Source organism: Tachyglossus aculeatus, chromosome X4, assembly GCF_015852505.1.
Source record: "Tachyglossus aculeatus isolate mTacAcu1 chromosome X4, mTacAcu1.pri, whole genome shotgun sequence".
Classification (NCBI taxonomy): domain Eukaryota; kingdom Metazoa; phylum Chordata; class Mammalia; order Monotremata; family Tachyglossidae; genus Tachyglossus; species Tachyglossus aculeatus.
Window position 1 is genome coordinate 32,803,691 of NC_052098.1, and position 576,716 is coordinate 33,380,406.

Below are 576,716 nucleotides of genomic sequence, written 5' to 3' on the forward strand. Positions count from 1 at the left end.
AATAAGCAAAATAATAATAATACACACCCCTAGGGAATACAAAACAAGTGCAGAAAAGTTTTGAATACTGAATAATTTACTCAGGAAGAATAACTATTTTTTTTTAAATAGCTTGTTGCTCATTCTTTACTGAATACCTAAATTGGTGTCATATTACTATTCTTCTACAGATCTTTCGCACTGCCACATTTTTTTAGGTCTTGAGTCTCAGTAGCACAAAATAAGCAGGAAAAATATTCATTATATTCCATTATTTTTATTGAGGTGATTGTAGCTCCATGAAAATCCTCTTCATGCTGATTCTCATTACACATCATTCTATATATGAAATGCACTAGGGTAATTTCTGTACTTCTCTACATAACAAAACATTTAAGTGGAAAATTCTTTTCCATTTAGCCAGGAATTAATATACATTTTGACAATTTGTGGGCTGAATTCATTTAGGCTGTTATATCATGTGCTTATTAACTTCATAAAGGTCAGTTCATTCTGTAATGATGTAGACTTTAACCATGATTTTATTAATGAGACCTAAAATCAATTTTGAAATAGTTTTGATAACTTCTGTGGACACAGCAAAGAAGAGCATGATAGATTCAGATGTAGGTAATAGCTACTTTCTCAGCTTTGCATGGGTGAAATTTGGTTTCAGAAAGTGAACCAACTAGACCATAAAATACATTTTGATATAATTCAAGACCAAATTAAATTTAATAAAGATTTACCCATGCACAGCAAGTCATCTTCATAAAGCTGGGAGGGGAATAGACCAATTTGAATACACAGTACAAAAATTGATTCCTGACTTTAAAGACAGATTTTGTCACTAAGTTCAAGATTAGAGGCAGGAGATGCAGTTGCAACTGTCTATGAATTCAATCAGCTATTGAAAATGATGACTGGCAAAATTCTACATATGAAAAATTGTATGTAAATCAGTTCTCCTAAAACAGAGAGGTTGTACACTCACCTAACCCTTGCATTAGAAAAACGTGTGCAGGAAAATAATTGTCTGACACTGGGCAAGTGCTGACATGTGCACAACCATTCTTCCAACACCATGGTAGCTTGTATTAAAAGAGAGTCATGTGGTTGGACAAAAGTTCCCTGATTCAACTTTCGAGACAAAATGCATAGTGAAATTGTGTGTCAGGCAAAACTGAGGGTGTGTGTCTCTTTTTCATCTAAGTTCTTAACTTCATAACTTTTAACTCTGTCTTGTTCCTTTTGCACAGACAAAAATGGAAAAACCCCTCTCATATCAGGCCTGCCCTAAAAAAATTATCTGGAAGATTCAATAATTCGCTAGACAGTTTATACCTGAATTAACCAAGTGGAGAAAAGATTTCTCTTCCTCACCCTGGGAGTTAGGTTCTTGAAAATACCCCTAGTTGGCTAAACAGTAGTTGAGAAGCAGCCTGGCTTAAGACTGTGAGCTCCATTTGGGACAGGGACTGTGTCCAACTTGATTTAAAATGTGTCTATGCCAGTGCATAGTACAGTGCTTGGCACACCTTGGCAAGGTTTAGGGATAAAAGGGGCTGGATATTCCACAGCTTCCATCACAGTTGGAGAAGTTCCTGAAAGTTTGTGATTATTAAAACTGAAAAATGCTTTCTAAATTAAGGTTGCAGTGCGGTTCAAGTTACAAGGGAAGTCCTGTTAACTGTCATGATTAACTGTTAAAACTTTGTCCGTTACCATAACTAACTTGTTAGTGTTTCATATCCTGCAGCATTTAGGAGGAAGGGAGCTTCAGCTCCATTTTTACTTCACCTTCACTTTTCCAGGAGGCAAAGCTGTAGTAGGTAATCAATCAATCAATCCATCGATCAGTGGTATTTGTCCAGCATTTCCTGTGTGCAGAGCACTGTACTAAGTGCTTGGGAAAATACAACAGAGTTGGTAGATAAATTCCCTGTCCACAACAGATAAAGCCTAGATGGGAGGGATAGTACACTGGGACATGAGGGGTATGCTTCGCAGATAAATTTCCAGTGCCTTCCCAGCCCACTGTTCCATCTCCTCATGTAGACTGTAAGCTTCTGTGGGCAGGGATCACAGTCTTGTTCACCAACTCTGTTGTATTGTACTTCCCTGAGCACTTAATACAGTGTTCTGCACACAGTACACCCTCAACAAATGCCATTGATTGATTAATTGATTGATCTTTAAGGCAGTGACCCAGAGAGCAACAACTTCAAATATAGATAGATAGGTAGATAGGGCATGGCGGTGACAAGTTTAAGTGGCTATCTACCGACCAAACTGCCAGGCAGTTATGTAGATCTGACATACGTGAGGAAGATGATACTTAGGCAGCCATGCATCTTCCCTTTGCAGGATAACCTCATAAATTGTGTTTCTCCTTTTCAGACAGAAGTGTTATAAATGAAGCATCTCTCTTTTTGTGTTGTTTTTGATGATTTAACATTATGGCAAAAATAATTTCTTTTGCAAACAGAAACCTCGAAAAATAGAAAGAAGAGGGAGAGAAAATCCAATTTGGGGAGGAGTCTTCAGTCAATTTTTCTTAGTCTCAGAAGGTTTTTTTTTTCCTGTGGATAAGTGAAGTCTTACACAAATGTATATGCTGTTCTATGGGAATAACACTAATTATCTCAAGTACATTACAGGAAGTGTTTCATTAAAGCAGGCACACAAATATTTGTCAAAAATCATTAGTCTATCCACTAAAATTCACCTCAGCTGGGCAAATATGGAATGGTGCCATTACGTTTATTAATGTCACTGCTCCCCTTCCAAGACACTCACACATATTTAACCATTTCTCATAGCGCTAGGCTAAGAGGATACAAGCATTTGCCTAAAACCTAAACTCTCCACAATTCTTTCACAAATTAAGATCCCTCAAAAGCCAATATCTTCCTTTGGATTCTATCCCATAGCCTTTAACCTAGTATATCAAAAATACTGAATTTCCAATATCCTCTCTTCAACCTTCATCTCCTCCCAAGTTTCTCTTCATTGTCAACAACATCACTGGCTCTTTCATACAACTTGTACCCTTCTCCCACTACATTCCAGATCCTGCCCAACCAGCACCATCCTCACCATCCTTGGGCCCTTGACTCTCTACCAATAAGCCATTCCTCACACTACTTTCCCTCCATGGAATGCCTGCTGCTTCACCAATCTGTACCCCTTCATTCTTTCCAGACAGGCATCCTCTTCCATGCCCCATCTCCTACATTTCCCCTTACTCTGTGCCAAGCATTGTGCTTCATGTTGGGGTAGAAACAAGATAATCAGATTCAACATAATCCCTGTCCCATATGGGGCTCACAGTCTAAGTAGGAGGGAGTAGGATTTAAGCCTCATTTTTTGGATGAGGAAACTGAGGCACAGAGAAGTTAAGTGACTTGCCCCAGGTCACATAGCAGACACTTGGCAGAACTAGAACCCAGGTCCTCTGACTCCCAGGTTTGGGCTGTTTCCACTAGACCATGCTTCTTCCACTTTCTTCCCTTTCCACTCCTTCCTAGCAGCCACACCCTGCCCCCATTTCCCATTTCTCCTGGTCAAGCCACCTACCACAACTACTTTAACACTTTTATATGTTTTTTGTCCAGTTTGTGCTTTTTAACTAATTTCTATCACCCCTGGTCACATCATTCCAACAGCCATCCTTACATACATCAGTTGTATGTTTCAATTTACATGCTTCATTTATTGAGTCAGAGGATCTGGGTTCTAATCCCAGCCTTGCCACCTGCCGTCTGTGTGATCCCAGGTTAGTCATTTAACTTCTCTGTGCCTCAGTTTCCACATCTGTAAATGGGGATTAAACACCTGTTCTCTCTCTTCCTTATAGTGTGCACCCCCATGTGGGAGGGAGTGTCTGACTTCATTATCTGATATCTACCCCGGTACTTAGTACATGGTTTGTCACATTCATTCATTCATTCATTCAATCGTATTTATTGAGCGCTTACTGTGTGCAGAGCACTGTACTAAGCGCTTGGGAAGTACAAGTTGGCAACATATAGAGATGGGCCCTACCCAACAGCGGGCTCACAGTCTAGAATATAGTGCTTATATTTATTCAATTAATCAATCATTCAGTGGTATTGAGAGCTTATTGTGTGCAGAGCACTGTACTAATAACTTAAGAGCATACAATAAAATAGAGTTGCTAGACATGATACCTGCCCACAAGATTATGGCCTAGAGAGGAAGAGAGACATTAACATGAATTACAGATCGGGAAAATGGCAAAAATATAAGGGTATGTACATTAGTGCAACTGAGGATGGAGTGGATGTCAAGTCCTTAAGGAGTGCAGAACCAAATGAATCCATGGGCAATAAAGAAGGGAGGGTGAGTAGGAGAAATCAGCTTAATAGCTTAAGAAGTTCTCTTAGAGGAGATGTGATTATAAGGGGGGTTTTGAAAATGGGGAGAGTGATGGACTGTCAGATATGAAGCAGGAGGGAGTTCCAAGCCCTAGGGAGAACATTGGCAAGGGGTCAATGGCAGGTTAGATGATATGGTGAATAGGCTGATTTTACAGGCATGAAGTATGCCGGCTGGGCTGTAGTAGGAGATCAATGAAGTAAGGTGATTAAATGAGTGCTTTAAAGTCAATGGTAAGGAGTTTCTCTTTGATCTGGGTGTGGATGGGCAACAACTGGAAGATTTTGATGAGTGTGGAGTCATGGACTGACCTTTGATTTAGGAAAATGATTTAAGCAGTAGAATGGAGTAGGGGAAGAGTGGAGAGAGAAAGGAGGCAAAGAGTTTGGTGAGGAGGTTGATCAGTAGTCAAGGTTGGATATGAAAAGTGTGTGGATCAGCATATAAAATAATAATAATAATCCATTGTTATGATTATACTCTCAGTTACATCTGGTATTAGTGTGTGCTCCTGGAGGAGATAGCCAATATATTTTACTTTTATTGCACTCTCCCAAGCACCTTGTGCAGTGATCTGAACACATTAGGTGTTCAATAAATGCTATTTACTGCCTCAATGAATTAGTCTGCATATTTCGTTTGTACTTTTAAGTATTTCATCCTTTGCATGTCCCTTTTCCTTGTCTTTTCTCCTCATGCCCATAAGATTGTATTCTTTCTGTGGGCAAAAACATCTTAAACTTATTTTATTCATATCTCTCATTTCTTAGGACATGACATAAAGCACATTTTGAGCTGAACTGCCAAACTGGGAATGGGGTATTTAGCTATAATGAGTAAAGAGACCAATCAGACCTACTTCTCGGAGAAGCAGCGTGGCTCAGTGGAAAGAGCACGGGCTTTGGAGTCAGAAGTCATGGGTTCTAATCCTGACCGCCAATTGTCAGCTGTGTGACTTTGGGCAAGTCACTTAACTTCTATGTGCCTCAGTTACCTCATCTGTAAAATGGGGATTAAAACTGTGAGCCTCCCCTGATCACCTTGTAACTGCCCCAGCGCTTAGAACAGTGCTTGGCACATAGTAAGTGCTTAACAAATACCACCATTATTATCATTATTATTACTACTACTAATAATAATAATGATGATAATAATGGTGGTATTTGTTAAGCACTTGGTGTCAAACCCTGTTCTAAGCTCTGGGGTAGCTATGAGATAATCAGGTCACAATTCCTGGCCCATATGGGGCTCAGAGTATAAGTAGAGGCATTGAATCCCCATTTTTCAGATAAGGACATGTGTTCTAATCCCAGCCCTACCACCTGCCTAATGTGTGACCTTGGGCAAGTCATTTAACTTGTTAGTGCCTCAGTTTTCTCAACTGTAACATAGGGATTCAATACCAATTCTCCCTCTTACTTAGATTGTGAGCCCTATGTGAGACAGCGACTCTGTCTGACCTGATTATCTCCTATCTACCACAGATCTTAGAGCAGTGCTTTACACATAACAAATGCCTCATGTCACTGTTGAAGACACAGGGCAGTCTTCTGAATGAGCACCTAGAACAGTGTTCGGCACATAGTAAGCGCTTAAATACCATAATTATTATTGTAATTATATATAATAATTATATATATATATAATTATATATATATATATATATATATACATATATATATATATATATATATATATCAGTTCTCCCTCTCCCTTAGATTCTGACCCCCATGTAGATCAGGGACCCATCTACGCCAGCACTTAGTACAGTGCTTGACATATAGTAGACTCTTATCAATCAATCAGTTGTATTTACTAAGCACTTACTGTGTGCAGACCACTGTACCGACTGCTTGGGAGAGTACAGTGTAGCAAAGTTGGTAAACATATTCCCTGCCCACAAGGAGCTTGCAGTCTAGAGGGGGAGGCAGACTTTAATATAAATAAATAAATTAACAAATACTAATGTTATTAATAAAATTACAATTACTTTAGAGCAAATGTTGCATTTTTTGATAGCTTCATTTTCATGAATTTATCTTGAGATTATAGTTTTTAATTTATTACGCAAATTGCAAACAAGTAAAAAGGAAATATAAGTTGTTAAATACCAAATGTATTGAACTCTTTGGATAGAATCTATAAAGCTATTTTCTCTCAATTCTAGAAATTCTTTGGCCTAAAGTAGTCTGAATTGGAATTCCAGAACCCACTTTACTGTTTTGTTTTGTTTTTGTTTTTGTTTTTGTTTTTTCAAAAACTAAATATGTATTTTTTAGCTGAGGACAAGGAGACAAAAATAACAATGCAGGTTTGACTAGAAAGACTCCCTGATAGAATGACAGCATAGCTCAGTGGAAAGAGTCCGGGTTTGGGAGTCAGAGGTCATGGGTTCTAATCCCGGCTCCACCACTTATCAGCTGTGTGACTTTGGGCAAGTCACTTCACTTCTCTGTGCCTCAGTTACCTCATCTGTAAAATGGGGATGAAGACTGTGAGCCTCTCTGATCTCCCATCCTCCTGTCTCTCCCCACTTCAGTCTATACTTCACGCTGCTGCCCGGATCATCTTTGTGCAGAAACGCTCTGGGCATGTCTGGGCATGTCACTCCCGTCCTCAAAAATCTCCAGTGGCTACCAGTCAACCTACGCATCAGGCAAAAACTCTTCACTCTTGGCTTCAAGGCTGTCCATCACCTCGCCCCCTCCTACCTCACCTCCCTTCTTTCCTTCTACAGCCCAGCCTGCACCCTCCGCTCCTCTGCTGCTAACCTCCTCACTGTGCCCCATTCTCGCCTGTCCCGCTGTCGACCCCTGGCCCCTGGCCTGGAATGCCCTCCCTCCCCACATCTGCCAAACTAGCTCTCTTCCTCCCTTCAAAGCCCTACTGAGAGCTCACCTCCTCCAGGAGGCCTTCCCAGACTGAGCCCCGTCTTTCCTCTCCCCCTCCCCATCCCCCCCACCCTCCTCCTTCCCCTCCCCACAGCACCTGTATATATGTTTGTACAGATTTATTACTCTATTTATTTTACTTGTACATATTTACTATTCTATTTATTTTGTTAATGATGTGCATCTAGCTTTACTTCTATTCATTCTGATGACTTGACACCTGTCCACATGTTTTGTTTTGCTGTCTGTCTCCCCCTTTTAGACTCTGAGCCCGCTGTTGGGTAGGGACCGTCTCTATATGTTGCCAACTTGTACTTCCCAAGCGCTTAGTACAGTGCTCTGCACACAGTAAGCACTCAATAAATACGATTGAATGAATGAATGAATGTGGGACAATCTGATTACCATGTATCCCCCCAGCACTTAGAACAGTGCTTGGCACATAGAAAGCACTTAACAAATGCCATTAAAAAAAATGACGTGATGGAACCAAAGAATGATAAATCACTTTGAAGTCAGTGTCTCTCTGAAGATATCAGTCTTTCTGATTTCATCTGGGAGGTGATGAATTTGTTTAGGAATGGATGATGGCTCCATCCAAGAAGTGGAAGAGAAGGAAGAGCAAGAAGATAAATGAGAAGCAGAAACAGAGTGTGGTCAGAATTAGAAGAGAGGCAGACTCGTTGGCTAATGCAACACATTATTTTAGATTGGTGTGTTTTTTTCTTTTATTTTTTCCACTCCATAACTATCTGCAACAGTCACTTCTATATACCTTCATGATTTCCAATACTTTGTAAAGGCAGATGTGAATATCTCGCAGAACAGAAGTACATAAACTGAACCAAGGCCCACAACTTCAAAACTGGTCTAAAGAAAAAACAAAAACAACACACTCTCTCTCTCTCTCTCTCTCTCTCTCTCTCTCTCTCTCTCTCTCTCTCTCTCTCTCTCTCTCTCTCTCTCTCTCTCCCTCCCTCCCTCCCTCCCTCCAGGTATTTTAGTGGCAGCACAAGTACCCACTCCAGTCTCTGCCTGGAAGCAGCAACACTGAGCCATGGTTGCACAGTGGGGATAGAAAATAAATCAGTGGTATTTATTGAGTTCATACTGTGTAGAGAGCCCCGTACTAAGTGCTTGGGAGAGTACTTAGTGACACAGTTGGTAGTCACATTCATCCACTCAATTGTATTTATTGAGTGCTTACTGTGTGCAGAGCACTGTACTAAGTGCTTGGGAAGTACAAGTTGGCAACATACAGAGATGGTCCCTACCCAACAATGGGCTCACAGTCTAGAAGGGGGAGACACACAACAAAACATGTAGACAGATGTCAAGTCGTTCGAACAAATAAAATTAAAGCTAAATGCACATAATTAGCAAAATAGAATAGTAAATATGTACAAGTAAAATAAATAGAGTGATAAATCTGTACAAACATATATACAGGTGCTGTGGGGAGGGGAAGGAGGTAGGGCAGGGGGGATCGGGAGGAGGAGAGGAAAAGGGGGGCTCAGTCTGGGAAGGCATCTTGGAGGAGGTAAGCTCTCAGTAGGGCTTTGAAGGGAGGAAGAGAGCTAGCTTGGCGGATGTGTGGAGGGAGGGCATTCCAGGCCAGGGGGAGGACATGGGCTGGGGGTTGACGGCGGAACAGACGAGAACAAAGTATAGTGAGGAGGTTAGTGGCAGAGGAGCGGAGGGTGCGGGCTGGGCTGTAGAAGGAGAGAAGGGAGGTGAGGTAGGAGGGGGCGAGGTGATGGACAGCCTTGAAGCCGAGAGTGAGGAGTTTTTGCTTGATTCGTAGGTTGACAAGCAGCCACTGGAGATTTTTGAGGAGGGGAGTAACGTGCCCAGAGTGTTTCTGCACAAAGATGATCCGGGCAGCAGCATGAAGTATAGACTGAAGTGGGGAGAGACAGGAAGATGGGAGATCAGAGAGGAGGCTGATGCAGTAATCCAGTCTGGATAAGATGAGAGATTGAACCAGCAAGGTAGTGGTCACCTGCTTATATGGAGATAGCTGTGGCAGCAGCAGCAAGTACACACCAGGCTGTGCTGGGGAATGAGGGATGAGAGGTGAAGATAGGAGCATGTACAGTAATGGCAATTCCCCCAACAGTACTTTAATGAGACTCCTCAAAGCAGTAATGTAACAAAGGTATACGGGGCTTCTGAGTCCCATCAGGCCTTCTTGAGCTTGGGGCCCAAGCCCCATCAAACTAAGCCCCATCAGCCCAGGCATTAATCCAGTAATAATAATAATAATTGTGGTATTTGTTAAGCACTTACTATGTGCCAGTGACTGAACTAAGCACTGGAGTGGATACAAGCAAATAGGATTGGACCCAGTGCTGGGCAAAAGCCACAGTCCCTGCTCTCAAAGAACTTTCTACTATTTTAGGTGGATTGTCCAAAAGACGTTGTTCTAGAGCTCAGTGCCAAAGTACCCTTAGAAGATCTCTTCTCACCTCTGCAGTAGAATTTACTTTGTTGAAAGGCTTTGGTTAAGATGAACAGCAAGGGAATGTGCCTGACTTGATTGAGAATTCCGATCACTGTTTAACTCTCTTCTCAGAACAACCCTTCATAGAGTATGTTAGCTGAGTTGATCGACAGCATACTGTGTTTTACTTATCAAGAGTTGAGTCTGATTGTGTAGAATCTAATTTAGTGATACAGTTTTAATTTGCCAATCTCTACTCGTAAAAGATTTAATGATGAGCTTAAATCATAGGGAGTGAATTGCAGAGACAGGCAAACTCGGGCTACTGCTCATACTTGGTGGGGAATGGCGGGGAAGGGGGAAGTTCTAATTAGGAGGCCCTTTACACAACTTGCCCTGTCCCCTCCATTCCCCAAGTGTGAGCAGCAGCCTGTGTTTGCCTGAACTGCAAACAGAGTTGTGTTTCTCAACTTTTAGCAGTCTCAAGAGCACAGAATTTCTCAAATTAGATTTCAGTTTTCTATTCTACCAACATCTTTTGGCTATCTAATTGTTTCAGGAAATCTGATAGTTTTTTTTAACAAGTTATCCTTTGAGGAATACATTCCTGGGAGTACGTGAGATTGAGACTATTTAAGATATTTGCATTCTTTCAGTACGTTTCTTCAGTGTTTCTCAGACTCCTTTACATATATAAACCATGGTAATTTCAGTGATTTTATTAATTTAGCTCTTTCTACCGGGTGAATTTTGCTGTTATGATTGGACCATTTTGTTTTCCCTAGTGTTTCAGACTTTAGTCCTTGTGAACCCTCTTGTGGCCCTGTTGTTAATTAACATGACACGTACTTACCCAGAAATGAACCTCTCCTCTCTTTTTTCATAAAACAATCATAACAGAAAATTGGACTACATGCCCCGCAAAAACAAATTTTCTGTCAGACCTTATTTTGCCCAGCTCCAAAATATCTCTACTGCATGGCTCTGGGGTGTTTGTGGGGAGACATATCAAAGGCACTTTAGGACTTGGAGTGATACATTTTATTCTTCAGCTCAATAAGTCTAATAAAACTGTTTCAGAATATATCTACTCATTTATTATTGACACCATTCTGCAAAAAAATATATTTTGACTGGCCAATTCCCTTCCTCCCTGTTGCAGTTTTATAGACTTTAGCTACCAAGTCCTGCTGCCCTTCAGGAGCTGCAGAAAAAGCCAGGAAAGGACCTGTCAGCTTCTCAGAACTCCCACCCCTTCCAGACCCAATGGACTTCAGACAGGAGGAGCACATAGTCTGTATTCATAAAGATGAAGATAATGTACATTTAAAGAAGTAGGAATAACAAGGCATCTCCCTCACTACCCATTCTTTCCCTTACTTACATAAAAACTGTAGCCTGCATGAACAGAGAGCAGTCTATGCCCTTCGGTTCTGGAGAGGTCATCACCTGCTTCCTGTTAATGAGTATGTTGGAGGCATCAAGGAGGCACAAAAACCCTTAGGTTTGTAGTATATATTAAGGAATGATTAGCATTGTTCTCAAGGGGCTATTCAAATAACATGCCTTCGATACAAACGTGTAATTATTTCAAAAATAAGATGTGTAACTTGATTTTAAGATATGTGGCTATCATATAACTTAGAAATAATCCCATAATATAGCCTTTCAAATTGATTTTCAAAATCTACTAATCAAAACAGTCTTCCCACTCACTCTTCTACATAGAACTGTAATTTTAACTGAATCTCTGGCATGCGCTCTCTGAAGATGAACACAAATATGCATTAGGATATATATTAATATATATATATGTATTTAGCAGCCTTGAAACACATTTTTTGAAGCTAATAACCTCCCCGATTCTACTGGCAAACACACCGTGCATCAGCTCTGCCTACACCTCTCACTGCTATCCCCTCTTCCTATTAGTTTCATACTGCTTCCCAAATCTGTAATCTAGAGAATGCAAAAATCTGCCCTCAGAAATATGTTCAGCATTCCTCTAAAAATGAGTATCCATAAAAACGAAATAGCAATAGCATAGAAAGGAGAGGCAGTGCATTTTAATTGTAAATATGTTGCCTGAGTCTCACTGATACTTTTAAGCCCTAGACACATGCATAAGAGGTTATTTTCACAGCATCAGTATACGCACATATTATTTATTATAAGTTAGTCACACACATGCATTGATATGCTCACAAATAATAGTAGAAGGAAATCTCAAACTGCCATGAAATGATGAAATAACTGAAACAAATACAGCATTTTTTGCCACCCCTGCCACCTAGGTATTAAAAGCCCGGTCTGATTATTTAGGCATACCCATCAGGGAGATTCTTGTTTACAAAAATGTTTATCTGATTCAGACATCAGAGGGATCATTCAGAAATGTGAGTGAACACTTGTACTAGATTGGTTTTAAACAATGATATTAATTTTAATAATAATTGTGGTATTTGTTAAGCAATTGTGTCAAGCACCATACAAAGTACCTTTCAGGACTTTGGTAGATGGAAGATAATCAGTCCCACATGGGGCTCACAGTCTGAGTAGGAGGGAGAACAGGTATTGAATCCCCATTTTGCAGATGAGGGAACTGAGGCACAAGGAAGTTAAGTGACTGTCCCAAGGGCCAGATCCAGGATTAGAACACAGATCCCTTGACTCCCAAGCCCGTGCTCTTACCACTAGGCCATAAGGTCATATCGAATGTCACGATTTATGAATGGTGTTATTTTATTGAAATGGATAATCATTTTCAAAAAGAAAACATTGATAATTCTGAGTTTCTTATGCAGAAGCAAGCGCAGAGTTATAAATAAAAACCAAATGGCCAATAGAAATATCACCGAAGTGTAAGCTTTTTAATTATATATAGAAAAAGAAGAGTTATGTATATTGGGTTCTATATGGAGCAACCGCAGGGCATTCTGGAAGTAGAATCAATCGAAAAATAAATGTTGCATTTACTTGGCAAGCTGGGTATTATTTAACTTTGGAGCATGTGCTAAAATTGAAAATAATATCAATCGGTTCATTACTTTTACAGAATTGTAGTTGACAATTTTAAAAGGAACTAAGGAAAAAATCACATTCCCTGATTTGGATGACTTTCTATTTTAAGTGTTAGAAACACAATGAGTTCAATAGAATTTTATAGAATGATGTAGTGTTTCTATATGAGCATCAGGGCCTGTATGGAGGCCTAATGGAGTTTAGGTGCAAGATGTTCTTGTTAAAATAAATGAGGTGATTTTGCATATTGATCTTAAGAGCTATGCAAGTCATTCCAATATGCTCTAATCACTTCTTTGTACACACATGCTCACTCTCTTTTATTGGCCAACCAGCCATGCGGAAACATGATTTTAGCAATATTACCCCTAGAAGGCTCTTCTGAAAATAAAAAGTTTAATGCCAACAGATCAAGATTTTCAGTCATGAAGTTTCAATTCCTCCAAATGCAGCATCTGAGGGAGCAGTTCTTAAGTGCATAGTAATTTGCATAATAATGCCATGGCATCCTCCCAACACAAAGCAGGCAACTAAATGGCCTGCTAGTTGAAAGATTTCCCTTTCACTATCCAGCATTAATGGAACTTTTCTGTTTGTGGTTGCATTTTCACTCACATTACTAAATGGACTCTGTTGCTTCCTCTGATTTTTAAATTCACAGAACAGTGGGCCATGGCTGTTCCTCACTGCTTGGTGTCATAAAGTGGCAGGGCATCAAAATGTCATCTGATCCAGGCCCCTGCCTTCAGGTAGAAAAACAGCTAAACCACTCAGGATAGGTGGTTACCTTTTCTTTCTTCAACCTCTGTCAGGTCTACTATTTCATCACCTTGAAAGACCCCCCATAAGCCTTTTTTTAAATGGTATTTGTTAAATGCTCACTGCTAGGACTCCCGGTGAGGTGCAACATAAGAGAACGCAGAGACCACAGCTCGCTCCAAATCAGGCCCCTTTAATCCCACTCCCTCCCAGGAATGCTCAACACAGGACTACCAGTCCAGGCACTGAGCAGTCCGTGTGTTGAGTGCGGGCCACTTACATGGATGGCATGTCAGCACGTCCTTTCATTTGCATTATGAGAAGCAGCATGGCCCCCTGGAAAGAGCATGAGTTTGGGAGTCAGAGGTCATGGGGAGAAGCAGCATCGCTCAATGTATAGAGCACAGGCTTGGGAGTCAGAGGTCATGGGTTCGAATCCCCGCTCAGCCACTTGTCAGCCGTGTGACCTTGGGCAAGCCATTTAACTTCCCTGTGCCTCAGTTACCTCATCTGTAAAATGGGGATTAAGACTGTGTCCCATGTGGGACAACCTGAACACCTTGTATCCTCCCCAGCGCTTAGAACAGTGCTTTGCACATAGTAAGCACTTAACAAATACCAACATTATTATTATTATTATCATTATTATTAATCCCCGCTCCACCACTTGTCAGCCGTGTGACTTTGGGCAAGTCACTTGATGATGATGATGGCATTTATTAAGCACTTACTATGTGCAAAGCACTGTTCTAAGCGCTGGGGAGGCTACAAGGTGATCAGGTTGTCCCACAGAGGGCTCACAGTCTTAATCCCCATTTTACAGATGAGGTAACTGAGGCCCAGAGAAGTTAAGCGACTTGCCCAAAGTCACACAGCTGACAATTGGCAGAGCTGGGATTTGAACCCACGACCTCTGACTCCAAAGCCCATGCTCTTTCCACTGAGCCACACTGCTTCTCTTAACTTCTCTGTGTCTTAGTTACCTAATCTGTAAAATGGGGATTAAGACTGTGTCCCATGTGGGACAACCTGAACACCTTGTATCCTCCCCAGCACTTAGAACAGTGCTTTGCACATAGTAAGCACTTAACAAATTCCAACATTATTATTATTATTATTATCATTATTATTAATCCCAGCTCCACCACTTGTCAGCTGTGTGACTTTGGGCAAGTCACTTGATGATGATGATGATGATGATGGCATTTATTAAGCACTTACTATGTGCAAAGCACTGTTCTAAGCGCTGGGGAGGTTACAAGGTGATCAGGTTGTCCCACAGAGGGCTCACAGTCTTAATCCCCATTTTACAGATGAGGTAACTGAGGCCCAGAGAAGTTAAGCGACTTGCCCAAAGTCACACAGCTGACAATTGGCAGAGCCGGGATTTGAACCCATGACCTCTGACTCCAAAGCCCGTGCTCTTTCCACTGAGCCACGCTGCTTCTCTTAACTTCTCTGTGTTTTAGTTACCTAATCTGTAAAATGGGAAATAAGACCGTGAGCCCTACATGGGACAAACTGATTACCATGCATCCCCCCAGCACTTAGAACAGTGCTTGGCACATAGTGCTTAACAAATACCATTATTATTGTTATTATTATCCCACCCCTGGCTGACACAGTCAGCTGCCCTTGGCCCTCCTGAAGTTACTCCCATGGGAACAAACCCTCATTAGTCCCCATGATATCCATCGGGTTCCGCAGCTTCGCACTGGCAATTGAGCAAGACGTTGGAATCCCTTATTCTCCAATGGTCCCCATTCATCACTCTTAGTTCCTCCTCCAAAAGTCCATTGATCTCTGCCTCATGTCCCAGTCTGACATTTTAGAACCATGTGGCCTGGAGTTTGGAGGCGGTGAACCCCAAAATACTAACACATTAGGGAAACACGGGATGTTAGGATCAATCCCAAACTGTGTTAGGGTGGGGGGGTGGTAGTGTCCAGCAGTGGCTTCAGGAGCCTCTGTGGGCTGCACTCTGGTTCGAGGGACAGGCTGTGATACCTTTGGTGTTGGGGTGTGTAAGTGGTGGGCTCTGCAGGCGAGAGGGGATGATTCAACTCTCTCCTTTAACCCACACATTCAGTCTGTCATCAAATCCTGTCAGTTCAACCTTCGCATCACTAAAATCCACTCTTTCCTCTCCATCGAAACTGTGACATGATTGGGAGGGGAGGGATGGAGTCAGCGGGTCGGAGCCCCCTCTCTGCGCTGCAGAGCCACCTTGGCGTTGTTGTGGCTTGATTATCCCTCCCCACACCACAGAGCTCAACTCAGACAGTGGTTTGGAGCCAGGGAGGGGAGGAAGCAAAGGCTCTTTGGGTGGGGCTCCATGTTGGGAGCAGCCTGGGGATGCTTCGAAGCAGCAAAGGCTGTATGCATGGAGCTCTGTGATAGTGGCCAAATGGGGCTCACTTCTTTACCCCAGAGGTCAAGCCTGAGGAGGGCAAGGGTAACACTCAGTATATACCAGGTACTGTACTAAGTGCTGCGGTAGACATAAGCTAATTAGGTTGGAGACAATCCACAGTAAGCATTTAACAGACACCAAGAACAAATACCATGTCCCATATGGTGTTCACAATCTTAATGCCTATTTTGTTGATCAGGCAACTGAGGTACAGAGAAGTTAAATGACTTGCCCAAGGTCACACAGCAGATAAATGGTATTAGAACCCAGGTCCTTCTGACCCCCAGGCCCATGTTCTGTCCACTGTGTGGAATATAGAACCGGTTTTGTGGGACCATTTTTCTAATGTACTAAGATTACTTTCAATTGTATCCCTCTTCCAAAATGGAAGCAATCCAATACAAGTTAGTTTTACCTACAAACTTATTAGGATCATATGTGTAATTTCTTTTTCCATATCCTTGACAATGATATCAATGAAACCATTAAATATTTATAGATGGCCATGCTTCATGACCATAACCCACTGTTTTGACTATAAATGTGGTACGGAATTGTGACATGTTCTTACTCTGTGTCTCAATGGAACTAAAAGCATGATAATCAGTAGGGCATTAATGCTTCATATGATTAGTGGATGCATTTTTTCATGAATTATAATAGGCTACCAGAAATAGGTTTAGTTTGACTCGTTTGTTATGCTTTTTATTTTATTCCTTTTTTAACATTCAATAAACACCTATAGTCTTCTAAGTATTGAGTAGTCATACTCCCTATCCTAAAGCAGCTGCTTGTACTATAATGGTTTTAGCATCTATATTCAGTCATTTCAAATTTAATTAACCAGTCCCTTGATCTAACTCTTAAGAGTACAGAATTGTTGGCTTTAGAGTCTTGGCTTTAGTTGATATCCGTTATATCAAGGTCACAAAAGCAAGTTGGCAATGGTGCTACATATTGGGCAAAAGAATATTCAATAGAAGGATCTCTTGGTAGACTCAGAAATTCAGGCTTTGAAAGTCAAAATAGCAGCATAGTAACTTGACTAAATTGTGAGAGACTTGTATGCATGAAAACTTCATTTCCAAGAAAGCCCCTTAGGGACAAGGACCCTGTTGAATTCCCACCTATGTATTCTTTCCCAGAGCTTAGTACAATGCTCTGCACACAGTAAATCCTTAATAAATACTATTCCTACTACTATTATTACTGTTACTATTACTACTACTAAATAGTCCTCACTTTAGTTCCATCTGATAATCTGGGGGTTAATTAAGGAAAACATGAAAAAAACAGTTGCTCAGATGTCGATTTATTTTCCTTGCTAAAGAAAAAAAATGTAATTAGACAGTTGTTTATTTGTACATATACTTGACCAGGAACATGCAGCAAACTAAAACAGTTACTTGGAACTTACATGTGTTTCTGTTTTGGGCCACAAGCATTTTACCCTGACAAAATGGACCTTCAGAGAGGATTATTTTTAATATTTATAAATAATTTAAATATATCCATCATAATTTAATATTATTTATATTAATTGCATTTGTTTTAGGCTTATAAATAGAAATGGGGAATAAATAGAAATTCAGCTTAATCCCTCACACATGATGCAATGGCATTTTTTCAAGAGGAGGAAGCACAGCCTTGTTAAAAGATCAAGGGACTGAGAATCAGGAAAGCCAAATTCCAATCACAGCTTTGCCACTAGCTTGCTGTTGTAGTAGCAATAGAAATAGTATTATATCCCAAATGCCCTGTGGGTGCAATGCACTATAGTGAGTGCTTCAGAAGAACGAAATATGCTGGTGACACAATTCCTGGTCACAGAAGCTTACGTTCGAATAAGGAAGACAGACCTAAAAGACTCTGATGGGGAAGAGAGACCTATTGAGGGAGGACTAGAAATGTTATCGAACGAAAAGAGTACTGTTATAGCAGAAGTGTGTGAGCTTATAGTGGCAGAATCATTCAATCAATCATATTAATTGAGTGCTTACTCTGGGCAGAGCACTGTAGATTGAATAAATTCTGGATGTGTACATAAGCGCTCTGGGGCTCATTCACTCATTCAATCGTATTTATTGAGCGCTTGCTGTGTGCAAAGCACTGTACTAAGCACTTGGGAGAGTACAAAATAATAGCAGACTATACTATATTATAGTACTATAGTAATTATGGTACTTGTTAAGAACTTACTATGTGCTAAGCACTAAGCATTTAGGAGAGTACAATATAACAGAGCTGGTAGACATGTTCCCTGCCCACAATGAGCTTACAGCCTAGATTTCCTATTACAACCCCAACCCACACACTTCTGTCCTCTAATGCCAACCTCCTATCTGTACCTTGATCTCATCCATACTACCAGGGGCCTCTTGCTCACATCCTCCCTCTGGCCAGGAACTCCCTCACCCTTAATAGCTGACAGTTCATCACACTCTCCACTTTCTAAACCCTCCTAATATCACATCTCCTCCAAGAGATCTTTCCTCTCTAAGCCCTCATTTCCCCTCTCTGCCCTCCCCTTTGTGTCGACCATGCTCTTGGCTATGTACCCTTAAGCACTTTGATACCTCATCCTCACAGTGCGTATGTACATATCCTTAACACTCTGCCACTTTCCCTTTCTCTAACTTATTTTAATGTCTGTCCCCTTCTAGACTTTAAGCTCATGTTTACCAACTCGGTTGCATTGTACCCTTCCAAGCACTTAGTTCAGTGCTCTGTACACAGTAAGTACTGAAGAAATACCATTGATACATTGGTTAATTCAAAATTTGCTTAGCTTTGGCTTTAAAAGAACAATCCCACCAAACTACATCTTAACCAGTCTGTCCTTTAAAATATTCTTCCCTTTAATTGTGAGATGTATTCTGTCTCTATTCAGAAAGCCCTCTTCCTTTATAATTCTTGAGGACTCTGAATAATTCTCTCTGTCATAAATTGTGCTGGAAGGAGTTCATCTCCAGAACATATGCATACTGTGTGGTGTGCAGATCTTTTGCCTCAGCTGAAAGAAGGAACAAAATTAGTCAAACTGAACTTCTATGGAAGGATAGAAAATGTAAACAAAATAATCGTTGATTTATGCATTGATAGGATTAGGATTTACTCATCGGGGACGATTTACCCAAATATACCAGGAAAGGAAGGGAAAATAATCATTTTTTAAATGGATGGCGACAACAGTGCAGTGCTTTTCCATTTTTTGAGCTCACTATCTTTTAAATGCACCTGGCAGATAAATACGTTCATACTTTTATTAGTCAAAATAGTATTTTCATTGTACATTTCACACCTCAGTTTGTGTGTTTTGGGTTTTTTTAGATTTGCTCTAGAATCATACCAGTTTTGGATAGACCTTAGTCATTTTGGTGTAACATTGCAGATACTTCAAGGGAAAAAAAATTAGATGTCTTAATTAGCTTGCAGTAAAAAAGGTACTACTCTGAATAAATTCAAGGAATGAAATTGGAAAAAGCAACCATCTGGAGGTTTCATTAAGTGTATATTAGCTCCTACATAGCAAATCCATCTGTAGCAATTCACTCTTATACCTGACAAATTATATCAGAATTTTATTCTCTCTTTTGCCTAGTTCATGAGATGCTGCAAGTCTTGTTGATGTAACACCTGTTTGTTGTACTTGACTGCACAGTGTTGTGGAGAAATGCCAATTTGCAATATAGAGTGGAGATTGTGGTCAGTGTTCTTTTCATTCATTCAATTGTATTTATTGAGTGCTTACTGTGTGCAAAGCACTGTACTAAGTGCTTGGGAGAATACAATACAGCATAAGGCATATTCCCTGTCCACAATAATAATAATAATGGTGGTATTTGTTAAGTGCTTACTATGTGCCACGCACTGTTCTAAGCACTGGGGTAGATACAAGGTAATGAGGTTGTCCCACATGGGGCTCACAGTCTTAATCCCCATTTTACAGATGAGGGAACTGAGGCACAGAGAAGTTAAGTGACTTGCCCAAGGTCACACAGCAGACAAGTGGCAGAGCGGGATTAGAACCCACGACCTCTGACTCCCAAGCCCGTGCTCTTTCCACTGAGCCATGCTGCTTCCTCACAGTGAGCTCACACTCTAGAAGAGGAGACATACATTAATATAAATAGATAAATAATTAGATATATACATATATATTATATATATATATATATGTGCTATGTATACATATATGTGCTATGGGGAAGGGAGGAAGGATGAATGAAGGAACAAATATGAGTGGAAAAGAAGGGAGTGGGAGAAGAGGAGAGGAGGGCTCAGCAAGGGAAGGCTTCCTGGATGAGATGTGCCTTCCATAAGGCTTTGAAGTGCGGGAGAGCAATTATGTGTCTGATATGAGAAGAGAGGGCGTTCCAGGCCAGAGGTAGGATGTGGATGAGAGGTCAGCAGTGAAGCAGATGAGATCAAGCTACAGTGAGAAGGTTAGCACCAGAAGAATGAAGTGTATGGGCTGGGTGGTAGTAGGAGAGCAGCGAGGTAAAGTAGGAGGGGGCAAGGTGATTGAGTGCTTTAAAGCCAATCATGAGGCATTTTTACTTGATGTGGAGGTGAATGGACAACCACTGGAGCTTCTTGGAGAGTGGGGAAACATGGATTGAATGTTTCTGAAGGAAAAATGATTTGGACAGCAGAATGGAGTATGGACTGGCTGGTGAAATGTCATCTTTCATATGTCATTTGTCATCTTTCACTAGGAACCTAACATTTGGCTGGATTAGCATTTGTTTTCCACAACTTGAACTCACACTGGATCTTATCATCACTATTTATTTTACTATTTCTAAACTCAGCAACTCTGAAGTCCCATTCTCTGACCACAACCCCTTAACCTGTCTTCTCTCCCACACAATGCTTCCTGAAAAAGTGTCCTCTTTACAGTGAAAATGCCTCAAATAAGTGGACAGACCCTCATCCACTTATCCCAGACCATCATGCCCTCTTTGTACTCCCTACCAAACCTCCCACCTCTTGATACTCAAACACATGGGCTCAGCTCCACCCTCTCTGCCAAACTCAACTCTGCCACTCTCACTCCCCGCCCTCTCTCTCTGTCGATCTTGAAATGGTTGCATCAGCCCTGGATCACCTCAGTAAATCAGCGTACCTACACAGTATGCTGCCTCTGCTCCTGTACTCATGCCAGAGTGCTGTGGGTGGAAATCCAGGCATCAGGCTTACTTACCTCACTTCATATTCATCCTCACCTGCTATAACCCTACTCTTTATTCTGCTCAACAGGACTACTTCTCCTCAGTGATTGAATCTCATGCTTATTACCTCCACAAACTATTCCAGACTTTTAGCTGTCTCTCATCCATGATGACCTTGTGAGCTACGTTGTTGAAAAAATTAGATATCTGATGTGAGCTTCCCAATATACCCCCTGCCCCCTCTCACCTCAACAACCACTGTCATCCTCCTCAGCCATCTCTCAAAATATATCCCCTCCACCTATGCAATTGACTGCATCCCTTTTTACTTTCAACAAGTATTTGCATTCACACATCTTCCCTCCTTGATTGCTCACTCTGATGGCTCCTTCCCCTCTACCGCCATACACTCCCAGATCACACCTACCCTAAAAACACCTTCTCTGTGCCCACTGAACCCTCCTCGCACTATCTCCCTCCTCCAATTCCTGACCAAACTCCTCAAACAGGTTGTATACGACTGAATGAATGAATGAATACAAGATGCCACCACTTGCTCTCCTCCAGTTCCCTTTTTGACCAGCTTCAATCTGGTTTCTGCCCCCTTCACTCCCCTGAGATCACTATCTCCAAGGTCCTCAAAGACCTCCACCTTTCCAAATCCATTGGCCACTACTCCATCCTAATTGTCCCCAACCATTCAGCTGCCTTTGACACAGTGAACCACCTCCTTCTCCTGGAAACACTATACAAAATTAGTTTTTCTGACACAGTTCTCTTCTGGGTCTCCACTTTTATTTCTGGCCAACCATTCCCAGTCTCTCTCACCAGCTCTTCCTCTGCTACCCATTTCCTAACAGTTGGTGCCCCTCAAGGCTCTCTTATGGACCCCCTTCTCTTCTCAATTTACACTCACTCCTCCGGGAAGCTCATCCATTCCCTTGGCTTCAACTATCATCACTATGGGGATGGATCCCCATTCTAACTCATTAGTCCGCATGTCTCTCCTCTGAAATTTCACATCTCCTCCTGGTTGCAGGGCATCTCTTCATTGATATCCTGCCAGCTCCTCAAGTTCATTATGTCAAAAATTGAATTCTCCATCTTTCCTCCCAAATCCTCTCCCCTACCTAACTTTCCTAGCACAGTTAATCATACCAATATTCTCTCCACCTAATCTTGGCATTATCCTTTTCTCTTCCCTCTCTTTCAATCCTCATATTCATTCTTCCACTACAACATTTCCAGAATCCCTCCATTCCTCTTTGTTGACAACACTGACACAGACATTTGGTATATCCTGGCATGACCACTGTATCAGCCTCCTCTCTGATCTCTCCACTTTCTCTCTCTTCCCCTCTCCAGTCCATATTTCCCTAATTTCCTGAATCATTTTTCCAAAACTTCATTTTGCACACATCTCCCCATGCCTTAAAAACCTCCAATGGTTGCTCATTCCTTCCTGCATCAAGGAGAAGCTCCTGAGCATTGGATTTTAGGCATTCTTTTATCTCACTATACCCCAGCTTGCACTCTTCATTCCTCTCAAGCTAACTTACCGTGACTCATTCTTATTTCTCTTGCATGATGATGCCCTCCTTCCCTCCTATCTGAAATTTCCTTACCCTTCACATCAAACAAGCTACAGGTCTCCCTATCTTTAAAGCCCTTTTAGAATAAAATCTCCCCAATTTCAGCACAACCACTCACAATTTTCCTGCAGAATAAAGGCCAACTTTTCACTTTGAGCTCATGAGCAAAAGTGTTTGCAGGGACTTTAGAGAAAATGCTGATTGGGAGGGGATAGGCTTCAAGGAGCTAATGAACCAGAAAGCCATCATTTCAAGTCTTTTTGGCCCTGATTGTAAAATCTCAGGTCTCATCAGAAACCAGGGATGAGCACATCTGGGAGTCTAGCACAAAAGGTTGTGGAAGAGGCAGGGCATAGTGGATAGATCACAGGCTTGGGAGTCAGAAGGTTGTGAGTTCTAATCCTGGCTCTGCCACTTGTCTGCTGTATGAACTTGGGCCAGTTGCTTCACTTCTCTGGGCCTCAGTTCCCTCATCTGTAAAATGGGGATTGAGACATTAGCCCCTCATGGCAACCTCCATTTTTCTTTTCCCCTACTCTCCCTCCATGTAGGAATTGTACACTTGCATTTGTGCAGTCCTCAGATGATGCTATATAAATTGAACCAATTTATGTTTGGAGAAAGAAGGGTTTAGTTCACCATGAAATTATTAATTGTAAACTGAATCCTAGCATTAGGGCATTAGGATTGATATTAGTGATATTTATTTAGTCTTGACTGCGTCTTCCTGTTAAGCAATTAATCAATTGTATTTATTGAGCATTTACAATGTGCAGAGCATTATACTAAGTTCTTGGGAGAATACAATATAACAAAATAGCAGACACATTCCCTGCCCACAGTAAACGCAATACATTCAATAATGGATCTCTCGAAGAAGCATTTCAATGCACTGCCTTGTTTGTGACCACACTTAATTTTTGGATACTGTGTGCATTGGGCTCCTTTCTGTGCTTCGCAAATGAGGATGGCAAAGATTTTTCATCACTGAACATCTACCTTTATTGAATTCATCCCCGTGGTACCAATGAAAAAAAATCCATGGAGGCCTAGAGTAGACCTTAGGTCTGTAGTGGAACATTAAGGGGATAGGGAATTGGAAATAATGATATACCTTTATATGTGAAGATTGAAATGTAAATTCAATATTGCACTGTTTGCCCTGGATCTTTAAAATTGAATGTACTAGACTCCAACTCCCTAAGCCCTTTCATGAGGCTGAATGTATCGTTGAATTGAGTACCTCTGAAAAACAACTAGCTGTGTGCTAACTCCTTCAAGACCTATTACAGAAGCTAAATATTTAGCAGTTGATTCATGTTTACTGAGGTGTAGCCAGCAAGTGATTTTTGCATGAAAAGGAACAACGGGAAGCTTGTGGAATCAAGCCATTACACTTGAGAACTTATCCATAGTCTATGGAAACCAAACTTTGATTTTCTGGATAGTGTTACTGAGTTTCAATGCTGTTTTTGTTTTGTTTTGTTTTGAAATGAGGGATACAGCTTACTATTACTGCCATATGTCAGTGTTTTAGGCCAGGTCTTGAGAATGACAATTGCTACAAATGGCAATATTGTGGCATTTTGATCTTAAATAATAAACAGAATATAAAAGTAGTTTCTGCTCAGATCAGACTCATGCAAAGGCCATCTCCAATCAATCAATCAATCAATCAATCGTATTTATTGAGTGCTTACTGTGTGCAGAGCACTGTACTAAGCGCTTGGGAAGTACAAGTTGGCAACATATAGAGACAGTCCCTACCCAACAGTGGGCTCACAGTCTAGAAGGGGGAGACAGAAAACAAAACAAAACATATTAACAAAATAAAATAAATAGAATAGATATGTACAAGTAAAATAAATAGAGTAATAAATACGTACAAACATATATACATATATACAGGTGCTGTGGGGAAGGGAAGGAGGTAAGACAGGGGGATGGAGAGGGGGACAAGGGGGAGAGGAAGGAGGGGGCTCAGTCTGGGAAGGCCTCCTGGAGGAGGTGAGCTCTCAGTAGGGCCTTGAAGGGAGGAAGAGAGCTAGCTTGGCGGATGTTGGGAGGGAGGGCATTCCAGGCCAGGGGGATGACGTGGGCCGGGGGTTGACGGCGGGACAGGCGAGAACGAGGCACGGTGAGGAGATTAGCGGCAGAGGAGCGGTGGGTGCGGGCTGGACTGTAGAAGGAGAGAAGGGAGGTGAGGTCGGAGGGGGCAAGGTGATGGAGAGCCTTGAAGCCGAGGGTGAAGAGTTTCTGCCTGATGCGCAGATTGATTGGTAGCCACTGGAGATTTTTGAGGAGGGGAGTAACATGCGCAGAGCATTTCTGGACAAAGACAATCCGGGCAGCGGTGTGAAGTATGGATTGAATTGGGGAGAGACACGAGGATGGGAGATCAGAGAGGAGGCTGATGCAGTAGTCCAGACGGGATAGGATGAGAGCTTGAGCGAGCAGGGTAGTGGTTTGGATGGAGAGGAAAGGATGGATCTTGGCAAAGTTGTGGAGCTGAGCCCGGCAGGTTTTGGTGATGGCTTGGATGTGAGGGGTGAATGAGAGAGTGGAGTCGAGGATGACACCAAGGTTGCGGGCTTGTGAGATGGGAAGGATGGTAGTGCCGTCAACAGTGATGGGAAAGTCAGGGAGAGGGCAGGGTTTGGGAGGGAAGACAGGGAGTTCAGTCTTGGACATGTTGAGTTTTAGGTGGCGGGCAGACATCCAGATGGAGATGTCCTGAAGGCAGGAGGAGATGCGAGCCTGGAGGGAGGGGGAGAGAGCAGGGGCAGAGATGTAGATTTGGGTGTCATCAGCGTAGAGATGATAGTTGAAGCCGTGGGAGCGAATGAGGTCACCAAGGGAGTGAGTGTAGATCAAGAACAGAAGGGGACCGAGAACTGAACCTTGGGGAACCCCCACAGTAAGGGGATGGGAGGGGGAGGAGGAGCCTGCAAAACAGACTGAGAATGAACGACCGGAGAGATAAGAGGAGAACCAGGAGAGGACGGAGTCTGTGAAGCCAAGGTTGGATAGCGTGTTGAGGAGAAGGGGGTGGTCCACAGTGTCGAAGGCAGCTGAGAGGTCGAGGAGGATTAGGATAGAGTATGAACCATTAGATTTGGCAAGCAGGAGGTCATTGGTGACCTTTGAGAGGGCAGTTTCCTTGGAATGTAGGGGACGGAAGCCAGACTGGAGAGGGTCGAGGAGACAGTTGGTGTTGAGGAATTCGAGGCAGGGCGTGTAGACAACTCGTTGTTTTGGATAGCTATGGAGGAGGCAACACAATTCAGAATTAATATCCATGTGTGAGGTGAGTGGGACACCTGCCTTAAATCCTGAGTGAATTGAAAAAACAACAGTGGTAGGTATTAATAATATCATGATGATAAAAAATGATAATGGCACTGTTAAGCACCTACTATGTGCCAAATACTGTATTAAGCTCTAGGAGAGATACAAGATAACCTGATCACAGTACCTATCCCTCATGTTTCCCTTCCCTTGCCTATTTCTACTTCATCCCCCATCCCACTTACCCGTTCCTTGTCTTCAGGTCTGCCACTGGTTCTGCCACAATTATTATGATGATAGTGATAATGATAATTTTTGTTGATTGCTTACTATGTGACGGGCACTGTACTAAACACTGGGGTAGCTACAAGATAATCAAGCTGGACACAGTCCCTTGTCTCACAATAAAAGTAGGAGGGAGAACAGGTATTGAATTCCCACTTTAAAAATGAGGATACAGTGGCACAGGAAAGTTAAATGACTTATCCAAGGTCATACAACAGGCAAGTGGCAGAGCTGGAAATAGAACCCAGATCCTTTGATTCCCAGCCCTTTTCACTAGACCATCCTGCAGCTATCGCTCTGGCTGGCTCTGCGTCTCATCACCTGAACGGACTCCACAAGCATATTCATTCATTCATTCAGTCATTCAATCATATTTATTGAGCGCTTACTGTGTGCAGAGCACTGGACTAAACGCTTGGGGAGTACAAGTCGGCAACATATAGAGACGGTCCCTACCCAACAACGGGCTCACAGTCTAGAAGGGGGAGACAGATAACAAAACAAAACATGTAGACAAGTGTCAAAATCGTCAGAACAAATAGAATTAAAGCTATATGCACAGCATTAACAAAATAAATAGTAAATATGTACAAGTAAAATAGAGTAATAGATCTGTACAAATATATATACAGGTGCTGTGGGGCGAGAAAGGAGGTAGGCAGGGGATGGGGAGGAGGAGAGGAAAAAGGGGGCTCAGTCTGGGAAGGCCTTCTGGAGGAGGTGAGCTTTCAGTAGGGCTTTCAATGGAGGAAGAGAGTCAGGAGATCCTTCCAAGACCCTTCTTGGCTCAGAAGCTTAGGGACGCTGGCATCAGAACTGGAAACTTCTGCTAAGGCCCAAGTGGTCTGCAGAGACAAAAGTGGCTCAAGATCAGGGTGGAGTGGTTCACCGGAGGTAGCAGTGGTTAAGGGTCTCCTCCAGCCTTCAGCACAGGTTGCTGCCAGGTTAGTGTCACTCCCTCCAAAAAGCACTTCAGTCCAGACCTTACGTCCTGCTGAGAAGCAGCACGATTCTAGGCCTGGGGAGAAGTCCTTCATCTCAGCTACCCTGCTATCTGTTTCAGCTCCCTGATTCCCCAGAACGTTGCCTCCGTGCAGCAATTCTTCATCTTTGAAGCAGCAGAGAGGCAGCGTGGCTCAGTGGAAAGAGCCCGGGCTTCGGAGTCAGAGGTCATGGGTTCAAATCCTGGCTCCGCCAATTGTCAGCTGTGTGACTTTGGGCAAGCCATGTAACTTCTCTGGGCCTCAGTTACCTCATCTGTAAAATGGGGATTAAGACTGTGAGCCCCCCGTGGGACAACCTGATCACCTTGTATCCTCCCCAGCGCTTAAAACAGTGCTTTGCACATAGTAAGCGCTTAATAAAGGCCATCATTATTATTATTATATCTTGGCTCCAGAGATATCCAGAGATGGGCAGGGGCAGCTCAGAATCCACACTATACTGCCCTGGGGCCCATGTGGCTCTGCCACTTGTTTGCTGTGTGACCTTGGGCAAGTCACTTAACTTCTTCTCTTGCCTCAATTATCTCATCTTTAAAATGGGGATTAAGACTGTGAGCCCCATGTGAGGCAGGGACTGTGTCCAACCTGACTACCTTGTATCTACCCCAGTGGTTAGAACAGTGCTTGGCACATAGTAAGCGCTTAACAAACACCATAATCATTATTATTATCATTATGTGATAATGATGCTTCCCCAAGTCCCACATCACATTCCAACGGGCTCAAACTCCAACAGATTTTCCTGAGGACAAACAAAGAATAAGGAAGAGTAGAGTACAGCCAAAACGTGGTTTTTGCATGACTTGCTAGGGTTCAGCCCTGGCATCCAAGGGCATAGCCTTGGAATTTGTCCCAGGTCCTTGTCACCACCGGACCGAGCCCAAAGCCCTCGCAAGTGTGGGCTATGGCAAATTTTGGCATCCTTAGAATGAACATTGCTCCTGGACCTGAATGACTCTGCAAGCATTGACTGCCTACAGTCCTGCAAGTATACGGAGCTGCTGCTCCATCACATAGCCCACGTTCTTCTCATCCCCTCCCAACACCTTCACTCCTAGAGCCTGCTGGCCAAGAGACTGGTGTGGGGACCTAATCCCCATCTTACAGTTGAGGTAACTAAGGCCCAAAAAAAGGTAAGTGACTTACCCAAGGTCACACAGCATTTCTGCCCAACATTCAGCACCCTGGTGATTCCCTCAGGATAAATTTGTGTTTCCATTATCTGGATTTCCAAATCATTGACTCTAATGCCTCACACTACACACAGTCTTTCTTAACAGGCCTCAGTCTTATCTGAAGAATTTAGCTGCAGCAGAAGATAGTTGGAGCCAGGCATATCGCTAAGGTATATTCTGTTGATGAAGCCAGCAAGCCTTAGAATTGTTTACCAGCTGCTCCCAGTCGCTCCTGAACCTGGACTAATTTTACAGCTAAGAGGTGAATTAGCAATTCACAGTGCCTGCTCACCAGCTGCTGCTGAAGAATGTGAAGGAGACAGAAACATAATCATACAGTAAACAGAATTTGAAGATCACCTTGTCCATTTAGCATTGGGGCCTCAGCTAAACAAGAAGAGTGATTTATTCCTACACCCATGCCATTATTAAATAAACCAAGTTGAGGGTATAGGCATCATATTACACAACAATTTTATTGGTATGAGTCAAGGTACCTGTAATTTAGCAATCACACTGTCTAACTCAAACAGTTGGCTCCATCTGGCATTTGCTATTGAGAATTTCTTAACAGGGATCTCAATTCCTTGAAAATGATTTTCCTTATTATTGTGCTTCTGACGTGCTATTTTAGGTAGGATAGGGAAAAGGAAAGAACAATCTTAGGTTTTGCCCTGAAATACTGAGTTAAAAATGGTCTATTTCCAAAATGCCCATGAACAAAAAAACTCTGGAAAGTAAATGGCTCATCCGCCCAACAGGAAGAGTGCTTTAAAAAAAATAAATAAAATAAAACGGAAAGAAATTTAGTGAACATAAATCATCATCATCAATAGTGGTATTTATTGAGCGCTTACTGTGTACAGAGCACTGTTGTCTGACAACTGAACTATATATGAAAAAATTTCAAAAATAGAGGATGAATAGCACATGATTTTGCTCTCCTCGCAAAAGGCATTTCAGGGTGCTGTAGAAAGAAGCACTGTGGCGAAAGTGGAAAGAATACGGACCTGGGAGTGAGAGGATCTAATCCCGGCTCTGCCATTTGTCTTCTGTGTGACCCTGGGCAAGTCACTTAACTTATTTATGCTTCAGTTACCTCGTCAAATGGGGATTAAGACTATGAGCCCCATGTGTGACAGGGACTGTGTCCAACCTGATTATTTTGTATCCACCCCAATGTTTCATACAGTGCTTGGCACATAGTAAGGTATTAACAAATACCATCACCAAGGAAGGTTGCCTTAACCTGATCTTTCTGGAAAGGCAATACTTTATTATCATTTTGGAAAAAAACATGGGATTAAAAAAATCTTCAACCAAGTCATTCCTTTATTTGGAGTTGAGTGATCTGTTGCTTTATCCTTCCCTAGCATTCCTGCTGCCTGCTTGCACCTATATGATACTCTCCAAATTTGAATTGTCCTAGGAAGGTGGGTTGTGTGAGGTCTTCAGCAAACTCATATGCAATATTTTTGTGAGGTTGATATGTAAGGATGGAGCTAATATATAAAAAAATAAATGAAATAATAAAAATAATATAAATAAAATAATATATTTGACTTATTTTGTCACTGTCACTTATAAAACACCAACTATCTTCAATGCTCACAGAATCCAAGGAGAGGGTGTGACTCTTTTAAGAGGAAATTTTCCTTTTCTCCTTTTTATTCCTGAAATCAGAACATTGTTCAATTTCTTCTGTTGGTTTACAGCACCATTTGCAGACTGGGAAAACAGATTTTAATGGTGAGAATAGCTTTTTACTCCCCTGGAAAAAAAAATGAATTTTCACCTTCAAATAGGCTGGAAAGAGACAAAAAGTTTTCATTTTCTGTTCAGGTGTAAAATTGTTCACTTTCCTGAAAGCAGGGGAGAAGTCTGGAGAGACATCTTTAGAAATTCACATTGAAGTGCGTTGGGATGAAATAAAACATGCTCAGGGTCTTCAGACACCACCTCACTGCAAGAAGTCAGACAAACAGTTCTAGCTGGCTAGTGGTAGAGAATTGGGATCAGGATCTTTTATGTGAATCACTGAGTCCTGTTTCAAAACATATCCAAAATGCATTATTCCTCTCTATCCAAACTCCTACCAGGCTAGTTCAAACACTCGTCTTATCCCATCTTGACTTTTGCAGCAGCTTCCTTGCTGCCCCCTCTGCCACCCAGTCTCCCCCATCTCCAGTCTATTCTTCACTCTGCTTCCCGGATCATTTCTCTATAAAAATCTACAAAAACCACTCCCCACTTCTCCGAAAGATTCAATGGTTGCTCATTTATCACCTCATCAAACAGAAACTCCTCACCAATCAGCTTTAAGACAGCCAATCATCTCTCTCCCTCCTACATAAAGGTACCTTTAGAAAGATAACCTGTGGGAGACAAGGTATATAACTGGACACTCCTTACCAGACAAAATTTGAAAGCAGAATAATCACCATCCCCCATTACAACTTGACCCACACACTTTGCTCCTCTACCATCTACTTCAATCTCCCAAGCACTTAGTACAGTGCTCTGCACACAGAGCAGTGTGACAGTGGAAAGAGCACGGGCTTGGGAGTCATAGGTCATGGGTTCTAATCCTGACTCCACCACTTGTCAGCAGCGTGACTTTGGGCAAGTCACTTCACTTCTCTGTGCCGCAGTTCCCTCATCTGTAAAATGGGGACTAAGACTGTGAGCCCCACGTGGGACAACCTGATCACTTTGTATCCCCCCCAGTGCTTAGAACAGTGCTTTGCACACAGTAAGCGCTTAACAAATACCATCATCATCATCATCATCATCATCACACAGTATGTGCTCAATAAATACAATAGATTAATTGATTGATCTTGTTTCTCTCACTTCCCTCCTGCCTTTTTTATGGTACTTATTAAGTGCTTACTATGTGCCAGGCACTGTATTAAGTGCTTAAATAGATACTGAACAGTCAGGTTGGAAAAGTCAGTCCCTGTCCCCTATGGAGCTCATAGCCTGGAAATCCTTCCTTTTTCACATCTTGCAGAACACCTTTCTCCCTATCTTAAAAACCTTTAGTAAAATCATATCTCCTCCCAAAAGCCTTCCTTGACTAACTTTTCATCTCCCTACCCTGTTATCCCTCCTTTCTGCATCACCAATCCTCTTAAGTCCATAACCCCTAAGCACTTTGATACTCACCCCACCCCCAGACCCATAGCCCCATATGGACATATCCTTATACTCTGTCCTACCTGTAATTTATTTTAACATCTGTTTTCCCCACTAGATAGAATGTAAACTCTCAGAGGGCAGGGATTGTGCCTACCAACTCTTTTGAACTCTCCTGAGTGCTTAGTACACTACTCTGCACTCTGTAAGTGCTCAATGAATACCACTGATTAATTGATTGATGATTCTGTTTTTCAGCTTCTCCATCATGTAAGCAGGTTAAAATGGAGCCAGTTTCATAGTTATGTGAGAAGAATGACAAGGGAAGGCAAATCATTATCTTTACCTCAACACACTGCTGTAGAAAGGTAGTCTGAGGGAGGCAAAGTATGTAACTGGACATTCCTTATTGGACAGAATTTTAAAGCAGAATGATTACCATTATGCAGGAAGTCAGAGTCAGTGACAATGTTTGTGAAAACCTAGATTCAAGATGGTTTGCCCCATAGACATCCAAGAAAAGTGAAGATAAATCAGAATCACAGCAAAGGAAAATTTCCACACATAGTGATGTTCTATAAACTTACCCAGTTGGCTTCTAAGCAATGTATTGTACTTTCATCAAGAAATGAATGGCCTCGGGTTTCACAACAGCCTTTCTTTTCTTACTTCACTGAAGAAAAGCTTGATTTGGTTAGGGACTAGCAGTGCTCATCCTCAAACCCACCTTCATCACTTAGTTTCGTATACAGCCTAGAGCAGTGCCAGGCACAGAAAAATAAATGCTAATGATAAAATAGTGGAATGCCTAAGAACTGGTCGGGCAGAATTAAACAGAAAATAGAAAAATGAACAGATCTGTTTTTCTGTTCCCGTCTTTAAAGTTCCATCTCTGTCCTTCCAGTCCAAGTCATCCTCAATAGTGCTTTTACCTTTTATTAGATGAAAGGGGAAAAAGCTCAAATAACACTTAGTCTACACTGCCGTGCTTCTGTTGACAGAACCGCCACCAAAGACGTGAATTTCACAGCTGCATTACAGAAATTATCATTCAATCAATCAAACAATGGTATTTGAGTGCTTACTCTTTGCAGAGCACCGTACTAAGCATTTGGGAGAGTATAATACAACAAATTTGGTAGACATGTTTCTTGCCCAGAATGAGTTTACAAGTCGTGAAATTCAGGGTTTTCTTTTAGATCATTTATCTTTCCTCATATGGACTTGTGATAGTTTCTTTTTTTCTTTTTTTTAAACATATTTGTTAAGCGCTTACTATGTACCAGGAACTGTACTAAGCGCTACAATAGATACAAGTTAATTAGGTTGGACATAGTCCCTGCCCCACATAGGTTTACAGTCTTAATCCCCATTTTACAGATGAGGCAACTGAGGCACAGAGAAGTGAAGTGACTTGTCCAAGGTCACACAGCAGAGAAGTGGTGGAGCCAGGATTAGAAACCAGGTTCTTTTGACTCCCAAGCCTGTGCTCTATCCACTGGACTACACTCCTTCTCTGAGATCACAATATGCAGAGTAAGTCAATCTCCTTATTTTACAATAAAATGATGTTTTTCCTCACCGAGGATAATATTTTTTGAAACTTTTGGTTGCCCTTAAAGGTTTGACGATGCTTCAGATTTTTCAACCCAGGCACTTTTAACAAGATTCCCTATCACTTCCTTTGAAGTGCAGTCAACAGTGGCTAAAAGATCATTTTTCCAGTGACATTGCAAGTTCAGAATAAGTGTCATTGAGATTACTGATCTTGCACTTAACTGTAGTCTAAAATTATTTCCTGTATGTTCTACCTTTCTGGAAACACCAAGAGCTTCAATGCAGTGATTTCACCTGTTTTCACATTTCTGAGCATTCTGTGCTTAACATCGGGCAACACAAGTTGTGTAATTTTATGGCAGATGGTAGATTACATGTGGTAACTTTATTCAATCCCAGGTTTGTCTGTACTTTTCATTTCATCCAATTTCATTGAAAATATTCAGCAATAAATTTTACCTGAACTGAAGTGACCCATTCAACCACACTCTGGTTCCTTTTACTATTGCTGCTGTTTGCTTACTCACCGTTCTTTAGGGTGAATGATTCCCAACAAGGTAATTTCAATAACTCATGGTCTCATTCATGCACTATTGCTCAGTGGTTCTGTACATAGAGTGACAACTACTGTTTCACTAACACATTTGAAATTTTTAGTTTACCTTTTCATATAGGAGGAAATATTACGAGCTGCTGGACTGAAAAAATGACCTCTTAGAAAGCATTTTCTATTAGGAAATGAGCCATCTTTTGAAGGACAAAAAAGAAATTAATCTGGGGATAAAATAAGGACAAATGAAGTTCTATATTTCATAGAAATAAAATATATTTTTAGATGTTTAGGAATCTTAGAAATGTAATCCAAGCATTCAGTCTTTGGTGGAGACTAACATTTGGAATATGAACAAGAAGAAGTTCTCTCCTTATGTATCAATTGTAGTAATGCAGAGTGATTTATAGTCATATATCTGTACATATATATGCATTTATATTCATATTGATAAAATAGCATTGGAGGACGTAGACCATTACATTTGGCATGTTGGGCTTTCCTGGTCAGAGAATAACCATTACCAAATTTTCAGAGAATCACTGCAGAACAGCTATACAGTAGAAAGCATCTTTACAAATAATTTCCATAAATCAATGTCTGCAAAAGTTCCATTTACCCCAGAAAATTTGTACTTCCCAATTCATTCATTCATTCAATCGTATTTATTGAGCGCTTACTGTGTGCAGAGCACTGTACTAAGCGCTTGGGAAGTACAAGTTGGCAACATATAGAGACGGTCCCTACCCAACAGTGGGCTCACAGTCTAGGAGACTAATAAAAATGTGCCTCTTAACTATTCCATTCCCTTGTATTTCTCTATTCCGTACTAAGCTAGTAGAAACGCCAGTCATTTTCTCCAACAAAGTAACGCAGTTTCCTTACAAACCTCAATTCTAATGAAAGCAAACCAAACAGAAAATATGTAATATATAAAATAACTCTTAGAGACATTGACTACATTTATTAGGTTGAGCTTATTATGATGTTTACTACAGGGCTTCATGACCTGCGGGGTACCGAATGTTCCATCATTCTGTCCAGTATTTCAGGTGTTGACTCATAGTCTTCTAAAATTAAACATTCTTCAGTGGTCTGTTAAGGAAGATTTCAGAAAATGTATCTCTTGATTTTTCTTCTTGCTTCAATAACATGCCATTTCAAAATAAAGATATCCCTCTATTGTGGGACTTGTAAAATAAGTTGCACAGTAAGAGGTGCAAATGATCACTAATCATGCAGTTGTATGCACTATACATGCCAGAATTCACTGCAGAGGGACCAAACCTGGAGCATTATTAGTTCAGCGCTACAGGCCCTGCTTTTACAGGCTTATTTCAGAATAATTAGTATTCAGTCCGGAAAACTGCCAGTTCTTTCAGCTGAAAATACACTTGGACCATGAGTAGCTTAGGTGGGCAGAAAACCAGTTAGGCAGGTGCTGTGCTGTAATTTTAAGTTATAATAGCAGGGAACAATGTATATGTGTGTGGCAGTGGCAGAGTGGTTCTCTGATGGTGTTTGGATTTAAAGCACTAGTATAGTTACCTGTGGATTGCCCAAAGGTTGATAAGCAGCATAGCTTAGTGGAAAAAGCACAGGTTTAGGAATTGGAGGTCATAGATTCTAATCCTGCCTCTGCCACTTGTCAGCTGTGTGACTTTGGGCAAGTCACTTAACTTCTCTGTCCCTCAGTTACCTCATCTGTAAAATGGGGATTAAGACTGTGAGCCCCCACATGGGACAACCTGATTACCTTGTATCTACCCCAGTGCTTAGAACAGTGCTTGGCACATAGTAAGCATTTTAAAAATACCATTATTATTGCATATCCATTCTACTTGTGTGTAAAACTAATACAATCATAATACAGTAAGTTTTTCCAACCAAACACTACCCTGCCCCCCCAACCCACGTCTGGTTTCCTCTTTCCCTCCTTGTGTCTCCTTTCATGTGATTGCCCTCTCTGAATGTCTGTGAGTATGGATGTGAGAGTAAACTTTAAGCTTCTTTAAAAAAATTACATAACCTTCATTAATGGCTTAATGGAAAGGACATGGGGCACCAACACAATCTAAGTACAATACTTAAAATAAAGTAGCAAGGCAGAATATAGACAATGAGGTCCTGGAATACAGTGACAAAAGTAGTATCAAAGCATACCTTTGCTCAGTGGCCCATGGGAAGAGAAGAGATTACAGCGTGGCTCAGTGGAAAGAATACGGGCTTTGGAGTCAGAGGTCATGGGTTCAAACCCCAGTTCTGCCAACTGTCAGCTGTGTGACTTCGGGCAAGTGTGACTTTGGGCAAGTCACTTAACTTCTCTGTGCCTCAGTGACCTCATCTGTAAAATGGGGATTAAGACTGTGAACCCCACGTGGGACAACCTGATCACCTTGTAACCTCCCCAGCACTTAGAACAGTGCTTTGCACATAGTAAGCGCTTAATAAATACCATCATTATCATTATTATTATTAAACCATAGTGCGGAGGATTGCTTGGAGTTCAGAGTTGTCTGCAGTTGGGAGAAGGACCATAAACTCCGGCAGCTGCATCTCATGGTTCTTAGAGAGCGGAGGAAAGTGGGGAGGGTTGCGCACTGGAGAGAGGCTGTCTGGCTGGATAAGATCAGCAGAAGCCCACTCCAGCCTCTTCCCCCACCCTGCTCATCATGCAAAACCCTAGCCAAATATGCTCATAAACAACTCAGAGAAGCGATAGGATAATAAAACAGTGTGGCACAGAATCACGTTATCTTGGAAGAATTTGTCCAGTAGCAGGTTTGCTGTCCATCAAGACAGTATTGCTTCATGGAAACTTGCAATTAAATTCTGTTTCCTGTGTGTCCTATTGTCCAGTGAGGTGAGGATAGGGAAAGAGAATATCTAATCAAGAAGGCAAGATGCTTGGAAGAATCAAAGAGTCTGGTGCCAACATGGCATCAGACCAAACTGAAAGTATATGGCATTTTGAATGAAAGTTATGGTAGACTAGTGTAATATAGTTAACTTACTATGGCTCTTCAGTGTGAATTGATTATAATGCAATGTGGCTCTGAAATTCTGTTTTAAACAATAACAGAATCCATGGGAATCCTTTCTATCAGCCCTTCATTAGCGCTGCAAAAGCAACCAATTGTAACTATTTAAAATATACTGTTTACTATAATTTGGTAGAATGCCTGCACCCAGTAACAAAAAGCGGTTCCCCGAGTGGTGCTAGTGAACACGGATACGTGTTAGAGGAATGTCAGAAAAACAAGTACAATGGTTCATTTGAATTTTAAAGTTCAAAATAATCTTTATAATGCCTTTCTGTCTTCCATGACCTTCTTGTTATGTGAAATAAGCTAGATGCTATTTCAATTGTTTCAGAACAGTCTTCCCCAACTCCATATTTTCCATTGAAATAATGTTCACGTAACACGTTTCTTGTATAGCATGGAGATTTTCAGGATCATAACTAATATGTTGTAGGAGGAGTCACTGTGAAGGGCAGTCGTGGTTTCCAGCCTTCTTCCAGGGAGATCCAGACTGACCAAAATGGCACATTCAACTTCTGGAGAAAGATCCACCAACACAATCGAAGTACAATACTTAAAGTAGCAAGGCAGAATATAGACAATGAAGTCCTAGAATACAGTGACAAAAGTAGTATCAAAGCATACCTTTGCTCAGTGGCCCATGGGAAGAGAACGGATTACAGGAGACTACCCAAACAACTGCACTATGGCAAGCTGACAGGGGGTAAACATAAAAGAGAGAGAATAATTTATTTATAGGCACCATGAAGCTAACCTCAAATGATGTGGCATGGTAGTGAATAATTGGGAGACAATCCTTGAATTTAGATCAGGCCTGACTTCTAGACTCTAAGTCCATAAGTGGGAAGAGAATGTGTCTACCAACACTGTTTTCAGTCAGTCAATCAATCATATTTATTAAGCACATATTTGTGTGCAGAGCACTGTACTAAGTGCTTTGGGGAGTACAATATAACAGACACATTCCCTGCCCACAACAAACTTACAGTCTAGAGGGGGAGATGGACATTAATATAAATAAATAAAATTACAGTTAAATACATAAGTGCTGTGGGGCTGGGAGGGGGAATGAATAACGGGAGCAAATCAAGGAGGTGCAGAAGGGAGCGGGAGAAAAGGAAAGATATATTGTACTCTCCCAAGTGCTTAGTATAGCACTCTGCACACACTAAGCCCTCAGTAAATGCCATTGATTGATTGATTGGCTTACAGCAATGAAAAATGGAGTAATTATTTTGTAACCTAGACTTTGAGAACATCATTGACACCAGATGGAGGAATGAAAACAGTGCCAGGTGTGGGTAGCAAATTCAATTTTTACAAGGCACAATATGAAAGGGATTGTTGGCCATTTATTGGTCTTATCCTACACATACTGATGAGATCTCACTGTCAGTCCATCACCTTTGAATACCCATATGGATACATGCAAATACATACATGCAGAGAGAGAGAGAGAACACGAACACAATGAACTATTTTGCTTATGAGCCTACTCCTGAATCATTTTGAAAGATACATTTTTATTTTCATGATTTCCTTGACTACCAATACATTCAAATTGCTGAATATAGAGTGATATGTTCCCAGTTCCAGAGATAGATTGGTGCATTATTGATCTTATTGTCCTGAATCACTTTTAGAAATTTTGCAAACTATTTAGCATCTGCAGTAGAGCTATTCATATTAAAGTAGGAAGACATTACAAAGAAAAGCCTCTAGGTTTGGCAATGCAAAAGCATCCTATGGTGTTTTTACATTAACTATACAAAGTGCAAGTGGTGTTCAAATAGGGAACTCACCTCAGTAAAAAAGTAAAAGTTCAGATTTGAATGAGTCTATTGATTCTGTGTTTCAGACTCCAGCAGGCAAAGAATTCCAAATTGGCCCATACAATATCAAAACTAGAATGTGTGGATTTTTCATGTTTTGTGGCAGGTGGATGTTATTTTTTGGGGGGGGTTTTTGTTTGTGTTTTGCAGAAGCACATAGACCAACCTCAGTGCAATTCAAGTAGACACTCCCCTGAGAGAGAGAGATCTCATATATACCCAGGTTTCAAAGTTTATACTGCTTTATAGTGAAAGCCATCCTAGCAGTTTTTAAATAACTTCAATATTTGAATGTAATTCTCAACGTAATTGTCTCAGAACTAGAGTAACATAATTCTTTATTGAGGAAACTGAAACTATCAGGTGTGATCTCCCTAAAATCTCCCCTACTCCTCTCCAGTCCCTCCTTCCTCTTGCCCCTTCTTCAATTCTCCCTTCTTTCCCAGCAGTGTTTCAAGAAGAGATCTCCTGCCTTATCTCAAAATCCACCCCCTCGACTTGTGCATCCAACTCCACCCCTTTCCACCTTATCAAAGCACATTCCCCCTCCTTTCTTCCATCCCTGATTGCCATCTTCAACTGTTTGCTCTCCAATGGCTTCTTCCCCACTGTTTTCAAACATGCTGGTGTCTCCCCTATCTAAAAAAGATCTTCCGTAGACCCCTTGTTTCCCTCCAGTTATCACCCCATCCCCCTTCTACCATTGCCCACCAAACTCCTTGAGTGAGTTGTCTACACCCACTGTCTCCAGTTCCTTTCTTGACCCCTTCCAATATGATTTCTGTCCCCTTCACTCCACAGAAACCACCCTCAAAGATCACCTTCTTGCCACATCCAATGGCCTCTACTCCATCCTAACCCTCCTTGACCTCTCAGCTGCCTTCGACACTGTTGACCAACCCCTTTCTTGGAAATATTATCCAGTCTCGGTTTCACTGACACTTCCCTCTTCTTGCTCTCCTCCTTTCTCTCTGGCCGCTTATTCTGTCTCTTTCACAGGCTCCTCCTCTGCCTCCCACCCACAACTGTGAAGCAGCATGATCTAGTGGATAGAGCACAGGTCTGGGAGCCAGAAGGACCTGGATTCTAATCCCAGCTCCCCAACTTGTCTGTTGTGTGACCTTGAGCAAATCACTTAGCTTCTCAGATACCTCATCTGTAAAATGGGGATTAAGACTGTGAGCCCCATGTGGGACATGGACTGTGTCCAACCTGATTACCTTGTATCTACACCAGTGCTTAGAACAGTGCCTGGCACATATTAAGTGCTTAACAAATCCATTAAAAAAAAACTGTGGGTGTACCTCAAGGTTCAGTTCTGGGTCCCCTTCTATTCTCCATCTGCACCTACTTCCTTGGAGAACTCATTCACTCTAATGGATTCACCTACCACCTCTATGTACATAATAATAAGAATAATGGCACTTGGTAAGTGCTTACTATGTGCCAAGCACTGGTCTAAGCACTGGGGTAGATACAAGGTGATCACCTTGGACGCAGTCCCTGTCCCACATGGGGCTCACACTCTTAATCCCCTTTTTTTAATTTTACAGATGAGGTAACTGAGACCCAAGGAAGTGAAGTGACTTGCCCAAGGTCACACAGCAGGCACGTGGCAGAGCTTGGATTAGAAACCAGGTCCTTCTGACACCCAGGCCCATGCTGTATCGACTAAGCCATGCTGATACCCAAATCTACATTTCCAGCTCCCTCTCTGAAGTCTTACATTTCCTCCTGACTTCAAGACAGCTGTACTTGGCTGTCCTCCATCACCTCAAACTTAACATGTCCAAAACAGAACTCTTTATCTTCCCACCCACACCCTGTCCTCCCCATGACTTTCCCCATCCCTTTAGACAGCACCACCATCCTTCCTGTCTCACAAGCCCATAACCTTGGTGTTATCCTCTATTCCTTCCTGTCATTCAACCCACATATTCAGTCTACCACTAAATCCTGTAGGTTCGATCTTCACAACATCGCCAAAATCCACCCTTTCCTCTCCATAGAAATTACTACCACGTTAATCCAAGCACTTCTCCTATCCCCCCTTGATTACTATATCAGCCTCCTTGCTGACCTCCCTGCCTCCTGTCTCTCCCCACTCCAGTTCATAGTTCACTCTGCTGCCTGGATCATTTTTCTAAAAAACATTCAGTCCATGTTTCCCCACTCCTCAAGAACCTTCAGTGATTGCCCATCTACCTCCACATCAAACAGAAACTCCTTACCAGTGGCTTCAAAGCACTCAATCACCTTGCCCCCTCTGACCTTACCTTGCTACTTTCCTCCTACAACCCATCCCATATATTGCACTCCACTAACACCAGCCTACTCACTCTTCCTCAATCTCCTCTATTTTACCACTACCCTCTTGCCCACATCCTGCCTCTGGCCTGGAACACCTTCCCTCTTCATATCCGAAAGACAATTTCTCTCCCCACCTTCAAAGTCTTATTGAAGGCACGTCTCCTCCAAGAATCCTTCCCTAAGTAAACCCCCATTTCCTTTTCTCCCACTCCGTTCTCTGTCACCCTGATTTGCTCCCTTTAGTTACCCTCCCTACCTCAATGCCACAGCACATATGTTCATATCCATAATTTATTCATTTATATTAATGCTGTCTCCCCCTCTAGATAGTAAGCTCGTTGTGGGCAGGGAGTGTCTCTGTTATACTGTACTCTCCCAGGTGCTTAGTACAGTGCCCTGCACACAGTAAACATTCAATAACTACAATTGACTGATTGTCTGCCTCAGATGTGTGAAAATTCCATCAGTAGCATTTTATTCAAGTTTTATCTTAAAGTGGTACCCTCTCGTCCTTCAGTCCCCATGACAACTTTTAAAATAAATGCTGCATAATAATAATGGTATTTGTTAAGTGCTTATTAAGTGCCAGGCACTATACTAAGTGCTGGGGTAGATACAAGCAAATCGGGTTGGACACAGACCCTGTTCCATGTGGAGCTCATAATCTCAATCCCCATTTTACAGATGAGGTAACTGAGGCACAGAGAAGTAAAATGACTTGCCCAAGGTCACACAGCAGATGAGGCAGAGCCAAGATTAGAACAAATTCATTCACTCATTCAATCACATTTATTGAGCGCTTACTGTGTGCAGAACACTGTACTAAGTGCTTGGAAAGTACAATTCAGCAATAAAGAGAGACAATTCCCGGCCACAACGGGTTTACAGTCTAGAAGGGGGGGCGACGGACATCAAAACAAGTAAACAAGTATCAATGTAACTAGAATTATAGATATATACACATCAAAACAAGTAAACAGGCATTAATATAAATAAATAGAACTATAGATATGTATATATATACACAAATGCTGTGGGGTGGGGAGGGGGAGTAGAGCAAAGGGAGCGAGTCAGACCGATGGGAAGGGAAGTGGGAGCTGAGGGAAAGGGAGGCTTAGTCTGCGCAGTTACTGTGTGCAGGACACTGTACTAAGCCCCATGCGAAGGAGTCACCCAGAGACCCAATCAGGTGGTTCTGTGTTCCAGAACCAGTCCCAAAAGGAAAGCATCAGATCAGCCAGGTCAGCATCTTGTAAACCCACCCTCTTAGGGCAAGTAATGGTTGCTGCTGGGCTAGTGCTGAAATGCCAGCCTTGTTTAGTTGCTCCCTGGAGGCCTCAGGAGAGGGAAAGATCTTAGTTCCTGTCAAGAGATCGGTGTAACACCCTCTCTCTCTCTCTCTCTCTCTCTCTCTCTCTCTCACACACACACATAGACACACACACACACACACACACACACACACACACACACACGCGCACCTCAAGGGGTGCAATGCAACAAAGACGTTCTGATTCCCGGGCCCGTTCTCCATCCACTATGCCATGCTGCTTCCTTGTAATATAACATGAGCAAGCATCATGGAACACACACTGATATGAGAAATGTAGCCTAGGGGCAAGAACATGGGTTTGGGAGTCAGAGGTCATGGGTTCTAATCCTGGCTCCACCACTTGTCTACAGTGTGACTTTGGGCAAGTCACTTCTCTAGGCAGTTGTAAAATGGGGATTAAGTGTGGGAGCCTCATGGGGGACTAGGACTATGTGCAACCTGATAACCTTGTATCTGCCCCAGCGCTTAGAACAGTGCTTGGCACAGAGTAAGCGCTTAACAGAAACCACTATTATTATGATTATTATAGAGAAGCTTATTCTAAAACTCATGAGACATTTGGCCACACCTGAACACAAATTATCATGGGACCAAAATATCACAGCTAAAAGGATGAAGCTACACAGTCACAGTCACATTTTGCCACTGAAAATGTAAGCTTAGTTCATGATGAGGAACAAAAAAAAATATGTAGCAATGTTAAATCTCTGTTATTTAGGTTTTATAGACTACAATCTGAAATTCAATGGCAGTGAGATCAGAATGTGAATTAGATTATTTGGAAGGGAAATGTGTTTCTACTTTCACTGAAATGAAGCTTAGGCAATTGTGCTTTGAAACTTCAACTGTAGTTGCCAAAGAGATTTCCAGAAATAGTTTAGGCAAATCTTTGAGCACCAGTGTGTGAGAGAGCAGAATTGTTTATTCCTTTTCTGGGCTGATAGTTTTTTAGATAAATATCAAATTGATTAGAATATCTATTGCTATTTGTTTTGAGCATTAGCAGTTTAGTTAGCATGATAATACAGTATCTAGTTTAGGATTTTTACATTTAAAGATCTGCTCCTAATCACTACAGGAATAAAACTGCACTCTTCATTTGGCTGTCATGTTGAGAATTCCAAGAATTTTGAGCACTAGATGATATTAAGGCATATCAAAGGAGCCTGCCATGAAGAAATATTAATAATTTCAACTGTGAAATAAGAACAGGTCCTTGCATTCAAGCTCAAGAAATTTCAAGCTCTACTAGGCATATATTCTCAAGGGAGAAGGTGAGAGCGGATTTAGCAGGGATTGAGGAGTTGTTGAAGGCCTTGTGACAGAGAGGGAATCCAAAACACTTGTATCAAACGGAGACCAAGTGTCGCAACTACTTTTGTGTGACATGTCTGGAACATTGTGGTTTTCTATTTCTGTGACTTTCTGGGGCACAAGAACTACAGTAGTAATTGAGCAGGGAACATATCCTGAGTGATTCGTACAGTGCTGGCTTAGTGGATAGAGCACAGGCCTGGGAGTCTGAAGGACTTGGGTTCCAATCACAGCTCTGCCAACATGTCTGCAGTGTGACTTTGGTCAAGTCACTTCACTACTCTGAGCCTCAGTTACCTCATCTGTAAAATGGGGATTGAGACTGTGAGCCCCACATGGGAGGGGGATTGTGTCCAGAATGATTAACTTGTATCTACTCCAATGCTTAGAACAGTGCTTGGCACATAGTAAATGCTGAATACCATTAGTAGTGTTATTATTAATTTACTATTGCTTTCTGCACACAGTAACGTGCCTCAGTGGAAAGAGCCTGGGCTTTGGAGTCAGAGGCCATGGGTTCAAATCCTGGCTCCACCAATTGTCAGCTGTGTGACTTTGGGCAAGTCACTTAACTTCTCTGTGCCTCAGTTACCTCATCTGTAAAATGGGGATTAAGACTGTGAGCCAACCTGATCACCTTGTAACCTCCCCAGCGCTTAGAACAGTGCTTTGCACATAGTAAGTGCTTAATAAATGCCATTAAAAAATGGAGATTACAAATTGGGAGGGATCCTGTTTCCCTTATGAGGGTTGTAGGAGCAGAGGACTAATAGACATGTCTATAGGATTATAGACATGGAAGGACATTTTTTTCTTGTTGAATGTTAGTTATAGGAGAAAATTATCAAATGGGTCCAAAAAAGGTGCCATTGTCAGGTTTTACCAGATAAGGTTCCATATTCGTCCTGCTAGATCATCCCTATGGGCCTCTTCTGTAATAGTGAAGCAGTGAAGTGGAGATTCCAACTGGTCTCAAGTAACTGAATGCAGACCTAAGGAGGTCTTTGCTTTGTAATACTGCATTTGCTTCGCAGGTGTTGAATCTGTGAGATCCTGCAAGTCTTTTGGCCACAGGACAGATTTTTTGAAATGGGTAGTTTAATTAGAGCTGCTGGCTCAACTTCTGTAGGAGTTAACTGAAATAGCAACTAAGAATATATGATACCAATAGCATTGTACAATCAGGTAATACTCTTTCTTATGAACCAGATGTTGTCATTTTGCTCTTTAGATTGAATTTAAAGTTTAAGGGGATTAACTCATAGTTGTCGTAGGAGAAACCGTAGTAGTTTGGACAGGAGTAACAACTCATGTACTTAATTCAACCAGGATATCATACCATGGGTAGACGTCACTAAACCCCCTGCCTCCAGCCTCATTCCCTTCCAATCTATATGTCATGCTGCCTGAGGGATCATCTTGAAGCATCGCTCCTTACACACCTGACATCCGCAACACAAGTTACTCTAAGGCTCATTTTTGTCTGGATCACGTATGGCAATTTGTTCTTGTTGCAGTTGTTGTTTTGCTACAAGTTGACTTTTGATCTTCAAATCACATCAATCAAAGCAACGTCAGGGACTTCTCCTGGCCATGCCCATTGTCTGGACAACTATCTTGCAAGTGTAAAAAGAATAGTGTTAAGTGTCAACTCTGTGCCAAGCTCTAAACTAAGCATGAAGAACAAATACATGGGTGAGCCCCTTGGGGGCCAGGTACCATGTCTAAGAATAAGGGAGGGAGACAGATATGTAAGGAAAGATGAAGCAATAAAAATACATTCGCAATATAAAAGACAAGAACAATAATAAATACAATCAGAGCAATAAGTCACCGGGGCTAGAGCAAACTTTTAGGCTCCTTTTGGCTAGGAGTTCAATAGTCACAATACTCTCAGCCACACCCACAGGAAACAGTGAGGTGAATGAGGATCCAGGTAAAGTCCTGGATCCTGATGGATCCATACAAATATGGATTTGTATTTGTGCATATTTATTACTCTATTTATTTATTTATTTTACTTGTACATATCTATTCTATTTATTTTATTTTGTTAATATGTTTGGTTTTGTTCTCTGTCTCCCCCCTTCTAGACTGTGAGCCCACTGTTGGGTAGGGACTGTCTCTATATGTTACCAACTTGTACTTCCCAAGCGCTTAGTACAGTGCTCTGCACACAGTAAGTGCTCAATAAATACGATTGATTGATTGATTGATTGGCGGATTGCGATTTACAGTCCTGGATCCTGGATGGGGGGCTGTGGTTTCCCAATATTTTAAAGTTTAAAGGTATCCCTGTGAGTTATGTTGGAAAGGGGATACTACATGGGCATCAGCAGGCTGTAGCTCTAGTGCTGAGAAAGTGATGGAGGACCTGGCAGCTCCCTGTTTTGGTTTGGTTTTTTAAGGACTTACTACATGTTAGGCACTGTACTAAGCTCTGTGGTAGATACAAGACATTCATGTTGGACATAGTCCATGTCACATGTAGGGCTCACAGTCTTAATTCCCGTTTTACTGATGAGGTAACTGAGGTACACAGTCGTGAACTGACTTGCCCAGGGTCACACAGCAGACATGTGGCAGAGCCCCCGGGATTAGGTTGGGTAGGGACTGTCTCTATATGTTGCCAACTTGTACTTCCCAAGCGCTTAGTACAGTGCTCTGCACACAGTAAGCGCTCAATAAATACGATTGATGATGATGATGATGATTAGGACCCAGGTCCACTGACTCCCATGCCCGTCTTCTTTCCCCTAGGTCACACTGCTTCCCAGTGGTTGTTGGTTGTGGCCAGAACCTTGATACAGTTTTCATAGACCACTCTAGGGACAGCACTGGGGAAGAGGGTACAGGCAAAGGGGTGTCCCCTGGACAAGACCCAGTCCCTCTGATCCCTGAGTTCTCCCACTGCCTGGGGCAAGCCCGGATGGACCGACTGTGCCAGAAAGTGCATCCTGTCAGACTGAGGAGCAGCATGTTCAGAGCCCATGTAGGGGACTGGAGGTTTCACTGTCTCTCTTATCCCTCACTGTAAGCTGAAGATGGTGGGAAGAAGTGGAACCAAGCCAGGAACCAAGTTCCTAGGGCCCACATTGGCTCCTCTCCTCTCTAAATAAACTTTCCCCCTCTGGCATCTCCCGCTCGGCTATGGGGAGGTTGCTGGAGGTGACAGAGGAGTTAGGGCAGCTGGACTACCAATGGAGATAAACATCATAGAATATATCACAGAGAAATGCCCATTCATATTTTATATCGGAGTTTGTGATTTGATTTTCCTGTTCCAACAGGCTTCATTCTCCAGGAGCTTAACGTTTAGTTTGTCTTGGCAGTTTGCAGAGCAGTTTATGATGGGAGGTTATATAGTCATTGTGAACTTGAAGCATATCACTATAGTCTATCCATCTATGTGCTCACACATAGCTCCTGCTACCCATACACTTTGATGTCCCTTTACCACATTATGATACAGGCGATGACCTGCTCCTGTTTCGATCTTGGACGATCCAGGGTGATTTTCTTTTGTTTGGGAGGTGGAAGTTGTTTTTCAGTAGTGGTGATGGATAGCACTGTAAAGGATGGAAGCATATCCTTGAGGCTGGGCAGAGGTCCTATTCCTCACTCTCGGCTTCAAGTCTCTCCATCAACTCACCCCTCCTACCTCACCTCCCTTCTTTCCTTCTACAGCCCAGCCCACACCCTCCGCTCCTCTGCTGCTAACCTCCTCACCGTGCCTCTTTCTCACCTGTCCCGCTGTTAACCCCCGGCCCAAGTCCTCCCCCTGGCCTGGAATGCCCTCCCTCCACAGATCCGCCAAGCTAGCTCTCTTCCTCCTTTCAAAGCCCCACTGAGAGCTCACCTCCTCCAGGAAGCCTTCCCAGACTGAGCCCCCTCCCCATCCCCCCCGTCCTACCTCCTTCCCAGCACCTGTATATATGTTGGTACAGATTTATTACTCTATTTATTTTACTTGTACATATTAACTATTCTATTTATTTTATTTTGTTAATATGTTTTGTTTTGTTGTCTGTCTCCCCCTTCTAGACTGTGAGCCTGTTGTTGGGTAGGGACCGTCTCTATATGTTGCCAACTGCTATTTCCCAAGCGCTTAGTACAGTGCTCTGCACACAGTAAGTGCTCAATAAATATGATTGAATGAATGAATGAATTTCACAGGACTGTTTATTGAGCACTTAGTAGAGTATGCTGCTCAATAAATGCTCAATAAATACCAGTGTTTGAGCTATAAGGCACTGATGACAGAGTTCTACAAAGTTTATTATGTTGGGTGGTAAATTGCAAGGGAAATGTATAGACAGTCAAGAGAATTACAGTGAATTATTAAGGCCACATCTCGTCCAAGAGACCGTCCTCAATTAAGCCCTCTTCTGACTTCCTCTCCCTTCTGCATCATCTATGCACTTGGATCTGTATGCTTTGGGCATTTGCCAACTTGTACTTCCCAAGCGCTTAGTACAGTGCTCTGCACACAGTAAGCGCTCAATAAATACGATTGATTGATTGATTTGATATTTACCTGACCTTCAGCCCTACAGCACTTATGTACATTTTTTTTCTTAAGTGCTTCCTATGTATCAAACACTGTTCTAAGCACTGGGGTAGATACAAGTGAATTGGATGGAACACAGTCCCTGTCTCACATGGAACTCACAGCCTAAGCAGGAGAGAGAGCAGGAGAACTGAGAAGCAGTGTAGTCTGGTGGAAACAGCAAGGGCCCGGGAGTCAGAGGACCTGGGTTCTAATCCTGGCTCTGCCAGTTGCCTGCTGTGTGACCTAGGTCAAGTCACTTAACTTCTTCGTAGGTCAGTTATCTCATCTGTAAAATAGGGATTAAGAAGGTGAGCCCTATGAGGGATAGAATCTGTGTCCAACCTGATTATTTTGTATCTACTGCAGTGCTTAGTACAGTGCCAGGCACATAATATGCAGTTAACAAATACCATAAAAAATAAACAAAACTAAAACCCCCCCAAAAAACCAAAACCATAGAAAAGTTAAGTGATTTGCCCAAGGTCACACATCAAGCATTTGGCAGGAGTCAAATTAGAACCCAGGTTATCTGACTCCCAGCCCTGTGTTCTTTGACTTAAACTTTCTAATATCTAGGAGTGTTTTGCTTTAACACATTCATATCTTCTATAATTTGTAAAATCCCTCCCTCAAGCAGAGAGAACAAAAGTACCTATGGCACTGCATTTCTGTATCTTGAGACTGATTTATTGTATTTATATTTTCACTTTATTTCTATTCAGGACAAGAAGCTTATGGGGGCTCCACACATTTCTCAGTGCAAAATCGTACACTAAGCAGCCTGGAATATATCCAAGAACTTGATTGTAGTTGGAGTATTTACTGAAAAATTCAGTTGCCCTAATACACAGTCTTTGATTTTTAGAATTCTCAATGTAGCTGCATGATTAATTAGTACCAATTCAAATCCAGGTGGCTACTTTTTAAATGCTCTTTAATTTTAGATCACCTTACAGCCAGAATAGCACCTATCAGGAAGGAATGTGTTTGTAATAATCATTCTTGAAAATTTCAGCCAACAAACAGCAGCTTCTTGGTTTATCCCAGGGCTTAATTAGTACCAGAGCTTGCTAAAGCTCATGCCTGGTTCCTTTGGGCTTCTAGGATAAAGTACAACCCTCCCACCCTACTGGAGGTCATATCCTTCTTAACTTTAAATGGGGCTTTGCTGTATCTAATTTACCCTGAAAGCATATTATAATATACTAGAGATCTGAATCCTAGTTATAGCCCATTAAAGTGTGTAGTATATATTTGGGCATCTCATGTTACATATCATGTTTGCAGTTAAGCAGTTGCAAAATGAAAATTGCCAGAGGGCAGAGGTATAATATCCATTTGCTACAGCAGAATGTAGGCCTGTACTGTAGGTGTAAAATTCTTGAGTTGAAAGAGATCTTATTCAGGAGTAGCAAAATCCTTTTTTATTGATTCTAATAATAGTTGTATGATTCAATTTAACTGTATGTAAGGGAACTTTATGCACTAAAGGTTTGGCTTAGAGAGTAATCCTTTGGTATACTGATTTTGAGAACGTATTCAGGGCTATGATAGTCTGTGATAATCTAAACTAACCCACACAGGAGTCAATCGATCAATCATATTTATTGAGTACTTACTGCATGCAGAGCACTGTACTAAGCACTTGGGGGAATCCAAGGACTTGGGAGAGTACAATATAATAGAGTTGGTAGACATGTTCCCTGCCCACAGTGAGTTTGTAGTATAGAGGGGGAGGCAGTTTGGATGGAGAGGAAAGGTAGATTTTAGCAATGTTGTGAAGGTAGAGCCAACAGGATTTGGTGACATTGAATATGTGGATTGGACAAGAGAGATGAGTCAAAGATCATTCAAAGTTGGAGGGCTTGTGAGATAAGAAAGATGGTGGTGATCAGAAAGTCAGAGGGAGACAGGGTATGCATAGGAAGAGAAGGAATTCTATTTTGGGGATGTTTAGTTTGAGGTGTGACATTCAGGTAGAGATGTCCTGAAGGGAGGAGAAAATGCAAGGCTGCAGAGAAGGAGAGCAGTCAGGGCTGGATAGGTAGATTTGGGAATAATTCAGAAGTGGTATTGAAGCCATGGGAGCAAGTGAGTGGGTATTTATGGATAATAGAAGGGGACCAAGAACTGAGCCTTGAGGGACTCCAACTGTTAGAGGATGGGAAAGATACTGAGAAGAAGTGGCTAGAGAAATAGAAACAGGAGGGGACAATGTCAGTGAAACCAAGGCCGGATAATATTTCAAGGAGAAGGGGTAGTCCACAGGTCAAAAGATAGCTGATAGATAAAGGAGAATTAGGATGAAGTAGAGGCTATTGAATTTATCAAGATGAAGGACATTTGGTGATCTTAGGGATGACAGATTCCATGCAATTAAGAGGGCAGAAGTCAGATTGGAGCAGAGCAAGGAGAGAGTTGTAGGAGAGGAAGTGGCGGCAGCAGGAGTAAAGACCTCAGTTAAGGAATTTGGAGAGGAATGGTAGGAGGGAGATGGGATGATTAGTGGAGAGAACTGTGGGGTCAAAGGAGGGTTTTTTTTTTAAGATGGGGATACATGAGCATGTTTGAAAACAGTGGGGAAGAAGCTACTGGAATGTGAATGGTTGAAGATGGCGGTCAGGGAGGGAAGAAGTGAGGGGCAATTGTTTTTTGATGAGGTGTGAAGGGATGGGGTCAATTTTAAGAAGAGGTGGAAGATCTCTTGAGATATTGCTGGGAAAGATGGGAGAGCAGGAGACATGAAGGACTGGAGAGGAGCAGGGGAGATTTTAGGAAGAGCACACCTGATGACTTCAATTATACCATTAGAGTGCGTGGCCAGATCATTAGGGAAAAGAGGTGGTGGGATGGGACAGAGCAGGTGTAAGAAGAGAGTTAAATGTTGGAAACAGCTGGCATGGGTAGAGGGGTGTGGGAACAATAAGGATGGAGGTAAAGGATGGAGGTATTGCCAGGTAGAGGATAAACTTCAGATGGACAAGGTTAGTCTGCTGTTTGGATTTCTACCAGTAACACAGTCACCCGGGGATAATAAAAATAATAATAATGGTATTTGTTAAGCGTTTTCTATGTGCAAAGCACTGTTCTAAGCACTGGCGAGGTTACAAGGTGATCAGGTTGGCCCACAGTTTTAATCCCCATTTTAAAGATGAGGTAACAGGCACAGAGAAGTTAAGTGACTTGCCCAAAGTCACACAGCTGACAGTTGGCAGAGCCAGAATTTGAACCCATGACCTCTGACTACAAAGCCCGTGCTCTCCACTGAGCCACACTGCTTCTCCGGGAGGGGGGGAGGGGAAGAGAGAGAGAGAGAGAGAGAGACCCCCCCCACACACACACCCCACCCCCGGGACTGAAAGAGTTTTATACAAAATTTATTTTGTGAGGCAAATTGAATCATTTATTTAGATGTGGAGAATTGAACTTCCCTTTTGGGAGGAATATGATTATTTAATGGTATTAGAGCTTCCCTATCAGGAGGAATATACTTATGTGTTACTCATGCATGGCAAAACACCCAGGTCCCACCCAGGCAGAATTCACTTATGGTTTGTTCACACTTTGTTGTCTGTCTCCCCCTTCTAGACTGTGAGCCTGTTGTTGGGTAGGGACCATCTCTATGTGTTGCCAACGTGTACTTCCCAAGTGCTTAGTACAGTGCGCTGCATACAGTAAGTGCTCAATAAATACGATTGAATGAATGAATGGTGAGGCAGCTAGCTCCCACCCAGGTGCATTCCCACATGGGAGGAATCCACTTATGCGTTACATACCCATGGCAAAGCACCTGGCTTCCAGCCTCAAAAGCATTCAGTGGAGCGGGATAGGCTCCTCACTTGGTGCAGGCAGAGCGGGCTGTCCAGAGCAACCCGCAGCCGGCTGCTGCAAGTCTCGATCTGCTGTACAGAAGGTCAGAGGCTGCAGGTATTTGTCACCTGTGTTTCTAGGACATTCCAGCTTCCGGCCTCAGTTTATCCAATCTCTGCCCTCCCCCCTCTTCCATACCTAATTTGATTAGCACCAGGGCAAGGGACACCTTCTGTATTCCCGGCTCAGACTGTCAATCTAGCGGTTTTGGTTGTGGAGGTGGTATCCCACCCACACTTCCGAGTTCTGCCTGCTTGCTCAGGGGTCACAAGATAACATTTGACCTTGTGATGGTGGGTACCCCAGGGTCACCTTGGGACAAACAGCAGCTTGAGCACAGAAGCTGAGAAAGCATGCTGCGGAGGTGATCCAAAATTGTGGTATGAGATCAGCTGAGGGACAGGGGAGCAAGGCAGTTGAGTTCAGTGGAAAGGGTGGTGGAGAGGCAATTTGTGTGATGAGAGGGTAACTTGCATATGGAGAGCAAATGGGGCATAATGACTTTAGAGAATTGGAGGGAGACAAGAAATTTGAGGTCTAAGTTGGAAAACTGAGTGGGTGGGAAAACAGGGATTTGTGGGGAGTGTGTGTGTGGGAGAGAAAGCAGGCAAGGATGTTGAAGTCAGAGGGATTTCAGAGTTGGTGAGGGTAGAGGTTGTACAGTGACTTGAGTTGATGAAATCAAGTGTACAGCCAAGTTGGTGAGTAGGTGAGATGGGGTGGAGTAGGAGGTCACTGGAGTTGAAGAGTGATAGGAAGCAGGCAGCAGAAAGGTCTTCAGGAAAATTTTCATGGATATTCAAGTCCCCAAGGAGCAATGTAGGGATGGAGAATGAGAGAAGGAATGTGAAAAAGGCATCAAAATGGTTCAGAAAGTTTAGGAGGGGCCTGGAGGGCAATAGATGACCACAATTAGTAACTGGAGTGGGTGACAGAGGCAGATGATATGGACTTCAAAGGAAGGGAAAGAGGAATGGAAGAGGTAGGATGTTGTGAAAGTGGCAATGAAGGAAGCCAAATCCTCCCTTTTTCCTCAGTGAGTCTTGGGGTGAGGGAGAGGATGAGGCTCCCTTGGTAAAGAGTGGGGTGGGGGTTAGGGAAGGGGATGGCATGAAGGGTGGGGAGGGACTGTGTTTGATCTGCTTATATTGTATGTACCCCAGAGGTTATTGCTTAATTAATACCACAATTATTAATATAGTCCCTGATCTACATGGGGCTTACAGAGGAGAACAGGTTTTCTTTCCTCACTTTATAGATGAGGAAACTGAGACCCAGAGAAGTGCCTCCTACTTAGTCTGTGAACCCTTAATCTGAGTGTCCTACCTGATTATGTGGTATTCACTCAATCTTATTTGAGCATTTACTGTGTGCAGAGCACTGTATCTACCCCAGCATTTAGTATACTGCTATTATTATAATTGTTATTATTATTAGCAGTTAAGCGAAGTGCCTAAAGTCACCAGCAGGCAAATGGCAGAACTGAGAGTAGAAGCCAGGTCTCCTAAATCCTAATCCCAGGCTCTTTCCACTATGCCAATCTGGCTTCCCTCCAATCCACTTTCCTACCTCCACCTTCCACTAGCTGTATGACCTTGAACAAGTCACTTAACTTCTCTGTGCCTCAATTTCCTCATCTGTAAAATGGGAATCAATATCTGTTCTCCTTCCTAGACTGTGAGCCCCATAAGGGATAGGGACTCTGTCCATCCTGATGACCTTGTATCTCCACCTCTCCAGGACTTGTTGGAGGACCAGAATTTTAAGATGACTACATAGCTCATGGCTATATCTTTCTTCTGTTCCCCAATCTCCACCTTTGGATTTGGATTGAACTTTATGTCTTCTCCCTTCTAGGCCAAATCAGTAGCTGTTTCTTCTCTTTGACATAAGATTACCACACTTAGAATTAGCAGTTCCCAAGTACAGTATATACATCTTAAAATATTTATCAAAAAGGAAAGAACAATAAGGTATAGAAAAAGGTAAAGGACTGCTGTACAATCTAACCCACTAAACAAAATTCTCTACACCACTTTGTTTATCACCCAGAGGGCCATTTATGGGAGCAATCTGTACCTCGAGTTTTTTCTATTAACTTTCTACAAATGCAGTCATTTTTCAAATAATCTCATACCATTCTCATAAATCCCTGAAACTCAGCTGGTTGAAAAAAAAAAGTTTAAAATGTCAGTTAGACCTTGGGGCAAAGGAGCCTGGCCACATTTGAAAAGCACTGGTATAAACTTTATTCACTTATTCACTTAACATTTACTTACTTTTCTTTTCCCAATTGAGAAGCCTCCTGTATGAATTATTAAGTCTTATGCAGAGCTCAAATTGGATCACTGTGGCATTACATCCTATTTATACTTATGATGTTTTCCCCCCCTAAACCACGATGCTCCTTTCTGCGGATCTGTTTATTTCTCATAAGAATATTGAGGCATAAAGGACAAATGCAGTTTCACCTACTTACTTCCTACTACTGTCAAATGTAAAAGTCAAGCTAAGAAGCTTCCAGGAGAGGAAATATGGGAACAATTATACTCTACAACCCTTTTTACCATATATAAAGAATACTAAGCAAAAAGCAGGCTCCCAATAAATGTTGTCCCTAATGATGTGGCTCCACTTCATCTTTTTCTGAATGCTCTTCTATCATTCTTATGGTGGTCCTAGTGTCTTCATTAGGACCATGGTTATTTTCCTCCCTCTTTCCCTACATTTGTTGCTTTTGCTTCCTTTGAAGTGCTTAGTACAGTGCTCTGCACACAGTAAGCACTCAGTAAATACAATTGAATGAATGAAAGGTACAGGTGCTGTTTAGTTTTGTTTTTCTGATTGCTGTTTTTCAAGCCAAAAAACTACTGAATTAGTACAGTGACATCCAATATGTTTTGCCCGTTTTTCAACAGTATTTTCTGAGGGTCTATCATGTGCAGACAATTGAACTTGTCTCTATTGCTCAATTGTACTTCCCAAGCCCTTAGTACAGTGCTCTGCACACAGTAAGTGCTCAATAAATACAATTAAATGAATGAAATAGAATACCTGTCATTACGTGGCATCAGATGAAGATGGCATCATCTGGGGAGAACCAGATTTCAGTAATAGTGAGGAGCAGTGATTGGATCAGGAACAGGTCAAGGATCATGGGAAGCTTTCCCATGATGGAGCAGGGGCTCCACAGCAGGGACAATACAATCTTACAAACTTAAAAAAAATAAAATATATATATATATATGGGGTTTTTTTTCTAAATTTCTCTCATTTATTTTAAAATTGTAGTTCCTACTTTGTATTAGAAAATTCAGAGAATACTAGTGACTTTCTTTCCTAGGATCATAATCTTCTATCCCAATTGATGCTTGCCATAAAATAATGGTATCAAATCAAGCAACATGGCCCAGAGGAAGAGCATGGGTCTGAGTGTCAGAAGGCCTGGGTTCTAATCCCCACTCCACCACTTGTCAGCTGTGTGACCTTTGACAAAGCACTTAACTTCTCTGTGCTTCAATTTCCTCATCTGTAAAATGGGAGTCAATATCTGTTCTCCTTCCTACATAGACTGTGTCCAACCGGATGACCTTGTATCTACCCTAGCACTTGGCACATAGTAAGTACTTAACAAGTATCAGAAAAACAATTATATTTGAGTGCTTACTGTGTGCCAAGCACTATATTAAGTGCTTGGTAGAGCACAATAGAGTTAGTAGCCATAATCCCTCCGTTTTAGAATCTTCAAATCTAGTTGGGAGAGATATACTTAAATAATTTACAGGAAGGGGGATGTAAGAGAGCTTTAAAATACATTTGAATGTGTTGTGGGGAGAAAGGGCTCAGGTGATACGCAAGGGCTGGAGCAGAGGTGTAGGGAGGTAGGAGTGAAGTAGGGCTGGAAAATGAGATTAAGCACGGAAGGCCTCCAAGAGTAGATGTGATTTTAGAAGCACTTCAATATTAATCTCATCTTAAAATATAAAAGAGTTTTTTTAGGCAGCAGTATCACTGATGGTATGTATTTTAATCCATAAATTTTCCAATCTGTTGATATTAGAAATAGTCTCAGAAACAGTCTTTGTTAATAGCGTGTTTTATGTGACTCTTAATTCCTTTATGTACAGTTAATGTGATGCTCGAGCACGTTTATGTGCTTACATATTGATTGTTGGGTCATTTCCATGACTTCCTAAATTTGTATTATTCTAATAACTGCATAGAAGTGATTTTTAATGAACCCAGAGTAGGTGTTTCTTTCCATATTGGTTAACAGCAACCTTTCATTTGTAGAAGTTAGTATAATTTACACCCTAATATTCAAAAACATTTTTTCATTACTGATGCAGAGCAGAAGAACCACCAGTATAACAAACACTAACATTTTGACTCTAAGTGCTCAAAGACATAAAATAAATGAGGCATGGCTATTGATTGTTTTTGGCCTACATTATCTGAACAGGAACTATTAAAAAGGCTTTTCTATCTTCCTTTCATGGCTCATTTTCTCACACTATCTAATGAAGAGCTTCACTTAAACTATAATGTGCTGCTGTCCTGAAAGTACATTTTTATGGCACTAAAAAGCTATGCTCGTGTATTAAGGGCTGTTTTTACTGCTGTGTTTATTGCCTTGTTGCACTGTATAGAATAACAACATTTTCTAGAGCTGACTAGTTATTTGTTCTTTTAATTAATTTCTTATTATAAAATTTTCTTTGTCCACTATGAATTTAATCAGGTTTATTTTTTGTCCAGCATGACATGAATTTCAGTAATATCACTGAAATTGGAACTTTTCCAATGCTTTAGGTGAAAAGATGTCTGCAGTACTGAAATAGTTAAATTTTACACCATTGGAAAGATTGAAACTTTTGTCAGTAACTAGTCCTTAACAAGGACTGTCTACTCTATATTAGACAATAGTTTGGAATTAACTTGGACGTTTAAAATAGTTTACTGAATCTATGCAACAGAAAATTTACTTCAGAGGTATTTGCAGTGAAACCGATTTCATACACTTGTGTAGGTTAAAGGCTGTATGTTTATAAATTCCCTAAACTCCTTGTGGGCAAGGAATGTATCTACTATCTCCGTTACTGTACTCGCCAAGTGCTTAGTACAGTGCTCTTTACACAGTGAGCCCTCAAATACCACTGATTTATTGATAATTGTTCCACCCAATTTTTGTACCACATAATTGTCAACAATGACAGCTGTACAAATTGGAAGAGGAGGAGGAGTGAGTTGGAGGGACTGTAACAACACATCAGGGGGTAAAAAAAATAATTTATGGAGACTGCCCTAATCAAAAACACAAGAACCGAAAGGGGTCAAAGAGATCATTATTGAGTGCATATTTGATGCAGCAATGGGAGAGTGTGATAGATGCAGTCTCAAGTTCTCTTTCATTCAATCATATTTATTAATTCATTCAATCATTTATTGAGTGCTTTCCGTTTGCAGAGCACTAAGCACTTGGGAGAGTACAACAATAAACATATTTCCTGCCCACAACAAGCATACAATCTAGAAGGGGAAAAAGAAGCAATAGGTTGCGGGGAGGCAGCCAGTAGGCAGAGAGGAGGTAAGCATTAGCCATGATGGTGGGTGTGAAGCAAATTGGGCTGATTAAAGGACCTGCAGTCTGAGATTTGTGTAATGTCAAAACCGCTCTGTCCAGAGCCCACCCCCTCATCTTCCTCCTCTCCCTTTCTCCTCCTCTTCTTTCTCTGACCTTTTTTCTCCCCCTCTCTTAATTGCTAAACTTAATTGACCTGCAGAACAGCCTCCTGCCTTATTTAATCTTATGGAAGAAGTAGGGCAATTATGCAAGTAACTATGATATCTGAAGCCCTCCTTCAGGTTTCCTAGGATGAATGTATTAAGGATGCAAAAATCAGTGAGGTACCTCAAAGCTTGTTACCTTTTTTAATCAAGAAAAAGTCCCAATAACACCCCCAAATGAGAAAGATTTCTGATATTTTGATTAGATATAGCAATGTGGCTTTAGTGGATAGAGTACGGGCCCAGAAGTCAGAAGGACCTGGGTTCTAATCCCAGCTCTGCCACTCGTCTGCTGTGTGACCTTGGACTAGTCACTTAACTTCTCTGGGCCTCAGTTACCTCATCTGTAAAATGGGGATTAAGACTGTGAGCCCCAGGTGGGACAGGGACTGTGTCCAACCTGTTTAACGTGTTTCTACCTCAGTGCTTAGAGCAGTGCTTGGCACATAGTAAGAACTTAACAAGTACCATTGTTATTACTTGGTCTGATTGAATGTCTATATAACAATGTGGCAAAGTGATGTCTCATTTTGAAATAACTCCATGAAAGGAGTTAATGATGAAAGTGCCCTTTGGGGGTAACAGTACAGAGGGTGGCTTAGTGGAAAGACCATGGGCTTCGGGGTCAGAGGTCATGGGTTCTAATCCCCGCTTTGCCACTTAGCTGTGTGACTTTGGGCAAGTCACTTAACTTCTCTGTGCCTCAGTAACCACATCTGTAAAATGGGGATTACGACTGTGAGCCCCACGTGGGACAACCTGATAACCTTGTATTCATTCAGTCATATTTATTGAGCGCTTACTGTGTGCAGAGCACTGTACTAAGCGCTTGGAAAGTACAAGTTGGCAACATATAGAGATAGTCCCTACCCAACAGCAGGCTCACAGTCTAGAAGGGGGAGACAGACAACAAAACAAAACAAGCAGACGGGTGTCAATGCCATTATTATTATTATAGAGGGTGTGAGTAAATGGAATGGCCAGCATTGCTATGGCTCTTTGATCCCCACCAATCCTGATTGTTTCTTAAGCCCTGAAGTCTCTAAAATTTTTCTCCCCAGTCTCCAGCACTATTGAAAATTTCATTATTACTGATATCATTGGGTGTCCTCATCAATGCCCTCAAAGATCAACATTCAGTTTTAAAATAAGCTTACTTCAATTGGGGAAGACTTCAAAAATCAATCAATCAATCGCATTTATTGAGCGCTTACTGTGTGCAGAGCACTGTACTAAGCGCTTGGGAAGTACAAGTTGGCAACATACAGAGATGGTACCTACCTAACAGTGGGCTCACAGTCTAGAAGGGGGAGACAGAGAACAAAACAAAACATATTAACAAAATAAAATAGAATAGATATGTACAAGTAAAATAAATAAATAGAGTAATAAATATGTACAAACATATATACATATATACAGGTGCTGTGGGGAAGGGAAGGAGGTAAGGTGGGGGAGATGGAGAGGGGGAGGAGGGGGAGAGGAAGGAGGGGGCTCAGTCTGGGAAGGCATCCTGGAGGAGGTGAGCTCTCAGTAGGACCTTGGAGGGAGGAAGAGAGCTAGCTTGGCGGATGTGGGGAGGGAGGGCATTCCAGGCCAGGGCAGGATGGCAGGACAGGCGAGAATGAGGCACGGTGAGGAGATTAGTGGCAGAGGAGCAGAGGGTGCGGGCTGGGCTGTAGAAGGAGAGAAGGGAGCAGAAAGAAGACGTTCGGTTGTCTGCTTCTTAGAGATGGGCTTTGCATAGGCTCAGTGTCCACAGAAGATCCCAAATTCTCATGAAACTAATTTTGCCCTTATATCAAGTTCACAAGAAATAGTTCTTCATAAAGCTATGGGTATAGAAGTTGTTTCAAAAGATGGACAATAGCCATATCCACGGGGAGAATAGAGATTTTAAATAATACAGTGCCCCAATTTTTTTAGATCAACGATGAATATATATAGGAGCCCATTTGAAACTGATTGATTTTAATCCAATGCAGCTTTGAAGGTGCTCACTTCAAATGGATGACAATATAGAATGCGCCCATATTTTTAAGTTATGTTTCAGTGTACAATACAGTGAAATAATGTTCACAGTCAGGTAATATATAAAATAGAAATGCTCTTTCACCTCTTACCTTGATTAAAACAAAAAGCACATATTTAACAAGGTTATTTGAAGTCTAAATAGAACTCAAACAATAATTTCAGTTATGATTTGCTTTCATTTTTTTCCCTAGAGCAGCAGTCTAAGCTCATATTTAAGGTTTAATATAGATTTCATTGAGCCCACAAGTTCCATGATGGAGCTCATTTTATTAGACTCTGCACTCAATACAAAACATCAATTGTAGGGGGTCACGCTGCATCTGTCTAGCTGTCACACCAATATCTTGCTGAGTGCCGGCTGCAATTTCTCGGGTTCTTTATTTATACTGGAACTCATTTAGTTTGATCCAAAAGCTATTTCCAAAATGCCTGTAGTAACCAAAAAAACACTTTATCAACAGACTGTTCATTGCTTTGAAGACACAAATTTCAGGGAGATTCTCTGTGGTAGAGTAGAACATGGGCTACTGATGATAATCATTTTTAGGATAAACAATCTTAATTCCTCTCAAAAAAGGTATTCTGTATTAAACCTGTCATTCTGAAGAACTTGGCAACCTGTTTTTCTCAAATAATATTTCTAAAAGTCATGCAGAATTTTCTGGTTTGTTTTTTCTTTTTCCTTTATGAGTGCAGAGATGTCTTAATATTTTGAACTGATGCTTTTGTTGCTTTAATCAGTTTTGGTAGAGTTAGTGGTTTTATCATTTCATTAAAAATAACTAATAATCAGTGCTATCCCAAACACCATAGCTTCTAAGTGCTTAACAAATACCATTGTTATTATTATTATTATTTCCTCTAGATTGTAACCTCGTTGTGGGAAGGGAATGTGCCTACCAACTCTGTTATATTGTACTCCTCCAAGTACTTAGTATAGTGCTCTGCCTAAAGTAAGTGCTCAATAAATAAGATTGATTTCTCTTTCTTCTCTGCACTCCTGCATGAAGATAAGGTGACAGACTAGCATTAGGTGGTATCACAATGGAATTTGGACACGTCATACCATCTGGAAGATAGTAGTATCCCTACAGGTTCTGTCTTTTGCAGGGGTGAGAGTATCCATAGTGGTGGTGCTGAGCTCAGTGCACACAGCCAGCAATGACAAAATAAATTTATGTAAAGAGAAAAGCAGCCCGGGTGCTGGTAGAGAAAAGGCCAGTAGAAAAGGTGTCCAATCCACCATTATTGTCAGGGTCACTGCTTCTGCCAATGCTTCTGCTTCCACAAGTTTCTGGATGGTTGCTGCCATGACCAGAGATGGGTTCAGGGTGGCCACAGTGGAAACCTCCAGAAAGATAGTTATCAATCCATCAATCGTATTTCCTGAGTGCTTACTGTGTGCAGAGAACTATAGTAAGCATTTGGGTGAGTACAATATGAAAACTAACAGAGCTATGACAGTAGTAGAAGCAGCAGCCATGAACAAGCATTAAGTAGAAGCAGAGAAGCAGCATGGCTCAATGGAAAGAGCACAGGCTTTGGAGTCAGAGGTCATGGGTTCAAATTCCGCCTTCGCCAATTTTAAGCTATGTGACTTTGGGCAAGTCACATAGCTTCTCTGGGCCTCAGTTACCTCATCTGTCAAGTGGGGATGAAGACTGTGAGCCCCCTGTGGGACAACCTGATCACCTTGTAACCTCCCCTGTGTTTAGATCAGTGCTTTGTACATAGTAAGCACTTAATAAATGCCATCATTATTATTATTAGTAGTAGTAGTAGTACAGTGCTCTGCACACAGTAAGCGCTCAAATACAACTGAATGAGTGCACATGATGGGAAGGGTAGGCAATGATGGCATTTCCTCTGTACTCTTTTTTTCTGCTACAACTGCTGCGTGAAACATGTCAAGGACATTTTCTCAGAGTTACTATTTTTGTGTTTATTTCTCTGCTTCAGGACGGCAAGAGGGTGCGGGAGTGAAGGGGAGGGAGGGTGCTGGTACCTGTTGCATCACCCGCTGTATCTTTTCCTCTCTGTCTTTATAGCTGTTTTTCTCTCTTTGGGTTTCTCTTCTTCTTCTTCATCTTCTTGTTCTTGTTCTTCTTCTTCTTCTTCCTCCCAGCCCTTCTCTGTCTCACTCTATCTCTTCTTCCTTCTATCTCTGTGTCTGTTTTTCCTCTTCAACTATCTTTGTTTCTTGCTACTCACCAATTCTTGGACCAAATGATCCTGCCCCTGGAAGTCCCATCTCCAAATCAACCATGGGGGCTCCCAACCCTTCCAATTCTGAACTTTTGAAAATATAGTCATTTTAAATTCAATCAAGTGAGATTTGAGGAGACAGTTATGGGTCCATACTATACAAAGTTCTCGGTGATGCCTTGTCCTCTGCTCCTAGATTTTAGTCCAATTCAGTCATAGCCCATCAGTTTGGGATTCACATTCAGTCTGTTGCTAAATCCTCTCAGTTTTTCTTCCACAATATTTTCCAGATCCACCACTTCTGCCACATCCACCCACCCCCATTGTTTAGGAGCTACTGTATCAGTCTTCTCACTGGTCTTTGTCTCCATTTCTCCCCTTTCCAGTCTATACTATGCTCAGCTGCCCAGATTAGTTTTTCCAAATCATTATTCTGCACATGTTTCTCCACTCCTCAAAAGCTTCAGTGACTACTAATTCTTGTCCACATCAAACATGAACTCCTGACCATTGGCTTTTAAGGACTTCAAAAGCTGCCTTGTTCTTACTTATCCCCTCTCGTCTTCCACTCTATCACAGCTCACAGTCTTCATTCCTCTCAACCTCTCCTCCTCACTGGGTCTCGTTCCCTATTCTCTTGCCTTCCACGCTTTGCTTATATCTACTTCCTGCCTAGAACACCCACCCATGTCACCCCCTTTTCCATCTTCCAAGTCCTTCTGAAATGCCACTTCCTCCAGGAGAATTTTCCTGCTTAATTTTTCTTCTACCACCTCACACTTTCACCACCCATAGCACTTTTATCCTTTTTCATTTACACACTGAACTTTTTAACACTTTTTTCCACATGACCATCTTTCCAGTCTCCTATTGTATATCATTTTGTGTCTGTCCCCCCATAAAAATATAAGGTCCTCAAGAAGAGGAACATCTTCTGTCTTTACTGTACTGTTCCAAATGCATAGTTCAGTTCCCTGCACACAAACGCTCAATGAATAGGATTGATTGATTGATTTGGAAGTGAATGAGCATGGGACTAGAGAGACTGCTGCTGCCCAGTGTAGATTTCTGGATCCACACTGGCTCATCCCAGAGCTAAAGGACTCCAGAGGTTTAGATCCCCTCCAGGGTGGCTGTAATGTCCGAACCTGATTGATTCTAGAATGAACCTTACCTCCAGGCAGTCTTCTAGACTGAAAGCATTCCTTTGCCTAACCAGATGTAGCAATTCAAACCTGAACCCTTTCAACTATGCTGGTATTAGAACATCTTCATATTGCAGAGAGACTTAACTTGACTGAAGTATTTTTCATGGCATTCCACTGTGTTTCTGTAGCTGCATCTGACAGTTTTGAAGAGTTGAAGCCTTCTTCACTTTTGATCTGAAACCTCTTGTTATTTCTTGAATGGCATAGTTCCCAAGAGTCACTTGGGCTGTGTGTAGGAATAAACTATCCCCACCATGAGTTTGTACTACTTTGTGCTTTGAAATGATTAATGACCAATATTCTTTATCTTCATCATATCTTATTTATGATATTTGTTAAGCACTGTTCTTAACACTAGCATAGATACAAGGTTATTGGGTTGGACACAGGTCCCTGTACCACATGGGGCTTACAGTCTAGATAGGAGTGAGTAAGATTTAATCCCCATTTTACAGATGAGGAAATTGAGGCACAGAGAAGTGGCAGAGTCTGGATTAGAACCCAGGTCCTCTGACTTCCAGGCCTGTGATCTTTCCATTAGGCCATGCTGCTTCTCTTACTCTGATTACTACAATCTTCATCTTTCGAGTGCCTGTGTTTTTCCCTTGTTCTTATTTCTATTCAGTGACTTGTTTCTTTCTTGGCTTTCTAATATCATCTACAGTTGACTAACATTTTAGATCTCATATTCAGATTGCATCTCTACTTTTGCCAACGTATATAATTATTTTTTCTGAAATCTTAGTTTAACACAATGTTATCCAACTATCCACCTAATGGTTTCTTTTTCCACTCCTGTATTTGCTTGCTTCCCTTTCCTCTGAACTTCCACATTTCCAGTCACTTCCATTCCCAGTGTGGCCTGGAAGGACGAACACAGGCCTGGGAGTTTCTTAATCCTGGCTTCCCATTTGCCTTTTGTGTCACCTGGATTCTAATCCAGACTGCCGCATCTGCTTGGGCAAATCACTTAAGTTTTTTTGAGCTTCGGCTTTGTCATCTGTAAAATGGCGATTAAACATTTGCTCTCCACCCCCCGCCTCCCACCCAGACGGTGAATCCCAAGTGGGACAAGAACTGGCTGATCTTATATTTTATCGACTTCAGGATTTAGTACAGTACTTGGCACATAGGGCTTAACAAACACCACTATTAGTACCAAATACCTCCAGGTGGAGATATCTATATTTAATTTCATTGGAATCACTGAATTAAGTATAATTCTGCTTCATGTCATAAAGGTTCTGTCATAACACCCCACCCATTTACAGCTCCTTCCCACACCTTCCCACCTATATTCTTTACCACATTCACTGGTAAGGAAAGAAACAATGTGCAAACTAAGAATGTTTTCCAGTTTTCAACCCATTTATAGGGCCAATTACAGTCCATGCCTCTCACCTGGAATGATTCAGGCAGAAAATTAAAATACCACTAGGGAAAGTGGATGAGATTTTTACAGGTTGTTTTTTATGTAATTCAACCCAAAGCTTATGCCTTGGAAGTAATGAGGCTGATCCTTGGTACTGCTGGCTTTTCTCACTGTCTCTAGCCCCTGGTACTGATGATCCTATATCTTGGCTTCCCTCCCAGCTATGTCATGGCTGTTCTCCAGAAATGCCAAATTGAAGCCCAGTGAGAGAGGGGGTGATTTAAAACCCTCTAAATGTTTGATCCTAGCTTGTATACACTGATCAGTGGTCACACTCAACTGGTTTCAGTATGCCAAATAGCATAACTAAATGGCACATCATCATCAATCGTATTTATTGAGCGCTTACTGTGTGCACATGAATCCTATCAGGTGATATTTAGTATCTAATGCTACGGAGGAACAATTTAGGGAAAACAAGTAAATGCTACTACATGTGAAAAAAAGAAATTTTTCATTTTGTAACTCCAATACTTCTTCATTTTAAAAAGACTATTGAAAAATCTAAGCCTTTTCTTTAGTGTTGTTACTTATTTTAGCTATACGTTTGGATAGGCAACCGTTAAAAGAATGTTCTCATATTAAGACAAGTGAGGGCAGAAAAAGAGTATTATCATTATTATTCTAAGTAAGGCTGTGACTGTTATCCCCTAATTAATACAAGAAGACTTTAAATCCAATAGTGTCGCAGTTTCCTTTTAGAGGCAAATAAATGATGGAGGGAAAAAAATAAAGACTATGGGTAAACTTTAGGTAATGGTCCTGCACACTTCAATTATGATGTGATCAAGGCAAAGATGAACCGGGCAAGGTTGGAAAACCGTAGTGGGAGGTATCACTGAACAGCAGATTACCTTAAAGATAAACATAATGAGCTATTTACTCTGTTTATTTAGCCTTCTACACAGAGTCAGCACTAGGATTTTGGCAACTTGGAGCTAAGTGCTTAGTACAGTGCTGTGCACACAGTATGCGCTCAGTAAATACAATTGAATGAATGAAGAATAAGGTGGCCTCGGTCCAGGAGAGGGAGGGTTGGAACAGCAAAATAACTTACTGTGCAATGACTTGCACATCCTGAACTGCTCTTCTTTCGATTGATCAAAGGAGGCATTAGTTTGGGGGCCCACCCTCAAAGTTTCTATGCCCCCTCCACATCCTGGAGCCACCAAATTTGGTTGTTTTGGAGGTTATTAGGTCTATCCCCAAAGCCAACTCCGAGTCAATGAGCATTAGCAAAAATTCATAAAATAGTATTTATTAAGCACTTACTGTATGCAGAGCACTGTACTAAGTGCTTCCCCAGCAACACCACCCTTCATCCATCCCTAAAGCCCTAGGAGCACAAATTACTATAAGACTGCTTAAAAATATATCTCTAAGGGTATCTATGAGTCATTAAAAACAGATTGGCAACACGATGAGTTGCAAATTGACTGCAATGCTGATCAATAGTTGTAGTAGCACTTATGGAGCACTCACTTCCTGTGCCAGGCACTTGGGAAGTATAGAATAAGCAAATTGACATGCTCACTTGGAACTAACAGTTCTGTGGCAAATATTGTATTAACAGATACTGTCAACCCAAGCTACATCCAGCTCTGAAGTGGGGCAGGGTGCAGTGGGATTCCTTGGATGGGGACCAGGGCAGATGTTGCCAATTTGAGGTGGAAAAGAGTGAAGAACGGTGTGTGGGGTGGTGGCCACATCAGAAGTGTTGGCAGTGGGAAGACCTAACCCTTGGCCTGGCCAAACACATTCATCACTGATGCTGCCACCGTCAAATCCCATACTGCAGGATGACCAGTTGTGTTAGCCAAAGCTGACCTGGCCCAAAACAAGGGGTCTTATTTTGTGTTGAGTCTGAGAGTCTAAACATGAGGACACTCATTCTCATCAACCTAGAGTGACTCAGTTATTAGCATCTAGCATTCCACTTTAATTGCTGTACCTGTTTGTAGTGTGTGCAATGTGAAGTATATTGTTTTGTTTGGCTGATAATGCATAGCCTCAGGAACACAAATGAAAATAAAAGGGCTTTAAATATAATGACTTGTGTCATCTTTTTTGACTCTTTTAGAAAACAGCTTTCTAGGATGATGCACATTGAGAAACACTGAAATTGAGGATTATCTCCAGCAGAGAGATGCAAAACTTCAAGCTGGTAGGTGTGTTGTAATAAGACTTTGTGTTGTAATTTGACTTTATGTTAGTGGCAGTGCTCTTTACTGGAGAAAAACTTCTTTCATTCATTCATTCATTCAATCATATTTATTGAGCACTTACTGTGTGCAGAGCACTGTACTAAGCTCTTATATATCAGTGTTCCTTTTTTCCCTATTCGTGGCTTAGTGGAAAAAGCATGGGCTTGGGATCAGAGGACATGAGTTCTAATTCTGGCTCTGCCACTTGTCTGCTGTGTGTGTGACCTTGGGCAAGCTGTTTAACTTCTTTGTGCCTCAGTTACCTCATCTGTAAAATGGGGATTAAAACTGTGAACACCCTGTGGGATAACCTGATTACCTTGTACCTACTCCAGCCTGTAGAACAGTTCCCAGCACATAGTAAGTGCTTAATAAATACCATAATTATTATTCTTATTATTATTTCTCATCAGATATTTGCTTATTCTCTTGGGAAAAATGAATATTCTGATTGGCCAGCGTTCCTAGTAGTAATGGAGGAACAGTTCAGACTCCTGTATTTTCCATTATAAGGGGAAAACAGAGCTAGTTTGGAAAGCTGAAATTCTTGTATAGCATAAAACACATTATTTTACTTATTAGTTCCAACTCCCAACCCTCCCTCCCTCCAAAAAATTTACTTGACATGCTGACAAGTAGCCATATTGACTGATTTGTATTTAATGTCCTTCTCTTTGGGTCTGTTCAACAATGAAATATCTAAAAGGCAGTCAGCATGTGGAAGGAAAAAAAGAGGAAAAAAAGATTTGGATAATTTTAAAACTGGATTCCCAGAATAACTAAAGATGGTTTCATTTGATGTATACATTTTTTCCATCTGAGCCAAAGGGCAAGGTTACATTGTAGAAGAGTGTGAGTGTTGGGGGGGAGGGGGAGGGATGAGAGAGAGAAGTGTTTGTGTAAGCAACTTGGTCTCTCTGTTGTTTGTCTTTGTCTTTCTGATATATCTGTTCTTCATATTGAAATATGAGTCTACTAATGGTGTGATCCCAACCTTGTATGTAGGTGTGACTAGAGCTCTCACCCTAAAATCAGGTTTTGTATTACAGTGTTTTTAAAAAAAACTCTGCCCTCTCTGTGTGTGTTCCATTTACGGTAAAGCAGCTGCATGAGAATCCTGCTATTGCATTCTTCTCACATGTCCATCTCAACAAAGTGTACTGAAATGAGGTTTGTCTCAACACTGTAAACTGACTGTGTCTCATGGCTTCATTATGAGATACTCAATGTGCCTTCTGTAGCAGAACTGAGTCTAACAACTATACAGCAGAGTGGAAAACACCACAGTTTTGTAGATCTTCAATTTTATATGAAGCTTGTGCCGTTATTAGCAAACTGTCATTCTCTCAAATGACATGCTGGCCTTCTCGAGTTTTCTGCTTCATCCATTCCTCATTGTATAGTGCGCTGCCTTGATATCAAAATTTAATCACAGCCTTCAACTCTGTTTTCCTAATGAAACTCATAGCTTCAAATTTTGGTCAGTTTTCTACGCTTTGAAGATTCTCATCCTCAATAGTAGAAAGCATATTCTTTTCTATCTGCAAGATTCCAGCTTTATGATGAGATTAGTTTTGTATGTTCTCTTCAGCATTCGTAGGGAGGCCTGGAGAATATAGTCTTAGTGGTAAGTATAGTTTGGAGATTGTCAGCTTGTCACTGGATTTCTTCAGAATCCCACCTTTGCTCTCTCAAATTCTCAGCTTGATCTGCACATTATAGGCTTCCCTTTTGTTATGCTCATAAGGCGCTGCAAAGCTTTTATCCATTTGTTGCTTTGCTGCATGTTGCTTTTCAACATAATTATTTTCATCCAAGAAGAACTGCTGTATCCAGTGGTGAGAGTAGCCTGGTAGACAGTATCTCAAAGAAATACCCATTTATGTCGTATTTGTAGTTGGGATTCGGTAGCCAAATAGGGCTGTTGGGATGTCTTCATTCACCCAGAGCTTGGCAAGAATAGACTCATATATTTGGAAATCACCATTTGGTGCAATGTTTTTATGATAGCTGGACTTCCGAGTGCATCAGAAAATGGTCATTCTAGCACCTGGCACTTCGCAAAGCTGCTGAGATTTGTGTATCTTTTATTCCCTTCTCCCATACAATGATACAATCAATGAGGCACTATTGCTAGGATCTTGGATGCGTATCCATGTTTTTTTCTCTTATTTGGGAGGCAGAAGATGGCACTGGTAATTCAAACCGAAAGGTAAAAATAGTGGGTAGACTAATGGCATCTGCTTGAAACAAAATAAACATGATTGTGTCCCTATTATGATTTAAGGATATGAAGCACAAGGACCAGGTTAGTAAAATGGCATTAGAGATGCTTTTAGAATCTTATTCCTTTTGGTCTAAAACACTATCAAATCCTTAAGGATGCCAGCAACCTGCTATTTGTTGTATTGAGGAATCCAGTTCATAAAGTTAAAGAATGGGGTCTTGCCAGCTTGACAGTTTGAGGGAAGAGTGATAATGGAAATCGGGTGGGATAAAAGGGGGAGCTGGTCAAATATGGAATGCAAACAACTTACCGTCTCACTAAATTTTAGGATTCTAAAATGCTAAATGTTTCACTTCAGAAACTACCAAATAAAATTCCTTGGATAGTAAGGGAAATATACTCCATAGATTATTTCAAGGATTTCTCTAAGTTCTGCTGAATATGTTCCAAATATTTACATATGCCATTTTATTAATAAAGATTGTACCATCTGTGTCAAAATATAATTGCACAGATGTTCAGGAATAAGTTTTGATTGGGAAGAAATATTGGCAAGCAGTCATTTTTTTTGTTTTGTTTTCTCCACACACTGGTCTAGGTCATTAGAATGCATTATTATCCTTTTTTAAGAAGGTTAGAAAAGAATTCCTTTTACTTTGCCTATTTGATCCAGAGCTGAGATTCATTTTTAATGTGTAAATCAGTTCTTTCCTAAGCAATATTTTGTAAAAGTCTTTGTATCAAACCATTTGCATCTGTTTCATGAAAGGAAGGGATGGCAAGACTGATTTCTAGATAACATGTTTCATGATGGAAGTTCATGAATACTCAGAAAGTCCACCAACAAAAGCCCTGGATTGGTTGGGTCTCATCCTGCCTTAACTTTTATCACAGTCTCTAGGAAAAGCATACATGAGGTAATGTTGAGAGGGTATATTTTGGACCAAAGAGTTTAATGCATTTTGGAAATAATTTGAATCCTGCCAATCAAGCCTATAACCTAAGTAGATTTTGGTTCCTTTATTAAATGTTGAACTTCAAATTAAAAACAAGAACCTGGAAGCACTTTCAGGAGCATTTCTACTGATGGGAAAGTTTTTGAAAATTAGACCCTAAGTGTATGTCACAGCTTTTGTTCTAAATTTGATAAAGACCCATTTAAGTCTTCACATGATACTGATCTCTGTGATATACACCTAAGTTCAGTGTGTACGAAAAACAACCTGAATGTTCTAAAGGAAAATTATTTTGCCAGAAACCTAGGCATTTAAGTCTAATAACTGCACATTTTATCAGACAGATTGAACAGTACCTGTATGGTATTTTTGTATTAATCTTGTTTTGAATAAAATGGAAATATACTCCTGTAGTGCTTGGAAGGACAATTCTTTTTCAAAATTATGTGATTTGATTGAATTTTTAAAATCCAATTTAATCAAAACTATTGTACTTAGACTAGTTTTGTTTTTTAAATTTAATATTGTTTTTTCTTCTTCTCAGGCTGCTAGAGTAGGAAAATGTCCATAGATACCTTGCTGAAAAAAGTAGCTGAAAAATAAGAGTACGAAAATGTCCATGAATACCTTGCTGAAAAAAGTAGCTGAAAAATAATCCTAAGAAAACAGCATTGTACATGTTTTTATAGTCATTCTGGTTTGCCTAAGCAAAATTATGGGAAAATGTAGATTTCTTGTAAGGGCATCAGAATGAAAAGCTGGACCTTTAATAGGAGAAGGACAATAAAGGAATTCAGGACCAAGCTTTTACAGAGAGACCTTAGAGATGTGCCTTTAAAGCATCTAGGACAGGTCTGCATAGCTTTAATGAACTGGAGGATTGAACAATTATCAGGTTGATTGGCTCTGTATAGACAAACCAGATGGATAATTCAGTGGATTTGAGGGCCTGAATGATCTGATTGGACTACCTACTTAGGGTAAATCAACTGGATAATTGCTCAGTTCTTCTCTTTTCTTGAGTTGTGGAGAACCATAGTTGAATCTCCTACCTTATTATAAATCGGGCCCTTTGAAAGTAGTATTAACTCTTTCAGGTTATATAGGTAATATTAAATGGCAGGAGTGTGGCCTAGTGGAAAGAACTCAGGCCTGGGAGTTAGTTCTAATTCTGGCTCCTCCGCTTGCCTGCTGTGTGACCTTGGGCAAGTTCCTTAACTTCTCTATGCCTCAGTTTCCCCACTGTAAAATGGGGATTAAATCCTGCTCCCTCTTACTTAGACTATAAACCCCTTGTGGGACGAGGACTGTGACCAACCTGATTATCTTGTATCTACCCCAGTGCTTAGTATAGTGAGAAGCAGCGTGGTTTAGTGGAAAGAGCATGGGCTTGGGAGTGAGAGGTCGTGGGTTGTAATCCTGGCTCCACCACTTATCAGCTGTGTGACTTTGGGCAAGCCACTTAATTCCTCTGTGCCTCAGTTACCTCATCTGTAAAATGGGGATGAAGCCTGTGGGACAACCTGATTACCTTGTATCTACACCAGCGCTTAGAACAGTGCTTGTCACATAGTAAGTGCTTAACAAATGCCATCATTATTATTATTATAGTGCTTGGCACAAAGTAAGTACCATTAAAAAATATTGTGAACTAACTTAGATAGTGCAGCTTCCAAGTAAGTGAGTAATTTAGGCACTGAGATAATCCATATCCCAACTTCAGGAACGACCCAACTGTGTAATCCTGAGTACTGCCTACTCAGTTCTCTTCCCTTTTAAACCCTCTTTGGCTGTATATACTAGGTGGCATAGCAGTAAATTTTGGAGTTTTGCTGTTTATCATGCCTCTGGCTGTTGTGGTGATTTCAAGTGTTGGAGTGAAAGCCATGTTTTCACTTGTTGGCAAGAAAACTACGCTTTGTAGAGTGTTATCTTCAATGAATGAAGGAGTGTTGTTGCCCTGTCTATAATATTCCCTTTTAGTGTGTGATGAGTGTGGAATCCTTGTTCTGGTTTGAAAGATCCAACACGTCATCTGGATACAGGTGCCAGAATATAATTCTGACCCTCTAATCAATTAATCAATCAATCATTTATTGAGCACTTACTGTGTGCAGAGCACTGTACTAAGTGCTTGGGAAGTACAAGTTGGCAACTTGTACTCTAAGACTCTAAGAAAGTCTTTCACGCCAACAGATTGCAGGCATCATCAAATCGTTGAATCACTCATACAGAAGTACCCTAAGCTGATGAATGTGTTCTGGAAGCGTGCGTGCGTGCACACACACACACACACACACACACACACACACACACACACACACGCATATAGACTATGATGAGCCATTTCTCAGAATCAGCAAATTGATATGAGCTGAAGATCAATATTACGTTCCAACCCACATCAGTCAGTCATAGGACCTGACTTCTAATTCCAGCTCCGCCTCCTGCCTGCTGTGTGACCTTGGGCAAGTCACTTAATGTCTCTGTGTCTCAGTTTCCTCATCTGTAAAATGAGGATTCAATGCCTGTTCTCCTTCCTAGTTAGACTGCAAGCCCCAGGTGGGAGAGGGGCTGCGTCAGACCTGATTAACTTGTATCTAACCCAATGCTTAGAACATTGTTTGATGCATAATAAGAATTCATTACATAAATTAGTAATAATAATAATCTGAGTGCTTACTGCATGTAAAGCACTGTACTGAACACATGGGAGAGTACAATACTGTAGTTGGTATACCTGATCCCTGACCTCAAGGATCTTAGCCTGACAACCCTTATACACGGTCTTCATCAGTGACACAGAGTTGAATATTGTCGCTGAATAATGTTCCTGGGTAGGAAGCATACTGTTGAATGATGCAAAGATAGACCAAGTGGTAGAAAAGCAAGTGTGCTTCCAGCCAACAGTGCTGGCATGCTGCAGTCAGAAACAGGGCGACTGAATTGGAGCAGACAAAAACTTTGGGAATATCTGAACACCAATCAATCAAGTAATCATTGGTATTTATTGAGCACTTACTGAGTGCAGAGCAGCACTGACCTAAGTGCTTGGGAAATTACAGTAAAGCAGAGCTGGTAGACAAGTTCCCTGCCGACAAGGAGCTTACAGTCGAGACAGTCTATAGTCTACAGACATCGATGCAAATAAATATAGATATGTTCATAAGTGCTGGGGGGCTGAGGTTGGGAAGGGAAAAGAGCATTAAGCACTGTGGCTAACAAATGTCACAGTGCAGACAAAGACAGTCTTCACATGCTCATGATGTAGACAGGAGTTTTAGTCATGCCTTACTATTATCAACCACCCCCACTACACCCTGGTAAAATCACCCTGTCAGTAGCATCACCTTTCAATCTGAAGGACTGGCATATTTACCACATGATATTTTTAGTATTTTTTCAATTCTGCCTGGAGATAGACTTTATCACAAATTCCCAAAGGCCAAATTTGCCCAGGGAATTGATAACTAGGTGATCTGTGAAGATTTCAATGAATATGGTGAGTGTTTACAGCATTATCTCAATAAGGTTGCACTGTATCTGCTATCAAAGAATCTTGTGTTTCCTGTTCAAATGCATAGAAATTTTAGAAAATTTCCAGAAATAATCATACCATAGAGTTAGTAGACTATAGTTTAACATGCAATTGTTGGTCCTTTCCAAAAGGGAGGCATGTAAGTTTTCATTCACTATTTACATATATACATGCACACATAGATTTCCCTTGCCAACAAGGTTTTTTTCCAATTCTGGTTTTGGATATCTGTTCTCAATTTTCTGTATAACGTTTTAGCTACTTTCATTTATTGTTTAGAGTTACCATAATTTTTCACGATTGAAGATATTGCTCCCTGTCATTTAAGGTGGCTGTACTCTCATTCACTAGCTCCAGCATTGGGCTTCCCCATCACTGTTTTAGTAAGTCATTAGCATTACATAGAAGACTTTATTTTAACTCCTCATCCTCATGAGTTTACAATGATGGCAAACCACGATGCAATCTTAGTGCAAGAGGTGCTTCTACTATGGGTGAGTCCAGCCAGATTGAAACAGAATTTTCTTTGTTGCCCGTTTTCCACAAACCTCCTTGAGTTTTGCTGGTGTGAAAGAAAGCAGTCCTTAAATCACTTTACCCCATAAGCCTTTGGTTTTTCTAACTGCAGTTTCCCATGTGGAAACTTTCAGAAACTTAACCCCCGCAGTTTGCAAAGGAAATTTTTATGTGGTTGTCCTTCACATTGGCACATGTTGCTACTGAGAGTGAGATTTTATCAGTGTGTGGGTGTGACTGATAAAACCAGTGTATGACTGACAGTCCCTTCCTGAGCATTTGCATGTAAACAGTGCCCTTTGCTGCACTACTACATTTGTTAGGCAAATACATTTTTGTATTTGTTATCTACAATGATTTTACTGTTTTGGTTTCTCCCTCTTGGTGTCTCAGTCTTCCCAAAGCTACTGCCCTGAGTCATTTCTCAGTGAGGTGTGTTACACTTACCTGGATTCCACAGTTGCCTCAATCTATTGTATTTATTGAGCATTTACTGTGTGCGGAACACTTTACAAAGCACTTGGGAGAGTACAGTATAACAACACAATGGACACACACCCTGCTCACAATGAGCTTACAGTCTAGAGGGGAAGACAGACATTAATACAAATAAATCAATTATGGATATGTACTTAAGTGCTGTGGGGCTGGGGGGACGGTGAATAAAGGGAAGAAATCCAGGCAGAAGGGACTGAGAGAATAGGAAGTGAGGGTTTAGTCTGGGAAGGCCTACTAGAGGAGATGAGCCTTCAGTAAGAGGGGGAGAGTAATTGTCTGTCAGATATGAGGAGGGAGAGAGTTCTAGGCCAGAGGCAGGATGTGGGCGAGAGGTCGGCAGAGAGATAGATGAAATTGAGGTACAGTGACTAGGTTGGCATTAGAGGAGTGACATGTGAGGGCTGGGTTGTAGCAGGAGAGTAATAAGGTGAGGTAAGTGGGGCCAAGGTGATTGAGTGCTTTAAAGCCAATGGTAAGGAGTTTCTGTTTGATGCGAAGATTCTTGAGGAGTAGGGAAACATGGACATTTCTGTAGAAAAATGATCTGGGCAGCAGATTGATGTATCGAGTAGGGAGAGACAGGAGACAGAGAGGTCAGCAAAGAGGCTGATGCAGTAATCAAGGTGGGATAGGATAAGTGCTTGGATTAACGTGGCAGCAGTTTAGGTGGGCAGAAAAGGGAAGGATTTTAGCAATGTTGTGATGACTGAACTGTCAGTATTTGGTGGCAGATTGAATAAGTGGGTTGAAGCAGCGTGGCCTAGTGGAAAAAACATGGATTCAGAAGGATTTAGGTTCTAATCTCAGCTCTATCACTTGTCTGCTGTGTGACCTTGGGCAAGTCACTTAACTGCTCTATCCCTCAGTTTCCTCAACTGTCAAATGGTGATACCGGGTCTCCCTCCTACTTAGCTGTGAGCCCCATGTGGGACAGGGCCTACATCTGACCTAATGAACTTGTACCTTTCCCAGCACTTAATACAGTGTTTGACACATAGTAAGCGCTTAACAAACACCAAGAAAAAAAAATGAAAGGGATGAATTGAGGATAATGCCATGGTTACGGGCTTGTGAGACACAGAGGATTGTAGTCCTGCCTACTGTGATGGGAAAGTTAGGGGGAGGATGGGGTTTGGTAGGGAAGATAAGGTGTTCTGTTTAGACATGTTAAGTTTGAGGTGTCAGTGGGACAGCCAAGTTCAGATGTCCTAAAGGCAGGAGGAAATATGAGACTGCAGAGAAGGAGAGAGATATCAGGGCTGGAGATGTAGATCTGGGAATCATCCACATTCATTCATTCATTCAATCGTATTTATTGAGCGCTTACTGTGTGCAGAGCACTCTATTAAGTACTTGGGAAGTACAAGTTGGCAACATATAGAGACAGTCCCTACCCAACAGCGGGCTCACAGTCTAGAAGGGGGAGACAGACAACAAAACAAAACATATTAACAAAATAAAATAAATAGAATAAATATGTACAAGTAAAATAAATAGAGTAATAAATATGTACAGACATATATACATATATACAGGTGCTGTGGGGAGAGGGAGGAGGAGGCTCAGTCTGGGAAGGCCTCCTGGAGGAGGTGAGCTCTCAGTAGGGCTTTGAAGGGAGGAAGAGAGCTAGCTTGGTGGATGTGCAGAGGGAGGGCATTCCAAGCCAGGGGGAGGACATGGGCCAGGGGTCGGCAGCGGGACAGGTGAGATCGAGGCACCATGAGGAGGTTAGTGGCAGAGGAGCGGAGGGTGCAGGCTGGGCTGTAGAAGGAAAGAAGGGAGGTGAGGTAGGAGGGGGCAAGGTGATGGAGAGCCTTGAAGCCGAGAGTGAGGAGTTTTTGCCTGATGGTAGAGATGGTAGTTGAGGTCATGGGAGTAAATGAGTTCTCCAAGGGGAGTGGGTGTAAATGGAGAATAGAGCGGCACCCAGAACAGCCTGCAGAGTCATAGAATAAACGACTAGAGGGATTGGAGGAGAACCAGGGTAGGGACTGTCAGTGAAGCCAAGGTTGGATAATGTTTCTAGGAAAAGGGGGTGGTCCATAGCCTTGAAGGCAGCTGAGAGATTGAGGAGGATTAGCTCAGTGTGGACAGGGAATATGTCTGTTTATTGTTGTACTCTCCTAAGCACTTAGTATAGTGCTCTGCACACCGTAAGTGCTCAATAAATACAATTGAATGAATGAGGATAGGATGAAGTAGAAGATCAACTGTGACCTCTGAGAGGGCAGATTTGGTGCAGTGAAGGGGGAAGGAATAATAATTGCATTAATAATAATAATAGTAATAAGCACTTACTATGTGTCAAGCACTGTTCTAACTGCTGAAGTAGATACAAGTCAATCAGGTCAATTCGGAGGGGGTCAAGGAAAGAATTGGAGGAGAGGAAGTGAGGTAGCAGGTGGAGAGTCATCTGATATTCTCAGGAATTGCTTTGAAGAACAGTTTGAATAGGATGGAATTTGATATAAAACTGCTTTACTCCACTGGTAATGGGAAAAGAATCAGACATTGCTCCTCCAATTTTGATGCACCCAGCCATATGGTCATGGAGTGATTTTGATAAACTCCCTAAAAAAAACTACATAGGTTTATATATAAGCCAGTAGTCTTATATGTAAGCCAGGTTCTACTTTTAGAACATTTATGAACACTGCATGGAAGTTTTGACAGTGTTTCTTGCCTTTTTGTTGTATTCTTTTTGTGTATAGCAGCAATTCTGTCTGCTGTGCTGCAGGGTAGTCTGATGTGGCATTGTGATTCTGGAAGCACACCTTTTCTTATATGCCTGCAGGACTAAAATTGTGTTTTAGTGTTGCACTCATGTTAATTATTTCAGTTGAACTGTGCCTCCTTGTTGTACTGCTTAATGCTAACCCAGTCTTTCTGTAGCTGTTATTTCCCATCACATTCTGTGTGCATTCCGTATTCTCCATTTTTACTGTATGGAAAGCATATACAGTGCTTCCTTAGCAGTTCATGATGTAACTGGTCTCCTTATGATTTCTGTGCTTTAAAATCATATTGTAAACCATGACATTTGAAATCTGAGAACCCATAAATGAAAATTAAAATGATCTAGAATCAGAACATATTATCTGATAGTCCTCTCACCCACACATCAGGTGGACTAGTACTATCACTTGTCAGACTAATAATGATGATGGTATTTATTAATCTACCCAAGTCACTTGCTATGTATCAAGAACTGTGCTAAGAGTGAGATGGATTCAAGAAAATCAAATTTGACACAGTTCCTATCCCACTAATCTAAGAGGGAGAGAGAACAGGGGTTTTATCCCCATTTTACAACTGAGGAAACTAAGACATAGAGAATTTTAGTGACTTGTTCAAGGCCACACAGCAGGCAGGAGGCAGAGCTGGAACAAGATCCCAGGTTTTCTGACTCACAGTCCTGTCTCTTTCCACTAGGATACACTGCCTCCGGTGTAAATAGGCTAAGCATCCCAGAGGATAGAATTGATCAGACTTAAAGAACTTTACTTCCAGAGTGGTGAAACACTGGAACACATTACAGGGCAATTCCCATTGTGAAGATTCTTGAACAAGCCATCCTCATTGTTTTGGTTGTTCACCTGCCTGGAGGCAGGGGACTGCACCAGATGGTTTTAATGACATCTTGGGATCTCTTCCAGTTTTCCAAGGTTTCACGATTATATGATTGATTTGAGATCGAGCATGTCGACTCATTTACTAACAGTCTGATTGGTAGTCTACAAACACTGTAATGGATTTGTGGACACCGTTATCAAGGCCCTAAACAAACACATCATTTGACAGTATGCTGTCAAGTAACGGAACTGCAGGATGGAAACATATTATTGAATTAAAGTGTTTTATATAGTCACAGATAAAGTCATTCAGCTGTTTCCTGGGTAGAAGTTGTTCACTTGTAGTATTAGCTCCTGTTTAGATTCTGAAAAATCTAAATATCTGCTTCATACAGTTAATTTTCTACAGTTTAGGGGTTAATCATGTTTCAGATTATGTAGAACCTTTGTTCTCTGTCCTGTGGTATGGTCTCTGTCAGTGCCTGGTAATTTCACTGTTTACCAACAACTCCACCAGCTCTCAGGAAGTAGGGAGAATGAGGCGAAATTCAAATCCATCTATTTTTTGAACTGTTGGAAGCCCTGGGAAAATAATAATGGGGAAGGAGATGTAATTGACAAAAATAAGTAGCTTGCCATTGGTGGGGGTTATTGAGGTTGCTGAAATGTTCCCATTATCTCTGGGACTCTGAGGCCCTGCTGGTCCCCAAATGGCACTGGGGTCCCATGTTGACATTCCCCCCAGCCCCTGACACTCTCCCTGCCCCTCCTACCTCCCTACAGGTCCATGGAGCTCCTGCAATGGTACTTCAAGTTTACTTTCCACCACTGTCATGATAACCTTGGAGAAGCAGTCGGGCATGGGCCTTGGTGTCAAGGGACCTGAGTGCTAATTCTGGCTCTGCCTGCTGTGTGACCTTGAACAAGTCACTTAATTTCTCTGGGTCTCAGTTTCCTCATCTGCAAAATGGGGATAAAATACTTACTTTTCCAGTCTCTTAGACTGAGCCTCATGTGAGACTTTGGCTTTCCTGGTCATCTGGTTTCTACCCCAACACTTAGTATAGTGCTTGGCACACAGAAAGTGCTTAGGAAATACTACAATTATTATTAGAAGGGCCATTCTTTCTTTTTGCTCTGCTAGATGGCCCTTCTGCCCACATAGGTGGTACCAGCATGAGAGAATGTGGTCTCCAGAACTAAATAGTTAACCTGAGCATCTTCCACTCTTCCAGGGAAGAGATTTGTCTCTGCACTAACATTGCATACCCAAACACCTGATGAAAGCAGAGTTTCTTTTGTATGTAGATATCAATTATCCATGCAGTCTCAACCTCATGCTAATATGTCTGATTGTTAGTTTATATGCACAGTAAATTTGCGGCAATTTCAAGAGTTGAGAGCATGAGATTTCAAGAGCTGAGAATGGGACTAGCAAGAAGTTAAGAATGGAAAAACAAAGCCATTACCCAAGATAAAATAAGAAGACTTTCTACAAGATTAAACTCGAGAGGCATACAATGATATTGACAATTTAAGAAAACACATTTTGTGTTGCTTGAGTGACCTTTGAAAAGGCTTGACATGGAGTCAATTGATCTAGAAGCAAAATTCCTCTTCTTAGAACAATAAAAAGGGCAGTGTCCTTGAGCAAATTGGTAGGAAAAAGTTGATTCAAATTAAGAAGTAAAAGATTCATGAAATAAATGTCAAGGTCAATATCTATTTCCATTCAATATGTTTATTTTTCCAGGTTAAGACCCGTGGTAGAATTCATAGATTTCTCCTACAGGCAAAGTTTTCAGAACAGAAGCTGTTTTAATTAGTTTTTCCAAAAGGCAAATATAATCCCAACCCATTTAGCATGTGCCTTAGAAACCAAAATGACAGGATAAAAAGGGAATGGCAGAGAAGCCAGTATCTTGCTATGATGATTTAGGGACAAGGTTGGGTACATCCATTCCAATTGAATGGATTAAAGCAAAGCCAAAGTGCATTTAAATGCCAGTAAATTTAAGTTACTATGCATGCTATCTCCCCATTGAGATCCCTTGTGATCACAGTGCTTTGATTTATTCACTCAATCAGATTTATTGAGCACTTACTGTGTGCAGAGCACTGTACTAAGTGCTTGCGAAGTACAAGTCGACAACATATAGAGATGGTCCCTACCCAACAATGGACTCACAGTCTAGAAGAAAAAAATGATGGCATTTGTTAAGTGCTTACTAAGTGCTAAGCACTGTTCTAAGCACTGGAGGAGATACAAGGTAATCGGGTTGTCCCACATGGGGCTAACAGACTTAATCCCCATTTTACAGACGAGGTAACTGAGGCACAGAGAAGTTAAGTGACTTGCCCAAAGTTACACAGCTGACAAGTGGCGGAGCCGGGATTAGAACCCATGATCTATGACTCCCAAGCCCATGCTCTTTCCACTAAGCCACGCTGCTTCTCTAGCCATGGCGCTTCTCTGATTTATTTGGAGGCAGTCATCTGGTATAAGCCCTGTTGTTGGTGCAGAAGACAGCTCTGGGAATCAGGAGGCCTGAGTTCTAGTCCTGGCTCTGCAAATAGGTGAATGCCTGCTGGAGTGAGGTTTCTGATTTAAAAACCACCTAGAGCATTTTGTAAGGTTCACAGGATCAGCAGGAATCCTGAAAAAAAAATAGCTGGCTGACGTAGGCATCATCCCTCCCAAACTCTCTACTCCCCACGACTTTCCCATTTCTCTCGACAAAGTTACCACCCTCCTTTTATCAACAAGCCCACAACTGCATCTCTCTCCTTCAACCTGTATATTCAGTCAGTTACTACATCTTATCAATTCTACCTCCACAACATCTCCAGAACCTGCCCCTTCCTCTCCATGCAAACTGTTACCACAGTGATTCAAGCACTTGTCGTATCCTGTCTCAACTACTGCATCAGATCTGACGCAGATTAGATTCTAAAAAATATCCTGTGCGTGTCTCCCAATTCTGCCAGTTCTTCCAATTGTTGCCCATTCATCTCCACCTTAAGCATAAACCCCTAACCATCGGATTCAAGCTACTCATTGAGCTCTCAGCCCCTTGCTTATCCTTTCATCTCTCCCACTACAACCCATCCCAAACACTCAACCAACTCACTGTTCCTCACTCTCGTATCACCCACCATTGACCCCTTGCTTATGTCTTCCCTTCTGCCTGGAATTCCCTCCCCCTAATATACCCAACAGATCAACATTCTCCCCATCTTCAAGTCTTAGTGAAATCATATCTCTTCCAGGAAGCCTTCTGTGACTAAGATCTCACCCCACCACCCTATTTTCCCTTCCTACTGCCTCTCCCATGCTCTTAATCCCACCCCCAAGCATTTAGGTATTCTCCCTCCATCCCCATCCCCACAGTACTAATGTGCAGATACTTGGTAGCTTCCCTTACTGTAATTTATTTTAATATCAGTCTCCCCCATTAGACTATAAACTCCTTGAAGGCAAGGACCATATTTGCCAACTGTATTGTACTTTCCCAAGTACTTAATACATTGCTTTGCACAAAGTAAGCATTCAATAAATCCCATTGATTGATTGTGGGTAGCGATGATTGGAGTGACTCTCCCAAGTGCTCAGTACAGTGCTCTGCACACAGTGCTCAATAAGTAAGATTGACTGGCTATGAAAACTCCTGCCTGCTGGATCGTGGAACCGCACTACTACATTGGCATTATGCTGCAGTCACTTCAGCTGTGAATGTGTCCTAAAAGTAAAAAATCTTCATGTGCACTGGAATGTAATGCACCACTATCCACCTACCCAGCCATTGCACTAAATGACCCAGTGGGAAAATGACTGGCATGGATGAGGGAGTGAGAGTGGCACTATACAAATCAAGAGCACTAAAATCAGTCCCCTCATATAGAGTCTTACTGCTGAAGTTTTAGGGTTCAGCCTTGACCATCATTCTCAATGGGATACTCCAGTTATCCAGGAATAGATTTCTGGGAGGGCAATATCTGGTTTAAGACCTATAGGCTATAGACCATATAGAAATGTCCTATTTTCTAGACTGTGAGCCCACTGTTGGGTAGGGACTGTCTATATATGTTGCCAACTAGTACTTCCCAAGTGCTTAGTACAGTGCTCTGCACACAGTAAGCACTCAATAAATACGATTGATTGATTGATTATTCATAATTTCTATCAAGTACATTTTCATAGATTTAATAAAGATTCACATCCTCCAGGGATAATAGTAATGTGATAAATTTACCTTTCACTGAATGATACTACTGTATTGATCCTGGGAGTGAGCGTACTTCCAGTTCTCATCTTTTGTTCCTTGCATTACAGTTAACAATAATAATAACAATAATATTTATAATAATAATAATAATAATGATGATGGTATTTGTGGTACTTGTAAGTGCTTACTATGTACCAGGCACTGTACTAAGTGCTGGAATGGATACAAGCAAATCCCTATCCTGCATAGGGCTTACAGTCTTAATCATTATGTATTTGGGAGAGGTAGTGCTCTTTCAAATGTCTATAAAGGATGATATAATCTTTGAGATTACATTATTTAGAATTTGATATTTATGATTTTTTTCTTATTTGGGAGATGCAGAGGTAGACCATAGCTATTTAGCTTTCCAATTTCAAATGACTTTTTTTACATATCATAGTATCACTACTCACCCACACTTTGAATTTTCCCATAAAGACTTCCAGTTTGTCAGATTTTTAAATTTGATATGATGATCCTATCAGAGCCTTGGAGTTTTTTTCATTTTCTTCTTTGCTATTTTTGAGGCTTACACACTAATGATAGCAAAGTGTTTTTTTCTTTAGAGTCAAAATATAAATTCATCAATTGATCATTTATGCCTCTGGGAAGATTAGGGATGTCACACAATTAGGACTGTCTGATCGCATATCCAACACCTGAGTGATTTTGCTTACTATGAACAAGGGAGACCTCTCTTTCTTTCTAGAAGATGTTTCAATGGGCTGTACTTTAGCAGGTAGTCTAGTTGAGTTCAGTACCACAATGTTGATTCCACAGCTGACCAGTTCATGAGCAACAAGTGCTAGCCTGCTTTGGGTGATGTCAATGCTTTTTGTCATCAATTAGTATTCTGAAGTTCTGTGATAAGAGATGTGAGAAGAGAGGGGAAGAGGAGAAGGCACGGAATATGATAATGCAGCAGAAACAGGCTCACAGAGGGAGATGGGAATTTTTAAAAAAATTGAAATAGGAGCTCTCCCTAATAGGAAGAACAGAGGAAGAAGGATGGGGTAATTAATTAAGTTCTTGTTGCATGCAGCCCTTGAGAGAGTGCAATAGATGTAGCAATATAGTCTCAAATGCCCTCTTACCTTTCTCTTCCTTCTCCCCTCCTTTCTTCCTCATCTCTTTTCTTTTCCTCTTCTTTCTCCTGCTCCCCTTAATGCTGGCCTGAGTGAACAAAGGAGATCTCTCTAGACCTCTAGAAGAGGGTATATTGAGCATCTGTTTCAATGGATTGTTCTTTAGCAAGTAGTCTAGTTTAGCTCAATGCCACAATTTCTGCCCCTGCTTTGATGTTACAAAAATTATCCAAAAAGTGTGTTCCAAACTGTCACTCTGACTTTTGGATATGTCACATATTTTCACTGATATTAGACCAGCTAAAATCTCACTTGTCCTCATGATGACTTTAGGTTACATAACTACTAGTGGAAATTGAATGTCATCGTTCAGAAGTTGACAATACCGAGTCACCTGATGCTGCTGCATAGCGACAAATCTGCAGCAGTGAGGAAGTCTAATTTCCAGTCCTTTTGAGTCAAGATAAAAAGAATAAACTCGTTCAACTGAAGTTTTGAATCCTTTTTTTGCAAAAGCGTTATGTATCTTTGCCACATTAAGTGAGAAATGAAACTAAGACCAGAACATCTCATTTTAGGGAACGCATCAAATAATTTAATAGGGGAGAGAAAGAGCTTGAGAGAGCATGAACATACAACCACATTTGGCAAGCTATTTTACTAACCTCTTGGTAAGACAGATAAAAGAATTGTATTGTTTTGCAAGATATTTTGCAGCCTGTTTCCAAATGACTGTCCAGGCTATTATTTTGATTTGCATTTAGTTTAGAGTTCACTTCAATTTCAAGCACCATCTTCTATCATTTTATGTTGTTATAAAAGCAAATCTAAAATTTTGTCATGACCTTGGGTATTTGTTCGTATACTGAAAAAAACAGATTGTAAACAGGATTTCATTTGTGATTATAACAATGCTGTACAGGCATCAAATGGAAGGCTTAAAAGCCTGCAATGGCTACCCACTTCCTCCATATCATATGAAAACACCTTACGATTTGGCTTTAACCACCAATTCTTCATCTTATTGATGGTCTTCACCCACTACTTCCTCGCTCCTCCCAAATTCACATTCTCTGTGCCTCAGTTCCCTCATCTGTGACTTGGGGATTAAGACTGTGAACTCTATATGGGACAGGGACTGTACCCAACCTGATTCACTTACATCTACCTCAGAACTTAGTACAGGCACATAATAAGCACTTAAATACCAAAACAAACAAAAAAACAGAGCATGGTACTACATACATTGAAGAGTACAACAGAAGACACAGTTTTTTGGCCTTCAAAGAGCATATAAGCTAATGGGGTAGATACACAGATGAAAATGGTTTGCAAATAGTGCGAACAGGAGGACAAATGAGGATAAAATAGGTAGTTCTCTTCTTACATGTTGAATCAATCTATCAATCAATGGTATTTATTGAGCACTTATTGTGTGTAGAGGACTGTACCAAATACTTGGGAGGAGAGGTAGTTACAATCCTTGCCTTCAAGGAATTTAAAATCTATCTGCTAAGTCTCTTTACTTTTCTGATCTCTATTTGTCACCCTCGATGCCTCTCACTTATTTTTCGTGCTACCTGACCTCTCTATTTTCTCTCTCTCTCTCTCTCTCTCTCACACACACACACACACACACACACACACACACACACACACACACACACACACACACACACACACACACACACACACACACACACACACACACACACACCCCTTTCTTTCTGTCCATTGTTTTACTTCCCCACCTGATATCAGAAAAGGTCTGTGTGGGCCAAGGATATTCTGCTTCATTAGTTTGACCAAAAAGAAAGCCAGACCTACCCCACTTGCCCTTTGTAGACTCTAAGCCATCAGATACTGCCACTTAAAACTGCTTGCTCATATGGATCTTAGAAGTGGGGGGTGGGTAAAAACCTATATATGTAAACCATTCCCCAGCGCAGAAGTGATGCAGTGGGTGCTCTGCACACAGTAAGCACTCAGTAAATACGATTGAATGAATGAATCTTGAGGACCTAGAGGAATCTCAATTTTGCTAATCTCCATCAAGAAATCTGGTGATGATGTGAGGGGACACCAGCCTGTCTACGTCTTCAAACTTCAGAAGCTTCAGCAGAATGAGGAACTAGATGGCATGCCATACCCAACACCTGTAGCATGGGGTGGATGAGGAGTAGAAAAGGAGAGAAGTAAGGGGGGAAAGAGGACCCATGCAGAAAGGGGGCTCAAAGTTCATCCTCTCACGCACCTATATTGCTAAGCATACCTATGGTAGCATGGGCCTTCTGTCCCTTAAGGATTCTGATGCCTTTATTTTGCATTTGCGTACTGTACAAGGACAGTCTCAGAGAGAAGGGAATGTGGGTAGGGAATGATTAAGAGCACAGGTGCCTGCCCCCATCCCCCAGGAAGCCAAGCTTAAAAAGTGACAGCAGGAAGTGTGTCAGCCCACATACGTGTGGACCAGAATTCAAAGAGTTCTTGTACTCTCCCAGTGGGCTCTGACGTCCTGACTCTCTAAACCAAGTGCCTTTCCCTCTGTCTGCCTCATCCAGCAGACAGAGCTTCCGTAGCAGGGAACAGGGAAACGGCACTTGGAAACATGGAAGGGCCGGGCCCATGTAAAGAGTGACTTAGCAGAAGGAAGGTACAGGGTACCAAAAGAGAAAAATACCATAAAAAGGGAGGAAGAAGAAACGAAAAGAACAGAAAAACCTCTAGGAGGGAGAGAAAAGTGCATGGAAAGACAAGAGAGGAAAACAACAAAATAAGTTGACAAGGAAGAAAAGTGGAACGAGGTAGAGAAAAGCAGGAAAAACTTGAGGAATAATGCACACGAGAAAGGAGAAGATAAAAAGTAGAAAGAGAAAAGGAAAGTATGGAAAAAATAAGACAAGTTAAAAATAGGCAGCAGAAGAACAAAAATATAAAGAGAGAACAGAGATTTATTAGGAAATGCAAGGTTTGGTGAGTGAATGAGTGGGAGAAAGTGAGAGGCTGGTGCTGTGGAGACAGTAGATAGGAGCTGACAGAAAATGAGTGGGTAGACATGTGGGAGTCTGTTTGGAGTCAATGGTGGTAAAGAGTGGAGTCTGGGCTTTCTAAATTTTAGTCATAACTATTTTTAGTATATTTGATTTATGACATTCCTATTTAAAACCCCTACTTAGTGGAAGCTCTGCCCAGTTGTCTGATTTAGTTAAAATTTGCCTGGCTGCCTCTAAAGAGGTAATTCAAGCTTGTTATTTTCTGTGTCTGCTTCTGTGCCTTCCTGTTTCTCTTTCTGTCTCTGCATCCTTCTCACTTTTTGTCTCAAACTATCTCCTCATCCTCATTGGCTCTCTATTATGATTTTTTCATATTCTTTCTCTGTCACTCTCTTCCTCTCTCTTTCCCTCTCTGCCCCTCTCTGGCTATCTTTTTTTAATGCTATTTATTAAGCACTAACTATATGTAAGGCACTGTACTAAGCACTGGGATAGCTACCAGCTAATCAGGTCGGACACAATCCTTATCCCATGTACGACTCACAGTCTTAATTCCCATTTTACAGGTGAAGAAACTGAGGTGCAGAGGAGTTAAGTGATTTTCCCCAGGTCACACAGCAGACATGTGGTGGAGACGCAATTAGAACCAGGTCCTCTGACTCCCAGGCACACACTCTTTTCACTAGGCCATACTGCCCCTCAACTTCCTCATCTCTTTCTCTCCCTGTCCCCCTTTTCTCTCTCTCTTTCTCTCTCCTCTCCCTTTCCCTCCCCCAAAGCCCCCTCTCTTCATGCCTGGAAATAAGGGTACATGAAAAATGTGTAGCTTGTTAACCTACAGCTTGCTAATCTATGACTCGCACAACAAACAACTTTTGTGGTTTGGATTCTTCCAAGTAAAACATTTGTTTCCTATCTGCCCCTTCTCCCCACTCATCAGACTGGTTCCCCCAGGGAGAATCTGGTTGGTGGGCAAAACTGCCTGTTCAGTCTGCTGCACCAGTGATGCAATCCCCCATTTTTGAATGCAGGATGGTGAGTACAGTGAGCATTCAGTGCAGCTTACCTCTTGTTTGGTCTTTTGCTTTTTCCATAGCAAAAGCAGAAAAAATGGGAGCTGGAGATATGGGCTGGGGAGGTGGGCAGTCTCCTAAGCACTTAGGAGAGTACAATACAAAGGAGTTGATAGATATAATTCCTGCTCTTAAATAGTTTCCAGTTTAGTGGGCTCTGGCCACTGTAAAGAAATATACATCACAAAATATGCATGCATTGCCAATTCGTTAAAAAATGGAGAAAGATAAATAGAAGAATCATCAACAGGATGATTTACAGGGCTAGAAATACACCTGAATGTATGGGGAATGTGTGAATAGGAGATAGTCATAGTGAACCCATCAGATTTTATGGGTTCATCTTAAAACTAAGGTTAACTTGATTTCAGGAAATATGATAGTCCATTAAAAAAACAACAAAGAACTAGGTGCTATTCTATAATAAATGACATGTTTTTACACTCCAATGATATGACATATTCTCCATGCTTTGTGAACTAAGATTGATAGGATGATTCATTGTTCATCTCTTAGAAGTGGGTTTACCAGTTCATAAATTTGCATTACGCCAATTTTCCCAACAGAGCCTCTCCTCACCTAGCGAAACTCCAGACAACATTGAGAGAAATTGATAATTATAGTATTCTTTGTAATTTGCCTTGCAAAGTATTCTCATTGAAATGCACTCTGGTACCCTGCCTAGATGGCTAATTCTTTCAAAAAGAATGTTTTAGCTGAGTTACATTATTAATCAAAATTTCTATAACCCAGCTACCCTTTCTATAACGGGGAAGAACCTAGTCCTGGTTTAAAGGAGAAATAAGAGACAAATGAACTCGAGTAAAATCATGATTTTTTTTAACCACTCTACCAGCTGACTAGCTCAACTAAACAGGATTTCTCAGAATCACTAATTGAGACAATAGAAATCTTGACCAATTGCTCCTTTGTTTGGTATCCTTCCATTCCACAGTGGCTTACAATGATTTCAGTGTGCCTGTCTTCCTCTCTCCTAGGAGGGAGAGGTCTTTGGAAATCAAACTGAAGTAAGTTTCCCTAAGAGCCTTCTGAATAAGCTTTCTTGGAACTGTAGGGCTGTGTTGGTCCGTGTAGGGTAAATGGCAATCATTTTCATTGGCTCTTTGGAGGACCTATGCCAAATTCCCTGGATTCTTCAACCCTGATTCTTAGAAACTGGCACCTTTCACTCTGCCAAATAACACAGCTTTTACTGCTTTAAAGGGAAATTTCTTAACAGTGGTGTCCCCATCCAGGTGTTGTGTACTTGGGTGCCCTCCTTAGTACTAATGGCCTCCAAACTAAAGTTTTATCCAACTATTAATTGGAGAAAGTTTGTTGGAGGAGATGGGATTTTAAGGGGGGTTGAAGGTGGGAAGAACCAAAGTCTGTCTGATGTAGGGAGGGAGGGGGCTCTAGGCCAGAGGAACAGTTTGAGCCTGGGGAAGGAGGAGGGAAAGTCAAGAGTGAGGTATATGTAGAAGTGCTGAAATAGCTTGAGGTGAGTTGTGCAGACAGGCTGTTTTTCCATGCGATTACATCCTCGAATGTTACCTACTTGATTTTTGCACTCCTTGCCCCAGAAAAAAATTGATTGGCAGGGACAAGAGAGTGCAAGTGAGGCTGTGCGAGCCATTAACACTGGTCCTGAAGTCTCAGGACTAGGGTTCATCTGTTGTTTTCAACTGGATACTCCATTGGTATCATCCTGGAGTGAGCATCTTAATTATCCTGGAATTTTGTCCCAGTGGAAGCTGTTGCCTATAGCTCGCATTGTTCACCTTATTCTGGTGTTAGAATGCTACTAGGATGTCTGGATGCTGGGAGACTGCACTTTAGAGAAAACTGGTGGACACACCTGGCTATTCTTTGAAAGCAGGAATGAGGAAAATGGAAGTTCTCAGCAAATACTATTGTAGCTGATAATAATGGTTATACTGTGAAATTAAATAAATCAGACAACTTTTTCTGCCTAGCAGGCAGGTATTTCGGATTTTTTGGCAGCTCAGTACTATTTTCCAATCAATTCATTCATTACCTTGTATCTACCCCAAGTACCATGATTATTATTATTATTATAAGAAACTCATTCATCTTCCAGTTTCTTATAAGGAAGAATGTGTTTTGGAGTGATAGCGATCAATTATTCACTTAAGAAACTTTTCTAGTCAAGAGCAAAGAGGCCCTTATTGGAATAAATAGGGTGATTCTGTTGTTTTAACCATCACGTATTCTGTATACGTCATTTGAGACAATTTTATATTAATTTTTAGGGTTTTTTTTCCAGTATCCTCCGCTTGTGTTCAAATAGCCCTGCATAAAAGGTATGAGTATCTATAATGTGTGTCAGTACCTGCTTTAAAACAAAAGAGTTAATTAGGAAACATTTTCTCCAAAGCAATATGTTTATCATATCCTCAGGAAATTGTCCTGATATATTGTCATATTAGATTTTCATTAGATGGTAAGCTCCTTAAGGGCAGCAAATGTGTGTCTTGCTACTGTGGTACTTTCCCAATCAATTGGTATGGTGCTTAATATTCAGTAAATGCTCTATAAATGCCATTGGTTGACTCCATTATTAATTAATTAATGGTATTGAGTGTCTAGTAAGTGCAAAGTAATGCATTGAGCGTTACCATCTAATCAGGGGACACAAGTAAGAGACATACTTATAGTTAGGAAGGGAAAAAAGATACCAATGCTTATAAGAGAGAACAGATAGGTGAATGAGTGTATATAGAGAGTAAATAAATTAATATGTACATAAGTGCTACAGATAAGTGCTACATAAGTGCTACATAAGTGCTACAGTGCTGTGAGTACATAAGCACTGAGATGGTAGTTGGAATGATTAAACCTGAGCAGAAGAAAATGAATTGGGAACTGCCTCCTGGAGGAGATGGGATTTCAGGAGCATTTTGAAGCTAGGAAGTATCAGGTGGAAGTGATGGAACAGGTTGGGGTGTGAAGTAGTATATTACTTTAAAATATGATTACTTTTATAAAGGTATTCATGCTTTACCCCAAATTTAATACTTTCAAATCCACATGGCATGTCTTGCAAAGATTCAAATTCCCCAAGACTTTGGCAAGGCCAGAAGATGGGGTTAGAGGAGGGAATAAATAGGGTGCTCGCATTAGGTCAGGAACAAAGTAGAATTCAAGGCTGCCAGCAGGACAGCTACCACCACCCTTCCCGTGGCCTGGCAACTGACGGCATCGTGTTATGACTGAGAATCATAATCCAAAGGTGGCCTTGGCCATGCCCAGTCAGGGAGTTTATAGGATGGATGACCTTGGGTCCTGCTCAATCTAATCCACATACCTTGCTCCTCTAATTCCAACCTACTCTCTCTCTACCTCAGTCTTGTCTCTCTCAACACCGGCCCCTTGCCCACAATCTCCCTCTGGCCTGGAACTCCCTCCCCCTTCATGTCCAACAAATGGTCATTCTCCCCACCTTCAAAGACTTCCTAAAATCACATCTCCTCCAAGAGGCCTTCCCTGACTAAGCCCTCATTTCACCTGCCTGCCCTCCTCTTTGTGTCTCCTATGCTCTTGGCTCTGTGCCCCTTAAGCTCTTTTTTTCTCACCCCAGCCCCACAACATTTATGTACATACCCTTATACTCTATTTTCCCTATCTGTAATCTATTCCAATGTCTCTCTTGCCCATTAGATTGTACTTTTCTTGAAGAAAGAGATCATGCCTACCAACTCTATTGTATTTTCCCAAGCTTAGTACGTTGCTCTACACACAGTAAGTGTTAAATAAATACCACTGAGTAATTGTTTGATTGATTCCCAAAGTGGGATCTCTCAACACTGCTGTTAATCCCCCTGTCATCAAGTTTCCAAAAACCATAGTTCTAGAATGCAGTCCATTTTCTGGAAAGAATTACTTGGGACTCCATACCTCAGAAACACTCAGACATAAAAGCTCCTCTCACCTGAACTGGTAGCCCAGTATTAGATCTGGAATCAACTTTCCACTTAGTATGCATTTATTTGTTAAACCCCACAAAACCTAGTGATTCCCCTTACTAAACTGTGTTAATTAAACTAAACCCAGCAAGAGGTTAACTTTGGGAAAATACATGGAAAAGGGAAATTTAATACCTAGCTACCTTTTTCACTTGAAATTTTACCATTTTAAAGTGAGAGAGCTCCTTTAATTGTCAAGCTGACTACTATTGGCTGTAAAATTTCAAGTGATAAGAAAATGAAAAAAAGCTGGAAAAAGAATTGACAATTAAGAAAAGCTGGTAATGTCAAAGGGCAGACTGAAAGCCAACACCTTCTCTTGGCTAGAGTGTGTCCAAGCATCAGAGTTGAACTTTCTCCTGGAATTGGAGATTTGCCCAGTGGATGCAGGATTGGAGATAGGAGTAAAGGAGTTAAGGTAAAATGACCTTTGACTTGATGACTCATAAGTGATTCCTTAAAACATAGTGGTTTATAATAATAATGGTATTTGTTAAGTGCTTACTCTATGCCAAGCATTGGGGTAGATACAAGGTAATCAGTTATCCCACATGGGGCTCACAGTCTTAATCCCCATTTTACAGATGAGGTGAGACACAGAAAAGTTAAGTGACTTGTCCAGGGTCACACAGCAGACAAGTGGCAGAGCAGGGATTAGAACCCACGTCCTTTGACTCCTAAATCCGGGCTCCTTCCGCTAAGCCACACTGAAACTAAGATGCCATTTGTGGATTTTCTCTGCAACTATTTAAATACAAACACTCATTGCTTAACACACTTAATTGGTTCCATGAAAATTTAAGTGAAAGGGGGATAAATGAAGTCTTGGTTCCAGAAGAAAAAATAGCAAGTGCATTAATGTAATTCTAGTATCCAAAACAATTGAGCAAATAATGAAAATCTATTCATATTATAAAATTATAATTAATATACTTACATGATCAAACTCCAAAATAAATATGTACAAAAAGTAAAATATTTTGAATTTTGTTTTATATGTTAATATGTAAGTATTTGATTGTCAGTTATTTTTTAGCTCCTATTAATCAGTGGCATCTTGTGCTTGAAACCTAAAGATATGTCATCATCTATGCAAAAACTGTTAAAACTAAAATAAACTTTGGCATATTATCTTGAAGTGGGAGAGTGCTGTAAGAAATATTAGCTTTAAAATTCAATAATGCTGTTTTACAAAATGTTAAGAATATTCTAATGAGAAGCAGTGAGGCTCAGTGGAAAGAACAAGGCCTGAGATTCAGGGGAGCTTGGTTCTAATTAATTAATTCATTCAGTTGCATTTATTGAGCACTTACTGTGTGCAGAGCACTGTAATAAGCTCTTGGGAGAGTACAATATAAAAATGAACCTACACATTCCCTGCCCACAATGAGCTCACAGTCTAGAGGGGGAGACAGATGTTAATATAAAGAAATTACAGATATGTACATAAGTGCTGTGGGGCTGGGAGGGGAGTTGAACAAAGGGAGTAAGTCAGTGTAATGCAGAAGAGAGTGGGAGAAGAGGAAAGGAGGGTTTAGTCAGGGAAGGCCTCTTGGAGGAGATGTGTGTGGGAAAGTACAATACAATAGAGTTGGTAAACATGATCCTTTCCCATGAGGAGCTTGCCATCTAGAGAGGAGTGAGCAATCACCGCCCCTGCCCCTAGACTGTGAGCCCTGAATGGAACAGGGACTGTGTCTGATATAATCCTCCTGAAATTACCCCTGTGCTTGGCATATAGGAACTTAACAATTACCTTAATTATTATTATTTGGATGTAGCTCAGTGCTGTGCCAGTCTGAGAGAGGAACAAATGTAAGGGAGAGGGTTTGGGAGAGTTCACATTTTCTTTGGATATACATATGGCCTCAATTTCAATCTCATGTCATTGCTGTCTATCCTCTCTGTTAATTAGCTCCTTTAACTATTTCCTCAATCTCAAATTTTTTAGTTTATCACATTCTGGTGTGGTAGTTGGGCATGCTTTTCAAAATGAATATCCCATTTTGGCTAGATATTCAGTAAGGCAAAACCAGTGGTTTTAAAGTTACTGGTTTAGAATTAACTAAACATTATAAGATATTACAGGGTTCAGAACCAGTCCAATCTGGTCTGGGGTCCTTTGGCAGGGATAAACTCTGCCGGTGTATATACGATTCCCAGAAAAGCCAGGGTAGAACTATTAGGTACAACCCACAAGATCAAGAGGATCTTGCTCTTTCTTCAACAGCTTGGAGGAGAACACTATAGAATCACCCTAATTCCTACAGGCTCCCTAATTCCTGCTTATTTTGAAAAAGCTGCATGAACTAGTTGAAAGAGCATGAACATGGGAATCAGAGAACCTGGGTTCTGTTTCTAGTTCTACTACTTGTGTCTGTGGGACCTTGGACAAGAACTTAACTTCTCTGTGCCTGTTACCTCATCTGAAAAATGGGGAAAAAGTATCTGTTCTCCTTCCCTATGAGCTCCATGTGGGACAGGAACTGTGTCTGATCTGGTTATACTCTATTAATCCTAGCACTGAGTATGGTTCTTGGCACAAAGTAAGCACTTAACAAATATCACAATCATTAACTTGCCAAGGCTAAATTTCATGGAACTGGAATAACAAAAATAATAATTGTTGTATACAATAGTGCTTGCTATTTGCCAGGCACTGTACTAAGCACTGGGGTAGCTACAAGATAATCGGTTTGGACACAGTTCTGTCCCACACAGGGCTCACAGTCTTAATCCCTATTTTACAGATGAGGTAACTGAGGCACGGAGAAGTTAAGTGATTGCAGAGCAGAAGTCTGTAGTACTTATTTTCAATGATGTTTCAAGGAATGCTATAGCTGATTCACCTGAGAAGGAAATGCATGCACAATTGGAGAGAAAAGAAAACAAAAACATTTAGATCCCAAACACTGCTTAAACCAAATGCAAATGAGAAAAATACTATATAAAATAGCACTAGTTTTCTATGTCCAAATGAAATTCAGCAGAAACAGGAGTCATGGGCTATTAGGGCTATGGGCTATGAAAGTGGTTCCCTCAGACACATTGTCTATTTTGCTTTTTCCTGAGCTTTAAGGGAGAGTTGCAGGCACAAAACGCCTGATACCTCGGTTTTAGGGATGTTCATTTCTAGCTTGGCTCAGCATTTGACCCATATTCTAAGCTTTCATTAAAACCTTTATCTCTTTTCATTGTGAGGACACATAATTCCTCCTTATCCTGCTGCATTGATGCCCTGTTAACCCAGGAAAATTCCAGAAAATTACATCTATCTAAGCCATTACAAAAACAGGAGTGAGGATTTCCTCCTCCATTCACCTCAATTAAGTGATAACATCACTTAAATGCAAATATGAAACCTTCTCATTTTGTTTAGTTTTACTTCTTATTCAATAATATAAAGATTAACTGAAGACTGCTACCATACCTCTATCTTAAAACCACTAACTGAAATTGTAAAAGTACCTGGAAAAACAAAAATTAAGTTATTCAGCGCATTTTATATTATGTATGTTAGGATGTCATCTGTAGAATCTTAACTTATCATCAGGAATACTATATTTATATCATGAGCATTCTGATAACATTAAGATGATTATAACTACAGCACATAAGAGTTCTTGGGAGTTGAGATTCATATTCATGATATTCAGGGCCACTACAGTCAGTCAAGGAATGTATGATATAACTGCTGTCACTTCACTGTGACCCTGAGTGGTCTTAGTTCAAACATATTTTCCATTCATTCATCCTGGAACCTAATGATCAGTTTTAACATTAATAATGAATGACCTTCCATCACTTCACTTTGACCCTAAGTGGTCCTAATGTAAATATATTACCCATTTATTCACCCTGGAGCCTAATGATTAGTTTTAATTTTAATACTGATAGACCTTCACAGAATTTTCCAAAAAGTGAATGTTAAATCTTTCATTTCTATAATCCTTGGTCAATACTAAAGTAGTACCTCACTTGAGTCTTATGCTGCCACTGTTTTTGCACTACTATATATGTATACAGCTAAAGTGTGATATTCATTTTGAAAAATGCCCAGCTACCATGCTAGAATGTGTTAAACCAACCTGGAAAAACCACTATCCCTGCCAACTGTATCTAATTTGTGATGTTGGCCACCTGGTGATCAGACCAAAGAGTGTAGATGGTTCAGTGTAATAACCTGTAATCTCAACTGCAAAAACACGTCTGATGCAGTAGGGTATTTCTTTGACCTCTCCTCTCACTCCCCATAAACTGAAGTTTTATGAGAGTAGGCAGTTCACCATTATTCTCTTTCCTTTCAATTGAACCCCTGGTGTCTACGTAACTCCTTAGGGATCAGCGGTGATTTCTCTGGGCTTGCAGGTGATGTACCACTAAACCAAGAAAGTGCCATAAATATGCTTTTTGGTCTGCATGTAAATAGTGTAACTATCCCAAGAGTGTTAATATTTGCCAGTTAGTGGTAGGGAGGAAGAGAATGATCTGTGGCTGCATACAGCTTTTGCAGCTGAAATTTGCAAGATGTGGCTGCCAGTTGTGTATACATGAAACATCATCACCATCATCATCAGTATTTATTGAATGCCTACAGCTTTAAGAACACTTTATTAGGTTTTTGGAAGTATGTAGTGAAAGCAAAAGTTGCAACCCCTACCCTCAACAGTGTTAAAAGCAGCTGGGAGATTAAGGGGGACTAGGATAGAATAGAAAATCATTAGGCATCAGTCACTGGAGACCTAGGTGATTTTGGTAGAGAAAAGGTGGCAAAAGTTAGATTGATGGTGGATCATGAAGAGAGTGGAAAAGAAGTGAAAGCAGCAGAGTCTGAGCAGGAATGAGGAAAGGAAGATGGGGTAAATAGCTGAAGGTGCAGTGGGGTAAAAAGAGGTGTTTTTTCTTAAGTATGAGCTGGAATTCAATATTTGAAAGCAGAGAGGCAAAAGCCAGAAGAGAACAAGAGGTTGAAGAACTCAGTATTGGAAGAGAGAAAGGTAGGAGCAGATAATTTTGAGAGGTGAGAGAAGATGGAGTCTATAGTGCAGATACTGCATTTATTTATAATAATGTCTGTCTCCCCCTTGAGACTGTAAACTCATTCTGAGCAGGGAATGTGTCTGTTGTTATATTGTACTCTCCCAAGCACTTAATACAGTACTCTGCACACAGTAAGTGCTCAATAAATGATTGAATGAAGTGACTGAATGAATGAGGTAGACTCTGAGCTCATTATGGCCAGGGAATGTGTCTGCTAATTCTGCTGAATTGTACTCTCCCAAGCACTTAGTACAGTACTCTGCACATAGTGATAATCAGTAAATTCCATTGATTGTTACAGGGAATTTAAGACAGGATACTGCCACTTCAGAGTTTGGTTGGGAAAAGGAAACTGTAGAAATGAGAACTGGAGACACCAGTCAATAGCTCACTTGAGCTGGAGTTGATTATTGATTACAGTCCTAGGTTCACCAGATATGGTACTGATGCTAATCAAAGCTACTTAGAAAATAGTTGGGCTAGGTAGGACTGGTGAGGGCAAATGTCTAATGAGGGTTATCTCTTTTGCCTTGTTGCTGTCACCTGGAAACTTTGGTCTAGGGAGTCATGTGTTTCCAAACAGGTTCAACTAATAACTCATTGGAAGCATTATTTACTCTTCCCCCAACAATAACAAATCAATAGAATGGGTATTTCTGTATGTTGTATTCTATTTTGGAAACTTTGGTTAAGCTTCATATAGTGTACTAATAATGATAATTATGGTATTTGTTAAGTGCTTACTATGTGCCAGGCACTGTACTAAGTGCTGGGGTGGATAAGAGCAAATTGGGTTGGACACAGTCCCTATCTCACGTGGGGCTCACAGTGTCAATCCTCATTTTACAGATGAGGAAACTGAGGCACAGAGAAGTGAAGTGATGTGCCCAAGGTCACACAGCAGACTAGTGGCAGAGCTGGGATTAGAACCCATGACCCTCTGGCGCTCACATGGAGCTCACAGTCTTAATCCCCATTTTACACATGAGGTAACTGAGGCACAGACAGAGAAAATTGACTTGCTCAATGTCACACAGCAGACAATTCAGCAGACAAATGGTCGAGCCAGGATTAGAACCCTGGTCCTCTGACTCCCTGGGCTAGGCTCTTTCCAGTAGGCCATGCTGCTTCTTGTGGGGATCTTCAAATCCTAAGGGCCCTATCTAACAATGCATCCAAGAAACTCTGTTAACAGGGACTTTAGATACAGTACAGTGCTCTGCACACAGTGAGCACTCAAATACAACCGAATGACTATCTGAATGGGCAATCTCAGCCTTTTGGTGTACTGTGGAGATTGGAATTTATAATATGAAGGCCTCCCAAGGTATTCACTTGTACAAACTCTTCCAATCTGATTAGCAAACTGCTTCACTTCATTATCAGAGGTCCCCCACAAGATATATTTCATTCTGATGATCTTTACTCATTCTCTATGTGACTATGTAGAAACACCAAGTCGGTCAGCTGGATCACTCTAGTTAAACAATGTTTGATTAACCAACTCCCCCAACTGTCAGAAGAGCCTAAGAACAAAGTTTTCCCATACACTATCTGACAAAGGGAATGTGGTGGGATGTGCCAGTAACATGAGTCAATACATTTGGACTACTTATTTATCTTCTTACATGTTGTTATAGACAAGGGTAGCATAGAAGCAGGATTTCTTTGCCTATTTGGTCGTCTTCCCAGTTAAAATACAATCCTTTTGCCAGCCTGAGAGGAGAGCGTTTATATACATCAAGAAGTGCTGCATACTTATCCTTTCCTAAGGAGCCTTGGCTCTCTATTAATTAAGGTCTTGATTAGTAGGTTCCCTGTGGTCAAAAGCCTTACCCCAAGTAGTGTTTCCTAATGGAAAGAACCTGGATCTGGAGGTCAGTGGACCTAGGTTTTAATCCCAGCTGTGCCACTTGTCTGCTGTGTGACATGGAGCAAGTCACTTAACTTCTCTGTGCCTCAATAAAATGGAGCCAAATGAGCTCTATGTGGAACTGTGTCCATCTTGATTATCTGTGCCTGACACATAATAAATAATAGTGATGGTATTTAAGTGCTTACTATGTGCAAAGCACTGTTCTAAGCACTGGGGAGGTTACTAGGTGATCAGGTTGTCCCACAGGGGGCTCACAGTTTTAATCCCCATTTTACAGATGAGGTAACTGAGGCACAGAGAAGTTAAGTGACTTGCCCAAAGTCACACAGCTGACAGTTGGCGGAGCTGGGATTTGAACCCATGACCTCTGACTCCAAAGCCCGTGCTCTTTCAACTGAGCCATGCTGCTTCTCCATAGTAAGCACTTAACAAATACTGTTTAAAAAAAAAAACAACAAAAATCAGGTGAAGTAGTTTTAGTGGACCAAGGCTCCAGTTATAAAGACTTAAATGGTGTCATTCTGACCAAATAGGTGTACTAGGAAAATCTTTACATTTCTTGTCCTAAATGTGTAAAACCTGATAGAAATAATACTGGTCTGATAATTATTGAAGTATTTGAAAGTGCTTTAGGTGATACATTTTAAAATTGAACCCAGATTTCTTCCACTGTTTGTTCATAGCAGAAGTACAACTAAGGTGAGACCGCTTTGTATTTTTGATCCCTTTGGGTATTCTAAAAGATGAGTGTTTGATGGATTTCTGTTGTTGACTGTCGGAAGCCTTTTTTTTTTTTTTTTACTTCAATATGATCCCATGAATATGCATGCATTCCTGCTAGATTCTGGGCAAGTACTCCTTTTGAGATATGTGTTGTAGAAACCTGACCAAATGCTTTATTAAAAAATGGTTGAAACACAATCAAGGCTATTTTCAACCCAAATATTTTCTTAGTTCTTAGCCCTTGTTATGGAGATTTGGGAAGTCACATTTTACTTCAAAATCTTAGAATTGCATATCTCCCTTGCAAATTAGGACAGTAAATAGGACATTATTAGGAAGCTAAGGCATAAGACCGGTGGGAGATCATTAGACCATGGTTGTCTGCTTAGACTGTTAAAGCCTGAAGGGTAGGGATTTCCTCCACTCAAATCCTCGTAGAGACTGAGAGAAACGAAAGTACAGAGCCATGCTGAGCTGAGAAGGTAGTTAGGAAACCTTGGCTCAGCTGTTGTACAGCAAGGACCTGAACATGTCAATTGCAGTGCAGGAGTAAAATGAGGAGTTACCACTTCTAAAGGGGTTTCGAGATCCTCAGAGACCCCCAGCAGTGTTGGGAAGGCTCTATCTTGCTATACCTTGCCCTCCGCACTACTGGGTAGGTGGAGACACCTTCAGTGCATATTCCCTAGCAATCCTGCTGCAGTTTGAGGCTCCAGGGAGGGGAAGTGTGGAACTGGTATGTCTTTCTCTCTCTAGTCCTCTTCCATCAGCCAAGGGGTGGATTTGCTGGACTGCCCAGTATGTGGAAATTTGCCATGCATCCTTGATTGCTTTACATTCTTATCTCTATCTCTCTACAGTAAGATTAATTTGAACGAAACCGAATATTTGTGAAGTAACATAGGTATGAACTATTCTGTATAGTACTAGTACTGACATCAAGTGAATTGAATGCCTGAATAATAGATTAAATAAATGAGTGCCAGGAGAATGCTAAAAAGGTGAAAAATTCACTGTAAAATTTGTCTATAGATTGTAACAAAATGGTAGAATTAGTCTCATGAGCTCCTCCTGAATTTAGAGTATAGTCACTAATCTACTTTTTATGATCTCATAAATGGTAGGAAGGATGCTTGTTCCTTCTTGTTGACTTTGATTCAGCAGAAAAGAGAATAAAAAGGAGCTCAGTTTGTCTCTTTATGGAGCCTTGCTGTTAATCATTACCCAGAGGGCCCCCAGTGGCTGAAATTAACCGGGTCCAGACCCAGTTCTGAACTTCTCTGAAGAACAAAGATCACTACTGTTGCAGAGATGTCCCAGTGGGCTGCACATTTGGCACTTTTATGAAATACCCCCTCCTTACCCCAAATTAATGATACATTCCTATGGAAGTAGATTTACTAGTTGAAGTTATCTGAAAGGTAGAACCCTGTGCTCATAGCAAGTTCATCATCAATCAGGCGTATTTATTGAGCGCTTACTGTGTGCAGAGCACTGTACTAAGCGCTCTCTCTCCTTTTGTCTCATGATTTATCTCTAAGGTGACAAGAAGCTAAACTGATGACTTCTCCAGGAAGATGTGTTGTCTAGGTAGGGTAGGGTGTTTTGCTTTGTTTTGTTTATTTTCGTTTTTGGGGTTTTTTTAAGGATTATACAGTTTGTGTTGAAAGCCTAGGCTGCTGACCAGCTGTTGGAAAAATTATGAATGAAAGGAGATTGACATTGCCTGGTAGGATTGAACTGTACTGCACTGGTTATAATAGGAGAGCTGTTGTCTGAAGATAACCTGATGCAAGTATGTGTTTAAATGCAAATGATCAGGACAGTGAACCTTCACAGGGTCCTGTCAGGAAACACACTTGTGAATTTGCAAATAGTGAAAGTCAGACGGTGTTTGCTATTATGTTTGTTCTGCAGGCAAGAATTCATGTTCAGTTTTTATCAAGCCATGAAAGTAAATTGGTTAAAGTTCTTGTTGTTTTATGCCCCTACTTCACAGTTCACCTTTTCCAAGATCACTATGAAATTACAGAGTAGATATTCATTATGCTACCAAGGAATTCATAGTTCATTCTACATGGGAAAAGGAGGGTGAGGGAGATAATAAGAATAAGAGGAAGGTTTTGTATTAATACATTTTGATTCCAGGTAACTGAATAACTATTCACTAATCTTTGCCAAGTTATTTTTATAGCTGATTTCACCAAAAAATTTTCCATGGTTTTCAAACAAATCATTAGACTCAGAGACTTTTGCCTCAGGAAAAGCTACTTAACCATCCTGTATTTAGGGAAGTCCAAGGAAATTTGGGATTAAAAACTCAGCCAGGATTGAATTGAGAGTTCTGTGAAAGCCCCAGCCACCAGAGGCAAAAAAGATTCCCAAACAAGGCAATGAAAAAATTTGGGATGTAATCAGTACCACAACCTGGAAAGGATAACAGAAAATGTCACTATTGAAGTGCAAAAGGTAATCAATATGTAAAGCCACTGAAGTTCATAACTGTAAGGGCCAGGTTTTGTGATCAGATTAATATCAATCATTAGCATTTATTGGAGAAGCAGCATGGCTCAGTGGAAAGAGCACAGGCTTTGGAGTCAGAGGTCATGGGTTCAAATTCTGGCTCTGCCAATTGTCAGCTGTGTGACTTTGGGCAAGTCACAACTTCTCTGTGCCTGTTCCCTCATCTGCAAAATGGGCTTTAATCAATCAATCAATCAATCAATCGTATTTATTGAGCGCTTACGATGTGCAGAGCACTGTACTAAGCGCTTGGGAAGTACAAATTGGCATCACATAGAGACAGTCCCTACCCAACAGTGGGCTCACAGTCTAAAAGGGGGAGACAGAGAACAGAACCAAACATACCAACAAAATAAAATAAGTAGGATAGAAATGTACAAGTAAAATAAATAGAGTAATAAATATGTACAACCATATATACATATATACAGGTGCTGTGGGGAAGGGAAGGAGGTAAGACGGGGGGATGGAGAGGGGGACGAGGGGGAGAGGAAAGAAGGGGCTCAGTCTGGGAAGGCCTCCTGGAGGAGGTGAGCTCTCAGCAGGGCCTTGAAGGGAGGAAGAGAGCTAGCTTGGCGGATGGGCAGAGGGAGGGCATTCCAGGCCCGGGGGATGACGTGGGCCGGGGGTCGATGGCGGGACAGGCGAGAGCGAGGTACAGTGAGGAGATTGGTGGTGGAGGAGCGGAGGGTGCGGGCTGGGCAGTAGAAGGAGAGAAGGGAGGTGAGGTAGGAGGGGGCGAGGTGATGGACAGCCTTGAAGCCCAGGGTGAGGAGTTTCTGCCTGATGCGCAGATTGATCGGTAGCCATTGGAGGTTTTTGAGGAGGGGAGTAATATGTCCAGAGCGTTTCTGGACAAAGATAATCCGGGCAGCAGCATGAAGTATGGATTGAAGTGGAGAGAGACACGAGGATGGGAGATCAGAGAGAAGGCTTGTGCAGTAGTCCAGACGGGATAGGATGAGACTGTGAGCCTCCCGTGGCACAACCTGCTCACCTTGTAACCTCCCCAGCACTTAGAACAGTGCTTTGCACATAGTAAGTGCTTAATAAACGCCATTATTATTATTGTTATTATTACTGAGCACTTAATGTGTGCAGAGTACTATATTAAGTCCTTGAAAAAGTTCAAAATAATAGAGTTGGTAGGCATGATCCCTGCCCACAAAGATCTTCCAGTGTACAAGTGGGAGACTGACATTAACATAAATTATGCAAAAGCGAAAGAGTACAGGATAAGTGCTGTGGGGCTGGGGTGACTTAAAAGGTACACCGCCAAGTGCATAGTTGATGGAGAGGGAAGGATGGAAAGGGGAAATTATGGCTTAGGGAAGGCCTCTTGGAGGATATGTGATATTAGGAAGGCTTTGAAGTCGCAAAGAGTGGTAGGCTGTTAGAGGAAGGATAAAGCTAATTGAGCCCATTTAAATCAATGGTAAGGAATTTCTGTTGGATGTCGAGGTGTATGAGCAACTACTGGAAGTTACTAAGGAGTAGGTTGATAGGGGCTGAACTTTTTCAGAAAAATAATCCAGGCAGCGGAGTGAAGTATGAACTGCACAGGGGAGAGACAGGAGGCGGGGAAGTCAGCCAGGAGACTGATACTGTGGTCAAGATGGAAATAAGTGCTTGGGTCAACATGGTAGCAGTTTGAGTAGAGAGGAAAGGGTGGTTTTTACAAATGTTGTGAAGGTAGAACCCACAAGATATCATAACAGATTGAATGTTCAGGTTAAATGAGAGAGACATATTAATAATGCCAAGATTATGGGCTTGCAAGACAGGGAGGATGGTGGTGTTGTCTATGCTGGTAGGAAAGTCAGGGGAAGGAGACAGTTTTGGCAGGAAGATGTTCTATTTTGGACATATTAAATTTAAGGTGTCAGTAGTATACCAACTAGAGATGTCCTGAAAGCAGGAGGAAATGTGGGACTGCAGAGAAAGAGAAAGTTCAGGGCTAGAAACGTAGATTTGGGAATTATCCATGTGGAGAAAATAGTGAAAGCCAGGGGTGCAGGAATGAGTTCTCCAAAGTAGTAAGTGTAGATAGAGAATAGAAAGATACCCAAAACTGAGCCTTGAGGCACCCCCACAGTTAAAGGATAGGAGGCAGAAGAGGAGACAGCAAAGGAAACTGAGAAGGAACAGCTAGAGAGATAGAAAGAAGACTAGAAGAAGACAGTGTCTGTGAAGCCAAGGTTAGATAGTTGCCAGGATAAAGCAGTTGTCCACAGTGCCAAGGGCAGCAGAAAGGCTGAGGAGAATTAGGATAGAGTAGAGGACATTAGATGTTTCAAGAAACAGGTCATTGGGAGGGCCATTTCCTAGGAGAGGGCCATTTCCATCAAGTGAAGCAGGCAGAAGCCAGATTGTACTGGGTCAAAGAGAGTGTAGAGGAAGTGGAGGTAGTGACTGCCTCATGGAATTTGGAGAGGAATGGTAGGAGGGAAATGGGGTGATAACTGGAAGGTGCACTGGGGGTCAAGAGGGTTTTTTTAGGGCAGGGGATACATAGGAATGTTTGAAAGCAGTAGGGAAGGAGCCATTGGAAGGTGAATGGCCATCACAGAGGGAAGCAAAAACGGGACCATTATTTTGATAGAGTGAGAAGGGATGGGTCGAGAGGCAAAGGTGGAGGGTGTAGAATTCAAGAAGAGGTGGATGGTCTCTGAGATACTGTGGGAGAGTCCAAGAGGGGGCAGGTGGAGGGTAGACCACACCTGATGGTTTCAATTTTTTTGACAAAGAGCATGGCCAGGTCATTAGAGATGAGACACGGAGGAGGCAAGGGGACAGGGGGTTTGAGGAGGGAATTAAAGGTCTGAAACATCTCTGGTAGGAAATAGGCATGGGAGTCAATAAAGATGGAGCAGTCAAATACTCTGTGTTTCAGTAAAGAATGTACCTGAAGGCTTTGCTTGAAAAATGGCTTCCAGTTCTCCCCGAGTAGTCCTTGTCCTTGTCCCTGGGGGCATGGGACTTTCTCTACTACTAGCAGAGGAGCCAACTTCCATCAGTCAGTGATATTTACTGAATGCTTACTGTGTGCAGAGCACTGAACCAAGTCCTTGGGAGAGTACAATACAGTAATGTAGGTAGACACAATCCCTGCCCTCAAGGAGCTCACAACCTACTAGGGAACGCATACATTAAAATAAATTACTACTACTAATAATAATGATGGCATTTATTAAGCACTTACTGTGTGCAAAGCACTGTTCTAACTTCTGGGGAGGTTACAACGTGATCAGGTTGTCCCATGTGGGGCTCACAGTCTTAATCCCCATCTTACAGATGAGGTAACTGAGGTACAGAGAAGTTAAGGGACTTGCCCAAAGTCACACAGCTGACAATTGGCAGAGCGGGGATTTGAACCCATGACCTGTGACTCCAAAGCCCATGCTATTTCCACTGAGCCACGCTGCTTCTCTAAATGAGGGAAGTGGCAGAGTATAAGGATATGTATAAGTGCTGTGGGGTTGGGGGTGGGTTGAGAATCAAAATCCTTAAGAGTGACATGCTTCAGTGCATAAGTGACACAGAATGGAAGAATAGGGTAGAGATATGAAATGCTAGCTAGGAAATGTTCCAGAGTGTTCCAATAGCTTCTGGAGGTAGGGAGAGGCTTTTCTACTTCTTGTCCTTTCCCTGTAACACTCTTGCCAGGCCTATAGTCTTGCTGCCTAATAACCTTGACAACTTTTTTTAATAGATTTTTATTACTTACAGTACCAAAGCTGCTTTATGCTCCAGTACTGCCCTTCCTTAATAAGATAATAATAATTATGGTGATGATAATTGTGGCATTTAAATACTATGGGCCATGCACTGTAAATCCTCATTTTCTCGACTCTCTCTCCCTTCTTTGTCACCCTTGCACTTGGATTTGCACCCTTTATTAACTGCATCCTCATCCCCACAGTACTTATCTGTAATTTATTGATACTAATGCCTGTCTCCCCTTCTAGACTGCAAGCTCATTGTGGACAGGGAAATTGTCTACCAACTCTTATATTGTACACTTCCAAGCACTTAGTACAGTGCTCTGCACACAGGAAGCACTTAAATAGGATAATAAATGAGTGCTCTGGGGCTGAAGGAGTGATGAATAAAGGATGCAAATCCAAGTGCAAGGGTGACACAGAAGAGTATGGAAGAAGAGGAAATGAGAGTCTAGTTGAGAAAGGCCTCTTGGAGGTGATGTGCCTTCAGTAAGGCTTTGAAGATGGGTAGAATGTTTAGATATGAAGAGGGAGGGTGTTGCAGTCCAGAGGATGGGTGGGAATGAGAGGTCGGTGGCAAGATAGATGAGACTGAGGTACATTGAGTAGGTTGGCATTGAGGAGTGAAGTGTGCTGGCTAGATTGTTGTAGGAAATCAGAGGTAAGGTAGGAGAGGGCAAGATGATTAAGTGCTTTAAAGCTGATGGTGAGAGTTTCTTTTTAATGTGGAGGTGAATGGGCAACCACTGGAGGTTCTTGAGGAGTGGGGAAACACGGACTGAATGTCCTTGTAGAAAATGATCTGTGAAGCAAAGTGAAGTTTGACTGGAGTTGGGAGAGACAGGAGGCAGGGAAGTCAGCAAGGAGGCTTCTGTTTTATTCTATTCCTCATCTCCTCTAGATACTGAATTTTTAAGGATCAAGGAACAAGTCTTTTCCCCTTCTTTGCAGTTCATCAGTTTCTAGTCTTGTATAATGGTTTGACTGGAGCCAGCACTCTGTAAATTTTAGTGACTGATGCTGATAATGATGAAGCTAAAGGTGGGGAGGGAAGCAGCTATTTTGCACAATTAATGTTATTCAACCAATCAAAATAATCTAAAATGTTGTCTGTTTTTTCCCTTACAGTAAGATCTGATGTACATTTTTTTCCTCCCAGAAAGATATAAAAGGGTTATAACAGTGGTTTTCTTTCAGAGGGACAATGATTAATCTTCAGTACATTTGGCTTATAACAAATTGAAAATGTAGTCAAACTGAAGTAAATGTCTCTTTTATCTGAAATAGTCTATTATGGAAATGAATCTGAATTACATAGGAGCATCAGAAATCCCTGCATCTTAGAAATGCAATTAATGTGGTTAAAATGTATCTTTGAACAACATTTTTCTATTCTGAACCTATGACTGAGGGTCCTATAAATGCGAGGAAAATAGAAAACCACAGATCTGAAAGCATTCATACTGTCCTCTATAAGTTCTGAAATAGTAATCATGTTGGTGTGTGTGAATAAATGTATTGTTCATTATAATTGCCACAAAATCAGTAATGGCTAATCTTAACTAGAAATGATTATTATAGTTGTCACTAGAGCTGTGGCAGTGAAAGTTGCATTTCATGGGTTTCTAAATTGACAATTCTTTCTTTGTTTTTCCTTCCTGGAAAGGAGAAGTGAGATACAATTCATAGATTTCAGGCACTAGGGAAAGATTCTGTAATTTTCTGATTTTTTTTTTTACTGCTGATTTAGGGAAAATAAGTGAATTGAAATTCAAAGAATGGCTACCTTCACAATACCTTTTAAAGGCAAACATGTCTCCCTTCCCCACATCTCATATCTCTAAATTATTCTTCTGTAGAACGAAGAAAAGTGCCTTGATTTTTGTCTACCTTCAAAACAATTCCACATTTCCTGTGAGAGACTGGTTGAATGAAGTGAGGTCAGCCAGAGCATTGAGAGAACAGATTAAGTCTTTTTTGGAATCAATAATGAAGTTTTCTTCCTGTGCAATTAAAAAAAAATGCTAGTAACTTCTTCCTCTACAGGATGGTGATAATGAAAAGACTTTATTTTGATAGCTTAATTTCCATAATATCTTCATATTGCATTCATGTACTATTCAAGAAAAAAGTGTATTTTTGATTCTTTATCTTTGTTAAGAGTACAGTACAGGTAGATGTGTACAGTTTTGAACAAAAACTTCACCTAAATCACAATTCAGAATATAGTTTCCGTGTATAACAATTAATCAGTGGTATTTAAGTGCTTACTGTGTACAGAGCACTGCACTAAGTATAGTACACCAGAGGTAGTAAACAAACAGATTTCCTCCCCACAAGGAATTTAGTCTAGAGACAGTAATTATCATATGTAGCAATAACATATACGGGAGAGAAAAAAATCATGTACATTTAGCATGCATGTGCATTTTTTTCCTGGCAAATGCTGTCATTTCTTTTTCTGAGTGCTCTGCACAATTTTCATTTCTCTCCATGTTGCAACCATCTCAAAGTCTTGCTGTAAGATAGTCACCCTATTTATAATCACTATTACACCAGGCTGATCTGTCACCTGCTACTCTCTCCGAGCAGTTCAGTTTTCCACATTACCTGAGCCATGACTTAAACCAATGCATCTTAAGTCATTTTAAAGAAACAAAATCACAACTACTTTATCTGATAGTAATTCTTTTTTGAAGAAAATAGAATGTGCAAGTTTGTCAGAACACATAAAAGGCTCAATGCCAGCTTTTAAGGATCGTACATTTGAAAAAACAAAACAAGCTTGTGGTACTCCAAATGGTGGCATTTAATTCAGTAATCTCTCCCACTAAAAGTGAATAATCAGAAAAAGGAAATTATATTTATCAATTGTGAATGAACAGTAAGGTTGATAAGTGAAAATATTGTCGATTAAAAGTTTAGCTCTGTTTTAAATCCTTAAAACATACTTATGGTATTTATTGAGTGCTTACTCCATGCAGGGCACTGTATTACGTGCTTGGAAAAGTTCAATACAGCAGTTGTCAGATGCAGTCCCTGCCCACAAGGCATTTGTAGTCTACAGGGATAGTTCCACTGAAGCATGTAAATTTGCCTTAAATGTCTTGAATTATGGGTTTGGCTAATATAGTTTTGTGTGAAAATTCCTCTCGAAGTCCCAGAATTGTAGGCTGAAGTGGGCCAGAAGGAATCTCTCATACAATTATCTGGGGTGCAAATTGAGGCATCCCCCAACAATTGAATATGGCTGCAACTCAGTCCTTCATTTCTTACAGTGCTATTTAAGAAACATATATATATATATATGTATATATATATATATATATATACATATATATATATATAATCATTTTTTGGAGACACAACAGTCATTTGAGGGAAACTACATCTGTCTTTATCCCCATCTTCAATGATACTGCAGAGCTGTGGACACTATTGATTGGTTGGAGGTGGGGAAGATCAATTAATCAATGGTATTTTTTGAGCTCTAACTGTGTGCAGGGTACTGCACTAAGCACTCCGGAGATTTCCCATTGAACCCCCTTGCCAAAAAGATGACCTACGACTATTCTTTGGTTTCATCTCCTGGATGACTTTTTATCACTGAATCTTATGGTCATACCCATAATTTATTTGAATAAATGAATTCAGTAGGGGGACCTGTAGACTGTGAGCTCCTTGTGGTCAGAGAATATGTCTGCCAACTCGGTGATATTGTACTCACGCAAGAGTTATGTACAGTGCTCTGCACACAAGCACTCAGTAAATACCATTGATTGATTGTAGTTGTAGATTTAGGAGACAAGTGATGTTTTTGAAGGAGGATTTTATGTGAGTTGTGTAGACAACACATTGCAAAATATTTTTAGAAATGTAGAGTATCGTTTCCACTCGATATAATCTGAGCTTCGATTTATCATGTTAGCAAAATTACTTTTTGGATATTTTTGGAAGTTGGTGGGCCAGTTTCAAAAGATGTAAATTTATAGGGTAAAAGAAAAAAGTGCATGTATATGTACACAACTATATACGTGAAATGAATTACCACTACTGCCTCCATCAGTGAACATTGATTTGTTCAACTACTCACTTTGGAAGATGTAATTTCAAATGTGGTCATCATCATTTCTCTCAGATGAGCATATTTGAGTGGCAGAGGAGTCCATTTATTTTCTATCACGCCCAACTCAGCTTTTCTTTTTTAAAGAAACAGACCACAGTTTCTAACAGAGTAAACACCAGCACAAATAATTGGGTTTTGAGGTTTTGGAACCCGTTGATCCAGGTGTGCAAAAATGATATATTGCCTGGATTCTTTGGGGGTGTCTTGAAAACGTTTTAAGCATGAAAACACTTTCTGAATGCTCACTGATGTGTGTGATTTGATAAGAAGTGGCTCTTCAGATTATTAATGACACTGTCACTTAACTTCTCTGTGCTTCAGTTACTTCAACTGTAAAATGGGGATTAAGACTATGAGCCCTATATGGGACATGGACTGTATCCAATCTGATTAGTTTGTTTTCCAGGAGTCAGCATCTTCCTCAACTGTAAACCTCTCCATCCCCAACTTCTTCCCATTCTGACACAGTGGTTCCTTCCCCATTGCTGTGGTGGTTCCAGAGCTGCAAGTGATATATTTATGCCTCTGACAAGATGGATTTTATATACTCCTTAAGCCTCCTTCCATTGTAGGTACTCCCTTCATTCTGTCTTTTTCTCCAGAGTTTCTCCTTACCCCTTCCCAAGTGCTTTCCTTCCCTCAAATCCTTCTCTGATTTCCACTTCCATTGTTTCCCTCTACCCCTCTTGAAAAGAAGATAGCAAGGCACAAAGTGGGCTGTGTTCTGATTCTAGAAGAGAATTCCAGAACAAAAAAAAAAATTGTACAGATAAAATTGAACACTACAGAAAAACTGTATGTGTTCTGGTGGATTTGGTAGGAAATTAATATCATATTAATCCAAACAGTTTGGAAATTAACAACTCTTCCTCTCAACAGATGGGTTTTTTTTCTTAATTGAGTGTTTCCTGTGCGCAGAACACGGTTCTAAGTGATAGAAATAGTACAGTGAAAGAGAGTTGCTAGATACCTTACCTCTCCATTCTGCCAATTTTATTAACCCCCCCCCCCCAGCCCCACACAAAAATTAAGATTTTTAGATTTTAGCAGCTTTAGTTCTTCAGTTTTTTCTCACTGAAAACAATCACATTCCTTTCTGGTGTTCTGCTATAATAAACCACCAGATTACTTCTTGGAAAAGGAGTCTACCATAACATTCTCATCAACATTTAATTCAACAGTACAATGGGAAAATTTGGTGCTTGCAGCCGAGTTAAAGTAAAAAAATAAATAAATAAATGAGACAGGGACCATTTGTTCTAATTTGGGTGGGATAGTCAGAATTTAAACGTTCTGGGTCCTGCCAGAATGTCCATGACAGTATCAGATTTTTTAAACATGATTTCTGTGATATATTTATTAACCTGAGTTAAAGTTAAGATGGTTTCACCTAGGGCATTGTGCTAGGCTATTTAACCTACAGAAGTAGTAAAATACAATCCAATGTGGGGTGCAGTATACATAAAATGATGAATATGTGATAGGTAAGAGTGAGAGACTGTATGTAATAGACAGTGATAAATATCAAATAAGCAGATAAATTCATGAATGCTGAAGAAGAGATTTCATAAACATAAATGGTGTTAGTGTATCTGCTCTAGAAGTGGGATGGGTTTGTAGTTGATCCAGGTTTCACTAATAATAATAATAATAGAGAAGCAGCCTGGCTCACTGGAAAGAGTCCAGGCTTTGGAGTCAGAGGTCATGGGTTCGAATCCCAGCTCCACCACATGTCTGCTGTGTGACCTTGGGCAAGTCACTTAACTTCTCTAAGCCTCAGTTACCTCATCTGTAAAATGGGGATTAAGACCGTGAGCCCCTGGTGGGACAACTTGACCACCTTGTATCCCCCCCTAGCGCTTAGAACAGTGCTCTGCACATAGTAAGCGCTTAACAATTGCTATTATTATTATTATTATTATTATTATTATTATTTCTGCCCATTTTACATTTGGAGACTCTGACTTGACACCTGGAAATTTTTCAACAACTATTAGCTGTTTTTGTCTTGTTAGATTTATCTGCCTCTGTATGATTACTGTTTTAAAAATCCGTGAACTATTAATGATTTTGATTCTTAATGAGAGTATTCCTTCCAGTTTTAGTTTTAGATTTTAAGCAACTAGTAATAGCATCAATATTTGACACTATTTCTTTTGTTTTATTTTTCCCCAATGGTAGTGCAGATAAAAAATAAAACTTATTTTCTTATTTTACATTTGTTCTACCTTTTATTTGTTTCATCACTTTAGTTTTACTTAATAGATTTAAAATTCAGCTTGTTCAAGCGGTATTCCTTTTTGGAGACCAATAATTCATTTTATAGAAAGCTATGAAATTTCAAAAATACAGAAAACTTGGTATTGCACGTCAAATGAATTCTGATGAGCAGATGCACCCAGTTCTCTTAATCCCGTGCCTTTTCCCCCTCCCAAAAGGCACACCCAAAAGAACTCTTAAATCAGGATTTTTTTTTATATAAAATAAGTCATCTGGATATCCGTTCCTTTGAAGCAACTGATCCTGTATGGCAAATTCACCTTAAAGAAGGGAAATTTTGGTCCATTTATTTTCCCCCAGAAAAGCTGCTAATGCCCTTTTGATTAAAGGGTAACTTTATGTGACTAATTTTTTGTTCTGGGTGTCAGCATGAAGTACCATGTATTTTGAAAATAAAGCATGCACATCTTCATTCCAACCTGAACAATCTTTAAGATAAAACGTTTATATGAAAAACACTTTAATATGTAATTAACATCCATATCCATTCACTTAAATGATTCTGCAGGGATATATACAGTAAATGCACTGTTCAAAAAATATCAAGAATATGAGTAGGTCAGAGTTCTAACTTGAGCAAGTTCTAACTTCAGCAGGATTGATGCTGAATTCAAAATATTTCAAATGGCAAAAAGAAAAGTCGGACAACAATGAGCTCAATGCATAAAATCATGAGGCAGTTTTTAAAGTCAGGTGAAATAGTTAAGGAGATTTAACAAAGGAAATATGTAGTTTTTAGAGATATGGGAAAGCAAAATATTTAAGCAATCAAATAGTTACAACTAAAGAGGGGGAGTGTGTCCTATGTTCACTCAAGAAAGAAATAGGGGAAAGGGAAAATGTTTTATACAGTGGAAGAGAAGGCATTTAGATATTATGCTAGGAGGCTTCTCAGTGAAAAAAAATTTGTGTGTACACTGAGTTATTTCTGAAAACCTATGATTAGGCTCTTAGTAGAGTAAAAGGAAACCAGACCATTGTAACCTGTGCCAGGTCTGAGAGCACTTCCATGCTTCTAAAACAGTGTTCAGCATGGAGAGGGTGCTTAATTAATACTGCTGACTTTCTGACTAGCTACTTTGTCCAAAGATTAGAAACATAACAAAGATAAGGGATCCGAGAAGAAAATGAACCAAATGTAAGATTTTAGCTGTCATCAAAGAGTATATACAGGGGCAAATTCAGCACTGAAAAGAGCCAGGCAGGGCAAGACAAGCAAGTCTTAACATGATCATCATTTCTTTCTGTTCTTTGCATTGCTATTGACAAGATTTATAGCTAAACGCGTTAGTCCCCACATAAAATTTAGACCATTGTTCCTCTTTCAAATATGTCCCCTGATGTTTGGATGCCAGTTAACCACTATCTGTTAACTCAATATCAGTGAGTTTGGCATTGTACAAGACAATAAAGGAAATATATCATGGCTTCTACCCTTGGACTTTACCATCTAAGACATACAGCTTAGACATAAAATCCACCAACCTAGAAGGTAGCTAAATCTTACAAATGAAAACTTTGTTCATATTTATTTACTTATGTATTTTAATGATTCCTTTTTTTTCCCCTGTGAGGAAATGGGGTGATTGATACTGGGAATAGATAAGTCACTAAAGCACTTTAGGGAACAAGTGTATTTCAAAAGCAATTGGAAGAGAAGGAAGAATAGAAGAAAGAATGTTGTAGTGATTTTGGAATAGGTGAGAGTAAAGAGCAGCTCACAAAAAGACCAAAAAGAGTACAGAGAATGAGATGAAAAGTACAGAAAATCAGACGATCACTTGAAGAAGTGGTTTGGAGCACCGAAGGGAAGGACATGGAATTTGGAGCATAAGAAGAGTAGGGAGTAATAAAGATTTAAGGTCACGGTGGTGGAAAGAGAAGGTGGCTTTGGCAGAAGAGGAGAAGAGCCTGGTGAGAAGCATGGGGCACAGAAAACTAGACAATAGCCCAAATTAAGGTAATTACTCAATTTTTATGGTGCTTAAGGGCTTACTATTTGCCACGCACTTTAGTAAGCACTTGAGGTAGATATGTGCTGATATATCCCTGTCCCACATGGGGCTCACAGTCTTAATCTCCATTTTACAGATGAGGTAGTTGAGGCAAGGAGAAGTTAAGTGATTTGGCCAAGGTCATGCAGCAGACAAGTGGCTGAGCCAGGATTAGAAACCAGCTTTTAAATATGCAAATGGAGAGGTTATAGGATAAAACAGCACACAGGATTTGACAACATAAAAGAAAGAAGAAAGAGGAGGTAGTTGGGGATTACTAGTATTACAAAGAAATAGTGTATAAAGTATCACTTTCTCACTGCTCTTTTTTCAGTGTAGTACTGGATACTGTGGATTTTTCACAGGGAAAACTGGTTTTACAAAGTTTTGTATGCCATTACAGATTTGGGAAATGGAACCTTCAGTAGATCACAACATAAAGTGTAAATTTGCAATGCATATGCAAAATAAAATGTTGGAAGGAGATACAAATGCACATGGGGGGGAAAAATCCCAGACACTAATAATTTCATTCCTCAGTGAACTATCACTTTTGATGTATGATACTATATTAACAATGAAAGTCCAGATCTTAATTATAAACAAATAGTAGCATTAGCCATTGACCTTAGTTTTTGAACACATTTTTCAACTCGATGTTGAATTGTATGGAACAACATTTTTAGCTCTTACAGAGACGTTGTTTGTAAACTGAATCAAGTATTAATGAAGTCAAAATGTTTTCAAAATAGTCCTTTTGTGGAAAGATCACATTTATATTTTCTTTGGTGTTGGAATATTATTTGGAATGCAGAGTGAGTTAAAGTCGAGCAGGAGAGATTTAATTGTAGAAATATATTACAAATAAAGTAAAATATGTAGGATTAAAGTAGTGCATAATTTATTTGTGGAAGATGGCATATCGTGTGTATTACCTATAACTGAATCTTATTGAGAGAAAAGGTCAAAATGCAAAGAAAATACAAACGATCCTGCAGAATCTATACTAACTACTGAAGTACAGAGTATAAATAGAACAAATAGTGGAGTTGTCCTTCTATTCTAAGGCAATACTGCTCACACTGAGACTGTATCCAGGAGTGTATGTGTGTCACTGAGACTATATCCAGGAGTGTATGTGTGTCCTTGAGGGAGTTTCTCTCACACACTTTCAGATAGTGCCTTTGAAAATATAATAGACAGTGAGCTCACCCATTTGGGTGAGCATTGCTCAGGCAACAATTGTTCCCCCCCTTACAATGGGTACACTCCGAAGAGGGCTTCTCAACCTGACCAAGAACAGATGAGAAGACTTAATAGATGTTGGATAATTTTGTATTTATACACTCCTAACGCTTGCTCAGCCCCTTCTTTGACAGAGTGGCATGTCATGGATTTTTCAGATGTTTTCCATTCTTCCCAAAGAAGTAGGATGTGGGGAAGCAGGCAGCTTCAGGAGTGGTCAGGTACCCTCTCTTCCCCCTCCAGACTGTAAGCTCATTGTGGACAGGGAATGTGTCTTACATTTTTGTTTTGTACTCTCCCAAGTACTTAGTACAGTGCTCTGCACACAGTAAGCACTAAAGTATGATTGACTGACCCACTCTTTGGTGATACTCATTTTCTGTCTGTATCGGTTGTACTTTCACCTGTATTCATTCATTCATTCATTCAATAGTATTTATTGAGTGCTTACTGTGTACAGAGCACTCTACTAAGCGCTTGGGAAGTACAAGTTGGTAACATATAGAGACAGTCCCTACCCAACAGTGGGCTCACAGTCGAGAAGGGGGAGACAGAGAACCAAACAAAACATATTAACAGAATAAAATAAATAGAATAAATATGTACAAGTAAAATAAATAAATAGAGTAATAAATACGTACAAACATATATACATATATACAGGTGCTGTGGGGAAGGGAAGGAGGTAAGGCGGGGGTGATGGAGAGGGGGAGGAGGGGGAGAGGAAGGAGGGGGCTCAGTCTGGGAAGGCCTCCTGGAGGAGGGGAGCTCTCAGTAGGGCCTTGAAGGGAGGAAGAGAGCTAGCTTGGCGGATGTGGGGAGGGAGGGCATTCCAGGTCAGGGGGAGGACGTGGGCCGGGGGTCAATGGTGGGACAGGTGAGAACGAGGCATGGTGAGGAGATTAGCGTCAGAGGAGCGGAGGTTGCGGGCTGGGCTGTAGAAGGAGAGAATGGAGGTGAGGTAGGAGGGGGTGAGGTGATGGAGAGCCTTGAAGCCGAGGGTGAGGAGTTTCTGCCTGATGCGTAGGTTGATTGGTAGCCACTGGAGATTTTTGAGGAGGGGAGTAACATGCCCAGAGCGTTTCTGGACAAAGACAATCCGGGCAGCAGCGTGAAGTATGGATTGAAGTGGGGAGAGACAGGAGGATGGGAGATCAGAGAGGAGGCTGATATAATAATCCAGATGGGATAGAATGAGAGCTTGAACAAGCAGGGTAGCAGTTTGGATGGAGAGGAAAGGGCGGATCCTGGCAATGTTGTGGAGCTGAGACTGGCAGGTTTTGGTGACGGCTTGGAGTGAGGGGTGAACGAGAGAGCGGAGTCGAGGATGACACCAAGGTTGTGGGGCTTGTGAGATGGGAAGGATGGTAGTGCCGTCAACAGTGATGGGAAAGTCAGGCAGATGGCAGGGTTTGGGAGGGAAGACAAGGAGTTCAGTCTTGGACATGTAGTGCAAGCCTGATCTTTCCTCTTTCACACAGCCATTATATCTTGTTTGCACCCTTGGCTGTACATCTAACCTCCCACCATACATCTTATCATTGTTCCCTGCCGTACATCTTACGTCCTTCTTTATGACCTGTCCTTTCATCTTACATTCTCTAGCTCTTATTGGGGTCATATAGGACCCGGTGCCTATAGCCCTCCCCCATCCCCTCATTTCACCTGAGGTCATGTTACCTCCAGTAACCCTTTTCTCATGTAGATAACAAGTTTTCAAATTTAAACCTACATCACTTGATTGAGATAACTAGAGTCAAAGCGATTGAATAAAAGGTTCAGTGTCTCAAAACAGGTCAATCAAGTGCCCTGAGAAACCTCCATTCTTCCAGCTACTTGATCTCACTAGCAGATCACTAGCAGGCTTAATTTCTCAAGATGACTGATCAGAATCATCCATATCAATAGCATTTATTGAACAGCCACTGAGTGTAGAGGAATTGGTGCTTTGAAACAGATAACAAGAATAAAAGGCACAGTTTGTTCCCCTCGCAGAGTTTACAGTCTCAAAAGTTTACAAGCTAATAAGGATGGACTGTTCCACTTCTGTGCTACCCCTTGTGTTATTAATGAAATGCAAAGTTCTAGAAGCAAATTATCTGATTTAGGAAACAAGCCATAACATAGGGTATAGAAGCAAGACAATACCAAACATACTACCTAACCTAGGGACAACCATTCCCAAATGCTCCATTGCCATGAATTTTATATCTGCATTGGTGATCTGCCTGGAAAAAAAAGGGATTATGGTGACAGGTTTGTCCCAGTGCTCCCTGCCTAAGGTGGATGCAGGGAAATGGAGCAGTCAGTGAGGAGGTAGTTGATGTGAACTACTTTTTCTCAAGGAAGTGTGTGTGTGTGTGTGTGTGTGTGTGTGTGTGTTTGTGTGTGTGTCTCCTATTTCCCTGGATTAGATTTGAATGGATAGCCTTGTGATGGACATATTGCTCAAGGGGCCCATATTCAGCTTTGCCCATCTGTAGCTATATGCAATTCCAGGTGGTGTCACTGAGCATGCAGGTAAGCAGTGCCAAGACTAGTCATCTTCCTGATTTTATTGCTTCTTATCCCTAGGAGGAGGGATACATGGGTTAGAATGTGCACGCTCCAAAACTATTTTATTTCAAAATAGAACCTGAGTAATATTCCAAGTCATTTGCAAACAACTGTAACAGAGCCAATTTCCAATTGGGCTATCGAGATATTTTCACACTTCATCATTATCAGTAATCAGTGACGGTATTTTTTGAGCACTAACTGTGTGCAGACCAGTGCACTAAGCTATTGGGAAAGTCCACTACTGTTGGTAGATGCAATCCCCTCCCACAAGAACCTTACCATCCAGCAGGGGAGCTTACAGTCTAGTGGCAATTAAGTCTTGTACTGCTATATCGCTTTTTTTCAAAAGAACACCAGTCTTTTATACCTCAAATTTAGATGCCATTTCACTGTGCATAATTTATCTAAATATATGTTTGTGTATAGATGTGGAACATAGAGGCACAGATTGTTTGAAAATGGTGCAGGACCTGAGACAGGTTTTCTTGCTGCTGCTTCCACCTCCTTCTATTCTTTGACCCTTTGAGGGTCCTTCCTGGTCTTCTCAGGCCCAGTGGTCAACCCTCATTCTCTCTTACCCCAAAGATGCAGATAAAAACAAAACTAGTGCAGAGCAGTGTTCAACTGCTGCAGAACATGCCCCAGGTTTGATCCAGGCATGCATGATAGGGCTCCACAGATCCCAAACCTATCATTAAGGGACTGTGTGGAAATAGAGGTGACATCTGTAGTTCCTTTTCCAGGAGTATCTATATTGACTCTGTGCTAGGCTAAGAAGCCCCTCTGACCCATGGGAAGCTCTCTCACTGACCTAATTTAAGGCCTTGCTTAACCCCTAGTCATGTACCTATGGTTGCCTGGAGTGGCCAGCTCCTGTGAGGGGCAAACTTGGGGTTTGTGTATGAGGGGGTGGCTGAGCTCGGGCTTTCAGCAAGAAGGGAAACCATAAGCACATGAGAGGTTTAACAACTCGCATTTGTTTGCTAATGCAGATTACACTAAGTATGCTTCTATTCCCACAACAATTCCTGCAAGTAATCACCCATACAGGGAAAGGAAAGAAAGAAAAATGAAAGGAAAGAAAAAACAATCTAACAATTCTGACCGGGAACTAAGTGGGCTCCCCACAGTCTATCCTTGCTATAGCATTTACCAATAAACAAAAGAAAACCGATCTAACACTCCTGATCAGGAGCCAAGTAGACTCCCCATCAATCAATCAATAAATCAATGGTATTTACTGATACTATGTGCAGAGCACTGTACTAAGTGCTTGGGAGAGTACAATACAATAGAATTATCAGACACATTCCCTGCCCATAATGAGCTTACAGTCTAGAGGGGAAGACAGATCAATTTATGGCCAATCGTGCTTCTTTAGCAGTTGCAGATACTAAACCTCATCATGCATGGCTTACCAAGATGACCTGTACCTTGCGGTGTGCATTCCGTTCCAGGAGGTCATGGTGCGAGCATTCCCAAACTCTCCGGGTGAACGGGCAATACCTTCTGGTTTCCGTGGCCAGTCCTCTGCACCTTAGTCAGGATTCTGAACCCTTTCCATGAGCATTCCTTCAGCATCTCTGTGTTATCCTGAGCCACAGTCTATTATGGCAAGTTGGCCCGATGCAGTTATCAGGGACTGCAGAAACCAGGAGTAGCCGACTCAAAGCAACTGCAGGACTTATTTATGAGCACTGGTTCTGGTTGTGCCCTCCAGACCGGCAATGGCTGGTCAGACCTTAGCCTGACTACTATCAGGGATAATGGGACGGATGACTCTTATGGCCTTCTATAGAGCCACCTTCTTTCTGCCCTCAGAACTTGGATTCAGTTCCAATCCTCTGGAAAACTATTTCAACTCAACAGGCTGAGAGTGTCTTTTAAAATCCCTGAATCATCCACACAAGCACTCCTAGACACTGATACTGATCCCTGAAAGCACACTCCCGAGAAGACATGCGGATCACTGTGACATAATTAGGATCAGCAAAAAGCTGTCACACACACATACATACAAACACACACACAAATAATGTGAGGGGAAACGGGTTAGGCAGAAGTCAGCACCAGGTGACCTACACATGACCAAGGATTAACATCCATGACATAGAGTCAATCATTGTCACTGAATGGTGTTACCTGGGTAGAATATTTTCCAATTATGCAAGGATAGGTTAGGAGGTTAAAAAAAATGTGATCAATTAGTCTAGTGTGGCCTTGGGAAGTCTTCAAGAAAAGCACTGCACTAACAGATTCAAGATTCAGGACAAACTGGAGGAATACAGGGCAATTGTCTTATGAAGCCTTTTTTTTATGACTTTGAGACCAAGGATTTACCCCTGTGCCACACCTCACACGTAGACAGTTCAACCAGGATAGGATCACAAACATTGAAGTCGTGGAATACAGCATGTCAACCGGGATCGAAGCAATGCTTGTCACATCATACCTTTCATACACAGTATTCAAACCTGTTCTTCCTAATATTCAGATTGTGTGCCCCATGTGGGACAGGGTTTGTGTCTCTAACCTGATTATTATATCATCTACCTCAGCATTTAGGACAGTGCTTGGCACGTAATAAATGCTTAACCAGTATTATTATCATCATTAACATTATTACAGACTTCACCCAAGCTCTAACCATTGTGCTGTGGTGCTTGCTTTTGGCTACAGGGGAGTGGGAAAGGAGGCAAGTTGAAAGATCTGATCAGAGCGTGGGATGTCAGAGTTGGTGAGTAAGTTCCTTTTGGTCAGGGATCAGGTCTACCAACTCTATTGTATTGTACTCTTCTCAGCCTTTAGTACAGTGCTGTGCACACAGTAAGCAAGTAAATAAGTAAATAACATTGATAGAGATTGTACAGTGACAAGTCATGATGAGAAACAGTGCATGTCTAAGTTTTTGAGTTGGTGAGGTGGAGTGGAGCAGGAGGTTACAGGAATTGAAGAGTGCGAGGAAACGTGTGTCTGGAAGATCATTAGGAATGGCCACGTGGATGTTGAAATCCCCAAGGATCTATGGAGGAGAGGAGAAGAAGAAAAGAAAGATGGAAAAGCTTCCCAGAAGAGTGGAGAGCTTACAATTACACTTGCATCCAGGTCCTTTGTTGCATTTTCCTGCACAGCTGCAGAGAATAAATTGAACAAGATCAGGTCCATTATTCATCCTTGGTTTACCCCATTGACAGTGGGGAATGGAGCAAACAGGATGCCCCTAGCTCTGACACTGCCAGCCATGCCATCGTGAAGAAGCCTCAGAATCTTGAACTTGACAGGGCAGTCAAATTTGCCAAGTAATTTCCAGAGCCGGATCTATCAAAGATGTCAAATACTTTCAAGTCAGTGAAAACTGTGGGGACTTCCTCAAGAATCAGGACAAGTGTCATATCTGAGTGTATGAAGATTTTCAATGTTTTGAAGGGCCTCATTTTTAATATTTGAAGCTGTATTAAAGCACTGGCATGTTTTTGCCATCTTTTCAGGATTCAGTTCTCATCTGAGATGAGGCTAGAGTCATCTTTACTCTTCAGAGATTCCATGGTGAGATGTACAGGTCCAAAGAGGTCTTAATGATATGCAGAAATTCTTCATGTCATAATGGTCTACAGAGTAGTAGTATTACATTTGTTGATGCCAGGGGCAAAGCACAAAACTAAGTGCTTGTAAAATACAAAACATTATTTCACTGACCAAGTGAACCATATCTTTGTTTTTGCATAGGACTTTTTCAAGTGCAGGTATGAGGTATTCCACTATCAGTAAGATGTAGAGTCCAGTTATTTTTCATCAAGTTTGTATTCTCTACACTACACTTTCTTGCACAGTCCCCCTGTAACCAAAAGAAGGCACAACTATAGGGCGGTTAATTAGGTTCTGCAGTCTGTCCATAGAACAGCATACCTCTGTGTGCTCACACAGCAGTAGACTCTGCTGTGCCCTCCTTCAGTTTGTAAAATATTACTGAATGAGATGCTTATATCACTTGGAAGCACAGAGTGGCCTAGTGGAATGAGCCAAGGCCTGGAAACCAGAGGATGTTGGTTCTAATCCCGGCTCTGCCATTTTCCTGCTGTTTGATCTTGGGCAAGTCACTTTGATTTTCTGTGCCTCAGCTTCCTCATCTATAAAATGGGGATAAAATACCTACTCTTCCATTCAGACTGTGAGCCCCATGTGGGACAGGCTTGTATCTACTATGTTAGTGCTTAATGTGGTGCTTGGTACATAATAAGCACTTAACAAATATTGCAATTATCATTATTAATCATTGGGTTATTCCCTGAGAATCCGTGTGTCAAACATAATGTGGAAAAGGATATCTCTATGTATTTTCAGAAGCCTCCAAATGGTTTCTGTAAATATTGGAGACCAAAGAGGCTAGGGTGTGCGGGTACGTCCTACTCCCTCCTACTTAAACTATGAGCCCCAAGTGGGACAGGGACTGTATCCAACCTGATTAACTTGTATCTACCCCAGTGCTTAAAACAGTGTCTACCCTAGTGCTTAAAACAGTGCTTGACACCTAGAAAGCACTTAAGTACAACAATTATTCCTAACTGTAAAAAAGGAAGACACAAGACATTTTCTAAAGGCACAATTAGAAATCTTGAAACAGAAGCTTTCACAGGATTGTGGCATTAAGGAGGAGAAACAAAAACAACATCAATCATTGTTGCTAACAAATGCAACTGCAATAAGGGACAATATTTACATAGGTGTCCTGTAGAAGGAATTTTCGGTCTGAAATTGGTTTAATCAGCCATACCCACATGCTGATAAAATTTCACCATCAGTAGTATCTTGTTCAAATTATGAGAACAGATCTATATATGAAGATACAAATATTTTATAAATATAAAAGCCCTGTCATAATACATGCTTCCACTGTGCATTTGGGGTACAATGCTGTTATGTCAGAAGCTCATGTATCCATAAGAGAGAACTCCCAGGGTTTGTCTATGACTCACTGAGTGAAGGTGAACAAATGAATTATATAAAAGCCATGAGTTTATATCCATAAAGAGTGATGATATATTACTCCAGAGCAGAGTCAGAATAAAATAGTTAGTGAATCACAATCTACTGATACCAAACCTATCCTTTTGAAAGCCCCTTTGACTATCATACAAATAAATACCTACAAGTCATAACCATGCATTCCTTTTAATCTTAAAAAGGTAATTGGAGCCAGTCAAAAATATGAAAGATTTTTCCATACTAAAATGAGCCTCCTAATAATGTAATTTCACAGAACATCAAATAACACACCTCTTGGGTAACAATCTTCTATAAGAGGTTCTGGAAATGTGTTTCCTAAGATTTGAATGATTCCTTGTGCAATCACCGAGAAGGAAGAATACAATACAATGTGAAAAATAACTATATGAAACAATGGGACTTTCACCTAACACCCCAGTTCACCAATCAATCAATCATATTGAGCACTTACTGTGTGCAGAGCACTGTACTAAGTGCTTGGGAAGTACAAGTTGGCAACATATAGAGATAGTCCCTACCCAACAGTGGGCTCACAGTCTAGAAGGGGGAGACAGAGAACAAAACCAAACATATTAACAAAATAAAATAAATAGAATAGATATGTACAAGTAAACTAAATAAATAGAGCAATAAACATGTACAAACATATATACATATACATATAGGTGCTGTGGGGAAGGGAAGGAGGTAAGATGGGGGGGTGGAGAGGGGGGCGAGGGGGAAAGGAAGGAGGGGGCTCAGTTTGGGAAGGCCTCCTGGAGGAGGTGAGCTCTCAGTAGGGCCTTAAAGGGAGGACTCTATTATTGGACTCTACCATATACTATGTTGTATTTGTTGTATATGTGTTTCAGCAAATAGCAGTGAATGACAGAGGCATAAGCATCCCGATGGAAATAACAATATTGTATACACATATTGAAAGCTGTCAGTCATGGTAGTACCACTGAATCTCCCCAACCCATTAAGTCCTATTGGATCATTGGTTACTCTAATTTAATTTTTCCATAGCACAAGGCCCTAAGAGAACTCCTGTACACACACACACACAAACACATGCATTTAGGTTGTCATATATTAAAAAGCTAAATTAAATTTACTCCAATGTCGAAAGGATGAAAGTCTATCATTTCTCCACTACCAAACATGTGGAAGTGAAATCCTCAATATGAAGTCCTTAAACACTTACAGCACTCCACACTCAACTACCTTTCTGTTTGGGGGTGCATTGATGAGGCTCTCAGAATGATCACAAATTACTGTATGAAGATGCTGTCAAGTGATTATTGTTGTATATTCATTTAGGTAATCGGACACTACCAAGAAATCTGTGGGACTCCAGTCTTCAAACAAAAAAACAAGTCAGTTAAAGCATTTTTAATAATAAGAATGGCCAATATTAAATGGGACATTCTAGCAGCTAAACTAAAAGATAAATAGCATGTAATACAAGAGTCTTCTAAAAGATGCATTTTGACACTTTTCCATTTACATTATAGATAAAAGGCCTAAATTAGAATACTTTCCAAATAGAACAGTCCATTTAAGATAATTGAACTTCTGTTTATTGCATAAGGCAGTATCCATAAATGTCAGTGTTTCACCCACAGGGCCTTTGAGAAGTCACAGAGAATATACTGCAAGGAACAGCCGCGGACTGAGAGAACAAATTTAATTGGTCTTTTTCATTTCTAACTTCAGTGATTCCATTCCACTCATACATAAAAGTTGTTAAACTACAGCTTCCTTTTAGTTCAAAGCCAAATTGAATGTTTCTGAATGGAAGTAAGGGTGCATCATAATTTCCAAATTAATTTATACTGTGATTCAAAGTTTTTAATGCTTTTGCTTGTAATGCCTTTATATCAAAGACCTTGAATAATGCATACACATCAGATGTTCTACACTCTTAACATTCTCCCAGCTATATTTCCTTTTTCCATATTTTTAGAAAAAAAGTCGTGTGATCATTTTCTCTGAATTCATGTCTTTGACTCTCTTAGCACCCTAAAGAATATTACAATTAATATTATTTTGATTATGACTTCACCTTCCTACAGCAATTTAGAAAGAATTTAGCTAAGTCATGGGTCTTGTGAAATACTCCCACATTACCTGGTTAAAGGGTCAAATGCTATTAGAAGCAGCGTGGCTCATTGGAAAGAGCAGGGGCTTTGGAGTCAGAGGTCATGGGTTCAAATCTCGGCTCTGCCAACTGTCAGCTGTGTGACTTTGGGCAAATCACTTCTCTCTGCCTCAGTTACCTCATCTGTAAAATGGGGATTAAGACTGAGCCCCCCCGTGGGACAACCTGAACACCTTGTAACCTCCCAAGCACTTAGAACAGTGCATTGCACATAGTAAGCGCTTAATAAATGCCATTATTAATAAATGCCATTATTAACTCAAGTTGCAATAATAATCAATGGTATTTATTGAGCATTTCCTGCATGCAGAGCACTGTACCAAGTGCTTGGGAGAGGACAGTACAGTAAGTAGATGTGATCCCTTTCCTCAAGGAGCTTACAATCTAGCAGATGAGACAGACATTAAAATAAGTTACAGGTAGGGGAAGCCCCTGAATATAAATAGATGTGCTTAGTCTTGTGGGCATGGGGTAAGTACCTAAGTGCTAAGGGGATATAGATGGAAATGCATGGGTTTTGCAGTAGGGAGGAAAAATTGGGTGGGGGTGATAGATTAGTCAAGAAAATCTTCCTGGAGGAGATGTAATTTTAGTGTTTTTAAGGTAGGGAGAATAGTAGTCTGTAGGATGTGAAGAGGGAGGGAGTTCTAGTAAGGAATTTATAGCACTTATCTTATTCCACCATGATTACTATATCAGCCTCCTTGCTGACCTCCCTGCTTCCTATCTTGCTCCACTCCAGTTCATATGTCACTCTGCTGCCCAGATTATTTTTCTACAAAAAACGTTCAGTCTATGTTTCCTCCTCACGAACTTCCAGTGGTTGCCCGTACACATATCTATCAAACAGAAAGTCCTTACCTTCGGCTTTAAAGCACTCAATCACCGTGCCCCCTCCTTCCTCACCTTACTGCTCTCCTACTACAATCCAGCCTGCACACTTGGCTCCTCTAATGCCAAACTGCTAACTTTACCTTAGATTTGTCTATCTCACTGCTGAGCTGTCGCCCACTTCCTGCTTCTGGCCTGGAATGCCCTCCCTCTTCATATCCCACATTGAAAGCTTTAATGAAGGCACATCTCCTCCAAGAGGCCTTGCTTGATTGAGCTCTCATTTCCTCTTCTCCCACTCCTTTTATGCATCAGCCTGATTGGCCCCCCTTATCCATCCCTCCCTCAGCCCCAGAACACTTATGTACATATCCGTAATTTATTTGTATTAATGGCTCTGTTAACCAACTCTGTTATATCGTTATATTGTACTCTCCCAAGTATTTAGTACAGTTCTCTGCACACAGCAAGTGCTCAACAAATGGGAGGGAGGGTGTAAGCAAGGTGGTCATTGGTGAGAATGATGAGAGTAAGGCACAATGTGAGTACGTTCGTATTAGAAGAGTAAATTTCTTGGGCTGAATTGTACTGGGAGAGGAATGGTGTTAAGTAGTAGTATTTAGAGGAGACAGTGTAATCCAGTGGAAAGAGTCTGGGAAATCAGAAGATCTGGGTTTTAGTCCTGCTGGGCCACTGACCTGTAACGTCATCTCAGGCCAGTCACTTAACTTTTCTGTGCCTCTATTCTCATATGTAAGATGGGTGTATTAATATCTGCTTCTCCCTCCCTAGTAGTAATAGTAGTAGGAATATTGTTACATGCTTACTGTGTGCAGTGCACTGTGCACTAGGAAAAAGTACATAGGTAGCAGTTGGCTTAGTGAAAAGAGCACGGGCTTGGGAGTCAGAGGTCACGGGCTCTAATCCCGGCTCTGCCATTTACCAGCTGTGTGACTTTGGGCAAGTCACTTAACTTCTCTGTGCCTCAGTTACCTCATCTGTAAACTGGAGATTAAGACTGTGAGCCTCCCCGTGGGACAACCTGATTAGCTTGTATCTATTCCAGCGCTTAGAACAGTGCTTGGCACACAGTAAGCACTTAACAAATACCATCATCATGGGTGGAAATTATACATGGACCTGTTCCTCGAGGGGCTCACAGTCAATGAATATACATGGATGAGAGGGTACTGGAGACAGACACATGAAGAAGATCTCAAGAGAGGAGATATCCCACCTCTTCTCAAATAATAATAATAATAATAATAATGGTATTTGTTAAGCACTTACTATGTGCAAAGCACTGTTCTAAGCAGTGGGGGGATACAAGGTGATCAGTTGTCCCATGGGGGGCTCACAGTCTTAATCCCCATTTTACAGATGAGGGAACTGAGGCACAGAGAAGTTGTGACTTGCCCAAAGTCACACAGCTGACAATTGGCAGAGCTGGGATTTGAACCCATGACCTCTGATTCCGAAGCCCCTACCCCTTCCACTGAGCCATGCTGCTTCTCAAAGCCTTCCCCTCCTACCTGTGCCCCGGACCCCATCCTGTAGCACCTTATTAAAACACTTTTCCCCTCCTTCTTCCTTCCATGCACCCCATCTTCTAACATGATGATAGCTGAACGAACATTGCTGAAATTTCCCTTGCCTCTTCTTCCAAAGTACAACTAAACTTATCCAAGCACTTACCCCCCTTGACTACTATATAAATCTCCTCACTGACCTCCCTGTCTCCTGGCTTTCCCCTCTCCAATCTACTTCATTTTGCTGCCCAGATCATTTTTCTAAAAAGAGTTCAGTCCATGTGTCTCCACTCCTCAAGAACCTCCAGTAGTTGCCCATCCACCTTTGCGTCAAGCTGAAACTCCTTACCGTTGGCTTTGACACTCAATCAGCAGTCTCTCAATCTCATCTATCTCTCCTCTGACCTCTTACCACATCCTGCCTCTGGCATGGAACTCCCTCCCTCCTTCTTTATAGCTAACAGTCCAACATTCTTTCCATCCTAAAATTACATCTCCTTCAAAAAGCCTTCCCTAACTAGGCCCTCATTTATCTTATTCACCCTCCCTTCTGTGTTGCCTATATCCTTGGATCTGTAACCCTTAAGTTCTTGATAATCACCCCATCCCCTGCCCCACAGCATATATGTATATATCCTTATCTTTATATATGGATCATATTCATGTAAAATTGTATTTGTGTAGTTTATTGTTAACTTTGGAAAATATCACCAGTCAGATGGAGAATATGATGGCTATTATTTCTATGACTGAGCAGGTTGCTTTAGTAGCTGGGGATTATATCCATTTCTGTGCCTTAATGTCATTTCATGCAGTATTAGCTATCTTCTGGGCAATGAAAAGATCATCCTGTCAGGGCTTGCAAAGAAATGGTCATTGTTTGAGGTGCACAGGGGGCATTGGGAAGGCCGGTGCTAGTGAAATCAAAGTAGTGAAATAGAGTATTTATATTGAATTTTCCTAAAAAACAAGCCTGAAAATAAATGAATGAAGCCCTTATTTAATGTTTGACTTCATTTTTTCCACTGTTTACAATAACATCATAATTCGGTTAGCTAAGAACTGCCTCATGGCTTAATGTATGTAATGATAAAGTACCGCTAACGAGTTTCTAAGTGTGTCAACAGGTAGTGCCTATGTAATGATTAATGTTGATCTCATAAACATGATATTGTCAGTGCAGAATGGCTGTGTGTGTTTTTAATAAAATAGTAAAGATTAGGTTTTTGCCCATGTCAAAATACAAGGAGTTTGTGTGCACTGTACTAATTTGATGAATAAGATAAATGACATTTTACTAATAATGCCCAAAAAAGGTGAGAAACAGGAAAAAAGGGGAAGATGATTGTTATTAATTTTGCACTTGAGCGTAGCCTTCAAAGAAAATGATATAAAGTAATATGGAGTTCATTCCTGCATCAAATAGTATTTATTAAGCACTTACTGCATGTAGAGCACTGTACTAAGAGCTTGGGAAAGTATAATACAACAGTGAACATTGACATTCCCTGCCCACAACGAGCTCACAGTCTTCTGGTTGGAAATGTCATTGCTAACTCTGTGCTTGCTTATTAGAGATACTCATTTGGAATGAAGAAGGATTTTTCCTTCACACTGGAATTTATATGTCTACATACTGAGATATATAAATGTATTTTACCATGTAGCTACATAGGTATAGTGAAAAATTTGCCTTCCTGTCATGGCACCCTTCAGATAACTCAGCCATATCATTATTAACCAAATGATTAGTGCATAGATACAGTCCAGCCAGGAAAAACTTCTCACCTAAATGCCTTGGCTGATAAGTCACCAGTTTGAGAACAGTTTAGCTCTTAAGCAAATATGCTAGATGGGATCACAAACTGGTAGCTTTCTCTCCACTCCATTGATTGATTAGTGGTGATGAAAGGAGAAAAGGACAGCTTGAGGGGCAGAAGTTTCGCTAATTCTAGCCATTCTCACTCCTATATAACTTCAGGACTTCATAATGGCTTCAAGGCTTTCTATCTCAGCACATCCCAATCAGTACCTCAGGTCAGCCTCTGGACCTATCCCAGAGCTCTGTCAATTGTTCCTGGAGCTGAGTCTTGAATAGCCCAGCATAAATTATGTACCACACTAAGTGAACTTCCTCATTTAAAAGACAGGGCTCAGCATCTTTGCTTTGAATGGGATCCAAAGCACTGTGCCTGTTCTACAGAAAATACATAGGGATCTTTTGTCCATTCTTCAGATGGACACATGATATGGGTGCGAACTGCCTAAGTTATTTCTGACTGGATTATGGCCATTCTGGGCACCCCTATCTGATCTCCCTTCACTCAGTTGAACGAGTTAATTTATGGCATGGTTATGAAGCGCATGTTCTGATTCGTTCCTGCCGTCATGAGCTGCTCCCTCCAATTCCTTCCTGCCAACATGAGCCAACGTGTTTGGTTCCTGTCGCCCAGCTCCCCTGTACAGAACCCCACTCATAGCACTGTCTCTCCTGGCCAGTTGCATCCACGCATCGGGGAGCCCCAGTCCTGGGGGGGATATATTTTTAAATTTATTTTTAAATTAAGTAATGATATGGCTGATTTATCTGAAAGGTTCCTTGACAGGGAGGCCCTTTGACTTCCTTCCCTCCCCTCCAACAGCCCCAAGAGTGGCAGTGACAGAGAGGCAGGAGCAGCAGCTCTCCATGACTGGGAGACCCACAGCTGTGGTGGCCTAGACTGGGATCCCTCCCTTAGAATGGGATCCCTCCCTGCTGCAGGGGTCAGCTCCAGGTTCACCCCCACATATACTTAAGTTTCAGAAGAAACTGTGCATTCCCACAATCATCCAGATTTATGGAAAGTCCCCCCACCCCGGCCTTCCTCTTCCCTGGCTTCTCCCCCTACTCACCAGATTGGGTGATTTAGTAATACAACCTATGAGACAAATTGCTCCACCAACATTTAAGAACACTGTTTTGCCAAAATAATGTGCCACAGTGCTCTGAACATACTAAGCGTTTAATAAATTGATTGACAGCAAAAAATGTGCCTCCCTGTCATGGAACCCTTGAGATAACTCAGCCATATCATTACTAACCAAATGGTTTAATATGTTAAAGCAGCTCTATGTGTATGCATTAACCCACATGTAGGGGTAGATCCATAATCTGTTCACCTATGACGTAGGGGTCATGCCCTTGAAAAATCTTCATTAATGGAAACTCCAGTCATCGCATAGATGCCTCAAATAATGGCGTGTGCATGCGCACAGCCTTTTAGTTTCACATCCCATCACATTCCATCCGGATATATGTATGTTATTGAAAGAATATTACCTAATTCCCCAAAAAACGTCTATTCAAAATGTTTAGTGAAAGACACATTATGGGAGAACTGACTGTGTGTTTGTATGTGTATACACATGCATTCACTATATTTGTATGTATATAGATAGATGTACATAACCCTGAATATGCTCAAGGAAAAGAGAGAGAAATACCCAGGAAATTCATCAGGAAACGTACTCAGAATTATCAAGGGTCATAAATCCTGGACAAATATGTGTATCCTGAATCCACATGATAGAGGGGCAGCTTGAACTAGTGTGGAAAGGGCATGGGCTGTGAGTCAGGAGACTGACTTGGTTTCTAATCCCAGGTCTGCCATTGGCCTGCTGTTTGACTTTGGGCAAGTCACTTATCTTTCTGGGTCTCAGTTTCCTCATTTGTATAATGCAGATAACACACCTGCTTTTATTCCCTTTCAGACTGTGAGCCCCATGTGGAACAAGGGCTCTGTCTGATCTGATAATCTGGTAGTTACTCCAGGGTTTAGAACGGTGCCTGACACATGGTAGTAATGGAATTTATTGAGCACCTACAGAATGCAATGCACTGTTCTAAGTGATTAGGAAGTAAAATGGCACATAATAATCTTTATAAATAAAAAAAATAATAATAGAAGGAATAGTCACCAATATGTCCCCACTTTATGCTTTCCTAATTGTCATGAATTCCTTTGTTTTGTAACCATTCCATTTTCATCCAGATGCAGATCCATTTGAAGAATAGCTACATTCCATCTGGATCAAAGTTATTTATCACAGGCCAAAATGTCCTCATGAGGGTTGCTCTGCATAGATGAATTTAGCCAGGACACTTTATCCCCCATCTGATTCCACTTGATGATGTAAATACAGCTTGAGTCTGCAAAATTGTATTGTGACCTCCCTAGAATGGAATGAAAAGACAAAAACAAAACCAGGACTAGGTGTAAGGAGTTTCTGTGAAATATTATATTGTGCCTTCATATAAAGGGATGTAAGGACGGACTTTTAAAAATGTAATTAATTTTCAAGTGTCCCAGTGTGAGTAGTGAACCTTGATCACACAGCAAGAGGAAATGGAGACAGAAAATGAGAAACAGGATAACTAGTATAGAGAGGAAAGCTGTCATAATTTCAGAGAGGAATGCAATATTACAGTAATTTCAAAGGTTCAAACAACTGAATTATGGCTTCAGTAAAAATAGGTAGTGGATCATTACTATAAAAGTGAGTATTGGTCAACTAAATATGTCTATTCAAGAAATTCAGTAATGTTGAATCTATGAAAATCCAAAACTCACTCTTTTGGCACGTAGAAATAGCGGTGGGTTTGTATCCCAAAGGATAGGCTTTGGTAACATTTTTAAACCCAAGGAATTTCTTCTCCTACACTTTTTTTCTTTTGTTCTTCTTTCTCTTTTCCCTCTCCAAGATGCCCAACTAAATGCTGTGCAGTACAAGGGAACTTAAAGAGTAACTTAAATAAATAAATAAATAAATACTTGTAAATACGATTGAATGAATAGTTGAGTAGTGAGATGAGGTAGGAGGGGGCAAAGTGATGGAGTGCTTTAAAGAGGGAAGACATAGCCCCTGTCCCTCATTGTTGCCACAGTCTAAGTAGGAGATAGAACAAGTATTTCATCTTTGTTTTACGGATGAGGAAAGAGGCAGAGAGAAGTTGTGATTTGCTCAGTGTTACACAGCAGACAAGTGACAGAGCCTGGATTCTACCCTCAGGCCTGTGCTCTTTCCACGAGGCCACATTGCTTCTCCATGTCCCCACGACTTCCCTGCTTCCCCACATCATTAGCCCACTTGCCCTGGCTGCTTTGCTCCATGTCCCAAAATCCAGAACCTGACTTGAGCTCATGTACTGCCCTCCCTGTTCCCATCTCTAATGAATGGATCCCTTGCATTCCACACTACTCACTGTTACCAGACCAATGACGTGGTAGGAATGGGGCCCGAATGGGGTGGAGTCAGAGTTGGAGGAGAGTGGTGGCATTTCTTGAATGGACGGGACTGCCCCAGAACCCTGAATAAATGGGAGCGCCACCATTCTCCCTCACCTACGACTCCCAACTAATCCGGGCCCTGTCCCATCCACTTCATGGCTTTGGCAATATTGGGTGATAATGGGATACAAGGGATCGATGCAGTAGAGGGAGGAGCAGGGGCAACAGGTGGGGAGGGCAACACCACTTTTAAAATAAAAAGCTCAGGGCGTGTTCAGGTCTTAAGGGTCTGAGGATGGAGAAGCCAGTGGCTTTCTGTTTTCAAGACTCTGAGATAGTTCTATGAATGAAAAGCAATTCCATCTGTTTAGTTATAGATTTTAGTTTTAATGAAATAAAACCTTATGTCAATAACTTCAACTGACGACAGAACAGTGATTTTCTGCAACGTATGATCAGGTAGGTGAAAATATTTTCAGAAGGAAGAAAATTGCCACAGCAAGTAATATGCCCAGTATAGGTTTAACTTAATATGGATTTATTTAGGTTCTGTAATAAAAGCTCCTTCTGGCCTGACAAGTACATCAGACATTTTTATAGATATTTCAGAGGCAGGGGAGGCAAGGAAGATAAAAGCCTTTTCATTAATATGTTGGTTTGGGGAAATAAAAATTGAGCATTTTTGCTGCTTAGAGTAGGTACAGTGTTATAAGGATTACTGAAGAACAACCACAGTCACAATAATACTTTGTATTTTATATAGATCTTGTAGATCTGAAAATCTTGAAGTACTTGGCAGCTATAGATTCACTTTTTATTTACTGCCTGAAAATCAATGGGGGTGTGGAGGTAAGAATTTAACATACCCATTTCCTGGCTGAGAAACATGAAACACAGACATGTTCAAGGTATCTGAAGGCCATTCAGGAAATCGGTAATGTAACAAGAACAAACCAGTCGGGTACTTTTGTCATCTAGGGAAGCAGCGTGGCTTAGTGGAAAAAGTGCGGGCTTTGGAGTCAGAGGTCATGGGTTTTAATCCCGGCTCTGCCACTTGTCAGCTGTGGGACATTGGGCAAGTCACTTCACTTCTCTGGGCCTCAGTGACCTCATCTGTAAAATGGGGATTAAGACTGTGAGCCCCCCGTGGACAACCTGATCAACTTGTAACCTCCCCAGCCCTTAGAACAGTGTTTTGCACATAATAAGTACTTAATAAATACTATTATTATTATTATTATTATCTAGACTTCCAGCATAATGGAAGATAGCCAGATCACTTTCTTTGATGTTTGCCAGAACTACTGATATAAGACTTAATTGATGCATCTTTTTTTCCAAAAAGGAGTGCATATTTTAAAATATAATAGATTCTTGATTTACTCAGAGTGAATGCTTTTCAAATCCCACATTTTCTTCTTAAATGTATTCTACCAAGTCATTTCAACCAGTAACTAAGTTTAATGGGAACATAAAGGAATAGTAGATCAGTGCTGAGAAAAAAAATCCAAGGAATTCTTTTTCAATCATAGAGGTGGAAGAAGGTTAAAGATATTAAGGTTAGTATGTCATGTGCTGTAGGAGATAAAATATAGGGAGATTAAGAAGGGTGGGGGGAAATTGTTAGGAAATGCAGGGAGAAGGAACTGTGCAGGAGGTAATATTACTAAACCAAATATGTCTATTCAAGAAATTCAGTAGCATTGAATCTATGAAAATCCAACACTTAGCCTTTTTGGCATGTAGAAAATGTCATCAGTATCCTATCCTAAAGGTTAGGTTTTGGTTAATGGGTTGAATCTTCTTTGCATTACAGATTAGCATATTCTTGATTTGATAGTTTCCTTTGTGAATCATTGGTAAAGAAAGGATATCCATCAATCAGTGGGTATCCATTGAGCACTTGGTATATTCATTCATTCATTCAATCGTATTTATTGAGCACTTACTGTGTGCAGAGCACTGTACTAAGCGCTTGGGAAGTACCAGTCGGCAACTGGTAGTCCCTACCCAACAACGGGCTCACAGTCTATGCAGAAAACTGTACTGAGGACAGTGTAATAGAGTTGGTAGACACCATCGCTGCCCAGAAGAGGCTTATGGTCTATAGGGAAAGACAGACATTAAATTACAGAATGGGGAAATAGAGTATAAGGATATGTATTTAAGTGCTGAAATTCTCACAATTTTCATTCTCGTATTTATTGGGTGCTTACTGTGTGCAGAGCATTGTACTAAACACTTAATTTTCTTACACCACATTTTATTGCTGCATGCCAAACTGACCTATTCTTTCAACCTACCTGCCCCAGGTAGCATGGATGTATTTATATCCATCCTCAATGCTTATGGATATATGCATACCATTTAAAGAGCTATAGTTACATTGGCCTAGTGAAAAGAGCATGGGTCAACGTTCTGAATTCTAATCCCAGCTCATCACTTGCCTGCTCCATGACCCTAGGCAAAGTCATTTAACATCTCCAAGCCTCAGTTTCCTCATCTGTAAAATGGGGATGAAATACTTGTTTTCCCTCCCCCTTAGACCATGAGCCCCTTTCAGGACAGGGACTGTGACTGAGCTGATTATCTTGTGTCTATCCCAGTGCTTACTACAGTAGTTGGCACATAGTATGTACTTAACAAATACTATTATCATCATTAATATATAAATATATATATATACATACCTATATATATATATGTATGGTTCATTCTATATCAATTATGTATTCATGTACTTCAACCTGGCATATTCATTCAAATATCTATCTGATCCATGTTCTTCCCTCTGCTCCCATCATTTGTAAATAATGTGTATATGTGTCCACCCCCATTAGATAGTAAGCACTTAACAAATGCCACTTTTATTGTTCTTGGGGCCAAAATGAAGTTTGAGAAAGATAATCCAGATAGCAGAGTGAAGTATGGAGTGGAGGGAAGAGAAAAAGGACTTCCTATATGTGCACTCAATGGGGAGTGATTCATCAGTTGCACATCAGTCTTTTTAACCATATTGTTTTGCATTGATTGGATTCCACTGTTAATAGCAAACTCTCCCACTATCTTTCCCCATAGATATATGAATAAACAGAGTTGTAGGGTGCTAGGTCTCATCAGACTAAGGGGGGGGGGGTATCAGTTTGTTTCTGTGATCAAATATCTAGCCTAGACATCCAAAATTAAAGGCCATTAATGGAAAGGGTTTTGAACACCTTCAGACTCAAAACTAGCAATCTTGAAACTAAGCTTAGTTTAAAGACACTGCCTTTTTTTCATTTGATTTTTAAAGTAGGCCATTTTGAGGGAAACATATTTTTTAAAAAAATACATATATGAACATATATAGCTCTCACTAAAATCTCTGTATCGTATGAAGTGAATCCCCACATAATGTGCATAATCAAAATATAAGCACTGGAAAATAAAGGTTTAGAACAGGAATGTCTAAATATTCCACAACATACTGCTCTGCCAATCATGGATGATTGTCTACAATTGAATTGTTTCTAAAATCTTTTAAAAATTGTCCACATATGTTGTTGTGAGAAATGAAGATAATTTGGGGAGCTTTTCAGAAAAATAATCTGCTGTAAAGAACTTTCTTAAGATTTATAAGTATTAATTGTGTTTTGTACTTATACTTATTATTTCCATGGTGCTCTACCACTCTATAAACATTATTTTTTTTCTATTGAAAATTCTAAGGTGTTAGTGTATATGTGCTGCCTGTGTCTTAAGCACACTGGCTTACTGACAACCCAGCATACAGCCAGGATATGAGTCAGATGTCTATGATGGCTATTGGAGCATTGTGTTTCGCTTGCTTTTAAAGGGATAAGTGAGAAATACAATGTACATGATACAATCTTTGCTAACAGGTGACCCTTAGGCAGGCAGAAGGGATTGGTAAACAATTCCTGACAGAACAAGCTTTTCTCTATTAAAGACTAACTAAAGCTGGGTAGAAGAAATGGCAGTTCGTGTTTCTCTCAAAGGCAATTATCTGCTGCTATCAGGTTTGGGCTCCCAGTAGAGGGATATTTTATTAATGATGCTCTGCAGTAAAATGTGTATCAAATTGTGCTGTTCCATTAAAAAGAAAACCCAGTTTATTGCCAAGGATTTGGGTTTATGCAGCAACTTTTCACTGCGTGCCAGTCTTCCTGTCCTACCATGCCCAAATGCACTAGTTCTCACTGGATCCTTGGGAATGTGGGTCTGCAGTAAGACCATATTCCCAGTATGTATGCTAATGCAAACTGCTTTATGATTAACTGTTCATTTAATTTAAAGAAACACCTTTGTTTACTGCAGGTTTAGCATATATTTGTATATGATTTTCAGCACATGATTAATTTTGAATAGTTTACCTTTTGTTTGATACACTTCCCTTTACTACATAATTTTTTCCCCAATAGAAATCACACATACTTTTTTTCTTCCCTTTCTACAACTCCCACAACCTGATTTTGTTCAGTAGAGAGAAAAAAAATGTTCATATCTTTGACATTTTTAAATCTAGGTTTTGAGTACTTATCCTACTTATCCTTCCAAGGGCAGGTGTGATGTGCTGAATATTGCTTTGCACCTGATGGTATGATGGCATTTTAAGATCTCATTATTTGGTAGTCTCATCTGACCACTTAATATTAGACACTGCATGTAGGGGACATTGGTAGACTATCTCTGGAAGCCTAATATAGTGATTGTGGAACGCCTAGTCCTCATAAACACAAAGTAGGTTGAAAACTAAAAATCCTCAGTTTGGTCAGAATTTTGTTGACATGCTGGTACTATAACTTTGTGAGTTTACACCAGGACACAGTAGCTTTCTTGATACTGTGTGATTAGACACCATTCTGACATAATAATAATAATAATGGTATTTGGTAAGCATTTACTATGTGCAAAGCACTGTTCTAATCACTGGGGAGGTTACAAGGTGATCAGGTTGTCCCACAGGGGGCTCACAGTTTTAATCCCCATTTTCCAAATGAGGTAACTGAGGCACAGAGAAGTTAAGTGACTTGCCCAAAGTCACACAGCTGACAGTTGGCGGAGCTGGGATTTGAACCCATGACCTCTAACTCCAAAGCCCATGCTCTTTCCACTGAGCCATGCTGCTCCTCTATGGCATGACAAAAGACCCATCTTTAATAGTCTTTAAAAAGCGTTACCCATATACTTTGCATACTACCTGCAACTATTCTCAAATTTGTTGTATGCAATTTTGTCCCAGTGAAATTTGTCAGGAATGTAACTCTTGCTTTTTAGAAACCCGTACTGGATGTGGTAATGCCACAATTTGCAGCGACCAGCTTAGGTTGCAGCATTAAACATTATATCTCACTAATGCTTTTCTCTTTATATAAAGGGATAGAGAAGCAGCATGGTATAATGGCACTTTAACTTCTCTGTACCTCCGTTTCTTTATCTGTAAAATGGGGATTAAATTTGTGTTTTCCCATCCAGTAGCCCCAGGTGGGACAGGGGTTGTGTCCAACCAGATTATCTTGTATCTACCCCAGTATCTAGTGCTTGGCACATAATAACTACTTTACAAACACCACAGTTGTTATTATTATAAAGCTTGTTCCAACCTGGTGTCAAGGATATTCATTCATTCATTCATATTTATTGAGCGCTTACTGTGTGCAGAAACCTGTACTAAGCGCTTGGAAGTACAAATCCTGTCTCCTCCAATTGTCTGCTGTGAGACCTTGGGCAAGTCACTTAACTTCTCTGTCCCTCAGTTACCTCATCTGTAAAATGGGGATTAAGACTGTCCCACATGGGACAACCTGATCACCTTGTATCCTCCCCAGTGCTTAGAACAGTGCTTTGCACATAGTAAGCACTTAACAAATGCCATTATTATCATTATTGTTATTATTACAAGTCAGCAACATATAGAGCTGGTCCTTACCCAACAGCGGGCTCACAGTCTAGAAGGGGGATATTAGAAACCTGAGTGATTTTTCTATTATAGGGATGGAGTGGTTACATGGCAAAATTAGTTGGAAAGCAACATGTTTTATTTGAATTCATGGTTAAGCAATTTAACTATAATGAGCTTTCAGTCTGACTCTCTTTATCTCTTCTATATGGTCTGGAATCATTGTGCTAGAAGAGGTTTTAAGAGGTCATATGGCCTTGCTTCCTGCCTCCAGGCAGGATTCAATCTAAATCGCCCAAAGCAGCACTTTGCATCTATTTAAGTGACCCAGCCTTTAAACTAAATATTCTTCCTCCAACTGCTTCAGTCTTTATGCCTATCCCTTTATCTTTTAGGTTTGCTTTCAAGGGCTTTATTTTAATACTGGTTAATGGCCTTGAAAATAGCCAGTTGCACAGGGCAAAAGAGAGCATATGCTTGGCAGGCAGTAAAGTATTTCCATTATTTTACTACCTGTTCACCTCCTAAGTGGATAGAAGAGTTAGTAAAATTACTTTTAAGGGGTTGTGAGTAATTTTCTTTGTTTTTCTTTTTTATGTTTTTTGTAAGCTTGCATATTCTCTGAGACATCTTTGTCCATTGCTTTTGATACATTGGGGGAAAGGAGAGTGATGTTAGAATATGAAAACCATTCCTGAGAGTCTTAGGATTGGCCTCAATCCTCAAGAAAACTGATAAAGATTCACATGGTGTGCTTCGGCCAGTAATCCTAATATTGGTTTCAGTGAGATCAACGATTGTCCTGGAAGACAAGACAAATGAAAGGGCAATTTAAATCTTACCTGGAAACCCTTGGCATATTACCGTCACTTCATCCAAATCTCATCTTTAAAATCGTGTTTGGGGATAAATTAGGTGATGTCACTGTGAGGGAGTTGTGCAAGTGTTTCGGTTGTCAGAAAAAATGCCTGATAGTGGTGATGATTTTCTAAAGACACATGAAAAACTTTTGAGAACTGGGAAGTTTGCAGATAAAGAAATTCACCAGGACTACTTACAGGAAAGTAAGAGGGTCCTAGGGGAAAAGAAAAAGTTCTAGTGTAGGCTTTGGCATTTGGACCAGGTGTTTGTTTAGGCAGCTGTTGTACTAATCAATACTGCCATTTGGAGTAATTTTTAAGATGAATCCAGAGGGCTATTTAGGTCCTTTGTATTTATCTTTAGCTGAAGCTTAACAGCCTCTCTTGGAAATCTGTTGGAAACTTGAAACTAATGAAAATCCCTTTAAGATAACTAACCTCAGAGTCTGGGTTGATCAGGATATGTGAAGCTCATGTTGGCTGGAAAATATATCTCTTTAAGGCAGAATGAAGAGGAAAGGAAGAAAACCATTCCAAATTCCCAGCAACCAGCATTCAGGAAGTGGGATAGTCTAGCTGGACCTGTGATGATTCCCTTGCCATCTGAAATCCTAATCTAGAGAGTCAAAAGATGGTAATGGCAAATAGAGGGGAGTATCTTTTGGGGTTACATTTTACTGTACCTAAAAACTTTCAGAATGAATACAATTATGGCTTTAGGATCCGGGAAACACAGTGAGTGTCTGAGCCCCCTTTCAGGTGACTTTGGGGATACTTTCAGGAAGGAAAAGGGCTAACAACCCCTTAACGGGAAGGGGTAAATATTTCTGTCCTGTGTGTGCATATATAAATATAAATTTTCTCCACTTGTCCCCAGATAATGTGAACAATATCCAGGAATACCTAAGAATTTTCCCATTCCTGGATGCAAAAGTCATGTCCTCAACCCTGCCCTCTCTCCTAAGCTGAAATTTCTTGCTCCCTTGTCCCTCTTTCATGCTCATATTACCAAGCATTGGTCCCATATCCCCTCAGTAGTCTTCTTCCTGTTGGCAAATGCCAAATGTTGGCATTTGTTAAGCACTTACCATGTGCCAAGCACTGTTCTAAGCTCTGGCGTAGATACAAGGTAATCAGGTTGTCCCATGTGAGGCTCACAGTCTTCATCCCCATTTTACAGATGAGTTAACTGAGGCAAAGAGAAGCTAAGTGATTTGCCTAAGATCACACAGCTAAGTGGCAGAGGCAGGATTAGAACCCATGACCTCTGACTCCCAAGCCGGGGCTCTTTCCACTAATCCACACTGCTTCTCAAGGGGTACAGACCCAAGTGCATAAGTGGTACAGTAAAGCCCTCTGCCCTCATGCAGCTGAACATTGTTGATGGAAATCTGGGGATGAAGATGATTCTGCCTCCTAATTGAAGTAATCATGGTATTTGTTGAGCTGTAACTTTATTTTAAGCATGGTGCTAAGTGCTGGGGTAGATACAGTCAATCCGATCAATCATATTTATTGTGCACCCATTGTATGCAGAGCACTGTTAAGTTCTTGGAGAGTTCAAAAGAGAAGATATGATCTCTGTCTTCAAGGATTTTACAATCTAGTGGGGGAGATTGGATGTTTAAATAAATTGCTGGTAGGAGCAATCAAGCAAATAAAATACTTACCTGGGGGTCCACAATTTGCGGTAACTTAGGCGGGCAAAGGGACTGAGGTGGCAGTTGGGGGATATAAAATGGGGAGATGAGACAGTACTCAGGGAAGGCTTCCAGGAGGAAATACAATTTCAGGCTTTGAAGATGGGGAGAGCAGTGGTCTGTCAAATTGGAAGAGGGGGGACTTGATTGCTTTCTTCTACTCACAACCCTACTACACCTCCCTCACTCATATCCTCTACTGACATTTCTAGACTTTCACTTCCCTCCCAAAACCCTAGATTTTTAGTAGTAATGGTATTTAATAAGTGCTTACTATGTGTGAAGCACTATCCTGAGCATTGTTTTCCCACCTACTCCTCTCTAACTCCTGATGACCGCATTAACTACTTTGTTTGCAACACAAAAGTCATCAAAAGTGAACGTCCCCAAAAGCCATCCTTGCCTCCTTGATCCTCTCCTATTCCCACTTTCACACTTGCCACCTTCTCAGGTGTCTCTCAAAAGGAAGTCTCTCCCCTTTCTTGAAACCTAATCCCTCCTTTTTGCTATGCATCTCAGTTCCCTCTTAGTACTTGAAAAAAATGTTATCTTCAACCTCCCACTACACTTTGGCTTTTTCCCCCTCTACCACCAAACATGCTCAAGTGTCCTTTTATACTAAAAGAGTTTTCTCTTGAATCCTCTGCACCCTCTGGCTATCATTCCATTTCCCTCCTCCCTTTGTTGTCCAAACATCTTGAGCAGGCTGTATGCATCTTCTACATTCACTTCCATTCAGTCAAATTTCTTCTCTGAAATCTGGTTTGCTGTACCTTTTATGCTACTGATACTGTGCTCACCAGGGTTTCTAATAACCTCCTTTTGGCCAAGTCCAATGGGTTCTATTCTGATCTTCTTTTCAGCAGCATGACCTAATGGATAGAGCACAGGCTTGGGAGTCTGCAGAACTGGGTTCTATTCCCAGCTCTTCCACTTGTCTGGTGTGTGATCTTGGGCATCACTTAATTTCCCTGTGCTTCAGTTTCCTCATCTGTAAAATGGAGATTAAATCCTACTCCCTCTACTTAGATTGGGAAATACAGTGTGTACCTAGTTATAATTATCAGCCTGCAGTGAAACTCAGGTGAAAGCTATGAAACAATTGGTAAGAATGAATATATGGCCCAAAGCAGGGCAGAAAAGTAAATATGAGGATAACAGTGGATGGAGAGAGCCATAGACGGAACTATTGACAGGAAAAAAATTAAAGAAAAATTAAAGCTCGGTCATTTTGTAATCTAACCAATCGACTGTATTTATTGAGCTCTTATTGGAAGAATACAATATAAGAATACAAGAATACAATATAACAGAGTTGTTAGACACATTCCCTGCTCACAGTGGGCTTACAGTCTAGAGGGAGATACAGACATTAATATAAATAAAGTATGCATATACATGCTGTGCGGCTGAGGGAGGATGAAAAACCAAGTGGAAAGGCAACACAGAAGGGGACGGGAGAAGAGAAAATGACAGTTTATTTGGGGAAGGCCTCCTGGAGGAGATGTGCTTGTAAAGTAGGCTTTTAAAGTAGGGAGAGTGACGGTCTGTTGGATATAAAGAGGTAGGGCATTCTGGGCCAGAGGCAGGACATGGACGAAAGGTTGGCAGTTAGTCCAGTGCTGGGCACATAGTAAGTGCTTAACAAGTACTACAGTGATTATTATTATTATTATTATTATTATTAGATAGACAAGATTGAGATACAGTGAGTAGATTGGCATTAGACTAGTGACGTGTTCAGGCTAGGTTTTAATGGGAAATTGAGGAGGTAAGGGAGGAGAGGGCAAGGTGATTGAGTACTTTCAAATCTATGGTCAGGAGTTTCTGTTTGTGGAGGTGGATGGGCAACCACTGAAGGTTCTTGAGGAGTGGGGAAACATGGACTGAATGGTTTTGTAGAAAAATGATCTGGGCAGCAGAGTGAAGTGTGAACTGCAGTGGAAAGAGACAAGAGGCAGGGAAATCAGCAAGGAGGCTGATGCAGAAATCAAGTTGGGATATGATAAATGCTTGGATTAACATTGCAGCAGTTGGGATGGAGAGGAAAGGGCGGATTTTAGTGATGTCATGACAGGATTGGTGACCAATTGAATATGTGGGTGAATGAGAGAGATGAGTCTTGGATAACACCAAGGTTATGGGCTTGTTAGACATGGAAAATGGGGGTGCTGTCTGTAGTGATGGGAAAGTCAGGGGGAGGAAAGTGTTTGGGTAGGAAGATAAGGAGTTGTGCTTTGGACATGTTAAGTTTGAGGTGCTGGTGGGACATCCAAGTAGAGATGTCTTGAAGGCAGGAGGAAATGTGAAATTGCAGAGAAGTCTCCTTCAGATCAGACTTCCTTCAGAAGTCATCTCCAGATCAGAGCTGGAGATGTAGATTTGGGAATCACCTGCATAGAGATGATAGTTGTATTGATGGGAGTTGTAGAGGACAGGGACCTGAACAAGTGAAAATTGTGTTTGCAGAAATACCATTCCCTGAATTTGAAGCAAAATGCTAACTGCCTGTCCCCCACGTTCTATCAGAGCTTATGTTACTTCTGATCATTAGCCTGCTTTTTCGTTGTAATATCTGCCTCAAGCAGTACTTTGCCATTCATTCAATTGTTTAGACTATGAGTCCTTAATCTTAAAATCCTTATATAAATATAGAGAAATTAGTCTCTCACTTCACAACCATTTTTGGCACCTTTCTGAGACTGGGAATTGTCCTCCTCTCCTTTATCAAGAAAATGTCCCCATAAAGGGATCACAGTGAAAATTGAAAACAAGCTAGCATTGTAATTGGTTTTGGTCAAGATAACCTTGGAATTTGTCATCAGATATACAGTGTATAGTGAGGGTATTCAGAATGATTTTTACAGACTAGCAACTAAATAAAATGATGTAGTCTTTTTAACATTTTTATCACTGTTGTGTTATTCAAAAGAGATCACATGGATAGGCTTATTGGTCCAATAACATAATTCTAGTTATTACACAACAATGGAAAAATACTTTCTGAACTACAGGGCTAATCTCTAAGTCAGTTCATTTGAATAACTAAGCTCTGACCTGAGTCCATAAAAAATGAAGCATATTTAGTCTGAGCATGTAATATGGGTTACCAGATATAATATATCTTTGCAATATTGCTCCACGAGGCAGGAGTGAGAGGGTTAGGTTTATTTTAACTTGTTTAATCCTTAAGGACAAAGACGACTGGCAAATGGTGACCAGGTAAATACAGAATCACGATAGTTACAATTTTACAATTTCCATATGAAAAGTGGCCTACTCTTTGCATATTCAGCATTATAATGACTATACAGAATATAAAGTACAGTGTTTCTTCTAAACAAAACAGTAATTGTTATTTCCTAAGGGCGAAGACAATAAGTGAAAAAGAATGATGCCCTGTGTTCTGATAACCAATCTGGAATTGAGGCTGTTCCAGAACTTTGAGAAGAGGCTTAAATGCCTGTTTAAAACATAAACCTATGCTCTTGGTGCAGGGATTGTCACTTCAAGGTGGAAAATTTCTACTGGTTAATCGTGTACCGCATACAAAAGAGTTCCCTTTTATAAATTTTAGTTGTGCTGCCTTTAATACAGAGAAGTCACCATTCTGTTCATGTGTGCCACCTGTCACTGTCATTCATAATTGTACTTACATTGACCTTTCTGTAAAGATGTTTAAAATGTGCAACATCACAACCACAAAAACTGCAAACATTGCAACAAACAAAAATAAAAGCAATCCATTCTGACCCTTCTCTGATAACAAAATTCTTCACACTAATCTAATGAAAAAGCAAGATGAAAAGGTATCCTTTTACTATCCTTATCTACTTTTTTTCTGAGCAACAGTGAGCAAAACTAAATGCAGTATTCAAGGTTTCCTTGTCATGGTGTTTTCATGAAACACAATGTAGCCTAGTGGAAACAGCATGGGCCTGGACGTTAGATGGTCTGGGTTCTAATCCTGACTCTGCCACTTGTTTGCTGTGTAACCTTGGGCAATCACTTAACTTCTGTGTGCCTCAATTTCCTCGTCTAAAAAATGGGGATAAATCCTACTTCCTCTTACCTAGACTGTGAGCCCCATGTGGGACAGGGACTGTGTCCAAACTGATAACCTTGTAATAATAATAATAATAATATTAATGGTGGTGGTATTTGTTAAGCGCTTACTATGTGCAAAGCACTGTTCTAAGTGCTGGGGGGATACAAGGTGATCAGGTTGTCCCACGTGGGGCTCAAAGTCTTAATCCCCATTTTACAGATGAGGTAACTGAGGCACAGAGAAGTTAAGTGGCTTGCCCAAGGTCACACAACTGACAAGTGGTGGAGCCGGGATTCGAACCCATGACCTCTGACTTCCAAGCCCACACTCTTTCCACTGAGCCATGCTTGTATCTACCCCAGACCTTAGAACAGTCCTTGGCACGTAGTAAACACTTAACATGTAATAATTATAATACTAATAATCATGTTATTTTTTAAGCACTTAACAGGTAACATGATTGCTAGTATAATAATTACTACATTTGTTAAGTGCTTACTATGTGTCAAGCACTGCTCTAAGCGCTGGGGTAGATAGAAGCTAAGCAGGTTGGACACAGCCCCTGTCCCACATGGGGCTTACAGTCTTAATCCCCATTTTACAGATGAGGTAACTGAAGCACGGAGAAGTTTAGTGACTTGCCCAAGGACACAGAGCAGACAAGCGGTGGAGCAGGGATTAAAACTCAGGTCCTATGCTCTATCCATTAAGTCATGCTGCCTATAATAATAAAATAAGAAGAAGAAGAAGAAAATCTCATTATGGGCAGCTAGCGTGTCAAATTCTTTTGTACTCTCCCAAGCATTTAGCACAGTGCTCTGCACTTAGTAAGCTCTCAATAAATAGGATTGATTGATTATTACTACTAATAATAATAAAATGTGGAGAAAACATAGGTGAAACTGAATTGTAAGAGGAATAATAAAATAAAATTGAAATTTACCCGTAGTATATTAATGTATTCTAAGTATTGAATAAATTGATATGTATTTAATGATATTTATGATAAAGGACTATTTAAATGAATGATGAATAGCATTAATAATCTACACATATAAATACTACTATGTCTTCACTTTCTTATACGATGCTACCAATGATCAGGCCCTAACCATATGTTCAAGTGTGGCAGTTCATGCATGGCAGACAGTATCTTCCATCTAGTGCTCATGAAGATAGTTCCTTGCTGCTCTAACGCCTACAGGACCTTGTCTTGGTTTTTGTGTCTGCCTCTTCTTGACCTCTCTGCTCAGAGAGCAACTCTTCTCCCAATTACTGCCCACCAGGTTGGTTTGACTGTTGCAGTTAACTCCCAACGGTTCATTGCCATGTTGCATTATTCAAGACTGTGCTTCACTATGTCTTCAAATAGGAATTGCTTATAGTAATGCTGGTTTGTGCGGTGTTACTAGCATTCTCTCATCCCAGCTAATAGTGATCCTGTTCTGGCACGAAGTATGGCAAATGAGTAGGTGGAAGGGTTGCAGCACATTTTAAAGTGCAAGCCAATATTTTTTTTTTTCATTTGCAGGATCCATTTACAGCCAGAGTAACTGCAGCATAGAGCTGATGCTGTGGTGGTGTGTTGGTGGCCACTGTGGTCTTTGCTGCCCATATTAGTCAGCTATTTTTCAGGATTCCCATTGTGCTTGTCTGTCCACCTCATGGTCTGACCAGAAGCCCCGAATAGGCAGTTCCACACTTGTAGGACTAGAACCCAGGTCTCCGGATTTCCCTAGCTCTTCTCTTTTTCCATTAATAGTGATGATAATGATGGGTATTTGTTAAGCACTTACTATATGCCAAGCACTGCGATAGATACAAGGTAAGCAGGTTGTCCCACATGGGGCTCACAGCCTAAATCCCCTTTTACAGATGAGAAAACTGAGGCACAGAGAAGTTAAGTGGCTTGCCCAAGGTAACACAGCAGATAAGTGGCAGAAGCAGCATTAGAACCCACATCCTCCAACTCCCAAGCCCGTGCTCTTTCCACTAAGCCACACTGCTTCTCGGTAGGTGAGATATGGGGAATCAATCTGTTTTTGGCGGGTGTCTGTGTGCATGCTCATCAGGGAGGAGAGGTAAAAAAAACATAATTAAATAGGGCAAGTATTTTTTTTAAAGATAGTTTTTCCCAGATTAAAGTCAGAGTGGACCCAGTCATGCTGGAGCCTAATGCAAAGCATAAGTAAAGATTGCACCATGCACACAGGAACCATATTTTTGGAGTCATGTACCATCTAAACATCATCTCTATACACCCCTGCCCCCAAACCCCTGAGACCAGCATTTCCACCTAATTGGCAGAGAGCAATTGTGACATCTCTACTCTCAGTCCTGCTCCTTAATAACCCTGCTGTTCTCAAGTGAGAATCTTGAATCCAGGCAGGAGGGTAGCAAGGTATGTTGCTAAAATCCAGCAGCTGTCACAGCATCCCAATTTCTCATTTGTTCAACCCAACTGTACTGATTTGCCACCAAAACGTTTACAAGGAGTAGCAAACCCACTCAGTAAATCCGGTTCCATTAGCGCCTTTGTGTTTAAAACATGCAGACATGCACAGAATGTTTTTTGTTGTTTTTTTAAGTGGAGTGGCCTCAGGTGTCATGGGGCTAATGGAGAGCAAGAAGGGGTTGTGGACTAAGTAAATTTTAAAGATGTAAAAAGGTTGATGGGGGCAAGGAGTAATTAAGGGGATAGAATTTAGGACATGTTGACTGGTAACCTGTATATATGTATATATGATTGTTTGTATTTATTACTCTATTTTACTTGTACATATCTATTCTATTTTATTTTGTATATATGTTTTGTTTTGTTCTCTTTCTCCCCCTTCTAGACTGTGAGCCCACTGTTGGGTAAGGACCGTCTCTATATGTTGCCTACTTGTACTTCCCAAGCGCTTAGTACAGTGCTCTGCACACAGTAAGCGCTCAATAAATACGATTGATTGATTGATTGGTAATAAAGAGTTGAATGAGTTATGAAGAGAGGTAAAAGGAAAATGATATATTCTTTTTGTTTACACATCTTATATTTGATTCCATTTCATTTTTCTCCTGAGTCTTTGGAAAGCAGGACATGTCTTATATGACCATATCCCAAACGCAAAAATTTTCAGCATTTAAGACATCATTTTTCTCACTACTGAAATGTAGCCACTGCCTGAGTAAATGCTTAGCAGCTGTCAGTTGTTGCATTATTCACAGGCTCTGAGCTAGCAATGAAGAGCAATCCTATATCCACTTCAGACAGCAAGGGAAATGTAATTGGGCAAGTTAGAATTAATTGTCCTGTAATGTGAATTGAAAACAACTAAGAACCTTGTAAATGCTAGGGACTTCAGTATAACATCTGAGTCAAAGCAGAGAAGCAATTCTTCCCACCTCCACTTACCATTTCCAGCACTGATAGAAGAATTCCTGATGTATCACCATCACTATTACTTTTTTAAAAAGCTGGACATTTGTGATACATAATATTTACCACTTCCTATTGTATTATTAGGTCATTTAAAGAATTTTTTGTCAAAGAAAATTACATTAATGAAAGAGACTACAGTAGAAATAGTTAAGTGTATATTTTCAGGGATACTTTCTATACAAACTAATATTGTATTTTCCCAACACCACCAAAACGCTTGATGCCACTATTGGTGAAATGATTGTGATCCACCTAGAACAGTGCTTAGCACATAGTAAGCACTTAACATATACTACAATTATTAATCAATGGTCCTTATCGAGCACCTACTGTAAGAACAACATTATACCAAGTCCTTGGAAGAGAACACCAGATGCAAAATGCATGGTCCCTACCTTCAGAGGGCTTGCAATCTAATAAGAAAAATGGGCCAACTGAAATAATTTACAGGTAGAGGGAGGAGGAAGAAGAAAAAGATACAACAGGTAGTATGCATATGTCAGGATGAAAGAGATGACTAGAGAATTGGATGTACAGTTGATTAACCATATATACACAATCGAATGTATAATCGATTATACATTTGCACACAGGAACTGAAGGTGAATGTAAGGGCAGCAGAGCTTAGGGAAGGTGTTAGGGTGACAGGATTTGGGATGCTGGGAATTAATCAAGAGGTTTCTTGGAGGAGGTTTTTTTTGGAGGGCTCTGAAGACGGGGTAAGCTATAGTCTGGTGGATATGAAGTGGGAAGAAGTTGCAGGGAGGAGAAAAGTATAAGCAAGGGTGCATAGGTGGAAAAGTTGAGCACAAGGTATAGTTGAAAGGTATGCTTGGAAGGAGAGAAGAGTAGGAGCTGCTGAGAGAATAAGTGAACAGAGTTGATATGTAGGATGGAGAGACTTGTAGCCAATGGTAAGGACTTTTGTTCGATGCAGAAGTAGATAGGCAACCATTAGAGTATTTGAGGAGTGGGGCGACATTTCAGCAAAATGATCTGTGCTGCATCATGAAGTTTGGAGAGGCTGTTAGATTTGTAGGGCAGGTTAGAAGCCTTCACTTAACAGATGTTGTTTAAGGAGAAGAAGCAAAGGAGATAGTAGAGCAGTAAGGAGGTGACAAAGTGACTTTGGAAACTTCAAGTCTGATGGTTTCTATTTTATCAATAGAGTAGTTGGTGTTGTCATCAGGGAATAATTAGTGAGGGAGGTGGTGGGAATAGCGGGGCCTTCAGGAGAAAGTTCAAGATTTTGAATTCTTGGTGAGGATTGTGGTGTTTCTTAGCAGAAGAGAAGAGGAAGGTGGGCCAGAAAAGTCACTGGCTACAGGGGACCATGAGGAGAAGGGGAAGGGTGTGAGTAGGAAGGAGTGGGGAGAAATTACAGTGTTTTTGTTCTGAACTGTAGTGCTCTATAGTGCTTGCTCATCACATTGAGGCTGGTTCTGGAAGGGAAGAGTCAGAGTGGACCCAGTTATGCTTTTCCACCTGATTGGAAAAGCATGTCAGTCTTTGGGCCAACACATTCCATGGTATAACTATCATCCACCTCCATGAGCCATTCCTCATCAGGTCACACAATCTTACCCAGTGCTTGGTTATTGACTCCACATCCAGTAAATCCATGTGTGGCAAGTGTTATCCTCTTGTTAAAACAATGAATGTCCTCATTATCACCCAGATCCCTCATCAGAAGGCCTACCCTATGGCAGTGGCAGTTGTAGAAAGTGAAGGACTAGGTTATACAAAGTTAAAAACAAACATAATGAGATGTGAGAAAATCAAGTCACAGGGTGGCCCCAAGCCATCTTGTAGAATTAGTCAGTCATTACATTTCCCCAAAATATGGTAGGAAATCAAGTCACCACGCTCTAGGAAATCTGGCACAGTAGTCACACTTCGGATGGAATTGCCTGAGAGCATGGTTTGATGGGAATGTATGGCCAATTTGGGATATGTGGCCACTAGAAAACATATTCATACCACATGGACACTGCTTACTGGAGACACTCCCTCTTACTGTCTCATCAAACCAACAAGGAAACAAAAAGCAATAAACCATAACCGCTGTTGAAATCTTAAGATTAATCTGCATAGGCTTGACTCAGTAATGTCAATGTTTATGGTCTCTTCTCCAACCTCTTGTTTGAAAGACAAGCGACAAGGCCAGGGAATTGAAGAGATAAATGGAGGTAGTATGGAAAGGAATATCCATGGTCAGAGTTAAAATTAGAGAGGAAACATTGAGGCCACAAAAGGGGAGAGTAGTGTTGAGACTGGAAAATTCCATTTTCAAAGACTTATAAAATATTAACTTAAGGACTGTTGTATCTTCTATTTGGAATTTGAAAACCATATTCTCACTTATCAATACTTAGTGTCAATGTCAGCATTATTTATTATCATTGTCATTCTTGTCAAATGTATGTTACTTCTGCATATATTATGAAAGAACTTTGCATATATGAGCTAAGGCATGCTGTGTGTACATAATAATAATGATAATGATGGCATTTGTTAAGTGCTTACTATTTGCCAAGCACTGTTCTAAGCTCTGGAACAGATACAAGGTAATCACATTGTCTCGCGTGGGGCTCACAGTCTTAATCCCTATTTTACATATGAGGTAACTGAGGCACAGAGAAGCTAAGTGACTTGCCCAAAATCACACAGCTGATAAGTGGCGGAGTTGGAATTATAACCCACTACCTCTGACTCCCAAGCCCATGCTCTTGCCACTAAGCCATGTTGCTTTTCTACTCTACATGTTAAGCAATCCAGTATTTTTCAGTGTGACCTTATTGAACCCATTTCATGGGATAAAAGACAAACCAGAAGAAAGATGCCCATTAAAGGAAGGAAAGGATAAGAATCACAGCATTCTGTACTGTAAGTTCATTGTGGCAGGGAACATGTCTGCCAACTCTGTTGTTTTGTACTCTCCAAAGCATTTAGCAGAGTGCTTTGTACCTTGTAAGTGCTCAGTTAATACCACTGATGATGATGATGATTATTATTATTCCCATGAAAAACTCCAGTAACACTAAAACCAAATCAGGTGTCAAAACTAAATTGCAAAAGCCATTATGCCTCTGGGAAGACAGCCAGAGTGTGGTGTCAATATGGCCTCAAGTTGCAAATCAACCTGAAAATTCACAGTGGGGCTCAGCATCCATATGGTTGTAAATCCTGGACATCTCACAAGCCACCACCAACCTCCTGAGCAGTTCCTTCTGTATCACTTCCTCTAGGAGTAATTTGTCATTTGATGTGGAAAAAGTACACAAGATAGCAAATAAAGATCAGAAGTAATCATTAGAGAAGCACTGTGGCTCAGTGGAGAGAGCCTGGGCTTGGGAGTCAGAGGTCATGCGTTCTAATCCCAGCTCCGCCACTCATCAGCTGTGTGACCTTGGGCAAGTCACTTCACTTCCGAGCCTCAGTTCCCTTATCTGTAAAATGGGGATGAAGATTGTGAGCCCCATGTGGGACAACCTGATTACCTTGGATCCCCCCCAGCATTTAGAACAGTGCTTGGCACACAGTAAGCGCTTATCAAATGCCATTATCATTATTATTATTATATCCACAGCATTGTTTTCGGAGCACTTCCTGTATATCAAAAGCCCTGTTGTTGGTCCAGTGAAAATCAGGACCTCCCTGGATCTTCTAAAAGAGAAGTGCCTGCTGGGGGCCAGGCCATCAGCAGCAAAAGTTTCTGACTGAAGAACCACCCAGGGTGTTTCATGAGATGTTCAGGCCAAGAAGGAATCACCAGTTTGGTTGTAAATGGGTCCCCCATATAATAAATATTGACAGGACCTTTGCAGTATGCTGTGCTCCTGCCTGCCTACTTGTCAAGGAGTACCCCATCAGGAACCAGGGATGAAAGAGTGGACGTGGGGCTCCACAAACCACATCACACTAAGCATTTCCTCCCCGCAGGCCCTCCAACTGATGCTACTCCATTGTTCTCAGTGGGACACTGTGTGTAAAGGACTGAGCTAGGTACTTAGTAAAATATGATAGAAGTTAAACAATATGGCCCCTGTCTTTGAGGGACTGCTAATCTAATAGGAGAGGAGTCAAAAGTTCACCATTTTCCAGATTTAAAAATACGTAAAAGAACGAGCGAACTCATACAAATTATCTTTCAACAATGACAAATGTAAATAGATAACCAAAGTGTCTCATATAGCTCTCCTTCATTTTCAGAGATGATACTACTGAAGGTGAGATCCTATCCATTCCTGCAAGTGTGGCTGTAAAAACTGATATGTGAATAACAGTCCCTTACATATTTTAGGCATATAAAGATAGTTCCTTGCTGCAACAATAATCCTGATAAGGGCTATCGAGTAACATAAGAGCATTTGTTTCAAATAGAATACCACTCTGTAGCCTGAAAAGCCTGCAAACTCTAGTGTCTGAAACACTGCAAGATTAAAGGCGTGCTCCTCTGGTGAGCTAGTTTCAAGGTTGATGAGACAACTAGTATTTAGGGCACTTTTCCTAGGCCCTTTTGCATTCAGGATTAGTAGGGTTGCCCTAAATGGGATGTCAGTGAATGCTACTGCTGCCTCAGTGATTGAATAACCTGCATTCCAGGCCATCTACTTGCATAGGAATTTGTTTAGGATAGGGTAGGGGACATCCTATTATGTCTTGAGTCATTTTTCTAGGATTTGTGATGGTTTGCACTGATTTGTTCAGCTTCTCTTACCCAGTCCTCCTGTGACTTGCAACACACATGTAAGGGCGATGTTTTGGGTGCAGTGTGTGGCTTTGAACCAGATATAACTGTGTGGCCTCTTAAGTAACAGACATTTTTGTGACTGTGCCATTGATGAACTAGGCATTCAGTTCTGCCAGGAAAATCATTGGAGTCTTTTTCTATTTACCAAAGGGTTGTAGGTCTGTAGTCAATTAGATGGCCTTGTGTATCCCCAGACAATTGTCACTATTCAAGTTTAGATGGAGAAGAAGGGGTGGTTTTTAGATATGGTGCTACTGAATCACTTTCAGAAGTTTTCAAGATCTGCAAGCAGGGAGGGGATGTTTTGCTGGGATGCTTATCTAGGCTTTTCCTCAAATATATAGAACACTAAGGAAAGCCAAGGATCTTGAGATGCTACCATTTTATCATCTTCAAAAAGAAAGGTGGGCAAGCTAACTGTGGAAACTATAGTAGGAGCTCACCGCTCTATAGTGCTTTCATCCCCCAAAGATATTTTTCACGTGCACTGCTACCACACTGATCTAAGTACTTACCACCTTTACTACAATGGTCTCTTTGTTAATTTCTCTGCCTCCTGTCTCTCCCCTCTCCAGTCTATACTGGAGACTGTATAGCAGCTGCCCAGATCATTTTTCTAAAAAGAGTTCAGTCCACTTTTTTCCCCTCCTCAAAAACTTCCAATGGTTTCCCATCCACCTTTGCATCAAACAGATAGCCCTTACCTTTTGCTTTAAGGCACTCAATCAGCTCTACCCCTGCTGTCTAATTTCCCTGGTCTTCTACTACGACCAAGCACAACTCAGTCCATACCCTTTGCTCCTCTAATACCAGCTTGCTCTCTCTACCTTGATCTCGTTTCTGTTGCCGCTGACCCATTATCCATGTCCTCCCTCTGGCCTGGAACTCCTTCCCACTTCATATCTGACAAACCACATTCTCTCCATCTTCAAAGTCCTACTAAAACCATGTCTCTTTAAGGAGGCCTTTCCTGACTAAACACTCATTTTCCCTATTCCCCCTTCCCTTCTGCGTCACTTGGCTCTGTACCTCTTAAGAATTTGATAATCACCCCATCCTGAACCCAGAGGACTTAAGCACATAACCTTATACTCTGCCATTTACCCTATCTGTAATTTATTTAAATGTCTGCCTCCTCTGGACTGTAAGCTTCTGGAGGAGAGGGGTCATGTCTGTTCATTCATTCATTCATTCAATTGTATTTTTTAAGCACTTACTGTATGCAGAGCACTGTACTGAGTGCTTGGAAAGTACAGTTCAGCAACAAATACAGACAATCCCTACCCACAATGGGCTCAAAGTCTTGAAGGGGGGAGACAGATATCAAAACACATAAACATGCATCAATAGCATCAATATAAATAAACAGAATTATAGATATATACACATCATTAATATAAATCAATAGAATAATATGTACACATATACCCTAGTGCTGTGGGGTAGGGAGGGGGTAGAGCAAAGGGAGCGAGTTGGGGTGGTGGGGAGGGGGAGCAGAGGAAAAGGGGGGCTTAGTCTGGGAAGGCCTCCTGGAGGAGGTGAGCCTTCATATTGAACTCTCCACAGCACTGTATTACAGTGCTCTCAACACAGTAAGCTCTCAATAAATACCATTGGCTGATTGATTGATGCACAAAATGCATTAGGGCCATCAGTCACACATTGTCACACCTTTGTACGATGATAAAATTTTACTGTTGGTAATGGCAACATCAAAAACGAAGCATAGTGATACCATCACAGGCAGGGTCCAGTACTGGGTCAGACTTGGCCCCAGATTTCCATCCCATGCCAGCCTCCACCAGACACCCATATGTGGTGATTGAGAGCAGTGGTGTTTGTGGTGTTGTGATTGGAAAGGTGGGAAACAGAATGTGTGTGGGTGGTAAGCTAGAAGCTAAGCCCACCCTTCGAATTCCCACACCCCATTGCCTGATATTTTGAAAATGTAATTACCCTGCTCCAAGGAGGTAGACCAAACTAGTGTGAATCCAATCAAAAAGGTCTCACTTTCATATAAAACCTGACTGCCATCCCTCCATTTCTCAGTATTGTTCCCCTCAAGGGAGAGATCAACTGCAGAAATATACTGATATATAACTGGAGTTTTCAACCAATCCCACAGTATTTTTTTCTATCGAATAGCAATACCTAAGACCCATCTCAGGGATTGCTTATTAATACTCGAAAATTGCTTTAAAGTCCTCGGGCAAAAGGGTACTTGGAAGGTAAATTTATAATAATGTCTGTGGTGTGCAAAAGGAGATGATTTTAAAATGCTTTCCAAGACCATGGTCAACTTGAATTTATTTATTTTCCTTCCATTCAATTTATTTTTAAAAATTATTTCTGACTTCAAAGGACAACTGCTTGAACATAAATTCCTTCAAGATACTGAAGCACCTCTTTGGGAGAACACTGTTTTCTTACCATGTCTTTATTAAGCTTGATACTGCTTTATAAAAGTACCAAATAGGGAATGAGGAATAAATTCAAAGACAAACTTTCTTCAACAATTATAATTGCAATTATAATCATCTCAACTGCATAGGTCATGTGTACGGAAAGATCACATACAATATACATTAGGTGAGGAAAAAAAATCAGTCCTTTATGAACTTTTACTTTCATGAAGCTATTTAAAGATTCACTCAATAGCTCAGATTATCGTAAAGACTCCCTTTCCATCACCTGAGGAATTAATGATGTTTATGATATTGTTTGATATGTCAAGCAGAGAGACTATCAGAGTGGCTTGCCCATCAGGTCCGTTCTAAAGGGAAGCTATTTCATTCTGCTCATTCTTATTAGCAAATGTCAAATCCTGATAATTCTGAAGTGTTCTAAGTCACTAAAGGGCCTCAACTATTACCCCAGAATGCAAATTTTCCTATCCTGGATACAGTTCAAGCAAGCTGCATTTCACACTTTATGAGCTTCTGCCTGCATATTCTTTTCCCTAACAAAATACTTGCATGGAACATTGCATATGTTTAAATGGTAAAACTTTCCCCTGGTAAAATCAAAAATTAGCTTGGTAAAATTAGCTAAGGAGGTTATGGATCCCATGTGTGTGAGTTTAAAGATGAGGTAGAATGTGGAGAGAGCAATGAAAGGAATAGAAAAGATAACTGAAAAGAGAGAGGTCCATACAGGGTTAGAAATGGAAAGGGACATTTGAGGGAAGTCACCAGCAAGTGAATTTTGTCATTTCTTTTCTACTGTTACCTTATTCTAGCTCACCATATCCTCTTTGGTTACCCTGCTGTTGTCTATTCTTCTCACCTCTCCTGCCTAGTTAAGCGGGGATCAATCAGTCATATTTATTGAGCACTTACTATGTGTAGAGCACTGTACTAAGCACTTGGGAGAGTACAACACAGTTGGTAGACACGTTCCTTGCTTACAATGAGCTTACAGTCCCTAGAGGGGGAGACAGAAATTATGGATATGTACATAAGGGCTGTGGGGCTGAAGGTGAATAAAAGGTTGCAAAGTCAAGCATTAGGATTGTGCAGAAGGGGATGGGAGAAGAGGAAATGAGGGTTTAGTCAGGGAAGGCTTCTTGGAGGAGATGTGCCTTCAATAAAGCTTTGAAGGTGGGGAAAGTGATCATGCAGTGCTTAGAACAGTGCTTGGCACATAGTAAGTGCTTAACAAATACCATCATTATTATCTGTCAGATATGAAGAAGGAGGGCATTCCAGGCCAGGGGCAGGACATGGACGAGAGGTCAGTGGTGAGATAAACAGGATTGAGGTACAGTGAGTAGGTTGGCATTAGAGGGTTAGAGTGAAGTGTTTGGGTTGGAGTAGGAAAGCAGCCAGGAAAGATAGGAGGCAGCAAGGTGATTGAGTGTTTTCAAGTTGATGGGATGTGACAACCATTGCTTTGTCACCGATGACCTCCTCATTCCCAAGTCTAAAGGAATCGGCAACCTATGGCTCTAAGCAATATCTGGCTCTACTTGATACCAAACGTTGCTCTCAGGTATAAGCAACACCATTAGCTTCTACCCAGCAGCTTTTAGTGCAAGAGGCAGCTGGCCCACCCCATCCCTTTAACCAGAGAACAGCTGTTGAGGCACCTAATCAATGACTATAGTGCTAGAGGCAGACAGGAGTTTCAAATTGTCAGGTGTCTCTGAGGAATTTGAGCTGGAGTAGTTGTGCAGTAAATGATATCTATTTTTCATCAGGTTTGCCTCCCGGCAGCACAAAGATGGTTATTTCTCCAACTGTCCACTGACAATTACTGATTTATAAGGGCAGAAGATAGTGTTATGAAAGCAAATACTAGTGCAGAATTAGAAGAATGGGGTAACCCAGTTATGCTCAGTGGAAAGATTATGGGACCGAGAGTCAGAAGAAGATATGGCCTAGTGGAAAGACCACAGTCCTGGGAGCCAGAGGACCTGGGCTCTAATCCTGGCTCCTTCAATTCCCTGCTGTGTGACCTTGAGCAAGTCACTTAACTTCTGTGCCTCAGTGTCCTCAACTACAAAATGGAGATCTAATACCTGTCCTCCCTCCTACTTAGCCTTTGTGCCCCCCATGGCCATTAAAAAAAAAAAGGCCTGGTTTCAAATCCCAGCTCTTCTACTTGTTTGTCATGTGACCTTGGTTAAGTCACTTAGCTTGTTGTTAATAATAATGATAATAATACTTATTATTATGGTATTTGTTAAGCACTTACTATGTGAGAAGCACCATGGCTTAGTGAAAAGAGCACATATTTGGGAGTCAGAGGTCATGGGTTCTAATCCCGCCTCTGCCACTTGTCAGATGTTTGACTTGGGGCAAGTCACTTAACATCTCTGTGCCTAAGTTACCTCCTCTGTAAAAAGGGGATGAAGCCTGTGAGCCCCATGTGGGACAACCTGATTACCTTGTATCTACATAATAATAATTCATTCATTCATTCAATCATATTTACTGAGCGCCTACTGTGTGTACAGCACTGTACTAAGAGCTTGGAAAGTACAATTTGGCAACAGATAGAGACAGTCTCTACCCAATAACAGGCCCACAGTCTAGAAGGGGGAGACAGACAACAAAACAAAACAAGTAGACAGGTGTCAATACCATCAAAATAGATAAATAGAATTATAGATATACATACATCATTAATAAAATAGAGTAATAAATATGTACAAATATGCATAAGTGCTATGGGGAGGGGAAGGGGGAAGGGAGAGGGAAGGAGTGGGAGTGGTGGGGAGGGGAAGGGGGAAGGGAGAGGGAAGGAGTGGGAGTGGTGGGGAGGGGAGGATGAGCAGAGGAAAAAGGGGGACTCAGTCTGGGAAGGCCTCCTGGAGGAGGTGAGCTCTCAGTAGGGCCTTGAAGGGAGGAAGAGACCTAGTTTGGTGGATGTGTGGATGGAGGGCATTCCAGGCCAGGGGGAGGACGTGGGCAAGGGGTCGACGGTGGGACAGGAAAGAATGAGGCACAGTGAGGAGGTTAGCGGCAGAGGAGCAGAGCGTACAGGCTGGGCTGTAGAAAGAGAAGAGGGGTGAGGTAGGAAGGGGCAAGGTGACGGAGAGCTTTGAAGCCAATAGTGAGAAGTTTTTGCTTGATGCGAAGGTTGATAGGCAACCACTGGAGACTTTGAGGAGGGAAGTGACATGCCCAGAGCGTTTCTGTAGAAAGATAATCCAGGCAGCAGAGTGAAGTATAGACTGAAGTGGGGGGAGACAGGAGGATGGAAGATCAGAAAGGCGGCTGATGCAGTAATCCAGTCAGGATAGGATGAGAGATTAAACCAACAAGGTGGCAGTGATGATGGTAGTTGTTAAGCACTTACTATGTGCCAAGCACTGTTCTAAGCGCTGGGGTAGATACAAGGTAATCAGGATGTCCCACAGGGGGCTCACAGTTTTAATCCCCATTTTACAGATGAGGTAACTGAAGCACAGAGAAGTTAAGTGGCTTGCTCAAGGTCACACAGCAGACAACTGGCAGAGCCGGGATCAGAACGCATGTCCTCTGACTCCCAAGCCCACTCTTTCCGCTAAGCCGCACTGGATTTAAATATTGTTGTTTAAATTGTTTAGGAGAATTATTCTAACTTTACCTTCTAAAATATTAAGAAGCAGAAACTTTTAGTTCTTATTTGAAATTTTAGTAAAAGAGGAAGGTAGCTCCCCATTTTCACTAAGATGCTATTCTGTTAAGAGGCAATATCTGGTGTTTGTCAAAATACAATGTGAGGGATCTGTGAATCAGTTTCTTCAAGTGCAAAATGGAGACTGAATACTAGTTCTCCCTCCCCCTTAGACTGAGTCCCATGTGCAACGGGGACTACATATGACCTGATTATCATGATTTTATCCCAGAGTTTAGTGCAGTATTTTGCACAAAGTGCTTAACAAATTTTTTGATTATTGTTGGAGTATTTTTAGTAGTAGTATCATTATTGTTATTATCCCTAGGGATTCATTCATTCAAATGTATTTATTAAGCGCTTACTGTGTGCAGAATACTGTACTCAAGGAGGGTGACTACAACTTTTCCTTTGTTTTTTAATTTAAAGTTAATTCTTCAGGATTTTGCCTATTGTACCACTGCTCCACTATAAAAAAATCCTGAGAAAAATCTCACCACATTTGGTAAATACCCAATAATTCAATTTAAACTAGAAAACAATTGCAAGCTAGAGAGTCACTAAACCCCTATTCTCTAAATCTGGTGGCCAATGGCTTTTTTATGGTATCTGTTAAGTGCTTACTATGTGCCGGGCACTCTAAGTAATAATAATAATAATAACGATGGTATTTGTTAAGTGCTTACTATGTGCAAAGCACTGTTCTAAGCGCTGGGGAGGTTACAAGGTGATCAGGTTGTCCCACGGGGGCTCACAGTTTTAATCCCCATTTTACAGATGAGGTAACTAAGGCACAGAGAAGTTAAGTGACTTGCCCAAAGTCACACAGCTGACAGTTGGCAGAGCTGGGATTTGAACCCCTGACCTCTGACTCCAAAGCCCGTGCTCTTTCCACTGAGCCACGGTATTGGGATAGATACAATATGATCAGGCTGGACACAGTCCATGTCCCACATGGGGCTCACAGTCTTAATTTTACAGATGAGGTAACAGACACAGAGAAGTGAAGGGTCTTGCCCAAGGTCACACAGCAGACAGGTAGGGGGTCTGGGATTAGAACCTGGGTCCTTCTGATTCCCAGGCCCATGCTCTATACACTATGCTGCACAGCTACTCTGCCTTGACTCTGGAAAAAAATTATTTCAAGTTTGCCTCAGGATAAATCTGTATCAATCAATTTTATTTATTGAGCGCTTACTATATGCGGAGCACTGTACTAAGTGCTTGGGAGAGTACAATACAACAGAATTAGCAGACAAGTTCCCTGCCTATATTGAGCAAGGATGTAGGGGAAGTGACTTTGATTCAGTACAGGCTTGGGAAAATTATAGATGTCTCAGTTGGATTCTAATCCCTTTAATTCACTACCTGACATCTTGACTACGTATTAATGATAGTAATCATAATAGTGGCATTTGTTAAGCACTTACTATGTGCCAGGCACTGTTCTAAACTCTAGGGTGGTACAAGCAAATCAGGTCAGGTACAGTTCCTGCCCCACATGGAGCTCACAATCTTATTCTCCATTTTACAGCTGAGGTAACTGAGGCACAGAGAAGTTCACAAAGCAGACATGTGGCAGAGCAACGATTATAACCCAGGGCCTTCTGATTCCCAGGCCTGTGCACTAAACACTAGACCATGCTGCTTCTCTATGTACCCAAAAACATGTTTAGATACAAACATTTTCCAAAATACCCATCTGCAAAATTTGATCATACAATGTTTGAAGAATATAGGATTCAACACTATTTCAAACTGATATACTTTGACACTTTTTTCACCTTCGAACAAGTTTTAACACACTTATAAATTGTATAGCCCTCCATCCCACCTCCCCTCCAACTGGACTGGTCATGCTCAGTGGATTAAACAATGATTAGGGCCTGGGGTTCAGTTGTAATGAAAGAAGTGTCAAGGCTCACAAAAGCAGCAGCACAATGTTTTAGACATATAGTATGAAACAGCAAGTGGAGAGGGCTGGGGTTATGAACTGCCATGCCCAGAGGTGCCAGGATTCAGCCTCAACAAGCCCCAGCACAAATTCGGCGCCACAATCTCACCTTGATTTATTTTCATTTTCAAAGTCGCTTTTGCTATCCAAGACTCAGTTTCCTTCCCTAAAAAATGATTGCCATTTACCTTACAGGGAGCTCTGAAAATGGAGAGAACATGTTTAAGAAGTCTTGGATTCAAGTCAGATTTGTGGGATAATTACTAAAGCCCTTGAGTGTCAGCTTTCACATCAGTCCTCTTTGTCTTCTTGTAGCAGCCTGAAAACTTTATAGAAACTATCTTTTGACTCTAGCCTTTTATAGAAATAAATTATTTGAAAACTGTGGCTATTTGGACTGCATTTGATCAATCAATCAATCAATCAATCGTATTTATTGAGCGCTTACTATGTGCAGAGCACTGTACTAAGCGCTTGGGAAGTACAAATTGGCATCACATAGAGACAGTCCCTACCCAACAGTGGGCTCACAGTCTAAAAGGGGGAGACAGAGAACAGAACCAAACATACCAACAAAATAAAATAAGTAGGATAGAAGTGTACAAGTAAAATAAATAAATAAATAAATAAATAGAGTAATAAATATGTACAACCATATATACATATATACAGGTGCTGTGGGGAAGGGAAGGAGGTAAGACGGGGGGATGGAGAGGGGGCCGCGGGGGAGAGGAAAGAAGGGGCTCAGTCTGGGAAGGCCTCCTGGAGGAGGTGAGCTCTCAGCAGGGCCTTGAAGGGAGGAAGAGAGCTAGCGCGGCGGATGGGCAGAGGGAGGGCATTCCAGGCCCGGGGGATGACGTGGGCCGGGGGTCGATGGCGGGACAGGCGAGAGCGAGGTACAGTGAGGAGATTAGTGGTGGAGGAGCGGAGGGTGCGGGCTGGGCAGTAGAAGGAGAGAAGGGAGGTGAGGTAGGAGGGGGCGAGGTGATGGAGAGCCTTGAAGCCCAGGGTGAGGAGTTTCTGCTTGATGCGCAGATTGATCGGTAGCCATTGGAGGTTTTTGAGGAGGGGAGTAATATGTCCAGAGCGTTTCTGGACAAAGATAATCCGGGCAGCAGCATGAAGTATGGATTGAAGTGGAGAGAGACACGAGGATGGGAGATCAGAGAGAAGGCTAGTGCAGTAGTCCAGACGGGATAGGATGAGAGCTTGAATTAGCAGGGTAGCGGTTTGGATGGAGAGGAAAGGGCGGATCTTGGCAATGTTGCGGAGCTGAGACCGGCAGGTTTTGGTGACGGCTTGGATGTGAGGGGTGAATGAGAGAGCGGAGTCGAGGATGACACCAAGGTTGCGGGCTTGTGGGACGGGAAGGATGGTAGTGCCGTCAACAGAGATGGGAAAGTCAGGGAGAGGACAAGGTTTGGGAGGGAAGACAAGGAGCTCAGTCTTCGACATGTTGAGCTTTAGGTGGCCGGCGGACATCCAGATGGAGATGTCCTGAAGGCAGGAGGAGATGCGAGCCTGGAGGGAGGGGGAGAGAGCAGGGGCAGAGATGTAGATCTGGGTGTCATCAGCGTAGAGATGATAGTTGAAGCCGTGGGAGCGAATGAGGTCACCAAGGGAGTGAGTGTATATTGAGAACAGAAGGGGACCAAGCACTGAACCTTGGGGAACCCCCACAGTAAGAGGATGGGAGGGGGAGGAGGAGCCTGCAAAAGAGACTGAGAAAGAACGACCGGAGAGATAAGAGGAGAACCAGGAGAGGACGGAGTCTGTGAAGCCAAGGTCAGATAACGTGTTGAGGAGAAGGGGGTGGTCCACAGTGTCGAAGGCAGCTGAGAGGTCGAGGAGGATTAGGACAGAGTATGAGCCGTTGGATTTGGCAAGCAGGAGGTCATTGGTGACCTTTGAGAGCGCAGTTTCCGTGGAATGAAGGGGACGGAAGCCAGACTGGAGGGGGTCGAGGAGAGAGTTGTTGACAAATTAGCCCTGCATTTTACCCCCGATTCTTATAATAATAACGGTGTTTGTTAACTGTTTACTATGTATCAAGCACTGTTCTACGCACTGGGATGGATACAATTAATAGCGTTGGAGGCAGTCACTGTCCCACATGGGGCTCACAGTCTATGAGAGAGAGAACAGATACTGAGTCCCCATGTTACAGGTGAGGAAACTGAGGCTCAGAGAAGTTGCCCAAGGTCACAGAGCAGGCAACTTGCATAGCTGAGATTAGAACCCAGGTCCTCTGACTCCCTAGCACAAGTTCTTTCCAGCAGGTCAAGCTCATTTATATATTTGAGAAAGGGTTGGTGGGAAAGGGTTGGTGGAATCCACAAAACCCCAGTTTTGGTTGTGGTGGTCATGGTATTGCAGTTTTAGCTGGGACTCTGGTCCTTCCAGTGTTTATGCTCCACGATTGTTTCTCTTAACATTTTGTGTTACTGCTGCTCTCTTTTGTGTGGAGTATATGTGAGCATGTGTGTTTCTATAAGAGGGTATGTGTAAAGCCCTGCCTGTATCTGTCTCTCTGTCTCCCTCTCTCTTTTTTATTATTTGCCTCTCCCAATGGGAAAACCTGCCAGCATAAAGTGTCAGTCACTTGGCCTAGCACTACTTATAACAAGTAAATTGCAATAGGGGCTAGGATAAATGAGGATGGGGCTTGCAAGTTGGAGAAGCAGCACAGCTATCTTAGAGTTAGTTCGGATCAAGAGGATCAACTTACAGAGCTGACCTATCATCTGGAAATCCTGAGGGAAAGGGCCAGAAGGGAGTTAAGTTTCCTGAGAAGGACTGTGATCAAAGGGGAACAGACAAGTAAACCACTGGAGTCATTACAAGAGTAAGGTTCTTGGGAAGAGAAAATCACCCCATTTTGTAAAGGTAGCAATCAGTAGTATTTATTGAGTATTTACTGTGTATGGAGCTCTGTACGATGTGCTTGGGAGAGCACAAAAGAATTAGTAGTCTTCGTACCAGTTTACAACCTAGTTGGGGAAACAAACACTGGAATAAATTACATGGACCAGTAGATAGATCACAGGCCTGGGCGTCAGAAGGACATGAGTTCTCAGCTCTGCCATTTGTCTGCTGTGTGACCTTGGGCAAGACACTTAACTTCTCTGTGCCTCAGTTGCCTCTTCTGTAAAATGGGGATTGAGACTGTGAGCCCCATGTGGTATATGGACTGTGTCTAACCTGATTACTTTGTATCTGCCCAGGTGTTTGGAACATTGCCTGGAACATAGTTAGTGCTTAACAAATACCATTAAAAAATTACAGGTAGGAAGAAGGGATATAATCTAAAAATATGTATGCAAATGCAAAGAAGTGCTTCAGGTATCAGCTTTAAGGTGCGGTGCTTGAAATTGGATTTCTTTTATAGGGCTGTTGTGCAGCTATCCTGCTGTTTTTGGTCATTTCCAACTACAGTTCTAAACGCTATCCAAGTCTTATATTTGTATTTCTGCAGACATTAAACCACCTCAGTTGGTGACATATTGTAAGCTTTAACTAATTAAAAATGGGTTATAATCTATAACACCTTGAGTCTGATTTTGAGTTTAATTGTAATATTTTTTGTGGGTTCAAAGGTAATGTTGGTATTTAGGGAGAACTTGCTATAGCCATACTAAAGGAGAACTTTTTGTGGAAAACTTTATAGTGAATGTTGTAATTGGCCTCACAGTTCAATTGGCACACAATCAAGGTTAGAAAATATCTGGCAAGAAAAGATGAGAATACTCCAAAAGGACACATAAAACCTTCTATTCTTGATTGCAGATACGTTTCTGTGGTTTTTGTTGGGTTTTGGGTTTTTTTTTTCTGTTTTTAGCAGTCACAGGAAGAAGGGACTGGGGAATATAACCTTGGATGTCCTGACCCTTTTTTTCTTAATATTAAAACCTGGTATTTTTTAGCCAGTATTTTGGACACATCCAAAATATGCCCCTGCAAAAGCTCAGTGCATTTCATGTAAAAGAGTAACTAGGAAACTTCAAGAACAGTACAGTTGAAGGATTTCTGATCGTTCCCTTGCTTTCATAGGTAATTCCATGGTCTATCACCAGATCAATATCTCTTCACAAACACTAGAAGTGATTAAGTGACAAACCAAATGCTACAAATGCTTCTATAATTTCCTGGGATCCTGCTCTCTATTTGTCAGATAATCACCCTGTTCAGGTTTATCATCCTCTGCCAGTCCTAATGTACTCTGACTATGACTGCACTATTGCATATAGAACTACTTACACTTGTTTTCATATATGAAAATTTAGATGCTGAATTCCTTTTTCCATGCATGCATGTGGACGGACTCTCTCTCCCTCTCTCTCTCTCTCCATCCTCTCTCTCTCTCCCTCTCCCTCTCTCACTAGAAATCAAGTCTTTCTTGTAGTGTACAGAGGGTATTATTTGCAGTTTGGTTTCGCACTGTTCTGCAGTCTTCAATCTTCTCAATTCTAGTATACAGCCCCTCTCTGAGAAGTGCACTGAAAATAAATACATGAACAGATCTAGAGTCTTTGTAGATCTCTGTTGGCGAGATTCACTTTTTATTTTACAAGCCCTGTTCTTGCATCTTTTTCCCAAGAAAATATTGTTCAAGGATTTGCAGGTGAAAATAGATATGCACTTCCCTTAGAGTCCAGCCATCTTAGAATCGAGATTTCAGAATGCCTTATTATTATTTAGTAGTTACCTCTGCTTCTGGATGACTATAGATTTTTTTTTTTTTGCTTTCTTGGAAGAAACCACTTTGTAATGCGTTGTGAAGACCTGAGAAGAAAATATATTAAAAATAGAGATACACAAGTGAGACAGCCTTTCTTATTTATCTTTTTGACTGTGCTTACAGAGTAATGTTCTGTGGGGAGAAATGTGAGTTGTTGTTACAAGCGGATTTCTGTGTTTAATGAAGAAGCTTGTGCTTCAGTTGAAGTTCATATTTCCTTAGAACTTTTAAAGGATGCAGGTAAGCCTACTGGCTCCACTAAAGTGACCACATTTAATTGTGGGATTGGGTTCAATCTGGGCATGATCTACATTTGGCCTAATTTAATTCAGTGTCAGGTGATGAAAATAGGAAGGCCTGAAGTTGTCCTGCTGACATTTGATATTTGTGCTTGGTAACACAAAGTTATCACTAGTTATCTAGAGCCTCTGTGGATGCTTTTATCCACTGACTACTGTTTGTGATTCGTTTTAACTGGGACATTCTATGCTATTTTTAAAAGATGTTAAAAAAAATTCAGTGGATTTATTCAGGCTCAAGCCCATTTGATAAAATCAGCAAGCATAACTCGGCCAAAAGCACTTATTTTTTAAAGAATACATCTTTCGAGGTTCAGAAGAGGACATTTTTAGGGGTTTTTCAATAGAATAGTTAGATAATTGAGCAAAACATTCAAGAATCGTTGCCTTACAAATCATCTTCAGACTCTCACAAAATTTTAATTGATTTGCAGAATTTTCATTGGGCCCCCTTACAGAAGTGAGACAGAAAAAAATCAGAGGGGAAAAATACATAGAGAGAAAGGAAATTGATAAAGGGGATAACCAAGGAAATGATGAAGAGAAAGATACCGAGAGGGATAACCACATGGGAACAAGGGGAAGAAGGCATAAAGAGGAAAAGAGGAGGTTCAAAGAGAAAGGTGACATTCACACACAAACAGGTAGAGTACATGAACACTAACAAGTATTCACCCCTGCTTCTGTTGCTGCCACCTCCCAAACAACTCAGGCAGATAATTTGTAGACTACAAAATTTGATTTCTAGAGTAATGCTTTTGTTCATTTGATCTATAATTCTCATCAGCATGTACCATATCAAGCATTCTATGAATGAACACTAGAAGCATGCATAGCTGTTACTTAGTCTTCACCTTATTGGGAATACTGTCTTCCCTGCTCTCCTCTTGCCTGACATCAGGGCCTGGAACTCTTTTCCCTCCCCACCTTCAAAGCCCTCCGAAAATCCCATCTGTTCCAAATAGTCTTCCAGGACTAATGTTCAATATCCTAATTCAGTCAGTGGTATTTGAACACTTATTTTGTGCAAAGCATTGTACTAAACGCTTGGGAGAATATGATAGAATAGAATGGGTAAACATGAGTCCAGCTCTCTGGGAACTTAAAGGCTAATGTAAAAGACAGACATTAAAATAAATTACAGGTAGGGGAAGGCACAGTTTAAAGGTATGTAAATACATGCTGTGGGACTTCTCATCAACCCTTCAGGCCAATATTGCAGGTATTCATCTCCATCCTAGGCATTTCTGTATAGTGTATGTGTTTAATACTTCTATGTGTGTCTCTCCAGCTGGAGTGTAAGTGCCTTACAGGCAGGCAGGCACCACATCTTGGGTTTGTGTTGAAGATCCCATGCACTTAATACAGTGCACTGCAGTCAGTAAATATCATTATTTATTATTACAATTCACTATTATTATTTATTACAATTACCTCCAGTATCTTAAAGCTACAGTATATGCTGGTTTATCTCCAAAGCCCCTCTTCCTAATACTCCAATGAATGATTAACCTCAGTTCACCAGGTTATATGTTTCAAATCATTGGTTGGATTTGCCATGTCATTAAATCACTGAATCCAGCATGGCGGAGTGGATAGACCCCGGGCCTGAGAGTCAGAAGGCTGTGAGTTCTAATCCTGGATCTACCACTGGTCTGCTGCATGACATTGGGCAAGTCACTTCACTTCTCTGTGCCTCAGTCCCCTCATCTGTAAAATGGGGTTTGAGACTGAATGTCCCAGGTGGGGCAGGGAACGTGTCCAACCCGATGTGCTTGTAACCATTCCAGTGCTTAGTACAGTGCCTGGCACACAGTAAGCACCACTGTTATTATGGGAAGTAGCATGGCACAGAGGATAGAGCACAGGCCTGGGAGTCAGAAGGTCATGGGTTCTAATCCTGACTCCACCACTTGTCTGCTTGTGTGACCTTGGGCAAGTAACTTAACTTCTCTGTGCCTCAGTTACCTCATCTGCAAAATGGGGATTGAGACTGTGAGCCCACATGGGACAGGGACATGTCCAACCCTATTTGCTTGTATCCACCCCAGCGCTTAGTACAGTGCCTGGCACATAGTAAGTGCTTAACAAATACCAGAATTATTATCAAAATTACTAACTCACTGCCTACCTTCTAAAATGTCTGTCTGTCACAGGGATCACATCTTTTACAGTATTTCTTCTGTATGCCCCACAGGCACCAAAGGCAAGGTTCTTTATGCGGTAGGTGGTCTGCATCACTCGCCACCCTTCTAAACTGTGAGCCCATTGTGGACAGGGATTGTCTCTATTTGTTGCTGAATTGTACTTCCCAAGCGCTTAGTAGAGTGCTCTGCACACAGTGAGCCCTCAATAAATATGATTGAATGAATGAATCAAAGTAAGGCGAGACAAGAAGGCATAAAAGAAAAACAGTGACAGGTGCAACAAGCATTGTGTACAACACAACAATGTTGTGCTTAATAATGCCAGGACTGTGGATCCCTCATTGGCCTATTCAGCCACACATGGCACTCATAGGTTAATTTCATCGTCAGCTGTATCTTCAGATATGAAGGACAACTCTCTCTTTGTGTGTGTGTGTGTGTGTGTGTGTGTGTGTGTGTGTGTGTGTTTAAAAAATACTGTTGAGGATAATGATGTAATTCCTTTTCAATTCTAAGCGAGATCATCTCTAAAATGACTGAAGGATATTGTTAATAATGAGGATCATCATCAATCGTATTTATTGAGCGCTTACTGTACTAAGCGCTTGGGAAGTTCAAATTGGCAACATATAGAGACAGTCCCTACCCAACAGTGGGCTCACAGTCTAAAAGATAGCTCCTTGTGGGCAGGGATTGTGTTTACCTAGTCTATTGTACTGTATTATTCCAAGCGCTTAGTACAGTGCTCAACTCAAAGTAAGCACTCAAATATCACTGATTTATTGAAATACTTTTTATGCTTTCCAAATTAATGTTTGTCATCGAATGACTGAATGGCTTTTATCCTGGAGTGCCTTTGGGTGAGAGGTATTATTTTGTTTTTAGAATTGAATTTTATTATCAAGTTATGGATTAGGCACCATTGACAAGCCTGACTTTAACTCACATTGTTACTGCTGAGAATTTGCTTCACTTTTTGGAGTTGCAAAGCTGAAAAAGAACTAAAAAAGCGAAAGGGAACTGAAAAAAAGAAGTTAAGGAAAAAAGAAAAGAGATACTGCTAGTCTTGCTGCTAATTTACCATGTAGCAAGACCTTTATGTTTGAGAAGTTGAGTATGACTACTATTCAAGGGTAAGAGCATATTTACCCCCTATTTCAAGGGTAGTGAGTAGATACAAATTGGAATGTTCTGGAGCTAGAATGAACATCAAAAGATAACTGGTCCACCCACCCATTATGTCCCAATAGATTTAAACATAATCCATCCAAGAGATATAGCTATTCACCCTATTTATGAAGCTCTAATAATAATGATAATAATGATGGCATTTATTAAGTGCTTACTATGTGCAAAGCACTGTTCTAAGCACTGGGGAGGTGATCAGGTTGTCCACGGGGGGCTCACGGTCTTAATCCCCATTCTACAGATGAGGTAACTGAGGCACAGAGAAGTTAAGTGACTTGCCCAAAATCACACAGCTGACAATTGGCGGAGTTGGGATTTGAACCCATGACCTCTGACTCCTAAGCCCATGCTCTTTTCACTGAGCCACGCTGCTTCTCACACTTCTTCTACTGAGCACACCAAAAGAAAGTAAGAACTAAAAAGCCCCAACCCCTCTTTCATTGCTCCAACCATTATCCTTCTTATACTGTCTTGACTGTCCATAGGTCAGTCAAATCAGATCAGAGAGGTTAATGGCAAGCAGAGTCCAGGGGCTCTTGGCAAAATTGGCTCTGAGGTGGAGGAGGATGGAGTCCTATGGATTGCAGTTCTGTTCCCCCATTAGAATGTATGCTTCCTGTGGGCAGGGAACACGTCACTTCATTCTTCTGTTCTTCCCAAGCACCTAGTACATGCACAGGATGCTCAATAAATGCTGCTACTACTACTCTTATGACTACTACCACTGCTATCATGGAACCGGGGGGAAGCCAAAGAAGCCCGTTTGGGACCCTTCAGGAGTTCCAACTCCTCGATCCATATGGAACCCCCATCCCTGCTTCCCCTTTCCTAGCTTCATCTGCCCTTGCCCTTTGGGCTATCTGGAGGGCAAAAGAAAGAAATCTGCTTCTACAAGTTTATGAAATTTTATAGCTTCCTCCGGGCTTCTGACTAGACAGTGCTTTTATTTTTTTATTTTATATGTTATGAGTAGACAGGCTCTGCCATTGTTGGGTAGGGACCGTCTTCTCTGTATGTTGTCAATTTGTACTTCCCAAGCACTTAGTACAGTGCTCTGCACACAGTAAGCGCTCAATAAATACAATTGAATGAATGAATGTGGCAGATGCTAGGATTTTCAGGTCAAGGCAGGTGTGCATTTTATAATAGTTTTACTCATCCCGACTGTCACCCTTGTTATTTTTAGTCATGAAATATCCATCTTAGCTAGGTCTCATATATTGTCACTACTGATGTCTTGTCACTCTGTCAAAGTTAAATTACAGATCAGGGAAATGGGAGAGTGTAAGGGTATGTAGGGCTTAACTGTGATTTAATCTCTTTCTCTTGCTGGATTGTAAACTACTTGAGGGCGGGGATCATACGTACTAATTCTAGTGTACTGTCTCAAGCACTTAGTACAGTGCTCTGCACGGAGCAGGCATAGACATGTAATAAAAGTATTATTTGAATAAGCAGGAGAGACAGGAGAAACCTACACAGATAAAAATCATTTAGTGTATGTTAGGTGCAAGCTTTTACCAAATGAAATGTGTTACTTTTAAAGAATATTTAAATATCTTTTCAATTCCTGTGCTGATTTCCAGTTTGGAAAGCTTCCTGCTAGCTATTAACTTGCTTTCAGTGGTGTTAGTAAATATATTCCTTTGTCTCAGGAGAGTTAGGTAGAGGAGACAATCTGGGTCTGGTCTCATCAATTCTGTTCGCCTCACATATATCAAGAGAGTTTTCACCTCCTGCCTTATTGTCAGGTTGACTTTAAAAATCTATTTCACTACTTAATGGGCCTTGAGAACAGGAATGATATAGTCCAAGCAATAGGAATAACATGTACTTTCACTCTTCCACTTAAATGGAGTCACTTTTATTGACAACTTTTTAGTCAGTGGCAGTTGCTTTAGCTAATATGTGAAGGGTGTTTACCTGTCATTGCCCCATTTTAAAAGTTAAGATCTCAGTCTGTTGCATTAGCCCTAATGGATACTATTTCCATTTTTCCATCACATAAGATTTGAGTCTCATATTTTCCACTTTTCTCAAACCTTTTAAAGACATACTAGGAAGCTTGTTAAAATACTCTGTGACCTAACACAAGGAGCATTAAATCCACCTTTAAGTTGGTGGATTTAAAGGTTTTAGTGTCTCCATGTTCTTGACAGGGGTGCAATTTGTATTAGAAGCATGTGGTTGGCTTATGAATTTCATTCATTCAATCGTATTGATTGAGGGCTTACTGTGTGCAGAGCACTGTACTAAGTGCTTGGAAAGTACAATTCGGCAACAAATAGTGACAATCCCTACGCAAAGACGGGTTCAGTTATGAATTTGTCTCTAGACTGTAAGCTTGTTGGAGGCAGGGAACGTGTCTACCACCTCTGTGGTACTATACTCTCACAAGCTCTAAGTACAGTGATCTGCACATAATAAGCACTCAATAATAACATTGATTGATTGGGCATCCTATCAATTCTACCAATCCTACGAAAAAGGGGTTGAACTGACACCCCCTGCCAGTCACATGGTGCAATCTGAACCTCTTCTGGGCCTGCTTCTCCCACCTGGGGTTGCCCCTGCCTCGGTCCATTGCTGGCCCCAGATAATTTATTTTTTGTTGCTATTAAAATTCATTCATTCAATTGTATTTATTGAGCACTTACTGCATGCAGAGCACTGTACTAAGTGCTTGCACTGTACTAAACACTTATAATAATGATGGCATTTATTAAGCACTTACTAGGTGCAAAGCACTGTTCTAAGCGCTGGGGAGGTTACAAGGTGATCAGGGTGTCACACGGGGGGCTCACAGTCTTCATCCCCATTTTACAGCTGAGGTAACTGCAGCCCAGAGAAGTGAAATGACTTGCCCAAAGTCACACAGCTGACAAGTGGTAGAGCTGGGATTTGAACCCATGACCTCTGACTCCAAAGCCCAGGCTTTTTCCACTGAGCCATGCTGCTTCTCAAATGAAAACAAGGCAAACGTGAGGCTTCTTGTTTTGTCTCCATCACCTGCCCTGAATGGAGACAGGTATTGAGCTGCACTGGAGCCACTTTGGTTTGTGACACTTTCCTGCTCTGAGCAGAGGGAAAAGAGCTAATCAGTGGGAAGAGAGATCCCCATCTATCCCTGTTGGCCCCTGGTCCAGTGGTAGAAGCCATGGGCATGTGTGCATCTCCCGTCACCCATATGGTCTGGTGGCAGCAGTAACAGCAGCAGCTCTCTACAATAAGCCAGGAGAGCCCCAGCTGCAGTGGTAGAAGCTGGGGTCCCCCCTGCCCCTACCATCCTGATCAGCTTGGGAAAATGAACTAGGACAGCAGAGGAAAATGTGATTTCCTACTTCCCCTGCTTAAACCTCAGCTCTGGAGCCTGGAAAAATAATAATAATAATAACAATAATAATACTTGTTAAGCGCTTACTATGTGCAGAGCACTGTTCTAAATGTTGGGGTAGACAAGCTGATCAGGTTGGACACAGTCCCTGTCCCACATGGGCCTCCCAGTCTTTATAGATGAGGTAACTGAGGCACAGAGAAGTGAAGTGACTTGCCAAAGGTCACATAGCAGGCAAGTGGCAGAGCTGGGATTAGAACCCCGGTCCTTCTGAATCCAAGACCTGTGCTCTATCCACTACGTTATGGAAAAACTGCCAGGACAGTGGAGAAGAATGATTTTTCCGGCTTCCCCTGCTCCAGCCACTGTTCTGGAGCCTGGGGAAATGAGCCGGGACCGTGGAAAATGTGTGCGTGGTTGGCCTGGGTTTCTTCTTCACATGCTTCACAGAAAGTCCCGCCTCCCTCATGAATCTGAGTAGCCTGTTTGCATTATAATCATGAAAGAGCCTGAATAATGCTTTGTGGAGCAAAATGCACCAACCAGTTATAGAATTGTGTCTCTTGATAATTTACAATTTGGCATATAAAGATGCTCAGTCCAGCAGAAAGATTGCTATATGCCACAAATTGTTTGAAACTCCAATGATTTATTTAACGCAAATGAAAACAGTAGAATACCAGATGTGAGATAAGCAACAATAAAGCTAATTTCCTAATTTATATTGTGAGGGAAATTATGCACTGAGGATTTAAAGTCTTTGAGGGCTGGCCCTATATTTAGAAAATAAATTGACACATAAATAGACGTGCCACATTGATAGAATATAAAATACTCTGGGCTGTAGTATTGTGTTATGAGAAACTTCATATCAAAATTTGGATACATTTTACAGTGAACATTTTTAGTATTTTTTATGCCATTCCAAGATAGAAACTGATATTTCTGCCTCTCATTTGGAGCTGACTTTAAGAAGGCTCACCAAGAGAGAAACCACAGCTTTTGTGCAAGAAGCATTGATTATTCAACTAGTATTTTCTCTATAATGGGGATTCAATGCTTTGTCTGTACTTTCTTTAGGCCTTCAGTAAACAATGTTTTCCCACTATCACCCAGACCGAACACTTTGTTCTTCTAACACCAACTTTGACCCTTCGCTCACACCTGCCCTCTTCCTGGAACTCCTCCCCATACATATCCAACAGACCACTATTCTCGCCATCTTCAAAGTCCAACGGAAATCATATTCATTCATTCATTCAATCGTATTTATTGAGCGCTTACTGTGTGCAGAGCACTGTACTAATCGCTTGGGAAGTACAAGTTGGCAACATATAGAGACGGTCCGTACCCAACAGCCGGCTCACAGTCTAGAAGGGGGAAGACAGACAACAAAACAAAACATATTAACAAAATAAAATAAATAGAATACATATGTACAAGTAAAATAGAGTAATAAATATGTACAAACATATATACATATATATATATATATATATACAGGTGCTGTGGGGAGGGGAAGGAGGTAAGGTGGGGGGGATGGGGAGGGGGAGGAGAGGGAGAGGAAGGTGGGGGCTCAGTCTGGGAAGGCCTCCTGGAGGAGGTGAGCTCTCAGTAGGGCTTTGAAGGGAGGAAGAGGGGTAGGTTGGCAGATGTGCGGAGGGAGGGCATTCCAGGCCAGGGGAAGGACGTGGGCCGGGGGTCGATGGCGGGACAGGCGAGAACGAGGCACAGTGAGGAGGTTAGTGGCAGAGGAGCGGAGGGTGCCGGCTGGGCTGTAGAAGGGAGGTGAGGTAGGATAGGGCAAGGTGATGGAGAGCCTTGAAGCCAAGTGTGAGGAGATTTTGCCTGATGCGTAGGTTGATTGGTAGCCACTGGAGATTTTTGAGGAAAAAATGTCCTTTAAGAAATGCTTTAAGTGCTTACTACAGTGCTCTGCACACAATAAGCACTCAATAAATGCAATTGAATGAAACGTTCCCAGTTCAATATCTCATCTCCCCAAACCCTGTTTGTCCACCCTACTGCCTCCCCATGTATTTAATCCCATCCCATAAACACTTAGGTACTCTTCCAATCTCCACCCCACCACATTTACTTACATATCCCTAAACTTTGTTGCTTCCTTTACCTGTAATTTATTTGTCTGTTTTCACTGCTAGACTATAAATTAGCTAGAAGGGCAGGTACTGTGTCTACCAACTGTACTGTGCTCTCCAAAGGACTCAATTAATTCTACTGACTGAGTGATGGTCAGTGGCCACTAAAGGAAGGGACAAACCCAGAAAGTCACCAAATGTTCTGGGTTTTCCCCAATAGGGTGGTGTTTGTAATTTCAGTGGAACAGTGAGATTTGTTAAACAAGTAGCTGGACTTCAAAGATTAGATGTAGTTTGGTTATAATCCTACCCTTGCTCCAGCCTCTAGTCCATTGGATTATCGGTCATGCAGATAGCATTTGTCCTGTCATGGGCCATTCAAGCCTCACCAGTTATTACATAGATTTTCTTTATGCCTCACCCCTTGACAATTTTTCCCAAGTAATAACCATAAACACTGTTGCATTCTACTTAGGAAGGAACAACCTTTTTTTGGAGTCCAGGTCATCTTGTCACCCTACCAGTGCCTTGGAAAAGACATTTAATTTTACATTCAATTATTTTGATATGCCTTCTTGGATTATTTGCTCACCTATCTATTTTATTCCTCTTCTTCTTCCTGCCTCACTACTTGTAAGCAACTTTGTATGCCTGCCTCCCTTGTTAGAGTATAAGATCCTTGAAAGAAGGGAGCATGTATTTTTGCTTCTGTTGATTGAGAGGAAAGCAGCCACAGTATGCCTCAACAAAACCTCGTTTAGGCAGTGGTGTCTGTTCATTCAGTCGTATTTACTGAGTGCTTACTATGTGCAGAGCGCTGTACTAAGCACTTGGGAAGTACAAATCGGCAACATATAGAGATGGTCCCTACCCAGCAACGGGCTCACAGCTCTACTGTAGTAACAGGTATGCTTTGGACCCCGAAATCCTTCTCTTGTAGCCACAGCAGCCTACTGAGTTTTGTCTTTATTCTATTTGTCCTCGAATTTTATGTTGTATTAGTTACAGTTCCATCTCTATATGTCTGTCACCAATCTCCTCTCCCACCCTACATTTTTAGATGATGAGCCCCACTGAGAGCCAGGGACCATATCTAATTCTCACCTGGATATTTTATCCCAGTCCTTAGTACAGTGTTCTGTACTCAGTAAGCCCTTAATAAATGCTATCATTACTATTACTACTAAAAGTGTAAGCGTAGCTGGTGGTCTGGCATGACTTACAGTGCTAGGAACTAATTATGGAAAAGCTTCTTGGAGGAAATGGGATTTCATGAAAACGTATGAGATGGGGAGAGCTGTGGTGTGTCAGGTGGTTATGAACAGCAAGAGAATTCCAAGGGGAGATGCTGTAAGCAAGGAGTCAGAAAGAAGTTATAGTTAGAAGCTGAACTTGAAGGAACCTATGAGTGTAAGCAGGGAATTAGTGAGTGAAGAGGGCCAATATTCAAGAGGAGAAATGTTTTAACACTTCTCTTGTTTAGTTGGCTCTTAGGCAGTGGGGAGTGGGGGGAGATGCAAACATTTATCATTGGCCCAATGTGAAAATGTGTTCCTGATCAGAAAATAATTTGCAAATGTAAAATGCTGTCAATGTGTAACTCGAGTTGAATCTGTAGTCAAAACTGTCTTCATTTGTACATCAGATTTCTCTCCAGGAGGACATTGTGCAACAGTTTGCTTTTCTGTCCTTGGGATTAAATGTAATGGGTATACACTTTGGATCAGACTCTTTGTTTTTGCTGTCTGATGTGCTGTTTCTTAGGTGTTTCAGGAGTGACAACTACGAGACTCTATTTCTAGCCAACTGACATTGAGTTATTACCAATCCTGAAAAGAGCTTATTTTAGTGAAGGCCCTTTTCAAGTAAGAAAATACAATGATAATACATTTTAAGCTTTCTGGCACTTGTAGTGGAATAAATTGATGAACTTCTCTCCAGAAGGTGCACATCTGGAATAGAAAGGAATTCAGCTTTGTTGTACTTCCCCTTGAATTTCAACACAAATCTATTTCATCAACCAACTCTCCAACCCGGCAGCGTAGCAGGAGGTCCACAGAGCTGCTACAGGGCATGGTGGACTTCTGGGCCTAGGACCCTGGGGCAGTGCCTAGTTTGGAGCAACCTGTCATAGGTCTGCCCTATCCTGTTGTGCCCTGAGGATCTGGCCTGCAGGGCTGTCCAGGTTTCTCATCAGAAACACATTTTCACGTTGTGCCAGTGGTAAATGTTATCAACTCCCCCCTTCTCCCCCAACCCTGGTCCCCGTTGTTATAGTTAGATGCATCACTCACACTTCGATAGTGAGCCCCATGTGGGATGAGAATCAATAACCTTGTATCTACCCTAGTGCTTAGCACAAAGTGCATGATAAATGCCAAAATTATAATTGTGTTGTAAAGAAAAAGTGAAATAATTAATATGAAAGTATTTGGTCAATGTGTGGTCTATAAAATCACAGATTTATAGCCACAGTATCAATAATCTCAGGACTCACCTATTGGTATGATTACAGCCAGTGAGAAAGAGTTGCTCCCAAATGGGGAGGGGCTAATTGTCCTTAATTAACCAGTTGATCAATCAATGGTATTGATTGAGCACTTACTGTGTGCAGAGCACTGTTCCAAGTGCTTGGGAGAGTACAATACAATATGTTCCCTGCTCACAAGGAGCTTACAGAATAGAGGAAGAGATAGACATTTCAATAAATTATGGATATGTACACAAATTCTGTGGGGCTGAAGTGTGTGGAATAACAAGTGTTTAAAGGGTACAAATCCAAGTCCAAGGGCAACACAGAAGGAGGAGGGAGTAGGGGAAATGAGGGCTTAGTCGAGGAAGCTTTATTGGAGGAGATGTGATTTTAAGGTGGGGAGAATTGTGGGTTTTTTATGGTATCTGTTCAGCATTAACTATGGGTCAAACACTGTTCTAAGCGCTGGGGTAGGTATAAGCTAATTAGGTTGGACGCTCTGTGGTGGTATGTCACTTATAAAGGAGGAGGCTGTTCCAGCTTGTCCCCTCCTTTCTCTGCCGCCTTTTTCTTCTCTCCTATCTTCCCCCCACCTTCCCTCTTTCACTTTCATTTCTTCATCTCTACCATTCACTTTTTTTTGTTTTCTATCTTTCCTGTCTTTTCCGGCTTGATCCCGGAATGTTCCATCCTCTGTCTTCCTCTAGACTTATAAAAATCTGGTAACCTTATGCTAGCAGTAAACTTGGATTACTGATTCTAGCAAGGCCTTTTTAAACTATTTTGCCTGTCTACACATTCTTTAACTAGGTAACTATTTCCAATGAGAAGTTTTCTTTCAAATTCTCCCTAATGTTTCTTTTTACACTATATTTTTCTTCATGGGACTTGAGGGCTGTTTGTTTTAGTGCTGCAAATTAAATATGCCCTGTAAAAGGGATTTTTTTAAAAAAAGCATCTCTTTGAGCATATTTCTGGATATTTCCTGAGAAACTTCAAACTAAAAATGAATAATTTAGTCAAATATTTGTATGATTACTTGATCTGCTGCTGTGAGGAATGGCTATTGCATTCTATTAAGTTTACTACTTCATATTTTTACCTAAAATAGACCTCTGTAAGAAATTACTTGTTTTATGCACCATTTTTCTTGATGAATCATTTTTGTGTTGTCCAGTGCCCAGAAATTAATACAAGATATATCTTCCTCTTATGAGGCATTAACTAATGAAAATAATCTTACCTAAGTCCCTTTAGTAGGTTAATTTTGCACTTAATGTCTGCCAAGAAAAATATGACAAAGATTAAAAATGTCCCTTGCTGATAGGCTTGTCTTGTTCTCCCAGTGAGCGGCTTAAGATCACCTTTGTTCTAATTCCTGCACTGTGATCTACGTGCTAAAATAACCATTTCGCTTTCTAGCCAATAGTTGCCTTTTTACTCCTACATATATGGTATCTTCAGATAAGTACTCATACATGTAAAATATATACAGTCTTCTAGACTGTGAGCCCACTGTTGGGTAGGGACTGTCTCTATATGTTGCCAACTTGTACTTCCCAAGTGCTTAGTACAGTGCTCTGCACACAGTAAGCGCTCAATAAATACAATTGATTGATATGTATATTTTAATTAGATGTCAGCCTAGGTGAGAAAGCTAGAAGCACTGACAATTTGGACAATTTCCAGTATTAATGGGCATGGTATTGTTTTCTCTAGTACTGTCGTTTGCGTCTAAGGAAATTACAGGTTTTTTCCCCTCTTTGGAATTTTGGTATTTTTTTTTAACCATTGTGCCTGTACTTTACCATTTAAAAGTGCATTGTTACTATTTACCTAGGTGTAAAAAAAGTACAAATGATTGAGAGAACTGGTCTGGTGGATTTGAAGCTCTGTTGAAAGCTGAATCTCCACAATCCGGGGGTAGAATCAGGCTTGCCCTCTCAGTCAGTTAATGGAAAGTGTTTACTGTGAGCAGAGCACTGTACGTGCTTGGGAGAGTACAATAGAATAAATAGACATGATCCCTACCCAAAAGGAGCATACACTCAAAAGAAGGAGGTCGACACCAAATGTTCTGTATAGGTCTAACCTAAACCTGAAAGTCCGAATTTAAGACCTTCACCCAAATGAGCCATGTGCTCCAAACTGATAATAATAATACTAGTCTTTTTTATGCACTTACAATATGACAAGCACAGTACCAAGCACAGGTTAATCAAGTTGGAAATGAACTGCAACTTCCCTTTCAATACTAAGCCCTCATTTCCTTTTCTCCCACTCCCTTCTGCTGCCCCCTGATTTGCTCCCTTTATTCACCTCCCACTCTCAGCCCCACAGCATGTTTGTACATATATCCATAATTCATTTATTTCTATTAATGCCTGTCTCCTCCCCTAGACTGTAAGCTCATTATGGGCAGGAATGTGTCTTATATTGTACTCTCCCAAGCTCTTAGTACAGTGCTCTGTACACAGTAAGCACTCAACTACTATTGATTGATTGAAGAGGGTCAGCAAATGCTCTTAGAGATTGTGGCATGCAGAAGGGAAGATGTTAAAGAACATATAGATGGGGCCCTGATGTGATGTCTCCACGTCTTTCAGTCAACGTACTAATCAATCAGTAGCATTTATAGAATAGGAATCTGCTGTTAGTAATGGTAGTCTAAGAACAACTGCAGATGGAGATGGGGCATCCTGGGAGAGATGTGCCCTTGGCATTGCTATGGGTCGGAAATGACTCTACAGCAGAAGACAAGACAAAGCAGTGTTTCTTAAACTTGCTACCCTAGCTCTACATGACCACCAGATGATTTCCAGTAGACCACAGGCAGAGGCACCTATAGATTGTGCTAAAGAAATATAAAGCATTTAAAAAGAGAAAGAAGGTGACAAGGGCTGAGAGACAATTAGAGAGTGAGACAAGTGCATTTTATAATGCCATGAATGTCTCATTAATTGGATTGATTATGATAGGTTTTCAATATTAGCTTACTTTAGAAGAGGAACAATTTTTTATGGTATTTGTTAAGGGCTTGCAGTGTGCCAGGCACTGTACTAAATCCTGGGGCAGATACAAGCTAATCAGGTTGGACAAAACCCATGTCCCACAGAGCCATAATCCCCAATTTACAGATGAAGTAACTGAGGCCCAGTGAAGGAACTTCCCCAAGGTCACACAGCGGACAAGTGGCAGACCAGGGAGTAGAACCCAGGTACTTCTGACTTCCAGGCTTTTGCCCTATCAACTAGGCCATGCTGCTTCTGCAGTTATGAAAATGCTACTAATAATTATTATGGTATTTGTAAAGTGTTTACTATGTGCCAAGCACTGTTCTATATGTTGGGATATGGTCACCTTCCTGAACCGGGGGAGACTCAGTGACCCATGGTAGAAGTCAAACCACACCTCTGATCACCAAGTTAATGTGTAAAGATTTTTTACTTGGTTTTACCAACTTGCAAGGGAGTGATACATACATACACTCACTCACTCCACCCAAGTGCCCAATACCAGTGTGTGATCAAAGGAACCCTTTCAGCTTCCGAGTATTGCTCTCAGCATTCCTTCTTGTTCCTGTGCATGCTTCTGCATGCTGCCTCCAGATGCCCTCTTTGCTATTTAAAGCGACCACCTTTTATCTCCCTTTGATGTCACAGCTGGGGCTTGAAATGGCAATCATTGATTGGTCCAGGCCCGTTACCAGGTAGAACAGGAAGAGAAAGCCACGCCTCCCTCCATGCTCCATTCCCACAGATCATCATCATCAATCGTATTTATTGAGCGCTTACTGTGTGCACAGCACTGTACTAAGCACTTGGGAAGTACAAATTGGCAACATATAGAGACAGTCCCTACCCAACAGTGGGCTCACAGTCTAAAAGGGAATAATGTTGGTATTTGTTAGGCACTTACTATGTGCCAAGCACTGTTCTAAGTGCTGGAAAGGTTACAAGGTGATCAGGTTGTCCCACGGGGGGGCTCACAGTCTTAATCCCCATTTTACGGATGAGGTAACTGAGGCACAGAGAAGTTAAGTGACTTGCCCAAAGTCACACAGCTGACAAGTGGCAGAGCAGAGATTTGAACCCATGACCTCTGACTCCAAAGCCCGGGCTCTTTCCACTGAGCCACGCTGATTCTCTCAGTCACCTGCCTTCAAGTAAAGTCCATCAGTGCCTTCGCAAAGTCTCCCTTGTTTTTGTTCACGGGATCACAGTCACTAGAAAGGCAGCTTGTTGTGGGCTCACCACAGAATAGATACAAGGTAATCAAATTGGATATGGCCCCTGTGCCACATGAGGCTCACAGTCTTAATCCCCATTTTACAGATTAGGTAGCTGAGGCCCATTGAAGTTAAGTGACTTGCCCAAGGTCATGCAGCAGACAAGTGGCAAAGCGGGGATTAGAACCCATATCCTCTGAATCCCAAGCCCGTGCTCTTGGCACTGGGCAGTGCTGCTTCTGGGCCATGTTAAGGTCAATAGCCACATGATTTCAACTAAATCATCTATTATTAGCCCTAACAGGCAGTTCAGCTGGGATGTGTGCTTTCACTTCTCATTTAGGCTAGGACATTGTTAGGGATTTAAGGAATTTGCATTTCACAACCCGTGTCTATTGGACTCCCCGGTATCAAAAGAAACATCTAGGCACATGCCTGTGCTCATAGTCTCAGTGTCAGTTGGACACCATAAGTACTACATGATGAGATTTCCTTAAGCATGCAATCCCTATGTCTTAGTAGAACAGGATGTATACTCATTTCCCTCTTATTCCCCCAAATTTCCTTCTGCATCTTTACATAGCCTTCCAAATCCTTCAAGATTTAATTTGGTTTCTGTAAGATAATCTAAAATCATAATGCTCCCATTTTCCTCATAATATACATATATATATATATATATTCTATATAAATTTATTTTAAAGGAATATCGGTCTTTGTACCTCCTATTTTTGTCTGCAGTGATTATTTCAGAAATAAGAAATAATGCTGTTGCTTAATTGAAAATTCAATGCATAGAAACAATTTCCATATCATTATGGATAGTAATTAAGCCTTATTAGGGACAAGTATCGCACTGATGAACCTCTTTTTACTGTTGAAAAGAAGATGAATGCTACAAAACTAGCTAATGAGGACCTCCAAATATTTAAGAGCTATTATTCATAGAGGCTGTTGAACCTGGAAATTAGCCAGGAAATTAAACTTGAATGTTTATATAACCTTATGAGAAATGTACTAAAATATTGATTCATGAAAATTACATACCTGTTATATCTGCAGAGAAATGTATTTTAGGCTGGTAGGTGTAAATGCAATTATGCATTTCTGTGTCTAGATTTAATGGGGAGACCTGCAGAGATCGCTGAGGTTAATATGCATGGAAAAAGTGATGGAAAGTTGCCTGGGGTTGGTATTCCAGCCTAAATTTTGTATGAAAGAGCAGAGTGAGATAATTCCCCCCATAAGGGAACCCTAAAGCCAATTTAATGATGTCTGTTGATCATCTGGAGATATAGTTGTCCTTTGCCTTTGAAGATGGCACTAGCAATGGTGAGATTATTATTGGTGTGAGCAAGCATAGCTAGTAATAGTGGACAATCCCTTTCACATTATGTGCATGTAAGGATTGCTAGTACTGCACTGTTGCATTTGCTGCTCCCAAAGTGGCCCAATATGTTTTAGTTTCTCCTCCTTGGTGACTCAGTCTTCAAGCTTCAGTTTTGAAATGGTCATCCTGGTTGGGTTTTTTTTCATGGTATTTGTTTAGCACTGTTCTAAGCGCTGGGGTAGATACAAGATAATTAGGTTGGACACAGTCCCTGTCCTGCATGGGGTTCACAGTCGAAGTAGGAGGGATAACAGGAGAACTGAGGCAAAGAGAAGTTAAGTGACTTCCCCAAGGTCACACAGCAAGCAATTGGCAGAACAGGGATTAGAACCCATGTCCTCTTGACTCTCAGAAGCCCATGCTCTTTCCACTAGACCATGCTGCTTCTAATAGATACAAACCTGACTGATGTGTCTACTGTCACTGTTTCTCAACTAACCACTCCTATGCCAATGAGGTGTTGCTTCATTGCATCTGTGAGGGTGATTACAAGAAGAGTTGTGCACAACAACATTATGGGCATTAAGAACCATGTGGTAGTAATGAATGCCTTCATCCTCCTTATTATGACAAACAGATAAATCTTCAAATCACAATGACATTCATTTGAAGTTTTACTTGGTTAAAAAGTCATAGAAGTAGGTCATGCTATACTTGAAGTTATGCAAGTATTTTAATTATGGGGGTTTGGAAAATATTATGTAGCTGTTTACTGAGCTGATCTTTGATTCATTAGGTTGTAAGTTCCCAGATGGCTGGAATTTTGCCTACTATTTGTACTCTCCCAATTCTTTTAGCAAACGGTAGGTGCTCACTATTGATTGATTTGAAGATGCCAAGATTTTCAAGGGGATAGCCATGAGTATGGCTGAAAAGACCTAGTTGTGACTGACCATTGATTCCACATTATTTCCATGAAAAAGTGTCCTTTGGTTCAGTTATTCATTTGTCACATTGCATACTTTGTGCTTTCCTTCTTGCTATCCTGGTCTTTCCCAAATCTTGGCCCAAGGAAAGTAGCCAGGTTACTATGTTGGCCAGTCTCCTATGGTAGTCTCCCACCCAATGGTGCCAACCTTTTTTTATGCTGTGGGATGAACTTGGGTCATGGTGCCAGATGGCAGAGTATCTAAGGGATGGGACTTTGCTGGGAAGAAAAGTGGGAGGAAGGGGAGAAAACATATGAACACTTCAGACAGCCACATTCAGGAACAACATTCTGTTCTGTGTTCCTGGTGGAAAATCTTTGGTTGTGTGTAGGAATCCCCTGGTGCTGGATAATACTTTGACCTCAATCTTCATCATGCTTATTCAATTAACCAGTATGGCCTAGTGGACAGAGCACTTACCTATTGTATATATACCCTATTGTATATGTACTCTCCCAAGCACTTATTACAGTGCTCTGTAGACAGTAAGAGCTCAATAAATTCCATTGATTGATTGACATGCCTAGAAGAACAGCTATCAGTAACCTGGGTTCTAATCCTGGCTCTGCCATTTGTCTGCTGTGTGACTTTGGGCAAGCCACTTCGATTCTCTGGGCCTCAGTTACCTCCTCTGTAAAATGAGGATTAAGACTGTAAGCCCCACGTGGGATATGGACTGTGTCCAATCTGATTAGCTTATATCTACTCCAGTGCTTAGTACAGTGCCTGCCTGGCTCATAGTAAGCACTTAATAAATACCATTAGATACCACTAAATAAACCATCTTGTTGCCACTCTTAGAGACTTAGAGACAAACTACTGGGATAGATGGACCATTGACTTTAAACAGCAATGGTATTCCTTATGTTCCTACATCATCTGTGCACATTCTTCTGTGCGTTCCTCAAGAGCAGCCATCAATATGTGACAGTTCCTAGATAAATGTCTTAGAGAATCTGGATGATGCTCTTAACCTGTCGAGTTGGAAGAGTTTTCTGCTCCTTTAGCCACAATATCTACATTCCTTTGTTTCTAAATTGTGTATATGTCACTGTCTTCATGTTGTCTTAAAGTCTTGTTTGATCTCTCCTCGTGTCCGTTGCCAGTCCTCTCCCCTCATTTATATTTTTAGGTTGTGAACCCCCGAGGACCAGGGACTGTGTAATTCCCCTCTGCATATTCTTTTCCAGTGCTTAGTGCAGTGTTTTGCACTCAATAAGTGCTTAAAAATACCATTACTACAAGTGGTGGCTCAGAGGTGTATCCCCTCTCCTCCTTCCAGGTCCCTTGTTGCCTCCTCAAACATGAAATCCCAGAAGAGATTGCATAGGGTTAACTGGGCCTGCCATACAGTGCTCTTATACCCTGGTGGTGATGGGAGTACTTTCAAATCTGTCTCAACCTTATGCCCTCTTTTTATGGTGTGTGTGTGTATATAAATATATATATATGCACATATGCATGTATATATAATGATATTTCTTAAGCACTTACTGTGTGACAGGCATTGTACTTACTAAGCACTGGGGTAGATATAAAACAATCAAGTTGGACATAATCCCTTTCCCATATGGGGCTCACAGTCTTAGTCCCGATTTTACAGATATGGTAACTGAGTCACGGTGAAGTTAAGTGATTTGCCCAAGGTCACACAGCTTATAAATGGCAGAGTGGGATTAGAACCCAGGTCCTTCTGATTCTCAGGCCCATGCTCTTTCCACTAAGCCAATCTACTTCTCTGTGCTGCTAACTGCTACCCACTTGGCAAAAGACACACACTCAGGCATGTATTCTTATGTTGTATGGTTTACAAATACAGCCTAGAGGTCTTAGATCTGTTCATGGCACTTTTCCTTTATCTTTTGTGAGCAAACATTATGTTTGCTTTCTTGAGCTTTGATTTGAAGCCTCATTGTGATTCAGTGAGAGCGTGGGTAATGGTATTCTTCAGTAGCCTGTCCAGAAGGACTCTGGCTAGTATCTTGCCACAAATGGAGAGCAGTGAGATACCCTGTTATTTCACACTCTGATATCTTGCCATATAAATGAGAGATAAGGAAAAATGGACAATGTATCTATTATAAATTTAGTATTATGCATTTTCCTAGCTGACTGGATAACAAGTAACTTCCTTCTCAGCAATTCTTGTCATTTTTACATGATAGAGATAAATCTATTCATAATGTTAATTTTATCACACATCATCATACCAAAAATTAGGTTTCTGATTGTCTACTCTCCCCTTCCTATTCTGACGTCTGTGAAGGTGCTTATTTGCCACTTACTTTTTAATGCAGATAATGGCTATGAACTGGATTTGATTATTGTGTTCAGCCCAATTCTATGCATATTGTTCTCTTACAGTTCATTTACTTTGAAATTTAGTTCTTGAGCAGTTTCCAGTGTGCTAGTTTCCCTTTCAAGCAGGCCTTTTGTTTGCTCTGTTTATCTCTACTTTTAGTGTTCTCATATTGTAGTCAGTTTTGTTGCTTCATTTGCAGTTTTATAAAATGACAGGTTTCTCTTCCCCTTCTCCTAGGTTTGGTTTTCTTTCGTGATAATTTCTGCATCTTGTAGGTTTGACTTGTGCATAGGGAACACATCTACCAGTACATCTATTTTATTCTCCCAAGCACTTTGTTAAGCGCTTACTATGTGCCAGGCACTGTACTAAGCCCTGGGGTGGATACAAGCAAATTGAGCTGAACACAGTGGGGCTCACAGTTTCAATTCCCACTTTACAGATGAGGTAACTGAGGCACAGAGAAGTGAAGTGACTGACTCAAGGTCACACAGCAGACAAGTGGTGGAACTAGGATTAGAACCCATAACCTTCTGACTCCGAGGCTCATGCTCTTTCCACTAGGCCACACTGCTTCTCTATAGTGTTCTGAACACAGTAAGTTCTCAAAAAATATGATTGACTGATTGACTGATAGGCTTTTGAGACAGCGTACTCACCTACTCTCGGAGATACCCTCACATATCTTTTAAAAAAAATGGTATTTGTTAAACACCACTTACTATGTGTCTCACACTGTTTTAAGTGCTGGAGTAGATACAGGTTTATCAACTTAGACACAATCTTTGTCCCACCTGGAGCTCACAGTCTAAATTGGAGGGTGGAGGATTTAATCCCCATTTTACAGATGAGGAAACTGAGGCACAGAGAAGTTAAGTGATTTGACCAAAGTCACTCAGCAAGCAATTGGCAGAACCAAGATTGGAACACAACGTCCTCTGACTCCCAGGCTTGGGATCTTTCCGCTAGCCCATGCTGCTTCATATCTCGTGCTTCTTGGTTTTTACAGTGTTGAAGTGTATCGTTGAAGAAGACTTTAGTTGTGTATTTTCTCAGTACACCATGCAGAAACCTGACATGTGTTATATGAAGGTTTCTGTTTATCAAGCCTCTAATAAAAGCAAATATTTTGTAAAGTGGGTGTACATGTCATGAATGGATGGGTGTGCAGGAAATGATAGTGACTATTTCCAAAATACTGTTCTCTCTAAACTCTGTGATTAATTGTTCTGTCAAGTCGTCGACTGCCATAGACTGAGGGTAGCTAGATAACTTCCATTCAATTATTTATGCTGTCAATCAGGCAATAAGATGACACTATAAAAATGTGCAGAATATTTTGAGCTGGTTTTGAGCACTCCATGAATATTGGGCTTTCTGCATTAATAAACTGGGGCTAGGAAAAACTTGAACAAGAAAGAAATAAAAGAGCAAATAGTATTGGGTGTGGGAAAAAGAACTACTGGTAAAGGAGTTTGCTTGGAGTTTTAATTATTTTCAAGCAGAGTTTAGCTCTGAAAGTATTTTACTTCTGTTAATACTTGAAAGGGAATGGAATTCCTTTAAAACAATGAATGCTTGTCTACATATTTGAAGACATTTTCAAGTGTGTGGGTAGCTTGGATTTTTGTTGATACCATTGTGATGATGACTAATATTGTGGCTTTGCACACAATAAGCACTCATTCATTCATTCATTCAATCGTATTTATTGAGCGCTTACTGTGTGCAGAGCACTGTACTAAGCGCTTGGGAAGTACAAGTTGGCAACATATACAGAGGGTCCCTACCCAACAGCAGGCTCACGGTCTAGAAGGGGGAGACAGACAACAAAACAAAACGTATTAACAAAATAAAATAAATAGAATAGTACATATGTACAAGTAAAATAAATAGAGTAATAAATATGTACAAACACATATACATATATACAGGTGCTGTGGGGAGGGGAAGGAGGTAAGGTGGGGGGATGGGGAGGGGGAAGAGGGGGAGAGGAAGGAGGGGGCTAAGTCTGGGAAGGCCTCCTGGAGAAGGTGAGCTCTCAGTAGGGCTTTGAAGGGAGGAAGAGAGCTGGCTTGGCGGATGTGCGGAGGGAGGGCATTCCAGGCCAGGGGGAGGACATGGGCCCGGGGGTCGACGGCGGGACAGGCAAGAACGAGGCACAGTGAGGAGGTTAGCAGCAGAGGAGCGGAGGGTTCGGGCCGGGCTGTAGAAGGAAAGAAGGGAGGTGAGGTAGGAGGGGGCAAGGTGATGGAGAGCCTTGAAGCCGAGAGTGAGGAGTTTTTGCCTGATGCGTAGGTTGGTAGCCACTGGAGACTTTTGAGGAGGGGGTAACATGCCCAGAGTGTTTCTGCACAAAGATGATTCGGGCAGCAGAGTGAAGTATAGATTGAAGTGGGGAGAGACAGGAGGATGGGAGATCAGAGAGGAAGCTGATGCAGTAATCCAGTCGGGATAGGATGAGAGATTGAACCAGCAGGGTAGCAGTTTGGATGGAGAGGAAAGGGTGGATCTTGGCGATGTTGCGGAGCTGAGACTGGCAGGTTTTGGTGACGGATTGGATGTGAGGGGTGAACGAGAGAGCAGAGTCGAGGATGACACCAAGGTTGCGGGCCTGTGAGACGGGAAGGATGATAGTGCTGTCAACAGTGATGGGAAAGTCAGGGAAAGGGCAGGGTTTTGGGAGGGAAGACAAGGAGTTCAGTCTTGGACATGTTGAGTTTTAGGTGGCGGTCAGACATCCAGATGGAGATGTCTTGAAGGCAGGAGGAGACACGAGCCTGAAGGGAGGGAGAGAGAGCAGGGGCAGAGATGTAGATTTGGGTTTCATCAGCGTAGAGATGATAGTTGAAGCTGTGGGAGCGAATGAGTTCACATACGCAAGGTAGAAAAGACTCAGAGGTAAAGCAGATAGGGAAAGAAAGAAAGACCGGTGGATGTTCCCAATAAAGTCTAGACCAAGACCTAACTAGCATTTGTCAATCTGAAAAGCAACCTGGGTCTAGGGAAGGAAACTATTGGTTGAATTTAAGTTGTTCACTGTCTGTGGATTTTTGTAAATTCCTGAATATTAGAGCAATTAACAATATTAGAATCCCTCTGGCATGACTCACAATATGCTCATGAATTCTCTATAATAAAAAACCCTCCTTAGACTTTACAGCTTCCTCCAGTTATCACCCCATCTCCCTCCTACCATTTCTCTTCAAACTCCTAGAGTGAGTTGTCTACACCTACTGCCTCCACTTCCTCTCTTCCAATTCCCTGTTTGACACCCTCCAATCTGGCTGCCACCCACTTCACTCCACCAAAACTGTCCTCTCTAAGGTCACCAGTGATATCTTTCTTGTCAAATCCAAGGGCCTCTACTCCATCCAATCCTCCTTCACCTCTCAAATGTGTGAAACACCCCTTTCTCCTGGAATCATTATCCAACCCCTTGGCATCATTGACACTCTCCTCTCCTGGTTCTCCTCCTATCTCTGACCACTCATTCTCAGTCTCTATCGCAGGCTTCACCTCTGCCTTCCACCCTCTGTGGGAGTCCCTTGAGGCTCAGTTCTGGGTCACCTTCTATTCTCCATCTACATCCACTCCCAGGAAGAACTCATTCACTCCCATGACTTCAACTTCAACTTCCTGGACCCTAAAAAGACTGTGAAACTGGTGGGGTCAAAGTTTGGGTTTCAAATTTGGGATCTCAAATAGCCTATTTGTTTCACTGCTACTGAGATTGTCTACTGCTTTCTGACAACTTTTTGACATTGATCACTGCAGAGTGCAAAGTATGAAAGAATGGCCCAAAAAATGCCATCTGATTTCACTTTTTGATATCCATACCTCAAAGAGAGACTCTGACTTCTGCCCAAATGCATGGTTAGGGCTGTACTGCATAGATTATCTGTTGGCATGAAACAGGTAAAAGGATTACTTACAGTAGTGGGGAGGTAATCCTTCTAAAAGAAATACCTGCCATTCATTTAGCGGCTGTTGCTATCCATGCAAATCATTCCATTTCATTAACCGTTACACATTTATGGGGATATTATCAGTAAAGATTAATGACCAACTAGGGAAACCAAGTTTAAGGCTTCTATAGAATTCAGCTGCCTAAATAAAAGAACCATGAAAAGTTATGGTTCTGGGAATATTGAAACTTAATTTACATCAATTTTTATCCACTGGAATTTACACTACATAATTCCAGTGAAAATATAGGACTTATTTTCAAAACTCGTCAGTCCATAGTTGTTTACTATGGCACAGACTATTGGGATTACCACAGCATGAATTGTCGATCAATCAATCAATCATATTTATTGAATGCTTACCATGTGCAGAGTAATAAGCTCATTGTGGACAGGGAATGTGTCTGTTTATTGTTATATTGTACTCTCCCAAGCACTTAGAATGCTCTGCATACAGTAAGCACTCAATAAATATAACTGAATTGTCGTATTTGCTAAGCACTTAGTATATGCAAAACACTGTACTAAGTGCTGGGTTAGATAGAAGATAATCAGGTCCCACATGGGGATCGCTAAGTAGGAGGGAGAAAAGGTATTCAATCCCTATTTTACCAATGAGGGAACTGAGGCACAGAAAAGTGAAGTGACTTGCCTAAGGTTACACAGCAGATGCATAGCAAAGCTGTGATTAGAACCCAGGTCCTCTAACTCCCAGGCCTGTCCTCTTTAATAATAATAATAATAGCGTTTATTAAGCGCTTACTATGTGCAAAGCACTGTTCTAAGCACTGGGGAGTTTCCACTAGGCCATGCTGCATAGACTTTACTAAGTGCCTGGGAGAGTACAATATAAAAGAATTGATTGATAAACATGACCCCCGCTCACATGGAGTATACAGTCTACTGGAAGAGCTTCCAGTGGTATTTATAGAGCATTTGTTCCATGCATAACACTGTACTAAGCTCTTGGGAGAGTACAGTAGAGTGTTAGACATGATACCTACCCTCAAAGAGCCTACAATCTGATGGGGGAAGCAGACATGAAAATACATTTTATATATAGGATAAATAACTGAGTACAAAGATATGCACTTAAGTGCTGTAGGGGTACGGTGAGTAACTAAGTGCTTAGAAGTACAGACTCAAGAGCATTAATCAAGCTGTAGGGAGGAAAAATAGGGTGGGGTTATGAAGGATTAGTTAGGAAAGTCTTCCTGGAGGAACTGTGGTTTTAATAGGGCTTTGAAGATGGGGAGAATAGTGATTTGTCAGATTTGAAGGTGGAGCTATGCTTACTGTGGGGTTTTGCAGAACCACAACCTCCATGTTCTAGGAAAACTGGGCATGGAAGGATTTGTTTGAGCAGCCATGAAGCAATTAGGATTAAGCAGATTGACAAAGGAAGAAAAAAATGGCTCAATACTCATGAAGTATTTAAATAAAGACAGTGTTTCAGACTTTACATAGCATCTATGTGCCTAAATGCTGCAGACTTCAACAATGGCAATGTATTCTGTTAATTCTGGCCCAAAATCCACTTTAGCCTCAGTGATCTGGGTATTTCAGGTGAAAAGGGGTTTTGGCCTTTAGTCAGCTAATTGAAGTATTTGTAGGTGTTATAACTGGAAGGTATGCTCGTACAAATCCACCCCTACTCATAGAGCTCAATCCCTAGGAGAGAATCAAGCTACAGCCCAGTTTGGAGCCTCCAGGTCACTGGAGGTCTAAGTACCAAAGAGGGTCTCCTAATAACTGTGGAATTAAGTCCTGTCCCTTGAAAGAAAGAAGGTTTCTCAAGGTCATTAGTTAGGTGTTTATTAATTCAAGCACTATGCAGAGCCGATGGGGCGGATAAAAGAGATCAGATGCATCTGATTTGCATCCTGGGTCCTCTTCTCACTTGCCTGCTCCAAATCAGTACTCAGAGGATTTGGTACAATGAGTTTGGTTTAAAATCAGACTTAAGATGGCAATATTTTTTTTGAATATAATTTCTTACAATTATTCCAGTTTTCATTCAGGCAACTGCAAATCTCTCTGGTCTGACTAAACAAAAATGTATTGCTTAAAAATCACTGATGCTGGTTTTGAGAAATTTATAATTTCTTCTAATCTTGTCATAGAACATAATCTCTTTATGGGCAGGGAGTGTGTCGGCTAATTATGGTGTACTCTCCCAAGCACTTAGTACAGTGCTCTGAACATAGTTTGTGCTCAATAAATACCAGTGATTAATTGTTATGTACTTTAAGGACCTAAACTATTCTAGACAGATGGATGTGCAATCTAATAGTTCTTGAGGAAATTATGCAACCTCCCTTGCTAACGGCTTCATTTAATAATTACCACTGTGGAGAAGTTCACCCTTTTAGCCAACCTTTCTCCTTCCTCTTATATTTTAAGACCATTTGTTTTTCTTGATGTAGTTGTATGATAAAAAAAAACTAAGAAATTGAACCTATTTGGAAACTCGTAGAAAGGTGTTTTTGCTCAGAATCACATAATCTCAACTGTTCTCATTTGTTGCTTGCCTAATTAGAAAAAAGGCCCATAAAAACCTCTCTTTCTCTGTGACCCTTTTTAGATCTTTCCTATATAGGACCTAATAATGTGCATGAGTAAATATAAGTATTGAATTTCTCTTTTTAAAAATAACTCCTATTGTTTTCATGAACTGCATGGCATCAATGAGGTTTCGATTTCCTATTTTGGTAGTATTTTACCAGATATAATTACATATTAGCTAAGGATATAAATCCTTTTGCTTGCAATTATTTGGTCTCACTATGCAACTGGCTTTGTGATAGGAAATCAGTGATTAAATTTCAATTCAAAATCTTTTCTTCATCAGTCATGAAACAAGCCTGGTGATTTTCTCAGTAATGATTTTTAGTTGGCTAGCATTATGCTGTTATTTTTTTTGGTTGAAACAAAGCAGTTTATTCCCTTTTTTTTTAATAACCCAATTGATTATTTTGTATTTTAAGGTGTCCCATGTGAAAAATAACTACTTCAAATTTTTATACATACATACATAGACACATACCTACACTGAAGGTCAGATTTTCTGTTGTGTTTTTGTTTTTTTTTTTAACACAGCACAGCCCTGGTATTCTGTAACAGCAGAAGGGAATTTCACACCATTGTGAAATCTTGTATAGGATGATTCTATACTCCAATTACTCCATTTGAAATAGCAGCTACGGTAACACACACTGAATACATTTGACATTTTCACATGCTAACAAAACTATTAAAGTTTTGCAGAATTATGTTGTATTCATCTTTGTGAAAGAAGTTATTCATTTTTCTCTGTATTACGAAGCCCCTACTGAGAATGATTCTGAAAATAATGCTTGCAATTCCCAAGAAGTCCATTACTAAGATACTATTATCCAAATCAGCATTGTACTTATGCTAATTCTACCTGTTGGCCACTATACCTCCATAACTTTCATTTCAAAATCAAATTCAAAATTGCCCTTTTTTCATTTGAAAATTTCCAGTTTTTTACTTTAGTCAATTTACCACTTCCTTCCATCCCCCTCTCCCCATCCCCAAGCCCTTTTAATCCTTTTCCTATTGTTTTATCATTTATTCTGTTCTTTGGAAGCTTCATTACTACTGGCAGAAGTTATTTATGCTCCCAAGTTGCTGTTATCTGAAATATCCTGCAAATATACATAATGTATTTAATGAGGATGCTACGGGTGGTGAGAAGCTATCCACCTTCATTCAAATGCTAAATACTGCCGGTTGTTTTTCACAACATTTCCTGGATCTTCGCTTTCTTCTCCTCCCAAATAGCTACCATCCTAATCTAAGATTTTTATCATACAACCATCCTACTACTTTATCATTTTAATCATTGTTCTCCCTGACTTCAACCTCTCTCCCTATCAGGTCTATGCTATATGCTGCTGCATTGATCATCTTCTTGAAGTATTATTATTAATATTGATGATAATACAGTATTAATTAGCATAATTCTGGTATTTGGTAACCACTTACTAGGTGACAAACACTAGGGTAGATACAAGATAATCAGGTGAGACAAGTTCCCTGTTTTACAATCTAAATGGGAGGGAAAACTGGTATTTAACCCTCATTTCACAGTTGAGGAAACTGAGGCAAAGAGAAAAATTAAGCCACTTGTCCAAGGTCACACAACAGGCAAGTGGTAGTACTGGGATTAGAATTGACTCCCTAGCCCAAGCTCTTTCCACTACCACACAGCTTCCCTAAGCATAGGAAAACCAAATCCTTTTGTTGTTGTCAGAGCCCAGGCTGTTTGATGATGTCAAATGCTTTGGTAAGGTCTGTGAACACCCTATAGGGTTACAGATCATGCATGCCATGCCCCCATTGTAGTCTGAGGCTTCATTGCCATTCTAGGAGTTCATTGTTAACATTATTCTTCACGAGATATTACAAGAAAAATCTGGATAGAATCTTGTAAGCGATGGAGAACAGTGAGATTCCACAGTAATGTCCACGGCTGGTTTTCTCCTCTTTATCCTTTGAGACCGAGATAATGGTGATAGCCTTGAAATTAACAGTTTTAAAGGCTGCCTGGTAGGGAATATTCCTGAGAGATAGCCGGCCTTTAGTCACACTGGTAGAGTCAGATTGGGATTCCTGTTTTAACAAAGCCATTTGGGTACAGTCACCCGCTTCCGCTAGTGTTGCTACATTTTCCAGTTATTTGATGTTAAACACTAATTTGTGATACTTTGGCTTAATCATTAGTTAATGTTTGAAATATATCAAGCCACGATCAGAGCCCTGTACTAAGTACTTGGGAGAGTACAGTAGAATAAGTTCTGGGGAAGCAGCATGGCTTAGTGGAAAGCTCACGGGCTTGGGAGTCAAAGGACATGAGTTCTAATCCCCGCTCTGCCATCTTTCTGCTGTGTGAGCATGGGCAAGCTGCTTAACTTCTCTGTGCCTCAGTTACCTCAACTGTAAAGTGGGATTAAAACTGTGAGCCCCCCCGTGGGACAACCTGATTACCTTGTATCTACCCCAGCATTTAGAACAGTGCCCGGTACATAGTAAGAGCTTAATAAATACCATAGATATTACTATCATTATCATTAGACACAAGAAGTTTGCAGTCTAGTGGAGGAGTTTACATGCAAACTGATGTTTTGTTTTTGTTTTTGCTAAGCATAACATTGCTGTTAATTGTAAGCTGATATTTGGCACATTCACTGAATGCCAAATTCAGAACAGTAGGCCTTTACTGTTTACAAATCCCTTGTTCCTCATTGATTTTATTTGGTGTTTCAGCATTAATTTCATGAATTTGTCCAGATCCCTATAGAATATATCTGTCTTTCTCATTGCTTTCAGTCATGGCATGGGAATAGCACTGGTGATTGTGGCATAGGCCTTCTGTTTTATAGGTATGCATAGGTTATAGTCTTGTCTCTGACCCATAGCAACTCCATGGACCCATCTCTCCCAGAACACCCCACTCTCCATCTGTAATCTTTCTGGTAATATATTCATAGAGTTTGCCTGGTAAAAATACGGAAGTGGTTTACCAAGGCCTTCTTCCACATAATAAACCTGAGTCTCCACCCTTGACTCTCTCCCATGCTGCTGCTACCCAGCATAGGCAAGTTTTGATTTGTAGCAGGTTGCCTTCCACTTGCTAGCCACCGCCCAAGCTACAAATAGAATGGGTTTGTCTCTGCTTGACTCTCCCTCCCGTAGCTGAGACTGATAGAGTACTGGAAACTCTCCAAGTGCAATCCTGAGAGGTGTACACAGGTCAGTATGCTTTTAGGAAGATTAGAAAAGTTAAAACAAATTACTGACTAATTGCAAAAATTACACATAAGAGCCTGTGATCCAAGTTGGGGAGCCCTCTCTAGAAAGAGAAGTATCTAGCACTTGCTTGGGTTATCCGTTCTAATCTTCATCAGTTAATCATTTCACTCAAGTGCTGTGATATTTACTCCATCTCTGGATAGCTCAAGTTCAATTAATACAGTTTTCCTATCAGAAAACTGATGTTCCATGGTACAATTGTTAATTTATTTGCCTTTGGTGGAGCTCTTGTTTGTTTTAGCAACTTCAGGGGAAGGATAGCCAGTCATAGTGCTCTAGTGAATCTGGGTGAAGCAGACAATTTTAGGTGAGCATTACATGGCTAAACAGGGCTGTTCAGCCAGGGACTTACTGAATGGTACTGTAGACTCCTCAATAGCCCAGTGAACAATGGCCAAGGCTGCCTCTTCAAATGGGACTTTTGATTAAGTTTTCCCACAGTCAGCAGTGCTTACCCTTGAATTGTTTTCTGGTAATGATTTGAGTCTTCACAGAGTGTCTTTATGTTCCATGATCCAATTTTTATTTCCTTTGCATTTGGTAAGTTTTCATTTTCACTTGTTATTGCATTGCTACATTAGGCTCACCAATCGCAGGCCTCTGGTGAACTTAGTAGGGTTCAATGAGGCAGACAATTTTTAGAGATACCGTTTCCAGTTCCTCTCCTCATTTGGTAAACTGCGTGTTCCTACATAGGACCACTCAGACACCCAGAGTTAACAAAGAATACTGCATCTTCTTCAGCATCTCAGCAAATAATGATCTTGGCTGCTTACTGATGTACTATTGATTAAGGTTTTCACTATCCAGTAATAAAACAGTAAAGCATGGTAAATGAAAATCAGTAAAACATCAATCAATGGTATTTACTGAGTGCTTACTGTGTGCAGACTATTGCACTAAACAGTTGGGAGTATACAATATAATAGAATTAGGTAGACATGATCTATGAATTTACAGGCTAGAGTTGGAGCTTATCTTTATACTGTTCAAACTGGAATCTAATCACAGGCTTTGTCAAGAACTGTCATTATCGTCCTCAGGCAGTGGCCATATGTTAGAGGGGAAAGGAAGGGATCAAGAGGAATATGCAGTTGGCTGCTTTCAAAAATTGAGCTAGTCAGATTGAGAATAGGAGACTTCTTTTGCTATGAGGTTGCTTGCTCTTTCAGGAAAACTGGTCCAGATATTGCCCTTTGAAACCAAGTTCTTTGAAAACCACTAGATTTGATTCTGACTATATACCATATTGGATATTGAACCCTGGCACCTGCTAAATAGAACATGTCAACTCTGTCCAAGTGTATGTGAAAAGTTGTGTCCTATGCCTTCTGGAGATCTGAAAAGGGGATGGAAGCAAATAACTGCTGTTGACATCAAATGCAGTTTTTCTTTATCTCAGATGGAAAAAGAAAGGCTGATGATTTTTGAAGCACAAAAGCTTGGATTTTGAGACATGGTAGGTTAACCGATGGCTTTTTAGGGGGTGAGGCAATGGATTGTCTCAGCCAGCAAGCTGAAATATGTGATGCACTTCTGAACATTCTGGCCCTTTCTAAGTCTTTTTATGGCAGAAAAAAAACACTGGAAGGTAATAATAGTGCATATGAGGGAAGCCAAGGTCAAACTCCAGTTTCAAAATATTGAAGCTGTTTAAGAGAACAATAATTCCATTATTTCTTTTGGTGCCGTGTTCCACTTCATGTAGCCTTTGTTCTATTTTTTTTAGAGCCAGGAATTTTAGTAGCTTATTCATTAGATTAAATTCCATGACTTGTTTAGGACTTGGACTATATGGTGAAAAGTGTATTAAGAAGGGATAAGGTTGTTGGAACATACAGGTTCTGGAAACATTAAAAGGATCTTTGAAAACCAAGTAATCAAAAGTATTTATTGAGTGCTTACTCTGTGCAGGGCACTGTACTAAGCACCTGAGAGAGTACAAGAGTGAGTAGACATGACCTTGCCCTCAAGACTCTTGCATTTTAGTGGAAGAGTTTGAGATACGCTCATAAAAAATTTACCTTTGTCAGCACAGAGCATGAAAACATGAAGAACCCAGATATAACATACCACTCTTAACCCCTGATGACTTTTACAGCTTTTAGAAGATTGCTTATCTTCTGTATGTTGAGAAGATGGGTATGAATATGTTTAATTATTAAAGTTTTCTAAGCTAATTATTTGGTATTAGTTATAGTTGCAAAATTATGGCAAGGATAAAAGAGAAAACTATCAGCCATTTGACTATGTAATTCAGAAAAATATCATCTCTTAGTAACAACAAATGGATCTTATTCTGGAAGTAAATCTGTACAATTGTGTTACTCATTCTTGTTGTTTTAGAATTTACTCCTTAACTAAAAACCAAAATAAGATTGAGTCTGTTTAGGAGTAAGGTTTTCCAACATCTCTTTCCCAACATATAATGCAACTTTTTTTTTTACAAAGGTGTCAATTTCTATGCTCTCTTCACCAATTGTTCACTCACCTTTGCTTCAAGGCAATTAAACCAGGTTAAATATGTGAGTTTTGACCTTATACCTTACCGGAATGAAACACAGAGTAGTGGGTGTTGTAGAGTGGTTAATGAGAAGCAAGGACGCCATGAAATAGCAGGCAGCAGGCTGAAAAACAGGGTTACTAAAAAATGTTTACCATGTTAGTCTCTTGACCTCCTACCTTCTCTTGATGCGCAAATCAACACTCTCAACACCACCCTCACCACTGAACTCAATTCCCTCGCTCCCTGTCCCTCTGCTGATCTCACACCACATCTCGTCTGCCAGGCCACCAATCTCTCACCTATATCATACCTCTGGCCTGGAACTCCCTCCCTCCTCATATCAGACAGATAATTGCTCTCCCCCACTTCAAAGCCTTATTGAAGGTACGACTCCTCCAGGAAGACTTCCCTGACTGAGCCCTCCTCTCCTCTTCTCCTACTCCCTTCTGCGCCTCTCTTACTTGCATACATTCATCCTCCCTCCCTTCTCCACAGCACATATGTATATATCTGCAATTTATTTATCCATTTATTATATTAAGGACTGCCTCTCCCTCTAGACTGTCAGCTTGTTGTGGGCAGGGAATATGTCTAATGTTATATTGTACTCTCCCAAGTTCTTAGTACAGTAAGCACTCAATAAATATGATCATTATTATTATCATAATAATACTGGGTCACCTCTATAAGTACGCACCCTCCACTCTTGTGCTCAAGCTCTTCAGCGCTGCTGGCAGAAATCCAGGCATCTGCCTGACATCATCCATCATAATTTGGGTAGGGACCATCTCTATATGTTGCCAACTTGTACTTCCCAAGCACTTAGTACAGTGCTTACCTGCTTTAATTCTGCTCTCTCCTCCACCCAACAACAATACATCTCCTTTTTAATAGACTCGGATACCCACTGCCTCCACCAGCTGTTCCAGGCGTTAACTCCCACATCAGATCTCCTGACCCCTTGCCCTGCCATCTCTTCCCCCAATGACCTAGCCACGTACTTCACAGATGAAATTGAAACTATCAGGAATGATCTCTCAAAAATCTACCCTGCTTCTCTCCAGTCTCTCCCTCCTCCTGTGTCCCCTTCAACTGTCCAATATTCCCACAGAAAAGATCTATCATTCCTCTCAAAATCTTTGCCCTCCACCTGTGCTTCTGAACCTGTTTCTTCAAACCTTATGAAAACACTTGACCCCTTCCTTCTTCTCTCCCTCACCACCATCTTCAACCATTCACTTTCCAATGGCTTCTTCCCCACTGCTTTCAAATTTGCTCATGTATCCACTATCCTATATAAAAAATACTACCATAACCCAATGGTCCCCTCCAGTTGTCACCCCATCTCCCTCCTACCATTCTTCTCCAAACTCCTTGAAAGAGTTCTCTACACACCCATCTCCACTTCCTCTTATCCAATTCTCTCTTTGAACCCCTCCAATCTGGTTCCATGACTTTCATTCCAGGAAACTGCTTTCTCTAACATCACCAATGACCTTCTTCTTGCCATATTTAATGGCCTTTACTCCATCCTAATCTTCCTAGGCCTTTCATTTGACTTTGACACTGTGGACCACCCCTTTCTCCTTGAAACATTATCCAACCCTGGTTTAACTGCCACTGCCCTCTCCTTATCTCCCTGACTATTTCTTTCAGTCTCTTGCAGGCTCCTCTTCTGACTCCCACCCTCTGACAACGGGGGACCTTCAAGACTCAGTTCTGGGTCCCCTTTCATTCTCCATCTACACCCATTTCCTTGGAGAACTCACTCACTCCCATAACTTCAACTACCACCTTTACACAGATGATTCCCAAATTTACCTCTCTAGTCCTGACCTCTCTTATTCTCTGCAGTCTCACATTTCCTCCTGTCTTCAGAACATCTCTACCTGGATGTTACAGCTCCAAGTAAATATTTCCAAAACAAAACTCCTCATCCAAATGTCCAAATCCAAACCCCATCATCCCCCTGTCTTTCCTATTACTGTAGACAATATCATTATCTTCCCTATCTCACAAGCCCATAACCTTGGCATTATCCTCGATTTATCCCTCTCATACAACCCATATATTCAATCTGTCGCCAATTCCTGTTGGTTCTACCTTCACAACATTACTAAAATCCACCTTTTCCTCTCCATCCAAACTGCTACTATAGAGATTCCATTACTTATCCTATCCCACCTTGACTACTGCATCTGCCTCCTCAATGACCTCCTGTCTCTCCCCACTCCAATCCAGACTTCACTCTGCTTCTTGGATCATTTTTCTAAAAAAGAAGTTCAGTCTACATCTCCCCAGGGCTTGCCCATCCACCTCCACATCATACGGAAACTCCTTTAAAACACTCAACCAGCTCGCCCCCTCCTACCTTACCTCACCTCACTGGCCTCCTACTACTACAGCTCAGCCCACACCCTTTAATCTTCTAATGCCTCAGTCTCATCTATCTCGCCATGAACCCCTTTCCCACATCCTCCATCTGATCTGGAACTCCCTCCCCCTTTATATACACCAGACCACACTCTCCCCACTTTCAAAGCCTTATTAAGGTCACATATTTTCCAAGAGGCACTCCCCAATTTAAACCCTGTTTTCCCACATTTCCTCTCCCTTCTGCATCATCACCTCAACCTCAGCTGCACATCACATATATCAGTAATCTATTTATATTGATGTATGTCTCCCTCACTAGACTGTTAGCTTGTTGTGGGCAAGGAACATGTCTACCAACTCTGTTGTGTTGTACTCTCTCACATGAAGTGCTCCATAAATACCACTGATTGATAGTCAAAATCTTATCCGGAATATTAAGAGTGGATACTCAAAATCATGCTCAACAAGGAAAACCTGTACTCCCTATAGGGTAAATATAGTAGCAGATATAAAAAGGAGAAGTCACTTAAATCACAACTATCATTATAGTTTAGTCTAAACATTGGAATTGGTAGCAAATTAAAAATCTGTCAGACAACTGGCATTTTTTTAATAGGTTTGGAGCTGATCTCTTCCACTTTTTCATTCTATTAACTCTCCTAGGCTAAATAAATAAAATGCTAATATAGAACTTCTGTGATATGACTAACTAGAGTACCAGACATAATTTACTCAGAAACATCTGGTTCCCTGTACATAATACAATTACTATGCAGAAGTGCATTATGGGTTTGGGTTTTCAAAAATATAACCTTCAAGAATAAATAGAACATTTCTTAATGCTGTGTGGGCTCTACTTTGGACCCATAAATAGGTAATATGTAATCAGAAAATAATTGTACCCTGTGTTCTTTGATCTGTTCTGATTCAGACATTTGTCTAAATGGGATTTAAGAGATGATTTGCTGGCCACACAAATTGCACAGCAACCAATCACAAAATGCATTTAAGCTTAATCATGTGGAACTATGTTACCTACCCATATAATATTCAGTCCTTGCGAAGGAACTAGGTGAAAGGAATTATGGAATTGCAATTTGCTGTTCTCTACTTAGTGTCTGCTGCCAAGATGCAGGAAGTTCCATGACTTTGGCGAAAAACAATCTTTTAAAATATCTCCATTCAACCTTGATCATGTTTAGTATTTCCAGAACAAAGGACAAAGTAGTAAAACAATGAAAGGAATCAATATTATAATATTAAATCTGCATTCAGACCTTCATCACTATTATTTTAATCAGAACAGGGAGCTTCTGATTGTCATCATACCCTTTTGCATGTTTTAGTATTTGGGTTTTCTGATATAACACATTTGAGAAGCAGCATGGCTCAGTGGAAAGAGCCCGGGCTTTGGAGTCAGAGGTCATGGGTTCTAATCCCGGCTCTGCCAATTGTCAGCTGTGTGACTTTGGGCAAGTCACTTAACTTCTCTGTGCCTCAGTTACCTCATCTGGAAAATGGGGATTAAGACTGTGAGCCCCCAGTGGGACAACCTGATCACCTTGTAGCCTCCCCAGCACTTAGAACAGTGCTTGGCACATAGTAAGCGCTTAATAAATGCCATAAAAAGACCATATAATGTTATTGTTAATCTTTATTCAAATCAATCTGAGTTTATCATTAGACTGCATTTTCCACATCACTAATAACATTTATTCACTATGAGTATCTAATGGTAAGAGTTACTGGTGCATGCTCCTTTCATTCTTTTCTGAGAATTAGACCATGTGATTAATCAATCAGTGATGTTTATTGAGTGTTTACTAGGTGCAGAGCACTGTACTAAGTGATTGGGAGAGTAAACTCTCCCCATTTTTAAAGTCCTGCTAAAATCATCTCTCCTCCAAGAAGCCTCCCTGATTGAACTGTCATTTACCCTACTGTTCTTTCCTTCTGCATTGCCTATTCACTTGGACCTGTGCCTTTCAAGCAGCTGGATATTCACCCTGCCACCCGAACCACAGCACTTGTGCTCATATCCATGAATCCATCAATGATATGTAAAGAACTTCTACTCTTTGCAGAGCACTGTACTAAATGCTACGGAAAGCACAATATAATAAAGTTGGTAGACATGATCCATGCCCACAAGGAGATTGCAGTCTACAGACAAGGAAAATAGTGGAATAGAAGGATACTGTGGGGTTGGGGTGAGTATTAAAGTGCTTAAGTGATACACAGCCATGTGCATAGGTGATGCAGAGGGGAGAGTGGGAAGAGGAAATGAGGGTTTATTTAGGGAGGGCCCCTTGGAAGAGATGTGAGTTTAGGTGGGTGTTGAAGGTGGGAGAGTAGTATGAAGGCAGAGGAAGTTCCAGGCCAAAGGGAAAAGGTGGCAAGGGGTCATTGGCGGGAGAGATGAAATCAATGTACAGAAAATAGGTTGGTGTTAGAGGAGCGAAGTGTGTGGAATGGCTTGTAGTAAGAGATCAGTGAGGTAAGGTAGATGAGAGAGCTGACTGAGTGCCTTAAAACCAATGGTTTTTCAAAAGAAAATGTTTTGGGCAGCAGAGTGAAGTAAAGAATGGAATGGGGGTGAGAAAGAAGGCAGGGAGGTCAATGAGGAGACTGATGCAGTAGTCAAGAAGGATTGTGACGATAGAACTGACAGGAATTCATGACAGATTTAAGTCCTTACTATGTGCCATGCACTGTTCTATGTGCAGAGGAAGATACCAGCAAATAAATTCTATTGATTGCTTACAATGCTACATGATTGGTAGACACAGTCCCAGCAATACAGTGGATCTAACATGTGTCCTCTGCTAAAGGAAGGGTATTGGCTACCCAAATGAGCACTGGCCAATCATATCATCTCATAGCATCTCGCATTAATAATAATCATAATGTTGGTATTTGTTAAGTGCTTACTATGTGCCAAACACTGTTCTAAGTGCTGGGGTAGATACAAGGTAATCAGGTTGTCCCACGTAGGGCTCACAATCTTCATTCCCATTTTACAGATGAGGTACCTGAGGCACCGGGAAGTGAAGTGACTTGCCCAATGTCACACAGCTGACAAGCGGCAAAGCCGGGATTAGAACCCATGACCTCTGACTCCCAAGCCCGGGCTCTTTTCACTATCAGTAGAATCAAACACCTATTCTGTGTGCTCTGTCCTGAAAACAAGAATGCAATTGGGTGCCAATCTCAGTGATACACTGGAAAATTGAAGCAGTGTTGGAAATATGTACCAATACCAATACAACTGTCAGTAATAGTCTGCTTAGCCCACTTGAAGAACATTTTCAACATTCCTCCTTTGTATATCGCTGTCCTACTTTCCCTACATGCTGCCCTCTCTAGTCACCAGAAATCCATCTGTTAGTATTATAGCATTTCTCCCTAAATGCTTTACTCATTTTTGCTATTCAGCAGGAATGCCTGCATGAATGATATGGCAATTCTGCATCTGACCATCTCACCACCTACAGTAAAGTTCACCTATGGAGGAGTTTGGCCAATGAAGATCACAGGCCTGACTATACCATTCATGCTGGTGTGTTGTTATCTGAACCTGTTTTTCCTTTTGACCCTTTCTCCCACCAACCTCTCAGGACTTCCATTCGAAGGGAATGGTTCCTGTAAGCTTGTTATGGGTGGGAACGTGTCTACTAACTCTTGTACTGTTATATTGTACTTGCCCAAGTGCTTAGTACAGTGCTCTGCACACAGAAAGCGCTCAATAAATGAAATTGATTGGATTACCATTACCATTGCCTGTTACTGTTTTCATCAGATTTCCAATTCTGGGTAACAGATTATTTGAGGCTTTACTTTGATTTTATCCACTGAATGTTTCCTCTATCCCCCTTGTTTTTGGTGGCCCCATAGCAACTGTTTGGTTATTTCACTGTCATCCAATCTCCTTATATGACCTAGTTAATGAAGTTATGTTAAGATGAGAACAGCGCGATCTTGTGAAAACAGCAGAAAACTGGGAGTCGGGAGACCTGAGTTCTAATTCTGGCTCCGATATTTGCCTGTTGAGTGACCCAGGGCAAGTCACTAAACTTCTCTGTTCCTCACTTTTCACATCTGTAAAATGGAGATAATGACTGTGAGCCCTTTGTAGGACAGGGGAATGTGTTCCTCCTGATTTTCTTGTATCTACCCCAGTGCTTAGTACAGTGCCTGGCACATAGTAAATGCTTAATACCATAATTATTACTGTATCTAACCTAGTACTTAGCATAGTGCTTGGCAAGTAGTAAGCACTTAACAAATACTACAATTAATCAATCAGTGGAATTTATTGAGCATTTACTTTGCACAGAGCACTATACTGTGCCCTTGGGAGAGTACAGTATAATCCTGGGTCTGCCCTTCCTCTCCAAACAGCCACTACCCTGATTCAGAGACTACTGTGTCAGCTTTCTCATTTTTCTCTCAGTCTCTATCATCTCCCAACTACAGAGAACCAGCATGCAACTGGGAGTGAAGAGATCCAGGTTCTAGTCCCAGCCTTGTCACTGGCTTGAGGCGTGACCACAAGCTCTCTGGGACTCAGTTTCCTCATCTGTAAAATAGCAATAAGAACACTGTGAGCCCCATGTGGGACTAAAACTGTTCAATCTGATTACCTCGTGTCCACCCCAGTGCTTAGCACACAGTAAGAATCTACTAAATGCCATTATTATTCATTCAGTCGTATTTATTGAGCACTTACTGTGTGCAGAGCACTGTACTAGGCGCTTATTATTATTACTATTACTATCCTGATTATTCTATCTGGATCATCGCCCTACAATGTAGTCTCTTGCCACTCCTCACAGACGTCCAATTTCCCTCCACGTCAAGACGTTTCTTACCACTGACTTCAAGACTGCCCATCAGCATCCTCCAACCTAGATATTAGCCCCACCACACAGTCTCTGATTCTCCCAAACTCACTTTTAACTTGCCTGCTTCAGAGCCTTTACTCACACCATTCCTCCTGCCACCAAGCTCCTCCCAAGTCAAATCTTTCATCCACATCTCCCCTTCTGCAAAACCCTCCTGAAATTCAATCTCGTCCACAAAACGTTCCCCAATTAATTCTCACCAGTTTAGCTCTTATCAAATCCAATAGCTCCCCTGGCATTATGTTTATACAAATTATCAACAAGTATATATAGACCTATACATTGATCAGTGCTATTTATGATGTATGATAATAAAATAACAATACAATAATAATATAATTGCAGCATTTGTTAAGAGCTCAGTAGGTGCCCGGAATTGGTCTATGCATGGGATGGATACAAGCAAATAGGGTTGGACACAGTCCCTGTCCCACATGGGGTTCGCAATCTTAATCCCCAATTTACAGCTGAGATAACTGAGGCACAGAGAAGTTAAGTGACTTGCCCAAAGTCACACAAGCAGACAAGTGGCAGAGCCAGGATTAGAACCTAGGTCCATATGACACCCAGACCCGTGCTCTATCCACTAGACCACACTGCTTCTCCTGACCTATGTATGCTTCTTAGTTGTTGACTTATTTACTTATCTATTTCATCTTTTAAAACTAATGCTGCTAACAGTGTATCCTTATTCTCCCACCTGCTCTCACAATTTGTAAATAATTTGTGTCAGCCTGTCTTTCCAGTTAGCGTGTAAATTCCCTGAGGATGGAGACCATTCCTCTTGTTTCTTGTGTACTCTCATCAGTGCTTCATGGCCTAGTGGAAAGAGGATGGGCCTAGGAATCAGAGTACCTAATCCTGTCTGCTGTGTGAACCTGGACAAGTCACTTAACTTCTCTGTGCCTCATTTTCTCCATCTGTAAAATGGGGATTAAATAACCTGTTCTCCCTCTTTCTGAGACTGTGAACCCCATGTGGGACAAGGACTGGGTGTGACCTGATTATGTTGTATCTTCCCCCCTGCTTAGTACCGTGCAAGGCACAGATAAAGTGCTTAACTGATTGAACAAATATAATAATAATAATGATGATGAAAATGCAAGTAGGCAATATGTAAATACAAAATTGGTTGAATGATTGGTTAATTAACTTTAGCTTCCAGTTCCTATCTTGTATCAACCAGCCTGGTGGCATAATATAGACTGAATAGGTCTGGATCGACTATGCAGTCCTGATTGTACACCATTTGGTGACTCAATATACTGTGCTAATAGAAGTAACAGCATTTATTGAACATTCATTAAGTACATTGAACTGACTAAGTGGTTGGGAAGTACAAAACAAAGAAGCAATATATTCACTCCCCACAGGGAGCTTGTACTCTAAGCAGGGAAGCAGACACTAAAGTAAATTACAGTTAGGAGGAAATAATAGAGTATATAAGATATATACAAAAGTGCTCAGGTGGTGTGAAAGTAGTGATATAGGAATTGGGGGAAAGAAGATAGGGAGACTAGAAATAAATTAATCTCCTGGAGGAGATGTGATTTCAGAATGACTTTGAAAATGGGAAGAGCTGTGGTCTGTTAAATCTGAAGGGAAGGGAGTTTCAGGCAGTAAGGAGGACATGAGCAAGAAGTCTGCAGTGAGAGGGACAAGATGAGGCACAGTGAGTAAGTTAGCTTTAATAAACATATTGGATAAACATAAGTGCAGGATGGTACTTAGGTACTAGAAATGGCTGATAGTTCATATGACTTGGGGTGCTAAAAATGTGGCTTGACAAACTACAAGTGCTGATTTCAGCTCTCTTTATTTCCTCAATCTTCATGATTATCATTATGAACACTTAGCACAGCAGTTCATTACCAAATTCTTAGTTCACTGCTCTGGACACAGGTGCTCAATACATACTACGGATTGATTGATTACTTTGCTGAGCCATTATTTAATATTAACATCCCATTTATGTGGACTACAGCATTTCCTACTGCCATCTTGCCTTGCTTGCAGAAATGTCACTGCAGGGTGCCTAGCCAATATACTCTTTAATAAGGACTCCACATACATTTACTGTGGGGAATGATAGGGGCTCTAATCGCAAGTACAGGAGGATATATCATTCTGTACCTTGTTAAAAATCAGTTTTTACTCCTGTACTCAAGGATCCTCAGTTGCAAGCATTCCAGCAACTCTTCATTTCCCACGTCCATAGAAACCTAGGACTTTTGTAGATATTTGCATACAGTTGTAAATTTGCTTAGGTATATGTCCAGAGGCTTTCTTTCGCTTGTAATTATATTAAATTTCACCCTTTAGAATATAACGTCCTTATAGACGGGGAACATCTCCTCTAGTTCTTTCGTAACCTTGTATGTGTGTGAGTGTGAACGTGTATGTATACACTGGTGAATTGCTTCATATATTTGATATGTGGGGCATGCTCCTTGCATTGTCATGTGTGGTAAGGTTATATTCCAGAAATTCAGGAGCTGGTATTATTCTTACTATTGTGCAACTGCTATTATGTAACAACTACGGTAGTTAACTGAAGCCTGTAAACTACTCTGTCGACCGTAAGCTCCTCTGTAGACTATAAATTTCTTGTGGGCAGGGATCGCAAATACCAACTCTATTGTACTGAATCTCCCAGCCACTTAGTAGAGTGCTCTGAATACAGTAAGTGATCAATAAATATTGATTGATTGATACTACTAATGCTAATCACTATTTATGTAATATTTCATAACTAAAAGACATACAGGCAATAATACTATAAAATAATGAATAAAATATTCACAGGTGTTACAGTGGCAGAAAGAAGTGTGTAAATATGACTAATTGTAACCCGCAGAAGAAAATAAATATCACACAAATCCCTAAGCTGAAATATTATATGAATATTCTGATTCATTTTATACCTATATACTCTGGAAAATTATCCCAAAGATAGGCCAGCAGTGGCCCTCTTCAAATATCCTAAGGGACACTTAGATGATCACAATGATAATAATAAATATTTTAAAGTATTAATTGTAATAATAATAATAATAATAACATTTCTCAAGCGCTTACTATGTGCAAAGCACTGTTCTAAGCGCTGGGGAGGTTACAACTTGATCAGGTTGTCCCACGGAGGGCTCACAGTCTTAATCCCCATTTTACAGATGAGGTAACTGAGGCACGGAGAAGTTAAGTGACTTGCCCAAAGTCACACAGCTGACAGGTGGTGGAGCCGGGATTTGAACCCATGACCTCTGACTCCAAAGCCTGTGCTCTTTCCACTGAGCCACGCTGCTTCTCCAGCAACTGTATGCAAAAGCACTGTACTAAGGCACTGGGACACATACAAAAGAATCATTTCAGGCACAGTTTGATACAAGATGCATGAGGTAATTATCTTTTAACCTAAATTGAGGTTGTGGGTGCTATTTGGCTCAATATTTTTGATAGCTATTATACATAATAATAATAATAATGGCATTTATTAAGCGCTTACTGTGTGCAAAGCACTGTTCTAAGCGCTGGGGAGGTTACAAGGTGATCAGGTTGTCCCACGGGGGGCTCACAGTCTTAATCCCCATTTTACAGTTGAGGTAACTGAGGCACAGGGAAGTTAAGTGACTTGCCCAAAGTCACACAGCTGACAACTGGTGGAGCCGGGATTTGAACCCCTGACCTCTGACTCCAAAGCCCGTGCTCTTTCCACTGAGCCACGCTGCTTCTTATTGATAATTAATGAAAATTGTTAATTCCTATAAAGAGGCCCTGTTCATAAAAGATAGCACTGCATTTCTATAACTTGACTCTACATATTACGTCTGTCCAGAAAGTCTTCAAACGTCTCCATACATAACAAAACGTATCCACAGACCTTCATGTTTTATGACCTTTTTTGATTCTTCCACTCTTTCTCATATTCTTTTGATTTTAGGGAAATGTACTATGCTATTTGGGTCAGGGACCTACTCTTATGTCAGCCTCTATGATTCTTTCTGGTTTTCTCAGGCCTTTGGCTCTTATTATTATTATTATTATTATTATTAAGTGCCGTCGAGTCATTTCCGATTCATAGCGACTCCATGGATATACTTTCTCCAGAAAGTCCTGTCCTTTGCCATAATCCAGAACCTTTCTAATGGTTCTTCCGTTATCATTGTTATGGTCTCTATCAATTTAGCCACTGGTCTGCCTCTTCCACATTTTCCCTGGACTTTTCCTAGGATTAGTGTCTTCTCTCGAGAATTAGTCCCCCGATTATGTGTCCAAAATAGCTCATCTAAGTCGAGTCATTTAGCCCTCCAAGGACCACTTTAGTTTAATTTGCTCCAAAATCTATTTGTTTGTTTTTTGGGCAGTCCGTGGTATTTGCAAAAGACTTCTCCAACACCACATTTCAAAAGAATCAATGTTCCTTCTATCCTGTTTTTTCACCGTCCAGCTTTCGGATCCATACATTTGCCACTGGAAACACCATAGAGTTGACAGTTTGAATTTTTGTGGCGATTCATGACTTTTTCTAGGCTCTTCATAGCAAATCTTCCTATATTTAATCTTCAGTGTATTTATTGGCTACTAGTTTCCTTATTATTGATTATTGATCCCAGGAGAGAAAAATTGTCAACTATTTCAATCTTCTCTCTGTGCACTACAAATGTGTTTAAAACTTCCAGTTGTCATGATCTTTGTTTTCTTGACATTCAAATATAGGCCCATCTTTTTGCTCTGTTCCTTAACTTTTAAAAATAAGCCCTTCAAATTTTATTCACTTTCTAATACCATCATCATTATTATTATTAATATTATGAAAATTGTTAATTCCTATAAAGAGGCCCTGTTCATAAAAGATAGCACTGCATTTCTATAACTTGACTCTACATATTACGTCTGTATAATAATAATAATAATATTATTATTATTAATAATGGAATACTTCAGTTACCCTTACAGATTAGCTAGGATAAATTACCTTTCTGGCAACAGCAAGGAAATATAATGTAATAGATTTAACTGTGAATACTAATGCCTTGTTTTAACAATATCCTTTTCTGTATAATGCCTTTATTTTTGCAGAGTGCTTTCACGTCATCTCATTTTATCATCACAAAATTCCCCTGAGGTAGGGAAGGGGAGGTATTGTTATCCCTATTTAACAGCTGATGAAGCTGACTAGAACCCATGGCTCCTGTCTCAAAACCATGCACTTTCTACTAGACCAGTGAAGGAAGTATATTTGATTACTAATGCAGGGTAGCCCTGCCTCATGTACCAAAAAATTGACAGAATATCAACTTTAGGAAGAAACTGGAAGAAGTAACTAGAAAAATAAGGACTTACTACCATTCTGGACATCAATTAAAAACAGCATCTTATAGGCCTAGGTAAAATGTATGCCACAGAACAAAACAAAAACAGTTTTTCCAAACAAAAAACCTGCATGGCTAACTAGCAGAGTAAAGTAGGTCATTATCAGGGGAAAAAACCCAACACTTCAAAACTGGAAAGCTCAAGGGAGAGGAACTGGAAAGTCCACAAAGAGTGACAGGTTAGGTGCAAAAAGGAAATGAGGTGACCAAAAAGGAATTTGAAGTGCACCTTGTAAAAGATGCCAAACTAGGTAACAAAAGATTTTTCAAGTATATCAAAAGCAAGGTGCCAAATAAATAATCAGTGGAAGGACTACATTGTTGCAGACTTAAATGTTCACTTGGGTGAAAATGAGATAACACATTATAGATGCCCCCTTCTTTCTGCCTGCTTTTGACCTTTGCACTATTGTGTTTCTTTGGTCTTAAAAGTATCCCAGAATATGCAATAAACCTTTAAATACAAAAGCACAACTAAGATGGACTTGTAGCATCTGTGGGTGCTTATAATATGATTAATTCTATGAATCCTGACGATTATAAATAGATCAATAAACTTCAAGGAGGTGCAGCATGCACTCAGCAAAAACACCTTCTGAGGAGCATAAACTGTAGTCTTCCAGCCTTGATGTTAATCAGCACCTTGAGAGACATTTATAGCCTCGTACCCGGTCCTTTATGGTGCACTTATTAAGCTGAAATGCCCTAGGACATGATTGACTATTTTTCAATTAAAATGAAAGAATATCTTGTTTGTTGCAGGTTCATTTCAAGCAGTTCAAGTATGGTGCTATGAGAGATACTGCTGTCCATGACTCACTGGAATTATCATGATCAACTACTCTGTTTTGATTTCACCCAGTGGCAAACAACTTCGTATCCTATACAGCAAAGTGGGAACTTTTAAAAAGGGTACAGCAGGTAAGCCTCCCATGAACAATTCTATTTTTTAAATCAAATTCCACCTAGCTGTTTGCTGAGGAACAGACATTCCCGGGTTTCAGCAAAGTGCCTGTAGTTATGAATGAATCTTTTCATTCCCAAGATGAGAAAAAGTATTGATTTTAAAATACATAATCAATGCAGTCTTATATAGTATTATTAAATGAAAATGCTGCTATTTAAACACTTGGCTTAAACTGTAACAGTATCAACAATTGCTTTTCTTTAGTGAGGAGGGCAATAGATTATAATTGCCCCTCTTAAATATTTGCCAATACGTGTCATTATATGTATAAATTTGAGTTCTGAAATATGGCTTCGTAACTGCTCTGAAGAGTGATATACTGGCTAAATTGCTATTTTGGCTTTAAAATTTGTATCTGTAATATATTTTGATAACTAGAGTACTTTGATTTAGTATGGTGATGCCACGGTATTGTATGAACAATAATTTATAATGATTATATACCTAAAGCCATGTAATACAACACTTAGTTGTTTCATTTCATTTTTCCTTCTGGAAACTATCTCAGTTCTGGAAAACACCCTCTATTTTGTACACATCAGATGATCTTTCTCCAAATTATTCCTTTATACAATTCGAATGGGTGACTGGCAAGTGTGTTACTCAAAAAAGAAAAAAGAAGTAGGAACTATTTTGTCTCCTTCAATCTTGATATAGCTTCACGCCTCCCTAAGAAAAACTGTAGTTAGGTCATGATGACGAATTAATATAAATTCAACACTGCAAAAACAATTCTTAAAGTCTTAGTGGCACGAGGGACTGTCATCCACAGATCAGAGGATCCCATGCATGTTGACCTGAGCCAAAGTAAATGCACTGTGCCTAGTGGTAAGAGTACGGGCCTACGAGTCAGGTGACCTGAGTTCTAATCCTGACTCCACCAGATGTCTGTTGTGAGACCTTGGGCAAGTTGCTTAACTTGTCTCGGCCCCAGTTACCTCATCTGTAAAATGGGGTTTAAGACTGTGAGCCCCATGTGGGCCATGATCTGTGTCCATCCTGATTAGCTGGTGTCTACCCAGCACTTTTTACAGTGCCTGGCAAATACTAGTTTAAAAAAGTATGTTTGTTCAGTGGTTTAATATTTTTTACTTTTTATGAAACATGTTCAAATCAATTAAACTTTCTCCTAACAACATGGGGAGGAGCAGGTAATATTATTCCCATTTCACTAATGAGTAAACTGAGGTACAGAGAGGTCAAGTCACTTGCCAAAGGTCACACTGAAGGCCAGTAACAGAGCAAAAACTAGTAATCATATCTTTAGGTTCTTATATGTGTTCTGTCCATTGAAACAGCCTGGCAGAGAAAATACTATTGATTTTATAAAACTAAATTCAGTCCATTTTGAATACTTCTTTAAAGAGTATTAATAGATTACTATACTTTTTTTGCTGAATACGAGACTACCAATAGTACTGAACAACAATTACAGCTAAAGGCATTATAGTAAACCTATCCTATACTCATGTAGCATGGCTTAGTGGAAAGAGCACCGACTTGGGAGTCAAAGGTCGTGAGTTCTAATCTCAGCTCTGCCACTTGTCAGCTGTGTGACTTTGGGCAAGTCTCTTGACCTCTCTGTGCCTCAGTTCACTCATCTGTAAAATGGGGATTAAGACTGTGAGCCCCACGTGGGACAACCTGATAACCTTGTATCTATCCCAGTGCTTAGAACAGTGCTTGGCACCTAGTAAGCGCTTAACAAATACTATTATTATTATTATTGTCCATTCAAGGTGAATTGTTTATGACTACTTTTGTTTTAAAAGTTTCACAAAAGTAAAATCATATAAAGGCTGAAAAAGGAAGAAAAAAGTGGATTATAATACTAAACTAAATACACTTATCAGATGACTTTTCATAAAGCAACATGAGCATGTTGAGGATTTCAATTCAATTCAATTGTATTTATTGAGTGCTTACTGTGTGCAGAGCACTGTACTAAGTGCTTGGGAAGTACAAGTCAGCAACATATAGAGACGGTCCCTACCCAACAATGGGCTCACAGTCTAGAAGGGGGAGACAGACAACAAATTATGTAGGCAGGTGTCAAAATCGTCAGAACAAATAGAATTAAAGCTATATGCACATCATTAACAAATATAGTAAATATGTACAAGTAAAATAAATAGAGTAATAAAGCTGTGTGTGTGTATATATATATATATATATATATATATACAGGTGCTGTGGGGAGGGGAAGGAGGTAGGGTGGGGGGAATGGGGAGGAGGAGAGAAAAAAGGGGGATTAGTCTGGGAAGGCCTCCTGGAGGAGGTGAGCTCTCAGTAGGGCTTTGAAGGGAGGAAGAGAGCTAGTTTGGCGGATGTGTGGAGGGAGGGCATTCCAGGCCAGGGGAAAGACGTGGGCAGGGGGTTGATGATGGGACAGGCGAGAACGAGGTACATTGAGGAGGTTAGTGGCAAAGGAGCAGAGGGTGCAGGCTGGGCTGTAGAAGGAGAGAAGGGAGGTGAGGTAGGAGGGGGCGAGGTGATGGACAGCCTTGAAGCTGAGAGTGAGGAGTTTTTGCTGGATTCGTAGGTTGACAGGCAGCCACTGGATGCATAAGAGGCATTTGTTTGGATCATGAATGTGGTCTGGGCCATCTGTCAGCTGCAATACCTAGTATAAGGGGTTGAACTTTGACCCAGCATAGTGCTGCCTGTCCTGAGATTGACCTCTACCAGTCATATGACCCGATTTGACACCAGGCTAGCACTCATCCCACCATGGTTGACTCTAAAGGAAAGGCTTGGGGCTCACGCATCCTGGTTCTCTCCACTCTACCCAGTAGGAGAGAGTATATCTCCCGGTGATGTTCATTTGAATTAGAGGAGGAAAGAGGGCTAATAAAACCATGCAAAGACAACCGACTCATTACCAAAGGCTTGATTCAAGACCAGATATTCTAATCGTTATTAAACTTAGTTTTATTAGCATAATTGCTTGCATGCCTACAGGTAAGTTTGACTCCAGTGGACACACATTCATTGCCCCTGAGAGTCACGGTGTGAGCATCCCCATCATGCTGGGCAGATGTGCGGGTTCAGACCAGCTGGGCACTGGGCACAAACTACACCAAGCTGTCCAGCGCTTAGAACAGTGCTTGGCACATAAGTGCTTAACAAATACCATTATTATTATTATTGTTATTATTATTTTTTCTAACCTGGCCTTTTTATGCACGTCACCAATTGTGAGAGGGCTGAGCTCTGTCATTACAGCCTTAGGGCGCTTAGTTGTCTGATTGGTCGGCCTTTCTGTCCATGAGAAGATCAAAAAGGGGGGAGAACACATATTTTCACATGTCAGTCATTTGTATTTATTGAGCACTTTCTGTGTGCACAGCACTGTACTAAGCACTTGGGAGAGTACAATATAACAATAAACAGATACATTCCCTGCCGCAATGAGCTTACAGTCTAGAGGGGGCACATTTACCCTTCCAACCCATACATCCTGCCCAGATTCCTGCCTTACCAAGGCACCTGGCCTGTTTATCTCAGGATGGGGCAAAGTGGTTATTACAAAGTGGTTCCTCTTTATCATGGGTCAAGACCCCTGTTTATCTCAGGAGAGGATGAAGTCGTTCCTCCCTTATTGAGGGTCAAGACCCTGGGCTTGCTCTCCCAAGGAACTTTCAATCAGCTCGGGAGAGGGGGTGAACATGGGAGGCCACACTCTATGGTGGGGGTCAGCTCTAGAGGAGGGCCCCAGCGAACAGGTCTCATAGTCGTGTGTGAGTTGGACACCTGCCCCAATCTGCTCCCTGCCCCACAATCGAAACCCATCCCCAGCAGAGGAAACCACATGCACATCCCCTGTGGAGGAAACCGTGAGCTCTGTCCCCTCTCCCCTTGCAATGCGGGTCAGATCTGGAGGAAGGAACCGGGGAGAGATATGAGAGACATAAGCAAAAGGAGGGTGGTTTCCTATTAATCGATTCCTAAATAATTGAAAATGGCAGCAGAGCATAATTTAAGTATTCTGAAATTCTCTTCCCTGCCCACCCTTCCTCCACCCACCTCACCTGGAATTCACTGTCTGGAGAGGCCAGCCAGTTTCACAGAAAGTCCCGCCTCCCTCTTCCCCAGATCGGGTGACTTTGTGATTTAAACTATGAAGAAAATCCATCAGGAGCCAATATAAACTGCTGTTTATCAGATCATCTTGAAGAATTTCGCCTAATTAACGTGTCATAGCGCAATGCCTCAGTCCGTCACAGAACCCATGTGGTGCTAGGAATTTTTACATTAATGCGACTCATAGACACTGTATTTCTGAAAGGGATAAGGCCTCCCCAGGAAGTGTTCATCAGGTGTTCTTTAGAAAAAGATTAAAGGAATCATTAGAGCCCTGTTGGTTTTTCAGAGAGATGTTGTTGTTTACGATATACCAAGAAAACATGCTGATTTTTCTAACATGCTTATAAAAATATCTGATTTTCCTCTACTATTTTAACAAATGATTATACTGATACTTTCATATACTTTATTACACTATCACCGTCTAAAGTGAACAATGTAAGGATAGCATGCACCTTAATATTTTGCGGTGTTTATGGATTTTATAGTTATTGTTTTCTTTCTTTTAAATAGCTAGCAGTGATTAATGTTTCTAGGATCTACTTCTAGGTCTCGGTAAAGTTAAGGTTGTATCAGGACCCACCTGTGCTGCTTTTCAGGAAGTTTATAACATTCTTATTAATAATTTGCCCTATTATTAACTTAGAAACAATTTTTCTTCTTTAGAGCACTGTTAAAAGTAAAAATCTGCTTATTTTAAAGAGCAGATGTACTGCACTGTAAAATATTGTTGCACAGAAATCTCTGTTAACATGGGAGACCTGAATAGTTCAGGTCAAATTTTCCAAGTGTTTCTAATCATCGGTCATAATATTCACAGTACAATCTTCGGTCCATGACATGCCATTTCTAAGTGGCGAGGTTTGTCCCAAAAGATCAACTTTTTTGTCGTATGTTCCCTGCTTTATGGGATTCCCCTTTTGCCATCTGTAGATTTTTTGAAGACTTCTAAAAGGGTCCTTAGCATTGAATAGAAGCACCACATACGACAGTTAACTAAATAATTTTAATTGTGAGAATTCTAATATTCATTTCCATTTACATCTGTTTTTGTATTTGCATGATAGCTAATGAAGATGCCTAAACTGTAACTTTTCAGAAATTGCCTAAATACATCTTTGCACAATGAACCATAAAAACTCAAGCTACTTTCCTTGCATCTTTAAAAAACTCCCCAAATACGTATTTGCTTGAATGATATCTCATATACATCCTGTGAAATTTATGCTTCAATTAAAAAGGGGGCAGCTGCTCCACCACTTCATTTCCCCTTAGAGACTTTTATCTCTTTGGCGTTATCCTTCTCTTCATCATTTTATCAGCTCATCAATCACTACATTTCATAGCAGGTGATGTTTTATGAGTGGAAAGAGAACATTTCTTAAATGACACATACTGTTTCCCTAAAACTAATTAAGCAACTATGCTGAAAATAGGAAACGTGTATACAGCATCAAGTGCAATAAATGAATTTTCAGGAGACCAAGGAAATGTTTAAGATGGTTGAAAATAATGGGAAAAGGGAAACTGAGGATGATAAGAATTAGAATTATAATCCATTGCTTGACAGGACCCATATCATAATTATCCAGGGCAAGTAAATACTTTTTGGCACTGTGATTCCATTTACTTCTCCGGAAGATGTCATTATTAAAAATTACCTGGAGTCACAAGATGGTAATATTTATCCTCAGAAAGGTCATTTGGGCCTAATCAGAACTGACAAAAGACTGAGTACTACATTGTTCTGACTTCAAGAGGCTGGGTCATACAACAGGCAACATGGAAGATGAAATAAACAGTTTCAGCTCCCTCAGAATTAGGAGCTTGAATTAGGGGTTTATTTTCTAGAGAACTGAAGTAGCGTCTCATGCAATCAGCATCATCAAATAACATTTATTAAATTTAAAATGCAAGCCAAGTACAAAAATTAGTCGGAAGATAAGGCCCCATTGGTCTTCCTCACGCTCCCTAGCGCCTTTATTGTACTGGACTGGTTAAATTCTCCTGAATTGCTCTGAAACCCCACCCATCTTACCTCACTGATTTCCAACTACACCCCAGCAGGCTCACTTTGCTCATCTAAGGCCAACCTACTCACTGTACCTTGATCTCATATATCTCTCACCTGCATCCTGCCTCTGGCCTGACACTAGCTCTCCCTTTATATGCGAAAGATATAAAGCCTTATTAAAGTCACATCTTCTCCTTTTCCTGACTAAGCCCCATTACTCCTACTCCTTCCCTCTTCTGCATCATACTTGCATATATCCATAATTTATTTTAATGTCTGTTTTCTCCCCAAGACTGTAAGCTTCTTATAGGCAGGGAACATGTCTACAAACTGTTTTATTGTGCTCTCCCAAGCGCTTACTAGAGTGCTGTGCACACAGCAAGTGCTCAATAAATATGATTTAGTGATTGACTGATTAAACCATACCCCATTTTTATTAATAATGCCTCTGCCCTGTAGTATTGCCTCATCAACCCCAGGGTATCCTTTTCTTCTTTCTCAAGTTATTGTCACCCTGGAGGAGAGTCATGAGTTTTGTGATATATCTTCAGTCTAAAAATATGCCCTCAAACAATTTGCTTCTGAGTCAGGAAGAACTAGGGATGTGGCGTGATTACAGTGATGCAGCCTGGTGATACTGACCTAGTTGAGATGGTATTCTTTTTTGCAGTGCAAGCTAAATTAAACTGTCTGCTTGGGTATCACACTCTTTCAAAAGAAAAATTGGCTACTTCCATAAAGATCCCCAAACACAGGTCTGCACAATCAGAAACATGGTTTTAAAATGACTACTGATGTCTTTTAAGTGATGGATCTGAACATCATCAAACAAAATCAAGGTCTACTGAACAAAATCTGTGATTTTTAAAAAGTAATCTAATAGATTACTCACCATATAGATAACTCACCATATAAATGTTCTTAGGAACTTAGTCATCCCTTTACTAATCAGATGAGTTTCTTAGCATGACTTATATGTTCCATTGCATGGTTTTGTAGATCTCCATTTCATTGTAAATCAATCAATGGTATCTACTGAGTGCTATGTACAGAGCACTGTACTAAGCACTTAGGAGGGTGCAATATAACAGAATTAGCAGACATATTCCCTGCCCATAATGAGAGCTGCAAGGTGTTGATGAATTTCCTACTTTGCTACAGTTTTTAAATCTGAGTCATTAAATCAAATCAATCAGTGGCATTTACTGAGCACTTACTGAGTGCAGAATTAAACTAAGTGCCTGGGACAGTACAATGCAATAGAGCTGTATAGTGTATTGTAAAATATAATCAAGCCAGTCTCAGTGGTGTCTCTTTGCCATGCCCTCAGGTTTGAATGGCTGTTAGAAAACAAGAACACAGCCATAAAAGACAAGGTAGGATAAGTGCAAGAAAGGAAGCAGACATCCAACCCACACTTCTCAGAAGCTATCTCGATATTCTGGGAGGAGGTTGGCTCCTCTGCAAATAGAGGGAAAGCCCCATTCCCTTAACCCCCTAGGGAAAGGGCTGAGTTCTCATGAAGAATTTGGAGAGGAAAGTCAGTTTTTGGCTTCCTGTGTTACCTGTGTATATATCTCATATCAGCTCCTGGCTGGGAACACAACAAAAGAATTTTATGTGGCAATTTATTTCTTTCGGCTCAAGCTATATATGTGGTTAAAAGGAAAATAGGCTGAGCTAATTCGGAGTTATTTTAATCTGAATTCTTTTTCAGTAACTCTACCAAGGAAAGCCTTCAAGCAGCCATGCAGTCAAGCAAATGCTGATGGGTTTCTGGTAATCTGACAGTCAAGTTTAGCACTTGCAGCTTTAAAGCACAGTGGCTTTAAAAATCATCTTGCAAACATCTGCTTTTGCATTTTTCTGTTATTATTTCCAATTTATAATATTGATTACAGTCCAACTTTGTCCATTAACCTGTCTGGAAACTGTGCTTCAGCAATGATTCCTGGGGCTAGTGCCGTGAGGCTAACCCCACTTTAAGAACAGGGATCTTCATTGAGCATTTTAGAAGAAGCTTTACAAAGTGATTACTTCTTTTCTCAAGTCAACTAAACCTCAATTTTGGCAGTCCTAGCGAAGAGAGGGCGGGGTGGGGGAAGGAAACAGGAAGAGTCCTGCCTTTTTCACAAGGATTTGTATACTAGCAAGAGAAAATCTGCCAGGAAAGTTCTTCTTGGTTGAAGAATATTTTCTGCTTTTCCTCCCAGTTGTTTGCAGTAGATTATTAGGCTTCAAAAGTTACTGAAACTACACCAGGCTCATAAGGAAAGGGAGAACGCCCCTCCCACTTCCACCCCAAACTCCAGCAATCAATCAATTAATCAATGGTCTATATTGAGCATATATCCCAGTGAGACTGCCTCCCAACCTCCCACAGTTTCTGATATCCTTTTTTTCCAGAGTTTATGCTTTTGCTATGGAAATAGCATGAATATGGTAGGAGACCTGGGAAACAGTATCTCTGGTGCCATAAGAGGCAAGACCACCCTAATGAAGTCAAAATCTGGTTCAGATGTGACCTAGTCCTGGTGAACAGAGAGATTTGCCCACCAGTCAGGTCCTACCTAGGGGAAACAATCAGAGAAGGGGGTAGCAGGGGATTATCATAAACCAATGTTTTAATTGGAGGAATCAGAACAACCAAGGTTTCATGGAAGCCTTTCAATTGTGAGGGAGTCATAGATTAGCAAGCCACAAACATGTAGTATACCTCTGAAGCTGCCACAGAGCTACCAAACAGATCTAGGCTATGGTTTCTAATCCCAATCTACTTTTTAATGGTATTAGTTAAGCGCTTACTACGGGCCAGGCACTGTTCTAAGTGCTAGGGGACCATACAAAGTAATCAGGTTGGACACAATCCCTGTCCCTCATGGGGCTAACGGTCTTAATCCCCATTTTCCAGATGAGATAACAGACACAGAGAAGTTAAATGATTTGCCCAAGGTCACACAGCAGACAAGTGGTGGAGCTGGGATTAGAACCCAGGTCCTTCTAGCTCCTAAACCTGTGCTGTAGGCACACTGCTTCTTTGTTCTAAAGTGTTTTATTGTTCTAAATACAAGATAATTAACTTTAGTTCTGGCTTGATGTTATACAGCTAACCTCATCAATCAATCAACAATCAACTGTATTTGAGTGCTTCAATACACATTCCCTGCCGACAAGGAGCTAGGCAGCCTTGCCAGAAAATGCACTTAGAGACCTGAATGCCTGAGTGTTAGAATAAAGCCTCCACAGATCTGGTAAATTCTTCTAACTGAACAGATTTGAGCCTCATCCAAAGTTCTAGAGACAGTCATTCAAGAATTGCTATCTTGGATAACTACCTTCTAGGACACACACCCAGGATGACATGCAAGGATTGTAAAACAATATATAGAAGCAGCTAGGTTTTACCAGCTGACAATCAACCTAAGGAAAACCGAAGTGATATGTGTTCTCAAGAAATGCTGTAGCTGAGGATGATGATGCTATGTCTGTAGCTGAGGTTTCTCTGTGTCCAGTGATTAACAGAGAAAAGGCTTTACAAACTTCCCCACCCCTCAGGAAATAACATATGGACTATGGTGAGTTCATCGGTGACCCCACCCCAATCTATGGCCATTTTGGTGGAGGCAGGGCTGCAGCAAGTGGAAGTGACGTGGGAAGTGCTTATGTTGGCCATGAAAGGATGTTTGTGTAACATCTCTCCACCTCTCCCGTGCCCTAGCTCTCCCAGTCAATTACTGCCTGCCTAAGACCATTTCTGAACCCCATTGGTTAGAAAAGTTATTTCTAAATTCCAGACATTGATATTTAAAATTCCATGCCGGTATGTTTTTGTCTGTGTGTGCGTACCCACGTTTAGCAAGAGATAGGTAATCTTCACTAACTTTAAGCCAGAGTAAAATGGCCTATGTCAGGCTGTCTCTGAATATTGCTATCTTATTTTTGTGTATATTTCAACTAACCTACTGAGATCTTTGGACACTAGTTAAATTTGATTGTTATATTTGAGAGTGTCTATTTTAGCCTAACTACTTACTGCCACTAGATGAGGAAAACAATTTTCTATTAAATCTGACGCTTCCCACAAGATATTGTTTCCTGATAACTGTGACTTACCACAGTTTCCCACATGAAATAGATTATATATTTAACCTGAACTTGAAGGACAGACTTTGGCACAGCCCTCAAACATGTCCTTTGATGTCATTCTTGGTGCCCCGTAGCTGTCAACAAACACAGTGTTAACTGTGGGGATTGGAGAGGGAAATAAATTGTAAATGTAGACGTCAAGAAGATTTTTTTACTGGGTAACAGGATTTCATTTACTTTTCCACTTTTCCACCTGCTTAAAACTAGTGCTTCATAGAAAAACTGGTCAGTAATATTACTTTGCAAATTAGCACAGGCCTGTACACACACTATCTGAAAGAAATCAATTTGTGGGCACATTTGAATTTCAATTAAAACTCTAACTGCAAATAATGGTAATTTTACCAAACTTTTTCATCTTGATGCTATGGAAATCCATCAGCAGCATCCTCAATATGAGACTAAGAAATGATGGAAAAAATCAGCTATTGATTTTTCATAAATCTATCTGTAGAACTAATGACAGATAGAATTTGTAGGTGACCAAAACTGTGATTTTTGCCAAAATGACTTCAAATGTTGTATCTTTAATAGTTGAATTTCAGGAAAAACAATAGTAACCTTTATTAGTCATACACTAAAAATAATGTGAGTCTATAAAGAGCTGTTCTAAGCATTTTCAAAACACACTGAGCTCAAGTTTACTTTGAAGAGTGTATAAATTCAACCTTGCAAAACTACAAAAAGTGATGATTCAGTAATCACTTTCAAATTCTACTTTGACCTTCTATCCAACAACTACATGTACTTAAGTGTACATGTCTATCATATGGGAGAATAACAGAAGTGAACCCAATCAGATTTTGACCAAGAACTTTCATAAAATTAATAGCAGAACAATAAAGGACTTCAATGATCTTGGCCCCAATTCCATAATTTTAAACTCTAAACTGGAATATAGTCTATTTAGGGAAAATACAGAACATGCAAATGAAAAGATACAAGTTGGAGGCATGGTGGCAAGGCACTTCTCTTTCCCTCAGTTTCCTCAACTGTACAATGGGATCAGACACATTACTCTTCCAAACTCTTAGACTGTGAGTCCTTTGGGGGACAGGGATTGTGTCAGATCTAATTATCGCATATCTAGCTCAGCACTTAACACAGTATGTGGCACCTATTAAGCATGTAATATAATAATAATAATAACAATAATAATAATAATAATAATAAAAACATACAATCACGGCATGAAAAGCATCGTGGCTCAGTGGAAAGAGCCCGAGCTTTGGAGTCAGAGGTTATGGGTTCAAATCCAGGCTCTGACGATTGTCAGCTGTGTGACTTTGGGCAAGTCACTTCACTTCTCTGGGCCTCAGTTCCCTCATCTGTAAAATGGGAATTAAGACTGTGAGCCCCCTGTGGGACAACCTGATCACCTTGTAACCTCCCCAGCGCTTAGAACAGTGCTTTGCACATAGTAAGCGCTTAATAAATGCCATCATTATTATTATTATTACCAGCTTACTATGGTGCCAAGCACTTTACTATATGCTGCAAGTGCTAAGTGCTTTACTAAGTAGATACAATATAACCAGACTGGGCACAGTTCCTGTCCCATAAGGACTCACAGTCTAAGAGGGTGGAAGAAAAGGTTTTGAATCCCTATTTTTAACATATGAGAAAACTGAGGCACAAAGAAGGTCACTCAACAGACAAGTGGTAGAGTCAGGATTAGAACCCAGGTCCTCTGATTTCCCATACTCATGCTCTTTCCACTAGGTCATGTTGTTTCTCTAAGCCATGCTGCTGCTCTATAATTGTTGTTCTTTTGAGATGAGCTACCCAGGACAAATAAAGAGTTTTTTATCTTTTCCCACAACCAAAACCAAATGAACTTTCAACTAAACTGAAGTGAAATGAAAATATTTATAGATCAATGAAGTGGTAACTTAGTACAGTGGTCTGCACAAACAGTATCTGCTCAATAAATATGATTGATTAAGAAGCATTATTATGCCTTCACACTTCCTGGGGTTTTGCTTCAACAATGGACCAATAAGAAAAATTGTTTTCCTCTATAGTTTATAGGTGTCAGTATTTAAGTTGACAGCTATAAATCGAGAAGTAGTGTGGCCTACTGGAAAGAGCACGGGCCTGGGAGCCAGAGGACTTGAGTCCGATTCCCAGCTCCGCCATGTACCTGCTGTGTGATTTTGGGCAACTCAATTCATTTCTCTCTGCCTCAGTTTGCTCATCTGCAAAATGGGGATTCAAAACCTGATCTACCTCTTAGTGATACTGTAAGCCCCATGTGGGACCTGATTGTCTCGTATCTACCCCAGTGCATAGTACAGTGCTCGGCACACAGTAAGTGCTTAACAAATACTACAGTTGTTATTATTATTATGAAGCTTAGTGTGAGACAAAACCTGGGGTGGGGCCTTGAGGAGAGTGGATTTATCTGGTCAATCAATCAATCAATCGTATTGAGCGCTTACTATGTGCAGAGCACTGTACTAAGCGCTTGGGAAGTACAAATTGGCAACATATAGAGACAGTCCCTACCCAACAGTGGGCTCACAGTCTAAAAGGGGGAGACAGAGAACAAAACCAAACATACTAACAAAATAAAATAAATAGAATAGATATGTACAAGTAAAATAAATAAATAAATAGAGTAATAAATATGTACAAAAATATATACATATATACAGGTGCTGTGGGGAAGGGAAGGAGGTAAGATGGGGGGGGATGGAGAGGGGGACGAGGGGGAGAGGAAGGAAGGGGCTCAGTCTGGGGCTCAGTCAGTCATGTGTCCCTAATGAGGGGTCTTTGGAAGGTCAATGACTCGACTTAGATTAGCATATTTTGGACACATCATCAAGAGGACTAATTCTCTGGAGAAGACACTAATACTAGGAAAAGTTAAGGGAAAACAGGGGAAATGCAGACCAGCAGCTAGATGAATAGAAACCATAACAACAATAACGGAAGAACAATTATCAAGGTTATGGATTATGGCAGAAGATAGGATGTTCTGGAGAAAATATGTCCATAAAGTTATGAATCAGAAATGACTGGACAATATTTGATAATAATAATGGGCATGCAAAAAGTCCTAAGCAAGCCTTGGAGCCACTGGTAATATGTAAACTCCCTGACTGGCTCTGGCTCCTGGTGAGGGTGAGAAGAGACCTCCCCCCACCAAACCCAGCCTTGGATCCTATTGAGGATAATAAGAGCCTTTGGGCCATTTCCAATGGCAAGGCATATATCTATCAACTATGTAATACTGTATTAGGAAATCCTCCTTTGGTTAGTGAGCATAATGACTGATTTTGTTTGGGTCACTGGGAAACATATTATTATCATCAAGTGCTGTTGAGTCATTTCCGATTCAGAGCGACCCCATGGGTATATTTTCTCCAGAACGTCCTGTCTTCTGCCATAATCTGTAACCTTTCTAACGATTCTTCTGTGATGGTTGTTATGATGTAGATTATGATAATTACTTTCAAACTCAGGCTAGATTTACTCTATATAGACTTGGCTTATGTGTGTAAGCAATAATGACACCATTATAATGTTTAAAACAAAGCCCTTTAGAAGAAAGCAAATAAAAAGGCGTCTTTCATGCCTTCTGCCTTGATCTTACAGCAGATTGGGAAGGTATTACTATAGCATTCTAGTTGGGTGGATAGATATGTGTCTACAAAGTGAAAGGTTTTCAACTCTGATCTTTAATCAAATAGAATGTTTAATCAAATTCAAACCTCCTGAAATGCACAATTTGAAGAGCCGTAAAAAACTATCCAGAAAGGAATGGTGAATTATACTTTTAGATCAAGTATATTAAAGCCTGCACATAATTCACTGTGCCTTCTCTGCAATTGAGTTATGGTGCCCTCACCATCATGAGTATTATCCCATAACTTATCCCAATCAATGTAATGTATTTACTAATAGATTTGTAGCTTGGAAGGAACTTGACTGTTTGAAGCCATGTTCTCTAATTAATCAGCAGGTAATCGTATTAAGTACCTTCTAAGTAACAGAGTCTAATTACACTCAGACATCCAACCCATGAGTGTATCTGCCTATCTCCTATTTGTCTGGTGCTCTCATTGACTTTTAATCACTTCCTTGATATGGAGCTCTATGCCTAGATTAGAGAGAAGGTCTAAGGATAAGACTGATAACAATTCCAGATCTTTCACTGTATTCTGGATGTTGATTTTGCAGTAGTGCTTCAGGGCATATTGGGGTTCAACAATTGCAATTCCAAAAAAAGAATTAGACTGTTGAAAACATAAAAAAATGTTCTGGTTTCCATATGAATATACAATCAAAAACTCAATTATCTAGAATGCATGAGCCAAAGCCTGCCTCAAAATATGGGTATTCTGGATAACTGATTTTTTTTTTAATTGAAATATAGTTCATATTTATTGTATCAGCTGCAAATAAGAAGCTGGCCAGAAAATTAATGGTATGGCATTGAATGTAGGCTATTCAAGATTGAGCAGACAGTACTTGGTAATCATAATAAATCATAATGCTTCAATGAATTTAATTTTTCACCAAGACAAGGGAGTAATCAGTGTCCCTGCTATCAGGTACCTTAAGTGACTCTCCTCAAAAGAAGAGATTGCTTTTGCCTTCTACACCTTTCATTCTAAATCTTTGCATGAAACTCACCAGTATATGAAATTAGCTAAATCGGTCTGTAACATGATGATGATGGTATTTGTTAAGCACTCACTATGTGTCAAGCACTGTTCCAAATGCTGGAATAGATAGAACCAAATCAGTTTGGACACAATCCCTGCCCCACATGGGGCTCACAGTCTTAATCCCCATTTTGCAGATGATGTAACTGAGACACAGAGAAATTAAGCAACTTGGCCAAGGTCACACAGCAGACAAGTGACGGAGCTGGAATTAGAACCCAGGCCTGTGGTCTATCCACTAGAGCATGCTGCCTCCCTACTGAAACCACACCTCGTTCTGCACCACAGAACTACTTAAACTATCAGTATGGCTGACTTTAACTGAGAAGTTTCAAGTAACTGGCAGATTAATTGGATAACAAGAGGAAAACAAATATTCACTTTACAAAGTTCAGATGCCATTGTGTAGAGCTTTAAGAGTCCCATAGTCCCATAATTCCTTTAGGATTTTAGTAGTAATGAGTAGTAATAATAATAATAATGATGGTATTTGTTACGCGCTTACTATGTGCAAAGCACTGTTCTAAGCGCTGGGGAGGTTGCAAGGTGATCAGGTTGTCCCACGGGGGGCTCACAGTTTTAATCCCCATTTTACAGATGAGGTAACTGAGGCCCAGAGAAGTTAAGTGACTTGCCCAAAGTCACACAGCTGACAGTTGGCAGAGCTGGGATTTGAACCCATGAACTCTGACTCCAAAGCCTGTGCTCTTTCCACTGAGCCACGCTGCTTCTAGTAATGATAGCAGTAACAGCAGTGGTGATAAGGGTAGTAGTAGTAGCAGGAGCAGCAGCAGCAATAGATTTTATTAAGTGCTTACTTTGTGCAGGGCTCTGGACTAAGCATCTGGATAAAATTAGGTAAAAATTAGACACGGTCTCTGGCCCTCAAGGGAAAGGAGAGGAAAGATGAAGCCATGAAACCCAAAGACACTATAAAAGACAGTGCGGATATGTACAAGAGGGATGGCAAAATTGGAACCTATTTTGAGAAAAGTTCAAATATTTTTCCTATGAACTTAATGCTAGCTTTGAAATGGATTTCCTCTCTCAACCCTCCCTGTGATTCCTCGCTGAGTAGGAGGTCAAGGAGGTCAACGCAGACAGTGGAACAGCAGCTCTGTGAGTTGAACTCACCCAACCCCTTGTCCTGTGTAAACCTTCTCCTCATTTTGCAGATGAGGAAACTGAGGCATGGAGCATTTATGTGACTTGTCCAAGATCATAGAGTAGTCTGGTGTTGGAGTCAGGTCTAGAACCTGGATTTCCTGACTTTCAGGACCATTCTGTTTCTACCTTTCCCAGGGCAGATAACCCTCCCCTCTACTCCAGTCCCTCTCTTCACCATTCCTAGCCTGCCTGGACTCAAAATGCTTTCCGCCACTGGATCCATGAAGATACCGCGGTTCCACCCTAGATTCTTGAAAAAGGGGATGAGGAGAGCTAAAATTGACCAGCATTTCACCTGGACCAGTGCTACAGCCAACTACCTTAGACCGTATCCTGGCGTATTTATTTAGTGTCAAATAGAAAATGACAAATGGCAGATACTCTATCTGGTCCCCAAAACACCATTTACCAAGTGTTAGTGAACATTTTCATAAATTGAAATCTATGCTTATCTGAAATGAATTATCTGGCTTGTCCACATATTAGCAATCTAAAATCTACATTGGGATCTCACCAAAATGATTATAGGGCTTGGACAACTCAATGACTGTTTTCTTTTCTGCCTTCTCAAATGACATGCAAGGCAAAATATTGTATGATAGGCTCTTGTGGTATTTCTTTCTCAATCAGAAGCTTGCTTTTGTATGTGTTGAAAACCATCATAATTGGGAATCTTTGAATCATTTGAATAAAATACATTTTGAATTATTCCATTAAGTAACATTTTTATGTAATAAGATGAAGGATAATAACATGGACATTCATTTTCATAAAAATAAACTGATATTTTTGAGGGCAGAAATCCTATTTCTTCTCCCAAGATTTTAGTACGCTGCTGTGCACATAGCGTGGCTCAGTGGAAAGAGCACAGGCTTTGGAGTCAGAGGTTATGGGTTCAAATCCCGTCTCCGGCAATTGTCAGCTGTGTGACTTTGGGCAAGTCACTTAACTTCTCTGTGCCTCAGTTACCTCATCTGTAAAATGGGGATTAAGACTGTGAACCCCACGTGGGACAACCTGATCACCTTGTAACCTCCCCAGCGCTTAGAACAGTGCTTTGCACATAGTAAGTGCTTAATAAATGCCATCATTATTATTATTACTCAATAGATACTAGTGATTGATTCATTCATTCATTCAATCACATTTATTGAACACTTACTGTGTGCAGAGCACTGTACTAAGCACTTAATAATAATGATGGTATTTTGCAAGCATTGTTCTAAGTGTTGGGGTAGATACAAGGTGATCAGGTTGTTCCAGGTGGGGCTCACAGTCTCAATCCCCATTTTACAGATGAGGTAACTGAGGCACAGAGAAGTTAAGTGACTTGCCCAAAGTCACACAGCTGACAAATAGCAGAGCCGGGGTTAAAACCCACTACCTCTGATTCCCAAGCCCGAGTTCTTTCCACTAAACCACGCTGCTGAGAATCTATTCATCTATCTTTAGCAATTATTTGCAAACCTATTCTGATATTTGGGCTTGATTCTCCCATTTGCATCAGGCAATGCACATTTCCAGGGCACTGAATGAAGGAAGATAACTCTCTTCTGACCTAGCTTCTAATATTCTCCTATACCTAGATCTATATCTGGATGAAGAGAAGAATCTTCTGGTTGCCCCTGGGGTTGGGTTGTTGAGTGTTCAGGAGCAAGCAGCTATCTTTCCACAACTGCATACAAAGTTTTGGTTCATTGTGTTAAAATCATTTTATTTCTATTTTACTCAATTCAGTTCATTCATTCATTCATTTGCATTTAATGAGTGCTTACTGTGTGCAGAACACTGTACTAGAGGCTTGGAAAGTAAAATGCAGCCATAGAAAGACAGTCCCTGCCCACGATGGGCTTACAGTCTACAGGGAGAGGAGACAGATATCAAAACAAGTAAACAGGCATCAATATAAATAAATAGAATTATACCTAAGTGCTATGGAGTGGGGGGCGGAGGAGAGCAAAGGGAGTGAGTCGAGGTGATGCGGAAGGGAGGAAAAGGTGGCTTAGTCTGAGAAAGCCTCTTGGAGGCTTTGAAGGGTGGAGGGATTGTGATTGTTTGGCAGATTTGAGGAGGGAGGGCATTCCAGGCCAAAGGTAGGACGTGGGCTAGGGGGTTGGCGATGAGACAGGCGAGATCGAGGCACAGTGAGAAGTATAGCACCAGAGGAGCAGAGCATGTGTTGCGGGATGTAGAAAGAGAGAAGGGAGGTGAGGTAAGAAGAGGCAAGGTGATGGAGAGCTTTGAAGCCAATAGTGAGGAGTTTTTGTTTGATACGGAGGTTGGGAGGCAACCACTGGAGATTTTTGAGGACGGGGGTGGTGACATGCCCTGAGCGTTTCGGTAGAAAGATAATCCGGGCAGCGGAGTGAAGTGTGGACTAAAGTGGGGAGAGGCAGGAGGTTGGGAGGTCAGAAAAGAGGCTGACGCAGTAATCCAGTCGGGATAGGGTGAGTAATTGTACTAGCATGGTAGTGGTTTGGATGGAGAGAAAAGGACAGATCTTGGCAATGTTGTGAAGGTGAGACCGTCAATAGCTGTAGGGATGTCCAGTTGTCATAAACTATAGATAAGGTTATGAACTATTATTTATCTAAAGCCAGAAGACTTTTTGTCACAATTTGACCTTCTTGATTTGAACCCGTGACTGTATCCGACCTGATTATCTTGTATCTACCCTAGGTCTCAGTACAGTGCTTGGCACACAGTAATCACTTAACAACAGCCAATCAAAATCAATCAGTGGAAATTATTGAGTACATTATTATTATTATTATTATTATTATTATTATTATTATATTATCCTACAATGAATCTTTTTTAGAAAAAATTTATAGTGTTCAACTCTGGACTGCCAGTAGAGATTATTTAGTATGTGCAATACTTGCTAGATGCAGGCCTGTATACAACTTCAGCCTTCTTCAGGCTAATTATTAGACACAGCGCTTGACTGATTCTGAAAAGTGGTTCATAATCATTTGTATGTCTTCTTGTGTGTATGCTTTTAGAGAACAGTCATCAGCTTGTAAGAGCTCCATCTATTACTGATTCAAGGACATTCAATGATGTTCTTCACCTATTAAGTTGGACGATCTTCCCAAGGTATTAGAATTGTACTCAGCCTCTCATAAAATGAGAAAAACTACACTGGCTCATACCTATAGCTCATCCAGCCCAATATGCTGCCTTTGACATAGCAACAAAAGTAATCATGGGGAAACTGTGTCAATTGTCTTTTTATAACATACATTTTTGATGTGATATTGAGATTCATTATTATGTCATTAAGTATGGCTTTCTAAAGTAGGTTGAATAAGACAACTGCATGCACAACTCTACTTGGTTCACTTGTATTTTAAATTGATGTGTCAACAATTGATAGCTTATAGGCAATAGATATATTTCTCCAGGGTAGAAGAGAATGTTGCAAAGTAACATAAGACAATTAAGATCAGTCTTTAACCAAATTATTCTCTTTCCCAGAGATGCCAAGTGAGGTTAATGTAAGGAGTAGGCATTGATTTATACTCATTTAAAACAACTCAAGTAGCACAAGTTGATATGAAGCAACAGAAAATTAAAATGCCCTGGTCTGCCCATCCAAGTATTCCTTTTCAGTTAGTAGGTTTGAAGATAGTTGGGAGTTGTATAAATGTTTTCTGAAAACTAAAGAGAGTTTATTAGGTGTTTATCCTTGTGATTTTATAATTATTTGATTATTATAAAGGACTAAACAATTATTATCGTCATTGTTTTCTTTCCTGATAGAGTAGTTTGACAGTTTCTTATTGAGTGGGAAAGCAACAAGGCTTTGCTTTTTACCAGAACTGCGAAGAAGGTGGCATAAAGGGATCCAACTTCTAGTCACCTCTGTGAATAAAGCATGCTCTACCATGTCCAGTTATTGGTAGCCCAAACAGAAAGAAAAGTTTTTACCTAGACCTCAGATCAAAATGCAGTCAAACTGGGTTTCTGCCTGTTTCTAATAGATGGTTTCCACTGCGGTTTTGTGATGTGAAACTCTAAAACTGGATCCATGGATATTGCTTTAGTTTTATCATCAAAAATCAAACCAGATTAAAGAACTGCTTGGCATTATATAAGAGCTTGTGAGACATTTGTGAGCTGAAGCTCACATATTGGCTACTAATTTGCTTGTTTATTTCATATAATTTTACTTAGCTGCACATAAGGGAAGTGGGTAGCAGAAGCTCTATTTCTTTTTTTAAAGTGTGGTTTTTAGCTCTGAAACTAATCAGAGGCATCATCATGGTTGCAATAGAGGTAAGTGTGCTTTGCATGTGAGGGAACATTGTGAACCTTTCCCCAAGGACTAATTCCTTTTTTTAAATAAGTGATTATCATAGCTTGCATGGTATACGATAGGTTTCTCTACCATTGAAACCGACAGGGCCAAGAGACAAGAGTGGACCTCCATAAATTGAGTTCCATACTATGCTCTCTGAAGCCCCGGGAAACACCCTCTCTCTACTCTTCTCATATTCTCCTCAAGGCTTACACCTGGATTAAGCAGAAATCACTTTCCCGAAATGGCAGCCTTCCCACTCACTGCCAATGCGGCTCTGAAATGCATCTCAAAGAGATCCATGGAGGCAGCAAAAGAGCTATTTCTGGATCCCAAATAGCACTTTTCTATCTCAAACCACACCACTTTGTCCTGGATCCTAGAATATGTTAATGCAATAAAGATATGCTCCATTCTGATAGACGATCTGTTTTCACTATATGTCTCATCGTGAATGTCGTTAGGTAATTTAGGGATAGTCCCCTGATAACATGAGTCTGCATGGATGCAGAGTACTGGTGTGTCATGAGGCATGGGAACCGTGAGTAGCACAGTTCGAGTTTTCCTTAATGTGGGGTGTGGCAAGACATCAACTTACATGTTTTACTATTATTGGTGAGGTGTCATTACAAATTGTCTTTCTACTGTGTAACTTGTGCACTTTGACTTTTAACATTAGCTTCCACATTTTTATGAAGCAAACTCTACTATTTGAGCATTCAATCTTAATAGGCCAAGTCACAATCCAAACAATCACTGCTTAAAATGAACATGAAAGACTATGCTGCCACAGAGAAAATCAGAGATATGTCCTCAAAAGCTGAGTTAAAGTTTTCACTGGAAAAAGGAAAGAGATGCACGTGTTAGCTATCTAATACTTTCAAAATTCTTTGTAAAATGTTCATGATGAAGACTTATGAATGATATAGTACTCTAGCATAAGGAGACCTTATCAAAAAGTGTGTTACATATGCAGGTAGCAGAATGAGATAATATTCTATTTTTTAGTTGCTGTCAGGGAGGTAATATCTGCCTCACATAAGTTGAGCTGTTCCCTGTAACAAGCAAGAAGTCTGAAGCAATAACCCCATATCCTTTGATTTATTTTCATGTGTAGGTGTGGAGGAAGGGAGAGGGAGAGCAAGAGTGACACATCATCATCAACCATCAATCGTATTTATTGAGCGCTTACTATGTGCAGAGCACTGTACTAAGCACTTGGGAAGTACAAATTGGCAACATATAGAGACAGTCCCTACCCAACAGTGGGCTCACAGTCTAAAAGGGGAAGACAGAAAACAAAACCAAACATACTAACAAAATAAAATAAATAGAATAGATATGTACAAAATAGAATAGATATGTACAATGTATGTGGAAGTCATGCATAACAGTGCTAAAATTGTTTCCTCTGGTTTTTGGTGACAAGTCTAATGCTAAGCCTCTCTCTAGATAAATGCAAACCAAAGAAAATAGGCAATTCTTGTTTTTGAGACTAGTTTTAGCAATAACATTGCTGTGAATTTGCAATGAAGATATGTGGAATAATTTGAAGTGGACATTTAATAAGTCCATAGATTACTCAGAAGAAGTGAAACTGAATGGTTGGGCTTGGGGGAATTTAGATTATAAAATTCACCTTGCCTAAGCCTCTGGAGCTTTGGAAAATAATCATGAATGTGAAGTCGAGACATAACTGGAGTATCAATTGACAGTCATATTTTTTTGCTTTAGCTTAATCTCTTCTAGCTCAAGAGTAGAGGAGGGCTCACATTCCCCAGAAAAGAGAATGCAGTATCTATCAAATGTGGCCTTATTTTTTTTTTTAAAGACCCACTATAAATGTTAATTGGGCTGTTAATTTTAAGGCATTTAGACAACTATACAGTTTCTAGAATGCTTATGTTTAAGAGAGGATTGGGAGTACAGATCTCTTCTTAGATAACATTGCACTCAAAGGACTAACTTTAGAAGCTCTGAGCAGGGATTTGATAAATCATTCCTATAGGGCCTAAATTTGCTAACTTCTTCCTATCCCAGTGTTTAGAACAGTGCTTGACATGTGGGAAATGCTTAACTCCATAATAATAATACTGATTATTATTATCATCACTTTATTTAGTTGCAACAAAAATAGATGTAGACAATGTAAAGGATTTCTTAAACTTGGAAAATAAAGCCAGGGTAGAAATGCCTTGTGGCCCTTGGCAACAAAAATGACCAATTATGATTTGGGGGAAAATACTAGAATCTCTAGAATTTGGGGAGAATAATAAAATAATAAGAACTATGTCAAGATGCCAAATTTATGTGTGTAGCTATATTTGGTCCCTGAAAACCCAGTAGATAGAGAATTCATTTATACACTTTAAAGCAGTGAAAACACCCTGTGTTGCAGGGGCCCTGTCAAAATAGTTGATAACAAAGAAATAAATGAAAGTATTGCCCTTATTTTTTTTTCCTTACTTGAACAGCTGGGGACCAGCTTGCAAGGCCAGAATTGGTCCTCTGAGTACATGCCTCAAACCTCATGTTGGGGATAGTAGCAGAAGAAGGGACTTCCCTTTATATGTAAGGACAGAAGTACATGGCACTGCTGCTGGGTAAAGTCATTTCCTGACACTGATGCTTTCAACCCCAGAAGAGCAAAGCTGCATTATTGGTTGGTTTAATTGAGGGCAAAAGGTGCAGCACTTTGAATTTTGCTGCCAGCTCACCCACCAGCTTAAGGGAACACTGGATGTGACTAAAATGATTTTCATAGAAATGGTAACATCTGGACTATGAAGACATTGCTAGGCTGAAGAAAAACAACAACTAGGTATTGCTTAAAAGCCATCCATTTCCTAATGTCTGCAATCTTGAAGGGTATTTTAAATGAGTAAGAAGTTGGGTCAATAACTGCATGCATTGATTTCTTCTTTGAGAGGATAAATATTTTATGTTTAAATGGCTAAGGCAACTTTTAAAAGTTGTAGGTAGATTAGATTAGCAAATCAAATAGATGCATTTAATAAAAGAGTAACTGCATGTGATGGAACAGAACTTCATAACATCAACTGTGGAATTTTCACAGTCTCTGACAAAAATGGTTCCTGTTCTGACTACTACTAATTAGACCTCAATAATGGTTTGGTTTTTCTTTTAGCAATTCTTAGCATTTTATAAGCTAAAGTGAATAACTTAAAATTTTGGACAGGTTGTATGTCACTGTTAAGGCAGGATTTGTTCACAAAAGTGTTCTGCCATTTGGGACTGTAATTTGTAGCTGGAAAATGAGTTTGGATGATTATCAACTATGCAATTAAATCATGAGGCAAAACTGAACAGTTAAAAGAGACCTCACATTTACATCCAAAAAATCCTATAAAAATTGGCAGCATGGTCTAGTCAGCCTCTCTTTCTCAGTTCCCTTTGTTGGGTCACTTTCCTCGATGAGTAATCCTAGGGTCCTCTACTCATTCCAAATCCACTCTCTTAGGAGCTTACCCATCTGCGTGATTTCAGTGACTATATCTATAGGTATTATTCCCAAATTTACATCTCTAGCCCCAACCTGTCATCTGCTCGACAGTGTCTCATTTCCTTTTGCCTTCAAAACAGTCCCTTGTGGATGACCCTTTGGCATCTCGCCCCCCAATGTCGCTTTCACACTATCCCTCCTCCCCTTTCCCTTTCCTTCCCTTCCTTTGAAGCCCACATTATTCGCCTCTACCACCCCCTCCAGATTCTTGTAGCCATCATCTACTGCCCCCCCGGCCCCACCTCCAACTTCTTTAACGATTTTGACCCCTTCCTCACCTTCCTTCTCTCCTCTTCCATGCCCACTCTGATCCTCGGAGACTTCAACATCCACATGGATATCCCTGATGACTCCTCTGCCGCCCGCCTTCTATCTCTCCTCGCCGCCGCCAACCTCTTGCTCCACCCCACCTCACCCACTCACCAACTTGGTCATGCCCTCGGCCTCATCATCTCCTATCGCTGCACTGTGTCCACCCTCACCAACTCTGAAATCCCTCTCTCTGATCATAATCTTCTCACCTGCCTCCTCACTCACACTCCTTTCCCCTGTAAATCCATATTACTCCCTCACAGAGATCTCCACTCTCTTGACCCCATCCACCTTTCTGAGCACCTCACACCCTACCTCACCTCCCTCTCCTCTCTACCCAGTCTTGATAATCAGATTACTGCCCTCAACTCTACCCTTTCTACTCGGCTAGACTCACTCGCTCCCCTTTCCCTTCGCCGCTCTCATACCACTAACCCACAGCCCTGGATCACTGCCACTGTCCGCCTCCTTCGCTCTTGTGCTCGAGCTGCTGAACGCTGCTGGCGAAAGTCTCAACACCATGCCAACCTCGTTAACTTCAGGTTTATCCTTTCCTGCCTTAACTCAGCCCTCTCCTCTGCCAGACAAAACTATTTCTCCTCCTTTATTGACACCCATGCCCATCATCCCCACCAGCTCTTCCGTACATTCAACTCCCTTCTCAGGCCCCCGGTTCCTCCCCCTCCTCCTTCCCTCACCCCCAACGATCTGGCCTCCTACTTCATTAACAAAATTAAATCCATCAGGTCTGACCTCCCCAAAGTCACTCCCCCCACTTCTCCAACCCACTGGCTCTCAACACTCTCTGCCACTCTCCTATCCTTCCCAGCAGTATCCTCAGAGGAGCTCTCCTCCCTCCTCTCAAGTGCTACTCTGGCCACCTGTGCTTCTGACCTCATTCCCTCTCATCTCATGAAATCTCTCGCTCCGTCCCTTCTCCCCTCCTTAACTTCCATCTTCAACTGCTCACTCTCCACTGGTTCCTTCCCCTCTACCTTCAAACACGCCCATGTCTCTCCCATCCTAAAAAACCCTCTCGACCCCACCTCACCTTCTAGTTATTGCCCCATATCCCTCCTACCATTCCTTTCCAAACTCCTTGAACGAGTTGTCTACACGCGCTGCCTCGAATTCCTCAACACCAACTTTCTCCTCGATCCCCTCCAGTCTGGCTTCCGTCCCCTATGTCCCACGGAAACTGCCCTCTCAAAGGTCACCAATGACCTCCTGCTTGCCAAATCCAACAGCTCCTACTCTATCCTAATCCTCCTCGACCTCTCAGCTGCCTTCGACACTGTGGACCACCCCCTTCTCCTCAACACGCTATCCGACCTTGGCTTCACAGAGTCCGTCCTCTCCTGGTTCTCCTCTTATCTCTCTGGTTGTTCATTCTCAGTCTCTTTTGGAGGCTCCTCTTCCCCCTCCCATCCACTTACTGTGGGGGTTCCCCAAGGTTCAGTGCTTGGTCCCCTTCTGTTCTCGATCTACACTCACTCCCTTGGTGACCTCATTCGCTCCCACGGCTTCAACTATCATCTCTACGCTGATGACACCCAGATCTACATCTCTGCCCCTGCTCTCTCCCCCTCCCTCCAGGCTCGCATCTCCTCCTGCCTTCAGGACATCTCCATCTGGATGTCTGCCCACCACCTAAAACTCAACATGTCCAAGACTGAACTCCCTGTCTTCCCTCCCAAACCCTGCCCTCTCCCTGACTTTCCCATCTCTGTTGACGGCACTACCATCCTTCCCGTCTCACAAGCCCGCAACCTTGGTGTCATCCTCAACTCCACTCTCTCATTCACCCCTCACATCCAAGCCGTCACCAAAACCTGCCGGTCTCAGCCCCGCAACATTGCCAAGATCCGCCCTTTCCTCTCCATCCAAACTGCTACCCTGCTCGTTCAAGCTCTCATCCTATCCTGTCTGGACTACTGCATCAGCCTTCTCTCTGATCTCCCATCCTCGTGTCTCTCCCCACTTCAATCCATACTTCATGCTGCTGCCCAGATTGTCTTTGTCCAGAAACGCTCTGGGCATGTTACTCCCCTCCTCAAAAATCTCCAGTGGCTACCAATCAATCTGCGCATCAGGCAGAAACTCCTCACCCTCGGCTTCAAGGCTCTCCATCACCTTGCCCCCTCCTACCTCACCTCCCTTCTCTCCTTCTACAGCCCACACTGCACCCTCCGCTCCTCTGCCACTAATCTCCTCACCGTGCCTCGTTCTCGCCTGTCCCGCCATCGACCCCCGGCCCATGTCATCCACCGGGCCTGGAATGCCCTCCCTCTGCCCATGCGCCAAGCTAGCTCTCTTCCTCCCTTCAAGGCCCTACTGAGAGCTCACCTCCTCCAGGAGGCCTTCCCAGACTGAGCCCCTTCCTTCCTCTGCCCCTCGTCCCCCTCTCCATCCCCCCATCTTACCTCCTTCCCTTCCCTACAGCACCTGTATATATGTATATGTGTTTGTACATATTTATCACTCTATTTATTTATTTATTTTATTTGTACATATCTATTCTAATTGTTTTATTTTGTTAGTATGTTTGGTTTTGTTCTCTGTTTCCCCCTTTTAGACTGTGAGCCCACTGTTGAGTAGGGACTGTCTCTATATGTTGCCAACTTGTACTTCCCAAGCTCTTAGTACAGTGCTCTGAACACAGTAAGCGCTCAATAAATACGATTGATTGATTGATTGATTGATTAATCTGTTCAAAACTGAACTCATCTTCTTAAATCTCTTCTTCCTAATTTTACTAACACAACCCCCTCAACTTGCAAACATGGTATCATCTTTGACACCTCTTGTTTTCTTCCTTTATTCTCTCTATTGCCAATTCCTGCCAGTTGTCTATCATATTTCATATTTGTGTCCCTCCCTCTTCTTCTTCACAATCATCACCGTCATTCAAGCCTTCATCACTTCCAAATGGACTACTACAATGTCCTAACTGGTCTCCCTATTTCTGGCTTCTCTCCTCTTTTATATAATTTTCATCTGCATGTATCATTTTCTGAAGAGACCAGAAGGAACATATGCCTCTCCTCAGAAATCTCCTTTGGCTGACCACTGTTTCTAACCTTTAATGTAAACTGACCATTGGCTTCAAGGCTGCCCCTCTGCTCCTCCTCTTACCCAACAAATCCCAGCTCCTCTGCTTCCCTGCTGTGTGACTTTAAGTAAGTCACTTAACTTCTTGTTGCCTCAGTTTTCTCATCTGTACAATGGAGTTGAAATACTTGTATCCCTCCACCTTAGACTGTGAGCCACATTTGGGACAGGGACTGTGTCTGACCTGATTATCTTATATCTGCCCCAGTGCTTAGTACAGTGCTTAGCACCTAGGAAGTGCTTACCTGTTATTATTGTTACAAGTATTATAATCACTATTACTATTTCCTTCCTATGCTTAAACCTGTTGTCTTCCCATTGTTAAAGCTAAACTCTTAACTCAGTTTAACCTTGATCTCAACTCTCCCGCACCTCTTCTCCTGATTCACTCTATCCCCAAAATGCATCAGTTCATATTTTTCTGTTTCATTAAAGCCTTGCCAAAAGGCTATCTCATCTAGGAAATATCACTGGCTAATTTGTGCATCTCATGAGGATGCTATTCCTTCAATCACCTTGGCACTTCTAGGTATTTACCTGTTCACCTGTTTATTTCTTTGTACACTTTCATTTGTTATTTACATCTACTTACTCTTTCAACTATTTTACTTTATTACCCTCCAGTTATGAATGACCACAATACATAAAATCTGGAGGTACATCATAAACCAATTGCTGTTTTAGCTGAGGATCTGTAATTCCCCCCCAGTGTTACATACAATCACTGTAGGCGAAACAGTTCCCGCCCCATTCCTTCCTCCCTAGCCCTGCTCCTGCCACACTGCTTTCAAATCAGTGATTTGTAGGTAGGCTTGTTTTGGCAGAGGTTTGTGAGAGAAGTAGCACAAATGGGGTGGGAATTGAAGCGACAGAGATTTCTTCTTTACTTCCTTGATCCCTTGCTCACTTGGGCCAGACTGCAGCCCAGCAATGCTTTCTCTCTTACCCCAATTTGGTGGGGCAAGGGAGCAGCAGTTTCTTTGTGGGGAATTGCTCTCAGAATTGCTGCCTCTTATAACAGCTTCATTCAGTTCTTAAGCAATTGGAAATGCCCCTGGGCTAAATCATTGCCTGGTCTCCATGACAACAAAAGCTGAAAGGCAGCTTCTTCGCTGTTCAGAGCCTACTGAGTACAGCAAGAGGAAATGTGGACCGGTCAAACTGAACCGGCTCATCTTTGTGTGGCCCTGGCCCCACATTTGGGGGAAGAAAGCAGGGTTAGGACTCCATTATCAGGAGCCTACCTGGAACCCCTAATGTTTTTCTGCCCCCTTTATGCTTTATAAAGCCTACTGAACATCTCTCTGCAAACTTGAAAATACAAAGTCACAGGAACTTCAGAGCAGGGAGCGGCACAGAGGAAGGGGGAGGTGGGACTTTCTGTAAATCTCGGGAGGAAGGAACCCAGGCTAACTCTTGGGCACACCTGGTTTCCTCTGAAAAAGAAGGATATGTGGGTAAACTGGAGCTGACCCCACAGCAGGGAGACTCCAGTCTGGGCTGCGAAGGCTCTCCTAGTTTCTTGCAAAGGATTATGCTGCCCAAAGTCCCTCTTCCCACTCGTCAGTCAGTCAGGAGTGTGGAAAGTACTGCTGGAAGGGAGGGAGCCAGAGCTCACATAGAGCTACTGATGCTATCACCGCTGTTGCCATACTGTGTGGGTGAAAGGAGACGTGTGCACACGCGAAGCAAGGAGATTCTTTTGCCTCCCCTCAGAGGAGGAAAACAATGCAAACCGAAGCAGCTCTTTACTAGCTCCTTGGGAGGGTTCATGTTCCTTGGGCAGCACAAACAGCAGTAACATCAGCAGTTACCAATAGGGCCATGCACAAGGGATAGGCTGGCATCAGATTGGGAGGGGGAAGCAGTGCCACCTTAAACCATAGTTTGACCCCTTTGCCTTGGGGTTGGTAGACTTGGTAGGCCGCCCAGACAACTTTGGGTGAGACACATGTCTCTTATGCAAATAAGTCCCTGTTGCGGACTCACCTGTAGTTGTGGCAGTCTGTGTTTACCCCATTATTTTGTAAACTCTGCAAGGATGAAATAGCTGAATAAAAAGAGATATAAAAGTACAATTCCCCATATCGAATGAGGAGAGGAATAAAATGCATATGTACTAGGAGGGTACATATCAGGTCAAAATGACTGGAGTGCTGTGAATCAATCAGGGAAGGCTTCCCAAAGAAAGTGAGATTTCAGGAGGGCTTTGAAGTCGGGTTGAGCTGTGGTCTTATAAGTTTCCAAGGAAGGGGAAGAGTTCCAGTCTGGGGAAATGCTCACATATAAGAGATGAAAAGGAGAGAGTAAAGGAAACCAAGAAGACTTTACATATCTTATATACTCCATCACTTCCTCCTATCTGGAATTCAAATGTGTCTCCCCCCCAGATTGTAAATGCTTGAGAGCAGGGATCCTGTTTACTGATTCTATTGTGTACTCTTTTAAAGGATGATTACAGGTGCTCAATAACTGCTATTGATTAATTGATTGACGGACCGTCAATAAAAGAGAAGAGCCAGAATAATACTCCAGCCTTGAACCAAGGCCTGAAAATATACTGAGGAGTAAAGAGTGGTTGGCCATTTCAAGTACAACAAAAGGTTGCTCCTTTCATTGAGCAATACCCAAAACTAAATTATGGCTTTTGAAGCCTTTGTAAACTAACCATGCTCAATTTTCTAGATACAGGCTCTGGAATTCCTTGTCTTGGCTGTAGTCATGCTAAAAATAACCTGTTATATCTTACCAAATTATGTTAAATTGAACACGTTGCCATTCCAGACTGGCAATGCTGGGCTTTTAAGTGGAGAAGCAGTGTAGCTTAGTGGAAAGAGCACGGGCGTGGGAGTCAGGGGATGTGAGTTCTAATCCCTGCTCCGCCACTTTTCTGCTGTGTGACCTTGGGCAAGTCACTTAACTTCTCTGTGCCTCAGTTACCTCATCTGTAAAATGGGGATTAAAATTCTGAGCCTCATGTGGGACAACCTGATTACCCTGTATCTACCCCAGCACTTAGTGCTTGGCACATAATAAGCACTTAACAAATACCATAATAATTATTATTGTTATTATTATTATTAAGGAAGTTATGCAATGAGAATAGTGTAAAATACTTTTTAAAAAGCATGTCCTGGGCTTTTCTATGGCTTCTATAGGGAATGCATATGGGACACCAGTAGCAACAATCATCATTTTGTTGGCTATTACCTCTCCATGCTGCACTGAGACCCTACTATCCCTCCCAGAGCTGCTGATCAGCAGTATTTATTGAGTACTTACTGTGGACAGAGCACTCTACTAATAGCCTGGGAAAGCATAATAATCCGGTAGACACAGTTCCTGCCTGGAGGAATTTACAATCTAGTGGGAGAGACAGACATTAAAATAAATTACAGGTAGAGGAAGTAAAAGAGTAGAAGGATATGTATATAAGTTCACTAGAGGTACGGATGGGTTGAGTACCAAAATGCTTAGGGTTAAAGATTCAAGTGTAGAGATGACCCAAGCTTGAGAGATCAGGAGAGTGGTGGTCTGCCAGATAATAGTAATAATAATTGTGGTATTTGTTAAGCGCTTACTGTGTGCCAGCCACTGTACTAAGTGCTGGGGTGAATACAAGCAAATTGGGTTGGACACAGTCTCTTTCCCACGTGGGGCTCACAGTCTCAATCCCCATTTTACAGATGAGGCAACTGAGGCCCAGAGAAGTGAAGTGATTTGCCCAAGATGACACAGCAAACAAGTGACAGAGCCAGGATTAGAACCCATGACCTCCTGACTCATAGACCCATGCTCTACCCACTACGCTGGGATATGAAAAGGGTGAGAGATCCAAGCAGGTGGGAGGAAGGAGCAAGGGGTCAGTGGCAAAAGAGATGAGATCAAGCCTGGTGAATAAGTTGGTGTTAGAGGGGCAAAGTGTGTGGCTTGGGTTGTAGTGAGAAAGGAGCAGGAATAAGTAGGTGGATGAAAGCTGATTGAGTGCCTTAAAGTCAGTGGTAAGGAGTTTCTGTTTGATGAGGACATGGATGGTTAACCATTGGAGGTTATGAGGAGTAGGGAGATGTTTGCAGAGGGTTTTTCATTCATTCATTCAATCATATTTATTGAGAACTTACTGTACTAAATGCTTGGAAAGTACAGTAAGCAATAAAGAGAGACAATCCCTGCCCACACCGGGCTTACAATCTAGAAGGGGGGAGACAGACATCAAAACAAGTAAACAGGCACCAATATAAATAAATACAATTATAGATATATGCGCATCTTGAAAAACGACATGGGCAACAGAGTAAAGTATGGACTTGTCATTGACATCGTGGCTCCTGTCCCACAAGGGGCTCAGAATCTAGGTTGGTTAGGGCATAGACTAATGATAAGTGAGCCCTCTAGTATTCCTCTTGCCTCGGACTTCTGGGGCCTACCATGTGGGAAAGAAGCTACCCCATCCCTGTGCCTTCAGGCAGCCTTCTGCTGCCTCCAAAGTGCCTGATGGCAAGGAGACTTAAGCCACTTAGTAACACGTTTCCTCCAAAGAAAAATTCCCTGATTCATCCCCATACCCCTAGCATGTCATCTGTTAGCTTGTAAATTCTTAGAGGGCAGGGATCGTATCTTTTACTTCTGTAGTATATTCTCAATGCCTTGTGGCAGAGTAGGTCCTCAATTTGGACTGATGACGAAGATGGTAAACCACAGTTAAAATGGGAAACTACATTTATTCAAAGAGTAAGGTAATGCGATAGTAGCCTCCAGAGGGAACACCTAAAGATCATAAGAGTTCTGCACACAGTAGGTGTTCAATTAATACTATTGATTGATATTGGCAATGTAATTGCTTAGTCCTGCTTGTATAGACATGGGCTGAGAGGTTATCAGTAAAACAACTGACAGCTATTGGAAAGGTCCCAAAGAGAGAAGTACACTTTCAACATTCAGTAAATTCAGTTTACTTCCTATTTAAAGCTTTGATGAGCAGAACCAAGGTTTTGGATGGAATGAGATAATGGTATAGTCAAGACTATATTAGTGTGGATTTCATTATTTCCTTCTCATTTGACTTCTATGCTTAGAAAATAGCAGCTGAATTTCCTGCAATTAGTAAACTTCCAGTTTACTGTTTAGTCTAATCTCTATTGAGAGAGCATGTTAATATCTGAGGGAATCATAGGTGGCAGAATCCCATATCAGCAGAGGAAATTAAATGCTTAAAGATAAATCAATGACAAATCTAAATCTGTTGTTTAGTTGCTAATGATCATTTGAGAAACCAATTTTCAATTAAACAAGATACCAGATTGGTGCAGACCCTCTTTGCTGGATCAGATCAGCTTATTTTGATCAGTAGCTGAGCTTAGATGAAGTAAAGTCAAGGCACTCAGAGCAAGATTTTGGAATCCATGACCCAGTTAAAACCAGGATCACTTTAATGGTGAATGCTTTTATTTCTGCCCCTAGGTGATGGAGTTCCTTTGGTAACTCCAGGCTCTAGAACATGGAAGCTATTCTGATTCAGAACTCTCCCATCAAGAGAAAGAAGGTTCAATGTTAACCTATAATTTTGATAATGTAGGTTGTTTTGGGGTTAATTTTTGTCTTTTGAAAATGTGAAGTGTTTACCGTTTGGTAATTTGTCTCTTTCTCTCAGAGACAGTGGTTGTTACCCAGCTCAGTTGTTTCATTACCAATTCCTTCAGAGAAGCATTGTGGCCAAGAGGAAAGAGCACAGGCCTGCGAGTCAGAGAACCTGGGTTCTAATCCCGTTCCACCACTTACTTGCTGTGTCACATTGGGCAAGTCACTTACCTTCTCTGTGCCTCAGTTCTCTCATTTGAAAAATAGGGATTTAATATCTGTTATCCCTCCTACTTAGATTGGGAGCCCCAGGTGGGACCGGATTATCTTGCATTTGCTCCAATGCTTAGTACAGGGTATGGCATATAGTAAGCACTTAAATACCACAATTATTATTATCATGACATCTCTCCAATTTATTCCCCAAGTGGACCTTAGATATTGGGGGAAGGGAACATCAGGAGTATTGGAAGAGACCTAAATTTAGGGATAGGAATTCCTAGAGAGTAAAGAGAAAACAAGAATATGTAGAAGCAGCATGGCTTAGTGGAAAGAACACGGGCTTGGGAGTCAGAGGTCATGGATTCTAATCCCGGCTCTGCCACTTGTCAGCTGTGTGACTCTAGGCAAGCCACTTCACTTCTCTGTGCCCCAGTTACCTCATCTGTAAAATGGGGATTAAGACTGTGAGCCCCATGTGAGACAACCTGATTACCTTGTACCTTCTTCAGTGCTTAGAACAGTGCTTGGCACATAATAAGCACTTAACAAATACCATCATCATCATTATTATTATTTTAAAAAAGAAAACAAACCAAAATTGGGGCATGCTAAAATTTCCCTAAATTATGAGCCTAAAAGATACTTAGACTGAGCTCCATGTGGGACAGGGACTGTGTCCAACCTAATTAAATTATATCCACTCCAGTGCTTAGATCAGCATTGGACACATTATAAGCACTTAACAAATACCATTAAAAAAAACCTTTTAACTTTCTTTTTTTTTACATCATGGAAATTATTCCACATGGGTGGTAGTGTGGGGAGGAGAGACATCCAGAATAGCATATGTCTGCTGATTAAGCAAGTCTGGTAGTAAAAATTGTGGCATAGACCCATCTTCATTAAAATGCTCCACTTTCTGTGGTCATCCTTAGCATATTATTTGTGTAAAAGCAATAGTTGTTCAATTTTAAATGATTTGGCACATCGGTATATGTTTGAATTAAGTACAAAAATGCCAAACTACAACCTTCACCTTCATAACTAAAGTGAAGCAACAGCATACTGGAGGATTTGGTTCTCAAATTTGTTGGATTCAGCATTCTGATTAAAGAAATATTAGACTTCTTATTTATTGCAAACTGTTATAGTCTGTCACGTAATAAAGATCTTTATCTCATTACGGGCTTAGTTGCTAGCGCTTACTCAATATCTGAAATCTTGAAATCCAGGGAAAAAATTGTAGTTTTCTGTTTAATGTAAATGAGAGTACAGATATTTCCTGGAAGTTTGAAATGGCCACTGGAATGTATAAAGAAACAACACACACAAAAAATCAGATTAAAGAGCAAGTCTGATATTACACACACAAACATATGACCATATTTCTAAGATAGTGTAAGGATCAAAGCCCCTAGATACATGAGTTTTTCATCATAAAGTGATTTACTTTTGGAGACTCACCTGAATGGAAGGGTGGAGGCCGTCGACCCCCGGCCCACATCCTTCCCCTGGCCTGGAATGCCCTCCCTCCGCACGTTCGCCAAACGAGCTGTCTTCCTCCCTTCAAAGCCCTACTGAGAGCTCACCTCCTCCAGGAGGCCTTCCCAGACTGAGCCCCCTTTTTCCTCTCCTCCACTCCATTCTCCCCTCCACCCTACCTCCTTCCCTTCCCCACAGCACTTGTATATATTTGTACAGATTTATTACCCTATTTATTTTACTTGTACATGTGTACTGTTCTATTGATTTTGTTAATGATATGCATATAGCTATAATTCCATTTATTCTGACGATTTTGACACCTGTCTATATGTTTTGTTTTGTTGTCTGTCTCCCCCTTCTAGACTGTGAGCCTGTTGTTGGGTAGGGACCATCTCTATACGTGGCCGACTTGTACTTCCCAAGCGCTTAGTACAGTGATCTGCACACAGTAAGCGCTCAATAAATACGACAATGAATGAATTAATGGAGGTACACACCCTTACTGGGATGGAGTACTGGCAGATGGAGAGCATCTGCCCCTCGCTTGACCTCTCAGACAAGCCCGAGCAATTCACATCCAGTTCCTGATAAGCAAACTCTGAGGTTGATAATATGTGACATGGAGCCAATAGGATGGGTAATCTGAGCTCATCATTTGAGAAGCAGCATGGCCTAGTGGATAAAGCACAGGGCTGGGAATCAGAAGGACCTAGGTTCTAATCCCAGTTCTGCCACTTTTCTGCTGCACGACCTTGGGTAAGTCACTTAACTTCTCTGTGACTCAGTTACTTCATCTGTAAAATGGGGATTTGGACCGTTTCCAACCTGATTGTCTTGTATCTACCCCAGTGCTTAGTATAGTGCCTGGCACATTAGTAAGCACTTAACCAATACCATTAAAACAAAAAAACTGATTCCCAGAAAAAGTATAAAGAAAACTAGTATTTACTTGAAACAACAAAACTACTTTGAATATTCCCCACTTATCCATTCAGTTTCCCTCAGTGGTTCTCTGAGACAGTTTGGACATTGTTTTCAGTATAGCTCAACCTCGAGCCTGGTCTGCTCTATTTGGGCAGCCAGAGGGTGGGATTGCTTCTTTTTCTGAGCCTCCTGATTAGCCCAAGAGTGCCTGAACTGACAGGTGATTTGCAGTGGGAATGATCATCCTGGTCTGGGGGCAACCGCGAGCTAGTGGGGCTAGAGGGTCAGGGATGAGTGAGGCATTCCTGTCATCTGTCTTACTGTGTGCAGAGCACTGTACTAAGCACTTGGGAAGTACAAGTTGGCAACATATAGAGATGGTCCCTACCCAACAGCGGGCTCACAGTCTAGAAGAGGGAGACAGACAACAAAACAAAACATATTAACAAAATAAAATAAATAGAATAAATATGTACAAGTAAAATAGAGTAATAGTAATTTATTTATTTATTTATTTTACTTGTACATTTCTATCCTATTTATTTTATTTTGTTGGTATGTTTGGTTCTGTTCTCTGTCTCCCCCTTTTAGACTGTGAGCCCACTGTTGGGTAGGGACTGTCTCTATGTGTTGCCAATTTGTACTTCCCAAGCGCTTAGTACAGTGCTCTGCACATAGTAAGTGCTCAATAAATACGATTGATTGATTGATTGATCAGTCAGGTGAACACTGAGATCGGGTGACCTCTCGTGAGCTTGTCCACTGAAGAATGTGACACAGAGATTGTCTTGTCTAGGAGACTTTGCTCCTTTAGGGTGGGCTCTGTGACTCCAGGTTTAATAATAATGGCATTTATTAAGCACTTACTATGTGCAAAGCACTGTTCTAAGCACTGGGGAGATTACAAGGTGATCAAGTTGTCCCATGGGGGGCTCTCAGTCTTCATCCCCATTTTACAGATGAGGTAACTGAGGCACAGAGAAGTTAAGTGACTTGCCCAAAGTCACACAGCTGACAATTGGCAGAGCCGGGATTGAACCCATGACCTCTGACTCCAAAGCCCGGGCTCTTTCCACCGAGGTTTGTTTCTTAATCCCTCAACCTGTTAGATTATAGGCCTCCTGAAGGCAGGGATCAAGTCTAATGCTATCGTGGTCTTCCAAAGTGTTTAGTACAGTGCTCTGCCCGGGCACGCAACCAAGTGATTGATTTGAGTAACCTCTGTGGGCCTCATTTAATCCTGGGGGAGAGCGATAGTGGTGATAGTGTTTATTAAGCAGAGTGGCTCAGTGGAAAGAGCGTGGGCTTGGGAGTCAGAGGTCATGGGTTTGAATTCAGGCTCCGCCACTTGTCAGCTGTGTGACCTTGGGCAAGCCACTTAACTTCTCTGTGCCTCAGTTACCTCATCTGTAAAATGGGGATGAAGACTGTGAGCCCCATGTGGGACAACCTCATCACCTTGTATCTCCCAGCGCTTAGAACAGTGCTTCGCACATAGTAAGCACTTAACAAATACCATTATTATTATTATTATTATTAAATGCCTACTAAATTAAATTAAATGCCTACATGAGAAGCAGCACGGCTTAGTGGAAAGAGCACGGGCTTGGGAGTCAGAGGTCATGGGTTCTAATGCCGGCTCTGCCACTTGTCTGCTGTGTGACTTTGGGCAAGTCACTTAACTTCTCTGTGCCTCCGTTACCTCATCTGTAAAATGGAGATTAAGACTGTGACCCCCACGTGGGACAACCTGATTACCTGGTATCTACCCCAGCACCTAGAACAGTGCTTGGCACATAGTAAGCGCTTAACAAATACCATTATTATTATTATTATTATTAAGAATGTGGGAGAGTACAGTATAGCAGAGTTGGTAGACAAGTTCCCTGTCCACAACAATGTTATGGTATCATTGAGATTTTCATTTCCTAATAAGAATGCTTCTGAGATATTAGGAAAACCACTGATGTAATTCATAATGTTTTTTCTACTACATGACATGCTGTTCCCCATTACTTCAAAATTTAGAATCTTTAAGCTCATAACCTTGGCATTATCCTTAACATATCTCTGTCATTCAACCCACATATTCAATCTGCTACCAAATCCCGTCGATTCTACCTTCACAACCTCACTAAAATTCATCCTGTATTTTCCGTCCAAACTGCTACCATGCTGATCCAAGCACTTATCCTATCCTTCCTTGACTACTGCGTCAGCCTCCTTGCTGACTTCTCTTCCTCCTGTCTCTCCCACTAGAGCTTATAAAAGAGAGAAAGAGTATAGCCTAGTGGCAAGAGCATGGGTTTGGGAGTCAGAGGTTCTTGGTTCTAATCCCGGCTCAACCACTTATCTGCTGTGTGACCTTGGGCAAGCCACTTAATTTCTCTGTGTCTCAGTTCCCTCATCTGTAAAATGGGAATTAAGACTGTGAGTCCCACGTGCGGCAACCTGATTACCTTGTATCTACCCCAGCGCTTAGTAATAATAATAATGATGGCATTTGTTAAGTGCTTACTGTGTGCAAAACACTGTTCTAAGCGCTGGGGGGTACAAGGTGATCACGTTGTCCCACATGGGGCTCTGAGTCTTAATCCCCATTTTATAGATGAGGTAACTGAGGCTCAGAGAAGTTAAGTGACTTGCCCAAGGTCACACAGCAGACACGTGGGGGAGCCGGGATTAGAACCCGTGACCTCTGACTCCAAAGCCCATGCTCTTTCCACTGAGCTACGACAGTGCTTGGCACATAGCGCTTAACGAATACCATAATTATTATTATTTTATTATTATTAATTCCCTCTGCTGCCCAGATCATTTTTCTAAAAATCTGTAGTGTCCGTATTGCCCCCCTCAAGAACCTCCAGTGGTTGCCCAGTGGTTACAACAAACAGAAACTCCTTACCATTGCTTTAAATCTTACCTCTCTGATTTCCTACTACAACCCAGCCTGCTCACTTTGCTGTTCTAGCGCCAACTACTCAGTGTACCTCTGTCTCCCTGCTGACTCCTTGCTCACCTCCTGCTGTCTCCTGGCCTGGAACTCCCTCCTCTCTTATATCAAACAGAACACCACTCTCCCCCCCCTTCAAAGCCCTTGCTAAAATCACATCTCCTCCAAGAGGCCCTCCCCAACTATGCCTGAGGCCTTCCCTCTCCCTTTTGCACATCACTCTTGCACTTGATATTCACCCCACCCACAGCTGACCTATTCCCTTCCCAGACTCTGAACCCCCACCAAATTTTCCCTAATATTACTCCTTCCTCAATTCAGCATGACCAAACACAGTCTCTCACCCAACCAGGCTTTTATCAGGGAACAAACTGGGTCTGGGAGTTAGGGATCTGGCACTCCCTGAAGCTGTCAGGCCCTTCCTTCCCTAGCAGCAGTTCGAGGCAGGAGAGGGAGGTTGAAAGATGGAATTCAGCACATTTCCAGAGTATCTTTGGTTGTAGACTGATGGGACCAATTGTGCAGGGTCTAGTCCTTCTCTCCCCAGCTCCAGTGCCATCATACCTAAACACCTCAAAGTAATCAGTGGTATGTTTTGAGCACTTACTATGTGCAGAACACTGTAATAAGTGCTTGGGAGATTACAATATAACAGAGCTGGTAGACATGGTCCCTGACCCCAAGAAGGTTATAATCTACAGGAGAAGACAAACATTAAAATAAATTATGGAACTGTACATAAGTGCTGTGGGTGGAGTGAATATCCAGTGCTGTACATAAGTGCGGTGTACTTTTCTAAGCACTGAGAACAGTACCCTGAACACTGTAAGCATTCAATAAATACCACTGATTGATAATTTCATGGGTATAATGTGTGTATATGAATATTATATAAAATGGAATTTTCTGTTGGGAACAACTGCTGAGCCACTGTCCTGCAATCTCAGGATCAAGAACCTGAGTGAAGGAATTGTTTCTAGTGCAAGCCACAAGCACAGCATCAGTCACACTCATCTTTGGTAAGGGGAGGGAGCAGTCGATCAATTAACTATTCAGGAGTAATTACTGAGCACTTACTGTGGACAGAGTACTGTACTAAGCACTTGGGAAAGTCTGGTACAACAGCTGGTAGATGCAATTCTTGCTCACAGGGAACCGTCATGCAGCTAGCTCCCAGAATCTGTAACTCTCCCAAGCTTGTACTGTACTCTCTCTCGTGTTTAGTCTGGTGCTCTGCACACAGTTAGCTCTCAATAAATACCATTGATTGATTGATTGATTAAGAAATTTTGGGTGAGAGCAGCATTCACAGGTAGTGGAGCTTGTGTTCCTCATATCATCCCCTGCCCTTCTGAAACCTTCAAACCATGAAACAAGGATTTCCATGAAAGTTTTTCCAAGCCAGCGTGGCTTTGTTATTTAGAATAGTCACTAATTCCCCACCAGTCCAGTTATTTGTTTCCCTAGATTAATGAGGTGGAACATTGAATCCTGAGATTTGCCTTATGGACCAGGAAAGAACATAGGTAACTCCATGAGACCAACAAAGTAAAATACGTAGAGGAGAGATTATGGATCCAGAAAAGCAAGTGCTTCTGCCTTGTCTTATGGGAACATGCCTCCATTTGTTCGAATTCCATCTGAATCTAATTAGCACTTAAAAAACAGTGATAATATGCTATAACACTGTGGAGGCTTGTAGGATAATAATCCAAGAAAATAATATCTGATTCATTTCTGAACTTTCTGACTCAAGCTATATTTTCTAAGCATTGGCCATTTTTAGTGGACCAGGTTTCACAATTCAGATATGCAAATGTTATCTTTGGAAGAGAAGTGAAAAAAAATAAATCAAAGTAAGAGATTACAGGACCAATCCTACTGTGATTTCCCTCTTTTGAAATGCATTAATCTTATTAACTTGTGCAATATTCGCTACAGTATTTTTACAAATGAAAATTGTTCGTAGCTATGTCCCGAGCCTTCAGAAGAGTTAACAGTTCTTCCAGAAGATGACTTATACAAAATAACATCCTAGTGTCTTAAAAGATGTTCTGTGTTGTAGTTTGCAGCTTTCATCATGCTCTAGGAACCTGATTTATTTTTGTACCTCTCTGACAAGTCTCTCTGGTGAAAGAGCTGTTAATCTCAACAGACTGGTCTTCCCCTGGAAAAAAAAAAAATCCCTATAAGATATCTTTAATGAAGTATGATTAGCTGGTACACCTATTAAACGAATAGCAATACAGCTATAATATGACCTTGATATATTTAAAAAACAGAGCTTTAGACATCTAAGGAGGAGAATTTTCCAGAAATTGTCTTCCATAATCTTGATCTATTTCCAATTCCAACATTTAGTTATGGACCTATTAATAATTGCTTTGTCTTGTATCCTGCTCCTCCTTCAATCCCGCTAATTAAATATTAGATTAAAGCTGATCACAGCACTGAATAAGGATGGGCTTGTATTTTACCACAACTTCACTTTTTCATTTAATTTTGACAAAATCTAAAATAGAAATCCTGTCTTTGATAATACTCTTCTGCTTTTTATGGAGACAAGGAATTTTTCTGCCCTCATGGCTTCCTTGCTTTGAAATTATGGGTCCCTTACTCTACAGGAATATAACTTCCTCTACTACTGAAACAAGCTAATCACATGGCTTACCACCAATATCCAACAAAAGCCTCTACCTTCACACTACATAGGAATTTAAAACCAATTATCCTAAGTTTATGTGCTGTGTGTAAAATTAGAAGAGTGTCGTGCAAATGAGCTTTCTTTTTTCTTGTTGGTTTTTTTTTTCATTTATTTCCTCAAGACATCCATATAATGAATCACTCTTCCAAATGCCTGAATCATTCCCCAGTAGTAAATTGGGCACCAGGAAGCCTCAGAGGCTTAGGCCACAGAGACAATTTAGTGTCCTGATACACTGAGAGATGCTGGGGAGAATAGAGCCTTCCATAGCAATGCTATTGTTTTCTATTCCAAACATTAAGGATGTGGAGATCTTTTTTTACACCATTAGAGAACTGAGACTACCCAAACTTCTTAGATATCACACCCATTAACCAATATCCTGAATATATGTAGACATAATCTGTCTATAGTATTCAGTAAGGCACTTTAGTAAGGCTGTTCATTGAGCTGTACTTTTAATAACTGCTGATTCTGCCACTTAAAGGAGGAAGGTGCCATTATCCTAGCTGAGAGATGAACTAAAAAAAAAAGTATGCTTATGGATATAGGCCCAGCAAAAGTAGGATATGTTCTAGTATTTCACTGAAATTTAGGCTGTTAATCCTTTGATGGCAAAGACTACAGTGTTGCTACTGGTTACTTATCTGTTAGCAATTTGAGTGACACTTTATTGTAACTTTATCTTTTCTAGGCAAAGTGAAGTGGACTATTTTTTCTAAATCCTTTCTTTCCAAAGTAAAAGATAGGTATCATAGAACAGAAACTTTCTCATGGGGTTTAAGTGCATCTAAAAAGTATCAATTGTAGCAAAACATGGGAAAAACTATCCTTGAGTGTCAAAAGAATAGTTGTTGATTTTTTTTATTCACTAGATGAGAAGTAAATGCATCTCATGCCTTTCATTTAGGCAGGCAGATCAAATGCAGAGGAAGTTGATTCTATTATTCTGAAAAACTGAACACAGCTCAGAAGATTGTTTCCCTTATATTCAACAGCTCTTTTCTCCGCAGTGGAAAAAGAACTCTAAAAGATGTTAGATCTAAAACTTGTTTGGAAAACATATTCAGTTCAATCTAAAGTATTTATTGAGTGCCTCTTCTGGACAGAGCACTGAATTAAGTGCTTAGGAGAAGGCAATAAAATTAAAAGACACAGTCTTAATCTGATCAAACATTACACCATTAACAATCTGGGCTCTGGCAATTGTGGTATGCTGAAAAATTTATCCAGATTCTTAGATTAGCCCACAACAATATCGACCGTAAAATGACCCCTTCCTATCACCATTGTAGCAAAGGAAGAGTGTCTTGCAGTTCAGACACTGTTCACTTTGTTCTATGCTGTTTCTGCTTGAGGTTGCAACAACAGACCTAGAAACTGATAGGTGAATGTACTTTCAATCCACTGGGAAACTCCTCCAATTTGATAGATTAAAAGCATCATTGAAAGTCAATAGTGACTATGCTTATCAAACCTTAGTTTATGTATAGCGCTTTTCTTCCCAAAGCACTTTCAAATTACTCATCTGTTTTGCTTTCACAACGACCCCATGAGATAGGAAGAAAGGTATTATTAACCCCATTTTGCAAATTAGGAAACTGAGGTACACAGAGGTTAAGTGACTTGCCCAATGTCACATAGCAGGCTGATGGCAGAGCTAGGCCTTGAACCCACATCCACCAGCTTCCAGACAGGTGCTCTTCCACTTCACCACACTGCGTCCTCCACACCCAAGAAAATGTGTAAATTATTATGAAGTACAGATCTATGGATTGAAAATGCATCTGAAGAAAACTGTGATTATGTACCATCCTGTATCTGGGGACCCCCACTATCTCCCAAAAGATATGCATTGGCAGCCCAGAATTTAATGCTGTCACCAGATTCTGTTACCTAGGCAGGATAGTATCCAATGATGCCTGAATAGATAAGTAAAAAACACACATCAAGAAGGCTAGTTAGTCATTTGGCAGCCTGGTAGTGTATGACTTAAGCAAAGCACAGAGCTTCATTCCAAACTTGCTGTAAACAGTGCCTAACTTTTCCATGGCTGTGAAACCTGAGCCTACCAAGGACACAGAGTAAGCTTCCTAAACAGTTTCAACCATGTCACATATAAGCCATATTGAACATAATAATAATATTAAGGATGGCATTTGTTAAGTGTTTACTATGTGCCAGGCACTGTACTAAGTACTGGGGTGGATACAATCAAATCGAGTTGGACTCAGTCCCTGTCCCATGTGGCGCTCAGAGTCTCAATCCCCATTTTACAGATAAGATAACTGAGACTCAGGGAAGCGAAGTGACTTGCCCAAAGTCACAAAGCAGATATGTGGTGAAGCCAGGATTAGACCCCATGACCTTTTGACTCCCAGGCCTGTGCTCTATCCACTATGCCATGCTGCGAGGTAAGATTATGAGCAAAGATGTAAAGTAGCACAGTCAGCTCACTTGCATTGAGAGCACACTCAGGAATTACGCTTGTGTGGTTGAGACATATGAGAGGAATAAATGCCAGCGGGGATATCTGAGAAGATCATGTTTGGTGAACTGAACTGGGGCACAAGCAAGCAGAAAGGGCAAAGCAAAAGTGCTAATATAAATCAATCAATCATATTTATTGAGCGCTTACTGTGTGCAGAGCACTGTACTAAGCACTTGGGAAGTACAAGTTGGCAACATATGGAGAAGGTCCCTACCCAACAGTGGGCTCACAGTCTAGAAGGGGGAGACAGAGAACAAAACCAAACATATTAACAAAATAAAATAAATAGAATAGATATGTACAAGTAAAATAAATAGAGTAATAAATATGTACAAACATACATACATAAGTACAGGTGCTGTGGGGAAGGGAAGGAGGTAAGACGGGGGGATGGAGAGGGGGACGAGGGGGAGAGGAAGAAGGGGGCTCAGTCTGGGAAGGCCTCCTGAAGGAGGTCAGCTCTCAGTAGGGCCTTGAAGGGAGGAAGAGAGCTAGCTTGGTGGATGTTGGGGGGGGAGGGCATTCCAGGCCAGGGGGATGACGTGGGCCGGGGTTCGACGGTGGGACAGGCGAGAACGAGGCACGGTGAGGAGATTAGCGGCAGAGGAGCGGAGGGTGCAGGCTGGGCTGTAGAAGGAGAGAAGGGAGGTGAGGTAGGAGGGGGCGAGGTGATGGAGAGCCTTGAAGCCGAGGGTGAGGAGTTTCTGCCTGATGCGCAGATTGATTGGTAGCCACTGGAGATTTTTGAGGAGGGCAGTAACACGCCCAGAGCATTTCTGGACAAAGACAATCCAGGCAGCGGCGTGAAGTATGGATTGAAGTGGGGAGAGACACAAGGATGGGAGATCGGAGAGGAGGCTGATACAGTAGTCCAGACGGGATAGGATGAGAGCTTGAATGAGCAGGGTAGCGGTTTGGATGGAGAGGAAAGGGCAGATCTTGGCAATGTTGCAGAGCTGAGACCGGCAGGTTTTGGTGACGGCTTGGATGTGAGGGGTGAACGAGAGAGCGGGAGTTGAGGATGACACCAAGGTTGCAGGCTTGTGAGATGGGAAGGATGGTAGTGCCGTCAACAGTGATGGGAAAGTCAGGGAGAGGGCAGGGTTTGGGAGGGAAGACAAGGAGTTCAGTCTTGGACATGTTGAGTTTTAGGCGGCGGGCAGACATCCAGATGGAGATGTCCTGAAGGCAGGAGGAGATGCGAGCCTGGAGGGAGGGGGAGAGAGCAGGAGCAGAGATGTAGATCTGGGTGTCATCAGCATAGAGATGATAGTTGAAGCCGTGGGAGCGAATGAGGTCACCAAGGGAGTGAGTGTAGATCGAGAACAGAAGGGGACCAAGAACGGAACCTTGAGGAACTCCCACAGTAAGGGGATGGGAGGGGGAGGAGGAGCCTGCAAAAGAGACTGAGAATGAACAACCAGAGAGATAAGAGGAGAACCAGGAGAGGACGGAGTCTGTGAAGCCAAAGTTGGATAGCGTGTTGAGGAGAAGGGGGTGGTCGACAGTGTCAAAGGCAGCTGAGAGGTCGAGGAGGATTAGGATAGAGTATGAGCCATTGGATTTGGCAAGCAGGAGGTCATTGGTGACCTTTGAGAGGGCAGTATCCATGGAATGTAGGGGACGGAAGCCAGACTGGAGGGGGTCGAGGAGAGAGTTGGTGTTGAGGAATTCGAGGCAGCGCGTGTAGACGACTCATTCAAGGAGTTTGGAAAGGAATGGTAGGGGGGAGATGGGGCGATAACTAGAAGGTGAGGTGAGGTCAAGAGAGGGTTTTTTTAGGATGGGAGAGACATGGGCACGTTTGAAGGCAGAGGGGAAGGAACCAGTGGAGAGTGAGCGGTTGAAGATGGAAGTTAAGGAGGGGAGAAGGGACAGAGCGAGAGATTTCATGAGATGAGAGGGAATGGGGTCAGAACGTAATACTATGATGGTAGTAGAGAAGCAGCATGGCGTAGTGGAAAGAACACGGGTCTGGGAGTCAGAGGACCTGAATTCTAACCCCGGCTCCATCACTTGTTTGTTGTGTGACCTTGGGCAAGTCACTTAACTTCTCTGTGTCTGTTACCTCATCTGTAAAATGTGGATTAAGACTGTGAGCCCTATGTGGGACAGGGATTGTCTCCAACCTAATCATGTTATATCTACCCCAGTGCTTAGTTCAGTGCCTGTCACATGGCCACTGCTTAACAAAGACCATAAAAAAATTACAGTATGAAGTAAAGTGCTATAACAGCAGACCGTTGGGGGACACCAGCAGCAAACAGGCCCAGCATGATAATCATCAATAGAATTGGTCTCCTTCATGAATACTGAGACACAAAGAGGCTTCAGGATGCCTTACAAATTGGCAGACTGAAAGAGACTGATAAACAGCAACAGACCTTTACAAGTAGCAAATACATCAGCATGAAAAAGAACAGTCTTTGCATTCACTTAATGTCAAATGGATTGCTGGTGGTGAGTAAGAGTTTCAGGTACATCCACTTTCACTGATAGACTCTCCTTATAAGCAGGCCCATATGAAGTTTGGACAATCTGCACGATCTGTGCAGATTGTCCAAAGGTCAGTATGACTTAAAATTACAATTTTAATTCATTTCCATTGACAAAGTTGCCCTACGCTTACCATATTATGCTAGACCGACCCTATTCTCCTCTTGTATCAAACCACCACCCATAAGTTTAAGCAGGATATTGGAAGGTGAAAGGATAGTCCTATTCCCCCAATTATTTGTTGCTAGACCACCCATATACACCCTGAAGAAATGTCTTGCAACATTTAGGGAAGAAGCAACTGTGGCTATTCTTCTCCTGCCTGGGCAGTCCTTTAGTGGACATGCTTTTAAGCTTCAGACTTAACTATGTTCCTCAGTCCCTGGCTGTGAAGCTGGCCTGACTGATTGACAAAACATCTTGTTGTTGGAACAATTTTTTTGGATTGGTATTTGTTAAATGATTACTATGTGCCAGGCACTATTACTATGTAGTAAGCACTAGGGTAGATACAAGCTAATCAGTTTGGACACACTGCATGTCCCACATGAGGCTCAGAATCTTAATCTCCATTTTACAGATGAGGTAACAGGCACAAAGTGAAGTGACTTGCCCAAAGTTGCACAGTAGACAAGTGGTGGAGCTGGGATTAGAATCCAGGTCATTCTGACTCTCAGGCCCATGTTCTATTCATTAGGCCATAGAAAGGAAAGAGCACAGGCTTGGGAGTCAGAGGTCATGGGTTCTAATCCTAGCTCTGCCACTTGTCAGCTGTGTGACTTGGGACAAGTCACTTAACTTCTCTGTGCCTCCGTTACCTCATCTGTAAAATGGGGATGAAGACTGTGAGCCCCACGTGGGACAACTCCCCCTCGTCCCCCTCTCCATCCCCCCCATCTTACCTCCTTCCCTTCCCCACAGCACCTGTATATATGTATATATGTTTGTACATATTTTTTACTCTATTTATTTATTTATTTTATTTGTACATATCTATTCTATTTATTTTATTTTGTTAGTATGTTTGGTTTTGTTCTCTGTCTCCCCCTTTTAGACTGTGAGCCCACTGTTGGGTAGGGACTGTCTCTATATGTTGCCAATTTGTACTTCCCAAGCGCTTAGTACAGTGCTCTGCACATAGTAAGCGCTCAATAAATACGATTGATGATGATGATGATGATGATGATGACAACCTGATGACCTTGTATCCTCCCCAGCACTTAGAACAGTGCTTGGTACATAGTAAGCGCTTAACAAATACCATTATTTTTTTTTCTGTCTCTGTGTATCCGTAGTGAGGCTTTTCAGTTCTGGTAATGAGAAGTAAAGTAGGCTCTTTACAAGTTTATTGTTTTTTTTTCTCCTCTGCAAATACTTTTAAGCTCTGAAATATGGATTTTAAAATATGGGATGGAAAAAAGAAAATGCAGTTATTCTTTTCCCAGTCCATTTTATTAAAAACTCTCAGTTGCTCTCTCTCAAGTCAAATTTGAATGTACCGTTGTCTTGAAACACAAAATCAAAAGTCAATTTAATGTTAATGATCAGGGAAGAGTTTTTACTTCTGACAAGGAATTATAACATATTTTCTTTAATGAGAACAGTAAGTAAAAATAATTATTCATGCATGCTTGCCATCTCATTAAGCATTTGATGTCAAATTCTCTCCAATAAAAACACTTAAGTGGATTCTTTTTGCAAGGTTGAGCTTTAGAATGTTTATTATTTCCATTAAGCCATGGAATTTGATTATTCAATCAACCCACTTCAGTCCAGAAAAATATCTTCTGGTCCATTAATTTAAGGATGCTTCTTTGTGCAGATCACAATAGTAAAAAAAAAAAAAAAATTAAAAAAAATCAGTAGTATAAAGATTGTCCTCTTTACATACTTTATTTTCAGTACAATTTTTCTCTCTCTTTTGATGTATTTAATTTATTTCTGATAGCATGTTACCACATTTCCCAACTATTCCTGATGCATTTTTCACTACTATGAAAGCAAAAACTTCAAACCAGATACGTATGCTCACCCTTCTAAAGTAATCTTTGTTGAAATGAACGTCTAACATCAGTAAACCAATCAAGCTTTGTACAGAGAGGTCTATAAAAAAACCTCACAATTAAAATAGTTCTATTTAATTGAGAAAGTCACAAGATAAATTATATTGATGTTTAATTTTTAAAGGAGTGTACTTAGTGGGCCAACAGTTTGTCTCCCAACATTCCAAACCTCTAGGAAGTAATAGATGCAGTGAATACTAGGCAATTGTTTCCTATTTTTTGTGATGATGAAGATATTGGCAGATATCTGTCTGATCTGCTTAACTATAGCGTCCCCAAATTTTAGCACAGTGTTTGGCATATTAATAAGCACTAAATAGATTCCATAATTTAATCAAAATATCACAATGAAATACAAAATTTAATTTTCCTATCCAGTGTTGTAAATATAACACTCATCTCCTAAATAAAAGCTAGAATTACAATCATGCTTCTATGGGAAAGTCCTATGGAAAATCACAATATAGAATATTTTGCTTCTTGTGATGTTCTAATCCATCCAGATTCAAGGCTTAGTTTACTTTCCTCATTCCCAAACCCAGTCCTGAAATCTTGCTGACACTTTAGCAATTCATTTGAAAACCTGAATTTAGATTGCATTATGATGCATTCAAACAATCAATCAATCGATGATATTGACTAAGCACTTACTGTGTGCAGAGAATTCTAAATGCTTGGGGACATACAGTAAAGTAGATTGGTAGACATGAACCCTACCCACAAAGAGTCTTTGCTTGTCTTTCAGTTGTCTTTGAAGTATGGTTAATAAGCATGACCAAGATTCTTGGCCAGTTCCAAGAAGGTTAACTTTAAATATATAATCCTTTTTTTTGCATGGCATTTGTTAAGCACTTACTATGTGCCATTCATTCATTTAATCATATTTACTGAGCACTTACTGTGTGCAGAGCACTGTACTAAGCACTTGGGACTAAGCAGTAGAACAATATAACAGAGGCATTCCCTACAAAGTGCTGGGATAAATACAAGCTAATCATAGTCCATGTCACACATGGGGCTAACAGTATTAATCCTCATTTTACAGTCTTAATCCTCATTTAACTGAAGAACAAGGAAGTTAAGTGACTTGTCCAAAGGCACACAGCAGACAAGTGGCAGAGCTGGGATTAGACCTGAGGTCCTCCGATTTCTAGGCCCATGCTCCATCTGCTTGCCCATGATGCTTCCCTTTATCCTCAGTCCTTTATTTTATCCTTTATTTTTATGTGAGACTAAAGTACAGAATTAAAAGTATTAATAAAATACTCCATGATTAATGCTACTTACATATCCATCCCAAACTCATATTATTTACCTCTTCTATATTTTCTCTCTGCATTTGTCTTCCTTAAACACACATAAAAATGTAACAGGACGAAGTTTTAGATGACTTTTGTGTGATTTTTTTATATTTTCCCCCAGACTAATGCACTGTGACACATAGCTGCTTCTATTTTCAAACCTGCTAAAAACTAACCCCTTCAAACTAGAAGCTTTATTTTCTCCATTTTAGTTTGGAGATGTGAGCCCTATGGCATCCTGAGTTGGGCAAAATATGTCAAAATAATTTTTCAAGTCACTAGAATCCAAAATGCAACTTTTTCCTATATGCTTCTTTTAAAATCTTTTTATATCTCTAGGGTGTTCCAGTCCTACTTTTCCTAATTCATTTGCCCTTGATACAAAATAAAATTTTAAGAGCTATTGGATGTGCCTCAAGCTGTAGAAAAGGTGGTTAAACCCATTGATTCTCTGGGTGTTTGTGTGTCTGTCTGAGTGTATGTAGCTAATTGAAGATGACACTGCTGACAGTGAGGCCCAGGATACCCAAGCAGCTGCTCTATGGTGAACTGAAATTGGAAACATAAAAGTAAAAGAGGCTAGAAGAAATTATTTAGGGATACAGTAAAATGAAACCTTAGCCAGTGCTGCAACTCAACTGAAAATTTGGAGTAAATTGTTGTAAACAGACCCTGTGGGACCCAATGTAGTCCAGAAAGGAGTGACTCTGTTGTAGCAGGTCACATGAAGGTCATTAAACAAGGAAGCAAAGGTGAAAACAGCACCAAGAACTGCACGCCACAAACATGTCCATATAAGAAGAGCCAACGTTTGTGTGTGTATAATGAAGATGGGCTGGTGGGTCCCAGATTGGCCTTTATAGTTACACACTATCAGTGGTGCCCTGTTGGAATATGAAGGCCAACTGTAAATAGCGATTCTTGTGAGTGGGACCAAAAAAATTCATTCATTGAGCCAAAGTTGTCTAAGGATTAGGTCCTTGTCTTGCCTGTACATTTTTGCAGGCACTACTTGGATGTCTTGCCAGCACATCAAATGCGACATGTCCCGAACAGAACTCCTCATCTTCTCACTCAAACCCTTTCCAATAACTGTAGACAACACTACCATCCTCCGTGTCTCACAAGCCTGTAACCTTGGCATTATCCTCAACTCACTCCCAGACTGAGCCCCACCTTATCCTCTCCTCCTTCTCCCCTCCCCATCACCCCCCAACCCTACCCCCTTCCCCTCCCCACAGCACTTGAGTATATTTGTACATATTTATTACTCTATTTTATTAATGATGTGTATATAGCTATAATTCTTTTTATTCTGATGGTATAGACACCTGTCTACTTGTTTTGTTTCGTTGTCTGTCTCCCCCTTCTAGACTGTGAGCCCGTTGTTGGTTAGGGACCGTCTCTATATGTTGCCAATTTGTACTTCCCAAGCGCTTAGTACAGTGCTCTGCCCACCATAAGAGCTCAATAAATACGATTGAATGAATCTTTCAACCCACATATTCTGTTTGTCATTGAATTCTGTCAGTAGTGCCATCACAGCATCTGTTGAATCTCCTTCCTTTCCATCTAAATAACTACCACATGGATCCAAACACTTACTGTATATCGCCTTGACTACTGCATCAGCCTCCTTGCCCACCTTACTGCCTCCCGTCTTTCCCTTCTCCAGTCCATACTTCACTCTGCTGCCTGGATCATTTTTCTGGGGAAACAAAAAAGCACTCAAACTACATTGCCCCACTTCTCAAAACGTCCAATGGTTGTCCATCCATCTCCGCATCGAACAGAAACTCCTCACCATTGGCTTTAAGGCACTCAATCAAATTCATTCTCTCCCTCCTACCTTACCTCACTGATCTCCCAATAAAACAATCCTCACATTTGGTCCCTCTAGTGCCAACATAGTCACTGTACCCCGATTTCATCTATTTCACCACTCACCTTTTGCCCATTCATTCATTCAATCGTATTTATTGAGCACTTACTGTGTGCAGAGCACTGTACTAAGTGCTTGGGAAGTACAAGTTGGCAACATACAGAGATGGTCCCTACCCAACAGCGGGCTCACCCATGTCCACCCTCTGGTCTGCAAATCCTTCCCCCTTAATAATCTGACAGACCACCACTCTCCCTATCTTCAAAGCCTTATAGAAATCATAACAGAGTTGGTAAACACATATTTTTAATAAGGCTTTGAAGGTGGGGAGAGTGACTGCCTGTTGGATATGAAGGGGGAGGGAATTCCAGGCCAGAGGCGCGATGTGGAGTAGGGATCAGCAATATGATTTTAGAAGGACTTTAAATATGGGAAGAGCAGTGGTCTGCCAGAGGTGATGGAGAGGGAGTTCTTGGGGAGAGGCTAGGGCAAGAGACAAGTGTTCATGGCCTAGTGGAAAGAGTTCAGGCCAGAGAGTCAGAGGACCTGGGTTCCTATCACTATTCTATAATTTGCCTGTTGTGTGACCTTGGGCAAGTCACATAACCTCTCCCCCCCTAGACTGTAACTTGTGGACAGCAAAAGTGTCTACCAACTCTGTTGTACTGAATTCTCCCAAGCACTTAGTAAAGTGCTCTGCACTCAGTAAGTGCTCAATAAATACCATTTATTGATTGATTGATCAAAGCTGATTGATTAGGTGGTTTTGAGAGGAAAGAAGTGTGAGAGCTGGGGTGTATCTAGAGAAGGTCAGCGATAAGTAATACGGAGAGAGCTGATTGAGTATCTTAAAGCTAATGGTTTGGAGATTTTGCTTTAAGTGGAGAGGAATGGAAACCAATGGAGATTTTTGAGGAGTAGAGTGATAGGTGCAGAACAATATTTTAGAAAAAATGATCAGGGCAAAGAATGAAGTATGGACTGGAGTGAGGAGGGACAGGAGACAGGAAAGTCACAGAGGAGGTTGATGCAGCCATTGAATCTGGATATAACAAGTGCCCGATGCAGCATAGTGGCAGTTTGGATGGAGATGAAAGGTGGATCCTGTAGATGTTGTGAGGGAAAAACCAACAAGATTTGGTGACTGCCTGGTTTGGGGGGCTTGAAGAAAAAGAATAAAGAATAATACCAAGAATACAGGCTTGAGAGTCGAGGATGGTGGTGATTGTGCCAACTGTGATGGGAAAATTAGGTGGAGGAGAGGATTTGGAGGGAAGATGGGCAGTTCTGTTTTGGACATATTGAAACCAAAGTGCCAGTGGGACATCCATGTGAAGATGTCCTGGAGGCAAGAGAGAATGTGAGATTGCAGAGAAGGTGAGAGGTTGGGGACTTGTGAGGAAGGTAAAAATATAAACTATTGTATATGATAACATATACAATAAGCAGGAAAATTGGGGGCAAAGGGGCAAATTTTCATTTTTCTTACTACTCAAACACAGCCATCCTTAGAAAAAGTTACAATAGCCACAGCTTTCCCATCATTCTAAATGCTAGTACCACTTGCTGCCACTGAGTCCTTTCCCTTCCCCACTGCATTGGGGGAGGAGTCTACTGAATGACTGAATTAACATGGTCACTGTCAATAGGAAGATTTATCTTTCAAAACAATATGGTGTGGAAGTGGATACTTGCAACAAAGGTTGGGTCTCTGTTGTGCAAGCATTTTTGAAAAACACTGTATTACTTGGACCCAAATAATAGCTCCTTTACTCCCTCCATACTCAATATGGTCATTTACATGGAGCTAGTGAGGGTAGAAACCTACCCTGCTGTTGCTGCTAACTCTCCTCAGTAAAACACTCCAGTTCGACACAAAGATTTTAATGACATTTTGTTCCCACATTAATAAGTTACAGTCTAAAGCAAAGCATTTTTTTCCCACTAACTCTGCTTATGTTTCTGTAGGTAGTTTCTTGGTCTTCAGTGATAATTCTCAACAAGTATGAGGCGCAAGATATACTAGTTTCCTTAGACAGGCAGGGTTTTTGCCTCTTGTAAGGCTTGACTATCCACTCAGTTGTGTGAACTGGAGTCTACTTTGTTCATAAGGCATATAGTTTGAATACACAATTTTCCTTGGCCAAGGGGTAACAAAACTACTTATAATTTTAATCCAGCTACTGCTGCCACTATTCCTGGGGCTGGAAGCTGCTTCTCCATCAATGTATAATAATGATGGCATTTGTTAAGTGCTTACTATGTGCCAAGCACTGTTCTAAGCACTGGGGTAGATACAAGGTAAACAAGTTGTCCCTCATGAGGCTCACAGTTAATCCCCATTTTACAGATGAGGTAACTGAGGCACAAAGAAGTTAAGTGACTTGCCCAAAGTCAAACAGCTGACAAATGGCAGAAACAGAATTAGAACCCATGACCACTGACTCCCAAGCCCATGCTTTTTCCTCATATCAGTACCACTTTAGAATTAAACAGGGAACGAGGAACCTTAAGCTGTTAAAATTGATTTCCCCATATAATGCTGGGAGTACCATGTGATACCAGCTTTGTTCAAGAAGGTTTAGACTGTATTTTTCTTTGTTTTTCACAAATCTTAAATTTATCCTGGTGTGACCAAAACCAGATAGACTTTTATTCCATAAGTCTTTTTGTCTTACCAACTACAGGTCAGTTGAGGAACCAACCCCTGCAGTTGGCAAGAGAAGTCCATAGTCTTTCTTCAAGCCCTTTCTTATCTTGTCTCAAATTTGTATGTGTTCCAAACTCAGAATTTTCAAATAATTTCTAGTCCTCTTACACTGGACTGCACCGCCCCCTACAAACACACATAACATTGGGACTCCTGTCACCCCTTCCTCCTCCAGCCAGGAGGGTGAGGAGACAGACAGTGAAACCCAAAGTCAGCAATGAATAACTATCATTAATACTAGTAAACACAGTATAATGTAGGTGTCCATCCACATTTCCTAATGAAAGTCAACATTCTGATGTTCCCAAACGTTGATTTCTTTCTCCATAGGTCCTTTAACACACATAAATTGTTTTTAAGATAAGCTAATTTGGAACTTATTACATTATATCTTATGGATATTTTACAGTTGCTTGGAGGATTTGCTGAATATATAACACATATCATCCATGATATGGATAGACATCAAATAATCTGAGGATTTTTTTCTTGAACCTTAGTATCTTGCATGTGGAATAAAATTAAAGTCACTTTAATACCATTGCCTTTAACGTACATTTTCCTCTTTGTTTCACTGAAAAGTATGCTGGTGGATTTTTCCTCAGGGAGCTTAGTTGAAAGTCTGTGTTGAAGGTCCAGAACAGAAAGGAGAGTCCATGGTTCAAGCAAGCAGGACTTTATTGCCAAATGGAGACTACCGGCAGTCTACCTGTCCTGGGATGCAACCTGGCCTTATATCCCATTTCTCCTCTCCATTTCAGGATTATTCTACCCACTCTGCCTGCATTTGCACAGTGGCCTGATTTTGTGGAAGTACTGTATGTTCATGCTAATGATGTCCAAGCCCCATCAAATTCAATATCTGATTGCATTCTAGAATGTGAACCCATTGTTGGGTAGTGACTGTCTCTATATGTTGCTGACTTGTACTTCCCAAGCACTTAGTACAGTGCTCTGCACAGTAAGCACTCCATAAATAAGATTGACTGAATGAATATGCTCAATCTATGCGACAAAAGCTTGAGATCTTGGGGCCCCTTCTCTCTCAAAACTTATCTGGTCTTATCAGGATAGGGTAGAGTCCATTACACAATGACTTGTTCCACATGCAGGCAGAAGAAGTTCTCTATAATATATGCAGTGACCCTTTCTCACTCCCAAGAGGTTACAGAGATTTTTTTCTTCCCTTTTTTCATTAGGAATATGTCTAAATAAAGAAAGATGTGTGCAAATATAAAGTATTTTTGTTTCGGGTTTCTGACGGGTGTGTGGTTTGTGTAAGAGGCATTTGGTTGGCTCACAAAGTGGTCTGGGCATGCTATCACTTCTACCAATCCAAGGTGAAGGGGTTTCACTTTGATCCAACATTGCACTGCCTCTTCCTGCCATATGACGTTGGCTTGATGCCTGCCCCAGTGCAGACATAAGGGTGGGTGGCGAGTCGCGGGCTGTTTGGGAAAGGGAAAAGTCAAACCTGTATTGATTTTTCATTGTTTTTGGGGTTTTTTTAAATAAAAAGGAAACAAACACAAGGGGTGAGAGACCCAAATTTCCTGATTTTCCCACTCTGGACGCCACCCTAGAGCCTCAGCTAATGAGCCAGACAGTGGAGAAAAACAGTTTCCAGATTTCCCCACTCCAGAGGAAAGGATTTTGCCTCATTAATGTTTTGCAACTCAAAATGCACCAACCCATCATAGTACCTTTATTTCTTCCTAGTTTCTTATAAAGCTCATAAATGATAGCTTTATAAATAATTTAAGAAAATTTGTCGTAAAGGACAGGCACACATTTTATATGTACACATACACACACACACACACCTCTTTACATAGACATATGACCAGTTCATTTATGATGTGTGCTTTCATTGTGTGTTTTTGGAGAGAGAAGAGTTTTTTCCCATGACACATGTCCACCTGTATATATGTATATATGTTTGTACATATTTATTACTCTATTTTACTTGTACATATGTATTCTATTTTATTTTGTTATGATGTTTTGTTTTGTTGTCTGTCTCCCCCTTCTAGACTGTGAACCTGCTTTTGGGTAGGGCCCATCTCTATAGGTTGCCAACTTGTACTTCTCAAGCGCTTAGTACAGTGCTCTGCATACAGTAAGTGCTCAATAAATACGATTGAATGAATGAATTTCTGTATGTAACACAATACCCTGTCAGAAAACATTATTTTACATGTGTGTGTTGTTCATTCATTCAATCGTATTTATTGAGTGCTTACTGTGTGCAGAGCACTGTTGTGTCAAGCAAAGAATTAATACTATAGAGTGAGATGTCTGTAAGGTGAGATTCTCCAGCAGTGCAATCCCCATATTTTAGAAGGTGAGAGACAGAGGGCAGGGAGGTCAGTAAGGAGGTTTGAATGAGAGCAATGATTTAATAAGTAGTTAGGATGTAACGACAATGGGAAATCAGGGTTCATATGAAACTAAAATTCTACGAAGCTTTAAGTAGCATCCAACGTCCTATATAACTGTGAGATGGCAATTCAGATTCTTAAACAACTTCATCCGCATTATCTATAAGCCTTAAGCACCATCAATGGCAAAGATCACCAATGACAGAATCCTTGTTCTTTATGTTTTTATTTATTTAATTTTAAGTGCTTACAGGCAGGGCACCTGCCCTAGATTTTTGTTCTTTTATTATGGTATTTCTTAAGTGCTTACTATGTGCCGGGGACTGTTCTAAGCACTAGGGTAGATACAGGGTAACCAGGTAGGAAACAGTCCGTGTCCCAGAAAGTGCTCCCAGTCATAATCCCCATTTTACAGATGAGGTAATTGAGGCACAGAGAAGTCAAGTGACTTTCCCAAAGTCATACAGCAGACAAGTGGCAGAGTCAGGATTAGAACCCAGGTCCTTCTGCCTCCCAGACCCATGCTCTATCCACTAGGCTATGCTGCTTCTCTAATCACATGCTGCTTATTGTTCAAATCCTTAGCTTGACTTCACAGTATCGAACCCCAGTAGCTTTCAATATTACTTTGAAAACCCTGATTTTAGTATTTTCTGTTGCTATCATTTCTCATTAATTTTGTCTTGTTTGGGAACCTGGGTTAATCATGGTCTCTGGGGTCCCTGAGGAAAAAGACTATTATTACTAGTTTTATTATCATGGTATTTGTTAAGCGCTTACTATGTGCCAAGTACTGCTCTAAGCCCTGGAGTAGATACAGTTAATCAGGTTGGACACAGTCCCTGACCCACATGTGGCTCACAGTATAGGTAGGAGGGAGAACAGATATTTAATTCCCAATTTGCAGTTGAAGAAACTGAGGCAGAGATTAGTTAAGTGACTTACCCAGGATCATACAGTGAGCAATTGGCAGAACCAGAATTAGAATCCAGGTCCTCTGACTCCCAAGACCATGTTCTTTCCACGGGGCCATGCTGCTTCTCTAAACTGCAACTTAGTTGGATTCTCTCTTCTCAAGGATGAGTATATGATGGAGAACTGCGGAGCAGAGAGCTCAAAACTCCAGCCCACAACTCCAACAAAGTGATTCTCAATATATTCATCAGTCAAAAAAGAATATGTCACTCCATATAGATCTAATTGAACTGAAGATCTTCCAAAGACCCAGTATTCTTTAAGGCCAACTTCAGACCCATCATATCTAACCACTGGAATGAGGAAAGGCTCACAAATAGACCAAAGGAACAACATTTCCCAGTCCACTTATAAAAGAGCACTTACTAGCCCTAGGGAACTCACAAGTAATATAGTTACTCTCCAGAGGCAAGTGGTTATTTCCTAGAACTATAAAAATAAAGCTAGACATCTCAATTATTGAGGAAGTATGAAGGAATCTGGGTTAGATTTTCTCAAAGTCTTTGTCAAAATTAGACACCTCTGGAACACTGTACATTAATTCTTTAGGTCTTGAGGGTTCAGTCAAAACAGGAAAGCGGTTACTTACTAAATAACACTTTAGAGCCCTGAGAGAATTAATTCCATTCCCAAAGATTGTAAACGTTCAACCAACATGTTTAGTCATTTGGAGAATGTAGTTGAAAATTGAATAAGAGCTCTCCATTTTGTGCTAAGCAGCATAGAGGCTACTACTACTATTTAGAATGGGTAGGCACAATCAGAGGTAGAAAAAAAATTAAGGAAACTACAGTTGCCTCTATCAAGTGTTAAAGGTTATTTGAGGGGCCTTTTCATTACTGAAAATGGATGCAGTAGTTGAGTCTAATATAGTCTTAAAAGCATGTTGAACAAAATCACATATAATAGATAACAGATTCTTTAATAAGCAGTATTGGTCCCCCAAATGAGTATGACCTTGTATGAGACACTTGGAAAAACAAACAAAAAACTTTCTAGGCTATGTTTCACCATATTTTAATAGAGAATGGATCACTTAAAGAGCTTAAATGAGCTGACCTGTCAAAATATAACCTTCAGAGTCAGCACTGAAGGCCTGTGAATTGATAGGTATGCCAGAGGAAACTATAATTGAAGGGATAAGTATTGGCTCAACAGAGCCTCTAACAAGTAAAAGCAGTTCTATAAAAATCATTATAGTAATACTTTTATCTTTTTTCATTGAATTGTCCTAAAAAGTATGAGGCATTTTTACCACTCTAAAATCATAAATACACAAGCATGCCTTCAATCCCCCAAATCCAAATTTGTAGCAAAGATACTAGAGGGTGACCAAAAGCAGAATCCTAAGTTAACTCCACCTTTCCCAGAAGAACAGTAAAAGAAAAGTCCAAAGCTGATGTACCTAATGAGCTAATAATAATTATTATGGTACTTGTTAAGTGATTACTATGTGCCAAGCACTGTTTTAACTGCCGGGGTAGATACAAAGTTAATCAGGTTGGACATAGTCTCGGTCTCACGTGGGGATCACACCCTTATTCCCATTTTACAGATGAGGTAACTGAGGCACAGAGAAGCCCAAGGTCACACAGCAGTGCTTAGAACAGTGCTTTGCACATAGTAAGCGCTTAATAAATGCCATCATTATTATTATTATGTGGTGGAGCTGGGATTAGAATCCACAACCTTATGACTGCCAGGCCCATGCTCTATCCACTAGGCCACGCTGCTAGGCAGTTTCTACATCAGAGTATCATTATATTGAAGAGAATGTTTATGAAAATGCTTAATGATGGAAAAATAGTTGCATTTCTTTCATTGAATAAAGGCTTTCAAGTTCATTGATTCATTCGGTTTTATTTATTGAGCACTTACTGCGTGCAGTGCACTGTATCAAGCACTTGGGGATTACAATATAACGATAACCAGACCCATTCCCTGCCCACCATGAACATACAGTCTATAAGGGGAGACAAACATTAATATGAATGAATAAATTAGAGATATGTAAAGGGAGTGTGAGAAGAGGAAAGAAGGGCTTAGTCAGGGAAGGCTTCTTGGAGATGTGCCTTCAAGAAGCCTTTGAAGCAGGGGAGAGTAATTGTCTGTCAGATTTGAGGAGGGAGGGCATTTCAGGCCAGAGGCAGGACATGGGCAAGGGGTTGGCAGTGAGATAGATGAGATCAAGGCACAGTGAGAAGGTTAGCATTAGAGGAGCTAAGTGTGCGGGTTGGGTTGTAGTAGGAGCAACATTCATATGTTGCCAATTTGTACTTCCCAAGCGCTTAGTACAGTGCTCTGCACATAGTAAGCGCTCAATAAATACGATTGATGATGAGGAGGAGGAGAGTAATGAGGTAAGGTAGGAGAGGGCAAGGTGATTGAGTGCTTTAAAACCAATGGTGAGAAGTTTTTGTTTGATGTGGAGGTGGATGGGCAACCACTGAAGTTTCTTGAAGAGTGGGGAAACATGTCCTGAACGTTTTTGTAGAAAAATGATCCAAGCAGTAGAGTGAAGTATGAACTAGAGTGGGGAGAGAGGGGAGAGATGGGAGGCTGGGAGGTCAGCAAGGAGGCTGATACAGTAATCAAGGTGAGCTAGAATAAGTTAGTGGATTAACGTGGCAGCAGTTTGGATGGAGAGGAAAGGGCAGATTTTAGCTTGTTGCGAAGGTGGAACCGACAGGATTTAGTGAAGGGGTCAAGGATAATGCCAAGGTTATGGGCTCCTGAGACAGGAGCCATCTACAGTGATGGCAAAGTCAGGGGGAGGACAGATTTGCATAATTAAGATGAGAGTACGAGTTCAAATGCAATAGATGGGTTGCTAAAGCTAAGTTTCAAACTTTGTTCTACCATTCACATGTTACTTTGGTAGGCTGTGAACCTTTGTACAAGGCATTGTGATGGGAAGCCCAAATTTTGGATACAGCTAAACATTCTTCCTTCATTATGAGTATTAACTAATTCTCTTTCTTTTTCATAAAAGGAATGCATTGTCTATACACGTGCACCTGTAACAATGATAATGATGGTATTTGTTAAGCGCTTACTATGTTCTAAGCACTGGGGGGGATACAAGGTGATCAGGTTGTCCCACGTGGGGCTCACAGTCTTAATCCCCAATTTACAGATGAGGTAACTGAGGAACAGAGAAGTGAAGGGACTTGCCCAAGGTCACACAGCTAAGTGGAAGAGTCAGGATTCGAACCCATGACCTCTGACTCCCAAGCCCGTGCTCTTTTCACTGAGCCACACCGCTTCCCATAATACCCTTTGGGCGTTTGTTATTAACCCCAAGCTCATCCCCACAGCACTTACGTACCTATCCGTAAATTGTTGATTCATATTAATGTCTGTCTCCCCCCTAGTTGTAAGCTCATTATGGACAAGGAACATGCCTACCAGTTACCTCATCTGTAAAATGGGGATTACAACTGTGAGCCCCATGTGGGAAAACCTGATCACCTTGTATCCTCCCCAGCGCTTAGAACAGTGCTTTGCACATAGTAAGCGGTTAACAAATGCCATCATTATTTACCAACTCTGTTTTACTATAGTCTCCCAAGTGTTTAGTTCAGTGCTCTGAACCCAGTAAGGCTCAAAAAACCCCACTCACTGATTGATAAAAATATATTAAAGTTGTTCTTCTTGTTTCTCATTCTCCCCCTAAACACACTACTTTCTACTTCTCTTGTTGGTGCTCCCTCTGATACCATTTTTCGACCTAGATGTTTCCAATCTTTTAGTGAGCCCATGTCCTCTTTCTCAGGATAGCTCTTAATTGTTTCAAACAAAAGTATATTACCATTTGCTATAGGAAGAGTTGAAATACGATCTGAGACAAATACAGTGAGGTCTAAGATGCTGTTTCAAGGCCATACAAAATAATGAGTTCAATTTGTAGCTCATACAAGGAAGGTCAGACCTAAGAGGATTCCAGAATATAAATGCCTTGAGGGCAGGGATGGTGTCTACTAACAAGGGAATACACAGCTGAATGAAATACTGACTACATCTTTCAAACACATTTTTCAATGAAAGTGACCATGACCTAAGTAAATATATTGATGGTGTATTAATTTGTCCAATCATTCTTATGAATTTGTTGACCGGGGACCGGGTCATGAATATGTACAAAATTTACCAGTCAAACCTTGCGGGACCTTTGTAAACTATTTCTAATTCAGTTAATGAGTTTTGAGTTTTATGATTTAATGAGTTCTGATGACTTTTCTAAATGAAAATAGTCTGTGGACATAAATAGGATTCATAATCTCTTGAGGACAGGGATCATGTCTATGAACACTTTTGTATGCTCCTAAGTGCTTGGTGGAGTGCCCTGCACAGAGTAAGCACCCGATAAAAATTAGTGATTAACTGATGGATGCATCAATCGCTCTCCAATGTACTGATTTGTTTATTAGAATTGAGAGAATTGTGTTATTTTCATGGTGAGAAACTCTGAAATTCCTTGACATAAGTAAAGATCATGTATGAAAATTTTTTGATTTTTGTAAAGAAATACCATTAAAATTTTTAAACAGTGTTCTGTCCATCACCAATCCTGTTGGTTCTACCTTCAAAATTGCTTGAGAATCAGCCCCTTCCTCTCTATCCAAACTGCTTCCATGCACTTGTTATTTACCACCTAGACTACTCCTCATCCTCCTCACTAACCACCCTGCCTCTTCCCTCTCCAATCCATACTTCACTCACCTACTAGGACCATTATTCTAAAAAAATGTTCTGCACAGTCCTCAAGTGCCTCCAATGGTTGCCCATCATTCTTTGCATTAGTCTCCTTACCATTGGCTTTACAGCCTCAATTGGCTCTCCTCCTCCTACCTAAACTTGATCTTCTCTCCCACACACATCCCTCCTCCAATACTATATACCTGTACTTCGATCTCATCTGTCTTGCCTGCGATCCCTTGCCAAGATGCTCCCTCCTGCCTGCAACTCACTCCCTGTCCATATCCAGCAGATCACACCCCTCCCCATCTCCCAATTCCTACTAAAACCACATCTGCTCCAACAGGGCTAATCTATAGTATCTCATTTCCCCACTCTGTACTCTCTCCATTCTGTGTCATCTATGCACTTGGGTCTATACCCTTAAGCACTTCAATACTCACCCCACCCCCAACCTCATATCATTTATGTACATATCCCTACACTCTGCCATTTCCCCTATCTGTAAAATTATTTCAATGTCTGTCTCCCACTCTAGATTGTGAACTCTTTGTGGGCAGGGATTGTGTCTACGGGTTCTAGTGAATTGGCACTCTGGATCGTGTCTACAAACTTTATGGCATTGTACTCATCCTAGTGCTTAGTACAGTGTTCTGCACAAGTAAGCACACACTAAACTCCACTGATTGATTGATTATTGGATGGGCACATTACTGCCTGAGAAAATACAACCACAAATACCACTGCAGCAAAGTTTCATCTGAAGGCATGTTTACATTGAAAGCATAACTATCTGAGTGAGGAAATACTACCAGAGTGAGGAAATACACCTTACAAACAAGTGTCAGGACCTTTACTGGCTACTATGCCTTTGTCCCATAATGTTTTGCAGTAATGCATAAAATAGAACAGACATATGCTGGCTACTATGCCTTTGTCCCATAATGTTTTGCAGTAATGCATAAAATAGAACAGACATATGCTTCTTAATTTTTTACCCTCTCCCCCGACCATTATCTTCTTCAATTGTTCGGTGATACTTCACTATGACGAGCCAAAGATCTCTTAATCTTCCTGGCTAAGAACACAGCAAGTTATTACAGACAACCAAAATTAAAGAGAAAAGGCTGAAATGTAAATCCTGAGAGTGTAAAATATAAAAACTTGAATTAGAAAAATAATTTATATGGTTCTGCAAGCCTGTAGTTATTTATTTTGACTGCGAGGGATATAATAAATCATTCTAAATAATGTTGACATTTATGCATTCAGCCAACATGGCAGTTTTACAGCCTGCTATATATACTGCTGCTTGAGTTAAGGATTTGCTATCACATGTGCAAGGTTAGTTATCCCAATCTTGACACAGCAGCCAGTGGTAGTGTCAAGAGGAAAGCAAGTTAATATATTCATTTCTGTGGGAGATTCTAAATTCTATTCCACCTCTCAAATCCCCTTTGGACTCTATTCTCTCAACACAGATATGATTTACTTACTTTTTTGTTTCATTTTTCCTTTGGGCAAATGAGTATGGAGGTTTGGAGGGATTTCCTTTTTGGTTTCACTTTCTCTGTATACCTTCAGAAACACCAACCACAGTGACCCATTTGTTAGCATAAATGGAATTAAGGAGTCTATTATATGGAGGGATCTGTTACCTGTGCTTTATTCATTGTTGAAACAAATAAGGTTAATAGTCACAGTCTCATTACACAAGCTCTATCATCACACAAATAGGAATTTTGCCATCATATAGTCTTGAAATTAAACCATTGAGCTCAGAGTCAGAGAACTTGGATACTGTTTCTACCCGTACCACTTTTAACTGTATTTTTGTGGCATGTACTGCTCACATTTGCTACTGATTGTGGCTTTTACCATTACCTTAGAGATTATCTGGAAGGTATCGCCAGGATCTTATTTCCATTGGCTATTTAAAGCCCAGGTAGAAAGATATTTGTGGTAATTATCAAGCACTTACTGGGTGGAAAGTAGTGGATTAAGTGCTGGGATAGATGCAAAATTAACAAATCAGACAGTGAAGTAGGTGGGCTGGATTGTAGTAGGAGAGTAGGAAGGTGAGGTAGGAGGGGGCAAGGTGATTGAGTGCTTTGATGCCAGTGGTGAGACTTTTTTCATGTGGAGGAGGCTGGGCAACCACTGGAGTTTTTTGAGGAGTGGGGAGACATGTCCTGAGTGTTTTTGTAGAGAGATGATCCGGGCAGCAGAATGAAGTATGGACTAGAGTGGGGAGAGGCAGGAGGCTGGAAGGTCAGCAAAGTGGCTGACAGAGGAATTCAGGGGGGATAGGATGAGTGATTTTCTTAACATGGTAACAGTTTTTGGATGAAGAAAAGGGAGGATTTTAATACTCTATTTTCATGGTACTAATTAATAGCATTAACCAGGATGTATCAATCAATAGTGTTTACTGAGTGCTTACTGTGTGCAGAGCATTGTATGAAGCATTTGAGAAAGTACATTTCAAGAGAATTTAGTAGACACGGTCCCTGCTCTCAAGCAGTTTACAGGTTAGATGGGGAGACAGATATTAAAATAAATTACAGAAGGATATGTACATAAGTGTTGTGGGGCTGGGGGAGGGTTGAATATCAAAGTGTTTAAGCACATAGGTGAGACAGAAGGTAGGGTGTCTCCACGGAAAAGAGGGCTTAGGGAAGGTCTCTTGGAGGAGACTTGATTTTAGTAGGGTTTTGAAGAGAGGGAGAGTGGTGGGCTGTCACATGTGAAGGGGAAGGGAGTTCAGGCAAGGAGCCCGTGGTGAGACAGACAAGACTGAGGTACAATGAGAAGTTTGGCATTAGAGGAGGATGGTCTGGTGGATAGACCACAGGCCTGGGAGTCAGAAGGACCCGGGTTCTAATCCTGCTCTGCCACTAGTTCAACTGGTGCAGTAAATGCCCCTCCTCTGCCATTTCTGCCAGAGGTTCAGATCATGTGAACTCAGTGTTGGGGAGTGGCAATGATGTATGCTAAAGGATGGAGGGGCAGAGGACTATGTAGCTGTTATGGTAGTGGGAGTAGGTTTGGTTAGCCACCCCTTCCCCTCTCCCTAGCTTCCTCTCCTTCTTTCCCATCTTCCTCTCTCCCTCTGTTTTCTTCCCTTTCCTTTTCTAGGTACCGCCCCCCCCCCCCCCCCGCCACACACACATACACACAAATAGTTCCCTTTCTCTCTTTCTCTCCAACCTATTTTCAGTCCTGTCCTCACCTCACCTTGTGTGACCAAAAATACAGTCACTTTATTTCTAATAGATAGTAACCTTGCCAATGATTATCAATTGAGATATTCCAAAATTGACAGACATACACTGTTATATTTCTTTTCTTTTCTACATGCCTTATTTTCCTAGAATCATCTGCCCGTAATTATTTTACATTTAGAATTATTTAAAGCAGAAACAATTATTCCATATTGAATTAATATAACTGAATACATTCCCATATGTCTTGTTTTTGCCAGTTAATTTTCTGTAGAAAACCACAAGCAGCATTTAAATTGCTTTCCTTTCTTTCTACCTGCACTATGGTTTCTCTTGGGGACAGAACTCTTTCAGGAATTTTAAATAATGAAGATGACTGATATATGTGCAACCTCAAGAGGATTAAACATAGTTTCCTGTGTGTCCATGATTAAAATATGATGAACGGTGAGCATGACATCACTAGGCTGTTTCTGCAGTATGATTGCTTGCATGCTTTAGACCAAAACATTTTCAGACAGCTCAAGGTGACTGTAAAGAGACTTCAGTGCAGAGGTACTGTTAGCTCCCTGTAGGTCTCTTGGTTGATGATTTATGTGGGGATACATACAGCAGGGTAGCTTGATTATGGATGTCTTGGATCCCAAATTGGCAATTTTAAAAGTACAGTAAAAGTCTGACCTGTTATCCAATAGCCCCATTAGTTGAATCTTTAATTATCATTGCTTCACTTATCCTAGAAAGTATATTCTGTAATTGTTGGTTGAATCAATAATTTAGGTGAATGAGCCCAAGATCATATTCAAATGTGCAACAACTAAACTTTAAATATAATCTAAGACTTTTTTCATTATTATTTATATGGTATTTGTTAAGCACTTAATATGTGTCAAACACTGTTCTAAGCACTAGGTACAAATTAATTAGGTTGAAAACAGTCCCTGTTCCATATGGACCTCACAGTCTAAGTAGCAGGGAGAACAGGTATCCCCATTTTACAATTGAAGAAAATGAGGCACAGAAAAGTTAAGTGCTTGCCCAAGGTCACAGAGCAAGCAATTGGCAGAGCTGCGATTAAAAAACAGGCCCTTCTGATTCCCAGGCCTGTGTTCTAGGAGATTTCCATCAAATATTCCGAACTAAAAATTAGTACTAAATTATCTTACCCGGATGCTGGACTGACATGGCAAGTCGAAGAATGGCAAGTCTAACTAGTAAGTACAAAATGTCCTTTGGAAGATGGGATCTGTGTCAATAAAGTAGCATATCAGGCCAAATTAAAGATGTACAGAGGTGGTCACTTTCAACCTGTAATAAGGTTGGAGGCTTGAACAGACCTCAGATTTCACCACCAGTTCCTTCCAATACTGTGGCCCCATTGTATCCCAACAGGCTCCTATTCTCAGATAATTCCCTGAACAACATTGTAGTCAAAATGCATAGTGAAAATATGCATTAATGCAGAACTGAGTAAAAACAATAAAAAATCCCTGACTCTGCCATAGATTGCATGCAAGCTTTGAGCAATTCCCTTATGTTCCAGAGTCTCATAGTCACTTCTTTTACTTCTGACCCACAAAAATCTACTAAAATTATTTAATATAAAAAAACTACCTGTTAAAGTAATGAATAATGTAGAAATGGATTTGATTGCTATTTTCAGTAGCTGAGGGCCCAGTTTTCTTAGGTCAAAGATAATTCAGTTTAATACATTATTTACAGTGCAAACTCAAATATCTGGCCTTTGATTACACAGATCCCTGGGTAATTCTTGGTTCATCCTTCCTGTACAAGAAAGTAGGCAACTTTAGGCAGCAGTAAGTTTCCCTGGAACATTCATCCCCTTAGCTTTCGAAGCTTTCAGTCATCATCATCAATCGTATTTATTGAGTGCTTACTGTGTGCAGAGCACTGTACTAAGCGCTTTCAGTGGGATAGGGTACTTGTAAAAAGTGGAATCGACTTTTCCAGCGGCCTGGGAGAACCGTTCCTTAGCCATTTCTTGAATTTGGTTCAGTGCTGCAGAAATCCATGCTGCATTTTGCAAGCACTTTTTCCCCTATAGCACTTCTGTAACTCACTGATTCCAGACTCATGGGGATTATATGAAATGTAAAGTATTAGAACCCATGTATTTCTGGATTTATGAGTATCAATTATCTGATTATCTGGATGTCTGCCCGCCATCTAAAACTCAACATGTCCAAGACTGAGCTCCTTATCTTCCCTCCCAAACCCTGTCCTCTCCCTGACTTTCCCATCACTGTGGACAGCACTACCATCCTTCCCATCTCACAAGCCCACAACCTTGGTGTCATCCTTGACTCCGCTCTTTCATTCACCCCACACATCCAATCCATCACCAAAACCTGCTGGTCTCACCTCCACGACATCGCCAAGATCTGCCCTTTCCTCTCCATCCAAACCGCTACCTTGCTGGTTCAATCTCTCATCCTATCCTGACTGGGTTACTGCATCAGCCTCCTTTCTGATCTCCCATTCTCCTGTCTCTCCCCGCTTCAGTCTATACTTCACGCTGCTGCCCGGATTGTCTTTCTATAGAAACACTCTGGGCATGTTACTGCCCTCCTCAAAAATCTCCAGTGGTTGCCTATCAACCTTCGAATGAAGCAAAAACCACTCACCCTCAGCTTCAAAGCTCTCCATCACCTCACCCCCTCCTATCTCACCTCCCTTCTCTCCTTCTACAGCCCAGCCCACATACGCCACTACTCTGCCGTGAACCTCCTCATCATGCCTCGTTCTCACCTGTCCCGCCGTCGACCCCTGGCCCACATCCTACCCCTGGCCGGGAATGCCCTCCCTCCACACATCCGCCAAACTAGCTCTCTTCCTCCCTTCAAAACCCTACTGAGAGCTCAACTTCTCCAGGAGGCCTTCCCAGTCTGAGCACCCCCTTTTCCTCTCCTCCTCCCCTCCCCATCACCCCCCTGCCCTACCCCCTTCCCCTCCCGACAGCACTTGTGTGTATTTGTACATATTTATTACTCTATTTTATTAATGATGTGTATAGAGCTATAATTCTGTGTATTCTGATGGTACTGACACCTGTCTACTTGTTTTGTTGTCTGTCTCCCCTTTCTAGATTGTAAGCCCATTGTTGGGTAGGGACAATCTCTATATGTTGCCGATTTGTACTTCCCAAGCGCTTAGTACAGTGCTCTGCACACAGTAAGTGCTCAATAAATACTATTGAATGAATGAATGGTTAGACAGTCCCAAGTAGTTCCAATAATAATAATGATAATAGTTGTAGTATTTGTTAAGCACTTACTAATGTGCTAGGCAGTGTGTACTAAACACTGGGGTGGTTACAATCAAATAGGGTTGGACATAGTCCCCCATCCCACATGGGGCTCACAGTCTTAATCCCCATTTTACAGATGAGATAACTGAAGCACAAAGAGGTGAAGTGTCTTGCCCAAGGTCACATAACAGTTCTACTGACTAATAATAAAGTATCTCAATGTTAGCCATAATGTAAAGGCATTTTATGGCAGATAATATTTTAAAATCACCTATCTATAATGTGTTCTGTATGTGGTATTATTCAAAAATAACTTTCATATTTTCCCTCATGGTTTGCACACCAATTCTCTTTCGCTGAATGAGATATCAAAGAGATCAGAATGAATTACTGCACAATTTCTTCCATTTTTTGAGGTTTGTATTTAGGGTACTAAATATTTTCCTAACCTCAACCTGATAAGATTTAAGTGAACTATTAGAGAAGATTAGCAAATGGCAAAGATCTGTTGGATATTTTTCTTTTGTTTTCCCTAGTCACCAGGCTAATCTAGCAGCCTCTGAAGTGCAGGAAAAGCTTTTGATATTTTATGGTTTTAGCCTTGAGTCCTTACTGAAAGCCTAGCTTGTCAAAGCTAACTACCAGGTCTTAAAGTGATTGGGGAACACATGTGCAATGATAACAGTCACTAGAGAACCCAAAGCCATTAGAAGTTACAGTAACATTGAATAACCTGCCCGGGCCAAAAGACTGGCCTGGCAGTGACTAAATGGATTGCTGTGGGAAAAAAGGCACTTATGGTTTATGGATGTAAAGAACAAGATAAATGAATGTGTAGATTTCTTTATTACCCATTAAGAAGCATTACAGTGAGCTAACCTAAGGTGATTTTGGGATTGCCTAGGCAAGGGTTCCCAAAGAATAAAACTACCCTTCACTGAGGATAGTGCCTTCAGGGAAAGGATAAACTATATATTATGCAGAAAAAACTGTTTAAAATATTTCCCCCCCAACAGCCTTAACCAATAATTCTTAAACCCTTCTAAAGAGAAAACTTCTGCTGATAATCTCCAAATATTCATATACCAAATCACTGCTCAGTAACAGCAACTTGAAGAACACAGATTTGATTTGTCTTCTTTCTTGGATCAAGGCTTAAACTAGATCAAGGTATCCATGGGAAATTCATTCAGTCAGCGTTTACTCTGTGCAGAGCATTGTGCAAAACAATAGAGCTGATAAATGAGATTTCTGCTCACAAGAGCTTACAGTCCAGAGGGGAGGAGCTTAGCCCTAATCAGTCAGGCAGTCAATCATATTTATTGAGCGCTTACCATGTGCAGAGCACTGTACTAAGCACTTGCTCGTTGCTAGACTTTAAGCTCACTGTAGGCACGGAACGTATCTACCAACTCTGTTATATTGTACAGCACGTAGTATAGTGCTTAAAAAATTCAAATGATTAATTGATTGACTGTGGTTGTGTCCACAAAGTTCATAAAAATATTTCAATATTTTTGAAATATTTGTAAATACTGGTGGCCATGACAACCACAGGGGATAATGGCAGGAGGAATCCCATTTACTGTTTACTGTGCCCCAGTGGTTGTGTCTCTTGGGGAGCATGTTGGCTTCCCTGGAAGAGCCCTGCTCCTTGGGGTGAATGGGGTGTGGACACAATTACAGGGGCAATGGCAGAAAAGTAACACCTCCTATTTCTGGGAAAGTTAAGGGAAGGAACTCCCATTCCATTCAACCCTGCCATCCCTGGGCAATGGACAGTAGTGTCAGCAGTTCATCTTTAGCTGCAGCCATGTATGTCCAGGACAGGTGAGTCACCTGCTGCTGCCTCCTCCTCCCTGCACCCATGGACCTAGCTGTGAGTTCCCGTGGCCCCGCAGATTCTTCTACTTGGATCAAGGGCCCCCTTCCCATTTTGTAAGGCCTTGGCTACTCCCCTCCCCCCGACACTTTTTTTTAAATGTTACTTGTTAATGTTTCCTTTGTGCCAGACACTATACTAAGCCCTGGGGTAGACACAATCCCTGTCCCACATGGGGTTCACAGTCTAAGTCGGAGGGAGGAGGCTTTTATCCCCATTTTATAGATGAGGTAACTGAAGTACAGAGAAGTTACATGACTTGCCCAAGGTCACACAGCATACAAGTGGTTGAGCTGGGATTCATTCATTCATTCATCCAATCATATTTGAGTGCTTACTGTGTGCAGAGCACTGTACTAAGCGTTTGGTAAGTACAAGAATTAGAGTCCTCTGACTCCTAGGCTTCTGCTCTTTGCACCATGCCATGCTGTTTCCCAAATCAGTTTTTAAAATGATAGCCTTGGGATTGAGCACTGGACTGGCCCCAGGGAGAGGAAAAGGAAGGGGGGGAGATAGAAAACGGCTATGTAAATTATGGCTATGTACATAAGTGATGTCCCTCTCCTTTCCCTCCCTCTCTACCCCCCCCCCACCCTCCCAAACCAACTCCTCTATTCCTTCCATCCCATCCTTAGAACTTTTTGCCCCTTCCTGAGTCAATTTGCCATGGGGGAGATGCCAGAAGAAAGCAAGCAGGCAGAGATTCAAGGATGGGGAAGCAATGATTCCTAGGCAATTTCTATTTGCTCCGAACACACCTTTATCCCCCCATGCCTGGGTCTGCATCACCTGTAGAGCTCTGAACCAAATAGATACCACAACTGATATCCAATTACCACCTTAGAGCATGTAATATTATGGTAGTAAAAAATTTTAAAGTCATCGATTTTTATTCATAATTTCATTCTCAGCAGTTGGCAGTGCTGGTTGGAGGGTATTTTAGGGGCTATTATCCTGGCCTCCTATACCTGAGCCATTCCAGGCAGAGAGCTGATTACACATCTTTAAAATCTTAAACTGAAGAAATTCCATAACTGACCTTTAGCACCCTTCCAAAGTTTAATGTCTTCTGTTTAACCTAAATCTCTGGCTGCAATTTGAGATTCTTTCTTCTCATGTTCATTCATTCATTCAATCATATTTATTGAGCGCTTACTGTGTGCAGAGCACTATACTAAGCGTCTGCTGAGGACCGTCATGTCCTCAGCAGAGCTATAGAGAACTAGTCAGTAGCAATAAAAATGCTTTTCTTAACCTTGAAGAAAATTATTAAGTTCCCTCCTTAACCTCAACCTAGATAAATGTTCCATCTTCACAGTCAACCACTGAACAAATCTAAAAGCTGCATACAGCATACAACCGAATCATTTTGAAGCTATACATCTTTTTTAATGCCCCTAGCAAAATCAGCTTTGTTAGCCAACTGATGATAGGTCTATTTGTATTACTATTTTTTAGGACAACTCCGCTGGGTCAGACTGAAAAGCATTAGGATTAAGTTGTTCAAGTGGGGTTTTTTGAGGGTAAGAGTGCATACTGGTCAGTGCCTCTTGACTGGCTTGAATCTTTCTGATTGACAGGGGTTGCCCGATAGTGCTGAGGACTTCTGCTAGTGAGGGCTTTTATATAAAGTAAATACTTGACTATTTTGCTCAACTTCCAGCTCAGACAAACTAGAAAATCAAAACGCTTGGTTAATCCAAAAATACATCTCTTGGTTCAGGTTGTAGGTTTTCTGGCTTGAGCATACAATGATTCACCTGAGCTGTGTGGCCAAGGCCAGAGGATTTGGGGCTCAGGTGTGCCAGCCTAAACCAAAAGAGCTATATGACAAACACTGCAACCTCTTATACCATGGCCAGATAAAGGATAAGGGTGTGAATTGCCTATGGTACTTTGGATTGGGTTACGGATGTGCCTGGGCACCTGTACCGACTGCCCTCCAACCAGTTGAAGGGGTGATTTACAACCTGCTAATGAACCACGTCTTTTGGTTACTGCAGACATGATCTGGTAGATTGGAACATCTGCCACTCACACAGAACTTTTCTCTCCCATTGCTACTTATCATGTCAGTGGCAGGAAGAAATGGTGTCCTGGCTCCTCGGGATGGGGATTGGGAGGTCACAAGGTGGCATTCTGTCTCCTCTGCGGGGGGGGATTGTGTCTGCCACCACCACCTGCGGCATTCCACGCCATAACCCCCCTCCAGAAGACAGAGGAGGCTAGGAGTGATGAGGAACACCAAGCCACTGTGGGAGGGGTAAGAAGTGAGACTCTCTGGAATGTCCCACCTCACTTTTCCCCAGATCTAGAAATGCCTGTTCTCTCTCCCAATAATGGCATTTGTTAAGCATTTTACTATGTGCCAAGCACTGTCCTAAGTACTGAGATAGATACGACACAATCAAATACAATGCAATACAAACATACAAGCAATACAGTACAAGCAGCATAGCCTGGGAGTCAGAGAACCTGGGTTCGAATCCTAATTCTGCCACTTGTCTGCTTTGTGACCTTGGGCAAGTCACTTAACTTCTGTGGTCCTCAGTTACCTCATCTGTAAAATAGGGATTGAGATGGTGAGCCTCATCGGTCAGGGACTGTCCAACATGATTTTCTCTTATCTACCCCAGCACTTAGTACAGCATTGGCACACAGTAAGTGCTTAACAAATACCATTAAAAAGAATCAGGTGGGACACAGTCCCTTTCCCATGTTGATCTCAATCTAAGTTAGGGGGAGAACAAGCATTTTATCTCCATTTTACAGATGAGGTAACTGGGGCACAGAAAAGTTAAATGACTTGAACCAAGATTACATAGCAGACAAGTAACAGAGCCAGGATTAGAACATGAATCCTCTGATTCCCAGGCTTGCCCTCTTTCCACTAGGCCACACTGCTTCCCACGTGAGACTGGGACTGTGTTTGATCTTATTGTGTTGTAGCTACCCCAGTGCTCAGCAGAGTGCCTGGCACATAGTAAATGCTTAACAGATATCACAGTTATCATTGCGTTGTGACATACTTGGAGCCAAAGATTTCTCCATCTTTTGCCATGAGGTTTTCAGAAGCCCTTCCAACTGACTAGCTGGGCATCAGTTGCCAATAACACAGTGATTGGCATGCAGCTAACCAATGAGGAACAGGGATCCCTCTCTTCCCATTGCAACTGTGTGTGTGGGTATGGGAGCTGAAAAGCCTCTAACCTTCTTTGCCAGAGCTATGGCATTTAGCAGGGCAGAACAACCCCAGTCCTGTTCACCGTACAATATAATATAATAAAGGGTACAAATCCAAGTACAAGGGTGACACATAAGAGAGTGGGAGAAGAGGAAATGAGGGCCTAGTCAGGGAAGCCCTCTTGGAGGAGATGTGCCTTAGTAGGGCTTTGAAGGTGGGAGGTAGGACATGAGCAAGAGGTTGCAGTGAGATAGATGAGATTGAGGTATTGTGAGTTGGTTGACCTTAGAGGAGAGAAGTGTTAGGTAGAGATGTCCTGAAGGCAGGAGGAAATGTAAGACTGCACAGAAGGAAAGAGATATTGCTTGTCCTGCTTGCCCCAAGTTCCCTAACAGCAAAAACTGTCAATACCACTTCTTGGCATGCTTCTCAACCCTAACAGCTTTAATTCAAACATTACAACTAGTCATTATTAACTAGATCTATGTTTTGGCAAAGCAAAAATCTCTAAAACAGGTGTGATGTCCATTTTAAAAATGCAAAGTACATGTGACCTAAACTTGTCTCTGTTTCTAGCTTTCAATTTGATAACTGGGGAATTAGAGATCTTTTTTCTTATGGCAAAAATATTTTCAAATACCAGGAGATAAGCATTCCTAATATGTACCTGCAAATGGGCACCAATTTCATATTATATGAAAATATGCCACCAAATTTAAAAACAACAATAACAATAATGATAATTGTGGTATTAGTTAAACTCTGACTATATACCATGCATTGTACTAAGCTCTGGGGTGCGATACAAGATAATTAGGTCAGACACAATGACTGTCTCAGATGGGGTTCACAGTAAGAGACGTAGAACAGGTATCTTATCCTCATTTTAACCAAGAGGAAATTTAGGCAAAGAGAACTGCCTAAGGTCATATAGTAGTCAAGTGGCAGAAGCCAGGTCCTCTGCCAACTGATCTGTGCTCTTCCACTAAGCCACATTACTTCTCTAAATCTGCAGCAATTAGAGTTTTAAACCTCAGCAGTTTATTACTCTGCTTACTGTTTGGATGAAGCAGCATGGCTCAGTGGAAAGTGCATGGGCTTGGGAGTGAGAGGTCTTGGGTTCTAATCCCAGCTCCGTCACTTGTCAGCTGTGTGACTTTGGGCAAGTCACTTCACTTCTCTGTGCCTCAGTTACCTCATCTGTAAAATGAGGATGAAGACTGTGAGCCCCATGTGAGCAACCTGATTACTTTGTATCCCTCCTGAGTGCTTAGAACAGTGCTTGGCACATAGTAAGCGCTTAACAAATGCGATCATAATTATTATTATGATTATTAAATTAGCCCTTCCAAATTGGTTGTTTGAACAATAGTTAGGATGGTGATTTTTATTATTACTACATTTGTTAGTGTTTACTTTATCTCAAGCACAGGACTAAGGGTTGGGGTGAATACAAAGTAATCAGGTTAGGTACCCACACTGTCCTACATGGGGCTTACTGTCTAAGAAGGTGGGAGAAAAGGAATTTACTCCCCATTTTACAGATGAGGAAAACGAGACCCAGAGTAACTAAGTGACTTGCCCAAGGTCACAAAGTAGGCAAGTGAAGTGGGCAAGTCAGAAGGATCTGGGTGCTAATCCCAGCTCCACCACTTGTCTGTTGTGTGAACTTGGGCTTGTCACTTAATTTCTTTGTGCCTCAGTTACCTCATCTGCAAAATGGTGATTAAGACTGTGAGCCCCATGTGGGACAGGGACTGCGTCCAACCTGATAAACTTGTATTTATTCATTTACTCATTCAATAGTATTTATTGAGTGCTTACTGTGTGCAGAGCACTGTACTAAGCACTTGGGACTACCCCAGCATTTAGTACAGTTCCTGGAACATAGTAAGTGCATAAAAAAGGGTGGCAGAGCAAAGATTAGAACCCAGGTTCTCTGACTCACACTCAGGTCCTCTTTCCATTAGGTCACACTGCTTCTCCAATTGTCTCCGAATATTCAACAATGAATGATACCGAATTTAAAAAGAAAAGCACTAGGAGAGAACTCTTTCTGACAGAGCAATGGAGTTTCTGTTAATGAAAGCCCATACCCTACAGACCAACAATTGAGTTTTTCAGGAAAAAAATGGTGGATGAGACTTTAGATGGATTAGTAAAGATATTCAGAAAGTTACCAAAGAGAGACTTCAGAATTGCAGTGTTTCATGGAAATAGATGTATTGCTCTACATCTTAAATATTGCAATTAGTATGATCTGGCAGTGTTTCACAAGAGTGATAAAGATTTTGCTCCATTACTTTTGATGAGAGAGTCCTAGCGGTAATTTGTACACAATGAGAATCTGGTGCAGTATGCTTATCAAAGTTAAATTTACCAGTCCACCTCCAACAAATTGATCTTCCGCTATCGTAATGAGATTGATATTTTAAACATTATGCTCTACTGGTTTAGCAGTTGAAAGGTACAGCATCAAATATTTTGCCACCTGAAGTACTGTTTTGGCTATGTTCTGAAAAAATACACATTTCCAACACTATGCATAGTTACAGATATAAACAGATGAAATACTACAGTATACATTCAAGCAACTCAACCACATCTTATAACAGGACTCTTAGGTTGATGATTCCTATATCTAGAACATGTTTCATTCTCAGAAGATCATCATAATGGAAATATAAATTTGTCTATTTCCTTTGAATAAAGCTAACAAAATAAACCTGGGTATCCTGAGGAAAACAGTAAATAGGTACAAATAAAAATGCCACCCTACCCAAAAGAAATATTTTTAATTATAGACTCATTTTGTTGCTATTGTTTATAGAACACTTTCCAAATTTTAATCAGTGCAAATAATTGATAGTTAAAATAATGAAAGGAATGATGAACACCAGAAAATAAGATAAATCCAAGATAAACTGAATGCACCAGTTTATCCGGCTATCCTAATCATCAATTCAAAGTTGGGGGGTCGGGGGGAAATAAACTATAGGAGACAGCCAAGTGGAATTGATGAATGCCATTACCCCATCTTGTATTGGAATTGCAAGATGGGTTGCTCTTTTTGAGCAAAGACTTCACAAATATTGGGACACCAAGAGGCAGGTACAAAAACAGAGATAGGCGCTATATGGGACCAAAGCAGAAACACCACAAGCAAGTATCTTTTTGTGTACACCGTTAGTAATTGAGTGACTGAAAGGAGAGGCTTTGGAGAGTCCCAACATACTCAGCAACAGCAGTTATAACATAATATTCTAATCCTTGTATGAGGAAATAACAGGCTATATGAGATATAGAATCAAATCTTCCACTTAGTCCAAAACCACATATGTGAATTGTTGTCCCCTGTAGCCTGTCTCTGGTAGCCTGGGGATCCTAGCCACAGACATCAATCCTACTTAACCCCTTAATACCTTTTCCACTTGCTTTTCTCAGAATCACAACAAGAAGCAACTGTCTCAAGGACCTAGAGCTAATCTTCAATTTTTAGAGTAATCTTCCTGGGTTCCCTAATGTGGACCTTGGTTTACAGGGTGGAACTTCAGAGCTTTCTTCCCGAATCTCTACCCATGCAGCTTGACAGATCCTAAAATGCTCCTGATGTTGTTGCCATGGCTTGGGACTTAGAGCAGAGCTGAATGGGATTCATATCTTGATCTAATTTCACCTTGGAGTAGTCCTGTCCTCCTTGCAGATGTATTCCCTAATCAAAGGCAGATATCCCTGCCCTCCAGTTCTGCTGAGGAAGTGTTTACTTCTTCTTAATTTAAGCCTCCAATCAATCAATCAATCATATTTATTGAGCGCTTACTGTGTGCAGAGCACTGTACTAAGCGCTTGGGAAGTACAAGTTGGCAACATATAGAGACAGGCCCTACCCAACAGTGGGCTCACAGTCTAGAAGGGGGAGACAGAGAACAAAACCAAACATATTAACAAAATAAAATAAATAGAATAGATATGTACAAGTAAAATAAATAGAGTAATAAATATGGACAAACATATACAAATATATATACAGGTGCTGTGGGGAAGGGAAGGAGGTAAGGAGGGGGGATGCAGAGGGGGAGGAGGGGGAGAGGAAGGAGGGGGCTCAGTCTGGGAAGGCCTCCTGGAGGAGGTGAGCTCTCAGTAGGGCCTTGAAGGGAGGAAGAGAGCTAGCTTGGCGGATGTGGGGAGGGAGGGCATTCCAGGCCACGGGGATGATGTGGGCCGGGGGTCGACAGCGGGACAGGCGAGAACGAGGCACGGTGAGGAGATTAGCGGCAGAGGAGCGGAGGGTGCGGGCTGAGCTGTAGAAGGAGAGAAGGGAGGTGAGGTGGGGGGGGGCGAGGTGATGGAGAGCCTTGAAGCCGAGGGTGAGGAGTTTCTGCCTGATGCGTAGGTTGATTGGTAGCCACTGGAGATTTTTGAGGAGGGGAGTAACATGCCCAGAGCTTTTCTGGACAAAGACAATCCGGGCAGCGGCGTGAAGTATGGATTGAAGTGGGGAGAGACAAGGGGATGGGAGATCAGAGAGGAGGCTGATATAGTAGTCCAGACGGGATAGGATCAGAGCTTGAACAAGCAGGGTAGCGGTTTGGATGGATAGGAAAGGGCGGATCTTGGCAATGTTGCAGAGCTGAGACCGGCAGGTTTTGGTGACGGCTTGGATGTGAGGGGTGAACGAGAGAGCGGGAGTCGAGGATGACACCAAGTTTGCAGGCTTGTGAGACAGGAAGGATGGTAGTGCCGTCAACACTGATGGGAAAGTCAGGGAGAGGGCAGGGTTTGGGAGGGAAGACAAGGAGTTCAGTCTTGGACATGTTGAGTTTTAGGTGGCGGGCAGACATCCAGATGGAGATGTCCTGAAGGCAGGATGAGATGCAAGCCTGGAGGGAGAGGGAGAGAGCAGGGGCAGAGATGTAGATTTGGGTGTCATCAGCGTAGAGATGATAGTTGAAGCCATGGGAGCGAATGAGGTCACCAAGGGAGTGAGTGTAGATAGAGAACAGAAGGGGACCAAGAACTGAACCTTGGGGGACCCCCACAGTAAGGGGAGGGGAGGGGGAGGAGAAGCCTGCAAAAGTGACTGAGCATGAACAACCAGAGAGATAAGAGGAGAACCAGGAGAGGACAGAGTCTGTGAAGCCAAGGTTGGATAGCATGTTGAGGAGAAGGGGGTGGTCCACAGTGTTGAAGGCAGCTGAGAGGTCGAGGAGGATTAGGATAGAGTAGGAGCCGTTGGATTTGGCAAGCAGGAGGTCATTGGTGACCTTTGAGAGGGCAGTTTCCGTGGAACATAGGGGACGGAAGCCAGACTGGAGGGGGTCGAGGACATAGTTGGTGTTGAGGAATTCGAGGCAGTGCATGTAGACTACTCGTTCAAGGAGTTTGGAAAGGAAAGGTAGGAGGGAGATGGGGCGATAACTAGAAGGTGAGGTGGGGTCAAGAGAGGGTTTTTTTAGGATGGGAGAGACATGGGCATGTTTGAAGGCAGAGGGGAAGGAACCAGTGGAGAGTGAGCGGTTGAAGATGGAAGTTAAGGAGGGGAGAAGGGACGGAGCGAGGGATTTCATGAGATGAGAGGGAATGGGGTCAGAAGCACAGGTGGCCGGAGTAGCACTTGAGAGGAGGGAGGAGAGCTCCTCTGAGGATACTGCTGGGAAGGATGGGAGAGTAGCAGAGAGTGTTGAGAGCCGGGGGGGTTGGAGAAGTGGGGGGAGTGACTTTGGGGAGGTCAGACCAGATGGATTTAATTTTATTAATGAAGTAGGAGGCCAGATCGTCGGGGGTGAGGGAAGGAGGAGGGGGAGGAACCGGGGGCCTCCAGTAGCATGGCTTCCAGTTCTCCATGGAAAAAGGAACTTGGTTGGCTGACAGTTCCACTCCAGCAATTCCCTCCCCCATCTCTTCACATACCCTTGGCCAAAATGCTTAATTTATCCATAGGAAGGGTTGGCTTAAGAGGTTCTGACTCGTATGAAATCACTACTTCGGTTGTTATTTTCCTATGCACTGGTTCCTCAAGCATTTGGCCTTATTGGTTTTCAGCTCCTTCCTTCTTCCCACATTCTGTTGGTCCAGTTAGGGTACATTCATCCTATGAGAAGTTAGATCAAAGACTTTGTAAAAATAATAATAATAATAATAATGATAATGGCATTTGTTAAGCACTTACTATGTGCAAATCACTGTTCTAAGCGCTGGGGAGGATACAAGGTGATCACGTTTTTCCACATGGGGCTCACAGTCTTAATCCCCATTTTACAGATGAGGTAACTGAGTCTCAGAGAAGTTAAGTGACTTGCCCAAGGTCACACAGCAGACATGTGGCAGAGCCGGGGTTAGAACCCATGACCTCTGACTCCCATGCCCGTGCTCTTTCCACTGAGCCACGCTGCTTCTCTTTTAATCATATTGCTATGCATATTTGGCAAAGAGGTCAGAGCTGTCCCTTAATATATAAGGCTCCATATGTGTTTGGCAAGAAAATGCTATTGAACTGTCCCTGCTTTTTTTAGTGCCAAACAACGTGGCTACGCGGAGGCTGCTTTTGAAACAAGTTGGGGATATATTCTTCCTCTGTTCAGTGAAGCCTCTTCTTGCTACTAGTGTGCCACTTTCCAATTCTAGATTCTTATTCCCAAGAGATTCAATGTGGAAGGGAGTGTCATTCACACATCAGTCTTTTCGGCCACATTTCAAACATGTATAGGATCTCACTGACAGTAGCAATATCTTCTTCCAAAATAACCCATATGTGTGTTAGTTCCTACTGGACTAAGGAAAAATGTGGGGATTAAATTAATACAGAGCTGAGTAGAGTGAAGGCCAAGATGCTCATAGCACTATTCCTGTGAAATTTTTCTCCAGTGGTTCCAACTTGTGTTCACTGCAATTGTGTTCAGGTTTTTAATTTGCAAGGTAAGAATGTTATTTTTACTAAGGAATTTTTGTTCTCTGGCTGTTTCCACATGCAGTTTAGAGAAGGGCACCAAATACTAAGTATCAATCTATTGGGAGATATGTGTTAAAATTATATACTTCATTACTAATGATGCCCTGGCAGTGTCAGATTTGCTAAGGCATGTCCCACTGAGGAACAGATTTCTTTTTATTTTGCTACCACAGATTCCAAATGACCACAACTGATGTCAAAAAGGTGAATACTTGTCAACATAATTGAGAATTACTTCAATCATAAATGTCTTATGGTGTATAAATCATGAATGATAGAGTCATTTAACATGTATGAATTTCAACACGTCTGGTCACAAGTCTTTGAATTTCAAGTGACAAAAATAACAACATTGAAAAATCCAACAACTAATGCTGGTCACTGTCTCGGGCAAGCTAATTCAATGTAACAAAAAGCACTGACTCATCAAAAGACCAGCCTGAAAGAGCAGACAGATGCTGCCTGAGACAGCCTGTTGACCTAGGAAATGGAGGATAGTCCAGCCATTTGTTCAAGTTTGAACTGTATGGCCTCTGTTTTGATTCACCCTGGAATTTGGATTTGCACCCTTTAGTCACCTCTCCCTCAGCCCCACAGCACTTATGTCTCTTTGTCTTATGCTGTCGAGTCATCTCCGACCCATAGTGACTCCATGGCCACATCTCTCCCAGAATGCCCCATCTCCATCTGCAGTCACTCTGGTAGGGTATCCATTTAGCGCTTAGAACAGTGCTTGACACATAGTAAATACTTAACAAATACCATCATTATTATTATTATAGAGTTTTGTTGGTAAAAATATGGAAGTGGTTTGCCATTGTCTTCTTCCACACAGTAAAGTTGAGTATCTGCCCTCGACTCATTCCCATGCCCCTACTGCCTAGCGCAGGTGAGTTTTGACTTGTAGCTAGTTGTCTTCCACTCACTAGCCACTGCCCAAGCTAGGAAGTGAATGGGTATGCCTCTTCTTCCCTCCTGTAGCCGAGACTGGTAGAGTACTGGAAACTCTCCAGGTGCGATCCTGGGACGGGGATCACTTATGTACATATTCCCAATTTATATTGTCTGTCTTTCCCTATAGACTATAAGCTTATTTGGGCAGGGAACATGTCTACCAACTCTGTTACATTGTACTCTCCCAAGTGTTTAGTACAGGGCTTTGCACATATATACATATTATATATACATACGTATGATACATATTATTGTATCAATAAATACAATTGATTGGTTAGTTTGAACCACAATCGAGCTTAATATTCCAAATTCTATTTTCTGGTGATGTAAAATTGGATGTTCCATTTTTGGTGACTGCATTGGATAAGTGATTTGGTTGTGATGCTTGTTTCTCATTTTGAAAGTTGTAGTCCTATGGTAAATGGCAGTAATTTTCCAAGAAGATTGTGCACGTGTAGAATCAAGTAAGCTTGTTTCTACATGTAAACTTTTCACTCGTGTTGAGAATTCCATATTATCTTAATTCCATGCTTTTGAGCATGATATAAGGTCACTGAGTATGTGTTCTTTTAGGACTTGCATTGAACACATGGTTGCTTGCTAGAGCACATATTTCAGTCTGCCTTAGGAAGCAAGCCAAATTTTAGGTCTAGCAAGCTGGGTGACTATCTTAGAGTCAGTTTAAAGATACACTACCTTAAATCATGTCTAAGATACATGATTAATGGGTGCAATGTACTGTAGTAATTGCTAGGGAAAATAGAAGCAGAAAAGATTCCCTATGCACAAAGAGCTTATATTCTAATGGAGACATACATAAAAATATTCATAAATAGATATATCAGACTATTTGAATGAACAAATTCTAGTAAGTCTAGTAGTTGTTGAAACCATACTAGGCGATATTCCATACACTCCGCATAGTAGATGGGATGATTCACTCTTACCCAAGAGGCTAAGCCTTGCATTCCTAAGTAAACTCTCTTCCCTTTTTGTTATTTGTAGTTCTTCACACTCCCTGACTTTAGACAGTAAGCTCTTAGTGTGTACGGAATATGTCTTCCAACTCTTGTATTATACTTTCCCAAGCACTTAGTGCAGTGCTCTGCATACTGTAAATGCTCAAATTCCATTGATTGATTGTGAATATCCGAGAACTCCTCTCCCGGTTTTCCTTTCTTGAGTCTCCAGAGGATCAGGCCCTTTTATTGCTACTTATCATATTACAATAGTAGTACTGCAGTGCACCCATTGGCTGTAACACATTTTACTAAACACTTAGGAAACACAGAAACATGTCACATTCCCAGTTCGCAAGTATGGGAGAGTACTTTCCCAAGTGCTTAGTATAGTGCTCTGCACATAGTGAGCTCTCAATAAATACCACTGATTGATGAAGATATTACATGGAAAGATCGGGGGGCACAGGAAATATTTAATCAATCAATCAGCATTATTTATTGAGCACTTACTGTATGCAGAGCACTGTATTACTAAGTGCTTGGGAGAGTAGAATATAAAGAGTTGGTAGACATGTTTTCTGCCCTGTTTCCTGCCCACAAGGAATTTACAGATTAGAAGGTGAGATAGACATAAATTATGTAATTAAATAAATTACGGGTATGTACATAAGTGCTTTGGGGCTGAGGGTGGGCCTTAATAGAGTGATCCATTCCTGTCACTCGTGTCATTTTATCCCACAAGGTCCAGGTCCTTGATGGTGAACTATTAAGTGGACTAAAGGTGAGTTAAATCAAACCATTTCTAATAGACAGGATAGCTAAGGAATTAAGTATTCTGCTGACTTGTGACTACACTGAGTTTAGAGTAAAATGTTGAATTATGAAAAAGTTTCCACAGACACTATCTTTTAGACTATCCAGAATACTGGTCTGACCTTATTTCTTGGTTTTCTGTCAAACCCATCAAGCTGTAATAAAAGCATGTGTTTTATAACCTGCCATCCCGCTGCTAAAGACAGTTGAAAAGTAGAGTTCTCTTAAATATAGTCATTTTCTAAAGAACATCCCTTCTGACAGCAGTCAAGAATTAATGATACAGCTGAATGTGTTTCAAATGCATTTTGAGTAGCTACCTTTCAAGTAATTATTTCTTTTATCTCCATGTATATACATTTTTAATATTTTAAAAATTATGGGAGGCATGCATTTCAAAATCCATATCTCTCAAAAAAAACTTATTTCTGGAGTAGACTACCGTGACTGCATAGCAGCATTTGTGTTTATCAGCAACTCATGATGAATCTGAGTTTTTTGGCTTGGTATTTCAGCTAAAATAATATTGAACAGTGTCTGAAGAAGTTCACTGTAAACTTGAATCCAACTACTGTGTTTAAGCAGTAAAGAAACAACTCTAGACAAATACAGTGGAGTTGCAAGGTCACACCAATGTATGGTGCTTTACAGTAATAAGGTTATTACAATAAACTATAACTATCTGTGATCCCTAATCACAAATGTTGATAGCATATATTCAATCAGCAAATATCAGATACAAATCATGCAGAAACATTTATTCCATATAATGATTACAAACACAAGTTCCAGCCTACTTTTCTTTTGGGTATTTATGACTTAAGACTATAATTTAAAGTCAGTAAGAATAATTATAGTATTTGTTAAGAATTTACTATATGCCAGGCACCGTACTAAGCCCTGAGGTGGATACGAGAAAATCAGGTTGGATACAGTCCCTGTCCCAAGTGGGGCTCACAGTCTCAATCCCCATTTTATAGATGAGGTAACTGAGGCCCAGAGAAGTGAAGTGACTTACCCGAGGTCACAAAGCAGACAAGGGGTGGAGCCAGGATTAGAACCCATGACCTTCTGACTCCCAGCCCCGTGCTCTATCCACTACACCGTGCTTCTTATATCACATAGACCTCTTGAAGTCCCTAAGAAAAGTTTCATTCAATTAATTCTGGCTTATATTTTTTGAGTATCATAAATTGTATTATATTTAGCTGTCCTTACAGTGAGGCCCTATCAATCGATGCAAATGTGGCACACAATACCCATGCCTGATCTATACTCGCTATGCTATGGTGATTGTCCCATACAAAACCCGTTTATGTTGTCAACTTTGCTTTTTGATCTCCTGATCTTAAAACCTTTCTCTAAGGGCACCCACACGTACCTTCCAAAGTTATTTTATGTCTCAAAGCTATGTAAAGGGCCTCACAGAAGGGAGAGGAAGTAGACGAAATGAGAGTTTAGCCATGGAAGGCCTCTTGGAGGAGATGGGATTTTTAATGAGAATTTGAATGTGAGAAGAGTGATGGTCTGTCATGTATGAAGGGGGAGGGAGTTCCAGGCCAGAGACAGGATGTGGAAAAGGTATTTGCAGTGAAATAGATGAGTTTGAAGTACAGTGAGTAGGTCGATGTTAGAGGAACGAAGTGATAGTGCTGGACTGTAGTAGGAAATCAGCAAGGTAAGATAAGAGGGGGAAAGGTGATTGAATTCTTTAAAGTGAATGGTACGGAGTTTCAGTTTATTGCGGAGCTAGATGGGCAATCACTGGAGGTTCCTGAGGAGTGAGGAGACAGGGACTGAATGGTTTTGTAGAAAAATGATCCGGACAGCAGAGTGATGTATGGACTGGAGTGGGGAGAGACAGGATGCAGGGTAGTCAGCAAGGAGGCTGATGCAGTAATTAAGGCGGCATAGGATAAGTGCTTGGATTCATGTGGTAGCATTTTGGATGGAGAGGAACAGGTAGATGAGTGATGTTGTGATGTTGTGAAGGCTGAACTAACAGAATTTGGTGATATTGGTTGAAACCTGATCGGAGGGGGTTAAGGAGAGAACTGGATGAGAGGAAGTAGAGGCAGAGGGTATAGACAACACTCTCAAGGAGTTTGGAGAGAAATGGTAGGAAGGAGATGGGGTGATAACTGGAGGGAGCTGGGGGGTCAAGGGAGAGTTTTTTTTAAGATAGGGGATACAGGAACATGTTTGAAAGCAGTTGGGGAAGAAACCATTGGAGAGTGAGCTGTTGGCCTTCAGGAAGGGAAGAAGGGAGGGGGCAAGTCCTTTGATAAGGTGTGAAGGGATGGGGTCAGAGGCACTTTCATTTACTTCTCTCTTTCCTCCTTTGCTTTCCAGAAATAAAGAAATACATTTATATTCCCCCAATTTAGAAATATATTATGACATATCAAGTATGCTATATTGAGCCCTGGGGACTGCACTTGACAAGTAATGAGATTGGGTATATACTATAAAATTCATGTTAGGCACCTGTTGCTAACCCAATTTACATTAAAAATTGCTAATTAAAACTTAGTAGGGAAGAGAAGCTGTCCGATTTAGAAACTCCCTCTATCCAGCTGGGCTATTAAATGAAATTTGAAAATCCATAATGAAAAATGGAATGATACTTCCCCTCCCAATTACTCTCTCTGTCACCTGGAGGGTGTCTGCAGCCTGAATGCTCATCTGAAATCAAAGGGTTTGAGCATAATCTGATCCAGGGACATGACACTTTTGTAAAAATCACCCAATAACTCTTCTTCTATTTCAGTTATGATGGACTAGAGGTAGGTCTGGCTTAAAAAAAAAGCAGAGATGAAGAGGTAAATATTCTGGTGTTCTACTCCCAGCTGGGCCTTTGATTTCCTGTGTGCTCCAGGGTAAATGTATGCACCTCACTGGACTAATATTGCAGAAAGTAAAGAAATTTCAAGGCAACAAAACTACAGGCAAGAGTAATGCATCCAGATGTACTGCTGGTTTTTGATCCTGCTACCCAAAAGACAGGCCCGTTATAGTCAATTTCCTCATTGTCTTATCTACTTTTCTTAACAATAATAATTGTGGCATTTGTTAAGGACTTACTGTGGGCCAAGGACTTACTATGTTCTAAGCGCTGGGGTGGATACAATCAAATCGGGTTGGAAACAGCCCCTGTCCCACATAAGGATCACAATTTTAATCCCCAGTGTACAGTTGAAGTAACTGAGGCACAGAGAAGTGAGTGAATTCCCCAAGGTCACACAGCTGGGTTTAGAACCCAGACCCGTGCTCTGTCCACTATGCCATGCTGCTTCAGTGTCCCCTGCTTTGTCCCCTTCACTCTCTGCTCTAATTCTCCCCATCTATTTTACACTTCTTTTCAAGCGTAGCCTCTGGGCACTGCCAACCCTCCCCCACCCCCCTTTATAGGTTTACATATATCTAACATAAACTACAGGAAAAAAAAAATATTTAGCAAGGGCTGAACGACTGAGTCTGCTGGAAAGAGGGTAGTTAGATTCTACTGCGGTAGGATTAGTTATATCTTTTAAATGAATATACAGCTATGTCTTTTCTAACATATGTATTTACTGAAAATGCATTCTGGAAAGGAAAGATTAAGACTATCTTACATTTTTCTCTTTCTCCTGTCTCCTTCACCCTTGGTTACCAGCCCCAACCTCATTTTCCTGACTCCTTACTTTGGAGTTGCATCTTTTGCAGTGGCCCAACTGCTGAGCTGTGAAGCCCAGTTGCTGAGCTGCCTGATTCCACTTTTCAAGGTTCCAGTCAGGGCTAGGAGAAAGTCTTCCAACTCTGCTGACCTGGCATCTGGTTCCAAAGGAATTAGCAGGTATCCATGCCAGCTTCCCTTGGCCCAGGTTGTCCATGTGAAAAGTTTTGCTACTGCACATACACTCCAATTCCTAGTCACACTCTGCCCAAAGAATCTATTATCTTGAAGACTACCCTTTGAAATTACCCTCTTAAAAGGAAATAATTTTTTTACAGGTTTTTTTTTTGAGATTTCATTCTTCTCTCTTCACTTAAGGGTCACTGCAGAAATTCTCTTACATGTAAGGGATAAACCATTTTCTCAGAAGTTGGCTGGCTTTTATTTGCTTTTCCTGTGCTTTTTCTCAAATTACTCACCCCTGGAGTTTAGCTGAAATTTTTGCTGGTCAAATTGCATTTTGGCAGCAGAATCACTGCATCTTCTATAATTTTTTAGGTACATGTTCCAGAGTCTTGGTAAATTTAGGCCTTCTGAAAGGGTGCTAACAGAAGCAGTCATGTATTTTTTAAACATAAGCTTGGTTTTGGGAATTTGTGGTGTTTGTTAAACATTTTACTATACGCCAGGCACTGTGCTAAGTGCTGGGGTAAATATAATCAGATCAGACAGAGTCCCTGTCCCATAAAGGGTCCAGAGTTTAAGGGGTAGGGAAAATTGGTATTTAATCCCCATTTTACAGTTGAGCTGAGGCACAGAAAAGTCAAGTGACTTGCCCAGGGTCACATAGAAACCAAAGGCGGAGCTGAGATTAGGACCCAGATCTCCTGATTCCCGGTCATATGTTTAAGTAGGACATATACGATGGTTCTCATTTCAACCGATACAAAACTCAAGATTATTGTCAACCTCATACCTTTCTTTTGATGATAACATTTATTTGGTCCTTACAATATGCAAAGTTCCTGTCCTGCAGGGGGACTGAGAATTTCAAAGCATGAGGAGGACAGACTCCCAAGGAAAGAAAGAGCAGAGCAAATTCAAGGAAGAAAGCATTTGAACAAAGAACAACAAAAGCAGTACAGAAACAGCATGGATTAATGGAAAAAGCGTGGGCCTGGGAATCAGAAGACCTGGGTTTGAGTTTCAGCTCTGCCACTTCTCTGCTGTGTGACCTTGGGCGAGGCTTCTCAGTTAACATCTCTATGCCTCGGTTTTCTCATCTGTACAATGGGGATTAAATCCTATTCTCTCCTACTTAAACTGTGAGCTCCATGTGGGACAAGGACTGTGTCCAACCTGCTTATCTTGTATCCACCCCAGTGCTTGACACATAGTAAGTGCTTAACATATATATATATATTATAATTATGATAATATTTACATTATACTATTATAATTATTACACTCCTCCAGGGAGATAATTGTTTTCAGAGTCTTTACTGCTCCAGGAAGGACCATCCTTGAACTGAACCACCAATCCCCTTGATGTTGTAAATAATGGGGTGACAAGCTTCTGTTCTTGCTATGCACCAAAGGTGGATGTGTCTTTTCTATAGCTTTAGTGGGCAAGGAAGACTAGGGGCCATCCTGGTGATCAGGCATCACTTTTCCTTCCCTCTCCCCACCCCCATGCACTGTACTTGGGAGAGTACGACAGAATTAGCAGACATTTCCTGCCCATAATGAGCTTACAGTCTAGAGGGGGAGACAGACGTTAATATGAATACATAATTTATAATATATTAAAGACATGTACATAAGTGCTGTGGGGTTGGGGGTGGGGTGAATATCAAATGTCCACAGGTCACAAATCCAAAGGCAAAAATGCAGAAGGGAGAGCAAGCCCGTGAAAAGAGGAGAAGGCCTTTTGGAGAGGATGTGTTGCCCATGCACTTGGAGCTATACCCTTTTACCACTTGATATTCACCCCAGCCCCACAGCACTTATGTAGATTTCCGTGATTTATTTTAATTTCTGTTTCCCCTTCCAGACTGCGAGCTCCTTATGGTCAGGGTACACGACTACCAACTCTGTTGCATCGTACTTTCCCGGTGCTCTGCACACAGTAAACAGTCAATAGATACCATAGATTGATTGAATGAATGATTGATTTTAATGAGTGCATGGAAATTGTACAGTGGGAATTGAATTAATGCATATCTAACTCTCGGGTTCTACCAGGGGTTTATTATTGCAATAGTAATACAGATCTGTATGGGTGAGGACAGAAAGAGTCTGTTCAGCCTCACCTCCGTAAAAGTGAAAAGAGCAATCTATTATAGTTCAGGGTAGGCAGGGTGTTTGATGTTGTTCCAATAGTTCTGCTTCCCCGCTTCTGACGAGGACCAATGGATGAGTCTCCCCTCTTGTTATTCTGCTTATCTAGTTGATAGTGATGATTTGTATCTTCCTGCTTTGTCTCATCTTCACTTATGGAAGGGTTGGGTAGAGGGGATTATGGAAGGTTAAGCTACAGCACATAAATCAAGGTTAAGTTACAATACACAAAATGGATCCCAAAAGTTAAAATGGAGTCACCTGGTTTGGATCCGTTTTCTCGTAATGATAGGCAAAATTACAAAATATGGAGTTCATTTTTTCCTAGGTATTTTCCACATTTGAGAGTTCACATAATTCTAATTTTGAAAGAGAGGTGATTCACAAGAACTCCACAGTACCCAATTTTACTCTGCACATGCACCAATGCTCGCAGTGATGAAATAAATGCTGTCTACCTTTCATCAGGATAGCTGCCCTGCAGCACAAAGAAAATGGTTATTTCTCTAGTTGTCCACTGAAAGTTACTAATGTGTAAGGGCAGAAGATAGTGTTAAGAGAGAGAATACTAGATGGAATTAGAAAAACGTAGTAACCCAGAGAGGCATATAATCCTGCATCCAGAAAAGAGGGCACTGTGTGTAATCATTTATTTTCAAAGATTTTGTTTGGGGGACCCTTAAATTTTTCGCAACTTAAAATGCCACATGCCACCTGCCTACATAGCATTTTTCAAAAACTGAGCTCTTTTGTAATTCAGGAAAACAGGAAACAAATAGGTAACCTAAATTGTACCAGAATACTGTGATACAGTAAACAATTATTTTTGTTGGCACCTATGACAGGTTTTTTAGGAGTAAAAGACAGTAATTTGCGGTGAAAATGAAATAAAATAAAATTGTGAGCTAAATATATAAACATATATATGTGCATTGCAACTTCCAGCGTTGAGCAAATGCTACAGGTTTAGACCTTAAAATCATAGTTTCTAATGGGAATACTGACACACCTTTATATGTAAGGGGTTCTAGTAGACACTGCTACAGTATAATATAGGATTTTTTTAACATTTGCTCTGAGCTCATAGGCAACACATTTTATTGGCCTTTACTACAGCTGCAAAAACTACATTATCCTTTGAATCTCAATTTATTTCTTTTCAATTCCTATTTGGCTGATGGTAAAGGTGAAAACTGATCTAGACCAATGGAGTATAGATTCAGGAACACTGAAAATAGAGAATGTATGTTTTCCAACTTAGAAAGAAACTAATAGAAGTATTTTGCCATCAAGCCTTTTTACTTGACAGCCATATCCCTTTGGAAGTTTTCTGAGTTTGGAAGCTCTCTCCAGCTATCAGTAATACTGGACAGGACAAGCATTTTGTAATTTTTAGGATAAAAATACTGTAACACGGCTGCCAACAAAAGAATAAAGGCACAAAACCACATCTACAGAAAACACATAACTTTCAGTGACAGGTTTCAATTGTGCTGATGGAAAGTAAAACTGTTCTAAACACTCAGAGAGTAATTTTCTGTTAGCACCAAAGCTTTATACATGTTCCTACTCAAGTCAACAAATATTTTCTTATAATAAATATTAATATATGTGGCACTCTAAAGCAAAGGCATCTTTGATGTCTAAATTCACTCTGATACTTTAACCATATATACCTCTTGGAAAGTTTATGAAAATGACATTTAATGCAGTTGCATTGTGTAGATTTAATGTGTACTTCACACAATGTATTTCAGGGATCATTGAGGCTAGAAGTAGGGCCTTCATGTTGAATTTTACAATTTCTGCAAACGCATTCTTTTTAATTTGATTTATGCATTGTCTAAGACAAATTGTGATTCAGTCTCTATCAACATGATGGTATTGGTACAGGATCTGCAGTTTTATTTCACAAACATGTCACTGGTAGAGAGAATATAAGGTACATAAGGCATTTATTAAACACTTAGTTCAGTGCTCTGCACACAGTAAGTGCTCAATAAATACGATTGGATTTATTAGGAGATGGGTTACGATGCCCATAGGACTGAGGTACTGGCCCAAAGAAGATTAAAAGGAAATCATTTTTTCACCATAGATTTCACATCAGGCTACAAAATTTGGGATTATCTCCACCCCAGAACCTGCAAAGTACTCGCCAAATGACAGGAGATCTAGATTCTTCTTTCTGCCCAAATATCTGAAGACTGACTTGGTTCTGTCTCTCAGCCCTAGAGGTGATGCGTAAGTAACTTTGAGCTGGGGAGTTCTGGTGCACTGAACCCCAGGTCATCCCCTTTTCAGGGTAACTTTAGGAGAAGGGGGGCAGTCCAGGATTATTGGGGAGTTGGAACATGTTGATTATAGCTTTAGCTACCATCTCTCTGTGGACGATTCTCAAATTCACTTCTCTAGCTCTGCCCTCTATCCACCCATTCAGACTCGTATTTCCTCTTGCCACAAGGACATCTCCACTTGAATGTCCACCAGTATCTCAAATTTAACATGTTCAAAACTGAACATCTCGCCCTCCTAAACTCTCCCTTCCTCCTAACGTCCCCATCTCTGCCTCTGCCGCCATCATCTTCCTGAACCCCAGTCCGCACATTTCTCCTGTTCCTAAAAACTCTCCAGTGGTTGTCCACCTCCCTCTGCAGCAAAGAAAAAATCTTTACCATTGGCTTCAAGACTCTCCACCAGCTTTCTCTATGTTCAGATCAGTAACCTTCATCCACTAGTCCCTCATTTGCATGCTTCATTCCTCCAATGCTCACCTTCTGTTTCCCATTCATTACTCACTCCCCATCCACACTGTTCACCTGGCCTGGAACTTCCTTCCCCCACTAGAGCATTCACTTGGTGCAATGTACTGAACTAAAAACTTGATAAATGGATCATATTTATTGAGTACTTACTGTTTGCAGAGCACTGTACTAGACACTTGGGAGAGCACAATGGGATGCAGTATGGCATAGTGGATAGAGCACCAGCCTGGGAGTCAGGGACCCATCATTTCTTTGGTCCTTCGGACCTCAGCAGAGAGGTACTGTGTACCCTGCAGCCAGCTCTACCCTTTATTTTGGAAAAGAACCTTCAAGCTTTGATAGGTCCTTTAAGATCTGTTGTTTTCTACATCCTTCTTGATTTTGTAAACCCTCTTATCCTTCATCTGTCCAAATTGAAGAACACTCATCTTTTTGGTCACCCTGATTGTTTAAATTACCCTTGTTTAAGATACCCTTCCCTGTATCTTCAGTGAAACCAATGATTCAAAATTGTGGATCTTAGCAATTGCTTGCAAATGTCTGTTAGTTGGGTTTTGATTGGTGATGAAGGAGTCAGTCTGATTTTTTGGGTGCATATGTAGGGAAAAGCACCTTTCTCTTTACCACACTATTCCTGAAATGTGATCAGTGAGGTTTCCTCAGATTTCCCATGGTAAGCCAGAATGTTGGCACTAAATCTTTGAGGCTGCAATAAAAGAATAAGGCATTTCTTTGATAGTTTAATTTTTTTCTTAATTTTATCTTCCTTTCCAATTTTCCACTCCCTTGGGTTAGGCTAACTGCCTTGTAGTGTCAAATCCTGCACTGTAGGGAATAAAATAAAAAATATAATGTTTTCAATGGGGTGTGACACCCCAAATAATTTTTTAATTGAAGTCAAGAGTTGTGAAGAAAATGAAGTAGAGATCGGGTCATGGTATTACTAGGTGCTTAATAACTGGTTTTTGCTTCTAATTTATAGACAAGTGTTAGTAATTCCAAAGATATTCTATTTTTAAAAAGAAAAAAGAGCAAACCTCAAAGGTTTCTGACCAGGCTTTTAAAACTACAAAGATAATGTTGGAAGGGGGGAAATTCCTCTGCTGAATTGGAATCTTCAGACAACGCAATTTTAAACAGTTGAGCACCTGTGGGCTGAATCTAATATCCCCATTCAAAGGGAATAGTTTCAAAAAGTTTGCAATTACATACAATGGAATTTTGAAGGTTGAAATTCTGTTTCTCAAGTGACAGTGAACACTGGAGAGATAATAGTGCATATATATATATATATATATATATATATATATATATATATATATCCGATAAAATGCAGTTTTCACCTATTTTTGAGGATTTCTCCCTATTCAGTTGACAATGGTCGGAGGATATTCTATTTCAGAGGAGAAGGATATGGAAAAGGGGTGGAGCAGCAGAATTAAAAAAAAAGGAAAAGTGAGATCAAAAGAAATAGAAGAGAAATCTTTCGACCATGTGAAATCAGGCCCCCTGAAAACTATAGACTTGAGTCATCCATTTTTACCAGGGTTAACTTCCCACCATGTCCCTGTGACTACTTCTGCAGTCTAATTTGAATTATGCAACCAGTGGATAGGACCATGCCAAGTCACATATTTTCTTTAGGGTCTAGCACTTGTGGTCATTCAAATCTTGGTATTATTGCCACCATTCCTAAGAAACATGGTAATAAAACATAAAGGCAGAGATATTTAGAAAAGTAGAAGAGGAAATTTAAATAATAGTGGCTTAGGAGGAAGCAGCTTGGCTTAGTGGAAAGAGCATGGGCTTGAGAGTCAGAGGTTGTGGGTTCTAATCCCAGCTCTGCCACTTGTCAGCTGTGTGACTTTGGGCAAGTCACTTAACTTCTCTGGGCCTCAGTTACCTCATCTGTAAAATGGGAAATAAGACTGTGAGCCCCACATGGGACAACCTGATCACCTTGTATCTACCCCAGCGCTTAGAACAGTGCTTGGCACATAGTAAGCGCTTAACAAATACCAACATTATTATTATTATTATCATTATTATTAATTATAGTATTTAAGAGCTTACCATGTGTAAGCCCATTGTGGGCAGGGATTGACTCTGTTGCTGAATTGTACATTCCAAGTGCTTAGTACAATGCTCTGCACACAGTAAGCACTCAATAAATATGATTGAATGAATGAATGAATGCCAGGCACTGTATTAAGCACTGGGGCACTGAAAGGAGAAGCAGTAGTGGATAGGCATGATTGCTACCTCCTCCCCCACTCCTCCCACTACTCAATTTTGTAGTCCCACCTTCCGTAGTTGTGTGGTAATAACATCATTATTAATGATGATGAAAATAATTACAGTATTACCTGTGGTAGTTATCATGTACCAAGCATCATACTAAGTGATGTGGTGGATACAAAATAAGGTTGGAAATAGTCCTATCTCATGAGGGGCTCACAGTCTAATAGGGAGGGGAACTGGTATTTAATCTCCATTTTTACAGATGAGGACACTAAATCAGAGAGAAGTGACTTGCCCAGCTACACAGCAGGCAAGTGCCAGAGCTGGGGTCCTTTGACTCCCAGTACTGAGCACTTTCCACTACATCACATTGCTTCCCAAGTGTGTTACCCTATGACTAAATATACCCCTACCACAGAGACCCTCTCAGACTTCTTGAGCTGTTTCGCCAGTGTCACCAATGGGCCAAACTACAGAGCAAAACACAGGACCAGATTACTAACAATGAAATCCTGAAACGCAGTCATGTGTTTTTTCTTCTCTGGAACCTTTGTAAGAGTGGGATCCATTGTGTTTGATAACTTTTTGAATTAACCATCAGGGCTTGTGGACTTTCTGAAAGCAAAACCTTCTTGGAAAACTTCCTCCTTCTGCTAGGCGGGGGACACAAGAAGTACTAATGTTATTCTTACAAGATTTGTGAGTCCTCGATTCAAAAGCCACAAAGTAAGTTGTGGTGAGGCATATGATGTGGCTATCTGAACCCTGATGCCTAAATATTGTGGCATTTTTAAAATAGCTCTATTAAGCATCTTTCCCTTATTCTGGGATGATGATTTTGGTTTCTCATCAGCCAGTTGAAATAAAAAAAGGAAAGGGTGGGAGGAAGTGATCCACTCTTGTCAAAATACCAGATGCTACTCTCACCCTCACCTATTTCTTTTCAAAAGAGTTCTTTCACACATACAGGAAAAATATGGGTAATATCCTGGGTGAATCTTTAGATATGCAAGTGATGTCTTTGGTTTGAAGAGCAACCTCTAACTCACTTATCCCAGACAAGACACCCAAGGACTATGCATCCTCAGGAACCACAGAGTCTAAAGCAACTTCCCTATAAATCTCAATCAGTCAATGGTATTTACTGAATGCTTACCTTGTGCAGAGCATTGTACTAAACATTAGGGAGAGTACAGCAACAGGGTAAGTAAGAGACTTGATCCCCACTCTTAAAGATTTTACAAACTCCCCTGTTTTTTATTGAAGCAGGCTTGAATCTGGCCCAAGTGGAAAAACACTATCTAGGTGGCTCCTGACCACCCTGCTTCCTGCTCCACTCCTTTGTAATCAGATTCTTTAAACCACATTAGGATGTTTTCTAGGGAACATACTGGACATAATCACTTCCTCAGCCATAAGTATTCCCCAAAATGGTGTAAGGATAGGATGAAGCATCTGCTCTATGCCCTTCCCCGCCCCACAGCACTTATGTATATTTGTACATATTAATATTCTATTCATTTTAATAATGATGTGTATATATCTATAATTCCATTTATCTATTTTGATGCTATAGGTTCCTGTCTCCCCTTGTTGTCTGTCTCCCCTTTCTAGACTATGAGCCTGTTGTTGGGTAGGGATTGTCTTTATCTGTTGCCGAACTGTACTTTCCAGGCAGTTAGTACAGTGCTCTGCACACAGTAAGCGCTCAATAAATATGATTGAATGAATGCAGCATTGTAAGGCACTTCCTAACCACACTGCCCATATCAGAATGCATCATATGATTGGTAGATGTCTATCAGAGGATGCAGCTCAATAGTGGTCCTTAAAACAACACCTTCAACTAGGTGGAAGTTGATCAGGTATGACACTCAGTAAATACAACTGAATGAATGAATGAATCAGGTACATCCACAATCCAAATGCCTCCTAGGTAAACAGTATGCCCCTGCAATTTACTCAGTAAAGTCTATTCATGAACTTTATATATCAATCAATCAGTGGTATTTATTGAGTGTTTACAGTGTGCAGGGCACTGTACCAAGTGATTGGGAGAGTACAACAGAGTTGGTAGGCATGCTCCCTGTCCGCAAAGAGCTACAGCTAAGAGGGGGAGATATACACTAAAATAAAGTTACAGATATCACTGTATTACTATCATTATCATGTTAAGAACTTACTATGTGTCAAGCACTGTTCTAAGCACTGGGGTAGGTACAAGTTAAAGTCTGCTGTGTGACCTTGGGCAAGTCACTTAACTTCCCTGTGTCTCAGTTACCTCATCTGTAAAATGGGGATTAAGACTGTGAGCCCCTTGTGAAACATGGACTGTGTCTAACTCGATCATCCTGTATTTATCCCAGCGCTTAGTTACTGTGTCTGGACATAGCACTTAATATCACTGAAAAACAAAAACAACAACAAAATACTACATACACAGTCCCTGCTCCATATGGCACTCATAATCTGAGTAGGAGGGAGAACAGGTATTATATACATGAGTGCTGTGAAGCTGAGGGTAGGGTGAATATCAAGTGCTTAAAGGGTACAGATCAATCAAAGTGCATAGGTGACGCATAAGGAAGATTGAGTAGGAAAAAAGAAGCTATAGTTTGGAAGGCCTCTTGGAAAAGATGTAATTTTAGTTGGGTTTGGAGGTGAGGAGAATGGTGGTCTGTTGGATATGAAGGGGCAGGTAGTTTTAGGCCAGAGGGAGGATGTGGGCAAGTTTTCAGTGGTGAGATAGATGGGACCCAGGCACAGTGAGTTGTTTGGCATTAAAGGAGTAAAGTACGTGGGTTGGGTTGTTGTAGGAAATCAGCATGGTTAAGTAGGAGACCTGATTGAGTGCCTTAAAGCTAATGGTAAGGAGTTTCTCTTTGCTGTGGAGATGGTGAGCAATCAATCAATCAATCAATCCTATTTATTGAGCACTCACTGTGTACAGAGCACTGTACTAAGTGCTTGTGAGAGTACAACACAACAATATAATGGACACATTCCTTGCCCACAATGAGCTTACAGTCTAGAGGGGGGGGAGACAGACTGATATTCATTCATTCAATCATGTTTATTGAGCATTACTGTGTGCAGAGCATTGTACTACGCGCTTGGGAAATACAATTCAGCAACAAATAGAGACAATCCCTGCCACAATGGGCTCACATAAATAAATGAATTGTGGATATATACATATGGGCTTGGGGTGGGGGGTTTGATGAGTAAAGGGAGCAAGTCAGGCTGATATAGAAAGGAGTGGGGAAAAAAGGGAAATGAGAGCTTGTGCGTAGAAGTGAGGAAAGTGAACTGTGGAGGTGATCCAGGGCTGTGGGTTAGTGGCATGAGATCAATGAAGTGATAGGGGAGCGAGAGAATTGAGTTCAATAGAGAGGGTGGAGTTGAGGTGGTCAATTTGGTCATCAAGGGAAAGTAGCCTGGGTATGGAGGCTAAATGGAGCATGATGACTTTAAATACTTAGATGGGGTCAAAAAGTTGGAGGTCTCTGTGGGGGAGCAGGACAGGGCAACCACTACAGGTTCTTAAACAATGGGCAGATATGGACTGAACTTTTTTTAGAAAAATAATTCAGGCAGTAGAGTGAAGTATGGACAGGAATGGGTAGAGGGAGGAAACAAGGTCAGCAAAGAGGCTGATGCAGTAGTCAAGGTGAGATATGAGTGATGCTTGTCCTAGCAGTTTGGAAGGGAAAGAAAGAGATGATTTTAGAGATGTTGTGAAGGTATATCTCATCTTCTCTCTAAGCAGTCAGGCCTACTGTGAAGGGCTTTCAGGGCAATTCACAGTAGATAACTAGAAAAACCTATCCATACTCTTTTGGGAAAGTTTACTACAAAATCATTGGGTGTGAGAATAAAGATACCTATAGCAGAGGAATTATTACCTATGTATGAAAGGCACAGAAATGTTGGACTCATGATTCCAGATATTGATCTTTCTTTCATTCGTATGTCTATATTGGGTCTATTCAGTCTCTTTGTTACCTTAGCTCTAAGTTTTCTCAAACCAGTGTCATTTCGATATTCCATAAGCCATTAGACAATTTTATGTAATATAGAAGGGCTAGGTATATCCGGATTTTAAGATACTTTATTCTTCTGACAACTTTATGTGTGCCGTATTTGTTGGGATGGAAAGGGGTGGAATTTATTGAATGCGGTTTTGCTTTTGTTCTTGGAATTTGGTCTTGTGTCTACCATAAATAGGTGTCAAAGAAAAAGATCTTTTTTGAATTAGAAGTCAGATTGTGCAATGGAACCTGTAATTCAGTAATCATTGATCTTGTCATAAAGTATGAAGTTCCTTAGATCACAGTAAGGTAACCAACTGAAATTATTCTATGGTTTGAAATGTGATGGAGCTTCTTAGCTTTAATAAAAGAAAATACTATCCTTGGAAGGAAAAAAAATAATTGAGTGTTAAGAAATAGGAAAACAGAGGCAAAAACTACATATTCTGTGGGCTCAGGGAATATCAGAACCAATTCTCTCGTGATTTTGTTTTCAATAAAACTGGCAAATTGGTGTAGAACTGGGCTGCATGAGCAGGGCTCAATAGAATTATGAATGTGAGAAAGCTAGAAAAAGTGCTGTTTATTCAATTGGATTAAATGGTTAAAAAAGACATTTTCACATAGAAACATGAATGGTGGAGCATAGCAGACACCTTTCTATGGAACTGAATTCACTCGAGTCACACCATTTAAGCCCCTATGATCTGTTCTACTTATCACTGACCCCTCAGTATCAAAGGGACTCATCTCTGTATGGGTTAAGTGGTACAGGGTACATCAGCCCATCATTAAAAGGTTACAAATGAAGGAATACCATACTGCCACATCTTCCCACAAATTAAGGTCCATAACTCCAACAAACACAGTGCCAAAGGCCTGGACATGAGGGAACCCTCCTCCTCAGGCATCCTGAGGGATTGGAATGGCTCATGGTTTAAGGATTCCTTCAGGACTGGAGGAATTCTCAGCCTTGCCCCCTGCTTTTCTCCAAGGCTCTGAACTACTCTGTATTCTGAATCCTTCTGTGGCTCAACCGAGGCTATCAGAACCCGGATAGAAGCCCCAATTCACCCCATTCCCGTACAGTTGTCAGGGAACACAAAGCCTGGCCAGGACCGAATTCTAAATCCAGTTCCAAGGTATCCAGGTTCCTCTAAAGTGCCACAGGGTCCTAGGGTGATAGAGATCAGCTGGTGACTGGCTGAGCCCTTTCTGACCAGAAGCTCAGTGCAAAATGCCAGTATGCTGTCTTACTCACGTCAGATTGAAAATGCTTTTTTCAGTTCATTTGCTCCTGAACCAAAAATGAATACCATCATGCACTGTTAAGATGGTTGAATCAAAATACGGTGCTTTAATCAATGCATGATAGAATTATAGGTGGAGGGGAGAGACCTAAGAGCTCGTTTAATCTATTCCTCTGCTTTTAGACAGAGTTCAATTTAGTCATACCAGACAGACAGAATCAAAGAAAATGTAACAATTCCATGACATGTGAAAAAATGGGTTTTTGAGTTTTAGCTGATTGTATCATATTTCTTTAGAGGATATCAAACGATCAATATATGGTATTTATTCATCACTGTGCACAGAGCACTGTACTAAGCGCTTGGGAAGATTCAGTACAGTAGAGTAGGTAGAGATGATCCCTATCCACAAGGAGCTTACTGACTAGGATTTTAAGAGTTTTACCCAATTTAAGTAGATTTATACCCCCTCAAATATATATTTTAAAATTATAGTTAATCCCTAGATATTTTTAAAAAATTTTCTTTAGTTTTTCTTAACAAAAGTACTGTGAAAATGGAATTGTTGGTTTATAAATGCATTGTAATTTTGCTCCAGGTGACTTGGAAATTTAGCACATTTGTGTGGTGAATTATCAATATCAATTGTCCTGAATAAAATTGGTATCCGCTATTGAATGTGATAGCTCAAAGACTTGGTCTTTGTAAAATATGTCATGAATATTTTTTTCCAGTGACTTTTTGGCAGTTTCGCCTAGTGGAAAGAACATAGGACTGGGAGTATGGAGAACCAGGTTCTAATCCCTGGCCTTCCACTCAACAGCTGGGTAACATTGGATAAATTGTGTAATCTCCCCATGCCTTAGTTTACTCATCTGTAAATTGGTGATAGGAAACATGCTCTCTCTACCTCTTAAATTGCAAGCCCCATAGGAGACACTACTCCCCCGAGTTATCATCCCAACTACCTTCTACTATTCCTCTCTAAAAACTTTTGAGCGAGTTGTCTACATCCACTGCCTCCAAGCAGCATGGTGAAGTGGATGGGACATGGGAGTCAGAAGGTTGTGGGTTCTAATCCCGGCCTGGCCACTGGTCAAGTCACTTCACTTTTCTGTGCCTCTGTTACCTCATCTGTAAAATGGGAATTAAGATTGTGAGCCCTATGTGGGACAGGGACTGTGTCCACCCCGATTTGTCTGTATCCACCCCAGAGCTTAGTACCGTGCCTGGCACACAGTAAGCGCTTAACAAATACCACAATTATTATTCTCCTTGACCCCATTGGTTTGTGAACCCCTAGTGGGACAGAGATTGGGTCTAACCTCATTAACTTGTATCTACCTCAGTGCTGAATAGTATTATTACTATAATTAATATTATCATTATTATTGACCCTCCCCCCACCCAGGTCTGGCTTCCAGCCCCCCCTTCACTCCACAGAAACTGCACTCTCTAAGGTCATCATTCATTCATTCAATCGTATTTATTGAGCACTTATTGTGTGCAGAGCACTGTACTAAGCACTTGGGAGGTACAAGTCGGCAACATATAGAGAAGGTCCCTACCCAACAATGGGCTCACAGTCTAGAAGGGGGAGACAGACAACAAAACAAAACATGTAGACAGGTGTCAAAATCATCAGAACAAATAGAATTATAGCTATATGCACATCATTAACAAAATAAGTAGAATAGTAAATATGTACAAGCAAAATAAATAAAGTAATAAATCTGTACAAATATATCCAAGCGCTGTGGGGAGGGGAAGGAGGTAGGGTGGGGCGGGGGGGAATCAATGACCTCCTTCTTGCAAATCCAACTGCATCCTAATCCTCTTTGACCTCTCAGTTGCCTAGGACACTGTGGACCACACCCTTCTCCTGGAAACATTATCAAATGACATTGTCCTTTCCTGGTTCTCTTTGTATCTCTCTGACTGCTCCTTAGTCTGTTTCATGGGCATTTTCTCTGCCTCCTTCCCTTTAACTCTGGCAGTTCCTCAAGGCTCAGGTCTGGGTCTCCATCTATACTCTCCCCCTTGGAGAACTCATTTAGTCCCATGGCTTCAACTACCATCTCTAGGTACATGATTCCCAAATCTACCTCTCAAGTCCTGCCTTGCTCCTTTTCTGCAGTCTCACATTTCCTCCTGTCCTTCAGTAAATCTCTACTTGGATGTCCCACTTACTTCGTACTTCAAATGTCCAAAACAGAACTCCTCATTTTTCCATCCAAATCCTCTCCTCCCTATGTCTTTCTATCACTGTAGACAACAGTCCTCCCTATCTCCTAAGCCCATAACTTTGACAGTATCCTCAACTCATTTCTCTCATTCAACCCATATTCAATCTGTTACTAAAAAAACTAGCAGTTCTGTCTCCATAACATTGCTGAAATCCTACCTTTCCCCTCTACCCATACTGCTACTGTGCTCATCCAAGCAATGATCTTATTGCACCTTGACTACTGCATCAGCCTCCTCAATGAAAGTCCTTACTTCACTCTGCTGCTGTGATCATTTTTCTAAAAAACAAACATTCAGTCCATGTCTCCTGACTTCTCAAGAACCTCCAGTAGTTGCCCATCCACCTCTCATCCAGCAGGACCTCTTTACCTTTAAGCACTCAATCAGCTCAACCCAGCCTGCACACTTCACTCCTCTAACACCAACCTGCTTATTATACTTGTCGATCTTGTCTGTCTTGCCATCAATGTGGCTCACTGAAAAGAGCCCGGGCGTGGGAGTCAGAGGTCATGGGTTCAAATCCCAGCTCTGCCACTTGTCAGCTGTGTGACTTTGGGCAAGTCACTTAACTTCTCTGTGCCTGTTACCTCATCTGTAAAATGGGAATTAAGACTGTGAGCCCCACGTGGGACAACCTGATTACCTTGTATCCCCCCCCCCAAAAGCTTAGAACAGTGCTTGGCACATAGTAAGCACTTAAAAAATAATAATTGTTATTATCAACCCCTTGTCCATGTCCTTCCTCTGGCCTGGGACTCCCTCCCACTTCATGTACGACAGACCACACCTTCAAAGCCCTTTTAAAATCATATTTCCTCCAAGAGGCCTTCTCCAAAGCCTCATTACTCCTACTTCCTCTCTCTCCCTTCTGCACCACCTGTGCCCTTGCATCTGTACCCTTTCAGCACTTGAAATTTACCCCACCACCGACCCCCAGCACTTATGTCCATATCCTTAATGTATTTCAATAACTGCTTCCCCCTCGAGACTGTAGCCTCATTATGGGCAGGGAATGTGTTTCCCAACTGTGTTATAGTGCACCCTCCCACGAGCTTAGTACAGCACTCTGCCTACAGTAAGCACTCATTGAATACCATTGATTGATTGACTGAGAAAGTTACTGTCAAAATTGATTATCCTGAATCTACCCCCCAATGCTTAGCAAAGTGCGTTGCTCAAAGTAAGAGCTTAATAGATACCTTAATCATTATTCCCCCCTTCCTGCTTTATAAAATATTCAACATAGGCTTTGGACAACTGCTGAAGGAGAGCATCCCTTTTTCACTTGCTGCCTGCCGAGTTGCTCTGCTGGTTTCTGTGTCATGGAGTAAGTAGGCTCAAGGATTTTGATGAACTTCTCAAGGCACATAACTTCACATAGTATTCGCCAAATTCAGGTCTGTGGATGGTATCAAAAGTTTCTCTAAAATTTACAAAAAGACTACAGAGGTCTTGTTTATGCTTGGGAACAAACATTACATGTAAAAGACACAACATTGCCATTGAGGATCTTATGATCTAAATGCAAGAGCCAGTGGGGGCATAAACTGCAGATTTTCCAATAGGTAAAAGAGTCAAATTCTAGCTATAATTAGTAAAAATCAAAACTAAGCAAATACATAAAAATAAACAGATATGCACGAGTGCTAAGGTGCTGAAGGGAGTGGTATAATTAGGGAGGTGGAGATTAATCAGGGAATGCCTCTTGGAGGTGATTCTGAAGCAGCCTGGCCTAGTGGATAGAGCACTATCCAATTCCAGGCCTGGGAGTCAAAAGGTCATGGTTTCTAATCCAGGCTCTGCTACTTGTCTGCTGTGTGACCTTGGACAAATCATTTCATTTCTCTGTGCTTCTGTTCCCTCATCTGTAAAATGGGAATTAAGGCAGTGAGCCCTCTGGGACAGGGACCGTTTCCAACCCAATTTGCTTATATCTATCCAGCAATTAGTACAGTGCCTGGTATATACTAAGTGCTTAACAAATACCAGATTATTTTATGTTTGGCAAATTTGAGGAGTAGGGAATTCCATGTGGGATGAAAGGCATAAGCAATGGGGCTGGAAATGAGAAAGTCATAAGCAAGGTACAGTGAGGTTTATTTGGGATGAGCAAAGAATGAGAACTGTGTTGTAGCAGAAAACACACACCTCTGACTTTGACATTCTTTGGTAGCCATTTTATTTTGGTATCATCTATTCTTATATTTCCCTGTTCATTGATGAAAAAGCTAGGCAATTTGCTTAAAGATTTGAGATAGGATGAAATCCCTAAAACAGGCTGACTTTCAAGTTCTCCATTAACCCTGCTGACCTGACACAAACCTCTCTTTTTCATTACTAGCAAGAGACTCCTAATAATTAAGTTTGTCTGTACTATATTTTAAAATTCTCTGCTTTCTGATCTTTTGTCTGTTCATCAATTTAGGGGGAAATTGATTTAACAAAGTAATGATAGTAAGTCTTTGAACAAATATAGCATCATTTACCTAGGTAGCTCAAAGTTCTGTTCAATTAAAGTTGTCTTTTAATCAGGCTCAGACTGATGGAAAGGTTTTCCCAAGTTACATCAGTCACTGGAATTAGTGAGTTTAAGGCCACAAAACTACATTCACTCTATCACATTTACCCTGTCACATTCATGCCCACAAAAGATGCTATTTTAATAGTGATTTCTACTGAAGATTAAGAAAGCTATCATTTAGCTTAATTCTCTCTTTTTCATTGAGGAACACACTTTGTGGACTAAAGAAGTACCTTCTGCAACCCCCAGATGCCAGGCATCAATCAGTACATTTTCCAAAGAACAGAGATATGCTGAGGTGTCATTTTATTCTGAATTTTAGGTTCTGCATAGTACAAAAGTGAATGATGTGCTGTCCACAATTAATTCAATGAATATGTATTTCCTATTTGGAAGGCAGCCTGATGTTCAAGAGTAGAGTAGCAAAGAAAAAGAGTGTTTACTTTGTAATGAGAGGTGATAGGGCTCAAGCTAGTATGTAATTCTATATTTTAAATTGGCAGTGACTTTGTGCAGTAGTTTCATTGTCATTCTATTCCAAATTCATTCATTCATTCATTTGTTCATTCATATTTATTGAGTGCTTACTGTGTGCAGAGCACTGTACTAAGCACTTGGAAGAGTACAACAATAAACAGTCACATTCCCGGCCCACAATGAGCTTACAGTCTATGAGGCGGGGGGAGACAGACATCAATATAAATAAATAAAATTACAGATATGTACATAAGTGCCATGGGACTGGGAGTGGGGAAGAGGAAAGGGAGCATGTCAAGGCGATGCAGAAGGTAGTGGGAGATGAGGAAAGGTGGGGCTTAGTCTTGAAAGGCCTCTTGGAGAAGATGTGCCTTCAATAAGGCTTTGAAGAGGGGGAGTGTAATTGTCAGATTTGAGCATGAGGGCATTCCAGGCCAGAGGCAGGACGTGGGCTAGAGGTCAGCGGCAAGACAGGCGAGATTGAGGCACAGTGAGAAGGGTAGCACTAGAGGAGCGAAGTGTGTGTGCTGGCTTGTAGAAGAGAAGCGAGTTGAGGTAGGAGGGGGCAAGGTGGTGGAGTGCTTTAAAGCCAATGGTGAGGAGTTTTTGTTTGATGTGGGGGTGGATGAGCAACCACTGGAATTTTTTGAGGAGCGGGGTGACATGCCCTGAATGTTTCTATAGAAAAATGATCCAGGCAGCAGAATGAAGTATGGACTGGAGTGGTGAGAGACAGGAAGCTGGGAGGTCAGCAAGAAGGCTGATGCAGTAATCCAGGCAGGATAGGATGAGTAATTGTATTAACATGGTAGCAGTTTGGATGGAGAGGAAAGGGCAGATTTTAGCAATGTTGTGAAGGTGAGACCAACAGGATTTACTGATGGTTTGAATATGTGGGTTGAATGACAGAGAAGAGTCAAGGATAATGCCAAGGTAACAGGCTTGTGAGACAGGAAGAATGGTGGTGCCATCTACACTCACGGGGAGGACAGGGTTTGGGTGGGAAGATAAGGTGCTCTGTTTTGGACTTGTTAAATTTGAGGTGATGGGAGGACATCCAAGTAGAGATGTCCATTCATTGATTCATTCATTCATTCAATCGTATTTATTGAGCACTTACTGTGTGCAGAGCACTGTACTAAGCGCTTGGGAAGTACAAGTCGGCAACATATAAAGCTGTGAATGGGTCAGTCCTTGAGGTGCCAGTCTGAGCCCCAACTAGCCACACTGAGTCCTTGGTACCTTGGACAAATCAGTTTGTGTAGGGATATGGGAAAGATTTGTTCACTCATTCTTTTATTCACTGGATCATTTCATGCATTATAAACACTTATTGCATGCCTATGAGGCACATAGTGGTGTACTAGGTGCTTGGGAATATACAAAGTATACACATCCTAATCAAAAGTGTTGTATTGAAAGTACTTGCTGGCTAAATTATGACCAGAACAGGTACAGAGATTTTAGCTATTGGTGATATTCTTGCAAATGCAAATGAATAAACCATTCTACACCCCTTGCAACTATATCGGATTTTGGAAACAGTTGTACTCCTCCCTGAATGTACCATGAAATCAATGGTAAAGAGACGTGGCTACCTCCTTTAAAGGCAACGATCAACGTGTTTATTTAAAATAGACTTACTTCATAGAAGGACCTATTTTGTCCCACAAATTATGATGATTATTTAGTAAATATTTGCTTATGTATTAACATAATTACAGCAGTAATAAGGCTATCTAAAAATTGGAAAACAAAATAAGCAGCTTTGTTTATTTCCAGTGTTCCATGACGAAGCAAATTCCTTCTGTGGCCCATGAGTATGCAAGTCTACAAAATAGATTATTCCCATCTGAATGGCTGAATAAAGGCTCTCTAAATTACAATAGTAAAGATTGTATTCCTCCATTATTACCTTTCAAACACACTTATGAAAATTTGTAATTTGAAATGCATTTTACCAACATGGGAATATGTTGCTTCATAGTGATTGTCTTTTGTCTCATAATATCTCATAATAATTCAAGCACACTTTAAAAAAAATCACTTGATTCTCATGGAAAACTGTGGGAGATTTAGGAGACTAGGATTATTTTGGATTGCCATTTTGAGGCATAGGGAAATCAAAGGTATAAAAAGTATTACTAACCTTTGTGTATCAATCCAAGTGTTTTAAAAGTTAAAATAGTTCAGATCTTCAAAGTATTTTACTTTGTTTTTTGAAGCATACTATTTAATTTCAAAGGAAGCAGCATGACCTAGTGGAATGAGCACTGAACTGGGAGTCAGAGGACCTGGGTTCTAACCCCAAATCCATCACTTGCCTGCTGTGTGATTTTAGACAAGTCACTTAACTTCTCTGGGCCTCAGTTTCTTCATCTATAAAATATCTGTTTTCCATCTACATTAACTGCAAGCCTGATGAGGGACAGGGATTGTGTTCAACCTGATTATTTTGTATGTACCCCAATGCTGAGTACAGTGCTTGACACAAAGTGAGAGTTTAGCAAATACCATAAAAAAACAAAAACAAATACCACTATTATAATTACTATTACTTTGTTTTCTTAATGGATCCTAATTTAACGTTCTCTGAATTGAACCCTGCATAGCTCACTCCTCTAATGTCAAACTACTCACTGTACCTCGAACTTGTCTTTCTTGGCACTGACCACTTGCCCATGTCCTCCCTCTGACCTGGAACTCCCTTCCTCTTCATTTATATTATTTATAAAATTATTATTTATTAATTATTTGTTAATTATTTATGTATGTATTAATTTATTTCCCCTTCATCTGTCTTACCATCTTCAACACCATATTAAAATCACGGCTCCCCCAAGAGGCTTTTTCTGCCTTGTCTTTGTACTTTGGTCTATACCCCTTAAGCACTCTGATTTTCATCCCATCCCATAGCACTTATGTACATATCTGACTGTAATTTATTTTAATGTCCGTCTCCCTCACTTGTCTGTAAGCTCCTTGTGAGTGGGAATCATGCATACCTACTCTTTTGTATCCACCCAAGTGCTCAGTATAGTGCTCTGCACTCAGTACAGTGCTCAATAAATACCAAAACTATATTTTTGGCTTTAAGTTTACAACACATGAAAAATATTTATATCCACTGCTTTCAAAGGGATCAGTGTAGAAAACGTGAGATCAATTTCATGAACATTTTGGCTTCTAAGAAGGTGCAGCTGGACTAAAAATATTTTTATTTGCTCAAATTACATTTGCTCAGATTTGTTCTGGAGCAAACATTTTCACAATGATGATTTGCTCTGCTGTCAACAGTTAAGGCAAGAATATAACCCAACATTACAAATCCAAATCCTTTGCTCTTTAAGAGATACTCAAGTGATTACTCTGAATGCTTAAAATAATTATTGTATTGAGAACAAGAGAAGTTTTTACTAAAGATATTAATTTCTTGATCCTTTACTGATTCACCCTTCACTGCTTAGCTGCTTAGTTCCTTAGCTGCTTAGCCAATTTGAATTAGAGTGGATATTTCTAAGTTTGAAACCCACTTCCACAGTTTTATTACATTTTTTTCATCTGAGGAAACCTAACGGTAGCTATGAAAAAAATGGGGCTTCAACTGGACAGGGCTAATCAATCAGTGGTACTTGTTGAGCACTTACAGTATGAAGAGGGCTGTACTAAGTGCTTGAGGGAGTACAGAAGAGTTGGTAGACACTTCATTCAGTTAGTTATATTTATTGAGCACTTACTGTGTGCAGAGCACTGTACTAAGTGCTTGGGAGAGTACATTGGAACATATGTATTGGAACATATGCAGCTAGGGGGCTAGCTGCATGGGGATTTGGGATTTAATGCCTTTCATTTGGGCACAGAGAGAATGGTCTCTGAAATGCTCTCTCCACGTGCATAGGGGAGAAAGGAATGTCCAGTTCTATTAATGTTTTTCATTGATTTCCTGAAAAGTTGTGCTTTCTCCTTATAATAATTGCTGGACTGAGCAACTAACTCTACTTGATCCTAGAATTTGCATTTATATAGGAACTTTCTTACATGAGTAATATAATATTTTCAACTAGAAGAACTACCATTAAGTCATCTTATTCGGTATTTCCTTCAAGTATTGAGTCCTGGGGGCATGGGGGCATTCATGATGACATTCTTTTGTATATTAAACAGAGGCTTATGCTGAAGGCTGTGAGTTCTCCTCATAGACCTGACTACAATGTTCCCCACAGAAGAAAAGAGTTACTATCTAACATCATTTTTACCAGCCTGCCCTCTGGGCAGAAAGTAACCAGGCAGTAAAATCCATTAAATTACTTTTCTACCACTTATCTGGCAGAAACTGTTACTCACTTGGATGAGCTTCTACTTCCAATACAGGTTTAGAACATATATGAAAATGGTCATGCTTAATTAATGATGCACTAGGAATTATCCTAAAATATTAGGGGAATTTTACTTTTAAAATGTTGCTCAGAGGACTATCTCATGATTTTGTAACAGTACAATACACACAATTAAAATGAAGCATCCCACTGCTTTTTTTTTTTACACCACAGATTTTCCCAAAGGATAAGCATAAATTCCTTATTTCAACAAGGATAATCAATCAATCGTATTTATTGAGCACCTACTGTGTGCACAGCACTGTACTAAGCGCTTGGGAAGTACAAGTTGACAACATATAGAGACAGTCCCTACCCAACAGTGGGCTCACAGTCTAGAAGGGGAAGACAGAGAACAAAACCAAACATATTAACAAAATAAAATAAATAGAATAGATATGTACAAGTAAAATAAATAAATAAATTGAGTAATAAATATGTACAAACATATATACATATATGCAAGTGCTGTGGGGAAGGGAAGGAGGTAAGACGGGGGGGATGGAGAGGGGGACGAGGGGCAGAGGAAGGAGGGGGCTCAGTCTGGAAAGGCCTCCTGGATGAGGTGAGCTCTCAGTAGGGCCTGGAAGGGAGGAAGAGAGCTAGCTTGGCGGATGGGCAGAGGGAGGGCATTCCAGGCCAGGGGGATGACATGGGCGGGGGTCGACGGCGGGACAGGCGAGAACGAGGCACGGTGAGGGGATTAGCGGCAGAGGAGCGGAGGGTGCGGGCTGGGCTGTAGAAGGAGAGAAGGGAGGTGAGGTAGGAGGGGGCGAGGTGATGGAGAGCCTTGAAGCCCAGGGTGAGGAGTTTTTGCCTGATGCATGGGTTGATTGGTAGCCACCGGAGATTTTTGAGGAGGGGAGTAACATGCCCAGAGCGTTTCTGGACAAAGACAATCCGGGCAGCAGCATGAACTATGGATTGAAGTGGGGAGAGACACAAGGATGGAAGATCAGAGAGAAGGCTGATGCAGTAGTCCAGACAGGATAGGATGAGAGCTTGAACGAGCAGGGTAGCGGTTTGGATGGAGAGGAAAGGGCGGATCTTGGCAATGTTGCGGAGCTGAGACCAGCAGGTTTTGGTGATGGCTTGGATGTGAGGGGTGAGTGAGAGAGCGGAGTCTAGGATGACACCAAGGTTGCGGGCTTGTGAGACGGGAAGGATGGTAGTGCCGGCAACAGAGATGGGAAAGTCAGGGAGAGGGCAGGGTTTGGGAGGGAAGACAAGGAGTTCAGTCTTGGACATGTTGAGTTTTAGGTGGTGGGCAGACATCCAGATGGAGATGTCCTGAAGGCAGGAGGAGATGCGAGCCTGGAGGGAGGGGGAGAGAGCAGGGGCAGAGATGTAGATCTGGGTGTCATCAGCGTAGAGATGATAGTTGAAGCCGTGGGAGCGAATGAGGTCACCAAGGGAGTGAGTGTAGATCGAGAACAGAAGGGGACCAAGAACTGAACCTTGGGGAACCCCCACAGTAAGGGGATGGGAGGGGGAGGAGGAGCAGCCTACAAAAGAGACTGAGAATGAATGACCGGAGAGATAAGAGGAGAACCAGGAGAGGACGGAGTCTGTGAAGCCAAGGTTGGATAGCGTTTTGAGGAGAAGGGGGTGGTCCACAGTGTCGAAGGCAGCTGAGAGGTCGAGGAGGATTAGGATAGAGTATGAGCCGTTGGATTTGGCAAGCAGGAGGTCATTGGTGACCTTTGAGAGGGCAGTTTCCGTGGAATGTAGGGGACGGAAGCCAGACTGGAGGGAGTCAAGGAGAGAGTTGGTGTTGAGGAATTCGAGGCAGCGCATGTAGACAACTCGTTCAAGGAGTTTGGAAAGGAATGGTAGGAGGGAGATGGGGCGATAACTAAGCAAATAATGTTGCTTAGTGCAATAAAAGATTACATCATGTGTATGTGTTACCATCTCTCTGACATTATGGAGACATGTCACTCATGGGCCATCCATCAAACATAACGAATACACAGAAGAGCATTTGAGTTTCAGTGCACAAGGCCCTGGACTAAGCACTGGGGTAATTACAAGAAAATCTAATTAAAATGTACCCCCTATCCATAAGGGTCTCACAGCCCAAGTGAAGACAGACAGATCAAACTCATATATGGAAAGACTATAAAAACACATACAATTAACAAGAAAGGCCCTGTTCAAGGCAAAGCCTTCATATACCTTGTGCACAAGTCATGGGACAGCTAACCTTGTGGCACAGATTGGGATGGTTTTTCTTAGTGAAGCCTTTTAGATAAGAGAAGACATTTGGGTGATGCATACTATGGTTGCTATAAAGTTCTTTCATAGAAACTAAATGGCATTAAAATAGTGCTTAATCTCTAATGAAAGAGGTATCTGGCTTCACATTAGCAGTAGTGAAGCACTCCAGAGAGAACTGTGAAACATACATTCAAAGGTGCTGAGGCCAGGAGCTCTTACCAAGGTTAGAGGTGCTGGTGCTATGCTCTGGCAAAAATAAAACTATGCCTCATGGGCACACAGTATCTGGTTATTACCTATAATTTCCTGCAACACAAACCTGACAAGGCCAGTATGCTTGTCCAGAATCAGCCTAGCCCTCAGAGCGGGCTACGCAAATGGTCCTTCTAGGCTCCCAGGTTGCAGGCTGGGCTTCAAAATCAGGATGTATTCAAAAGAATACAGATATTCTTTGACAAATAATGAGTCATTGTACAGTTTTAGGAACGCAAATGCTATATGCATAAAAACGGAAGCTTTCCACTTATGGAAGCTATGAGACATTATCATCTCCAGCAAAACCATGCTGAGTCAGATGCTCTTAGCCTAGTCTCTCCTTCCTCTCTCCTCTAGTAACTACTCTGCTTCCAGTTTGCAAATACCTCCCATGGCTGTCATTCTAGTGTTTGAAATTTGATGATTTAAAACTCCTTGCTGGGAAATCGCTTCCTAATGGACATACTTGGAATGAATACTTCCTCAAAGCTCTCTCCTTTTTTGATATATGGACAGTGAATTGAGTCAGAAAAGACTAATTAGGGAAAATATCTTGTTCTTTTTCACTCAAGTCAACATGGCTTAAAATTGAGATTTCTGGTTTGTCCCATGAAGCAGTTTATTTGCAGTGAACCTGTTGTCCTGAAAGCAACTGGATTTGAGTTCAGTTGTCAACATACATCTAAGTTAAGTCAATTTTTCATTTCTGTGTGTACTAAAATATCCAAATGATTGAGATCCTGTTGGTGGTTGAATTTCCATGGTAATTGAAATAAATTGAATGATCCTGATGCTATCTTAATATAGTATTGTATTATTTTATTAACTCTTGTGAAATGGTTGTAAATGAATTGTCTCTGAGTAAATGTTTAAACAACATTATTTTCTTTAGGGTAGTTGTGTTCTAAAAATGAATATATGAAAGTCCAGGCAAAGTAAGATATAGTAGATTTTGCACTGTAGGAATTTAGTCCTCCTGGAAGGTTAATGATTCATTTTCAATGCTAGTCATTGCTTTTTCCGATATGTGATTTGTTTCCTCTCTTGATTGGTACATCTTTTCAATCAATCAATAGTATTGATTGAGCACTCGCTCTGTGCAAAGTGCTGTTCTAAAAACTTGGGAGAGTGTGATAGAGTACACAGAGTGTCAAGGAGTTTATAATCTACTGAGGGAAAACAGAAAGTAAAATCAATTACAGCTAGGGAGAAGTAACCACCTTTAAAGATATGTACTTAGGTGCCATGAGGGAAGGGGTGTGAGAGCCTATGTACTACGTACAAGTGCGGTAAGAAGCAGTAAACCTACAGTGAGTATAGCTTGTGAAATCACTGTCAGAGAATCCAAGATATCAGTCAATCAATCGTTTTTATTGAGTGCTTACTGTGTGCAAAGCACTGAACTCAGTGCTTGGGAGAGTACATTGTAACAGCTGGAATTAGATATTTGGGCAACAGTATTAAAAGCAAATCAATTGATTAATCAATTAGTCATATTTACGGAGCACTTATGGTACGCAGAGCACGGTACTAAGCATTTGGGAGTAAATGACACCCTTGTATGATACACTGAAAATATTCACCATGGGAAAGTGTATGTATCAAGAGGAACTAACTGCAGCTTCTCATTTGCTAATAGCTTAATGAATTGAGAAAATTTTAACATTCTCTGTAACTCCCCAACATGGTCTAGGGGAAAGGGTGTGGGCCTGTGAGTCAGAGGATGTGGCTCTACTCCTGGCTCTGCCACATATCTGCTGTGTGACTTTAGGCAAGTCACCTAATTTCTGTGTGCCTGTTACCTCACATGTAAAATGGGGATTAAGACTGTGGCCCCATGTGGGACAGAGACTGTGTCCAATGTGGTTACTTTGTATGTACCCCAGTACCTAGAACTGTGCTTGGCACATAGGAAGCGCTTAACAAATACCATCATTAGTAGTAGTAGAATCACGATTTAAAATGAAGCATTGCTGATGGCACAACAAAGGTAAATCTGTTACTCGAAGACATTATATGACCTCAACTTCCTTCTTTTTCCTTCATGAATCTTGATGCCTTCAGGTGTCTGTCTAAAAATAAACACCCCTTGAGAATTTCTTAAAGATACTCACAGAGGAAAATGAAAATCTAACAATAGCTTGCAAAATGTCCGCATTGTTCAGATGCAGATGCACTGATAAAAAACAAACAGCACATTAATCCTAAAACTTCTGCTAAAATATTTGGAAAAGAATCATACTTTGGACAGTTCCATTTTATTCGAAGGAGAAAAATCTCTCGTTTTAGCTTAATAATATGGCCTAGATTGTAATTAAATGTTGCCTATCTACAAATGTATTTAGACCATATATTGAAAGTTGCTCAGTGTTTCAATAGGGAATGCTGCAAATTGCAATCTCATAACCCTTGATTATAAATTATACTGCAGCATTCATTAGAGCACAAAGCATTCTTTTCATTACGGAAACACAGGAATTTAATACAGGTAGAAAGTCATTATAAAACCCAGGGGTACAATACACTGTGAACAAAGCATCATTTCCTCTGTAACAGTGCACCAATACACATTCTGTCCTTAGCCCTTCTCTAATAAATAGATCCAAATCCTGGGCAACATTCCAAGCAACCCAAACAGTGAAGAAATTGTAATACAGTATTTACAGCCTGTAGTTCATCTCTATTGTTGCTCAGCATGTGATCTTTGATTTAAACCTTTTCAATTGAAATTCCACCCCACAGGAATTGGACAATATTATTGCCAGTTTTATTTTGAGTAATCTTAACAAAGTATTAATAGGGTGCCCAATACCACCAGTCTCTTTCTCCAGGTTAGTGTGTGTGTGTGTGTGTGTGTTGTGTGTGTGTGTGTGTGTGTGTGTGTGCGCACACATATTCATACCCACATTGTAACAAATCACAAAATGCCAAACAAATAGAATAGAGATTACGCCGTCTGGGTCTGACCTTTATAATCAGGGGATTGTTTGTTTCATAGTAGGTTCCTATATCTTGACTTATTTCATCTTTTGCTGAACAAATATAATTGAAGCATGCTTTAGCAAAAACATGCCTTTACTCTTTAGTTAATGTCCCTGTGCAATGTCTTTTTAGCCCTTACCCCTGAGATCACTTGGCTATTCTGACTACATTGCACTGACCTGCTGACCAATTAGGAGTTTAATATAAATGAATTATAATAAAGGCAACCTTGTGATGCTGGGAATTGCAATTATAAATGGGAAATTGAATGCTCTCTTTTGAAGCTCAAGGTTTGACATTGTACTAATCAGGGTAAAAAATTCCAATATAGATGATAGCCAATTCCAATTAAAAATAAGAGCACTGTACTTTCAGGAAAGACACAGAGTAAGGTGACAAGTGGAGAAATGTACCTGAACATGAACAGATGCAGTATTTCTTGAAAAGAACAGAAATAGAAAAGAACTGCTTTTGGTTTAGCATCAGAGATCATAGATGATTAATGCCATCTGCCTTCTAGACCCAAGAGAAGATGTTGTGAGGCAGCACAGGAGATGTATGGGTAAAAATGTCTTGGTGGGGGGAGTCTATTTTAAAATTAAAGCTGAAGCATTAAAGAATAAAATCATTGTTGTGTACATCCAAACAGACCTAATATTGTCACAGGAACAAATGTGGGCAAGTGCCAGAAGCCCCGTATTTGGCATAATGGGCAAGAAAGAGAAGGGCAGATAAAGGACAGTGGGAATCAGAAACTTTCAGAAAGGAGAAGAGTTGGGGTTATCTCTGTAAAACCCCACTACGCCACAGCAGTCCCAAAGTAGTCAAATAGCTACCATCAAGCAGGGATGAAGAAAGGAGAGGGAGAAGGGGACCCAGAACTGAGTCTTGAGGGACACCCCCAGTTAAAGAGTGGAAGGAAAAGCAAGACCTGAGGAAGCAGAGTGGCTTAGTGGAAAGAGCCCGGGCTTGGGAATCAGAGGTCATGGGTTCTAATCCCACTCCGCCACTTGTCAGCTGTCTGATTTTGGGCAAGTCACTTTACTTCTCTGGGCCTCAGTTCCCTCATCTGTAAAATGGGGATGAAGTCTGTGAGCCCTACGTGGGACACCCTGATTACCTTGTACTCCCAGTGCTTAGAACAGTGCTTTGCACATAGTTAGCGCTTAACAAATGCCATTATTATTATTATTATTACTTGATGAAAGAGATCAAGAAGGATCAGATTTGGACGTAAGAGAAGAAGCAGGAGAAAACTGTGTCATAAAAACCGAGGTTAGAGCGTGTTTCCAGAAGGAGGGTGTGATTCACAGTGTCAAAGGCAGCTGAGAGGTCAAGGAGGTTTAAGATCGAGTAGAGTCCACTAGATTTGACCAAAAGGATCTCACTAGACAGTTTGAGAGAGTGGTCTCAGTGGAGTGATGGGGTCAGGAACCGGATTGGAGAGGGAGTTAAAGGAGAGGAAGTGGAGGCAGCTAGTGTATACAATGTATTAGAGGAGTTTGGCCAGGAATGGGGAAAAAGGAGAAGAGAAGATAGCTGGATAGTGCAGTAGGATCCAGAGTAGGTATTATTAGGGTGGTGCAGACAACTACTGCTGAGCAGAAGAGAAGGTGAATTTGAAGTGCACGTAGTTAGCCTGGTCCCTGAGTGTGAAACCTATCATAAATGCCATGTTTAACCTTTAAAGCAGTTCCACCAATACCACCCATGTTAAGTTCTTAAAGTTGTGACAAGGCAAGATCTACAATGAGATACTAGAAAGTAGCCAGAACACTGCTACCATAGCATTGTGCCTTTACTTATTGAATGGGGCATGAGAGGGAAAATCCACATAAGCAAAATGCCTAAATAGTTGCCACATGATGAAATGAAATAGAGTAAATGTAAACAGGGTGTGCAGGTGCAGTGTTTTAAAATCACAGTAAAGCAAAATCTCAAACATGACATAGCACTGGACAGATGAAAGACAGCAGTAGAAGACAGGTCAGCCTGATACGCAGCAATCGGAAATGAGGTGTCTGTATTAGAGTAGAACTTTTTGGACGTTCATGAAACCAAGGAGGAAAAAATATCAATTTCTAAGTCTGTGAGTAGTAAATGCATTAGTTGAGCAGAAAGCCAATCTTTATGCGCTCACAGGGAATGCCAGATGGGCTTTCTTGTCCTAGTAACCACACTTGTGCATGCAAATAAGAATGTCAGCATTGGAGGCATCATCTTCAGATCTGAAGGACAGTTGCATGGATCTTCCTGATCAAAAATGACTCATCTGATCCAAGGATTTCTTCTCTATCTGTGAGAAATGAAGTATGCTGCCAAAATGTGCTGCTACCTCATCATTCAGGAACTGAGACCAATATGTTACTGCACACATGCATAGATTTAGGAGTCTGGAAGAGAAAGAACTATCCCTCTATCAGCAGGGCAGCCATTTGATTTGGTTTTCTAGAAGTGGTGATGGGTTGCACTGAGACATCTACACACTCTCCCTGTCACCGATGTCCAAGCAATCGATGGTATGTTTTGAGCACTTACTGAGTGTTTAGACCCTGTGCTTGGTGACCTGAGAGAGAACAGTATAGTAAAGTTGCTAGACACGTTCCCTGTCCCCAAGGAGTTCATTGTCTACTCTGTTTTCCCTCCTACTTGGACTATGAGCCCTTTGTAGGACAGGTATTTTGTCCATCCTGATTATCTTGTATCTACCACAATGCTTAGAACGGTGCTTGACACATAGTAAATGATTTACAGGTACAATGATAATAAATAATAATTATGATAATAATAATAATAATCAAGGCCCCAACACCACACTTTACAAGGCAGTTGGTAAGGAAAGGTGTGCGTGCAACTTTTGGTCATTGCAGAGAAAACCTCCGTGTGGCTTCATTAGTGGTAAACACTGATATGGTCACACCTGTTGCCATTGTTGAGTATGGCAGTCATCCTAGCTAAATGAAGAGTTGATGCTTTTGCTTTCTGCCAGGATTAGATACTTAACCTAGACAATATATCATGAAACTGCAACTGATATATTCTTTAAATATATTTGAACATTACCTGGAGAGTTTTAAAAATCTGCCAATGAAGGAAAAGAAAAAGGAAAGAACAAAGTGATAACTTGGATGATGAATTTATCCTTTCTGAACACACATTTGTGGCTGGGTGTATAGCTACTGAGACGTAAATGTCACACCCCACTGAAGTGTATGGGTACGTAGAGACTCAGCATCCCACGTTCCTACTCTGGTAATGCTCCCCTTTCCAAAGCATTTCAAAACCTGTTAATTATATATCTATGGTACGGTGCTGTATGTATTGCTAAATACTATAGCATTGGTAATTACAACAATCATTATCAACATTATTATATACATTTGAATAGCTTCCTTCCAAAATGCTCAAATATATGAGTACAGTTGCAATTGACAATGGAAAAATATCAGTCTTATTCAAATGAGGCATTGAAAATGGTTCTTTGGTCTTACTTTTTCAAAGCAAATATATAATTCATTAATCAGAGTCCCTGGAGAGAGGAGGCTTATAACAATATCACACTTGTATCACTTAGTTTCCTATAGGTCAATGGTTTTTAATCAAAAGTGAATGAGGTCTTTACAGAAATATGCATCCATTTTACATGTGTAGAGCTTTGCAGGATAGGAAATATGTAATCCCACTGCCTCCTCCTAAGACCTGGTTATGAGCTGGGAGGCAAGAAAGGAAGGTATAGATAGAACACTAAGACCCCAGACTAAGCCCCCCCTTTTTCTCTGCTCCTCCTCCCCTCCCCATCGCCCCAACTCCCTCCCTCTACTCTACCCCCCTCCCTGCCCCACAGCACTTGTGAATATATGTACATATTTATTATTCTATTTATTTTATTAATGATGTGTATATATCTAATTCTATTTATTTATACTGATGCTATTGATGCCTGTTTACTTGTTTTGTTTTGTTGTCTGTCTCCCCCCTTCTAGGCTGTGAGCCCGTTGTTGGGTAAGGATTGTCTCTGTTGCTGAATTGTACTTTCCAAGTGCTTAGTACAGTGCTCTGCACATGGTAAGTGCTCAATAAATACGACTGAATTGAATTGAAGGTGAGGGAGGATTTCCCACAAATTGAAAAACATAATATTTGGTGATTTATTTTATTTTTTTTTTTGGTCTGGGAGATCAATCAGTCAATCGGTGGTACTTTTTGAGCACTTACTATATGGGGAGCACTGTACTAAGCACTTGGGAAAAGACAATACAACAGAATTAGCGGACACATTCCCTGCTCACAAGCAGTCTAGAGAGATCTATTGTGCTTTGACAGACAGAAACTAACGATAAAGATTGTGGCATTTGTTAGATGCTTATTGTGTCAATCCCTGTCCTAAGGTACAAGGTAATCGGGTTGGAGACAGTCTCTGTAGCATATGGGGATCACAGTCTAAGTGGGAGAAAGCACAGGTATTGACTCCCCATTTTACAGATGAGGAAACTAGAGCACAGGTAAGTTAAGTGACTTGCCCAAGGGCACACAACAAGTGGCAGAGCCAGGATTAGAACCCAGGGCACTGACTCCCAAGTCCTTGCTAGGCCTCACTCACTGCTCTCCACTGCCAGCATGATTCTATCCAGAATCCTTTTGAATGAACTACTGCTGAACAGTCAACCACGCACTACCTGACTTACAGTGTGGCTTCAAACCAGAATGGTGGCAAAGCAGATGTTATTTTGGCAGTATGACAGATACAGGAATAGTGCAGAGCAACCCCAAGTCTTTTACACTGTATTCCTAGACCTTACAAAAACATCTGATATGATCAACAAACCAGGGCTTGGGAAATTGTTAAGGATGTTTAGCTGCCCTGAGAAATTCACCAAAATTCTTGGGCTACTCCACAGTGGTATGGTTGACCAAGTCAGAGCCAGCCATTCCTCATCACTGATGGAGTGAAGCAGGGCTATGCTGTAGGTCCAGTGATGTTCACCCTATTTTATGTCATCCTGCTTGATATAAAGAGGAAAGCTAGACTCTAGAAGCCAGATTCAGAATATGCTACCGGGTCAGCGGGAACCTCTTCTAGCTCAAGAGATTAATAGGCTCAGAAAACATTTTTGATTAAGAACTGTTATATGCAAAATGCCTATGACCTTAAGGCACATGCACCCAAGGAGAATGAATAAACTGCTTTGTGTGATTGAGCACGACCCAATGAAATGACATCAAGTCTTAAGGAAAACAGAAATTTAGTCAACACAAGGGAAACTAGTCTCTGAGGTCTCATATATTTGGCCAGTTCACGTGTAATAAGTCTTTTTTTTCCTTGTCGGATGACAACTATTTTCAGTGTCACAATGGGTATCTGAGGCAGGGAAATGGAAGCAGCGTGGCCTAATGGATAGAACCCAGGCCTAGGAGTCAGAAGGGCCTGAGTTCTAATGCTGCCTCCACCACTTGCTTGCTGTGTGACCTTGGGAAAGTCACATAGCTTCTCTGGGTCTCAGTTACCTCATCTGTAAAATGGGGATTAAGATTGTGAGCCCCGTGTGGGGACAGGGACTGTATCCAAGCTGATTAGGTTGCATCTACCCCAGCACATAGAGCAGTGCTTGACACATAGTAAGCACTTAAATAGCATCATCCTCGTCATCAAGACTGAAGCAAAAAAGGGCTTAGACTAGGTTCGGTTACAGACACGGACCCAGCCATGAGGGGCGAGTTCAAAGTTGTGGGGTGCAGGGGAGCTGGTGGAACTGAAGTATCAAAGAACCGTGAAGAGAATGGGTAAAGTAGGAATGGGAGGGAAGGAGGAGACCAAAGTACGGTGGACTAAGGAAAGAAAAAAACCTGAATAAAATGCCTTACCTGGACAAAAAGGAGGGGCCGACAAGCAAGGGCGGAATATGAACACTACTGTGCATCATCAGAAAGTTTCGACACCCCTCTGATATGTTCCTAAAGATGATTGGTTGCATTGTGTTTTAAGAATATTTAGTATTCAGTGCTGTATTTCTAACCTAAGTTATTTGTTAGCGATGCTTTTTCTTTTGCCCAACATTCAAGTTTCATTGCCTTATTCCAGTTTCTCTTTTCACAGTTGAATACACAGGAAACAGCTTTGGAACTGACTTTCCTTTTTTCATAAAATGTAGGACTAGACTCCAAAAATGTCAGATGCTTTGTAGGTTGATATGAGTCAGACTTCAGTAGTGAAGGAGCATTTTTGTTAGGCTCCGCAATATTTTCCTGACATCCGTACGTTGCTTATTTGGGGTTAATTATATTCGAAATGGAACTAGTTCATCATACTGAGCTCATTAAACTTCATGAATCTTGAGATTTTCCCCTTGACCAACAGCACACATTAATGAGAGACTCAATCTAGGACAAAATGACTGCTGTTCTCATACAAGTTAGCATCCTAGAATACCAAATAGAGTCTTGCTCTCTGCTTTTCTTCTGAATTTAATGTGCAAGGAAAAGCCATGTCAGCTGATCCCTACTCTATTCGGAAGCTACACTGCAGTCAGGCAATGGTATTTATTAAGTGCTACTGTGAACAGAGCACTATACTAAGTGTGGGGGAAAGTGCAATATAATAGAGTTTATATATGTGATGCCTGCCCACAAGGAGCTCACAATCTAAAGGGGAATTTTAAAAAAGCCATTAATTAGAATCCTACAATCAGCAGAAAGCAATGAGATCTCACAATAATTTCCAGTTTTTTCTTTCCTCAATCTTCCCTGAGGCCTTCCCTAAGGCCTCATTTCCCCTATTCTCTCTCCCTTCAATGTCACCCATACACTTGGATTTGTACCTTTTATTTACCCCACCCTCAGCCACACACCACCTATGTACATACCCAGAATTTATTTTAATGTCCATCTCCCCCTCTAGATTGTAAGATCCTGGTGGGCAGGGAATGTGACTACCAACTGTGTAATATTTTTCTCTACCAAGTGTTTAGTGCAGTGCTTTACACACAGTAAGCACTCAATAAATGTGATTGATTGCTCACTCTTCTGGAACAATCAGTAGTATACATTAAGCACCTACAGTGTACATACCACTACAATAAACTCTTGGAAGAATACAGCAGAAATAAAAGACACACTCCCTGCCACCAAGTCTAATCTAAGATCATTATGGGCAGGGAACAGGTCTGCTAATTCTGTTGTAGTGTATCCTCCCAAGTACTGAGTACAGTCCTCTGCACATAGTAAGCACTCAGTAAATACCATTGATTGATTGACTGAGCAGAAAATGCAAACAGATTTTTTTTACAATATTTTCATATCACTGATTATTTCTATGGGTAATTTGAGTCCAAGGAGCTTATCCACTTCTATGCAAAATGTCCAAATCACCTATCAACTGTCTTCTCCTTCCTGAAATTTACCCAGGATTGAGACCTCCTAAAGCCATTTTACATCATACCATTTGTCCCCCAACTCTTGAGGAAAACAATAGGCAATGATCTCCCCATGATGAATTTCTAGGGGAAATTAATATTACTTACAATCTAGATAAAATATAATAAAAAAATGGTATTTGCTAAGTGCTTACTATGTGCCAGGCACTGTACTAAGCGCTGGGGTGGATACAAGCAAATCAAGCTGGACACATTCCTGTTCCATGTGGGGCTCAGTCTCAACCCTCATTTTACAGATGAGGTAACTGAGGCACAGAGAAGTGAAGTGACTTACCCAAGGTCACAGAGCAGACAAGCTGTGGAGCCGGGATTAGAACCCATGACCTTCTGATTCTCAGGCCCCTGCTCTATCCACTACACCACACTGCTTCCCATTGATTCTATTTCATCTGCGATTGAAATACTTTTCTACTAACTAGTGTTACAATTCATAAAGAAACTATTTATTTCTAAGGTTTGTTTCTTCTTCATGGGTTGCCTTCTAATTCCTGTGTTAATCAAGTTTGTAAGCATCTAGCCATTTCTAATCAGAGAGGCCACAGAGATAGGAGGAGAATCAGGAGAGGACAATGTCAGCATAGCCAAGGTTAGGTAATATTTCCAAGAGAAGGGGGTGGTTCACAGCATTCAAGGCAGCTGAGGGGTCGAGGACAATTAGGATGGATTAGGGGGCCATTGGATTTAGCAAGAAGGAGAGCATTGGTGACCTTTGAGAAAACAGTTGGAGGGACAAAATGTGAATTGGAGGACAGAAAGTGAAGAAACCACTGGAGAGCGAACAGGTGCCGATAGTGGTCAGGGAGGGGGCGTTTTAGATAAAGTGTGAAGGGATGGGATTGGAGGCACTGGTGGACAGGGTGGATTTTGAGAGGAGTTGGAAAATCGCCTACTGAGATACTGCTGGGAAAGATGGGTCTGGAGGAGAGAGGGACTGGAGAGGATCAGGGAAGATGATAACTCAAGACTGATGGCTTCAGTTTTATCAATAAAATCCATGTTGGCCTAGTGAATAGAGCACAGGCCTGGGAGTTAAGAGGACCAGGGTTCTAATTCTGCCTCCACCATATGTCTGCTGTGGACCTTGGGCAAATCACTTAATCTCTCTGTGCCTGTTACCTCATCTGTAAAATGGGATTACGACTGAGTCCCAAGTGAGACAGTGACTATGTCCAACCTGATTTGCTTGTATCTGCCCCAGTGCTTAGTACAGTGCCTGGCACATAAGCACTTAAGTGTCATTAGAATATGGCTAGTTCATTAGGGGCAACAGATTGGTGGAAGGGGAGGTTGGAGGAACAGGGGGATTGAGGAGGGAGTTCTGAAACACCTGGTCTGGGCAATGAGCATGGGAGTCAATGAGGATAGAGAAATAATGTTATCAGATGGAGGAAAGAGCAGGTATGGATGAAATTGAGATGGATGAGGTAGGCCTGGTATCTGTATTTCTGCCAACAGAGCTCCACATCTTGTGCACAAGACTAAATGAAGTGCACTGTGGAGGTGATCCAGAGCTTTGGATTAGGTGTATGAGATTGACGAAGGGATAGGAAATGAGTGAGTTGAGTTCAGTAGAGAGGGTGGTGTTAAGGGTGTCCATTTGTGCATCCAGGGAACAGAGTTTGTGTATGGAGAGTAAATGGGGCATGATGACTTTAGAAAATTGGTGCAGATCAAAATAAGAATAATAATAATAATAATAATAATGGTATTTGTTGTTAAGTGCTTACTATGTGCCAACCACTGTTCTAAGTGCTGGGGTAGATACCAGGTAATCAGGTTGTCCCACGTTGGGCACACAGTCTTAATCCCCATTTTACAGATGAGATAACTGAGGCACAGAAACGTTAAGTGGCTTGCCCAAGGTCACACAGCAGACAAGTGGCGGAGCTGGGATTAGAACCCACATCCCCTGACTCCCGAGCCCATGCTCTTTCCACTAAGCCATGCTGCTTCTTTTGCTTCTCTGTGGAGAAACAGGACAGATTTGCAGGGAGGGGGTGTGTAGGAGAGGAGGCAGGTCAGGAGGTTGTGGTCGGATAGAGGGAATTCAGAACTGGTGAGGATAGAGATTGTACAGTGACTAGAGATGATGAGATCGAGTGTGTGTGCGAGTCCGTGAGGTGGGGTGGAGTAGGAGGTCATTGGAGTTGAGGAGTGAAAGGATGCAGACAGCAGAAGGGTCCCCACAGGATCAATGTAGGGATGGAGAAAGAGATAAGGAATGTGACAAAGGGATCAAAATGGTTCCGAAATTTGGAGGAGGAGCCCGGGGAGGGTGGTAGGGAAGTGGGAGGGGGCGGGGATGGTGGTAGATGATGGTGACTAGTAACTTAGTAACTGGAATGGGTGGTAGACATAAATTCTAACAGCCAAAATGGAAAAGGTACAGATATCAAAATGGAACCTATTATAAAAAAAGAATACTCCCTAGGGTCTGCCCAAAAGATTCTGCTCTGTACTATTACAGAGGACTCATCATGTTCCACATTGTCATCTATGCTGAGGTGAAGTAGAACTGCTTTTAGATCTTGTTGGTATGGACCAGAAACAGGTACAGTTTAGTGTGTAGAAGATTTTTCACTAGAGAATGTTTACTGCAAATGAAGGGATAAGTATACTGGCAATTAGAGTCATTTGGGAAATGTAAAAGCTGAAACCTTGGAATTGGATTTTGAAGTAACAGCTCTGTTCTCAGTGATTGATCAGCCCTGTGCACTGGTTCAGTCTTTCATTAATGTCACTATTTAGGTTCATGGGCTCTACCAGCTTTGTCTTTGTACCTACAAAGAAGAAGGTCACTCAATTTCCTTCTCAGCCCTCCCTTTCTTATTTCCCTGGAGTTCTGGGATCTGCAGTCCGAGTTCACATTAACAAACAAGAACAGAAACCTCTTCAGTGTCTGGGATAAGGTTCTGAGAAATCCCTGCAGTCATCACTTTGTACATATTTATACAGGTCAGTCCAATTTGGCTGCAGAAAAGTGTTAGGAGGAACATGACAATCTCGTGAATATATTAATTCTGGTCTGACATTTCCACACCACTCAGTTGTTTAAATAAATACTGAAAATGTGCATTTTTGCATAGGTACATTTAGCAGTTTTATCCATGCTTGCCTTAAATATACTTCCACTCCCATACGGGGAGTCAGGCAGAACTGAGAAGATAACTTACACCAACAGTGAACTTTAGTGATGGAAAAGAGCACATGTTGTTCACTATTCTTTAAATCAATGGATTATCATGCTTATTGGACCATTGAAAGATCTTATGAAATTCATTGTCACAGGTTCCCTTGAGTCTTCAAGAAAGTTAAATAACATGCTTTCCATGTCTGTAACCCAAAATATGTATTTTACCTTCTTTACTCCAACTCTAAATGTTGAGGAATTTCTAGAGGAAGCACAATTCCTTCTGACACCAAGTGACTTGAGATGGTATGATCTTTGGCAGTTGGTAAGGCAACCACTTAAAAGAATTAAAGAAAATGGCATTTGGGATTCTGTTGACACACCAACCCACTTTTGTATATATTTATCTCACCTATGGCTCTTGGACTGTGAATAATATGTAGCACTGCTTCCTGACACAACATGAATTTTTTTAATGATCTTTCCCCCATAGCAGTGCTATTATATAGAATACACTTATTTATACCCTGCAAGATGCTTGGCCAAGCAATATTAAGTGTAAGGAAAGGGCCTAAGGTGGGTGCCAGATAAGGGGTTAGGGAGGGGAAAGTTTAGAATGACATGATCTCTCCTTTGTTTCCTCCATTTTTTTTTATTCTTTCAATCCACCTACCTCCAGCAGCTGGGCCCTTTCCCAGCACACATTTTCTGTAGCTGCTAATGAATGCAAGCAGCTGCCTCTGTCATCCTATTCCTTGCCTAGCCAACGGGGTCCTATCAGTGGAACCAGTTTCTTGTCTCCCACAGGGGGAGGTTTTCTCTTCCCTAGCATGCTTGATCTCTGCTGGCCCAGGGCTATAAAAAAATCAAATCCATACATGAAATCATATCTCCCTCTCACCATGACATCAAGTTGCCTGGTTAAAAAAAAAGAAGAAAAAAGATAAATATAGTTTGTCCTGAAGGTTTTGCATTGCAGTCTTCTAGCAGGATGTGCAGATGGGTATAATATGTACCATTATAAACTTAATCTGTCTATGTCCAAGAAAACTTTCCCGCTTTTACTGCTGTTTGATTTTCAAATTACAGGAAACAACTGTTGCTTCTCTAGTCTATAAGCTCGTTGTAGGCAGGGAATGTATCTGTTCATTGTTATATTGTACTCTCCCAAGAACTTAATATAGTGCTCTGAACACAGTAAGAGCTCAATAAGTGCAACTGAATGAAAGAATGAATGAACTGAACTGCTTATTCACCTTTTCCCTGTAGCAAGTGGTGTTTGGGATGTTTCCGTAGGAAGGACCCACATTCTCTTTACTCAGAATTGCTAGGGTGTTCTCCATTCATAGTGCCCAGTATGGTTTCCACATTCATTTGGGGTCGCAAATGCCATGTAGTGTTAGTGAGTAATCTGGGCATTCAGAGAAAAGAGTGCATCTTTTTTGTGCTCTGACCATGGAATAAAATAAGGTGAAACAGTGTTCTCAAACATCATTGGTTGGAGGTCAAAATGTCATTGCCATCCAAGTTAAATTGCAGCCGTGCCACATTTTCATTTGTTTTCACAAAGGCCACATGCCCAGCAAGTTCATTAAGGAACAGAATATCTGTTATTAAGGTCATGCTCTGATGCAATGTGTACTAATGTGCTAGCAACAAATGTCACCTTTGGCACAGAGTGGTTTAGACTAAATGTTCTGAAGACAGTTAGTCTATAATCCTCCATAATTCCTTGTCTTTTATGCAGCAGAACAAAGCAGGAATAATAATAATAATAATAATAATAATGGCATTTATTAAGCACTTACTATGTGCAAAGCACTGTTCTAAGCGCTGAGGAGGTTACAAGGTGATCAGGTTGTCCCACTGGGGGCTCACAGTTTTAATCCCCATTTTCCAGATGAGGGAACTGAGGCCCAGAGAAGTGAAGTGACTTGCCCAAGGTCACACAGCTGACAATTGGCGGAGCCGGGATTTGAACCCATGACCTCTGACTCCAAACCCCGGGCTCTTTCCACTGAGCCACACTGCTTCTCTTTAAACCTGTCCTTTTGTAATGTAAGGGAGACCTTTTTTTCCCCTCATTTTGAGAAGAAATTTTGATGTGCTTGGCTAATAATGATAACCTAATCTTGGAAAGAGACACCAACTGCAAAATGTCCTATTGGTGTTTTTCTGAGTTTCAGAAAGTCGTGGACCCGGCCGAAAAAGATGGGAAGGGGAGGGGAAAAGGTCAGGGACTACTTATACGTACTTTGACAGAAGTGATGTGCTGTGTGCTTCCCCTGGTGGTCCAGCAAAAGTACCCACAGTCAGTCAATCATATTTACTGAGCAACTGTGTTCAGAGCACTGTACTAAGTGCTTGGAAGAGTACAGTATAACAGATTCGATGAACATGTACCCTATGCACAAGGAAGTGTCAGGCAAATCCTCCAGGTAGCCAGATAGGTTAAGAGCTTCCTGCCTCCTCTGCTTATCCGGGGTTCAAACTACCTCCTCACCAAGTATTATTCACTATAATTCAAATATTATTAACAGTCTCCAGTTACAGGAGGGAAAACTGTCAGAGTAACAGTGAGAAAGTGATTCTGTTCCCACTGAGGATGAGTCAAGGGAATTGGTTAATATTGCTGGAAAAGGGATTAAAGATGGACATTGGACAGGCTCTAAGGGTTTTCAGACCCTGGGTACAAAGGTGTCCACTCTTCAGGGTTGATGACTGTGATAGCCCCCAAAACTTTCTGAGCTGGAATCCCAGGCTTGCTCATATCAGGTCCCTGCAAAAGCTTAGAGTTTCCACTCAGGGTTGAAAAAATCCAAAACAATGGCTTTCTGGCCTATTAGCTCTTTGAAGCCTGTCCCCTCCCAGACTTCATCCTCTAAAATCCCTGCCATTTTTTCCTCCCCAAACCTCAAAACTTGGTACCTTTGCTTGGGCTGTGTTGTTGGTCTACTCTTTTGTAGAATGGTGGGTAAATAACTATTTTTCTGGGTTGGTCTTAGTGAAATCCAACCTCAAGGTAAAAGAATCAGCTAGTTGGGTTCTCAAGGTCCTCCTACCCCTGGAATTTCATATACATCACCTAGCACTGTAACAAGGTATTTGATAAAATGGGTCTTCATATTCAGTCTTATCTGCATGCCATTTTTCAAAGACTATTTCAGGACCGTGAACAACAGATTTTTTTAGAGAGCTAAAGAGAGGAAATGATTAAGCATTCATATTGAACCGTGTCCTCAGATACTATCCCAGGAAAACTCTAGAGTTTTAGTGGGTTTTTGTTGAGATAATTTGAGGATTAGGTGAAATACGATTGAATGAATGAAATTGGAAGCCAGAAATGTTAGTGAAGCAGAGATCCTTCTTCTGAGTATGTTTACTCACTAGGAGGCTGCACTGCTAAACTGCAGGATTTCAATATGTTAACATGACCCTACAGTAGACAAACTAGGAGACAGTATCATTGTGGGCAGGGAATGTGCCCGCTAACTCTACTGTATTGTACTCTCCCCAAGCACTTAGTACAGTGCTCTGCACATAGTAAGTGCTTAGTAAATACTATTGACCACTCGATTTGATCATTTGATGAAAGCTTGAAATTTGGTGTACTCCTATGAACTCTTGGACCATAGTGGAAAAAGAATAAGACTGGGAGTCAGAAGATTTGGGTTCTAATCTCAGTCTAATCTCTGCCACCTGCCTGCTGTGTGACCTTGAGCAAGTCAGCCAACCCCTTTATTCCTCAGTTTCCTCACCTGTAAAATGGGAATTAAATGCCTCTTCTTCCCTCAAATTGTGTGTTACATGAGGGATGGGGACTGTGTCCAATCTTGTTTCTACCCCAGTGTTTAGCACAATTCTTGGTACTTAGTAAGCTTGATAAAAATCAAAGATATAATCACTATTATTATCCCTGCAGATGATTCCAGATATGCCAGTTCATCATTCTACTTCATTTTTCATGTGATGGGAGAGGGAATTAGGTCCTGTGTGACTAGTAGGCCAGGAGCACTTGAAATACCTCCAGGATGTGATTGTGCTTTGGAGAAATGCTAACAAAGGGTGTGTGATTCTGAGAGGTGCCACTCTCAGGGCTCCAAAATCAGTGATCTCATCACTTTTTTTTTCCCCTGAGACCAGAGCCTGTCATAGGGCAGATTAGGAGGGGGATTGTGGGTCTACGTGCACCTGACTTTTTATCTGGATAACCCAGATTAATAGATTTCTAGTCTAATGAAGGTGTGCATTTCAGTTTTGGGTGTTTTTGGTTGCATTCACTTCTTGTCAGTCTAAGCATCTTCACTGGGTTATAGAAATATCTTATTTTCCCTTAGGGAAATGCATCTTGAGCAGCAAATGTTGCCAACAACTTTAGATGTTTCCCAAAGAAATGTTCCTGTGAGGAGCATTTTGGGAACTATGTTGCTCTGTAACCTTTCTTACCTCTGTGCATGGATAATAAGTTAACAAAATTCAAGGTTTTTTTGTTGAATGCAGTAGCTCTAAGTACAAAGAGAGCCGGGCCCTTTGTTTTCCTGAATATTCCAGAGACTGCAATCATAGCTCAGAGAAAAATACAATTAATAGAGAGCTCAGAGTTAGAAAGAAAAAGAATGTGGAAGCAAAGGCAAAGTAAATGAACTCAAAATAAAAAAGCTTCTTTGTGAAGGTTGGAAAAGCAATTGCTTGTAAAAGGAACATGGATGACAACAGTGAGGTGAGAATAAGATTTATATTCTGTCCATAAGTCTAAAAATCTGCTATTTTCTCAAAAAGGTTTCAGAAGTGAGGACTGTACCTACACACCTGCTTGTACTCTATTTTCTTCTCCTCTCTTTACTTTTCTCAGTCCCTTCCTCTTATGAAATCATTTTTCTTGCTATAACCCACTGCCACCCTCAGCTTGAGAGCACATAACTCAATTAACAATCCCCCTGGAATCCAATTTAAAAAGGGGACAAATGAAACCATTTCTCAGTTGTAGAAAAGGAGGAACTTGAGAAATTATGCCCAGTGGATGTGGATGATTATGATGAGGGGGCCATAGGAGCTTTTTAAAAATAGCAGATTTATCCTTTTCTATTGTTTCATTACATGAAACCAGAGTTAGTTGAATGGCAGGACTACACAAAATAGTAAACTAGAAAACTTCGGCCTTCAAAACTGAAACACAAGGTCATCTGCCAATTGCTTTGATTTACCAAAGGGATAAATGTTCATTCGTTCTGTTGTATTTGAACAAATGGATGTCCTCATTATTATCACTCTTTTTGATGCTTAAAAATAGCAGGTACACTAGTTACTAATACCTGTACTTACAGGAATCTGAAACCTTACTACTGTTTAGCAGACAATTTTGTGGGAGGCTGAAGGAGGAGAATGGAGCAGGGCAGCCCATAGAATGGGGGAGGATAAACATAATGCCACTTAAATTGTGAACTGATGAGCCTCTTTCAAATTGGCAGCATTTCAGAATATGGAAAAATTTTAGCCAATTCAGTGTTACCAATTTCTTTGAGTTTCTTTCTAGCCTGTTTTCTTTGGCACTTGGCCACTGAAAATTAAGAATCAGTTGCCTTGGCAACAGTAACTTTGTGAAAGCCCTCTCTCATTCAAATCCTTAGCAATTCAAATAAAGTACAAAAGAGATTGGATCTAAATAAAGGAATGAAAGAAAAGCCATCTCCATCTGTTGTGATAGGTGTTAAAGTATTCACAGTACTCCCAAATGGACAATATGTTTTAGGGATGAACTGAATTCACTTTGGTGTGGTGTATCTTTCTCTGTTCAGGACTCTGGCCTCAGCTTTTATCCCCTTCATTTTTCTCCCTGTTTCATTAATGCCAGTCCAGGATGGGCATGGCATTTTAAAGGGAGATTTATCCACTTAAAATTCCTTGGCAGCTCTTCGAGGAAATGCCCCAAGCTAAAAGTGCCAGATTTTTTTTTTCCTGACTTCCTTCCCCTCTCCACAGTAGTTTGAGTTTGGGAGAGTGGCAATAAATGCAGTTTTTTCATTTATCTCTGAAATTAATCTATGACCCTAAAAAAGACTTAATTGGGGTAGGATTCATTTTAAATTTGATACGAGATTCTTGGGGTTCTTCATTTACTAACCAGTACTTCTTCATCTCTTAAGTGCAGGCTGCAATTTCTAAATTGTGGGGAAATAGAATTAGTTGTAATTTAGACAGCAGTAAGAGGTTGATTATTAAATGGTTGCCAGAATTTGACCACTACTTCATGTAATATTTAGAGGAAAACATGTTCAAAGTAGAAAAGATTTGAAGTTCAATTTAATAGAGTCCTTTAAGAGTCCTCTGCTCCTGTGCCCGAGCTGCAGAGCACTGCTGGAAGAAATCCAGACTTCTTTGACCTTGTACACCTTAAATTTATTCTTATCTGCTTCAATTTGGCCCTTTCCAGTGCCAGGCAACAATACTTCTCCTTTATAATTCACTCCCCTACCCACTACCCCCACCAACTGTTCTAGACATTCAATTCCCTTCTAAAACCTCCTGTCCCCCTGCCCCCACCATCTATCTCTTCTCCCTAAAGACCTGGCCACATACTTCCTAAAAAAATTAAAGTCGTCGGGTGTGATCTCCCTAAAATTTCCCCTGCTCCTCTCGAATCCCTCCACCCTCTTTGACTCTCCCTATGCTCCCCTGTAGTAATTCAAGAAGAAATCTCTTGCTTCCTCTCTAAATCTGCCTCCTCCACCTGTGCTTCTGACCCCATCCCTTCATATCTTTTTAAAACTCTTGCCGCCTCACTTCTTCCCTCCTTCACTGCATCTTCAGCAGTTTGCTATCCAAGGGTTTCTTCCCCACTGCTTTCAAACATCCTTACTTAACCCCTATCCTAAAAAAAAACCTCTCGACCCCACAGCTCTCACCAGTTATTGCCCCACCTTCCTCCTAGGATTCCTCTCCAATCTTCTTGATAGAGTTGTTTGTATCTGCGTTCTCCACATCCTCTACTCCAATTCTAATAATAATAATTATGGTACTTGTTAAGCACTTACTATGTGCCAAGCACTGATCTAACCGCTGGGGAAGATACAAGGTAAGCAGGTTGACCCATATAGGGCTCACAGTCTTAATCCCCATTTTCCAGATGAGGTAACTGAGGCCCAGAGAAGTTACATGGCTTGCCCAAGGTCACACAGTAGACAAGTGGCGGAGCAAGGATTAGAACCCACGACCTCTGATTCCCAAGCCCGTGCTCTTTCCACTAAGCCACACTGCTTTTCCATTCTACTAATTCTCTCCTTGATCCCCTCCAATCTAGTTTACGTTCCCTTCACTCTGTAGCCTCCTCTACGGCAACCAATGGACTTCTCACCAAATCTGACAGTTTCTATTCTATCTCCTTCTTGCTAAATTCAACAGCCTCTACTCCATCCTAATCCTCAACCTCTCAGATGCCTTCGACACTATGGATAACCCCCTTCTCCTCGAAACATTATCCAACCTTGGGTTTCACACTGACACTGTCCTCTCTTGGTTCTCCTATCTCTCTGGCAGCTCCTTCTCAGTCTCAGATTCTTTTGCAGGCCCCTCCTCTGTCTCCCACACTTATGGGTCACCTTCTATTCTTCATCTACACCCACTCCCTTGGAGAACTCATTTACTCCCATGGCTTCAACTACCATCTCTATGCAGATGATTCCCAAATCTACAACTCCAGCTGTGATCCAGCTGTGATATTTCCTTCTCTGTAGTCTCTCATTTCCTCCTGCCTTCAGGACATCTCTTCGTGGATATTCCACCAACCCGTCAAACTTAAAATGTCCAAAACAGAACTCCTCATTTTCCCACCTAAACCTTGTCCTTCCCTCTCACTTTCCCCATCACTAGACAGCACCACTATCCTCCTTATCTCATAAGCCTATAACCTTGATGTTTTCCTCAACACATCTCTCTCATTTAACCCACCTATTCTGTCACCAAAATCCTGACAGTTCTTTCTTCACAACATTGCCAAAATCCACCCTTTTCTTTCCATCAAAACTGCTGTCATGCTGATCCAAGCATTCATCGTATCTCTCCTTGACTACTGCATCTGCCTCTTCGCTGACCTCCCTGCCTCCTGACTTTTCCCACTCCAGTCCATACTTTATTCTGCTGCACAGATCATTTTTCTAAAAAAAAAAAACAAACATTCAGTCCATATCTCCCCACTTCTCAAGAAACTCCAATGGTTGCCCATACACCTCCACATCAAAAAAAGCTCCTTACCATTGGTTTCAAAGCACTCAACCAGTTCACCTCTCCTATCAATCAATCATATTTATTGAGTGCTTACTGTGTGCAGAGCACTGTACTAAGCGCTTGGGAAGTACAAGTTGGCAACATATAGTCCCCTCTCCTACTACAACTCATCTCACTGAGCTCCTACTACAGCCCAGCCCTCACACTTCGATCCTCTACTGCCAGCTTACTCACTGAGCCCCGATCTCACCTACCTCGCCCTGACCCCTTTCCCACATTCTCCCTATAATCTGGAACTCTCTCCTCCACCATATATGCCAGACCGCCACTCTTGCTCACCTTCAAAACATTATTCAGGTCACATCTTCAAGAGGCCTTCCACAATTAAGCCCTCTTTTACCCGGCTCCTTCTCCCTTCTGTGTGGCCTATGCACTTGGATCTGTAACCTGCTGGCATTTGCTATTCACCCCACCCTCATCCCCGCAGCATTTATGCAAATATCTTCAAATCATAGATCACAAATTATTTATGTATATTAATATCTGTCTCCCCCTCTAGACTATAAGCTCGTTGTGGGCAGGGGATGTGTCTGCCAACTCTGCTGTACTGCACTCTCCCAAGCACTTAGTATGGTGCTCTGGACACAGTAATCACTCAAATACATTGTTTCATTGATTGATTGACTGATTGGGAAGTGGTAATCTTCCCAGAGAATAGAATGGAAGGTTCTGTGAACTAGGAAGGAGTGGATTTCTCCTCTTATTTGTTTCTCATTTAAGTTGAGTTCATTATTATTAAATCTCTTTCTCTCAATCAAGTTATTCAGAAAAGCCCTGCTGTACAACAAAAGATATATGTCTTTGAAATAATGATGGTATTGTTAAGTGCTTATAGTAGAACACAGTCCCTGATCCACATCATAATAATAATAATAATAATAATGGCATTTGTTAAGCACTTACTATGTGCAGAGCACTGTTCTAACTGCTGGGGGGGGGGGGTTACAAGGTGATCAAGTTGTCCCACGTGGGGCTCACAGTCTTAATCCCCATTTTACAGATGAGGTAACTGAGGCACAGAGAAGTTAAGTGACTTGCCCAAGGTCACACAGCAGACATGTGGGGGAGTCGGGATTCGAACCCATGACCTCTGACCCCAAAGCCCGGGCTCTTTCCACTGAGCCATGCTGCTCCTCATGAGGTTCAAGATCTATGATCATAGGAAGAAAATTAAGATCCTCCTTTTTCTCTTCTCTCCATGGAGTTGATGTTGTTTAGAGTCTTTCCCATTGGAAATGAAGAAAATATGGAGTGAGTCTGTGAGTTGAAAAGCCAGGGTAGGACAAGGGAAATTTTTCACTACACTTTTTTTCTTAATAAGGATAGAAAGTGAAACAGAACATTAAATAATGTCAGATCTAGTATACTTTTTAATAGCTCTAGCCTACTAGGAAACCTGAAGTCTCTTAAAAATTTACTTTTTGCTTAAAGGATCATAATTTGGCTCATGCCCTATCTCTCTCTACTCCCCCAATTCTTTTATAAGGGAAAAATCTAATTACAACCTCAAAGGGACTAGGGCATTGTTTTCTCACTCACGAAGTGTGTATTGAGTCAGCATGCACTGTAGTATTGGGAATGCTTTCATGATTTAGAGCAGCATGTTCTTTTAGGGTACATTCTGAAATGACTTCTAGGATTCACTGAAATAGAATCTGGCAATGCCACTGATTCTTCCCCTGCACTGATTTTTTTATTTGTGCATGCACATCAATGTACACTCCCTTCTGTTAATCATAATCCTGTGCTGCCTTTACTGTAAACCTGGGGACTGAACTTCTGACTCCACTTTCTATTTGATATTGGTCATCTGAAATATGAAGTGGATCTAAAAATCACTGGCTTCTTAGATAGTAGGTGGCATTTTCTGAAACTCAGGTTTCGATGATTCAACTTTGCTTTAATCAATTGATCAATCAGTGGTATCTATTGAGCACTTACTGTGTGCAGAGTTCTGCACTAAGTGCTTTGGAAAGTACAATACAGTAGAGTTGGTAGACATGATCCCTGCCCACAAGGAGCTTCCAGTGTAGAGGGGGAGGCAGACATTAATATAAATTAGGGAAAGTGGCAGAGTCTAAGGATGTGTATATAATTGCTGTGGGACTGAGGGGTGGGGTGATTATCCAGTGCTTAAGGGGTAAAGATCTGAGTGCATAGGTGATGCAAAAGGGAAGGAGGGGAGAGGAAATGAGAGCTTAGTTAGGAAATGCCTCTTGGAGTGATGTGATTTTAGGGCTTTGAAAATGGGGAGAATAGCAGTCGGCCATATATGAAGGGAAAGGGAGTTTCAGGCCTTAAGGAAGACTTGGGCAGAGAAGTAGCATGGCCTACTGGAGAAAGCATGAAAGTCAGAAAGACCTGGGTTCTAAACCCTGCTCTGCCAATTGCTTGCTGTATGACCTTGTGCAAGTCACTTAACTTCTCTGTGCCTCAGTTCCTCAACTGTAAGATGGGAATATCCATTCTCCCTCTTACTTAGACTGTGAGCCTCACTGTGGGACAGGGACTTTGTCCCTGATTAACTCATACCTACCCCAGTGCTTAGAATCGTGTTTGATACACAGTAAGTGCTTAACAAATACCATAAAAAAGGTGGTCGCTGGCAGGATAAATAATAGTAATAATGGCATTTGTTAAGCGCTTACTATGTGCAGAGCACTGTTCTAAGTGCTGGGGGGGATACAAGGTGATCAAGTTGTCCCACGTGGGGCTCAGTCTTAATCCCCATTTTACAGATGAGGTAACAGGCTCAGAGAAGTTAAGTGACTTGCCTCAAGGTCACACAGCAGACATGTGGCAGAGTTGGGATTCAAACCCATGACCTCTGACTCCAAAGCCCGTGCTTTTTCCACTGAGCCACGCTGCTTCTCTAACAAGATCAAAGTACAGAATGTAGATTGGTGTTAGAAGAGCAGAGTGTCCAGGTTGGGTTATAGTAGGAGTTCAGTGAAGTGAGGGAGGAGAGAGAGAGTTGACTGAGCACTTTAAAACTGATAGGAGTTTTTGTTTGATGTCGAGGTGGATGGGCAATAACTGGAGGTTTCTGAGGAGTTGGGGGATATGGACTGAACTTTTGTTCGGGAAAATGATTTGGGCAGCAGAGTGAATTATGAATTTGAGGGGGCAGAGAGGACACAGGGTGGTCAGTGAGGGGGCTGATACAGTAAAGATGGGAAAAATGTTTGGATCAAAGATGGTAGTAGTTTGGATGTAGAGGAAAGGGGAGATTTTAGACATGTTGTGAAGGTAAGACTGACAAGACTTCATGATAGTATGAATGTTGCATTAGAGAGATGAGTCGAGGATGATATAGAGATACAGCGTGGCTTAGTGAAAAGAGCACAGGCTTGGGAGTCAGAGGACATGGGTTCTAATCCCAGCTCCGCCACTTGTCTACTGTGTGATCTTGGGCAAACCACTTAACTTCTCTGTGCCTCAGTTACCTCATCTGTAAAATGGGGATTAAGACTGTGAGCCCAACATGGGACAACCTGCTTACCTTGTGTCTACCCCAGCGCTTAGAACAGTGCTTGGCACATAGTAAGTGCTAACAAATACCATAATTATTATTGTCATTATCAAGGTTCCAGGCTTGTGAAACAGGGAGGACAAAGGTGCTGTCTATAGTGATAGGACTGTCAGGGAGAGGACAGTGTTTTAGGTGGGAAGATGAGGAGCTCTGTTTTGGACATTTTAGGTTTTAGCTGTTTGTATGATATCCAAGTAGAGATGTCCTGATGGCAGGAGGAAATGCAAGATTGCAGAGAAGGAGAGAGGTTAGGGCTAGAGAGATAGATTTGGGAACCATTGGCACAGAGATAGTAGTTGAAGTCTCCGGAGTCATTCAATCGTATTTATTGAGCACTTACTGTGTGCACAGTACTGTACTAAATGCTTGGGAAGTGCAAGTCGGCAACATATAAAGATGGTCCCTACACAACAACAGGCTCAGGCAGTGGGTGTAGATGAAGATTAGAAGGGGACTCAGAACTGAACCTTGTAGGATTTCCATAGTTATAAGGTGGGAGGCAGAGGAGGAGTCAGTGAAAGAGATTGAGAAGGAGTGGCAAGAGAGTTAGGAGGGTGATAAGGCACAGCTTTTTCCCCACTTCAAGCCCATTCCCACTCTGCATTTTTGAATGGTCCCTGACCCTACTTTCCGTGCTTGTTCTTGGCAGAGAGAGCTAAGACTCCCCAGGATTCTTCCTCAGGGAAATAGAAACACAGTGGGCTCCAGAACTAAGGATCCACAAACCCAGGATTCTACTTTTCCTTTCAGGAAAAACTTGAGAAAACCCAGATAGCCACTCTAGGGCCTGGAAGTGGAGGCCAGGAGGGATATGCAAATCATGCAGCCTCCTGGAAGTCATACTGAGCAACATTTATAGCAAACATCAAACACTGTAGCTAACAATGTCTTAGCACATCTCATTATGTAGGATTTTTTTGGGGGGGGGTGATTGCACTATCAATTATTTTAAAGAAATGACAACAGTGGAAATTAAGTAATGCCAAGCTATTTTGAAAAAGTTGATATTTCCTGAATACTAATAATATGCGATAGAGTTGTCCTTCAATTTGAAGATAATGGTATTACTGGAGAGACTGTATGTGTGAATTCTCAGTGGGAACATGACTGATAGAGAAAAGAGAAATGTGAGCTGATAGACAAACCACTAGCACTAAAGTCAATTAGAAAAGCAGTGTGGTGTAGTGGAAAGAACACAAGCCTGGGAGTCAAGTGACCAGACTCTTAATACTGGCTCTGCCACTTACCTGCTATGTGACCTTGGGCAAGACACTTACTGTCTCTCTACCTCAGTTTCCTCATCTGTAAAATAGGGATGAAATACTTGCTCCCATATTTAGAATGTAAACCTCACAAGGGAGAGGAGCTGTGTTATTTTGTATCTACCATAGTGCTTAGTACAGTGCTCGGCTCATTCATTCATTGTCATATTTATTGAGCGCTTACTGTGTGCAGAGCACTGTACTAAGCACTTGGAAAGTGCAGTTCGGCACATGGTAAGGCCTTAAACAAGAGCATTACTGTTACTAATTCACAAAGATTTTCAGTTCTGAAGACTTGAAACTGAGGCTCTCCCATCCCTCTTGATGACAGAGTCTGTCTATCTATGGATCTATGTGAGAAAGTCTCTGACAGATTTATTTGCGCATTTTGTCCATGAAAATAGAATAACGCACCTCATCATGCCCATAGCCATTTGGGGTGCTAACTGCCCCAGATTAAACTGTTACCAACCATAATCCATGCCAATAAATGGCTTTACCATGTCACCAATTTACCTTCCTCTCAACATTCAACCAACTGCAGAAATCTGTCCTAGAAGATTAACAATTCAGCCAATGAGAGGCTTTTCCATAAAGTGTAATTATGTTTTATCTTAGTTTTGTAGCATTTCAGTTTTGTAACAAGCTGTAAGCAAAACCAAAACAAACTTGTGAAGTTTATACTGCAAATTTGAAAAAAATCCCAAGAAACACACCACGGTTAAAATATCTGTTTTACCATTCAACTTGGGTTTTTTTGCAGCAAAATTTCATGCTGTAGCCAATGAAAATTGTTAAAAGTGGAACTGTGCCATTTTCCTAAGAAAAACAGTTTTCGGCACTGAAAAATCACCTTGGCATCTGAATGAGGGATGAAAATACCCAAATTTCTTAAATGGTTCTCTCTCCATGAAAATATTCAAAATGTAAGACTGCTGGTATGCAAATGCCTTGAAAAGTTTTCTCCAAATGTGATTCCTCAGTGTGAGGGCAGAGAATCTTCTGCCTAGTGTTTCCAGCCAGCTCTTAAGTTTAAAAAAAAATGCAACATAATTGTCTTCAGCATTCTCGTTGTCTCCCGATACCCTCACAGTCTACCAATCATATTTATTGAGCCCTTACTGTGTGCAGAGCACTGTACTAAGCACTTGGGAGAGTACAATATAGTAGAGCTGGTAGACACCTTCCCTGCTCACAGCAAGCTTACAGTCAAAGATATACAGCAGGTGCAAAAGACAGTTACCGAGATTCAGCAATCAATCATATTTATTAAACTCTTACTATGTGCAGAGCACTGTGTTAAGCTCTTAGGAGAATACAACACAACAGTACAACAGACACATCCCCTGCCCACAACGAGTTTACAATCTAGAGGGGAAGGAAAGCAAAGAGTAGATGGGGCAGGGTGGATCAGGTCTTGCCCAGGTTTCTTGTGAAGATTTGCAGGGAATTAGGATAAAAGAATATTTTTTGCTTTCCCTCCTGCTTGTTTTGGATTTATCATCTGCTTTCTGGCCCCCAGTACCCACTTCATGACGGAGTCCCATCGAGGAAAAAAAAAAAAAAAACATGGGTTTTTCATGGACATGCATGGAGCAAATAATATTTTCTGCTTTCTCTTTCACTTGTTTGCAGTTTATCAGACTTTAAAAGGTACTGACATTCCACCAGGTTTGTAAGGGGAGAAAAACACCTCTCTCCCATCCATCCTAAACTCCAGCAATTGCTTTCCGGTAGTCAGGAGGCCTGGGAAACAGAGCGAGTGTGTCTCGACTCAAACACCCTCCTGGTAGCACCAGACTGGAACCCTCCCCTCCGACCTGCCAATGCTTCTGCTGTCATAATAATAATAATAATGATAATGGCATTTGTTAAGCGCTTACTATGTGCAAAGTACTATTCTAAGCGCTGGGAAGGATACAGGTGATCAGGTTGTCCCATGTGGGGCTCACAGTCTAAATCCCATTTTACAGATGGGGTAACAGGCACAGAGAAGTTAAGTGACTTGCCCAAAGTCACACAGCTGACAATTGGCCAGGATTTGAACCCAGAACCTCTGACTCCCAAGCCTGTTCTCTTTCCATTGAGCCACGCTGCTTCTGAAGCATGGCTTGAGAGGTGGCATGAGGATGGGATTTATGCCCATCCTCATCACTCCTGTATATGTGGGCATTTGAGTGGACATTCCATTTTATTCAAGCTGATTTCACTGCTTGTGAATAATCAAAAATCAGTAATATTTATTTGGCCACCCACTGCCTGAAGAGCATTGTAGTAAGCGCTCGGGAGTGTTCGAGTTAGAATGTGAAATTCCTACGCTTGGAGACTTTAAAGACTTAGAAGGCAGAAATACATAAGATAAATTACAGATTGAAGATGCAGTGTTGTCTAGTAGAAAGAGCACCGGTCTGGGAGCCAGAGGACCTGGGTTCTAATACCGGCTCTGCCACTTCCCTGCTGTGTGACCTTGGGCAAGTCACTTAACTTCTCTGTGGCCCAGTTTCCTCAACTGTAAAATGGGGATTCAATACCTGTTCTCCCTCCTATTTAGACAATGAGCCCCATGTGGGACAGTCACTGCGCCCAACCTGATTATCTTGTATCTACCCCAGGGCTTAGAACACTGTTTGACACATAGTAAGCACTTGACAAATATCATAATAATAATAGAAGAGAAATGAAAAATGGATATGCACATGAGTAAGTAAATATGTCAGCATCTGTGTGGCCCCATTAGACTGTAAACTCCTTGTGGGAAGGGAATACATCTTGTGCTTCTATTGTAATTCCCAAGTATAGTATACCATATAGTCAATATAGTCCTATAGTCAATACCATTACTATTCATTCAATATTTATTGAGCGCTTACTGTGTGCAGAGCACTGTACTAAGCGCTTGGGAAGTACAAATTGGCAACATATAGAGACGGTCCCTACCCAACAGCGGGCTCACAGTCTAGAAGGGGGAGACAGACAACAAAACAAAACATGTGGAGAGATGTCATCAGAATGAACAGAAGTAAAGCTAGATGCACATCATTGACAAAATAAATAGAATAGTAAATATGTACAAGTAGAATAAATAGAGTAATAAATCTGTACAAACATATATACAGGTGCTGTGGGGAGGGGAAGGAGGTAGGATGGGGGGGATGGGGAGGGGGAGAGGGAAAAGGGGGCTCAGTCTGGGAAGGCCTCCTGGAGGAGGTGAGCTCTCACCTCACTCAGCTTCAAGGCTGTCCATCACCTCACCCCCTCCTACCTCACCTCCCTTCTCTCCTTCTACAGCCCAGCCCGCACCCTCTGCCGCCGCTAACCTCCTCACTGTGCCTCGTTCTCGCCTGTCCCGCTGTCGACCCCCAGCCCACGTCCTCCCCCTGGCCTGGAATGCCCTCCCTCCGCACATCTGCCAAGCTAGCTCTCTTCCTCCCTTCAAATCCCTACTACTACTCCTCACCTACTTTCTCTCCCACACACACACCCCCACATATCTGTCCTGTTGATTCACAGAGACCTCCAATCTTTTGATCCACACCAATTTTCTGAAGACATCATGCCCCACAGTCTCCATACCCAAACTACTTTGATGCACAAAATCATGCCCTCAACACTTCCCTCTCTCGAACTGAATTAATTCATTCCTCTATCCCTTTGCTGATCTTGTACCAATATCCCACAGCCCTAAATCACCTCCACAGTATGCTTCTTTACTCCTGGTCACAAATTATGGAGCCCTGACCAACCTTGTCCATCTTACCATAATAAAACCACAAATCCTCCAAGAAGCCTTCCCTGACTAATCCTTCATTTTCCCTTCTCCCTCCTGCATCGGCCTTGCACTTGGATTTGCACCCTTCATTCACCCCACCCTTAGCTCCATAGCACTTAGGTACATATCTGTAATTTATTTTGATGTCTGTCTCCCCCTCTAGACTGTAACCTCCTTGTGGGAAGGGATCATGTCTACCAATTCTGTTATATTGTACTCTCCCAAGTGCTTAGTACAGTGCTCTACACATAGTAAGTGCTCAATAAATGAGAAGCATATTGAAAAGCGGTGTGGCTTAGTGGATAGAGCACAGGCCGAGGTATCAGAAGGACCTGAGTTCTAATCCTGACTCCACCACATGTCTGCCATGTGACCTTGGGCAAGTCACTTCACTGCTCTGTGCCTCAGTTATCTCATCTTAAAATGGGGATAGGACTGTGTGCCTCATGTGGGATAGGGACTGTGTCCAACCTGATTAACTTGTATCTACCCCAGGGCTCAGAACAGTGTCTGGCACTTAGTGAGAGCTTAACAAACACCACAGTTATTATTATTAGTAAAGTCCTTTTCAGCAACAATCACTTACATGATCTTTGAATGTGAAGGACAGTGAAATATATCACTATGTGTGTGTGTATATGTGTATGTATACAAATGTATACACACATATGTATGTGTGTACACTTGTATATATGCTTGTGTGTATATATAAATATATATATATATATATATTTATTTAAATATGCACAACTACAGTATATGTACTTCCTCTATTTTGCATTCTTAACTTTTAGGTGATTCCCCTCCGAGTTACACTCTGACATTTAAATTTGTCAACAGTAAACAACAGTAAACAAATTGCAAATTGAACCAGATTATCAGATCTATCCATATTCCTGAATTTATCTACTCCGTGCAGGTGCCTCCCTGATTTCATCAATATTTTTGGCATGCAAAAGTGTACAAGGAAATAGTAATTTGGGTGAATCACTCCTGACTAATCCTGCGACTGCCCATGTAGTGGTAATAGTATTACTAGTATTAAGTGTTTATTGTATGCAGAGCACTGTACTAAGCCCTGGGAGAAAATACACTGGTGGGAATTAGACATGGTCTCTGTCCCTCAGGGGGCTCACAATCTAAAAGTTTAAGTGGGGAGAAGGAATTGGAAGCAGGCATATCAAGCAGCATGGCATAGTAGATAGAGCACAGGCCTGAGAGTCAGAAGGACCTGGGTTCTAATTCCGGCTCCACTACTTTGCTGTGTGACCTTGGACAAGTCCCTTTACTTCTCTGTGCCTCCATTATCTCATCTGTATCTCATCTCTCCCCCTCCTCCCCCTCATCTTACTTCCTTCCCTTCCCCACAGCACCTGTATATATGTATATATGTTTGTACATATTTATTACTCTATTTATTTTACTTGTACATATCTATTCTATTTATTTTATTTTGCTAGTATCTTTGGTTTTGTTCTCTGTCTCCCCCTTTTAGACTGTGAGCCCACTGTTGGGTAGGGACTGTCTCTATATGTTGCCAACTTGTACTTCCCCAGCGCTTAGTACAGTGCTCTGCACACAGTAAGCGCTCAATACAATTGATTGATTGATCTGTAAAATGGGGATTGAGACTGTGAGCCCCATGTGAGATGGGAACTGTGTCTGACCCGATTTCCTTGTATCTACCCCAGCACTTAGTACAGTGCCCGGCACATAGTAAGCACTTCAAAAAATGCCACAAAAAATACTATTCCAGGATAGGGTTAGGGTCATTGTTTACTGTAACTACCCAAAACATAGATTGAAATCTCCTTGAGGGAAAGGACCAAGTATGGTGCTTTATTGATGATGCTGATGTAGTGCTCCAACTTAGCCAGTTGTTATCATTTGAAGGAAGGCCTCAGTGTTGAGGAGAAAGACATTCAGGCACTTGATATTTCCAAAATAAATGTTGTTAAATAGACAAAATAGGTGTTCCCCTTAAATCAATGAAAGCTTAGGAAAAGTTGCTGAACAAACCACTCTACCCTCCTGAGAGTAGAGATTAAAAATGTATATTGTACACCCAATTTGTCTTCATCCTCTTTTTGAAGTCCTAGTATCAAATGTGAAATGAGCTTATTTTATAATAGTTCAGGAGAAAAATTATGGTTATCTCTTTGCCTTTCCTGGCAGTCTCTCACTCTAATCCTTGTTTTGAAGCCTAATAAGCACATATGGCTACAGCATATTTAAAGTAAATGTACTGATCTGTTTGCCCTCTCCTCCCATCAGCAGATTCTTGTTGAAGCTAAAATGTAGTAGATATCTCTAATACAAATTAATATTTGCCTCCTTCTTGACATCTACAGATCACCCACATCTAATTTGCATTTTCAACCATTATTAATCCTGAAATTTGCAAATATCTAATTTCCATCGCCACTTTCTTCACTACAGATTTCCCATTCAATTTTGTTTTGATCTGTGATTGAAGCATACAGCCTGTTTAAAATGTAAAATAATCTCTTTCCTCTTTCTCTCTCTACCACCAGAAATATTTCACAGGAAACTCCAACCTCTTAGTCCAAGCTAATTTCAATCGACTGCTTCAGAGAAAGGACCCAACCCAGAGAAGTGGCATGAGCGGTATCTCTGGGGAAACAAGCTAAAGCAATCAGTAGCCTTGGAGAAGAAGATCAAGGTGAGCTGGAACATAGCTGTCGGGAAGTTGTCATGTGTAAACTCATTTTGATGCCAGTTTATATGGATGTGTTTACTATTGCGTGTGTTTCTGGTGAATGCCACACAATTTCATTATCAGTTACTCAGTGGAGAATATAAGTGCTTTATCAAGGTTGACTGTCTCATGTTCCTGGCATTTAGGAAACTCATTCTCTTCCTAAATTGTCTTTGTTTAAAGTTCATTTTTGGTGGAAATGTGTACATATATATTTATATATTATAAATGAATATATAAATTGTAGGCAATTTATGCCTACAAGGTACAGTAGATGAGATTTTTACATTATATAAAGGTAACAAGTCAAGCAACTTTTGAATTTGACATATACTTCCCAAACCATTCCTATGGGCATTTATAGTATCATAAATCCAGTATACAAGGACTGTCAGAAAGACTAGAAGCAGTGGGAAAATATCCCCGGGAATTTTGTGATGATGAAAAAGTGTAATCCATGTCAATGAAAAGTGAACAACTATACCTTATTCTTCGCATAGTGAGTACTAAGCAGTGCAGCATTTTCAACCTAATACTATTTAATTTCTCCCCACCACCACCACTGCAGGATTAGTTTGACGAGACCTAGTTAAAATTAAGTTTATCATTCATTTTTAAAAGCAGTCATTTTCTCATTTAATTTTCCTCCATTTTCCTGTTGTGTTCATAGAAATACTGCCTTCTGGCTAATCATTGGGACTTTTTGATGGCTTTATACTAACTATTTTGAATCTGGAACAATTTCTCATTATGGACTCATGTGGACAAAATTGTAGAAGGTGACATACCTGGTAAACTCAATAAAAATGCCTCCAGAACCCCCATAAAACCAGTTGCAATTTTTGGCCTACCATGCATAAACAAATATAAGGAACATCAGTTACTGTTGATGTGGTCATGGTCTTCTAGACTGTAAGCCCAGTGTGGGTAGAGATTGTCTCTATTGTTGAATTGTACTTTCCAAGTGCTTAGAACAGTGCTTTGCATACAGTAAGCGCTCAATACATACAACTGAATGAATAAATCAGTCCAAGAGAGTGGGAAAAGGTGTGGTGTGTTGGTAGCCCCCATTCCTCGCCCCACTTCCCCCCCCCGACCCAGACACATATACACACATTGTGTAAAATCTGATGAGAGGTCTATATCCACATATGAGCTCCTGAAAGTGTTTTTGTTGGTGTGATAAATTTAAGAAAGATCTTCAAAGCCACTGCCATCATTTTGCAAAGCACAATTCTCCAAACAAAGTCATTTGTGGGCTATTTCATTCTACAGCCTCCATTCATTTTGGTCCCCAGTGGTGTGGCCACCAAATTAAAATCTCAATTACAAACCTTGAAAGAATGTAAAATAAACCAAAAGACATAAAGAAAATTGAGTTGTACACTCTGTAGTCTGTAAATAGAACCAGGTCAAGACCTGGACCAACCTATGGACCAGCTTCACAAGATTTAACCTCCCTTTAATTCAGTGAGTAATAACTGAATGCCTAAATCCTTGGCATGGTAACAGAGCCTCCCTAGAGCATAGAAAAGATGTCTTATCTCTTCTCAAGGAAAATTAAGTATGATGGATGCCTCTTGCCTAAGAAAGACATTTCCACCAAACCTCTGGCAGGAAACCCCTGGTTCCAGATATTGCTTATTAGCTTTAGTTAAAATAACTCATTTGTCATTCATTTTTAAAATCTCTTGATTTACATTTGGGTCTGTCCAGTTCTAGCCTCTCTTTTCTAATTACTTGCAGATGTGGATTTTGGCAATTAATTTCCACCTTCATTCTCCCATCAGCCCCCTTCTGAGAAACCACTGAGGGCACATTATCCTCAAAACACACTCCTTAATTTGAACGAGACAACCTTTGCTATCGTTATCCTTTAAGATCTTTAACATTCAGGGACAGATGGAACCGGAGACCCTAAGCCTCTACTGGAATGCAATATTATTGTGTCTGCAGTAAAAGTTGTGAAGAATGTGAAAGTGAATCCAAGTTTGAATTTCTTTCATAGTGAAAAGGAAATTCTGAAATGACCCTTAGAACCTACTAACAGAAAATCTCCAGCAGGATATCAAGTGTCAAGCGGGAGAACCAATGTATGCTGTCAGGGCACACTCTCCTTAGATAATCACAGAGAGAGCATGAGACACAGTAGCAACTTGAATATGGCTTCTGTCTTTTCAAGGTGAATCTTTATATAGGATATTCTTGTGCCTCCAGCATTCATCATACTAGTCCCTAGGCACATATGGTCCTTGAGCAAATAGCACAGTCATACCCAATTCTGCCAAAATGTTATTGTTTTGGTCATCACACTGAATAGAAAAAATTACATGTGACCTAACAATTTTCTAGCAATTTCCTCAAGCAGTTTTTAAACCTGCTATTAAATGCTCTTACCTGAGCTCTTGATGGGTCTTAAAAATTTAGTGCAGGAGAGCTCAGTACAATTTTAGGTTTGAAGAGTGCAAAGTACAATCCAGAAGGTGGTAATGGAGAATAGCTTTTCCTTCTGGTAGGGATTCAGTCAACCCCAATACAATCAATGGTGTCCTGAGAGTGCAGTTACCATATAAATTGCAAAATCAAGGTGCAGATCCCATAGAGTCATTAAAGATACCATTGTGTACTTAGTAAATTCCTATGTGGGGGTAGGGATGATCTTTTTAACTACCTTCCTGGGACATAAATCTTCTTTGGTATTCTATTAAAACATTATGTGTTAGGATGTACATTGGTGGGGACCTTAAATTTCTATTTGGGAAAATACTGGAGTCAAGATGGGACTGAACAAAGAGCACTGAAGGGTCATGGTTAGTGACGGCCTGAACCAGACTTATGTATGACTTCAGTTTTCTTCAGACTTATTGTCGATCCATAGTTCTCGACTAACTTTCCAAAGTGGTTCAAACATCATCTGCTTGTTCTTGGGGTGTCGTCCCCTGGGACACAGTCACCCATATATAATGAATGACTTTTGGACATTCACTGATGCTAGTACCCTTTTAATTCACTTTGCCTCCTATAACTCTACTCCCTCATCTTCTCTGTAGCATTCATTCATTGTCAGTCATATTTATTGAGCGCTTACTGTGTGTAGAGCACTGTATTAAGCGCTTGGGAAGTATACGTTGGCTACGTATAGAGACGGTCCCTACCCAACAGTGGGCTCACAGTCTAGAAGGGGGAGAAAGACAACAAAACAAAACATGTGGACAGGTATCAAGTCACCAGGATAAAAAATAAATAAAGCTAGATGCACATCATTAACAAAATAAATAGAATAGTAAATATGTACAAGTAAAATAGAGTAATAAATCTGTACAAACATATATATGGGTGCTGTGGGGAGGGGAAAGAGGTAGGGCGGGTGGGACGGGGAGGAGGAGAGGAAAAAGGGGGCTTAGTCTGGGAAGTCCTCCTGGAGGAGGTGAGCTCACAGTAGGGCTTTGAAGGGAGGAAGAGAGCTAGCTTGGCAGATGTGCGGAGGGAGGGCATTCCAGGCCAGGGGGAGGAAGTGGGCCGGGGGTCGATGGCGGGACAGGAGAGAACGAGGCACAGTGAGGAGGTTAGCAGTAGAGGAGCGGAGGGTGTGGGCCGGGCTGTAGAAGGAGAGAAGGGAGGTGAGGTAGGAGGGGGCGAGGTGATGGAGAGCTTTGAAGCCGAGGGTGAGGAGTTTTTGCTTGATGCGTAGGTTGACTGGCAGCCACTGGAGATTTTTGAGGAGGGGAGTAACATGCCCAGAGCATTTCTGCACAAAGATGATCCAGGCAGCAGCATGAAGTATAGACTGAAGTGGGGATAGACAGGAGGATGGGAGATCAGACAGGAGGCTGATGCAGTGATCCAGTCGGGATAGGATGAGAGATTGAACCAGCAAGGTAGCGGTTTGGATGGAGAGGAAACGGCGGATCTTGGTGATGTTGCAGAGGTGAGACCGGCAGGTTTTGGTGATGGGTTGGATGTGAGGGGTGAATGAGAGAGCGGAGTCGAGGATGACACCAAGGTTGCGAGCTTGTGAGACGGGAAGGATGGCAGTGCCGTCTACAGTGACGGGAAAGTCAGGGAGATGGCAGGGTTTGGGAAGGAAGATAAGGAGTTCAGTCTTGGACATACTGAGTTTCAGATGGTGGACAGACATCCAGATGGAGATGTCCTGAAGGCCGGAGGAGACCCGAGCCTGAAGGGAGGGAGAGCGAGCAGGGGCAGAGATGTAGATTGGGTGTCATCAGCGTAGAGATGATAGTTGAAGCCGTGGGAGCGAATGAGTTCACCAAGGGAGTGAGTGTAGAGTGTAGCATTACTTTTCCGCCTTAATTAACTCCCATGCCCATTGCCCCACCAATTATTCCAGACAATTAACTTCCTCTTGACACCTCCAGGCACTCTCATTGCCCTTCTTTCCCCTGATGACTTGCCCCCGCAAATATTTTGCTAATAAAATTGAAACCCCTGGGTGTGAAGTCCCCCAAATGTTCCCTACTCATTTCCTCAGCTCTCTTTTACCCCTACACCTACTCCTCTTTCCTTCTTCCCTGCTCTCTCTCAAAATGAAATCCACCCCACTACACAACCCTTTGCTTTCAAAATCTACCCATTCTACCTGTGCCTTGGCCAAATCCCCTAACCACCATTTTCATCCTTTCTTTCTAGAGACTTTTCTTCTGCCTTCAAATATACTCAAGCCTCCTCTATAGTAAAATATCTCATTTGCATCCCACTATACCTTCCAGCTATCGCTTCACCTCTTTGTTCCCATTTCCATCTAAACTCCTCAAACACCCGCTGCCTTCACTTCCCCTCCTCCAATCCCCTTCTTAGCCCACTAGAGTATGGCTTCTGCCCCCTTTATTCCTCTTAGAGTAAACTCTCCAAGGACATCAACAACCTCCTCTTGGCCAAATCTAATGGACTATATCCTAAATCCTCATTGATCTCTTGGCCACCTTTACATTGTTAACCATTCCATCTTGGAAATGCTATCCAATCTTGGTTATACTGACAATTCACTCCTGGCTTTCTTCTCATCGCTGTCCACTCCTTTTAAGTCTCTTTCACTGTCTCTTGTTCAGTTTCTCATCTCTAACTGTGGCTCTCCCTTGAGACTCTGGTTTGTGTTCCCCACTCATCTCACTCTATACACACTAAATTGGGGAGTTCATCCACTCCCCCAACTCAGTTATCACCTCTATGAGGATAATTCCCAAATTTATCTTGCTAGCACTGACCACTCATCTCTGAAACCTACAATTTCCTATAGCCTCCAGAACATCTCTGCCTGCATGTCCTGCCAGCACTTTCATTTCAACATCTAAAACTCTACTCATTTTCCCTCTAAATCCACTGCAGCTAATTTTCCCATTGTAGTTAAGAATGCCACCAATCCCTGCTGTTCTAGAAGCTTGCCACCTTGGTACGGAGTGTACCTAGCACTGTACTAAGCCCTTGGGAGAGTAAGCTCGTTGTGGGCAGGGAATGTGTCTGTTTATTGTTGTATTGTACTCTCCCAAGCACTTAGTACAGAGCTCTGCACACAGTAAGTGCTCAATAAATGACTGAATGAATGAATGACTACACCAGAGTTGGTAGCCATGCTCCTTGCCCACAAGGAGATTAGTCTGGAGTGGGGGGATCCTGGGTCATTTTAAAGTGTTCTCTATATTGAGGAAAAGTTTGGGTGAAAGCTTAAGCAGTATATTGACTTCCTGCTCGTACATTTCAGCAGGTTTCAGATTTCATTAAGCTCAGGGGCTTTGCCATTTTTCATGGCATTGACTACTATTGTGACTTCCTTAATAGTTGTCTGAGTGCCAGGTTTTTACATAGTCACAGGTTTTCTAGGTTTTATGGATATAGTAGAACTAGTAGTTACATTTATTGACTACCCACTGGGTGCAAGGCACTGAACTAAGTAATTATGAAATATAAAATAAAGACAAAGACATGACACATTCCATGGCCAGAAGGAGCTTATATTCTAATGGGGGAGACAGACATAAAAATGTTTGCAAATATAGTAATTGAAATAAGCAGTGTGTGATCAATTAAACATAAGTGCCAGGGATAGGTATAAATAATAACATAAATAGTATAGATGGCAGATGGATTTATAAGATTTAGGATGAAGAGAATCAGTTGGGGAAAGTGTTCTGGAGGAGGTGGGACTTCAGAAAGGCCTGGAATATGACAGCACCATGTTCAGTCCGATTTGCGGAGGGAGAGAGTTCCAGATTTAGGCCAGAAGTGAGATAGGGGGGAGCTAGGTAGAGTTAGAAAGATGTATATAGCATCTCCTGGCAAAGGAGAGTCTTACAAATAGTAGCCTCAGCTATTAGCAGGCGTGTTGAAGTGATGTTAATAATAATAATGATTATTATTATGGTATTTGTTAAGCACTTACTATGTGCCAGGCATTGTACTAAGCACTGAGGTGGATACGAGCAAATCGGGTTGGACACAGTCCCTGTCCCACTTGGGGCTCACCGGTCTCAGTCCCCAATTTACAGATGAGGTAACTGAGCCACAGAGAAGTGAAGTGGCTTGGCCAAGGTCACACAGCAGACAAGTGGCAGTACCGGGATTAGAACTCATGCCCTTCTGACTCCTAGGCCTGTACTCTATCCACTTATGCCACACTGCTTCTCTACCATATCCTCCGAGTTTTCTTCCTGTCTGTGATGAGGCTGATGCCATCTTCACTTCAGAGATGCTGTGATAGTGTGTAAAAGGCCTTAAAGACCCATCAGTGCTGTGCAGAAGACTTTGGTTGAGAACAATTGTCCTGGCTTTGGATCTTTCCAGCTTTGGCCTCCCACTACTTGACACCTGTTTCTTACTTCATTAGCATGGCACAGTGTAGGCTTCTATAATCCTCTCTTTTGTCAGGGGAAACTAGATGTGCAATTTTCATTAGAATACATTTATTGAGGACACGATTCATTTTTATGCTACTATCTCACTCTTCTTTAGACCCATAATTGGATTGCCAAGAGTAGGATTTTTTTTAACCACCCCTTTGTAATCTTAGTCACGGTTTGGCACTAGTTCTTGCACCAACATGATTCTAATGAAGGTTCAATGATAGGCTGGGGACTTCGACTTTTAAGATCAGCACATGAAGGCAACAGTCTTTAACAAGTTTTCTGCATCTTGATGATACTTCAGATTGTAATTTCCTACTTTGTCATTGGTTTCTCTCTAATATCAAGATGACTTATGGCTAATCTTCCCTATCCCACCACTCCTTTGACACATAAGCGCATCTCGATAAATGAAATAATTAAACCAGAATTGAATATGAATACTGCCTAAAGACATACTCTAATTAAGTACACTTCTCTCTTCAATAAGTTCAACATGTAATTAGAAAATGGTACCTTAATTGGTACTTGATTTTCGTAAAATTCTACGTGCAGTAAAAATGGTATACCTACACATTTTCCTTACTGTTCACTGATGCTGTGTCATTATGTGGTAATGTTCTATAGTTTAGTTACCATATCCACCATTTTTAGAAATTTACTATAAAGCAGGTATGGGCAGGGGCTCAGATACTGAAGCAAAGTAACTTCTTATTTTAAAACTATTACGTAAAATAAATGAAATCTCATATTGACATGTTCAAATGAAAACTTTAGGGCTGGATAGTGAGTAGTAAAATTATATGTTAATGAAGTAGGATGAAGTTGAAATGAGAAATTGAAAATGGCATAAAAGAAAACTGTGCTGTAAATTTGATTTGGTCAAGTCATTGGAATAGATGGTTTGTGGAAAATGAGATTAAAGAATCTCAGTATTTGACAAAAATTGATATAGGATTAATCACCTACAAAAGTCCAAATGTATCAATCTTCACACAGATCTATTAAGGTGATTGAAAGTGGATCCTTCTATAATTATGGCACTTATCAAGTGCTTATTATGTGCTAAGTGCTGGGGTAGACATAATGTCATCAGAAAAGATGTAGCCTTGACCCATATGGAACTCAAAATCTTCTTTTGCTTGTATCCACCCCAGCACTTAGTACGGTGCCCGACCTTGGGCAAGTCACCTCACTTCTCTGTGCCTCAGTTACCTCATCTGTAAAATGGGAGTTGAGACTGTGAACCCACTTCTCTGTGCCTCAGTTACCTCATCTGTAAAATGGGAGTTGAGACTGTGAACCCCATGTGGGACAGAAACTGGGTCCAGCCTGTTTTACTTGTATCCACCCCAGCGCTTAGTACGGTGCCCGGAACCAAGTAAGCGCTTAACAAATATCACAATTATTATGTGAGCCCACTGTTGGGTAGGGACTGTCTCTATATGTTGTACTTCCCAAGTGCTTAGTACAGTGCTCTGTACACAGTAAGCGCTCAATAAATACAATTGATGATGATGATGATGATGATTACAAAGGGGGATTCATTCATTCACTCAGTCATATTTATTGAGCGCCTACTGTGTGCAGAGCACTGGACTAAGCGCTTGGAAAGTACAGTTCGGCAGCAGAGACCATTCCTACCCAAAAACGGGCTCACAGTCTAGAAGAAGGAGGCAGACAGCAAAACAAAACAAGAGAAGCAGCGTGGCTCAGTGGAAAGAGCCCGGGCTTTGGAGTCAGGCTGTGGGTTCTAATTCCGACTCCGCCGCTTGCCTGCTGTGTGACTTTGGGCAAGTCACTTAACTTCTCTGTGCCTCAGTTACCTCATCTGTAAAATGGGGATTAAGACTGTGAGCCCCCCTGTGGGGCAACCTGATCACCTTGTAACCTCCCCAGCGCTTAGAACAGTGCTTTGCACATAGTAAGCACTTAATAAATGCCATTCTTATTATTATTATTGTTATTATTATTGTATCCCCATTCTACAGATGTGGTAACTAAGACCTAGAGAAGTAAAAAAGTAAACAGCTGCTAGAAGTAAAGTGCTAGAGAAGTGACCTTGATTAAGGTCACACGGCAAGTGAGTTACATAACTGGGACTGGAACCTAGATCTCCTGACTCCCAGTCTTATGTTGTCTCCACTTGGCCATGTTTTCTCACCTTGAGATGGCCAAAACCGAAACACTTGCTAAGTCTGTTAGTAATTGAACCATTTGTTTGCTTTAATGGCTGGATAGACAGATTTCATTTGAGACTCAACATTTATTTTGGGAAAGTGAGTCAGGAAACTAAAGACATAAACATCAAAACGATTAAGGAGTAGCTCAGGACACTTTGGCCTAAAATGAGTCTAAGATATAATGGAGGTGAGATTTTCAGTGCTGCAACTGGACCTTTTTTCAAGTTGACTCCTGTTAAAGCTTGAAAATCCAAAGGAGAAAAATATGTTCGCAGCTATACTCAGGGATCTTATTCCATATTCCTGGTTTGGGCCAATAAAAGCAGAACAAAAAAGTGAAAATTAATAGATTTTATGGAGTAAGCAATCCTAGATGTTTCCAAAATGTAAAGAGCATCCCTGTTTAATACAGCACTAACAAAAAAGCTTGGAGAATGTCAAGCTTCAAGGCAACTGAACTAAGGCATCAGGATTTGGGGTTATGGGTGCAAAACCCCCAAATGTGTTGGCTAATAAAAGAACTGAAATCTTGCAGAACATCAAATTTGGTTTTGAGTCTTCCTACAAATAATACAAGGGCACGATGGATGCCTGGAGGTACATGCACATATAAGTTTCTGAAATTGAGACTGATGAGGATAAGGATACATTCAAAAGAACACTTCAAATGGTCAAGTGGTTCAGAAGTCACTTGGTTGGAAACTATTCAGAGTGCTAACAAAAAATGTATCAATTCCCCTCCCCCCCCCCAATCCATAATTATTTCTGATATTCTGGCTTTTTAAAAAAATCAGTGCTTGATCTGCTCATAATACTACTATGATATTGATTCTGGTTAAAAAATAAATGCAGGCAAGGAATGACACAGTTTGCCAAGTACTTTTGAGATGCCTATGCATATGGAAGATGAAGTCATAATCACTTATATGCAGACAATTATATTGTGAATGAGGTTAGGAAAATAAGGATGAAGAAGTGGAAGAAAGAAAAAAATGAATTACATCAGCAAAGAATTAGATTGCAACACAAGTGATGTCATGCAATATACAAGACTTGTTGCCAGGTGCAACAAAGAGTAGCAGACCCCAAAATTGTGTCACCAGCTATATATATATATGCATATATATATATTTTAGAGAAATTGTTCAAGTCAGAGCACCAAAAACAGAAAATGATCACCCATTTCTTTAAATGACCAGTTTGGGTAAAATGCTTTTTTTTTCCCTTTGTCATATGTAAATGTCTTCATTTACAGCACAAAACTACTATGTGTGCAGTAATTTCCATATTGTAATAGTATATTGTATTGTCTTGCTTTGGTTATTGCATGCCTAAAATTTTCCTTGTGTGTATGACACTGGTGTATCATGACATAAAACTCTCGGGCCCTTGAGTAATTTTATAACTGAATTGAACTACATACAAGAAAGGAACAAATATTTCCCAAAAGGATTTGTTACACTGTGGTTTGAAGGGAGACACCTCAGACCTTGGGAATATATTCAGTATTCTCCTAGCCCAGGTTTCCGTCTGAAAGACCCAAGAGAGACTGATGACATGATATAATTTCAGTGCTTGGTAAAGCCCAATTGAGAAGTCTTCCTTGTTTCCCCCAAGGCATGATTTCATGGCATCATATCATTATTACCATGGTATACGTCCTAAACATACCTAGTTAATAAATAGGGCTTGCAGTGTGTATAAAGTAATCAAACAAAACCAAAGTGCTTAACTGCTCTTTTACATAGCTATTAAGCATCATAACGTGGTCAGTGACTTTTTTTTCCTCAGCAGAAGCTGTTACCAAACAAGGTGTAGGGATGGTGAAAATGGCTGAAACAGTTCTTGCTCTCCAAGTGTAGAAAGTAGTATCTATGGCTGATTTCCTTAGCACTTAAAGATAAGGCAAATGGATTTGATGCAGTGTTGATACCAAACTGAGTGTCCATAAATCACTGGACAAGCCAGTCTAATCCTGCTTCTCCTCCTAACTCCAGATTTAGAGAATACCACAGCCTCATTGTGTGTGTCATCAGTTCATTAATTTGCACAACATGAGTATACATGGCACTGGTTGTACCATTTTTGGACCATGTTGGTCTTATTTGAGGAGAATTAAGTCAGAGCATAGCCATAGGAAATCAACTTTTTAAAGCTCAGTTAGCTAAGCCATTCAAGGTCATTTTTTATTAAGTTACTCAGTTGCCTGTAAACTAGAATGGCTGACTTTTGCCTTTATTTGCGAGACTGCTCAGCATTTTCCCATCCAAGATATTGCAAATGGTATGTCAACTCAGCTGAAGATAAGGAGAACATAATAATTTGCATAGTGATGTTTAGCTTTTAATTTTTTTTCCCACTGGGATGGGGTAGCATACCACTGCGTGCTAAAAAAAAAAAAAAAAAGCCATTCAAAATCATGACTGGTCAGTTGCTATTTTTCAAATGTAAAGCTTTGCTCTTTTTCCATTTTCTTCTAGTAACGTGTGCAATCAGAAAGTCATGGGTTCTAATCCCAGCTCCACCACTTGTCTACTGTGTGAACTTGGGCAAGTTACTTCACTTCTCTGTGCCTCAATTACCTCATCTGTAAAATGGGGATGGAGGCTGAGCGCCCCATGTGGGCCAGGGACTGTGTCCAACTCGATATGCTTTTATCCACCCCAGTACTTAGTACAGTGCCTGGCACATAGGAAGCACTCAACAAATACCATCATTATTAATCAATCACTTGTGTTTATTGAGCGCTTACTGTATGCCCAATGTATTAAGCACTTGGAAGAATATGACACAACAGTAACACATTCCCTGCCCACAATGAGCATGTAAGAGACTACCCCCTCCTACCAACCCACCACAACCCATCCAGTACAAATGTATTGTTCTTATACTACTATTTTCATTTGCAGATCTCAAAAATGATTGTTGGTGCAACTGTGTCAAAAAAAACCAACAACTGTGGAATAGCTATTGTTTTATTTAGGCTAGAGAAATCAGCAATTCACCAATGCCTCCAAAATAGTACTTGCTGGAATAGTTTCCGTTTAAATGGAGGTTTCTGGAATTATTCCCTCGTGCTCTGTGATTTTTTTGTACATGATTGGTGTAATCAAGAGTCATTTGAGATGTGCATTGATAGCCAAGTGTGTTTTCCAGGCATTCCAGGTTGGCATCATTAGTAGCCAACCTGCTTTTACCTAGTGCTAGCTTTAATGTAGGGGCAAATGTAGATAGGCAAAGTAACCTAGTTTAGTAAAGTGAGCAGATCAGTCCTCTCAGGGTTAATTAGGAAGGGGGCCCCCTTCAGAGCCAGGAATTGTTTACTTCAATCTTTTTTTTCCCCCCCTGCAAACTGCCTTCTTTTACTTGGGTGCTAATTGTGCCTGATGGACCCACTACATTGTAATCAGAGCAGCTCCCTGGCTGGCTCTCCAGAGGTTAATTAAATGGATGAGGTAGTGCCCGGATATTGCCAGCAAACAGGTCCACTTGAGTTTTTCACTAACTGTATTGGAGAAACTATTGTTACTATGAACAATCAAGTTTCTCAGTGTCAGTGTCCTTTACCTCTGGAGTTTGGGTTACTATTCCAAAACTGTCCAGGGTGATCCTTCAGTGTATAGTCCCTTCATGGGGTGACCCTGTTACTGCCCACAGAAGACATCCATCAGAGTCTGGAAACTCAAACTGCACTTAGGCAGGCATGCTTTCTGCAGAAGATGAGTCCTGCATCAGGTTAAACGTGCAGCCCTTTGTGAAAATGTCGGTGCCTTCAGGCCGAAGGCACTTAAGGCAGGCTAACTTCTGTCGACCTTACAGCGAGCTGTACTTAACACAGCAAGAAACTAGAATGAATGGTAAGGTGATTCGACTTTCTTATAAGGCTGATATTGCTGCTGATATATGAAACATGCCACCATTTTCCTTTGGTGCAATGAGAGTTCCAGCCAACGGAACCACTGTATGAAATTGTATGATTGTGGTGGAGGTGGTGATGAAGAAGGGACATGTATTGGGCTGTTGATTTGAATTGCATCAAATCCATTTGGGTCCATGACCCAAAACTGTACACTGTGAATTGAGCATGACTGCAGTGGTGAGGGAGGCTCAGAGGCTAAAGCAGCAATGTTGTGAGCAGGGAATGTGCCTGTTCTATTGTACTCTCCCCCAAGCACTTAGTACAGTTCCCTGCACACAGTAAGCGCTCAATAAATACAATTAAGTTGTCTAGTGCTTGGGAATATTTGGAGAGGCAGGTAAAAGAGGTGTGTGTTAGGGGGCGGGGGGGGGGGGGGATAGGCTTATTACACGTGTTTTTAACCCTTGTTTCTACAATATAGGTTCCAACAAGAATTGTTACATCTGAAGGTGTCTGGAGAATAATTAGAGGGTTGGAGGAGGAGGGCTCTCTCACAGGGAGATAGATTTTTCTAAAAATAAAAGGAATCTTTGCATTTTAAGTAAGGGGGGGCATTGTGATTTAGAGAGCAAAAATAGTTTTTGGAGGTTGAATTGTATATAAAAAAGGGATTAAGTGACAATTTTTTTTGAAGGCTCCTCATTACCCGAAAGTTATGGACTACAGTCTCTGGGTTCTTGAATCATTCCAGGGGCTCAAACTCTGGCAGAGACTCCTTAGGCTTGCTCTGTCCAGTGCCTCTTCCAGCAAATGTGAAAGGGGCATTTAAAAAGTTGCCATATCCTTTGTTCTCAAACTCTAAAGAAGAATGCAGGATTCAGGGCTATGGGGAGAGGACGTTGTAGTAAACTGAATAAAATAAGAGAAGGGACTCAACTCCAAGGGATAACTTGTGAACTGTCAGGGCTCAAGAGATGTAATTTTACCTTTTAGTTTTGTGATCACTTTAAATGTGTGGTGATAGCATTGTCATTATTGCAATAATGACAATAATATTGCTAGGGCAATGAAATACCAAGGGGCAAAGAATTGCCGATTCCATCACTTGGCACAAATTAACCACTGCTCGGAAGACCCTAGGAGATGACAATTTATTGACCTGGGAGAGGGAACAAATTAATTTCAGCTCAGTGTCTCCGAACTGAGGGAATCTAAATTTGTTCAGAGTGCAGAAGCTGACCGCAACAGTAGACCCAGAGGTAGCTCCAACTTGAAAGACATCAATTCTTTCACTACAAAAAGTAATGACAGTTGAGGACAGCAGTTCACAAGACTTATTGCAAAGTTTTATAATCTCACTTGGAAGCTATGTCTTATCCTGTGGACCAAAATAGGGGTCATTACAGAATCAATGTGCAGTTATACTTCACACTGCTTCCTTTTCTCAACTAATGTTCTTTGTCTCTTTTTTGGGCTACTGAAGTACTTAGCATTTCGGCTTCGAGTGTGACATCATTTTACTTCCTGAAGGTGGAGGTTGGAAATGCAAGTTGGCTTCAGCATTAGTGGAGTGTCATTTTGTTGGACGATAACTGCATAGAGCCTCAGTTGCATATGCGTTCTTCCTATTGCATTTATCTTACTGTGTTCAACATCTCCAAGCAGCAAAGAGAGGAGAGCAATTAGCCAGAGTGGCTACTCTGCTCCCCCTCACTGTATTTTCTTTTATCTGAGCTGAAATGATGGGATACCACTAGCATGTCCTTTCAATTAAAATTGGGTGAATTACATTTGATCAAGAATATTTGCTTTTTTAAAAAAAATTCAGCATCATGTATTTATAAGCAGTGCCCACTGCAGTAGTGTCTTAGGAGTAATGTAAGAATAAAAAATGATGGGACTGGCCTTGTTTCATCACAGTTCGAATCTTCATTTTGCCTGAAATGACGAAGGTGATAAGACTGTCTGCAATGCAGTCTCTCTCAATCTGACTGATGAAATGGCTGGTTGAAACGATAGCTTGATTCAGATCCTGTTATATTCTACAGTCTCACATTCATTTGAAAGTTCTTCTGAAACACCTGATTTTAAGACTTTGACTAGATGTGCTCCTACACTTTCATTATGTACTTTTCATTAAAAGACATGAATACAATATTTGCTTAATTTTCCCTCATTGTGACCTGCTGCCTAGGAGAGTGAAAATTTGATCTAATTGTATTGCTTAAAGAGAGAGGCACTTCTATTCATAGCCACCATATAAAGGCTGGGCACCACAAAAACAGCCTTTCTGCTGGATTCACACAAATTTCCACTAGTCCACCACATAAAGTCCTATCAGTGCAAATATTAATGTCCACCTCAGCCCTCTTCTCAGTTCTTTCAACATTTCACTGTCCCTTTGACCAGCAGAACTTGATAGAAGTTCCTAAACATCATGAAAAAATTATCTTCCCTGAGTAATTCATGACATCTTAGGCAGGTTAACCCAGCACCCCCCATAGCACATATTTAATTCCTATCCTCAGAAATTATATTTTGTCTAATTATTTTGCTTTTCATCCCGATCCATTGTTGTAGTCCTATATTCTCTTGCTCCTGCTATTTGTTAGTGTCTTTCTCCCCACCCCATTAGATTGCAAGCTCCTAGAGGGCAGTGGTTTTGTATCTTGGTTATGTTGTACTCTCCCAAGAACTTAGTACAATGCTTCACACTGAGTTGGTTCTCAGTACATACTACCAATTATGACAATCATGATGGTTTTAATCAAGGGCAGCTAAAATATCTGAGGTACTTTTTCCAGACATCTCAATTCTCCTGTAGATTTTCACTCATTCCAGGAAAGTAGGATAGTGGCTGATGTTAGCCATGATTCCAGAGACTTTGTTCTGATTTTATATGGGTTGAATTTAGGGTTTTTGGTGTTAGATGTAACCTATCTTGTGATTTCCCACCTTGCACCCCACAGTACTTATGTACACATTCATAATTTATTTTAATGTCTGTCTAATCCCGGCTCTGCCACGTGTCTGCTTTGTGACCTTGCACAAGTCACTTAACTTCTCTGTGCCCCAGTTACCTCATCTATAAAATGGGGATTAAGACTGTGAGCCCCATGTGGGACAGGGACTGTGTCCAACTGATTTGATTGTATCCACCCCAGTGCTTAGTACAATGCCTGGCACATAGGAAGTGCTTAATACCATAATTATTATTATTACACTGTATGCTCTGGATGGGCAGGGAATGTGTCTACTAACTCTGCAGACGCTCTCCCGAGCACTTAGTACAGTGTTCTGCACCCAGTACATGCTCAATAAATACCACTGATTAACCAATTGATTCTATGGCCTAGTGGATAGAGCATGAGCCTGGGAATGAGAAGGACCTGGGTTCTAATCCCAGCTCTACCACTTGTCTGCTGTATGACCTTGGGCAAGTCACTTAATTTATCTGTGCCTCAATTCCCTCATGTGTAAAATGGGGATTAGGACTGTGAGCCCTATGTGGGACAGGGACTGGGTCCAACCTGATTAGCTTGTATCAACCCCAGTGCTTAGAACAGTGCTTGACACGTACGTGTTTATTAATAATAATAATAATAATAATAATAGTCTTGGTATTTGTTAAGTGCTCACTATGTGCCAAGCACTGTTCTAAGTGCTGGGGCAGATACAAGGTAATCAGGTTGTCCCACGTGGGGCTCACAGTCTTCATCTCCATTTTACAGATGAGGGAACTGAGGCACAGAGAAATTAAGTGACTTGCCCAAGGTCACACAGCTGATGAGTGGCAGAGTCGGGATTAGAACCCACATCCCCTGACTCCCAAGCCCGTGCTCTTTCCACTAAGCCACTCTGCTTCTCCTAACAAATGGTTTAATAAATGGTTTAACAAATACCATTATTATTATGCCATCATTTTCAGAGGGAGAGAAAGAATAGAAAGGTCAACCAGGGTAATTGTCCTAACCCCTGCATGAAGCAGAATCCCAGATTTGGGGGGTTATAATTTGGTCAACTTTGATCTTTGAAATTCCAGACAAGTCCTGTGACAATGTCCATTCCAATATTTTAGCAGCAATCCACTTTACACATGCCTTTAAATCTTTGCAGGTTTTCTACAATTCCTAAAACTCTCTCTGCATTGGTACACGACATCTGTGTAGCACTCCCTCTTTACCTGTTATGAGGGTAGCTCTAGCACTATTCTTCAATGATGCCACAGTAGCATGAATGGAGCATTAAAGATTCTGTATTCATTGAGTTCTTGTAATAATAATAATAATAATAACAATAATAATAATAATAGCATTTGTTAAGCACTATGTGCAAAGCACTGTTCTAAGCACTGGGGAAGTTACAAAGTGATCAGGTTGTCCCATGGACGGGCTCACAGTATTAATCCCCATTTCACAGATGAGGTAACTGAGGCCCAGAGAAGTTAAGTGACTTGCCCAAAGTCACACAGCTGACAATTGGCTGAGTGGGGACTTGAACCCATGACCTCTGACTCCAAAGCCCGGGCTCTTTTCCACCAAGCCATGCCACTTCTCATGGTATGCAGAACATTGTACCAAGTGTGTGATTTATACTGGTGCTGGTGAACATATTGCCAGATGTCTTTAGCTTTGGAATCCCACCTCTGGATCTGCATGAGGCCTTGAGAAAAGATAAGGGGCCTGGGTTCTAATAGTGGCTCTGCCACTTGCCTCCTGTGTAATGTTGGGCAAGGAATTTAACTTCTCTGTGCCTCAGTTTCCTCAATATCTACTCTCCCTCATACTTAGATAGTGAGCCCCATATGAAACAGGGACGGTATATGGCTCCGTTATCTTACATCTACCCCAGTGCTTGACACCTAGTAAGTGGCTAACAAATACCATTAAAAAAGGAGATTACAGTCTAGTGGAGCTTTCATTCTAGGGACTTGTGCTTGACCTGATGATCTTGTATCTTCCCCAGCATGGAGTACTGTAAATTGGCACATAGTAAGTGCTTAATACCAAAATTATCATGATTATTACATTTGATCACAGATGAAAATATGAGGAACTTCAGAGTGTTGCTGATGGATTTCTTACTTAGTTGAAAATATTTTTTTTTTCAATCTCTAAGTCTCGAGGATGGCTTCAAGATGACAACCTGATAGACAGTGTTTTGGAGAAGTACCCATCTGCTGTTCACACTGACAAGTATAGGTGGGGTTCCTTCTCCAGTAAGGCTGCATTGGCATTATGGAAGGATGGGATTTGCTTTGAATTACAATGACAAGAAATCTGATTAATTTAACACCTGCTTTCCCTCCCTCTTATATTGTGAGGGAGAGGAGAGACAGGGACAGATGAAGAACAGTACCTGATCTAATTAACTTGTATCTGCCCCAGTGCTTAGCCCAAGGCATGACACAAAGAAGGTGCTTAATATAATGATGATAATGATAATAATATTAATAGTAACGTGGTACCTTATTTCACATAATAATAATAATAGCATTTTTTAAGCACTTACTATATGCACTGTTCTAAGCGCTGGGGAGGTTACAAGGTGAACAGGTTGCCCCACGTGGGGCTCAGTCTTAATCCTCATTTTACAGATGAGGTAACTGAGGCACAGAGAATTTAAGAGACTTGCCCAAAGTCACACAGCTAAGTGGAGGAGTCAGGATTTGAACCCATGACCTCTGACTCCAAAGCCCGTGCTCTTTCCACTGAGCCACATTGCTTCTCTGTCATATCATCATGACAGTGTGAACACAAGTGGAGCAAGCTTCACTGCTCCCACAGTCACTCAGGCATCTTTATCCATTTGGAGAGAACAAAGGGTTCAGACCAACTAGAGGAAAGAAGAGCGTGATTCCTCCCTAGAAAGTAAACCTGAAGGTTCCTGTTACTTTCAAGAAAACAAGCAGAATAAAAAAACTCAAAACTCTCAAAGAACAGGGAACACTTGACTTGCAGATGGACTACAAGGAAAGGGTTACATAATTTAATATGAAATGCATCACATAAGTAAAATTCAACCAGGTTTCTAGAAATCCTAGGGAGAGTGTTTCTTAATTAAAGTCTATTTTCCCTTAGGGAGGCTATGCGTTCAATATGCCTTTTAATAAGTCAGAAATCAAATCAAATGTTGGTATAGCCTCTGCAAGACATTAAGTGTACACTGGGAGGGAGGGAAAAACATTTTAAAATAAAAAATAGTGTATGCCCTTACAAAGTAAAGAATATTATGTGGCTGAATATTAAAGGAATCCTTTTTCAAACCATTTCTCCCTAAAGACACAAATTAAAAAGCATTGCAAGTGAAAGATATCTTAAAAAATGCATTCCAGAATATTATAGCCTTTGCTTATAAGTTGGAATCTTTAAATTAATCTGTTTTTATTTGTTTCTTAGAAATTACTGTAAACATCAACTGAATTGGCATCATTAATGCTCATTTTGTGGCACTTCAGTGCATGTCACTATATTAAATGTTATCACTGTGCCAGTTACTATAACAACCTAAGTATCAGAGAGCTTTCAGTTACATATGGTTTTTTAGCCTTAAATACCAGAAGTTACTGACTTACACTAATAGCCAATCCTTTGGAACTTTAAAACTGATAAAGCATTTCTCCCACAAATGTTAAAATGCTGGGAATGGAAAGCAATAGACTCATAGCAAGAATTACTGATTGTAATCATTCTATTAATATGCATTGTCATTAATATTTAAAAACTTTAGTGTACCATTTGCTCTTCTCTAGATTCTAGAGTGGGGCAACAAGAGGCTATTTTTCTTCCAAAATGATAGCTTGAAAATAAATACAACAGAAACTGAGGATGAGAGAGAGTGAGTGAATTAACTTGGCCTAGTGGAAAGAGCACATGGAGTCCGGGAATCTGGGTTCTAATACTTGCCTGCTATATGTAACTTCTCTGTGCCTGTTTCCTAATCTGTAAAATGGGCATGAAATACCTGTTCTCCCTGCCCCTTAGACTGAGAGTCCCATGTGGTACAGGGACTGTAGCTAATCAGATTATCTTCTATCTACCCAAGTGTTTAGTAACGTGTTAAACATACAAGTTTTTTTTAACAAATACCACAATCATTATTATTATTATAGTATTGTTATTAGGGCACACAGAATGTGCGTCTCAGAAGAATATGTGCTTCTTCAGGTCTGAAGATGAGTTTACTGACAGTGAAATTTTAGCACTATGTGGAAGTCTGGCTGATAAACCAATAATTATCTGACAATTGCTTCCACATTCTTTGCATCTAAAGATTATCCATTTCAAAGCTAGTGCATTGGCTGAAGAGTACCTCTCTTAATAACAATTATGGTACTTGTTAATCACTTACTATGTGTCAAGGACTGTCCTAAAAACTGAGGTAGATGCAAATTACAGATTACAAATTAATCAGATCAGATATAGTCCCAGTCTCACGTGGCACTCACAGTCTAAGTATGAGGGAGAACAGGTATTGAATGCCCATTTTACAGTTGAAGAAATTGAGGCACAGAGACATGAAGTGCCTTGCTCAAGAGCAGATTGCAGAGCCAGGATTGGAATCCAGGTTCTCTGGCTCCCAGGCCCCTGATCTTTTCATAGGTCATGCTGCTTTCCAGCAGTTGTTTTAGGCAACTCAGATGTCAAAGCATTTTCAATCAATCAATCAATTGTATTTATTGAGCGCTTACTGTGTGCACAGCACTGTACTAAGCGCTTGGGAAGTACAAGTTGGCAACATATAGAGACGGTCCCTACCCAACAGTGGGCTCACAGTCTAGAAGGGGGAGACAGAACAAAACAAAACATATTAACAAAATAAAATAAATAGAATAGATATGTACAAGTAAAATAAATAGAGTAATAAATATGTACAAACATATATACAGGTGCTGTGGGGAAGGGAAGGAGGTAAGATGGGGGGATGGAAAGGGGATGAGGGGGAGAGGAAGGAGGGGGCTTAGTCTGGGAAGGCCTCCTGGAGGAGGTGAGCTCTCACTAGGGCCTTGAAGGGAGGAAGAGAGCTAGCTTGGCAGATGTGCGGAGGGAGGGCATTCCAGGCCAGGGGGATGACGTGGGCCGGGGGTCGACGGCAGGACAGGAGAGAACAAGGCACAGTGAGGAGATTAGCGGCAGAGGAGCGGAGGGTGCAGGCTGGGCTGTAGAAGGAGAGAAGGGAGGTGAGGTAGGAGGGGGCGAGGTGATGGAGAGCCTTGAAGCCGAGGGTGAGGAGTTTCTGCCTGATACGCAGATTGATTGGTAGCCACTGGAGATTTTTGAGGAGGGGACTAACATGCCCAGAGCGTTTCTTGTGTATGCTCATGCCCTAAGCATTTTCCTCAGGAGATTAGAATTGGGGCCACATAGCAATATAATCCATCTCTATATGTTGCCAACTTGTACTTCCCAAGCGCTTAGTACAGTGCTCTGCACACAGTAAGCGCTCAATAAATACGATTGAATGAATGAATGAATGAATGACTATAATCCCAAATCAGCCATTTGGTACTTACGGCAACCGAAGGAAAGTACGGGATCAAAAACTGTAGCCAGGACTTTGTAGAGGCCCAAGAGGCCATGGCAGACCACATTCACTCAATCATATTTATTGAGCGCTTACTGTGTGCAGAGCACTGTACTAAGCGCTTGGGAAGTACAAGTTGGCAGCGCATAGAGACGGTCCCTAACAAGATAATAATGAAAATTGGGATTTAATCACAGTATTACAAATTGGAACAGATAAGAGCAGGAAATCCTAAATTTTAGGTTTACAAGGTAGAATTTAAAGCCTCTGAGGTTTCAAACTGCCAGGGTCAAGCTGATGAGCAGACACCTGAGACCACCTGTTTCAGCTGTGCAACTGCCTGGCTGGAAAAAAAGGCTTAGTCTAAGGTAACATTCAAATTAAGTTGTGCTAGTTTCCCTTTTCCCCCCTCTCAGAGTCACACCCGGAGAGTTCCCAGTACCCTACCAGTCTTGACTACAGACGGGCGGGAGAGTCAGGCAGAGGCATATCCACTCTATTCCTAGGTTGGCCGGTGGCTAGTGAGTGGAAAGCAATCTGCTATAAGTCAAAACTCACCTGTGTTGGGCAGTAGTGGCATGGGAGAATACCAAGGGTGAAGACTCAAGTTTACTGCATGGAAGGAGGTAATAGTAAACCACTTCCACATTTTTACCAAGAACTCTATGGCTACACTACCAGAACAATTGCAGGTGGAGGTGGGGCGTTCTGGGAGTGATGTGTCCAAGGTGTCGCTATTGGTCGAAGACAACTTCGAAAAAGAAGTTTCCCTTTTACCCCAGGTATAGCATAAATAGATAGGGATACTCTACCATTTGGAGATATCTTCTGTCTGGATTTCGGGGCATCAAATAGGCAGTCAGAGCACCACAATATCTGAATCTGCTGACCAAATTCACCACAAAGAGAATTCAGCTCCAGTAGGGGGTAATACTTCTCTACTATTGGCAGAGGAGGCAGTCACTTCCTACAGAATGTCCCAGAGGATCCTAGGAAGTGTAGACAAAACCAGGCCCTTTGCACTATGGGATTTGTAGTCCATGCTCACTTTGCTACAATCGTCCTTCCTGGCATTTTATAGCACCCTCTTCCAGCAACGACCTTGCTTTCTAACACACATCGGATCACATGATATGGGAGGACAATAAAAACGAATAGCACTAAATCATAAACCCAAACACACTGGTGGCCATTGGAACTGAGCACATCAGAGGCTGTGATAGTCTTCCACCCTACCTCACAAACCTAATGCCAGGCTGGATCACAATTCCACACAAAGAGTACACTTAGACACTTTTTGATCCGCTCTAGACATGCCCATTAGTTCTCAGCCTACCAATGACACTGGGAAAAAGTGTCTTTAGAAGTGCTTTTTGAGCTGTATGGTTATGATTTCCTGGCCCTTGTCACTATACTTGATTTTGGACCCTGTGTTTGTAAAAAGAAGCAGTGTGGCTTAGTGGAAAGGGCACAGGTTTGGGAGTCAGAGGATGTGGGTTCCAATCCCTGCTTTGCCACTTATCTGCTGTATGACCTTGGGCAAGCCACTTAACTTCTCTGTGCCTCATTTACTTCATCTGTAAAATGGGGATTAAGACTGTGAGCCCCATGTGAGACAATGTGATTACCTTGTATCTACCCCAATGCTTAGAACAGTGCTGGGCACATAGCACTTAATACCATTATTATTATTATTAAAAGTACTAAGCAAACATTTTGAATCACAAATCCTTGAGACTGGGGAGTGACAATTCATATAACTGTACAATGTATGTGCAGAGCTGGAAATGGAAACTTTTACTCTAAAAATGTTGTATTACTAAATAATTAGCATATTGGTGGAATCAGGGGTCCTAAGACTGTGTTATCCTGTATCCCTTCACCCACCATTTCTGCTATTTTTCTGTGGGATGATAAATGAGGTATGTACTGAGTGGAACTAACATAGTTCAAGAGTCTGACAGCTAGTCTCTACTTCTAGTTGCTCCTATCAGCACAATTAGCAATGCCATTTTCTATTATCTTTTTCCTTATTAAGCATGTCCACTACTTTTCTTTTTCGGGAAAGATCAGAATGCTAGAGGAACATTTTTTTTTCCTGTTTCCCTTTTACATTCATGGTTTTAGTGTTTGGGTTGGGGTTCTACTGGGCCAGAGAATGCATTCATTTTTTTTGATCTGCTAGAATGGCTCAGAGTATGTGAATCGAGTCAATGGTTCATCCACTACTTCTCCAGGAGGCCTTCCCAGACTGAGCCCCCCCCAATCATCTGCTCCTCCTCCCTTCCCCATCACCACAATTCCTTCCCTCTGCCCTGCCCCTTTCCCCTCCCCACAGCACTTGTGTATATTTGTACATATTTATTACTCTACTTTATTAATGGTGTATATATCTATAATTCTGTTTATTTTGATGATATTGACACCTGTCTGCTTGGTTTGTTCTGCTGTCTGTCTCCCCCTTCTAGACTGTGAGCTCATTGTTGGGTAGGGACTGTCTCTATATGTTGCTGAATTGTACTTTCCAGGCACTTAGTACACACCGTAAGCGCTCAAATACAATCAATGAATGAATAAGATGTACAGCTACATCTCCATCTACCAAACCACAGTATGACAGAGACAAATGATACTTAACTTTTGCATCAAATTGGCATATTGCAAATAGAATCTCCAGTCCCAATGAATAACTTGGGGGTCTGTTGCAGAACCCCATACCGCTAGTTTGGCTAGAATTTGTGGGGCTCAAAGCAGGATGGGGCTGGGTCCTAGTTATGGGGAATTGGCGTGGGTAAGGCAGATAAAGTAGAGTGGGAGTAGAGAGAGAAGAAGATAGAGAGAGGGGGAGAAAGGGATGATGGAGGGAAGGGAAAGGGGCAAGAGATAGCAGAGAAAATGTGGAGCAGGGGAGATGGAGGGATGGTAGGGAAGGTAATTTACCCCCTCCTACCATGGCCACTCTAAAATGATCAATCTTGGGAATTTTCCAAATACAGGGATCTCTGTCCATAAATTCCAATTAGCTTTCTGGTATCATTGAGGGTAGCTGGGTTCTAATCCAGGCTTGGCATGTAGCTGGCTAATGCAAGCAAAGGTCATCCATGCACTTGGCAAAGTGTTGCACGCCTGCCCACCTACTCGTTGTTGAATTCTGTTCCCCAGCAGAAACATGACTGACAGGGATGAGACAATGCAAGTAGTGTCACGCAGGTTCTCCCTCCTCCAGTCTCAGGGTGAAGGTTCATCCATAATTTTTGATGGCGGACTATCATCATCAGCTTATCTGTATGAACTGTCATGGAACTGGCTTTCAAACTACTTGATTGGTTGTGTTGACTGTCTGGGAACCCAATTTATGTTAAGAAGCACAGAGTTTGGAGTTTCAGATGGTTATTTGTCTGGTTCCATGAAGAGTTGGCTGCTACAGGGCTAGACTATCTCCTCCCACCAGGCTACTGGGAGGATTGAAAAAGGATTCAAGGGAGGATTGCATAAGCACTCAAATTGCAACTTCTCTTTCAGTACTAATTTAGTACCAGTTATAAGAGAAGACCACAGGCCTGGGAGTCAGAGGACCTGAGTTTTAATCCTAGCTCTCCCACTTGCCTCAAGTCACTTAAATTATCTGTGCCTCAGTTTCATCAACTGTAAAGTGGGGATTTAGGACCTGTTCTGTTCTCCCTCCTCTTAGGACTATGAGCTCAGTGTGGGACAGAGACTGTGTCCAACCTGATTACTGCATCTCTAACCTAGCATTTAGTACAGTGGTTGGCATATAGTAAGCACTTAACATTACTATCATTATTAACCTTATTATTATGAGAAGCTCTGAAGTTAGTAGTAATAGATATATTAAGTGCTTTACTATGTGCACCAGTTAAAAGCGGCAAGCATGGGCCTAGGCATCAAAGGACCTGTCTTCGATACCTGGCTGCCACTTGCTTGTTGTGTGACCTTGGGCAAGTCACTTCACTTCTCTGGGACTTAATGCTTGCTCTCCCTCCTATTTATACAGTGAGCCCCATGTGGGAGAGGGATTGTGTCCAACCTGATAAACTTGTTTCTACCCCAGTGCTTAGTACAGTGCTTATCACATGGCAAAGGCTTAACAAAAACCATAATAGTATCCCTGCTCCTAGCTTATGCCCTGCCCCACCTACCCACTTTCTGCACATACACTAATCTACTGTAAAGCATAACAATTTTATTTCTAAGGTATATCTTTGTGACAAATGCGAAGACAAGACAGGGTTGTAAACATTGGGAAGGCAAACTGAAAAGTAGTATGATCTAGTGGGGGAAAAAAGCAGGTTTGAAAATCAGGAGACCTGAGTTCTAGTTCCAGTCTGTCATATGACTGCCAACACATCACAACTTCTCTGAGCTTTAGTTTCTTCTTTTATAAAATGGATATTGTAATACGTGGCTCTCCCGACCGAACAGAAATGTTGAGATGAGGAAATAAGACATTAAGATGTTTTGGAAAATATAAAAGTTGTGTGCAAGGTCAAGGTAGTATCATTTTATTTATGACATGAGATTAGATGGCATAATAATTCTGCTTTGGTCCCAAAAAAGTAAAATTAAGACCCATAATAACCTAGAGAGACTTTTTTTAAAAAATAATGTGATTGCCACTTTTTCCACTCTTGGGTTAGTCTAGCAATGCCTGTTGGCCTGCCCCAACTGCATGCCTCTGGAGGAGAATCACTTCCTCCTCCCCTCTGCCTCACTCAGGCTGAAAGTAAACTTGACTGGTACCAGAAGGGAGGAATTTAAAGGTGCTGGGTTGTTCTCTCAGGGCCACTTACTGCATGTCTGGGGGAGAATGACTGAAGTGAACATATTTACTCATTCAAATGTGGGGCACATGCAGAGTGTTCCTCCTTCATGCACAGAGCAAGTGTGTGGAAAAATGGGATTTTTCTGGTCACTTTGTGTTACCCAGAGAGAAAGGGAGATCTAGAAGAAAGGGCAGAAGGAAGAGGGAGATGGCTTAGAGGTTCTTTCTTCTCTCTGGGTCCTGGGAAAGCACATTCTCTGACACTCAGAAAATAATAATGATATTTATAATAATAGCAATAATAATAATTCTATTTGTTAAGCACTTATGTGCCAAGCACTGTGCTAAGCAGTGGGATATCTACAGTGTAAGTGGATAGGACAGAGTCCCCATTCCACATGGAGCTCACAGTCTTAGGGGGATTGAAAACAAGTATTTAATCTCCATTTTACATACAAGAAAACTGAGGCAAAGAAAAGTTAAGTGACTTGTCCAAGGTCACAACACAGGCAAACAGCATAGCTAGGATTAGAACCCAAGCCTCCTTAGTCCCAAATCTATGCTTTTTCCACCACTCCATGCTACTTCTTAGCATAATCAAGGATTTTTGCTTTCTGCAAGTGACTCATCCAAATTTGTTTCAATAGAAAAAGATTCTGTTTCTTTTGATTCAGCTAATCTTGTTCAAGTAGTTTTTTTGAATAGTTTTCAGTTCGGGTTTTTTTTTGAATGTTTAAATTCATTCATTCATCCATTCAATCGTATTTGAGCGCTTACTGCGTGCACTGTACTAAGCACTTGGGAAGTACAAGTTGGCAACATATAGAAATGGTCCTTACCCAACAACGGGCTCCCAGTCTTGTACACTTTAGCCCACAATACTACATATTAGAATAAACTACCATCAGTATACTCGATACTTAACCAGGTATCTTTGGGTACTGATTAAGTCCTGGAATTCACACATATGTAGATTGATGCCAGTGAAAAAGAGACATAGCAATAGAAAATTGGGGACAAGAAATGAATTATTAATAACACTCATCCTTGCTTTTTTTCTCTCCAGCATAGAATTAATCTGCAAGAAATAAATTCTAGGAATTTAATCCCCCCAAAATACTTCTCTTTGGAAGTGAAAAGTGTTTATTTTGATAAATGAGATTTTTTGAAGCCAGGAGTTACTGGTAGCTAAGTCTCTGAAATTTCACATGAGAGGATCACTCCAAAAGGAAATGAAGCAATAACCAGCACAAATTCCCACATGTATTTTACTAGCAAGTTCTTTTTTTCTTCTTACTGGAGCTATTAAGCAAGTAAAAATGCAGCAGTTCTGGCAGGACTGGGGAGAAAGGTGGTGGGGGCAGTTCCCTTCAGGCTGTTCTTTGATTTGAGATGCATTTTGGCAAACTCATTTTAGATAAAAATACCTCCATGTAGTACATCCATTCCCTCTACATCACTAGACATACATGAGCAATAACCATGGCTACACCATGGCTGGGAACACCCAGTATTCAGTAAGTAGAGTTAGAAAGCCAAACCAGAGCCATCTTCTAATATGGATAATACCACACTTGTTATCCCTCTTACAGTGCCATAGTTGTTTCATATGTCTGAGAACATTTCCACTGCCAATCATGATAGAATTCAGAAATAAACACTACTTTCAAATGCCTTGATGTCCTATATGTGCTGCAATAGTATGGCAAAAAGAGCAATGGGGACTGCAACATTCTGAAGACTATCTCATTAGCACAAAGGTCAGAGAACAAGATGCTCAAGCTTGAACATGTCCTCTCTGTACAATGTTTTCATTACTGTCCCGGAATGTGCTAAAATCTCATTTTACTAGGTCACAAAAATGTGCTTGTTTCCGTAGAAACTTCTATCCTTGTTTCCCTTTCTTTTTGTCTGGACTACTGAACCATATCATTAGCTAACCCAACTGCACTGAAATGGCAGGTAGCAATATTTCTTTAATTAGTGCAATCTTCTCAAATTTGTTAAGGTTTTTCCACGTAATTGCTGATTCTTGCTAAACGTGAGAAGGGGAATAGGGGGAAGAGAAAACTGGGAAGCTAGAGAGAGAGAGATAAAGAGGAAGCAAGAAACTGAGGAAGAGAAAGGGAAGCACAAGGCATTGTTTATTGAAGGATGTGAATGCAGAGAACACATTATCATTTTGAGATTCTAGTGAGAGCCTGAAATGAGGATGCTGAAATATAGATTAAAGAGGCCCTATCAGGAACAAGACAATTTGCAGAAAACAAGATTTGACTTTACTCTTATCTTTCACAAAGACTACAGTGTCAGAAACCATGGTCAATCCTTGTCTTGACTAAGGCTGATGTGTTCATGATTACTGAAAGGCAAAGAATGGAGTCACTCCATCTTTAAAAGGATTCCAAAGATGATTACCCTGTAACATGTTAAAAAAATTCCATTGTAGGCCTTTGATTTTTTTCTACAGCATATGAAAAGTTGATTTGGTAAATTGCCAGTTTTTGTTAAGAAATTTAACAACTGTGCAGACTGCTTCCTGCTGTCACCCTTCCCCAGCTGTCCTTCATGAGACCTCCTCCCTCCTTTCAAAAATCTACTCCTTCCACCTACACCTCCGACCCCATTCCTTCACAGTTTATTAGAACACTTGCTTCCATCCTTCTTCCTTTACCAGTTCTGGGTCTCATCTACACCCATTTCCATTTTCATTCACTCCCATGGGTGCAACTACCATCTCTACATGGACTATTACCAAATCTGTCTCTCCAGCCTTACCTCTTTCCTTCTCTGCAATCTCACATTTCCTCTTGGGTACAGGACATCTCTAAATGTCAGTCAGTCATATTTATTGAGTGCTTATGTTTGCCGAGCACTATAGTAAGCAGTTGGGAGAATACAATACAACAATAAACAAACACATTCCCTGCCCACAAGCTAACTTAACATGCCCAACATAGAACTCCTCCTCTAACACAAACCCTTTTCTTCCCCTGACTTCCTTATCACTGCAGACAGCATCACCATCCTTCCTGCCTCAGAAGCCCATAATCTTGCATCATCCTTGACTCATCTCTCTCATTCAACCCACACATTCAGTCTGTCACCAGATTCTGTTGTTTCTACCTTCACAAAATCTCTAGAATCTACTCCTTCCTCTCCAAACTGCTACCACACTGATCCAAGGAATTATCTTCTCCCACCTTGATTTACTGCATCAGTCTTCTAGCTGACCTCCCTGGCTCCAGCCTCTCCTCTCTCCAGTCCGTACTTCACCGTGTTGCCCTGATGATTTTTATAAAAATAATTCTGCACACATATTCCCACTCCTTAAGTGCCTCCAATGGGTGTCTATCCTCTGCAAACAAACTGCTTGCCTTGCTCTGCTAATGCTAACCTATTTAGTGTATCTCATTCTCATCTCTCACTCTACAGACCCCTTGCTCACATCCTTCCTCTGGCCAGGACCCCAGTCCCCTTTCATATCTTACAGACTACCACTTTCCCCATTTTCAAACCCCAACTAAATCACATCTCCTTCAAGAAGCCTTGCCTAACATTTTCCCACCTTATTTGTCCTCCTCTGTGCATCATTTATGCAGTTGGGTCTATACCCCTTAAGCACTTTCTTACTTATTCCACCCCCAGCTCACAGTATTTATGTAAACAGCCTTATACTCTGCCATTCCCCTACCCATAACTTATTTTCATATCTGTCTCCCCCTCTACACTGTAATCTCCTTGTGCCCTGGGATTGTGTCTACCACCTCTATTTTATTGTATTCTCCCAAGCTCTTAGTACATTGCTGAGCATACGGTAAGGATCATTGATTGATGCATGATATATTAAATGAAATTATCATTGATAGCAATCACTATAGTGTTAATCTATCACCATTCAAAACTATTATAAATAAGAAAATAACAATTAGAATTGATGATGTTTATACAAGTTAATGGTTAATCTTAATTGATCCCATACACAAATTCCTTATATTTGTTAGACACATTAGGCATCCCCTGCTCAAATATAACTGAAGACCTAGAGAGACTTCAACAATGAATCAATATACCTTTCTTATGTAAGAAAATGATACCTAAAGTTAGCTTCCAAGAAACTTAATAGTAATCATTCAATATTTGAGAAACACTCTCAATGAAGTACCATACAATAAAATTGAAAAAATCCTTCCTAGGCAAAAATAAAATAGCTAACCTCATCTCATGCTGATTAACATATAAACTCTGCATGCTTTTTAATCAAATATCCACTTTAAGAGAGTAGCAAGACAGATACTAATTTCAACATAGCTTTTTTATCCATCTATAAGCAAAATCCATCCCAGTGGAATCCAAAGCTCAATGGAAATTGACTAGTAAAAGCAATGAACTGTCTCCTTGAAGGAAGGTTTCATATGTACCTTTCAACTGGGGGGGGGGGGGGGGGGGGGGGGGGGGGGGGGGGGGGGGGGGGGGGAGAGAGAGAGAGGGAGAGAGAATCCTTTTTCAAAAATGGCACTACTGATTATTAAATCAGTGAAAAGTACTTCAATACCATTTATTGAATGTTTACTCTGTGCAGAGCTTTGTATTAAGTGCTTAGGGAAAGTCCAGTAGATTTAGAAGAAACAATCTTCCTGTCTTCAAGGAATTTATAAGCTATGCATGTAAGTGTGACTAAAGATCAGTATATAACCGACACCCACTTCTGAATTATGTGCCTGAAAGGAGAATTCCTTGCTGTTCTAATGTGTTTGTGTCATTCAGGACCCATCTCTGTTCTGGAACCTGTCCTTTAGAATATCAATTTTTGCATAGGCTTTGTTCAAAAAACCACCACCCCTTTCCCAGTGGCTGACCAGCAGGCTGGTCTGTCTGCTATAGTGGTCTATATTTGCCTATAAATCATACAGCTATCTCATCCTCATGTGTTTGTACTGCTTCCTGTGCCATTCACTATCTGTAAATAATTGTCTTTGTCTACCCTATTAAATTGTGAGAGCCTTAAGGGCAGAAAATCCATGTCTTGCTATTTTCACATTCTCTCAAACACTTAGTACACTCTAGCATTCAGTAGGTGCACCATAAATACCATTTATGATTATTATGGTTTCCTAACAGTCTACAACTACATTGTTTGAGGCTATGATTTACTATGTTTTTAAAATCATTTATTCTGCCCTCTTGGCTTTCCTCTGCTCCTTTCACATATAGCATATGCTGGGGAATCGTGTTATCGTCCGTTCTCTTTACATGCCTTGCCCAGTGGAACTGTGTTTAAAATATTCCTTTGCTATTGGTGAGTTGACTGTATTCCTAAACATTGTTGTTGGCAAATCTTTTCCAACCTGGTGAAAGGGTATACAGTACAGGTGAGAATTGCTTAAGGTGTGTTTGACTGGATTATGTCCATCCCTGGGTACCTGAATCTGTCCTCCATCTAGTTGAAGGAATTGATTTACAACATGCTCTTTATCCTCTGATTGGTTGCTGCAGACAGGGTTTGATTGATCAGAAAGACCTGTCAGTCCTGAGGCAGTGAAATCACAGTGGATGAGACAAAGAGACCAAGAGACAAACAGAGAAAATGTTTCTGAAACATCAAGTCAGTATCCTTCCTGCCACTCCCACCCCAGCAAACCTCACAAGGCCACATATTGGCTCCTCAGGGTGGGGGAGAAAAGACGTAAAGTGGCTTTGCTCCAGTTCTTCAGGAGGAGGCAGGACCATCCAGGGCTTTCCCCTACATAACTTCCAGTCTCTGCAGCATTAGTCCCTCCTGAGGACAGAGAGAAGGTTCAGAGAGAAGGCGTGGTGGAGGGGAACAAAGCCTGCTCTGGGAGGGGTAGAAGCGAGGCTCACTGAAATGTCCCACCTCCCTCTTCCCTGGCTCCACCTCCTTGTCCCTAGACCAGTGACAAAGGTAATTTAAGCCACTTAGACAAGGAATGAGGCTGTGAGAAACTGCAACAGCTTACCTGCTCATCTTGGTAGATTTCAACAGATAAATGGGTTATAGTTCAAAAGGACAATAATCCTTGGAACTGGTGAAACCGCTCAAGAAGCTGAAGGAGTCTTTCGTAGTAGGCCTCACAGAAGGTTCATCATAGGAGTGAAAGTAAAAATTGACTATTGGGATGGTGGGTGCGACCAAGACATTTAAAAGGGACTTGGCTGTTACAACAGGACCAGGATTTGCTGTCAACTACAGTCCATACTTCACTCTGTTGCCCAGATCATTTTTTTTTTTTTAACAAAAATGTTCCCTTCAAAGCCTTACTGAAGGCACATCTCCTCCAAGAGGCCTTCCCAGACTAACCCCCCCCCATTCCTCTTCTCTCACTCCCTCCGGCATCTCCCTAACTTGCTCTCTTTGTTCTTCCCCTCTTCCAGCCCCACAGCACTTATGTACATATCTGCAATTTATTTATTTGTATTGATCTCGGTCTCCCTCTCTCTAGACTGTAAGCTCATTGTGGGCAGGGAATGTGTCTGTTACTGTTATAGTGTACTCTCCCAAGTGCTTAGCAGAGTGCTCTGCACACAGTAAGCACTCAATTGCAATTGAATGAATTGCGTGAATGAAGGTGGTCAGAGGGGAGAATGGACAGCTGGATGAAGAAAGAAATTCCAAACCCCAGCAGCGACTCTCCTCGTGCTGGGCCAGAGCCCGTATTCTGTTGGCCAAAAGAGTAGAGTGGCTTCTAGAGGGCCCCTGGGTCTTACTCATCCTGCCCGGAGCCATGCTGGCCCAGCATTCTGGGGCCACAGTGTGAAGCTGAACTGCAGGTGTGCCAGGCAACCAATCAGGCCCAGAATGAGTGCTGGAGCTGCCTCAGGGCCATGTTTCCACCTTGGCACACAAACTAGTGAGGAGCAGCCAAATCTCTTTACTAGGATGAAGCCCCAAGTCCAGGTGGCTTGCTCCCCCCACTTCCCCCCGCCACCAAAAGAAGCAAGAAAGCATGTTTTTAAATAATTCCAACCTGAAGAGGTGATCCAGAACTTAGTCTATTTCTCATAACCCATTCCAGGCAGTTGTGCCTTACTTTCACCCCTTTCAGATCTTCAACTTGATTCATTCATTCAGTCACATTTATTGAGTGCTACTGTGTGCAGAGCACTGTACTAAGCGCTTGGGAAGTACAAGTTGGCAACATATAGAGATGGTCCCTACCCAACAATGGGCTCACAGTCTAGAAGGGGGAGACAGACAACAAAACAAAACATGTAAACAGGTGTCAAAGTCATCAGAACAAATAGAATTAAAGCTATATGCACAGCATTAACAAAATAAATAGAATAGTAAATATGTACAAGTAAAATAGAGTAATAAATCTGTAAAAAAAAAGTATATATATATATATATAAACACACACAAGTGCTGTGGGGAGGGGAAGGAGGTAGGGTGGGGGATGGGAAGGAGGAGAAGAAAAGGGGGCTCAGTCTGGGAAGGCCTCTTGAAGGAGGTGAGCTCTCAGTAGGGCTTTGAAGGGAGGAAGAGAGCTAGCTTGGCAGATGTGTGGAGGGAGGGCATTCCAGGCCAGGGGTCGACAGCGGGACAGGCGAGAACGAGGTACAGTGGGGAGGTTAGCAGCAGAGGAGCGGAGGGTGTGGGCTGGGCTGTAGAAGGAGAGAAGGAAGGTGAGGTAGGAGGGGGTGAGGTGATGGGAGAGCCTTGAAGCCTAGAGTGAGGAGTTTTTGCTTGATGTGATGATTAATATCCATTTTCCCCAATCTCTACCTGTCCATCTACAGAGAACCACTCTGACCTTTTTCCATTTTGTTTTCCACTTCTTTATCTGTGCATTGGATGACGTTCCACTAATTAAACTTGTGCTCCAGTGTGAGAGGTGTTACACAAACCACTATCACTTCTATCAATTATTTCACTCACGTTTTACTCTATCATTCTGGATGAGGACTCCATTTTAGAATTTAAAAAAAAAAAGTCATTTGAAACTTGAGATAAAGCGTATTTGAATGGTCTTCCCTCCCTGACCATCATCATCAACTGTTCACTCTTCAGTAGTTTCTTCTCCTTTGCTTTCAAACCTGCTTATATATCCCCTATCCTAAAAAAAAAAAAAATGAAAAAAATCATTTGATCCCACAGCTCCCTCCAGTTATTGCTCCATGTCCCTCCTCATTTCTCTCTTTGAGCTAGTTATCTACACCCACTGCCTCCACTTCCTCTACTCAAACTGTCTCCTTCACCTCCTCTAATCTCACTTCCACTTCCCATTCCCTCCACCAAAACTGCCCTCTCTTAGGTCACAATGACCTCCTTCGTGCCAAATCCAATGCCCTGTACTCCATCCTAATCCTCCTTGAATTTTCAGCCACCTTTGAAACTGTGGACCACCCCCTTTTCCTGGAAACATTATCTAACCTTAACTTAACTGACACTGTCTTCTTCTAGTTCTCCTCCTATATCTCTGGCCACTCATTCTCAGCCTTTTTCTCTCCCTTCCACCCCTAACTGTGGGAGTCCCTCAAGACTCAGTTCTGGGTCTCCCTCTATTATCCATCTACACCCACTCACTTGGAGAACTCATTCACTCCCATGTCTTCGACTACCATCTCTATGCAGATGATACCCAAGTATATATTTCCAGCCCTGATCTTTCTCCCTCTTTGTAGATTCATATTTACTCCTGCCTTCAGGGCATCTCTACTTGGATGTCTGTCCCACCAACACCTCAAACTTAACACGTACTCTCCCAAACACTTGTTACAGTGCTCTGCACACAGTAAGCTCTCAATAAATATGAATGATTTGTAAGAGACTTAAATTTGAATTGACTGGTCTCTTCCCAGAGAAGCAGCGTGGCTCAGTGGAAAGAGCATGGGCTTTGGAATCAGAGGTCATGGGTTCAAATCCGTGCTCCACCAACTGTCAGCTGTGTGACTTTGGGCAAGTCACAACTTCTCTGTGCCTCAGTTACCTCATCTGTAAAATGGGGATTAAGATTGTGAGCCGTGAGACAACCTGATCACCTTGTAACCACCCCAGTGCTTACAGCAGTGCTTTGCACATAGTAAGTGCTTATTAAGTGCCATCATTATTCCCCAGGCTCATTTTGTTCCCATAGGGCTTAAGCCTTTAGCTATGTTGTATCTCATTTTTCCTAACTATAAAACAGAGACATTCAAATTTTACACCTGAGCATTCCTAGTCCTACAGATGTTCATTCTGATTAAAACTAAGCATGCTTTACCCCTCACATAAATTATTTTTCAATATTGACACAAGGGGCTACACTAGGGATGAGAACTCCCTTGCTGTCTTTGCAGCAAATTGCTAGATTGGCCCTAAACTCTCTTGATTCACTGATGCGGCTGTTCTCTTGACAGCTGATATACGAATACAGGCACTGCTATTGAAAGAGATCTAATAGATCAACCTCACTCCATTCAAATTGAGACCTCTGGAAGCAATATGGCCAAATTTAAAGAGCACAGGCCTAGGATTCAGGAGACCTGGATTCTAATCCCAACTACCACTTACCTTGGGCATGTCACTTAACATCTTGAGCAAGTCACCTCATTTTTCTCATCTGTAAAATGGGGATTAAATGCCTATGCTCCCTCCTCTTTATCCTGTGAGCTGCTTTGTGTGGGACAGTGAATGTGTTCTGATTATTCTGTATCTACCCAAGCATTTAACACAATGCCTGGCACACAGTAAGAGTGTAACAAACAAAGTCAAAGCCAAGGCCAGAGGGAGAATGTGGGCAAGGCAGGAGTGGTAAGATAGATGAGACCGAGGTACAGTGAGTAGGTTGGCATTACAGGAGCAAATTCTATGGGTTGGGTTGTAATAGGAGTGAAGTAAGGTAAGAGTGGTTTCCAAATCGAATGGAGGGGGTGTGACTAGCTGGTGCCCCTGTCTATTTCAGGGACAGGACTGGTCCAGACAGAGTTCCTCCCATTGAGGTAGAGGAAGCTGTACTGATCAGCTAGAGGAAGATTTTGTTGACAATGCCTGTTCATTTTAGATATTATTGATTTTTGACCATTAGTGGTTTGATTTTTGACAGCTTGCTGGCCACACTGTGCTTGAATTTAGACAAAGAGAACCTTATGATCTCTGCTCAGGTCCAAGTTGTAGTGTCCAGGCATGCTTGTGGTTGCTGTATAAGTATTCTGAGAATATGAGACCATGGCTAGAAGTGGGGATTGTGTCACTAAAATGTGACCCCTTTTGTCTGAGCTTTCTGGGAAAATGGTTCAATGCAACACAATAAAGGACAATCTTATTTATATAGGTCCTAGCCCAAACCAACTTCCAAAGTCATGGGGCTAAAATTACCCATGAGGTTCCAAAAGAGAAACACAGCACAGCTCTCCCTAGGACTTGAGGAAAAACATCCAACCTGTTCCCCATGATGTGTGGCTAATGACAGATCAAGGCAGTGTTCTTTTCAGGCCTTTGTACCTACCAGGTATTTTTAGCTCTATGGGCTTCTTGTCCAGTAGAGGGGAAATCCACTGATCTATGGTAGCAGGTACTTCTTCAAGAATTCCTTGGCAGCACCTATTATCCAATTTGACATTGTGCAAATGATTTTTAAAAAGCTGAAAACTTTTACTTATTTTTTGTATGAACTCTGGGGGCCAGGAGATAAAGCATTCTTCAGCTAAATCAGCCTTATTCTGTTTCCCTTTTTGGTAGGTAGTTATTTTTAAAATGCAACTTGAGTCACAGAATCAAGTGCTTTAGGAGTCATCTGTGCTAAGTTGTTATGATGGGTTTTGCCCTGTGTTAGAGAAGCAGTGTGTCTCAGTGGAAAGAGCCCGGGCTTGGGAGTCAGAGATCATGGGTTCAACTCCCAGCTCTGCCAATTGTCAGCTGCGTGACCTTGGGCAAGTCACAACTTCTCTGTGCCTGTTACCTCATCTGTAAAATGGGGATTAAGACTGAGCCCCATGTGGGACAGCCTGATCACCTTGTATGCTCCCCAGCGCTTAGAACAGTGCTTTGCACATAGTAAGCACCTAAATAAAATTAAAACTCACTTAAAATATCCTTATTCCCAGTTTCTCCCATCTGCGAAATTGAGGAAAATACTAATGCTGTTCATGGGGCAACTGTGAGAAATTCAAAAATTGAAAAGTACTTCAAAATTGTAGAGTATTATTAGAATGCATAACAGTAATAATAATAATATACTTGAGCCTGGTTTCCTCACCCTGGGGGAATAGTGCTGGTTTCTCAAGCATTTTCTTGAGAAGAATTAGATATTCTAATAATGGCCTGGTGTGAGTAATTGGGAATTGCCTATTAGGTAGTACAATGTGTACTTGGCTTTTAATCATGTTTTAATTATGCAAATACACTCACCAAAAGGAACAATTTTTAACATTTCTCTAAAGTGTGCTATTACAACTGTTACAGAGTCTTAAAAGGTATCATCGGTTTCCCTCATTTTTTAACTGTTCTTGTTAAAGCATCGCTGAGAAGCAGCATGGCTTAGTGGAAAGAGCACGGGCTTGGGAGTCAAGAGGTCATGGGTCCTAATCCCAGTTCTGTTGCTTGTCAGCTGTGTGACTTTGGGCAAGTCACATCACTTCTCTGTGCCTTAGTTACCTCATCTATCAAATGGGGAATAAGACTGTGAGCCCCACATGGGACAACCTGATTACCTTGTATCTACCCCAGTGCTTAGAACAGTGTGTGGCACATAGTAACCACTTAATAGCATTATTATTATTATTATTATCTTCTCTTCCCCACCCCTCCCAAAGTGGTTCTATTCATCTTAACTACCCTGACCTCCAGGTGAACGCTTCCTCCAAAATGAACCAGGGATAAGTCACTTCATCAGCATATTTCCAAATGAAGTCTATCAGGCATGTTGAGGTGCCAGGGCTAAAAGGTTTTACAAACATCCCAGGAAATGAAATTTTCTTAAATCTCTAAAAAGATTCAGTCAGTTGTCAAAATATTAATTATAATACAGCTTGTTACAGATTTTGATCTATCAGTCTAGCAAAAATACAGACTGTTGTTAATATTCAAATTAGTAGGTCTGTTACCATTATTCACCTGTCACAAGAAGTATCAGAGAGTACTTGCTAAACCAAGCTCTACACTAGCATTAGTTTAATGGCAAATATCACAGCCGCCCTCCCGACCCCATGTAGTACTGAGGAAACCCAACTCAATTTGAGTGGCATGTCCAAAGTCTATAAGTGAGTCACTGTCATTGTGTTTTGTCTCTCAAGTGTGATAAGGATGTTAACATGTAAGGAAGAGAAAGGGGCTGGGAGAGCAGAAACCTGGATTCTTATCCTGGCTTCACCATTTACCTGCTATGTGACCTTGGACAAGTCACTTAATTAGTGGTATTTAGTGGCCACTTACCATGTGTAGAGTACTTCTCCATACCTCAGTTTCCTCATATGTAAAATGGGGATTAAATACCTGTTCTCTCTCCCTTTAAACTGAGTCTCATATGGGTTAGGGATTGTACCTGATTTGATTTTATTGTATCAGCCCCAGTGCTTAACACAGTACTTTGCACCTAGTAAGTGCTTAATAAATACCATCATCATCCAAGATCTTGAACATGTGCAGATTTACCAAAGAATAGCAATGAAGCAGAAACTAAAAATAATTGGATATTAAGGCACACAATGTGTGGGATTTTTTTTTGGCCTGTTCAGTGAGGATTTAACATCAATGCTGAAAGAACATTGGTAAATTAAAGCATAAAGGAGATGCTCCCGAAAAGTGATTACATTTTTTTAAAAAAGGATACAGCTTGGAAAATAAGGTAATATTCTATAGAAGGTCACATATAGAATGATAAAGATCAGAATCAGATGATCAAGAATGTTGCCTACAATACTTTTCTATAGTTGAAGATTTGGTGAAACAGGAATGTCCATTAATATTAATATTTATTAATGAGAATAATAATATAACAGTGATGGCATTTATTAAACCCTTGCTATGTGCCAGGCACTGTACTAAGAGGTGGGTGGATACAAGCAAATCAGGTTGGACAAAGTCCCTGTCCCATATGGGCCTCTCAGTCTTAACTCCCATTTTACAAATGAAGTAACTGAGGCACAGATAAGTTAAGTGACTTGCCCAAGGTCACAGCAGGCAAGTGGCAGGGTCAGGATTAGAACCCAGGTCCTTCTGGCATCCAGGCCTGTGCTGTACCCACTAGGCCATGCTGCTTCTCTACATTTGAGTAACATATTACTGACTGAAGAAACCTAATATTTGTGTCTGAAGAGCAGGAATAGAATTCCAGTTATTCCCCTATTGCAACTATTCTCCAATTAATACTATCTCCTACACACTAACCCCAGCTGTGAAGGAGCCTAACAGTTATGAAAGCATTAATTTTAAATACAATTAAAAAAGAGATTTTATATGTCCCCACAGGGTTTAGTCAGGAAGTAAAATTCCCCTAATGGAAAATGAGTTAGGCCAATTTCCAAAATGTCTTGTATCATGTTTTCAGAATCCAAATATTGTGAATCTTCACTCTGCACAGTGCTTGGCACATTGTAAGCACTTAAGTGCTGTGATTATTATTCCCGTACATTCATTTTCTGCTCTTTTCAATTATGCTATGCAAATCCCCCTTAAAGAAATAAAGTATGAGAAGAGTTGCAGTGTACAAATTATAATAATAATTGTGATATTTGTTAACAGCTTACTATGCACCAAGTACTGTACTATAAGTGCTGGGGTAGATATAATACAGCCAGGTCATCCACAGTCCCTAACCTACACGAGGCTTAAAGTCTAAGGGGGATTGACAACAGGTATTTAATTCCCATTTTACAGATGTGAAAACTGAAGCATGGAGAAATAGAGCGTCTTGCCCAAGAACCTGCAGCCAGAAAAGTGGCAGAGTCAGGATCTGGCCTCCTACTTCATTAATAAAATTAAATCCATCAGGTCTGAGCTCCCCAAAGTCACTCCCCCCCCCACCCCCACTTCTCGAACCCCCCCCCCCCCCCGGCTCTCAACCCTCTCCGCTACTCTCCTATCCTTCCCAGCGGTATCCTCAGATGAGATCTCCTACCTCCTCTCAAGTGCTACTCTGGCCACCTGTGCTTCTGACCCCATTCCCTCTCATCTTATGAAATCTCTCACTCTGTCCCTTCTCCACTCCTTAACTTCCATCTTCAACCGCTCACTCTCCACTGGTTCCTTCCCCTCTGCCTTCAAACATGCCCACATCTCTCCCATCCTAAAAAAACCCTCTCGACCCCACCTCACCCTCTAGTTATCGCCCTATCTCCCCCCCACCATTCCTTTCCAAACTCCTTGAACGAGTCATCTACACCCGCTGCCTCGAATTCCTCAATGCCAACTCTCTCCTCAACCCCCTCCAATCTGGCATCTGCCTCCTACATTCCATGGAAACTGCCCTCTCAAACGTCAATGACCTCCTGCTTGCCAAATCCAACGGCTCTTACTCTATCCTAATCCTCCTCGACCTCTCAGCTGCCTTCGACACTGTGGACCACCCCCTTCTCCTCAATACGCTATCCAACCTTGGCTTCACAGACTCTGTCCTCACCTGGTTCTCCTCTTATCTCTCTGGCCATTCATTCTCAGTCTCTTTAGTGGGCTCCTCAAGGGTCAGTTCTTGGTCCCCTTCTGTTCTCTATCTACACTCACTCCCTTGGTGAACTCATTCGCTCCCACAACTTCAACTATCATCTCTACGCTGATGACACCCACATCTACATCTCTGCCCCTGCTCCTTCCCGGCTCGTATCTCCTCCTGCCTTCAGGACATCTCCATCTGGATGTCTGCCCACCATCTAAAACTCAACATGTCCAAGACTGAATTCCTTATCTTTCCTCCCAAACCCTGCCCTCTCCCTGACTTTCCCATCGCTGTAGACGGCACTACCATCCTTCCCGTCTCACAACCCCACAAACTTGGTGTCATCCTCGACTCTGCTCTCTCGTTCACCCCTCACATCGAATCCGTCACCAAAACCTACCGGTCTCACCTCCACAACATCACCAAGATCCGCCCTTTCCTCTCCATCCAAACCACTAACCTGCTGGTTCAATCTCTCATCCTATCCCGACTGGATTACTGCATCAGCTCCTCTCTGATCTCCCGTCCTCCTGTCTCTCTCCACTTCAATCTATACTTAACACTGCTGCCCGGATAGTCTTTGTGCAGAAACGCTCTGGGGATGTTACTCCCCTCCTCAAAAATCTCCAGTGGCTACCAATCAACCTACGCATCAGGCAAAAACTCCTCACTCTCGGCTTCAAGGCTGTCCATCACCTCGCCCCCTCCTACCTCACCTCCCTTCTCTCCTTCTACAGCCCAGCCCACACCCTCTGCTCCTCTGCCACTAACCTCCTCACTGTGCCTCGTTCTCGCCTGTCCCACCATCGACCCCCAGCCCACTTCTTCACCCTGGCCTGGAATGCCCTCCCTCCGCACATCCGCCAAGCTAGCTCTCTTCTTCCCTTCAAAGCCCTACTGAGAACTCACCTCCTCCAGGAAGCCTTCCCAGACTGAGCCCCCTCCTTCCTCTCCCCCTCCTCATCCCCCCCACCTTACCTCCTTTCCCTCCCCACAGCACCTATATATGTTTGTACATATTTATTACTCTATTTTACTTGTACATTTATTCTACTTATTTTATTTTGTTAATATGTTTTGTTTTATTGCCTGTCTCCCCCTTCTAGACTGTGAGCCCGCTGTTGGGTAGGGACCATCTCTATATGTTGCCAACTTGTACTTCCCAAGCACTTAGTACAGTGCTCTGCACACAGTAAGCGCTCAATAAATACAATTGAATGAATGATTAGAACCCAGGTCCTCTGACATTCATTCAGTCATATTTATTGAGCACTTACTGTGTGCAAAGCACTGTACTTGGTGCTTGGAAAGTACAATTCAGCAACAGAGAGACAACAATGGGCTCACAGTCTAGAAGGGGGATATAGACAACAAAACAAATAGACAGACGTCAATACCATCAAGATAGATAAATATTATAAATATATACATCATTAATAACATAGAGTAATAAATATGTACAAATATACACAAGTGCTGCGGGGAGGGGAATGGAGTAGGGCAGAGAGGGAGTAGAGGTGATGGGGAGGGGAGGAGGAGCAGAGGAAAAAAAGGGGGGGCTCAATCAATCATATTTGAGCGCTTACTGTGTGCAGAGCACTGTACTAAGCGCTTGGGAAGTACAAGTTGGCAACATAGAGACAGTCCCTACCCAACAGTGGGCTCACAGTCTAGAAAGGCCTCCTGAAGGAGGTGAGCTCTCAGTAGAGATTTGAAGGAGGAAAAGAGCTAGTTTGGCAGATGCGTGGAAGGAGGGCATTCCAGGCCAGAGGTTGCTCGGGGCTCACTGAGGACAGTCCGCCCCGGTTCGGGACCAAAAAATAAAAAAAAATACATCGCGACTTTGCAAAGCATCCTAGAAAAAAATATATTCTTTAGAACAACCAAGCTCCATTCATCAGTAATTGATGTACCTACCAACGAAATTCTGAAATCCACCCACCATTTCTATATAAAGTATTAAGCTGCAGCTAAAGTGTGTTAGCACACCCAAGGAGAGATTCCAATGGAATAGCAATTTTGAATTGCTTCTAAAAATTGAAGAGATAAAGAAAATAGGGGCCTCTGACCAAAAAGATATTTGATTTCTACTCATTGAAAATGTTTTGGAAAACTACAGAAAGAATGCCAAAGTAATATTTCTCTTCTGATAATGTATTTGAAGTAATCCATTTTTGAATTTGTGTTAAGATTGGAAGAGATTTCCCAGATAGTGGCCATGTCATCAAGGACAATGTTTATTTCTAGCAAAGAGCAGGGTGGCACAGTGAAGAGAGGATGGGCCTGGGAGTTGAAATGTCTGTTTCACCTAAATCATGTCTTCCTCTTTCCTTTGCTTATTTTTTAAATGGTATTTATTAAGTGCTTACTATGTGCCGAGCACTGTACTAAGTGCTGAGATAGATACAAGATAAGATTGGACTCAGTCCATGTCAATCAATCAATCGTATTTATTGAGCGCTTACTGTGTGCAGAGCACTGTACTAAGTGCTTGGGAAGTACAAATTGGCAACATATAGAGACAGTCCCTACCCAACAGTGGGCTCACAGTCTAGAAGGGGGAGACAGAGAACAAAACCAAACATATTAACAAAATAAAATAGAATAGATATGTACAAGTAAAATAGAGTAATAAATATGTACAAACATATATACATATATACAGGTGCTGTGGGGAAGGGAAGGAGGTAAGATGGCAGGGGGGATGGAGAGGGGGACGAAGGGGAGAGGAAGGAGGGGGCTCAGTCTGGGAAGGCCTCCTGGAGGAAACTGACCTCTGACTCCAAAGCCCGTGCTCTTTCCACTGAGCCATGCTGCTTCTCTAACTGATGAACTTGTATCTACTCCAGTGCATGCCACATGGTATGTGCTTAAAAAACATTAGAAAAAAATGATTTTTCTAGTGGACAATTCCTTTTTTTGACCTAAATCTGAGGACAAATTGAATTTTTAGCCACAAGCTAACATTAACAGAGATTGTCCCATACAGACAAGAGAAATGTTTCTGTACCTGTACACTACTGGGACCACCTCAGCACCTATCCTGATTCCAGCATCAGCACCCCCCCCCCCCCCCACACACACACACACACCCATTGCAGGTAGCAATTCAGGCTTCCTTCTCTATCCTGCTACTCTGACTAATGGCAGGATAGTGTACCAAAATCTTTGCCAGTTGGCAACAGAGTGCAAAGAGCAGAACAGAGCCCCAATATTCTCAAGCAGCAGCTGTCATTTGGTTCAATGTCCCAGCCAAACAAGAGTCTCTGAGCCAAAAATCCCTATCTGCACAGATCCTAGGAAATGCATTTTTAAACAAATCTCAAAACTATTATGATGAAATGAACCGGCTGCCAATTCCCCTTTGGTTTGACTGAGAATGAAATTGGGATCATTTGAATGGTTAAAAAGCATATGGGTTTTGGTATTTGGGGGCATGGATTGGTTTTGCTTCATGCAGACTCAGCCATTGTATCACAGCCATGAGACATCATCATTGCTTTAGGACCAGAGTTGACAATCCCCTGTGCTATATTTTAGAGTTGCAAATGTGGGCCCCAGAATTTGCTTCAAGCTTTTTATATCTCCACACACTGGGCATGTGGATACAAACTATAGCCAGAATGATTTGGAGAAAATTAGGACATGGGCAAACCCTTGTCAACCTGCTGCTTGAAATTCTCTTTTTAAAACAAGAATATTTTCACTCGGCATACTTTGTTGAACATTTTGCTGAACCCTATCTGAGAACAGAGTCCCAGAAAGAAATTTAAGGAAATAAATCCTTCGTTTCATAATGACTTGATAGGAGCCTGCTGGCCTTTGAAAAGTACTGAGACTATCAAGGTAGAAGATATTCCTCTAACTCAAAATTTATCTTACCAGGGAACATAAAGCTGATAAACAATTAACTAGATCCCCTAGTTAACTGTTAAAGCATTAGTTTAATCCTAATAAATTTAGCAGATTCCCCAGAACACAGTCATTTCCCAAGCAATCACTTTTTAGTAGCAAATCTGCCTCAGACCAGGGTGATGAGTTAGCTGCCAACAATGATATTTGACAAACTTAAAAAGATTTGACATCCCTCTTCCTAAGCACTTACCCTGGTCTTCATATCCTGGCTTCCCCCCCACCACTGCCAAACAGATCTCCCTCTTGAAGTGAAAGGAACAACAAAAGAGGAGTTTCCAAAATGGTTACACATTCTGCAGCTACCAACTCAGCCCCTGTAAGCTTGCCTGGAATGTGGAAACAGAATGCTTAGAGAGCTCGTACAGCCTTCTGGGAGTGGTATACCATCTTTGCTCTTTCACAAATGTCAGAGAAGCCATGCTTCACTTCCACCTCTGTGAACAAAACTTCATTCTTTTTACTGTGGGAGTAAGGCTGAGGTTTTCTGACCTAGCCTGGAGCTGTGGGAATCATATTATAAGCTCTCCTACAATGTCCACTGCAAGTCCAGGACAAATAGGTCCAGCACCCCCCATATCCTTCCTCTGAAAGGAATTCTAGAAGCTTCCACCAGTAGGGTAAACTCTAAGAAATGTCCTAATATAGACTTGATAACTTGGAGATGAGGGAAATGGGCTTGTGGGTCATGTCTCCACATGCGGCTTGGTGGCCAAAGTCCTAGATGGAATTATGATAGTTCTGGTGGTGCAGTGACCTGTTAAAAAAGAAAAGGGGGGGGGGGGGGCTAGAAATTGAATCTGTGTTATAGCTATGTAAAATGGGGATGCTAACATTATAAAGGACGTTTTAGAGCTTTACTTATAAAACTAAAAGTGATCCTGTTGGGGCCACAGCATAGGTAATGCTCCCTTTTTCCAGGAGCGATTATTCATTGTTGTGCTATTTCACTGCTTATTAGTACCCCACTTTAGGATCAGCGCTTAGAGCAGTGCTTTGCACATAGTAAGCGCTTAATAAATGCCATCATCATCATCATGAGCAAGAAGAGGGAGAAGAGGTGAAATTAAATCTTTCTGTTAGTTGTAGTGAAACATTTGGAGAAGAGTTGGATTAGTTATCCAACTCTTATTGATAATTATTACTACTTAGAGTTGAGTTGTCATTCATTCAATTGTATTTGAGTACTTACTGTGTGCAGAGCACTGTACTAAGCACTTGGGAAGTACAAGTTGGCAACATATAGAGATGGTCCCTACCCGACAGCGGGCTCACAGTCTAGAAGGGGGAGACAGACAACAAAACATATTAACAAAATAGAATAGCAAATATGTACAAGTAAAATAGAGTAATAAATCTGTACAAACATATACAGGTGCCGTGGGGAGGGGAAGGAGGTAGAGTGGGGGGGATGGGGAGGGGAAGGAGGGGGGAGGAGGGGGGAGGAGGGGGGAGGAGGGGGGAGGAGGGGCTCAGTCTGGGAAGGCCTCCTGGAGGAGGTGAGCTCTCAGTAGGGCTGAGAGCCCTACTCTATTGTCAATTGTCTCAATTGTCCATAATTGGTAAACGCTATATGAAGGTCAGGCCACTTGTGGAAATCAAGGAAAAGTATATTAATGAAGTATAATGATAACAATAATTGTGGCATTTGGTAAGCACTTACTATGTGCCCAGCACTGTACTAAGCACTGGGGTAGAAACAGAATATCTAAGTCCCACATGGAGCTCACAGTCTAAGAAGGGGGGAGAACTGTTATTGAATCCCCATTTTGCAGATGAGGGAACTGAGGCCCTGGTCCTTCTGACTCCCAGACCTGTGCTCTATCCACTAGAGCTGCTTCTCTGGTAGTATGGGGTTAACATGTTTTGTTGTCTGTCTCCCCCTTCTAGACTGTGAGCCTGTTGTTGGGTAGAGACCATCTCTATATGTTGCCGACTTGTACTTCCCAAGTGCTTAGTACAGTGCTCTGCACACAGTAAACACTCAAATATGATTGAATGAATGAACAGTATTCCTCAGTAGTGATTCCAGGAGGACTTTGGCTAGAATTATGCCAGCAATTGTGAGCACTGAGATTTCACATCTTCTGCTAGTTTAGGTAGTTTCTAGATTGAAAAGTCCTTGAGGACAAGTTCGGTGTTTTCTATCTCTTTTATTCTCCCAAGTGGTTAGTACTTTGCTCATAACAGGAAACTTGTCTACCAACTCTGACATGTTGTACTCTGCTCACAGCAAGCACTCAATAAATATGATTGATGGACTTTCATGTACTACTGACTGCTTGTGCCCATCTTTCTTTGAAGATGTTGATAAGATACCTTCCAATATTCTTTTCTGCTAAGCATACGGGCTTACATGGTTCATGCTCTGATTTTTTTTTTTAAACCAAGAAAACTAGATTATTTTGATGACAAATTGATTTTTTTTGGCAGGAACTGATGAAGAAATTCAGATCACAAGGGAGGGAAATCCAGAGTTTGCCCTAACAGGGAAGAGAAGGGAAAGTCCAGGGCTTAAAAAATACCACATGAGGATGTCACTTGATTCATTTGTTCTGTGTAAAAAGGAAATTCCAACATGTCAACCACCTGACTAGCACCACTCTCCTAGACTTTTTTTAATCCTCTTTTACCATGTGATATATGTGCTTCATCCTGTGATCCAAATTCTGACATTGTTGTTTTGATTTCACATGAGTAAAGGGAGATTTTTCTTACCAATGCTGGTGCCTATAAAACTGTATCTGTATGCTGATTTATATTTGCTATTAAAACCAGATTCTAGAGTGACAAAAACAAATGATTCCTAATTTAGAGATGTGATGTGCATGTATGATGCACATAAAAGTTTGGTGCATTATGTTATACACAAACACTTAAATTAGCAGCACTTTTTCCTCTATACTCATCAGTAAAGCCACCTTCCTTGTTAGAACTGCACAGCCCTAGGGACAGTTTAATGAACATCCAGGACACAGTTTAATGATGTATATAGAGTAGCTGACACCATCTTCCATGAAACCCAGGAAAAGGATAGCATGGAGTGAGAGCTAGGCCATTTTGCCAGATCTTTTTGTACTTTAAAAAAAAGTGGATGAAATGTGAATTGAAGTGGGAATGTCAATACACCTATTTTCTGACACCCCAGCAAAGCAATCTGCTTTCAAAGTTCATTGCTAATTCCCCCTAAGCTCTTCGCTTTATTCCTCTCCCCTCTTCCTCCCAAAGATGCTTTTTATTTTTTCCATTCATTCGAGTCAGCAGCCTTCCTATAACAAAAGGTGCCCAGCTGTTTTCTGAGCCTTAATCTCAATTTGTAATAGGTACTATCTTCCTGCTGTACATTAGGCTGCCAAAATAGCACTGCAGATATTTTAAGGAGGGTTCGGTAGATTGTAGTGAAGCACGACTGGCAAAGTTTAAGAATAGAACATCTCATATTTCCTTTATGATTTTTTTTCCCTGAGATGCATGATTGCCTTATCTGGGCTGTTTGCAATTGCAGTGAACTGCACCAGAGCAGATCTATTTCTCTCAAGTAAACCTAATCAGCCATTGCCAAAGTAAACAGAGGGAGAGCAGCTCTAGAGATGTAAGATAAAAGTGACAGTGCAATCTGAAGTCTGAGGATCCAGTTAGTAGGATTCATTCATCCAGTGTCACTGGGACACTTCAGTATCCTCAAGTGGTATCTGAAGGACTGAAAAAAGTTAATGTCTTTGAACTATAGATGCCTAACAAAGCTTTAATATATCTTAAACAGTAATGAAAGGTTATCAGCTTAAGGATAGGCAAGTACAAGTGACAGCCAACCAAGAAGCAGCAACTAAAGGAGCAAAAACAGTTACACTGGAGTAGGCATGTCTACATGAGAGTTAAAGAAAACATAAATAAATGCATAAGTTCTAGAGTTGGCTGAAGGGAGGATATGATACAGGGTTCTGGGAAGTTAATTGGAGAAAAAGTTAAAAGCAGAATCCAAAACTGGAATCCTCCAAAATTTAGGAGGAAAGGAGTGTGATAGCTTAGCTTGGAGCCAGGTCCAGAATGTTGAGCCTTGTATCAAAGGATGTGACCACGGTCTAACTGCCCCTTAATATGGGGCATTACACAGACCCTGGGGTTATTTGGGCTAAGTTACTGACCCTATAAAGTAACCCTATGCAGCTCTTTTAGTCTCTTAATGTGATAGAATAACCAGGCTTCCAGTTATGGATAAGAAATTGTGACACTGAATTCAAAGGTAATTGATCATTAATATACTTTGAAAGGTTAGTTTGTAGAATGCTTGGTTAGGTGAATCCACCATACTCATACTACCCTAAGCCCATTGGATCTGTACACTGACTCCTCTTATTTGCCAAGAGGGCTCATTTGTCCTGAGCCAAGGTCAGTCCCTTGCAATCACCACCCCTCTCAACTTTCACTCACACAGCAAGGGATTATTTGGAGTCTAGTCAGCCAACCTTACTTAATGGCCAGCTGCTGATAATTGAAAGCTTCCTTGCCTTCCCTTCTTGCTTTAGTTCAAGGTGATGTGTCTCTCTAGTAAGCCAGGGTTTCACTAACTCCTTACATAAGTCAGTAAAGCACATTAGTTATCAACTTTTAAAAGTACACTTTATAAACATATTTCTCAAGTCACAGTAACAAGTGAACAAAAGCCTGATTTAAAGTCATGTCATCCCGCAGTCATACAGATACTAAAATATTCTCCCCCAGTTCCTACCTGTCTAGCCAAGAGCTCCAGTACTGCCCTTCGGCTAGCTCGGAGTCTTTCTGGTCAGCGCTTGCAGCTTCCCTCCATCTTCATAAGAGAATGAATCTGCTCCCAAACCCTTCCCTTCTCCTCTCTTTTAAATCATGGCTACCCTTCTCTTCCTGCTTCCTCTTTTTGACTTTTTTTCCCCATCATCCAGGAGAGGCCAGCTGGTAAATGATTAGCGTTTTAAGCTGATTAGCTTTCCCTGGTAGGAGAGCTTGATGTGGGTATATGGCCTCTCCTCCTGAGTGGCTTTCCTAGTAAATAAATTTGCCTTGGGAGCAGTAGCCAAGGGAAACAAGTATCTTCTGGCCTATTGTGTGGGAATGAGGTCTAGCTCTAGAGTCATCACTCCATTAACTAAATGGGGTCCTGTCCCCTCTGTATGTAAATCAGCCTGCCTCAGGGATAGTAGTGAAAAATGCTGAGATGGGGGATTTTCCAACCTCAAGAAGCAAACATGTGGAGGGAGTTAGAAGGTTCCTTCTCTATCAGTATGTTAAATGACACAAGCCGATGCTACAGCATATGTAACCTGGAATAATGATGGTATTTGTTAAGCACCTACTTTGTGCAAAGCACTGTTTTAAGCGCTGGGTTTGATACAAGGTAATCAGGTTGTCCCACATGGGGCTCACAGTCTTAATCCCCATTTTACAGATGAGGTAACTGAAGCACAGAGAAGTTAAGTGACTTGCCCAAAATCACACAGCTGGTAAGTGGCAGAGCAGGGATTAGAACCCACGACCACCTGGGTAGAACCATGATTCTCCGTGGTATCAGTTTATAACAATAAGGATGAGGAAAAGTCCATACTATTGGAGACTTTAAAGAAATCAGTATATGTAAAAACTGATTTATATATAAGCTAGCCTAGAATTGACCCTCTAATCAAAAAGGGCATCCTTTGTCTGGCCCATCTCCAAGTGTAATGTCATGTAAGATGATTAATCATGGTATGAAAGGGGCAAAATGGCTGCAAAATATTATATTAATTCAGTGCAGGTATTGATTATCCAGAGCTCTTACTCTGTCAGTTAATCATGTTTATTGAGTGCTTACTGTTTTCTAGAGCACAATAGTTAGCATTTGGGACAATATAACTGAGAAGCAGCATGGCTTAGTCAAAAGAGCCTGGGCTTAGGAGTCAGAGGTTGTGGGTTCTAATCCTGCTCCTCTACTTGTTTGCTGTGTGACATTGGGCAAGTCACTTAACTTCTCTGTGCCTCAGTTACCTCATCTGTAAAATGAGCATTAAGACTGTGAGCCCCACGTGGGACAACCTGAAAACCTTGTATCTACCCCAGCGCTTAGAACAGTGCTTGACAAATGCCATTATTATAAGCAGTTAGTACAGTGCTCTGTACACAGTAAGTGCTCAATAAATACAATTAAATGAATGAACAGATTCCATAAACATGTTTCCTGCCCACATGGAGCTACAGTCTAGAGGAAAGATTATATTCCTAGAAAGTTTAGGAGATAAGTGGCAAAGCCTCTGGATAAACAGAATTATCCACAGGGTTCCCCACCCGTTCGCAGGCATCTCTCTCAGTTTCCTTATGCAGTTCTCTCTGGCTATCTTTCTCATAAACCCCCAGCTCCCACCATTGTCTCTGATGCTCACTGCTTTCCTCATTCCACCATCTCTGCCAACAGTCCTCTCCAGTGGCATCATCAAGGCTCTTGCTATGGCTCACTATAACCCCATTAAATCTTCCTAGCCACATTGTCCTCCTTCAACTACTCCACTGTGACTGTCTCACCACTTACCCTGACTAACAGTGCCTGGCCTAAAATCCCTGAAGGAACCTCTGGCAAAGTTCTAACTGAAAGTGGGATGGGGTTAGGATTCCCATGGATGAAGCAAATTATCTAAAAATGGGGTTGGAGGTGGTGGTGGGGAGCTGGGAGGAGCAAATAGAGTGTGGTGAGAAAAAGTGCAGGAAAGAGAAGCAGAATAGAAGCTAAGCAAACAAATAAAGGATCAACTACACACACACATACACACACAGAGAAAAGCATTTACTCACTAAGATGGAGTCTTTGGTGTGGGGGCAGCGAAAAATAGGAGCATCAGGTTAGTGCAGAGAAATGCCAACCAATGTTGTCCCTTCGGCACTGCCACCATAGCTCTTGCCTTCACTTTCACCTTGGCCACAGGCCAAGGTCCTTGCAGGTTTTTGCTGTAGCCTCCCTACAGAAAGCTCTTATGTACTCCCTTAGGTTTCATACTGGGTGGTCAAGACAGAAATCTTTGAGGAGAAACCATAGCAATAGCACTAGTGGGCATTACCCTAGACTGTAAGCTCATTGTGGAAAGGCACTTTGGGAGAGGCAGAGCCGACCTGTGATTACACTTAATACTTTGAAATCTTTGGTATCTACCAAAGTTGGTATCTACCAACTTTGTTATATTGTATTCTCCCAAGCATGTTCTGCATACAGGGAGTGCTCAATAAATATGATTCATTGATTGATTCATTGATTATATCAACCACAGCATAGGGGTCAGGATCCATTTCTCTGAATCCACCGACTGCTGCCCTTGTGGCTGGGGGCCAGATCGCATTAAATTCCCCAGTAGTTTGGGCCTTTCCTCATCCTCATTGTTTTGAACAGACACCACTACATATGCTGCAGCAGCCACATGTATAATTTAGCATACTGACAGAGAAAGGCCCCTCAAAATCCCACCACATCTTTGCTTCTTGAGGTTGGAAAATCCCCCTATCCCATCATTTTTCACTGCTACCCCTGAGGTGGCCATTGTTAGCACTAACTGTAATCATTAACAGTTCTGAATACTTATACATGAGCTGATTGGTGTAAATACCCATCCTCGGAAGTGGCAAATCTGCACATGCTTCATAGCTTTGGGCAAGTCACGTAACTTCTCTGTGCTTCAGTTACCTCATCTGTAAAATGGGATTAAGGCTGTGAGCCCCCAGTGGGACTACCTGATCACCTTGTATCCCCCCAGCGCTTAGAACAGTGCTTTGCACATAGTAAGCACTTAACAAATATCATTATTATTATTATTGTAACCTCCCCAGCACTTAGAACAGTGCTTTGCACATAGTAAGCACTTACTTACCTGGCAGGGGAGACACCATGATCCCTTAGGTGGTTTTCCCAGGGTGAGGCTCAGCCATTGCACTGCGGCTGTGCTGACCCCTGCGATTTCCCCAAATGCGGGAAACTCGACTGCATAATTTGTGGTAGTGGGGGACTGCGTTCGCACTCTCCAGTGCTTAGAACAGTGCTTTGCACATAGTAAGCGCTTAATAAATGCCACTATTATTATTATTAATAAATGCCATTATTATTATTATTATTATAGCTGCTTCTCTGACATCTTTCCAGTGGCACTAACTGATCCACATAAGAGACCATCCCCAGGACCTGCTAGGTTGTTCCTGCATGTCTTTACCAGAAACATATTTATGAATAGGAATCCCCCCTAGTTTGTTTTTTCTAGGGGGGGTGGGGGGGAGTTTGGCCCTAAGTTCTGTAAGGCATCAGGCCAGCTCTGAACCTTCTCTTTAGAATTGAGGGCATTTCATATCTTTGCAATTTTCCTAGCTGATTTAAAAGTAGCTATTAGATTTCAGGTTTTGAGCCTAGACCTCTTAGCACTAAACCAGTAACAGAATCAATTTAATTTTCCTTTCAGCCCATTCATATTCTGTCTCCTCCTTTAATAAGGAAAATCTTCTATCGATACCAAAAACTAGCTCATTTTGTGCTTTGGCAAGAGCCACTCCTGAATTCATCATCAGGTTCACTCCTGTCATGATGAAGTCTGCATTTAAGTTGGGCTCCTATTAGCTGAGAAAAAGGTGTCCACTGAGGTATGAAATGTTTATGTACCTAGTTCCTGTAAGCCCTGCCAAGAAGAGATAGTATTTTCAATAGCTGATAACCACCATGCACAGCACATAAATTATGCATGCCTCACTCTTTAGAACAAGACAGCAGTGATTGTCCAACAGCCGCTAGGAATTGGGTGGACATTGGCGGAAGCATTTTAGTTTGGTAGTTTGCATTCAAAACTTTGGCAGTGAATACCCTGTGTGGGAGAGAAATGAATGAGATCCCAAATCTTGAATCTTCAATTTGGGGATTTAAAAAAAAAAACAGTCAGTATTCTACACCATACGTACACACCTGCCCCAAAAGATACAAAAAACCACAACATAGCTGTGACCTATATTACTGAGCATCATTCATAGAGGTGCAAATAATTGTTGCATGATTATTATTCTCATCAGCCCAGAGCATAAAAGTAATTGAGTGAAAAAAATCTTCACATTATGTAAAATGATTACTGCCTTTGAGCTATAATAAACAATGATCTCACACTGGTGTTGTTAAGCAGTAGAACAAATGAGTGCTGCCTGCTGATTGTGCACAGCCTGGATCATTACCAATCCGGGTAACCCCCCCAGTAAGTAAATGATTTAATTATTGGGGCTTCCTGCATGACATGGTACCAGAGGGGTTAGAGAGCTTTTCCATCCTACTTCTTGATGAAAGGTGGGAGTTGAAGGCTGACTAGAATTTTCTCCCTCTTTTTGACTTCACCTCCTTCTTAAACCTCACTGGCAACTCACCACTGCCATATTCCCATGATAATCAGAATGCTCTTTAAAATACAATGAGCATTCATGAAATGCAGTAGCAAACCTGTTGCTTTTCTACAGCCTAGAGTCAAACCTTCCCTGGAGCCAGCTACACAGTGGAGCCTGAACTGAGATGAGCCAGAAATAGAAAACCTTTAAGAGTCCTATGGGGCTTTCTGAAATGAGACTGATGATTGAAAAAAATGACTTTCCTGATTCCTGCACTGGAACTCAGTCAATCAATCAGTCAATCAAACTGTGGTATTTATGGAATGCTTACTGTGTGCAGAATACCCTACTGAATGTTAGGGAAGTAAAACACAATGGAGTGGGTAGATGCAATTGCTGCCCACAAGAAACTTAAAGTCTACAGGAGAGCTAGACATTAAAATGGATTAGGGATAGGGGAATAGTAAATTGATACCTAATCAAAGCCCAAAGGTATTTTGTTGGCCAGGGCAAACAACAGAGGAAGGCAAATGAGGAAACCTCCCAGAACTGCCACTGAACACATACTTGTGAAACATCACCACCTAGAGTGTGGGGATGTTTCTTTGATTATCAAGAAAACATGCTATCCTTCCAATGTGGAAGAAACGTTCTTAAAGTAAGCGTGATGCACAAATTGAAACGTTCAACACTACCCTCTCTACTTAACTCAACTCACTTGCTTCCCTATCCCTTCATCGATCCTGAACCACTAACCCACAACCCTGGATCACCTCCACAGTGGGCTTCCTTGGCTCCTGTGCATGAACTACTGAGGGCTGCTGGCAAAAATCCAGATATCAGGCTGCTGTTCTCTGTCTAAAACTCATCCTCATCTGCTTTAACTCAGCTCTCTTCTCATCTAGCAATACTATTTCTCCACCCTTTTTTACTCCTATGTTCACTGCCCTAGTCAGTTTTTTCAGAAGTTTATCTTCCTCCTCAATCCCCCTATCCCCCCACCCCACTCCCATCTCTTGCCCCTAATGAGCTGGCCACATACTTTTTTGAGAAAATTGAAACCAGCAAGCGTGATCTCAGTGGTTCAGGAAGAATAGAAAGAACCCTAAATTAGAGTTCCTAAAATGAATGGAATTGCAATAGTCCCTTTAAGTCCCTTGTATCTCACTACTTTTTAAAGCAATGGTCTTGGGAAGGGAAAGAAGAATCTTTGATAGCAGGTCCCTGTGAGTGGTCCTCACCAAGAGTTATTTATTTTTTAATAGTAGCTTTAAAATAATGCTTCCCTTTGGTGACTCCTAAAAAAAATTCTAGAATTCCTGAGATGTAAAGTGATGCTCCTTGCTTCTAATTATTTACATACTGATCTAATACTCTGGGCCTATAATTTTTATATTTGGTTTGTTGTAAGCAAAAATTATGCATGTGCATTTTTAAGCAATGTACCTTACGAGGGGAAATTTAGTTGAATTCAAAATTGGGCAAAAAACTACACTTTTGTCCCGGTGGCTCAAATCCTGTTTGTAGAAATGGAAAATCAAATTAGGGCTATTCATTTTTATTTGGGGCCTGACAATTGGTACTACCTCTGAAGGCAGTGCAAGTTGCTCATTGGAAATATTCTGACTGGGAAGAATAAACACAATCTTCCAATTCCCTATTTTGTACCGACAGAGTTTCTTCTTTACTGAGGGCTTGAAATTGCTTTAAACAGGCACACAATACATGTGCCAACTAAGGTACATTTGAGATGATTACAGACATCCCTGGGAGCCAGTATCCTCCACCTAGTTGAAAGGATTGATTTATGACATGCTCATAAGCTGCATCCTCTGATTGGTTCCTGCAGATGGGATCTGACTGATGGGAAGATCTGCCAATCTTCTGACACAGTGAAACCTTACTGGGACAGAGAGACACAGAGAGAGAAAATGAATGAATATGTTCCTGAAAAAACAAAATCAGTATCCTTCCCAAAGAGACTCAAAGCACTGTGTCCAAACCTCTCCTGGGGACAGAGAGGAGACAGAGTGGAGTCTGGGAGGGTTGGTGTCAGTGGAGGGGGACAGAGATGCTGCTCCAAAAGGATAAGGAGCAGGCTCACTGGAATGTCCCACCTCCCTCTTCTCCAGATCCATTCCCTTGTCTTTAGGCCAGCAACTAACATAATTTAAACCACTTAGTGGAGGAGATGGTGAGACACTGTGGCAATTTATCCACTCATCTTTGAAAACTTTGCCAGATAAATGGGTTATAGATCTAAGTGATAGGTCTTCCTGGAATCATTTAAACATGTGAAGTAAATATTCTGGAATGTAGGTTATCAAGAGCACTCTGTTAAGGATAGAAAATGGGGTCCCCAATACGTTATATAAATTGCATTGGCAAAATCACACAATAGCAGAATTCCTTAATCACCTGTTTTGAACTCTTAATTCTTTTCATTGGGAAGGCTAAATTCAGAAAAGAAGAATAATCAATCAGTCAATCAATCAAGGGTATTTATTGAGTGCTTACTGTGGGCATAGCACTGTTCTAAGGGTTTGGTAGATTACAATTGAATAGAGTAGTAATCAGTCAAGGTACACACAATTCTTGGCCATAAGGAGATTACAGATTAGACTTGGAGACAGACATTAGCAGGATATGTACATAATTATTTTGGAAATGGGGTTGGGTTGAATATCAAAGTTCTTAAGGGGTACAGACCCAAATGCATAGGTGGAGAGAACAAATATGGCAAGTGAGGGTTTAGTCAGGGAAGATGGGAAGAATGATGGTCTGTTAGATATGAAGGGAAGATGGGAAGAATGATGGTCTTTTAGATATGAAGGGGAGAGGGAGTTTCAGGAAGGAGGAAGGACAAGGGCTTAGCAGTGAAAAAAATGAGATTGGGGTACAGTAAGTAGGTTAGCATAACAGGAGTGAAGTGTGCAGGTCGTATTGTGGTGGAAATCAGCAAAGAAAGGTAGGAGTGGGAGAGCTGATTTAGTTCCTTAAAGCTGATATTGAGGAGTTTCTGTTTGATGCAGAGATGGATGGGCAACCATTGGAGGTTTTTGAGGAGTGGGGAGATGTGAACTGAGACATTTTAGAAAAGTGATCCAGGCAGCAGAGTGAAGTATGGACTGGAGAGGGGAGAGAAAGGAGGCAGGGAGGTCAGTAAGGAGTTTGATGCAATAGTCAAGGCAGAATTATAATAAGTACTTGGATCAGCATAGTAGCAGTTGAGTTGGAGAGGAAGGGGCAGATTCTAGAGTTGTTGTAAAGGTAGAAATGATAGGATTTGGTGACAGACTGAGTATTCGGGTTGAATGAGAGACATGTCAAGGATAATGCCAAGTGTGTGGGTTTGTGTGACAGAGAGGAGAGTGGAGTTGTCTACAGTTATGGAAAAGTCTGAGGGAGAACAAGGTTTGGGTATGAAGATAAAGAGTACTACTTTGGACACATTACATTTGATGTGTCTGTGGGACATCCAAGTAGAGACATCCTGAAGATAGGAGGAAATACAAGACTAAAGAAAAACAGAGAAGTCAGTGATGGAGAGATAGACTAAGGAATCATCCTCATAAAGGTTGTACATGAAAGCATAGGAAAAAATGAAGCTGGAGGAGAAGGTGGAGCAGGGGGGCAAATTAAAGCACATTAGGATGAGTTGGAGATAGGCAAGATCTGCCTGATGTCTGGATTTCCACCAGCAGTGCTCAGCAGCTCATGCACAAGAGTGGAGGAAGCAGATTGTGGAGGTGATCCAGGGCTGTGTGTTGATGGTACAAGATTGATGAAGGGACAGGGAAGCAGGGGGAGTTAAGTCCAGTGGAGACCGCAGAGTTGAGGGCATGGATTTGTGCGCTGGGAGTCCATTTTGGGTACGAAGGTCAAATGGGGCATGATGCAGCTTAATCTGGTGTTTCATGGGACTATTTCCCAGACTGCAGGTCCTTCCACGTTTGAGAGAAGAAACGGATCCAGGCAGGGGATCCTTGAGAGTAAATAGGTGAGCGTTGAGATATAAATAGGCAACTTTTGATACATAAATAGGCTGAGTTTTCACACCACTGTGCCAGGCAGCCTCTTCTCTGCTGCCTATTCAGCAAAGCTACATGTAGAGTGGAGGCAGAATGAGTCCAAGATGATGAAGAAATGGCTGCTTCCGCAGTGGCCAGTGGGCCTCGGATAAGAGGTCAGCGATGTCCTCTAGACTGCGAGCTCATTGTTGGGTAAGGATTGTCTCTATCTGTTGTCGAATCGTGCTTTCCAAGTGCTTAGTACAGTGTTCTGCACACAGTAAGCGCTCAATAAATACAATTGAATGAATGAATGAATGAATGTCAGCTTCCAGCTGTAAGTCCAGGCTCTTGCTGCGGCAGACAGGCCCTCCTTCCCTGGCTTATCAACTGGGTATTCAGGCAGGGCGAGGTCAGATGGGGGAAAAAAAATGCATCTCCCTATCAGAGTATATGGCAGCAGAAAGCTTGTTGCCTTAGTTTAAAACTCATATTTCAGAGATCCCCAAGATTTTGAACTTGACATGTCATGATAATAATTACTTTTTAGCAGAAAATAATTTAGCACTACATCTTCCCACCATTTGCAGTACTAAGTGGGTACATGTGGGAAAATCTTGTACTCATTGATTTCTAGCTGCAAATGAAAATCAGGAAAACTTTTCCAGTAGGACTTCTCTCATCTTGTAAGCGGTTCCAGTCCTTGCCACAAATCCCAATTCCCAAAGTGGGAAACCAATTCTTATTGAAAAAAACCTAAGGTTAGTGTTTATGTCAGGCAGGATTATCAGGTTCTCCAGGAGGCATATGAAGGGATCAAGGCAACAGATCTTTATTGAACAGCCCTAGTTGCATGGGGATAGTTACATCTTGACCTCAAACATATTGTTTTTCTATTAAAAAAAAAACAACCAAAAGGGAATTTGTCTTCATACCATTGGTGATAGGTAAAGGGAATTGGTTAGCACACCAAGTTGTGCAGTCAGAAAATAACAATAAAGAGAGAGTTAGGGATGAAGAAGGGAAAATGTTAAGGGTATTGAACGGTTCATCGCTAAACAATAGAATTGATGTCATCTGTGGTTCTAAACTGGTTACCTTAGGCCAGTTTATTCAGGTGTCTTTCCTCTTCTTTTGCCTCTTCCAGCCAGGGTAGAAAATTATTAATCAGTACATCAGTGGTATTTATTGAGTGCTTACTGTGTGCAGAGTGTTGTATTAAGTGCCAGAGAGAATAGAGTACAACAGAGTTGGTACAAGATAGTTGGTAGACATGTTTCCTGCCCATAAGGAGTTTACAGTCTAGAGAGGAAGACAGACATTAAAATAAATTACAGATATGTAAGTGCTGTGGGGCTAATATCAAATGATTGAAAGGTAGAGACGCAAGTGCAAAGATGATGTGTGGGCAGGATACATGTCTATCACTTCTGTTATATTGTACTCTCCTAGGTGCTTAGTACAATGCTTTGCACCCAGTAAGCGCTCAATAAATACAACTGATTGATTTATTGACTATTTGATTGAGAGACAGTAAAGGAAATGAGGACTTGGTTGGGGAAGGCTTCTTGGAGGATATGTGATTTCAACAAGCAGCATGGCCTAGTGGATAGAGCATGAGCCTAGGAGTCAGAAGGTCATGGGTTCAAATCCCAGATCCTCCACTTGTCTGCTGTGTGACCTTGGGCAAGTCACTTCACTTCTCTGGGCCTCAGTTACCTCATCTGTAAAATGGGCATTAAGACCGTGAGTCCCACGTGGGACAGGGACTGTGTCCAACCTGATTTGCTTGTATCCACCCCAGTGCTTAGCACAGTGCCTGCCACATAGTAAGTGCTTAACAAATGCCACAATTACCCTCTAGACTGTAAGCCCATTGTGGGCAGGGATCGTCTCTATTGCTGTATTGTGCTTTCCAAGCACTTAGTACAGTGTCCTGCACACAGTAAGAGCTCAATAAATATGATTGAATGCATGAATAAACAAGGTTTTGAATGTGGTGAGAGTGTGGTCTGTTGTATGTGAAGGGGGGTGGAATTCTAGGCCAGAAGAATGATGAGATCAAGGTACAGTGAGTAGGTTGGCTTTAAAGGAACAAAATATGTGGGTTGAGTTGTAATAGGAAATCAGCAAAGTAGGAGGGGCAAGCTGATTGAGTTCTTAAAAGTCAATATTAGGAGTTTCTGTTTGATGCAGAGATGGATAAGCAACCGCTGGAAGTTCTTGAGAAGTGGGGAAACATGGACTGAGCCTTTTTTTACAAAAAATAATCCAGGCAGGAAAATGAAGAGTGGACTGGAGTGGGGAGAGAGAGGAGGCAGGGAGGTCAGAGAGGAGACAGGGAGGACAGAGAGGAGGCTGATGCAGAAGTCAGAATGGGATATGATACCAATCCATAGTATCTTTGAGCACTTACGTGTGCAGAGCACTGTACCAAGCACTTGGGAGAGTACAACACAATGATATAACAGACACAATCCCTGCCCGCAAGTAGCTTACTGTCTAGAGGGGAGATAAATAAATAAATAAATAAATAAATTTCAAATACGTACATACACACTCTATGGCTGGCGATGTGTGGGTGGTGATAAAAAGGATCAAGTCAGGGCAACACAGAAAGGAGTGGAAAAAGAGGAAATGAGGGCTTAGTCAGGGAAGGCCTCTTGGAGGAGATGTGCCTTCAATAAGGCTTTGAAGATGGAACAGTATTTGTTTATCAAAAATGAAAAGGGAGGTTGTTCCAGGCAGGATGTGGGCAAGAGGTTGCCAGTGAGATAGACAAGATTGAGGTACAGTAAATAGGTTGGCATAAGGGCTTGGATCCACAAAGTAGCAGTTTGGATGGAGAGGAAAGGGCAGATTTTAGCAGTGTTTGAAGGTTGAACTAACAGGATTTGGTGACAGATTGAATGAGAGAGATAAATCGAGGTTAATCCAAGTTTACGGGCTTGTGAGTCAGGAAGGATGGTGGTACTGTCTACAGTGACGGCAAAGTCATAGGGAGGACATTTTGGGTGGGAGGATGAGGATTTCTGCTTTGGACATCCTAGGTTTGAGGTGTCAGCGGGACGTCCAAGTAGAGATGTCCCAAAGTTAGAGGAAATGTGAGACTGCAGAGATGGAAAGAGTTCAGGGATGGAGATGTAGATTTGGGAAATATCCATGTAGAGATGGCAGTTGAAGCCGTGGGAACAAATGAGTTCTCTAAGGGAGTAGGTGAAGATGGAGGATGTGAGGGGGGGATCCAGAACTGAGCCTTGAGGGACTCCACAGTTAGAGGGTGGGAGGCAGAGGAGGAAACTGTGAAAGAGATGCATGGTGCAAATTGATCACCATTTTTCTCAATAGATTCAGGGGTTACAGGATTGCTGTCCTTGTGGGAAATTACCTCCCATTCTGATGGAATCATCGAGGCCAGTGAACTGGCACGGGAATGATCATCAGGTCACTGGTCATGCTCTTAGCCAAACCTAGCAGTCTATGCTGGGTGGAGGGGAGTGCTTAATAGTGTGTAGAGCATCCCTGAACATCAATCATCTAATCATCAGATTTTTTGAGTGCTACTGTGTGCAGAGCACTGTACTAGGCACTAAGTAGAGTTTACCAGAAGCAAAATATCTAGTCCCAGGCCTCAAGGTGATTAATATCCTCCTTCTAGACTGTGAGCCCGTTGTTGGGTAGGGACAGTACAGTGCTCTGCACACAGTAAGCTCTCAATAAATACGATTGATGATGATGATGACCATCTCTATATGTTGCCGACTTGTACTTCCCAAGCGCTTAGTACAGTGCTCTGCACACAGTAAGCACTCAATAAATACGATTGAATGAATTAATATCTAATGGGTGAGACAAGCAGATATAAATTAATTACAGAAAGAGGGAGAAGGAGGATGAACACTGATGCAACAAAAAATAGCAGGAGTATTTTGGAATAAAGTAGCTGAACAAACAATTGACTATCCAAAAATACACATAAATTCCAGGCAGAGTAGGTTCTTTGAAGGGAGAAACAAAATTGGTACCAGGTACTGGATAGCAAGGTATGCCTTGCTATGACAACCTGTGATATTTTCAAGCACATGATATAGAAGGAATTGCAGGTCACACATCAGTCCCAAAAGCCACAGTCTCACACACAAATGTAATCTCACCCAAAGTAGCAGTCTCTTCAATCCCAAAGGATAGAGCTTTATACATACATACACCAAACCCCTCCATATACCATTTTGCAGCCCTCTATCAATCTCAAATAGAAGGTGTACTTTTATTTGATGAGCAGGGAGAAATGTACCAGGGAAAGTGCTCTCAGCTAGCACTGGGAGAAGTTGTTAAGATCTGATAGGGTCATTGTGACAGGGAGAAGTCTGATGCGGACAAGCGTGGGTAGTGAGGCATGTAACAGCCCTCTGCTTGGCAAATGGTAGTCTAAGCAAGAAATGTATTTCATTATCTGCCAAGCATGTGTGAGAAGTGCACAGTGTGAATATCAGTTAGAGTTTAGAGAATGCCAGATGAGACCTAAGCTCCCACTGGATATATATGGAGCAGTTGTTGATGTGAATGCCAGCCGCCTAGGACTTGCTGATACATTTGAGCTCATGCCTGGCTTGTGCTTAGTTGACTGTCTTCCCTTTTGACAAGTCATTTTCGTGACGCAACAAATACCTTAAGAATCCTGGGTTCTGAAGTTGGTTTGTTATTGACCTGCTGTGTGTGACCCAAGAGTGTTCCCTCAAATTCTTTTTGAATGACAAAAAAGAAGCCTGGAAAACTTGCATCTAAAACACAGTTATTTGGTCATTTGTTAATAAGAAGATAAAATATAATACTTGCTTCCTCAGGTATTAGGAAAGTAGTGCAACCTTGTTTCTCTCTCTGTACCAAATAGAAAAAGGTAATGTCACTGCTGGATGCTTCGAGGGAGTTTAGCAGAAAGGGGAACCTTATTATTAGATTTATTGATTCTCATACCCACTGTCCACCTATTTCTGACTTTCAATTCTCTCCTTAAAGTCCCAGTACTTCTGCCTCCCCCATATCTCACCCCCGATGATCTGGCCATCAACTTCTCTGACAAAATTGAGGTGTGAACTACCCAAAATCTATCCCTGACTTCCTCAGTCCGTGACACCTCCAACCTTTGCATCCACTTTCTCATCCTTTACTGCCCTCTCTGAAGAGATCTCCCATCTCCTTTTGAACTATACTCCCTCAGCCTGTGCCACTGACCCCATCGATTTGCACCCTAATACAGCACTTGCACCCACCCTTCTTCCCTCCCTCTCAGGTCTCTTTAAACACTCATAGTCCGATGGCTCCTTCCCCTGTGCTTTTAAACACACCTAAGTATCTTCTATCTTAAATCAACCCTCCCTTGATCCCAGTGCCTTTTCTTGCAATTGCCCTATCTCACTCGTCCCACTCCTGTCCAAACTCCTTGAGTGAGCAGTTTACTCCTGCTACCTCCAAAGCCTCTACTCCATCAACCTTCTAGATCCCCTGCAATCAGGCTTCCTCCACCCCTCCAGGACAGAATTTGCTCCTTCCTCTCCATCCAAACCGCTACCACACTGGTTCAAGCAGTTATCATTTCCCATTTTGAATACTGCATCAACATCCTTGCTGACCTTCCTGCCTCCAGCCTCTACTCTCTCTAATCCATACTTCACTCTACTGCCCTGATCATTTTTCTAAAAAATAGTTCTGCAGACATTTTCCAACTCCTCAAGTATCTTCAATGGTTGTCTATCTACCTCTATACCAAGATGAAACTCCTCCTCAGTGGCGTCAAGGCACTCAGTGAGCTCTCTCCCCCTTGCTCCTTGTTCCTTTGTTCCTCTCCCACTACAACCCAGCCAGCACACTTCTCTCCTCTAGTACCAACCTACTCACTGTCCCTCACTTTCTCTTCATGCATCTAATCCTTGCTCATGCCCTTCCTCCTGCCTGACACTTCCTCTCCTTATATATTTGACAGACCAGCACTCTTCCGATCTTCAAAGCCCTACTAAAATATCTCCTCCAAGAAGTCTTCTCATAGTAAACTCTCATCCCCCAACCCCATTTTCCTTCCCTCTATACTGCCTCTCCCATGCACTTAGTCCCACTCCCTAAGCATTTAAGTTCTCCACCCCCACCCTACTTATGTGTATTTCCTTATACTTGGTTGCATATTGTCTGTCTCCCCTTTTAGACTGTGGGGGTAGGGGTCATGTCTACTAACTGTATGGTACTCTCCCAAGCACTTAGTTAGACTTAACACTTTAGAGAAGCAGCATGGTGTAGTGGATAGAACACGGACCTGGGAAACAGAAGGTCATGGGTTCTAATCCCGGCCCCACAACTTATTTGCTGTGTGATCTTGGGCAAGTCACTTCACGTTTCTGGGCCTCAGTTACCTCATCTGTAAAATGGGGACTGAGACCGTGAGCCCTTCGTTGGACAGGGATTGTGTCCAACCCACTTTGCTTGTATCCACCCCAATGCTTAGTGCTTGGCACATAGTAAGTGTTTTACAAACACCATAATTATTATCATTATTAGTTCAGTGCTTTGCACTCAGTAAGCACTCAATAAATGCCACTGATTGATTGGAAGCTCCTCTAACCACAAAGAGCCAGTAACAGACAGCAAATCTGGTGGGGAAGGTTCTGCTAAGGTAGTAGACTCTGAAAAATAAGAATAGTGGATACAAAAAGTGCTGAGAGGTTCAGGACTTCCAGAAAGTACTCTGGAATGAAAGGATCAGGGCAGGCCATTCGAAGGACAATTCAATTAATTGATTTCCCTGGTGGGAAAACTCACATCCATGTCAGGAGAAAAGTTGGGCCCCATATTATCATTCAGCATAATTCTGGGACATACCATACTTCTTGTCCCAGAAAAAGCCTCTTTCCCTATCGCTCTTACCTCATACAATGGGTCCTGCATTTCCCTGGCTTCAGCCTTGTATTAGAAGTAGCAAGAACTCCTTCAGGCTGGGCATCTGGCTGTATCTCTTTTACCTTGTAGTTTGGTTGACAAGAGGTGGCACTAGAGCATTTCTGTTCAGGTTTTTTTCTTTTTGTTTTCAGTTTGCCAGAGCGAAGTGGAAAAATGAGGCTGGTGCAGCAGTCTCATCTGGAAGCCAGGGCAGAATATTCAGGAAGCACCAGTGACCTGGTGACTCACATTTTCAGGCCATGGCAGTGATGATTGATAGATAGCCCCCTTCCTGGGAGAAGAGGAAGAGTCAAGAGTGGTGACATAAGGTCTTTGGAATCATGATGCCAGGTGGAAGATGGAGGGGACACCACTGGGGGCAGAGATGATGTAGAGATACTGCCAACCAGATAGTCATGCTGATCTCATCATCTAGGCTGGACACAGAAGTGAAACTAGTATGTTAGTGAGTCAACTATTTGGACTATAAAGATAAGACCGGTGGGTCTTGTTTAGATCCATTATGTGCTCCTTTGTAGTTATGGGGTGGAGATAAGAGGACTAGAGGCAGACAATGCATCCTCACAGAACCTATGTACATATCTGTAATTTTATTTATTTCTATTAATGTCTGTCTCCCTCTCTAGACTGCAGGCTCACTGTGGGCAGGGAATGCATCTGCTAGTTTGTTACAATATACTCTCCCCAGCAATTAGTACAGTTGTCTGCACACAGGAAGCACTCAATAAATGCCACTGACTAACTGACTGGGAAGATGTAATCAGAACTGGTGGGAATGGGTCCCTCAGTGGCAGGTGGCAGCAACCTCCAGAGTGCCTCTGCCTCCTGCTTCTAGATCTAGCAAGTCCAAAGACAAGAGTGTTGGAATTTATGCTTCTGCCGTCTCACGTGTAAGCTCGTTATGGGCAGGGAACGTGTCTGCTAATTCTGTTGTATTGTACTCTCCCAAGCGCTTAGTATAGTGCTCTGCTCTGATTGATTGAAAAAAATAGGGAAAGTAATTAAGGCATGAGGGCAATTAAGATCATTGTAAGCTCCTCAGTGAAGCCTGCTAAGTCACAGATCTAACCCTAGCTCTACCATTAACCATATGGGAATGAGTTCAGTGGAATCCTCCCTTTCTTCCTCTGCTTATCACGGACACACACCAAAGCTTCTTCACCTTGTGGGGAGGAGGAGGAAAAATAAAGTTTCCAGATTCTTGAGGGTTCAGTGTGACTTAAAGAAAGTATGACTGAAAAACTGGGGGAGTAGAGAATGAAGGAAGAATAGGAAATAGTGGTAAAGTGGGGAAAACAGGAGAAAGTAGAAAAAGGGAGACAAGGTGAGGAAGGAAGGACACTGAGAAACCTTGGCACCTGAAGGACTTGGAGAGTCCTGTAGACTGTAAGTTCCTAGTAGGCAGGGGTTGTGCCTACCAACTCTATTGCTGTACTTTTCCAAATAGTACAGTGCCCTGCACACAGTAATTATGCGATATAAATACCATTGATTGATTGATTGGTTGCTGGGGATGCCCTATGAGGGGAAAGAACCCTAGGAACTCTATCAATCAATCAATCGTAGTTATTGAGTGCTTACTGTGTGCAGAGCACTGTACTAAGCGCTTGGGAAGTACAATCAATCAATCAATCAATCGTATTTATTGAGCACTTACTGTGTGCAGAGCACTGTACTAAGCTCTTGGGAAGTACAAGTTGGCAAAATATAGAGATGGTCCCTACCCAACAGTGGGCTCACAGTCTAGAAGGGGGAGACAGAGAACAAAACATATTAACAAAATAAAATAAATAGAATAGATATGTACAAGTAAAATAAATAGAGTAATAAATACGTACAAACATATATACATATATACAGGTGCTGTGGGGAAGGGAAGGAGGTAAGATGGGGGGATGGAGAGGGGGATGAGGGGGAGAGGAAGGAGGGGGCTCAGTCTGAGAAGGCCTCCTGGAGGAGGTGAGCTCTCAGTAGGGCCTTGAAGGGAGGAAGAGAGCTAGCATGGTGGATGTGGGGAGGGAGGGCATTCCAGGCCAGGGGGATGATGTGGGCAGGGGGTCGATGGCAGGACAGGCGCGAACAAGGCACGGTGAGGCGATTAGCGGCAGAGGAGCGGAGGGTGCGGGCTGGGCTGTAGAAGGAGAGAGGGGAGGTGAGGTAGGAGGGGGCGAGGTGATGGAGAGCCTTGAAGCCGAGGGTGAGGAGTTTCTGCCTGATGTGTAGGTTGATTGGTAGCCATTGGAGATTTTTGAACTCTAAGCTCCCTCTTGACTGTAAGCTTATTGTGGGCAGGGAATGTCACTTTATTGTTGTAGTGTACTTTCCCAAGTGCTTAGTACAGTGCTCTGCACACAGTAAGTGCTCAATAAATATTATGGAATGAATGAATGAAAGGAATGTGAACCTCAGGACATCTACAGGGAGGGCAGTACAGAGGGTCCTGGGGGCAAAAGTGTCAGATGCAGGGAAAGGTAGTTGGACCCAGAGTTCTGTTTTATAATTACCAAATTACAAATACTATTAAACATTATTGCTATCTCTGATCTTGGTCTCGGCCTGTGGCAGGACTGTAGGAGATGCTCTGGGTCCCAGGAACTGGGGGGTTGTGGGATGTGGGAGAGAGGACTTTCTCCATGAGTTTTTAGACTGTGAGCCCCATGAGGGACAGGAACTGTGTTTAATTCCCAACTGTATTTTCTCAGAGTACAGTGCTCTGCATACAGCGTGGCTCAGTGGAAAGAGCCCAGGCTTGGGAGTCAGAGGTCGTGGGTTCTAATCCCGGATCCGCCACTTGTCTGTTATGTGACCTTGGGCAAGTCACTTCACTTCTCTGTGCCTCAGTTACTTCATCTGTAAAATGGGGATTAAGACTGTGAGCCCCACGTGGGACAACCTCATGACCTTGTATCTACCCCAGTGCTTAGAACAGTGCTTGGCACATAGTAAGCACTGAACAAATACCATCATTATTATTTAATAAGTACTATCATTGCTTCCCGCAGCCAGTCCCAGGAGGGGGGTGATGGGTTAGTCCCCGATGACTCTCTTCTCTTTGGGGAGATGCCTGGGCTTCAGAAGAGAGATGGTGGCAGTGTTAGGGTACAGGGATTTGATGTGTACTAGCCAGATGGCCCCAAACTGCAGTTTGGACAGGGAAAACCTGAAGGACTTTAGGACCCAGCAGAGGCCAACCAGAGTCCATGTGTTCCTGAAGTGACTCTGGGGGCTCTTTTGGGGGGGATTTAAGGCTGAAAATCCCTAGTAATGTTATACAAACAGAAACTCCTTACCACTGGCTTTATTAATAATTAAAGCATAATAATTGTGGTACTTGTAAGTGCTTATTATGTGCCAAGCACTGTACTAAGCACTGGGGTAGGTACAAAATAATCAGGTCCCACATGGGGCTCCCAGTCAAAGTAGGAGGAAGAACAAGTATTGAATCCATATTTTGCAGGCAAAGAACTGTGGCACAGCAAAGTGAAGGTACTTGCCCAAGGTCAGACAGCAGGTAAGTGGCAGAGCTAGCCTCAGACCCCAAGTCCTCTGATTCCCAGGCCCATGCTCTTCCCACTAGACCACACACTTAATCGGCTCTCCCCCTCCTACCTTACCTCATGATTTCCTACTACAACCCAGCCCGCACACTTCACCATCCTGCGAATGCCAATCTACTTACTGTACTCTGATCTCATCTCTCTTTCACAGTCAACACTTGCTCATATTTTCCCTCCATTCTGGAACTCCCTCCCACTTCATACCCGACAGACCACCACTCTCCCCACGTTCAATCAATCAGTCATATTTATTGAGTGCTTACTGTGTGCAGAGCACTGTTTAAGCACTTGGAAGAGTTTATAACAATATAAGAGAGGAAGCCCAACTAAAATCACATCTCCTCCAAGAAGCCTTCCCTAACTAATCTGTCTTCCTGTAACCCTATTCGCCCTCCATTCTGCATTGCCATGCATTTGGGTCTGTACCCCTTAAGCACTTGGATAATCACTCCACCCCCAGCCCCACGGCACTTATATACATATCTTTATACTCTTGCTGCTTTTTCTAGCTGTAATTTCCTTTAATGTCTGTCTCCCCCACTAGATTGTAAGCTCCTTGTGGCATGGATCACATCTATCATCTATATTGTATTCTCCCAGGCACTTAGTACAGTGCTCTGCACATAGAAAGTATACAGTAAATGCTATTGATTGACTGATTGATTAGCTAACAATGAAGCAATTACTTAAGTAATTTCTAAAGAACTTATCTTCCCATCCAAATCCTGTTCTCTCCCTGACTTTCCTAGACTGAAGACAGCATCACCATCTTCCCTGCCATACAGGCCCATAACCTTGGCATTATCCTCAACTCATTTCTCTCATTCAACCCACACATTTTATCTGTCATAAAATCCTGTCAGTTTTACCTTCACCACATCTCTAGAATCTGCCCTTTCCTCTCCATTTCCTCCCCAAACTGCTACCAGACTTATCCAAGCAGTCATCATTTCCTGCCTTGACTACTTCATCAACCTCCTTGCTGGCCTCCCTGTCTCCTGTCTCTCCCCTCTTCAGCCCATATTTCACTCTGTTGCTCAGATCATTTTTCTGAAAAAACATTCAGTCCATTTATTTCCACTCCTCAAAACCTTCCAATTCTTGCCCATCCACCTCTACATCAAAGAGAAACTCATTACCATCGGTTTAAAGGCACTTCATCAGCTCTCTCCATCCTGCCTTACCTTGCCAATTTCCTACTACAACCCAACCCACAACTCCTCCAGTGCCAACCTGCTCTCTGTACCTCTATCTTGTCTATCCTGTCAGTGAACCCTTGCATATCTCCTCCCTTCAGGCCTCGAACTCCCTCACCCTTCATATTTAACAGTTCACCACTCTCCCCACCTTCAAAACCCTTGAAAATCACATCTCTTCCAAGAGGCCTTCCCAGACTAAGCCCTTTATTTCCCTTATTGTTATTACCAAGCACATACTCTGTGTCAATCACTGTTCTAAGCACTGGGTTAGATACAAGTTACTCAGGTCCGACACAGTTCCTGTCCTTCATGGAGCTCGCAGTCTAAGTGGGAAAGAACAGATGAGGAAACTGAGCACAAAGAAGTTAAATGACTTGCCCAAGATCACACAGCAAAGTGGAAGAGCCAGGATTACAAGGCAAGTCCTCTGACTGCCAGCCCATCCTCTTTCCACTAGGCTATGCTGCTCTCCACCCCCTCCTCTGCATTGACTGTGAACTTGACTGTGTTTCCCCTAAGCACTTTGATACTCAGCATACCTATGTAAATATTCTTATTCTCTACTATTTCCCCTCACCATTATCCATTTTAATGCCTGTCTCCCTCTGTAGACTGTAAGTTCCTTGTGGGCAGCGATCACATCTGGTGACTCTGTTGTAATAATAATAATAATGATGGTATTTGTTAAGTGCTTATTATGTGCAAAGCACTGTTCTAAGCGCTGGGGAAGTTACAAGGTGATCAGGTTGTCCCACGGGGGGCTCACAGTTTTAATCCCCATTTTACAGATGAGGTAACTGAGGCCCAGAGAAGTGAAGTGACTTGCCCAAAGTCACACAGCTGACAATTGGCGGAGCCGGGATTTGAGCCCATGACCTCTGACTCCAAAGCCCGTGCTCTTTCCACTGAGCCACGTTGTACTTTCCCAAGCACTTAGTACAGTGCTCTGTGCACAGTAGCCCCCTCCATGCTCTCCCCCTTCTCCCCCTCCCTATCCCCCCCACCTTACCTCCTTCCCCTCCCCATAGCACCTGTATATATGTGTGTACATATTTATTACTCAATTTATTTTACTTGTACATATTTACTATTCTATTCATTTTATTTTGTTAATGTGTTTTGTTTTGTTGTCTGTCTCTCCCTTCTAGACTGTGAGCCCGCTGTTGGGTAGGGACCGTCTCTATATGATGCCAACTTGTACTTCCCAAGCGCTTAGTACAGTGCACTGCACACAGTAAGCGCTCAATAAATACGATTGAATGAATGAATGAATGAATTTCTAGAAGCAGTGTGGCCTAGTGGAAAGAGCCAGGGCATAGGAGTCAGAGGGGCAGGGTTCTAATCCTGGCTCTGCCACTTGCCTGCTGTGTGACCTTGGACAAATCCCCTAACTTGTCTATGCTGTATTGTAGTGAGAGGAGCGAGAATAGGTAGGAAGGAGCTAGCTGATTAAAGCCAATAGTGAGGAGTTTCTATGTGATGCAGAGATGGATGAGCAACTATTTTTTTGAGGAGTATAGCGATATATGCCCAGCAGTTGTTAGAAGGATGATCTGGGCCCGGCGTAGTGAAATATGGACTGGAGAGGGGAGATGGTAGACGTTAGATGCAGGAAGGTCAACGAGTTGGCTGATGCGGTAGTCGAGCCGGAATACGACAGACAAGTGCTTTGGACCAGTGTGGTAGCAGTTTGGATGCAGAGGAAGGGGCGGATTTTGGAGAAGTTGTGAGTGTACAACTGAAGTAGATAGAAGCACACAGACCCTTATGCTTGTAAAATTTGTAGGAGCTTCTTCCTCCCCATTTTAATTTCAGGTAGGGTGCAGGTGAAGGGAATGCACTGTACAGTAAATTCGAATATGCCTACTTCTCATCTAATGACGTTATTGTGAGATAAATCAGAACAAAAGATGTCATGAATAAAGAATTGTAACAATTAATATACATTCTATCAGTATTAAAATTGCATCTCATACTCAATTTAGATTTCCAAAAAATACTTGCTGTGTCATAAGAACATACTATGGACCAGCTAATTTCCCTAATTTTCCCTCTAGCAATCCATAAATGTATCCAGATTTTTCCTGAACCTACTAATATTGTTTGACCTACTCCACGACCTGACTTTTAATGTTACAGCATGTGTCCTCCTTTTCATGGGCTGATATAATCCAATCTGTTTGATATGGTTTATAAATCTCCCAGTCGGCCCTTGTTAGCTAAATTCAGATACTGCAATTGCAAACCAATCTTTCCACCACTCTTCTCTATCTCCCCTCTCCTCTTTCTCTCGACCTTAAAAGGTCATGTGCTCTGCAACTTCGTTCCTTTTAAAAATCTGCTTTGTGATTGTGTTTCAGTTCCGCATTCAATTCCCCTCATTTTGATTGGTAAATATTTTCAAAAAATATAATCTAAAACATGGATTTCTTTTCTCCCTTTTGGAAATGGCTGTATAAAAGCAGCATTGCTGGGCTGATAACACTGGAAGTAAATCTTAATGTCTTGCCCTCTGATAGATCCAAGCCTTATCACTTCTTCCCTTTACCCCAGTGATAATTGCTTATCAGAACATGCAGCTTTTTTTATATGATTCCAATGCCGCTGAAGTTTACACCTCCAGCTAAGGCAGGCAGGCAGTTCAGTTCACTTAGAGCTTTAATAGAAATTGGACAAAGATGGAGTGCTGAGCTAGGCTGACTTTCATATCTGATGATAAAGCCATCTATGAATTTTGTTTTTCTCATGAGCCTTTTCTTCTCTGCCTTGGCTGTTCTCTTAATGGGTGAAATAACATGACTATTTCTTTCCAAAACTGCAATGAAAATAGGAAATTATATTTTAAAAAATACATTCATCCAGATTGCAGTTTGTAGTTTTTCAGCAGCTGGAAGCAACAGAGATAGAAAACATTCAAACACACTAAAGCCACTTCAACACAACACTTAAAATAGTGCTTGGCACCTATTAAGCACTTAACAAATGCCATCATTATTATTAAATAAAGAGGAATGGAGTGCCCACACTACCAAAAGGAAACATGGAGCGGTGAAATTTTCTGAGAATTTAGAGGGATGTTAGGGCCTAAAACCATACTTTAAATGGTGCTAACCCTGGGACCAGAGACAGCGGAAGAATTAGGGCCAGGGAGTATGACTCCCAGCAACTTCCATTTCCTTTTTGAGAAGCAGCGTGTCCTACTGGAAAGAGCATGGGCCCAAGAGTCAGAGGTTCTAATCCCGCTCTGCCACTTGACTGTTGGGTGACTTTAGGTGAGTCACAACTTCTTTGTGCCTCAGTTCCCTCATTTGCAAAATGGGGATTCAATAGTCGTCCTCCTGCCTACTTAGACTGTGGGACCTGATTGTCTACCCAGTGCTTCATTCAGTGCTTGGCAAGTGCTTAACAAGTACTATTATCCTGGCTTTCAAACTCTTTACTTCCCACTGGACATTTAGAGCTTTGGCCCCTCCCCTGGGACAAATTACACACTGCTTAAAATTCAGAAGTGGGGCAGTTTGGGACTGTGGCATAGACTCTGACCAAACTGTAAGGAACTCGGAAGGTATAGTAAATAGAGGGAGATACATCATGTTCGTTTCTGCTCATTTTCAGTAAAGGCTGTGGAACCTCTGAAGAAAAATAGAAGGATGTAGCTCCAAAATATTCCATGAGAAAGAACGAACAGTAGTCACTAGTGTTGAAAGTTTTAGAACTCAAAGGGTGTGTGATATAAAAGCAGGGGACAATAATCATAAAATAATGTGAAAAGTATCGTAAGTTTTATAGTGAGTGGAAAAAAACAATATAAAATCTTTCAACTGACAGTAAGGCAGATCATTTGGCTGTAATATCCCAGATGTTATACCCCACAATAACGCAGCAGATATCACAAATTCTGTAGTTAAATGCTCACATATGCCTGAATACTACCACTGACCCCTCGACCGTGCTGTTACCCCCCAATCTGGAACTCCCTTCTCTACCCAAATCTGTGGGACCATTCATTCATTCAATCATATTTATTGAGCACTTACTGTTTGCAGAGCACTGTACTAAAGACTCCTCCACATCTTTCGAGCCTTTGTACAATCCCATTTCCTCCATGAAACCTTCTCTGATTAATTGACAACACCCACCCTTTGCACTTGTGTATTTTACTCCTATCCTCAGAGATGAAACTACCACGACAAGAGAAGGGAAGCGGCGTAGCCTAGTGGAAAGAGCATGGGCATGGGAATCAGAGGACCTGGGTTCTAATACTGCTTCTGGCACTTGTCTGCTGGGTGACATCGGGCAAGTCACTTAACTTCTCTGTGCCTCAGTTACCTCATCTGTAAAATGAAGATTAAACATCTCTTGTCCCTCTCCTATAGACGAACAATGTACAGATTCACAACTTTCACTCAGAACACTTGTGAACTTTAGTCCTATGCTTAGCATTCATGTATAAATCTATATTTTTATATTATACCATTCCATGGGCATTCAATTATTTTGTTCAGCTCTTCATCTGTGTTTCTACCACTTCCTGCTTTGTACTTGTTCTTCCTCTAGCTATTACCTATTTGATTGCAAGATACTTACAAGATACTTGAAGGCAGTGCTGTCCTCTCCCAATTAACTAGAACTGTACCTGGCATTCAGTAAGTGCTCGATAAATACCACTGATTGATTACAGCCATGAGTGGAGCAGAATGAACACCTATTGTGTGCAGAATAATAATAATAATAATAATGGTATTTGTTAAGTGCTTACTGTGTGCCAAGCACTGTTCTGAGCACTGCGAGAGATACAAGGTTACCAGGTTGTCCCAGGTGGGGCTCAATCTTAATCCCCATTTTACAGATGAAATAACTGAGGCACAGAGAAGTTAAGTGACTTGCCCAAAGTCACACATCTGACAAGTGGTGAAGCCAGGATTAGAACCCACGACCTCTGACCCCCAAGCCCATGCTCTTTCCACTAAGCCACACTGCTTCTAAGGGCTTAAGAAAGTATGTTAGAGGTGGTAGACATAATTACTGCCCACAAGGTGCTTACCATCTAGAGGGGCAGAGAGTCACTACAGTCAATTACAGACAGAAGGAAAATGGAAAAGGGGACACGTATCTGAATTAGTGCATAAGTAACAGGGTATATAAGATATGTACGTAAACATTAAGGGCCATGTGAATACAAGAGTGGTAGTGCGGAAGTGCTGAAGTAGCAGGTAGGAAGATAGAAGCTGGAAAAGTTAGAGATTAATCAGGGAAGGCCTCTTGGAGTAGATATGATTTCTGAAAGGCTTTGAAGATGGGGAAAGCAGTAGTCTGTTGGATTTAGAAGGGGATGGAGTTTCAGACAGGGGCATAGTCATGAGTGATAGGTTGGTGATGGGAAAGATGAGACCAAGGCCTCAAAACATAGGACTGGAGGAGGGGAAGGAAGGGTACCTCAGACCTCACCCCAGGTTCAGAAAACAGAAGCATGCCTCTAGGAGTTAAGAGGAGGAGCTCCTTTAACATTCAGTCTGAAAATGGGACCCAAGCATTCTTTCCTCTCCGCCTACCTCAGATTCTGTGTAAAAGCAGCCTTCCTTGACTCAAAAAAGGAGGCTAAATGGATAGATGACCCATAGGGTCTATTTCTGACCCCTGCGATGGGGGTCTAACATCCCCTCGGTCATCAATCCCTTTCTAGCCCAACTAGGCCATAATGTTGTAGCTAGACTTTTGTGTACTTCCATCTGCATTTGAATCTAGTAATGCTGAATTTAGAGCTTCCCTGACCAAATTTCAGGTCCAGCATTGCTTTATGATAAGCATGGGGAGAAAGGTTTGTGAAATATGTACTCTGGTAGGATGGCTAGTAGAATGATGGGCAAGGATACTCTTTTTAGCCATTCATTCCCAGGAACTAAATATGTTTCAGGATTTCCTCTAGGAAGATCTTCCTCTGTATCATTATGAACAAGTATTTATTGAGCCTCCACAGGGCACAAAAAACATTCTAAGTACGAGGGGTATGTATCACTCTCCTTTATGGGTTTAAGATGATACCACCAATGGTGAGACTCAAATGAGAATGGAGTAGAGTATTCTCTCCAGGCAACACCATATTGCATAGTGGGGACATACTTAATGTAGCCCCAGGATCTCAAAGAATGAGACCAAAGTTTTAGGCTGCAAGGTTGCTCTGAACTATTGGAATGGAAACTTCTGCTTCTTATGGGAGTAAATGTGGAAAGATGGGTTAGAGTGAAAGAGTAGTTTTTCAGGAGGTATCCTAAGTCCTTGGCTACTCAACTCCAAACAATTTATACGAGTCATGAAAAAAACATTCTTGACCAAGTTTACAGCCTATCCAAACAAAGCGGATTTTCACTTCAATCTTGTGCTTTCCTAGACTCTAGTTACATTTAGGGCCTGTAAAATGCAACTTCCTGATTGAAAGAAAAAGCACTTCTAAAATTGCCTTTAAGGCTTTTAGGACATAGACCACTATATTTTTCTCTGGAAATTCACCTATTGGGAAACATGTGTTTGAGTTTTGCTATAGGGTGACAGGTTTATGCCCCAAATTCCATGATTTTCAAACAGTCTAAAAAGAACTCCTTAATCTTAATGAGGTAGATTGTCCCCAGTTTCTGACTGTAAAATCAATACCTCTGGAAATGTAACAGTTCAGGTCACAGTTTAATACACTTAAGCAGAAATGGGGTAGAGCTGAAGTGTGAATTTTAAAGGAAGCCCTTGGTTTTCCAGGTCAGTATCCCCTTCCCCAATCCTTTTGCCCCCTAAACTGTCATAGTTTGGTAGAAAACCATTTTCCCAACAATCTAACGGTCTACATAAGCTCCAAATAATAATAATAATAATAGCATTTATTAAGTGCTTACTATGTGCAAATCGCTGTTCTAAGCACTGGGGAGGTTACAAGGTGATCAGGTTGTCCCACGTGGGGCTCACAGTCTTAATCCCTATTTTACAGATGAGGTAACTGAGGCCCAGAGAAGTGAAGTGACTTGCCCAAAGTCACACAGCTGACAACTGGCGGAGCTGGGATTTGAACCCATGACCTCTGACTCCAAAGCCCATTCTCTTTTCCACTGAGCCATGCTGCAAATAGTGCATAAAGCTACATCTCTTGGGTAAAGTTCAAAAACAGGTCCTCAGCATTTTACAGAATGGATGTGTGTGCCTTTCTCAGAGAGTGCACAGGGATATTCTGTCCCATGGCCACGGCAGCACCACTAACCCAATCGGCAATCTTGCAGTGCCTGCAGTCTCAAGGAGACCGGGTGAAAGAGTGCGGCTAGCTCTGTGCCAACTACCACCATGACTGGAAAAACAACCCAGGCACATATCCTGCTGATGGTAAAATGCCTTCTTCCCTTGCCCATAAGAAAAGTCCTAAGCAAGCCTATGGCCTCATATATTTGCGCTTGTTTCCATTGTCTGAGCAGCCCAAGTTTGGAATGCAGTGCTCTTCCCAAATGGGGAAAGGGATAGAAAAGGTGCCTGTCACCGTAAACTCAAACCGAGCTCCCTAGATGGTCATACCTGGTGAAATTCAATCTATAATAACAATAGAAAATTAGAATAGTACTGTGCCTCCGCTGCTTCAGCAGTTTGCTGAATGTTCTCCTGCCCCTTTTCAAGACTGTGAGGATCATTGGCAAACAGCCAATTTTTCAGGAAAGCTCACAGGAAACAAGATTGTTGCAAAGGTCCAGTGATCAAGGTGGCCCATAAACCAGCTGAAATGAAGTGTCCAGGAAATTGTGATTCCAAGTATGACATGGTTTCCAGGGCTATATGGGCTGTGGTATTATGCTGTGATCTCGTATTCTATTTCTACAAATGTCTCAGCTATTGTCAGGTAATGTTCCGAGGTGATGGTTTCTGAAAGAACATGATGAAGTCTAGTTCCTTTACACTGCACACCATACTCTGATGTTTTTTGTTTGTTTGTTTTTCCAGTGTGTAAGTCTGCTGAATTCAATTCCTGGGGATTTATAATTGACCACAAATGACTATTGTGGTCATTTAATTAAGAGCTCATCAAAAACCACACCTTGTAACTCCAATTCCAGGCATCCTGTTCTTCAGTACCTCTGGTGACATGTTCCACAAACAATTCCCAGTAAATTCACTTTCTCCTCAGATAAATGCTACTTCGTATCAGTACATCTTCAACTTCTTCCTCACTGCCTTATGTGCGCTGCCTGCAGATAAACTACTCTGTGATAAGAGCCAACATATGGATTGCTTTTAATTAGTTAGTATGCAGTATCGATGTCAGCTTTAACTTGAGTAAGAACTCTGCTGGAGTGGCCAACTCTCTGATTGTGTTTTACACCCCCTATTTTCAGAAAACTTGTCATACAGTAACTTGTGGCTATACTTCTGGAACTGGCTTTCTATCCATTGTTTTCGTAAAGAAGCAATGGTGGTCTAGTGGATAGAGCATGGGCCTGGGGGGGCAGAAGGACTTGGGTTCTAATCCCAATTTTGCCACTTGTCTGCTGTGTGACCTTGGGAAAGTCACTTAACTTCTTTGTGCCTCAGTTACCTCATCTGTAAAATGGGGATTAAAACTGTGAACACTTTGTGGGACAGGGACTTTTTCCAGTCCAATTACATTGTATCTTCCGCAGAGCTTAGTACAATGCCTGGCACATAGCAAGCATTTAACGAATACCACAATTATTATTATTATTACAATAATAATACATTCAACCTTGGTTTTGGGACAAGAAAGCAAATATTAGTCATGTGACTGTAATTTCAGGTCAATTTCAAGCCTGTAAATTTGGACTGTAACAATTTCTTTTTCAAGTCTGAACAGTTAGAGGAGGCACCCCACCCTCATCACCCATGTTAATTTGAAGGAGCATCTGATAATTTTGGTGGGGATCTAGAGTAAAAGCCAAAGCTAAAGAAAAAAAATAGAGGTGGCACCTAAGATCAGATCTAGGAAAAAGGATCTGGCTGAATATTGTGGCAGGCTGAGGAGGATGATAGCTGGTTGACTGAGAGGGTAGAAACACAGGGGAGTAGGAGGAAGAAAAGGAGTAAGAGTAGGTGGAATAGTAGTATTAGAATCAATAATAATGGCATTTATTGAGCTTCCACTGGATGCAGTGCACTACACTAATTGCTTGGGAAAGTAAAACAGAAGCAGGAGAAACATTTCCTGCACACAAAGAGCTTTTATTCTAATGGGGTGATTAGGGTAGCAGAGTAAAGTGTGGACTGAAGAGGGGTGAGGCTGGAAGCAATAGCCGAGATGGGATATGATTAGATGCTTGAACCAGTGTGGTGGCCGTTTGGATGGAGAGGAAGGGGTGGATTCTACAGAAATTACGAAGATAGAACTGACAGGATTTGTTGATTGTCTCCTCCACAACCCAATCTTCTCCTATGTGACCCCTCCCATTGACTGAGATGTGTGAATTTCAGCCAACCATTTTTGTTTGTTTGTGTGTTTTTCTGGATCATTGACACCTGAGTGAGAGATATTATGATGGAGTCACGTAGAACAGAAGCTTAATTAAAGCAATTCAAGGAATTTATTTTCCAAACAACCCTCTGGGAAACAGAGGAGCTGAATGGAACAGTTGTTGAAAATTCCAAGCCTGGGTGGGAGTTAGGCAACACTCTCATCAAGGACCAGAAGGGCTTGCCAAATCCATCCTTATGCCCCAGCCCTGTTCTGGCAAGGAGTTTGAAGACCTTCGCCTACATGAGAAATCGTGGGTCCACAAGAATGTTCTCTGACTAAAGGGAAGTTTAAGGTTCAACTTGCTGATTATACATCGCCCTCTTGTGGCCACGATATGTGACTGCATCCTTTTTTTTTTAAAAAAAAAAGCAGGGGCTAAACGAAGGAGAGAGAGAAGGCCTCATTGCATTTACTTCTTTGTCTATATTAGGCAAATCAGGAGACTCACCCAGTTACAACTGAAAACCTGATCATTGCAATTATCAAAATACATATGGGTACACTTGACACCAGTTTCGACCTGGAAGGTTAAACCCTCCCCTACCCTTCAAAAAAAACCCCAGTGATTCCCCCTAATACTGAAAGAACAAAGAAATCAGCCCATCATTTACTGTTACAAAAATGCAAATACTTTTAAATATTAAAAAAACTCCTCCTCACCTTCCATGTCCCTTCCAGGATTTATGCACCGTGTCAGACTCGTTTAAACCTCCAAAGAAATTAGAAGTCATTATTTAGCAATGGAGGCAGATTGATAAGTACATGGAAACATGAATAAAAATTCAAATATGTGAGTTGGGGAATTAAAAACAAAGCTCTGTGCTGATGTTCATTCCAAGCTCTCTTTGCATAAAAATTGCACAAAGGCCTTACTCCACTCTGCATTTTTTTTCAATAAAGAACAGCAGGAAATGTCCAATGGACTGTTTCCATTATCTCATCTTCTATTTTATCAAGAACCACTCTCTTTCTTTTTTCTTTATGTTCATTGTCTTTTCTCTCTCTCTGTCTCTCTCTGCTTTTTCACACAAATGCTGCCACCCCCAGTCCTCTGCTCTTTGTTCTCCACAACAAATCACACACATCTGACACAGCATTTTCATTGCTCTTTTTGGAGTCTGTGTCAAACCAGTTAAATGAATAAGGTACTAAGCCTGGACTGCATTGACTGAATTCAGAGACTTTGACTATTTTGATTTGCTTATTCACAAATGGAGGGCAGCCAAGGAGAATTCCAGGTATAAGTGCCACCTGCTAATGGATGCCAGCCTATGTCACAACCACACAGTCTACAGATTCTTCATGGTGGCAACTGAATTGCTTCCTTTCTTCCACAGCTCTGAAAACTGTAGGGGTTCAAACTCATCCCAACCTTCTTCTACTTTGAACTTGCCACCTTCCAGTTTGGTTGGTGTATGTCTTCCTCTATCTAATGCACCCGAAACAAACCAATTCTGCTCCCACTCAAAAGATTTTCATAACCCACAGTGAGGCGACCTGGTCCAGTAGATAGAAAGATTCACTGGATTCCCCCAGATGCTATGTAACCTAGGGCAAGTCATTTTGTCTCTCTCAGATTCAATTTCCTTATTCATAAAATGGGAATTATACTGTGGGTCTCATATGCACTTTCTGGACAAGTTGTGAGGATATACTTAAAAGTTCAAGCTGTTAAAAAAATTGGTTTTAAATACGTGACAAACTCAAAAAGCAGATTTTAGCAGGCCTTACTTTGCTCATGCCAATAACTCAATCAATCACATTTACTGAGCGCTTACTGTGTACAGAGCACTGTACTAAGCACTTGGGAGAATACGGTATAACAAAATAACCGACACATTCCCTGCCCACAGTGAGTTTATAGTCTAAAGGGGGATACAGACATTAATATAAATAAATTACGGATACCTACATAAGTACTGCAGGGGATGGGGGGGATAAAGGGAGCAAGGCAGGGTGATGCAGAAGGGGGAGGGAGAATAGGAAATGAAGCTTAGTCAAGGAAGGCCTCTTTGAGGAGATGTGGCTTCAATAAGGCTTTGAAGGTGGGGAGAGAAATTGTCTGTTGGATATGAAGAGAGAGGGTGTTCCAGGCCAAAGGCAGGATGTGGGTGAGAGGTTGGCAGCAAGAAAGATGAGATCGAGGTACAGTGAATAGGGTGGCATTAGAGGAGTGAAGTATGTGGGCTGTGCTGTAGTAGGAGAGCAGCAAGGTGAGGTAGGATGGGGCAAGGTGATTGAGTGCTTTAAAGTTGATGGTAAGGAGTTTCTGTTTGATACAGAAGTGGATGGTCAACCATCGAAGGTCCTTGAGGAGTGGGGAAACATTGCCTGACCTTTTTTTTTTTAGAAAAATTATCTGGGCAGCAGAGTGAAATAATAATAATATTATTTGTTAACCACTTACTATGTGCCAAGCACTGTTCTAAGTACTAAGGAAGATACAAGGTAATCAGGTTGTCCCAAGTGGGGCTCACAGTCTTAATCCCCATTTTACAGATGAAGTAACTGAGGCAAAGAGAAGTTAAGTGACTTGCCCAAATAATAATAATAATGGCATTTGTTAAGGGCTTACTATGTACTAAGCACTGTTCTAAGCACTGGGGGAATACAAGGTAATCAGGTTGTCCCACATGGGGCACACAGTCTTAATCCCCATTTTACAGATGATGGACCTGACTTGCCCAAAGTCACACAGCTGATAAGTGGCAGAACCGGGACTAGAACCCATGACCTCTGACTCCCAAGCCTGTGCTCTTTCCACTAAACCACGCTACTGGAGGGTTGGGAAGATAAGGAATTCTGTTTTGTACAAATTAAGTTTGAGGTGTTGGCAGGCCATCCAAATAGAGATGTCTTGAAGGCAGGAGGAAATGTGGCAGTGCAGAGAAGGAGAAAGATCAGGGCTGGAGATGTAAATTTGGGAATCATCCACATAAAGGTGGTAGTTGAAGCCATGGGAACAAATTTGTTCTCCAAGGGAGTTGATGTAGATGGAGAATTGAAGGGGTCTCAGATCTGAACCTTGAGGGCCACCCTCAGTTAGGAGGTGGGAGGCAGAGGAGGAGCTCACGAAAGAGACTGAGCGGCCAGAGAGATAAGAAAAGAACCAGGAGAGAAGCCGAAGTTGGATAATGTTTTCAAGAGAAGGGGGGTTTGACAGTGTTGAAGGCATCCGAGAGATCGAGGAGGATGAAGATAGAGTGGAGGCTGTTGAATTTAGCAAGAAGGAGAACATTTATGACCTTTGAGATGGAGGTTTCTGTGGAGTAAAGGGGACAAAAGCCAGATTGGAGGCGGTCAAGGAGAGAATTGGAGGAGCGGAGCTTGAGGCGGCAGGTTCAGACAACTTGCTTAAAGATTTTGGAAAGCCCCCTTTTCCTCAGCTCCCCCTCCCTTTCGCGTCAACTCAGCTCACTCCCTTTGCTCTTCCTCCCCTCCTCCCTGTCCCCGCCCCACAGCACTTATGTATGTAATCTTTAATTCTATTTACTTATATTGATGCCTGTTTACTTGTTTTGATGTCTGTCTCCCTGCCGCCCCCCCAACACCCAGACTGTAAGCCCATCCTCACTGAGGGACTAGAACTTGGGGGAGGGCACAAGAGACCTTGGAGAGATTATATCCTATTCTATAATGCTGGACTGCACATACTTCCTGTGTCAGCCATCTTGCTACAGTGCCTATTGCTCCCATGTGGGTCAGATGACAAAGTATGGGCAACTTTGGGCAGAGTTCCCCTTCTAAATTTACTGCCTTAAACTCCAACCTAAAGTCCTACAGAACTCCAGGTGGGTGTCTGGGATAACAAGATACCCCTGCCATTCTGCAGCAGTTTTGGTGTCCAAGCAACCCTGCCAAGAGAAGCAAAATACCTGCTGACGGGGAAGGAACTAGAAAATCTGCACTAATCCAGCTTTTTTAGTACAATGTGCCCACAATATTGTGTAACTGAGACTTGGTCTAGGGATTGTATTTTGCTTATGGGGCACATGCAGAAAATTGCGGGGAGGACCTGAGAAACAGCATGGCCTAGTGGAAAGAGCAAAGGCCTGAGGGTTTTTTTAATTTATTGAGTGCTTACTGTGTGCAAAACACTGTACTAAGCACTTGAGAGAGTACAATACAACAACAGGCACATTCCCTGGCCACAACAAGTTCACAGTCTAGAGGGAGAGGCAGACATTAATATAAATAGATAGATAAATTCAATCATATTTATTGGGCACTTGTGTGCAGAGCACTGTACTAAGTGCTTGGGAAGTACAAATTGGTAACACATAGAGATGGTCCCTATCCAACAACGGACTCACATAAATTATAGATATATACATATGTGCTGTGGAGCTGGGAGGGAGGATGAATAAAAGGAGCAAGTCAGGATGATGCAGAAGGGAGTGAGAGGAGGGTTTAGTCAGGGAAGGCTTCTTGGAGTAGATGTGCCTTCAATAAGGCTCTGAAGTGGGGGAGAGCAATTATCTCATATGAGGAGGGAGGGTGTTCCAGGCCAGAGGAAGGAGGTGGGTGAGAGGTCCACGGCAAGATAGATGAAATTGAGGTACAGTGAGAAGGTTAGCAGATTCTAATAGAAGGTTCTAGTCCCAGCTCTGCCAGTTGCTTTCTGTGTGATCTCAGGTAAGTCATTTAACTTCTCTGTGCCTAAGTTTCTTCAACTGTAAAATGGGGATTAAATCCTCCTCCCTCCTACTTACACTGTGAGCCCCTTGTGGAACAGGGACTGTGTCCAATCAGCTAAATTTGTATGTACCCCCTAGCTTAACACTTAGCAAATACCCTAAAACAAACAAAACAGACCAATTGGCAATGGGAAGGGTGTATGGAAGAAGGAACCTAGGGGGCTTGAACTTTATCTAATATTAGTAGAAACATCCAGATTTTCCCCTTCCTGTGAAAATACTTTTATGGTAAGTGTGGGAGAAGGATGGTGTGCTTGTATATGTGCAGATCCCCACATAAACCAACCTCCATTCATTCCTCTTTACCCTGCCCAGACCACTTGCAATTATTCTCAATTTTTTCTCCCTCTCCATTCTTGCTTTTCCCTGTTGGTTGGTCTCAGTCCCTGTATGTGGAGTTGGTGGAAGCAGTTTCAGTAGAGGTCTGGCTCTCACTTGTTCTCAGCTTCAATGTCTCTCTGCAGACTAAACTTTGTGCCCCTCCCTCTCCACGGCCTGCCTGGCTCTCTCTCCAGTTCAGATCGACTCGGCCTTGGTCATTCCCATCTGTTTCCCAACAGGAACCCTGTCCTAGATTGGGGTGGTCCCTGGAGCAATGACAAGAACTACCCAGGGGCCACCAGAGATCAGTTAGTCAGTCAGTCGTATTTATTGAGCATTAACTGTGTGCAGAGCACTGTACTAAGTGCTTGGGAGAGTACAATATAACAGACACATTCCCTGCCCACAATGAGCTGCCATCCCCAATGACCATTTCAACCTGGATAGGTGTTTCTGCTGGGAATTCAATGCAATTCAATCGTATGTATTGAGATTTACTGTATGCAAAGCAATGTACTAAGCGTTTGGGAGAGTACAGTATAACAGTAAACAGACACATTCCCTGCCCACAGGGAAGCAGTGATGCGCTTGGGCCCATAAAGACCTTGCATCATTTTCAAAGGGTTTCTGCCTCGGCTGTAGAGCTCACTCAGCCCTAAAGCAGAGCTAGCTGCCTTTTGGCAGGAATCCCAACCTGGGTAAGAGCAGTGTATTTTTGGTGCTCACTGATGGCACTCAAGCATTTTGGGAACCCTATTGTTGACCGCCCCCCCCCCCCAACACGTACTTTTTACATAACTATTAAAAATAAAAAGCAGTGGGTATTTACCTTGTGAGAATAAGTATTTGTGCCTCTCTCCATTCTTGGCAACACGAATGAGACAACTGCTCTCGCATGCTTCGTGCCACAAGCAACAGATCTAATGTAACTTTAGGTTCTGAAAATAAGGGTGTCAGAAGAATACACGTGGAAAGTTATTTGTGGAAATTAGCAGAACCTAGGTTGTTGCCGGGGGGTTAAAAAAACTTGTAATAACAGACCGTCCTGTATAAAACCAGATGAAATGTCCATCCTAAGTACGTGGGGATGGCAGCACAGAGCTGGGGACCAGAGTCACTCCTGTTCAGAGCATGTGTTTCATTGAGATATAATGATCTTGTGATGTTACTCTAGTCCTAATGTGACAGAAGTCTTATATCATACTGGATGGTCATGCTTAATAATTTGGTTATTTATTCAGTGCTTTCTATCTGCTAAGGACTGCAGTAGATGAAAGATCATCAGAATGGACACAATCCTTGTCCCACACGGAGCTCACAGTCTAAAAGGTACAGAGAGTAATAGAGTATCCCTGTTTTACAGATGAGGAAACTGAGGCACAGAAAGGTTAAGTGACTTGCCCAGTGTCATACAGCAGCCCAGAAACAGATCTAGGACTAGAACTCGGGTCTCCTATCTCTGTTGTACTGTACTCTTCCAAATGCTTAATACAGTGATCTGCACACAAAAAGCTCTCAGTAAATGCCATTGATCGATTAATGCATAATGGGAATTTCCAACACAGCTAGAACTGCTTGTTTCTGGCTTTTCCAGACTGCAATTCATTCACAGCTTAGGGCAAGTCATTTGAGCTGGGGTGACTGAAAGGGCCACTGCCACTTCTACTCAGTGATGGCAGCAGCAAGGGCAGTGGCCCTAGCTCAACTGGCCCACCCTAAGCCAAACCAACCATGACAGTGGCCTAGTAGCAGTCGTGGATATCACCAGCCAGCTTAGAACAGGTCATTTGAGCTAGCCAGGTCACAAAAGTTGTTGCCATTTGCGTGGCAGCAGCAGCTTAGAAAATAGCAACAGAAAACATTGGTGTTGGTAGTGGGAGAATAAGTATCCCTCTTCCATTTTCCTATTCTTCCTTTATCCCTTTCTTATCCATTTTTACCCCCTCTCTCCACTTTTCCCTTTCCTTGACCCCCCTTTTTTCCTTCTTTCTTCTTTCCCTTTGCCCTTCTACCTCTCCCTTCTCCTTTTTCCCCCTCCCTTCTCCCCTTCACCTTCCCTTCTTTCGCTCTGCCTTCCCAAGAAATACCCCCTTTAGGCTCTGCCTTCTGGGGGTCGTTAGGAGCCACCTAAGGGCTAACATCAAGCTCCACCTGACTCCAACTACAAGTAAACTGTCTCAATTTTTCCATTATTCTGAGCTTTCTAAAAATCCCACATGTTCCTAACGAGCAATTGCAAGTCCCATGTGGGACAAGAACTGTATTCGGCCTGATTAACTTTTCTCTACCCCAGTGCTTAGAACAGTGCTTGAAACACAGTAGGCACTTAACAAATATAATAAAAAAGACAATTTCAGCCTCAAAAAGTGGTGGGAAAAAAATAAATGTATCATATATATTTGATACATGAAGGGTGATCATTGTTATGATGCTCATTAAGAGTGAGAAGCAAAGTGTTAGTTATTCCTTCTCTCCTCATGCATCACAAGGAATGCCATAACAAATGTTATCTATTTTTAATTAATTTATAATACCTGCAATTCCAGTATAACATGCTTTGTGAAGTTACAAGACACACACATACATACAAAGTCTATTTCTAATTGTTTTAATTGTTTCTAATTGTATCTTTTTCTTTCCACTAAAACTCCATTGAGTGGCACTCTTATTGGCTGAATCCTCCCACTGGAAGCTTTCATAGGTAGTCATTTAAGTGCACACATCTGGGATCCTGAATGCCTGTGGTTATTCCAGTAGGGATCCAGTCTACCCAAACTGGATGCCCTGGTCCAGTCCTTTTGAGGGATGGTACAACCAACCACATGAGCCCAGGCCAGGGAGGGGTCTCAATTCCTACCCCCAGTCTCAATTCCTACTGGCTCTTGCTGGTTGCTGCCGCTCAGCACCACCACCACCCCTCCTTGGAATGCCTCCTCACCACCACTCTCACCCCTATCCTTCCTCCACTAGGAATACCCTCTGACCTAGATTAGACTCCTAGGTCAACAAACATAGGATTGAGCTGGAACAAAAGTGGCTCCCCAAGTTGAAGGTGGAAATTCAAGGTCCAAATTCATTCTGTTTCTGAGAGCTCCTCTGTTGAGTTTTCTGGTAGAACAGGATGACCGTGTTGGTAGTGGCTATTAGCAAAATTATTTGTTTTATTCAAGTAAAAAAGAGTACTTTCAGTTTTACTTGCAATGGAAGGGTATCACCAAGCCAAGTACTAGCATTCAGTGAGTGATGCTAGAAGCCTGAAGCCCAGTTTCCATCCAAACACACCTGTCTTTCATTGTTACAGTCGAGAGAACTTTATGTAGAGAATATTTATGTGAAAAAAATCTGGGGCCATTTTTAGTATGATTCATATGTTTAACTTTAAAGGCAGTGAAGGCAAGCATCACTCTACGGATCTAGCTATGATCACGTTAGTAGAGAAAATTTGTACTTAAAAAGCTGTAACTATATATCTTTGCTTATTTTCTATTTCAGACTTTTAATAGAATTCTTCTACTCTGCAAATCTAACACTTTCCACAGATTAAAAAGTTTTCTTTTATTCATTGCCTGCCAGCTTGACAGCTGTTTCCAAATTAATCTATACAATGTTCTCCAATTCATAGTGCATCTATTGAATTGGGGCTTGTTGTAAAACTTTAGACATGAATCTGAATTCAGCTTTAGGTGCTCTGATTGTTCAGATAAAACAAGTCATGGTTGTCAAACTTTTAAAAAACCCTCTATTCCATAGTATTGAGAGTCAATGCACATTTTGTGTACACCACCAGAATATGCTTTTTACTGACTAGTTCTCATTTAGCTTCAGGCTTAACAAAATGCTGAGAGCTAATGGCTTCCTTGCTTCACTGAAATCATTTCAGCTTCACTTGCTTTGCAGTTCAAAATATATTTATTCAAACATTTATTCATTGGCATTTTTTTAGCTCATTGTCCAAGATCATTCAAGCCTCATAAGAGGTGTTACCTGGGAAGAGGTATTTAGGAGCAAGATGTTGGTGTGCACTTATTCTTTGGGGAAGGAGAGGGAGCTGATAGAGGTTCATGTTGACAGCCCTAAGGATTTGTACTGGGGTGGCCAAACCGCAGTTCTTTCAGTTGCTGTATGGCTCATGGTAAAATCTAGATAGCCTATGCTTTCTTGTGTGTTATTCTGCTGTGGTGGCCACCTACAGGGTATTTTCAGAGTACTGCATACCCATCAGCATGCCCAGGCCAGGGAGGGGTGAGGCTTTTGCTGGCCACTGCCACTCAGCACCACCACCACCTCTGCTCATCCGAGGAATGAACGCTGTTTGCCACCATTCACCCCGATGCTGGGGGGTAGATACAAGATAAGCAGGGTGGACACAGTCCCTGTCCCACATGGGACTCACAGTCTAAGTAGGAGGGAGAATAGGTATTAAATCTCCATTTTACAGATGAGAAAACTGAGTCTCAAGAAGTGAAGTGATTTGCCCAAAGCCTCACCACAGACAAGTTGGTGGGAGGAGGATTCATTCCCCATTTCACACAGAGGCAAAGAGAAGTTAAGTGGCTTGCCTATGGTCACACAACAGGCAGAGCCAGGACTTGAACCCAAGTCCTCTTACTCCCAGGCCCATGCTCTTTCCACTAGGCCACAATACTTTCCCAAGAAGATGCTCCTGTACATCAAATCAATGTATTTTGGTGAATACTGGAGGAGAAAAGTGGCAAAATAATCTCCTGGGGAGAAGTTTTGCCACATGCCTAGGAAGAGGAAGGGCAAAGGTCTGACCTCTAATGTAATTTTAATGAAAACTTTTCTCCATTAAAGTCCCTGTGCTTTCAAAAACTGATTGCCAAGGAAATGTAATTGCCAGTTACAATACCAATTTAATATTTTTTTACCTGAGGGAAAAGTTCCAGCCTTCATTGAAAGCCTGGAGATCACAAAAAGAGAACTCTCTGCTCAATGTGTAGAGCTAGGAAGCATGCAAGTTTAGTTTAGTTTTATGCTAGAAACTCCTAGTTAATTTTATTGATTAAACCTCAAACTATCAAAAATAGTGCAAGCTGTAGAGGGTGAAAAATCTGTCTCTGAACTTACTGTCAAATCTCAATCAAGTCTGGGCAGGGCTGAATTAAAAATCTGTGTGAGGCGTTTGACCCTTGCAAGGTTTGAAAGTTGACTTGGAGATGTCACTTTGGACTTGCATGACCTTCAGAATCTGGACAGACCTCATGTTCTGAATTCAACATTCACGTACGGAATCAATTCCCCTTCCAAGCTGGCAGGAGTGGCCTTTTGAGCAGCTCCAGGGGCTGACCCAATTGTATTTTTTCTTGCACTCTTACAGGTTATTCTTATAGTCCTGTCCTCAAATAAGACATATGCTTGGCTGAACTACATCCCATTTCCCTCCATAGAGAATAAACTGGAAGAAAGACTTTCAAAGCAAGACACAAGTGTCTGTGGCATGTCGTTAAAGATTTAATATGACTAAGATGTGAAAGAGCAAAATTCAATGAGTGAAAATCTCTATCTTTCCTCATGCACTGGCTAGAAACATACACTCATCTGCAAAGCCAATGAAAATTTGTCAGGGCAATTTCCTTTCATTAGAGAGCAATGTAATTATTGATCAGCTACCTTAATCGGCTTGTAGTTTGCACGTATTCGCTAATTGTGTATTCTTCACAAAGGACATAAGCCTCCATATTATCTTTAAATAATGTTTCATTATGTTAGGAACTTAATACAGACACGGGCCAATCCTGAGAAAAAGCACACTCTTAGCGATTATGAAGATGAACATTCAATTCCCCCCACCCCCTGACAAATCACTAAGCATCCTAGAAACTGCTCTGTAGTACATTCATATTTCATCCATCATTTTAAAACTACCACTTCTGTATTCAAAAAATAGCAATTTCTTAATGTAGTAAAGCAGCCCTACTCTAGTTCAGGAAAAGAAATAAAGAGTTTGTTAAGTAATGGAAGTAATAAATCAACTTTAAGGAACCTGGGTTTAATTTCATATGTTGGATTTTTGAGCAGGTTTTGGACCCAACCCCTGCTCTTTCACAAAAAGGGTGACATAACTCCTTAGTGACTAAACTGAGTAAAAGTCTCTGTTAATGTCGGGGGATGAAAGAGCCTTTGTGCAAGCAAATTGAGCCAAAGGAGCACAGGGTAACTTTTTCCTACTTTCACTATCAGTTCCCCATATTAAATCAATCAATGTATTTATACAGCATTTGCTCTATGCAGAATACTGTACTAAGCACATTGCAGAGTACAATAGAGTTGGTAGACACAATCCCTGCCTTCAACAGAGCTCCTTGAGGGAACATGTGTCTTGATAATGCTTTACTGTCCCCAGTGCTCAGTACATTACCTTGCCCTCAGTTGTCACTCAGTAAATGTCATTGACTGATTTTTTGAGTGGGAGAAACTACAGTCAAGCCCCTCATCAGATCCCTTGCCCCCTCTCCCCATTGCTCTCCCTCAATAAAATGGCCATATTTTCAGACTCAAAGTGGAATGGGGCAGAGCTTCTTTAAAAGATTGGGGGAGTGATAATCCAAGATTAGGGGCAGAAATAAGTAGGAATGGGAGGCAGAATAACAATGGAATTGAGACAGAGAGAATCAAGGAGCTAGGGATCCAGAGTCAGAGACAGGCACAAGCAGAGATGACACACCCTGGCCTCGACACATACCTTGATTACTCTTTCCAGCAATACAGCAGCAGGGTAGTGGAAAAAGCAAATGAAGCAATTAATCTGCTGCTCCCCTGCTGCCTCCTCTTCACTGTTGCTGACACAACCTTCACTTGAAGCTGCAAAGAGCTGCTCCCTAGAGGTTTATGGCATAGCGTGACTGTTCTACCCAAATTTTCCTTTACACTCTGCCTGGCCTACCTGACACTTCAGCTGCAAATGGGACCTTTGGGGATTCACCAGCCTTTTTCAGATGGTAAGGCAGCACTCTAAAATGTGGTCATTTGCCCTGCCTGTAATGTAAGGCTCCAGATTCTTGCCCATGCCCCTTTATTGCCAAGAAAAGGCAGCACCTTCAGTTAGGAGGTTCAGGTTTAGGTTCCCGACCAAGAATCAAGGGAAGCAGTGTGGCTTAGTGGAAAGAGCACAAGCTTGGGAGTCTGAGGTCATGGGTTCTAATCCTAGCTCTGCCACTTGTCATCTGTGCGACTTTGAGCAAGTCACTTAACTTCTCTTTGCTTCAGTTCCCTCATCCGTAAAATGGGGATTAAGACTGTGAGCCCCACATGGGAACAACCTGATAACCTCGTATCTACCCCAGAGCTTAGAAGAGTGCTTGGCACATAGTAAGAGCTTAAAAAATACCATCATTTTTTTTAACAAAAAGCGTGTGGCTGGGGATTAGATACTTTCACTAAGAAGATAAAGTCATGCAGATTGTCTTTCTGCTTCTCCCAATAAGTCTTTCAAGAGTTTTGGACCAGATATTTAGCCTGAAAACACTATCTATAAATTGAAATAACAACAATGTTTACCAGCTGCTTATCTAACAGTGCATTAAGTAAAGAGGTCTGAAGTTGTCGATTTGAAGTTGAGAGACACAGTAGATGAGGAGTAGTTTATGTGGGGTCTCCTGTTGCTTGTTGTGTTAACCTTAGGCTTCGTTATGTCTTCGTTGCTACTCCTGTTTTTTCTTTCTCCTGCCAGAATTCATTTTTGCAATAGCAATCTCCTTGCAACCCTTAGCTATGCCTACCGACAACAGAAACTAACGGAAAGTAAAATGCAAACTAAGGCCCTCTGAAAAGCTGTTGATTTAGCTTTAGACTGTAAGCTGCTTGTGGGCAGGGAACATGTCTTTCAGCTCTGTTATATTGTATTTTCCCAAGCACTTAGTACAGTGCTCTGCACACAGTAAGCACTCAATAAATATGATTAATTGATGTGATTGCCCCATCACACCAGGAGATGATTGAAACATGATTTCCACTTCCAGGACAACTGCAAGCTGGTAGAAGTGAAGCAAAAATCTCTATTGTCATGTGTGCTCTGATTTGCATGGATCAAGTATGTTGTTGCTAAATCAATCAATAGTATTTATTGAATGCCTTAATTCAGAGCATGAGAATAGCGCTTGGGAGAGTATAATAAACTTAGAAGACACAATCGCTGCCCTTATTTAGCTATCATCTTGGTTTATATCTTAAAAGCTTGAAGTTATTGACTAGAAGGCTTTTAATCCTCTCAAAAAGGTAGAGATCTTCCCCCCCCCCAAAACTCATTGCTATCAGAGGATAAAAGTAGAGTGCTACACAATAATTCAGTAATACTGATTGAGAGAAATGTATTTTTCCTGTACTTTCACTTTTCTTTTTTATTATTGTTGGGCTTTCTTTTGATGGATCCTTCATGAGAACTAGGTGAAACCTGACAGTCTGCTGGTCTGTGGTGGTCGATTCATGCCTCAAAATAATAGGTACATCTGTCACGCTGGGGGTCTATTCAGAAATAAGACCTGTCTCTTTAAGACGTGCCCAATCTAACTTGAGCAGTGCGCTGTCTTTTGCTGTGGCTGCTGCATTGAAACGCAGCTCAGCCAGAACAGGTTCATTTTGAATCCGACAAAATCTGAAAAGCTCTTAGTGTTCGGTATGAAATCATTCCCAAGACCTGAGCCTAGTGCTCTGCAATGTTGTTTTTCAGGCTGTTCTCCTGAGGCCTGTTTCCAAGAGCAAAGGGGATGGCACATGAATGATAGACCCAAGTGGGGCTTATTAGGGTTTCTTGGGGCAAATTACCTCTTAGCACTGTGGTACTCACCCCACCCCTAGCATTTATGTGCTGATCTCTATATTCTGCAATTTCCCCTATCTATAATGTATTTTAATATCTTGTCTCCCCACTCTAGACTGTAAGCTCTGTTGTACTGTCCCAAGTGCTTAGTCCAGGGCTCTGCACACAGTAAACACTCAAATACCATTGATTGATTCTGGGGAATATTTGTTTTGCTTCTAAGATAATCTATAACCAAAGGACTGTCTCTGACACATTTTCAAGGTGGAGGAAAAATAAAACCAACACAGCAAAGCTCACACCTTAATAGAAAGAGAAAATATGCATTAATTTTTCACTTCAGCCTCCTGGGGCTTGTTTGGCAGAGTCTGAATCTTGGGCAAATAGTGTGGTGCATTTCTAACATACTGAATTGGTGTTTCTTTCATTTAGGGTCTCTCCTCTTTATTATTGAGAGGGAAAAAAAATAATTGTTCCACTCTGACAGAATGTTTTCCAGGAGGTACTGTGCCGATGCGATATTGTCAGACAGTTATATTGGAGAATGACTTATTCAGGCTCCAGAATGACAGGGGAACAACTTAGATAGCAGCTTTAAATATTTCACAAACACAATAGTAAAATATTCAAAAACCTATAGAGTGCTATTTACCATACACTTTTTTTAATGGAACTTTTCTTATGAGGAGGCACCATAGAAAGGTCTCCCCAGAATATTCTCATTTGTAATTTATGCTCCTAAATTGTTTACTTTTATTTATGTTAGTAGCCAGGGAGCCATGGTAACCCAGGAAAGTGCAAAAGCAACAAACAATTTTCTTTTTGAGGAGATAAGAGTGTGCGGCTGAAAAATGCTTGGACTCCCTTCGAGTTCTCTATCTCCTGAAGTAGTGAATTAGCCTGAATAGTGTAAGTATTCCCGGCATCCTGCTGCTCCCCAGTTGTTAGACTTGACTCTGATATTTGCTCTTAGCAGTTATTGTGAGATTATTCTGCTTATCTCTATCTGTGTCCTCTATCTAAGCATCTCTTCTCCTTTCCTACCACTTTTTGAAAAAGAAGAGAATAAAAATGTAAAGCTCGGTTGAATTTTCATGATGCTTGGAGCCTTTTCACATTAGAGTGGTATAATTAGCAATAGGCAGCATCTTACAACCCCTTCACAGGTGCCTTTTTCTGACTCTCATTTCTCTACCCATTGCCTCAAGGAGAGATTTTCAACTCTTTATTTTTCTCATTTTTCTTTTTTTGGTCTCTTCTCCTCCTTTCATTTTGTGCACTGGTGAAGTCTCAGGGCAGCTTTACCACAATGTTTATATGCTTAGCCAAAACTGAAATAGAAAAAAAAATCAGAGAGAAGAACACAGAAGGCTTTGAGTAATATGTCTGGATCCCAAATGACTAGTAATGTAAAACTCCCTCTGCTTAAGAGAAACGTGCTTGGCTGAGATTTGCTTAAAGAGTGTCAAATTAAAATTTCACCCCCAACAAGAGGTGATGAAAATTTACATAGTTCAAGTCTGTGTTAGTAGGCAGAGTTTGAATACATGTTTCTTAAATTGTTCTGGGACCTGGAAGCCTCACACTGTGGCCGCCCCACCACCCCCAGCCCCCTCACAGCCCCTCTCCTCCTCCTACACCCACCAGCATTAAGAGCGAATCTCACTTCCTTTAAATTGGGAAGCTGAACTGAACTCTCAGCTACAGTCACTCAGGAGCAGGAATTGGAAACTGCAGTCTGAGGTTTTGGGACAGCCCTCTGCTCATCACAACCATGTCCTCTCTCACTGGCACATCAAGCCCCCATTGGTTCACATTCATCCGACCCATTTTCACCTTCTGCCCCATCACTTCCTATCCTACAATGGAGAAGCAGTACGGTCCAGTGAAAAGAGCACGGGCTTTGGAGTCAGAGTTTCAAGTCCTGGCTCTGCCAACCGTCAGTTGTGTGACTTTGGGCAACTCACTTAACTTCTCTGTGCCTCAGTTACCTCATCTGTAAAATGGGGATTAAAACCGTGAGCCCCCCGTGGGACAACCTGATCACCTTGTAACCTCCCCAGTGCTTAGAACAGGCCTTTGCACATAGTAAGCGCTTAAATACCATCATTATTGTTATTATCATTATTATTATTACAACCTTGTCTAAATGAAGCCTGTGGATCACCTGCTCCAGCATGGGCAAACTCTCCTTCACCTTACCAGCTCCTGACCTAGTCTCTGCTTCTCATTCATTCATTCGTATTTATTGAGCACTTACTGTGTGCAGAGCACTGTACTAAGCGCTTGGGAAGTACAAGTTGGAGACATATAGAGACAGTCCCTACCCAACAACAGGCTCAAGTCTAGAAGGGGGAGACAGACAAAACAAAACACGTGGACAAGTGTCAGGTCATCAGAATTAATAGAATTAATGCTAAATGCACATCGTTAACAAAATAAATAGAATAGTAAAGACCTGGCCTCCTGCAAATGATGCAGTCACCCCTGTTGCTCTTTACATTTTAGGGTAAAGCAGCATTGTCACTTGTTTAAGGGTAGAAGAGTTTGGGAGCTTTCCAGAGAAATTGTCCATTTCTTCTCTCACAAGGTGATGGCATCCCCTGCCATCTTATAGTAGGAGGTCATAAAGACACCAGCATGTGTATGGAGGCCAAATGAATCCTATACTTAGGTGCTCAACCCCACCCTTCCAGCACTTATGTACAAATCCTTACTCTCTTGCTTCCATTACTTTTAACTTATGTTAATGTCTGTCACACACACACACACACACACACACACACACACACACACACCCCACCCAGACTGTAAACCCCTTAAGGGCAAGGATCACGTCTATTTATTCTGTTTTACTCATCTCCAGAGAGCTTAATACAAATGCTCTGCATTTCAGTACTTCCACATGATTCATTCGTTCATTCAATCGTATTTATTGAATGCTTACTGCGTGCAGAGCACTGCACTAAGCCCTTTGTGAGAGTACAATGCAACAATAAACAATCAATCAATCAATCGTATTTATTGAGCTCTTACTATGTGCAGAGCACTGTACTAAGCGCTTGGGAAGTACAAATTGGCATCACATAGAGACAGTCCCTACCCAACAGTGGGCTCACAGTCTAAAAGGGGGAGACAGAGAACAGAACCAAACATACCAACAAAATAAAATAAGTAGGATAGAAATGTACAAGTAAAATAAATAAATAAATAGAGTAATAAATATGTACAACCATATATACATATATACAGGTGCTGTGGGGAAGGGAAGGAGGTAAGACGGGGGGATGGAGAGGGGGACGAGGGGGAGAGGAAAGAAGGAGCTCAGTCTGGGAAGGCCTCCTGGAGGAGGTGAGCTCTCAGCAGGGCCTTGAAGGGAGGAAGAGAGCTAGCTTGGTGGATGGGCAGAGGGAGGGCATTCCAGGCCCGGGGGATGACGTGGGCCGGGGGTCGATGGCGGGACAGGCGAGAGCGAGGTACAGTGAGGAGATTAGTGGTGGAGGAGCGGAGGGTGCGGGCTGGGCAGTAGAAGGAGAGAAGGGAGGTGAGGTAGGAGGGGGCGAGGTGATGGAGAGCCTTGAAGCCCAGGGTGAGGAGTTTCTGCCTGATGCGCAGACTGATCGGTAGCCATTGGAGGTTTTTGAGGAGGGGAGTAATATGTCCAGAGCGTTTCTGGACAAAGATAATCCGGGCAGCAGCATGAAGTATGGATTGAAGTGGAGAGAGACAAGCGGATGGGAGATCAGAGAGAAGGCTGGTGCAGTAGTCCAGACGGGATAGGATGAGAGCTTGAATGAGCAGGGTAGCGGTTTGGATGGAGAGGAAAGGGCGGATCTTGGCAACGTTGCGGAGCTGAGACCGGCAGACACATTCCCTGCCCACAATGAGCTTATCTTGTGTTCTTCCAGAAACAGCACTATTTGCTAAGATTCATACTCATGTTAGGGTGCCAATGTTTCCCTATTCTTTCATAGTCTAGCCAAATACCATTGACTGGATGATGGATTGATAGATACTACTAACTGGATGCCCAGTGGCTTAGTGGAAAGAACCCGGCTTGAGAGTCAGAGGATGTGGGTTCTAATCCCAGCTCCGCCACTTGTCTGCTGTGTTACTTTGGGCAAGTCTTCCCAGACTGAGCCCCCTCCTTCCTCTCCCCTTCCTCCCAATCCCCATCCCCCCACCTTACCTCCTTCCCCTCCCCACAGCACCTGTATATATGTTTGTACATATTTATTACTCTATTTATTTTACTTGTACATATTTATTCTATTTATTTTATTTTGTTAATATGTTTTGTTGTCTGTCTCCCCCTTCTAGACTGTGAGCCCACTGTTGGGTAGGGACCATCTCTATATGTTGCCAACTTGTACTTCCTAAGCGCTTAGTACAGTGCTCTGCACCCAGTAAGCGCTCAATAAATATGATTGAATGAATGAATGAAGTCACTTAACTTCTCTGTGCCTCAGTTACCTCATCTGTAAAATGGGGATTGGCTGAGCCCCACGTGGGACAACCGATTACATTGTATGTACTCCAGTACTTAGAACAGTTCTTGGCACATAGTAAGCATTTAACAAATACTATTATTTATTATTATCATCATTATTTCATTATACTTTATACTAAGGAGGAATAGTACAGGTTGTGATTTCCCACTAGGAGGGGAAAAATCACCTTTTCTTTATTGTTAAGCTCCTTGTGGGCAGGGAACATATCTACCAACTCTGTTATACTCTCCCAAGTATTTAGTACAGTGCTCTGCACATACTAAGTGCTCAATAAATATGAGTGATTGTTTTATTTCATCATTTGGACCATCATTTCATTTATTTGCCCTTGATAGCACTCAATAGCACTCAGTCACTTTATCCCCTCCTGCCTTACCTCTTTGATTACCTACTACAACCCACCCTACACACTTTGCTCCTCTTGTCTTATGCCAAGGAGTTGTTTCTGACCCATAGCAACACCATGGACACATCTCTCCCAGAACACCCCATTCTCCATCAGGAATCATTCTGAGTGTATTCATAGAGTTTTCTTGGTAAAAATATGGAAGTGGTTCACCATTACCTCCATCCACGCAGTAAACTTGAGTCTCCACCCTCAACTCTCTCCCGTGCCGCTGCTGCCCAGCACAGGTGAGTTTTGGCTTGTAGGAGATTGCCCATTCCACTTGGAATGGGCATGCCTCTGCCTGACTCTCCCTCCCATAGCCAAGACTGGTAGAGTGCTGGAAACTCTCCAGGTGCAAACCTGAGAGGGGTTTGCTCCTTAGTGCCAACCCATTCACTGTTCCTTGATGTCATTCATCTTGCCACCAATCCCTCACCCATATCCTGCCTCTGGCCTAGAACTCCCTCTCCCTTCAGCTCTGACAGACAATCACTCTCCCTACCTTCAAAGCCTAATTAAAAGCACAGCTGCTCCAAGAGTCCTTCCTTGAGCCCTCATTTTCTCTTATCCCACTCCTTTCTGCATCGCCCTTGCACTTAGATTTGCCACTTTTAGTCAACCCTCCCTCAGCCCCACAGCACTTGTGTACATATCCATAATTTATTCATTTATATTAATTAAGCTAGCTCTCTTCCTCCCTTCAAGGCTCTACTGAGAGCTCACCTCCTCCAGGAGGCCTTCCCAGACTGAGCCCCCTCCTTCCTCTCCCCCTCCTCCCCCTCTCCATCTCCCCTGCCTTGCCTCCTTCCCTTCCCCACAGCACCTGTATATATGTATATATGTTTGTACGTATTTATTATTCTATTTATCTTACTTGTACATATCTATTCTATTTATTTTATTTTGTTAGTATGTTTTGTTTTGTTCTCTGTCTCCCCCTTCTAGACTGTGAGCCCACTGTTGGGTAGGGACCATCTCTATATGTTGCCAACTTGTACTTCCCAAGCACTTAGTACAGTGCTCTGCACACAGTAAGCGCTCAATAAATACGATTGATTGATTAATGGCTGTCTCTCTCTCTCTCTGGACTGTAAGCTCCTTCTGGGCAGGGAACTTGTCTACCAACTCTGTTATAGTGTACTCTCCCAAGCACTATGTAAGGTTTCTGCACAGAGGAAGTGCTCAATAAATAGGATTGATTGATTCTAGAACATGTGTACTTCTGGCAGTGATGGATCAGAAGAAACTAAGAGCCCTCTTTGGCAAAGGATTGGGTAGAGCAATTAAATTTCAATGTAGCTATGTTAGAATAAGGAAATATTTTTCTAGTGCAGAAGATTGTGCAGGAACAGATACAACCCCAGAATACTGAACAATTTGAATGCAGTTAAAAATAGAAAATGAATCTTCCCCTTTTGTATTTTTCTTACCTGGAAGAGAACAGGTTTTCATACTTTTTCATGCAATTTGTGGAATAAATGTGAAAATTACATATTTATTCTGAATCCTATTTACTGTGCAAACCTAGACTTTGAGTGTGTGCCTACTAAGGCTAAAATAACATAATAATGTATCCTTGAAAGTGAAATTTTAGTTAGGGTAACAACAATAATCCTCCTTCATATGTAATAAATAGCTGGTTTTTATGATCACTTTTCTAACATTAAGGAGAGGTAAACCAGAATTGAATTCCTAAAAAAAGTGAATTATATTTTCTGTACGTCACTGGAACAAAATATATTGCATAAATTAAATGCAAGATTTGACAGCTAAGAAATGCAGGGGTTCATTGCATAAGCTGAGAAGAGCAATGCAAATCCTTGCTGCACTTACAGGGAAGGAAGTTAGATTGAGAATGTCTGCCATCTGAAATAGAAAAGTGATTAAGGGATCAGGACCTAGAGGCACTGAGAAAACTGAAAAGAAACCTCCCACTCTCCTCCATTCCCACACTTTGATGCTGCAAAATTAAAGATTGATCCCATTGGCTCTAGCCAGGCCCCTTGAAGCAGTCACTTGTTATGGAAACCAAATAAGATCCTGCAGCCTACAAACAGGTGCACTGTGTATTAGTGGGAGTATTTATAGTACTTTAGAGCATCTAAAGCATCTACTGGGTGCAATGCACTGTACTAAGCACATGGAAAGTACAAAATAGGGAAGTGGTATGTTCCCTGCACACAAGGAGCAGCTTACATTCTAAAGTGAAAAAGTTTATGCTCTAACAGCATGTGTAATAATGTGGAGGTTGCCATAGCACCCCTCATCAGGAAATACCTGGCACATAAAAGTTTTGGAAGGATTGTGTTTAAAATGGACTTTGCCTTTAAAAAAATGGACAGTCACCTTCTGATTCCCATCCCTATGCCACCTCAGAATTTATTCAATTGTATTTATTGAGTGCTTACTGTGTGCAGAGCACTGTACTAAGTGGTTAATTCATTTCTCAGCTCCCTTTCTCCATCCTTATAAAGAAAAGTACTAAATCTGTGATCCTGTCCAATTCATGCCCCAGTTATAAATCACTACAACATGGCAAACTAGTTTCCCTGAAGATCATCCTTCCTTCCATCCTTCTTCACTTCAACACAAATTCAGCTGTCAAATGTTAAGAAAATCAATCGTACTATTGAGTGTTTACTATGAGCAGAGCATTGTACTAAGCACTTGGAAGAGTTGAGTAGACTACCAAAGAGTTGGTAGATTCAATATCTGCCCACAAAGAGCAGTAAGTTTACAGGGGAAGACATTAAAATAAATTTCAGCTAGGGGACATAGAGTATCAGATTATGTATGGAAGATAAAATAAGAACAGTTGATTGGAGGAGGAAATTGAGTTATTTGCTCTGAGAAAGAAGGAAGCTGTTTTCTGGTTTGTCTCTCTGCATCTATGAATGAAATTCAAATTAAGATATTCAACAACTTCAGCTTTAAAAGAAAACTGCTTTGGCATAGTCTCGAAAAAGGAAAAGAGGACAAAAATCTTTAGCTAGGTGAAGCGGCTGACCTGGAAAAGTTAAATGCTCAAGCTGTGATCTGGTATGTGTACCTGGTAGGGGAGTAACGCACTTAGCAGCAAGCAAGATGGCTTTGCAAGGTGCACATCTGGTAATTTCACTCCCTGTGGGAAACTAATTAATAATAATACAACTCAGCTGCTGGTTGTCACCAGGCTTGGACTTCCCTGCTCTCAACACATCCCCTTCTTTCCTCAACAAGGAATAGAGCTGGGGCTCACTGCGTTTGTGTTAATAGGCAGTAAATTCTATCTGTTCCATGTAATTGGAGTTCTCTTATCTTAAACAGCAAATTAGAATCAAAGCCAGAGCACGTAGATCATATGGCTGTCCTCCCCATTAGAGGGGGGTGGGATCCACGGGCGGGGGGCTTAGGCGACCTGGCTGAGGCGAAGGAAATTCGGGTACAACTCGTGAGTCCCACCCCGCCCCATTGAGGGATGCAGTTAACACCTTGTTACTTGTTAAACTCTGTTTTGCACCCACTTAAGAGGTGCAGTTAGCACCTTGTTAAGATACAATTCCGGTTTGCATCCTTCCCCTAAGTGGTACAGTTAGCAGCTTGTTTAACTGAATTTTGCACCTTGTTAAGGTTTCCTTTGCATCTTGTTCACTTCGCACATTTTTTCTGAGTACTGAAAGACCTGTTTTGGGGTTGGTTTTTTGTTTGGTTGGTTTGGTTTTTAGGGTAGGGGCGTCCTTTTTTTTTCATCTCTCTTCGGTTCTAGCTAGTACTAGCTAACTAGTACCGGAGAAGCAGCGTGGCTCAGTGGAAAGAGCACGGGCTTGGGAGTCAGAGGTCATGGGTTCTAATCCTGCCACTGTGTCAGCTGTGTGACTGGGCAAGTCACTTAATTTCTCTGTGTCTGTAACCTCATCTGTAAAATGGGGATTAAGACTGTGAACCCCAAGTGGGACAACCTGATCACCTTGTATCCCCCCAGCGCTTGGAACAGTGCTTTGCACATAGTAAGCGCTTAACAAATACCATCATCATTATTATTATCACTATCATGCTGGCATGAAAAAATTAACATTCCTCACACCCATGCCCACAGTCTACTCATCACACCAGGCTCAGGGAAGAGGAGGAAGAATTGGCAGAAGAGGCTGCATAGGGCCGGGGGTAGTAGTCTAGCACTAGGGAATACTGCGTCCCATCCTCCCTCCACTCTAGACTGTAAACTCGTTGTGGGCAGGGGGTATGTCTTTTACATTGTTTTCTCCAGCACGGGCTTTGGAGTCAGAGGTCAGCGTGGCTCAATGGAAAGGGCATGGGCTTTGGAGTCAGAGGTCATGGGTTCAAATCCCAGCTCCACCACTTGCCAGCTGTGTGACTTTGGGCAAGTCACTTCACTTCTCTGTGCCTCAGTTCCCCCATCTGTAAAATGGGGATTAAGACTGTGAGCCCTCATGGGACAACCTGATCACCTTGTAACCTCCCTAGCGCTTAGAACAGTGCTTTGCACATAGTAAGTGCTTAATAAATGTCATTATTATTATTATTATGGGTTCAAATCCCAGCTCTGCCAATTGTCAGCTGTGTGACTTTGGGCAAGTCACTTAACTTCTCTGTGCCTCAGTTCCCTCATCTGTAAAATGGGAATTAAGACTCTGAGCCCCCTGTGGGACAACCTGATCACCTTGTAACTTCCCCAGCGCTTAGAACAGTGCTTTGCACATAGTAAGTGCTTAATAAATGCCATCATTATTATTAAGCTCTCAATAAAGCAGAGAATCAGTGTGGTTTAATGGAAAGAGCATGGTCTTGGGAGTCAGAGGATGTGGGTTCTAATCCCGGCTCTGCCACTAGTCTGCTGTGTAACTTCTCTGTGCCTCAGTTACCTCATATGTAAAATGGGGGTGAAGACTGTGGGACAACCTGATTACCTTACATCTACCCCAGCATTTTGAACAGTGCTTGGCACATAGTAAGTGCTTAACAAATACCATAATAATAATTATTATTATTAAATATAACTGATTGATCTAGCCTCTGCCAATCTAGTGAGAATGCAGAGTTATCCCCATCACTCTTTTGACTCCTTTAGATAAAGGGATAGTCACGTCTTCTGCTAGTAGCTAATCAACTAGTGACAATTATTTGCCAAGGAGTCTCGCAGCACCTTGTGGTGGTTCCAGTTGTGAAGTTGACCTCTTGTGACTCGCCTTAGTAATCACTTCTTTGACTTTGGTGCAATCAGGTATCAAAATCTCCACTGCTTATTGTTTGGTTAAAATGTGCTTTTACTTTTTAGCAGCAAGAATATAGTTATGTACAATGATAACTTCCAGTGCTATGAAAAGGGCTAAAAAAAATATCATGTGCTAGTATACCTTCCCTTAATCAAGTAATAGTATTTAGTGAACACCTATTCTGTACTGAGCATTGTAGTAAGCACTTGGAAGATTATGGAGGTCTTGCCTTATGCCGTCGAGTCATTTCCAACACATAGCGACGTCACGGAGACAGAAAGCAAAATGTTTTGCAAAGAGGAAGAAGTGTGTAAATGGACTATGTAAATTGATATGTGCAAAAGCACTACAGGAAATTGTGAGTGTATTGGATAAATGTGGGGGTGGTGCAAAAGTGATGAGATGATCATTGGGAGTTTGTGATCTAGGGAAAAGAAAACTTAATTTGGGAAAAACCCTGGGAAGAAGTGAAATTTCAGAAGGGCTTTGAAAAATGGGGAGAATACCTACTACAGAAAGGGGAGGGCATTCCAGGCAGGAAAATGGGTGTGAGCCGTGGTCAGAGACAGGAGATCAAGAACAAGGCACAATGAAAATGTGAGCTGGTATGTAATCAGGTGTTTCTGCTTGATGTGGAGAGGAATGGGTAGAAATTGAAGTGAAAAGACATGCATAATGACATTTTAGAAAGATTATCTGGAAAGTGGAGGGAAGAATGGACTGGAGAGGGGAGACATTGGAGGAGATAATCTAGACAGTATACGCATTCAAGCATATTTAACGAGTGCCCAGACCTGTGGCTGACTGCATGGAAAGAACTGGTGCGATACAGAGAATGTTTGGAAGAAAAAACAACAAGATTCAAGGTTTAGTGACAATGTGAGAGAGAGAGAAACTGTCCATATGATAACTGAAGAAAAATATATCTTCTCTGAATTTATTCCTTATTTTGACTGACAGTCTTTCTACACAAATTACAAAGAAAACAGCTGGTAACATGCTTGTTCAGCTGCAAAAGAATTCACACAGCTGATGCAATTGTTTTTTTATTTTATTATCCAAATATATTTTAGCCATTCATCTAGGTGAAAGAAATCTCTCTGGCTAATAATAATAATAATGACATTTATTAAGCACTTACTATGTGCAAAGCACTGTTCTAAGCGCTGGGGAGGTTACAAGGTGATCAGGTTGTCCCACATGGGGCTCACAGTCTTAATCCCCATTTTACAGATGAGGTAACTGAGGCCCAGAGAAGTTAAGTGACTTGCCCAAAGTCACACAGCTGACAAGTGGCAGAGCTTGGATTTGAACCCATGACCTCTGACTCCAAAGCCCGTGCTCTTTCCACTGAGCCACACTGCTTCTCTAATACCCAATTTCTTGCCTGCCCTGGCACACATAACTTCAGTCCACTACATAGTCAAGGCTGTTACACTTCCAGCAGTAATACACAGTCTTTCTTGGCATTAGAGAAAATATATTACTTTCAATTTGCCCAATAACAAACATCACCTCCATAGCAGACCTATGCAAGTCACGGTATTCCTCCAGTATACAAGCCTTGCCCCTTAGTTCTCATCTACACTACTATTCGAGAAGCAGCGTGGCTCAGTGGAAAGAGCACGGGCTTGGGAGCCAGAGGTAATGGGTTCGAATCCCAACTCTGCCACATGTCTGCTGTGTGACCTTGGGCAAGTCACTTAATTTCTCTGAGCCTGTTACCTCACCTGTAAAATGGGGATTAAGACTGTGAGCCCCACGTGGGACAACTTGATCACCTTGTATCCCCCCAGCGCTTAGAACAGTGCTCTACACATAGTAAGCACTTAACAAATGCCATTATTATTATTACTCCAAGGTAGAGGTGACAAGCAAAGTTATTTTTTTATCTCTAAACTTTAGAGGAAAACTCTAGAAGGATGGAAGCTGCAGTCATTTCACTGGACTTACTAATAATAATAACGCAGTGCTAGAATCCTATAAAGGCTTTGCTATGGCAGGGCTGGGAACCCATATGAGTGAGAGCTGTTGAGCAGGGAAGTGAAGTTACGCCCCGGCCCAGTCCAGTCCTCCCCCCAGTCTCTTTAAAATCGTTCTACTCCTCCACTAGTTTGTAAGCCCTTTGAAGGCGGGGAATGTAAGTCTTACTTCTATTGTACTCTTCAACACTTGGGGTAATGACCCAAATGCCAGAACTCTCCCAGGTGAAGCAAAGTTAATCTTTGTCCAATCAAGTGGCTTCTCAACTTGTTGGTTTTTTTTTTTTATGGTATCTGTTTAATGCTTACTGGTTAAGTGCCAGGAACTGTTCCTTTATAAATATGCTAAAAGGCTTTGGTGATCTGTGGTCCCTGCAGACTTGAAGGTGACCATGGGAGGGGGGACAGAGCCTAAGCAACATTTTCCTGAGTGCTGGTACAGTTCCTAATCACCAACTATTCTCTCAGATGGATTAAAAAAAAATAAATGATGATAATCGTTGACTCTAAATTGGGCATGGTCCACGAACTGATAGTGAAATCTTTCCTGCTTTACTTATGATGTCCAAACTTGCTATTTAGCCTAGGTCAACTCTAATACAAGTCATATATGTTGATGACTTGTACTTCCCAAGCGCTTAGTACAGTGCTCTGCACACAGTAAGTGCTCAATAAATACGATGAATGACTGAATGAATATTGGTAAAATAGTCCTAAAGACCTATCCCTTTAAGATGAAATCAAAATTCTAACATGGATTAACCCAGAACATGCACTTAGTTCTGAAGGTTATGCTTGGAGGGGGATCCTGAGGATGTTCATAGTCCAGGAAAAGTTGAGTGTGAGAAAGCCACGGGTAATGTAGACCACAGGAGGGGGTGGTGAATGAACATTATTAAGGGAAAAGGGTGCAGAGAGGGATTCCCAAGAGCATTGAAAGCAGGTGCAAAGGCAACTGAATACATGTATAACCCATGCCATAACAGTCACCTACCTGCTACTAAACCCCACCTGAAAGAGTAGCTTGAGTAGTGGATTTCCCAATAAATATGTCCTGTGCCATACGCAGAGTAGGGATGAAGTGTGCAGTGTAAACCAGGCCTAAGAAAGAGTGGTCTTCTTCCTTAAATTCAGCTGTGATATCAGAGGAGGAACTCTCTCTCTCAAACTTTCATTTTTTCTTCTCAGTCACTTACTGGTTTTGTTTCAAGATGATTTATACAAATGAAGATAATTAGCACACATTAGCACACATAATATTTAGCATAAGGCCAGTATCTCCCCCTCCTCCCCACCATCCCCTGCCTTACCTCCTTCCCCTCCCCACAGCACCTAGTATATATGTATATGTTTGTACGTATTTATTACTCTATTTATTTTATTTGTACATATTTATTCTATTTATTTTTGTTAAAATGTTTTGTTTTGTTGTCTGTCTCCCCATTCTAGACTGTGAGCCCGCTGTTGGGTAGGGACCCTCTCTATATGTTGCCAACTTGTACTTCCCAAGCGCTTAGTACAGTGCTCTGCACACAGTAAGTGCTCAATAAATACGACAATGAATTAATGAATATCTCTGATTACAGAAATGTTTACCAAGCTGCAAAGTTATTCATATGTACATAGAAAAAAAGAAAACTTTGTCATTGTATGGGTATGTGTGTGTGTATATATGTGTGTGTGTGTGTGTATACACACATTCATTCATTCATTCAATTGTATTTATTGAGCACTTACTGTGTGCAGAGCACTATACTAAGTGCTTGGGAAGCACAAATCGGCAACATATAGAGATGGTCCCTACCCAACAAAGGGCTTACGGTCTAGATGGGGGAGACAGACAACAAAACAATGTATGTGTGTGTGTATACGTATAAATATATATACATCCACACATATGTACAGTATTTGTTAAGCAGCATGTGCCAGGCACTGTACTAAGCACTGGAGTAGACACCAGCTAATCAGATTAGATACAGTCCCTGTCCCACATGAGGCTCAGAGTCTTAAATCCCCATTTTCCAGATGAGGTAAGTGAAGCACAGAGAATTTAAGTTACCCAAAGTCACAGCAGATAAGTGGCAGAGCTGGGATTAGAACCCAGGTCCTCTGACTCCCTGGGTGCTCTTTCCACTAGGCCATACTGCTTCTCTATTGTCAGTGAAATTATTTAATATCCCCGAAATGGATTAAAGAGTGATTAATTGTTCAATCAATGGTATTTATTGAGCACTTACTTTGTGTAGAGCACGATACTAAGCACTTGGGGGAAGGTAATAAAGTAAATAGATCCCTGACCTCAATTGGGGAATTTTACAATCTAGTGGGAATGACCAACATTAAAATAAATTACAGGTAGAGAAAACAGACGAGTATAAAGATATAAATACATAGGTGTCACGGTAGGGAATGAAATAGGGTAGGGAGATGAGAGATATTGTACTCTCCCAAATGCTTAGTACAGTGCTCTGCACACAATAAGTACTCAATAAATACCATCAATTGACTGTCAGGGAAGGCTTTTTGTGGTTTTAGTAGCTCTTTGAAGATGGGGAGACAAGTGGTCTGCCAGATGAGAAGGGAGAGGGAGTTCCAGGCAGAAGGAAGGGTGTGAGAAAGGGGTCAACGAAAAGAGCAATGAGAACAATGAGTAGATTGGTATTAGAGGAATAAAGTGTGCAGGCTGAGTTAGTGAGAGAGGAGTGAGAATAAGTAAGGAGGAGAGAGCTGACAGTGCTTTAAAGTGACTTTCACATGTGATTGTTCCATTAAGTCTCCATTATTAAAAAAAGACTATCATAAATTGATAAAGGAATTGACATTAATGCATGAGCTGCAACTGTGTATGTTAAACCAGAGAAAGAGAAGCAAGCGCCAAAAACGAGTTGAAGAGAGAATAACAATAGGGAGAGGCCAAGAGGATGACAAGCCAAGGCGAAGCTACATCCAGAGCCACTTCTGCCTCTAAAAAAGAGCCGGGAAAATGAGAATAATAAAAACTCTCTGATTTTATTATTTAGCAGTTATGTATCTGCTATTCACTGACTCAGAAGTCAGTCATTTCTAAATTTTATCAGAATTTTTATTTGATCTTGAATATTGATTTCCTGAAATTTCAAATATCAACTAATACTACTGCATAAAGCTGCAGGCACCCCACCTTCCTCTGTAGACTGTAATCTCCTTATGGGCCGGGAGCATGTTTATCAGTTCTGTTTTATTGTACTTTTCCAAGTCCTTAGTACAGTGCTCTGGACACAGTAAGCACTCAATAAACACCATTCCAATGGAGGTTCTTCTGGCTTGGGGAAACAAGGACTGATCTACTACAGCTTTCTGCCTTCACATAGAAGCTACCTGGGACAGTTGGGTGCCAATTTATTATTATTATTATTATTTTAACAGATGTCCAGCTATGGAGAGTCCCCAATCTTCTGGAATAGCTTTATTCTAGAGAAGCAGCATGGTGTAGTAGATAGAGCATGGACCTAAGAGGCAGAAGGTAATAGGTTCTAATGCCAGCTCTGCCACGTGTCTGCTGTGTGACCCTGGGCAAGTCACTTTACTTCTCTGGGTCTCAGTTACCTCATCAAAAAAATGGGGATTGAGATAGTGAGCCCCAGGTCAGACAGGGACTGTGTCCAACCGAATTTGCTTTTATCTACCCCAGTGCTTGGTACAGTGCCTGGCACATAGTAAGCGCTTAACAAATACCAAAATTATTATTATTATCAATCTTCCTCAAGTCTGATAGGAAGGAAGTTGTTCTTATATCTAACAAAAGTCTCTCATGGACATTTAATACCTTTTCTCTAGTTCATTCCTTTATAGAAATGGAGTATGCCTCCTTCAAAGGTCATGGGGCTGGAGGGAGAAGAGAACAAGTCAGTAGAGGAAATATTCAAAAGCAGAAAAAAGGTTGAGCAGAGTGTTGAGGAGAAGAGGAAGGTCATTACTATCAAATACAGCAGAGAGATGGAGCAGGATCAGAACAGAGAAACCTTTGAGACTTTGAGGATGCCAATGAAAAACTTAGTGATACCAACTGATTTCAAATCAGTTTCACCTATGACAGAATCAAACATTTTATTGAGAATCAGCGCAGAACGACAGCAAGACTTACCATTGACAGTTGAAGTAAAGTGAGATTCACTCCCACCCACCCCAGCCCCCAAAGATAAAATCTTATTGTCACAGAACATTCAACTCAAAGGTCAGCCAAATTATTCATCAAACCCTAACCTGAATGTGTTCTCTCAAGCACTGGATTTGCTCTTTGAGCTTCCATTTCTCACAATGTTGATGTACTATACGTGTGTATTTGATTTGCAACGATTTGCCATCAGGAAGTGTGGCTACATCAATCAGTTTTCAATGTAAAGGCACAGAGTGTATGGCACTGCACTGCACTAAGTCCCAAGGGAAAATGAATAATTCTGAGGTCTTTTCCTGATCACTGATTTCCTGTGTAGCTGAAGGCAAGTTTGAACATCTTATGCCTCCATTTTATCATCAATAGAATGAGAGTTATACATATTGCATAAGAATTTATGATTGTCAAGAATTTTGAAAAAGAATATTTCTAGACATAAAAACTTGGCACCAGTATAACGTTTTGTTCCAGTTTTTGGAAAAAATAAAGTTTTCTCAAGACTGCTGCCACATCTCAATTATACCACTCTATCTCTGCTTACCAGTTCTAGTGCATATGGTTTTAGAACCACACAGAAAATATTGCACCATTGGAATTCTAGTATAGACAGAATCGGAAACCAAACAAAAACCAGTATGAAGCCACCTGCTGAATCCTTGTCTTTGCCTGGATCTTTCAAGAAGATAAGGCTATCCCGGCTCCGCCGCTTGTCAGCTGTGTGACTTTGGGCCAGTCACTTAACTTCTCTGTGCCTCAGTTACTTCATCTGTAAAATGGGGATTAAGACTGTGAGCACCACGTGGAACAAACTGATCACCTTGTATCCTCCCCAGCGTTTAGAACAGTGCTTTGCACATAGTAAGCGCTTAACAAATGTCATCATCGTCATCACTAAAGAAAAAAGTATGGTGAAGGTTCTCACACTCAATTCACCATTCTGACCGCACAGCATCGAACAGCCGATTTCAAGATTTCAGTATTCACAGAGGCTTCCTACACATTCATTAAATTGCCATAAACCCATTAAGTTACCAGAGTGGTAGCCTACTGGATATTAGCTTCTTTCAATTGATTTGATTTCACTGATTTGGGCTGATGAATCCAGCAAAAACTGGAGTTCCCTTCCAATTAGATATGGGACCTCCCCCTACCTTTCCCGTGGTCTTTGGAGGTAGATCTACAGGTGCAAATCAAGAGACAACTGCCACTATTCATGACTAATCTGTTTTGTTCGGGCACCAGTACCTCTCCTGTTGACTGGTCTAAAGCAGGTATCTGACGCCATTTGTCCTGGTCTTTTTTTTTTTTTTTGTCCCCTTGGAGGACTGAGAGGGTTTCTTTCCTGCAAGGAAACCAAGGTTTCGAGAGAGCAAAATTGATCCTGTCAGTTTCAAAGAAACCAGCCTCAAGGCTGGACAAATGAAGCTTTTATCTTTAAAAGCTTAAATAGGATAGGTGCTGTACACTTATTCTGTGTGTCCAAGGATTTGCATTTAGCTGAATAGGAGAGCTCAGAGCCCCTGGAGTTGAACTAATGATTTGCATTTCAAAGGGATTAGAATAAACACAAGAACAGAGCAGTGTCAAGTGTTTCTGGAGAAATAAAACAGGACTATTAATTAATGATTTAGGACAAGCTTTGCTAATTGCCAGTAAATTAAATGCAAGATGAAATTGTGTTTTGAACCAGGACAAGGGTCACCGATAACCTGATTCTGAACAGGTGAAAAATAGAGGCCAGAGGCAAAAAGCCTGACTATAGAGTTAACGGCTTCTATTTTAGAAAAGACTACAGCCTGAGAAATGAATCATCGATTTTTATGATAGCCTCGGATGTATGGAGAGATTGTAGGTAAAATCCCAAAGTCAGATATTTGAATGTATTATTTAAGATTTTTAGTAAGAGACCTTCAATAGTAAGTACTGTCTGGGTAAATAAACACTGGGGCTGATTCTCCCCTTCGTTCTTCTGGTCACATGCCTTCCTGCCTCCTCCTCCTTGTACTTTTTCCTTTGTCAGGAGGCACTGCTGGTCATAGGGAAGACCATGATTCCCCAGCCCTGGCTGCCATCCAATAGTCAGCAGGAGTAGAACATTGCTACAAACGGGAGAACTTCTTAAGGGGAACTTACTGTATGGGAGGCAGAATGGCTTCTCTTGCAAGTTTATTCATTCATTCAATCGTATTTATTGAGCACTTACTGTGTGCAGAGCACTGTACTAAGCGCTTGGGAAGTACAGGTTGGCAATGTATATCAGCCCTACCCCCAGCCTCACAGGTCATACTTGTTATGAGCCTGGTATAGCTTGGGCCAAGAGAGAGCAAAGGGACCTGCAGCTCCATTCCCAGTGCCTAATAAATCGATGGATGGACAAGTAGAGCAGTCGTCTCAGACACAGCCCAAAAGCAAATGCAAAAAGAATGTCCCTTTCCCTGCACCCTGAGAGACTGCCACCCGTTTTTTTGCTGGTCCCCCTTCCCTGGGAGAGGAGAGGGTGGCCTCTGAGCCCCCCAGCCTGCCCACTAGGCTTGCCAAAGTCCCCAGGATCATGCCTCCAAATTGTCAGTGGTCCAATATCCACACAGATAGGCACTGTGTGCCTTCCTCTCCCAGTTATCCTGGATGTAACCACTATGGTGGAAGTGGCAGCAGCCCCAGCAGCCAGAAGGCTTAATATGGGATTTGGGAAACTGCCCCCAGGCATACCTCAGCCTAGGGGATCGGCTATGCAAAAGAGTGGCTACCCTCTTCATTTCCCCATCCCCCTGCTTCCCCAACAATGCCAAGGGGGAGGAGTAAAGTAATTCAAGGCTAAACTAGGGAGAGCAGTGAGTAGAGCTGCTCTGGGCCAGGCGCCAGCTCCACCCATGCTTCACTACTTCTTTCAACTCTCCAGTATAGCAGAGTGGGAGTGTTGCAAAACTGCCCACTGCACACGTGGATAATCCAAATAATTATGCTATTTGTCAAGTGCTGACTAGGTGCAAAGCACTTTGTTAAGTACTGGGGCAGATACAAGGTAATCAGATTGGGCACAGGCCTCATCACACATAGGGCTCACAGTCTAAGAGGGAGGGAGAAAGAACAGGCATTTCATCCCCATTTTACAGATGAGGAAGCGGAGGCACAGAAAAGTTAAGTGACTTGTTCAAGGTGGCCCAACAGGCAAGTAGCAGAGCTGGGGTTAGAACTCGGTGGCTTATGGCTTCCACTCTCAAAAGAAACAGGAAGCTAGACCTATAGATCCTCACAGAATAGTGTTCACCCTTTCAGCACCCAAGTAACAAGGGAAACAGATAGTAACCTTATTTTAACCATATTTTGGCTTCACGGTCAGATCTGATAGCCTCAATTTTCAGCAAATTTTCAGCAAATTGAGATGAAATTATCCCCAGGCTATGTCTGAGCACTCCTAGTCAGTAAACAATTTTATAATTATCTTTCTAAGTCATTGAGCAAGTGGGACATTAAATTTTACAATATAGTGTTCTTTTGAAATCCAAGATGATGCTAGTGAGAGTGGATTATTTCAAGCTATGGCTATGAGTTTAACCGAGCAGATCTCTGCCCAACCAAACTCCATAAAACACTCCTATTTTTCATTAGTCGCAATGCCTGGTATTTCTTTTCTGTTTTGCACCAACCATTAAGGTCAGTACATCAGCCTTTTGCTTGTGGTGTACTTCCCAAGTACATTGCACTGCATCCAGTAGGCACTCAATAAGTATCACTACCATTACCACTACCACTACCAGCCATGGTCCTCTGGTAAGCCAAATTTGGGTTGGAGCCCAGTGAACACAAGACACTTGGGAAGGTCCATTGCACAATCAACAAACTGAATTCAGGAAGAACTTGGCAAGGAAATTGAAGAACTCCTGGCAAGAGTGTGTCATCAATGGTTAATACTGTCCACTGTGCCAGAAGACTGGCAGACCCTCAATATAATTATTAGCTCTGAGAAGAGTTCCAGAGGAGATTCTGGGAATTATAGACCTGTGGATCTTTCTTCTACCGGACAATGATAGTATCTGTAGTCAAGTGCAGTATCAGTGAATACTAAACAAACATATTTTGGAGTAAAGAAAATATGGTCCATTAGATGAAATCATGCCTTTGTAGTTTGCTAGATTTCCTTGATGTGGCCAGTAAGCATGTGGATAGAGAGGATCTGTGTATATAATACACTTAGATTTTCAAAAGTCCTTTGACAAAGTTCAACATCAAAAGCTTTAAAAAAATGAAAAAAAACATGGACTTAAAGGGAATGTTCTAAAATGGAATCAAAACTGATTAAAAGATAGGAAACAAAGGGTAGTGATGAATGGCTGCTTTTAGGAGAAGTGTAAGTAGTGAGTTGCCCCCAGGGAATCAGAGCCAGGTTTTATTTAACATCTTCATAAATAAATTGGAAGTGATGATGTCCAGTTAAATGTCCTAATTTGCATTTGGCACTAAGCTATTCTGGATCATAAAGTGGTGTGCAGATGGGATAGGCAGCGGAAAGAGCCCATATAACAGAGTGAGTGTGAAAATGCAAAATTAATAGATCTAGGGGAAAATTATCCAAATGATATGCTTTGAACTATTAGTTGTTCTTGAGCTTCCAGTTGCTATTACCCTGTTGCCACTCTCTTGTTCATGCCCTTCCCCTTGCTTAGAACTCCCTCCTCCTTCACATCTGGCAGACCACTACTTTCCCCATTTTCAAAGCCCTCCTAATTCATACTAATAATGATAAAATAATTATGGTATTTGTTGAATGCGTATTATGTGCCAGGTACTGTACTAAACACTGGGGCAAGTTCAAGATAATCGGAAGGACACAATCCCTGTCCCACATTGGGCTCATAGTCTAAGTAAGAACGAGAACAGATATTTCATCCCCATTTTACAAATGAAAAAACTGAGGCACAGAGAAAAGTGAAGTGACTTGCCTAAGGTTATGCCACAGGCAAGTGGCAGAGTAGGGATTAGAACTCTCAGGGCTCTGCTCTTGCCATGATGTGCTCTTCCAGGAGGCCTGCCCCATTTCGTTTTTCATCTCCCTATTCTGTATCCCTCCAACTCAGCTTCAGTACTTCTGCACCATCCAAGCACTTGAAAACTTATGTACCTATCTTTATATTCTATTGCTTCCTCCTATCTGTAATTCATTTCATGGTTTGTCTCCCATGCTGGATTGTAAGCTCCTTCAATGCAAGGCTCAGGTTTCCTAATTCTATTGCACACTCCCAGGAATGTAATACAGTGCTCTGCCCACAGTGGTTACTCAATGAATACTATTTATCAATTGATTGAGGTCTTGGAGTCACTGATGGATGTTCTTTTAAATCATATGTCCAATTTATGGTGGTGGTAAAAAAAAAAAAGGCTGATGAAATGCTGAGAACTGTTGAGGAGGCATTGGAAGATCAAAGAGCATAATTTGGCCATTCCTTAAACATTAGACATCTAACTTTATTTCTGTTTATTCTGATGACTTGACACCTGTCCATATGTTTTGTTTTGTTGTCTGTCTCCCCCTCCTAGACTGTGAGCCCTTTGTTGGGTAGGAACCGTCTCTATATGTTGCCAACTTGTACTTCCCAAACAGTACAGTGCTCTGCACACAGTAAGCGCTCAATAAATACGATTGAATGAATGAATGAATGAATAATCGGGGCTCACAGCTAAGAAGGAGAGAGATCAGGTATTGAATTCCCCATTTTGCAGTAGAAGGAACAGAGGCGCAGAGAAGTTAAGTGATTTGCCCAATGTTACACAGTAGGTAAGTGGCTGAGTTGGGATTAGAACTCAGGTCCTCTGACTCCCAAGCCATGCTGTTTCCTCAGTAAAGGAAACACAGGTGATCTAGCCAATGTTTTGCATATTTTAAATGGGGAAGTTGCTGGAACTGGTATTTTGTTTTTTTTTTTTAATTCACTGTCATCTTCATTCACTGGGCTGCAAATTGGAAACCATGTGACTAAGGCAAATTCCTAACTTTGCTCTGTGAGGAACATATCAGCACGAACTGGAGGACTATTTAAAAAGAAAACTGTTAGTCTAGATCAATTCCAGGATATTTACAGCATACCATTTGGGCAAAATTTTAGGACACATTTTCTAGCCCTTCCCTAAGTAGGATGAGCAGTATGTTTCTAAATGGGCCTGTTAAGAAACCAAGAGTATTGCAAAATTGTGCAATTCCTGCTTAGATAACCAAGCCTCTGCTAGCCAGGGCCATATGCTCAGTTAGGATTTTGAGTATCCTACCATCAGTAGGTTGGATGATTATTGGTGAGTTTTTCTAAGCCATGTATTCTTTCTTCCCTTGTCCCCTATGGCACATATTGAGAGAGTTGAGACTCTGGAGTTGTGGATGCAATCTGAGGAAGTGGAACAGGCAATGTGGAATGAATCTGGGAGCCAGTTTCTGGTTCCTGGATTTGAGCCCCAGCCCTGCCACTGGCTCTACCACTGATTCTGCCACGAGCAAGTCCCTTAACCTTAAAGAAGCAGCGTGGCTCAGTGTAAAGAGCACGGGCTTGGGAGTCAGAGGTCATGGGTTTTAATCCTGGCTCTGCCACTTATCGGCTGTGTGACTCTGGGCAAGTCACAACTTCTCTGTGCCTCAGTTATCTGTAAAATGGGGATTAAGATTGTGAACCCCACGTGGGACAACTTGATCACCTTGTATCCCCAGCACTTAGAACAGTGCTTTGCACACAGTGAGCACTTAGCAAATACCATCATTATTATTAACCTCATCATCTTCAGATTCTTCATTTGTAAAATGGGGACAATAAAAAAGCCTCTCCTCCATCACGGGGGTTTTGTAAGGACAAAATGAGATAAAGTGACATAAAAGTGTTTTCTAAAAAGAAAAGTGCTCTATAAATTCAAGGGAAAAAGGGAAAAATATATCTGTGCATCTTCCTTGGCACTCTCATTCACTTGTTGAGGAAGGCACTTCTGCTACATAAGTCGTTTGAATTTGAATGTTAACTACTAACCAATAATTGGAATATAATAAAATTGGTTTCAGTATTATTTCACACAAGACCTGCATGTCATTCCACTGAAAGTTTCACAGTAAACATGAATGACTATATATCACAGTGACAGCTTTGCTTGCCCCAGTCTAGTTTAGATGACTAGAAATGGAAGGGTGAGAGGTTAGAAAAACTGTTGCTATGTGGAAGCTGGGGAAGCCTATGAGATGAGAAGGATCTTAAAAACAAATGGAACTTGCCAGGATTTGAGGCTGTGGACCAAATTAAATTCTTCTCTAGGGTTATGAAAGATTTCAACAAGCCTTGGTAAGGTTTAGAGTCACTGATAAAATTTGAATTTCCTACTGGGTTTCAAGTGATGCTTGTCACCTATCAGAACAGTTCTTCAAATGTTACTTTATAGACTGTATAGGAAAATACAATGCTGTACTAAGTGCTCGGGAGATACAACATAGTAGAGTTGATAGGACCACATCTAGCGTGGCTTAGTGGAAAGAGCCCGGGCTTGGGAGTCAGAGGTCATGGGTTCTAATCCCGGCTCTGCCCCTTGTCAGCTGTGTGACCTTGGACAAGTCACTTAACTTCTCTGTGCCTCCGTTACCTCATCTGTAAAATGGGGATTGGCTGAGCTCCACGTGGGACAACCTGATTACCTTGTATCTACCACAATGCTTAGAACAGTGTTTGGCACATAGTAAGCACTTAACAAATACCAACATTATTATTATTATTGTTAATACAGAACAATATATTACAAAATTGTTTGTGAGCAGTGGAAGCAGAATGGATGGCAATTCAGCTGACTAGCCTTTGGATGTTTCCGAGTAGGCAAGGTGACAGGATTTCCTGAGGTCTCATCATCCCTCTGACCTTTCCTCACTATCATTTTCTTGCTCCAGACCCAAAGACTGGAGAGTTGGTCAGCACCAATCTTCCCCCCATTGGCCTAAGGAAGATAGTTGAAGGGGCATTTTTCAGTGAGCGATGACTGTCATAGATCTTTTGAACGTTAACCCACTGGGTTAATCCTCGGTCTCTTGTTTGATGATCAAAGTACATTCCCTTCGTTTGATTCCTATGAAGATTTCTTCCCTTTCTTTTCCACCTAGGGGAAATACTTGACTAGATAGTATCATTTTCTGCCCAGGAACATGCCATTTCTTAAACAGAGGTACGCAGTTTATTTTGTGGTACGTATCTCCCTATTCCTCAAAAAATTCCAATGGTTGCCCATCTACCTCCACATCAAATAGAAACTCCTTACCACCAGCTTTAAGACATTTAATTAGCAGTCCCTACTACTTCATCTCACTGATCTCCCCCTACAATCCAGCCCGTACACTTTGCTCCTCCAATGCCAACCTATTCTCTGTACCTCATTCTCATATATCTCATCGCTGACTCTTTGCCCATGTCCTCCCTCTGGTCTGGAATTCCCTCCCTCTTCATATCTGACAGAACAGCATTCTCCCCATCTTCAAAGCCCTCCTAAAATCACTTCTCTTCCAAGAGGCCTTACTTGACTAAGCCCTCACTTCCTCTACTCCTCCTCCCCTCTGGGTCACCTATGCACTCAGATCTGTACCCCTTAAGCACTTGACGTTTACCCCACCCTGGGCTCCACAGTACTTCTGTACATATCCTTACACTCCCCCATCTGTAATTTATTTTATTGTCTATCTCCTTCTCTAAACTGTAAGCTCCTTGTTGGTAGGTATCATGTCTACCAGCTCTACTGTACTGTATTCCCCCAAGTGCTAAGTACCATACACAGTAAGTGCTCAATTAATTTGATTGATTGATTGAAGAATGAATTGGGAGACAGCTTCCATCACACTGGAAGTATTCATATGAGTAGCAACTTCACAGTTTGAGTTCAAAGTAATAATCAGAGTGACTGAAAGTCCCTTTCAAAAAAATTCGATAGTCCCAAGTCAATTCCACATAGAATTTCAATTCCAACTTCATTCTTAATGAAGCAAAGTTTATCTTGCTAAACCTTGATCACAGCTGGGAATGACTGGAAATTTTTGCTTGAAAGAGTTCTACTCACAGTGAAAGCTAAACCAGTCATCTCAGCGGTTTGTCCTTCCAGGCTAGAACTCAAATGCGAACTAATAAAGCATCATATTTCATCTTGGAATATAGGCTCCATCAAAAAACTATGCTATGGTCTCACATAAAATTAACCATCTCTGCCTAGGGCAGGCCCAGCAGGAGAGTAGGAGAGGCAGTCCAGATCAGAAGTGAGGTTTGCCATGTGAGAAGAGACAGAATGCAGCTATATTCTCTGTGCATTATGTCCTCACTCGATTTAATAGTCTGTCTTTTTCACTGAATTTAGAACCATCATCCTCAATTGTGTGTACTGTCTGCGGAGTACTGTTCTAAGATCTTGAAAGAATAGGACCACCACCATTCATTTCCTTTTTTAGAGAGAGGATGATATAGCTTGCTTCCTTACTTAACTTGAGTGAGCACCAGACAGAAGAGTCAAGAGTCTTCAAATAAAAAGGCAGTGTATTTTATTTTATTGTCTTCATCCTCAGTAGTATTATAGGTCCTTAATTCATCCTCAGTAGCATTTATTGAGTGCCCACTGTGCATAAAACCTCATTCTAAGCACTTGGGGGAGTGCAAAAGTCAATATGATCACTGCCCTACAGTCTTTCTGGAAACATAGGTGCCCACTTCATAGGGGAATTACCACCAAAACTAACTCCTACACTGAAACCTGATCATTTCCAACCAGGGTTGGAAAGAACCCAAAAGGTGGCTTTTTGACTGATTAGCTATTTGAAGCCTGTGGCCTCCCAGTCCTCACTTCCCTCCTCCCACACCCTCCCTTAAAAATCTCTGCCTCCTTCTCATGCCCGTGCACAAAATGAAAAGTCGGTCCCTCTGCCTGGTACCTTCTTGGGCCCTCCTATTTCATTAATTCATTCAATCATATTTGTTGAGCACTTACTGTGTGCAGAGCACTGTACTAAGCGCTTGCAATTTAAGGTAAATCTCTCTCGCCCTCCTGCCCCCCCCCCACCCCACACCCCAAAATGAATTTGAGTACAATGGGTCAAGTATAGGTGTTTCCTCAGATAGTTCAAGAAGGCTTAATAGAAATAATAATTATGGTATTTGTTAAGCACTTACTATGTGCCAGGCACTGTACTAAGCGCTGGGGTGGATACAAGAAGCATGGTTCACTGGAAAGAGCATGGGCTTGGGAGTCAGAGGTCATGGGTTCTAATCCCAGCTCTGCCACTTGTTAGCTGTGTAACTTTGGGCAAGTCACTTCACTTCTCTGTGCCTCAGTTACCTCATCTGTAAAATGGGAATTAAGACGTGAGCCCCTCATGGGACAACCTGATTACCTTGTATCCTCCCAGTGCTTAGAACAGTGCTTGGCGCATAGTAAGCGCTTAACAAATACCACCATCATCATTGTTATCATTATTATTGCAAGCATATTGGGTTGGACACAGACCCTGTCCCACATGAGGCTCAGAATCTCAAGCCCCATTTTACGGATGAGGTAACTGAGGCCCAGAGAAGTGAAGTGACTTGCCCAAGCCCTCACAGCCGACAAATGGCTGAGCCGGAATTAGAATCCATGACCTCTGAATCCCAGGTCTGTACTCTATCCACTATGCCATGCTGCTTCTCTGAACACGTCAGGGAGTCAGAGGACCTAGGTTCTAATTCTGGCTCCCTGCTGTGTGACCTTGGGCAAGTCACTTGATTCTCTATGCCTCAAGTTCCTCATCTGTTGAGTGAGGATTCAACTGCTACTTAGATTGTGAGCCCCATGTGGGATGTGGACTGTGTCCAACTTGATGATCTTGTAACTACCTCAGTGCTTTGTACGATGTTTGGCATATTGTAAGCTCTTGACAAATATCACCATTATCATTATCATAAAACACTTGCATACACTTATAACACCTTTCTAACCAGAACACCTTTTTTCCTGTCTTTCAATGAGGTAGTGGCACTGTCCCCATAAGTTATATATAATGCATATGTATCCATTTTTTAAAAGAATTACCATTTGAAAGAAAAGTGCCTTGCAATTTGTATCTAGTCAGAGTTTGTCTCCGGTTTAGCTGCAGCACTCTAATTTTAGGGAGCCAGAAGGCAAATACAAGCCACTGTGACAACATGTTGTAAGAATTACTGCTGTTGGGCTTAAACCTGGTAGGAAAGTCTAAAACAAGAGCCTTAGCCACAGCCCTTGATATGAATCACAAACCTGTTTCCCATCAGCCGGACACACATCTCTTCATTTGGTTTGTGATTGGTAAGTTTTCTGGAAAAAAGCATAGTGAACATGCAGCTGAACCACACCAAGGGAGTCTGTCTGCCTGTGAACTAACTCTCTCTCTTCCTTTTCCCCTCTTGTGTTTCCTTGTCCTGTAGACCCGTGACCAAGGAGTAGACTATAGAGGTGGAGTCATGCTTCACCCGGCCACTTCATGTTGGCAGCCATTCCTAGGTTTGGCTGTCCTATTAGTTCTCATGGGCTCTACCATAGCTTGCCCAGCTCGCTGTGAGTGCTCAGCTCAAAATAAATCTGTCAGCTGTCACCGCAGGCGGCTGACTTCCATTCCTGAAGGCATCCCCATTGAGACCAAAATCCTTGACCTAAGCAAGAACAGGCTAAAGAGTGTCAACCCTGAGGAATTCACATCTTATCCACTGTTGGAAGAAATCGACGTGAGTGACAACATCATCGCCAATGTGGAGCCTGGAGCCTTTAACAGTCTTTTCAACCTGCGTTCCCTTCGATTAAAAGGAAATCGCCTGAAGCTGGTCCCCCTGGGGGTATTCACAGGACTGTCAAACCTCACCAGACTGGACATTAGTGAAAACAAGATTGTAATTTTGCTGGATTACATGTTCCAGGATCTGCATAACCTGAAATCCCTGGAAGTGGGAGACAATGATCTGGTTTACATCTCCCACAGGGCCTTCAGTGGGCTACTTAGCCTGGAGCAACTCACGCTGGAGAAATGCAACTTAACAGCAGTACCAACAGAAGCCCTCTCTCACCTTCACAACCTCATCAGCCTGCACCTGAGATATCTCAACATCAACATTATGCCTGTATATGCCTTTAAGAGACTGTTCCGCCTGAAACACCTGGAGATTGACTATTGGCCTCTCCTGGACATGATGCCTGCCAACAGCTTGTACGGCCTAAATCTCACTTCTCTCTCCATCACCAACACCAACCTGTCCACAATCCCGTACGCTGCTTTTAAACACCTGGTTTACCTAACACACCTCAACCTCTCCTACAATCCCATCAGCACCATTGAAGCTGGGATGTTTGCCGACTTGGTCCGGCTGCAGGAGCTACACATGGTGGGGACCCAACTTCGCACCATCGAGCCACACGCCTTCCAAGGACTCCGCTTCTTGCGTGTGCTCAATGTGTCACAGAACCTTCTGGAAACTCTAGAAGAAAATGTCTTCTACTCTCCCAGAGCCCTGGAGGTCTTGTCCATTAGCAACAACCCACTGGCTTGTGACTGCCGCCTCCTTTGGATATTACAAAGGCAACCTACCTTACAGTTTGGAAACCAGCAACCCATGTGCGCTGGTCCAGACACTATCAGAGAAAAGTCATTCAAGGATTTCCACAGCACTGCCCTGTCCTTTTACTTCACCTGCAAAAAGCCCAAGATCCGTGATAGGAAGATGCAGCATCTGCTGGTGGATGAAGGGCAGACGGTTCAGCTTGTCTGCAATGCTGATGGTGACCCACAGCCAGTGATCTCCTGGGTGACACCCCGAAGACGACTGATTACCAACAAGTCCAATGGAAGAGCTACGGTGTTGGGAGATGGTACCCTGGAAATCCGCTTTGCCCAAGACCAAGACACTGGCATCTATGTCTGCATTGCCAGCAATGCTGCCGGCAACGATACCTTCACGGCCTCTCTTACAGTGAAAGGATTTGCCTCGGACCGTTTCCTCTACGCAAACAGGACCCCTATGTATATGACAGATTCCAACGACACCAATTCCAATGGCACCAATGCCAACACATTCTCCTTGGACCTTAAGACCATACTGGTGTCCACAGCCATGGGCTGTTTCACATTCCTCGGAGTGGTCTTATTTTGCTTCCTCCTCCTGTTTGTGTGGAGCCGAGGCAAAGGCAAGCACAAAAACAGCATTGATCTAGAATATGTCCCACGCAAAAACAATGGTGCTGTCGTGGAAGGGGAGGTGGCTGGACCTAGGAGATTCAACATGAAAATGATCTGACGGTCTCCCAGTAGCAGTGCTTTTTTCTGTTCATAACCAATAAACCAGCCTGGCATGGCAAATTGCTAGGTGGAGAGGCAAGCTTTAATGCAGCTGCCCCTGTGTCTAATGGGTTATACAGAAATGGGAAGACTTATTTGTGGTTGTTCAGTGGAGCCTCTTCCCCAAGAGGCAAGTGTGTGTCAGGGCCTTTCACAAAGTTGGTTTACTAATTGTTTGCATTGCAAATATTGGCATTCTGGGGATCTCAGTAATGAACCGTTGGCTCATGTTCATGGACAATTGTTCAACATTTTCTACCACTACAAAGAGAAAAAGGGAAAAAAGAACAACCTACAGTGTAGGATTTACATATTACAAAAGACACATTTGTCTAAAACATACTCTACAGTAAAAATTTGTATCGCTACTTAGCCTCTGTTAAAACCTTGCATCATATCCCTTGTCGGTTCAGCACCAAAAAGAAATGGACCTCAGCTTTTCTTTTCTTTTTTAATCTCTTCATATAGATCGGGTATGATTTAAAGCAATATGTATGAGAGGTTGTGCTGTTAGCTATGAACCACTGCTGACCCCAGTGTGATGACCCTCCCGTAACTCAAGTCAACCCTGAAACTAGGCTTCTGTATGTACTAATAAGAGAGATTGTTTGGCTCACATAGGACACCAGAAAACACCTCCAAGGCAAAATGTTCAGCTCTGAGATCTTCAGTTCATATAAATAAAGGCATGTGCCTAGTTTTGATACAGAATGGAATATTTTTTATACCTGTGATATCACACTGGACCAGTTTAGAATAACAAAGCCCAGGAGTGGGTATGTTACTAAGATGTGGTCAACCTTTCAAAGGCAAGGTAGATGTTAATAATGAAAGTTTTTCGTTTTTAATCACAACCCACTTTTAATTTCATATGCCACTATTATTGTGCTAATGGAAACCAAAAAAGAAAAGAAAGAAAAGAAAACCAAGTAATCATTTTTATGTATTCAGAGGGAATCTCACTTTAGTAGTTAAAGAATTTAAAATGTACAAAAGGTCTCTGGCTAGGAATGAGCTCTCCTCAGATGCCAATAAACCAGGGTTATCCATGCAAAACATGAGAATTATGTGACTAAGGAAATGTTTAAACCATGATAGTCTCCAAAAGGCCAAATCACTGCCAATTATAATGAACTTCTAGCCACTGTCACTGTCTAATTCTGTCTATTTACAAATACTTGATCAACATAAAAGTTCATTTCCATGAATGGATGACTTCCCCTGTTTCCTCACTGCTGTTTTGCTAACTACATTAGAGTTGTGTTTCCTTGATAATATTCTAAAATACGAAAGATAAATCTATTTTATTTAGGATGAGGATGAGAAGCAGTAAGGCCATTGTGAAGTTAACATGGTTAACATTTCACTTATGACTCTTTGTACAGCCCTAAGCAGTGTCACACCCCTTGCCCAGCTAGTACAAAGGTGTCCAAAAGAATTTATCATAGGTGAAGATCTCTAAGTGCTAATATTTTCCAGATCTTAAGAAAACCTAGACTTCAATTACACCCCCCTCCCCACAATGATCGAGTCAAAATGTTTACATCCATTTCTCTGTAATTGGTTCAAGATTCTCAAAACAGATTTTTAAATGATCTGCATAAATTTTAACTATGAAGATAACTGGTTGAATGAGATTTAGTGGGTAATGATATATTCAACTAGCGAGGAATGTGTGTCACATTCCTCATATGAGACATTTGAGATTTAATTAGAGAAAAGATAATATACCTTTAAGGTATACATTTTCTGGACTGGATTGAGGGTTTGGGTTTTGCAGTTTGAAGTACCAAATCTGAGGATGTGAAAAGATGTTTTTTTTTTTCCATTTGAAATTATGTGGAATTTTAAGAAAGTTAAATATTCCCTATAAAACAGAGCCCAAGAAATTGGTTTTGCAGACTGAATAGCAGGCCAACCAAAGTTTTATTTTACCTTAACCAGAAGAGTTAGCTACCCAGATAAGGTGAAAAATTTTTAGAGTTGTAAGTTGGAAACTGTACGTTTATTTTTCTTGATATTAGCCGAAGATCCATTCTTGATCTATTCCCCCTTTGTGATGATCACCTTATTTAGCCCTAACTATATAAAACTAAATTCAGAGGTAATTTCTTCCAGAATAATATTTGGTAAATATCCTAAATGGAACATTTTCTCAAATTAAAAAAATGGGAGAATTAAAGAGGAGTTTGGCCTTCAAATAGTAAACTAAAAAATGAGTTATATTGTAAATTAAGCTCTTAATTACTGATGAAAAAAGAGTTTTCTGGGAACAATGAATGAAAAGGTTCATCTTTACTGTCACTGTCAATTTAATTTAAAAAATACAACACATGATTTCAATTGAAAAATGGCTGCCCCTAAATTATTTCAGATAATTATCTAAATCACATCTAGATATTTACCGGTTTCAGTGTGGCATAGGGGTAGTCCTGCTTAAAATCATTCTGGACCTAAAATTCACTGATGGGCTAATTCTCTAATGATTTAAGTCACGCCCCATGGATTGGAAAAGGATTGCAACATTCTCAGATTTTGCAGATAAGGCAGCTACTCTTTTGACATTTCTGGGTAGTAACTCCTTCAGATCTCAATTTAGAGAAAACATGAGATCATGTGCTAAATGGTTTGGAAGTTCAATGTAACCCACAAAGTGACTAATGTCTAAGTGTCTAACTCATAGGATCTGGCTCAGTATGTGCCAGTAGACCATTTTTCCCAGAATCCAGTTAGCAAGTCTCGGCACTTCCATTCGCCAATAGGTTAAGAAACTTAAGTAAGGAGAACGTCACCTAATTCGTCTAAAAGTTACATGGCCCCAATCTGCCCAGCTCCATCTCATTGCCCAGTGCCATGAAAGATCCAAGCCATAGGGTAATTCATTGCCTTTTTCTATTCTGATTTTAGTCCTATGAGATACATTCTGGAGGTATTTTTTTCAATGCTTTGAGTTTGTATAAGGAAAGCAGATTTTTACTCAAAAAGAGGTCTTGAAAATGCAAGTTTCAATCAATCAATCAGTTGTATTGAGTGCTTACTGCGTGCAGGGCACTGTACTAACCGCTTGGGAGAGTACAGCGCAACAATATAACAGACACATGCCCTATCCACAATGAGCTTAAAGTCCAGAGGGTTGCTTAATGGACAAAACGTTTAAAGCTTCATTTCAACACACTGAATTTTGTGGCAGTACATACAGACAACCTCCCTATCCACCCTATAAGAACCAACAGGGAATTTATTTGGGGTCATTTGTTTTGTTTTCCAGTGTGCCTTCCATTTCGCCTGAGAGCCCATCCTATTGAGAGCTGTTGTCCAGGGACCCTGGGCTCTTCCCCTCAGCCAGGGCTATGAGATTCCCAAGAGTAGCAGCAGAGGGTTGGGACAGTATTGGTGGCGGAAAAAAGCCCCAAATGCAATCCATCAGGCATTCTGGCATCACTGCTCTTGAACCAGATTTAGAGATGGCACTAGTGACCCGTACCTGACCTCCACGAGCCCTATGAATGGTTAGTTGGTGCTATAGGTTTGCTTTTTCCTGAGCAGACTGAGTCAAAAAGACATCTCTAGCAAAAAAACACATTCACATGCACTTGACCTTGTGCAGAAATGGACAAATATTCTTTTTATCCTCAGTTCTTTGGAGCAAAGATGCTTACTCTCTACAGTGGTTTTTGTTAAAAAAAAATTCAAGAGCACAGAGTCCTGACTGACTCTTCCAGAATTCAAGCAGAAGTAAATATACTCTTATGCTGGCAAATCTGAAGAGTTAATCATGATTTTAGGGGAAAATATAAGAAACTCCATCTAAATTAAGAAACATTTCCCAAACTTCTGCTCTTTCCCATGAGGTTTACTTTATTTCAAGACACACTGCTCTTAGCTGTTAGAAAAGGCATACTCAGGTTTCTTGAATCCCCCCCCCCCCCCCCCATCAAGTATCATTTTTTCACTCTGAAGATTGGCCAGTAGTATAGAAAGCACAAAAATAATCAGTTAATGTAATTCTTTCCATAGAGATCAATCAATAAATAGCATTTATCAAGCACTTACCATGTGCAGCATACTGTGCTACACCCTTGGAAGAGTCCAATACAATAGAATTGGTAGGCACATTCCTGCCCACAAGGAGCTTACGTTTCATCAGTACAGTGCTTATGTTCCCGCTGGTTGTTAGAAGAATCAAACTGAAGCAAAGGAGCCAGGATGACTATTTTCATTTTTTGACATATTGGCCATTCCAGTTTTCAGTGTACCCTTTTTTCATTTTAAACCGAGTTTTCCTTTGTGTCACTTTCCTGCCTAACCCCAAGGCCTCTGTTCAGCCCACATAATCATTTCCAAATAGCCCAGAATATTCCACCAGAATATTTCCACTAGGACAGAATCAGTGTTGCCTAGTGGATAAAGCAAGGGCCTGAGAGTCAGAAGGACCTAGGTTCTAATCCTGGCTCCAATACTTGCCCACTGCATGACCTTGGGCAAGTCACTTCACTTCTCTGTGCCTCAATTACCTCATCTGTAAAATGGGGATTAAGATTGTGAGCCCCATATGGGACAGGGACTGTGTCCAACCAGTTTACCTTGTATCTACCCCAGTGCTTAGAACAGTGCCTGACATGCAGTAAGTGCTTAAGAAGTATCACTTAATAAAAAATAGATTCTGTCACTGGGGAACCCAGGACAAAACCTTAAGCAGGGTGGGACCAAAGCCATTCATTTCATTTAGTATTTAGGGAAAGATATACCATCCAGTACTGCTAGGGCAAAGGTCCTGGAAATATTCTGGAGAATAACAGCCACATGGACTGATAAATCATATGCCTGTTGGTTTTCATTGACTATCCTGACACTCAGACTGTGCTCTCTACCCTAGTTTTCTTTCTGTTGAATTCCTTGGTGTTTACTGGCAGAGGGGATACTTAGGTATCGTTAGAACATCTTGTGTGGAAAGCCTTGAGGCATGAAATGCTATTTCACGTTTTGACTGCTGAATCATACTTGGGATAGGTAACAGATGGTGTTTCAAAATGGCCTACCTGGTACATTGGGTTACACCCGTTGCGATTGCCCCTGCCATTGTGAATTAGGGACATTTACTGAAGTCTCAGTATAACTCAGCAGCAAAGTACTTAATAACAGCTCCCCAATACCAAAACCTTATGACACTAAAAATATAGCCAACACTTTGGGGCATTTTTCAACACAGGCAGGCAAACCCCAACTCACAAGTTTGCAGAGCTGGGGATGATGGACCAATATCTAATCATCTGGGTAATAAATTGGATAATTGTGGCCACAAGTGGGATAAACTGTGGTACCCAAAGCTCCATTTACTCTAGCAAACATTTTTTTGGGATAAGCATTTTTTGCTCCCAGGCAAAGACAGGCATTGATTTCTTCATGACTGTTCACTATTAGAGAAGCTAAGATTTTTGCCATGGTTTCCACAGCTGGCAGCTAATAGTTTCATTGTTCTTCCCTCCTCAGTTGAGTGCATTTTTCTTCTGACTAGAGATTTTTGCAGAACCTCAGTGGTTACCAAATAGAAATGCTTTCCAAAATAGTTGTATAGTTAGAATGATCCAGATGCTTTCCAACTGTTTTCTTTGCCAAAACAGACACACATTAAAACACTTATACTTGACCTCTTCAGTTAAAACTCCATTTGTTTTTTCCCCCCGCAGACAGCCTTCACCAGATTAGCAACTCTCATTGTCCTGCAGGTGCCAATGAGAAAATAGTGCCTGAGTAGTGACATTTGCATTTTGACCAACTTCGGTCCTACCTGCCAGGCACAGTTCAGGAATACTTTGTGCCCTTAAAAATTCTGCAGGTTATATATGTGGCAGAGAAGGAACACTCCTCCATTTGCCCAACTCTTTCTACCAATGTCTTCTATGAGCTCCTGTCACACTTCATCAGTGTTCACTTTCTCCAATCAGAAGGCTTTCTTGCATTGGTGAATAAGAATTTCTGGAAAATTGTTAAATTGGAAATTGTTAAACTCCCTCTCAGCCCATTTCACAAGCTAGTTTTAAAGTGAAAATACTTTCTGTTCATGTAATCACAAGCTGACAGTAGTCTGTAGGTTGAATGAGTCTGATTTTTTTTTCCTTCAAGAAGCAGGTGGGTTGATATAATGCCAGCCTTAAATAGAAGTCTTTATTTATAGCCTGAATAGAATAAGAAAAAGTGCTGGCACGATCAAGACAGTGTTCCATGTTTTTAATAAATGCTATATGTTTAAAATGCAAAATAACTACTAGAACACAATACACAAATTTCTATTGTGTAATTAACTTACCTAATGGCATTAATTCCAACTGGTCCAGAAATATCCAAACTAAAATGGGTCAGAGTAAGATTTTGTTTCTGTAGTAAGGTGATAATAATAATAATGGCATTTATTAAGTGCTTACTATGTGCAAAGCACTGTTCTAAGCGCTGGGGAGGTTACAAGGTGATCAGGTTGTCCCACGTGGGGCTCACAGTCTTAATCCCCATTTTACAGATGAGGGAACTGAGGCACAGAGAAGTTAAGTGACTTGCCCAAAGTCACACAGTGAATTGGCAGAGCAGAATTTGAACCCATGGCCTCTAACTCCAAAGCCCGTACTCTTTCTGCTGAGCCATGCTGCTTCTCAAGAAAAATACTCTGAAAATATATTATGGTTGCTTCTTTCCCCCTGTAGTTGCACACCTCTTATTTCAAATTGCTTTACATCATTCATCAACACTGGCTAATCAGGAAATGAATATTCAGACTAACAAGAAAAATTACTCTAATGTGTACACCAGTGTGTATGCAAACATCGAACTGACAATTGAACATAGTTGTGTAAAGATAAGAAAATGATATTGAGTCACGAGGAAACATTTGTTAGGGGCTGAGGTGGATTGCTCTTGGGAAAATATTTTCTGTGTTTTTCAAATTATAAAGTCAAGTGCACCATGCACAACTGGGTCATTCGATGACCAAGTATGTTTGATCATTAGTGTTCCATTATTTTTACCACATGATACAGAACTTTCATTCAACAGCTATAGTTTATATATACATATATAAATATGTGGGGGGGGAGGGGGAAGGGGAGTTTGTTTTTTTAAGTGTTTAAAATTGAATTGTTTTAAAAAGTGATGAGAGCAAGCAGGAAAAATTGTGTTGTGTGTCTGTGTCTTTCCTTTAATGTATATGATCATAATTTTGCTTTGGGAACTCATTCCATGATCAAAATGCCTAGCAGCAATTGCAAACCTTTTCTGCCTGGTCACGTATGTTTTTCTTTGCAAAGAAATATTGCTTATGGCAAAATGCCTTTATTCTGGGTTGTGTCTGAAAAGTTGTCTTCAATGCCAATAGAGGTTTTTAGGTCTTTAGTAGTAGTGTGTTTCCTAGACCTCCCAAACCCAAAGCTAAGGAAAGTTTTGTGTCATAGATTTGTGAAAAGGCTGTAAACTTCTCCTATCTCAGTTTAGTCCTTGGAGTGCCATTTGGCGCAACAAGATGAAATGAAGCAAAGGAACCTTTTAGCTGAAAATCTAGAGAGCATTTCTAGAAAGGTAGGCGGAGGGAGAGTCTCCCAAGGGATAGAATTGAGCAGTTCCCTCGTTTGAAGCACTCAAGCCTATACCAGATCCAGCCATCAGAAACAGAGTTCAAATATTATTGCCAAGGAGGAAGTTAATCATCTAAAACAGAATCTGTTCTTTTCAAAAGGAAAAGGACAAATACAACAACAACAACAAAACCAAAAACAACCCAAGCCTCTGTCATAAGTCACTGAAATTTACTGCACTTGGTATGTGGCCATGTAGCATTATGGTCATGTAACATGAATGAAAAATATCCTGAAGAAGATGGCTCTGGGCAATGCCAACCACACCATCTAAGCTTTTCTGCTCCCTAGATGGTCTTCCAGGCAGCCAATTCAAATGATTCTAAAGATATACTGTTTATGAAAATGCTCTCTCATCTTCAGACATATCAGTCTGTAAACCAGGAAGCAGAGGTTGTGTAGTCTTTGAGAAGAAAGAATTGGCAGATGAAGTATTGGACTTCAACAGGCTGTCTACAGTGTGCTAATCAGGCCTTAATTCATGTGTCCCAGCACCTCTGGAATTAGCTGCTCATATCCCCAGCAGTACTAGTGTCATCGGTAATAATGACAATAATTCTACTGCACATTCAGAGTCAATACAAATTTAAAATGTAAAAGGACATAACTGCTTGAGCCACAGCCCCACTTTTATAACAAATTAAGTGCAGGAGCTAATTTGTCCTTACCCTCATGTTCCTCACCAGAGGAAATAGCCTTAGCAAATGGGTTCACCCATCCAAGGTACCTCCTTTTCCCAGGTCTCAGCCTAGTTAGGACTACAAGAAAGAGAAACATTGAGAACGGAGAACAATGTGCATGTATCATACTGCTAAAATGAATGGAAAGCTTTGTACTCACCTCGAAGCTTTTATTATCACACCACTGAACACACAGCACAGCAAAAACAGCAGAATCATTTCAAGTCATATTTTCAAATTTCTTCGATTTGTGTTATTTACAGCTAATGTCACTGGTTAGGTTGCCCAGCTAAGCTTGTTTCAGTGGTATAACAGAAAAATAAAACTCTAGCATGGATTCAACTCTGCAGACCTCATTCTTGAAGGGATGGAGGGGGTGGGAAGAGGACCTCTGGGTGAGCTGCTTAAAAGAGGGCTCATAAAATATATACATCTCCAATTCTGTGCCTCAGGCTTTTGTAGACTTACTAGTTTATGGTTTTGCCCATTTTTGAAGGCAGGACATTCACTCTCGTTTATTCATTACGGTCCTCAAGAGTTTCCATTCATTTTTCTTCTCTGCAGTCAGTGGATTTCTTTCTAAACTGCCTGACTGTTCCCTCAAGGATAAAAGTAATCCCCTGTAAACATGATGCATCCATGTGTCCTTCAGGTTTTCCAACCAGATCCTCAAGGGCAAGAAGTCACTTCTCCCCCTCTAGACCACAAGCACCCCATGTGGTCAAGGAATTTTTTTTACCAACCCTGCTGTATTTTGTACTCTCCCAAGAGCTTAGTACAGTGCTCTGTATACCGTAAAGTGTTCAAGAAATACCATTGATTGATTGACCCCAGAACCTGCCATCCTAATCCCAAAACCTTATCTGCTGAGATCAACAGAGAGGCTGAGGACTGAATGCAAAGTTGGAGACAGGGTTAATTGGTCAAAATAATGAGCGGCATTAGTGGGGCTTCAGAAGACGACTCACTCCGCTGTGCCACATCTTTTCTGAAAATAATCTGAGGTCTTTCTCCTGGATCTGTCCATCTGCTGTCTTTTAGCATCTCTTCAAAATAATGAAAAGGGAATCAATTCAAAATGCAAACCCAAGAGTCTGGTTTGGGGAGAATAGGAGAGTCTTGATGGTCAATAGTTCAGCTTAACAGGTTGGTATGTATGATCTAGTTTTGGGGTTTAGACAGGTGAATGGTCCTTTTAAATCAATGTACTGAGTAGTATAACCTGGTGGGTTAAGGTCCTACAAACCTCACGCTATAGCACATGTGCCTTGACTGATGCCACATACATTCACACAATTGTTACAGCAGTGCAGTTGTGTTCTATTCAGAGACACATGCGTTGTCGGAAGAACATTCCCTCATATCCTGACGGTGTCCAAGTCCAAACATGTAGTCAAAATTACTGATTATGGGAGAACTAGGTGTTCTACAGTTTGATAGCAGAGTTTTCCCAGACTCTGCTTTTCATATAGTAAAATACACCACCTGTTGTAGGGTAGTGAGGGAGAAGAATAGGAAAACATAAAGCCTGTAACCCACTCAGTTGTTACCTGCTTTGCTCCATGTTAGGGAAATACAGAGGAAAGGTCAAAGGGTAACAAATGTCAAAGAGGTGGAAACTGAAGTGGAATCTGCATAAAAGATGACACTCAACCCAAGCAGATTAACACCCTAACGGACATAGATCCCGTGTAAAGAGTTGGAGCTGTAATTAATATCTAAGGGATTCATTTAGCCAGAAAAGAATATTATCACCAGTCAGAAGATGATCCCTCCCTAAGGTAGAGACAACATTTATGAGAACTGTTTATCAACTGCTTTACAATTTACACTACTCAGAAGCATAAGAAATCAAGTGTGTCACTATTATTATAAGAAGACAATTCCAGTAAATTTCATGTATTCCTTTAGCTACGGGCTATTAGTCGTATGAACAAAAAACTAATAGGCTACATCCATTACTTGAAGTGTAGTTCTCATCACAACCAAATAGACAGTTCCTTTCTAAAAAGGCAGCCAAAGTTTCTTCAAGGCTACACAATGCATCAGTTCAAATTCCTGCTCTGGGAATTCTTCAGCTTAGGGCAGAATGAGCATTCAGTGAAGAGTTTAGCAAGTTGGATCCAGCACTTTGATTTATAGACATATTTGCATGTTGGAAGCTCTTAGAGAATCCAGTTGGCTTCACTCTTGAGAATTCAGTAGACTTACCTGACTTTATCGCTACAGGAAATCCTGTGGCTACTGCCACATGCTTGTCACTAAAGCACCGTGGGTGTTTGGGTGTTTTCCGTTCACAGCTTTTGAGAGTGAGAAATGAGTCAAAAGAAGTAGTAGGTCCCTGGAAACTCATTCTTAACTGTGGAACAGGTTTCTAAGGAAGATAAAACTGTGGTATTGGGTCCAGTTGCACTGTATTCCCTATACAGTTTCCCTGGTAATAGTAACCTCCAATTTACAAAATGGATGGGATGGGTAAAGAGAGGGATTTGAAAGTATTCCATTTTGGGAAAAGATAGGTGCTTTGAGAATGTGACATTTTGAAGTATGGATTTGGATGAAGTAATTCAAACCAATCATTTTAAAAGTCTCATACACACCTCTGTGTCATTTTCTCATAAATGGCAACTGCCAAATGAATAAAAACTGCCCACAGTAAGTACTAGTCAAAATAAACAAGGATAGGAAAAAATTCTGAATTTGGCTGGGCCTTTATCCAAAAATATAGTAAAATTAAGTTACCTTGAGGGTAACCACTTTTTTAGAGCCCCAAATCCTGCATCTTAATTTTAGGGACTTAATTTCCATGTTTGACTGGTTCATTTCTTTAGAACTTCTACTGCAGAATGTGATTTGCCCACCACTGCTGATTGCCACCACAATAATCTGCAGCTGTTTCCCATCTTTTGAACCAAATCCTTTGAATAATAGAAGCTCCTATCTGGTTTGTTTCTATTCTATTTTTAAGAACCTAACTGCTTTAAAAATGCACTCTCAGGGAATCAGGTTATATGAGTACTAAAAGATCAAAGGTTTGAGAGGCATAGCTTCTCAGTTTTGTTACCGATTCTGTCTCCATTCCTCTTTTTGACATGGGCAAGTTATGTAACATCTCTGCATTCCCCTCTCACAAAATGAGTATAGCATTACCTCCTGCAAAGGGTGCTGGGAAGTTTGAAAAACATGACAAATAGGGGCATGATATCATCATTACATTTGGATAAAGCCACAGTGATGTAAGATAGAAAAGTGAAATGATAGAAAAGTGGAATGATCAGAAGTGAAATGGAGCTCTCAGGGTCTGAGATCTATCCATGTCCAACCACTCCTGCTATTTCAATGTTGAACGCCAGAATGATATTGAATAACAGCTGGGTAGCTCATCCCTGACTTTAATGACCTTTCTAAAATTGAGAACAGATCACGCCCCCTTGGGAATCTGAGTATTGAAAAATTATCCAACTCATTAAAACAAAAGAGGATGGACACATTGCACTCACTGTTGGGCTTAATTTATTAAAACTTGAATGAAGAGTCAGATTGAATTTCTTCAAGGGGATGTATTTTACTGGACAAATTTATTGCCTAGGGCTTACTGTTTTTTTTTCAGTCTGACTCCACAATTTGGGATACTATTATTTTAACATCAATTCCGTATTCCAGTTATGGGGGAGGGAAATCAGAGCCCACCTCAATTCATTATGGTTCTTTCCACTCACTCTCGTCTACTCAAAGAACAAACTATTTCAACGACAATTGTAATTATTTTTTGAGAACGCCATTTTTAATTATCATATTGTTCTGCTAAGTCCTATTGTCTCTGTGTCCTTCAAATCTGTCAGTTACTTTAAAATAATGGGGTGGGGGAGGGAGGGGGGAGCTGAAAAGCACATTGTTGTAATTGATTTGTATGTTTGAGTTGTCTTATAAGAAAACAAGGTTATGAATTTCATCTGTTGAAACAAAATAAAATAATTTCCTAAAAAACAACCTTCCACTTTGCATGGAATTCTTGGACCTTTCAAAAGGAGAATTTTTTCTTCATTTTTATATTCTATCAATTCACAGCAATTTAATATTTACTCCAAATATAAGGCATGTTAATTATCTAGATTAGTTACATGTTAACTACAAGGCCCAAGTTCAGCTGTTTATTTTTTGACTTTTAGGGATGTCATGGAGTAATGGTTTGGGAAGTTGGATTAAAGAGAGCCATTAGTAGGCTTGTAATGAAGAGCAAACTCTAAAGTGTGTACTTGTCTGCCAACAGCCTGAAGAGCAAGAATAGATAATGGTAGGCTGGGGCTGCTTCAGAATTCCAAACCCATGTGCAACGTTTAAATGGGTGGGGCAGTGCTCTGCGCTCAATAAATACGATTGAATGAATCTACTCACCACCCATACTCTACTTCTTTCTCTCACCAACTCACTGATCCATCTCTTTCTCCTGGCCCCCTTGCCCCCAACTCCCAAGGGACAGCCTGGTTGAAACTGCTGTAGAAAAATCCACTGCTACCTAGCTTTGGGTTCCCAGGGATGGGAATATGGGGAAGATCAAAACTGTGATTCAAGCTAAACCAGGAGGTGAGCCAATTAAGCTGGGAGGCAAGGCTTGGTATTTCTGTGCCTTGAACAACTTTGCACAAAGTCCACTCTTTAATTAGGCCTTTCCTAATGTTGAAGGCACTGGAGCTTCATGTTACCAGCACATATTGTTTTGTTGGGAACCTCAGAAGTTGAGTACACAACCTATTTCCTGGAAGGGTATGTTAGGTTAGCTCCACCCACTTGTAGGCAGGGAAAATGTCTACCAACTCTACTGTATTGTACTCTCCAGAGTGCTCTCCACCCACTAAGTGCTCAGTAATAAATACCATTGATTGACTGATAACCCTAGCCCTGCCCCCCTCCCCCCCTCCCTGGGGCTCTGTAGCTTTTCCTCCCCTAACCCTGAACTCCCACCGATCCCCTCAACACCCTGCTCTATTTTCTGTTTTCATTTTGTTGAAAGCAGAGGTTTTTTTCCCTATGATTTCAACTTTAACTTCTCTACAGCACCAATGCTTCTGGGTCCCACTGGAGACCTTCCTGCTGCTGTTGCTTCAGCCATCCTGGCCCTTTCCGCACCTGGTAGTCTCCACTTTGGGGGGCTAGGGCTGGACTGACCTGGGATGGAGGGACAGCAGGTGGTGGTGAAGAAAGAGGAGGAAGAAAATGAGCATGGAGAGACTGAGGGACTTCTCCTCAGTCCCTTGTTGGTGACCAGGCAAATGTGGAACAGGCCTGCTGCTGAAAAGGGCCTTGCAATCTTTGTGGGTCCTAAGTTTCAGGGCTCTTGATACTGATATAGGATGTGGATAGCCCTTAACATTCAGTATGATAGTTACCAAAGTTACCCAAATTCTTCCTCCACATCTGGAATGCAGAGGAGATGCCACAGGGCTTTACCAAAGCATTTGACAATCAGTTTATCTGGAATTTGGAAACTGCTTAATAGATTTTGCTGCCTTGAAAAGTTCATTAAGGTTATAAGACTAAGAAACCAGTTACTGTGCTCAAGGCTCAAGTGCTTGGGAGAGTACAATAGAGTTAGTAGACATGCTCAAAGCCTGTGAACTATGAGAAATTTCAACTACAGCAGTGCACCCCTGGCCTCTCATCCCACTGGGCTGTTGAAAGCACACCAGGAATCTTGGCTGCCCTCCCACTGTACCACCCAGGGAACCAGATCCTGACATGCCTTGTGCATGTGGGGCCGTGAGGAATTTAAACTGCAGCAGAGTGAGCCATCTGCAAAATTTAGAACTTTGGGAGGCTTTGGTTGTGATAGGACAGGATTCTGGTCCCCTTCGTTCCTGGGCTTATTGAACTCTGAGCTTTGTCTTTTGTAGTGGTTTTGTATTTATATGATTTCATCTTTCCTATTGTGTCTGTCACTAGATTCCTCTCTGCCTTATTCTTAGATTTTGAGTACTTGGAGTGCCAGGAACCATGTGTAATTCTTACCCATGAATTTTTTTTCCCAGGGCTTAGTACAGTGCTCTGTACACAGTAGGTGCTTACTAAATATTATAACTGCTAGAACCTGCTCCCTTCCCTCAGGGAACTTAAAATATAAAAGGGGAGATGGAAACTAAAATAAATTACAGGTGAAATGAAGTAACAGAATATAAAGATATGTACATAAGTGCTATGAGGCAATAAGAGGGGGCAAATGGGAATATACCCAGGTGCATCAAAATGCTGAAGAGTCAGAAGGGTGGATATAGAGTGGGGAGATGAGAAGTTAATCATCGAAGGACTCCTAGAGAAGATGTGATTTCAAACTACTTCATGACGGCATGACTAGCCAGGGAACAGATGGAAGGGCCCTGTCCAATCCACTTCTCATAGCCAATAGGCAAAAGCAGAGATGTGTAATGGGCCCCGTTCTGTTCAATTTCTTCTACACAGCCAGGCTGGGAAGATGGGACAAAACACCTGGATGCAGGTGTAAGAAAATTGTTTCTGCACCACTGAGAAACTCTTCCAATCCAACACAGTTCGAGCATCACCCAAAGTCCTAATGATGGTCATTCAATAAATCCTTGTACACAGATGACTAAATTCTATAGGGATACACCCAAAATAGACATGCAAATAATTGTAAACTGGCTAAACCAGCCAGGCATTACAGATTGATGAAAAGTCTAGAGAAAACAGAGGTAAGCCTGCACCAACATATGGGACCAAAATTATATTTGGCAACACAGAGCTAAAGGCTATCACATAAATCTGTTACTTAGGCAGCAAATTGACCAACAGTGGAACAATAGACAAAGAAGAAGAAAGTCAGTAAATTCAGAAAGGCCCCTACTTCCTTTGGAAGACTGTCAAATAGGGTGTTAGAATCCAGATCAAACCAAAGACCTGCCAAGCTATAGTGTCGTCCAACCTTCTCTATGGCTGGGAGACCTACTCCTCTCAGAAACCATATCTAATTTCTTGAGCAATAGAGATACCTATAGACCAGAGTCAACATCAAATGTAACAACAGGAACCCAAATGACCACATCCAAAATGAAATCAGTCTCCTAACATTGAAATTATGCATACCTTAACCCAGCTGCGTTGGGTGGAACATATGAGGAAAATGGATGACAGTAGAATACCTAAACAACTAAGCTGAAATTGGGAAACCAGAAACAAGGAGCATAGAGGAAATGCTTTAGGAATACAATAAGACAAGGTCTCAGATAATAATGCAACCCAGCTGAAAACTGGAAGTCAACTGCGGCAGCTAGACCAGCGTAGTGCACTGCTCTCAGGAAAAGAGTGGCTCTTTTCAAGCAGAAGCTATATATGCATTGTGAGATGAGACAAAAGCAAAATTGTTCCAGGCCCTGCAAACAACAAACGTGACAGCACAACAAAGGACAGTCTATGTATCTGCACCATATATTTGGGACTGTATGCCCTGCATTAATTTTCTTTGCCACTATCAGTGGTGACCTTGGGCGAGCATGGCATGGTGGGTAAAGCATGAGCCTGGGAGTCAGAAGGTCATGGGTTCTAATCCCTGCTCAGCCACTTGTCTGCTGTGTGACCTTGGGCAAGTCACTTCATTTCTCTGGGTCTCAGTTATCTCATCTGGAAAATGGGGATGAAGACTGTGAGCCCCATGTGGGACAATCTTACTAACCTGTATCTACCCCAGTGCTTAGAACAGTACATAGTAAATGATTAACAAATACCATAATTATTATTATTATTGTCAGCTCATTTCTCTGGGTCTCAGTTACCCCATCTGAGAAATGGGGATTAAGACTGTGAACCCCACGTGGGACAGGGACTGTGTCCAACTCAATTTGCTTGTATCCACCCCAGCACTTAGTACAGTGCCTGGTACATAGTAAGGGCTTAACAAGTACCATCATTGTTATTATTATTGTTTTCTTCAAGCATTAAGGATGCTACACACACACACACACATATGTGTGTGTATATATGTGTATGTATGTATATATACACACACACATATGTGTGTGTATATATTTGTGTATGTATGTGTATCAATATATAAATATATTTCTTGGAGCTACTGAATCTTGTGGGAACCTGCTCTGAATGTAAGGGACACCTGAGGAGATATGGGTGAGGGGGGAATCCAGCCCAGTAGTTGTTCCCTGTTATGGGCAATCCCAAGAGAGTAACAGGAATGGTCTGCATTGGACATGAGTACACCAGATGGACTTGTGGTATCACAAGACACTACTTCAGTCCAGAAATTCTGCTAATGAAGCAGCCATGGGCAGAATCATGGGAAGAGGTGCTCAGCACATCCTTGAGAGTCTATAGGATATATTGCTGACCCCTGGTTGGGAAGCAATTTGGAATTGGGGCTCAATATTATTTTAACTTGGAAAGCTTTAGATGTGTGGCCTTATTGTCTAGATTGCACAATGTCTAAAGAGGCTCCTTGTCCAATAGAGACTCAATGAAGTAGTTTGAAGATCCAATGAATGTTCAGCAAAAGATAATTGAAGTGCATGTATTAGTCTGTTGGCCTAGAAGCTCATAAATACCAAGAACAGCATCAGCAGGTGTTCTCCTCACAGGTATAGCAATGCTTAGATCCTAATGTGCTTACAGATAACATAGAAACAAGGGCTAAAGCCTAAGAACCAATCAGCATTTCATCATTCAAAGCTTAATCACCATGGTTACTAGTGATTCAACAGATTCCCAAAATAGCATGGCAGCAAGAGATATACATACATGGGAATATTCCATTATGCTTGCCACCAGTCATATTTATTGAGTGCTTTCTGTGTGCAGAGCATTGTACTAAGCACTTGGGAGAGTACGAGAGAACAGAGATAGTAGACACATTTCCTGCCCACAAGGAGCTTGCAGTTTAGGGGGGAGACAAACATTAATGTAAATAAATAAATTATGGATATGTACAAAATTGCTGTAGGGCTGAGGGTGGGGTGATTAAAGGTGCAAATCCAAGTACAAGGGTAACACAGAAGAGAATGGGAAAAAAAGGAGATGAGAGCTTAGTCAGGGAAGGCCTCTTGGAAGAGATGTGCTTCAATAAGGCTTTGAAGGTGGGGAGAGTGAACGTCAATTGAATATATAAGGAGAAGGGAGTTCCAAGCCAGAGGCAGGATATTGGCAAGACATCAGGCATGAGATAGATGAGATCAGGGTACAGTGAAGTTGGTTGGCATTAGAGGAGCTACGTAAGCAGGCCGGGTTGTAGTAGGAAATCAGAGAGGTAAAGTTGGAGGGGCAAGGTGATTGATGGTAAGGAGTGATAGATGGTAAAGTGTTTCTGTTGTGAAGGTGGATGGAAAACCAGTGGAAGTTCTTGAGGAGTGGGGAAACAGTGATTGGATGGTTTTGTAAAAAAATGACTCCCACAGTTATGGGGTGAAAGACAGAAGAGAAGCTTGAAAAAGATACTGAGAATGAGTGGCCAGAGGGATAGGAAGAGAACCAAGAGAGGACAGTGTAAGTGGAATATATTGGTAATCTTAAATGCATTCCCATATTAAGGACCTTAGCTATTTGATGATGAAGTTTATGATCAGGAACAGCAGAGAAGCCTCAGTCCAGACATTTCAGGAGAAGCTGTGCAGAGGAATTGATTATTGAGCTAGTGGCTTGCAAAGTGCCATTTGCATTCTCTCATCCCTGTCCACTGTTTCCACTGGGAACAATGTACAATAAGCAGGCAGGGGTGTAGCACCCTGAAAAATGCATGTGCAGTCTTTGCCCGTATTTGCCAGCTACAGGCAAAACCAGGACCAGGACTCCAGGGCAGGGCTTTTTTCCACTGGGATAACTGCAGAGCCAAATATTTTAGCAAAGCTTTCTACCTTCTTGGAAGTAAAGCAAACCGCCAAACCTTTCAGCAGGCAGCCAAATCAAGCCAAGTTTATCAGGGGTCAATTTGCTATAAGAGATATTTTCCTTTTCTGCATTTCTGGATTCTCCACCAATACCAGATTTGGTAGCAATATTAATTTCCTAAGTGTAATATTATTTCTCAGGGCAAATTCTATACTAGCCAACATGTATCTACCCAGGAATGCCATAAAAGTACTATGTCACTCTTTGTAGGCAGAAAACATGTCTACTAATCAATAAATATGATTGAATGAGTGACTGAATACCAACTCTGATGTATTGTACTCTCCCAAGTGCTTAGTACAGTGCTTTCCACACAGTAAGAACTCAATAAATACCATTGATGATATGTCACTGTAATTTGATAATTAAAAACCAATGTACAAAATAGAGATTCCTTTTATTTCCTTTTACTAGTTATCTCATAGGGTAAAGGGGATATGTTTCTCTCCTCAGCATCACTCTATGATAGCCATCACACCCCGTGATGGAAAATGGGGTGGTCATTTCTTACGTCTTTCAAAGTCTTGAGCCTATGCTAATAATATAACCTTCTGTTAGACAGCTTGGTAAAGTGTGTTATATAACAAACAACTGTGCAATCTACTTTTCTCACATTGTAATTTTATTGATTTGAATGGTATTTCTCATTTCTCAGAACTAACACTAAGGAAAAACAATGCGTAGTCTGGCCCTGCTGAGAGCTCACCTCCTCCAGGAGGCCTTCCCAGACTGAGCCTCTTCCTTCCTCTCCCCCTTGTCCCCCTCTCCATCCCCCCCATCTTACCTCCTTCCCTTCCCCACAGCACCTGTATATATGTATATATGTTTGTACATATTTATTACTCTATTTATTTATTTATTTTACTTGTACATATCTATTCTATTTATTTTATTTTGTTAGTATGTTTGGTTTTGTTCTCTGTCTCCCCCTTTTAGACTGTGAGCCCACTGTTGGGTAGGGACTGTCTCTATATGTTGCCAATTTGTACTTCCCAAGCAGTTAGTACAGTGCTCTGCACATAGTAAGCGCTCAATAAATACGATTGATGATGATGAAAAGCAACTCTTAAAATAAACAGTTCTCTTCCCTTTACCAGAGTTCCATTTGATACTCAAATGGACTTAATGTTCAAGGAGATACGATGCAGTAAGGTATTTATCTTCTATTTTGGTTACTGGGTATTGACCCTACTGAAAAGCTTCTTTGATAAGGTGGAAAGAAAAGGGACAGATTGAGGCTTCACTCTCTTTACGCTGAAGTTAAAAACCTTCACAATAATAATAATAATAATAATAATAATAATAATGGCATTTAAGTGCTTACTATGTGCAAAGCACTGTTCTAAGCGCTGGGGGGATACAATGTGATCAAGTTGTCCCACGTAGGGCTCACAGTCTTAATCCCCATTTTTACAGATGAGGTAACAGGCTCAGAGAAGTTAAGTGACTTGCCCAAGGTCACACAGCAGACTTGTGGTGGAGCCGGGATTTGACCCCACGACCTCTGACTCCAAAGCCCGTGCTCTTCCCACTGAGCCACGTTGCTTCCACTATTTAGCTGGATGAACACTTTGTATACTGCCATGAGGTTTTGGCTGGGTACACAGGACATATTCAACTGCACACCCCAAGAGGATTAAAGTCCAGGGCAAACTCACAGGAGAGTAAAGATAATGGTAGTGTTAAGCAAAGCAATCTAGGAGTATGTCACTGGAAATCTATCATGCATTTTACTGGTCCAGAGGCAGATAACCAGAGTGGCTGAAATGTATTCCAAAACAGAAAGCTCAATATATTATTTAGATTTCGAATTAAACATCTGCATGTTAAGCACTGACAAGCCTGATCGCCCTACTGTGCTTTTGTAATCTTGACACAACAACATACATTATTTATCTTAACTCTCCTCTCTATCATTCCACCACACTGTGAATTCATTTTACAGATTTGTTGTTTCATTCCAAGTAACATTTCTTTGACCATTAATTGCTCTTCCAGTTCCTAGGATTCGCATGCCCCAGGTCCAATTCATAGTGGATAGAGTATGGGCCTGGGAGTCAGAATCAATCAATCAATCGTATTTATTGAGCGCTTACTGTGTGCAGAGCACTGTACTAAGTGCTTGGGAAGTACAAATTGGCAACATATAGAGACAGTCCCTACCCAACAGTGGGCTCACAGTCTAAAAGGGGGAGACAGAACAAAACCAAACATACTAACAAAATAAAATAAATAGAATAGATATGTACAAGTAAAATAAATAAATAGAGTAATAAATATGTACAAACATATATACATATATACAGGTGCTGTGGGGAAGGGAAGGGGGTAAGATGGGCGGATGGAGAGGGGGACGACGGGGAGAGGAAGGAAGGGGCTCAGTCTGGTCAGAAGGTCATGGTTCTAATCTCAGCCCCGCCACTTGTCTGCTGTGTCACCTTGGGCAAGTCACTTCACTTCTCTGTGCCTCAGTTACCTCATCTGTAAAATGGGAATTGAGACTGAGCCCACCTGGGGCAGGGGCTGTGTCCAACCCAATTTGCTTATACCCATCCCAGGACTTAGTACAGTGCCTGGCACAGAGTAAGCGCTTAATAAATACCACAGTTTTAGAGAAGCAGCACGGTGTAATGGATAGAGCATGAGCCTGGGAGTCAGAAGGTCATGGGTTCTGATCCTGGCTCTGCCACTTGTCTGCTGTGTGACCTTGAGTAAGTCACTTCACTACTCTAGGTCTCAGTGATCGCACCTGTAAAATGGGGATTGAGACTGTGAGCCCCATGTGGAACAGGGGCTGCGACCAACCCAATTTGCTTATATCCACCCCAGCGCTTAGTACAGTGCCTGACTCATAGTGAGCATTTAATAAATACCACAATTATTATTAAAATAATTTGCTGCCATTTTCTATTGAAACTCTAGCATGCTTATTAAATGAAAAAGAATATGTGCTGCCATATTTATCCTTAAAAACATGCACAAGGGAGCAAAATGTTATCCCAATAAGATAGAAACCAAGTTGAGATTAGAGCCTACACTTCTGTCTAAGACTGGTTTCTCTCCATTTTGCCTCTTAGAAACTGTTCCGCACCAAATAGCAAACACAATAGCTCAACAAAGGATGAACGTCATGTGGTTGGGACTGAATCTCATGTGAGTCATTTCAATTATACTCAAAAAAGTAAACTTTACTGTCAATGGTGGCATCTTCAAATCCACTGGACAACCATATAGATTTATTTTCTCCTCTTATTATGGTAGAACTGGAAATGGCTAAGTTAACATTGGGAAAATAAAGTAGAATTCCACTAAAACATGTAACGTCCCTTTGCTGTTCCTAGGGATTTTCTGAGGTGACCTTTGGAGACTGATGAAGAAGTTACTGAAGGGCCCTGTTGAAGCAACTTAAATACATGGCTTGAAGAGAATACAGAGAAATGGGTAGGAAGTCCCAGGGGAATTTGATAATATTGGGTAGAAAGTTCTGAAGTTGCTTTTAAATATTTACCTTTGGATTTTGAGGTTTTTCTGAAGTTAAGGGGGAAATGGTGTCCTTTTAAAGGGGAAAAGGTAAGTTTACCTATAAATCCTCTAATGAGCCTAAAGCTTGAAAAAAAATAATATGATTGTACTGTTGGGCATAGCATTTATATATGCATAAATACATAGTATACAAATATCATAGTGTACAAAAAGTATACATAGTAAATACATATTTTTCTCCCAAAGCTGCCATGGAATTACAGTGGTGTCTGTGCTATTTTCTGAACAATGATGATGCCAACTTTGAACATTCCTCTTGAACAACTTTCCAGCCTTGTTCACATCAATGAACAAGAAACAGAAACACCAATGGGCAAGAGAGTTTGGAAGCTGCTCCAATTTTCTACTCAGGTCTCAGTGGTCATTTGGTAAAGTAAACAGAATACCTTTACTGGGGACATGTAAATAAACACATGCCTCCAGTCTATATGAAAGAAGGCAATGAGCCTAAAGTCAAGTGACAAAACTGACTGCCATTTAATGGACTTGGCCTCATCTTTCTATTCCTTCTCTTTAAGTTGGTTTCTTCTTGGAATTTTTTTCTGGCACAACTCTGAATGTATTTGCCAAAGCAACACTTTATGTCATTTAAATTCAGTGCTCTGGAGGGAAATGTGAGGGACTGAAGCAGGGAGTGGCCCTGGTAAATGTCACTGAACAATTTGCAGTCCACACAAGATTGTTTTATACACACGCCCATGCTCACAGGCAGCATTTGTACATTTGTCCCTTAAACAGTAGGATTCACTGACAGGCTATTCTCTTCTCCTAATATGAAAGAAGATGCAGACTCAAAATAACAGGTTGAATCATATCCCTAATCAATCGTTACTCTCCATGCATAGGAGTCCTTATGAAAATCAGTCAATCAACGTCATGCAAATCAATCATATTTATTGAGCACTTACTGTGTGCAGAGCACTGTACTAACTACTTGGGAGAGAACACAACAATATAACAGACACATTCCCTGACCAAAATGAGTTTACAGTCTAGAGCATTTATTATGTGCAGATTATTGTACTGAGCACATAATAATAATAATTGTGGTATTTGTTAGACACTTATTATTGGATAGACAAAATTATTCAGATTGGACACAATTTTTGTCCCACAGTTTTGTTCCATGTGCTTTTTGAACCCAAAGGCATAGCCCACAGTCTAAGTAGGAGGAAGGACCAGTAATGAATCTCCAGAGAATAATAATAATAATAATAATAATAATAATAATAATAATACTAATGGTATTTAAACACTTACTATGTGCTAGATACTGTACTAAACTCTGGAGTGGATACAAGCAAATTGGACTGGATGCAGTCCCTGTCAATCAATCAATTCTATTTATTGAGTGCTTACTGTGTGCAGAGCATTGTGCTAAGCACTTGGGAAGTACAAGTTGGCAACATATAGAGACAGTCCCTACCCAACAGTGGGCTCACAGTCTAGAAGGGGGAGACAGAGAACAAAACCAAACATATTAACAAAATAAAATAAATAGAATAGATACGTACAAGTAAAATAGAGCAATAAATATGTACAATCATATATACATATATACAGGTGCTGTGGGGAAGGGAAGGAGGTAAGATGAGGGGATGGAAAGGGAGATGAGGGGGAGAGGAAGGAGGGGGCTCAGTCTGGGAAGGCCTCCTGGAGGAGGTGAGCTCTCAGTAGGGCCTTGAAGGGAGGAAGAGAGCTAGCTTGGCGGATGTGCGGAGGGAGGGCATTCCAGGCCAGGGGGATGACGTGGGCCGGGCGTCGACGGCAGGACAGGTGAGAACGAGGCACGGTGAGGAGATTAGTGGCAGAGGAGTGGAGGGTGCAGGCTGGGCTGTAGAAGGAGAGAAGGGAGGTGAGGTAGGAGGGGGCGAGGTGATGGAGAGCCTTGAAGCCGAGGGTGAGGAGTTTCTGCCTGATGTGTAGGTTGATTGGTAGCCACTGGAGATTTTTGAGGAGGGGAGTAACATGCCCAGAGCGTTTCTGGACAAAGACAATCCAGGCAGCTGCGTGAAGTATGGATTGAAGTGGGGAGAGACACGAGGATGGGAGATCAGAGAGAAGGCTGATGTAGTAGTCCAGACGGGATAGGACTATCCCCATGTCCCACATGGGGCTCAGAGTCTCAATCCCCATTTTACAGAATAGGTAACTGAAGCCCAGAGAAGTGAAGTAACTTGCCCAAGATCACACAGCCGACAAGCAGTGGAGCCAGGATGAGACCCCATGTTCTCTGAGTCCCACTCCTGTGCTCTTTCCACTAGGTCACAGTACTTTCCATGCAATAGAGTTGGTAGACATGACCCTTGCCATCAGATTTTACAATTTTGAGGGGACATGAAATTTAGAACAAATTACAGATAGGACAAGCGGCAGAGTATAGAAATATGTACATAAATGCTGTGGGGTTTGCGGGGGGGTGGGGTGAGTATTAAAATGCTTGAGGACTACAGACCCAAAAGCATAGGCAATGTATTAGGGAGGGTGATTAGAGTGGGGAAAAGAAGTCAGTCAGGGAAGGCTTTTTGGAGGAGATATGATTTTAGTAGGTCTTTGAAGATGGGGAGAGTGGTGGTCTGTCAGATATGAAAGGGGAATGGTTTTCAAGCCAGAGAGAGGATGTGAGCAAGGGGTTGGCAGTGAGAGAGATAAGATCAAGGCACAGTGGAGATTTTGGGGAAGTGGGGAGACATCAACTGAACATTTTTTGATAAAAAATGATCCACACAGTAGAGTGAAGTTTGGACTGGAGTGGGGAGAGAGTCTAGAGGTGTAATGAAAGTAGAACTGACAGGATTTGGTGGCAGACTGAATATATGGGTTGAACGACAGAGTTGAGTCAAGGTTGTGGTCTTGTGAGACAAGGAGGATGGTGGTGTTGTCTACAGCAATGGGACAGTTTGGGAGTAGAGAGGGTTTGGGTGGGAAGGGAAGGAGTTCTGTTTTAGACAGCAAAAACAAAGCAAATGCATGCTATCATCCCAGCCAAATTCATCAACAAATACTAAGGATCAAGAATGAGAGAACTGAGAGAATCCTTAACAGTACATGAGTGTGATACATCACACAAGAGCATTTGGCCTACAAATGCAATTGTGCCACCCTAGCCAAAACAGGCACATAGTCTTCAAGTTGACTGCAGTCAACGAGAATTAGAATAGAGGTAAGCCTATTGGATTTGGCTATGAGGAGGTCATTAGCTTCCTTGCAGAATGCGGTCTCAATAAATTATCATTTGCAAGTCTTCCTATGTATGTGCCAGAGCAGTCATTGGCCTACGTAATTTCCTGGGTGATGGGTCTAAACCTTTTGATATTGTTCATAATCAGTTAAATGGGAGAGTTTTCCAATGGACTGGAAGTATATTCTCAATCCAGCTTTGTTGAATCCCCAACTATGGTGACATCGAACAGGTTGAGCAGTTCTAATCCTTTGGCACAGCTCTGCTTTGATCTGAAGGTGATGGACAAAGAGTTAGGTGGGGCCTCTTCAACTCTGACAGGAGCAACCATTCCATCATGGTGTAACCTTGGTGAACTAAGAACAGCCAAATACGCTTATTACTTGACCATCTGCTGATGGTCCCAAATGCTTTTGTGAAGTCAGTGGACACAGTACAGAGGTCTTGTTCTTGCTCCCTGCACTTTTCCTGCTGCAAAGTTCATATCTGCCATGCTGCATTATGCCACATTGGAATTCATGTAGTGGTCAGGTGACTAAATCCTTCAGTCATTGCCCAGAAGTATTTGGTTGATCCCTTGGGAGAGCTTCCTACAGAAATGGCTTGTTTGTTTAGATGATTTTCAGCTTCACCTCTCATTCTCCAAATAAGGATATCTGTAGGGAGAAAGTGGCTGGAGGGGGAAGTTTGAATTTTGAATAAAGTAGCATGGTCTAGTGGCTAGAACATGGACCTGGGAGCCACCTTCCCCACTTGTCTGCTGTGTGACCTTGGGCAAGTCACTTAACTTCTCTGAGCCTCAGTTGCCTCATCTGTAAAATGGAGATTAAGACTGTGAGCTCCATCTGGGACAAGGACTGTGTCCAATCTGATAAGATTATATTTACCCAGTGCTTAGTACAGTTCCTGGCACATAGTAAGTGCTTAACAAATGCCATAAAAAGTAAATAAAGGGAAAGTTTTGCCCTGTAGAGGGCAGGAACCCCTGGAGGTGGAGAATAGTAAGTTATATACTCTGTGTTTCTGGGGGTCCAGGCTGGTTGAGCCCTTAAGAGGATTCTTATAAGAAAGAGCTTATCTATCTATTTAAGGGAGATGCAGTCTTTCCGCCACCCTTCCAAGTGGAAAGTTTTTTGCTGCAAAGAATAGAGTGGCTGGAACTGAAAGTTTATATTTTGGAAACTAATGCCATCATAGGTAGAAGTGTGAAGCAGGTATAAATAAGAACTGACCTGAAGGATTTCTAATTTGGTCTGCATTGGGAAAAGTTGTAGGAGGATGCTATCTCTACCCCTGCTTAAATACAACATGCATAATTTTGTCCTCTTAGGGTCAAATTAAATTCTGCTTTTTGTTTTCCATTGACCATTATATATTATTTTTGAAATGCAGAGCCATACTTCCAGGCTCTTCTCAAGACAACAGATAATGCCCATTCTTCTGTGGTCAGCCTAAAGCTAAAGATCAAGGAGAACCAAAATGACTGTGTGTGTTTTCAGTTTTGGTTGTTTTTTTTTAAGGTTCCTCTTTTAATTCTCTTGACTTGAGTTTGTAATATAGAGAATCTGTGCTAATGAAGAATGTGTCTAGAAGATGCATAATGCATGCTTTTTAATTAGTTCTGCTGCTATAATTGATTAACATTGTGCCTGTGTAGTACTATTACAAAGAATCAGCAATGTAACACGGTAGGCATCTAGGTCCTGTGGGGGGGGAAAAAGATTGAACGTAGCCATTGTGTAACATCTGCATTAGCAGGGCAAGCCCAAGTACAGTATTCCTATTGAAAGTTGGGTGGTAGGAGCTTTCAGCAAGAAGAAACAGAAACAAAGGGGAAAAAATGAAAGATCAGAAGGCTGAGAGGAACAAATACAGAAAATAGTATAAGGAGAAAAGAGAATTCTGACTGGTAATTAAAGCTAGGAAAGGAGATTAGGATGAGAACTAAGAGTGAATGAATGTCACTAAATCTGGCTAAAGAAGCTGGAGTAGGCAAAGTTAAAGGCCTGGAGAATAGAGATGGGAAGGATATATGCATATTTTTTTTTCAAAAACAACAACATTAACAAAAACATCTCCCAAAAACCCAAGAAAAATCAAACATATAAAGATGAAGATGATTTGGAAACCAAGTTGTGTTTCAATCAGTAGCTACTAGCTCAAAGAACTGCAAATGCAATGATACTTTCAATTCAGTGCTGGACCTTGCTAGAGGGTGGGACACTCTTTCCAACAGTATTATCCAAATGGGCAAACTACACATGCTGTAGTCTTTACTGCTGTTCAGCCAAGGCATGTAGGTAAGAAAAACAATGGGAATGAACAGCTGAGCCCTTTTCCCAAACACACACACAAAGTTCTGTCACTGGCAGGAGAAGACCAACTCTCCATTACTTATCCCTATGAGTGGTGCAGTGGGCTCCTCTGGTTGCTTGGTGGCCCAGTAGCCTGTTTTTCTACTAACTGGGAGCATATCATCTGTAGAGTTTAAGAGGTAGCATCCCTGTTGGTATTCATGAAAATATGGAGAGAAGCAAAAAGACATTCCTTACTCCAGGTTTCAGGAGGAAAATTTTGAGTCCAAATATGAGTCAGGACCTAGCCCATTGCCCTGCTTGTCAGCCCCAACTATAGGCATACCCGCAGTTCCAACCCACCACACATAAAATCCAGAATTAAGTCATGCAGTAATTGCTGGTGCAGATCAGAACCTGTAAGCCCATTGTGTCCAATTGCTGCCAGAAAATTAATTCCTTTCCCACCCTCTCCTCTCTCTTCACTATTTTGTCCCCACTCTGCCCATTCTGTTTAATATCCTTCCTTCACCCTCCAGCTTCTTAACTTGGCCTCTCCCTTACCTGTCTGCCTCCACCCCACCTATTAAAAAAAGAGCACTTCTTTCATTCAATCATATTTATTGAGTGCTTACTGTGTGCAGAGCATTATACTAAGTGTTTAGCCCAGCTCCTGCCTGTCTTTAACAGCAACCAGCATGATTATCATGGAGAAAAGGGACATAGTTAATCCCAGAAGCCATCTACAATTTGCAGCTGTCAAAAGAGGCTTTGCCTTCATGGGAGAGGAGGGAAGGACAGAAAAGAAGGATAAGAAGAGACGTAGGAAGGTCGCTGCTGCGCTTGGGGACTGGAGCTTCTGGGGGAGTCAGAGATTGATCTGGGACCAAAGTAAGTAGCTGCAAAATCCAGGATGGAGCCCTGATGTGAGGGCATAATGACTGGATCTGGACAGAAAGCATCTTGGCTGCCAGGGCAAGTGGAATCTCCAGTATCTTCAGGCAACGAGACAGGGTCAGGGTCCAGGCATCCAGCCACCGGGAGTGGGCCTCTACTTGCATTTTCCTGCCCCTCTCATGCTGGTAAAAGTGGAGGTGCATGGTTTGAGGGGGATATGGTGCACCTCACTGATTTACCAAAGAAAAAAATACTGGCGGGGGGGGGGAATGAGGGAAGCTAGGAATACAGGGTTGGAGCTGGATGATTTGGGAGCAAAGGAAAATTGGGGGCAGAGGGAAGGGAATGAAGGGAAGGGACCAACTCCTGCCATCGCTGTTTCATCACACAGAGAAATCATGCACTTTGTTGATATCATGTGGCACACTGCATGAGATTATGCGTGGCTCAGTGGAAAGAACATGGGCTTTGGAGTCAGAGGTCATGGGTTCAAATTCCGGCTCCACCACTTGTCAGCTGTGTGACTTTGGACAAGTCACAACTTCTCTGTGCCTCAGTTACCTCATCTGTAAAGTGGGGATTAAGACTGTGAGCCCCCCGTGGGACAACTTGATCACCTTGTAACCTCCTCAGTGCTTAGAACAGTGCTTTGCACATAGTAAGCGCTTAATAAATGCTATCATTATTATTATCATCACACAGTATCATGTCAGTGGGTGAAAGGCACTTTGAACTCACACCTTATGTCACAAGACCTGCTGAAGCTAGCATTGGCAATCAGGATGAGGGCTGTTTGAAGTCTGAAACCCAGCAGTGCTCTTACCCTGATAAACTTACATTATAATAGCTCAATAATGATAATTAAAATTATGGTATTTGTTAAATGCTTACTATGTGCTAAACACTGTACTAGATGCAATTTACTGGGTTGGACACAGTCCCTGTCCCACATGGAGAGCACAATCCATCCATGCTAAAACAGAAGAAGGACTTTGGGTGCCCATGCTATCAACCCAATTACCCATTCAGCACTCTCTTCTGCCTGTACTGCTTCTGTGAGGGCAAGGACAAGCAGTAAAGGAGAAGCGGTAGAGGTACATAGGACTCTTGCCACACTGTTTTGGGTTTGGAACCAGGTCAGCATGGATTCCCAGTGATCAGCACCACAGAAGGGCATAAAGGAAGGTGTGACACAAGGAGAGAAACTTCTGGGTGTTGGGGAGGTTCCCAGATCAGTGGCACAGCTTCTAGAGCTTCAGTAACACCATTCCTACTTTACCTTCACATTCACAGTCGTAAGATGGTGTGATGGATAGAGCTACGGATATATGAGAAACATCATAGCCTAATGGAAAGAGCACAGGCCTGGCAGTCATTGGACCTGGAGTTCTCATCTCGGCCTTCCAGCTGCCTTCTGGGTGACCTCGGGCAAGTCACCTTACTTCTCTGACCCTAAGTTTCCTCATCCATGAAATGGGGACTAAATCCTACCCCTTCCTACTTAGAATGTGAGCAGCATGTGGAGAGGTTCAGTGTCCAATGTGATTATCTTATACCTACAGTCCTTGGAACACTGTAAGTGCTTAACAAATACCATGATTACTATGATTACCACTGCTCCTGACATTTTCCACCACTGTCTCCTGCCTATAATAATAATAATAATGATGATGGCATTTATTAAGTGCTTACTATGTGCAAAGCACTGTCCTAAGCACTGAGGAGGTTACAAGGTGATCAGGTTGTCCCATGGGGGGCTCACAGTCTTAATTCACATTTTACAGATTAGGTAACTGTGGCACAGAGAAGTTAAGTGACTTGCCCAAAGTCACACAGCTGACAATTGGTGGAGCCGGGATTTGAACCCATTACCTCTGACTCCAAAGCCCGGGCTCTTTTCCACTGAGCCATGCTGCTTCTCACGCTGATTCTATGCCACCCCAGTGTATCAAGGGCATCAGGAGTAGTGGTAGGGAAAGTTCTGGAGGTTCCCTGGAACTCCAGTACTGCCAAAGATTTAAGAGATGGTAAGTTCTTTGAGGGCAGGAGTCATGCCTACCAACCCTTCTACTCTCTCAAGTGTTTAGTGCAGTACTCTGCACACAATAAGCATTTAAATAAATACTACTGACTGATAGAAATAAACCAGAAACAGCCACCAGACCGTCCTGGAATTCCAGGGGCCCCTACTCTCTCACATGACTGTCCTTCCACTTTAAACATTTCAGCAGTTGGTGCTAGTACAAAAAAGGATTCTGCCTTTTCTCAGAACACGTTCCCATTCTAAAGCAATCATCTTTCAACCATCAGCAGCAACAATAACATTTACAAAGCACCAGGAGGTCAATGCTTTTTAAATATTGTCTTCACAATGCCTCCTCAAGAGGGAGAGGTTGAGAGTCAAGAGCATGTCTTGCAGTTTTGTTCCTGACCTTTATCTAGAGTCTCTTGTGTAGTCTTTATATCCTGGTTTTAGATTTTATAATAGAAATAACTGCTAACTTTTGGTCAGCAACCTTCCACCCTCTTGACTAGATAAAACTGGGTTCTCTTTACTCTGATTCACTGACATGTCCTTTCACAAAATATTCCCAGTGTAATGCAACAACCTCTAGAATCAAATACTATTTAAATCATTTTAATTATGCTGTGTGAAAGGAGAGGTTAGCACTACCCTTGAGAAGGATAGAGTAGGTCCTAGCAGCCTTTACAACATATGTTTAAATTTGTGATATTGTACTCTTCCAAGTGCTTAGTAGAGTGCTCTGCACACAGTAAGCACTCAATAGATACGATTGATTCATCTAACATTTTTTTTTCCTCTTTAGACTCCTTCTGGGCAGGGAATATGTTTACCAATTGCTAAATTGTTCTCTCCCAAGTGCCTAGTATAGTGTTCTGTACAAAGTAAGCACTCAATAAATATGACTGATTGATTGATAAAGGTTTGGGAAGGGGTAGGCTTTTCAGTGAATCTTGGGTTTATTCCTCTTGCAATCTATAGACCTGTAAATTTCACATCACAGGGCCAGCTCCACCATACAAGCAAACTGCAAAATTGTCTAGGATGCTATCTAGTTAGGGGCGGAGGTGGGGAGTGGAAAAGGAGGCCCTTTTGTCTTTCTGATTTCTCATTTCCTGTTTCAATTGCCTTCTATGTCCCTTCTTTTAGCCTAGAAAATAAAAAAATTCTAGAGCCAGCCCTGCTGGGCAAGTGGCTAATCTGTGGCCATGGAGCAGAAGGTCTCTCAGTTTCTCTGCAGCAGCAGACACTTTATGTTGAGTTGATGTTGAGTGAGTCACTCACATTTTATCGTACAATGGCTTGGATTCTTTCCTGACTGCCAAACCCCTCATTCCTCCTTGAAACACTACCAGGCCTTAGTTTTCCTGCCTATCATTATCACCATGGTTTTAAAAAGACCAATAATAAAACCTTGATTCTACATAGCACATTTATTGCCCCATGTGGGACAGAGACTCTGCCTGACCTGATGTATCAGTGCTTAGCATGTAATAATAATACCACACTTATTTGCAAAGCACTTTCACATTACTTAGATCATTTTCACCCTCAGAACATCCTGTGAGGTAGGAAAAGGCAGGTTTCATCACAATTTTGCAAATGGAGAAAACTAAAGCATGGAGCAGTAAGTGACATTTGTCCAAACTCACCAACGGGCAAGTAGCAGAGTTAGAACTAGAACTTGGCTCCTCTAACTCCTAGACACGTGCTCTTCCCATTGCACCACACTGCCTACCTCAAATCGGGCTGAAGGACTACTCTTTACTAGTCAATCGACACATACCACTGAGCTCAGATCTCTCCTTTAAACTTTCCTGAGAGGCCTTCTCATTGATACCACTCCCTTTAAGGTTGGTGGAGAATAATGGAAGGCACTATTATAAGACAACTACTGCACCACTGTAGAAATTCTGTCCCGTGCAATCAGGAACAGTACTGAAGAGATGAGGGGTGAAGGGTGAGGAGCGAAGCAAGGGAGACACTGTCTTCTTTTCCATTGCTTTTGAAGGCTCTACAGTGTGACTTTGGTACATCTGCCAGGGCCTCACTGCCTTTTGGCAGTTGCTGCTAGTTCCAATAGCTATAGATGCCTGGGCCTGAGGTTTCCTGAAATATGGGTGATAACTGTGACTACTGAAGGAGTTCCAACATCATGACCATTGAGAAGTAAGGAACTCTTGGAATGGTCCTGGCTGGAACAAGGGGCCCATCCACCAGCTTCAGAACAGAGGTCAAGGTTCTGGGAAGCTTGTAGCTAGAAACCTCACCCCACTAGAGAAGTCCAATTGAGCAGAAGCAAAAATGAAGAGTAATCAACAGTCAGTCTGTCTTGAAGGTTTTCCTCAGTTTCTTCCTATTCAACTGCAGTTAGACCAAGTTGTCTAAAGTCTCTAGTTAAGACGAGCATCATTGCACAGAAAGACATGTCTTTGAAAGAGCTGCAGGTGATCTTTTTGCTGGGAAAAGGAATGTGTGTAACTCTTGGCCAGTGTTAAATTATTCAAGAAATTCAGTTGTTTCATAATTTGTAGCGATGCTGGCTACCCAGGAACTGACAAAGACCAGCATACATCAATGAACAGCTGAAGATCATTTTCAGCAACATTGGGCCCAAAGCAAAGAAAGGGACCCTAAAGATCTCATTAAACCTTTTGAGCCTGAATATTCAGCTGATTTCATTGTAAACTACAGACTTTTAGTTCCTCCTGTTTTTACCAAAGCGCCTCCCAAATAAACATTATCACACTACGTGGAGGGAAAGGATGAGCCTCAGTGAGCAAGACCATTTTTCAAGTCTCTCAAAATGACTTTGTTCTGTTATACTGTCAGGGGATCTGTAAACAGTTTGGAAATTTTTTTTACCTTTTTTTGCATTTTTTTTTTTAAAGAAGAGGACATATAGTTGCAGAAGAAGATGACTTTTCTTTTAAAGCAGGCCCTGGATCTTTCTTTTTGGAAGCAGGGTGACTTTTCCATAGAAATCATGACTGGAAGGGATGAGACTCTGTTTGGGTCTTATCCTAGTGTCTCACTAAAATTCCAAGGGATTAAAGGAACAGGAATGACCTTATCTGTCCTTTAGTTTCCTCACCTGCAAAGTGGAATAAACACTACCTTCCCCCACTTGCCTCATAATGCTTTTTGGACAATGAATCAAAGAATGATCAGGATCTTGTCCATGAGAAGGGCACAAATGGCTTATATTTAGAGTTACTAATTATAAGTTTTCTCTTGCTCTTTCATGCACCTGCAAAATTGGATTTTCTAGTTCAGTTATAACAAATTGGATCTAATCTTTTTTAGGTCAGCAGGATATGCTTTAGTATATGTCTTTTATATAATTATTGTATCCTCATTTCCTTATGAGTCAGTAGTGCATCTCTCCAAATCTAACAAGTCCACGGCAAGATGCTTCAAGCTCCTCCACAGGAAAGTTTTATCTGAACCTTTAATAATAATGGTGATGCTGTTATTCATATTTTCTCACAAAGAGTAACTGATGTTTGCATTCAGCCATACTCTAGAAACTTTATTTGAAAAACAAAGAACAGGACTTCCAGTGTAACAAGGGATAAATTTAATCAATCAATTCTTATCATTATTATTACTATTATTTGTCAAGTGCTTACTATATGTCAAGCATTATTCTAAGTGCTGGGGTAGATACAAGTTAATCAGTTTGGACACAGTCCCTGTCCCATCTGAAGCTCAAATCTAAGTATTTATTGAATGCCTACTATGTGTTGAGCACTATACTAAGCCCTTGGAAGTATACAATAGAGTTAAAAGACACAATCCCTGGATCCCTGACTTTAGGAATTGAATTCAAAACTGAAAGGAACAAAAATATAGTTCCTGAAATGACTTTTGTAATCTCTACTTCTGTTTAGCAGATTATATGATGCCAGAGCTCAGGATGGGATTTCTAGAGGGTAGGATTTTCTGAGGTGGGAGATCTGAGAATTGCTGACATCCCTCAAGATGTAGGATTAGAGGGTGGAGGTTTCTTTTCTTCTATCTCTGTAGAAAATGGCAGTCTTACTCATGGGCTCTGGACAAATGCTTCAATTCCCTCTGGGATAGTTTGACTCTAGTCAGCGCTGGTTTTTTCCAGGTCAATTAGATTCAGTAATTTAAAACTTTTACCTGGTCATACAGGGAGTGAAGGGAAGGCCCCACTGACATCCATCACCATGGCTTTTGAAGGACTCAAGAATTAGTCTGTGACCATTACACAGATAAAACAGTTTAATTAAGGATGGGATTTGCCATTGCAATCCAGATTTAATCCTGATAAATCAGTTTACTATATTCTTTAAACTCTTCATTTCCAATAATTATCTGGAAGGGTTTGAGCATGGGAAGAGCAGGAAGAATGAATTTTAGAAAGGATTAGCACCATGAGGCGGAAGTCCAGGGCTGTAATCTACCCTGGGAGCCCCCCAAAAGCAGCAACACTTCCAAGTTGTCAGCAATCCAGACGGCCTCAGAAGGATTTGCAAGATGTAGAAGCTGCAAGTACACCAGCAGTGTGTCCAATGTGCTTTACATTTCAGCATTGCACACCAGCCAAAGGTATTTCTGGATAACTTGAGAGAATGACAGCTAATATCTCCAACTGTGAACTCTCCAGGGCAAAAGTAATCTTAGAAAACTGAACAAACATATTGTGCTCAAAGAAGGAAAAAGAAAAAAAAAATACTTGGGAAATACCAAGCCCCTCAAGCCCATTTCGGAATGATGGTGATTTACAGGATATCATTTTGTCACAACATAAGCATTTGTGCCTTATGTATTTACATTCCCATGACTAGAGAGCCTCTTATATTTTGCTCAATGAACCATTAACAAAGTTTACATAATCAATTCCTGCCTTCCATAAGCTCTAAAGATGATTTGAAATGGAAGGTTTTAATTAAAATTAGCATTTCTGAGGGTTTTGCTTTGGGCACCATGTCTGTGTTCACAGGCAATTGACTTTATTCACAATAGCACCATCTTGACATACCATTCAAGATTAAGACCTATAAAGACACAAACACAGTTTTAAATTCAGAGATTGCATTTGTTATTGCTGGTGGCTGAACAGACATCAGTTCACTAAGTGTTACAAGTGAAAATTCATTTAAACAACCAAAATGCCTAAAATACTCCAAAACCTTCATGGTGTTTTTAAAATGAGGAAAAATTAATTCAGGACAATGGCTTTCTAACAGAGCTAAATAAGAATCTAGAAGAACGATTCAAATAATTCAGTGTAAGGGTACTCCCATTTGTTTTCCAAAGCAAGGGTGTCATTTCCAAGGCTCTAAGCCTTGATAGTTAAAGCACCTAGATATGAAACTTTAATTATTGCCCTAGCTACATTAAGAGACTACTGATGATTCCAAGATTTTTCTGAAATGTATTTTGTGATCCTTTTCTTTAGAGGGGAAAGTTTACTAGGAGCTTTGGAATAACTATTATATCAAATCCTGTAAGTGAATAATCCCTCTATTTTTTTCCAATCTCTGTGATAGAAACCTAGTGCCAGACTTGTAAATGAATCTCCTCCCCTTTCAAAAAGACAGTAAAATTATTCCAAAGCTCACTTTAAGAACTTCTGGAGGAGAATTCCAAATTCTTTACAACTCAATATTTTATTAAAGACTCCCATCATATAACTATCTGGTTAAAAGTAAAGAGTATAAAGATCAACATTCATGAAACAAAATTATAAACCATGGACAATTCAGAACTCATCTTGCACCCTATCATTCTATCAAAAGTACAATTTTTTATTTTGGGCAAAGCAACCATATGAGAAAAATGACACATGTTATTTCTGAACTTGACAATGCTGTTGTCCTATTGGGTGGACAGAATATATGTCAGAAAACTTTCCAGGCAAAACTGACGTCGATATGCCCAAGAAACATACATGAAAGGGGTTCCCTGCTCTCGTAATTAAAGTGGATTGAATTTACTAGTACATATTCTCCAATAGGGTGCTTCTGGGTTTTTGCCCTCTCATAGAAGCCCCCAAACTGGGGTGGTTTGTGTCAGTTTCCTGTCAATGAAAAAATTATGATGAAATCCTCCTAACAGCTTGCCACTTTTGTAGAATATACGGGGCAGTTAATTAAGGCTTCCAGGATTTCCAGAGTAGGTATTTAAGACTTCCCCTAAAAGCCATATGAAAATGACATTAGCAGCCCAATTGCTTTGGGATGTTAGCCATTCAATAGAGTTTCAGGTGTAAATTCAGGTGAAACCTACAATCAGCATACCCCAGTTGGGTATACTAGAGTTTGCACTATGCTACACTAAAACCGCAACTGCTCAGCTGTGCCAGGAGCGAGCTGTGAATCCAAACTGTGCTAGTTCCCCACCTGGATCCAGTTGGATTGCAAAGTTTTCACTATGCATATTTCGAAATGAAAACCCGAGTTTGTTTTCTTCAGGGATTTTGGGACATTTTAAATTATGAAACATGAAATTTCCAGCCAATGCAGTCATGTAACTCCCCCAGGAGTGAGCAAGAGAGACCACATTCCCCGCCTGGACCTAGCTGGAATGCAAAGTTTTCACTCTACACACTTTAAAACAAAAGCTTGACTTGGGAAAGCACCAAGTCTGCCTACTACATCCGCCTCCTGGCCACCAATCTTTAAGGGATTCACCAAACAACAGGATTTCTGTCTGTAAAGACACTGCTCCTTTGTGGAACTGTTGAATTCACAGGCTTAGGTCCTAGTTACCACCAAGCAAGTTTTCTTTCCCAGAATCCCCGCAGACCACAGAAGCTAAAATAATTCTAGAGAATGACCTCAGGAAATGAAGGCAAAATTGAAGAGTTAGATTTACACCTTCATTATTCTTCACAACTAGTAGTGCAACAAAATCTGTGTCTTTCTGTCTTTAGGATGCACTCACTGCATAGTAATAATAATAATGGCATTTATTAAGCACTTACTATGTGCAAAGCACTGTTCTAAGTGCTGGGGTGTTACAAGGTGATGAGGTGTCCCATGGGGGGCTCACAGTCTTAATCCTCATTTTACGGATGAGGTAACTGAGGCACAGAGAAATTAAATGACTTGCCCAAAGTCACACAGCTGACAATTGGTGGAGCTGGGATTTGAACCCATGACCTCTGACTCCAAAGCCCGTGCTCTTTCCACTGAGCCACACTGCTTCTCATGATACATATCATATCATATCTGCGCATCAGGCAGAAACTCCTCACCCTGGGCTTCAAGGCTCTCCATCACCTCGCCCCCTCCTACCTCACCTCCCTTCTCTCCTTCTATAGCCCAGCCCGCACCCTCTGCTCCTCCGCCACTAATCTCCTCACCGTGCCTCGTTCTCGCCTGTCCCGCCATCGACCCCCGGCCCACGTCATCCCCCGGGCCTGGAATGCCCTCCCTCTGCCCATCCGCCAAGCTGGCTCTCTTCCTCCCTTCAAGGCCCTGCTGAGAGCTCACCTCCTCCAGGAGGCCTTCCCAGACTGAGCCCCTTCCTTCCTCTCCCCCTCGTCCCCCTCTCCATCCCCCATCTTACCTCCTTCCCTTCCCCACAGCACCTGTATATATGTATATATGTTTGTACATATTTATTACTCTATTTATTTATTTATTTATTTTACTTGTACATAGCTATTCTATTTATTTTATTTTGTTAGTATGTTTGGTTTTGTTCTCTGTCTCCCCCTTTTAGACTGTGAGCCCACTGTTGGGTAGGGACTGTCTCTATATGTTGCCAATTTGTACTTCCCAAGCACTTAGTACAGTGCTCTGCACATAGTAAGTGCTCAATAAATACGATTGATGATGATGATGGTGATGATATCATGACACTGCATGATACGTTGGGTATGATCTATCTGTTCAGGTGTCCCATGGCCAAAAGAGACATTATGGCCTGTGGCTACTCGGGGTAGATCAAATGAGACCCTGTGCAGGCCATGGACAGGCAGCCTGGAAGTGGCCAGTTCACCTGGGTGCTTGGTAGGGACATCAGTTGGACCTGGGCCAATTGCAAAGATCAGTCAGTCAGGCAATCATATTTATTGAGTGCTTACTGTGTGCAGAACACTGTACTAAGCACTTGGGAGAGCACAATATAACAATAAACAATATTCCCTGCCCATAATGAGCTTACAGTCCTAAAGAGATGGAACAGAAATGGGGAGGAGGGAAAGGATTTACACAAAAACAGCAGTAAGAGAGTTTTGCTCTCCTATCGTGGCCTAGTGGATAGAACATAGGCCTGGGAGTTAGAGGGATCAGGGTTCTAATCCCACCTCTACCACCTGTCTGCTGTGACCTAGGGCAAGTCACTTCACTTCTCTGTGCCTCAGTTACCTCACCTGTAAAATGGAAATTAAGATTGTGAGCCCCATGTGGGATATGGACTGTGTCCAACCTGATGAACTTGTACCTCCCCCAGTGCTTTGTACAATGCCTGGCACATAGTAAGCGCTTAACAAATTTCCCTCCACTCCAAAAATAAAAAATAAAAATAAAATACATGCTCTTCTCTGAAATTGAAGGTGGTGCCATTAGCTGAAAGGTCAATAAGGTAAGCCAAAAAGACTTCATGGAAAGAAAATGGAGAAACAAAACGTGAGCTGAGGCCATAGAAAATAGATGGAAGAGTTTTTAGAAATAAAATCCAGGTTCAGCAATATGTTTCCCTAGTCTACATACAGCTAATCCTCATTCTCAAGTGAGGCCCCCGAGCTCCCCAAAGTTTGCAGCCTCCACTTAAATGATATTTGGCTACTTGCTGTGGCCTCAGTTCACATTTTATTCCTCTCAAGCTAACCTGCTTATTGTGCCTCATTCTAACCTGTTTTTACCATCGACCCTTGCTCATCCCTTCCTGTTCACACCCTCCCTCCTGCCTGGAACTCCCTCCCGCTTCATATCTGACAGACACCACTGCTCTTCCCATCTTCAAAGCCCTTCTATCTTCTCCAGGTGGCATTCCTCCATTCATTCATTTCTCATCTCCCCACCCGCAACTGTCACATAGTAATAATAATAATGAATTTATTAAGCACTATGTGCAAAGCACTGTTCTAAGCACTGGGGAGGTTACAAGGTGATCAGGTTGTTCCACGGGGGACTCACAGTCCTAATCCCCATTTTACAGATGAAGGAACTGAGGCACAGAGAAGTTAAGTGACTTGCCCAAAGTCACACAGCTGATAAGTAGCAGAGCTGGGATTTGAACCCATGACCTCTGACTCCAAAGCCCGTGCTCTTTCCACTGAGCCACACTGCTTCTCAATACATCAATACTTCTGCTCAACCTAAGCACTGTTAGCAGGAGATAACCAGTAACTCACACTGCACTCTTCCACATCATCCCAGGTGCTCATTCCCAAACAATCAATCAATGCAACATAACCTAGTGGAAAGAGAATGGACCTCGGAGTCAGAGAACCTGAGTTCTAATCCCAGCTCTCCCACTTCCTTGCTATATATTCTTGGGCAAGTTACTTTACTTTTTAGTGCCTCACTTCCTCATATGAAAATGGGGATTAAAATATGAGTCCCATGTGGGACAGGGACTATGTACAACAGGATTATCTTGTGTATCTCACAATACTTGGTGCTTAGGAGGCACTTAAATACAAAGTTATTATCACACTATTTATTGAGCACTCACACTGTGGAGAGCAGCATATTAAGCACTTGGGAGAGTACAGTAGAATAAGTAGACACGATCCCAACACTCAAGGAACTTTCAATCCAGCTGGGGAGAAAGACATTAAAAATTACTAATCGGTGCGCATAAGTGCTGTCAGAAGAATTGGTGGTACAAGTACCTAAGTACTTGGGGGCTAGGGATTCAAATGCATATGGTCCAATAGGAAAGAAAAATAGGATGGAGAAATGAGAGATTAGTCAGGGGAGGATTCCCAGATGAGAATCTAGACTGTAAGTTTTTTGTGGGCAGAGGAACCTCTTCACCACCAGTTATACTGTACTCTCCCAAGTGCTTAGTACAGTGCTCTGCACACAGTAAGTGCTCAATAAATATGATTGATTGACTGAGATGTGATTTTAGAAGGGCTTTGAAGATGGCAAGAGTACTGGTCTGTCAGATAATAATAACAATGATAATTATAATAATGGTATTTGCTAAGTGCTTCCTATGTGCCAAGCACTATTCTAAGTGCTGGGGGAGATACAAGATAATCAGGTTGTCCCACGTGGGGTTTACAGTCTTAATCCCCATTTTACAGATGAGGCAACTGAGGCACAGAGAAGTTAAGTGGCTTGCCCAAAGTCACACAGCTGACAAGTGGCAAAACTGGAATTAGAACCCACCACCTCTGACTCCCAAGCTCATGCTCTCTCCACTGAGCCATACTGCTTCTCTATTGATGGTATTTATTAACTGCTCACTATGTTCCAGGCACTATACTAAGCTCTGGGGTGGGTACAAGCAAACCAGGTTGGACACAGCCCCTATCGCATGTGGGGCTCACAGTCTCAATCTCCATTTTACATATGAGGTAACTGAGGGCTAAGTGAAGCAACTGGCACAAGGTCACACAGCAGCCAAGTGGCAGAGCTGGGATTAGAATCCATGACCTTCTGACTCCTAGGCCCGGGCTCTATCCTCTAGGCCATGCTGCTTCATGATTGTGGGAAGGTGAGCCAGCCAGAACCATGGTCCATGGTCCGTTAAGCGCTTACTGTGTGCAGAACACTGGGAAAGGAAATATGCAGGCCCCACAGCCCAAGGCGCGGGGCTCACTGCTAATCCCCGGGAGTTAATGACCATATTGGTTAAGCGCTCACTCTGGGCCAAGCACTGGGCTGAAGAATGCTAGGGCAGGACAGACCTGGTCAGGGTTCCCCTCATGGGACTCAGAGTCTGAGAGGAGGAGCCAGGGGTCGGTGGGCAGTGGAGCAGGAAACTACTCAGCTTCCACCACAGTAACACCAGTCTAGCCAAGCTCCTCAGCAGTAACACCGCAATTAGCCAGTTCCCATGGCCATTTGGGTCCCGTGACCAGGACTCCTGCCTAGTGGCCAGAGCCTGGGCCTGGGAGTTAGAAGGACCTGAGTTCTAATCCCGCTTCCGCCACCTGTCACGACTTCTCTGGGCCTCCTTTATCCCATCTGGAAAATGGGGATGAATAATAATAATAATCAATTAATCAATCAATCGTATTTATTGAGCGCTTACTGTGTGCAGAACACTGTACTAAGCGCTTGGGAAGTACAAGTTGGCAACATATAGAGACAGTCCCTACCCAACTGTGGGCTCACAGTCTAGAAGGAGGAGACAGAGAACAAAACCAAACATACTAACAAAATAAAATAAATAGAATAGATATGTACAAGTAAAATAAATAGAGTAATAAATATGTACAAACATATATACACATATACAGGTGCTGTGGGGAAGGGAAGGAGGTAAAACAGGGGGATGGAGAGGGGGACGAGGGGGAGAGGAAGGAAGGGGCTCAGTCTGGGAAGGCCTCCTGGAGGAGGTGAGCTCTCAGTAGGGCCTTGAAGGGAGGAAGAGAGCTAGCTGGGCGGATGTTGGGAGGGAGGGCATTCCAGGCCAGGGGGAGGACGTGGGCCGGGGGTCGACAGCAGGACAGGCGAGAACGAGGCACGGTGAGGAGATTAGCGGCAGAGGAGCGGAGGGTGCGGGCCAGACTGTAGAAGGAGAGAAGGGAGGTGAGATAGGAGGGGGCTAGGTGATGGAGAGCCTTGAAGCCGAGGGTGAGGAGTTTCTGCCTGATGTGCAGATTGATTGGTAACCACTGGAGATTTTTGAGGAGGGGAGTAACATGCCCAGAGCGTTTCTGGACAAAGACAATCTGGGCAGCGGCATGAAGTATGGATTGAAGTGGGGAGAGACACGAGGATGGGAGATCAGAGAGGAGGCTGATGCAGCAGTCCAGACGGGATAGGATGAGAGCTTGAACGAGCAGGGTAGCGGTTTGGATGTAGAGGAAAGGACAGATCTTGGCAATGTTGCGGAGCTGAGACTGGCAGGTTTTGGTGACGGCTTGGATGTGAGGGGTGAATGAAAGAGCGGAGTTGAGGATGACACCAAGGTTGTGGGCTTGTGAGACGGGAAGGATGGTAGTGCCATTAACAGTGATGGGAAAGTCAGGGAGAGGGCAGGGTTTGGGAGGGAAGACAAGGATTAAGGTATTTGTTAAGTGCTACTACTGCAATGGAGAGGAACAAAGCTTCTTGAGGTTTTCCTCTCTAGCCAGGTGCTGAGCCCACTGGGGTGCATGTCAGCATCCAATCCCCACCTAAAGTCACCCGTGCCTTCTGGCGGCTTAAAAACCTATATGATGTGGTCTGGTGGTAGCTGTTTACCTGGAAAAACTTGGGATGCACAAGCTGGAGCTATTCAGCCAGTGGATAGGGAAGGCAAGGCTACCCACCAGTCCCTATTTTCCTCAAGCTGGGTCAGATAATGAAGGGAGTCTTAGCGGGCAGTTACCAGTCTCACTCAGGTCAGGTATCATAGCCTAGGATATCTTGAGGCTCAAGCCCTGAATCGTCTCTGACCCAGCTTGGTACAAAGAAAAATTTCTAGATAGTCATTCTGATAAGTGCGGAGATAACTCTGTAATAAAGATCATTTACCAAAGTGTGGTCTAGTCGAAAGAGCACAGGCCTGGGAGTTAGAGGACCAGGGTTATAGTCTTGCCTCTTCCATTTGCTTGCTGTGTGACCTTGAACACACAAGTCCAACATGTATTCCCCAAGCGCTTAGTACAGTGCTCTGCACACAGTAAGCGCTCAATAAATACAATTGAATGAATGAATGAACAAGTCACAACTTCTATGGGCCTCAGTTTCCTTATCTGCAAAAATGAGGATAAAATGTCTCATCTCCCTCTCCCTTAGGCTATGAGCCCCATGTGGGACAGGGACTGATCTATTTATATTGCATCTACCCCAGTGCTTGGCAAATAATAAGTGTTTAACAAATACCACAATTATTATTGTCTGCTACTCATAAAATTCTCAACGTTTTTAATTTTGAGTACCATTTACCACATTAATATAACTCTGCTTTATGTGATATAATTTTCCATTGAAACATCTTCACCAATATATTTGGCACTTAAAGTCCAAGCCAAGGAGTCACATTGATGTGATTCTCTATTGTTATTTCATGGGTGATACTAACAGGATACAGATTCTTGGAGAAAATTAGAAGCTTCAGCTTATGCCAATTTATGCTTGTTTTTTTTCTCTGAATAGATTTTTAAAAAGCATAGCATAAAATAGACTCTAACTTTGAAGTAATTTGCACCAGAAACTTAGCCAAGAGAGCTGCCATGATGTTCTTAGTGACATGGTCTGTTTTATTTATCTGAAAAATCCTATTTCAGATATTCAAGTATGAAAAGTAAATGTTAAGGATATAGAAGTACAAACTGTGAAAAAAAAATTACATGCACAGGCCTTGAAAAATTGTTTCCCTTGGAGATTTATAGTCAAGGAAATAAAAGTAAAACTCAGTTAAATTAATCATCTCCAAACTCAGCATCATCTGGTAGGAAATTGTAACTATGCAGATGATTCGTGATGGTTTCCATTTGAAAGAGTGATTAGGCAAAGTTGTTTAACCAGAGCAAGTAGACAGGCCTCAGGGACTGTGTGGGGAAAAGAGTACATTTCATAGATAACTAAGAGTGAATTGTACAAAAAGAGTCAGTCATAGAAGCTGCCAACCCTGCCTCTTGACTTTCCAAAGCATTGACTCATTATTAGCTGATGTGTGGCTGGAAAAGCTATGAAGGAAATGATATCAATTGTATAATACTTCAACAGTTACTTAGGTCCAAGATGAATCAGCAGATTTCACAGTTTCCGTGGCCCAGTGGGAAATAACGGTGCCATCTACGTTCTGTAGAGCCTCTAATGCATTTATTGATACTCGATTAAATATTAAAGGATGAGAGCTCTGGAAACAACTTCAAAGTGTCGTCACATGAAATTCCCTGCCTTTGCAGAAAATGCTGCCTAATCCTGTTCAGGCAGAGTCCATCATTTTCTTAAAGATCTCCATAACAGAACTTCAGGTTTCTTGCACCAGGCTGGAAACAGGTTGAGTTTCCTCACCTGAGTGTCTTTAAAAATAGGATTGGTTTAGATTTAGACCTGCATAGAGGCAGGGAGATAAACTAGAAGTTCCATCTCATACAATTATTTTATGACTAAATGAATATTAGAATTTTTTAATGGTATTTAAGCACTTACTATGTGCCAGGCACTGTACTAAGCACAGGAATAGATACAAGACAGTCAGATTGGACATGGTCTGTGTCCCATGTGGAGCTTACAGTCTTAATCCCCATTTTGCAGATGAGGTAACCAAGGCAGAGAGAAATGAAGTGACTTGCCCGAGATCACAGAACAGACAAGTGGTGGAGCCAGGATTAGAACCCAGGTCCTCTGATTCCCAGGCCCAGACTCTCTTCACTAGGCTTCTCACTAAGGATTCTGCTTTGCCTGAACAATGCTGAAGATCACTGTGCAACTGCAATGCATTCAGCAATGCATTGGGACCTATCCTGTTGGCATGACTGTAGGGTAAATAGTGTATCCTCCCCAGTGCTTAGAACAGTGCTTTGCACATAATAAGCACTTAAATGTCATCATTATTATTATTATTGATTCTCCTTGCATCTTTTGGCTTGGGAACCAATTCACAAGGCTGGCACAAGGCAGGAAAATAGGCTTGTTCACCTCTCCAAGACACTTTGGCATGAATCTCAATGATTTGTTTTAAACGTTTTCCGCGAAATCTCAGCAAATGCTCACAATCAACTGGCAGTGGTTCCAAGTATTTATACCTTGCCCAGAGTCAGCTTCAAAGCGGCCCCTCCACGAGATATATATGGCACTGTTACATCAGGCAGTGTATACGTGCTACATAGCATAATGATATCGTTCAAAATATTTGAAAGTGATTCTCGGCCTCAGACCCTGACTTTTGCATGGAAAGCGTATCACTTCTGTCCTGCTGCCATCTTTGAAAAGGGCAGTGAGGCAGCTAACTTTGAGAATTTTCCGGTGACCACCATCTTTTGAAGGTCTTAAATGATTGCCTCATACTACTGAAGCGATGGTTTACTTCACCTAGCATCTGAAGCCAGCCCTGCTCTTGTCATTATAGCAAGATAAATGAACCAAAATTTCTCTAGCAATTTCACCAAGCAACACTCTATAAAACCAAATCTCCTTAACTTTCATTTTGTCATTACCAAAGCTTAAATTGAGAGGAACATCTTAGAATATTATTTCTTTTTATATTTTTGGTAAGGAAACACATTCTTTGTTTGCAGAAGAGGAGATGCTTAGTAAAGTGAGCCCTCAGAGGGATAGAGACAGTGTCTAATCCAGTGCTCTACTCTATCAGTCTCGACTATGGGAGGGCAAGTCAAGCAGAGGCATGCCCACTCCATTCCTAGCTTGGGTAGAGGCTAGCAAGTGGAAGGCAATCTGCTACAAGTCAAAACTCACATGTGCTGGGCAGCAGCAGCATGGGAGACAGTTGAGGGCAGAGACTCAAGTTTACTGCATGGAAGAAGGCAATGGTAAACTACTTCCGTATTTTTTATGAAGAAAACTCTATGGATATACTGCCAGAACGATTGCAGATGGAGGTGGGGCGTTCTGGGAGAGATAATAATAACAATAGCATTTATTAAGCACTTACTATATGCAAAGCACTGTTCTAAGCACTGGGGAGGTTACAAGGTGATCAGGTTGTCCCACGTGGGGCTCACAGTCTTAATCCCCATTTTACAGATGAGGTAACAGGCACAGAGAAGTTAAGTGACTTGCCCAAAGTCACACAGCTAAGTGGCGGAGCTGGGATTTGAACCCATGACCTCTGACTCCAAAGTCCGTGCCCTTTCCACTGAGCCACGCTGCTTCTATGTATCCAGGGAGTCGCTATGGGTCAGAGACTACTAGACAGCATAAGACAAGACACCCTAATGACTCTTACAAGCTATTCACAGTGGTAATTTTTGAATGATGATGATTTGAAGAGGTGGATATTTCATATTTCTCATGATATGTGCCAGTCTGTGTGTCTTATTCACTCTACCCAGTTTCTTCTGTAAAAGAAACTGCTTTGTTTGGGTGTCTTATCCACTCTACCCAGTTTCTTCTGTAAAAGAAACTGCTTTGTTGGCTCTATTCTGCACTGACTAAATTGCCCCCTCCCTGGAGCAGGTTTTGCACACTATGAAGCGTTTCCAATTGAACTTTATGCTTGCTGGTCTGTGAAGTCGCTGACACACCATACGCTCCTTTTCCCAAGAGGGCAGGTTAGTTTGCCATGCACTAACAGAGCAAACCAGGGTAGCCAGTTCAGAGCTTGCCCTACTTCACATGGACTTTATGAAGAATAACTAATAAAAATTGTTAATCCCTGAGAAAGGATAAAGGGTTATGTAAATGATAAATAGTAATAATGAAGCATGCCCAGGAGGAACAGCATTGTGTAAATGCTGAATAGGATGAAAGAGTGTGTTGACAGAATTAATAGTGGAGTCCCTTTTACAAGTTGTAAAACATTTTTAATTTCTACAATAAATGAAAAACAAACCCTATTCACTCACAGGATCACCACTGCCCTTCTTTTTCTAGTCGCCACATCTGCTTCTCCATGTCTCCTCAGAATTTCATCCACCATTATAATTTGCATCTCTCTGGTAACCTCACCTCTTCTCTTCCTCCCCTTCCCCTCTATCTCATCTGTTCCATCTCAACAACATGGAGAGCCCGACACCTTGTTTTGATAGAGGAATGATGGTAGATTGCCTGGTCCTTTATTTATTCACTCAGTGTTTTATAATTGGGCTTTCTGATTAATTGTCCCTCACGACTGTTGTGAAACAGGATCCACTATTACTTGACAGTTTTACATATACATTTGACAGCACCACAGTGTATCTTTAGGTCAATATAATTCTGCTTCCTAGGTAGCATGTCTGTTTTGTTAAATAACTGATTGGAACAATGCTTTATACTATAAAAACATCAAATGAATGGTTATTGAAATCACTTGCAGCTACTTTATAGCATCTACCTGGCCCTATTTACATTGAGTTTGGATTTCAGGTAATTTTTTAATCCTTATTTTGCACCCTGAAGAAACAACTATGACAGTCTGTAAAAAACACAGATTTTTGTACTTGAGCATTTAATAGTAAGGAAAGACAGAATCACAAACATACAGCACTGTGCATGCATTATGGAATTTGCTATTTTGCTTTTGTATCACTGTATTTCTCCTAGGAAGTAAAGTTGGTATTAATAAATCATATGCAGACTTGGATTAGTCATCAACAATGGCAAATATTTCAGACTAGCTCAATGTAGTGTCAAATAAACAGATCAGAAATCAGTGGATTTATCTGCATTTAAAATTCATCTAGAAATATGGTATATATAGTAGATAAGTCACAAGGGAGAAAAGCCTTCTGCTTCTAAAGTGCAACATAAGCAAAGTGCCCATTTCTCTTAGTATAATTGATGTCGATCTCATAATGGAAAAATGTGCTTATATTCCCTTAAGAACTTTCTGAAACAATTATATTGAAAACTTTTGACTTAAAATCCTGTCATTGCTATACAGGCCTTGCATACATTAAGCTCATGTTTAGCTTTCTCTCCATGCAAAGCACAGGAATCTGTTACTTTATATCAAGCAAGCATGTCTGTTACCCCAGTACTGGACTAAGTGCTTGGAAGAGTGCAATAGAGTAGAAGGCACAAACCCTGCTCTCACCCAAGAGGCTTACAATCTAACAGGGGAATTTCAGCTTCTTTAACAAAACATATTTTCACCAGAAGGAGGAACCAAATGATACAAGGGGTGAGCTGGTCACTCTATTATACATTTATACTATTTGAGAATCAATCAATCAATCGTATTTATTGAGCGCTTACTGTGTGCAGAGCACTGTACTAAGCACTTGGGAAGTACAAACTGGCAACATATAGAAAGGACCATACTGTAGTTCCTGGTTTTCAGTGAAGCACTGCAACACAGCAGAATGTACCGGTACTCTCCGAGATCAATCTAAATTGCAGACAATGTGATGCAGCAGAAGCAGTGTGGCTTAGTGGAAAGAGCACAGTCTTGGGAGTCAGAGGTCATGGGTTCTAATCCTGGCTCCACCACTTGTCATCTGTGTGACTTTGGGAAAGTCACTTAACTTCTCTGTGCCTTAGTTACCTCATCTGTAAAATGGGGATTAAGATTGTGAGCCCCATGTGTGACAACATGATAACCTTCTATCTACCCCAGTGCTTAGCACATAGTAAGCACTTAAATACCATCATTATTATTATCACAAAATAGCTTCAGTTCTCAGCAACCTTGTACAATAAAGGGATGATGCCACTCCAAACCCCCACATCACACTATTTGTCACCTGCCGTTATAATAATAACTGTGGTATTTGTTAAGTGCTTACTATGTGTCAAGTACTGTAGTAAGTGCTGGGGTAGATACAAGGTAATTGGGTTGGACACAGTCCCTGTCCCACATAGGACTCACAGTTTTAATCCCTATTTTACAGGTGAGGGAACTGAGACACAGAGAAGTTAAGTGACTTGCCCAGGGTCACACAACAGACAAGTGGCAGAGTCTGGATTAGAACCCAAATCCTTCTTACTCCACCTTATCTTTATGCCACCATCCCATTATACAATAAAACATAAAGTATCTGAAAATATTTTCTAGGGGTTCTAAACATTTTGAGCATGTGGAACACTTAATTACGCCTGGGAGCTGGGAATGATGGTGAGTGAAATTATAAATGTTGAAAGGAAGTTAGCTCGAGGAAAGTAGAAAATTATTAAGGATTGAGCAAGGGAATGCAATAATGTCAGGAGCACTCAAAGGTATGTCAACTTTTCCCAACACACAAGAGAACGTAGTTTTGAACGATACAAATCCATGCTTTGACACAAACAGTGGATGAATTAGCACTTGTTGTTGGTAGGCCCTTTCCTGTATTTAAAGTGCTTTTCTTTAGATGTTTGTCTTAATACCTGATATTGTACCTTCATTTTTGTGTTAGAATTCTGCCAAATTCAAATTGAGGCATTTTTTTCCTGCCCTTGGTGCTTATGCCTTTGAATCCTTTTGTCCCAGTATAAATCTGGGCTAAGGGGGGAATCCAGTCAGTGGGATGGGCTAAGAACCTCCCCTTCCATGCCCGGGGAACATGGAGATGAGAATCTAGTCCAGTATATTTTTCTGTGCCAAGGAATTTTTCTGTGATCTGAATTTCCTGTTTCTTTTAATAGATTTCATTACCATAAACTAGCTTCAGGCATAAACAGAGCTAGTAATTGAGGAGTTACCATTTTTGTAAGAGCATATACGTTTTTAACTGAGTTATGATCTAATGTTCTGTTTCTAGAATCTAACTTATTTACAACTATTTTTCGCCTCAAGTTTGGTTGCCCTGAGAAGTTTATCAGAATCTTAGAATGATTCAGTGAGTCTGTAACTGTATGCCTAAGCCCCTTTCCTTTCTCAACCCTGACTTCTTACCCATAGTGCCAGTGTTTTGCGTATCACTAGTTTCACAAATGAAAAAAAAAAAATACTGGCACTTATAGTGGGCAGGGTACCAAGTTCCAGGTGCAGGGGAGGAAAACTGCTTGGAACGGGGAGAGTGGTGAGAGAGAGGAGAAGAGAGAAAGAGGTGGGGAGGGAATTGACTTAACTGCATTGATTAGATTCAACATTTGGTCTGGGACTTATGGATCCTGAAATATAGCATGATGTAGTGCATGATGCATCTGGGGGTTGCATGTATTATAAGGTGGTGTAACCAGGGGAACAGCTGGATAGTCAATACAGATAGTGTTGCAAATAAGCGTGTGATACTTTAGAAATTATGCACTCTTATAGAGCAGAATCAGCTCTTGGCAATTCATGAGACGATTATGCATCTTGTGAATTATACAGCAGGGAAGAAGGTTGAAATTATCAGTTAAATTGAAGTTTTTTGGATTAACTGTGAAAGCCAATTACTTGTGCTCTATCTGCTTCCGATTAATCTAGGAAGTAGAGTTGGCTATGTATTGTATTTATTACAGTGTAGGAACTCACGCAATACAAAGTCCTGTCAAGTTAATTTGCATTAAAATTGGTTTTTTACAAGGCCTATGAATTTTGACATTGTTGTCTGTCCCATGAATTTTCAATTAGTGAGATGACTATGAAGATGATGACTTACCACCAAAAATACCCCTTCTCCCAAAATAGCATCTCAGCATATTTATGAATCAATCAATAAATGAATCAATCATATTTACTGAGTGCTAAGTGCACAGCACTGTGCTAAGCACTTGGGAGAGGAGAAACAGTGTGGCTTAGTGGAAAGAGCAGGAGCTTGGGAGTCAGAGGTCATGGATTCTAATCCTGGCTCTGCCACTTGTCAGCTGTGTGACTTTGGGCAAGTCATTTAACTTCTCTGTGCCTCAGTTACCTCATCTGTAAAATGGGGATTAAAACTGTGAACCCCATGTGGGACAACCTGATTACTTTGTATCAACCCCAGTGCCTAAAACAGTGCTTTGCACATAGTAAGTGCTTAACAAATACCATAATTATTATCATTATTACAACACAACAATAAAACAGATATATTCCCCACTTACAATGAGCTTTATCTCCACTGCACCCACTCAGGCAATAGTCAATGAACAGAGAAATATATCCACCTCAGTAATAGATTAAAGAACATATTAGTCCACTAAAATGTTCACTAGACCTCTAAACTCATCTGATGTCAAGATGAATATGGCTAGCCAACTCCACAATGGGCCAGAATAGCCTCAAGAAGACTTGCCTAGCACCGAGTTGTTCCCACCCCAAAACAGGGTTAGTTTATTTTAGGCCTTGGGATTAGGAATTCACACTATCAATCTATCAGTGGTATTTACTGAGCATTTACTATGTGCAGAACACAGTACTAAGTGCTTGGGGGAGTATATAATACAACAGCATTAGCAGACCTGTTCCCTGCCAAACAAGCTTCCAAACTATTGTGCAAAACTGTCAGATGTTCACTTTAACCCCCAACTAGGAGCACCTATTAGCAAATGAATCACTGGTTGCACCAATGGACATTTGGAAAACCCCCAACCAGATAATATTAGCCAGAGCTGTTCCAGTGCCTCGAGCATCAGGAACCATTAACGAGTACCAACAATCTCCCAACACGGCAGTGGCAGACGAGCAGTGGGAAAGAAAGTCTCGATCTAACCGAGGTTCCATCCTGACTGTGGCTCCCTCTGCTCCTCTCCAAGTTGCTCTGGGTTGTTGGCTGCAATAGTGACCAGAATCCTTGCCACAGCCATTGCCTACCACTGGCTATAATTCAAGTGGTAGAACAAGGGCTGAAATTGTGTGCCATCTCACCCAAATTGGGACATCTGGTCACTGTACCAGGCATTTGTTTATGGAGTGGCACTCTAGCAAGTGATGGCTGCTGATTCCACAAAGCAACTGCACTCATGCATCAGGGACTTCCTGGGAGTTCAGCCTGGGCTCACTTCTGGACCTCTAATTGGACCTGTTCTAAAGGGTCTCCAAGGTCACCCAGGAGATTCCAGATCCAAGCAAACATCTTGGTCTAGCCTGTGAGGAATCTAAATCCTGGACTGATCTGCAGAAGCAACTGAAAAATGATCCAGGACCAGGTCGAATTATCAAAGACTGCCCTGCCCTGAGTACTGTGACAGGCCTGGAGACCAACTAGGAGTCATAGCATTGTGCATAGTATTCATTAAGCACGTGCTGTGTGTAAAGCACTGTACTGAGCATTGGGAAAACATACAGAGGAGAATGAGACACAATGCCTGGCCCTCCAGGGGCTTACAGTCTAAATCTATAAAGGAAGAGAGGGGACTGGAAGCACAGTAGGACTGATGAAAGGATAGAAATATAAAAAACACATAAGAGATAAGATTCAGCGCCTAACAAGTCTGGTGGTGCAGGGAAACTGGAGGGTCCTCAGGGCACTGCCACCAAGTTCACTGAAAGTCTAGTCTCAACCCCTTTCCTCCACAACAGTTTAAAATGTGTAGATGCCTCTGGTTGCTGCAGCTTACGTCCGTGCAGCCCTGTATGCATAGAGCATGTTGGGAGCAGAGGCCTTGGGAGTAGCGATGGGAAGGAAGTCAGTTCTCCATGGTTTTGCTTGTCAATCTGATGGAAAGAGAGGTCAAGGGATGCATTGCTGTTGCTAGCCCTCGACTCCGAAGCTGGCTGCTGCCTGGAGGCCAAGTGTAAAGCACTAGTCACAAAGATATTTGTTTCTGTGCAGTGAGACTTTTCCTTTATGATCAGGACGGTGTTCGGGAAAAATCCCACAAGTTTATGGAGGAGCGGTAACTACCAAATGATGTGGAAGCTGAACAAGCCGTTGAGCTTCATGGTGTTCTCACCTACTCGCCTCTTCTCCACTTCCACACTCCCATTAGGCTAGTGGGTTGGGTGACTGATCATAGTGAACCACCTGAAATAAAATATTTGGCTGGCAAATACTACATTAAAAAAAGATACACTTGAAAAAGCAGAAGACTATATGTAACAAAGAGAACACTGAGTCCCATGAGGGGCAGGGACTGTGTCCGACCTGAGTAACTTGTATCTACCCTAGTGCTTAGAATAGTGCCTTGGCACACAGTGTTTATTAAATATCATTAAAATGATGATAATAATAATAAATACTATAAACAGAGGTATGTTATAGAGCAATCCTTAAGTTATTGGGGGGTTTCTGAGTAGCTGATAGAGCAAGGTCCTGGGAAAGCTGCTTGGAGCAACAGAAAATCATCCAATGCCCACCAAATTTTATCTTTTTAAATTATTCTTGGAGGTGCAATGTACAAAATAATATAGTCCCTGAAAAGCAAGGTGGATGCATGAAAGATGACCCTGATAGATATTAACAACATGGTATTAACATTCATTAATTCTGGAGTGAATATCTACTTTAATATCTGTGCCACTGGCCTGTGTGATCTAGTGCAAGTAATCACCTTCTCTGTCCCTCAATTTCCTCTTTGAGCCCCAGGTGGAAAAAGGACTGCATTCAATCTGTCTATACTATATCTACCCCAGTGCTTAAGAAATATCACAATTACTGTTATTGATATTATCTACATATCAGTTCTTGGCAGAGAAACCACTGGTAAACAAAATAAAAAATGTGCATGAGTGGGTCAATTTAAAACACCGAGGATCTAAATTTTATATTTGCCATTAAGTGCAACTTAGTAGGGTAGGTAAGGATGAATTAATTGTGAAGGACCTTGATCCTAGCTCAGGGATTTAAATCTATGTGTAACCACAGAATCTATCAATAATTTCCTTAGCTCAGCAAGCCCCTAATTTTACTAGCAAGAACAATGAAAAATAAGCATCAAATACCTACTAAGGCAATTAAATGTGTTCTGGTAGATTTTCCTTTTCTCAGATCTGTATTCAGCATTGTAAACATCCCTCATGGATAGAAAGATAATGCATATTATTTTCATATTGAGCTTATGCAATGCCATTAATTTATGTCTGCTTTAAAAGAGATCATATGTCATAATAAAACACAAACCATACATAGACAGAGCAATGTTTTAAACTAGCAAGCTAATAATTAATGATAATAACAACTGTGGTACTTGTTTTTACTATATCTCAAGTGCTGGGGTAGATACAAGATAATCATGTGGGACACAGTCACTGTTCCACATGGGGATCATAGTCTCAATAAGAGAACATGAATTGAATCTCCATTTTACAGATAAGTCACTGAGAAGTTTAGTCATTTGCCCAAGGTCACGCATCAGAAAAGTGGCAGAGCTGGGATCAGAACACAGGTCTTCTGACTTCCAGACTTGTGATCTTTCCACTGGGGCATGCTGCTTCTCATAGGGGTGATGTCTGGTTTCAAGTTTGATCTATTTGCTTGTTAGATTTCCATAAAGGTGTGAGACACTTGACCTCTGGACAGAGAAGCGTAAAATATCAATAACATAACAGCTTTGTCTTGTAAACACTCATTAAACGTGGTCTATTTTGCTTCAGACCAGACTGGTCAAGGCTTTGAGAGTTTCCATTTATCAAGTCTACAACATTCCTTCCTGCCCACCAAGTCTTGCTCCAGCACAGGAAGTGTGAAGAAACAGCCCCAACACTGGGAAGGAACACTGGAAACACAGGGAAGGCTGTGACTATTATCACTAATCTCCTCACCGTACCTCGTTCTCGCCTGTCCCACCATCGACCCCCCGGCCCACGTCATCCCCCGGGCCTGGAATGCCCTCCCTCCGCACATCCGCCAAGCTAGCTCTCTTCCTCCCTTCAAGGCCCTACTGAGAGCTCACCTCCTCCAGGAGGCCTTCCCAGACTGAGCCCCTTCCTTCCTCTCCCCCTCGTCCCCCTCTCCATCCCCCATCTTACCTCCTTCCCTTCCCCACAGCACCTGTATATATGTATATATGTTTGTACATATTTATTACTCTATTTATTTATTTCACTTGTACATATCTATTCTATTTATTTTATTTTGTTAGTATGTTTGGTTTTGTTCTGTGTCTCCCCTTTTAGACTGTGAGCCCACTGTTGGGTAGGGACTGTCTCTATATGTTGCCAATTTGTACTTCCCAAGTGCTTATTACAGTGCTCTGCACATAGTAAGCGCTCAATAAATATGATGATGATGATGATACTGGACTCTGAGCTGACGGTAGCCACAGTCACAGTTTTTCTAGACACAGTACCTTATTGCTCTTATGGTATCAATTATTGTCCTTGTCTTTTATGCTGCTTTGGTTGGTCTGGGTTTTTTAAATTATTATTTTTTCATCTTTCCTTATGTGTCTGACATCAATACCCTCTCCCCACATTTATTCTTCGACTATGAAGCCCATAGGGGCCAGAGACCATGTCTAATTCTCACCCATGCACATGTATTGTTTCCTAGCATGCAGTACAGTGCTTTGCACACAATAGGTTTATTTTCTTATTTGTTTTATGATATTTGTTAAGCGCTTACTATGTGTCAAACATTGTTCTAAGCGCTAGGGTAGGTACAAGTCACTTAGGTTGAACACAGTCCCTGTCCCACATGGGGCTCACAATCTTAAGTGGGAGGGAGAACAAGTATTGAATCCCCAATTTACAGTTGAGGAAACTGAGGCACAGAGAAGTTAAGTGACTTGGCCAAGGTCACACAGCTAGCAATTGGCAGAGCTCAGGTCCTCTGACTCCCAGGACCATACTCTTTCCACTAGACCATGCTGTTTCCAGGTGCTTAATAGATACTATTACTGCTACCACTACTACTATTTACCACATGCACATCTTTATGACTGATCCCCAGGAGAAAAGGCATGGCCTTCTAGCAATCCATCACAGTTAACGGTCAGTTTCCAAATTGAGTCACTTCCTTATCTCATTCTCCAGAAGAGTTCAGCTCTGGGCCCCACTCTCTACACCTCTTCCCCCAACATCCCCCCCCCCCCCCCCACCAACAAACACCCACACACACACCTCAGGGTTGGGATGAGGAGGCAAGGTGGAGCTTTTCAATTTACTGACCAACAAGTCTGTGCCCTCCCAGAATATTCCACTCACTCTGGGGAGTAGGGGGGTCTGGGAGGCCTGAGCAATCAATCAATCAAGGTCAAGCAAGCCTGTGCCCTTGTTCTCCAGGAATTGATCAATCAATCAATCAATTGTATTTATTGAGCGCTTACTGTGTGCAGAGCACCGTACTAAGCACTTGGGAAGTACAAGTTGGCAACATATGGAGACGGTCCCTACCCAACAGTGGGCTCACAGTCTAAAAGGGGGAGACAGAGAACAAACCAAACATATTAACAAAATAAAATAAATAGAATAGATATGTACAAGTAAAATAGAGTAATAAATATGTACAAACATATACATATAAACAGGTGCTGTGGGGAAGGGAAGGAGGTAAGATGGGGGGATGGAGAGGGGGACGAGGGGGAGAGGAAGGAGGGGGCTCAGTCTGGGAAGGCCTCCTGGAGGAGGTGAGCTCTCAGTAGAGCCTTGAAGGGAGGAAGAGAGTTAGCTTGGCGGATGTGCGGAAGGAGGGCATTCCAGGCCAGGGGGAGGATGTGGGCCGGGGGTCAATGGTGGGACAGGCGAGAACGAGGCACGGTGAGGAGATTAATGGCAGAGGAGCGGAGGGTGCGGGCCAGGCTGTAGAGGGAGAAAAGGGAGGTGAGGTAGGAGGGGGCGAGGTGATGGAGAGCCTTGAAGCCCAGGGTGAGGAGTTTCTGCCTGGTGCGCAGATTGATTGGTAGCCACTGGAGATTTTTGAGGAGGGGAGTAACATGCCCAGAGCATTTCTGGACAAAGACAATCCGGGCAGTGGCGTGAAGTATGGACTGAAGTGGGGAGAGACACAAGGATGGGAGATCAGAGAGAAGGCTGATACAGTAGTCCAGACAGGATAGGATGAGAGCTTGAACGAGCAGGGTAGTGGTATGGATGGAGAGGAAAGGACGGATCTTGGCAATGTTGCGGAGCTGAGACCGGCAGGTTTTGGTGGCTTGGATGTGAGGGGTGAATGAGAGAGCGGAGTTGAGGATGACACCAAGGTTGTGGGCTTGTGAGACGGGAAGGATGGTAGTGCCGTCAACAGAGATGGGAAAGTCAGGGAGAGGGCAGGGTTTGGGAGGGAAGACAAGGAGTTCAGCCTTGGACATGTTGAGTTTTAGGTGGCAGGCAGACATCCAGATGGAGATGTCCTGAAGGCAGGAGGAGATGGGAGCCTGGAGAGAGGAGGAGAGAGCAGGGGCAGAGATGTAGATCTGTGTGTCATCAGCGTAGAGATGATAGTTGAAGCCGTGGGAGCAAATGAGGTCACCAAGGGAGTGCGTGTAGATCGAGAACAGAAGGGGACCAAGCACTAAACCTTGGGGAACCCCCACAGTAAGGGGACAGGAGGGGGAGGAGGAGCCTGCAAAAGAGACTGAGAATGAACGACCGGAGAGATAAGAGGAGAACCAGGAGAGGACAGAGTCTGTGAAGCCAAGGTCAGATAGCATGTTGAGGGGAAGGGGGTGGTCCACAGTGTTGAAAGCAGCTGAGAGGTCGAGGAGGATTAGGACTGAGTATGAGCCGTTGGATTTGGCAAGCAGGAGGTCATTGGTGACCTTTGAGAGGGCAGTTTCTGTGGAATGTAGGGGACGGAAGCCAGACTGGAGGGGGTCGAGGAGAGAGTTGGTGTTGAGGAATTCGAGGCAGCGCGTTTAGACACCTCGTTCAAGGAGTTTGGAAAGGAATGGTGGGAGGGATATGGGGCGATAACTAGAAGGTGAAGTGGGGTCAAGAAAAGGTTGCCTTAGTCCAGGATGCCTTCCCAGACTAAGCCCCCTTTTTCCTCTCCTCTTCCCCTCCCCACCGCCACCCTCCCCAAAGCACTTGTATATATTTGTACATATTACCTTATTTATTTTACTTGTACATATTTACTACTCTATTAATGATGTGCATATAGCTATAATTCTATTTATTCTGATGGTTTTGACACCTGTCTACTTGTTTTGTTTTGTTGTCTGTCTCCCCCTTCTAGATTGTGAGCCCGTTGTTGGGTAAGGACCATCTCTATATGTTGCCGACTCATACTTCCCAAGCACTTAGTACAGTGCTCTGCACCCAGTAAGCACTCAATAAATATGATTGAAGGAATGAATGCTCTTATGAAATCGCCATGCAGGGCTAAGTATGAAATCACAAAATGGTCGATCCCTAAGCCTGGGCTTTGCTTACTGTGGCCCTGGCTGTAGTTACAAAATCCAGTCTAGTGCCTTTTTGATAAAATGAAAAGGAACAATTTTAAGGGATGTGGACCTGTGGGAGTTCTTTATATAAAGGTCTCAAAAATCCTTCAGTGAGTTCCGAGTGTAGTGGAGGAATCTATCTTACTGGTTTTTTTTTAAAAAAAAACCACTCACCCAGGTTCTTCATGTTTTCATCTTTAAGCAAAAGGTGACTAGATTTAGTTTGTTTTCTTATTTATGTTAAAATTTCCATTGCTAGGTTGAAATAAGTGGGTATTTGACAGGGAATTTTATCCTCCCCTTTTTCTTTTAACACTTAAGTGATAAATCAAGACTGTCAGCTCATTGTTGGGGTAGGGACCGTCTCTATGTTGCTGATTTGTACTTCCCAAGTGCTTAGTTCAGTGCTCTGCACACAGTAAGTGCTCAATAAATACAATTGAATGAATGCAATCAAGTCAGTCAGTCATTGTCATACATTTATTCAATCAATTGTATTTATTGAGCACTTATGGTGTGCAGAGCACTGTTCTAAGCGCTTGGGAAGTACAAGTTGGGAACATATGGAGACAGTCCCTACCCAACAGCAGGCTCATGGTCTAGAAGAGGGCTCAGTCTAGAAGTCAGGCTTAAAGCTTCAGAGTGAAATTATTTTGCTACTTTTCTGCATCTAAACTGGCATTTGGGGGTTTACAAAAGTACTAATGATTTTCTTTTGGCATGGCTTAAGATTTTATTCACTATCGTAGCATTTATCCTTGAGCAAATTTAGTTGAAAGTTCATTGAGACTATTAAGATTTAGGCTTTTACTATCGTCTTAATACATAGAGGATTTTTCTTCTCTTGCCTTCTCTCTTGTAGTAATAATAATAATAATGGTATTTGTTAAGCGCTTACTATGTGCCAAGCACTGTTCTAAACGCCGGGCTAAATACAAGGTAGTCAGGTTGTCTCAGTCAATCCCCATTTTCCAGATGAGGTAACTGAGGCCCAGAGAAGTGAAGTGATTTGCACAAAGTCACACAGCAGACAAGTGGCGTAGTCAAATTAGAACCTATGACCTTCTGACTTCTAGGCCCATGCTCTCTCCACCACGCCATGCTCCTTCTCCCCACAAAACAAAAATCAGCCCTACTTTTCTGAGCCTCCCATCTGACCCACCTCCCCCGGCCACCCTTCCAGGAATGCACGTTTTCAGGAAAGTTAAAAAAAAAAATGAGCCACTGGAAGTTATCACCTATAAATATCTTAAATCAAAAATGTTACTGAACTGTGTTCTCATAATTATGTAAATAAGAAAGCATTTGTTTTGAATATTGAGTGGACTGAATTATTTTAGCATAGGAAATATCCATACTTAAGTGTAAAAATAGAATGGATTTTAAAGATTTATAAGATATTTATCATGGAAAATCAGTACAACACCGATTTCCTAGCGTCATATTCGTAAACATTTTGGCAGGCATACAACGAAGTTGGCCATTCATCTGATTTTATCCCGGATAGTCCAGTTTCCAACTGCAGAGGAACAGACACAGCACCAGGTGCCTCTATGTTCCAAATTTTTATTTTTAAGCCTCCAGGTCCCCTCTGCGGCTCCAAGGTGGAAGTGACTTTACAGACCCCTGAGAGAAGAACACGGTGGCTCTGGAACAATGGAGGGATTTCCTGTTTCACCTGGTGATATGATCAGTTGAAAAGAGGAAGAATCTGTGTTGCCCTTTCTTCAGTCGGAGCAGGTGGTCCTGGCTCATCTGAGCACCTGCTTCTCTCAGCATTTCTCTAGCCTCTCCTGGCTGGACTAGCCCAGATTTCCATAGCCTCTCCTGGATTAGCCTGAATGAACGTGAGGGAGGAGGGACATCAAATGTATCAAACTGTTGGAGGGCTCTCCCCAATGGGCCTTTTGGACCTCAAAGAGTAGATGGGAACCAACGCGTGGGAGTCTCATTTCCCCACTGTTCTTAGGCCCCAGATTGTGGCCCTACAGATATGCTGTTGTCATTTTCTTGATTTAGACTATGATAGAACATTACCTATTTTTGAGGCCTCACTTCAGACTGAGTCAAATCCCTGTCTCCTGCAGAGGAGAGAAAACTACAGAGGGAGAGCTACATCCAGAGTCTCATTCAGTGGGAGATATCTCCTGAATCAATTTTCAGATACTATGCAGGCAGTTTGTCCCTGACTATACACCTGGCCACATAATTCCTTTCTGGGATGTGATCCAGTCATGTTGGAGAGAGGGCCAGAAATAGAACAAAATCCCCCAACCCCCTGGCACCCACCCCCACATACACACACATATCCAGTCTCCCAGGGCATCAAGTGAGGGATAGGAATAGAGGAAAAAATTATGCTACGTAGTTTTCAAAATAAGTTGAACAGCTATAATTCCTCCCCTTGGAGGGCTGACAATCTAAAACAGATAACACTGACATCTAAAGAACACAACAGAAAATTGAAGAAACAGTGAACATGAACATTGACCAAATGACTACTAAATGAACATTAAATACAAGAAAAGGCATAAAATACATATGTGGAGTAATGAGTGATTTTACAGGTGAGGCCACTAGGAATTTGCTACCTCCCTTCCCGTGAGGGGAAATCTGACTTAGCCTTCACTCACTCCAAAATATTCTAAAGTCAACAGGTAAAATTTATTTTCCATGTCCAATAATACTTTCTGAAGAACTGTTAATTACCTTTTCCACCATTTCAGAAGCAGCTGATTGGGCCCATTTGGAAAGGAGAGCGTTCTTCCAGCTTTGAATTCCATATTTCCATCATTAACATATTGAACTAATTGGCACTATTTGTTAAAGTTCTTGAACATGCAAAATGCCCTAGATAAACCATGGCATGTGGGAGAGGACAGTTCCTGATCTGATTATCTTATAGCTACCCCAGTACCTAGCCACTCGTAAGCGCTTAAATACTACAATAGGCCGAGCACAGATTATTACTACCACAAGAAAAAACTGCTCTGCCTTCTGTGTTTTCACTTTGTGCATGATGCATTTTGTGGCATAGATGAAGATCTCAATTAACATATGGAAAGAGCTTTTTTTCTCTCTCCCCCTTGCAATAGATGAGAGAGTGTTTTAAATGCCAGGCAAAGAGCAAATTGTTTGTGTGTACCTTTGGCTGTATGCCTGTCTCTTTGAAATAATTCACAGTATGTAATTCAGGCCCCGTCACCTTGACTCATTTGTGTTTGAGCTTGTTCCCCAGGGCCGTTGTCTATCATGGGCTTTTCTTCACAGAGAGTGCCTGAAGGCAGCCGCACTCTCCTTTCACAAATGTTGAAACACCCCCTGCATGAGTAATCAGTTTCTCAGCCACTGGCTCTAATTAAATGTATTATGCTGCCTCAAGTAGCTGTGAACCCCGTGTTTCCTTCTTCAACAGGTGATTCCCCAGTTGATACTGCTCAAATTGTTTCCGCTACTGCACAGCTGGTAATTGTTCGCCCTGCTAATTCAGTCTGGTTCAGGCTAGAGGACACGAGATACCTCAATGTACCATGTTTACAACTTTATAGACACAAATATCTACGTAGACATTCAAATTTAGGGGAGCTATTTTGACCCCCATGTGCCAGAAAAGGGGTTACTCTTTTGGAACAGAGGCTTCAAAGAGATTGTGACACCAAGAGGGGAAAAATGAAAAGAGCTCCAGGCACAGCTAGCAAAAGCAGCATGGTAGAGATCTGGCTGCCGTGGGAGAATGGAGGTGAAATCTCTGGGCAAGATGTTTTTTTCTACCTCTGACCCCCCAAAAAAGTGTTGTGTGTACTAGCAGGCACGCCAGGCTATATTTTCCCTTTTTTAGTCCTATTATATTGTTAACTTCCACTAAAGTTTTATCAATCCACAAGCATGACCACCGCCCCCACCCCAAGTTCAGTCGATATAAGTGCATGTGCAATGACTTCAGAAACAGGTGAAAATACAGGGCTACTAAAATGATTCCCCAAAGATATGCTATGCTTTAACTTACTACCCTTATCAATCAATGGTATTTATTGCACGCTCTGTGCAGAGCACTGTTCTAAGTGCTTGGGAAAGTACACTACAACAGAGTTAGTAGATGCAATCCCTGCCCACAAGGTGCTTGGAGTCCACAGGGGGAGACAGATATTATAATAGATTAGGGATGGGGTTTACATGTCCAGAGGGTACAACCAGGTTGGACCCAAGAAGGAGTTCAGCAATACAGCTGCTAGCCATCTTGCAATGCAGGCTATTCGATATATGGGGCAGGGGTGACAAATGAGTGGCAAATGCACCTCATCACCACTACTACAAATAGATTTCAGGCACACATTCTGCTGAGAGTAGGATATCCATTTACCTCCTTCCCACAAACCCCAAACCTAAAGTCCTAAGAAAATAGACATCGGAACAAATAACAATGCCATGAAGTAGCATCCTTAGTGATTGAGCAGCCTTACTAAGATTGCAATGCAATAAAATCTGGAGAATTTGCCTTACTATGTTTTGGGGTATAGAGATTGTCCTTCTACAACACCTGCACATATGGATGGGGTCCCAGCATCAGCCATGTCACCTTCAAATATAAAGGGCTGATATAATCGGTTTGGCCAGAACATGTGTTTTCACTTTGTATTTTGCTAGAATGCAGCGGCAGAATTGGATAATGTTCTTCCGACAATGTGATCTTGTCTGGATCTAGCACAACCCGGCGCTGTCAAAAATCAGTGATGCTGGGAACTGCCACAAAGAATTGTTGGACTTGAAGTGTGAATTTTTGTATAAATTAAATGATCTGCCATGAGGGAATGTCTACCTCTGGTGCTGGGGTTACAGCTCCTCTAGTTTCTGTTAATCTGTGCTCCTGATGAACCTTACTTTCTCTTTTCCCAAACTGTATGTGTCAAGCACCATACCAAGAGCAGGGGTAGATACAAGTTGATGAGGTCCTACATAGGAATCAAAGTCTAAATAAGAGGGAGAACAGATATTGACTCCCCAATTTTTAGATGAGGGAACTGAGGCACAGAGAAGTTAAGTAACTTCCCCAAGGTCACACAGCAGGTACGTGGCAGAGCCAGAATTATTAGAACCCAGGTCCTCTTACTCTCAGGTCTGTGCTCTTTCCACTAGGCCACTCTGCTTCTCCATCAAATGATAATGGAACATTCAGTAATAATCAAATCCACAGATAGCAATGGGAAAGCAACCGCCTATCAGGAATACTTAGACATTTTATATTCATCTATATCACACTTTTCTAGAACTGCCATTGTAATGAAGATTGTTCACCTTTTTCTGTGCATCCAGTTTATAGGTTAAATAAGTGGCAGTGGTTGCTAGTTTAAAGTTTATAAACCATCAAATCAGAAAACTAGAGATAAAAAAAGTCATCATCCAGTTCATTTCCTCTGCCACTTCACGATTGCTCCCTACGATTCACCTTTTCATGTTTTGTCTGGTCTTAAAGTAAATGTCCCTGGTGATAGTGTTTCCCCAGCAGTGAATCCCTTGATTCACATAATTGGATTGGGCTTTTTTTCCCCCTCTCTCCTCTTTAAGACCCTCCAATTTCCATAGGCTTTTCTTCTATAGGAGTGTTGAAAATGAATGTGACATTTTGTGATTCTTTCTCCCAGTACTAAGAAACGATTACCTTTTTAGCATGTATGTGGGCAACTCATCGTAGTGTTAGTAGGTTTCCTGTCCAATCTAATTGCACACTTCTTCAGTTGATTGCCCATCAACATGATTGCATTCTTCAACTTTTTTTGCTTTTCGATTGAGTAGCTCTACTGCAGATTTGTTTTGACTACCTGGATACATTTCTGGATTATTTTTTTAACTGCATCTCTTCTTCAACATTCCATGCTAGATTGTAAAATCCTTGAAGACAGGGTTAGTGTCTAATACTCCATTGTAATAATAATAATAATAATAATAATAATAATAATAATAATAATAATTGTGGTATTTGTTAAGTGCTTACAATATGCCAAGCACTGTACTAAGCACTGGGGTATATACAAGATAACCAGGTCCCACATGGGGCTCATAGTCTAAGTAGGAGGAAGAAAAGGTATTGAATCCCCATTTTGCAGATGAAGGAAACTGAGGCACAGAGAAATTAAGTGACTTGCCCAAGGTCTCACAGTAAGTGGCCAACCTGGCAATAGAACCTAGATCTTTTGAGTTCCAGGCTCGTGTTTTTTCCATCAGGCCATGCTGCTTAATAAAGTGCTCGTCACACAGTAAGAATTTAAGTACCTTTGATTGATCTCACCCTGTTACATTTCTGCACACAGTTTAGGATTGTTCTAGGTTCCCATATACAGATGATTATTATTGTTATTATTATTATTACAACATGTGTTAAGCAATTACTATGTGTCAAGCACTGTTCTAAGCATTAGAAAAGACACATGTTAATCAGGTCTTATAATGCAAACTATTGATGTCTAGGAAGCTGGGCAAGAAGGTGGGTGGCTCAGGGCAAGTCATCATGACTAATGAAAAACAATTCAAGCTCAAGCCCTACTGAAGGAGGGATGTTTCATACGTGCACACAAAAAAGTTCTATGTGAGTAGGTGGTCCAGGATATAGGTCTCTTTGGTATTTGTTAAATGCTTATTATATGCCAAGCACTGTATTAAGCACTGGGATATTGTACTTCCCAAGCGCTAACTTGTACTTCCCAAGCGCTTAGTACAGTGCTCTGCACACAGTAAGTGCTCAATAAATACGATTGATGATGAAGACAATCAGGTCCCACATGGAGCTCACTGACTAAGTAGGAGAGAGAACAGGTACTGAATCCCCATTTTGCAGATGAGGGAATTGAAGCACAGAGAAGTTAAGTGACTTGCCCAAGCTCACACAGTAGTTGCATGGTGGAGCTGGGATTAGAACCCAGGTCCTTTGACTCCTAGGCCCATGCTCTTTCCACTAGGCCTTGCTGCTTCTCCTTTAATGCTGGAGAGGCAGCAGCACTGCTCAGCAGCTCCCTGGATGGCTGAACCACCCTATTTGGGAGTGCACTGTTCATTCCAAATGGAAAGGGGCCTAGAAAAGGTGACCTTAAGAACATCATCATCATCAATCGTATTTATTGAGCGCTTACTATGTGCAGAGCACTGTACTAAGCGCTTGGGAAGTACAACCTGCCTCTCCCCAACCCAGCTCATCAGAATACCACAACCAACAAGCTGTGTATCTGCAGTGCCAATGCAAATAGAAAAATGTCTTGTATTACGACAGCAACCCTCATGTCATGGGAAGCAGTGTGGCCTAGTGGAAAGGACACAGGCCTGGGAGTCAGAGGATGTGAGTTCTAATCCCAGTTCTGCCACTTATCTGCTCTTTGACTTGGGGCAAGGCACTTACCATCTCTGTGCCTCAGTTTCCTCCTCTGTAAAATGGGGATTCCATACTTGTTCTCCCTCCAACTTAGACTGTAAGCCCCATATAGGACAGGGATTGGGTCCAAACCGATAAACTTGTATCTACCCCAGCACTTAGAACAGTGCTTGGCACATAGTAAGCACTTAACAAGTGTTAAAACAATAATAATAGAACATCTGGATGCTACGTGATGATTAAAATAGTCACTGGTCTATCGAGGAGTCCGTGAACTCTCATGCCCCCTCCCTTCTCATCTACCTCTCCTCTCCTTTCCTTTCTCCTCTCCCCCCAACCCCCACCCGCTTTTTTGCTGATTTGTAAGCCTATTTCCTCTAATCCATTTATCTGTGAAAATTGTGCCAATAACGCACTATTTATAGCTCCATCCAAGTCATCAATAAAGATGTTTAATATAACCAGATCCTTACGAGGTTCTTCCCTAGATATGTCTCATTAATTAGATACATGGTTGCTTAACTCACGTTCTTTCATAGCTTTCATGCCATGTGAGACTATGTCCCCAAGATGATTTTGAACATATTTTATTTGGAAAATAACTTGCTTACCTTTGCTAAATCCATGCTGCTTCTCAGTTCTGCAATTCTATTTCCTAATGTGCCTGAGCTGTTAATTGAAAAATAATTGATTTTCATTTGCATATCAATTTGTAACTGAATTGCATTTTGTTCCCTTCAAGTCAAAATCTATGGAAATCCTCCCAGCCCCTGCTCCTTTCCCCTCATCCTACTTCTGCACTCTCCTTGTCTCTCAGCCCCTGCTGTTTGAGGTTGGGCTAGCCTAACTAATTGGGCTTCCTGTTAGTGAGCCCCGCTTTGCCTGAAGCTTTTCAGTTTATCACTCTTTTCCCCAGTATTCTTCAGAGGCTAATAGATTTTCCTCTTTCATAATATGTGTTTGCCGGTTTTACTGAATAATGACAATGCCTCTCAGCTACATTGTAACTAGCCTATAATTAGGGGGCTATGGAACTCAGCAGGAATTAAAGAAAACCCTGACAATTGGATTAAAAGATTTTCCTTCTCACCTCTAGTCTTTCTTGTCTATAGCAGATTTCCTTTGAATTTTTTTATTGAACTTATCCTAGCCCAAATTTGCACTGGCCTCCTCTTGTGTCAGAGCATAATTCTGCTGGTGGTCTGATTGTGCATGATGAAGCATTAGTGCAGGTATTTGAGCTGTATACTTTATGCTCTTAGTATGCTTAGGCAAGCCACCAAACAAGCCCTCCTCCATGTTTATTAATAATAATAATAATAATAATAATAGCATTTGTTAAGCTCTTACTATGTGCAAAGCATTGTTCTAAGCTCTGGGGAGGATACAAGGTGATCAGGTTGTCCCACGTGGGGCTCACAGTCTTAATCCCCATTTTACAGATGAGATAGGCTCAGAGAAGTTAAGTGACTTGCCCAAAGTCACAGAGCTGACAAGTGGCAGAGCCGGGATTAGAACCCATGGCCTCTGACTCCCAAGCCCATGCTCTTTCCACTGAGCCATGCTGCTTCTTGAGTTTACCTGAGTGACCTGCAGCCCAATCTTTCATCTAAAACCTAAGTCCAAACAGTAAATGTGTATGTTCCAGAATCCCAAACCCTGACCCAGCTGTCAGCCTCTCTAATACCCTAATTTTGCTTTTCCTCTCATGTATCGCTACCAAAGTCCCACTCATGTCAACCTATTGTTTTCAGTGCTGAGATGGAGCATTCCCATCTGAGCTGCTACTAGTCTCTGGTCCCTTTCTTCCCTTTTCCTCCATTGTAAACTGAAACCAATTCCATGAAGAATGTTTACCTGCCTTTTCCTCTTGTGAAAATCCTCCAAAATTCATGCTACTCTAGTTGTAACACTTGCAGTTAAGACTGCCAAATCATGAGTTAGAAACTTTGATCGTTCACTGTTCACCTTCTTCACAAAGTTTCAGAAGATAAACAGCATTAAACATTAAGCATAGGAGTTTTGGGGGGTAGTGTTTAAATTTTCAGAAGATTACACCTTTTGTCTTCCCTGCCAATTTTAACTTTAATTTAAACAAAAATTGCTTCCCAATTTTATTCCATAGCAATCAAGGTAGGGCCGCTGTTACTCTAGGATATAATGGCAATTGTACAGGAAGTGCAAACTTCAGCAGTTTACATTAGCCAAACAGGCCTGTGGGAGGAGGAAGGAGGAGATACTTCTGTTTTATGATTTTGTTTGTTTCAGACTTTGGATTTGATGGTAAACACTCAGTTCTTACTATTGAGCCTTAGCAATGATGACATAGATGATAATAGTCATAGAGAGCTTGATTAGGCCTTTTTCTAAATTGGGGTACGTCACTTTGCCTTTTTTATTGCATGTATTAATCTAGCCAGCTCAATTTAAATTGTATGAAGAATACTTTGGAGTCTAAATGCCCCTGCCTTATAAAGGCACCAAAGCAAGCTTATAAACCAAAGCTTACTGTTACCTATTGCCAATCTCAGTGAAATCTCGTGTCAATTACTTGTACTCAGCCTTCTTACCTGTAAACTATGTATCCAGTTTCAGCTGCTCCCTGTCAATCAATCAGTGGTATTTACTGAGCACTTCCAATGTGCTGAGCATTTTACTATGTATTTAACTATTTATTTATATTAATGTCTGTCTCCCCCTCTAAACTGTGAGCTCATTGTGGACAGGAATGTGTCTGTTCTTATATTGTACTCTCCCAAGTGCAGTGCTTTACACACAGTAAGTGCTCAATATGCTTCCACCCCCCCACCCACTTAAGCGACCTTCCTTAAAGTGCCCCCCTACCCCCCTTCCCGGTCCGGACCTGACTGACTCCCCCGGGAAAAAGGCCCGTGTTATCACCAAGTTACATTAACGACAACCTCATTCGCACCTACTCAACCCTCCCATGCTAGTTGGCTGTTCACTCCTCTCCCCAGGTATCTCTACTCCCTGACCCCCTTAACAGGTCCACCCTACTCCAGCACATAATAGTTTGTATCTGCTCTCTGTGACATCATTATCTGCCAATTTTATTATTGCCATAGCATGTTAATTGTTAACTACCCCCTGTGATGCCATGCCTATTTATATCATTGCTACTGTTTTATCGCTTCTGCATCTCCATTGTTAACCTCCCGCTGTACTGTCACTCGCCGGCTGACCTCACCAATTCCCTCCCTCCCAACTGCCATTCCCATTCCTCACCTTCCCCTTCCCCTCTCCCACCCAGCTTTTTCCCTCCCTCTCCCCCACCAAGACCACTCCCCCTCACCCCCTACGAAGGATCCCTCTGTACCAGCGCCAATCCTCCACTCCTCCCTCCCAGCCCCCTCCCTCCCCTTCTCCCCACCACCACCCCATCCCAGTTCTCCTTTCCCATCGCCACCCGTCTTCCCACTCTCCCCGCCTAGGCCCCCGCCAACTCATCCCAATCCAAACCCTCCCCACCCCTCGCACCCTTCCCCCTCCCTCCCCTCCCTCGACAGCTACTGCCAAGTGTGGCCTCTGGAACCCCTGCTCCGTTATAAGTAAGATCCCTTTCATCCTGGACCTATTCTTTTCCAGCTCTCTACTCCTCCTCGACCTAACTGAAACATGGTTGTCTCTGGATGACACAGTCCCTTCTGCTGCTCTCTCCAGGGGAGGCCTCTTCTTTTCCCACTCCCCCAGACTCACCGGAAAAGGAGGAGGTGTCGGTTTCCTTCTCGCCCCCCAATGTTGCTTTCCCACTATCCCTCCCCCCCTTCCCTTTCCTTCCCTTCCTTTGAAGCCCATATTATTCGCCTCTACCACCCCCTCCAGGTTATTGTTGCCATCATCTACTGCCCCCCCCCCCGCCCCACCTCCAACTTCTTTAACGATTTTGACCCCTTCCTCACCTTCCTTCTCTCCTTTTCCATGCCCACTCTGATCCTCAGAGACTTCAACATCCACATGGACATCCCTGGTGACTCCTCTGCCGCCCGCCTTCTATCTCTCCTTGACACTGCCAACCTCTTGCTCCACCCCACCTCGCCCACTCACCAACTTGGTCATACCCTCGACCTCATCATCTCCTACCGCTGCACTGTGTCCACCCTCACCAACTCTGAAATCCCTCTCTCTGATCATAATCTTCTCACCTGCCTCCTCACTCACACTCCTTTCCCCTGTAAATCCATATTACTCCCTCACAGAGATCTCCGCTCTCTTGACCCCATCCATCTTTCTGAGCGCCTCACACCCCACCTCACCTCCCTCTCCTCTCTACCCAATCTTGATGATCAGATTACTGCTCTCAACTCTACCCTCTCTACTCAGCTAGACTCACTCGCTCCCCTTTCCCTTCGCCACTCTCGTACCACTAACCCGCAGCCCTGGATCACTGACACTGTCTGCCTCCTTCGCTCTTATGCTCGAGCTGCCGAACGCTGCTGGCGAAAGTCTAAACACCATGCCAACCTCGTTCACTTCAAGTTTATCCTTTCCTGCCTTAACTCAGCCCTCTCCTCCTGATTGATATGATTGAAAGAATGAATGAATGAATGAAGTGCTTGGGAGAGTAGAATACAGTTAGCAGACACATTTCCTGCACACAATGAGTTTACGGTCTAGAGAGGGACACAGACATTAGTATAAATAATTTATAATACATCATTTAAAGATACGTACATAAATGCTGTGGAGTTGAAGTTGGGGCAACTATCAAATACCCAAAGGTCACAAAACTAAGTGCATAGACAATGGAAAAGGGAGAGGAAATGGGAAAAGAAGGTTCAATTGGGGAAGGCCTCTTGGAGGAGAAAAGACTCATCACCTTTATGTCCAGTACTTATATTTCTTCTCCAAGCCCTGTCCCTGCCCCCAACTCCTGCTCCTGAGAAGCAGCGTGGTTCAATGGAAAGAACACGGGCTTGGGAGTCAGAGGTCATAGGTTCTAATAAATAAATAAAAATAAATGTTGGTATTTGTTAAGTGCTTACTTTGTGCCAAGCACCGGGATAGATACAAGGTAATCAGGTTGTCCCATGTAGGGCTCACAGTCTTCATCCCCATTTTACAGATGAGGTAACTGAGGCACAGAGAAATTAAGTGACTTGCCCAAAGTCACACAGCTGAGAAGTGGCAGAGCCGGGATTAGAACCCACGACCTCTGACTCCCAAACCCGTGCTCTTTCCTCTGAGCCATACTGTTCCCAGCTCTGCCACTTGTCAGCTGTGTAACTTTGGGCAAATCACTTAACTTCTCTGTGCCTCAGTTCCCTCATCTGTAAAATGGGGGTTAAGACTGTGAGCCCCACGTGGGACAGCCTTGATTACCTTGTATCCCCCCAGAGCTTAGAACAGTGCTTGGCACATAGTAAGTGCTTAATAAATACCAACATTATATTATTATTATTATTATTATTATTATTATTATTATTATTATTATTTCTGCAGCCCAGAAATGGCAGCTAGAGTTGGAGGAACCTGTGAGGAGAATGCAATGGCTCTGGGGCAAGTGGGCTTCCAACAATGAGTCATCCATATGATGTCATCACATTACACTCTGCCAAGATAACACATGGAATGACATATTTCCTGGGGCCTGGTTTTTTGAATGCCATTACCAGCCACCCTAGTTAGAGGTTAGTCTGTGCACATTGGAGTAATGAAATGAAGTCCAACTTTGAAATCCCTTTTTCTAGTCTCTGTAGCCACTCCGATCCAGTGCACGTACACCACCTACCTCTCCTCTGGCATGAAAAATAGATGTGAAGAATCACTCACAATGATATAGAGCATTTTGCAGATGTGAATAAATATCCATATGAATGTTAAATCACTTTAAAGGTTAACCTTTAATCCTCATGCTCTCCCCCCACCATGAAAAAGGTAAATTTTACTTCATTTTAGGACTGTATATTCACATATTACAGGTTGTTACTTATTACAACTCCTGCATTTTACTTTAAAATTGAGTCATGGAGTCAAACCTTTGAGGCTTGGAAACCTTATTAGCTGCACATAATATACCTTTTCATGCTGCCAACTTGCCTTTGAACCAGAAATCTTAAGAAAAAAAAATTATATTTGGGTGAAAGTGTAGTAGGGCTGAATTACAGTATGCCCCTGAAGTCAGAGAATAGTTCTGGAGCATAATTTAAGGTCAACCTAATTAGAGTTTAAAGGGCCTCTGGAATCTGGCGATTCTGATTACCATTAGCAATTTACCAACATAAATAGGTGACAGGCAGTAGAAGCCCTCTGAAGAAAAGCAGTTCAATTCAACTGCCAGAAAGGAATTGGACTTTTCCTAAATTTTTATAATTATCAGTATTTATTGAGTGACTGTGTGCAGGGCATTGTGCTAAATGCTTGGAAAAATACAATGGAAGTGATGGTGTTTATTAAGGGTTTACTACGTGCTAAGTACTAGGATAAATGCAAAGTAAGCAGATGAGACATGGTCTCTATCCCAGGCTGTTTCCACAACCTAAATGGGAATAGACAGAGAGATAAAACAATGAAAGAGGAAAAACAACAAAAAATAAAAAATTACAAAATCAAGAACAGTCATAATAATAATGGTATTTATTAAGCACTTAGTGTGTAAAGCACTGCTCTAAGCGCTGATAATGATGGTATTTGTTAAGTGCTTACTATGTGCCAAGCACTGTTCTAAGCACTGGGGTAGATACAAGGTAATCAGGTGGGGGTCACAGTCTTAATCCCCATTTTACAGATGAGGTAACTGAGGCCCAGAGAAGTTAAGTGAATTGCCCAAGGCCACACAGCAGACAAGTGGCGGAACCGGGATTAGAACTCATGACCTCTGACTCCCAAGACCGTGCTCTTTCCACTGAGCCACGCTGCTTCCAATAATAATAATAATTATGGCATTTGTTAAGCGCTTACAATGTGCCAGGCACTGTTCTAAGCACTGGGGTAGGTACAAGGTAACCAGGTTGTCCCATGTGGGGCTCACAGTCCTAATCCCCATTTTACAGATGAGGGAACTGAGGCCCAGAAAAGTGAAGTGACTTGCCCAAAGTCACACAGCAGACAAGTGTCCGAGCCGAGATTAGAACCCTTGACCCTCTGACCCCCAGGCCTGCGCTCTATCCACTATGCCATGCTCATCTACATGTAACAGTTACTGAACCACTGCCTCAAATACCCTGATGGTGGTTTTAGCTTGGTGATTTGGACAGAGCATCTATCTATCCTGCCCAGCCGCCCTTTTCAGCTCAACTTTTCCCGTCCAGATTCTCTGCTCCCAAACTGGACCAGCCCAAGCTCGATCCGAGGGAGTCGAGGCCAGACCAGGGGCAACCCTGTGCGCCCAACCCTAGCCACACTGGCCCGGCCTAAGGCAGCCTGGGGGGGCCCCCACCTCCTCCGGCACCAACATCCTCATGGTTTAGTGGAAAGAGCACGGGCTTGGGAGTCAGAGGTCATGGGTTCTAATCCCAGCTCCACCACTTATCAGCTGTGTGATAAGTCACAACTTCTCTGTGCCTCAGTTACCTCATCTGTCAAATAGGGATTAAGACTGTGAGCCCCACGTGGGACAACCTGATTACCTTGAATCTACCCTAGCACTTAGAACAGTGCTTGGCATATAGTAAATGCTTAACAAATACTATTATTATTATCGTCCTCTGGGCTCCTAGCCTGCACTGCTTACACCAGGAGAGAGTAGGGTTTTACTGGGCTGCAGGTATAGATAGTCCCTGCAGGCTGGTGGGCTCCACTCCCACCATCTGAGAGCATTCACAATGTATTGTTCTCTCTACCTGGAGTGTACACAGGCCCACCCTTAAAGTAGGGCTAATTTGGACATTTTCTCCAGGCCCTGAAAACTAGGAAAACCCTCATCTCTGAAGAGCTGATGCTTTATGAGAGAACAGGGGAAACACAGGAGCAGTCACAGGATTGAGTCTCAGCCCCCATACCAACTTATTCCTTGCCACAAAAGTCTTATTCACTAGTGGAGCAGAGTATCAGACAAGGGAATGTGGTGGGCAAAGTTTGAAGAATGAAAGCTCCAGTTTTTAAACTCCCCTATTCCCTCCACTGTCCCCCAGACTGACTCCCTATTGCCTTAATATCCTTCCCAACAAGACTCTGGACAACTCTGGGCCCCTACTTCCAACTGCAGAGGCCCTCTTAGCAATCAGGGCTCTGGAAGGCTGCCCGGACATGAGGCAGCAAGGGAGTGGTAAAACAAGTTGCCTGGGCCTTGAATCACACCCATGCCCCAGGGTCTAGTAAAGCAGTACCTCTCTAGAGCCTCATATGGCAGGAGGAGTGGGGCCCTTAAGAGATGGGGGCCCAGACTAGTCTAAAGTCTCAGTGGGAGGGGCAGGGTTATTGAAACAATGCCCATGATGTTTTGGCATTGGAAGGCGGGGAGCAGAATGCAGGTGAGGAGATTTGAGAGGAATTTCTGCTCTTTAATCCTCTTCCACTGTGCTCCAACCTTGTCTATCTGGCCATTGACCGCTTTCCTACATCCTCCCACTAGCCTGGAATGTCCTCTCCTCCCATATATGTCAGACCACCACTCTCCCACCCTTCAAAGCACTGTTAAGGTCACATCTCCTCCAAGAGGCCTTCCCCAATTAAGCCCTCTTTTCTCCCGTTCACTCTCCCTTCTGTGTCATCTATGCACTTGGATCTGTAGCCTTTGTACATTTGATATTCACTCCACCCCCAACCCCACAGCACTTATTTATATAGCTTTAAATTATATATTATAAATTACTTATTTATTCATATTAATATCTGTCTCTCCCTCTGGACTGGAAGCTCATTTTTGGCCAGGAACTAATTCTGCTTTTTTGTACTCTCCCAAGCACTTAGTACAGATCTCTGCACATAGTAAGCACTCAACAAATATTATTGGTTTATTGATTCCTAAGCCCCCTGGGAGCAGCCTTGAATGAAAACCTCAAAGCATTCCGATCTCCAATACCCCATCAAGTTCCAGAGGGGCTCTGAATTGCACATTTGGGATTGTTCTTTTCCCATTTTCATAAAGTGACCTGGACACAAAGTATGTTTTTTTGCTGTGCCGGCTGCCCGATAAGCAGTAGCCAGCCAAGGATACTGAAAGCCAAGAGATGTGGCCCAGAGGCCCTATAGAAGAATGAACTACAAGAAGCTTAATGTGAAATTGAATAGGCTAAATGCAGGAGACGAAAATAGCATCTCTACCCAATAAAAGCAAAGGCTAGCTAATACACTAGTATATTCAGGTCTAGCACTAAGTTCTACGGAGTGTGGGGGGCGGGAGGGAGAACACCTTTCTCCCCATCACATCTTCCAGAACAGCTTTGAGAGTGGGTTGGGGAAAGATCTAAGATTTATCCAACACTGCTGGGATATGCCTGGGGCACTGACAACATTGAAGAGCTGATAGTGCTGAGCAGCTGGGAGAGGCTAATTCATGTGAACTAATTGAGCCTTGCTTGGGCCCTGAGCATAACTAAACAGTCTGAGCTCTGTTATAGTACGTTTCTTCAGGAGACTTTTTTAGGAATATTTAAGAGAAACCAACTAGGTTGGCCAAATAATTATAGCGTCGATTAAACAGACTGTTTTCAAGTGCTGCTTCATAAAATGGAGATGCAGGAGTGTTGCTGATGGCATTGTAGGACCACTGTTCGAGGCCCCAGATTAATTTGGAGTAACACTTTAAATTGTTTACTCAGTTTACCCAACTGTTGAACAGTGAAAGGACCTGAGTCTTGAAGAGTACTTAAGTCTTAATAGCATGCCTTCAAATCCTTAATTCGCCTTAAATCCTTAAATACCTAGTCTGTATACTCCTTCCATAGTAGTATAGTAGTGTTAATACTACATTATGGCAAATTTAATCTCAAGAAGTTGAGAAATCTTGAATTCTTCCTAAGTTTGGATTCTGGTGTGGCCACATTTCCCATAATAGAGCTCCTAGGGCACTGGACAACCTATAGCACCAGGCAGAACTAATCCATCCACAGTATTTATTGAGTATCTAGTCTGGACAATAATAGCACAGTGCTTTGCATATAATAGATCCTTAATAAATACTTTTATTATCACTATTTCTGCTGAACACTGTACTTGGGAAGAGTACAATAGCATCAGTAGATTTGATTCTGGCCCCTAGGGAGAAGCAGCGTGGCTCAGTGGAAAGAGCCCGGGCTTTGGAGTCAAAGGTCATGGGTTCAAATCCCTGCTCCACCACTTGTCAGCTGTGTGAGTTTGGGCAAATCACTTTGCTTCTCTGGGCCTCAGTTACCTCATCTGTAAAATGGGGATGAAGACTGTGAGCCCCCCGTGGGACAACCTGATCACCTTGTAACCTTCCTAGTGCTTAGAACAGTGCTTTGCACATAGTAAGCACTTAATAAATGTTATTATTATTATTATGGATCAGGAAGTCAATAAAAATGTTGATCCCTTGATCAACATTTAGTTAAAATCCATATTCAGAAAGCTCTCCATTGGTCTAGTGGAAAGAGAGTCCTGTGAGCCAGGAGACTTGGATTCTAGTCATTGCAAGTAGGGGAATATAGGCTGGGGCTAGGCTATTAATGGTGAAAGTTTCTGACTTCAGGATCACCTAGGGCATTTTGTGAAATGAAAGTACCCACCAGAAATCCTGAAAAATAGCTTGTTAATATGTGCAGCAAAGACTCCAGTGTCTGTGTTATGAAACTACATATTAGCACTATCAATTCATTCACCTCAACCAAAATTGGGTCATGAATATTAAAAAATTATACACAAACATTTTGCCACATGCAACACCCGGCTCACCTAACTGCAGTCCTGTGCCTTAGCAGGATAGTGACTGAAATAGGTGAGAGTGCAAGTTGTGCTACCCAAATCACTATCACTTCATGCAGGTCCTGACCAAAGCTCATCCATCATTCTTGATTAAAGACTTCATCATCATTATGTAGGAACTTTCCTTTGGTTAGTAGAAAAGAAATGCCAATGGGTTTTGTGGTCAGAGTGAGTGTACTTTTTAAATCAGTGCTTAAAAAGTAGCCACATATTTCGCCTTTTCCCTTCTACTGCTGACTTTTTGGTGATTTCACTGATTGTGAGCACTTCTTCTGAGGCAGGATTTGAAGAGCAGGAAGAAGAAAAATGAGTCTATCTCTGCTACTTACTAGCAGCTCTAGTGATAATGTATATCCTTTTAAGCTGCTATAAGGTCTGAATATCACTGGGAACATCTGGACAGCAGGGATGGGCAAATTGCTTCCCTTCTGTGTACCTAAATTACCTCATCCATAAAACTGGGATTTAAATTGTGAGCCCCATGTGGGACAGGGACTGTGTCCAACCTGATTAGCTTGTATATACCCAAATGCTTAATATAGTGTCTAGCGTATAGTAAGCACTTAATACCATTTTAAAAAAAGTACCTGGTCTCCATTCTACTTAGACTGTGAGCCTCATGTGGGACAGGGACTGTGTTCAACTTGGTTAACTTGTATCTACCTCAGCTCTTACAACATTGCTTTGCACATAATAAATACCTAACAAATATAATAATAATAACAATAATCCTGGAGAGGGCAGGCCTCTCTAGAAAGCAGTACACCACACCAATCTCTGTGGCTGACCTTCAGCAGATGATCTAATTTCACTCAGTGCTGTGATGTTGAAAAATCTTGCCTTGAGTAGGTAGGTATGTCCTTAAATATTTTTTAAGGGCTTTCTTCTAAAAAAAAAAGCACAAATGTTTAAGTTTGGGTGAAAGTTGACATTGTGTCTCTTACTTAACTGTTGAAATGTAATATAAAATATAAGATCTAAGACAATGCAGCTTTACCCTTGAATTATATTTGTAAGTAATAAGATGCCAGCACAGATAGTGAAACTGAGCTGTCACATGTTATTATGAAGTAATCTTCTGAGAACATATTCTTGTAATTCATTTTGGAGGTTACAATGACATAAACCAGAGGTTGTCATTTCTAGACCCCTAGAGGTACTTGGAAGCACTGAAGGAATACAGCTATTATGGGAGACAATGAAGAGAGACAATGTGAATTTAACATTCAGGGAAGAAGCAGGTGATAAGATATTCTCTATATGTTGCCAACTTGTACTTTCCAAGCGCTTAGTACAGTGCTCTGCACACAGTAAGCGCTCAATAAATACGATTGAATTGAATTGAATTGCCTTGTTTAGTTCCCCAAGGCTATCAGTTTCAGCTCTCTGATTCACCAGAGAGAGGGATAGTAATAACATTTGTGGTATTTTCTAAGTACTTACTATGTGCCAGGCACTGTATTAAGCACTGGGGTAAATACAAGGTAATCGGGGTGGACACAGTCCCTGTCCTACATAGGGCTCGCAGTCTTAATCCCCATTTTACAGATGACCTAAGTAAAGCAAAGAGAAGTGAAGTGACTTGCTTAGGGCACAGAGCAGACAAGTGCAGGAGTCAGGATTAGAACCCAGTTCCTTCTGATTCACAAAGTCTCTATCCCTCCCTCCTCTGCTGTATGCCCAGTAGCCATGCTTGGGTTTTTTTGTTTTTGATTTTTTTTTTACAGGGGTCCTCCACCTTCCCACCCTTTCTTACCCCCTCCTGCTACCCCTCAAAATAATGTATCGATGAATAGCATTTATTAAGTGCTCACTCTGAGAAGAGCATTGTACTAAGCACTTGGGAGAGAGAGTAAAATAGAGTAGACATGATCCCTGCCCTCATCTATGGAGAGGGGAAAGGCTGGAGTCGTGGAGGTTGGCAAGGAGGTTGATGCAATGCTCAAGATGGGAAATGATGAGTGCTTGAATCAGTGTAGTAGCAGTTTGGATGGAGAAGAAAGGGCAGATTCTGGTAATGTTAGGAAGATAGAAAAGACAGGATTTGGAGACTGGCTGAATATGCAGTTTAAAGGAGAGAGGTAAGGCAAGGATAATGACAAGTTTGCAGATTTGTGAGAGAGAAGAGAAATAGGAGGAGAAGCAGGAGAGAACAGTGTCAGAGAAACCAAGTAAGATAGTGTTTCCAGGAGAAGGGGGTGGTCTAAAGAGTCAAAGACTGCTCGCCGGTTGAGAAGATTTAGGTTGGAGTAGAGTCCATTAGGTTTGTCAAGGAGGTCACTGGTGACTTTGGAGAGAGCAGCTTCAACAGAGTGAAGGGAGAACCCATAACTTTGGTATTACCTTCTACGAGAAGCAGCGTGGCTCAGCAGAAAGAGCACGGGCTTTGGAGTCAGAGCTCATGGGTTCAAATCCCAGCTTCACCAATTGTCAGCTGAGTGACTTTGGTCAAGTCACTTAACTTCTCTGTGCCTCAGTTACCTCATCTGTAAAATGGGGATTAAGATTGTGAGCCCCACATGGGACAACCTGATCACCTTGTATCCTCCCAGTGCTTAGAACAGTGCTTTGCACATAGTAAGCACTTAACACATACCATCATTATTATTACTCATTTCTTTCATTCAACCCACATATTCAATCTTTCACCTAATCCTGATGGTTCCACTTTCACAACATTGCTAAAATCCGTCATTTCCTCTCCAGCCAAATTGCTACCATACTGATGCAAGCACTTATCCTAGCCCACTTGACTACTGCATCAGCCTTCTTGCTGACCCCCCTGCCTCCTGTCTCTCCCCACTCCAGTCCATACTTCACTCTGCTGCCCAAATCATTTTTCTAAAAAAAACCTGTTCAACCCATGTTTCCCCACTCCTCAAAAACCTCCAGTGGTTGCCCATCCACCTCCACATCAAACAGAAACTCCTTACCAGCGGCTTTAAAGCACTCAATCACCCTGCCCCATGCTATCTTACTTCACTGATCTTCTACTACAACCCAGTCTGCACACTTTGCTCCTCAAACGCCAGCCTACTTAGAGTATCGCTATCTTGTCTATTTCACCCACATCCTGCCTCTGTCATGGAACTTCCTCACCCTTCATATCTGGAAGATGATGATTCTTTCTACCTTCAAAGCCTTATTAAAATCACATTTCCTCCAAGAGCATCACTATGGCTTGCTAGAATATAAAGCCACACTGTGATCCAGGAACACATAGTTTATAATGCTCTTCAGGGGGACTCTAGCTTGGACATTGCCAGCAATGGAGTACAATGACATTCTACAACAGTTTCTGCAATCAGTTTTCTAAAGATGAGACGAACATCTCCAGGGCTGTATGAACAACAAAAAAAAATGCTTTTAACACTGGTGACATGCTGTCAGTCAGCCACACTCAGATGTAAAGAAATGAACACTATCCTTCCAGGAACCTCATCTCTGAATCTTGTTAGCATTCAAAATGTCCCATTTAATGAAACAAAGATTTAAGTGTGGCTATTTTAAATACCTCTTCCCCTTCCACTCTTTATATCAGTCGGCCATATGATGATTCATTGTGATCGAAGAGTGAGAAATAGGAAAACGGGGGTATAAATCTGTGCAGAAGTGCTGGAGATTGCCAATGAGTTTGTACAACTTGGAATGCTATGATCTAATTGGGAGAGGCTCACTGGAGGAGGTGGGATTTTAGGAGAACATTGAATAGGGAAGCAGGGTGGCTTAGTGGAAAGAGCACGGGCTTGGGAGTCAGAGGTCATGGGTTCTAATCCCAGCTCCGCCACTTGTCAGCTGTGTGACTTTTGGGCAAGTCACTTAACTTCTCTGTACCTCAGTTACCTCATCTGTAAAATGGGGATTAAGACTGTGAGCTGCACATGGGACAACCTGATTACCTTGTATCCACCCCAGAGCTTAGTGCTTGGTGCATAGTAAGCACATAAATACCATTATTATTATTATATTATTATTGTTATATATGGGGAGTGCTGCAATCTGTGGGAATTTGGGAGAGAGATTTAGGAGAGAGGAAGTCCAGGCTAGGGGAACTATGTGGGCAAGAGAATGAAAGTGGGAGAGTTGAGAAAGAGGTGGAGTTGGAGGGTTAGTTTGGGAGACCAAAAAGAGTGAATTGGGGAGGAGTAGGTCAAGAGGAAATATGTAAGATGGACTGAATAGTTTGAGAGTCTTGAAGCCTAGTAGGAAGAAGAGTTTTGGTTTGATAAAGAGGGACACAGGAAGCCAATAACAGGTTCTGAGGTGTGGAGCAATGTGGGCACTGCGATGCTTCAAGTCAATGATTCATGCAATTGAGTGTAGTGTAGTAGAGACTGGGAGGGGCGGGGGCGGTTAGGAGCAAGAGGAGAATCTAGAGTCAGGGAGACCAGCTAGGGGGCTGTTGCAAGAGCCTAGCTTCAATATGGTTAGAGGTTGGAACGAGGCAGTAGCTATTTGGGTGGAGAAGGAGGAACTGATCCAGGAGGCATTAACTAGGAAGAATTTGTCAGTAGACAATGTGAGAGTTGAAGAACAGTAAAGAGTCAAGGATATAACTACAATTGTGAGATTTGGGACAGGGAGGATGGGGGTGTTGTCAACCGAGATGGGATAGCTAGGAGGATGAGTGAGGGGTGCAGGTAAGACTTCCAAGTGGAAGTGTCCTGGAGACAAGAGGAAATGTGGGATTGTGGATCAGATGGAGCATCAGAGCTACAGAAGAATATTTGGGACTCATCCCCAGAGAGATGGTAGCTGAAGGCATGGGAGTGGATGAGCTCCCAGAGAGAGGGAGTGTAGAGGAAGCAAGATGGAAAACTTATAACAGAACCTTGTGAAACACCCAGAGTCAGAGGATGAGAGGCAGAAGAGGAATCAGTGTATGAAACTAAGAAGCTGCAGAGACTAGCATTATAAAATATCAAGATAAACATTTTTAATTAAAAACAGTGTTTTAAATATTTGATGTGAGGCACTAATTCCTTGCATACTTACATACTTAGAGTGGTAGGAAAATATCAGATTTACTCTAGAAACTCAGACTTTATTCTTTTAAATGTTTTTCCCTGATGGTGAAGCTCTGAAGATTCTTGAATTGGATTCCTTTTATCCTCACCATTTCTACCATTATCCAAACATGTAAAGAGGCAGATTTCTAAGGCTCATTTTATTGAGCATCTGTATCCTTTAAGCACTTATTATTCACCCCATATTCAGTCCCACAATACTTCTGTACATGTCTGTAATTTACATTAATACTTATCTCCCCCGCTAGACTGTAAGCTTCTGGTGGGCAGAGAACAAGCTATAACAGGTTTTCAGAGTGATAACTGAGTTACAGCAACCACACTAAGACAATGACAGAAAGGTTCTTAGCTGGAGTGGATACAAGCAAATCGGGTTGGACACAGTCCCTGTTCCTCTTGAGAATTCATTCATTCAATCATATTTATTGAGTGCTTACTGTGTGCAGAGCACTGTACTAAGCACTTGGGAAGTACAAGTTGGCAAGTACATATAGAGACGGTCCCTACCCACCAATGGGCTCACAGTCTAGAAGGGGGAGACAGACAACAAAACAAAACATGTCGACAGTGTCAAAACTGTCAGAATAAATAGAATTATAGCTATATGCACATCATTAACAAAATAGAGTAGTAACTATGTACAAGTAAAATAAATAGAATAATAAATTTATACAAATATATACAAGTGCTGTGGAGAGGGGAAGGAGGTAGGGCTGCGGGGGTGATGGGGAGGAGGAGAGGAGAATCATAGTCTTAATCCCCATTTTACAGATGGGGTAAATGAGGCCCATTTACCTCAAGTGAAATGACGTGCCTAAGGTCACACAGCAGACAAGTGGTGGAGCAGGGATTAGGACCCACAAACTCTGACTCCCAGACTTGTGCTCTATCCACTATGCCATGCTGACAAGTACTTTGTTGAATCTGTATGCTGTACTCTAAGCACTTAATACAGTGGAACTCTACTGTTACTCAGTAAATGCTTTTCCCTGACTAAACTCTAGCAGTTCATTGGTGTCAAAGAATAGCAGAAGAGACAGCCATGAAAGTGCAGTTATCACCTTGGAGATAAATCTAGTGTAACAAATATCAAGTGAGAAATGGAGAAATCTCAAAATTGAGTGGTTATTGGATTTTGTGTTCATGCTTTTCTTCCTGTCTCTCCCTTTTATCATATCATCCTAACCTCACTTTCCTCCTGCATTACTTCCCAGTGTGAATCTGCTTCAATCTCAGTGAACACTTTTTTTTGGGGGGGGTTTCTTGGTATTTTTGTAACAAAGACCTACAGTGGTGTCACTGGGTTTTCACCTGGAGGAAAAGCCTAAGCTTTCTCTCTCACTATTTTACCACCCTTCAGCCTCCAGGTTTTGGGTTTAAGGCTCTCTCTCTCTCTCTCTTCCAAATCCTGAGTAAGTGATGAAACCAACAGGGAGGAAATATATGCTTAAAGAAAGATCCAGTTGGTTGGCAGTACAGAATAGTGAGTAGAATCCAATGTAATAATGTTCTACATACTATATTAAAGATTACAACCAAAAGGAAAATAATAATTGTGTCTTGAAACGATTTAAAGCAACCCCATTTCCCCCTTCTAGCTTCTCATTTCTCCTTTTCCTGGGTTCTCCTCTTCCCGATCAAATCCTTCCTCCCCACACTCCCTTCCTCATGGTTTCCTCACTCCCCCTCCCATGATCCGGAACCCACCCCACTCCTTCAGCTATTCCAGCAGAAGTACATACCCACACTACCAAAAACTAAAATAAAGGATGGCCCTGTCCCCCAGCAGAGGGAAAGGGAGCTGCCAGGGCTGAAATCCCACTGTGCATCTTATAGGAATTGCCATGGGACTTGGACAAACAGTGTCAAGGGGCAGGCAATAGCTGCAGGTGCAGTTATGTTTTCCTGCTGCCGTTCCTGCTGCTATAGCTCCACAGATCATCTTCTTGATCAACACACATCTTCACACCTCAAAACCCTCCATTGGCTCCCAGTGACCCTCTGAATCAAGCAAAAGCTTGTCACAATTGGCTTCAAGGCTCTCCACCAATTCACCCCACCCTATTTACTGTACTATGTGAAGCAGCGTGGCTCAGTGGAAAGAGCACAGGCTTTGGAGTCAGAGGTCATGGGTTCAAATCCTGGCTCCACCACTTGTCAGCTGTGTGACTTTGGGCAAGTCACCTAACTTCTCTGGGACTCAGTTACCTCATCTGTAAAATGGGGATTAAGACTGTGAGCCCCCTGTGGGACAACCTGATCACCTTGTAACCTCCCCAGCACTTAGAACAGTGCTTTGCACATAGTAAGTGCTTAATAAATGCCATCATTATTATTGCTAGACTGTAAGCTCTTTGAGGGCAGGTATCATGTCTGCAAATTCTATCATACTCTCCCAAATAGTACAGTGCTCTACACACAGTAAAAATGTAGTAAATACCACTGATTACATATCTGCTTTTTTCACCTACTACTTCCTCACAAGTCAACCTTCTACCTGTGCCTCGCTCTCAGTTCTCTTGCTTCTAGTCCCTCATTCACATGGTTCTCCCTCTCTTTGGACTCCCGCCTTTCCCATACCTGACAGACCATAGTCTTCCCCACTTCTAAAGCCCTCCTGAAATCCCACATCCTCCAACACGGCTTCCCTGATTAGTTCACCCAAACCCAAATCATATAAACCTATCAGATATCGCTAGCACTTACGTACCTACTTAGACTCATCCTCAGCACTTAACCTATATAGATTTTTCATTTATACATTAGATTATTTATTTTGATTTCTCTGCAAATACTTTTATGTGTGTCCCCACCATTCCATTAGAGTGTAAAGCCCTGTGGACAGGCAAAGTGTCACTTGTCTGTTTTGAACTTCCCAAGCACTTAGTACTGCCCATTGCACCCAGTGGGTGCTCAATAAATGCTATTACTACTACTAGTAACCTGTCCTCTGCCACTCCCTGGCCAATTTCTGACACCAACTCATACAGGATCCATGGAGGAATTAATAATAATAATAGTAATAATAATAATGGTATTTGTTAAGTACTATGTGCCAAGCACTGTTCTAAGCACTGGGGTAGATACAAGGTAATCAGGTGGACACAGTCCCTGTCCAACATGGGGCTCATAGTCTCAATCCTCATTTGACAGATGAGGTAACTGAGGCACAGAGAATTTAAATGACAACTCAGAGAAATTAAGTGACTTGCCCAAGGTCACATGAGACTTTCCAGGTTGTCCAGAAGCTCTACATCTCCCTAAAATACCAAGGTCAGAGAAGATAAGAAACCATTCTTCCTACAAATCAAGAAAAAAAGCACCATGGCCTAGTGGATAGAGCACAGGCCTGGGAGTCTGAAGGATCTGGGTTCTAATTCTGACTCCTCCACGTGTCTGCTGTGTGCCCTTGGGCAAGTCACTTCACTTCTCTATGCCTCAGTTACCTCATCTGTAAAATGGGGATTAAGACCGAGTCCCATGTGGGACATGGACTGTGTCCAGTCTGATTTACTTGTATCAACCCCAGCGCCTAGTGCAGTGTCTGGCATAGTAAGAGCTTCACAAATACTGTAAAAAAAAAAACCCCAAATCAAGTGGGAAGTGATTGAGAAGTGATTTTGTTTCAGATTTAAGAGTTGGAGCAGACTCTAACAAAGTGAATTTAAAAGATGAGTAGGCTGCAGCCTTGCTCTAACTGAATAACCTGGAAAAATTTGGAGGGAGAGGTTTTGGACTCCACAACCTACATCTGTCAATGGGTAGCTGGAACTCTAATATTCAACAGAAATCAAATAAATGGCCTATTGGAGAAGAAGCGTTCCTTTGTTCTTGTGCAATTCCTACGGAATTCCCTTGCCAGAGATACAGCAGCAATGAGTCTCTCAAAGCAGATAACTGAAGGGTGGTAGAGGCAGCAGCCAAGTGGAACCCAAGTGGGCGAGACAAATGGATCCAGACAGGACAATTCTCTTTCTCATTCTGAAAGCAGATTGCAAGCTTTTTGAGAGCAGGAACCATGTCTTTTGCTTTTATTATCTCTCAAGCAAGTACATATTTATTACTCTATTTATTTATTTTACTTGTACATATCTATTCTATTTGTTTTATTTTGTTAGTATGTTTGGTTTTGTTCTCTGTCTCCCCCTTTTAGACTGTGAGCGCACTGTTGGGTAGGGACTGTCTCTATATGTTGCCAACTTGTACTTCCCAAGCGCTTAGTACAGTGCTCTGCACACAGTAAGCGCTCAATAAATACGATTGATGATGATGATGATAGTACAGTGGTGCTCCATAGATACTATTGATTGATTAAATATTCTCTAAGATAGAAATTTACAAGACAATTGCTCTTCCTTGGAAACACGAGGGAGGTTGATGGTCCTACACACTTCCAAAAGTGAAGAATTATCCTGAGAGGAAATTTCAAGTCATTGCTATAATATCATGGGACCCTCAGAACGAAGCATCTTTTCAACCTTATTACATCCACTAGGAAAGTGTCAATCACCAGGGCAATGGTGGCCATATGGAAAATGAGATTTTTTCAGCAGTGACATTTGGAATAAAGGAAAATCCAGGGTAAAAAGTGTAACCACTTAACAGATGGTCATCTCTTATAAGAGAAGGATCTGCACATATTGTAAGATAATGGCAGCAAGATAGGTGCTGTTACCTCAAAATCAATCAATCAATTAATGGCATTTATTGAGTACTTACTCTGTGCAGAGCACTAGTCTAAGTGCTTAGAAGAGTACAACACAAGAGAGTTGGAAACACATCCCCTGTCCACAAAAGCTTACAGTCTAGAGGTGGAGAAAGACACTAAAATAAATTATGGATATGGACATTAGTGCTATGGGGCTGAGGATCAGGTAAATATCAAATGTTTAAAGGGTACTTGAGAAGCAGGATGGCGTAGTGGATAAAGCATGGGCCTGAGGGTCAGAAGGTCATGCATTCTAATCCTGGCTCCACCACTTGTCTGCTGTGTGGCTTTGGGCAAGTTACAACTTCCCTGTGCCTCAGTTACCTCATCTGTAAAATGGGTATTAAGACTGTGAGCCCCAGGTGGGACAGGGACTGTATCCAACCCGATTTGCTTGTATCACCCCAGTGCCTAGTACTGTGTGTGGCACACAGTCAGCATTTAAATTCCACAATTATTATTATTATTCTTACATATATAAGTGGAAAGGTGATGTAGAAGGGTGAGGGAGTAGGAGAAATAAGAGTCTAATCAGGGAAGGTTTCTTGGAGGTGATGTTATTTTAATAAAGCTTTGAAAGTGGGGAGAGTGATCATCTGGCAGATATGAAGGGAGAGGGAGTTCCAGGTCATAGGCAGGACCATGGGCAAGGGGTCGATGGTGAGAGATGAGATTGCAGTACAGTGAATAGATTGGTATTAGAAGAGGGAAGCATGCGGACTGATTTGTAGTAGGAAATAAATGAAGGGTTTAGGAGGAGGGGCTTAGCTGATAGAGTACTTTAAAGCCAATGGTAAGGAGTTTCTATCTGATGCACTGAAGTCCTTGAGGACTAGGGAGATGTGAACTGAGCATTTTTATAGAAAAATGATCTGAGCAGCAGAGTTAACTAAGGCCTAGAGTGGGGAGAGAGAGGAGGCAAGGAAGTCAACGAGAAGGCTGATGCTTGGGTCAGTGTAGTAGTAGTTTGGATGGAGCAGAAAGGGTGGATTTTAGCAATGCTGTGAAGGTAGAACAGGTCGGATTTGGTGACAGATTAAATATGTAGGTTGAAGGAGAGAGATGAGTCGAGTAAAATGCCAACACTATGGGCTTGTGAGACAGGAAAGATAGTTGTGTTGTCTGCAGCAATGAGAAAGACAGGAGGAGGACAGGATTTGGGTGGGAGGATGAGATCTGTTTTGGACATTTTACGTTTGAGGTGTCGCTGGGACATCCACATGGAGATGGCCTGAAGGAAGGAGGAAATGTAAGACTGTAGAGAACAAAAGAGGTCAGAGCGGGAGATGTAGATTTGGGAATCAAAATGGTAGCTGAAGCTGAGGGAGCAAATTAGTTTTCCAAGGGAGTGGATGGAGATGAAAAGTGGACCCAGAACTGAGCCTTGAGGGACCCCCACAGTTAGTGGGTGGGAGGAAGAGATGAGAATGAGAACATTCTCTTGTCACTAAGACTGATCAAGAAAGGACTAATAACCAATAAGGGGTGGGAGGCATTGGAGGAGCCCATGAAAGAGCCTGAGAAGGAGCAGTCAGAGATAGAAGGGGAACAAGGAGAGGGCAGTGTCAGTGAAGCCAAGGTTAGATAATGTTTCCCGGAGCAGGGGGTAATCTACAATGAAAGCAGCTGAAAGGTTCAGGAAGATTAGGATGGAGTTGAGGCCAATGGAATGATTTATTGATTGATCAAGAATGACACAGGAGAGCATAGTGAGTGTACAAATGTGATTCTTCTCTATCAGACAGTAAGAGATGGATGTCACAGAAAATTAGAAAGTTCTCTAGTAATGATTGACTTAGGGATGATAGTAGTTATTCTCATGAAGGCTGCTATCAAATGAGAAAAGGAAGATGCACACAAGGGAGAAATTGAACAATGATCTTCGCCTGAACTGGAGAAGTAAACTTGCAGGGGAATGGCAGCTTAGATATATGAGATATATAAAATATTTAGACTGAAAGTCTCTTGAGGGCAGGCACTGTTTTTTTCACTTCCAGCATACTCTTTGCTTTTAATGAACTCTCTTAAATACTTAGTACAGTTCTCTGCACATAGTAAGGCTCATTAAATATCGATTGATTGATTAATAATAGTCTCAGAAAGGGGGACAATGGAGGATTAGTTGAGAACTGAGGTAGCATGGCATTCCTTCATAACACATAGATTCCCTTCAAGACATTAGAAGCAATATGGCCTGGGAGTCAGAAGGAGCTGGGTTCTAATCCTGGCTCTGCCAGCTGCATGCTGTGTGACCTTGGTCAAATCACTTCTCTGTGCCTCAGTTTCCTCATCTATTGAATGGGGATTAAATACCTGTTCTCCCTCCTACTTAGACTGTGAGCTCCATGCAGGACAGGGACTATGTCTGACCTAATTTACCTGTACCTACCGCAGTGCTTAGAAGAGTGGGTGACACATAGTGCTTAGAACAGTGCTTTGCACATAGTAAGCACTTAATAAATGCTATTATTATTATTATTATTATTATTATAGTAAGCATTTGACAAATACCATAAAAAAGATTCAGTGAATGAGGGACTTAGACTGGTCTTTTAGGAAAGTTGGTAGGTAGAACCCAAGATAACAGCCTTTGAGGATTAAAAGCTGATAAGTTACTTAATGGTGACAAAGGAATGATTAGGGAGTCACAGTGATTTACAGGCTTTTATTCCCCAGAAGCTGATGTACTATCTCAAGGATAGATGAAGGTAGATAGCATTTAGAGGAGGCAATTGGAGCAAGAATACATAGAAATAAAACAAACAGAATGAGTGAAAATTGGCAATTATTCCAAAAGGCGATTGAAAAATGAATGGGATGAAGGAAAAGAAGATTTAAAATCAGAACCTGAGGATGAAGGTGATGAAAAGGAAGTCAATGAAGAGACTTAAAGGATTGGTGAGAAAGAGAAGTAATGGAAGAACTTGGATCTCAGTAGAATGCTCAATTGCTTGAAGGAGAAATGGAAATAACGGGACAATAAAAGATTGTGGCAGCCATCGTGAGAGATAACTAATAAACAAATGTCTGTATACACCAACCATGCACCTGTATATACATCCATGCACGTTTGGAAGGGGGCAAGAAAGAACAGCACTAAATATTTTTCTTAGGGAAAGAAGATGAGAAATTATTAGGCAAGGCATCACTCCTGCTCTATCTGTTCTGGAGCTGGCTATTGAGTACTTTAGGCTGTTTTCCTACTACTGCCTGAAATAACAGGCAAACATTCAGGATAAAGCTCAACAATTTTCCTGCTGATTGAATGTGGAAAATATAGAAAAGTCAACACCTTACAGCTGTTCAGAGTGCCTTGGTTTTTGACTGAGTAAACTAGAGAATCTTGGGCTTTGAAAAACATTCACAAACCAGTGATTATCACAGAGTGATTTGTTTCATTTCCACAAATGGACTCTAGAGGTCCCTTCAAAGAAAAATGGACTCATTAGAATTAGAAAAGTGACTGAAAACAAATGTTAATTCATAGAAAAAAGTAATGCAAGATAGCGAAATAAAGCAAGCCTGAACATTTGAGGATTTGTCCCGCTCATTCACAGATTTTTACATTCTTAAACTAGCATATCTGAATGTAGCATAATTAGTGCTTAATATCCTTTAGGGTGAAGAAACATAGGCATTCCCTGGGCCAGGGGAAATGACTACATAAATACCAACATGGATAAAGACTGGCTAGACAGAAGAGTGTCAGACCAACACCTGGGAAAAGTAGTGGCACATAAAAGAGCAATGAGTCAGAAATGCGGTGATTTATTTATAAGATTTGGTAATTCTGAGTTTTAATATCCTAGTACCTGATTTTCAAAATCAACAAATATACTAAAATATACACCTTTAAGGCTTTACTAACAAATTCATTTGCTCACTTATGAAGACACTTAAACTGTGGTACTTATTAAGTGCTTACTTTATGCAGACTACTGTACTAAGCATTTGGGAGAGTTCAATACAGTTGGTAGACACAATCCCTACCTGGAAGGAATTTGCAGTCTAGTGGGGGAAACAGACATTAAAAGGGAACAATCAAGTATAAGTATTAGTGCCCTGGGGATGGGGATGAGAATTAGGAGGAGTGCCTATGTGGTTAGAGGGTGTGACTAAGTGCATGGGGGAGGCAGTAGGGAGGGAACATAGAGGTGGGGGCGCGGTGGGGGGGGGATGAGCGCTTAGGCAGGGAAAGCTTCCTAAAGGAGGTCTGATTTGAGTAGGGCTTTGAAGATGGGGAGCATGCTGATCCGTCGGATATGTATTGGGAGGGAGTTCCAGGCAGGAAGGAGAGTTTAAGCAAACAGTCAGGAGAGGTGAGGGTGAGGGATAGTGGGTAGGTTGGTTTTAGATGAGCAAAGTGTGCAGGTTGGGTTGTAGTGGGAAAGGAGCAAGGATAAATAAGGGGGAGAGGTAATCGAGTGCCTCGAATCCAAAGGAAAAGAGTTTCTGTTAGATGCAGAGATGGATGGGAAACAAAGAGTTGTGGAGACACACGCAGAATTTTTTTTTAGAAAAATGACCTAGACAGTAGAACAAAGCGTGGACAGAAGAGGGGAGAGGCTGGAGGCAGAGAGGTCAGCAAGGAGTCTGATGCAGCAGTTGAGACTGGATGTAACAAGTGCTTGAACCAGTGTGGTAGCAGTTGGGTGGACAGTCAGAGGACCTGGGTTCTAATCCCGGGGCCACCACTTGCTTGCTTTGTGACCTTGGGCAAGTCACTTCAACCATAATCCTAAAAATAGCAATTGCGGTGATAGGTTTAAAGCAGAGGCTGCTATCCCATGATAACAAGCTAGCAACAGGATACAGCAAATATATAGTTAGACCATTTGCACCTCTGCTGTCAGCATGTTTGAAATGTTGTTCCTGTTCCACTATGTAATTTATGGCAAATCTGTCCCTAAAAGTGAAAGGATGTCATGCATACTCATTAACAGCTTGTTTATTCTTCCAACTTTTCAACTGAAAACAGTTTTTTTCCTTCATATAAAAAACATTGAATCCTTCTGCAGTTGTAAAATGTCCTTTCTGCATTAACGTTCTCTGGTGGCTTTCTGGGGGAACAATTAACTGGATCAGTAAATTGTAATTATAAATAATCCATCTCACCTAGAATTGACCAGCCAGATTGAGTGATGGGGTTAAGGTTAAGAGTGGAAAGTAGGATTGCAAGTAATTGGAAAAGGAAAGGAGAAAGAACAGTAATAGGATATTTCAGGAAATGGAAATTTAGGGGTCCACACTGTCATACATATTTAACAATAATAATAATAATGATAATGGCATTTGCTAAGTGCTTACTGTGTGCAAAGCACTGTTCTAAGAGCTGGGGAGGATACAAGGTGATCAGGTTGTTCCACGTGGGGCTCCCCATTTTACAGATGAGGTAACTGAGGCACAGAGAAGTTAAGTGACTTGCCCAAAGTCACACAGCTGACAGTTGGCAGAGCTGGGATTTGAACCCATAACCTCTGACTCCCAAGCCAGTGCTCTTTCCACTGAGCCATGCTGCATTTTGGCTCCAGCCCAAGCCCCAAGGGGAATAACTCCTTCTTCCAGACATAAAGGGAGTGTGGGGACACTTAACCTAGCTTCCTTTGGGCCCATACCCATCCCTTCTGCCAGGAATTTCTGGTAAGTAGCTAAATGTGTGTGATAATATTTTAGAATATTTATGTTTTGCACAGCAGAAGTAGATTCTACACTCACCAGCTGCATAAAAAGCAGAAAAAGCCCCACCAATGTCTGCTGTTACAAAAAGGATACAGAGATATTCTGTCCCATAGCCCCAGACTGCATTCTAATCCTGATCAGCCACCACACAAAGCTTGCTGTTGATCATAGGGGGACCGGGTGGGAGAGTGTGGCTGTTTCTGTGCAGACCATCATCACTACTGGAAAAATACCTCAAACTCATGTACATGGGATACCTCTAAATAAAAGTCCTATGCAAGTAGGTGCCTTGGGATATAAAAATGAAAAAAATCATCATCATTACAATGCTATGCTAAGCACTGTGGTAAGCACTAGGGAACATTTCTAACAACTCTGTAATATTGTACTCATCCAAGAGCTTAGTATCGTGCTCTGCACACAGTAACAACTCAATAAGCACCACTAATTGATGGGGTAGATACAAGATAATCCAATTGGATCCAATACCTGTCCTCACAGGGCTTACAGTCTAAGGAAGAGGGAGAAGAGGTATTTAATCCCCATTTTTCAGATGAGGGAACTAAGGCATAGAGAAGTGACTTGCCCAAGGTTACCCAGCAGTTATTAATAATGATGATGATAATAATAATACTAATAATGGTATTTGTTAAGCACTCACTGTGTGCCAAGCACTGTTCTAAGCACTAGGGGTAGATACAAGGTAATCAGCTTGTCCCAAATGGGGCTCACAGTCTTAATCCCCACTTGATAGATGCGGTAACTGAGGTACAGGGAAGTGAAGTGACTTGCCCAAGGTCAAACAGCAGACAAGTGGCAGAGATGGGATTAGAACCCATGACTTCTGACTCCCAAGCCTGTGCTCCTTCCACTAAACCATGCTGCTTCTAATTAATGAGTTAATGAGAACAAGAACTAGATCCTAGGTCTCAACTCCCAATCCCATGCTCTTTCCACTAAATCATGCTTCCAATATTTGTTGTTTGCTAATGAAGCAACAGGCATACTGGACATGGATTGTGTCTACTTTTCCTGGTCACATTTTTCCTAGCTCTCAGTACAATGCTGAACACTCAGCAAACCCTCAATAAATGCCACCGATTACTTGATCAACTGACATCCTGATTATCTGAGCCCCCTTTATAGGGCAGCAGTGTTCTTCCCAATTGGGGTGGGTTTAGAAAATGTTCCCTGAACACTGGCTACCCCACCATACTCAAACCTGGATACCCAGTGCATGGCACATAGTGAATTTATATCTTAACATATGGATAGGATTGTACTACATGTAACCCCATCTTTGAAAACAAAGGACAGTTAAATAACTAAATATATAAATATAACATATGTGCACATATACACAGGAGCTAAGAGAAATTAGTGATACAGGATGTAAAAAAGAAAGAAAGAACTGTAACTTGCTGAAATGCTTCCTAGACCTGTTACCTCTGTAAGTGCTCCCTTTTCATCTTTTGACTTCCTTGACTATCTGTCCAAGCCACATTGATCATGTGACTCCAGTAATGTTTCCCTGACAAAATCAAATACTAGTATCATCACCATCATCATCAATCATATTTGTTGAGCGCTTACTGTGTGCAGAGCACTGTACTAAGCACATGGGAAGTACAAGTTGGCAACATATAGAGACAGTCCCTACCCAACAGTGGGCTCACAGTCTAAAAGGGGGAGACAGAGAACAAAACCAAACATACTAACAAAATAAAATAAATAGAATAGATATGTACAAGTAAAATAAATGAATAAATAAATAGAGTAATAAATATGTACAAACATATATACATATATACAGGTGCTGTGGGGAAGGGAAGGAGGTAAGATGGGGGGAAGGAGAGGGGGACGAGGGGGAGAGGAAGGAAGGGGCTCAGTCTGGGAAGGCCTCCTGGAGGAGGTGAGCTCTCAGTAGGGCCTTGAAGGGAGGAAGAGAGCTAGCTTGGCGGATGGGCAGAGGGAGGGCATTCCAGGCCCGGGGGATGACGTGGGCCAGGGGTCGGTGGCGGGACAGGCGAGAACGAGGCAGGGTGAGGAGATTAGCAGCAGAGGAGCAGAGGGTGCGGGGTGGGCTGTAGAAGGAGAGAAGGGAGGTGAGGTAGTAGGGGGCGAGGTGATGGAGAGCCTTGAAGCCCAGGGTGAGGAGTTTCTGCCGGATGCGCAGATTGATTGGTAGCCACTGGAGATTTTTGAGGAGGGGAGTAACATGCCCAAAGCGTTTCTAGACAAAAACAATCTGGGCAGCAGCATGAAGTATGGATTGAAGTGGGGAGAGACACAAGGATGGGAGATCAGAGAGGAGGAGGATGCAGTAGTCCAGATGGGATAGGATGAGAGCTTGAACGAGCAGGGTAGCAGTTTGGATGGAGAGGAAAGGGCGGATCTTGGCAATGTTGCGGAGCTGAGACCAGCAGGTTTTGGTGATGGCTTGGATGTGAGGGGTGAATGAGAGAGCGGAGTCGAGGATGACACCAAGTTTGCAGGCTTTTGAGACGGGAAGGATGGTAGTGCCATCAACAGAGATGGGAAAGTCAGGGAGTGGGCAGGGTTTGGGAGGAAAGACAAGGAGTTCAGTCTTGGACATGTTGAGTTTTAGGTGGCGGGCAGACATCCAGATGGAGATGTCCTGAAGGCAGGAGGAGATAGATGCAAGCCTGGAGAGAGGGGGAGAGAGCAGGGGCAGAGATGTAGATCTGGGTGTCATCAGCTTAGAGATGATAGTTGAAGCCATGGGAGCGAATGAGGTCTCCAAGGGAGTGAGTGTAGATCGAGAACAGAAGGGGACCAAGCACTGAACCTTGGGGAACCCCCGCAGTAAGGGGATGGGAGGGGGAGGAGGAGCCTGCAAAAGAGACTGAGAATGAATGACTGGAGAGATAAGAGGAGAACCAGGAGAGGACAGAGTCTGTGAAGCCAAGGTCGGATAGCGTGTTGAGGAGAAGGGGGTGGTCCACAGTGTCGAAGGCAGCTGAGAGGTCGAGGAGGATTAGGATAGAGTAGGAGCTGACGGATTTGGCAAGCAGGAGGTCATTGGTGACCTTTGAGAGAGCAGTTTCCGTGGAATGTAGGGGATGGAAGCCAGACTGGAGGGGGTCGAGGAGAGAGTTGGTGTTGAGGAATTCGAGGCAGCTCATGTAGACAACTCGTTCAAGGAGTTTGGAAAGGAATGGTAGGAGAGATATGGGGTGATAACTAGAAGGTGAGGTGGGGTCAAGAGAGGGTTTTTTTAGGCTGGGAGAGACATGGGCATGTTTGAAGGCAGAGGGGAAGGAACAGTGAGCGGTTGAAGATGGAAGTTAAGGAGGGGAGAAGGGATGGAGCGAGAGATTTCATGAGATGAGAGGGAATGGGGTCAGAAGCACAGGTGGCCAGAGTAGCACTTGAGAGGAGGGAGGAGAGCTCCTCTGAGGATACTGCTGGGAAGGATGGGAGAGTAGCAGAGAGTGTTGAGAGCCGAGGGGTTGGAGAAGTGGGGGGAGTGACTTTGGGGAGGTTGGACCTGATGGATTTAATTTTGTTAATGAAGTAGGAGGCCAGATCGTTGGGGGTGAGGGAAGGAGGAGGGGGAGGAAACGGGGGCCTGAGAAGGGAGTTGAATGTACAGAAGAGCTGGTGGGGGTGATGGGCATGGGTGTCAATAAGGGAGGAGAAATAGTTTTGTCTGGCAGAGGAGAGGGCTGAGTTAAGGCAGGAAAGGATAAACTTGAAGTGAACGAGGTTGGCATGGTGTTTAGACTTTCGCCAGCAGCGTTCGGCAGCTCGAGCATAAGAGTGAAGGAGGCGGACAGTGGCAGTGATCCAGGGCTGTGGGTTAGTGGTACGAGAGTGGCGAAGGGAAAGGGGAGCGAGTGAGTCTAGCTGAGTAGAAAGGGTAGAGTTGAGAGCAGTAATCTGATCATCAAGACTGGGTAGAGAGGAGAGGGAGGTGAGGTGGGGTGTGAGGCGCTCAGAAAGATGGATGGGGTCAATAGAGCGGAGATCTCTGTGAGGGAGTAATATGGATTTACAGGGGAAAGGAGTGTGAGTGAGGAGGCAGGTGAGAAGATTATGATCAGAGAGAGGGATTTCAGAGTTGGTGAGGGTGGACACAGTGCAGCGGTAGGAGATGATGAGGTCGAGGTTATGACCAAGTTGGTGAGTGGGTGAGGTGGGGTGGAGCAAGAGGTTGGCAGCATCGAGGAGAGATAGAAGGCGGGCGGCAGAGGAGTCATCAGGGATATCCATGTGAACGTTGAAGTCTCCGAGGATCAGAGTGGGCATGGAAAAGGAAAGAAGAAAGGTGAGGAAGGGGTCAAAATCGTTAAAGAAGTTGGAGGTGGGGCCAGGGGGGCGGTAGATGACAGCTACAAGAATCTGGAGGGGGTGGTAGAGGCTAATAATGTGGGCTTTGAAGGAAGGGAAGGAAAGGGAAGGGGGAGGAGGGATAGTGCGAAAGCGACATTGGGGGAGCGAGAAGGAAACCGACACCTCCTCCTTTTCCGGTGAGTCTGGGGGAGTGGGAGAAGAAGAGGCCTCCACTGGAGAGAGCAGCAGAAGAGACCGTGTCACACGGAGACAACCATGTTTCAGTTAGGGCGAGGAGGAGTAGAGAGCTGGAAAGGAATAGGTCCAGGATGAAAGGGATCTTACTTAAAATGGAGCGGGGTTTCCAGAGGCCACACTTGGCAGCAGCTGTCGAGGGAGGGGAGGGAGGGGGAAGGGTGCGAGAGGTGGGGAGGGTTTGGATTGGGATGAGTTGCTGGGGGCCGAGGCAGGGAGAGTGGGAAGAGGGGTGGCGATGGGAAAGGAGAACTGGGATGGGGTGGGGGCGGGGAGAAGGGGAGGGAGGGGGCTGGGAGGGAGGAGTGGAGGACTCAATCAAAGTCAGTAGTTATTTTCCATGATACGTCCTCAAGCCTCCTAAACAGAAAGACCCTATTTTTGAATAAATTATGTTTAGAGTTTGATTAATTCTTGTTAAAACTCATTAGGAATTTGGCAGCAGGACAGATTGGGCCAAAATTCAGAACTGGAAAAGGCTCAAATACTGTACTGAGAGTTAATGCCACAGAGGGCAAAAACCCAAAAAGTACACATGTTCATTTTTGCCTACATCTGCAATGCTGATGGCTAATTAACAGTAATGGTTTTGTAGGGTTCACTTACTGCTCATACTGATGCTTAATATTCAAAATGTTTGCAGTGAATTTAGTTACTGGTAAATTAACTGAAAATATGGATCAATGTATGAGATACAAATCAGTCCACTTATAAGTAACAAAATTTAACCAAATATACTACAGTTGAGTACACGGGCTTTTTAACCAGTTGATTTTGCTGAGAACTTTCATACCTGTAGCTTCTTAGTCTTGACCGAGTCCCATTATCTGTAATCCATTAGCACCACTGTTAGGTCAAGAGCTCTTAAAATGGGTGTGAGAACA

The 576,716-nt window shown here is 41.6% G+C and overlaps 1 protein-coding gene, 2 non-coding genes and 1 pseudogene across 3 annotated transcripts; 3 read left to right on the forward strand and 1 right to left on the reverse strand.

The window, feature by feature from the left end:
- The first annotated feature begins 66,700 nt into the window (after nucleotides 1-66,700).
- On the forward strand, nucleotides 66,701-480,600 carry LINGO2 (leucine rich repeat and Ig domain containing 2). The gene is made up of 4 exons (XM_038769905.1): nucleotides 66,701-66,755; nucleotides 211,960-212,118; nucleotides 356,898-357,046; nucleotides 477,783-480,600. Exon 4 carries the CDS (start codon nucleotides 477,819-477,821, stop codon nucleotides 479,637-479,639), a length of 1,821 nt encoding a protein of 606 aa, XP_038625833.1. The 5' UTR covers nucleotides 66,701-66,755; nucleotides 211,960-212,118; nucleotides 356,898-357,046; nucleotides 477,783-477,818; the 3' UTR covers nucleotides 479,640-480,600.
- LOC119948593 lies at nucleotides 195,838-195,975 on the reverse strand. Its single transcript, XR_005456978.1, has one exon. It is a non-coding gene; the product is annotated as a small nucleolar RNA SNORA7 (small nucleolar RNA).
- On the forward strand, nucleotides 409,639-409,800 carry LOC119948227. Its single transcript, XR_005456638.1, has one exon. It is a non-coding gene; the product is annotated as a U1 spliceosomal RNA (small nuclear RNA).
- A 29,838-nt stretch (nucleotides 480,601-510,438) lies between the features above and the next one.
- Nucleotides 510,439-510,524, forward strand: LOC119948646 (annotated as a pseudogene).
- Nucleotides 510,525-576,716: the final 66,192 nt, after the last annotated feature.

Excerpts from the sequence above, each read along its gene's own strand:
- LINGO2 (XM_038769905.1), top strand. The coding sequence starts at position 477,819 with ATGCTTCACCCGGCCACTTCATGTTGGCAGCCATTCCTAGGTTTGGCT.